Below are 576716 nucleotides of genomic sequence, written 5' to 3' on the forward strand. Positions count from 1 at the left end.
GGGGAATCAGAGGCGGGGAAACAGAGGCGGGGAATCAGATATGGGGAATCAGAGGCGGGGAATTAGAGTTGGGGAATCAGAGGCGGGGAATCAGAGGCGGGGAAACAGAGGCGGGGAATCAAACACGGGGAATCAGAGGTGGGGAATCAGAGGTTGGGAATCAGAGGCAGGGAATCAGAGGCGGGGAATCAGAGGCGGGGAATCAGAGGCAGGGAATCAGATGTGCGGAATCGGAGATGGGGAATCAGAGGCAGGGAATCAGAGGCGGGGAATCAGAGGCGGGGAATCAGAGGCCGGGAATCAGATATGGGGAAACAGAGGCAGGGAATCAGAGGCGGGGAAACAGAGGCTGGGAATCAGATATGGGGAATCAGAGGTGGGGAATCAGACGTTGGGAATCAGAGGCAGGGAATCAGAGGCTTGGAATCAGATGCAGGGAATCAGATGCGGGGAATCAGAGGCGGGGAATCAGAGCTGGGGAATCAGAGGTGGGGAATCAGAGTTGGGGAATCAGAGGCGGGGACTTAGATATTGGGAAACAGAGGCGGAGAATCAGAGGCGGTGAAACAGAGGCGGGGAATCAGATATGGGGAATCAGAGATGGGGAATCAGAGGCAGGGAATCAGATGTGCGGAATCAGAGATGGGGAATCAAAGGCAGGGAATCAGAATCAGAAGCAGGGAATCAGAGGCTGGGAATCATAGGCCGGAATCAGATGCCGGGAATAAGAGGCCGGGAATCAGAGGTGGGGAATCAGATGTGCGGAATCAGAGATGGGGATTCAGAGGCGGGGAATGAGATATGGGGAATCAGAGGCGGGGAATCAGAGGCGGGGAAACAGAGGCGGGGAATCATATATGGGGAATCAGAGGTGGCGAATCAAAGGCGGTGAATCAGAGATGGGGAATCAGAGGCCGGGAATCAGAGGCAGGGAATCAAACACAGGGAATCAGAGGCGGGGAATCCGAGCTGGGGAATCAGAGGCTGGGAATCAAAGTTGGGGTATCAGAGGCAGGGAATCAGATATGGGGAAACAGGGGCGGGGAATCAGAGGCGGGGAAACAGAGGCGGGGAATCAGATATGGGGAATCAGAGGCGGGGAATTAGAGTTGTGGAATCAGAGGCGGGGAATCAGAGGCGGGGAAACAGAGGCGGGGAATCAAACACGGGGAATCAGAGGTGGGGAATCAGAGGTTGGGAATCAGAGGCAGGGAATCAGAGGCGGGGAATCAGAGGCGGGGAATCAGAGGCAGGGAATCAGATGTGCAGAATCGGAGATGGGGAATCAGAGGCAGGGAATCAGAGGCGGGGAATCAGAGGCGGGGAATCAGAGGCCGGTAATCAGATATGTGGAAACAGAGGCGGGGAATCAGAGGCGGGGAAACAGAGGCTGGAAATCAGATATGGGGAATCAGAGGTGGGGAATCAGAGGTTGGGAATCAAAGGCAGGGAATCAGAGGCTTGGAATCAGATGCAGGGAATCAGATGCGGGGAATCAGAGGCGGGGAATCAGAGCTGGGGAATCAGAGGTGGGGAATCAGAGTTGGGGAATCAGAGGCGGGGACAGATATTGGGAAACAGAGGCGGGGAATCAGAGGCGGGGAAACAGAGGCGGGGAATCAGATATGGGGAATCAGAGATGGGGAATCAGAGGCAGGGAATCAGATGTGCGGAATCAGAGATGGGGATTCAAAGGCAGGGAATCAGAATCAGAAGCAGGGAATCAGAGGCCGGGTATCAGAGGCCGGAATCAGATGCCGGGAATAAGAGGCCGGGAATCAGAGGTGGGGAATCAGAGTCCGGGAATCAGTGATGGGGATTCAGAGGCGGGGAATGAGATATGGGGAATCAGAGGCGGGGAATCAGAGGCGGTGAAACAGAGGCGGGGAATCAGATATGGGGAATCAGAGGTGGCGAATCAAAGGCGGTGAATCAGAGATGGGGAATCAGAGGCAGGGAATCAGAGGCAGGGAATCAAACACGGGGAATCAGAGGCAGAGAATCAGAATTGGGGAATCAGAGATGGGGAATCAGAGATGGGGAATCAGAGGCGGGGAATCAGACGCGGGGAATCAGAGGCGGGGAATCATAGCTGGCGAATCAGAGGCGGGGAATCAGAAGTGGGGAATCAGAGGCGGGGAATCAGATATTGGGAATCAGAGGTGGGGAATCAGAGGCGGGGAAACAGAGGCTGGGAATCAGATATGGGGTATCAGAGGTGGGGAATCAGAGGTTGTGAATCAGAGATGGGGAATCAGAGGCGGGGAATCAGAGGCCGGTAATCAGACGCGGGGAATCAGAGGCGGGGAATCAGAGCTGGGAAATTAGAGGCAGGGAATCAGAGTTGGGGATTCAGAGGCGGGGAATCAGATATGGGGAAACAGAGGCGGGGAATCAGATGCGGGCAAATAGAGGGGCGGATCAGATATGGGGAAACAGAGGCGGGGAATCAGAGGCGGGGAATCAGAGGCGGGGAATCAGATATGGGGAATCAGAGGTAGGGAATCAGAGGTTGGGAATCAGAGGCTGGGAATCAGAGGCTGGGAATCAGATGCATGGAATCAGATGCGGGGAATCAGAGGCGGGGAATCAGAGCTGGGGAATCAGAGGTGGGGAATCAAAGTTGGGGAATCAGAGGCGGGGACTTAGATATGGGGAAACAGAGGCGGGGAATCAGAGGCGGGGAAACAGAGGCGGGGAATCAGATATGGGGAATCAGAGGTGGGGAATCAGAGGCAGGGAATTAGATTTGCGGAATCAGAGATGGGGAATCAGAAGCAGGGAATCAGAGGCCGGGAATCAGAGGCCGGAATCAGATGCCGGGAATAAGAGGCCGGGAATCAGAGGTGTGGAATCAGAGTCCGGGAATCAGAGATGGGGAATCAGAGGCGGGGAATGAGATATGGGGAATCAGAGGCTGGGAATCAGAGGCGGGGAAACAGAGGCGAGGAATCAGATATGGGGAATCAGAGGTGGCGAATCAAAGGCGGTGAATCAGAGATGGGGAATCAGAGGCGGGGAATCAGAGGCAGGGAATCAAACACGGGGAATCAGAGGCGGGGAATCAGAGCTGGGGAATCAGAGGCGGGGAATCAGAGTTGGGGAATCAGAGGCGGGGAATCAGAGCTGGGGAATCAGAGGTGGGGATAGGAGTCGGGGAATCAGAGGCAGGGAATCAGATGTGCGGAATCAGAGATGGGGAATCAGAGGTGGGGAATCAGAGGCTGTGAATCAGAGATGGGGAATCAGAGGCGGGGAATCAGAGGCAAGAAATCAGACACGGGGTTTCAGAGGCTGGGAATCAGACGGGGGAATCCAAGGCGGGGAATCAGAGCTGGGGAATCAGAGGCAGGGAATCAGAGTTGGGGATTCAGAGGCGGGGAATCAGATATGGGGAAACAGAGGCGGGGAATCAGAGTCGGGCAAACAGGCGGTGAATTAGATATGGGGAATCAGAGGTGGGGAATCAGAGTCCGGGAATCAGAGATGGGGATTCAGAGGCGGGGAATGAGATATGGGGAATCAGAGGCGGGGAATCAGAGGCGGTGAAACAGAGGCGGGGAATCAGATATGGGGAATCAGAGGTGGCGAATCAAAGGCGGTGAATCAGAGATGGGGAATCACAGGCGGGGAATCAGAGGCAGGGAATAGAACGCGGGGAATCAGAGGCAGGGAATCGGAGTTGGGGCATCAGAGGTTGGGAATTAGATATGGGGAAACAGAGGCGGGGAATCAGAGGCGGGGAAACAGAGGCGGGAAATCAGATATGGGGAATCAGAGGTGGGGAATCAGAGGCAGGGAATCAGATGTGCGGAATCAGAGATGGGGAATCAGAGGCAGGGAATCAGAATCAGAAGCGGGGAATCAGAGGCCGGGAAACAGAGGCGGGGAATCAGATATGGGGAATCAGAGGTGGGGAATCAGGGGCAGGGAATTAGATTTGCGGAATCAGAGATGGGGAATCAGAAGCAGGGAATCAGAGGCCGGGAATCAGAGGCCGGAATCAGATGCCGGGAATAAGAGGCCGGGAATCAGAGGTGGGGAATCAGAGTCCGGGAATCAGAGATGGGGAATCAGAGGCGGGGAATGAGATATGGGGAATCAGAGGCGGGGAATCAGAGGCGGGGAAACAGAGGCGAGGAATCAGATATGGGGAATCAGAGGTGGCGAATCAAAGGCGATGAATCAGAGATGGGGAATCAGAGGCGGGGAATCAGAGGCAGGGAATCAAACACGGGGAATCAGAGGCGGGGAATCAGAGCTGGGGAATCAGAGGCGGGGAATCAGAGTTGGGGAATCAGAGGCGGGGAATCAGAGCTGGGGAATAAGAGGTGGGCATCAGAGTCGGGGAATCAGAGGCAGGGAATCAGAAGTGCGGAATCAGAGATGGGGAATCAGAGGTGGGGAATCAGAGGCTGTGAATCAGAGATGGGGAATCAGAGGCGGGGAATCAGAGGCAAGAAATCAGACACGGGGTTTCAGAGGCTGGGAATCAGACTGGGGAATCAAAGGCGGGGAATAAGAGCTGGGGAATCAGAGGCAGGGATTCAGAGTTGGGGATTCAGAGGCGGGGAATCAGATATGGGGAAACAGAGGCGGGGAATCAGAGGCGGGCAAACAGAGGCGGGGAATTAGATATGGGGAATCAGAGGTGGGGAATCAGAGGTGGTGAATCAGAGATGGGGAATCACACGCGGGGAATCAGAGGCAGGGAATAGAACGCGGGGAATCAGAGGCAGGGAATTAGAGTTGGGGCATCAGAGGTTGGGAATTAGATATGGGGAAACAGAGGCGGGGAATCAGAGGCGGGGAAACAGAGGCGGGAAATCAGATATGGGGAATCAGAGGTGGGGAATCAGAGGCAGGGAATCAGATGTGCGGAATCAGAGATGGGGAATCAGAGGCAGGGAATCAGAATCAGAAGCGGGGAATCAGAGGCCGGGGATCAGATGCTGGGAATAAGAGGCCGGGAATCAGAGGTGGGGAATCAGAGGCGGGGAATGAGATATGGAGCATCAGAGGCGGGGAATCAGAGGCGGGGAAACAGAGGTGGGGAATCAGATATGTGGAATCAGAGGTAGCGAATCAAATGCGGTGAATCAGAGATGGGGAATCAGAGGCGGGGAATCAGAGGCAGGGAATCAAACACGGGAAATCAGAGGCGGGGAATCAGAGCTGGGGAATCAGAGGCGGGGAATCAGAGTTGGGGAATCAGAGGCAGGGAATCAGATATGGGGAAACAGGGGCAGGGAATCAGAGGCGGGGAAACAGAGGCGGGGAATCAGATATGGGGAATCAGAGGTGTGGAATCAGAGGTTGGGAATCAGAGGCAGGGAATCAGAGGCGGGGAATCAAAGGCGGTGAATCAGAGATGGGGAATCAGAGCTGGGGAATCAGAGGCAGGGGATCAAACACGGGGAATCAGAGGCGGGGAATCAGAGCTGGGGAATCAGAGGCGGGGAATCAGAGTTGGGGAATCAGAGGCGGGGAATCAGAGCTGGGGAATCAGAGGTGGGGAATCAGAGTCGGGGTATCAGAGGCAGGGAATCGGATGTGCGGAATCAGAGATGGGGAATCAGAGTTGGGGATTCAGAGGTGGGGAATCAGATATGGGGAAACAGAGGCGGGGAATCAGAGGCGGGCAAACAGAGGCGGGGAATTAGATATGGGGAATCAGTGGTGGGGAATCAGAGGTGGTGAATCAGAGATGGGGAATCACAGGCGGGGAATCAGAGGCAGGGAATAGAACGCGGGGAATCAGAGGCAGGGAATCAGAGCTGGGGAATCAGAGGCGGGGAATCATAGTTGGGAATCAGAGGCGGGGAATCAGATATGGGGAAACAGAGGCGGGGAATCAGGGGCGGGGAAACAGAGGCGGGGAATCAGATATGGGGAATCGGATGCGGGGAATCAGAGGCGGGGAATCAAAGCTGGGGAATCAGAGGCGGGGAATCAGAGTTGGGGCATCAGAGGTGGGGAATTAGATATGGGGAAACAGAGGCGGGGAATCAGAGGCGTGGAAACAGAGGCGGGGAATCAGATATGGGGAATCAGAGGTGGGGAATCAGAGGCAGGTAATCAGATGTGCGGAATCAGAGATGGGGAATCAGAGGCAGGGAATCAGAATCAGAAGCGGGGAGTCAGAGGCCGGGAATCAGAGGCCTGGAATCAGATGCTGGGAATAAGAGGCCGGGAATCAGACGTGGGGAATCAGAGTCCGGGAATCAGTGATGGGGATTCAGAGGCGGGGAATGAGATATGAAGAATCAGAGGCGGGGAATCAGAGGCGGGGAAACAGAGGTGGGGAATCAGATATGGGGAATCAGAGGTGGCGAATCAAAGGCGGTGAATGAGAGATGGGGAATCAGAGGCGGGGAATCAGAGGCAGGGAATCAAACACGGGGAATCAGAGGCGTGGTATCAGAGCTGGGGAATCAGAGGCTGGGAATCAAAGTTGGGGAATCAGAGGCAGGGAATCAGATATGGAGAAACAGGGGCGGGGAATCAGAGGCGGGGAAACAGAGGCGGGGAATCAGATATGGGGAATCAGAGGCGGGGAATTAGAGTTGGGGAATCAGAGGCGGGGAATCAGAGGCGGGGAAACAGAGGCGGGGAATCAAACACGGGGAATCAGAGGTGGGGAATCAGAGGTTGGGAATCAGAGGCAGGGAATCAGAGGCGGGGAATCAGAGGCGGGGAATCAGAGGCAGGGAATCAGATGTGCGGAATCGGAGATGGGGAATCAGAGGCAGGGAATCAGAGGCGGGGAATCAGAGGCGGGGAATCAGAGGCCGGGAATCAGATATGGGGAAACAGAGGCAGGGAATCAGAGGCGGGGAAACAGAGGCTGGGAATCAGATATGGGGAATCAGAGGTGGGGAATCAGACGTTGGGAATCAGAGGCAGGGAATCAGAGGCTTGGAATCAGATGCAGGGAATCAGATGCGGGGAATCAGAGGCGGGGAATCAGAGCTGGGGAATCAGAGGTGGGGAATCAGAGTTGGGGAATCAGAGGCGGGGACTTAGATATTGGGAAACAGAGGCGGAGAATCAGAGGCGGTGAAACAGAGGCGGGGAATCAGATATGGGGAATCAGAGATGGGGAATCAGAGGCAGGGAATCAGATGTGCGGAATCAGAGATGGGGAATCAAAGGCAGGGAATCAGAATCAGAAGCAGGGAATCAGAGGCCGGGAATCATAGGCCGGAATCAGATGCCGGGAATAAGAGGCCGGGAATCAGAGGTGGGGAATCAGATGTGCGGAATCAGAGATGGGGATTCAGAGGCGGGGAATGAGATATGGGGAATCAGAGGCTGGGAATCAGAGGCGGGGAAACAGAGGCGGGGAATCATATATGGGGAATCAGAGGTGGCGAATCAAAGGCGGTGAATCAGAGATGGGGAATCAGAGGCCGGGAATCAGAGGCAGGGAATCAAACACAGGGAATCAGAGGCGGGGAATCCGAGCTGGGGAATCAGAGGCTGGGAATCAAAGTTGGGGTATCAGAGGCAGGGAATCAGATATGGGGAAACAGGGGCGGGGAATCAGAGGCGGGGAAACAGAGGCGGGGAATCAGATATGGGGAATCAGAGGCGGGGAATTAGAGTTGTGGAATCAGAGGCGGGGAATCAGAGGCGGGGAAACAGAGGCGGGGAATCAAACACGGGGAATCAGAGGTGGGGAATCAGAGGTTGGGAATCAGAGGCAGGGAATCAGAGGCGGGGAATCAGAGGCGGGGAATCAGAGGCAGGGAATCAGATGTGCAGAATCGGAGATGGGGAATCAGAGGCAGGGAATCAGAGGCGGGGAATCAGAGGCGGGGAATCAGAGGCCGGTAATCAGATATGTGGAAACAGAGGCGGGGAATCAGAGGCGGGGAAACAGAGGCTGGGAATCAGATATGGGGAATCAGAGGTGGGGAATCAGAGGTTGGGAATCAGAGGCAGGGAATCAGAGGCTTGGAATCAGATGCAGGGAATCAGATGCGGGGAATCAGAGGCGGGGAATCAGAGCTGGGGAATCAGAGGTGGGGAATCAGAGTTGGGGAATCAGAGGCGGGGACAGATATTGGGAAACAGAGGCGGGGAATCAGAGGCGGGGAAACAGAGGCGGGGAATCAGATATGGGGAATCAGAGATGGGGAATCAGAGGCAGGGAATCAGATGTGCGGAATCAGAGATGGGGATTCAAAGGCAGGGAATCAGAATCAGAAGCAGGGAATCAGAGGCCGGGAATCAGAGGCCGGAATCAGATGCCGGGAATAAGAGGCCGGGAATCAGAGGTGGGGAATCAGAGTCCGGGAATCAGAGATGGGGATTCAGAGGCGGGGAATGAGATATGGGGAATCAGAGGCGGGGAATCAGAGGCGGTGAAACAGAGGCGGGGAATCAGATATGGGGAATCAGAGGTGGCGAATCAAAGGCGGTGAATCAGAGATGGGGAATCAGAGGCCGGGAATCAGAGGCAGGGAATCAAACACGGGGAATCAGAGGCAGGGAATCAGAATTGGGGAATCAGAGATGGGGAATCAGAGATGGGGAATCAGAGGCGGGGAATGAGATATGAAGAATCAGAGGCGGGGAATCAGAGGCGGGGAAACAGAGGTGGGGAATCAGATATGGGGAATCAGAGGTGGCGAATCAAAGGCGGTGAATGAGAGATGGGGAATCAGAGGCGGGGAATCAGAGGCAGGGAATCAAACACGGGGAATCAGAGGCGTGGTATCAGAGCTGGGGAATCAGAGGCTGGGAATCAAAGTTGGGGAATCAGAGGCAGGGAATCAGATATGGAGAAACAGGGGCGGGGAATCAGAGGCGGGGAAACAGAGGCGGGGAATCAGATATGGGGAATCAGAGGCGGGGAATTAGAGTTGGGGAATCAGAGGCGGGGAATCAGAGGCGGGGAAACAGAGGCGGGGAATCAAACACGGGGAATCAGAGGTGGGGAATCAGAGGTTGGGAATCAGAGGCAGGGAATCAGAGGCGGGGAATCAGAGGCGGGGAATCAGAGGCAGGGAATCAGATGTGCGGAATCGGAGATGGGGAATCAGAGGCAGGGAATCAGAGGCGGGGAATCAGAGGCGGGGAATCAGAGGCCGGGAATCAGATATGGGGAAACAGAGGCAGGGAATCAGAGGCGGGGAAACAGAGGCTGGGAATCAGATATGGGGAATCAGAGGTGGGGAATCAGACGTTGGGAATCAGAGGCAGGGAATCAGAGGCTTGGAATCAGATGCAGGGAATCAGATGCGGGGAATCAGAGGCGGGGAATCAGAGCTGGGGAATCAGAGGTGGGGAATCAGAGTTGGGGAATCAGAGGCGGGGACTTAGATATTGGGAAACAGAGGCGGAGAATCAGAGGCGGTGAAACAGAGGCGGGGAATCAGATATGGGGAATCAGAGATGGGGAATCAGAGGCAGGGAATCAGATGTGCGGAATCAGAGATGGGGAATCAAAGGCAGGGAATCAGAATCAGAAGCAGGGAATCAGAGGCTGGGAATCATAGGCCGGAATCAGATGCCGGGAATAAGAGGCCGGGAATCAGAGGTGGGGAATCAGATGTGCGGAATCAGAGATGGGGATTCAGAGGCGGGGAATGAGATATGGGGAATCAGAGGCGGGGAATCAGAGGCGGGGAAACAGAGGCGGGGAATCATATATGGGGAATCAGAGGTGGCGAATCAAAGGCGGTGAATCAGAGATGGGGAATCAGAGGCCGGGAATCAGAGGCAGGGAATCAAACACAGGGAATCAGAGGCGGGGAATCCGAGCTGGGGAATCAGAGGCTGGGAATCAAAGTTGGGGTATCAGAGGCAGGGAATCAGATATGGGGAAACAGGGGCGGGGAATCAGAGGCGGGGAAACAGAGGCGGGGAATCAGATATGGGGAATCAGAGGCGGGGAATTAGAGTTGTGGAATCAGAGGCGGGGAATCAGAGGCGGGGAAACAGAGGCGGGGAATCAAACACGGGGAATCAGAGGTGGGGTATCAGAGGTTGGGAATCAGAGGCAGGGAATCAGAGGCGGGGAATCAGAGGCGGGGAATCAGAGGCAGGGAATCAGATGTGCAGAATCGGAGATGGGGAATCAGAGGCAGGGAATCAGAGGCGGGGAATCAGAGGCGGGGAATCAGAGGCCGGTAATCAGATATGTGGAAACAGAGGCGGGGAATCAGAGGCGGGGAAACAGAGGCTGGGAATCAGATATGGGGAATCAGAGGTGGGGAATCAGAGGTTGGGAATCAAAGGCAGGGAATCAGAGGCTTGGAATCAGATGCAGGGAATCAGATGCGGGGAATCAGAGGCGGGGAATCAGAGCTGGGGAATCAGAGGTGGGGAATCAGAGTTGGGGAATCAGAGGCGGGGACAGATATTGGGAAACAGAGGCGGGGAATCAGAGGCAGGGAAACAGAGGCGGGGAATCAGATATGGGGAATCAGAGATGGGGAATCAGAGGCAGGGAATCAGATGTGCGGAATCAGAGATGGGGATTCAAAGGCAGGGAATCAGAATCAGAAGCAGGGAATCAGAGGCCGGGTATCAGAGGCCGGAATCAGATGCCGGGAATAAGAGGCCGGGAATCAGAGGTGGGGAATCAGAGTCCGGGAATCAGAGATGGGGATTCAGAGGCGGGGAATGAGATATGGGGAATCAGAGGCGGGGAATCAGAGGCGGTGAAACAGAGGCGGGGAATCAGATATGGGGAATCAGAGGTGGCGAATCAAAGGCGGTGAATCAGAGATGGGGAATCAGAGGCCGGGAATCAGAGGCAGGGAATCAAACACGGGGAATCAGAGGCAGGGAATCAGAATTGGGGAATCAGAGATGGGGAATCAGAGATGGGGAATCAGAGGCGGGGAATCAGACGCGGGGAATCAGAGGCGGGGAATCATAGCTGGCGAATCAGAGGCGGGGAATCAGAGGTGGGGAATCAGAGGCGGGGAATCAGATATTGGGAATCAGAGGTGGGGAATCAGAGGCGGGGAAACAGAGGCTGGGAATCAGATATGGGGTATCAGAGGTGGGGAATCAGAGGTTGTGAATCAGAGATGGGGAATCAGAGGCGGGGAATCAGAGGCCGGTAATCAGACGCGGGGAATCAGAGGCGGGGAATCAGAGCTGGGAAATTAGAGGCAGGGAATCAGAGTTGGGGATTCAGAGGCGGGGAATCAGATATGGGGAAACAGAGGCGGGGAATCAGATGCGGGCAAATAGAGGCGCGGATCAGATATGGGGAAACAGAGGCGGGGAATCAGAGGCGGGGAATCAGAGGCGGGGAATCAGATATGGGGAATCAGAGGTAGGGAATCAGAGGTTGGGAATCAGAGGCTGGGAATCAGAGGCTGGGAATCAGATGCATGGAATCAGATGCGGGGAATCAGAGGCGGGGAATCAGAGCTGGGGAATCAGAGGTGGGGAATCAAAGTTGGGGAATCAGAGGCGGGGACTTAGATATGGCGAAACAGAGGCGGGGAATCAGAGGCGGGGAAACAGAGGCGGGGAATCAGATATGGGGAATCAGAGGTGGGGAATCAGAGGCAGGGAATTAGATTTGCGGAATCAGAGATGGGGAATCAGAAGCAGGGAATCAGAGGCCGGGAATCAGAGGCCGGAATCAGATGCCGGGAATAAGAGGCCGGGAATCAGAGATGTGGAATCAGAGTCCGGGAATCAGAGATGGGGAATCAGAGGCGGGGAATGAGATATGGGGAATCAGAGGCTGGGAATCAGAGGCGGGGAAACAGAGGCGAGGAATCAGATATGGGGAATCAGAGGTGGCGAATCAAAGGCGGTGAATCAGAGATGGGGAATCAGAGGCGGGGAATCAGAGGCAGGGAATCAAACACGGGGAATCAGAGGCGGGGAATCAGAGCTGGGGAATCAGAGGCGGGGAATCAGAGTTGGGGAATCAGAGGCGGGGAATCAGAGCTGGGGAATCAGAGGTGGGGATAGGAGTCGGGGAATCAGAGGCAGGGAATCAGATGTGCGGAATCAGAGATGGGGAATCAGAGGTGGGGAATCAGAGGCTGTGAATCAGAGATGGGGAATCAGAGGCGGGGAATCAGAGGCAAGAAATCAGACACGGGGTTTCAGAGGCTGGGAATCAGACGGGGGAATCCAAGGCGGGGAATCAGAGCTGGGGAATCAGAGGCAGGGAATCAGAGTTGGGGATTCAGAGGCGGGGAATCAGATATGGGGAAACAGAGGCGGGGAATCAGAGTCGGGCAAACAGGCGGTGAATTAGATATGGGGAATCAGAGGTGGGGAATCAGAGTCCGGGAATCAGAGATGGGGATTCAGAGGCGGGGAATGAGATATGGGGAATCAGAGGCGGGGAATCAGAGGCGGTGAAACAGAGGCGGGGAATCAGATATGGGGAATCAGAGGTGGTGAATCAAAGGCGGTGAATCAGAGATGGGGAATCACAGGCGGGGAATCAGAGGCAGGGAATAGAACGCGGGGAATCAGAGGCAGGGAATCGGAGTTGGGGCATCAGAGGTTGGGAATTAGATATGGGGAAACAGAGGCGGGGAATCAGAGGCGGGGAAACAGAGGCGGGAAATCAGATATGGGGAATCAGAGGTGGGGAATCAGAGGCAGGGAATCAGATGTGCGGAATCAGAGATGGGGAATCAGAGGCAGGGAATCAGAATCAGAAGCGGGGAATCAGAGGCCGGGAAACAGAGGCGGGGAATCAGATATGGGGAATCAGAGGTGGGGAATCAGGGGCAGGGAATTAGATTTGCGGAATCAGAGATGGGGAATCAGAAGCAGGGAATCAGAGGCCGGGAATCAGAGGCCGGAATCAGATGCCGGGAATAAGAGGCCGGGAATCAGAGGTGGGGAATCAGAGTCCGGGAATCAGAGATGGGGAATCAGAGGCGGGGAATGAGATATGGGGAATCAGAGGCGGGGAATCAGAGGCGGGGAAACAGAGGCGAGGAATCAGATATGGGGAATCAGAGGTGGCGAATCAAAGGCGATGAATCAGAGATGGGAATCAGAGGCGGGGAATCAGAGGCAGGGAATCAAACACGGGGAATCAGAGGCGGGGAATCAGAGCTGGGGAATCAGAGGCGGGGAATCAGAGTTGGGGAATCAGAGACGGGGAATCAGAGCTGGGGAATCAGAGGTGGGCATCAGAGTCGGGGAATCAGAGGCAGGGAATCAGATGTGCGGAATCAGAGATGGGGAATCAGAGGTGGGGAATCAGAGGCTGTGAATCAGAGATGGGGAATCAGAGGCGGGGAATCAGAGGCAAGAAATCAGACACGGGGTTTCAGAGGCTGGGAATCAGACTGGGGAATCAAAGGCGGGGAATCAGAGCTGGGGAATCAGAGGCAGGGATTCAGAGTTGGGGATTCAGAGGCGGGGAATCAGATATGGGGAAACAGAGGCGGGGAATCAGAGGCGGGCAAACAGAGGCGGGGAATTAGATATGGGGAATCAGAGGTGGGGAATCAGAGGTGGTGAATCAGAGATGGGGAATCACACGCGGGGAATCAGAGGCAGGGAATAGAACGCGGGGAATCAGAGGCAGGGAATTAGAGTTGGGGCATCAGAGGTTGGGAATTAGATATGGGGAAACAGAGGCGGGGAATCAGAGGCGGGGAAACAGAGGCGGGAAATCAGATATGGGGAATCAGAGGTGGGGAATCAGAGGCAGGGAATCAGATGTGCGGAATCAGAGATGGGGAATCAGAGGCAGGGAATCAGAATCAGAAGCGGGGAATCAGAGGCCGGGGATCAGATGCTGGGAATAAGAGGCCGGGAATCAGAGGTGGGGAATCAGAGGCGGGGAATGAGATATGGAGCATCAGAGGCGGGGAATCAGAGGCGGGGAAACAGAGGTGGGGAATCAGATATGTGGAATCAGAGGTGGCGAATCAAATGCGGTGAATCAGAGATGGGGAATCAGAGGCGGGGAATCAGAGGCAGGGAATCAAACACGGGAAATCAGAGGCGGGGAATCAGAGCTGGGGAATCAGAGGCGGGGAATCAGAGTTGGGGAATCAGAGGCAGGGAATCAGATATGGGGAAACAGGGGCAGGGAATCAGAGGCGGGGAAACAGAGGCGGGGAATCAGATATGGGGAATCAGAGGTGTGGAATCAGAGGTTGGGAATCAGAGGCAGGGAATCAGAGGCGGGGAATCAAAGGCGGTGAATCAGAGATGGGGAATCAGAGCTGGGGAATCAGAGGCAGGGGATCAAACACGGGGAATCAGAGGCGGGGAATCAGAGCTGGGGAATCAGAGGCGGGGAATCAGAGTTGGGGAATCAGAGGCGGGGAATCAGAGCTGGGGAATCAGAGGTGGGGAATCAGAGTCGGGGAATCAGAGGCAGGGAATCGGATGTGCGGAATCAGAGATGGGGAATCAGAGTTGGGGATTCAGAGGTGGGGAATCAGATATGGGGAAACAGAGGCGGGGAATCAGAGGCGGGCAAACAGAGGCGGGGAATTAGATATGGGGAATCAGTGGTGGGGAATCAGAGGTGGTGAATCAGAGATGGGGAATCACAGGCGGGGAATCAGAGGCAGGGAATAGAACGCGGGGAATCAGAGGCAGGGAATCAGAGCTGGGGAATCAGAGGCGGGGAATCATAGTTGGGAATCAGAGGCGGGGAATCAGATATGGGGAAACAGAGGCGGGGAATCAGGGGCGGGGAAACAGAGGCGGGGAATCAGATATGGGGAAACGGATGCGGGGAATCAGAGGCGGGGAATCAAAGCTGGGGAATCAGAGGCGGGGAATCAGAGTTGGGGCATCAGAGGTGGGGAATTAGATATGGGGAAACAGAGGCGGGGAATCAGAGGCGTGGAAACAGAGGCGGGGAATCAGATATGGGGAATCAGAGGTGGGGAATCAGAGGCAGGTAATCAGATGTGCGGAATCAGAGATGGGGAATCAGAGGCAGGGAATCAGAATCAGAAGCGGGGAGTCAGAGGCCGGGAATCAGAGGCCTGGAATCAGATGCTGGGAATAAGAGGCCGGGAATCAGACGTGGGGAATCAGAGTCCGGGAATCAGTGATGGGGATTCAGAGGCGGGGAATGAGATATGAAGAATCAGAGGCGGGGAATCAGAGGCGGGGAAACAGAGGTGGGGAATCAGATATGGGGAATCAGAGGTGGCGAATCAAAGGCGGTGAATGAGAGATGGGGAATCAGAGGCGGGGAATCAGAGGCAGGGAATCAAACACGGGGAATCAGAGGCGTGGTATCAGAGCTGGGGAATCAGAGGCTGGGAATCAAAGTTGGGGAATCAGAGGCAGGGAATCAGATATGGAGAAACAGGGGCGGGGAATCAGAGGCGGGGAAACAGAGGCGGGGAATCAGATATGGGGAATCAGAGGCGGGGAATTAGAGTTGGGGAATCAGAGGCGGGGAATCAGAGGCGGGGAAACAGAGGCGGGGAATCAAACACGGGGAATCAGAGGTGGGGAATCAGAGGTTGGGAATCAGAGGCAGGGAATCAGAGGCGGGGAATCAGAGGCGGGGAATCAGAGGCAGGGAATCAGATGTGCGGAATCGGAGATGGGGAATCAGAGGCAGGGAATCAGAGGCGGGGAATCAGAGGCGGGGAATCAGAGGCCGGGAATCAGATATGGGGAAACAGAGGCAGGGAATCAGAGGCGGGGAAACAGAGGCTGGGAATCAGATATGGGGAATCAGAGGTGGGGAATCAGACGTTGGGAATCAGAGGCAGGGAATCAGAGGCTTGGAATCAGATGCAGGGAATCAGATGCGGGGAATCAGAGGCGGGGAATCAGAGCTGGGGAATCAGAGGTGGGGAATCAGAGTTGGGGAATCAGAGGCGGGGACTTAGATATTGGGAAACAGAGGCGGAGAATCAGAGGCGGTGAAACAGAGGCGGGGAATCAGATATGGGGAATCAGAGATGGGGAATCAGAGGCAGGGAATCAGATGTGCGGAATCAGAGATGGGGAATCAAAGGCAGGGAATCAGAATCAGAAGCAGGGAATCAGAGGCCGGGAATCATAGGCCGGAATCAGATGCCGGGAATAAGAGGCCGGGAATCAGAGGTGGGGAATCAGATGTGCGGAATCAGAGATGGGGATTCAGAGGCGGGGAATGAGATATGGGGAATCAGAGGCGGGGAATCAGAGGCGGGGAAACAGAGGTGGGGAATCATATATGGGGAATCAGAGGTGGCGAATCAAAGGCGGTGAATCAGAGATGGGGAATCAGAGGCCGGGAATCAGAGGCAGGGAATCAAACACAGGGAATCAGAGGCGGGGAATCCGAGCTGGGGAATCAGAGGCTGGGAATCAAAGTTGGGGTATCAGAGGCAGGGAATCAGATATGGGGAAACAGGGGCGTGGAATCAGAGGCGGGGAAACAGAGGCGGGGAATCAGATATGGGGAATCAGAGGCGGGGAATTAGAGTTGTGGAATCAGAGGCGGGGAATCAGAGGCGGGGAAACAGAGGCGGGGAATCAAACACGGGGAATCAGAGGTGGGGAATCAGAGGTTGGGAATCAGAGGCAGGGAATCAGAGGCGGGGAATCAGAGGCGGGGAATCAGAGGCAGGGAATCAGATGTGCAGAATCGGAGATGGGGAATCAGAGGCAGGGAATCAGAGGCGGGGAATCAGAGGCGGGGAATCAGAGGCCGGTAATCAGATATGTGGAAACAGAGGCGGGGAATCAGAGGCGGGGAAACAGAGGCTGGGAATCAGATATGGGGAATCAGAGGTGGGGAATCAGAGGTTGGGAATCAGAGGCAGGGAATCAGAGGCTTGGAATCAGATGCAGGGAATCAGATGCGGGGAATCAGAGGCGGGGAATCAGAGCTGGGGAATCAGAGGTGGGGAATCAGAGTTGGGGAATCAGAGGCGGGGACAGATATTGGGAAACAGAGGCGGGGAATCAGAGGCGGGGAAACAGAGGCGGGGAATCAGATATGGGGAATCAGAGATGGGGAATCAGAGGCAGGGAATCAGATGTGCGGAATCAGAGATGGGGATTCAAAGGCAGGGAATCAGAATCAGAAGCAGGGAATCAGAGGCCGGGAATCAGAGGCCGGAATCAGATGCCGGGAATAAGAGGCCGGGAATCAGAGGTGGGGAATCAGAGTCCGGGAATCAGAGATGGGGATTCAGAGGCGGGGAATGAGATATGGGGAATCAGAGGCGGGGAATCAGAGGCGGTGAAACAGAGGCGGGGAATCAGATATGGGGAATCAGAGGTGGCGAATCAAAGGCGGTGAATCAGAGATGGGGAATCAGAGGCCGGGAATCAGAGGCAGGGAATCAAACACGGGGAATCAGAGGCAGGGAATCAGAATTGGGGAATCAGAGATGGGGAATCAGAGATGGGGAATCAGAGGCGGGGAATCAGACGCGGGGAATCAGAGGCGGGGAATCATAGCTGGCGAATCAGAGGCGGGGAATCAGAGGTGGGGAATCAGAGGCGGGGAATCAGATATTGGGAATCAGAGGTGGGGAATCAGAGGCGGGGAAACAGAGGCTGGGAATCAGATATGGGGTATCAGAGGTGGGGAATCAGAGGTTGTGAATCAGAGATGGGGAATCAGAGGCGGGGAATCAGAGGCCGGTAATCAGACGCGGGGAATCAGAGGCGGGGAATCAGAGCTGGGAAATTAGAGGCAGGGAATCAGAGTTGGGGATTCAGAGGCGGGGAATCAGATATGGGGAAACAGAGGCGGGGAATCAGATGCGGGCAAATAGAGGCGGGGATCAGATATGGGGAAACAGAGGCGGGGAATCAGAGGCGGGGAATCAGAGGCGGGGAATCAGATATGGGGAATCAGAGGTAGGGAATCAGAGGTTGGGAATCAGAGGACGGGAATCAGAGGCTGGGAATCAGATGCATGGAATCAGATGCGGGGAATCAGAGGCGGGGAATCAGAGCTGGGGAATCAGAGGTGGGGAATCAAAGTTGGGGAATCAGAGGCGGGGACTTAGATATGGGGAAACAGAGGCGGGGAATCAGAGGCGGGGAAACAGAGGCGGGGAATCAGATATGGGGAATCAGAGGTGGGGAATCAGAGGCAGGGAATTAGATTTGCGGAATCAGAGATGGGGAATCAGAAGCAGGGAATCAGAGGCCGGGAATCAGAGGCCGGAATCAGATGCCGGGAATAAGAGGCCGGGAATCAGAGGTGTGGAATCAGAGTCCGGGAATCAGAGATGGGGAATCAGAGGCGGGGAATGAGATATGGGGAATCAGAGGCTGGGAATCAGAGGCGGGGAAACAGAGGCGAGGAATCAGATATGGGGAATCAGAGGTGGCGAATCAAAGGCGGTGAATCAGAGATGGGGAATCAGAGGCGGGGAATCAGAGGCAGGGAATCAAACACGGGGAATCAGAGGCGGGGAATCAGAGCTGGGGAATCAGAGGCGGGGAATCAGAGTTGGGGAATCAGAGGCGGGGAATCAGAGCTGGGGAATCAGAGGTGGGGATAGGAGTCGGGGAATCAGAGGCAGGGAATCAGATGTGCGGAATCAGAGATGGGGAATCAGAGGTGGGGAATCAGAGGCTGTGAATCAGAGATGGGGAATCAGAGGCGGGGAATCAGAGGCAAGAAATCAGACACGGGGTTTCAGATGCTGGGAATCAGACGGGGGAATCCAAGGCGGGGAATCAGAGCTGGGGAATCAGAGGCAGGGAATCAGAGTTGGGGATTCAGAGGCGGGGAATCAGATATGGGGAAACAGAGGCGGGGAATCAGAGTCGGGCAAACAGGCGGTGAATTAGATATGGGGAATCAGAGGTGGGGAATCAGAGGTGGTGAATCAGAGATGGGGAATCACAGGCGGGAATCAGAGGCAGAGAATAGAACGCGGGGAATCAGAGGCAGGGAATCGGAGTTGGGGCATCAGAGGTTGGGAATTAGATATGGGGAAACAGAGGCGGGGAATCAGAGGCGGGGAAACAGAGGCGGGAAATCAGATATGGGGAATCAGAGGTGGGGTATCAGAGGCAGGGAATCAGATGTGCGGAATCAGAGATGGGGAATCAGAGGCAGGGAATCAGAATCAGAAGCGGAGAATCAGAGGCCGGGAAACAGAGGCGGGGAATCAGATATGGGGAATCAGAGGTGGGGAATCAGAGGCAGGGAATTAGATTTGCGGAATCAGAGATGGGGAATCAGAAGCAGGGAATCAGAGGCCGGGAATCAGAGGCCGGAATCAGATGCCGGGAATAAGAGGCCGGGAATCAGAGGTGGGGAATCAGAGTCCGGGAATCAGAGATGGGGAATCAGAGGCGGGGAATGAGATATGGGGAATCAGAGGCGGGGAATCAGAGGCGGGGAAACAGAGGCGAGGAATCAGATATGGGGAATCAGAGGTGGCGAATCAAAGGCGATGAATCAGAGATGGGGAATCAGAGGCGGGGAATCAGAGGCAGGGAATCAAACACGGGGAATCAGAGGCGGGGAATCAGAGCTGTGGAATCAGAGGCGGGGAATCAGAGTTGGGGAATCAGAGGCGGGGAATCAGAGCTGGGGAATCAGAGGTGGGCATCAGAGTCGGGGAATCAGAGGCAGGGAATCAGATGTGCGGAATCAGAGATGGGGAATCAGAGGTGGGGAATCAGAGGCTGTGAATCAGAGATGGGGAATCAGAGGCGGGGAATCAGAGGCAAGAAATCAGACACGGGGTTTCAGAGGCTGGGAATCAGACTGGGGAATCAAAGGCGGGGAATCAGAGCTGGGGAATCAGAGGCAGGGATTCAGAGTTGGGGATTCAGAGGCGGGGAATCAGATATGGGGAAACAGAGGCGGGGAATCAGAGGCGGGCAAACAGAGGCGGGGAATTAGATATGGGGAATCAGAGGTGGGGAATCAGAGGTGGTGAATCAGAGATGGGGAATCACACGCGGGGAATCAGAGGCAGGGAATAGAACGCGTGGAATCAGAGGCAGGGAATTAGAGTTGGGGCATCAGAGGTTGGGAATTAGATATGGGGAAACAGAGGCGGGGAATCAGAGGCGGGGAAACAGAGGCGGGAAATCAGATATGGGGAATCAGAGGTGGGGAATCAGAGGCAGGGAATCAGATGTGCGGAATCAGAGATGGGGAATCAGAGGCAGGGAATCAGAATCAGAAGCGGGGAATCAGAGGCCGGGGATCAGATGCTGGGAATAAGAGGCCGGGAATCAGAGGTGGGGAATCAGAGGCGGGGAATGAGATATGGAGTATCAGAGGCGGGGAATCAGAGGCGGGGAAACAGAGGTGGGGAATCAGATATGTGGAATCAGAGGTGGCGAATCAAATGCGGTGAATCAGAGATGGGGAATCAGAGGCGGGGAATCAGAGGCAGGGAATCGAACACGGGAAATCAGAGGCGGGGAATCAGAGGTGGGGAATCAGAGGCGGGGAATCAGATATTGGGAATCAGAGGTGGGGAATCAGAGGCGGGGAAACAGAGGCTGGGAATCAGATATGGGGTATCAGAGGTGGGGAATCAGAGGTTGTGAATCAGAGATGGGGAATCAGAGGCGGGGAATCAGAGGCCGGTAATCAGACGCGGGGAATCAGAGGCGGGGAATCAGAGCTGGGAAATTAGAGGCAGGGAATCAGAGTTGGGGATTCAGAGGCGGGGAATCAGATATGGGGAAACAGAGGCGGGGAATCAGATGCGGGCAAATAGAGGCGGGGATCAGATATGGGGAAACAGAGGCGGGGAATCAGAGGCGGGGAATCAGAGGCGGGGAATCAGATATGGGGAATCAGAGGTAGGGAATCAGAGGTTGGGAATCAGAGGACGGGAATCAGAGGCTGGGAATCAGATGCATGGAATCAGATGCGGGGAATCAGAGGCGGGGAATCAGAGCTGGGGAATCAGAGGTGGGGAATCAAAGTTGGGGAATCAGAGGCGGGGACTTAGATATGGGGAAACAGAGGCGGGGAATCAGAGGCGGGGAAACAGAGGCGGGGAATCAGATATGGGGAATCAGAGGTGGGGAATCAGAGGCAGGGAATTAGATTTGCGGAATCAGAGATGGGGAATCAGAAGCAGGGAATCAGAGGCCGGGAATCAGAGGCCGGAATCAGATGCCGGGAATAAGAGGCCGGGAATCAGAGGTGTGGAATCAGAGTCCGGGAATCAGAGATGGGGAATCAGAGGCGGGGAATGAGATATGGGGAATCAGAGGCTGGGAATCAGAGGCGGGGAAACAGAGGCGAGGAATCAGATATGGGGAATCAGAGGTGGCGAATCAAAGGCGGTGAATCAGAGATGGGGAATCAGAGGCGGGGAATCAGAGGCAGGGAATCAAACACGGGGAATCAGAGGCGGGGAATCAGAGCTGGGGAATCAGAGGCGGGGAATCAGAGTTGGGGAATCAGAGGCGGGGAATCAGAGCTGGGGAATCAGAGGTGGGGATAGGAGTCGGGGAATCAGAGGCAGGGAATCAGATGTGCGGAATCAGAGATGGGGAATCAGAGGTGGGGAATCAGAGGCTGTGAATCAGAGATGGGGAATCAGAGGCGGGGAATCAGAGGCAAGAAATCAGACACGGGGTTTCAGATGCTGGGAATCAGACGGGGGAATCCAAGGCGGGGAATCAGAGCTGGGGAATCAGAGGCAGGGAATCAGAGTTGGGGATTCAGAGGCGGGGAATCAGATATGGGGAAACAGAGGCGGGGAATCAGAGTCGGGCAAACAGGCGGTGAATTAGATATGGGGAATCAGAGGTGGGGAATCAGAGGTGGTGAATCAGAGATGGGGAATCACAGGCGGGAATCAGAGGCAGAGAATAGAACGCGGGGAATCAGAGGCAGGGAATCGGAGTTGGGGCATCAGAGGTTGGGAATTAGATATGGGGAAACAGAGGCGGGGAATCAGAGGCGGGGAAACAGAGGCGGGAAATCAGATATGGGGAATCAGAGGTGGGGTATCAGAGGCAGGGAATCAGATGTGCGGAATCAGAGATGGGGAATCAGAGGCAGGGAATCAGAATCAGAAGCGGAGAATCAGAGGCCGGGAAACAGAGGCGGGGAATCAGATATGGGGAATCAGAGGTGGGGAATCAGAGGCAGGGAATTAGATTTGCGGAATCAGAGATGGGGAATCAGAAGCAGGGAATCAGAGGCCGGGAATCAGAGGCCGGAATCAGATGCCGGGAATAAGAGGCCGGGAATCAGAGGTGGGGAATCAGAGTCCGGGAATCAGAGATGGGGAATCAGAGGCGGGGAATGAGATATGGGGAATCAGAGGCGGGGAATCAGAGGCGGGGAAACAGAGGCGAGGAATCAGATATGGGGAATCAGAGGTGGCGAATCAAAGGCGATGAATCAGAGATGGGGAATCAGAGGCGGGGAATCAGAGGCAGGGAATCAAACACGGGGAATCAGAGGCGGGGAATCAGAGCTGTGGAATCAGAGGCGGGGAATCAGAGTTGGGGAATCAGAGGCGGGGAATCAGAGCTGGGGAATCAGAGGTGGGCATCAGAGTCGGGGAATCAGAGGCAGGGAATCAGATGTGCGGAATCAGAGATGGGGAATCAGAGGTGGGGAATCAGAGGCTGTGAATCAGAGATGGGGAATCAGAGGCGGGGAATCAGAGGCAAGAAATCAGACACGGGGTTTCAGAGGCTGGGAATCAGACTGGGGAATCAAAGGCGGGGAATCAGAGCTGGGGAATCAGAGGCAGGGATTCAGAGTTGGGGATTCAGAGGCGGGGAATCAGATATGGGGAAACAGAGGCGGGGAATCAGAGGCGGGCAAACAGAGGCGGGGAATTAGATATGGGGAATCAGAGGTGGGGAATCAGAGGTGGTGAATCAGAGATGGGGAATCACACGCGGGGAATCAGAGGCAGGGAATAGAACGCGTGGAATCAGAGGCAGGGAATTAGAGTTGGGGCATCAGAGGTTGGGAATTAGATATGGGGAAACAGAGGCGGGGAATCAGAGGCGGGGAAACAGAGGCGGGAAATCAGATATGGGGAATCAGAGGTGGGGAATCAGAGGCAGGGAATCAGATGTGCGGAATCAGAGATGGGGAATCAGAGGCAGGGAATCAGAATCAGAAGCGGGGAATCAGAGGCCGGGGATCAGATGCTGGGAATAAGAGGCCGGGAATCAGAGGTGGGGAATCAGAGGCGGGGAATGAGATATGGAGTATCAGAGGCGGGGAATCAGAGGCGGGGAAACAGAGGTGGGGAATCAGATATGTGGAATCAGAGGTGGCGAATCAAATGCGGTGAATCAGAGATGGGGAATCAGAGGCGGGGAATCAGAGGCAGGGAATCGAACACGGGAAATCAGAGGCGGGGAATCAGAGCTGGGGAATCAGAGGCGGGGAATTAGTGTTGGGGAATCAGAGGCAGGGAATCAGATATGGGGAAACAGGGGCAGGGAATCAGAGGCGGGGAAACAGAGGCGGGGAATCAGATATGGGGAATCAGAGGTGTGGAATCAGAGGGTGGGAATCAGAGGCAGGGAATCAGAGGCGGGGAATCAAAGGCGGTGAATCAGAGATGGGGAATCAGAGCTGGGGAATCAGAGGCAGGGGATCAAACACGGGGAATCAGAGGCGGGGAATCAGAGCTGGGGAATCAGAGGCGGGGAATCAGAGTTGGGGAATCAGAGGCGGGGAATCAGAGCTGGGGAATCAGAGGTGGGGAATCAGAGTCGGGGAATCAGAGGCAGGGAATCGGATGTGCGGAATCAGAGATGGGTAATCAGAGTTGGGGATTCAGAGGTGGGGAATCAGATATGGGGAAACAGAGGCGGGGAATCAGAGGCGGGCAAACAGAGGCGGGGAATTAGATATGGGGAATCAGTGGTGGGGAATCAGAGGTGGTGAATCAGAGATGGGGAATCACAGGCGGGGAATCAGAGGCGGGGAATAGAACGCGGGGAATCAGAGGCAGGGAATCAGAGCTGGGGAATAAGAGGCGGGGAATCATAGTTGGGAATCAGAGGCGGGGAATCAGATATGGGGAAACAGAGGCGGGGAATCAGGGGCGGGGAAACAGAGGCGGGGAATCAGATATGGGGAATCGGATGTGGGGAATCAGAGGCGGGGAATCAGAGCTGTGGAATCAGAGGCGGGGAATCAGAGTTGGGGCATCAGAGGTGGGGAATTAGATATGGGGAAACAGAGGCGGTGAATCAGAGGCGTGGAAACAGAGGCGGGGAATCAGATATGGGGAATCAGAGGTGGGGAATCAGAGGCAGGTAATCAGATGTGCGGAATCAGAGATGGGGAATCAGAGGCAGGGAATCAGAATCAGAAGCGGGGAGTCAGAGGCCGGGAATCAGAGGCCTGGAATCAGATGCTGGGAATAAGAGGCCGGGAATCAGAGGTGGGGAATCAGATATGGGGAATCAGAGGTGGCGAATCAAAGGCGGTGAATCAGAGATGGGGAATCAGAGGCGGGGAATCAGAGGCAGGGAATCAAACACGGGGAATCAGAGGCGGGGAATCAGAGCTGGGGAATCAGAAGCTGGGAATTAAAGTTGGGGAATCAGAGGCAGGGAATCAGATATGGGGAAACAGGGGCGGGGAATCAGAGGCGGGGAAACAGAGGCTGGGAATCAGATATGGGGAATCAGAGGTGGGGAATCAGAGGCGGGGAATCAGAGCTGGGGAATCAGAGGTGGGGAATCAAAGTTGGGGAATCAGAGGCGGGGACTTAGATATGGGGAAACAGAGGCGGGGAATCAGAGACGGGGAAACAGAGGTGGGGATTCAGATATGGGGAATCAGAGGTGGGGAATCAGAGGCAGGGAATTAGATGTGCGGAATCAGAAATGGGGAATCAGAGGCCGGGAATCAGAGGCCGGAATCAGATGCCGGGAATAAGAGGTCGGGAATCAGAGGTGGGGAATCAGAGTCCGGGAATCAGAGATGGGGAATCAGAGGCGGGGAATGAGATATGGGGAATCAGAGGCGGGGAATCAGAGGCGGGGAAACAGTGGCGAGGAATCAGATATGGGGAATCAGAGGTGGCGAATCAAAGGCGGTGAATCAGAGATGGGGAATTAGAGCTGGGGAATCAGAGGCAGCGGATCAAACATGTGGAATCAGAGGCGGGGAATCAGAGCTGGGGAATCAGAGGCGGGGAATCAGAGTTGGGGAATCAGAGGCGGGGAATCAGAGCTGGGGAATCAGAGGTGGGGAATCAGAGTCGGGGAATCAGAGGCAGGGAATCGGATGTGCGGAATCAGAGATGGGGAATCAGAGGTGGGGAATCAGAGGCGGTGAATCTGAGATGGGGAATCAGAGGCGGGGAATCAGATGCAGGTTATCAGACACGGGGATTCAGAGGCTGGGAATCAGACGGGGGGAATCAAAGGCGGGGAATGAAGCTGGGGAATCAGAGGCAGGGAATCAGAGTTGGGGATTCAGAGGCGGGGAATCAGATATGGGGAAACAGAGGCGGGGAATCAGAGGCGGGCAAACAGAGGCGGGGAATTAGATATGGGGAATCAGTGGTGGGGAATCAGAGGTGGTGAATCAGAGATGGGGAATCACAGGCGGGGAATCAGAGGCAGGGAATAGAACGCGGGGAATCAGAGGCAGGGAATCAGAGCTGGGGAATAAGAGGCGGGGAATCATAGTTGGGAATCAGAGGCGGGGAATCAGATATGGGGAAACAGAGGCGGGGAATCAGGGGCCGGGAAACAGAGGCGGGGAATCAGATATGGGGAATCGGATGTGGGGAATCAGAGGCGGGGAATCAGAGCTGTGGAATCAGAGGCGGGGAATCAGAGTTGGGGCATCAGAGGTGGGGAATTAGATATGGGGAAACAGAGGTGGGGAATCAGAGGCAGGGAATCAGAATCAGAAGCGGGGAGTCAGAGGACGGGAATCAGAGGCCTGGAATCAGATGCTGGGAATAAGAGGCCGGGAATCAGAGGTGGGGAATCAGAGTCCGGGAATCAGAGATGGGGAGTCAGAGGCGGGGAATGAGATATGGAGAATCAGAGGCGGGGAATCAGAGGCGGGGTAACAGAGGTGGGGAATCAGATATGGGGAATCAGATGTGGCGAATCAAAGGCGGTGAATCAGAGATGGGGAATCAGAGGCGGGGAATCAGAGGCAGGGAATCAAACACGGGGAATCAGAGGCGGGGAATCAGAGCTGGGGAATCAGAGGCTGGGAATCAAAGTTGGGGAATCAGAGGCAGGGAATCAGATATGGGGAAACAGGGGCGGGGAATCAGAGGCGGGGAAACAGAGGCAGGGAATCAGATATGGGGAATCAGAGGCGGGGAATTAGAGTTGGGGAATCAGAGGCGGGGAATCAGAGGCGGGGAAACAGAGGCGGGGAATCAAACACGGGGAATCAGAGGTGGGGAATCAGAGGTTGGGAATCAGATGCAGGGAATCAGAGGCGGGGAATCAGAGGCGGGGAATCAGAGGCAGGGAATCAGATGTGCGGAATCGAGATGGGGAATCAGAGGCAGGGAATCAGAGGCGGGGAATCAGAGGCGGGGAATCAGAGGCCGGGAATCAGATATGGGGAAACAGAGGCGGGGAAACAGAGGCTGGGGATCAGATATGGGGAATCAGAGGCAGGGAATCAGATATGGGGAAACAGGTGTGGGGAATCAGAGGCGGGGAAACAGAGGCGGGGAATCAGATATGGGGAATCAGAGGCGGGGAATTAGAGTTGGGGAATCAGAGGCGGGGAATCAGAGGCGGGGAAACAGAGGCGGGGAATCAAACACGGGGAATCAGAGGTGGGGAATCAGAGGTTGGGAATCAGAGGCAGGGAATCAGAGGCGGGGAATGAGAGGCGGGGAATCAGAGGCAGGGAATCAGATGTGCGGAATCGGAGATGGGGAATCAGAGGCAGGGAATCAGATGCGGGGAATCAGAGGCGGGGAACCAGAGGCCGCGAATCAGATATGGGGAAACAGAGGCGGGGAATCAGAGGCGGGGAAACAGAGGCTGGGAATCAGACATGGGGAATCAGAGGTGGGGAATCAGAGGTTGGGAATCAGAGGCAGGGAATAAGAGGCTTGGAATCAGATGCAGGGAATCAGATGCGGGGAATCAGAGGCGGGGAATCAGAGCTGGGGAATCAGAGGTGGGGAATTAGAGTTGGGGAATCAGAGGCGGGGACTTAGATATTGGGAAACAAAGGCGGGGAATCAGAGGCGGGGAAACAGAGGCGGGGAATCAGATATGGGGAATCAGAGATGGGGAATCAGAGGCAGGGAATCAGATGTGCGGAATCAGAGATGGGGAATCAAAGGCAGGGAATCAGAATCAGAAGCAGGGAATCAGAGGTGGGGAATCAGAGTCCGGGAATCAGAGATGGGGATTCAGAGGCGGGGAATGAGATATGGGGAATCAGAGGCGGGGAATCAGAGGCGGGGAAACAGAGGCGGGGAATCAGATATGGGGAATCAGAGGTGGCGAATCAAAGGCGGTGAATCAGAGATGGGGAATCAGAGGCCGGGAATCAGAGGCAGGGAATCAAACACGGGGAATAAGAGGCGGGGAATCATAGCTGGCGAATCAGAGGCGGGGAATCAGAGGTGGGGAATCAGAGGCGGGGATTCAGATATTGGGAATCAGAGGTGGGGAATCAGAGGCGGGGAAACAGAGGCGGGGAATCAGATATGGGGTATCAGAGGTGGGGAATCAGAGGTTGTGAATCAGAGATGGGGAATCAGAGGCGGGGAATCAGAGGCCGGTAATCAGACGCGGGGAATCAGAGGCGGGGAATCAGAGCTGGGAAATTAGAGGCAGGGAATCAGAGATGGGGATTCAGAGGCGGGGAATCAGATATGGGGAAACAGAGGCGGGGAATCAGATGCGGGCAAATAGAGGCGGGGATCAGATATGGGGAAACACAGGCGGGGAATCAGAGGCGGGGAAACAGAGGCGGGGAATCAGATATGGGGAATCAGAGGTGGGGAATCAGAGGTTGGGAATCAGAGGCTGGGAATCAGAGGCTGGGAATCAGATGCATGGAATCAGATGCGGGGAATCAGAGGCGGGGAATCAGAGCTGGGGAATCAGAGGTGGGGAATCAAAGTTGGGGAATCAGAGGCGGGAACTTAGATATGGGGAAACAGAGGCGGGGAAACAGAGGCGGGGAATCAGAGTCCGGGAATCAGAGATGGGGAATCAGAGGCGGGGAATCAGAGGCGGGGAAACAGAGGCGAGGAATCCAATATGGGGAATCAGAGGTGGCGAATCAAAGGCGATGAATCAGAGATGGGGAATCAGAGGCGGGGAATCAGAGGCAGGGAATCAAACACGGGGAATCAGAGGCGGGGAATCAGAGCTGGGGAATCAGAGGTGGGGATCAGAGTCGGGGAATCAGAGGCAGGGAATCAGATGTGCGGAATCAGAGATGGGGAATCAGAGGTGGGGAATCAGAGGCTGTGAATCAGATATGGGGAATCAGAGGCGGGGAATCAGAGGCAAGAAATCAGACACGGGGTTTCAGAGGCTGGGAATCAGACGGGGGAATCAAAGGCGGGGAATCAGAGCTGGGGAATCAGAGGCAGGGATTCAGAGTTGGGGAATCAGAGGTGGGGAATCATAGGCAGGGAATTAGATGTGCGGAATCAGAAATGGGGAATCAGAGGCAGGGAATCAGAATCAGAAGCAGGGAATCAGAGGCCGGGAATCAGAGGCCGGAATCAGATGCCGGGAATAAGAGGCTGGGAATCAAACACTGGGAATCAGAGGTGGGGAATCAGAGTTGGGGAATCAGAGGCGGGGAATCAGAGGCGGGGAAACAGAGGCGGGGAATCAAACACTGGGAATCAGAGGTGGGGAATCAGAGGTTGGGAATCAGAGGCAGGGAATCAGAGGCGGGGAATCAGAGGCGGGGAATGAGAGGCAGGGAATCAGATGTGCGGAATCGGAATTGGGGAATCAGAGGCAGGGAATCAGAGGCGGGGAATCAGAGGCGGGGAATCAGAGGCCGGGAATCAGATATGGGGAAACAGAGGCGGGGAATCAGAGGCGGGGAAACAGAGGCTGGGAATCAGATATGGGGAATCAGAGGTGGGGAATCAGAGGCGGGGAATCAGAGCTGGGGAATCAGAGGTGGGGAATCAAAGTTGGGGACTCAGAGGCGGGGACTTAGATATGGGGAAACAGAGGCGTGGAATCAGAGACGGGGAAACAGAGGCGGGGATTCAGATATGGGGAATCAGAGGTGGGGAATCAGAGGCAGGGAATTAGATGTGCGGAATCAGAAATGGGGAATCAGAGGCAGGGAATCAGAATCAGAAGCAGGGAATCAGAGGCCGGGAATCAGAGGCCGGAATCAGATGCCGGGAATAAGAGGTCGGGAATCAGAGGTGGGGAATCAGAGTCCGGGAATCAGAGATGGGGATTCAGAGGCGGGGAATGAGATATGGGGAATCAGAGGCGGGGAATCAGAGGCGGGGAAACAGAGGCGGGGAATCAGATATGGGGAATCAGAGGTGGCGAATCAAAGGCGGTGAATCAGAGATGGGGAATCAGAGGCCGGGAATCAGAGGCAGGGAATCAAACACGGGGAATAAGAGGCGGGGAATCATAGCTGGCGAATCAGAGGCGGGGAATCAGAGGTGGGGAATCAGAGGCGGGGATTCAGATATTGGGAATCAGAGGTGGGGAATCAGAGGCGGGGAAACAGAGGCGGGGAATCAGATATGGGGTATCAGAGGTGGGGAATCAGAGGTTGTGAATCAGAGATGGGGAATCAGAGGCGGGGAATCAGAGGCCGGTAATCAGACGCGGGGAATCAGAGGCGGGGAATCAGAGCTGGGAAATTAGAGGCAGGGAATCAGAGATGGGGATTCAGAGGCGGGGAATCAGATATGGGGAAACAGAGGCGGGGAATCAGATGCGGGCAAATAGAGGCGGGGATCAGATATGGGGAAACACAGGCGGGGAATCAGAGGCGGGGAAACAGAGGCGGGGAATCAGATATGGGGAATCAGAGGTGGGGAATCAGAGGTTGGGAATCAGAGGCTGGGAATCAGAGGCTGGGAATCAGATGCATGGAATCAGATGCGGGGAATCAGAGGCGGGGAATCAGAGCTGGGGAATCAGAGGTGGGGAATCAAAGTTGGGGAATCAGAGGCGGGAACTTAGATATGGGGAAACAGAGGCGGGGAAACAGAGGCGGGGAATCAGAGTCCGGGAATCAGAGATGGGGAATCAGAGGCGGGGAATCAGAGGCGGGGAAACAGAGGCGAGGAATCCAATATGGGGAATCAGAGGTGGCGAATCAAAGGCGATGAATCAGAGATGGGGAATCAGAGGCGGGGAATCAGAGGCAGGGAATCAAACACGGGGAATCAGAGGCGGGGAATCAGAGGCAGGGAATCAGATGTGCGGAATCAGAGATGGGGAATCAGAGGTGGGGAATCAGAGGCTGTGAATCAGATATGGGGAATCAGAGGCGGGGAATCAGAGGCAAGAATCAGACACGGGGTTTCAGAGGCTGGGAATCAGACGGGGGAATCAAAGGCGGGGAATCAGAGCTGGGGAATCAGAGGCAGGGATTCAGAGTTGGGGAATCAGAGGTGGGGAATCATAGGCAGGGAATTAGATGTGCGGAATCAGAAATGGGGAATCAGAGGCAGGGAATCAGAATCAGAAGCAGGGAATCAGAGGCCGGGAATCAGAGGCCGGAATCAGATGCCGGGAATAAGAGGCTGGGAATCAAACACTGGGAATCAGAGGTGGGGAATCAGAGTTGGGGAATCAGAGGCGGGGAATCAGAGGCGGGGAAACAGAGGCGGGGAATCAAACACTGGGAATCAGAGGTGGGGAATCAGAGGTTGGGAATCAGAGGCAGGGAATCAGAGGCGGGGAATCAGAGGCGGGGAATGAGAGGCAGGGAATCAGATGTGCGGAATCGGAGATGGGGAATCAGAGGCAGGGAATCTGAGGCGGGGAATCAGAGGCGGGGAATCAGAGGCCGGGAATCAGATATGGGGAAACAGAGGCGGGGAATCAGAGGCGGGGAAACAGAGGCTGGGAATCAGATATGGGGAATCAGAGGTGGGGAATCAGAGGCGGGGAATCAGAGCTGGGGAATCAGAGGTGGGGAATCAAAGTTGGGGACTCAGAGGCGGGGACTTAGATATGGGGAAACAGAGGCGTGGAATCAGAGACGGGGAAACAGAGGCGGGGATTCAGATATGGGGAATCAGAGGTGGGGAATCAGAGGCAGGGAATTAGATGTGCGGAATCAGAAATGGGGAATCAGAGGCAGGGAATCAGAATCAGAAGCAGGGAATCAGAGGCCGGGAATCAGAGGCCGGAATCAGATGCCGGGAATAAGAGGTCGGGAATCAGAGGTGGGGAATCAGAGTCCGGGAATCAGAGATGGGGAATCAGAGGCGGGGAATGAGATATGGGGAATCAGAGGCGGGGAATCAGAGGCGGGGAAACAGTGGCGAGGAATCAGATATGGGGAATCAGAGGTGGCAAATCAAAGGCGGTGAATCAGAGATGGGGAATCAGAGCTGGGGAATCAGAGGCAGGGGATCAAACACGGGGAATCAGAGGCGGGGAATCAGAGCTGGGGAATCAGAGGCGGGGAATCAGAGTTGGGGAATCAGAGGCCGGGAATCAGAGCTGGGGAATCAGAGGTGGGGAATCAGAGTCGGGGAATCAGAGGCAGGGAATCGGATGTGCGGAATCAGAGATGGGGAATCAGAGTTGGGGATTCAGAGGCGGGGAATCAGATATGGGGAAACAGAGGCGGGGAATCAGAGGCGGGCAAACAGAGGCGGGGAATTAGATATGGGTAATCAGTGGTGGGGAATCAGAGGTGGTGAATCAGAGATGGGGAATCACAGGCGGGGAATCAGAGGCAGGGAATAGAACGCGGGGAATCAGAGGCAGGGAATCAGAGCTGGGGAATAAGAGGCGGGGAATCATAGTTGGGAATCAGAGGCGGGGAATCAGATATGGGGAAACAGAGGCGGGGAATCAGATATGGGGAAACAGAGGCGGGGAATCAGAGGCGGGCAAACAGAGGCGGGGAATTAGATATGGGGAATCAGTGGTGGGGAATCAGAGGTGGTGAATCAGAGATGGGGAATCACAGGCGGGGAATCAGAGGCAGGGAATAGAACGCGGGGAATCAGAGGCAGGGAATCAGAGCTGGGGAATAAGAGGCGGGGAATCATAGTTGGGAATCAGAGGCGGGGAATCAGATATGGGGAAACAGAGGCGGGGAATCAGGGGCGGGGAAACAGAGGCGGGGAATCAGATATGGGGAATCGGATGTGGGGAATAAGAGGCGGGGAATCAGAGCTGTGGAATCAGAGGCGGGGAATCAGAGTTGGGGCATCAGAGGTGGGGAATTAGATATGGGGAAACAGAGGCGGTGAATCAGAGGCGTGGAAACAGAGGCGGGGAATCAGATATGGGGAATCAGAGGTGGGGAATCAGAGGCAGGTAATCAGATGTGCGGAATCAGAGATGGGGAATCAGAGGCAGGGAATCAGAATCAGAAGCGGGGAGTCAGAGGCCGGGAATCAGAGGCCTGGAATCAGATGCTGGGAATAAGAGGCCGGGAATCAGAGGTGGGGAATCAGAGTCCGGGAATCAGAGATGGGGAGTCAGAGGCGGGGAATGAGATATGGAGAATCAGAGGTGGGGAATCAGAGGCGGGGAAACAGAGGTGGGGAATCAGATATGGGGAATCAGAGGTGGCGAATCAAAGGCGGTGAATCAGAGATGGGGAATCAGAGGCGGGGAATCAGAGGCAGGGAATCAAACACGGGGAATCAGAGGCAGGGAATCAGAGCTGGGGAATCAGAGGCTGGGAATCAAAGTTGGGGAATCAGAGGCAGGGAATCAGATATGGGGAAACAGGGGCGGGGAATCAGAGGCGGGGAAACAGAGGCAGGGAATCAGATATGGGGAATCAGAGTCGGGGAATTAGAGTTGGGGAATAAGAGGCGGGGAATCAGAGGCGGGGAAACAGAGGCGGGGAATCAAACACGGGGAATCAGAGGTGGGGAATCAGAGGTTGGGAATCAGATGCAGGGAATCAGAGACGGGGAATCAGAGGCGGGGAATCAGAGGCAGGGAATCAGATGTGCGGAATCGAGATGGGGAATCAGAGGCAGGGAATCAGAGGCGGGGAATCAGAGGCGGGGAATCAGAGGCCGGGAATCAGATATGGGGAAACAGAGGCGGGGAAACAGAGGCTGGGGATCAGATATGGGGAATCAGAGGCAGGGAATCAGATATGGGGAAACAGGGGTGGGGAATCAGAGGCGGGGAAACAGAGGCGGGGAATCAGATATGGGGAATCAGAGGCGGGGAATTAGAGTTGGGGAATCAGAGGCGGGGAATCAGAGGCGGGGAAACAGAGGCGGGGAATCAAACACGGGGAATCAGAGGTGGGGAATCAGAGGTTGGGAATCAGAGGCAGGGAATCAGAGGCGGGGAATCAGAGGCGGGGAATCAGAGGCAGGGAATCAGATGTGCGGAATCGGAGATGGGGAATCAGAGGCAGGGAATCAGATGCGGGGAATCAGAGGCGGGGAACCAGAGGCCGCGAATCAGATATGAGGAAACAGAGGCGGGGAATCAGAGGCGGGGAAACAGAGGCTGGGAATCAGATATGGGGAATCAGAGGTGGGGAATCAGAGGTTGGGAATCAGAGGCAGGGAATAAGAGGCTTGGAATCAGATGCAGGGAATCTGATGCGGGGAATCAGAGGCGGGGAATCAGAGCTGGGGTATCAGAGGTGGGGAATTAGAGTTGGGGAACCAGAGGCGGGGACTTAGATATTGGGAAACAGAGGCGGGGAATCAGAGGCGGGGAAACAGAGGCGGGGAATCAGATATGGGGAATCAGAGATGGGGAATCAGAGGCAGGGAATCAGATGTGCGGAATCAGAGATGGGGAATCAAAGGCAGGGAATCAGAATCAGAAGCAGGGAATCAGAGGTGGGGATTCAGAGGCGGGGAATGAGATATGGGGAATCAGAGGCGGGGAATCAGAGGCGGGGAAACAGAGGCGGGGAATCAGATATGGGGAATCAGAGGTGGCGAATCAAAGGCGGTGAATCAGAGATGGGGAATCAGAGGCCGGGAATCAGAGGCAGGGAATCAAACACGGGGAATCAGAGGCGGGGAATCATAGCTGGCGAATCAAAGGCGGGGAATCAGAGGTGGGGAATCGGAGGCGGGGAATCAGATATTGGGAATCAGAGGTGGGGAATCAGAGGCGGGGAAACAGAGGCGGGGAATCAGATATGGGGTATCAGAGGTGGGGAATCAGAGGTTGTGAATCAGAGATGGGGAATCAGAGGCGGGGAATCAGAGGCCGGTAATCAGACGCGGGGAATCAGAGGCGGGGAATCAGAGCTGGGAAATTAGAGGCAGGGAATCAGAGTTGGGGATTCAGAGGCGGGGAATCAGATTTGGGGAAAGAGAGGCGGGGAATCAGATGCGGGCAAATAGAGGCGGGGATCAGATATGGGGAAACAGAGGCGGGGAAGCAGAGGCGGGGAAGCAGAGGCGGGGAATCAGATATGGGGAATCAGAGGTGGGGAATCAGAGGTTGGGAATCAGAGGCTGGGAATCAGAGGCTGGGAAGCAGATGCATGGAATCAGATGCGGGGAATCAGAGGCGGGGAATCAGAGCTGGGGAATCAGAGGTGGGGAATCAAAGTTGGGGAATCAGAGGCGGGAACTTAGATATGGGGAAACAGAGGCGGGGAAACAGAGGCGGGGAATCAGATATGGGGAATCAGAGGTGTGGAATCAGAGGCAGGGAATTAGATTTGCGGAATCAGAGATGGGGAATCAGAAGCAGGGAATCAGAGGCCGGGAATCAGAGGCCGGAATCAGATGCCGGGAATAAGAGGCCGGGAATCAGAGGTGGGGAATCAGAGGCGGGGAAACAGAGGCGAGGAATCAGATATGGGGAATCAGAGGTGGCGAATCAAAGGCGGTGAATCAGAGATGGGGAATCAGAGGCGGGGAATCAGAGGCAGGGAATCAAACACGGGGAATCAGAGGCGGGGAATCAGAGCTGGGGAATCAGAGGCGGGGAATCAGAGGCGGGGAATCAGTGTTGGGGAATCAGAGGCGGGGAATCAGAGCTGGGGATTCAGAGGTGGGGATCAGAGTCGGGGAATCAGAGGCAGGGAATCAGATGTGCGGAATCAGAGATGGGGAATCAGAGGTGGGGAATCAGAGGCTGTGAATCAGAGATGGGGAATCAGAGGCGGGGAATCAGAGGCAAGAAATCAGACACGGGGTTTCAGAGGCTGGGAATCAGACGGGGGAATCAAAGGCGGGGAATCAGAGCTGGGGAATCAGAGGCAGGGAATAGAACGCGGGGAATCAGAGGCTGGGAATCAGACGGGGGAATCAAAGGCGGGGAATCAGAGTTGGGGCATCAGAGGTTGGGAATTAGATATGGGGAAACAGAGGCGGGGAATCAGAGGCGGGGAAACAGAGGCGGGAAATCAGATATTGGGAATCAGAGGTGGGGAATCAGAGGCAGGGAATCAGATGTGCGGAATTCGAGATGGGGAATCAGAGGCAGGGAATCAGAATCAGAAGCGGGGAATCAGAGGCCGGGAAACAGAGGCGGGGAATCAGATATTGGGAATCAGAGGTGGGGAATCAGAGGCAGGGAATTAGATTTGCGGAATCAGAGATTGGGAATCAGAAGCAGGGAATCAGAGGCCGGGAATCAGAGGCCGGAATCAGAGGTGGGGAATCAGAGTCCGGGAATCAGAGATGGGGAATCAGAGGCGGGGAATGAGATATGGGGAATCAGAGGCGGGGAATCAGAGGCGGGGAAACAGAGGCGAGGAATCAGATATGGGGAATCAGAGGTGGCGAATCAAAGGCGATGAATCAGAGATGGGGAATCAGAGGCGTGGAATCAGAGGCAGGGAATCAAACACGGCGAATCAGAGGCGGGGAATCAGAGCTGGGGAATCAGAGGCGGGGAATCAGAGTTGGGGAATCAGAGGCGGGGAATCAGAGCTGGGGAATCAGAGGTGGGGATCAGAGTCGGGGAATCAGAGGCAGGGAATCAGATGTGCGGTTCAGAGATGTGGAATCAGAGGTGGGGAATCAGAGGCTGTGAATCAGAGATGGGGAATCAGAGGCGGGGAATCAGAGGCAAGAAATCAGACACGGGGTTTCAGAGGCTGGGAATCAGACGGGGGAATCAAAGGCGGGGAATCAGAGCTGGGGAATCAGAGGCAGGGAATCAGAGTTGGGGATTCAGAGGCGGGGAATCAGATATGGGGAAACAGAGGCGGGGAATCAGAGGCGGGCAAACAGAGGCGGGGAATTAGATATGGGGAATCAGAGGTGGGGAATCAGAGGTGGTGAATCAGAGATGGGGAATCACAGGCGGGGAATCAGAGGCACGGAATGGAACGCGGGGAATCAGAGGCAGGGAATCAGAGTTGGGGCATCAGAGGTTGGGAATTAGATATGGGGAAACAGAGGCGGGGAATCAGAGGCGGGGAAACAGAGGCGGGAAATCAGATATGGGGAATCAGAGGTGGGGAATCAGAGGCAGGGAATCAGATGTGCGGAATCAGAGATGGGGAATCAGAGGCAGGGAATCAGAATCAGAAGCGGGGAATCAGAGGCCGGGAATCAGATGCTGGGAATAAGAGGCCGGGAATCAGAGGTGGGGAATCAGAGGCGGGGAATCAGATATGGAGAATCAGAGGCGGGGAATCAGAGGCGGGGAAACAGAGGTGGGGAATCAGATATGTGGAATCAGAGGTGGCGAATCAAAGGCGGTGAATCAGAGATGGGGAATCAGAGGCGGGGAATCAGAGGCAGGGAATCAAACACGGGGAATCAGAGGCGGGGAATCAGAGCTGGGGAATCAGAGGCGGGGAATCAGAGGCGGGGAATCAGTGTTGGGGAATCAGAGGCGGGGAATCAGAGCTGGGGATTCAGAGGTGGGGATCAGAGTCGGGGAATCAGAGGCAGGGAATCAGATGTGCGGAATCAGAGATGGGGAATCAGAGGTGGGGAATCAGAGGCTGTGAATCAGAGATGGGGAATCAGAGGCGGGGAATCAGAGGCAAGAAATCAGACACGGGGTTTCAGAGGCTGGGAATCAGACGGGGGAATCAAAGGCGGGGAATCAGAGCTGGGGAATCAGAGGCAGGGAATAGAACGCGGGGAATCAGAGGCTGGGAATCAGACGGGGGAATCAAAGGCGGGGAATCAGAGTTGGGGCATCAGAGGTTGGGAATTAGATATGGGGAAACAGAGGCGGGGAATCAGAGGCGGGGAAACAGAGGCGGGAAATCAGATATTGGGAATCAGAGGTGGGGAATCAGAGGCAGGGAATCAGATGTGCGGAATTCGAGATGGGGAATCAGAGGCAGGGAATCAGAATCCGAAGCGGGGAATCAGAGGCCGGGAAACAGAGGCGGGGAATCAGATATTGGGAATCAGAGGTGGGGAATCAGAGGCAGGCAATTAGATTTGCGGAATCAGAGATTGGGAATCAGAAGCAGGGAATCAGAGGCCGGGAATCAGAGGCCGGAATCAGATTCCGGGAATAAGAGGCCGGGAATCAGAGGTGGGGAATCAGAGTCCGGGAATCAGAGATGGGGAATCAGAGGCGGGGAATGAGATATGGGGAATCAGAGGCGGGGAATCAGAGGCGGGGAAACAGAGGCGAGGAATCAGATATGGGGAATCAGAGGTGGCGAATCAAAGGCGATGAATCAGAGATGGGGAATCAGAGGCGTGGAATCAGAGGCAGGGAATCAAACACGGCGAATCAGAGGCGGGGAATCAGAGCTGGGGAATCAGAGGCGGGGAATCAGAGTTGGGGAATCAGAGGCGGGGAATCAGAGCTGGGGAATCAGAGGTGGGGATCAGAGTCGGGGAATCAGAGGCAGGGAATCAGATGTGCGGTTCAGAGATGTGGAATCAGAGGTGGGGAATCAGAGGCTGTGAATCAGAGATGGGGAATCAGAGGCGGGGAATCAGAGGCAAGAAATCAGACACGGGGTTTCAGAGGCTGGGAATCAGACGGGGGAATCAAAGGCGGGGAATCAGAGCTGGGGAATCAGAGGCAGGGAATCAGAGTTGGGGATTCAGAGGCGGGGAATCAGATATGGGGAAACAGAGGCGGGGAATCAGAGGCGGGCAAACAGAGGCGGGGAATTAGATATGGGGAATCAGAGGTGGGGAATCAGAGGTGGTGAATCAGAGATGGGGAATCACAGGCGGGGAATCAGAGGCACGGAATGGAACGCGGGGAATCAGAGGCAGGGAATCAGAGTTGGGGCATCAGAGGTTGGGAATTAGATATGGGGAAACAGAGGCGGGGAATCAGAGGCGGGGAAACAGAGGCGGGAAATCAGATATGGGGAATCAGAGGTGGGGAATCAGAGGCAGGGAATCAGATGTGCGGAATCAGAGATGGGGAATCAGAGGCAGGGAATCAGAATCAGAAGCGGGGAATCAGAGGCCGGGAATCAGATGCTGGGAATAAGAGGCCGGGAATCAGAGGTGGGGAATCAGAGGCGGGGAATCAGATATGGAGAATCAGAGGCGGGGAATCAGAGGCGGGGAAACAGAGGTGGGGAATCAGATATGTGGAATCAGAGGTGGCGAATCAAAGGCGGTGAATCAGAGATGGGGAATCAGAGGCGGGGAATCAGAGGCAGGGAATCAAACACGGGAAATCAGAGGCGGGGAATCAGAGCTGGGGAATCAGAGGCGGGGAATCAGAGTTGGGGAATCAGAGGCAGGGAATCAGATATGGGGAAACAGGGGCAGGGAATCAGAGGCGGGGAAACAGAGGCGGGGAATCAGATATGGGGAATCAGAGGTGTGGAATCAGAGGTTGGGAATCAGAGGCAGGGAATCAGAGGCGGGGAATCAAACACGGGGAATCAGAGCTGGGGAATCAGAGGCGGGGAATTAGAGTTGGGGAATCAGAGGAGGGGAATCAGAGGCGGGGAAACAGAGGCGGGGAATCAGATATGGGGAATCAGAGGCAGGGAATCAGAGGTTGGGAATCAGAGGCAGGGAATCACAGGTGGGGAATCAGAGGCGGGGAATCAGAGGCAGGGAATCAGATGTGCAGAATCGGGGATGGGGAATCAGAGGCAGGGAATCAGAGGCGGGGAATCAGAGGCGGGGAATCAGATGCCGGGAATCAGATATGGGGAAACAGAGGTGGGGAATAAGAGGCGGGGAAACAGAGGCGGGGATTCAGATATGGGGAATCAGAGGTGGGGAATCAGAGGTTGGGAATCAGAGGCAGGGAATCAGAGGCTTGGAATCAGATGCAGGGAATCAGATGCGGGGAATCAGAGACGGGGAATCAGAGCTGGGGAATCAGAGGTGGGGAATCAGAGTTGGGGAATCAGAGGCGGGGACTTAGATATTGGGAAACAGAGGCGGGGAATCAGAGGCGGGGAATCAGAGGCAGGGAATCAGATGTGCGGAATCAGAGATGGGGAATCAGAGGCAGGGAATCAGAATCAGAAGCAGGGAATCAGAGGCCGGGAATCAGAGGCCGGAATCAGATGCCGGGAATAAGAGGCCGGGAATCAGAGGTGGGGAATCAGAGTCCGGGAATCAGAGATGGGGATTCAGAGGCGGGGAATGAGATATGGGGAATCAGAGGCGGGGAATCAGAGGCGGGGAAACAGAGGCGGGGAATCAGATATGGGGAATCAGAGGTGGCGAATCAAAGGCGGTGAATCAGAGATGGGGAATCAGAGTCCGGGAATCAGAGGCAGGGAATCAAACACGGAAAATCAGAGGCGGGGAATCAGAGCTGGGGAATCAGAGGCGGGGAATCAGAGTTGGGGAATCAGAGGCGGGGAATCAGACGCAGGGAATCAATATGGGAAATCAGAGGTGGGGAATCAGAGGTTGGGAATCAGAGGAAGGGAATCAGAGGCGAGGAATCAGAGCTGGGGAATCAGAGGCGGGGAATCAGAATTGGGGAATCAGAGATGGGGAATCAGAGGCGGGGAATCAGACGCGGGGAATCAGAGGCGGGGAATCATAGCTGGCGAATCAGAGGCGGGGAATGAGATATGGGGAATCAGAGGCGGGGAATCAGAGGTGGGGAAACAGTGGCGAGGAATCAGATATGGGGAATCAGAGGTGGCGAATCAAAGACGGTGAATCAGAGATGGGGAATCAGAGGCGGGGAATCAGAGGCAGGGGATCAAACACGGGGAATCAGAGGTGGGGAATCAGAGCTGGGGAATCAGAGGCGGGGAATCAGAGTTGGGGAATCAGAGGCGAGGAATCAGAGCTGGGGAATCAGAGGTGGGGAATCAGAGTCGGGGAATCAGAGGCAGGGAATCGGATGTGCGGAATCAGAGATGGGGAATCAGAGGTGGGGAATCAGAGGCGGTGAATCTGAGATGGAGAATCAGAGGCGGGGAATCAGAGGCAGGTTATCAGACACGGGGATTCAGAGGCTGGGAATCAGACGGGGGGAATCAAAGGCGGGGAATGAAGCTGGGGAATCAGAGGCAGCGAATCAGAGTTGGGGATTCAGAGGCGGGGAATCAGATATGGGGAAACAGAGGCGGGGAATCAGAGGCGGGCAAACAGAGGCGGGGAATTAGATATGCGGAATCAGTGGTGGGGAATCAGAGGCAGGTAATCAGATGTGCGGAATCAGAGATGGGGAATCAGAGGCAGGGAATCGGAATCAGAAGCGGGGAGTCAGAGGCCGGAAATCAGAGGCCTGGAATCAGATGCTGGGAATAAGAGGCCGGGAATCAGACGTGGGGAATCAGAGTCCGGGAATCAGTGATGGGGATTCAGAGGCGGGGAATGAGATATGAAGAATCAGAGGCGGGGAATCAGAGGCGGGGAAACAGAGGTGGGGAATCAGATATGGGGAATCAGAGGTGGCGAATCAAAGGCGGTGAATGAGAGATGGGGAATCAGAGGCGGGGAATCAGAGGCAGGGAATCAAACACGGGGAATCAGAGGCGTGGTATCAGAGCTGGGGAATCAGAGGCTGGGAATCAAAGTTGGGGAATCAGAGGCAGGGAATCAGATATGGAGAAACAGGGGCGGGGAATCAGAGGCGGGGAAACAGAGGCGGGGAATCAGATATGGGGAATCAGAGGCGGGGAATTAGAGTTGGGGAATCAGAGGCGGGGAATCAGAGGCGGGGAAACAGAGGCGGGGAATCAAACACGGGGAATCAGAGGTGGGGAATCAGAGGTTGGGAATCAGAGGCAGGGAATCAGAGGCGGGGAATCAGAGGCGGGGAATCAGAGGCAGGGAATCAGATGTGCGGAATCGGAGATGGGGAATCAGAGGCAGGGAATCAGAGGCGGGGAATCAGAGGCGGGGAATCAGAGGCCGGGAATCAGATATGGGGAAACAGAGGCAGGGAATCAGAGGCGGGGAAACAGAGGCTGGGAATCAGATATGGGGAATCAGAGGTGGGGAATCAGACGTTGGGAATCAGAGGCAGGGAATCAGAGGCTTGGAATCAGATGCAGGGAATCAGATGCGGGGAATCAGAGGCGGGGAATCAGAGCTGGGGAATCAGAGGTGGGGAATCAGAGTTGGGGAATCAGAGGCGGGGACTTAGATATTGGGAAACAGAGGTGGAGAATCAGAGGCGGGGAAACAGAGGCGTGGAATCAGATATGGGGAATCAGAGATGGGGAATCAGAGGCGGGGAATCAGATGTGCGGAATCAGAGATGGGGAATCAAAGGCAGGGAATCAGAATCAGAAGCAGGGAATCAGAGGCCGGGAATCATAGGCCGGAATCAGATGCCGGGAATAAGAGGCCGGGAATCAGAGGTGGGGAATCAGATGTGCGGAATCAGAGATGGGGATTCAGAGGCAGGGAATGAGATATGGGGAATCAGAGGCGGGGAATCAGAGGCGGGGAAACAGAGGCGGGGAATCAGATATGGGGAATCAGAGGTGGCGAATCAAAGGCGGTGAATCAGAGATGGGGAATCAGAGGCCGGGAATCAGAGGCAGGGAATCAAACACAGGGAATCAGAGGCGGGGAATCCGAGCTGGGGAATCAGAGGCTGGGAATCAAAGTTGGGGTATCAGAGGCAGGGAATCAGATATTGGGAAACAGGGGCGGGGAATCAGAGGCGGGGAAACAGAGGCGGGGTATCAGATATGGGGAATCAGAGGCGGGGAATTAGAGTTGTGGAATCAGAGGCGGGGAATCAGAGGCGGGGAAACAGAGGCGGGGAATCAAACACGGGGAATCAGAGGTGGGGAATCAGAGGTTGGGAATCAGAGGCAGGGAATCAGAGGCGGGGAATCAGAGGCGGGGAATCAGAGGCAGGGAATCAGATGTGCGGAATCGGAGATGGGGAATCAGAGGCAGGGATTCAGAGGCGGGGAATCAGAGGCGGGGAATCAGAGGCCGGGAATCAGATACGTGGAAACAGAGGCGGGGAATCAGAGGCGGGGAAACAGAGGCTGGGAAGCAGATATGGGAATCAGAGGTGGGGAATCAGAGGTTGGGAATCAGAGGCAGGGAATCAGAGGCTTGGAATCAGATGCAGGGAATCAGATGCGGGGAATCAGAGGCGGGGAATCAGAGCTGGGGAATCAGAGGTGGGGAATCAGAGTTGGGGAATCAGAGGCGGGGACAGATATTGGGAAACAGAGGCGGGGAATCAGAGGCGGGGAAACAGAGGCGGGGAATCAGATATGGGGAATCAGAGATGGGGAATCAGAGGCAGGGAATCAGATGTGCGGAATCAGAGATGGGGATTCAAAGGCAGGGAATCAGAATCAGAAGCAGGGAATCAGAGGCCGGGAATAAGAGGCCGGGAATCAGAGGTGGGGAATCAGAGTCCGGGAATCAGAGATGGGGATTCAGAGGCGGGGAATGAGATATGGGGAATCAGAGGCGGGGAATCAGAGGCGGTGAAACAGAGGCGGGGAATCAGATATGGGGAATCAGAGGTGGCGAATCAAAGGCGGTGAATCAGAGATGGGGAATCAGAGGCCGGGAATCAGAGGCAGGGAATCAAACACGGGGAATCAGAGTCAGGGAATCAGAAGTGGGGAATCAGAGATGGGGAATCAGAGATGGGGAATCAGAGGCGGGGAATCAGACGCGGGGAATCAGAGGCGGGGAATCATAGCTGGCGAATCAGAGGCGGGGAATCAGAGGTGGGGAATCAGAGGCGGGGAATCAGATATTGGGAATCAGAGGTGGGGAATCAGAGGCGGGGAAACAGAGGCGGGGAATCAGATATGGGGTATCAGAGGTGGGGAATCAGAGGTTGTGAATCAGAGATGGGGAATCAGAGGCGGGGAATCAGAGGCCGGTAATCAGACGCGGGGAATCAGAGGCGGGGAATCAGAGCTGGGAAATTAGAGGCAGGGAATCAGAGTTGGGGATTCAGAGGCGGGGAATCAGATATGGGGAAACAGAGGCGGGGAATCAGATGCGGGCAAATAGAGGCGGGGATCAGATATGGGGAAACAGAGGCGGGGAATCAGAGGCGGGGAATCAGAGGCGGGGAATCAGATATGGGGAATCAGAGGTAGGGAATCAGAGGTTGGGAATCAGAGGCTGGGAATCAGAGGCTGGGAATCAGATGCATGGAATCAGATGCGGGGAATCAGAGGCGGGGAATCAGAGCTGGGGAATCAGAGGTGGGGATTCAGAGGCGGGGAATCAGATATGGGGAAACAGAGGCGGGGAATCAGAGTCGGGCAAACAGGCGGTGAATTAGATATGGGGAATCAGAGGCGGGGACTTAGATATGGGGAAACAGAGGCGGGGAATCAGAGGCGGGGAAACAGAGGCGGGGAATCAGATATGGGGAATCAGAGGTGGGGAATCAGAGGCAGGGAATTAGATTTGAGGAATCAGAGATGGGGAATCAGAAGCAGGGAATCAGAGGCCGGGAATCAGAGGCCGGAATCAGATGCCGGGAATAAGAGGCCGGGAATCAGAGGAGGGGAATCAGAGTCCGGGAATCAGAGATGGGGAATCAGAGGCGGGGAATGTGATATGGGGAATCAGAGGCTGGGAATCAGAGGCGGGGAAACAGAGGCGAGGAATCAGATATGGGGAATCAGAGGTGGCGAATCAAAGGCGGTGAATCAGAGATGGGGAATCAGAGGCAGGGAATCAGAGGCAGGGAATCAAACACGGGGAATCAGAGGCGGGGAATCAGAGCTGGGGAATCAGAGGCGGGGAATCAGAGTTGGGGAATCAGAGGCGGGGAATCAGAGCTGGGGAATCAGAGGTGGGGATAGGAGTCGGGGAATCAGAGGCAGGGAATCAGATGTGCGGAATCAGAGATGGGGAATCAGAGGTGGGGAATCAGAGGCTGTGAATCAGAGATGGGGAATCAGAGGCGGGGAATCAGAGGCAAGAAATCAGACACGGGGTTTCAGAGGCTGGGAATCAGACGGGGGAATCCAAGGCGGGGAATCAGAGCTGGGGAATCAGAGGCAGGGAATCAGAGTTGGGGATTCAGAGGCGGGGAATCAGATATGGGGAAACAGAGGCGGGGAATCAGAGTCGGGCAAACAGGCGGTGAATTAGATATGGGGAATCAGAGGTGGGGAATCAGAGGTGGTGAATCAGAGATGGGGAATCACAGGCGGGGAATCAGAGGCAGGGAATAGAACGCGGGGAATCAGAGGCAGGGAATCGGAGTTGGGGCATCAGAGGTTGGGAATTAGATATGGGGAAACAGAGGCGGGGAATCAGAGGCGGGGAAACAGAGGCGGGAAATCAGATATGGGGAATCAGAGGTGGGGAATCAGAGGCAGGGAATCAGATGTGCGGAATCAGAGATGGGGAATCAGAGGCAGGGAATCAGAATCAGAAGCGGGGAATCAGAGGCCGGGAAACAGAGGCGGGGAATCAGATATGGGGAATCAGAGGTGGGGAATCAGAGGCAGGGAATTAGATTTGCGGAATCAGAGATGGGGAATCAGAAGCAGGGAATCAGAGGCCGGGAATCAGAGGCCGGAATCTGATGCCGGGAATAAGAGGCCGGGAATCAGAGGTGGGGAATCAGAGTCCGGGAATCAGAGATGGGGTATCAGAGGCGGGGAATGAGATATGGGGAATCAGAGGCGGGGAATCAGAGGCGGGGAAACAGAGGCGAGGAATCAGATATGGGGAATCAGAGGTGGCGAATCAAAGGCGATGAATCAGAGATGGGGAATCAGAGGCGGGGAATCAGAGGCAGGGAATCAAACACGGGGAATCAGAGGCGGGGAATCAGAGCTGGGGAATCAGAGGCGGGGAATCAGAGTTGGGGAATCAGAGGCGGGGAATCAGAGCTGGGGAATCAGAGGTGGGCATCAGAGTCGGGGAATCAGAGGCAGGGAATCAGATGTGCGGAATCAGAGATGGGGAATCAGAGGTGGGGAATCAGAGGCTGTGAATCAGAGATGGGGAATCAGAGGCGGGGAATCAGAGGCAAGAAATCAGACACGGGGTTTCAGAGGCTGGGAATCAGACAGGGGAATCAAAGGCGGGGAATCAGAGCTGGGGAATCAGAGGCAGGGATTCAGAGTTGGGGATTCAGAGGCGGGGAATCAGATATGGGGAAACAGAGGCGGGGAATCAGAGGCGGGCAAACAGAGGCGGGGAATTAGATATGGGGAATCAGAGGTGGGGAATCAGAGGTGGTGAATCAGAGATGGGGAATCACACGCGGGGAATCAGAGGCAGGGAATAGAACGCGGGGAATCAGAGGCAGGGAATTAGAGTTGGGGCATCAGAGGTTGGGAATTAGATATGGGGAAACAGAGGCGGGGAATCAGAGGCGGGGAAACAGAGGCGGGAAATCAGATATGGGGAATCAGAGGTGGGGAATCAGAGGCAGGGAATCAGATGTGCGGAATCAGAGATGGGGAATCAGAGGCAGGGAATCAGAATCAGAAGCGGGGAATCAGAGGCCGGGGATCAGATGCTGGGAATAAGAGGCCGGGAATCAGAGGTGGGGAATCAGAGGCGGGGAATGAGATATGGAGTATCAGAGGCGGGGAATCAGAGGCGGGGAAACAGAGGTGGGGAATCAGATATGTGGAATCAGAGGTGGCGAATCAAATGCGGTGAATCAGAGATGGGGAATCAGAGGCGGGGAATCAGAGGCAGGGAATCAAACACGGGAAATCAGTGGCGGGGAATCAGAGCTGGGGAATCAGAGGCGGGGAATCAGAGTTGGGGAATCAGAGGCAGGGAATCAGATATGGGGAAACAGGGGCAGGGAATCAGAGGCGGGGAAACAGAGGCGGGGAATCAGATATGGGGAATCAGAGGTGTGGAATCAGAGGTTGGGAATCAGAGGCAGGGAATCAGAGGCGGGGAATCAAACACGGGGAATCAGAGCTGGGGAATCAGAGGCGGGGAATTAGAGTTGGGGAATCAGAGGAGGGGAATCAGAGGCGGGGAAACAGAGGCGGGGAATCAGATATGGGGAATCAGAGGTGGGGAATCAGAGGTTGGGAATCAGAGGCAGGGAATCAGAGGCGGGGAATTAGAGGCGGGGAATCAGAGGCAGGGAATCAGATGTGCGGAATCGGGGATGGGGAATCAGAGGCAGGGAATCAGAGGCGGGGAATCAGAGGCGGGGAATCAGAGGCCGGGAATCAGATATGGGGAAACAGAGGTGGGGAATCAGAGGCGGGGAAACAGAGGCGGGGATTCAGATATGGGGAATCAGAGGTGGGGAATCAGAGGTTGGGAATCAGAGGCAGGGAATCAGAGGCTTGGAATCAGATGCAGGGAATCAGATGCGGGGAATCAGAGGCGGGGAATCAGAGCTGGGGAATCAGAGGTGGGGAATCAGAGTTGGGGAATCAGAGGCGGGGACTTAGATATTGGGAAACAGAGGCGGGGAATCAGAGGCGGGGAATCAGAGGCAGGGAATCAGATGTGCGGAATCAGAGATGGGGAATCAGAGGCAGGGAATCAGAATCAGAAGGAGGGAATCAGAGGCCGGGAATCAGAGGCCGGAATCAGATGCCGGGAATAAGAGGCCGGGAATCAGAGGTGGGGAATCAGAGTCCGGGAATCAGAGATGGGTATTCAGAGGCGGGGAATGAGATATGGGGAATCAGAGGCGGGGAATCAGAGGCGGGGAAACAGAGGCGGGGATTCAGATATGGGGAATCAGAGGTGGCGAATCAAAGGCGGTGAATCAGAGATGGGGAATCAGAGGCCGGGAATCAGAGGCAGGGAATCAAACACGGGGAATCAGAGGCGGGGAATCAGAGCTGGGGATTCAGAGGCGGGGAATCAGAGTTGGGGAATCAGAGGCGGGGAATCAGACGCAGGGAATCAATATGGGAAATCAGAGGTGGGGAATCAGAGGTTGGGAATCAGAGGAAGGGAATCAGAGGCGAGGAATCAGAGCTGGGGAATCAGAGGCGGGGAATCAGAATTGGGGAATCAGAGATGGGTAATCAGAGATGGGGAATCAGAGGCGGGGAATCAGACGCGGGGAATCAGAGGTGGTGAATCAGAGATGTGGAATCAGAGGCGGGGAATCAGAGGCAGGGAATCAGACGCGGGGAATCAGAGGCGGGGAATCATAGCTGGCGAATCAGAGGCGGGGAATGAGATATGGGGAATCAGATGCGGGGAATCAGAGGCGGGGAAACAGTGGCGAGGAATCAGATATGGGGAATCAGAGGTGGCGAATCAAAGACGGTGAATCAGAGATGGGGAATCAGAGGCGGGGAATCAGAGGCAGGGGATCAAACACGGGGAATCAGAGGTGGGGTATCAGAGCTGGGGAATCAGAGGCGGGGAATCAGAGTTGGGGAATCAGAGGCGAGGAATCAGAGCTGGGGAATCAGAGGTGGGGAATCAGAGTCGGGGAATCAGAGGCAGGGAATCGGATGTGCGGAATCAGAGATGGGGAATCAGAGGTGGGGAATCAGAGGCGGTGAATCTGAGATGGGGAATCAGAGGCGGGGAATCAGAGGCAGGTTATCAGACACGGGGATTCAGAGGCTGGGAATCAGACGGGGGGAATCAAAGGCGGGGAATGAAGCTGGGGAATCAGAGGCAGCGAATCAGAGTTGGGGATTCAGAGGCGGGGAATCAGATATGGGGAAACAGAGGCGGGGAATCAGAGGCGGGCAAACAGAGGCGGGGAATTAGATATGGGGAATCAGTGGTGGGGAATCAGAGGTGGTGAATCAGAGATGGGGAATCACAGGCGGGGAATCAGAGGCAGGGAATAGAACGCGGGGAATCAGAGGCAGGGAATCAGAATTGGGGAATCAGAGATGGGGAATCAGAGATGGGGAATCAGAGGCGGGGAATCAGACGCGGGGAATCAGAGGCGGGGAATCATAGCTGGCAAATCAGAGGCGGGGAATCAGAGGTGGGGAATCAGAGGCGGGGAATCAGATATTGGGAATCAGAGGTGGGGAATCAGAGGCGGGGAAACAGAGGCGGGGAATCAGATATGGGGTATCAGAGGTGGGGAATCAGAGGTTGTGAATCGGAGATGGGGAATCAGAGGCGGGGAATCAGAGGCCGGTAATCAGACGCGGGGAATCAGAGGCGGGGAATCAGAGCTGGGAAATTAGAGGCAGGGAATCAGAGTTGGGGATTCAGAGGTGGGGAATCAGATATGGGGAAACAGAGGCGGGGAATCAGATGCGGGCAAATAGAGGCGGGGATCAGATATGGGGAAACAGAGGCGGGGAATCAGAGGCGGGGAATCAGAGGCGGGGAATCAGATATGGGGAATCAGAGGTAGGGAATCAGAGGTTGGGAATCAGAGGCTGGGAATCAGAGGCTGGGAATCAGATGCATGGAATCAGATGCGGGGAATCAGAGGCGGGGAATCAGAGCTGGGGAATCAGAGGTGGGGAATCAAAGTTGGGGAATCAGAGGCGGGGACTTAGATATGGGGAAACAGAGGCGGGGAATCAGAGGCGGGGAAACAGAGGCGGGGAATCAGATATGGGGAATCAGAGGTGGGGAATCAGAGGCAGGGAATTAGATTTGCGGAATCAGAGATGGGGAATCAGAAGCAGGGAATCAGAGGCCGGGAATCAGAGGCCGGAATCAGATGCCGGGAATAAGAGGCCGGGAATCAGAGGTGGGGAATCAGAGTCCGGGAATCAGAGATGGGGAATCAGAGGCGGGGAATGAGATATGGGGAATCAGAGGCTGGGAATCAGAGGCGGGGAAACAGAGGCAAGGAATCAGATATGGGGAATCAGAGGTGGCGAATCAAAGGCGGTGAATCAGAGATGGGGAATCAGAGGCGGGGAATCAGAGGCAGGGAATCAAACACGGGGAATCAGAGGCGGGGAATCAGAGCTGGGGAATCAGAGGCGGGGAATCAGAGTTGGGGAATCAGAGGCGGGGAATCAGAGCTGGGGAATCAGAGGTGGGGATAGGAGTCGGGGAATCAGAGGCAGGGAATCAGATGTGCGGAATCAGAGATGGGGAATCAGAGGTGGGGAATCAGAGGCTGTGAATCAGAGATGGGGAATCAGAGGCGGGTAATCAGAGGCAAGAAATCAGACACGGGGTTTCAGAGGCTGGGAATCAGACGGGGGAATCCAAGGCGGGGAATCAGAGCTGGGGAATCAGAGGCAGGGAATCAGAGTTGGGGATTCAGAGGCGGGGAATCAGATATGGGGAAACAGAGGCGGGGAATCAGAGTCGGGCAAACAGGCGGTGAATTAGATATGGGGAATCAGAGGTGGGGAATCAGAGGTGGTGAATCAGAGATGGGGAATCGCAGGCGGGGAATCAGAGGCAGGGAATAGAACGCGGGGAATCAGAGGCAGGGAATCGGAGTTTGGGCATCAGAGGTTGGGAATTAGATATGGGGAAACAGAGGCGGGGAATCAGAGGCGGGGAAACAGAGGCGGGAAATCAGATATGGGGAATCAGAGGTGGGGAATCAGAGGCAGGGAATCAGATGTGCGGAATCAGAGATGGGGAATCAGAGGCAGGGAATCAGAATCAGAAGCGGGGAATCAGAGGCCGGGAAACAGAGGCGGGGAATCAGATATGGGGAATCAGAGGTGGGGAATCAGAGGCAGGGAATTAGATTTGCGGAATCAGAGATGGGGAATCAGAAGCAGGGAATCAGAGGCCGGGAATCAGAGGCCGGAATCAGATGCCGGGAATAAGAGGCCGGGAATCAGAGGTGGGGAATCAGAGTCCGGGAATCAGAGATGGGGAATCAGAGGCGGGGAATGAGATATGGGGAATCAGAGGCGGGAAATCAGAGGCGGGGAAACAGAGGCGAGGAATCAGATATGGGGAATCAGAGGTGGCGAATCAAAGACGATGAATCAGAGATGGGGAATCAGAGGCGGGGAATCAGAGGCAGGGAATCAAACACGGGGAATCAGAGGCGGGGAATCAGAGCTGGGGAATCAGAGGCGGGGAATCAGAGTTGGGGAATCAGAGGCGGGGAATCAGAGCTGGGGAATCAGAGGTGGGCATCAGAGTCGGGGAATCAGAGGCAGGGAATCAGATGTGCGGAATCAGAGGTGGGGAATCAGAGGTGGGGAATCAGAGGCTGTGAATCAGAGATGGGGAATCAGAGGCGGGGAATCAGAGGCAAGAAATCAGACACGGGGTTTCAGAGGCTGGGAATCAGACGGGGGAATCAAAGGCGGGGAATCAGAGCTGGGGAATCAGAGGCAGGGATTCAGAGTTGGGGATTCAGAGGCGGGGAATCAGATATGGGGAAACAGAGGCGGGGAATCAGAGGCGGGCAAACAGAGGCGGGGAATTAGATATGGGGAATCAGAGGTGGGGAATCAGAGGTGGTGAATCAGAGATGGGGAATCACACGCGGGGAATCAGAGGCACGGAATAGAACGCGGGGAATCAGAGGCAGGGAATTAGAGTTGGGGCATCAGAGGTTGGGAATTAGATATGGGGAAACAGAGGCGGGGAATCAGAGGCGGGGAAACAGAGGCGGGAAATCAGATATGGGGAATCAGAGGTGGGGAATCAGAGGCAGGGAATCAGATGTGCGGAATCAGAGATGGGGAATCAGAGGCAGGGAATCAGAATCAGAAGCGGGGAATCAGAGGCCGGGGATCAGATGCTGGGAATAAGAGGCCGGGAATCAGAGGTGGGGAATCAGAGGCGGGGAATGAGATATGGAGTATCAGAGGCGGGGAATCAGAGGCGGGGAAACAGAGGTGGGGAATCAGATATGTGGAATCAGAGGTGGTGAATCAAATGCGGTGAATCAGAGGCAGGGAATCAAACACGGGAAATCAGAGGCGGGGAATCAGAGCTGGGGAATCAGAGGCGGGGAATCAGAGTTGGGGAATCAGAGGCAGGGAATCAGATATGGGGAAACAGGGGCAGGGAATCAGAGGCGGGGAAACAGAGGCGGGGAATCAGATATGGGGAATCAGAGGTGTGGAATCAGAGGTTGGGAATCAGAGGCAGGGAATCAGAGGCGGGGAATCAAACACGGGGAATCAGAGCTGGGGAATCAGAGGCGGGGAATTAGAGTTGGGGAATCAGAGGAGGGGAATCAGAGGCGGGGAAACAGAGGCGGGGAATCAGATATGGGGAATCAGAGGTGGGGAATCAGAGGTTGGGAATCAGAGGCAGGGAATCAGAGGCGGGGAATCAGAGGCGGGGAATCAGAGGCAGGGAATCAGATGTGCGGAATCGGGGATGGGGAATCAGAGGCAGGGAATCAGAGGCGGGGAATCAGAGGCGGGGAATCAGAGGCCGGGAATCAGATATGGGGAAACAGAGGTGGGGAATCAGAGGCGGGGAAACAGAGGCGGGGATTCAGATATGGGGAATCAGAGGTGGGGAATCAGAGGTTGGGAATCAGAGGCAGGGAATCAGAGGCTTGGAATCAGATGCAGGGAATCAGATGCGGGGAATCAGAGGCGGGGAATCAGAGCTGGGGAATCAGAGGTGGGGAATCAGAGTTGGGGAATCAGAGGCGGGGACTTAGATATTGGGAAACAGAGGCGGGGAATCAGAGGCGGGGAATCAGAGGCAGGGAATCAGATGTGCGGAATCAGAGATGGGGAATCAGAGGCAGGGAATCAGAATCAGAAGGAGGGAATCAGAGGCCGGGAATCAGAGGCCGGAATCAGATGCCGGGAATAAGAGGCCGGGAATCAGAGGTGGGGAATCAGAGTCCGGGAATCAGAGATGGGTATTCAGAGGCGGGGAATGAGATATGGGGAATCAGAGGCGGGGAATCAGAGGCGGGGAAACAGAGGCGGGGATTCAGATATGGGGAATCAGAGGTGGCGAATCAAAGGCGGTGAATCAGAGATGGGGAATCAGAGGCCGGGAATCAGAGGCAGGGAATCAAACACGGGGAATCAGAGGCGGGGAATCAGAGCTGGGGAATCAGAGGCGGGGAATCAGAGTTGGGGAATCAGAGGCGGGGAATCAGAGGAAGGGAATCAGAGGCGAGGAATCAGAGCTGGGGAATCAGAGGCGGGGAATCAGAATTGGGGAATCAGAGATGGGGAATCAGAGATGGGGAATCAGAGGCGGGGAATCAGACGCGGGGAATCAGAGGTGGTGAATCAGAGATGTGGAATCAGAGGCGGGGAATCAGAGGCAGGGAATCAGACGCGGGGAATCAGAGGCGGGGAATCATAGCTGGTGAATCAGAGGCGGGGAATGAGATATGGGGAATCAGAGGCGGGGAATCAGAGGCGGGGAAACAGTGGCGAGGAATCAGATATGTGGAATCAGAGGTGGCAAATCAAAGACGGTGAATCAGAGATGGGGAATCAGAGGCGGGGAATCAGAGGCAGGGGATCAAACACGGGGAATCAGAGGTGGGGAATCAGAGCTGGGGAATCAGAGGCGGGGAATCAGAGTTGGGGAATCAGAGGCGAGGAATCAGAGCTGGGGAATCAGAGGTGGGGAATCAGAGTCGGGGAATCAGAGGCAGGGAATCGGATGTGCGGAATCAGAGATGGGGAATCAGAGGTGGGGAATCAGAGGCGGTGAATCTGAGATGGGGAATCAGAGGCGGGGAATCAGAGGCAGGTTATCAGACACGGGGATTCAGAGGCTGGGAATCAGACGGGGGGAATCAAAGGCGGGGAATGAAGCTGGGGAATCAGAGGCAGCGAATCAGAGTTGGGGATTCAGAGGCGGGGAATCAGATATGGGGAAACAGAGGCGGGGAATCAGAGGCGGGCAAAGAGAGGCGGGGAATTAGATATGGGGAATCAGTGGTGGGGAATCAGAGGTGGTGAATCAGAGATGGGGAATCACAGGCGGGGAATCAGAGGCAGGGAATAGAACGCGGGGAATCAGAGGCAGGGAATAAGAGCTGGGGAATCAGAGGCGGGGAATCATAGTTGGGAATCAGAGGCGGGGAATCAGATATGGGGAAACAGAGGCGTGGAATCAGGGGCGGGGAAACAGAGGCGGGGAATCAGATATGGGGAATCGGATGCGGGGAATCAGAGGCGGGGAATCAGAGCTGGGGAATCAGAGGCGGGGAATCAGAGTTGGGGCATCAGAGGTGGGGAATTAGATATGGGGAAACAGAGGCGGGGAATCAGAGGCGTGGAAACAGAGGCGGGGAATCAGATATGGGGAATCAGAGATGGGGAATCAGAGGCAGGTAATCAGATGTGCGGAATCAGAGATGGGGAATCGGAGGCAGGGAATCAGAATCAGAAGCGGGGAGTCAGAGGCCGGGAATCAGAGGCCTGGAATCAGATGCTGGGAATAAGAGGCCGGGAATCAGAGGTGGGGAATCAGAGGCGGGCAAACAGAGGCGGGGAATTAGATATGGGGAATCAGTGGTGGGGAATCAGAGGTGGTGAATCAGAGATGGGGAATCACAGGCGGGGAATCAGAGGCAGGGAATAGAACGCGGGGAATCAGAGGCAGGGAATCAGAATTGGGGAATCAGAGATGGGGAATCAGAGATGGGGAATCAGAGGCGGGGAATCAGACGCGGGGAATCAGAGGCGGGGAATCATAGCTGGCGAATCAGAGGCGGGGAATCAGAGGTGGGGAATCAGAGGCGGGGAATCAGATATTGGGAATCAGAGGTGGGGAATCAGAGGCGGGGAAACAGAGGCGGGGAATCAGATATGGGGTATCAGAGGTGGGGAATCAGAGGTTGTGAATCGGAGATGGGGAATCAGAGGCGGGGAATCAGAGGCCGGTAATCAGACGCGGGGAATCAGAGGCGGGGAATCAGAGCTGGGAAATTAGAGGCAGGGAATCAGAGTTGGGGATTCAGAGGTGGGGAATCAGATATGGGGAAACAGAGGCGGGGAATCAGATGCGGGCAAATAGAGGCGGGGATCAGATATGGGGAAACAGAGGCGGGGAATCAGAGGCGGGGAATCAGAGGCGGGGAATCAGATATGGGGAATCAGAGGTAGGGAATCAGAGGTTGGGAATCAGAGGCTGGGAATCAGAGGCTGGGAATCAGATGCATGGAATCAGATGCGGGGAATCAGAGGCGGGGAATCAGAGCTGGGGAATCAGAGGTGGGGAATCAAAGTTGGGGAATCAGAGGCGGGGACTTAGATATGGGGAAACAGAGGCGGGGAATCAGAGGCGGGGAAACAGAGGCGGGGAATCAGATATGGGGAATCAGAGGTGGGGAATCAGAGGCAGGGAATTAGATTTGCGGAATCAGAGATGGGGAATCAGAAGCAGGGAATCAGAGGCCGGGAATCAGAGGCCGGAATCAGATGCCGGGAATAAGAGGCCGGGAATCAGAGGTGGGGAATCAGAGTCCGGGAATCAGAGATGGGGAATCAGAGGCGGGGAATGAGATATGGGGAATCAGAGGCTGGGAATCAGAGGCGGGGAAACAGAGGCAAGGAATCAGATATGGGGAATCAGAGGTGGCGAATCAAAGGCGGTGAATCAGAGATGGGGAATCAGAGGCGGGGAATCAGAGGCAGGGAATCAAACACGGGGAATCAGAGGCGGGGAATCAGAGCTGGGGAATCAGAGGCGGGGAATCAGAGTTGGGGAATCAGAGGCGGGGAATCAGAGCTGGGGAATCAGAGGTGGGGATAGGAGTCGGGGAATCAGAGGCAGGGAATCAGATGTGCGGAATCAGAGATGGGGAATCAGAGGTGGGGATTCAGAGGCTGTGAATCAGAGATGGGGAATCAGAGGCGGGTAATCAGAGGCAAGAAATCAGACACGGGGTTTCAGAGGCTGGGAATCAGACGGGGGAATCCAAGGCGGGGAATCAGAGCTGGGGAATCAGAGGCAGGGAATCAGAGTTGGGGATTCAGAGGCGGGGAATCAGATATGGGGAAACAGAGGCGGGGAATCAGAGTCGGGCAAACAGGCGGTGAATTAGATATGGGGAATCAGAGGTGGGGAATCAGAGGTGGTGAATCAGAGATGGGGAATCACAGGCGGGGAATCAGAGGCAGGGAATAGAACGCGGGGAATCAGAGGCAGGGAATCGGAGTTGGGGCATCAGAGGTTGGGAATTAGATATGGGGAAACAGAGGCGGGGAATCAGAGGCGGGGAAACAGAGGCGGGAAATCAGATATTGGGAATCAGAGGTGGGGAATCAGAGGCAGGGAATCAGATGTGCGGAATCAGAGATGGGGAATCAGAGGCAGGGAATCAGAATCAGAAGCGGGGAATCAGAGGCCGGGAAACAGAGGCGGGGAATCAGATATGGGGAATCAGAGGTGGGGAATCAGAGGCAGGGAATTAGATTTGCGGAATCAGAGATGGGGAATCAGAAGCAGGGAATCAGAGGCCGGGAATCAGAGGCCGGAATCAGATGCCGGGAATAAGAGGCCGGGAATCAGAGGTGGGGAATCAGAGTCCGGGAATCAGAGATGGGGAATCAGAGGCGGGGAATGAGATATGGGGAATCAGAGGCGGGAAATCAGAGGCGGGGAAACAGAGGCGAGGAATCAGATATGGGGAATCAGAGGTGGCGAATCAAAGGCGATGAATCAGAGATGGGGAATCAGAGGCGGGGAATCAGAGGCAGGGAATCAAACACGGGGAATCAGAGGCGGGGAATCAGAGCTGGGGAATCAGAGGCGGGGAATCAGAGTTGGGGAATCAGAGGCGGGGAATCAGATCTGGGGAATCAGAGGTGGGCATCAGAGTCGGGGAATCAGAGGCAGGGAATCAGATGTGCGGAATCAGAGATGGGGAATCAGAGGTGGGGAATCAGAGGCTGTGAATCAGAGATGGGGAATCAGAGGCGGGGAATCAGAGGCAAGAAATCAGACACGGGGTTTCAGAGGCTGGGAATCAGACGGGGGAATCAAAGGCGGGGAATCAGAGCTGGGGAATCAGAGGCAGGGATTCAGAGTTGGGGATTCAGAGGCGGGGAATCAGATATGGGGAAACAGAGGCGGGGAATCAGAGGCGGGCAAACAGAGGCGGGGAATTAGATATGGGGAATCAGAGGTGGGGAATCAGAGGTGGTGAATCAGAGATGGGGAATCACACGCGGGGAATCAGAGGCACGGAATAGAACGCGGGGAATCAGAGGCAGGGAATTAGAGTTGGGGCATCAGAGGTTGGGAATTAGATATGGGGAAACAGAGGCGGGGAATCAGAGGCGGGGAAACAGAGGCGGGAAATCAGATATGGGGAATCAGAGGTGGGGAATCAGAGGCAGGGAATCAGATGTGCGGAATCAGAGATGGGGAATCAGAGGCAGGGAATCAGAATCAGAAGCGGGGAATCAGAGGCCGGGGATCAGATGCTGGGAATAAGAGGCCGGGAATCAGAGGTGGGGAATCAGAGGCGGGGAATGAGATATGGAGTATCAGAGGCGGGGAATCAGAGGCGGGGAAACAGAGGTGGGGAATCAGATATGTGGAATCAGAGGTGGCGAATCAAATGCGGTGAATCAGAGGCAGGGAATCAAACACGGGAAATCAGAGGCGGGGAATCAGAGCTGGGGAATCAGAGGCGGGTAATCAGAGTTGGGGAATCAGAGGCAGGGAATCAGATATGGGGAAACAGGGGCAGGGAATCAGAGGCGGGGAAACAGAGGCGGGGAATCAGATATGGGGAATCAGAGGTGTGGAATCAGAGGTTGGGAATCAGAGGCAGGGAATCAGAGGCGGGGAATCAAACACGGGGAATCAGAGCTGGGGAATCAGAGGCGGGGAATTAGAGTTGGGGAATCAGAGGAGGGGAATCAGAGGCGGGGAAACAGAGGCGGGGAATCAGATATGGGGAATCAGAGGTGGGGAATCAGAGGTTGGGAATCAGAGGCAGGGAATCAGAGGCGGGGAATCAGAGGCGGGGAATCAGAGGCAGGGAATCAGATGTGCGGAATCGGGGATTGGGAATCAGAGGCAGGGAATCAGAGGCGGGGAATCAGAGGCGGGGAATCAGAGGCCGGGAATCAGATATGGGGAAACAGAGGTGGGGAATCAGAGGCGGGGAAACAGAGGCGGGGATTCAGATATGGGGAATCAGAGGTGGGGAATCAGAGGTTGGGATTCAGAGGCAGGGAATCAGAGGCTTGGAATCAGATGCAGGGAATCAGATGCGGGGAATCAGAGGCGGGGAATCAGAGCTGGGGAATCAGAGGTGGGGAATCAGAGTTGGGGAATCAGAGGCGGGGACTTAGATATTGGGAAACAGAGGCGGGGAATCAGAGGCGGGGAATCAGAGGCAGGGAGTCAGATGTGCGGAATCAGATATGGGGAATCAGAGGTGGGGAATCAGAGGTTGGGAATCAGAGGCAGGGAATCAGAGGCTTGGAATCAGATGCAGGGAATCAGATGCGGGGAATCAGAGGCGGGGAATCAGAGCTGGGGAATCAGAGGTGGGGAATCAGAGTTGGGGAATCAGAGGCGGGGACTCAGATATTGGGAAACAGAGGCGGGGAATCAGAGGCGGGGAAACAGAGGCGGGGAATCAGATATGGGGAATCAGAGATGGGTATTCAGAGGCGGGGAATGAGATATGGGGAATCAGAGGCAGGGAATCAGAATCAGAAGGAGGGAATCAGAGGCCGGGAATCAGAGGCCGGAATCAGATGCCGGGAATAAGAGGCCGGGAATCAGAGGTGGGGAATCAGAGTCCGGGAATCAGAGATGGGTATTCAGAGGCGGGGAATGAGATATGGGGAATCAGAGGCGGGGAATCAGAGGCGGGGAAACAGAGGCGGGGATTCAGATATGGGGAATCAGAGGTGGCGAATCAAAGGCGGTGAATCAGAGATGGGGAATCAGAGGCCGGGAATCAGAGGCAGGGAATCAAACACGGGGAATCAGAGGCGGGGAATCAGAGCTGGGGAATCAGAGGCGGGGAATCAGAGTTGGGGAATCAGAGGCGGGGAATCAGAGGAAGGGAATCAGAGGCGAGGAATCAGAGCTGGGGAATCAGAGGCGGGGAATCAGAATTGGGGAATCAGAGATGGGGAATCAGAGATGGGGAATCAGAGGCGGGGAATCAGACGCGGGGAATCAGAGGTGGTGAATCAGAGATGTGGAATCAGAGGCGGGGAATCAGAGGCAGGGAATCAGACGCGGGGAATCAGAGGCGGGGAATCATAGCTGGCGAATCAGAGGCGGGGAATGAGATATGGGGAATCAGAGGCGGGGAATCAGAGGCGGGGAAACAGTGGCGAGGAATCAGATATGTGGAATCAGAGGTGGCAAATCAAAGACAGTGAATCAGAGATGGGGAATCAGAGGCGGGGAATCAGAGGCAGGGGATCAAACACGGGGAATCAGAGGTGGGGAATCAGAGCTGGGGAATCAGAGGCGGGGAATCAGAGTTGGGGAATCAGAGGCGAGGAATCAGAGCTGGGGAATCAGAGGTGGGGAATCAGAGTCGGGGAATCAGAGGCAGGGAATCGGATGTGCGGAATCAGAGATGGGGAATCAGAGGTGGGGAATCAGAGGCGGTGAATCTGAGATGGGGAATCAGAGGCGGGGAATCAGAGGCAGGTTATCAGACACGGGGATTCAGAGGCTGGGAATCAGACGGGGGGAATCAAAGGCGGGGAATGAAGCTGGGGAATCAGAGGCAGCGAATCAGAGTTGGGGATTCAGAGGCGGGGAATCAGATATGGGGAAACAGAGGCGGGGAATCAGAGGCGGGCAAAGAGAGGCGGGGAATTAGATATGGGGAATCAGTGGTGGGGAATCAGAGGTGGTGAATCAGAGATGGGGAATCACAGGCGGGGAATCAGAGGCAGGGAATAGAACGCGGGGAATCAGAGGCAGGGAATAAGAGCTGGGGAATCAGAGGCGGGGAATCATAGTTGGGAATCAGAGGCGGGGAATCAGATATGGGGAAACAGAGGCGTGGAATCAGGGGCGGGGAAACAGAGGCGGGGAATGAGATATGGGGAATCGGATGCGGGGAATCAGAGGCGGGGAATCAGAGCTGGGGAATCAGAGGCGGGGAATCAGAGTTGGGGCATCAGAGGTGGGGAATTAGATATGGGGAAACAGAGGCGGGGAATCAGAGGCGTGGAAACAGAGGCGGGGAATCAGATATGGGGAATCAGAGATGGGGAATCAGAGGCAGGTAATCAGATGTGCGGAATCAGAGATGGGGAATCGGAGGCAGGGAATCAGAATCAGAAGCGGGGAGTCAGAGGCCGGGAATCAGAGGCCTGGAATCAGATGCTGGGAATAAGAGGCCGGGAATCAGAGGTGGGGAATCAGAGTCTGGGAATCAGTGATGGGGATTCAGAGGCGGGGAATGAGATATGGAGAATCAGAGGCGGGGAATCAGAGGCGGGGAAACAGAGGTGGGGAATCAGATATGGGGAATCAGAGGTGGCGAATCAAAGGCGGTGAATCAGAGATGGGGAATCAGAGGCGGGTAATCAGAGGCAGGGAATCAAACACGGGGAATCAGAGGCGTGGTATCAGAGCTGGGGAATCAGAGGCTGGGAATCAAAGTTGGGGAATCAGAGGCAGGGAATCAGATATGGGGAAACAGGGGCGGGGAATCAGAGGCGGGGAAACAGAGGCGGGGAATCAGATATGGGGAATCAGAGGCGGGGAATTAGAGTTGGGGAATCAGAGGCGGGGAATCAGAGGCGGGGAAACAGAGGCGGGGAATCAAACACGGGGAATCAGAGGTGGGGAATCAGAGGTTGGGATCAGTGGCAGGGAATCAGAGGCGGGGAATCAGAGGCGGGGAATCAGAGGCAGGGAATCAGATGTGCGGAATCAGAGATGGGGAATCAGAGGCAGGGAATCAGAGGCGGGGAATCAGAGGCGGGGAATCAGAGGCCGGGAATCAGATATGGGGAAACAGAGGCAGGGAATCAGAGGCGGGGAAACAGAGGCTGGGAATCAGATATGGGGAATCAGAGGTGGGGAATCAGAGGTTGGGAATCAGAGGCAGGGAATCAGAGGCTTGGAATCAGATGCAGGGAATCAGATGCGGGGAATCAGAGGCGGGGAATCAGAGCTGGGGAATCAGAGGTGGGGAATCAGAGTTGGGGAATCAGAGGCGGGGACTTAGATATTGGGAAACAGAGGCGGGGAATCAGAGGCGGGGAAACAGAGGCGGGGAATCAGATATGGGGAATCAGAGATGGGGAATCAGAGGCAGGGAATCAGATGTGCGGAATCAGAGATGGGGAATCAAAGGCAGGGAATCAGACTCAGAAGCAGGGAATCAGAGGCCGGGAATCAGAGGCCGGAATCAGATGCCGGGAATAAGAGGCCGGGAATCAGAGGTGGGGAATCAGAGTCCGGGAATCAGAGATGGGGATTCAGAGGCGGGGAATGAGATATGGGGAATCAGAGGCGGGGAATCAGAGGCGGGAAAACAGAGGCGGGGTATCAGATATGGGGAATCAGAGGTGGCGAATCAAAGGCGGTGAATCAGAGATGGGGAATCGGAGGCCGGGAATCAGAGGCAGGGAATCAAACACGGGGAATCAGAGGCGGGGAATCAGAGCTGGGGAATCAGAGGCTGGGAATCAAAGTTGGGGAATCAGAGGCAGGGAATCAGATATGGGGAAACAGGGGCGGGGAATCAGAGGCGGGGAAACAGAGGCGGGGAATCAGATATGGGGAATCAGAGGCGGGGAATTAGAGTTGTGGAATCAGAGGCGGGGAATCAGAGACGGGGAAACAGAGGCGGGGAATCAAACACGGGGAATCAGAGGTGGGGAATCAGAGGTTGGGAATCAGAGGCAGGGAATCAGAGGCGGGGAATCAGAGGCGGGGAATCAGAGGCAGGGAATCAGATGTGCGGAATCGGAGATGGGGAATCAGAGGCAGGGAATCAGAGGCGGGGAATCAGAGGCGGGGATTCAGAGGCTGGGAATCAGATATGGGGAAACAGAGGCGGGGAATCAGAGGCGGGGAATCAGAGGCTGAGAATCAGATATGGGGAATCAGAGGTGGGGAATCAGAGGTTGAAAATCAGAGGCAGGGAATCAGATGCGGGGAATCAGAGGCGGGGAATCAGAGCTGGGGAATCAGAGGTGGGGAATCAGAGTTGGGGAATCAGAGGCGGGGACTTAGATATTAGGAAACAGAGGCGGGGAATCAGAGGCGGGGAAACAGAGTCGGGGAATCAGATATGGGGAATCAGAGATGGGGAATCAGAGGCAGGGAATCAGATGTGCGGAATCAGAGATGGGGAATCAAAGGCAGGGAATCAGAATCAGAAGCAGGGAATCAGAGGCCGGGAATCAGAGGCCGGAATCAGATGCCGGGAATAAGAGGCCGGGAATCAGAGGTGGGGAATCAGAGTCCGGGAATCAGAGATGGGGATTCAGAGGCGGGGAATGAGATATGGGGAATCAGAGGCGGGGAATCAGAGGCGGTGAAACAGAGGCGGGGAATCAGATATGGGGAATCAGAGGTGGCGAATCAAAGGCGGTGAATCAGAGATGGGGAATCAGAGGCAGGGAATCAGAGGCAGGGAATCAAACACGCGGAATCAGAGGCGGGGAATCAGAATTGGGGAATCAGAGATGGGGAATCTGAGATGGGGAATCAGAGGTGGGGAATCAGACGCGGGGAATCTGAGGTGGTGAATCAGAGATGTTGACTGAGAGGCGGGGAATCAGAGGCAGGGTATCAGAGTTGGGGCATCAGAGGTTGGGAATTAGATATGGGGAAACAGAGGTGGGGAATCAGAGGCGGGGAAACAGAGGCGGGAAATCAGATATGGGGAATCAGAGGTGGGGAATCAGAGGCAGGGAATCAGATGTGCGGAATCAGAGATGGGGAATCAGAGGCAGGGAATCAGAATCAGAAGCGGGGAATCAGAGGCCGGGAAACAGAGGCGGGGAATCAGATATGGGGAATCAGAGGTGGGGAATCAGAGGCAGGGAATTAGATTTGCGGAATCAGAGATGGGGAATCAGAAGCAGGGAATCAGAGGCCAGGAATCAGAGGCCGGAATCAGATGCCGGGAATAAGAGGCCGGGAATCAGAGGTGGGGAATCAGTCCGGGAATCAGAGATGGGGAATCAGAGGCGGGGAATGAGATATGGGGAATCAGAGGCGGGGAATCAGAGGCGGGGAAACAGAGGCGAGGAATCAGATATGGGGAATCAGAGGTGGCGAATCAAAGGCGATGAATCAGAGATGGGGAATCAGAGGCGGGGAATCAGAGCTGGGGAATCAGAGGCGTGGAATCAGAGTTGGGGAATCAGAGGCGGGGAATCAGAGCTGGGGAATCAGAGGTGGGGATCAGAGTCGTGGAATCGGAGGCAGGGAATCAGATGTGCGGAATCAGAGATGGTGAATCAGAGGTGGGGAATCAGAGGCTGTGAATCAGAGATGGGGAATCAGAGGCGGGGAATCAGAGGCAAGAAATCAGACACGGGGTTTCAGAGGCTGGGAATCAGATGGGGGAATCAAAGGCGGGGAATCAGAGCTGGGGAATCAGAGGCAGGGAATCAGAGTTGGGGATTCAGAGGCGGGGAATCAGATATGGGGATACAGAGGCGGGGAATCAGAGGCGGGCAAACAGAGACGGGGAATTAGATATGGGGAATCAGAGGTGGCGAATCAGAGGTGGTGAATCAGAGATGGGGAATCACAGGCGGGGAATCAGAGGCAGGGAATAGAACGCGGGGAATCAGAGGCAGGGAATCAGAGTTGGGGCATCAGAGGTTGGGAATTAGATATGGGGAAACAGAAGCGGGGAATCAGAGGCGGGGAAACAGAGGCGGGAAATCAGATATGGGGAATCAGAGTTTGGGAATCAGAGGCTGGGAATCAGATGTGCGGAATCAGAGATGGGGAATCAGAGGCAGGGAATCAGAATCAGAAGCGGGGAATCAGAGGCCGGGAATCAGATGCTGGGAATAAGAGGCCGGGAATCAGAGGTGGGGAATCAGAGTCCGGGAATCAGAGATGGGGATTCAGAGGCGGGGAATGAGATATGGAGAATCAGAGGCGGGGAATCAGAGGCGGGGAAACAGAGGTGGGGAATCAGATATGTGGAATCAGAGGTGGCGAATCAAAGGCGGTGAATCAGAGATGGGGAATCAGAGGCGGGGAATCAGAGGCAGGGAATCAAACACGGGAAATCAGAGGCGGGGAATCAGAGCTGGGGAATCAGAGGCGGGGAATCAGAGTTGGGGAATCAGAGGCAGGGAATCAGATATGGGGAAACAGGGGCAGGGAATCAGAGGCGGGGAAACAGAGGCGGGGAATCAGATATGGGGAATCAGAGGTGTGGAATCAGAGGTTGGGAATCAGAGGCAGGGAATCAGAGGCGGGGAATCAAACACGGGGAATCAGAGCTGGGGAATCAGAGGCGGGGAATTAGAGTTGGGGAATCAGAGGAGGGGAATCAGAGGCGGGGAAACAGAGGCGGGGAATCAGATATGGGGAATCAGAGGTGGGGAATCAGAGGTTGGGAATCAGAGGCAGGGAATCAGAGGCGGGGAATCAGAGGCGGGGAATCAGAGGCAGGGAATCAGATGTGCGGAATCGGGGATGGGGAATCAGAGGCAGGGAATCAGAGGCGGGGAATCAGAGGCGGGGAATCAGAGGCCGGGAATCAGATATGGGGAAACACAGGTGGGGAATCAGAGGCGGGGAAACAGAGGTGGGGATTCAGATATGGGGAATCAGAGGTAGGGAATCAGAGGTTGGGAATCAGAGGCAGGGAATCAGAGGCTTGGAATCAGATGCAGGGAATCAGATGCGGGGAATCAGAGGCGGGGAATCAGAGCTGGGGAATCAGAGGTGGGGAATCAGAGTTGGGGAATCAGAGGCGGGGACTTAGATATTGGGAAACAGAGGCGGGGAATCAGAGGCGGGGAATCAGAGGCAGGGAATCAGATGTGCGGAATCAAAGGCGGGGAATCAGAGCTGGGGAATCAGAGGCAGGGATTCAGAGTTGGGGATTCAGAGGCGGGGAATCAGATATGGGGAAACAGAGGCGGGGAATCAGAGGCGGGCAAACAGAGGCGGGGAATTAGATATGGGGAATCAGAGGTGGGGAATCAGAGGTGGTGAATCAGAGATGGGGAATCACACGCGGGGAATCAGAGGCACGGAATAGAACGCGTGGAATCAGAGGCAGGGAATTAGAGTTGGGGCATCAGAGGTTGGGAATTAGATATGGGGAAACAGAGGGGGGAATCAGAGGCGGGGAAACAGAGGCGGGAAATCAGATATGGGGAATCAGAGGTGGGGAATCAGAGGCAGGGAATCAGATGTGCGGAATCAGAGATGGGGAATCAGAGGCAGGGAATCAGAATCAGAAGCGGGGAATCAGAGGCCGGGGATCAGATGCTGGGAATAAGAGGCCGGGAATCAGAGGTGGGGAATCAGAGGCGGGGAATGAGATATGGAGTATCAGAGGCGGGGAATCAGAGGCGGGGAAACAGAGGTGGGGAATCAGATATGTGGAATCAGAGGTGGCGAATCAAATGCGGTGAATCAGAGGCAGGGAATCAAACACGGGAAATCAGAGGCGGGGAATCAGAGCTGGGGAATCAGAGGCGGGGAATCAGAGTTGGGGAATCAGAGGCAGGGAATCAGATATGGGGAAACAGGGGCAGGGAATCAGAGGCGGGGAAACAGAGGCGGGGAATCAGATATGGGGAATCAGAGGTGTGGAATCAGAGGTTGGGAATCAGAGGCAGGGAATCAGAGGCGGGGAATCAAACACGGGGAATCAGAGCTGGGGAATCAGAGGCGGGGAATTAGAGTTGGGGAATCAGAGGAGGGGAATCAGAGGCGGGGAAACAGAGGCGGGGAATCAGATATGTGGAATCAGAGGTGGGGAATCAGAGGTTGGGAATCAGAGGCAGGGAATCAGAGGCGGGGAATCAGAGGCGGGGAATCAGAGGCAGGGAATCAGATGTGCGGAATCGGGGATGGGGAATCAGAGGCAGGGAATCAGAGGCGGGGAATCAGAGGCGGGGAATCAGAGGCCGGGAATCAGATATGGGGAAACAGAGGTGGGGAATCAGAGGCGGGGAAACAGAGGCGGGGATTCAGATATGGGGAATCAGAGGTGGGGAATCAGAGGTTGGGAATCAGAGGCAGGGAATCAGAGGCTTGGAATCAGATGCAGGGAATCAGATGCGGGGAATCAGAGGCGGGGAATCAGAGCTGGGGAATCAGAGCTGGGGAATCAGAGTTGGGGAATCAGAGGCGGGGACTTAGATATTGGGAAACAGAGGCGGGGAATCAGAGGCGGGGAATCAGAGGCAGGGAATCAGATGTGCGGAATCAGAGATGGGGAATCAGAGGCAGGGAATCAGAATCAGAAGGAGGGAATCAGAGGCCGGGAATCAGAGGCCGGAATCAGATGCCGGGAATAAGAGGCCGGGAATCAGAGGTGGGGAATCAGAGTCCGGGAATCAGAGATGGGTATTCAGAGGCGGGGAATGAGATATGGGGAATCAGAGGCGGGGAATCAGAGGCGGGGAAACAGAGGCGGGGATTCAGATATGGGGAATCAGAGGTGGCGAATCAAAGGCGGTGAATCAGAGATGGGGAATCAGAGGCCGGGAATCAGAGGCAGGGAATCAAACACGGGGAATCAGAGGCGGGGAATCAGAGCTGGGGAATCAGAGGCGGGGAATCAGAGTTGGGAAATCAGAGGCGGGGAATCAGAGGAAGGGAATCAGAGGCGAGGAATCAGAGCTGGGGAATCAGAGGCGGGGAATCAGAATTGGGGAATCAGAGATGGGGAATCAGAGATGGGGAATCAGAGGCGGGGAATCAGACGCGGGGAATCAGAGGTGGTGAATCAGAGATGTGGAATCAGAGGCGGGGAATCAGAGGCAGGGAATCAGACGCGGGGAATCAGAGGCGGGGAATCATAGCTGGCGAATCAGAGGCGGGGAATGAGATATGGGGAATCAGAGGCGGGGAATCAGAGGCGGGGAAACAGTGGCGAGGAATCAGATATGTGGAATCAGAGGTGGCAAATCAAAGACGGTGAATCAGAGATGGGGAATCAGAGGCGGGGAATCAGAGGCAGGGGATCAAACACGGGGAATCAGAGGTGGGGAATCAGAGCTGGGGAATCAGAGGCGGGGAATCAGAGTTGGGGAATCAGAGGCGAGGAATCAGAGCTGGGGAATCAGAGGTGGGGAATCAGAGTCGGGGAATCAGAGGCAGGGAATCGGATGTGCGGAATCAGAGATGGGGAATCAGAGGTGGGGAATCAGAGGCGGTGAATCTGAGATGGGGAATCAGAGGCGGGGAATCAGAGGCAGGTTATCAGACACGGGGATTCAGAGGCTGGGAATCAGACGGGGGGAATCAAAGGCGGGGAATGAAGCTGGGGAATCAGAGGCAGCGAATCAGAGTTGGGGATTCAGAGGCGGGGAATCAGATATGGGGAAACAGAGGCGGGGAATCAGAGGCGGGCAAAGAGAGGCGGGGAATTAGATATGGGGAATCAGTGGTGGGGAATCAGAGGTGGTGAATCAGAGATGGGGAATCACAGGCGGGGAATCAGAGGCAGGGAATAGAACGCGGGGAATCAGAGGCAGGGAATAAGAGCTGGGGAATCAGAGGCGGGGAATCATAGTTGGGAATCAGAGGCGGGGAATCAGATATGGGGAAACAGAGGCGTGGAATCAGGGGCGGGGAAACAGAGGCGGGGAATCAGATATGGGGAATCGGATGCGGGGAATCAGAGGCGGGGAATCAGAGCTGGGGAATCAGAGGCGGGGAATCAGAGTTGGGGCATCAGAGGTGGGGAATTAGATATGGGGAAACAGAGGCGGGGAATCAGAGGCGTGGAAACAGAGGCGGGGAATCAGATATGGGGAATCAGAGATGGGGAATCAGAGGCAGGTAATCAGATGTGCGGAATCAGAGATGGGGAATCGGAGGCAGGGAATCAGAATCAGAAGCGGGGAGTCAGAGGCCGGGAATCAGAGGCCTGGAATCAGATGCTGGGAATAAGAGGCCGGGAATCAGAGGTGGGGAATCAGAGTCTGGGAATCAGTGATGGGGATTCAGAGGCGGGGAATGAGATATGGAGAATCAGAGGCGGGGAATCAGAGGCGGGGAAACAGAGGTGGGGAATCAGATATGGGGAATCAGAGGTGGCGAATCAAAGGCGGTGAATCAGAGATGGGGAATCAGAGGCGGGTAATCAGAGGCAGGGAATCAAACACGGGGAATCAGAGGCGTGGTATCAGAGCTGGGGAATCAGAGGCTGGGAATCAAAGTTGGGGAATCAGAGGCAGGGAATCAGATATGGGGAAACAGGGGCGGGGAATCAGAGGCGGGGAAACAGAGGCGGGGAATCAGATATGGGGAATCAGAGGCGGGGAATTAGAGTTGGGGAATCAGAGGCGGGGAATCAGAGGCGGGGAAACAGAGGCGGGGAATCAAACACGGGGAATCAGAGGTGGGGAATCAGAGGTTGGGATCAGTGGCAGGGAATCAGAGGCGGGGAATCAGAGGCGGGGAATCAGAGGCAGGGAATCAGATGTGCGGAATCAGAGATGGGGAATCAGAGGCAGGGAATCAGAGGCGGGGAATCAGAGGCGGGGAATCAGAGGCCGGGAATCAGATATGGGGAATCAGAGGTGGGGAATCAGAGGTTGGGAATCAGAGGCAGGGAATCAGAGGCTTGGAATCAGATGCAGGGAATCAGATGCGGGGAATCAGAGGCGGGGAATCAGAGCTGGGGAATCAGAGTTGGGGAATCAGAGGCGGGGACTTAGATATTGGGAAACAGAGGCGGGGAATCAGAGGCGGGGAAACAGAGGCGGGGAATCAGATATGGGGAATCAGAGATGGGGAATCAGAGGCAGGGAATCAGATGTGCGGAATCAGAGATGGGGAATCAAAGGCAGGGAATCAGACTCAGAAGCAGGGAATCAGAGGCCGGGAATCAGAGGCCGGAATCAGATGCCGGGAATAAGAGGCCGGGAATCAGAGGTGGGGAATCAGAGTCCGGGAATCAGAGATGGGGATTCAGAGGCGGGGAATGAGATATGGGGAATCAGAGGCGGGGAATCAGAGGCGGGGAAACAGAGGCGGGGTATCAGATATGGGGAATCAGAGGTGGCGAATCAAAGGCGGTGAATCAGAGATGGGGAATCGGAGGCCGGGAATCAGAGGCAGGGAATCAAACACGGGGAATCAGAGGCGGGGAATCAGAGCTGGGGAATCAGAGGCTGGGAATCAAAGTTGGGGAATCAGAGGCAGGGAATCAGATATGGGGAAACAGGGGCGGGGAATCAGAGGCGGGGAAACAGAGGCGGGGAATCAGATATGGGGAATCAGAGGCGGGGAATTAGAGTTGTGGAATCAGAGGCGGGGAATCAGAGACGGGGAAACAGAGGCGGGGAATCAAACACGGGGAATCAGAGGTGGGGAATCAGAGGTTGGGAATCAGAGGCAGGGAATTAGAGGCGGGGAATCAGAGGCGGGGAATCAGAGGCAGGGAATCAGATGTGCGGAATCGGAGATGGGGAATCAGAGGCAGGGAATCAGAGGCGGGGAATCAGAGGCGGGGATTCAGAGGCTGGGAATCAGATATGGGGAAACAGAGGCGGGGAATCAGAGGCGGGGAATCAGAGTTTGAGTATCAGATATGGGGAATCAGAGGTGGGGAATCAGAGGTTGAAAATCAGAGGCAGGGAATCAGATGCGGGGAATCAGAGGCGGGGAATCAGAGCTGGGGAATCAGAGGTGGGGAATCAGAGTTGGGGAATCAGAGGCGGGGACTTAGATATTGGGAAACAGAGGCGGGGAATCAGAGGCGGGGAAACAGAGTCGGGGAATCAGATATGGGGAATCAGAGATGGGGAATCAGAGGCAGGGAATCAGATGTGCGGAATCAGAGATGGGGAATCAAAGGCAGGGAATCAGAATCAGAAGCAGGGAATCAGAGGCCGGGAATCAGAGGCCGGAATCAGATGCCAGGAATAAGAGGCCGGGAATCAGAGGTGGGGAATCAGAGTCCGGGAATCAGAGATGGGGATTCAGAGGCGGGGAATGAGATATGGGGAATCAGAGGCGGGGAATCAGAGGCGGTGAAACAGAGGCGGGGAATCAGATATGGGGAATCAGAGGTGGCGAATCAAAGGCGGTGAATCAGAGATGGGGAATCAGAGGCAGGGAATCAGAGGCAGGGAATCAAACACGCGGAATCAGAGGCGGGGAATCAGAATTGGGGAATCAGAGATGGGGAATCTGAGATGGGGAATCAGAGGTGGGGAATCAGACGCGGGGAATCTGAGGTGGTGAATCAGAGATGTTGACTGAGAGGCGGGGAATCAGAGGCAGGGTATCAGAGTTGGGGCATCAGAGGTTGGGAATTAGATATGGGGAAACAGAGGTGGGGAATCAGAGGCGGGGAAACAGAGGCGGGAAATCAGATATGGGGAATCAGAGGTGGGGAATCAGAGGCAGGGAATCAGATGTGCGGAATCAGAGATGGGGAATCAGAGGCAGGGAATCAGAATCAGAAGCGGGGAATCAGAGGCCGGGAAACAGAGGCGGGGAATCAGATATGGGGAATCAGAGGTGGGGAATCAGAGGCAGGGAATTAGATTTGCGGAATCAGAGATGGGGAATCAGAAGCAGGGAATCAGAGGCCAGGAATCAGAGGCCGGAATCAGATGCCGGGAATAAGAGGCCGGGAATCAGAGGTGGGGAATCAGTCCGGGAATCAGAGATGGGGAATCAGAGGCGGGGAATGAGATATGGGGAATCAGAGGCGGGGAATCAGAGGCGGGGAAACAGAGGCGAGGAATCAGATATGGGGAATCAGAGGTGGCGAATCAAAGGCGATGAATCAGAGATGGGGAATCAGAGGCGGGGAATCAGAGCTGGGGAATCAGAGGCGTGGAATCAGAGTTGGGGAATCAGAGGCGGGGAATCAGAGCTGGGGAATCAGAGGTGGGGATCAGAGTCGTGGAATCGGAGGCAGGGAATCAGATGTGCGGAATCAGAGATGGTGAATCAGAGGTGGGGAATCAGAGGCTGTGAATCAGAGATGGGGAATCAGAGGCGGGGAATCAGAGGCAAGAAATCAGACACGGGGTTTCAGAGGCTGGGAATCAGATGGGGGAATCAAAGGCGGGGAATCAGAGCTGGGGAATCAGAGGCAGGGAATCAGAGTTGGGGATTCAGAGGCGGGGAATCAGATATGGGGATACAGAGGCGGGGAATCAGAGGCGGGCAAACAGAGACGGGGAATTAGATATGGGGAATCAGAGGTGGCGAATCAGAGGTGGTGAATCAGAGATGGGGAATCACAGGCGGGGAATCAGAGGCAGGGAATAGAACGCGGGGAATCAGAGGCAGGGAATCAGAGTTGGGGCATCAGAGGTTGGGAATTAGATATGGGGAAACAGAGGCGGGGAATCAGAGGCGGGGAAACAGAGGCGGGAAATCAGATATGGGGAATCAGAGTTTGGGAATCAGAGGCAGGGAATCAGATGTGCGGAATCAGAGATGGGGAATCAGAGGCAGGGAATCAGAATCAGAAGCGGGGAATCAGAGGCCGGGAATCAGATGCTGGGAATAAGAGGCCGGGAATCAGAGGTGGGGAATCAGAGTCCGGGAATCAGAGATGGGGATTCAGAGGCGGGGAATGAGATATGGAGAATCAGAGGCGGGGAATCAGAGGCGGGGAAACAGAGGTGGGGAATCAGATATGTGGAATCAGAGGTGGCGAATCAAAGGCGGTGAATCAGAGATGGGGAATCAGAGGCGGGGAATCAGAGGCAGGGAATCAAACACGGGAAATCAGAAGCGGGGAATCAGAGCTGGGGAATCAGAGGCGGGGAATCAGAGTTGGGGAATCAGAGGCAGGGAATCAGATATGGGGAAACAGGGGCAGGGAATCAGAGGCGGGGAAACAGAGGCGGGGAATCAGATATGGGGAATCAGAGGTGTGGAATCAGAGGTTGGGAATCAGAGGCAGGGAATCAGAGGCGGGGAATCAAACACGGGGAATCAGAGCTGGGGAATCAGAGGCGGGGAATTAGAGTTGGGGAATCAGAGGAGGGGAATCAGAGGCGGGGAAACAGAGGCGGGGAATCAGATATGGGGAATCAGAGGTGGGGAATCAGAGGTTGGGAATCAGAGGCAGGGAATCAGAGGCGGGGAATCAGAGGCGGGGAATCAGAGGCAGGGAATCAGATGTGCGGAATCGGGGATGGGGAATCAGAGGCAGGGAATCAGAGGCGGGGAATCAGAGGCGGGGAATCAGAGGCCGGGAATCAGATATGGGGAAACACAGGTGGGGAATCAGAGGCGGGGAAACAGAGGTGGGGATTCAGATATGGGGAATCAGAGGTAGGGAATCAGAGGTTGGGAATCAGAGGCAGGGAATCAGAGGCTTGGAACCTGATGCAGGGAATCAGATGCGGGGAATCAGAGGCGGGGAATCAGAGCTGGGGAATCAGAGGTGGGGAATCAGAGTTGGGGAATCAGAGGCGGGGACTTAGATATTGGGAAACAGAGGCGGGGAATCAGAGGCGGGGAATCAGAGGCAGGGAATCAGATGTGCGGAATCAGAGATGGGGAATCAGAGGCAGGGAATCAGAATCAGAAGCAGGGAATCAGAGGCCGGGAATCAGAGGCCGGAATCAGATGCCGGGAATAAGAGGCCGGGAATCAGAGGTTGGGAATCAGAGTCCGGGAATCAGAGATGGGGATTCAGAGGCGGGGAATGAGATATGGGGAATCAGAGGCGGGGAATCAGAGGCGGGGAAACAGAGGCGGGGAATCAGATATGGGGAATCAGAGGTGGCGAATCAAAGGCGGTGAATCAGAGATGGGGAATCAGAGGCCGGGAATCAGAGGCAGGGAATCAAACACGGAAAATCAGAGGCGGGGAATCAGAGCTGGGGAATCAGAGTTGGGGAATCAGAGGCGGGGACTTAGATATTGGGAAACAGAGGCGGGGAATCAGAGGCGGGGAATCAGAGGCAGGGAATCAGATGTGCGGAATCAGAGATGGGGAATCAGAGGCAGGGAATCAGAATCAGAAGCAGGGAATCAGAGGCCGGGAATCAGAGGCCGGAATCAGATGCCGGGAATAAGAGGCCGGGAATCAGAGGTTGGGAATCAGAGTCCGGGAATCAGAGATGGGGATTCAGAGGCGGGGAATGAGATATGGGGAATCAGAGGCGGGGAATCAGAGGCGGGGAAACAGAGGCGGGGAATCAGATATGGGGAATCAGAGGTGGCGAATCAAAGGCGGTGAATCAGAGATGGGGAATCAGAGGCCGGGAATCAGAGGCAGGGAATCAAACACGGAAAATCAGAGGCGGGGAATCAGAGCTGGGGAATCAGAGGCGGGGAATCAGAGTTGGGGAATCAGAGGCGGGGAATCAGACGCAGGGAATCAATATGGGAAATCAGAGGTGGGGAATCAGAGGTTGGGAATCAGAGGAAGGGAATCAGAGGCGAGGAATCAGAGCTGGGGAATCAGAGGCGGGGAATCAGAATTGGGGAATCAGAGATGGGGAATCAGAGATGGGGAATCAGAGGCGGGGAATCAGACGCGGGGAATCAGAGGTGGTGAATCAGAGATGTGGAATCAGAGGCGGGGAATCAGAGGCAGGGAATCAGACGCGGGGAATCAGAGGCGGGGAATCATAGCTGGCGAATCAGAGGCGGGGAATGAGATATGGGGAATCAGAGGTGGCGAATCAAAGACGGTGAATCAAAGATGGGGAATCAGAGGTGGGGAATCAGAGGCAGGGGATCAAACACGGGGAATCAGAGGTAGGGAATCAGAGCTGGGGAATCAGAGGCGGGGAATCAGAGTTGGGGAATCAGAGGCGAGGAATCAGAGCTGGGGAATCAGAGGTGGGGAATCAGAGTCGGGGAATCAGAGGCAGGGAATCGGATGTGCGGAATCAGAGATGGGGAATCAGAGGTGGGGAATCAGAGGCGGTGAATCTGAGATGGGGAATCAGAGGCGGGGAATCAGAGGCAGGTTATCAGACTCGGGGATTCAGAGGCTGGGAATCAGACGGGGGGAATCAAAGGCGGGGAATGAAGCTGGGGAATCAGAGGCAGCGAATCAGAGTTGGGGATTCAGAGGCGGGGAATCAGATATGGGGAAACAGAGGCGGGGAATCAGAGGCGGGCAAACAGAGGTGGGGAATTAGATATGGGGAATCAGTGGTGGGGAATCAGAGGTGGTGAATCAGAGATGGGGAATCACAGGCGGGGAATCAGAGGCTGGGAATAGAACGCGGGGAATCAGAGGCAGGGAATCAGAGCTGGGGAATCAGAGGCGGGGAATCATAGTTGGGAATCAGAGGCGGGGAATCAGATATGGGGAAACAGAGGCGGGGAATCAGGGGTGTGGAAACAGAGGCGGGGAATCAGATATGGGGAATCGGATGCGGGGAATCAGAGGCGGGGAATCAGAGCTGGGGAATCAGAGGCGGGGAATCAGAGTTGGGGCATCAGAGGTGGGGAATTAGATATGGGGAAACAGAGGCGGTGAATCAGAGGCGTGGAATCAGAGGCGGGGAATCAGATATGGGGAATCAGAGGTGGGCAATCAGAGGCAGGTAATCAGATGTGCGGAATCAGAGATGGGGAATCAGAGGCAGGGAATCAGAATCAGAAGCGGGGAGTCAGAGGCCGGGAATCAGAGGCCTGGAATCAGATGCTGGGAATAAGAGGCCGGGAATCAGAGGTGGGGCATCAGAGTCCGGGAATCAGTGATGGGGATTCAGAGGCGGGGAATCAGAATCAGAAGCGGGGAGTCAGAGTCCGGGAATCAGAGGCCTGGAATCAGATGCTGGGAATAAGAGGCCGGGAATCAGAGGTGGGGAATCAGAGTCTGGGAATCAGTGATGGGGATTCAGAGGCGGGGAATGAGATATGGAGAATCAGAGGCGGGGAATCAGAGGCGGGGAAACAGAGGTGGGGAATCAGATATGGGGAATCAGAGGTGGCGAATCAAAGGCGGTGAATCAGAGATGGGGAATCAGAGGCGGGTAATCAGAGGCAGGGAATCAAACACGGGGAATCAGAGGCGTGGTATCAGAGCTGGGGAATCAGAGGCTGGGAATCAAAGATGGGGAATCAGAGGCAGGGAATCAGATATGGGGAAACAGGGGCGGGGAATCAGAGGCGGGGAAACAGAGGCGGGGAATCAGATATGGGGAATCAGAGGCGGGGAATTAGAGTTGGGGAATCAGAGGCGGGGAATCAGAGGCGGGGAAACAGAGGCGGGGAATCAAACACGGGGAATCAGAGGTGGGGAATCAGAGGTTGGGATCAGTGGCAGGGAATCAGAGGCGGGGAATCAGAGGCGGGGAATCAGAGGCAGGGAATCAGATGTGCGGAATCAGAGATGGGGAATCAGAGGCAGGGAATCAGAGGCGGGGAATCAGAGGCGGGGAATCAGAGGCCGGGAATCAGATATGGGGAAACAGAGGCAGGGAATCAGAGGCGGGGAAACAGAGGCTGGGAATCAGATATGGGGAATCAGAGGTGGGGAATCAGAGGTTGGGAATCAGAGGCAGGGAATCAGAGGCTTGGAATCAGATGCAGGGAATCAGATGCGGGGAATCAGAGGCGGGGAATCAGAGCTGGGGAATCAGAGGTGGGGAATCAGAGTTGGGGAATCAGAGGCGGGGACTTAGATATTGGGAAACAGAGGCGGGGAATCAGAGGCGGGGAAACAGAGGCGGGGAATCAGATATGGGGAATCAGAGATGGGGAATCAGAAGCAGGGAATCAGATGTGCGGAATCAGAGATGGGGAATCAAAGGCAGGGAATCAGACTCAGAAGCAGGGAATCAGAGGCCGGGAATCAGAGGCCGGAATCAGATGCCGGGAATAAGAGGCCGGGAATCAGAGGTGGGGAATCAGAGTCCGGGAATCAGAGATGGGGATTCAGAGGCGGGGAATGAGATATGGGGAATCAGAGGCGGGGAATCAGAGGCGGGGAAACAGAGGCGGGGTATCAGATATGGGGAATCAGAGGTGGCGAATCAAAGGCGGTGAATCAGAGATGGGGAATCGGAGGCCGGGAATCAGAGGCAGGGAATCAAACACGGGGAATCAGAGGCGGGGAATCAGAGCTGGGGAATCAGAGGCTGGGAATCAAAGTTGGGGAATCAGAGGCAGGGAATCAGATATGGGGAAACAGGGGCGGGGAATCAGAGGCGGGGAAACAGAGGCGGGGAATCAGATATGGGGAATCAGAGGCGGGGAATTAGAGTTGTGGAATCAGAGGCGGGGAATCAGAGACGGGGAAACTGATGCGGGGAATCAAACACGGGGAATCAGAGGTGGGGAATCAGAGGTTGGGAATCAGAGGCAGGGAATCAGAGGCGGGGAATCAGAGGCGGGGAATCAGAGGCAGGGAATCAGATGTGCGGAATCGGAGGTGGGGAATCAGAGGCAGGGAATCAGAGGCGGGGAATCAGAGGCGGGGAATCAGAGGCTGGGAATCAGATATGGGGAAACAGAGGCGGGGAATCAGAGGCGGGGAAACAGAGGCTGAGAATCAGATATGGGGAATCAGAGGTGGGGAATCAGAGGTTGAAAATCAGAGGCAGGGAATCAGATGCGGGGAATCAGAGGCGGGGAATCAGAGCTGGGGAATCAGAGGTGGGGAATCAGAGTTGGGGAATCAGAGGCGGGGACTTAGATATTGGGAAACAGAGGCGGGGAATCAGAGGCGGGGAAACAGAGTCGGGGAATCAGATATGGGGAATCAGAGATGGGGAATCAGAGGCAGGGAATCAGATGTGCGGAATCAGAGATGGGGAATCAAAGGCAGGGAATCAGAATCAGAAGCAGGGAATCAGAGGCCGGGAATCAGAGGCCGGAATCAGATGCCGGGAATAAGAGGCCGGGAATCAGAGGTGGGGAATCAGAGTCCGGGAATCAGAGATGGGGATTCAGAGGCGGGGAATGAGATATGGGGAATCAGAGGCGGGGAATCAGAGGCGGTGAAACAGAGGCGGGGAATCAGATATGGGGAATCAGAGGTGGCGAATCAAAGGCGGTGAATCAAAGATGGGGAATCAGAGGCAGGGAATCAGAGGCAGGGAATCAAACACGCGGAATCAGAGGCGGGGAATCAGAATTGGGGAATCAGAGATGGGGAATCTGAGATGGGGAATCAGAGGTGGGGAATCAGACGCGGGGAATCTGAGGTGGTGAATCAGAGATGTTGACTGAGAGGCGGGGAATCAGAGGCAGGGTATCAGAGTTGGGGCATCAGAGGTTGGGAATTAGATATGGGGAAACAGAGGTGGGGAATCAGAGGCGGGGAAACAGAGGCGGGAAATCAGATATGGGGAATCAGAGGTGGGGAATCAGAGGCAGGTAATCAGATGTGCGGAATCAGAGATGGGGAATCAGAGGCAGGGAATCAGAATCAGAAGCGGGGAATCAGAGGCCGGGAAACAGAGGCGGGGAATCAGATATGGGGAATCAGAGGTGGGGAATCAGAGGCAGGGAATTAGATTTGCGGAATCAGAGATGGGGAATCAGAAGCAGGGAATCAGAGGCCAGGAATCAGAGGCCGGAATCAGATGCCGGGAATAAGAGGCCGGGAATCAGAGGTGGGGAATCAGTCCGGGAATCAGAGATGGGGAATCAGAGGCGGGGAATGAGATATGGGGAATCAGAGGCGGGGAATCAGAGGCGGGGAAACAGAGGCGAGGAATCAGATATGGGGAATCAGAGGTGGCGAATCAAAGGCGATGAATCAGAGATGGGGAATCAGAGGCGGGGAATCAGAGCTGGGGAATCAGAGGCGGGGAATCAGAGTTGGGGAATCAGAGGCGGGGAATCAGAGCTGGGGAATCAGAGGTGGGGATCAGAGTCGTGGAATCGGAGGCAGGGAATCAGATGTGCGGAATCAGAGATGGTGAATCAGAGGTGGGGAATCAGAGGCTGTGAATCAGAGATGGGGAATCAGAGGCGGGGAATCAGAGGCAAGAAATCAGACACGGGGTTTCAGAGGCTGGGAATCAGATGGGGGAATCAAAGGCGGGGAATCAGAGCTGGGGAATCAGAGGCAGGGAATCAGAGTTGGGGATTCAGAGGCGGGGAATCAGATATGGGGATACAGAGGCGGGGAATCAGAGGCTGGCAAACAGAGGCGGGGAATTAGATATGGGGAATCAGAGGTGGCGAATCAGAGGTGGTGAATCAGAGATGGGGAATCACAGGCGGGGAATCAGAGGCAGGGAATAGAACGCGGGGAATCAGAGGCATGGAATCAGAGTTGGGGCATCAGAGGTTGGGAATTAGATATGGGGAAACAGAGGCGGGGAATCAGAGGCGGGGAAACAGAGGCGGGAAATCAGATATGGGGAATCAGAGTTTGGGAATCAGAGGCAGGGAATCAGATGTGCGGAATCAGAGATGGGGAATCAGAGGCAGGGAATCAGAATCAGAAGCGGGGAATCAGAGGCCGGGAATCAGACGCTGGGAATAAGAGGCCGGGATTCAGAGGTGGGGAATCAGAGTCCGGGAATCAGAGATGGGGATTCAGAGGCGGGGAATGAGATATGGAGAATCAGAGGCGGGGAATCAGAGGCGGGGAAACAGAGGTGGGGAATCAGATATGTGGAATCAGAGGTGGCGAATCAAAGGCGGTGAATCAGAGATGGGGAATCAGAGGCGGGGAATCAGAGGCAGAGAATCAAACACGGGAAATCAGAGGCGGGGAATCAGAGCTGGGGAATCAGAGGCGGGGAATCAGAGTTGGGGAATCAGAGGCAGGGAATCAGATATGGGGAAACAGGGGCAGGGAATCAGAGGCGGGGAAACAGAGGCGGGGAATCAGATATGGGGAATCAGAGGTGTGGAATCAGAGGTTGGGAATCAGAGGCAGGGAATCAGAGGCGGGGAATCAAACACGGGGAATCAGAGCTGGGGAATCAGAGGCGGGGAATTAGAGTTGGGGAATCAGAGGAGGGGAATCAGAGGCGGGGAAACAGAGGCGGGGAATCAGATATGGGGAATCAGAGGTGGGGAATCAGAGGTTGGGAATCAGAGGCAGGGAATCAGAGGCGGGGAATCAGAGGCGGGGAATCAGAGGCAGGGAATCAGATGTGCGGAATCGGGGATGGGGAATCAGAGGCAGGGAATCAGAGGCGGGGAATCAGAGGCGGGGAATCAGAGGCCGGGAATCAGATATGGGGAAACACAGGTGGGGAATCAGAGGCGGGGAAACAGAGGTGGGGATTCAGATATGGGGAATCAGAGGTAGGGAATCAGAGGTTGGGAATCAGAGGCAGGGAATCAGAGGCTTGGAATCAGATGCAGGGAATCAGATGCGGGGAATCAGAGGCGGGGAATCAGAGCTGGGGAATCAGAGGTGGGGAATCAGAGTTGGGGAATCAGAGGCAGGGACTTAGATATTGGGAAATAGAGGCGGGGAATCAGAGGCGGGGAATCAGAGGCAGGGAATCAGATGTGCGGAATCAGAGATGGGGAATCAGAGGCAGGGAATCAGAATCAGAAGCAGGGAATCAGAGGCCGGGAATCAGAGGCCGGAATCAGATGCCGGGAATAAGAGGCCGGGAATCAGAGGTTGGGAATCAGAGTCCGGGAATCAGAGATGGGGATTCAGAGGCGGGGAATGAGATATGGGGAATCAGAGGCGGGGAATCAGAGGCGGGGAAACAGAGGCGGGGAATCAGATATGGGGAATCAGAGGTGGCGAATCAAAGGCGGTGAATCAGAGATGGGGAATCAGAGGCCGGGAATCAGAGGCAGGGAATCAAACACGGAAAATCAGAGGCGGGGAATCAGAGCTGGGGAATCAGAGGCGGGGAATCAGAGTTGGGGAATCAGAGGCGGGGAATCAGACGCAGGGAATCAATATGGGAAATCAGAGGTGGGGAATCAGAGGTTGGGAATCAGAGGAAGGGAATCAGAGGCGAGGAATCAGAGCTGGGGAATCAGAGGCGGGGAATCAGAATTGGGGAATCAGAGATGGGGAATCAGAGATGGGGAATCAGAGGCGGGGAATCAGACGCGGGGAATCAGAGGTGGTGAATCAGAGATGTGGAATCAGAGGCGGGGAATCAGAGGCAGGGAATCAGACGCGGGGAATCAGAGGCGGGGAATCATAGCTGGCGAATCAGAGGCGGGGAATGAGATATGGGGAATCAGAGGCGGGGAATCAGAGGCGGGGAAACAGTGGCGAGGAATCAGATATGGGGAATCAGAGGTGGCGAATCAAAGACGGTGAATCAGAGATGGGGAATCAGAGGTGGGGTATCAGAGGCAGGGGATCAAACACGGGGAATCAGAGGTGGGGAATCAGAGCTGGGGAATCAGAGGCGGGGAATCAGAGTTGGGGAATCAGAGGCGAGGAATCAGAGCTGGGGAATCAGAGGTGGGGAATCAGAGTCGGGGAATCAGAGGCAGGGAATCGGATGTGCGGAATCAGAGATGGGGAATCAGAGGTGGGGAATCAGAGGCGGTGAATCTGAGATGGGGAATCAGAGGCGGGGAATCAGAGGCAGGTTATCAGACTCGGGGATTCAGAGGCTGGGAATCAGACGGGGGGAATCAAAGGCGGGGAATGAAGCTGGGGAATCAGAGGCAGCGAATCAGAGTTGGGGATTCAGAGGCGGGGAATCAGATATGGGGAAACAGAGGCGGGGAATCAGAGGCGGGCAAACAGAGGTGGGGAATTAGATATGGGGAATCAGTGGTGGGGAATCAGAGGTGGTGAATCAGAGATGGGGAATCACAGGCGGGGAATCAGAGGCTGGGAATAGAACGCGGGGAATCAGAGGCAGGGAATCAGAGCTGGGGAATCAGAGGCGGGGAATCATAGTTGGGAATCAGAGGCGGGGAATCAGATATGGGGAAACAGAGGCGGGGAATCAGGGGCGTGGAAACAGAGGCGGGGAATCAGATATGGGGAATCAGATGCGGGGAATCAGAGGCGGGGAATCAGAGCTGGGGAATCAGAGGCGGGGAATCAGAGTTGGGGCATCAGAGGTGGGGAATTAGATATGGGGAAACAGAGGCGGTGAATCAGAGGCGTGGAATCAGAGGCGGGGAATCAGATATGGGGAATCAGAGGTGGGGAATCAGAGGCAGGTAATCAGATGTGCGGAATCAGAGATGGGGAATCAGAGGCAGGGAATCAGAATCAGAAGCGGGGAGTCAGAGGCCGGGAATCAGAGGCCTGGAATCAGATGCTGGGAATAAGAGGCCGGGAATCAGAGGTGGGGCATCAGAGTCCGGGAATCAGTGATGGGGATTCAGAGGCGGGGAATGAGATATGGAGAATCAGAGGCGAGGAATCAGAGGCGGGGGAACAGAGGTGGGGAATCAGATATGGGGAATCAGAGGTGGCGAATCAAAGGCGGTGAATCAGAGATGGGGAATCAGAGGCGGGGAATCAGAGGCAGGGAATCAAACACGGGGAATCAGAGGCGTGGTATCAGAGCTGGAATTCAGAGGCTGGGAATCAAAGTTGGGGAATCAGAGGCAGGGAATCAGATATGGGGAAACAGGGGCGGGGAATCAGAGGCGGGGAAACAGAGGCGGGGAATCAGATATGGGGAATCAGAGGCGGGGAATTAGAGTTGGGAAATCAGAGGCGGGGAATCAGAGGCGGGGAAACAGAGGCGGGGAATCAAACACGGAGAATCAGAGGTGGGGAATCAGAGGTTGGGAATCAGAGGCAGGGAATCAGAGGCGGGGAATCAGAGGCGGGGAATCAGAGGCAGGGAATCAGATGTGCGGAATCGGAGATGGGGAATCAGAGGCAGGGAATCAGAGGCGGGGAATCAGAGGCGGGGAATCAGAGGCCGGGAATCAGATATGGGGAAACAGAGGCAGGGAATCAGAGGCCGGGAAACAGAGGCTGGGAATCAGATATGGGGAATCAGAGGTGGGGAATCAGAGGTTGGAAATCAGAGGCAGGGAATCAGAGGCTTGGAATCAGATGCAGGGAATCAGATGCGGGGAATCAGAGGCGGGGAATCAGAGCTGGGGAATCAGAGGTGGGGAATGAGAGTTGGGGAATCAGAAGCGGGGACTTAGATATTGGGAAACAGAGGCGGGGAATCAGAGGCGGGGAAACAGACGCGGGGAACCAGAGATGGGGAATCAAAGGCAGGGAATCAGAATCAGAAGCAGGGAATCAGAGGCCGGGAATGAGAGGCCGGAATCAGATGCCGGGAATAAGAGGCCGGGAATCAGAGGTGGGGAATCAGAGTCTGGGAATCAGAGATGGGGATTCAGAGGCGGGGAATGAGATATGGGGAATCAGAGGCGGGGAATCAGAGGCGGTGAAACAGAGGCGGGGAATCAGATATGGGGAATCAGAGGTGGCGAATCAAAGGCGGTGAATCAGAGATGGGGAATCAGAGGCCGGGAATCAGAGGCAGGGAATCAAACACGGGGAATCAGAGGCGGAGAATCAGAATTGGGGAATCAGAGATGGGGAATCAGAGATGGGGAATCATAGCTGGCGAATCAGAGGCGGGGAATGAGATATGGGGAATCAGAGGCGGGGAATCAGAGGCGGGGAAACAGTGGCGAGGAATCAGATATGGGGAATCAGAGGTGGCGAATCAAAGACGGTGAATCAGAGATGGGGAATCAGAGGCGGGGAATCAGAGGCAGGGGATCAAACACGGGGAATCAGAGGTGGGGAATCAGAGCTGGGGAATCAGAGGCGGGGAATCAGAGTTGGGGAATCAGAGGCGAGGAATCAGAGCTGGGGAATCAGAGGTGGGGAATCAGAGTCGGGGAATCAGAGGCAGGGAATCGGATGTGCGGAATCAGAGATGGGGAATCAGAGGTGGGGAATCAGAGGCGGTGAATCTGAGATGGGGAATCAGAGGCGGGGAATCAGAGGCAGGTTATCAGACTCGGGGATTCAGAGGCTGGGAATCAGACGGGGGGAATCAAAGGCGGGGAATGAAGCTGGGGAATCAGAGGCAGCGAATCAGAGTTGGGGATTCAGAGGCGGGGAATCAGATATGGGGAAACAGAGGCGGGGAATCAGAGGCGGGCAAACAGAGGTGGGGAATTAGATATGGGGAATCAGTGGTGGGGAATCAGAGGTGGTGAATCAGAGATGGGGAATCACAGGCGGGGAATCAGAGGCTGGGAATAGAACGCGGGGTATCAGAGGCAGGGAATCAGAGCTGGGGAATCAGAGGCGGGGAATCATAGTTGGGAATCAGAGGCGGGGAATCAGATATGGGGAAACAGAGGCGGGGAATCAGGGGCGTGGAAACAGAGGCGGGGAATCAGATATGGGGAATCGGATGCGGGGAATCAGAAGCGGGGAATCAGAGCTGGGGAATCAGAGGCGGGGAATCAGAGTTGGGGCATCAGAGGTGGGGAATTAGATATGGGGAAACAGAGGCGGGGAATCAGAGGCGTGGAAACAGAGGCGGGGAATCAGATATGGGGAATCAGAGGTGGGGAATCAGAGGCAGGTAATCAGATGTGCGGAATCAGAGATGGGGAATCAGAGGCAGGGAATCAGAATCAGAAGCGGGGAGTCAGAGGCCGGGAATCAGAGGCCTGGAATCAGATGCTGGGAATAAGAGGCCGGGAATCAGAGGTGGGGCATCAGAGTCCGGGAATCAGTGATGGGGATTCAGAGGCGGGGAATGAGATATGGAGAATCAGAGGCGAGGAATCAGAGGCGGGGAAACAGAGGTGGGGAATCAGATATGGGGAATCAGAGGTGGCGAATCAAAGGCGGTGAATCAGAGATGGGGAATCAGAGGCGGGGAATCAGAGGCAGGGAATGAAACACGGGGAATCAGAGGCGTGGTATCAGAGCTGGGGAATCAGAGTCTGGGAATCAAAGTTGGGGAATCAGAGGCAGGGAATCAGATATGGGGAAACAGGGGCGGGGAATCAGAGGCGGGGAAACAGAGGCGGGGAATCAGATATGGGGAATCAGAGGCGGGGAATTAGAGTTGGGGAATCAGAGGCGGGGAATCAGAGGCGGGGAAACAGAGGCGGGGAATCAAACACGGGGAATCAGAGGTGGGGAATCAGAGGTTGGGAATCAGAGGCAGGGAATCAGAGGCGGGGAATCAGAGGCGGGGAATCAGAGGCAGGGAATCAGATGTGCGGAATCGGAGATGGGGAATCAGAGGCAGGGAATCAGAGGCGGGGAATCAGAGGCGGGGAATCAGAGGCCGGGAATCAGATATGGGGAAACAGAGGCAGGGAATCAGAGGCGGGGAAACAGAGGCTGGGAATCAGATATGGGGAATCAGAGGTGGGGAATCAGAGGTTGGAAATCAGAGGCAGGGAATCAGAGGCTTGGAATCAGATGCAGCGAATCAGATGATGGGAATCAGAGGCGGGGAATCAGAGCTGGGGAATCAGAGGTGGGGAATCAGAGTTGGGGAATCAGAGGCGGGGACTTAGATATTGGGAAACAGAGGCGGGGAATCAGAGGCGGGGAAACAGAGGCGGGGAATCAGAGATGGGGAATCAAAGGCAGGGAATCATAATCAGAAGCAGGGAATCAGAGGCCGGGAATGAGAGGCCAGAATCAGATGCCGGGAATAAGAGGCCGGGAATCAGAGGTGGGGAATCAGAGTCTGTGAATCAGAGATGGGGATTCAGAGGCGGGGAATGAGATATGGGGAATCAGAGGCGGGGAATCAGAGGCGGTGAAACAGAGGCGGGGAATCAGATATGGGGAATCAGAGGTGGCGAATCAAAGGCGGTGAATCAGAGATGGGGAATCAGAGGCCGGGAATCAGAGGCAGGGAATCAAACACGGGGAATCAGAGGCGGAGAATCAGAATTGGGGAATCAGAGATGGGGAATCAGAGATGGGGAATCAGAGGCGGGGAATCAGACGCGGGGAATCAGAGGTGGTGAATCAGAGATGTTGAATCAGAGGCGGGGAATCAGAGGCAGGGAATCAGAGTTGGGGCATCAGAGGTTGGGAATTAGATATGGGGAAACAGAGGCGGGGAATCAGAGGCGGGGAAACAGAGGCGGGAAATCAGATATGGGGAATCAGAGGTGGGGAATCAGAGGCAGGGAATCAGATGTGCGGAATCAGAGATGGGGAATCAGAGGCAGGGAATCAGAATCAGAAGCGGGGAATCAGAGGCCGGGAAACAGAGGCGGGGAATCAGATATGGGGAATCAGAGGTGGGGAATCAGAGGCAGGGAATTAGATTTGCGGAATCAGAGATGGGGAATCAGAAGCAGGGAATCAGAGGCCGGGAATCAGAGGCCGGAATCAGATGCCGGGAATAAGAGGCCGGGAATCAGAGGTGGGGAATCAGAGTCCGGGAATCAGTGATGGGGAATCAGAGGCGGGGAATGAGATATGGGGAATCAGAGGCGGGGAATCAGAGGCGGGGAAACAGAGGCGAGGAATCAGATATGGGGAATCAGAGGTGGCGAATCAAAGGCGATGAATCAGAGATGGGGAATCAGAGGCGGGGAATCAGAGGCAGGGAATCAAACACGGGGAATCAGAGGCGGGGAATCAGAGCTGGGGAATCAGAGGCGGGGAATCAGAGGCAGGGAATCAAACACGGGGAATCAGAGGCGTGGTATCAGAGCTGGGGAATCAGAGGCTGGGAATCAAAGTTGGGGAATCAGAGGCAGGGAATCAGATATGGGGAAACAGGGGCGGGGAATCAGAGGCGGGGAAACAGAGGCGGGGAATCAGATATGGGGAATCAGAGGCGGGGAATTAGAGTTGGGGAATCAGAGGCGGGGAATCAGAGGCGGGGAAACAGAGGCGGGGAATCAAACACGGGGAATCAGAGGTGGGGAATCAGAGGTTGGGAATCAGAGGCAGGGAATCAGCGGCGGGGAATCAGAGGCGGGGAATCAGAGGCAGGGAATCAGATGTGCGGAATCGGAGATGGGGAATCAGAGGCAGGGAATCAGAGGTGGGGAATCAGAGGCGGGGAATCATGTGCCGGGAATCAGATATGGGGAAACAGAGGCAGGGAATCAGAGGCGGGGAAACAGAGGCTGGGAATCAGATATGGGGAATCAGAGGTGGGGAATCAGAGGTTGGGAATCAGAGGCAGGGAATCAGAGGCTTGGAATCAGATGCAGGGAATCAGATGCGGGGAATCAGAGGCGGGGAATCAGAGCTGGGGAATCAGAGGTGGGGAATCAGAGTTGGGGAATCAGAGGCGGGGACTTAGATATTGGGAAACAGAGGCGGGGAATCAGACGAGGGGAAACAGATGCGGGTAATCAGATATGGGGAATCAGAGATGGGGAATCAGAGGCAGGGAATCAGATGTGCGGAATCAGAGATGGGGAATCAAAGGCAGGGAATCAGAATCAGAAGCAGGGAATCAGAGGCCGGGAATCAGAGGCCGGAATCAGATGCCGGGAATAAGAGGCCGGGAATCAGAGGTGGGGAATCTGAGTCCGGGAATCAGAGATGGGGATTCAGAGGCAGGGAATGAGATATGGGAAATCAGAGGCGGGGAATCAGAGGCGGTGAAACAGAGGCGGGGAATCAGATATGGGGAATCAGAGGTGGCGAATCAAAGGTGGTGAATCAGAGATGGGGAATCAGAGGCCGGGAATCAGAGGCAGGGAATCAAACACGGGGAATCAGAGGCGGGGAATCAGAATTGGGGAATCAGAGATGGGGAATCAGAGATGGGGAATCAGAGGCGGGAAATCAGACACGGGGAATCAGAGGTGGTGAATCAGAGATGTTGAATCAGAGGCGGGGATTCAGAGGCAGGGAATCAGAGTTGGGGCATCAGAGGTTGGGAATTAGATATGGGGAAACAGAAGCGGGGAATCAGAGGCGGGGAAACAGAGGCGGGAAATCAGATATGGGGAATCAGAGGTGGGGAATCAGAGGCAGGGAATCAGATGTGCGGAATCAGAGATGGGGAATCAGAGGCAGGGAATCAGTATCAGAAGCGGGGAATCAGAGGCCGGGAAACAGAGGCGGGGAATCAGATATGGGGAATCAGAGGTGGGGAATCAGAGGCAGGGAATTAGATTTGCTGAATCAGAGATGGGGAATCAGAAGCAGGGAATCAGAGGCCGGGAATCAGAGGCCGGAATCAGATGCCGGGAATAAGAGGCCGGGAATCAGAGGTGGGGAATCAGAGTCCGGGAATCAGAGATGGGGAATCAGAGGCGGGGAATGAGATATGGGGAATCAGAGGCGGGGAATCAGAGGCGGGGAAACAGAGGCGAGGAATCAGATATGGGGAATCAGAGGTGGCGAATCAAAGGCGATGAATCAGAGATGGGGAATCAGAGGCGGGGAATCAGAGGCAGGGAATCAAACACGGGGAATCAGAGGCGGGGAATCAGAGCTGGGGAATCAGAGGCGGGGAATCAGAGTTGGGGAATCAGAGGCGGGGAATCAGAGCTGGGGAATCAGAGGTGGGGATCAGAGTCGGGGAATCAGAGGCAGGGAATCAGATGTGCGGAATCAGAGATGGGGAATCAGAGGTGGGGAATCAGAGGCTGTGAATCAGACACGGGGTTTCAGAGGCTGGGAATCAGACGGGGGAATCAAAGGCGGGGAATCAGAGCTGGGGAATCAGAGGCAGGGAATCAGAGTTGGGGATTCAGAGGCGGGGAATCAGATATGGGGAAACAGAGGCGGGGAATCAGAGGCGGGCAAACAGAGGCGGGGAATTAGATATGGGGAATCAGAGGTGGGGAATCAGAGGTGGTGAATCAGAGATGGGGAATCACAGGCGGGGAATCAGAGGCAGGGGATAGAACGCGGGGAATCAGAGGCAGGGAATCAGAGTTGGGGCATCAGAGGTTGGGAATTAGATATGGGGAAACAGAGGCGGGGAATCAGAGGCGGGAAAACAGAGGCGGGAAATCAGATATGGGGAATCAGAGGTGGGGAATCAGAGGCAGGGAATCAGATGTGCGGAATCAGAGATGGGGAATCAGAGGCATGGAATCAGAATCAGAAGCGGGGAATCAGAGGCCGGGAATCAGATGCTGGGAATAAGAGGCCGGGAATCAGAGGTGGGGAATCAGAGTCCGGGAATCAGAGATGGGGATTCAGAGGCTGAGAATGAGATATGGAGAATCAGAGGCGGGGAATCAGAGGCGGGGAAACAGAGGTGGGGAATCATATATGTGGAATCAGAGGTGGCGAATCAAAGGCGGTGAATCAGAGATGGGGAATCAGAGGCGGGGAATCAGAGGCAGGGAATCAAACACGGGAAATCAGAGGCGGGGTATCAGAGCTGGGAATCAGAGGCGGGGAATCAGAGTTGGGGAATCAGAGGCAGGGAATCAGATATGGGGAAACAGGGGCAGGTAATCAGAGGCGGGGAAACAGAGGTGGCGAATCAGATATGGGGAATCAGAGGTGTGGAATCAGAGGTTGGGAATCAGAGGCAGGGAATCAGAGGCGGAGAATCAAACACGGGGAATCAGAGCTGGGGAATCAGAGGCGGGGAATTAGAGTTGGGGAATCAGAGGAGGGGAATCAGAGGCGGGGAAACAGAGGCGGGGAATCAGATATGGGGAATCAGAGGTGGGGAATCAGAGGTTGGGAATCAGAGGCAGGGAATCAGAGGCGGGGAATCAGAGGCGGGGAATCAGAGGCAGGGAATCAGATGTGCGGAATCGGGGATGGGGAATCAGAGGCAGGGAATCAGAGGCGGGGAATCAGAGGCGGGGAATCAGAGGCCGGGAATCAGATATGGGGAAACAGAGGTGGGGAATCAGAGGCGGGGAAACAGAGGCGGGGATTCAGATATGGGGAATCAGAGGGGGGGAATCAGAGGTTGGGAATCAGAGGCAGGGAATCAGAGGCTTGGAATCAGATGCAGGGAATCAGATGCGGGGAATCAGAGGCGGGGAATCAGAGCTGGGGAATCAGAGGTGGGGAATCAGAGTTGGGGAATCAGAGGCGGGGACTTAGATATTGGGAAACAGAGGCGGGGAATCAGAGGCAGGGAATCAGATGTGCGGAATCAGAGATGGGGAATCAGAGGCAGGGAATCAGAATCAGAAGCAGGGAATCAGAGGCCGGGAATCAGAGGCCGGAATCAGATGCCGGGAATAAGAGGCCGGGAATCAGAGATGGGGTATCAGAGTCCGGGAATCAGAGATGGGGATTCAGAGGCGGGGAATGAGATATGGGGAATCAGAGGCGGGGAATCAGAGGCTGGGAAACAGAGGCGGGGAATCAGATATGAGGAATCAGAGGTGGCGAATCAAAGGCGGTGAATCAGAGATGGGGAACCAGAGGCTGGGAATCAGAGGCAGGGAATCAAACAAGGAAAATCAGAGGCGGGGAATCAGAGCTGGGGAATCAGAGGCGGGGAATCAGAGTTGGGGAATCAGAGGCGGGGAATCAGACGCAGGGAATCAATATGGGAAATCAGAGGTGGGGAATCAGAGGTTGGGAATCAGAGGAAGGGAATCAGAGGCGAGGAATCAGATATGGGGAAACAGAGGTGGGAAATCAGAGGCGGGGAAACAGAGGTGGGGATTCAGATATGGGGAATCAGAGGTAGGGAATCAGAGGTTGGGAATCAGAGGCAGGGAATCAGAGGCTTGGAATCAGATGCAGGGAATCAGATGCGGGGAATCAGAGGCGGGGAATCAGAGCTGGGGAATCAGAGGTGGGGAATCAGAGTTGGGGAATCAGAGGCGGGGACTTAGATATTGGGAAACAGAGGCGGGGAATCAGAGGCGGGGAATCAGAGGCAGGGAATCAGATGTGCGGAATCAGAGATGGGGAATCAGAGGCAGGGAATCAGAATCAGAAGCAGGGAATCAGAGGCCGGGAATCAGAGGCCGGAATCAGATGCCGGGAATAAGAGGCCGGGAATCAGAGGTTGGGAATCAGAGTCCGGGAATCAGAGATGGGGATTCAGAGGCGGGGAATGAGATATGGGGAATCAGAGGCGGGGAATCAGAGGCGGGGAAACAGAGGCGGGGAATCAGATATGGGGAATCAGAGGTGGCGAATCAAAGGCGGTGAATCAGAGATGGGGAATCAGAGGCCGGGAATCAGAGGCAGGGAATCAAACACGGAAAATCAGAGGCGGGGAATCAGAGCTGGGGAATCAGAGGCGGGGAATCAGAGTTGGGGAATCAGAGACGGGGAAGCAGACGCAGGGAATCAATATGGGAAATCAGAGGTGGGGAATCAGAGGTTGGGAATCAGAGGAAGGGAATCAGAGGCGAGGAATCAGAGCTGGGGAATCAGAGGCGGGGAATCAGAATTGGGGAATCAGAGATGGGGAATCAGAGATGGGGAATCAGAGGCGGGGAATCAGACGCGGGGAATCAGAGGTGGTGAATCAGAGATGTGGAATCAGAGGCGGTGAATCAGAGGCAGGGAATCAGACGCGGGGAATCAGAGGCAGGGAATCATATCTGGCAAATCAGAGGCGGGGAATGAGATATGGGGAATCAGAGGCGGGGAATCAGAGGCGGGGAAACAGTGGCGAGGAATCAGATATGGGGAATCAGAGGTGGCGAATCAAAGACGGTGAATCAGAGATGGGGAATCAGAGGCGGGGAATCAGAGGCAGGGGATCAAACACGGGGAATCAGAGGTGGGGATTCAGAGCTGGGGAATCAGAGGCGGGGAATCAGAGTTGGGGAATCAGAGGCGAGGAATCAGAGCTGGTGAATCAGAGGTGGGGAATCAGAGTCGGGGAATCAGAGGCAGGGAATCGGATGTGCGGAATCAGAGATGGGGAATCAGAGGCAGGGAATCAGAATCAGAAGCGGGGAGTCAGAGGCCGGGAATCAGAGGCCTGGAATCAGATGCTGGGAATAAGAGGCCGGGAATCAGAGGTGGGGCATCAGAGTCCGGGAATCAGTGATGGGGATTCAGAGGCGGGGAATGAGATATGGAGAATCAGAGGCGAGGAATCAGACGCGGGGAAACAGAGGTGGGGAATCAGATATGGGGAATCAGAGGTGGCGAATCAAAGGCGGTGAATCAGAGATGGGGAATCAGAGGCGGGGAATCAGAGGCAGGGAATCAAACACGGGGAATCAGAGGCGTGGTATCAGAGCTGGGGAATCAGAGGCTGGGAATCAAAGTTGGGGAATCAGAGGCAGGGAATCAGATATGGGGAAACAGGGGCGGGGAATCAGAGGCGGGGAAACAGAGGCGGGGAATCAGATATGGGGAATCAGAGGCGGGGAATTAGAGTTGGGAAATCAGAGGCGGGGAATCAGAGGCGGGGAAACAGAGGCGGGGAATCAAACACGGGGAATCAGAGGTGGGGAATCAGAGGTTGGGAATCAGAGGCAGGGAATCAGAGGCGGGGAATCAGAGGCGGGGAATCAGAGGCAGGGAATCAGATGTGCGGAATCGGAGATGGGGAATCAGAGGCAGGGAATCAGAGGCGGGGAATCAGAGGCGGGGAATCAGAGGCCGGGAATCAGATATGGGGAAACAGAGGCAGGGAATCAGAGGCGGGGAAACAGAGGCTGGGAATCAGATATGGGGAATCAGAGGTGGGGAATCAGAGGTTGGAAATCAGAGGCAGGGAATCAGAGGCTTGGAATCAGATGCAGGGAATCAGATGCGGGGAATCAGAGGCGGGGAATCAGAGCTGGGGAATCAGAGATGGGGAATCAGAGATGGGGAATCAGAGGCGGGGAATCAGACGCGGGGAATCAGAGGTGGTGAATCAGAGATGTGGAATCAGAGGCGGTGAATCAGAGGCAGGGAATCAGACGCGGGGAATCAGAGGCAGGGAATCATATCTGGCAAATCAGAGGCGGGGAATGAGATATGGGGAATCAGAGGCGGGGAATCAGAGGCGGGGAAACAGTGGCGAGGAATCAGATATGGGGAATCAGAGGTGGCGAATCAAAGACGGTGAATCAGAGATGGGGAATCAGAGGCGGGGAATCAGAGGCAGGGGATCAAACACGGGGAATCAGAGGTGGGGAATCAGAGCTGGGGAATCAGAGGCGGGGAATCAGAGTTGGGGAATCAGAGGCGAGGAATCAGAGCTGGTGAATCAGAGGTGGGGAATCAGAGTCGGGGAATCAGAGGCAGGGAATCGGATGTGCGGAATCAGAGATGGGGAATCAGAGGCAGGGAATCAGAATCAGAAGCGGGGAGTCAGAGGCCGGGAATCAGAGGCCTGGAATCAGATGCTGGGAATAAGAGGCCGGGAATCAGAGGTGGGGCATCAGAGTCCGGGAATCAGTGATGGGGATTCAGAGGCGGGGAATGAGATATGGAGAATCAGAGGCGAGGAATCAGACGCGGGGAAACAGAGGTGGGGAATCAGATATGGGGAATCAGAGGTGGCGAATCAAAGGCGGTGAATCAGAGATGGGGAATCAGAGGCGGGGAATCAGAGGCAGGGAATCAAACACGGGGAATCAGAGGCGTGGTATCAGAGCTGGGGAATCAGAGGCTGGGAATCAAAGTTGGGGAATCAGAGGCAGGGAATCAGATATGGGGAAACAGGGGCGGGGAATCAGAGGCGGGGAAACAGAGGCGGGGAATCAGATATGGGGAATCAGAGGCGGGGAATTAGAGTTGGGAAATCAGAGGCGGGGAATCAGAGGCGGGGAAACAGAGGCGGGGAATCAAACACGGGGAATCAGAGGTGGGGAATCAGAGGTTGGGAATCAGAGGCAGGGAATCAGAGGCGGGGAATCAGAGGCGGGGAATCAGAGGCAGGGAATCAGATGTGCGGAATCGGAGATGGGGAATCAGAGGCAGGGAATCAGAGGCGGGGAATCAGAGGCGGGGAATCAGAGGCCGGGAATCAGATATGGGGAAACAGAGGCAGGGAATCAGAGGCGGGGAAACAGAGGCTGGGAATCAGATATGGGGAATCAGAGGTGGGGAATCAGAGGTTGGAAATCAGAGGCAGGGAATCAGAGGCTTGGAATCAGATGCAGGGAATCAGATGCGGGGAATCAGAGGCGGGGAATCAGAGCTGGGGAATCATAGCTGGCGAATCAGAGGCGGGGAATGAGATATGGGGAATCAGAGGCGGGGAATCAGAGGCGGGGAAACAGTGGCGAGGAATCAGATATGGGGAATCAGAGGCGGGGAATCAGAGGCGGTGAAACAGAGGCGGGGAATGAGATATGGGGAATCAGAGGCGGGGAATCAGAGGCGGTGAAACAGAGGCGGGGAATCAGATATGGGGAATCAGAGGTGGCGAATCAAAGGCGGTGAATCAGAGATGGGGAATCAGAGGCCGGGAATCAGAGGCAGGGAATCAAACACGGGGAATCAGAGGCGGAGAATCAGAATTGGGGAATCAGAGATGGGGAATCAGAGATGGGGAATCATAGCTGGCGAATCAGAGGCGGGGAATGAGATATGGGGAATCAGAGGCGGGGAATCAGAGGCGGGGAAACAGTGGCGAGGAATCAGATATGGGGAATCAGAGGTGGCGAATCAAAGACGGTGAATCAGAGATGGGGAATCAGAGGCGGGGAATCAGAGGCAGGGGATCAAACATGGGGAATCAGAGGTGGGGAATCAGAGCTGGGGAATCAGAGGCGGGGAATCAGAGTTGGGGAATCAGAGGCGAGGAATCAGAGCTGGGGAATCAGAGGTGGGGAATCAGAGTCGGGGAATCAGAGGCAGGGAATCGGATGTGCGGAATCAGAGATGGGGAATCAGAGGTGGGGAATCAGAGGCGGTGAATCTGAGATGGGGAATCAGAGGCGGGGAATCAGAGGCAGGTTATCAGACTCGGGGATTCAGAGGCTGGGAATCAGACGGGGGGAATCAAAGGCGGGGAATGAAGCTGGGGAATCAGAGGCAGCGAATCAGAGTTGGGGATTCAGAGGCGGGGAATCAGATATGGGGAAACAGAGGCGGGGAATCAGAGGCGGGCAAACAGAGGTGGGGAATTAGATATGGGGAATCAGTGGTGGGGAATCAGAGGTGGTGAATCAGAGATGGGGAATCACAGGCGGGGAATCAGAGGCTGGGAATAGAACGCGGGGTATCAGAGGCAGGGAATCAGAGCTGGGGAATCAGAGGCGGGGAATCATAGTTGGGAATCAGAGGCGGGGAATCAGATATGGGGAAACAGAGGCGGGGAATCAGGGGCGTGGAAACAGAGGCGGGGAATCAGATATGGGGAATCAGAGGCGGGGAATTAGAGTTGTGGAATCAGAGGCGGGGAATCAGAGACGGGGAAACAGAGGCGGGGAATCAAACACGGGGAATCAGAGGTGGGGAATCAGAGGTTGGGAATCAGAGGCAGGGAATCAGAGGCGGGGAATCAGAGGCGGGGAATCAGAGGCAGGGAATCAGATGTGCGGAATCGGAGGTGGGGAATCAGAGGCAGGGAATCAGAGGCGGGGAATCAGAGGCGGGGAATCAGAGGCTGGGAATCAGATATGGGGAAACAGAGGCGGGGAATCAGAGGCGGGGAAACAGAGGCTGAGAATCAGATATGGGGAATCAGAGGTGGGGAATCAGAGGTTGAAAATCAGAGGCAGGGAATCAGATGCGGGGAATCAGAGGCGGGGAATCAGAGCTGGGGAATCAGAGGTGGGGAATCAGAGTTGGGGAATCAGAGGCGGGGACTTAGATATTGGGAAACAGAGGCGGGGAATCAGAGGCGGGGAAACAGAGTCGGGGAATCAGATATGGGGAATCAGAGATGGGGAATCAGAGGCAGGGAATCAGATGTGCGGAATCAGAGATGGGGAATCAAAGGCAGGGAATCAGAATCAGAAGCAGGGAATCAGAGGCCGGGAATCAGAGGCCGGAATCAGATGCCGGGAATAAGAGGCCGGGAATCAGAGGTGGGGAATCAGAGTCCGGGAATCAGAGATGGGGATTCAGAGGCGGGGAATGAGATATGGGGAATCAGAGGCGGGGAATCAGAGGCGGTGAAACAGAGGCGGGGAATCAGATATGGGGAATCAGAGGTGGCGAATCAAAGGCGGTGAATCTGAGATGGGGAATCAGAGGCAGGGAATCAGAGGCAGGGAATCAAACACGCGGAATCAGAGGCGGGGAATCAGAATTGGGGAATCAGAGATGGGGAATCTGAGATGGGGAATCAGAGGTGGGGAATCAGACGCGGGGAATCTGAGGTGGTGAATCAGAGATGTTGACTGAGAGGCGGGGAATCAGAGGCAGGGTATCAGAGTTGGGGCATCAGAGGTTGGGAATTAGATATGGGGAAACAGAGGTGGGGAATCAGAGGCGGGGAAACAGAGGCGGGAAATCAGATATGGGGAATCAGAGGTGGGGAATCAGAGGCAGGTAATCAGATGTGCGGAATCAGAGATGGGGAATCAGAGGCAGGGAATCAGAATCAGAAGCGGGGAATCAGAGGCCGGGAAACAGAGGCGGGGAATCAGATATGGGGAATCAGAGGTGGGGAATCAGAGGCAGGGAATTAGATTTGCGGAATCAGAGATGGGGAATCAGAAGCAGGGAATCAGAGGCCAGGAATCAGAGGCCGGAATCAGATGCCGGGAATAAGAGGCCGGGAATCAGAGGTGGGGAATCAGTCCGGGAATCAGAGATGGGGAATCAGAGGCGGGGAATGAGATATGGGGAATCAGAGGCGGGGAATCAGAGGCGGGGAAACAGAGGCGAGGAATCAGATATGGGGAATCAGAGGTGGCGAATCAAAGGCGATGAATCAGAGATGGGGAATCAGAGGCGGGGAATCAGAGCTGGGGAATCAGAGGCGGGGAATCAGAGTTGGGGAATCAGAGGCGGGGAATCAGAGCTGGGGAATCAGAGGTGGGGATCAGAGTCGTGGAATCGGAGGCAGGGAATCAGATGTGCGGAATCAGAGATGGTGAATCAGAGGTGGGGAATCAGAGGCTGTGAATCAGAGATGGGGAATCAGAGGCGGGGAATCAGAGGCAAGAAATCAGACACGGGGTTTCAGAGGCTGGGAATCAGATGGGGGAATCAAAGGCGGGGAATCAGAGCTGGGGAATCAGAGGCAGGGAATCAGAGTTGGGGATTCAGAGGCGGGGAATCAGATATGGGGATACAGAGGCGGGGAATCAGAGGCTGGCAAACAGAGGCGGGGAATTAGATATGGGGAATCAGAGGTGGCGAATCAGAGGTGGTGAATCAGAGATGGGGAATCACAGGCGGGGAATCAGAGGCAGGGAATAGAACGCGGGGAATCAGAGGCATGGAATCAGAGTTGGGGCATCAGAGGTTGGGAATTAGATATGGGGAAACAGAGGCGGGGAATCAGAGGCGGGGAAACAGAGGCGGGAAATCAGATATGGGGAATCAGAGTTTGGGAATCAGAGGCAGGGAATCAGATGTGCGGAATCAGAGATGGGGAATCAGAGGCAGGGAATCAGAATCAGAAGCGGGGAATCAGAGGCCGGGAATCAGACGCTGGGAATAAGAGGCCGGGATTCAGAGGTGGGGAATCAGAGTCCGGGAATCAGAGATGGGGATTCAGAGGCGGGGAATGAGATATGGAGAATCAGAGGCGGGGAATCAGAGGCGGGGAAACAGAGGTGGGGAATCAGATATGTGGAATCAGAGGTGGCGAATCAAAGGCGGTGAATCAGAGATGGGGAATCAGAGGCGGGGAATCAGAGGTAGGGAATCAAACACGGGAAATCAGAGGCGGGGAATCAGAGCTGGGGAATCAGAGGCGGGGAATCAGAGTTGGGGAATCAGAGGCAGGGAATCAGATATGGGGAAACAGGGGCAGGGAATCAGAGGCGGGGAAACAGAGGCGGGGAATCAGATATGGGGAATCAGAGGTGTGGAATCAGAGGTTGGGAATCAGAGGCAGGGAATCAGATATGGGGAAACAGAGGTGGGGAATCAGAGGCGGGGAAACAGAGGTGGGGATTCAGATATGGGGAATCAGAGGTAGTGAATCAGAGGTTGGGAATCAGAGGCAGGGAATCAGAGGCTTGGAATCAGATGCAGGGAATCAGATGCGGGGAATCAGAGGCGGGGAATCAGAGCTGGGGAATCAGAGGTGGGGAATCAGAGTTGGGGAATCAGAGGCGGGGACTTAGATATTGGGAAACAGAGGCGGGGAATCAGAGGCGGGGAATCAGAGGCAGGGAATCAGATGTGCGGAATCAGAGATGGGGAATCAGAGGCAGGGAATCAGAATCAGAAGCAGGGAATCAGAGGCCGGGAATCAGAGGCCGGAATCAGATGCCGGGAATAAGAGGCCGGGAATCAGAGGTTGGGAATCAGAGTCCGGGAATCAGAGATGGGGATTCAGAGGCGGGGAATGAGATATGGGGAATCAGAGGCGGGGAATCAGAGGCGGGGAAACAGAGGCGGGGAATCAGATATGGGGAATCAGAGGTGGCGAATCAAAGGCGGTGAATCAGAGATGGGGAATCAGAGGCCGGGAATCAGAGGCAGGGAATCAAACACGGAAAATCAGAGGCGGGGAATCAGAGCTGGGGAATCAGAGGCGGGGAATCAGAGTTGGGGAATCAGAGGCGGGGAATCAGACGCAGGGAATCAATATGGGAAATCAGAGGTGGGGAATCAGAGGTTGGGAATCAGAGGAAGGGAATCAGAGGCGAGGAATCAGAGCTGGGGAATCAGAGGCGGGGAATCAGAATTGGGGAATCAGAGATGGGGAATCAGAGATGGGGAATCAGAGGCGGGGAATCAGACGCGGGGAATCAGAGGTGGTGAATCAGAGATGTGGAATCAGAGGCGGGGAATCAGAGGCAGGGAATCAGACGCGGGGAATCAGAGGCGGGGAATCATAGCTGGCGAATCAGAGGCGGGGAATGAGATATGGGGAATCAGAGGCGGGGAATCAGAGGCGGGGAAACAGTGGCGAGGAATCAGATATGGGGAATCAGAGGTGGCGAATCAAAGACGGTGAATCAGAGATGGGGAATCAGAGGTGGGGTATCAGAGGCAGGGGATCAAACACGGGGAATCAGAGGTGGGGAATCAGAGCTGGGGAATCAGAGGCGGGGAATCAGAGTTGGGGAATCAGAGGCGAGGAATCAGAGCTGGGGAATCAGAGGTGGGGAATCAGAGTCGGGGAATCAGAGGCAGGGAATCGGATGTGCGGAATCAGAGATGGGGAATCAGAGGTGGGGAATCAGAGGCGGTGAATCTGAGATGGGGAATCAGAGGCGGGGAATCAGAGGCAGGTTATCAGACTCGGGGATTCAGAGGCTGGGAATCAGACGGGGGGAATCAAAGGCGGGGAATGAAGCTGGGGAATCAGAGGCAGCGAATCAGAGTTGGGGATTCAGAGGCGGGGAATCAGATGCGGGCGAACAGAGGTGGGGAATTAGATATGGGGAATCAGTGGTGGGGAATCAGAGGTGGTGAATCAGAGATGGGGAATCACAGGCGGGGAATCAGAGGCTGGGAATAGAACGCGGGGAATCAGAGGCAGGGAATCAGAGCTGGGGAATCAGAGGCGGGGAATCATAGTTGGGAATCAGAGGCGGGGAATCAGATATGGGGAAACAGAGGCGGGGAATCAGGGGCGTGGAAACAGAGGCGGGGAATCAGATATGGGGAATCGGATGCGGGGAATCAGAGGCGGGGAATCAGAGCTGGGGAATCAGAGGCGGGGAATCAGAGTTGGGGCATCAGAGGTGGGGAATTAGATATGGGGAAACAGAGGCGGTGAATCAGAGGCGTGGAATCAGAGGCGGGGAATCAGATATGGGGAATCAGAGGTGGGGAATCAGAGGCAGGTAATCAGATGTGCGGAATCAGAGATGGGGAATCAGAGGCAGGGAATCAGAATCAGAAGCGGGGAGTCAGAGGCCGGGAATCAGAGGCCTGGAATCAGATGCTGGGAATAAGAGGCCGGGAATCAGAGGTGGGGCATCAGAGTCCGGGAATCAGTGATGGGGATTCAGAGGCGGGGAATGAGATATGGAGAATCAGAGGCGAGGAATCAGAGGCGGGGAAACAGAGGTGGGGAATCAGATATGGGGAATCAGAGGTGGCGAATCAAAGGCGGTGAATCAGAGATGGGGAATCAGAGGCGGGGAATCAGAGGCAGGGAATCAAACACGGGGAATCAGAGGCGTGGTATCAGAGCTGGGGAATCAGAGGCTGGGAATCAAAGTTGGGGAATCAGAGGCAGGGAATCAGATATGGGGAAACAGGGGCGGGGAATCAGAGGCGGGGAAACAGAGGCGGGGAATCAGATATGGGGAATCAGAGGCGGGGAATTAGAGTTGGGAAATCAGAGGCGGGGAATCAGAGGCGGGGAAACAGAGGCGGGGAATCAAACACGGGGAATCAGAGGTGGGGAATCAGAGGTTGGGAATCAGAGGCAGGGAATCAGAGGCGGGGAATCAGAGGCAGGGAATCAAACACGGGGAATCAGAGGCGTGGTATCAGAGCTGGGGAATCAGAGGCTGGGAATCAAAGTTGGGGAATCAGAGGCAGGGAATCAGATATGGGGAAACAGGGGCGGGGAATCAGAGGCGGGGAAACAGAGGCGGGGAATCAGATATGGGGAATCAGAGGCGGGGAATTAGAGTTGGGAAATCAGAGGCGGGGAATCAGAGGCGGGGAAACAGAGGCGGGGAATCAGAGGTGGGGATCAGAGTCGGGGAATCAGAGGCAGGGAATCAGATGTGCGGAATCAGAGATGGGGAATCAGAGGTGGGGAATCAGAGGCTGTGAATCAGACACGGGGTTTCAGAGGCTGGGAATCAGACGGGGGAATCAAAGGCGGGGAATCAGAGCTGGGGAATCAGAGGCAGGGAATCAGAGTTGGGGATTCAGAGGCGGGGAATCAGATATGGGGAAACAGAGGCGGGGAATCAGAGGCGGGCAAACAGAGGCGGGGAATTAGATATGGGGAATCAGAGGTGGGGAATCAGAGGTGGTGAATCAGAGATGGGGAATCACAGGCGGGGAATCAGAGGCAGGGGATAGAACGCGGGGAATCAGAGGCAGGGAATCAGAGTTGGGGCATCAGAGGTGGGGAATTAGATATGGGGAAACAGAGGCGGTGAATCAGAGGCGTGGAATCAGAGGCGGGGAATCAGATATGGGGAATCAGAGGTGGGGAATCAGAGGCAGGTAATCAGATGTGCGGAATCAGAGATGGGGAATCAGAGGCAGGGAATCAGAATCAGAAGCGGGGAGTCAGAGGCCGGGAATCAGAGGCCTGGAATCAGATGCTGGGAATAAGAGGCCGGGAATCAGAGGTGGGGCATCAGAGTCCGGGAATCAGTGATGGGGATTCAGAGGCGGGGAATGAGATATGGAGAATCAGAGGCGAGGAATCAGAGGCGGGGAAACAGAGGTGGGGAATCAGATATGGGGAATCAGAGGTGGCGAATCAAAGGCGGTGAATCAGAGATGGGGAATCAGAGGCGGGGAATCAGAGGCAGGGAATCAAACACGGGGAATCAGAGGCGTGGTATCAGAGCTGGGGAATCAGAGGCTGGGAATCAAAGTTGGGGAATCAGAGGCAGGGAATCAGATATGGGGAAACAGGGGCGGGGAATCAGAGGCGGGGAAACAGAGGCGGGGAATCAGATATGGGGAATCAGAGGCGGGGAATTAGAGTTGGGAAATCAGAGGCGGGGAATCAGAGGCGGGGAAACAGAGGCGGGGAATCAAACACGGGGAATCAGAGGTGGGGAATCAGAGGTTGGGAATCAGAGGCAGGGAATCAGAGGCGGGGAATCAGAGGCGGGGAATCAGAGGCAGGGAATCAGATGTGCGGAATCGGAGATGGGGAATCAGAGGCAGGGAATCAGAGGCGGGGAATCAGAGGCGGGGAATCAGAGGCCGGGAATCAGATATGGGGAAACAGAGGCAGGGAATCAGAGGCCGGGAAACAGAGGCTGGGAATCAGATATGGGGAATCAGAGGTGGGGAATCAGAGGTTGGAAATCAGAGGCAGGGAATCAGAGGCTTGGAATCAGATGCAGGGAATCAGATGCGGGGAATCAGAGGCGGGGAATCAGAGCTGGGGAATCAGAGGTGGGAAATCAGAGTTGGGGAATCAGAGGCGGGGACTTAGATATTGGGAAACAGAGGCGGGGAATCAGAGGCGGGGAAACAGAGGCGGGGAACCAGAGATGGGGAATCAAAGGCAGGGAATCAGAATCAGAAGCAGGGAATCAGAGGCCGGGAATGAGAGGCCGGAATCAGATGCCGGGAATAAGAGGCCGGGAATCAGAGGTGGGGAATCAGAGTCTGGGAATCAGAGATGGGGATTCAGAGGCGGGGAATGAGATATGGGGAATCAGAGGCGGGGAATCAGAGGCGGTGAAACAGAGGCGGGGAATCAGATATGGGGAATCAGAGGTGGCGAATCAAAGGCGGTGAATCAGAGATGGGGAATCAGAGGCCGGGAATCAGAGGCAGGGAATCAAACACGGGGAATCAGAGGCGGAGAATCAGAATTGGGGAATCAGAGATGGGGAATCAGAGATGGGGAATCATAGCTGGCGAATCAGAGGCGGGGAATGAGATATGGGGAATCAGAGGCGGGGAAACAGTGGCGAGGAATCAGATATGGGGAATCAGAGGTGGCGAATCAAAGACGGTGAATCAGAGATGGGGAATCAGAGGCGGGGAATCAGAGGCAGGGGATCAAACACGGGGAATCAGAGGTGGGGAATCAGAGCTGGGGAATCAGAGGTGGGGAATCAGAGTCGGGGAATCAGAGGCAGGGAATCGGATGTGCGGAATCAGAGATGGGGAATCAGAGGTGGGGAATCAGAGGCGGTGAATCTGAGATGGGGAATCAGAGGCGGGGAATCAGAGGCAGGTTATCAGACTCGGGGATTCAGAGGCTGGGAATCAGACGGGGGGAATCAAAGGCGGGGAATGAAGCTGGGGAATCAGAGGCAGCGAATCAGAGTTGGGGATTCAGAGGCGGGGAATCAGATATGGGGAATCAGAGGTGGGGAATCAGAGGTTGGGAATCAGAGGCAGGGAATCAGAGGCGGGGAATCAGAGGCGGGGAATCAGAGGCAGGGAATCAGATGTGCGGAATCGGGGATGGGGAATCAGAGGCAGGGAATCAGAGGCGGGGAATCAGAGGCGGGGAATCAGAGGCCGGGAATCAGATATGGGGAAACAGAGGTGGGGAATCAGAGGCGGGGAAACAGAGGTGGGGATTCAGATATGGGGAATCAGAGGTAGTGAATCAGAGGTTGGGAATCAGAGGCAGGGAATCAGAGGCTTGGAATCAGATGCAGGGAATCAGATGCGGGGAATCAGAGGCGGGGAATCAGAGCTGGGGAATCAGAGGTGGGGAATCAGAGTTTGGGAATCAGAGGCGGGGACTTAGATATTGGGAAACAGAGGCGGGGAATCAGAGGCGGGGAATCAGAGGCAGGGAATCAGATGTGCGGAATCAGAGATGGGGAATCAGAGGCAGGGAATCAGAATCAGAAGCAGGGAATCAGAGGCCGGGAATCAGAGGCCGGAATCAGATGCCGGGAATAAGAGGCCGGGAATCAGAGGTTGGGAATCAGAGTCCGGGAATCAGAGATGGGGATTGAGAGGCGGGGAATGAGATATGGGGAATCAGAGGCGGGGAATCAGAGGCGGGGAAACAGAGGCGGGGAATCAGATATGGGGAATCAGAGGTGGCGAATCAAAGGCGGTGAATCAGAGATGGGGAATCAGAGGCCGGGAATCAGAGGCAGGGAATCAAACACGGAAAATCAGAGGCGGGGAATCAGAGCTGGGGAATCAGAGGCGGGGAATCAGAGTTGGGGAATCAGAGGCGGGGAATCAGACGCAGGGAATCAATATGGGAAATCAGAGGTGGGGAATCAGAGGTTGGGAATCAGAGGAAGGGAATCAGAGGCGAGGAATCAGAGCTGGGGAATCAGAGGCGGGGAATCAGAATTGGGGAATCAGAGATGGGGAATCAGAGATGGGGAATCAGAGGCGGGGAATCAGACGCGGGGAATCAGAGGTGGTGAATCAGAGATGTGGAATCAGAGGCGGGGAATCAGAGGCAGGGAATCAGACGCGGGGAATCAGAGGCGGGGAATCATAGCTGGCGAATCAGAGGCGGGGAATGAGATATGGGGAATCAGAGGCGGGGAATCAGAGGCGGGGAAACAGTGGCGAGGAATCAGATATGGGGAATCAGAGGTGGCGAATCAAAGACGGTGAATCAGAGATGGGGAATCAGAGGTGGGGTATCAGAGGCAGGGGATCAAACACGGGGAATCAGAGGTGGGGAATCAGAGCTGGGGAATCAGAGGCGGGGAATCAGAGTTGGGGAATCAGAGGCGAGGAATCAGAGCTGGGGAATCAGAGGTGGGGAATCAGAGTCGGGGAATCAGAGGCAGGGAATCGGATGTGCGGAATCAGAGATGGGGAATCAGAGGTGGGGAATCAGAGGCGGTGAATCTGAGATGGGGAATCAGAGGCGGGGAATCAGAGGCAGGTTATCAGACTCGGGGATTCAGAGGCTGGGAATCAGACGGGGGGAATCAAAGGCGGGGAATGAAGCTGGGGAATCAGAGGCAGCGAATCAGAGTTGGGGATTCAGAGGCGGGGAATCAGATGCGGGCAAACAGAGGTGGGGAATTAGATATGGGGAATCAGTGGTGGGGAATCAGAGGTGGTGAATCAGAGATGGGGAATCACAGGCGGGGAATCAGAGGCTGGGAATAGAACGCGGGGAATCAGAGGCAGGGAATCAGAGCTGGGGAATCAGAGGCGGGGAATCATAGTTGGGAATCAGAGGCGGGGAATCAGATATGGGGAAACAGAGGCGGGGAATCAGGGGCGTGGAAACAGAGGCGGGGAATCAGATATGGGGAATCGGATGCGGGGAATCAGAGGCGGGGAATCAGAGCTGGGGAATCAGAGGCGGGGAATCAGAGTTGGGGCATCAGAGGTGGGGAATTAGATATGGGGAAACAGAGGCGGTGAATCAGAGGCGTGGAATCAGAGGCGGGGAATCAGATATGGGGAATCAGAGGTGGGGAATCAGAGGCAGGTAATCAGATGTGCGGAATCAGAGATGGGGAATCAGAGGCAGGGAATCAGAATCAGAAGCGGGGAGTCAGAGGCCGGGAATCAGAGGCCTGGAATCAGATGCTGGGAATAAGAGGCCGGGAATCAGAGGTGGGGCATCAGAGTCCGGGAATCAGTGATGGGGATTCAGAGGCGGGGAATGAGATATGGAGAATCAGAGGCGAGGAATCAGAGGCGGGGAAACAGAGGTGGGGAATCAGATATGGGGAATCAGAGGTGGCGAATCAAAGGCGGTGAATCAGAGATGGGGAATCAGAGGCGGGGAATCAGAGGCAGGGAATCAAACACGGGGAATCAGAGGCGTGGTATCAGAGCTGGGGAATCAGAGGCTGGGAATCAAAGTTGGGGAATCAGAGGCAGGGAATCAGATATGGGGAAACAGGGGCGGGGAATCAGAGGCGGGGAAACAGAGGCGGGGAATCAGATATGGGGAATCAGAGGCGGGGAATTAGAGTTGGGAAATCAGAGGCGGGGAATCAGAGGCGGGGAAACAGAGGCGGGGAATCAAACACGGGGAATCAGAGGTGGGGAATCAGAGGTTGGGAATCAGAGGCAGGGAATCAGAGGCGGGGAATCAGAGGCGGGGAATCAGAGGCAGGGAATCAGATGTGCGGAATCGGAGATGGGGAATCAGAGGCAGGGAATCAGAGGCGGGGAATCAGAGGCGGGGAATCAGAGGCCGGGAATCAGATATGGGGAAACAGAGGCAGGGAATCAGAGGCCGGGAAACAGAGGCTGGGAATCAGATATGGGGAATCAGAGGTGGGGAATCAGAGGTTGGAAATCAGAGGCAGGGAATCAGAGGCTTGGAATCAGATGCAGGGAATCAGATGCGGGGAATCAGAGGCGGGGAATCAGAGCTGGGGAATCAGAGGTGGGAAATCAGAGTTGGGGAATCAAAGGCAGGGAATCAGAATCAGAAGCAGGGAATCAGAGGCCGGGAATGAGAGGCCGGAATCAGATGCCGGGAATAAGAGGCCGGGAATCAGAGGTGGGGAATCAGAGTCTGGGAATCAGAGATGGGGATTCAGAGGCGGGGAATGAGATATGGGGAATCAGAGGCGGGGAATCAGAGGCGGTGAAACAGAGGCGGGGAATCAGATATGGGGAATCAGAGGTGGCGAATCAAAGGCGGTGAATCAGAGATGGGGAATCAGAGGCCGGGAATCAGAGGCAGGGAATCAAACACGGGGAATCAGAGGCGGAGAATCAGAATTGGGGAATCAGAGATGGGGAATCAGAGATGGGGAATCATAGCTGGCGAATCAGAGGCGGGGAATGAGATATGGGGAATCAGAGGCGGGGAAACAGTGGCGAGGAATCAGATATGGGGAATCAGAGGTGGCGAATCAAAGACGGTGAATCAGAGATGGGGAATCAGAGGCGGGGAATCAGAGGCAGGGGATCAAACACGGGGAATCAGAGGTGGGGAATCAGAGCTGGGGAATCAGAGGTGGGGAATCAGAGTCGGGGAATCAGAGGCAGGGAATCGGATGTGCGGAATCAGAGATGGGGAATCAGAGGTGGGGAATCAGAGGCGGTGAATCTGAGATGGGGAATCAGAGGCGGGGAATCAGAGGCAGGTTATCAGACTCGGGGATTCAGAGGCTGGGAATCAGACGGGGGGAATCAAAGGCGGGGAATGAAGCTGGGGAATCAGAGGCAGCGAATCAGAGTTGGGGATTCAGAGGCGGGGAATCAGATATGGGGAAACAGAGGCGGGGAATCAGAGGCGGGCAAACAGAGGTGGGGAATTAGATATGGGGAATCAGTGGTGGGGAATCAGAGGTGGTGAATCAGAGATGGGGAATCACAGGCGGGGAATCAGAGGCTGGGAATAGAATGCGGGGTATCAGAGGCAGGGAATCAGAGCTGGGGAATCAGAGGCGGGGAATCATAGTTGGGAATCAGAGGCGGGGAATCAGATATGGGGAAACAGAGGCGGGGAATCAGGGGCGTGGAAACAGAGGCGGGGAATCAGATATGGGGAATCGGATGCGGGGAATCAGAAGCGGGGAATCAGAGCTGGGGAATCAGAGGCGGGGAATCAGAGTTGGGGCATCAGAGGTGGGGAATTAGATATGGGGAAACAGAGGCGGGGAATCAGAGGCGTGGAAACAGAGGCGGGGAATCAGATATGGGGAATCAGAGGTGGGGAATCAGAGGCAGGTAATCAGATGTGCGGAATCAGAGATGGGGAATCAGAGGCAGGGAATCAGAATCAGAAGCGGGGAGTCAGAGGCCGGGAATCAGAGGCCTGGAATCAGATGCTGGGAATAAGAGGCCGGGAATCAGAGGTGGGGCATCAGAGTCCGGGAATCAGTGATGGGGATTCAGAGGCGGGGAATGAGATATGGAGAATCAGAGGCGAGGAATCAGAGGCGGGGAAACAGAGGTGGGGAATCAGATATGGGGAATCAGAGGTGGCGAATCAAAGGCGGTGAATCAGAGATGGGGAATCAGAGGCGGGGAATCAGAGGCAGGGAATGAAACACGGGGAATCAGAGGCGTGGTATCAGAGCTGGGGAATCAGAGGCTGGGAATCAAAGTTGGGGAATCAGAGGCAGGGAATCAGATATGGGGAAACAGGGGCGGGGAATCAGAGGCGGGGAAACAGAGGCGGGGAATCAGATATGGGGAATCAGAGGCGGGGAATTAGAGTTGGGGAATCAGAGGCGGGGAATCAGAGGCGGGGAAACAGAGGCGGGGAATCAAACACGGGGAATCAGAGGTGGGGAATCAGAGGTTGGGAATCAGAGGCAGGGAATCAGAGGCGGGGAATCAGAGGCGGGGAATCAGAGGCAGGGAATCAGATGTGCGGAATCGGAGATGGGGAATCAGAGGCAGGGAATCAGAGGCGGGGAATCAGAGGCGGGGAATCAGAGGCCGGGAATCAGATATGGGGAAACAGAGGCAGGGAATCAGAGGCGGGGAAACAGAGGCTGGGAATCAGATATGGGGAATCAGAGGTGGGGAATCAGAGGTTGGAAATCAGAGGCAGGGAATCAGAGGCTTGGAATCAGATGCAGGGAATCAGATGATGGGAATCAGAGGCGGGGAATCAGAGCTGGGGAATCAGAGGTGGGGAATCAGAGTTGGGGAATCAGAGGCGGGGACTTAGATATTGGGAAACAGAGGCGGGGAATCAGAGGCGGGGAAACAGAGGCGGGGAATCAGAGATGGGGAATCAAAGGCAGGGAATCATAATCAGAAGCAGGGAATCAGAGGCCGGGAATGAGAGGCCGGAATCAGATGCCGGGAATAAGAGGCCGGGAATCAGAGGTGGGGAATCAGAGTCTGGGAATCAGAGATGGGGATTCAGAGGCGGGGAATGAGATATGGGGAATCAGAGGCGGGGAATCAGAGGCGGTGAAACAGAGGCGGGGAATCAGATATGGGGAATCAGAGGTGGCGAATCAAAGGCGGTGAATCAGAGATGGGGAATAAGAGGCCGGGAATCAGAGGCAGGGAATCAAACACGGGGAATCAGAGGCGGAGAATCAGAATTGGGGAATCAGAGATGGGGAATCAGAGATGGGGAATCAGAGGCGGGGAATCAGACGCGGGGAATCAGAGGTGGTGAATCAGAGATGTTGAATCAGAGGCGGGGAATCAGAGGCAGGGAATCAGAGTTGGGGCATCAGAGGTTGGGAATTAGATATGGGGAAACAGAGGCGGGGAATCAGAGGCGGGGAAACAGAGGCGGGAAATCAGATATGGGGAATCAGAGGTGGGGAATCAGAGGCAGGGAATCAGATGTGCGGAATCAGAGATGGGGAATCAGAGGCAGGGAATCAGAATCAGAAGCGGGGAATCAGAGGCCGGGAAACAGAGGCGGGGAATCAGATATGGGGAATCAGAGGTGGGGAATCAGAGGCAGGGAATTAGATTTGCGGAATCAGAGATGGGGAATCAGAAGCAGGGAATCAGAGGCCGGGAATCAGAGGCCGGAATCAGATGCCGGGAATAAGAGGCCGGGAATCAGAGGTGGGGAATCAGAGTCCGGGAATCAGAGATGGGGAATCAGAGGCGGGGAATGAGATATGGGGAATCAGAGGCGGGGAATCAGAGGCGGGGAAACAGAGGCGAGGAATCAGATATGGGGAATCAGAGGTGGCGAATCAAAGGCGATGAATCAGAGATGGGGAATCAGAGGCGGGGAATCAGAGGCAGGGAATCAAACACGGGGAATCAGAGGCGGGGAATCAGAGCTGGGGAATCAGAGGCGGGGAATCAGAGGCAGGGAATCAAACACGGGGAATCAGAGGCGTGGTATCAGAGCTGGGGAATCAGAGGCTGGGAATCAAAGTTGGGGAATCAGAGGCAGGGAATCAGATATGGGGAAACAGGGGCGGGGAATCAGAGGCGGGGAAACAGAGGCGGGGAATCAGATATGGGGAATCAGAGGCGGGGAATTAGAGTTGGGGAATCAGAGGCGGGGAATCAGAGGCGGGGAAACAGAGGCGGGGAATCAAACACGGGGAATCAGAGGTGGGGAATCAGAGGTTGGGAATCAGAGGCAGGGAATCAGAGGCGGGGAATCAGAGGCGGGGAATCAGAGGCAGGGAATCAGATGTGCGGAATCGGAGATGGGGAATCAGAGGCAGGGAATCAGAGGTGGGGAATCAGAGGCGGGGAATCATGTGCCGGGAATCAGATATGGGGAAACAGAGGCAGGGAATCAGAGGCGGGGAAACAGAGGCTGGGAATCAGATATGGGGAATCAGAGGTGGGGAATCAGAGGTTGGGAATCAGAGGCAGGGAATCAGAGGCTTGGAATCAGATGCAGGGAATCAGATGCGGGGAATCAGAGGCGGGGAATCAGAGCTGGGGAATCAGAGGTGGGGAATCAGAGTTGGGGAATCAGAGGCGGGGACTTAGATATTGGGAAACAGAGGCGGGGAATCAGACGAGGGGAAACAGATGCGGGTAATCAGATATGGGGAATCAGAGATGGGGAATCAGAGGCAGGGAATCAGATGTGCGGAATCAGAGATGGGGAATCAAAGGCAGGGAATCAGAATCAGAAGCAGGGAATCAGAGGCCGGGAATCAGAGGCCGGAATCAGATGCCGGGAATAAGAGGCCGGGAATCAGAGGTGGGGAAGCTGAGTCCGGGAATCAGAGATGGGGATTCAGAGGCGGGGAATGAGATATGGGAAATCAGAGGCGGGGAATCAGAGGCGGTGAAACAGAGGCGGGGAATCAGATATGGGGAATCAGAGGTGGCGAATCAAAGGCGGTGAATCAGAGATGGGGAATCAGAGGCCGGGAATCAGAGGCAGGGAATCAAACACGGGGAATCAGAGGCGGGGAATCAGAATTGGGGAATCAGAGATGGGGAATCAGAGATGGGGAATCAGAGGCGGGAAATCAGACGCGGGGAATCAGAGGTGGTGAATCAGAGATGTTGAATCAGAGGCGGGGATTCAGAGGCAGGGAATCAGAGTTGGGGCATCAGAGGTTGGGAATTAGATATGGGGAAACAGAATCGGGGAATCAGAGGCGGGGAAACAGAGGCGGGAAATCAGATATGGGGAATCAGAGGTGGGGAATCAGAGGCAGGGAATCAGATGTGCGGAATCAGAGATGGGGAACCAGAGGCAGGGAATCAGAATCAGAAGCGGGGAATCAGAGGCCGGGAAACAGAGGCGGGGAATCAGATATGGGGAATCAGAGGTGGGGAATCAGAGGCAGGGAATTAGATTTGCTGAATCAGAGATGGGGAATCAGAAGCAGGGAATCAGAGGCCGGGAATCAGAGGCCGGAATCAGATGCCGGGAATAAGAGGCCGGGAATCAGAGGTGGGGAATCAGAGTCCGGGAATCAGAGATGGGGAATCAGAGGCGGGGAATGAGATATGGGGAATCAGAGGCGGGGAATCAGAGGCGGGGAAACAGAGGCGAGGAATCAGATATGGGGAATCAGAGGTGGCGAATCAAAGGCGATGAATCAGAGATGGGGAATCAGAGGCGGGGAATCAGAGGCAGGGAATCAAACACGGGGAATCAGAGGCGGGGAATCAGAGCTGGGGAATCAGAGGCGGGGAATCAGAGTTGGGGAATCAGAGGCGGGGAATCAGAGCTGGGGAATCAGAGGTGGGGATCAGAGTCGGGGAATCAGAGGCAGGGAATCAGATGTGCGGAATCAGAGATGGGGAATCAGAGGTGGGGAATCAGAGGCTGTGAATCAGACACGGGGTTTCAGAGGCTGGGAATCAGATGGGGGAATCAAAGGCGGGGAATCAGAGCTGGGGAATCAGAGGTGGGGATCAGAGTCGTGGAATCGGAGGCAGGGAATCAGATGTGCGGAATCAGAGATGGTGAATCAGAGGTGGGGAATCAGAGGCTGTGAATCAGAGATGGGGAATCAGAGGCGGGGAATCAGAGGCAAGAAATCAGACACGGGGTTTCAGAGGCTGGGAATCAGATGGGGGAATCAAAGGCGGGGAATCAGAGCTGGGGAATCAGAGGCAGGGAATCAGAGTTGGGGATTCAGAGGCGGGGAATCAGATATGGGGATACAGAGGCGGGGAATCAGAGGCTGGCAAACAGAGGCGGGGAATTAGATATGGGGAATCAGAGGTGGCGAATCAGAGGTGGTGAATCAGAGATGGGGAATCACAGGCGGGGAATCAGAGGCAGGGAATAGAACGCGGGGAATCAGAGGCATGGAATCAGAGTTGGGGCATCAGAGGTTGGGAATTAGATATGGGGAAACAGAGGCGGGGAATCAGAGGCGGGGAAACAGAGGCGGGAAATCAGATATGGGGAATCAGAGTTTGGGAATCAGAGGCAGGGAATCAGATGTGCGGAATCAGAGATGGGGAATCAGAGGCAGGGAATCAGAATCAGAAGCGGGGAATCAGAGGCCGGGAATCAGACGCTGGGAATAAGAGGCCGGGATTCAGAGGTGGGGAATCAGAGTCCGGGAATCAGAGATGGGGATTCAGAGGCGGGGAATGAGATATGGAGAATCAGAGGCGGGGAATCAGAGGCGGGGAAACAGAGGTGGGGAATCAGATAAGTGGAATCAGAGGTGGCGAATCAAAGGCGGTGAATCAGAGATGGGGAATCAGAGGCGGGGAATCAGAGGCAGGGAATCAAACACGGGAAATCGGAGGCGGGGAATCAGAGCTGGGGAATCAGAGGCGGGGAATCAGAGTTGGGGAATCAGAGGCAGGGAATCAGATATGGGGAAACAGGGGCAGGGAATCAGAGGCGGGGAAACAGAGGCGGGGAATCAGATATGGGGAATCAGAGGTGTGGAATCAGAGGTTGGGAATCAGAGGCAGGGAATCAGAGGCGGGGAATCAAACACGGGGAATCAGAGCTGGGGAATCAGAGGCGGGGAATTAGAGTTGGGGAATCAGAGGAGGGGAATCAGAGGCGGGGAAACAGAGGCGGGGAATCAGATATGGGGAATCAGAGGTGGGGAATCAGAGGTTGGGAATCAGAGGCAGGGAATCAGAGGCGGGGAATCAGAGGCAGGGAATCAGAGGCAGGGAATCAGATGTGCGGAATCGGGGATGGGGAATCAGAGGCAGGGAATCAGAGGCGGGGAATCAGAGGCGGGGAATCAGAGGCCGGGAATCAGATATGGGGAAACAGAGGTGGGGAATCAGAGGCGGGGAAACAGAGGTGGGGATTCAGATATGGGGAATCAGAGGTAGGGAATCAGAGGTTGGGAATCAGAGGCAGGGAATCAGAGGCTTGGAATCAGATGCAGGGAATCAGATGCGGGGAATCAGAGGCGGGGAATCAGAGCTGGGGAATCAGAGGTGGGGAATCAGAGTTGGGGAATCAGAGGCGGGGACTTAGATATTGGGAAACAGAGGCGGGGAATCAGAGGCGGGGAATCAGAGGCAGGGAATCAGATGTGCGGAATCAGAGATGGGGAATCAGAGGCAGGGAATCAGAATCAGAAGCAGGGAATCAGAGGCCGGGAATCAGAGGCCGGAATCAGATGCCGGGAATAAGAGGCCGGGAATCAGAGGTTGGGAATCAGAGTCCGGGAATCAGAGATGGGGATTCAGAGGCGGGGAATGAGATATGGGGAATCAGAGGCGGGGAATCAGAGGCGGGGAAACAGAGGCGGGGAATCAGATATGGGGAATCAGAGGTGGCGAATCAAAGGCGGTGAATCAGAGATGGGGAATCAGAGGCCGGGAATCAGAGGCAGGGAATCAAACACGGAAAATCAGAGGCGGGGAATCAGAGCTGGGGAATCAGAGGCGGGGAATCAGAGTTGGGGAATCAGAGGCGGGGAATCAGACGCAGGGAATCAATATGGGAAATCAGAGGTGGGGAATCAGAGGTTGGGAATCAGAGGAAGGGAATCAGAGGCGAGGAATCAGAGCTGGGGAATCAGAGGCGGGGAATCAGAATTGGGGAATCAGAGATGGGGAATCAGAGATGGGGAATCAGAGGCGGGGAATCAGACGCGGGGAATCAGAGGTGGTGAATCAGAGATGTGGAATCAGAGGCGGGGAATCAGAGGCAGGGAATCAGACGCGGGGAATCAGAGGCGGGGAATCATAGCTGGCGAATCAGAGGCGGGGAATGAGATATGGGGAATCAGAGGCGGGGAATCAGAGGCGGGGAAACAGTGGCGAGGAATCAGATATGGGGAATCAGAGGTGGCGAATCAAAGACGGTGAATCAGAGATGGGGAATCAGAGGTGGGGTATCAGAGGCAGGGGATCAAACACGGGGAATCAGAGGTGGGGAATCAGAGCTGGGGAATCAGAGGCGGGGAATCAGAGTTGGGGAATCAGAGGCGAGGAATCAGAGCTGGGGAATCAGAGGTGGGGAATCAGAGTCGGGGAATCAGAGGCAGGGAATCGGATGTGCGGAATCAGAGATGGGGAATCAGAGGTGGGGAATCAGAGGCGGTGAATCTGAGATGGGGAATCAGAGGCGGGGAATCAGAGGCTGGGAATCAGACGGGGGGAATCAAAGGCGGGGAATGAAGCTGGGGAATCAGAGGCAGCGAATCAGAGTTGGGGATTCAGAGGCGGGGAATCAGATATGGGGAAACAGAGGCGGGGAATCAGAGGCGGGCAAACAGAGGTGGGGAATTAGATATGGGGAATCAGTGGTGGGGAATCAGAGGTGGTGAATCAGAGATGGGGAATCACAGGCGGGGAATCAGAGGCTGGGAATAGAACGCGGGGAATCAGAGGCAGGGAATCAGAGCTGGGGAATCAGAGGCGGGGAATCATAGTTGGGAATCAGAGGCGGGGAATCAGATATGGGGAAACAGAGGCGGGGAATCAGGGGCGTGGAAACAGAGGCGGGGAATCAGATATGGGGAATCGGATGCGGGGAATCAGAGGCGGGGAATCAGAGCTGGGGAATCAGAGGCGGGGAATCAGAGTTGGGGCATCAGAGGTGGGGAATTAGATATGGGGAAACAGAGGCGGTGAATCAGAGGCGTGGAATCAGAGGCGGGGAATCAGATATGGGGAATCAGAGGTGGGGAATCAGAGGCAGGTAATCAGATGTGCGGAATCAGAGATGGGGAATCAGAGGCAGGGAATCAGAATCAGAAGCGGGGAGTCAGAGGCCGGGAATCAGAGGCCTGGAATCAGATGCTGGGAATAAGAGGCCGGGAATCAGAGGTGGGGCATCAGAGTCCGGGAATCAGTGATGGGGATTCAGAGGCGGGGAATGAGATATGGAGAATCAGAGGCGAGGAATCAGAGGCGGGGAAACAGAGGTGGGGAATCAGATATGGGGAATCAGAGGTGGCGAATCAAAGGCGGTGAATCAGAGATGGGGAATCAGAGGCGGGGAATCAGAGGCAGGGAATCAAACACGGGGAATCAGAGGCGTGGTATCAGAGCTGGGGAATCAGAGGCTGGGAATCAAAGTTGGGGAATCAGAGGCAGGGAATCAGATATGGGGAAACAGGGGCGGGGAATCAGAGGCGGGGAAACAGAGGCGGGGAATCAGATATGGGGAATCAGAGGCGTGGAATTAGAGTTGGGAAATCAGAGGCGGGGAATCAGAGGCGGGGAAACAGAGGCGGGGAATCAAACACGGGGAATCAGAGGTGGGGAATCAGAGGTTGGGAATCAGAGGCAGGGAATCAGAGGCGGGGAATCAGAGGCGGGGAATCAGAGGCAGGGAATCAGATGTGCGGAATCGGAGATGGGGAATCAGAGGCAGGGAATCAGAGGCGGGGAATCAGAGGTGGGGAATCAGAGGCCGGGAATCAGATATGGGGAAACAGAGGCAGGGAATCAGAGGCCGGGAAACAGAGGCTGGGAATCAGATATGGGGAATCAGAGGTGGGGAATCAGAGGTTGGAAATCAGAGGCAGGGAATCAGAGGCTTGGAATCAGATGCAGGGAATCAGATGCGGGGAATCAGAGGCGGGGAATCAGAGCTGGGGAATCAGAGGTGGGGAATCAGAGTTGGGGAATCAGAGGCGGGGACTTAGATATTGGGAAACAGAGGCGGGGAATCAGAGGCGGGGAAACAGAGGCGGGGAACCAGAGATGGGGAATCAAAGGCAGGGAATCAGAATCAGAAGCAGGGAATCAGAGGCCGGGAATGAGAGGCCGGAATCAGATGCCGGGAATAAGAGGCCGGGAATCAGAGGTGGGGAATCAGAGTCTGGGAATCAGAGATGGGGATTCAGAGGCGGGGAATGAGATATGGGGAATCAGAGGCGGGGAATCAGAGGCGGTGAAACAGAGGCGGGGAATCAGATATGGGGAATCAGAGGTGGCGAATCAAAGGCGGTGAATCAGAGATGGGGAATCAGAGGCCGGGAATCAGAGGCAGGGAATCAAACACGGGGAATCAGAGGCGGAGAATCAGAATTGGGGAATCAGAGATGGGGAATCAGAGATGGGGAATCATAGCTGGCGAATCAGAGGCGGGGAATGAGATATGGGGAATCAGAGGCGGGGAATCAGAGGCGGGGAAACAGTGGCGAGGAATCAGATATGGGGAATCAGAGGTGGCGAATCAAAGACGGTGAATCAGAGATGGGGAATCAGAGGCGGGGAATCAGAGGCAGGGGATCAAACACGGGGAATCAGAGGTGGGGAATCAGAGCTGGGGAATCAGAGGCGGGGAATCAGAGTTGGGGAATCAGAGGCGAGGGATCAGAGCTGGGGAATCAGAGGTGGGGAATCAGAGTCGGGGAATCAGAGGCAGGGAATCGGATGTGCGGAATCAGAGATGGGGAATCAGAGGTGGGGAATCAGAGGCGGTGAATCTGAGATGGGGAATCAGAGGCGGGGAATCAGAGGCAGGTTATCAGACTCGGGGATTCAGAGGCTGGGAATCAGACGGGGGGAATCAAAGGCGGGGAATGAAGCTGGGGAATCAGAGGCAGCGAATCAGAGTTGGGGATTCAGAGGCGGGGAATCAGATATGGGGAAACAGAGGCGGGGAATCAGAGGCGGGCAAACAGAGGTGGGGAATTAGATATGGGGAATCAGTGGTGGGGAATCAGAGGTGGTGAATCAGAGATGGGGAATCACAGGCGGGGAATCAGAGGCTGGGAATAGAACGCGGGGTATCAGAGGAAGGGAATCAGAGCTGGGGAATCAGAGGCGGGGAATCATAGTTGGGAATCAGAGGCGGGGAATCAGATATGGGGAAACAGAGGCGGGGAATCAGGGGCGTGGAAACAGAGGCGGGGAATCAGATATGGGGAATCGGATGCGGGGAATCAGAAGCGGGGAATCAGAGCTGGGGAATCAGAGGCGGGGAATCAGAGTTGGGGCATCAGAGGTGGGGAATTAGATATGGGGAAACAGAGGCGGGGAATCAGAGGCGTGGAAACAGAGGCGGGGAATCAGATATGGGGAATCAGAGGTGGGGAATCAGAGGCAGGTAATCAGATGTGCGGAATCAGAGATGGGGAATCAGAGGCAGGGAATCAGAATCAGAAGCGGGGAGTCAGAGGCCGGGAATCAGAGGCCTGGAATCAGATGCTGGGAATAAGAGGCCGGGAATCAGAGGTGGGGCATCAGAGTCCGGGAATCAGTGATGGGGATTCAGAGGCGGGGAATGAGATATGGAGAATCAGAGGCGAGGAATCAGAGGCGGGGAAACAGAGGTGGGGAATCAGATATGGGGAATCAGAGGTGGCGAATCAAAGGCGGTGAATCAGAGATGGGGAATCAGAGGCGGGGAATCAGAGGCAGGGAATGAAACACGGGGAATCAGAGGCGTGGTATCAGAGCTGGGGAATCAGAGGCTGGGAATCAAAGTTGGGGAATCAGAGGCAGGGAATCAGATATGGGGAAACAGGGGCGGGGAATCAGAGGCGGGGAAACAGAGGCGGGGAATCAGATATGGGGAATCAGAGGCGGGGAATTAGAGTTGGGGAATCAGAGGCGGGGAATCAGAGGCGGGGAAACAGAGGCGGGGAATCAAACACGGGGAATCAGAGGTGGGGAATCAGAGGTTGGGAATCAGAGGCAGGGAATCAGAGGCGGGGAATCAGAGGCGGGGAATCAGAGGCAGGGAATCAGATGTGCGGAATCGGAGATGGGGAATCAGAGGCAGGGAATCAGAGGCGGGGAATCAGAGGCGGGGAATCAGAGGCCGGGAATCAGATATGGGGAAACAGAGGCAGGGAATCAGAGGCGGGGAAACAGAGGCTGGGAATCAGATATGGGGAATCAGAGGTGGGGAATCAGAGGTTGGAAATCAGAGGCAGGGAATCAGAGGCTTGGAATCAGATGCAGGGAATCAGATGATGGGAATCAGAGGCGGGGAATCAGAGCTGGGGAATCAGAGGTGGGGAATCAGAGTTGGGGAATCAGAGGCGGGGACTTAGATATTGGGAAACAGAGGCGGGGAATCAGAGGCGGGGAAACAGAGGCGGGGAATCAGAGATGGGGAATCAAAGGCAGGGAATCATAATCAGAAGCAGGGAATCAGAGGCCGGGAATGAGAGGCCGGAATCAGATGCCGGGAATAAGAGGCCGGGAATCAGAGGTGGGGAATCAGAGTCTGGGAATCAGAGATGGGGATTCAGAGGCGGGGAATGAGATATGGGGAATCAGAGGCGGGGAATCAGAGGCGGTGAAACAGAGGCGGGGAATCAGATATGGGGAATCAGAGGTGGCGAATCAAAGGCGGTGAATCAGAGATGGGGAATAAGAGGCCGGGAATCAGAGGCAGGGAATCAAACACGGGGAATCAGAGGCGGAGAATCAGAATTGGGGAATCAGAGATGGGGAATCAGAGATGGGGAATCAGAGGCGGGGAATCAGACGCGGGGAATCAGAGGTGGTGAATCAGAGATGTTGAATCAGAGGCGGGGAATCAGAGGCAGGGAATCAGAGTTGGGGCATCAGAGGTTGGGAATTAGATATGGGGAAACAGAGGCGGGGAATCAGAGGCGGGGAAACAGAGGCGGGAAATCAGATATGGGGAATCAGAGGTGGGGAATCAGAGGCAGGGAATCAGATGTGCGGAATCAGAGATGGGGAATCAGAGGCAGGGAATCAGAATCAGAAGCGGGGAATCAGAGGCCGGGAAACAGAGGCGGGGAATCAGATATGGGGAATCAGAGGTGGGGAATCAGAGGCAGGGAATTAGATTTGCGGAATCAGAGATGGGGAATCAGAAGCAGGGAATCAGAGGCCGGGAATCAGAGGCCGGAATCAGATGCCGGGAATAAGAGGCCGGGAATCAGAGGTGGGGAATCAGAGTCCGGGAATCAGAGATGGGGAATCAGAGGCGGGGAATGAGATATGGGGAATCAGAGGCGGGGAATCAGAGGCGGGGAAACAGAGGCGAGGAATCAGATATGGGGAATCAGAGGTGGCGAATCAAAGGCGATGAATCAGAGATGGGGAATCAGAGGCGGGGAATCAGAGGCAGGGAATCAAACACGGGGAATCAGAGGCGGGGAATCAGAGCTGGGGAATCAGAGGCGGGGAATCAGAGGCAGGGAATCAAACACGGGGAATCAGAGGCGTGGTATCAGAGCTGGGGAATCAGAGGCTGGGAATCAAAGTTGGGGAATCAGAGGCAGGGAATCAGATATGGGGAAACAGGGGCGGGGAATCAGAGGCGGGGAAACAGAGGCGGGGAATCAGATATGGGGAATCAGAGGCGGGGAATTAGAGTTGGGGAATCAGAGGCGGGGAATCAGAGGCGGGGAAACAGAGGCGGGGAATCAAACACGGGGAATCAGAGGTGGGGAATCAGAGGTTGGGAATCAGAGGCAGGGAATCAGAGGCGGGGAATCAGAGGCGGGGAATCAGAGGCAGGGAATCAGATGTGCGGAATCGGAGATGGGGAATCAGAGGCAGGGAATCAGAGGTGGGGAATCAGAGGCGGGGAATCATGTGCCGGGAATCAGATATGGGGAAACAGAGGCAGGGAATCAGAGGCGGGGAAACAGAGGCTGGGAATCAGATATGGGGAATCAGAGGTGGGGAATCAGAGGTTGGGAATCAGAGGCAGGGAATCAGAGGCTTGGAATCAGATGCAGGGAATCAGATGCGGGGAATCAGAGGCGGGGAATCAGAGCTGGGGAATCAGAGGTGGGGAATCAGAGTTGGGGAATCAGAGGCGGGGACTTAGATATTGGGAAACAGAGGCGGGGAATCAGACGAGGGGAAACAGATGCGGGTAATCAGATATGGGGAATCAGAGATGGGGAATCAGAGGCAGGGAATCAGATGTGCGGAATCAGAGATGGGGAATCAAAGGCAGGGAATCAGAATCAGAAGCAGGGAATCAGAGGCCGGGAATCAGAGGCCGGAATCAGATGCCGGGAATAAGAGGCCGGGAATCAGAGGTGGGGAATCTGAGTCCGGGAATCAGAGATGGGGATTCAGAGGCGGGGAATGAGATATGGGAAATCAGAGGCGGGGAATCAGAGGCGGTGAAACAGAGGCGGGGAATCAGATATGGGGAATCAGAGGTGGCGAATCAAAGGCGGTGAATCAGAGATGGGGAATCAGAGGCCGGGAATCAGAGGCAGGGAATCAAACACGGGGAATCAGAGGCGGGGAATCAGAATTGGGGAATCAGAGATGGGGAATCAGAGATGGGGAATCAGAGGCGGGAAATCAGACGCGGGGAATCAGAGGTGGTGAATCAGAGATGTTGAATCAGAGGCGGGGATTCAGAGGCAGGGAATCAGAGTTGGGGCATCAGAGGTTGGGAATTAGATATGGGGAAACAGAAGCGGGGAATCAGAGGCGGGGAAACAGAGGCGGGAAATCAGATATGGGGAATCAGAGGTGGGGAATCAGAGGCAGGGAATCAGATGTGCGGAATCAGAGATGGGGAACCAGAGGCAGGGAATCAGAATCAGAAGCGGGGAATCAGAGGCCGGGAAACAGAGGCGGGTGTATCAGATATGGGGAATCAGAGGTGGGGAATCAGAGGCAGGGAATTAGATTTGCTGAATCAGAGATGGGGAATCAGAAGCAGGGAATCAGAGGCCGGGAATCAGAGGCCGGAATCAGATGCCGGGAATAAGAGGCCGGGAATCAGAGGTGGGGAATCAGAGTCCGGGAATCAGAGATGGGGAATCAGAGGCGGGGAATGAGATATGGGGAATCAGAGGCGGGGAATCAGAGGCGGGGAAACAGAGGCGAGGAATCAGATATGGGGAATCAGAGGTGGCGAATCAAAGGCGATGAATCAGAGATGGGGAATCAGAGGCGGGGAATCAGAGGCAGGGAATCAAACACGGGGAATCAGAGGCGGGGAATCAGAGCTGGGGAATCAGAGGCGGGGAATCTGAGTTGGGGAATCAGAGGCGGGGAATCAGAGCTGGGGAATCAGAGGTGGGGATCAGAGTCGGGGAATCAGAGGCAGGGAATCAGATGTGCGGAATCAGAGATGGGGAATCAGAGGTGGGGAATCAGAGGCTGTGAATCAGACACGGGGTTTCAGAGGCTGGGAATCAGACGGGGGAATCAAAGGCGGGGAATCAGAGCTGGGGAATCAGAGGCAGGGAATCAGAGTTGGGGATTCAGAGGCGGGGAATCAGATATGGGGAAACAGAGGCGGGGAATCAGAGGCGGGCAAACAGAGGCGGGGAATTAGATATGGGGAATCAGAGGTGGGGAATCAGAGGTGGTGAATCAGAGATGGGGAATCACAGGCGGGGAATCAGAGGCAGGGGATAGAACGCGGGGAATCAGAGGCAGGGAATCAGAGTTGGGGCATCAGAGGTTGGGAATTAGATATGGGGAAACAGAGGCGGGGAATCAGAGGCGGGGAAACAGAGGCGGGAAATCAGATATGGGGAATCAGAGGTGGGGAATCAGAGGCAGGGAATCAGATGTGCGGAATCAGAGATGGGGAATCAGAGGCATGGAATCAGAATCAGAAGCGGGGAATCAGAGGCCGGGAATCAGATGCTGGGAATAAGAGGCCGGGAATCAGAGGTGGGGAATCAGAGTCCGGGAATCAGAGATGGGGATTCAGAGGCTGAGAATCAGATATGGAGAATCAGAGGCGGGGAATCAGAGGCGGGGAAACAGAGGTGGGGAATCATATATGTGGAATCAGAGGTGGCGAATCAAAGGCGGTGAATCAGAGATGGGGAATCAGAGGCGGGGAATCAGAGGCAGGGAATCAAACACGGGAAATCAGAGGCGGGGAATCAGAGCTGGGGAATCAGAGGCGGGGAATCAGAGTTGGGGAATCAGAGGCAGGGAATCAGATATGGGGAAACAGGGGCAGGGAATCAGAGGCGGGGAAACAGAGGTGGCGAATCAGATATGGGGAATCAGAGGTGTGGAATCAGAGGTTGGGAATCAGAGGCAGGGAATCAGAGGCGGAGAATCAAACACGGGGAATCAGAGCTGGGGAATCAGAGGCGGGGAATTAGAGTTGGGGAATCAGAGGAGGGGAATCAGAGGCGGGGAAACAGAGGCGGGGAATCAGATATGTGGAATCAGAGGTGGGGAATCAGAGGTTGGGAATCAGAGGCAGGGAATCAGAGGCGGGGAATCAGAGGCGGGGAATCAGAGGCAGGGAATCAGATGTGCGGAATCGGGGATGGGGAATCAGAGGCAGGGAATCAGAGGCGGGGAATCAGAGGCGGGGAATCAGAGGCCGGGAATCAGATATGGGGAAACAGAGGTGGGGAATCAGAGGCGGGGAAACAGAGGCGGGGATTCAGATATGGGGAATCAGAGGGGGGGAATCAGAGGTTGGGAATCAGAGGCAGGGAATCAGAGGCTTGGAATCAGATGCAGGGAATCAGATGCGGGGAATCAGATGCGGGGAATCAGAGCTGGGGAATCAGAGGTGGGGAATCAGAGTTGGGGAATCAGAGGCGGGGACTTAGATATTGGGAAACAGAGGCGGGGAATCAGAGGCAGGGAATCAGATGTGCGGAATCAGAGATGGGGAATCAGAGGCAGGGAATCAGAATCAGAAGCAGGGAATCAGAGGCCGGGAATCAGAGGCCGGAATCAGATGCCGGGAATAAGAGGCCGGGAATCAGAGATGGGGTATCAGAGTCCGGGAATCAGAGATGGGGATTCAGAGGCGGGGAATGAGATATGGGGAATCAGAGGCGGGGAATCAGAGGGGGGGAAACAGAGGCGGGGAATCAGATATGAGGAATCAGAGGTGGCGAATCAAAGGCGGTGAATCAGAGATGGGGAATCAGAGGCCGGGAATCAGAGGCAGGGAATCAAACAAGGAAAATCAGAGGCGGGGAATCAGAGCTGGGGAATCAGAGGCGGGGAATCAGAGTTGGGGAATCAGAGGCGGGGAATCAGACGCAGGGAATCAATATGGGAAATCAGAGGTGGGGAATCAGAGGTTGGGAATCAGAGGAAGGGAATCAGAGGCGAGGAATCAGATATGGGGAAACAGAGGTGGGAAATCAGAGGCGGGGAAACAGAGGTGGGGATTCAGATATGGGGAATCAGAGGTAGGGAATCAGAGGTTGGGAATCAGAGGCAGGGAATCAGAGGCTTGGAATCAGATGCAGGGAATCAGATGCGGGGAATCAGAGGCGGGGAATCAGAGCTGGGGAATCAGAGGTGGGGAATCAGAGTTGGGGAATCAGAGGCGGGGACTTAGATATTGGGAAACAGAGGCGGGGAATCAGAGGCGGGGAATCAGAGGCAGGGAATCAGATGTGCGGAATCAGAGATGGGGAATCAGAGGCAGGGAATCAGAATCAGAAGCAGGGAATCAGAGGCCGGGAATCAGAGGCCGGAATCAGATGCCGGGAATAAGAGGCCGGGAATCAGAGGTTGGGAATCAGAGTCCGGGAATCAGAGATGGGGATTCAGAGGCGGGGAATGAGATATGGGGTATCAGAGGCGGGGAATCAGAGGCGGGGAAACAGAGGCGGGGAATCAGATATGGGGAATCAGAGGTGGCGAATCAAAGGCGGTGAATCAGAGATGGGGAATCAGAGGCCGGGAATCAGAGGCAGGGAATCAAACACGGAAAATCAGAGGCGGGGAATCAGAGCTGGGGAATCAGAGGCGGGGAATCAGAGTTGGGGAATCAGAGGCGGGGAATCAGACGCAGGGAATCAATATGGGAAATCAGAGGTGGGGAATCAGAGGTTGGGAATCAGAGGAAGGGAATCAGAGGCGAGGAATCAGAGCTGGGGAATCAGAGACGGGGAATCAGAATTGGGGAATCAGAGATGGGGAATCAGAGATGGGGAATCAGAGGCGGGGAATCAGACGCGGGGAATCAGAGGTGGTGAATCAGAGATGTGGAATCAGAGGCGGTGAATCAGAGGCAGGGAATCAGACGCGGGGAATCAGAGGCAGGGAATCATATCTGGCGAATCAGAGGCGGGGAATGAGATATGGGGAATCAGAGGCGGGGAATCAGAGGCGGGGAAACTGTGGCGAGGAATCAGATATGGGGAATCAGAGGTGGCGAATCAAAGACGGTGAATCAGAGATGGGGAATCAGAGGCGGGGAATCAGAGGCAGGGGATCAAACACGGTGAATCAGAGGTGGGGAATCAGAGCTGGGGAATCAGAGGCGGGGAATCAGAGTTGGGGAATCAGAGGCGAGGAATCAGAGCTGGTGAATCAGAGGTGGGGAATCAGAGTCGGGGAATCAGAGGCAGGGAATCGGATGTGCGGAATCAGAGATGGGGAATCAGAGGCAGGGAATCAGAATCAGAAGCGGGGAGTCAGAGGCCGGGAATCAGAGGCCTGGAATCAGATGCTGGGAATAAGAGGCCGGGAATCAGAGGTGGGGCATCAGAGTCCGGGAATCAGTGATGGGGATTCAGAGGCGGGGAATGAGATATGGAGAATCAGAGGCGAGGAATCAGAGGCGGGGAAACAGAGGTGGGGAATCAGATATGGGGAATCAGAGGTGGCGAATCAAAGGCGGTGAATCAGAGATGGGGAATCAGAGGCGGGGAATCAGAGGCAGGGAATCAAACACGGGGAATCAGAGGCGTGGTATCAGAGCTGGGGAATCAGAGGCTGGGAATCAAAGTTGGGGAATCAGAGGCAGGGAATCAGATATGGGGAAACAGGGGCGGGGAATCAGAGGCGGGGAAACAGAGGCGGGGAATCAGATATGGGGAATCAGAGGCGGGGAATTAGAGTTGGGAAATCAGAGGCGGGGAATCAGAGGCGGGGAAACAGAGGCGGGGAATCAAACACGGGGAATCAGAGGTGGGGAATCAGAGGTTGGGAATCAGAGGCAGGGAATCAGAGGCGGGGAATCAGAGGCGGGGAATCAGAGGCAGGGAATCAGATGTGCGGAATCGGAGATGGGGAATCAGAGGCAGGGAATCAGAGGCGGGGAATCAGAGGCGGGGAATCAGAGGCCGGGAATCAGATATGGGGAAACAGAGGCAGGGAATCAGAGGCGTGGAAACAGAGGCTGGGAATCAGATATGGGGAATCAGAGGTGGGGAATCAGAGGTTGGAAATCAGAGGCAGGGAATCAGAGGCTTGGAATCAGATGCAGGGAATCAGATGCGGGGAATCAGAGGCGGGGAATCAGAGCTGGGGAATCATAGCTGGCGAATCAGAGGCGGGGAATGAGATATGGGGAATAAGAGGCGGGGAATCAGAGGCGGGGAAACAGTGGCGAGGAATCAGATATGGGGAATCAGAGGCGGGGAATCAGAGGCGGTGAAACAGAGGCGGGGAATGAGATATGGGGAATCAGAGGCGGGGAATCAGAGGCGGTGAAACAGAGGCGGGGAATCAGATATGGGGAATCAGAGGTGGCGAATCAAAGGCGGTGAATCAGAGATGGGGAATCAGAGGCCGGGAATCAGAGGCAGGGAATCAAACACGGGGAATCAGAGGCGGAGAATCAGAATTGGGGAATCAGAGATGGGGAATCAGAGATGGGGAATCATAGCTGGCGAATCAGAGGCGGGGAATGAGATATGGGGAATCAGAGGCGGGGAATCAGAGGCGGGGAAACAGTGGCGAGGAATCAGATATGGGGAATCAGAGGTGGCGAATCAAAGACGGTGAATCAGAGATGGGGAATCAGAGGCGGGGAATCAGAGGCAGGGGATCAAACACGGGGAATCAGAGGTGGGGAATCAGAGCTGGGGAATCAGAGGCGGGGAATCAGAGTTGGGGAATCAGAGGCGAGGAATCAGAGCTGGGGAATCAGAGGTGGGGAATCAGAGTCGGGGAATCAGAGGCAGGGAATCGGATGTGCGGAATCAGAGATGGGGAATCAGAGGTGGGGAATCAGAGGCGGTGAATCTGAGATGGGGAATCAGAGGCGGGGAATCAGAGGCAGGTTATCAGACTCGGGGATTCAGAGGCTGGGAATCAGACGGGGGGAATCAAAGGCGGGGAATGAAGCTGGGGAATCAGAGGCAGCGAATCTGAGTTGGGGATTCAGAGGCGGGGAATCAGATATGCGGAAACAGAGGCGGGGAATCAGAGGCGGGCAAACAGAGGTGGGGAATTAGATATGGGGAATCAGTGGTGGGGAATCAGAGGTGGTGAATCAGAGATGGGGAATCACAGGCGGGGAATCAGAGGCTGGGAATAGAACGCGGGGTATCAGAGGCAGGGAATCAGAGCTGGGGAATCAGAGGCGGGGAATCATAGTTGGGAATCAGAGGCGGGGAATCAGATATGGGGAAACAGAGGCGGGGAATCAGGGGCGTGGAAACAGAGGCGGGGAATCAGATATGGGGAATCGGATGCGGGGAATCAGAGGCGGGGAATCAGAGCTGGGGAATCAGAGGCGGGGAATCAGAGTTGGGGCATCAGAGGTGGGGAATTAGATATGGGGAAACAGAGGCGGGGAATCAGAGGCATGGAAACAGAGGCGGGGAATCAGATATGGGGAATCAGAGGTGGGGAATCAGAGGCAGGTAATCAGATGTGCGGAATCAGAGATGGGGAATCAGAGGCAGGGAATCAGAATCAGAAGCGGGGAGTCAGAGGCCGGGAATCAGAGGCCTGGAATCAGATGCTGGGAATAAGAGGCCGGGAATCAGAGGTGGGGCATCAGAGTCCGGGAATCAGTGATGGGGATTCAGAGGCGGGGAATGAGATATGGAGAATCAGAGGCGAGGAATCAGAGGCGGGGAAACAGAGGTGGGGAATCAGATATGGGGAATCAGAGGTGGCGAATCAAAGGCGGTGAATCAGAGATGGGGAATCAGAGGCGGGGAATCAGAGGCAGGGAATCAAACACGGGGAATCAGAGGCGTGGTATCAGAGCTGGGGAATCAGAGGCTGGGAATCAAAGTTGGGGAATCAGAGGAAGGGAATCAGATATGGGGAAACAGGGGCGGGGAATCAGAGGCGGGGAAACAGAGGCGGGGAATCAGATATGGGGAATCAGAGGCGGGGAATTAGAGTTGGGGAATCAGAGGCGGGGAATCAGAGGCGGGGAAACAGAGGCGGGGAATCAAACACGGGGAATCAGAGGTGGGGAATCAGAGGTTGGGAATCAGAGGCAAGGAATCAGAGGCGGGGAATCAGAGGCGGGGAATCAGAGGCAGGGAATCAGATGTGCGGAATCGGAGATGGGGAATCAGAGGCAGGGAATCAGAGGCGGGGAATCAGAGGCGGGGAATCAGAGGCCGGGAATCAGATATGGGGAAACAGAGGCAGGGAATCAGAGGCGGGGAAACAGAGGCTGGGAATCAGATATGGGGAATCAGAGGTGGGGAATCAGAGGTTGGAAATCAGAGGCAGGGAATCAGAGGCTTGGAATCAGATGCAGGGAATCAGATGATGGGAATCAGAGGCGGGGAATCAGAGCTGGGGAATCAGAGGTGGGGAATCAGAGTTGGGGAATCAGAGGCGGGGACTTAGATATTGGGAAACAGAGGCGGGGAATCAGAGGCGGGGAAACAGAGGCGGGGAATCAGAGATGGGGAATCAAAGGCAGGGTATCATAATCAGAAGCAGGGAATCAGAGGCCGGGAATGAGAGGCCGGAATCAGATGCCGGGAATAAGAGGCCGGGAATCAGAGGTGGGGAATCAGAGTCTGGGAATCAGAGATGGGGATTCAGAGGCGGGGAATGAGATATGGGGAATCAGAGGCGGGGAATCAGAGGCGGTGAAACAGAGGCGGGGAATCAGATATGGGGAATCAGAGGTGGCGAATCAAAGGCGGTGAATCAGAGATGGGGAATCAGAGGCCGGGAATCAGAGGCAGGGAATCAAACACGGGGAATCAGAGGCGGAGAATCAGAATTGGGGAATCAGAGATGGGGAATCAGAGATGGGGAATCAGAGGCGGGGAATCAGACGCGGGGAATCAGAGGTGGTGAATCAGAGATGTTGAATCAGAGGCGGGGAATCAGAGGCAGGGAATCAGAGTTGGGGCATCAGAGGTTGGGAATTAGATATGGGGAAACAGAGGCGGGGAATCAGAGGCGGGGAAACAGAGGCGGGAAATCAGATATGGGGAATCAGAGGTGGGGAATCAGAGGCAGGGATTCAGATGTGCGGAATCAGAGATGGGGAATCAGAGGCAGGGAATCAGAATCAGAAGCGGGGAATCAGAGGCCGGGAAACAGAGGCGGGGAATCAGATATGGGGAATCAGAGGTGGGGAATCAGAGGCAGGGAATTAGATTTGCGGAATCAGAGATGGGGAATCAGAAGCAGGGAATCAGAGGCCGGGAATCAGAGGCCGGAATCAGATGCCGGGAATAAGAGGCCGGGAATCAGAGGTGGGGAATCAGAGTCCGGGAATCAGAGATGGGGAATCAGAGGCGGGGAATGAGATATGGGGAATCAGAGGCGGGGAATCAGAGGCGGGGAAACAGAGGCGAGGAATCAGATATGGGGAATCAGAGGTGGCGAATCAAAGGCATGAATCAGAGATGGGGATTCAGAGGCGGGGAAGCAGAGGCAGGGAATCAAACACGGGGAATCAGAGGTGGGGAATCAGAGCTGGGGAATCAGAGGCGGGGAATCAGAGGCAGGGAATCAAACACGGGGAATCAGAGGCGTGGTATCAGAGCTGGGGAATCAGAGGCTGGGAATCAAAGTTGGGGAATCAGAGGCAGGGAATCAGATATGGGGAAACAGGGGCGGGGAATCAGAGGCGGGGAAACAGAGGCGGGGAATCAGATATGGGGAATCAGAGGCGGGGAATTAGAGTTGGGGAATCAGAGGCGGGGAATCAGAGGCGGGGAAACAGAGGCGGGGAATCAAACACGGGGAATCAGAGGTGGGGAATCAGAGGTTGGGAATCAGAGGCAGGGAATCAGAGGCGGGGAATCAGAGGCGGGGAATCAGAGGCAGGGAATCAGATGTGCGGAATCGGAGATGGGGAATCAGAGGCAGGGAATCAGAGGTGGGGAATCAGAGGCGGGGAATCAGAGGCCGGGAATCAGAGGTGGGGAATCAGAGGTTGGGAATCAGAGGCAGGGAATCAGAGGCTTGGAATCAGATGCAGGGAATCAGATGCGGGGAATCAGAGGCGGGGAATCAGAGCTGGGGAATCAGAGGTGGGGAATCAGAGTTGGGGAATCAGAGGCGGGGACTTAGATATTGGGAAACAGAGGCGGGGAATCAGACGAGGGGAAACAGATGCGGGTAATCAGATATGGGGAATCAGAGATGGGGAATCAGAGGCAGGGAATCAGAGGCCGGGAATCAGAGGTGGGGAATCAGAGGTTGGGAATCAGAGGCAGGGAATCAGAGGCTTGGAATCAGATGCAGGGAATCAGATGCGGGGAATCAGAGGCGGGGAATCAGACCTGGGGAATCAGAGGTGGGGAATCAGAGGTTGGGAATCAGAGGCAGGGAATCAGAGGCTTGGAATCAGATGCAGGGAATCAGATGCGGGGAATCAGAGGCGGGGAATCAGAGCTGGGGAATCAGAGGTGGGGAATCAGAGGTTGGGAATCAGAGGCAGGGAATCAGAGGCTTGGAATCAGATGCAGGGAATCAGATGCGGGGAATCAGAGGCGGGGAATCAGAGGTGGGGAATCAGAGGTTGGGAATCAGAGGCAGGGAATCAGAGGCTTGGAATCAGATGCAGGGAATCAGATGCGGGGAAACAGAGGCGGGGAATCAGAGCTGGGGAATCAGAGGTGGGGAATCAGAGGTGTGGAATCAGAGGCGGGGAATCAGAGGCCGGGAATCAGAGGTGGGGAATCAGAGGTTGGGAATCAGAGGCAGGGAATCAGAGGCTTGGAATCAGATGCAGGGAATCAGATGCGGGGAATCAGAGGCGGGGAATCAGAGCTGGGGAATCAGAGGTGGGGAATCAGAGGTGGGGAATCAGAGGTTGGGAATCAGAGGCAGGGAATCAGAGGCTTGGAATCAGATGCAGGGAATCAGATGCGGGGAATCAGAGGCGGGGAATCAGAGCTGGGGAATCAGAGTTGGGGAATCAGAGTTGGGGAATCAGAGGCGGGGACTTAGATATTGGGAAACAGAGGCGGGGAATCAGACGAGGGGAAACAGATGCGGGTAATCAGATATGGGGAATCAGAGATGGGGAATCAGAGGCAGGGAATCAGATGTGCGGAATCAGAGATGGGGAATCAAAGGCAGGGAATCAGAATCAGAAGCAGGGAATCAGAGGCCGGGAATCAGAGGCCGGAATCAGATGCCGGGAATAAGAGGCCGGGAATCAGAGGTGGGGAATCTGAGTCCGGGAATCAGAGATGGGGATTCAGAGGCGGGGAATGAGATATGGGAAATCAGAGGCGGGGAATCAGAGGCGGTGAAACAGAGGCGGGGAATCAGATATGGGGAATCAGAGGTGGCGAATCAAAGGCGGTGAATCAGAGATGGGGAATCAGAGGCCGGGAATCAGAGGCAGGGAATCAAACACGGGGAATCAGAGGCGGGGAATCAGAATTGGGGAATCAGAGATGGGGAATCAGAGATGGGGAATCAGAGGCGGGAAATCAGACGCGGGGAATCAGAGGTGGTGAATCAGAGATGTTGAATCAGAGGCGGGGATTCAGAGGCAGGGAATCAGAGTTGGGGCATCAGAGGTTGGGAATTAGATATGGGGAAACAGAAGCGGGGAATCAGAGGCGGGGAAACAGAGGCGGGAAATCAGATATGGGGAATCAGAGGTGGGGAATCAGAGGCAGGGAATCAGATGTGCGGAATCAGAGATGGGGAATCAGAGGCAGGGAATCAGAATCAGAAGCGGGGAATCAGAGGCCGGGAAACAGAGGCGGGGAATCAGATATGGGGAATCAGAGGTGGGGAATCAGAGGCAGGGAATTAGATTTGCTGAATCAGAGATGGGGAATCAGAAGCAGGGAATCAGAGGCCGGGAATCAGAGGCCGGAATCAGATGCCGGGAATAAGAGGCCGGGAATCAGAGGTGGGGAATCAGAGTCCGGGAATCAGAGATGGGGAATCAGAGGCGGGGAATGAGATATGGGGAATCAGAGGCGGGGAATCAGAGGCGGGGAAACAGAGGCGAGGAATCAGATATGGGGAATCAGAGGTGGCGAATCAAAGGCGATGAATCAGAGATGGGGAATCAGAGGCGGGGAATCAGAGGCAGGGAATCAAACACGGGGAATCAGAGGCGGGGAATCAGAGCTGGGGAATCAGAGGCGGGGATTCAGAGTTGGGGAATCAGAGGCGGGGAATCAGAGCTGGGGAATCAGAGGTGGGGATCAGAGTCGGGGAATCAGAGGCAGGGAATCAGATGTGCGGAATCAGAGATGGGGAATCAGAGGTGGGGAATCAGAGGCTGTGAATCAGACACGGGGTTTCAGAGGCTGGGAATCAGACGGGGGAATCAAAGGCGGGGAATCAGAGCTGGGGAATCAGAGGCAGGGAATCAGAGTTGGGGATTCAGAGGCGGGGAATCAGATATGGGGAAACAGAGGCGGGGAATCAGAGGCGGGCAAACAGAGGCGGGGAATTAGATATGGGGAATCAGAGGTGGGGAATCAGAGGTGGTGAATCAGAGATGGGGAATCACAGGCGGGGAATCAGAGGCAGGGGATAGAACGCGGGGAATCAGAGGCAGGGAATCAGAGTTGGGGCATCAGAGGTTGGGAATTAGATATGGGGAAACAGAGGCGGGGAATCAGAGGCGGGGAAACAGAGGCGGGAAATCAGATATGGGGAATCAGAGGTGGGGAATCAGAGGCAGGGAATCAGATGTGCGGAATCAGAGATGGGGAATCAGAGGCATGGAATCAGAATCAGAAGCGGGGAATCAGAGGCCGGGAATCAGATGCTGGGAATAAGAGGCCGGGAATCAGAGGTGGGGAATCAGAGTCCGGGAATCAGAGATGGGGATTCAGAGGCTGAGAATGAGATATGGAGAATCAGAGGCGGGGAATCAGAGGCGGGGAAACAGAGGTGGGGAATCATATATGTGGAATCAGAGGTGGCGAATCAAAGGCGGTGAATCAGAGATGGGGAATCAGAGGCGGGGAATCAGAGGCAGGGAATCAAACACGGGAAATCAGAGGCGGGGAATCAGAGCTGGGGAATCAGAGGCGGGGAATCAGAGTTGGGGAATCAGAGGCAGGGAATCAGATATGGGGAAACAGGGGCAGGGAATCAGAGGCGGGGAAACAGAGGCGGCGAATCAGATATGGGGAATCAGAGGTGTGGAATCAGAGGTTGGGAATCAGAGGCAGGGAATCAGAGGCGGAGAATCAAACACGGGGAATCAGAGCTGGGGAATCAGAGGCGGGGAATTAGAGTTGGGGAATCAGAGGAGGGGAATCAGAGGCGGGGAAACAGAGGCGGGGAATCAGATATGGGGAATCAGAGGTGGGGAATCAGAGGTTGGGAATCAGAGGCAGGGAATCAGAGGCGGGGAATCAGAGGCGGGGAATCAGAGGCAGGGAATCAGATGTGCGGAATCGGGGATGGGGAATCAGAGGCAGGGAATCAGAGGCGGGGAATCAGAGGCGGGGAATCAGAGGCCGGGAATCAGATATGGGGAAACAGAGGTGGGGAATCAGAGGCGGGGAAACAGAGGCGGGGATTCAGATATGGGGAATCAGAGGGGGGGAATCAGAGGTTGGGAATCAGAGGCAGGGAATCAGAGGCTTGGAATCAGATGCAGGGAATCAGATGCGGGGAATCAGAGGCGGGGAATCAGAGCTGGGGAATCAGAGGTGGGGAGTCAGAGTTGGGGAATCAGAGGCGGGGACTTAGATATTGGGAAACAGAGGCGGGGAATCAGAGGCAGGGAATCAGATGTGCGGAATCAGAGATGGGGAATCAGAGGCAGGGAATCAGAATCAGAAGCAGGGAATCAGAGGCCGGGAATCAGAGGCCGGAATCAGAGGCCGGGAATCAGAGGTGGGGAATCAGAGGTTGGGAATCAGAGGCAGGGAATCAGAGGCTTGGAATCAGATGCAGGGAATCAGATGCGGGGAATCAGAGGCGGGGAATCAGAGCTGGGGAATCAGAGGTGGGGAATCAGAGGTGGGGAATCAGAGGTTGGGAATCAGAGGCAGGGAATCAGAGGCTTGGAATCAGATGCAGGGAATCAGATGCGGGGAATCAGAGGCGGGGAATCAGAGCTGGGGAATCAGAGTTGGGGAATCAGAGTTGGGGAATCAGAGGCGGGGACTTAGATATTGGGAAACAGAGGCGGGGAATCAGACGAGGGGAAACAGATGCGGGTAATCAGATATGGGGAATCAGAGATGGGGAATCAGAGGCAGGGAATCAGATGTGCGGAATCAGAGATGGGGAATCAAAGGCAGGGAATCAGAATCAGAAGCAGGGAATCAGAGGCCGGGAATCAGAGGCCGGAATCAGATGCCGGGAATAAGAGGCCGGGAATCAGAGGTGGGGAATCTGAGTCCGGGAATCAGAGATGGGGATTCAGAGGCGGGGAATGAGATATGGGAAATCAGAGGCGGGGAATCAGAGGCGGTGAAACAGAGGCGGGGAATCAGATATGGGGAATCAGAGGTGGCGAATCAAAGGCGGTGAATCAGAGATGGGGAATCAGAGGCCGGGAATCAGAGGCAGGGAATCAAACACGGGGAATCAGAGGCGGGGAATCAGAATTGGGGAATCAGAGATGGGGAATCAGAGATGGGGAATCAGAGGCGGGAAATCAGACGCGGGGAATCAGAGGTGGTGAATCAGAGATGTTGAATCAGAGGCGGGGATTCAGAGGCAGGGAATCAGAGTTGGGGCATCAGAGGTTGGGAATTAGATATGGGGAAACAGAAGCGGGGAATCAGAGGCGGGGAAACAGAGGCGGGAAATCAGATATGGGGAATCTGAGGTGGGGAATCAGAGGCAGGGAATCAGATGTGCGGAATCAGAGATGGGGAATCAGAGGCAGGGAATCAGAATCAGAAGCGGGGAATCAGAGGCCGGGAAACAGAGGCGGGGAATCAGATATGGGGAATCAGAGGTGGGGAATCAGAGGCAGGGAATTAGATTTGCTGAATCAGAGATGGGGAATCAGAAGCAGGGAATCAGAGGCCGGGAATCAGAGGCCGGAATCAGATGCCGGGAATAAGAGGCCGGGAATCAGAGGTGGGGAATCAGAGTCCGGGAATCAGAGATGGGGAATCAGAGGCGGGGAATGAGATATGGGGAATCAGAGGCGGGGAATCAGAGGCGGGGAAACAGAGGCGAGGAATCAGATATGGGGAATCAGAGGTGGCGAATCAAAGGCGATGAATCAGAGATGGGGAATCAGAGGCGGGGAATCAGAGGCAGGGAATCAAACACGGGGAATCAGAGGCGGGGAATCAGAGCTGGGGAATCAGAGGCGGGGAATCAGAGTTGGGGAATCAGAGGCGGGGAATCAGAGCTGGGGAATCAGAGGTGGGGATCAGAGTCGGGGAATCAGAGGCAGGGAATCTAATGTGCGGAATCAGAGATGGGGAATCAGAGGTGGGGAATCAGAGGCTGTGAATCAGACACGGGGTTTCAGAGGCTGGGAATCAGACGGGGGAATCAAAGGCGGGGAATCAGAGCTGGGGAATCAGAGGCAGGGAATCAGAGTTGGGGATTCAGAGGCGGGGAATCAGATATGGGGAAACAGAGGCGGGGAATCAGAGGCGGGCAAACAGAGGCGGGGAATTAGATATGGGGAATCAGAGGTGGGGAATCAGAGGTGGTGAATCAGAGATGGGGAATCACAGGCGGGGAATGAGAGGCAGGGGATAGAACGCGGGGAATCAGAGGCAGGGAATCAGAGTTGGGGCATCAGAGGTTGGGAATTAGATATGGGGAAACAGAGGCGGGGAATCAGAGGCGGGGAAACAGAGGCGGGAAATCAGATATGGGGAATCAGAGGTGGGGAATCAGAGGCAGGGAATCAGATGTGCGGAATCAGAGATGGGTAATCAGAGGCATGGAATCAGAATCAGAAGCGGGGAATCAGAGGCCGGGAATCAGATGCTGGGAATAAGAGGCCGGGAATCAGAGGTGGGGAATCAGAGTCCGGGAATCAGAGATGGGGATTCAGAGGCTGAGAATGAGATATGGAGAATCAGAGGCGGGGAATCAGAGGCGGGGAAACAGAGGTGGGGAATCATATATGTGGAATCAGAGGTGGCGAATCAAAGGCGGTGAATCAGAGATGGGGAATCAGAGGCGGGGAATCAGAGGCAGGGAATCAAACACGGGAAATCAGAGGCGGGGAATCAGAGCTGGGGAATCAGAGGCGGGGAATCAGAGTTGGGGAATCAGAGGCAGGGAATCAGATATGGGGAAACAGGGGCAGGGAATCAGAGGCGGGGAAACAGAGGCGGCGAATCAGATATGGGGAATCAGAGGTGTGGAATCAGAGGTTGGGAATCAGAGGCAGGGAATCAGAGGCGGAGAATCAAACACGGGGAATCAGAGCTGGGGAATCAGAGGCGGGGAATTAGAGTTGGGGAATCAGAGGAGGGGAATCAGAGGCGGGGAAACAGAGGCGGGGAATCAGATATGGGGAATCAGAGGTGGGGAATCAGAGGTTGGGAATCAGAGGCAGGGAATCAGAGGCGGGGAATCAGAGGCGGGGAATCAGAGGCAGGGAATCAGATGTGCGGAATCGGGGATGGGGAATCAGAGGCAGGGAATCAGAGGCGGGGAATCAGAGGCGGGGAATCAGAGGCCGGGAATCAGATATGGGGAAACAGAGGTGGGGAATCAGAGGCGGGGAAACAGAGGCGGGGATTCAGATATGGGGAATCAGAGGGGGGGAATCAGAGGTTGGGAATCAGAGGCAGGGAATCAGAGGCTTGGAATCAGATGCAGGGAATCAGATGCGGGGAATCAGAGGCGGGGAATCAGAGCTGGGGAATCAGAGGTGGGGAATCAGAGTTGGGGAATCAGAGGCGGGGACTTAGATATTGGGAAACAGAGGCGGGGAATCAGAGGCAGGGAATCAGATGTGCGGAATCAGAGATGGGGAATCAGAGGCAGGGAATCAGAATCAGAAGCAGGGAATCAGAGGCCGGGAATCAGAGGCCGGAATCAGATGCCGGGAATAAGAGGCCGGGAATCAGAGATGGGGTATCAGAGTCCGGGAATCAGAGATGGGGATTCAGAGGCGGGGAATGAGATATGGGGAATCAGAGGCGGGGAATCAGAGGCGTGGAAACAGAGGCGGGGAATCAGATATGAGGAATCAGAGGTGGCGAATCAAAGGCGGTGAATCAGAGATGGGGAACCAGAGGCCGGGAATCAGAGGCAGGGAATCAAACAAGGAAAATCAGAGGCGGGGAATCAGAGCTGGGGAATCAGAGGCGGGGAATCAGAGTTGGGGAATCAGAGGCGGGGAATCAGACGCAGGGAATCAATATGGGAAATCAGAGGTGGGGAATCAGAGGTTGGGAATCAGAGGAAGGGAATCAGAGGCGAGGAATCAGATATGGGGAAACAGAGGTGGGAAATCAGAGGCGGGGAAACAGAGGTGGGGATTCAGATATGGGGAATCAGAGGTAGGGAATCAGAGGTTGGGAATCAGAGGCAGGGAATCAGAGGCTTGGAATCAGATGCAGGGAATCAGATGCAGGGAATCAGAGGCGGGGAATCAGAGCTGGGGAATCAGAGGTGGGGAATCAGAGTTGGGGAATCAGAGGCGGGGACTTAGATATTGGGAAACAGAGGCGGGGAATCAGAGTCGGGGAATCAGAGGCAGGGAATCAGATGTGCGGAATCAGAGATGGGGAATCAGAGGCAGGGAATCAGAATCAGAAGCAGGGAATCAGAGGCCGGGAATCAGAGGCCGGAATCAGATGCCGGGAATAAGAGGCCGGGAATCAGAGGTTGGGAATCAGAGTCCGGGAATCAGAGATGGGGATTCAGAGGCGGGGAATGAGATATGGGGAATCAGAGGCGGGGAATCAGAGGCGGGGAAACAGAGGCGGGGAATCAGATATGGGGAATCAGAGGTGGCGAATCAAAGGCGGTGAATCAGAGATGGGGAATCAGAGGCCGGGAATCAGAGGCAGGGAATCAAACACGGAAAATCAGAGGCGGGGAATCAGAGCTGGGGAATCAGAGGCGGGGAATCAGACGCAGGGAATCAATATGGGAAATCAGAGGTGGGGAATCAGAGGTTGGGAATCAGAGGAAGGGAATCAGAGGCGAGGAATCAGAGCTGGGGAATCAGAGGCGGGGAATCAGAATTGGGGAATCAGAGATGGGGAATCAGAGATGGGGAATCAGAGGCGGGGAATCAGACGCGGGGAATCAGAGGTGGTGAATCAGAGATGTGGAATCAGAGGCGGTGAATCAGAGGCAGGGAATCAGACGCGGGGAATCAGAGGCGGGGAATCATATCTGGCGAATCAGAGGCGGGGAATGAGATATGGGGAATCAGAGGCGGGGAATCAGAGGCGGGGAAACAGTGGCGAGGAATCAGATATGGGGAATCAGAGGTGGCGAATCAAAGACGGTGAATCAGAGATGGGGAATCAGAGGCGGGGAATCAGAGGCAGGGGATCAAACACGGGGAATCAGAGGTGGGGAATCAGAGCTGGGGAATCAGAGGCGGGGAATCAGAGTTGGGGAATCAGAGGCGAGGAATCAGAGCTGGTGAATCAGAGGTGGGGAATCAGAGTCGGGGAATCAGAGGCAGGGAATCGGATGTGCGGAATCAGAGATGGGGAATCAGAGGTGGGGAATCAGAGGCGGTGAATCTGAGATGGGGAATCAGAGGCGGGGAATCAGAGGCAGGTTATCAGACTCGGGGATTCAGAGGCTGGGAATCAGACGGGGGGAATCAAAGGCGGGGAATGAAGCTGGGGAATCAGAGGCAGCGAATCAGAGTTGGGGATTCAGAGGTGGGGAATCAGATATGGGGAAACAGAGGCGGGGAATCAGAGGCGGGCAAACAGAGGTGGGGAATTAGATATGGGGAATCAGTGGTGGGGAATCAGAGGTGGTGAATCAGAGATGGGGAATCACAGGCGGGGAATCAGAGGCTGGGAATAGAACGCGGGGAATCAGAGGCAGGGAATCAGAGCTGGGGAATCAGAGGCGGGGAATCATAGTTGGGAATCAGAGGCGGGGAATCAGATATGGGGAAACAGAGGCGGGGAATCAGGGGCGGGGAAACAGAGGCGGGGAATCAGATATGGGGAATCGGATGCGGGGAATCAGAGGCGGGGAATCAGAGCTGGGGAATCAGAGGCGGGGAATCAGAGTTGGGGCATCAGAGATGGGAAATTAGATATGGGGAATCAGAGGTGGGGAATCAGAGGCAGGTAATCAGATGTGCGGAATCAGAGATGGGGAATCAGAGGCAGGGAATCAGAATCAGAAGCGGGGAGTCAGAGGCCGGGAATCAGAGGCCTGGAATCAGATGCTGGGAATAAGAGGCCGGGAATCAGAGGTGGGGAATCAGAGTCCGGGAATCAGTGATGGGGATTCAGAGGCGGGGAATGAGATATGGAGAATCAGAGGCGGGGAATCAGAGGCGGGGAAACAGAGGTGGGGAATCAGATATGGGGAATCAGAGGTGGCGAATCAAAGGCGGTGAATCAGAGATGGGGAATCAGAGGCGGGGAATCAGAGGCAGGGAATCAAACACGGGGAATCAGAGGCGTGGTATCAGAGCTGGGGAATCAGAGGCTGGGAATCAAAGTTGGGGAATCAGAGGCAGGGAATCAGATATGGGGAAACAGTGGAGGGGAATCAGAGGCGGGGAAACAGAGGCGGGGAATCAGATATGGGGAATCAGAGGCGGGGAATTAGAGTTGGGGAATCAGAGGCGGGGAATCAGAGGCGGGGAAACAGAGGCGGGGAATCAAACACGGGGAATCAGAGGTGGGGAATCAGAGGTTGGGAATCAGAGGAAGGGAATCAGAGGCGGGGAATCAGAGGCGGGGAATCAGAGGCAGGGAATCAGATGTGCGGAATCGGAGATGGGGAATCAGAGGCAGGGAATCAGAGGCGGGGAATCAGAGGCGAGGAATCAGAGGCCGGGAATCAGATATGGGGAAACAGAGGCAGGGAATCAGAGGCGGGGAAACAGAGGCTGGAAATCAGATATGGGGAATCAGAGGTGGGGAATCAGAGGTTGGGAATCAGAGGCGGGGAATCAGAGGCTTGGAATCAGATGCAGGGAATCAGATGCGGGGAATCAGAGGCGGGGAATCAGAGCTGGGGAATCAGAGGTGGGGAATCAGAGTTGGGGAATCAGAGGCGGGGACTTAGATATTGGGAAACAGAGGCGGGGAATCAGAGGCGGGGAAACAGAGGCGGGGAATCAAAGATGGGGAATCAAAGGCAGGGAATCAGAATCAGAAGCAGGGAATCAGAGGCCGGGAATGAGAGGCCGGAATCAGATGCCGGGAATAAGAAGCCGGGAATCAGAGGTGGGGAATCAGAGTCCGGGAATCAGAGATGGGGATTCAGAGGCAGGGAATGAGATATGGGGAATCAGAGGCGGGGAATCAGAGGCGGTGAAACAGAGGCGGGGAATCAGATATGGGGAATCAGAGGTGGCGAATCAAAGGCGGTGAATCAGAGATGGGGAATCAGAGGCCGGGAATCAGAGGCAGGGAATCAAACACGGGGAATCAGAGGCGGAGAATCAGAATTGGGAAATCAGAGATGGGGAATCAGAGATGGGGAATCAGAGGCGGGGAATCAGACGCGGGGAATCAGAGGTGGTGAATCAGAGATGTTGAATCAGAGGCGGGGAATCAGAGGCGGGGAAACAGAGGCGGGAAATCAGATATGGGGAATCAGAGGTGGGGAATCAGAGGCAGGGAATCAGATGTGCGGAATCAGAGATGGGGAATCAGAGGCAGGGAATCAGAATCAGAAGCGGGGAATCAGAGGCCGGGAAACAGAGGCGGGGAATCAGATATGGGGAATCTGAGGTGGGGAATCAGAGGCAGGGAATTAGATTTGCGGAATCAGAGATGGGGAATCAGAAGCAGGGAATCAGAGGCCGGGAATCAGAGGCCGGAATCAGATGCCGGGAATAAGAGGCCGGGAATCAGAGGTGGGGAATCAGAGTCCGGGAATCAGAGATGGGGAATCAGAGGCGGGGAATGAGATATGGGGAATCAGAGGCGGGGAATCAGAGGCGGGGAAACAGAGGCGAGGAATCAGATATGGGGAATCAGAGGTTGTGAATCAAAGGCGATGAATCAGAGATGGGGAATCAGAGGCGGGGAATCAGAGGCAGGGAATCAAACACGGGGAATCAGAGGCGGGGAATCAGAGCTGGGGAATCAGAGGCGGGGAATCAGAGGCAGGGAATCAAACACGGGGAATCAGAGGCGTGGTATCAGAGCTGGGGAATCAGAGGCTGGGAATCAAAGTTGGGGAATCAGAGGCAGGGAATCAGATATGGGGAAACAGGGGCAGGGAATCAGAGGCGGGGAAACAGAGGCGGGGAATCAGATATGGGGAATCAGAGGCGGGGAATTAGAGTTGGGGAATCAGAGGCGGGGAATCAGAGGCGGGGAAACAGAGGCGGGGAATCAAACACGGGGAATCAGAGGTGGGGAATCAGAGGTTGGGAATCAGAGGCAGGGAATCAGAGGCGGGGAATCAGAGGCGGGGAATCAGAGGCAGGGAATCAGATGTGCGGAATCGGAGATGGGGAATCAGAGGCAGGGAATCAGAGGTGGGGAATCAGAGGCGGGGAATCAGAGGCCGGGAATCAGATATGGGGAAACAGAGGCAGGGAATCAGAGGCGGGGAAACAGAGGCTGGGAATCAGATATGGGGAATCAGAGGTGGGGAATCAGAGGTTGGGAATCAGAGGCAGGGAATCAGAGGCTTGGAATCAGATGCAGGGAATCAGATGCGGGGAATCAGAGGCGGGGAATCAGAGCTGGGGAATCAGAGGTGGGGAATCAGAGTTGGGGAATCAGAGGCGGGGACTTAGATATTGGGAAACAGAGGCGGGGAATCAGACGAGGGGAAACAGATGCGGGTAATCAGATATGGGGAATCAGAGATGGGGAATCAGAGGCAGGGAATCAGATGTGCGGAATCAGAGATGGGGAATCAAAGGCAGGGAATCAGAATCAGAAGCAGGGAATCAGAGGCCGGGAATCAGAGGCCGGGAATCAGATGCCGGGAATAAGAGGCCGGGAATCAGAGGTGGGGAATCAGAGTCCGGGAATCAGAGATGGGGATTCAGAGGCGGGGAATGAGATATGGGAAATCAGAGGCGGGGAATCAGAGGCGGTGAAACAGAGGCGGGGAATCAGATATGGGGAATCAGAGGTGGCGAATCAAAGGCGGTGAATCAGAGATGGGGAATCAGAGGCCGGGAATCAGAGGCAGGGAATCAAACACGGGGAATCAGAGGCGGGGAATCAGAATTGGGGAATCAGAGATGGGGAATCAGAGATGGGGAATCAGAGGCGGGAAATCAGACGCGGGGAATCAGAGGTGGTGAATCAGAGATGTTGAATCAGAGGCGGGGATTCAGAGGCAGGGAATCAGAGTTGGGGCATCAGAGGTTGGGAATTAGATATGGGGAAACAGAAGCGGGGAATCAGAGGCGGGGAAACAGAGGCGGGAAATCAGATATGGGGAATCAGAGGTGGGGAATCAGAGGCAGGGAATCAGATGTGCGGAATCAGAGATGGGGAATCAGAGGCATGGAATCAGAATCAGAAGCGGGGAATCAGAGGCCGGGAAACAGAGGCGGGGAATCAGATATGGGGAATCAGAGTTGGGGAATCAGAGGCAGGGAATTAGATTTGCTGAATCAGAGATGGGGAATCAGAAGCAGGGAATCAGAGGCCGGGAATCAGAGGCCGGAATCAGATGCCGGGAATAAGAGGCCGGGAATCAGAGGTGGGGAATCAGAGTCCGGGAATCAGAGATGGGGAATCAGAGGCGGGGAATGAGATATGGGGAATCAGAGGCGGGGAATCAGAGGCGGGGAAACAGAGGCGAGGAATCAGATATGGGGAATCAGAGGTGGTGAATCAAAGGCGATGAATCAGAGATGGGGAATCAGAGGCGGGGAATCAGAGGCAGGGAATCAAACACGGGGAATCAGAGGCGGGGAATCAGAGCTGGGGAATCAGAGGCGGGGAATCAGAGTTGGGGAATCAGAGGCGGGGAATCAGAGCTGGGGAATCATAGGTGGGGATCAGAGTCGGGGAATCAGAGGCAGGGAATCAGATGTGCGGAATCAGAGATGGGGAATCAGAGGTGGGGAATCAGAGGCTGTGAATCAGACACGGGGTTTCAGAGGCTGGGAATCAGACGGGGGAATCAAAGGCGGGGAATCAGAGCTGGGGAATCAGAGGCAGGGAATCAGAGTTGGGGATTCAGAGGCGGGGAATGAGATATGGGGAAACAGAGGCGGGGAATCAGAGGCGGGCAAACAGAGGCGGGGAATTAGATATGGGGAATCAGAGGTGGGGAATCAGAGGTGGTGAATCAGAGATGGGGAATCACAGGCGGGGAATCAGAGGCAGGGAATAGAACGCGGGGAATCAGAGGCAGGGAATCAGAGTTGGGGCATCAGAGGTTGGGAATTAGATATGGGGAAACAGAGGCGGGGAATCAGAGGCGGGGAAACAGAGGCGGGAAATCAGATATGGGGAATCAGAGGTGGGGAATCAGAGGCAGGGAATCAGATGTGCGGAATCAGAGATGGGGTATCAGAGGCATGGAATCAGAATCAGAAGCGGGGAATCAGAGGCCGGGAATCAGATGCTGGGAATAAGAGGCCGGGAATCAGAGGTGGGGAATCAGAGTCCGGGAATCAGAGATGGGGATTCAGAGGCTGAGAATGAGATATGGAGAATCAGAGGCGGGGAATCAGAGGCGGGGAAACAGAGGTGGGGAATCATATATGTGGAATCAGAGGTGGCGAATCAAAGGCGGTGAATCAGAGATGGGGAATCAGAGGCGGGGAATCAGAGGCAGGGAATCAAACACGGGAAATCAGAGGCGGGGAATCAGAGCTGGGGAATCAGAGGCGGGGAATCAGAGTTGGGGAATCAGAGGCAGGGAATCAGATATGGGGAAACAGGGGCAGGGAATCAGAGGCGGGGAAACAGAGGCGGCGAATCAGATATGGGGAATCAGAGGTGTGGAATCAGAGGTTGGGAATCAGAGGCAGGGAATCAGAGGCGGAGAATCAAACACGGGGAATCAGAGCTGGGGAATCAGAGGCGGGGAATTAGAGATGGGGAATCAGAGGAGGGGAATCAGAGGCGGGGAAACAGAGGCGGGGAATCAGATATGGGGAATCAGAGGTGGGGAATCAGAGGTTGGGAATCAGAGGCAGGGAATCAGAGGCGGGGAATCAGAGGCGGGGAATCAGAGGCAGGGAATCAGATGTGCGGAATCGGGGATGGGGAATCAGAGGCAGGGAATCAGAGGCGGGGAATCAGAGGCGGGGAATCAGAGGCCGGGAATCAGATATGAGGAAACAGAGGTGGGGAATCAGAGGCGGGGAAACAGAGGCGGGGATTCAGATATGGGGAATCAGAGGGGGGGAATCAGAGGTTGGGAATCAGAGGCAGGGAATCAGAGGCTTGGAATCAGATGCAGGGAATCAGATGCGGGGAATCAGAGGCGGGGAATCAGAGCTGGGGAATCAGAGGTGGGGAATCAGAGTTGGGGAATCAGAGGCGGGGACTTAGATATTGGGAAACAGAGGCGGGGAATCAGAGGCAGGGAATCAGATGTGCGGAATCAGAGATGGGGAATCAGAGGCAGGGAATCAGAATCAGAAGCAGGGAATCAGAGGCCGGGAATCAGAGGCCGGAATCAGATGCCGGGAATAAGATGCCGGGAATCAGAGATGGGGTATCAGAGTCCGGGAATCAGAGATGGGGATTCAGAGGCGGGGAATGAGATATGGGGAATCAGAGGCGGGGAATCAGATGCGGGGAAACAGAGGCGGGGAATCAGATATGGGGAATCAGAGGTGGCGAATCAAAGGCGGTGAATCAGAGATGGGGAACCAGAGGCCGGGAATCAGAGGCAGGGAATCAAACAAGGAAAATCAGAGGCGGGGAATCAGAGCTGGGGAATCAGAGGCGGGGAATCAGAGTTGGGGAATCAGAGGCGGGGAATCAGACGCAGGGAATCAATATGGGAAATCAGAGGTGGGGAATCAGAGGTTGGGAATCAGAGGAAGGGAATCAGAGGCGAGGAATCAGATATGGGGAAACAGAGGTGGGAAATCAGAGGCGGGGAAACAGAGGTGGGGATTCAGATATGGGGAATCAGAGGTAGGGAATCAGAGGTTGGGAATCAGAGGCAGGGAATCAGAGGCTTGGAATCAGATGCAGGGAATCAGATGCGGGGAATCAGAGGCGGGGAATCAGAGCTGGGGAATCAGAGGTGGGGAATCAGAGTTGGGGAATCAGAGGCGGGGACTTAGATATTGGGAAACAGAGGCGGGGAATCAGAGGCGGGGAATCAGAGGCAGGGAATCAGATGCGCGGAATCAGAGATGGGGAATCAGAGGCAGGGAATCAGAATCAGAAGCAGGGAATCAGAGGCCGGGAATCAGAGGCCGGAATCAGATGCCGGGAATAAGAGGCCGGGAATCAGAGGTTGGGAATCAGAGTCCGGGAATCAGAGATGGGGATTCAGAGGCGGGGAATGAGATATGGGGAATCAGAGGCGGGGAATCAGAGGCGGGGAAACAGAGGCGGGGAATCAGATATGGGGAATCAGAGGTGGCGAATCAAAGGCGGTGAATCAGAGATGGGGAATCAGAGGCCGGGAATCAGAGGCAGGGAATCAAACACGGAAAATCAGAGGCGGGGAATCAGAGCTGGGGAATCAGAGGCGGGGAATCAGAGTTGGGGTATCAGAGGCGGGGAATCAGACGCAGGGAATCAATATGGGAAATCAGAGGTGGGGAATCAGAGGTTGGGAATCAGAGGAAGGGAATCAGAGGCGAGGAATCAGAGCTGGGGAATCAGAGGCGGGGAATCAGAATTGGGGAATCAGAGATGGGGAATCAGAGATGGGGAATCAGAGGCGGGGAATCAGACGCGGGGAATCAGAGGTGGTGAATCAGAGATGTGGAATCAGAGGCGGTGAATCAGAGGCAGGGAATCAGACGCGGGGAATCAGAGGCGGGGAATCATATCTGGCGAATCAGAGGCGGGGAATGAGATATGGGGAATCAGAGGCGGGGAATCAGAGGCGGGGAAACAGTGGCGAGGAATCAGATATGGGGAATCAGAGGTGGCGAATCAAAGACGGTGAATCAGAGATGGGGAATCAGAGGCGGGGAATCAGAGGCAGGGGATCAAACACGGGGAATCTGAGGTGGGGAATCAGAGCTGGGGAATCAGAGGCGGGGAATCAGAGTTGGGGAATCAGAGGCGAGGAATCAGAGCTGGTGAATCAGAGGTGGGGAATCAGAGTCGGGGAATCAGAGGCAGGGAATCGGATGTGCGGAATCAGAGATGGGGAATCAGAGGTGGGGAATCAGAGGCGGTGAATCTGAGATGGGGAATCAGAGGCGGGGAATCAGAGGCAGGTTATCAGACTCGGGGATTCAGAGGCTGGGAATCAGACGGGGGGAATCAAAGGCGGGGAATGAAGCTGGGGAATCAGAGGCAGCGAATCAGAGTTGGGGATTCAGAGGCGGGGAATCAGATATGGGGAAACAGAGGCGGGGAATCAGAGGCGGGCAAACAGAGGTGGGGAATCAGAGTCCGGGAATCAGAGATGGGGAATCAGAGGCGGGGAATGAGATATGGGGAATCAGAGGCGGGGAATCAGAGGCGGGGAAACAGAGGCGAGGAATCAGATATGGGGAATCAGAGGCGGCGAATCAAAGGCGATGAATCAGAGATGGGGAATCAGAGGCGGGGAATCAGAGGCAGGGAATCAAACACGGGGAATCAGAGGCGGGGAATCAGAGCTGGGGAATCAGAGGCGGGGAATCAGAGTTGGGGAATCGGAGGTGGGGAATCAGAGCTGGGGAATCAGAGGTGGGGATCAGAGTCGGGGAATCAGAGGCAGGGAATCAGATGTGCGGAATCAGAGATGGGGAATCAGAGTGGGGAATCAGAGGCTGTGAATCAGACACGGGGTTTCAGAGGCTGGGAATCAGACGGGGGAATCAAAGGCGGGGAATCAGAGCTGGGGAATCAGAGGCTGGGAATCAGAGTTGGGGATTCAGAGGCGGGGAATCAGATATGGGGAAACAGATGCGGGGAATCAGAGGCGGGCAAACAGAGGCGGGGAATTAGATATGGGGAATCAGAGGTGGGGAATCAGAGGTGGTGAATCAGAGATGGGGAATCACAGGCGGGGAATCAGAGGCAGGGAATAGAACGCGGGGAATCAGAGGCAGGGAATCAGAGTTGGGGCATCAGAGGTTGGGAATTAGATATGGGGAAACAGAGGCGGGGAATCAGAGGCGGGGAAACAGAGGCGGGAAATCAGATATGGGGAATCAGAGGTGGGGAATCAGAGGCAGGGAATCAGATGTGCGGAATCAGAGATGGGGAATCAGAGGCATGGAATCAGAATCAGAAGCGGGGAATCAGAGGCCGGGAATCAGATGCTGGGAATAAGAGGCCGGGAATCAGAGGTGGGGAATCAGAGTCCGGGAATCAGAGATGGGGATTCAGAGGCTGAGAATGAGATATGGAGAATCAGAGGCGGGGAATCAGAGGCGGGGAAACAGAGGTGGGGAATCATATATGTGGAATCAGAGGTGGCGAATCAAAGGCGGTGAATCAGAGATGGGGAATCAGAGGCGGGGAATCAGAGGCAGGGAATCAAACACGGGAAATCAGAGGCGGGGAATCAGAGCTGGGGAATCAGAGGCGGGGAATCAGAGTTGGGGAATCAGAGGCAGGGAATCAGATATGGGGAAACAGGGGCATGGAATCAGAGGCGGGGAAACAGAGGCGGCGAATCAGATATGGGGAATCAGAGGTGTGGAATCAGAGGTTGGGAATCAGAGGCAGGGAATCAGAGGCGGAGAATCAAACACGGGGAATCAGAGCTGGGGAATCAGAGGCGGGGAATTAGAGTTGGGGAATCAGAGGAGGGGAATCAGAGGCGGGGAAACAGAGGCGGGGAATCAGATATGGGGAATCAGAGGTGGGGAATCAGAGGTTGGGAATCAGAGGCAGGGAATCAGAGGCGGGGAATCAGAGGCGGGGAATCAGAGGCAGGGAATCAGATGTGCGGAATCGGGGATGGGGAATCAGAGGCAGGGAATCAGAGGCGGGGAATCAGAGGCGGGGAATCAAAGGCCGGGAATCAGATATGGGGAAACAGAGGTGGGGAATCAGAGGCGGGGAAACAGAGGCGGGGATTCAGATATGGGGAATCAGAGGGGGGGAATCAGAGGTTGGGAATCAGAGGCAGGGAATCAGAGGCTTGGAATCAGATGCAGGGAATCAGATGCGGGGAATCAGAGGCGGGGAATCAGAGCTGGGGAATCAGAGGTGGGGAATCAGGGTTGGGGAATCAGAGGCGGGGACTTAGATATTGGGAAACAGAGGCGGGGAATCAGAGGCAGGGAATCAGATGTGCGGAATCAGAGATGGGGAATCAGAGGCAGGGAATCAGAATCAGAAGCAGGGAATCAGAGGCCGGGAATCAGAGGCCGGAATCAGATGCCGGGAATAAGAGGCCGGGAATCAGAGATGGGGTATCAGAGTCCGGGAATCAGAGATGGGGATTCAGAGGCGGGGAATGAGATATGGGGAATCAGAGGCGGGGAATCAGAGGCGGGGAAACAGAGGCGGGGAATCAGATATGGGGAATCAGAGGTGGCGAATATAAGGCGGTGAATCAGAGATGGGGAACCAGAGGCCGGGAATCAGAGGCAGGGAATCAAACAAGGAAAATCAGAGGCGGGGAATCAGAGCTGGGGATTCAGAGGCGGGGAATCAGAGTTGGGGAATCAGAGGCGGGGAATCAGACGCAGGGAATCAGAGGTGGGGAATCAGAGGTTGGGAATCAGAGGAAGGGAATCAGAGGCGAGGAATCAGATATGGGGAAACAGAGGTGGGAAATCAGAGGCGGGGAAACAGAGGTGGGGATTCAGATATGGGGAATCAGAGGTAGGGAATCAGAGGTTGGGAATCAGAGGCAGGGAATCAGAGGCTTGGAATCAGATGCAGGGAATCAGATGCGGGGAATCAGAGGCGGGGAATCAGAGCTGGGGAATCAGAGATGTTGAATCAGAGGCGGGGATTCAGAGGCAGGGAATCAGAGTTGGGGCATCAGAGGTTGGGAATTAGATATGGGGAAACAGAAGCGGGGAATCAGAGGCGGGGAAACAGAGGCGGGAAATCAGATATGGGGAATCAGAGGTGGGGAATCAGAGGCAGGGAATCAGATGTGCGGAATCAGAGATGGGGAATCAGAGGCATGGAATCAGAATCAGAAGCGGGGAATCAGAGGCCGGGAAACAGAGGCGGGGAATCAGATATGGGGAATCAGAGGTGGGGAATCAGAGGCAGGGAATTAGATTTGCTGAATCAGAGATGGGGAATCAGAAGCAGGGAATCAGAGGCCGGGAATCAGAGGCCGGAATCAGATGCCGGGAATAAGAGGCCGGGAATCAGAGGTGGGGAATCAGAGTCCGGGAATCAGAGATGGGGAATCAGAGGCGGGGAATGAGATATGGGGAATCAGAGGCGGGGAATCAGAGGCGGGGAAACAGAGGCGAGGAATCAGATATGGGGAATCAGAGGTGGCGAATCAAAGGCGATGAATCAGAGATGGGGAATCAGAGGCGGGGAATCAGAGGCAGGGAATCAAACACGGGGAATCAGAGGCGGGGAATCAGAGCTGGGGAATCAGAGGCGGGGAATCAGAGTTGGGGAATCAGAGGCGGGGAATCAGAGCTGGGGAATCATAGGTGGGGATCAGAGTCGGGGAATCAGAGGCAGGGAATCAGATGTGCGGAATCAGAGATGGGGAATCAGAGGTGGGGAATCAGAGGCTGTGAATCAGACACGGGGTTTCAGAGGCTGGGAATCAGACGGGGGAATCAAAGGCGGGGAATCAGAGCTGGGGAATCAGAGGCAGGGAATCAGAGTTGGGGATTCAGAGGCGGGGAATGAGATATGGGGAAACAGAGGCGGGGAATCAGAGGCGGGCAAACAGAGGCGGGGAATTAGATATGGGGAATCAGAGGTGGGGAATCAGAGGTGGTGAATCAGAGATGGGGAATCACAGGCGGGGAATCAGAGGCAGGGAATAGAACGCGGGGAATCAGAGGCAGGGAATCAGAGTTGGGGCATCAGAGGTTGGGAATTAGATATGGGGAAACAGAGGCGGGGAATCAGAGGCGGGGAAACAGAGGCGGGAAATCAGATATGGGGAATCAGAGGTGGGGAATCAGAGGCAGGGAATCAGATGTGCGGAATCAGAGATGGGGTATCAGAGGCATGGAATCAGAATCAGAAGCGGGGAATCAGAGGCCGGGAATCAGATGCTGGGAATAAGAGGCCGGGAATCAGAGGTGGGGAATCAGAGTCCGGGAATCAGAGATGGGGATTCAGAGGCTGAGAATGAGATATGGAGAATCAGAGGCGGGGAATCAGAGGCGGGGAAACAGAGGTGGGGAATCATATATGTGGAATCAGAGGTGGCGAATCAAAGGCGGTGAATCAGAGATGGGGAATCAGAGGCGGGGAATCAGAGGCAGGGAATCAAACACGGGAAATCAGAGGCGGGGAATCAGAGCTGGGGAATCAGAGGCGGGGAATCAGAGTTGGGGAATCAGAGGCAGGGAATCAGATATGGGGAAACAGGGGCAGGGAATCAGAGGCGGGGAAACAGAGGCGGCGAATCAGATATGGGGAATCAGAGGTGTGGAATCAGAGGTTGGGAATCAGAGGCAGGGAATCAGAGGCGGAGAATCAAACACGGGGAATCAGAGCTGGGGAATCAGAGGCGGGGAATTAGAGTTGGGGAATCAGAGGAGGGGAATCAGAGGCGGGGAAACAGAGGCGGGGAATCAGATATGGGGAATCAGAGGTGGGGAATCAGAGGTTGGGAATCAGAGGCAGGGAATCAGAGGCGGGGAATCAGAGGCGGGGAATCAGAGGCAGGGAATCAGATGTGCGGAATCGGGGATGGGGAATCAGAGGCAGGGAATCAGAGGCGGGGAATCAGAGGCGGGGAATCAGAGGCCGGGAATCAGATATGAGGAAACAGAGGTGGGGAATCAGAGGCGGGGAAACAGAGGCGGGGATTCAGATATGGGGAATCAGAGGGGGGGAATCAGAGGTTGGGAATCAGAGGCAGGGAATCAGAGGCTTGGAATCAGATGCAGGGAATCAGATGCGGGGAATCAGAGGCGGGGAATCAGAGCTGGGGAATCAGAGGTGGGGAATCAGAGATGTTGAATCAGAGGCGGGGATTCAGAGGCAGGGAATCAGAGTTGGGGCATCAGAGGTTGGGAATTAGATATGGGGAAACAGAAGCGGGGAATCAGAGGCGGGGAAACAGAGGCGGGAAATCAGATATGGGGAATCAGAGGTGGGGAATCAGAGGCAGGGAATCAGATGTGCGGAATCAGAGATGGGGAATCAGAGGCATGGAATCAGAATCAGAAGCAGGGAATCAGAGGCCGGGAAACAGAGGCGGGGAATCAGATATGGGGAATCAGAGGTGGGGAATCAGAGGCAGGGAATTAGATTTGCTGAATCAGAGATGGGGAATCAGAAGCAGGGAATCAGAGGCCGGGAATCAGAGGCCGGAATCAGATGCCGGGAATAAGAGGCCGGGAATCAGAGGTGGGGAATCAGAGTCCGGGAATCAGAGATGGGGAATCAGAGGCGGGGAATGAGATATGGGGAATCAGAGGCGGGGAATCAGAGGCGGGGAAACAGAGGCGAGGAATCAGATATGGGGAATCAGAGGTGGCGAATCAAAGGCGATGAATCAGAGATGGGGAATCAGAGGCGGGGAATCAGAGGCAGGGAATCAAACACGGGGAATCAGAGGCGGGGAATCAGAGCTGGGGAATCAGAGGCGGGGAATCAGAGTTGGGGAATCAGAGGCGGGGAATCAGAGCTGGGGAATCATAGGTGGGGATCAGAGTCGGGGAATCAGAGGCAGGGAATCAGATGTGCGGAATCAGAGATGGGGAATCAGAGGTGGGGAATCAGAGGCTGTGAATCAGACACGGGGTTTCAGAGGCTGGGAATCAGACGGGGGAATCAAAGGCGGGGAATCAGAGCTGGGGAATCAGAGGCAGGGAATCAGAGTTGGGGATTCAGAGGCGGGGAATGAGATATGGGGAAACAGAGGCGGGGAATCAGAGGCGGGCAAACAGAGGCGGGGAATTAGATATGGGGAATCAGAGGTGGGGAATCAGAGGTGGTGAATCAGAGATGGGGAATCACAGGCGGGGAATCAGAGGCAGGGAATAGAACGCGGGGAATCAGAGGCAGGGAATCAGAGTTGGGGCATCAGAGGTTGGGAATTAGATATGGGGAAACAGAGGCGGGGAATCAGAGGCGGGGAAACAGAGGCGGGAAATCAGATATGGGGAATCAGAGGTGGGGAATCAGAGGCAGGGAATCAGATGTGCGGAATCAGAGATGGGGTATCAGAGGCATGGAATCAGAATCAGAAGCGGGGAATCAGAGGCCGGGAATCAGATGCTGGGAATAAGAGGCCGGGAATCAGAGGTGGGGAATCAGAGTCCGGGAATCAGAGATGGGGATTCAGAGGCTGAGAATGAGATATGGAGAATCAGAGGCGGGGAATCAGAGGCGGGGAAACAGAGGTGGGGAATCATATATGTGGAATCAGAGGTGGCGAATCAAAGGCGGTGAATCAGAGATGGGGAATCAGAGGCGGGGAATCAGAGGCAGGGAATCAAACACGGGAAATCAGAGGCGGGGAATCAGAGCTGGGGAATCAGAGGCGGGGAATCAGAGTTGGGGAATCAGAGGCAGGGAATCAGATATGGGGAAACAGGGGCAGGGAATCAGAGGCGGGGAAACAGAGGCGGCGAATCAGATATGGGGAATCAGAGGTGTGGAATCAGAGGTTGGGAATCAGAGGCAGGGAATCAGAGGCGGAGAATCAAACACGGGGAATCAGAGCTGGGGAATCAGAGGCGGGGAATTAGAGTTGGGGAATCAGAGGAGGGGAATCAGAGGCGGGGAAACAGAGGCGGGGAATCAGATATGGGGAATCAGAGGTGGGGAATCAGAGGTTGGGAATCAGAGGCAGGGAATCAGAGGCGGGGAATCAGAGGCGGGGAATCAGAGGCAGGGAATCAGATGTGCGGAATCGGGGATGGGGAATCAGAGGCAGGGAATCAGAGGCGGGGAATCAGAGGCGGGGAATCAGAGGCCGGGAATCAGATATGAGGAAACAGAGGTGGGGAATCAGAGGCGGGGAAACAGAGGCGGGGATTCAGATATGGGGAATCAGAGGGGGGGAATCAGAGGTTGGGAATCAGAGGCAGGGAATCAGAGGCTTGGAATCAGATGCAGGGAATCAGATGCGGGGAATCAGAGGCGGGGAATCAGAGCTGGGGAATCAGAGGTGGGGAATCAGAGTTGGGGAATCAGAGGCGGGGACTTAGATATTGGGAAACAGAGGCGGGGAATCAGAGGCAGGGAATCAGATGTGCGGAATCAGAGATGGGGAATCAGAGGCAGGGAATCAGAATCAGAAGCAGGGAATCAGAGGCCGGGAATCAGAGGCCGGAATCAGATGCCGGGAATAAGATGCCGGGAATCAGAGATGGGGTATCAGAGTCCGGGAATCAGAGATGGGGATTCAGAGGCGGGGAATGAGATATGGGGAATCAGAGGCGGGGAATCAGATGCGGGGAAACAGAGGCGGGGAATCAGATATGGGGAATCAGAGGTGGCGAATCAAAGGCGGTGAATCAGAGATGGGGAACCAGAGGCCGGGAATCAGAGGCAGGGAATCAAACAAGGAAAATCAGAGGCGGGGAATCAGAGCTGGGGAATCAGAGGCGGGGAATCAGAGTTGGGGAATCAGAGGCGGGGAATCAGACGCAGGGAATCAATATGGGAAATCAGAGGTGGGGAATCAGAGGTTGGGAATCAGAGGAAGGGAATCAGAGGCGAGGAATCAGATATGGGGAAACAGAGGTGGGAAATCAGAGGCGGGGAAACAGAGGTGGGGATTCAGATATGGGGAATCAGAGGTAGGGAATCAGAGGTTGGGAATCAGAGGCAGGGAATCAGAGGCTTGGAATCAGATGCAGGGAATCAGATGCGGGGAATCAGAGGCGGGGAATCAGAGCTGGGGAATCAGAGGTGGGGAATCAGAGTTGGGGAATCAGAGGCGGGGACTTAGATATTGGGAAACAGAGGCGGGGAATCAGAGGCGGGGAATCAGAGGCAGGGAATCAGATGCGCGGAATCAGAGATGGGGAATCAGAGGCAGGGAATCAGAATCAGAAGCAGGGAATCAGAGGCCGGGAATCAGAGGCCGGAATCAGATGCCGGGAATAAGAGGCCGGGAATCAGAGGTTGGGAATCAGAGTCCGGGAATCAGAGATGGGGATTCAGAGGCGGGGAATGAGATATGGGGAATCAGAGGCGGGGAATCAGAGGCGGGGAAACAGAGGCGGGGAATCAGATATGGGGAATCAGAGGTGGCGAATCAAAGGCGGTGAATCAGAGATGGGGAATCAGAGGCCGGGAATCAGAGGCAGGGAATCAAACACGGAAAATCAGAGGCGGGGAATCAGAGCTGGGGAATCAGAGGCGGGGAATCAGAGTTGGGGTATCAGAGGCGGGGAATCAGACGCAGGGAATCAATATGGGAAATCAGAGGTGGGGAATCAGAGGTTGGGAATCAGAGGAAGGGAATCAGAGGCGAGGAATCAGAGCTGGGGAATCAGAGGCGGGGAATCAGAATTGGGGAATCAGAGATGGGGAATCAGAGATGGGGAATCAGAGGCGGGGAATCAGACGCGGGGAATCAGAGGTGGTGAATCAGAGATGTGGAATCAGAGGCGGTGAATCAGAGGCAGGGAATCAGACGCGGGGAATCAGAGGCGGGGAATCATATCTGGCGAATCAGAGGCGGGGAATGAGATATGGGGAATCAGAGGCGGGGAATCAGAGGCGGGGAAACAGTGGCGAGGAATCAGATATGGGGAATCAGAGGTGGCGAATCAAAGACGGTGAATCAGAGATGGGGAATCAGAGGCGGGGAATCAGAGGCAGGGGATCAAACACGGGGAATCTGAGGTGGGGAATCAGAGCTGGGGAATCAGAGGCGGGGAATCAGAGTTGGGGAATCAGAGGCGAGGAATCAGAGCTGGTGAATCAGAGGTGGGGAATCAGAGTCGGGGAATCAGAGGCAGGGAATCGGATGTGCGGAATCAGAGATGGGGAATCAGAGGTGGGGAATCAGAGGCGGTGAATCTGAGATGGGGAATCAGAGGCGGGGAATCAGAGGCAGGTTATCAGACTCGGGGATTCAGAGGCTGGGAATCAGACGGGGGGAATCAAAGGCGGGGAATGAAGCTGGGGAATCAGAGGCAGCGAATCAGAGTTGGGGATTCAGAGGCGGGGAATCAGATATGGGGAAACAGAGGCGGGGAATCAGAGGCGGGCAAACAGAGGTGGGGAATCAGAGTCCGGGAATCAGAGATGGGGAATCAGAGGCGGGGAATGAGATATGGGGAATCAGAGGCGGGGAATCAGAGGCGGGGAAACAGAGGCGAGGAATCAGATATGGGGAATCAGAGGCGGCGAATCAAAGGCGATGAATCAGAGATGGGGAATCAGAGGCGGGGAATCAGAGGCAGGGAATCAAACACGGGGAATCAGAGGCGGGGAATCAGAGCTGGGGAATCAGAGGCGGGGAATCAGAGTTGGGGAATCGGAGGTGGGGAATCAGAGCTGGGGAATCAGAGGTGGGGATCAGAGTCGGGGAATCAGAGGCAGGGAATCAGATGTGCGGAATCAGAGATGGGGAAACAGAGGTGGGGAATCAGAGGCTGTGAATCAGACACGGGGTTTCAGAGGCTGGGAATCAGACGGGGGAATCAAAGGCGGGGAATCAGAGCTGGGGAATCACAGGCTGGGAATCAGAGTTGGGGATTCAGAGGCGGGGAATCAGATATGGGGAAACAGAGGCGGGGAATCAGAGGCGGGCAAACAGAGGCGGGGAATTAGATATGGGGAATCAGAGGTGGGGAATCAGAGGTGGTGAATCAGAGATGGGGAATCACAGGCGGGGAATCAGAGGCAGGGAATAGAACGCGGGGAATCAGAGGCAGGGAATCAGAGTTGGGGCATCAGAGGTTGGGAATTAGATATGGGGAAACAGAGGCGGGGAATCAGAGGCGGGGAAACAGAGGCGGGAAATCAGATATGGGGAATCAGAGGTGGGGAATCAGAGGCAGGGAATCAGATGTGCTGAATCAGAGATGGGGAATCAGAGGCATGGAATCAGAATCAGAAGCGGGGAATCAGAGGTCGGGAATCAGATGCTGGGAATAAGAGGCCGGGAATCAGAGGTGGGGAATCAGAGTCCGGGAATCAGAGATGGGGATTCAGAGGCTGAGAATGAGATATGGAGAATCAGAGGCGGGGAATCAGAGGCGGGGAAACAGAGGTGGGGAATCATATATGTGGAATCAGAGGTGGCGAATCAAAGGCGGTGAATCAGAGATGGGGAATCAGAGGCGGGGAATCAGAGGCAGGGAATCAAACACGGGAAATCAGAGGCGGGGAATCAGAGCTGGGGAATCAGAGGCGGGGAATCAGAGTTGGGGAATCAGAGGCAGGGAATCAGATATGGGGAAACAGGGGCATGGAATCAGAGGCGGGGAAACAGAGGCGGCGAATCAGATATGGGGAATCAGAGGTGTGGAATCAGAGGTTGGGAATCAGAGGCAGGGAATCAGAGGCGGAGAATCAAACACGGGGAATCAGAGCTGGGGAATCAGAGGCGGGGAATTAGAGTTGGGGAATCAGAGGAGGGGAATCAGAGGCGGGGAAACAGAGGCGGGGAATCAGATATGGGGAATCAGAGGTGGGGAATCAGAGGTTGGGAATCAGAGGCAGGGAATCAGAGGCGGGGAATCAGAGGCGGGGAATCAGAGGCAGGGAATCAGATGTGCGGAATCGGGGATGGGGAATCAGAGGCAGGGAATCAGAGGCGGGGAATCAGAGGCGGGGAATCAAAGGCCGGGAATCAGATATGGGGAAACAGAGGTGGGGAATCAGAGGCGGGGAAACAGAGGCGGGGATTCAGATATGGGGAATCAGAGGGGGGGAATCAGAGGTTGGGAATCAGAGGCAGGGAATCAGAGGCTTGGAATCAGATGCAGGGAATCAGATGCGGGGAATCAGAGGCGGGGAATCAGAGCTGGGGAATCAGAGGTGGGGAATCAGAGTTGGGGAATCAGAGGCGGGGACTTAGATATTGGGAAACAGAGGCGGGGAATCAGAGGCAGGGAATCAGATGTGCGGAATCAGAGATGGGGAATCAGAGGCAGGGAATCAGAATCAGAAGCAGGGAATCAGAGGCCGGGAATCAGAGGCCGGAATCAGATGCCGGGAATAAGAGGCCGGGAATCAGAGATGGGGTATCAGAGTCCGGGAATCAGAGATGGGGATTCAGAGGCGGGGAATGAGATATGGGGAATCAGAGGCGGGGAATCAGAGGCGGGGAAACAGAGGCGGGGAATCAGATATGGGGAATCAGAGGTGGCGAATATAAGGCGGTGAATCAGAGATGGGGAACCAGAGGCCGGGAATCAGAGGCAGGGAATCAAACAAGGAAAATCAGAGGCGGGGAATCAGAGCTGGGGATTCAGAGGCGGGGAATCAGAGTTGGGGAATCAGAGGCGGGGAATCAGACGCAGGGAATCAATATGGGAAATCAGAGGTGGGGAATCAGAGGTTGGGAATCAGAGGAAGGGAATCAGAGGCGAGGAATCAGATATGGGGAAACAGAGGTGGGAAATCAGAGGCGGGGAAACAGAGGTGGGGATTCAGATATGGGGAATCAGAGGTAGGGAATCAGAGGTTGGGAATCAGAGGCAGGGAATCAGAGGCTTGGAATCAGATGCAGGGAATCAGATGCGGGGAATCAGAGGCGGGGAATCAGAGCTGGGGAATCAGAGGTGGGGAATCAGAGTTGGGGAATCAGAGGCGGGGACTTAGATATTGGGAAACAGAGGTGGGGAATCAGAGGCGGGGAATCAGAGGCAGGGAATCAGATGTGCGGAATCAGAGATGGGGAATCAGAGGCAGGGAATCAGAATCAGAAGCAGGGAATCAGAGGCCGGGAATCAGAGGCCGGAATCAGATGCCGGGAATAAGAGGCCGGAAATCAGAGGTTGGGAATCAGAGTCCGGGAATCAGAGATGGGGATTCAGAGGCGGGGAATGAGATACGGGGAATCAGAGGCGGGGAATCAGAGGCGGGGAAACAGAGGCGGGGAATCAGATATGGGGAATCAGAGGTGGCGAATCAAAGGCGGTGAATCAGAGATGGGGAATCAGAGGCCGGGAATCAGAGGCAGGGAATCAAATACGGAAAGTCAGAGGCGGGGAATCAGAGCTGGGGAATCAATATGGGAAATCAGAGGTGGGGAATCAGACGCAGGGAATCAATATGGGAAATCAGAGGTGGGGAATCAGAGGTTGGGAATCAGAGGAAGGGAATCAGAGGCGAGGAATCAGAGCTGGGGAATCAGAGGCGGGGAATCAGAATTGGGGAATCAGAGATGGGGAATCAGAGATGGGGAATCAGAGGCGAGGAATCAGAGCTGGGGAATCAGAGGCGGGGAATCAGAATTGGGGAATCAGAGATGGGGAATCAGAGATGGGGAATCAGAGGTGGGGAATCAGACGCAGGGAATCAATATGGGAAATCAGAGGTGGGGAATCAGAGGTTGGGAATCAGAGGAAGGGAATCAGAGGCGAGGAATCAGAGCTGGGGAATCAGAGGCGGGGAATCAGAATTGGGGAATCAGAGATGGGGAATCAGAGATGGGGAATCAGAGGCGGGGAATCAGACGCGGGGAATCAGAGGTGGTGAATCAGAGATGTGGAATCAGAGGCGGTGAATCAGAGGCAGGGAATCAGACGCGGGGAATCAGAGGCGGGGAATCATATCTGGCGAATCAGAGGCGGGGAATGAGATATGGGGAATCAGAGGCGTGGAATCAGAGGCGGGGAAACAGTGGCGAGGAATCAGATATCGGGAATCAGAGGTGGCGAATCAAAGACGGTGAATCAGAGATGGGGAATCAGAGGCGGGGAATCAGAGGCAGGGGATCAAACACGGGGAATCAGAGGTGGGGAATCAGAGCTGGGGAATCAGAGGCGGGGAATCAGAGTTGGGGAATCAGAGGCGAGGAATCAGAGCTGGTGAATCAGAGGTGGGGAATCAGAGTCGGGGAATCAGAGGCAGGGAATCGGATGTGCGGAATCAGAGATGGGGAATCAGAGGTGGGGAATCAGAGGCGGGGAATCAGAGCTGGGGAATCAGAGGCAGGGAATCAGAGTTGGGGATTCAGAGGCGGGGAATCAGATATGGGGAAACAGAGGCGGGGAATCAGAGGCGGGCAAACAGAGGCGGGGAATTAGATATGGGGAATCAGAGGTGGGGAATCAGAGGTGGTGAATCAGAGATGGGGAATCACAGGCGGGGAATCAGAGGCAGGGAATAGAACGCGGGGAATCAGAGGCAGGGAATCAGAGTTGGGGCATCAGAGGTTGGGAATTAGATATGGGGAAACAGAGGCGGGGAATCAGAGGTGGGGAAACAGAGGCGGGAAATCAGATATGGGGAATCAGAGGTGGGGAATCAGAGGCAGGGAATCAGATGTGCGGAATCAGAGATGGGGAATCAGAGGCATGGAATCAGAATCAGAAGCCGGGAATCAGAGGCCGGGAATCAGATGCTGGGAATAAGAGGCCGGGAATCAGAGGTGGGGAATCAGAGTCCGGGAATCAGAGATGGGGATTCAGAGGCTGAGAATGAGATATGGAGAATCAGAGGCGGGGAATCAGAGGCGGGGAAACAGAGGTGGGGAATCATATATGTGGAATCAGAGGTGGCGAATCAAAGGCGGTGAATCAGAGATGGGGAATCAGAGGCGGGGAATCAGAGGCAGGGAATCAAACACGGGAAATCAGAGGCGGGGAATCAGAGCTGGGGAATCAGAGGCGGGGAATCAGAGTTGGGGAATCAGAGGCAGGGAATCAGATATGGGGAAACAGGGGCAGGGAATCAGAGGCGGGGAAACAGAGGCGGCGAATCAGATATGGGGAATCAGAGTTGTGGAATCAGAGGTTGGGAATCAGAGGCAGGGAATCAGAGGCGGAGAATCAAACACGGGGAATCAGAGCTGGGGAATCAGAGGCGGGGAATTAGAGTTGGGGAATCAGAGGAGGGGAATCAGAGGCGGGGAAACAGAGGCGGGGAATCAGATATGGGGAATCAGAGGTGGGGAATCAGAGGTTGGGAATCAGAGGCAGGGAATCAGAGGCGGGGAATCAGAGGCGGGGAATCAGAGGCAGGGAATCAGATGTGCGGAATCGGGGATGGGGAATCAGAGGCAGGGAATCAGAGGCGGGGAATCAGAGGCGGGGAATCAAAGGCCGGGAATCAGATATGGGGAAACAGAGGTGGGGAATCAGAGGCGGGGAAACAGAGGCGGGGATTCAGATATGGGGAATCAGAGGGGGGGAATCAGAGGTTGGGAATCAGAGGCAGGGAATCAGAGGCTTGGAATCAGATGCAGGGAATCAGATGCGGGGAATCAGAGGCGGGGAATCAGAGCTGGGGAATCAGAGGTGGGGAATCAGAGTTGGGGAATCAGAGGCGGGGACTTATATATTGGGAAACAGAGGCGGGGAATCAGAGGCAGGGAATCAGATGTGCGGAATCAGAGATGGGGAATCAGAGGCAGGGAATCAGAATCAGAAGCAGGGAATCAGAGGCCGGGAATCAGAGGCCGGAATCAGATGCCGGGAATAAGAGGCCGGGAATCAGAGATGGGGTATCAGAGTCCGGGAATCAGAGATGGGGATTCAGAGGCGGGGAATGAGATATGGGGAATCAGAGGCGGGGAATCAGAGGCGGGGAAAGAGAGGCGGGGAATCAGATATGGGGAATCAGAGGTGGCGAATCAAAGGCGGTGAATCAGAGATGGGGAACCAGAGGCCGGGAATCAGAGGCAGGGAATCAAACAAGGAAAATCAGAGGCGGGGAATCAGAGCTGGGGAATCAGAGGCGGGGAATCAGAGTTGGGGAATCAGAGGCGGGGAATCAGACGCAGGGAATCAATATGGGAAATCAGAGGTGGGGAATCAGAGGTTGGGAATCAGAGGAAGGGAATCAGAGGCGAGGAATCAGATATGGGGAAACAGAGGTGGGAAATCAGAGGCGGGGAAACAGAGGTGGGGATTCAGATATGGGGAATCAGAGGTAGGGAATCAGAGGTTGGGAATCAGAGGCAGGGAATCAGAGGCTTGGAATCAGATGCAGGGAATCAGATGCGGGGAATCAGAGGCGGGGAATCAGAGCTGGGGAATCAGAGGTGGGGAATCAGAGTTGGGGAATCAGAGGCGGGGACTTAGATATTGGGAAACAGAGGCGGGGAATCAGAGGCGGGGAATCAGAGGCAGGGAATCAGATGTGCGGAATCAGAGATGGGGAATCAGAGGCAGGGAATCAGAATCAGAAGCAGGGAATCAGAGGCCGGGAATCAGAGGCCGGAATCAGATGCCGGGAATAAGAGGCCGGGAATCAGAGGTTGGGAATCAGAGTCCGGGAATCAGAGATGGGGATTCAGAGGCGGGGAATGAGATATGGGGAATCAGAGGCGGGGAATCAGAGGCGGGGAAACAGAGGCGGGGAATCAGATATGGGGAATCAGAGGTGTGGAATCAGAGGTTGGGAATCAGAGGCAGGGAATCAGAGGCGGAGAATCAAACACGGGGAATCAGAGCTGGGGAATCAGAGGCGGGGAATTAGAGTTGGGGAATCAGAGGAGGGGAATCAGAGGCGGGGAAACAGAGGCGGGGAATCAGATATGGGGAATCAGAGGTGGGGAATCAGAGGTTGGGAATCAGAGGCAGGGAATCAGAGGCGGGGAATCAGAGGCGGGGAATCAGAGGCAGGGAATCAGATGTGCGGAATCGGGGATGGGGAATCAGAGGCAGGGAATCAGAGGCGGGGAATCAGAGGCGGGGAATCAAAGGCCGGGAATCAGATATGGGGAAACAGAGGTGGGGAATCAGAGGCGGGGAAACAGAGGCGGGGATTCAGATATGGGGAATCAGAGGGGGGGAATCAGAGGTTGGGAATCAGAGGCAGGGAATCAGAGGCTTGGAATCAGATGCAGGGAATCAGATGCGGGGAATCAGAGGCGGGGAATCAGAGCTGGGGAATGAGAGGTGGGGAATCGGAGTTGGGGAATCAGAGGCGGGGACTTATATATTGGGAAACAGAGGCGGGGAATCAGAGGCAGGGAATCAGATGTGCGGAATCAGAGATGGGGAATCAGAGGCAGGGAATCAGAATCAGAAGCAGGGAATCAGAGGCCGGGAATCAGAGGCCGGAATCAGATGCCGGGAATAAGAGGCCGGGAATCAGAGATGGGGTATCAGAGTCCGGGAATCAGTGTTGGGGAATCAGAGGTGGGGAATCAGAGCTGGGGAATCAGAGGCGGGGAATCAGTGTTGGGGAATCAGAGGCGAGGAATCAGAGCTGGTGAATCAGAGGTGGGGAATCAGAGTCGGGGAATCAGAGGCAGGGAATCGGATGTGCGGAATCAGAGATGGGGAATCAGAGGTGGGGAATCAGAGGCGGTGAATCTGAGATGGGGAATCAGAGGCGGGGAATCAGAGGCAGGTTATCAGACTCGGGGATTCAGAGGCTGGGAATCAGACGGGGGGAATCAAAGGCGGGGAATGAAGCTGGGGAATCAGAGGCAGCGAATCAGAGTTGGGGATTCAGAGGCGGGGAATCAGATATGGGGAAACAGAGGCGGGGAATCAGAGGCGGGCAAACAGAGGTGGGGAATTAGATATGGGGAATCAGTGGTGGGGAATCAGAGGTGGTGAATCAGAGATGGGGAATCACAGGCGGGGAATCAGAGGCTGGGAATAGAACGCGGGGAATCAGAGGCAGGGAATCAGAGCTGGGGAATCAGAGGCGGGGAATCATAGTTGGGAATCAGAGGCGGGGAATCAGATATGGGGAAACAGAGGCGGGGAATCAGGGGCGGGGAAACAGAGGCGGGTAATCGGATATGGGGAATCGGATGCGGGGAATCAGAGGCGGGGAATCAGAGCTGGGGAATCAGAGGCGGGGAATCAGAGTTGGGGATTCAGAGGTGGGGAATTAGATATGGGGAAACAGAGGCGGGGAATCAGAGGCGTGGAAACAGAGGCGGGGAATCAGATATGGGGAATCAGAGGTGGGGAATCAGAGGCAGGTAATCAGATGTGCGGAATCAGAGATGGGGAATCAGAGGCAGGGAATCAGAATCAGAAGCGGGGAGTCAGAGGCCGGGAATCAGAGGCCTGGAATCAGATGCTGGGAATAAGAGGCCGGGAATCAGAGGTGGGGAATCAGAGTCCGGGAATCAGTGATGGGGATTCAGAGGCGGGGAATGAGATATGGAGAATCAGAGGCGGGGAATCAGAGGCGGGGAAACAGAGGTGGGGAATCAGATATGGGGAATCAGAGGTGGCGAATCAAAGGCGGTGAATCAGAGATGGGGAATCAGAGGCGGGGAATCAGAGGCAGGGAATCAAACACGGGGAATCAGAGGCGTGGTATCAGAGCTGGGGAATCAGAGGCTGGGAATCAAAGTTGGGGAATCAGAGGCAGGGAATCAGATATGGGGAAACAGGGGAGGGGAATCAGAGGCGGGGAAACAGAGGCGGGGAATCAGATATGGGGAATCAGAGGCGGGGAATTAGAGTTGGGGAATCAGAGGCGGGGAATCAGAGGCGGGGAAACAGAGGCGGGGAATCAAACACGGGGAATCAGAGGTGGGGAATCAGAGGTTGGGAATCAGAGGCAGGGAATCAGAGGCGGGGAATCAGAGGCGGGGAATCAGAGGCAGGGAATCAGATGTGCGGAATCGGAGATGGGGAATCAGAGGCAGGGAATCAGAGGCGGGGAATCAGAGGCGGGGAATCAGAGGCCGGGAATCAGATATGGGGAAACAGAGGCAGGGAATCAGAGGCGGGGAAACAGAGGCTGGAAATCAGATATGGGGAATCAGAGGTGGGGAATCAGAGGTTGGGAATCAGAGGCGGGGAATCAGAGGCTTGGAATCAGATGCAGGGAATCAGATGCGGGGAATCAGAGGCGGGGAATCAGAGCTGGGGAATCAGAGGTGGGGAATCAGAGTTGGGGAATCAGAGGCGGGGACTTAGATATTGGGAAACAGAGGCGGGGAATCAGAGGCGGGGAAACAGAGGCGGGGAATCAGAGATGGGGAATCAAAGGCAGGGAATCAGAATCAGAAGCAGGGAATCAGAGGCCGGGAATGAGAGGCCGGAATCAGATGCCGGGAATAAGAGGCCGGGAATCAGAGGTGGGGAATCAGAGTCCGGGAATCAGCCATGGGGATTCAGAGGCAGGGAATGAGATATGGGGAATCAGAGGCGGGGAATCAGAGGCGGTGAAACAGAGGCGGGGAATCAGATATGGGGAATCAGAGGTGGCGAATCAAAGGCGGTGAATCAGAGATGGGGAATCAGAGGCCGGGAATCAGAGGCAGGGAATCAAACACGGGGAATCAGAGGCGGAGAATCAGAATTGGGAAATCAGAGATGGGGAATCAGAGATGGGGAATCAGAGGCGGGGAATCAGACGCGGGGAATCAGAGGTGGTGAATCAGAGATGTTGAATCAGAGGCGGGGAATCAGAGGCGGGGAAACAGAGGCGGGAAATCAGATATGGGGAATCAGAGGTGGGGAATCAGAGGCAGGGAATCAGATGTGCGGAATCAGAGATGGGGAATCAGAGGCAGGGAATCAGAATCAGAAGCGGGGAATCAGAGGCCGGGAAACAGAGGCGGGGAATCAGATATGGGGAATCAGAGGTGGGGAATCAGAGGCAGGGAATTAGATTTGCGGAATCAGAGATGGGGAATCAGAAGCAGGGAATCAGAGGCCGGGAATCAGAGGCCGGAATCAGATGCCGGGAATAAGAGGCCGGGAATCAGAGGTGGGGAATCAGAGTCCGGGAATCAGAGATGGGGAATCAGAGGCGGGGAATGAGATATGGGGAATCAGAGGCGGGGAATCAGAGGCGGGGAAACAGAGGCGAGGAATCAGATATGGGGAATCAGAGGTTGTGAATCAAAGGCGATGAATCAGAGATGGGGAATCAGAGGCGGGGAATCAGAGGCAGGGAATCAAACACGGGGAATCAGAGTCGGGGAATCAGAGCTGGGGAATCAGAGGCGGGGAATCAGAGGCAGGGAATCAAACACGGGGAATCAGAGGCGTGGTATCAGAGCTGGGGAATCAGAGGCTGGGAATCAAAGTTGGGGAATCAGAGGCAGGGAATCAGATATGGGGAAACAGGGGCGGGGAATCAGAGGCGGGGAAACAGAGGCGGGGAATCAGATATGGGGAATCAGAGGCGGGGAATTAGAGTTGGGGAATCAGAGGCGGGGAATCAGAGGCGGGGAAACAGAGGCGGGGAATCAAACACGGGGAATCAGAGGTGGGGAATCCAATGTTGGGAATCAGAGGCAGGGAATCAGAGGCGGGGAATCAGAGGCGGGGAATCAGAGGCAGGGAATCAGATGTGCGGAATCGGAGATGGGGAATCAGAGGCAGGGAATCAGAGGTGGGGAATCAGAGGCGGGGAATCAGAGGCCGGGAATCAGATATGGGGAAACAGAGGCAGGGAATCAGAGGCGGGGAAACAGAGGCTGGGAATCAGATATGGGGAATCAGAGGTGGGGAATCAGAGGTTGGGAATCAGAGGCAGGGAATCAGAGGCTTGGAATCAGATGCAGGGAATCAGATGCGGGGAATCAGAGGCGGGGAATCAGAGCTGGGGAATCAGAGGTGGGGAATCAGAGTTGGGGAATCAGAGGCGGGGACTTAGATATTGGGAAACAGAGGCAGGGAATCAGACGAGGGGAAACAGATGCGGGTAATCAGATATGGGGAATCAGAGATGGGGAATCAGAGGCAGGGAATCAGATGTGCGGAATCAGAGATGGGGAATCAAAGGCAGGGAATCAGAATCAGAAGCAGGGAATCAGAGGCCGGGAATCAGAGGCCGGAATCAGATGCCGGGAATAAGAGGCCGGGAATCAGAGGTGGGGAATCAGAGTCCGGGAATCAGAGATGGGGATTCAGAGGCGGGGAATGAGATATGGGAAATCAGAGGCGGGGAATCAGAGGCGGTGAAACAGAGGCGGGGAATCAGATATGGGGAATCAGAGGTGGCGAATCAAAGGCGGTGAATCAGAGATGGGGAATCAGAGGCCGGGAATCAGAGGCAGGGAATCAAACACGGGGAATCAGAGGCGGGGAATCAGAATTGGGGAATCAGAGATGGGGAATCAGAGATGGGGAATCAGAGGCGGGAAATCAGACGCGGGGAATCAGAGGTGGTGAATCAGAGATGTTGAATCAGAGGCGGGGATTCAGAGGCAGGGAATCAGAGTTGGGGCATCAGAGGTTGGGAATTAGATATGGGGAAACAGAAGCGGGGAATCAGAGGCGGTGAAACAGAGGCGGGGAATCAGATATGGGGAATCAGAGGTGGCGAATCAAAGGCGGTGAATCAGAGATGGGGAATCAGAGGCCGGGAATCAGAGGCAGGGAATCAAACACGGGGAATCAGAGGCGGAGAATCAGAATTGGGAAATCAGAGATGGGGAATCAGAGATGGGGAATCAGAGGCGGGGAATCAGACGCGGGGAATCAGAGGTGGTGAATCAGAGGCGGGAAATCAGATATGGGGAATCAGAGGTGGGGAATCAGAGGCAGGGAATCAGATGTGCGGAATCAGAGATGGGGAATCAGAGGCAGGGAATCAGAATCAGAAGCGGGGAATCAGAGGCCGGGAAACAGAGGCGGGGAATCAGATATGGGGAATCAGAGGTGGGGAATCAGAGGCAGGGAATTAGATTTGCGGAATCAGAGATGGGGAATCAGAAGCAGGGAATCAGAGGCCGGGAATCAGAGGCCGGAATCAGATGCCGGGAATAAGAGGCCGGGAATCAGAGGTGGGGAATCAGAGTCCGGGAATCAGAGATGGGGAATCAGAGGCGGGGAATGAGATATGGGGAATCAGAGGCGGGGAATCAGAGGCGGGGAAACAGAGGCGAGGAATCAGATATGGGGAATCAGAGGTTGTGAATCAAAGGCGATGAATCAGAGATGGGGAATCAGAGGCGGGGAATCAGAGGCAGGGAATCAAACACGGGGAATCAGAGGCGGGGAATCAGAGCTGGGGAATCAGAGGCGGGGAATCAGAGGCTGGGAATCAAAGTTGGGGAATCAGAGGCAGGGAATCAGATATGGGGAAACAGGGGCGGGGAATCAGAGGCGGGGAAACAGAGGCGGGGAATCAGATATGGGGAATCAGAGGCGGGGAATTAGAGTTGGGGAATCAGAGGCGTGGAATCAGAGGCGGGGAAACAGAGGCGGGGAATCAAACACGGGGAATCAGAGGTGGGGAATCAGAGGTTGGGAATCAGAGGCAGGGAATCAGAGGCGGGGAATCAGAGGCGGGGAATCAGAGGCAGGGAATCAGATGTGCGGAATCGGAGATGGGGAATCAGAGGCAGGGAATCAGAGGTGGGGAATCAGAGGCGGGGAATCAGAGGCCGGGAATCAGATATGGGGAAACAGAGGCAGGGAATCAGAGGCGGGGAAACAGAGGCTGGGAATCAGATATGGGGAATCAGAGGTGGGGAATCAGAGGTTGGGAATCAGAGGCAGGGAATCAGAGGCTTGGAATCAGATGCAGGGAATCAGATGCGGGGAATCAGAGGCGGGGAATCAGAGCTGGGGAATCAGAGGTGGGGAATCAGAGTTGGGGAATCAGAGGCGGGGACTTAGATATTGGGAAACAGAGGCGGGGAATCAGACGAGGGGAAACAGATGCGGGTAATCAGATTTGGGGAATCAGAGATGGGGAATCAGAGGCAGGGAATCAGATGTGCGGAATCAGAGATGGGGAATCAAAGGCAGGGAATCAGAATCAGAAGCAGGGAATCAGAGGCCAGGAATCAGAGGCCGGAATCAGATGCCGGGAATAAGAGGCCGGGAATCAGAGGTGGGGAATCAGAGTCCGGGAATCAGAGATGGGGAATCAGAGATGGGGAATCAGATATGGGGAATCAGAGGCGGGAAATCAGACGCGGGGAATCAGAGGTGGTGAATCAGAGATGTTGAATCAGAGGCGGGGATTCAGAGGCAGGGAATCAGAGTTGGGGCATCAGAGGTTGGGAATTAGATATGGGGAAACAGAAGCGGGGAATCAGAGGCGGGGAAACAGAGGCGGGAAATCAGATATGGGGAATCAGAGGTGGGGAATCAGAGGCAGGGAATCAGATGTGCGGAATCAGAGATGGGGAATCAGAGGCAGGGAATCAGAATCAGAAGCGGGGAATCAGAGGCCTGGAAACAGAGGCGGGGAATCAGATATGGGGAATCAGAGGTGGGGAATCAGAGGCAGGGAATTAGATTTGCTGAATCAGAGATGGGGAATCAGAAGCAGGGAATCAGAGGCCGGGAATCAGAGGCCGGAATCAGATGCCGGGAATAAGAGGCCGGGAATCAGAGGTGGGGAATCAGAGTCCGGGAATCAGAGATGGGGAATCAGAGGCGGGGAATGAGATATGGGGAATCAGAGGCGGGGAATCAGAGGCGGGGAAACAGAGGCGAGGAATCAGATATGGGGAATCAGAGGTGGCGAATCAAAGGCGATGAATCAGAGATGGGGAATCAGAGGCGGGGAATCAGAGGCAGGGAATCAAACACGGGGAATCAGAGGCGGGGAATCAGAGCTGGGGAATCAGAGGCGGGGAATCAGAGTTGGGGAATCAGAGGCGGGGAATCAGAGCTGGGGAATCAGAGGTGGGGATCAGAGTCGGGGAATCAGAGGCAGGGAATCAGATGTGCGGAATCAGAGATGGGGAATCAGAGGTGGGGAATCTGAGGCTGTGAATCAGACACGGGGTTTCAGAGGCTGGGAATCAGACGGGGGAATCAAAGGCGGGGAATCAGAGCTGGGGAATCAGAGGCAGGGAATCAGAGTTGGGGATTCAGAGGCGGGGAATCAGATATGGGGAAACAGAGGCGGGGAATCAGAGGCGGGCAAACAGAGGCGGGGAATTAGATATGGGGAATCAGAGGTGGGGAATCAGAGGTGGTGAATCAGAGATGGGGAATCACAGGCCGGGAATCAGAGGCAGGGAATCAAACACGGGGAATCAGAGGCGGAGAAACAGAATTGGGAAATCAGAGATGGGGAATCAGAGATGGGGAATCAGAGGCGGGGAATCAGACGCGGGGAATCAGAGGTGGTGAATCAGAGACGTTGAATCAGAGGCGGGGAATCAGAGGCGGGGAAACAGAGGCGGGAAATCAGATATGTGGAATCAGAGGTGGGGAATCAGAGGCAGGGAATCAGATGTGCGGAATCAGAGATGGGGAATCAGAGGCAGGGAATCAGAATCAGAAGCGGGGAATCAGAGGCCGGGAAACAGAGGCGGGGAATCAGATATGGGGAATCAGAGGTGGGGAATCAGAGGCAGGGAATTAGATTTGCGGAATCAGAGATGGGGAATCAGAAGCAGGGAATCAGAGGCCGGGAATCAGAGGCCGGAATCAGATGCCGGGAATAAGAGGCCGGGAATCAGAGGTGGGGAATCAGAGTCCGGGAATCAGAGATGGGGAATCAGAGGCGGGGAATGAGATATGGGGAATCAGAGGCGGGGAATCAGAGGCGGGGAAACAGAGGCGAGGAATCAGATATGGGGAATCATAGGTTGTGAATCAAAGGCGATGAATCAGAGATGGGGAATCAGAGGCGGGGAATCAGAGGCAGGGAATCAAACACGGGGAATCAGAGGCGGGGAATCAGAGCTGGGGAATCAGAGGCGGGGAATCAAACACGGGGAATCAGAGGCGGAGAATCAGACGCGGGGAATCAGAGGTGGTGAATCAGAGATGTTGAATCAGAGGCGGGGAATCAGAGGCGGGGAAACAGAGGCGGGAAATCAGATATGGGGAATCAGAGGTGGGGAATCAGAGGCAGGGAATCAGATGTGCGGAATCAGAGATGGGGAATCAGAGGCAGGGAATCAGAATCAGAAGCGGGGAATCAGAGGCCGGGAAACAGAGGCGGGGAATCAGATATGGGGAATCAGAGGTGGGGAATCAGAGGCAGGGAATTAGATTTGCGGAATCAGAGATGGGGAATCAGAAGCAGGGAATCAGAGGCCGGGAATCAGAGGCCGGAATCAGATGCCGGGAATAAGAGGCCGGGAATCAGAGGTGGGGAATCAGAGTCCGGGAATCAGAGATGGGGAATCAGAGGCGGGGAGTGAGATATGGGGAATCAGAGGCGGGGAATCAGAGGCGGGGAAACAGAGGCGAGGAATCAGATATGGGGAATCAGAGGTTGTGAATCAAAGGCGATGAATCAGAGATGGGGAATCAGAGGCGGGGAATCAGAGGCATGGAATCAAACACGGGGAATCAGAGGCGGGGAATCAGAGCTGGGGAATCAGAGGCGGGGAATCAGAGGCAGGGAATCAAACACGGGGAATCAGAGGCGTGGTATCAGAGCTGGGGAATCAGAGGCTGGGAATCAAAGTTGGGGAATCAGAGGCATGGAATCAGATATGGGGAAACAGGGGCGGGGAATCAGAGGCGGGGAAACAGAGGCGGGGAATCAGATATGGGGAATCAGAGGCGGGGAATTAGAGTTGGGGAATCAGAGGCGGGGAATCAGAGGCGGGGAAACAGAGGCGGGGAATCAAACACGGGGAATCAGAGGTGGGGAATCAGAGGTTGGGAATCAGAGGCAGGGAATCAGAGGCGGGGAATCAGAGGCGGGGAATCAGAGGCAGGGAATCAGATGTGCGGAATCGGAGATGGGGAATCAGAGGCAGGGAATCAGAGGTGGGGAATCAGAGGCGGGGAATCAGAGGCCGGGAATCAGATATGGGGAAACAGAGGCAGGGAATCAGAGGCGGGGAAACAGAGGCTGGGAATCAGATATGGGGAATCAGAGGTGGGGAATCAGAGGTTGGGAATCAGAGGCAGGGAATCAGAGGCTTGGAATCAGATGCAGGGAATCAGATGCGGGGAATCAGAGGCGGGGAATCAGAGCTGGGGAATCAGAGGTGGGGAATCAGAGTTGGGGAATCAGAGGCGGGGACTTAGATATTGGGAAACAGAGGCGGGGAATCAGACGAGGGGAAACAGATGCGGGTAATCAGATATGGGGAATCAGAGATGGGGAATCAGAGGCAGGGAATCAGATGTGCGGAATCAGAGATGGGGAATCAAAGGCAGGGAATCAGAATCAGAAGCAGGGAATCAGAGGCCGGGAATCAGAGGCCGGAATCAGATGCCGGGAATAAGAGGCCGGGAATCAGAGGTGGGGAATCAGAGTCCGGGAATCAGAGATGGGGATTCAGAGGCGGTGAATGAGATATGGGAAATCAGAGGCGGGGAATCAGAGGCGGTGAAACAGAGGCGGGGAATCAGATATGGGGAATCAGAGGTGGCGAATCAAAGGCGGTGAATCAGAGATGGGGAATCAGAGGCCGGGAATCAGAGGCAGGGAATCAAACACGGGGAATCAGAGGCGGGGAATCAGAATTGGGGAATCAGAGATGGGGAATCAGAGATGGGGAATCAGAGGCGGGAAATCAGACGCGGGGAATCAGAGGTGGTGAATCAGAGATGTTGAATCAGAGGCGGGGATTCAGAGGCAGGGAATCAGAGTTGGGGCATCAGAGGTTGGGAATTAGATATGGGGAAACAGAAGCGGGGAATCAGAGGCGGGGAAACATAGGCGGGAAATCAGATATGGGGAATCAGAGGTGGGGAATCAGAGGCAGGGAATCAGATGTGCGGAATCAGAAATGGGGAATCAGAGGCAGGGTATCAGAATCAGAAGCGGGGAATCAGAGGCCGGGAAACAGAGGCGGGGAATCAGATATGGGGAATCAGAGGTGGGGAATCAGAGGCAGGGAATTAGATTTGCTGAATCAGAGATGGGGAATCAGAAGCAGGGAATCAGAGGCCGGGAATCAGAGGCCGGAATCAGATGCCGGGAATAAGAGGCCGGGAATCAGATGTGGGGAATCAGAGTCCGGGAATCAGAGATGGGGAATCAGAGGCGGGGAATGAGATATGGGGAATCAGAGGCGGGGAATCAGAGGCGGGGAAACAGAGGCGAGGAATCAGATATGGGGAATCAGAGGTGGCGAATCAAAGGCGATGAATCAGAGATGGGGAATCAGAGGCGGGGAATCAGAGGCAGGGAATCAAACACGGGGAATCAGAGGCGGGGAATCAGAGCTGGGGAATCAGAGGCGGGGAATCAGAGTTGGGGAATCAGAGGCGGGGAATCAGAGTTGGGGAATCAGAGGTGGGGATCAGAGTCGGGGAATCAGAGGCAGGGAATCAGATGTGCGGAATCAGAGATGGGGAATCAGAGGTGGGGAATCAGAGGCTGTGAATCAGACACGGGGTTTCAGAGGCTGGGAATCAGACGGGGGAATCAAAGGCGGGGAATCAGAGCTGGGGAATCAGAGGCAGGGAATCAGAGTTGGGGATTCAGAGGCGGGGAATCAGATATGGGGAAACAGAGGCGGGGAATCAGAGGCGGGCAAACAGAGGCGGGGAATTAGATATGGGGAATCAGAGGTGGGGAATCAGAGGTGGTGAATCAGAGATGGGGAATCACAGGCGGGGAATCAGAGGCAGGGAATAGAACGCGGGGAATCAGAGGCAGGGAATCAGAGTTGGGGCATCAGAGGTTGGGAATTAGATATGGGGAAACAGAGGCGGGGAATCAGAGGCGGGGAAACAGAGGCGGGAAATCAGATATGGGGAATCAGAGGTGGGGAATCAGAGGCAGGGAATCAGATGTGCGGAATCAGAGATGGGGAATCAGAGGCATGGAATCAGAATCAGAAGCGGGGAATCAGAGGCCGGGAATCAGATGCTGGGAATAAGAGGCCGGGAATCAGAGGTGGGGAATCAGAGTCCGGGAATCAGAGATGGGGATTCAGAGGCTGAGAATGAGATATGGAGAATCAGAGGCGGGGAATCAGAGGCGGGGAAACAGAGGTGGGGAATCATATATGTGGAATCAGAGGTGGCGAATCAAAGGCGGTGAATCAGAGATGGGGAATCAGAGGTGGGGAATCAGAGGCAGGGAATCAAACACGGGAAATCAGAGGCGGGGAATCAGAGCTGGGGAATCAGAGGCGGGGAATCAGAGTTGGGGAATCAGAGGCAGGGAATCAGATATGGGGAAACAGGGGCAGGGAATCAGAGGCGGGGAAACAGAGGCGGCGAATCAGATATGGGGAATCAGAGGTGTGGAATCAGAGGTTGGGAATCAGAGGCAGGGAATCAGAGGCGGAGAATCAAACACGGGGAATCAGAGCTGGGGAATCAGAGGCGGGGAATTAGAGTTGGGGAATCAGAGGAGGGGAATCAGAGGCGGGGAAACAGAGGCGGGGAATCAGATATGGGGAATCAGAGGTGGGGAATCAGAGGTTGGGAATCAGAGGCAGGGAATCAGAGGCGGGGAATCAGAGGCGGGGAATCAGAGGCAGGGAATCAGATGTGCGGAATCGGGGATGGGGAATCAGAGGCAGGGAATCAGAGGCGGGGAATCAGAGGCGGGGAATCAGAGGCCGGGAATCAGATATGGGGAAACAGAGGTGGGGAATCAGAGGCGGGGAAACAGAGGCGGGGATTCAGATATGGGGAATCAGAGGGGGGGAATCAGAGGTTGGGAATCAGAGGCAGGGAATCAGAGGCTTGGAATCAGATGCAGGGAATCAGATGCGGGGAATCAGAGGCGGGGAATCAGAGCTGGGGAATCAGAGGTGGGGAATCAGAGTTGGGGAATCAGAGGCGGGGACTTAGATATTGGGAAACAGAGGCGGGGAATCAGAGGCAGGGAATCAGATGTGCGGAATCAGAGATGGGGAATCAGAGGCAGGGAATCAGAATCAGAAGCAGGGAATCAGAGGCCGGGAATCAGAGGCCGGAATCAGATGCCGGGAATAAGAGGCCGGGAATCAGAGATGGGGTATCAGAGTCCGGGAATCAGAGATGGGGATTCAGAGGCGGGGAATGAGATATGGGGAATCAGAGGCGGGGAATCAGATGCGGGGAAACAGAGGCGGGGAATCAGATATGGGGAATCAGAGGTGGCGAATCAAAGGCGGTGAATCAGAGATGGGGAACCAGAGGCCGGGAATCAGAGGCAGGGAATCAAACAAGGAAAATCAGAGGCGGGGAATCAGAGCTGGGGAATCAGAGGCGGGGAATCAGAGTTGGGGAATCAGAGGCGGGGAATCAGACGCAGGGAATCAATATGGGAAATCAGAGGTGGGGAATCAGAGGTTGGGAATCAGAGGAAGGGAATCAGAGGCGAGGAATCAGATATGGGGAAACAGAGGTGGGAAATCAGAGGCGGGGAAACAGAGGTGGGGATTCAGATATGGGGAATCAGAGGTAGGGAATCAGAGGTTGGGAATCAGAGGCAGGGAATCAGAGGCTTGGAATCAGATGCAGGGAATCAGATGCGGGGAATCAGAGGCGGGGAATCAGAGCTGGGGAATCAGAGGTGGGGAATCAGAGTTGGGGAATCAGAGGCGGGGACTTAGATATTGGGAAACAGAGGCGGGGTATCAGAGGCGGGGAATCAGAGGCAGGGAATCAGATGTGCGGAATCAGAGATGGGGAATCAGAGGCAGGGAATCAGAATCAGAAGCAGGGAATCAGAGGCCGGGAATCAGAGGCCGGAATCAGATGCCGGGAATAAGAGGCCGGGAATCAGAGGTTGGGAATCAGAGTCCGGGAATCAGAGATGGGGATTCAGAGGCGGGGAATGAGATATGGGGAATCAGAGGCGGGGAATCAGAGGCGGGGAAACAGAGGCGGGGAATCAGATATGGGGAATCAGAGGTGGCGAATCAAAGGCGGTGAATCAGAGATGGGGAATCAGAGGCCGGGAATCAGAGGCAGGGAATCAAACACGGAAAATCAGAGGCGGGGAATCAGAGCTGGGGAATCAGAGGCGGGGAATCAGAGTTGGGGTATCAGAGGCGGGGAATCAGACGCAGGGAATCAATATGGGAAATCAGAGGTGGGGAATCAGAGGTTGGGAATCAGAGGAAGGGAATCAGAGGCGAGGAATCAGAGCTGGGGAATCAGAGGCGGGGAATCAGAATTGGGGAATCAGAGATGGGGAATCAGAGATGGGGAATCAGAGGCGGGGAATCAGACGCGGGGAATCAGAGGTGGTGAATCAGAGATGTGGAATCAGAGGCGGTGTATCAGAGGCAGGGAATCAGACGCGGGGAATCAGAGGCGGGGAATCATATCTGGCGAATCAGAGGCGGGGAATGAGATATGGGGAATCAGAGGCGGGGAATCAGAGGCGGGGAAACAGTGGCGAGGAATCAGATATGGGGAATCAGAGGTGGCGAATCAAAGACGGTGAATCAGAGATGGGGAATCAGAGGCGGGGAATCAGAGGCAGGGGATCAAACACGGGGAATCAGAGGTGGGGAATCAGAGCTGGGGAATCAGAGGTGGGGAATCAGAGTTGGGGAATCAGAGGCGAGGAATCAGAGCTGGTGATTCAGAGGTGGGGAATCAGAGTCGGGGAATCAGAGGCAGGGAATCGGATGTGCGGAATCAGAGATGGGGAATCAGAGGTGGGGAATCAGAGGCGGTGAATCTGAGATGGGGAATCAGAGGCGGGGAATCAGAGGCAGGTTATCAGACTCGGGGATTCAGAGGCTGGGAATCAGACGGGGGGAATCAAAGGCGGGGAATGAAGCTGGGGAATCAGAGGCAGCGAATCAGAGTTGGGGATTCAGAGGCGGGGAATCAGATATGGGGAAACAGAGGCGGGGAATCAGAGGCGGGCAAACAGAGGTGGGTAATCAGAGTCCGGTAATCAGAGATGGGGAATCAGAGGCGGGGAATGAGATATGGGGAATCAGAGGCGGGGAATCAGAGGCGGGGAAACAGAGGCGAGGAATCAGATATGGGGAATCAGAGGTGGCGAATCAAAGGCGATGAATCAGAGATGGGGAATCAGAGGCGGGGAATCAGAGGCAGGGAATCAAACACGGGGAATCAGAGGCGGGGAATCAGAGCTGGGGAATCAGAGGCGGGGAATCAGAGTTGGGGAATCAGAGGCGGGGAATCAGAGCTGGGGAATCAGAGGTGGGGATCAGAGTCGGGGAATCAGAGGCAGGGAATCAGATGTGCGGAATCAGAGATGGGGAATCAGAGGTGGGGAATCAGAGGCTGTGAATCAGACACGGGGTTTCAGAGGCTGGGAATCAGACGGGGGAATCAAAGGCGGGGAATCAGAGCTGGGGAATCAGAGGCAGGGAATCAGAGTTGGGGATTCAGAGGCGGGGAATCAGATATGGGGAAACAGAGGCGGGGAATCAGAGGCGGGCAAACAGAGGCGGGGAATTAGATATGGGGAATCAGAGGTGGGGAATCAGAGGTGGTGAATCAGAGATGGGGAATCACAGGCGGGGAATCAGAGGCAGGGAATAGAACGCGGGGAATCAGAGGCAGGGAATCAGAGTTGGGGCATCAGAGGTTGGGAATTAGATATGGGGAAACAGAGGCGGGGAATCAGAGGCGGGGAAACAGAGGCGGGAAATCAGATATGGGGAATCAGAGGTGGGGAATCAGAGGCAGGGAATCAGATGTGCGGAATCAGAGATGGGGAATCAGAGGCATGGAATCAGAATCAGAAGCGGGGAATCAGAGGTGGGGAATCAGAGTCCGGGAATCGGAGATGGGGATTCAGAGGCTGAGAATGAGATATGGAGAATCAGAGGCGGGGAATCAGAGGCGGGGAAACAGAGGTGGGGAATCATATATGTGGAATCCGAGGTGGCGAATCAAAGGCGGTGAATCAGAGATGGGGAATCAGAGGCGGGGAATCAGAGGCAGGGAATCAAACACGGGAAATCAGAGGCGGGGAATCAGAGCTGGGGAATCAGAGGCGGGGAATCAGAGTTGGGGAATCAGAGGCAGGGAATCAGATATGGGGAAACAGGGGCAGGGAATCAGAGGCGGGGAAACAGAGGCGGCGAATCAGATATGGGGAATCCGAGGTGTGGAATCAGAGGTTGGGAATCAGAGGCAGGGAATCAGAGGCGGAGAATCAAACACGGGGAATCAGAGCTGGGGAATCAGAGGCGGGGAATTAGAGTTGGGGAATCAGAGGAGGGGAATCAGAGGCGGGGAAACAGAGGCGGGGAATCAGATATGGGGAATCAGAGGTGGGGAATCAGAGGTTGGGAATCAGAGGCAGGGAATCAGAGGCGGGGAATCAGAGGCGGGGAATCAGAGGCAGGGAATCAGATGTGCGGAATCGGGGATGGGGAATCAGAGGCAGGGAATCAGAGGCGGGGAATCAGAGGCGGGGAATCAGAGGTTGGGAATCAGAGGAAGGGAATCAGAGGCGAGGAATCAGATATGGGGAAACAGAGGTGGGAAATCAGAGGCGGGGAAACAGAGGTGGGGATTCAGATATGGGGAATCAGAGGTAGGGAATCAGAGGTTGGGAATCAGAGGCAGGGAATCAGAGGCTTGGAATCAGATGCAGGGAATCAGATGTGGGGAATCAGAGGCGGGGAATCAGAGCTGGGGAATCAGAGGTGGGGAATCAGAGTTGGGGAATCAGAGGCGGGGACTTAGATATTGGGAAACAGAGGCGGGGAATCAGAGGCGGGGAATCAGAGGCAGGGAATCAGATGTGCGGAATCAGAGATGGGGAATCAGAGGCAGGGAATCAGAATCAGAAGCAGGGAATCAGAGGCCGGGAATCAGAGGCCAGAATCAAATGCCGGGAATAAGAGGCCGGGAATCAGAGGTTGGGAATCAGAGTCCGGGAATCAGAGATGGGGATTCAGAGGCGGGGAATGAGATATGGGGTATCAGAGGCGGGGAATCAGAGGCGGGGAAACAGAGGCGGGGAATCAGATATGGGGAATCAGAGGTGGCGAATCAAAGGCGGTGAATCAGAGATGGGGAATCAGAGGCCGGGAATCAGAGGCAGGGAATCAAACACGGAAAATCAGAGGCGGGGAATCAGAGCTGGGGAATCAGAGGCGGGGAATCAGAGTTGGGGTATCAGAGGCGGGGAATCAGACGCAGGGAATCAATATGGGAAATAAGAGGTGGGGAATCAGAGGTTGGGAATCAGAGGAAGGGAATCAGAGGCGAGGAATCAGAGCTGGGGAATCGGAGGCGGGGAATCAGAATTGGGGAATCAGAGATGGGGAATCAGAGATGGGGAATCAGAGGCGGGGAATCAGACGCGGGGAATCAGAGGTGGTGAATCAGAGATGTGGAATCAGAGGCGGTGAATCAGAGGCAGGGAATCAGACGCGGGGAATCAGAGGCGGGGAATCATATCTGGCGAATCAGAGGCGGGGAATGAGATATGGGGAATCAGAGGCGGGGAATCAGAGGCGGGGAAACAGTGGCGAGGAATCAGATATGGGGAATCAGAGGTGGCGAATCAAAGACGGTGAATCAGAGATGGGGAATCAGAGGCGGGGAATCAGAGGCAGGGGATCAAACACGGGGAATCAGAGGTGGGGAATCAGAGCTGGGGAATCAGAGGCGGGGAATCAGAGTTGGGGAATCAGAGGCGAGGAATCAGAGCTGGTGATTCAGAGGTGGGGAATCAGAGTCGGGGAATCAGAGGCAGGGAATCGGATGTGCGGAATCAGAGATGGGGAATCAGAGGTGGGGAATCAGAGGCGGTGAATCTGAGATGGGGAATCAGAGGCGGGGAATCAGAGGCAGGTTATCAGACTCGGGGATTCAGAGGCTGGGAATCAGACGGGGGGAATCAAAGGCGGGGAATGAAGCTGGGGAATCAGAGGCAGCGAATCAGAGTTGGGGATTCAGAGGCGGGGAATCAGATATGGGGAAACAGAGGCGGGGAATCAGAGGCGGGCAAACAGAGGTGGGGAATCAGAGTCCGGGAATCAGAGATGGGGAATCAGAGGCGGGGAATGAGATATGGGGAATCAGAGGCGGGGAATCAGAGGCGGGGAAACAGAGGCGAGGAATCAGATATGGGGAATCAGAGGTGGCGAATCAAAGGCGATGAATCAGAGATGGGGAATCAGAGGCGGGGAATCAGAGGCAGGGAATCAAACACGGGGAATCAGAGGCGGGGAATCAGAGCTGGGGAATCAGAGGCGGGGAATCAGAGTTGGGGAATCAGAGGCGGGGAATCAGAGCTGGGGAATCAGAGGTGGGGATCAGAGTCGGGGAATCAGAGGCAGGGAATCAGATGTGCGGAATCAGAGATGGGGAATCAGAGGTGGGGAATCAGAGGCTGTGAATCAGACACGGGGTTTCAGAGGCTGGGAATCAGACGGGGGAATCAAAGGCGGGGAATCAGAGCTGGGGAATCAGAGGCAGGGAATCAGAGTTGGGGATTCAGAGGCGGGGAATCAGATATGGGGAAACAGAGGCGGGGAATCAGAGGCGGGCAAACAGAGGCGGGGAATTAGATATGGGGAATCAGAGGTGGGGAATCAGAGGTGGTGAATCAGAGATGGGGAATCACAGGCGGGGAATCAGAGGCAGGGAATAGAACGCGGGGAATCAGAGGCAGGGAATCAGAGTTGGGGCATCAGAGGTTGGGAATTAGATATGGGGAAACAGAGGCGGGGAATCAGAGGCGGGGAAACAGAGGCGGGAAATCAGATATGGGGAATCAGAGGTGGGGAATCAGAGGCAGGGAATCAGATGTGCGGAATCAGAGATGGGGAATCAGAGGCATGGAATCAGAATCAGAAGCGGGGAATCAGAGGTGGGGAATCAGAGTCCGGGAATCAGAGATGGGGATTCAGAGGCTGAGAATGAGATATGGAGAATCAGAGGCGGGGAATCAGAGGCGGGGAAACAGAGGTGGGGAATCATATATGTGGAATCAGAGGTGGCGAATCAAAGGCGGTGAATCAGAGATGGGGAATCAGAGGCGGGGAATCAGAGGCAGGGAATCAAACACGGGAAATCAGAGGCGGGGAATCAGAGCTGGGGAATCAGAGGCGGGGAATCAGAGTTGGGGAATCAGAGGCAGGGAATCAGATATGGGGAAACAGGGGCAGGGAATCAGAGGCGGGGAAACAGAGGCAGCGAATCAGATATGGGGAATCAGAGGTGTGGAATCAGAGGTTGGGAATCAGAGGCAGGGAATCAGAGGCGGAGAATCAAACACGGGGAATCAGAGCTGGGGAATCAGAGGCGGGGAATTAGAGTTGGGGAATCAGAGGAGGGGAATCAGAGGCGGGGAAACAGAGGCGGGGAATCAGAGGCGGGGAATCAGAGGCAGGGAATCAGAGGCGGGGAATCAGAGGCAGGGAATCAGAGGCGGGGAATCAGAGGCGGGGAATCAGAGGCAGGGAATCAGATGTGCGGAATCGGGGATGGGGAATCAGAGGCAGGGAATCAGAGGCGGGGAATCAGAGGCGGGGAATCAAAGGCCGGGAATCAGATATGGGGAAACAGAGGTGGGGAATCAGAGGCGGGGAAACAGAGGCGGGGATTCAGATATGGGGAATCAGAGGGGGGGAATCAGAGGTTGGGAATCAGAGGCAGGGAATCAGAGGCTTGGAATCAGATGCAGGGAATCAGATGCGGGGAATCAGAGGCGGGGAATCAGAGCTGGGGAATCAGAGGTGGGGAATCAGAGTTGGGGAATCAGAGGCGGGGACTTAGATATTGGGAAACAGAGGCGGGGAATCAGAGGCAGGGAATCAGATGTGCGGAATCAGAGATGGGGAATCAGAGGCAGGGAATCAGAATCAGAAGCAGGGAATCAGAGGCCGTGAATCAGAGGCCGGAATCAGATGCCGGGAATAAGAGGCCGGGAATCAGAGATGGGGTATCAGAGTCCGGGAATCAGAGATGGGGATTCAGAGGCGGGGAATGAGATATGGGGAATCAGAGGCGGGGAATCAGAGGCGGGGTAACAGAGGCGGGGAATCAGATATGGGGAATCAGAGGTGGCGAATCAAAGGCGGTGAATCAGAGATGGGGAACCAGAGGCCGGGAATCAGAGGCAGGGAATCAAACAAGGAAAATCAGAGGCGGGGAATCAGAGCTGGGGAATCAGAGGCGGGGAATCAGAGTTGGGGAATCAGAGGCGGGGAATCAGACGCAGGGAATCAATATGGGAAATCAGAGGTGGGGAATCAGAGGTTGGGAATCAGAGGAAGGGAATCACAGGCGAGGAATCAGATATGGGGAAACAGAGGTGGGAAATCAGAGGCGGGGAAACAGAGGTGGGGATTCAGATATGGGGAATCAGAGGTAGGGAATCAGAGGTTGGGAATCAGAGGCAGGGAATCAGAGGCTTGGAATCAGATGCAGGGAATCAGATGCGGGGAATCAGAGGCGGGGAATCAGAGCTGGGGAATCAGAGGTGGGGAATCAGAGTTGGGGAATCAGAGGCGGGGACTTAGATATTGGGAAACAGAGGCGGGGAATCAGAGGCGGGGAATCAGAGGCAGGGAATCAGATGTGCGGAATCAGAGATGGGGAATCAGAGGCAGGGAATCAGAATCAGAAGCAGGGAATCAGAGGCCGGGAATCAGAGGCCGGAATCAGATGCCGGGAATAAGAGGCCGGGAATCAGAGGTTGGGAATCAAGTCCGGGAATCAGAGATGGGGATTCAGAGGCGGGGAATGAGATATGGGGAATCAGAGGCGGGGAATCAGAGGCGGGGAAACAGAGGCGGGGAATCAGATATGGGGAATCAGAGGTGGCGAATCAAAGGCGGTGAATCAGAGATGGGGAATCAGAGGCCGGGAATCAGAGGCAGGGAATCAAACACGGAAAATCAGAGGCGGGGAATCAGAGCTGGGGAATCAGAGGCGGGGAATCAGAGTTGGGGAATCAGAGGCGGGGAATCAGACGCAGGTAATCAATATGGGAAATCAGAGGTGGGGAATCAGAGGTTGGGAATCAGAGGAAGGGAATCAGAGGCGAGGAATCAGAGCTGGGGAATCAGAGGCGGGGAATCAGAATTGGGGAATCAGAGATGGGGAATCAGAGATGGGGAATCAGAGGCGGGGAATCAGACGCGGGGAATCAGAGGTGGTGAATCAGAGATGTGGAATCAGAGGCGGTGAATCAGAGGCAGGGAATCAGACGCGGGGAATCATATCTGGCGAATCAGAGGCGGGGAATGAGATATGGGGAATCAGAGGCGGGGAATCAGAGGCGGGGAAACAGTGGCGAGGAATCAGATATGGGGAATCAGAGGTGGCGAATCAAAGACGGTGAATCAGAGATGGGGAATCAGAGGCGGGGAATCAGAGGCAGGGGATCAAACACGGGGAATCAGAGGTGGGGAATCAGAGCTGGGGAATCAGAGGCGGGGTATCAGAGTTGGGGAATCAGAGGCGAGGAATCAGAGCTGGTGAATCAGAGTCGGGGAATCAGAGGCAGGGAATCGGATGTGCGGAATCAGAGATGGGGAATCAGAGGTGGGGAATCAGAGGCGGGGAATCAGATATGGGGAAACAGAGGCGGGGAATCAGAGGCGGGCAAACAGAGGTGGGGAATCAGAGTCCGGGAATCAGAGATGGGGAATCAGAGGCGGGGAATGAGATATGGGGAATCAGAGGCGGGGAATCAGAGGCGGGGAAACAGAGGCGAGGAATCAGATATGGGGAATCAGAGGTGGCGAATCAAAGGCGATGAATCAGAGATGGGGAATCAGAGGCGGGGAATCAGAGGCAGGGAATCAAACACGGGGAATCAGAGGCGGGGAATCAGAGCTGGGGAATCAGAGGCGGGGAATCAGAGTTGGGGAATCAGAGGCGGGGAATCAGAGCTGGGGAATCAGAGGTGGGGATCAGAGTCGGGGAATCAGAGGCAGGGAATCAGATGTGCGGAATCAGAGATGGGGAATCAGAGGTGGGGAATCAGAGGCTGTGAATCAGACACGGGGTTTCAGAGGCTGGGAATCAGACGGGGGAATCAAAGGCGGGGAATCAGAGCTGGGGAATCAGAGGCAGGGAATCAGAGTTGGGGATTCAGAGGCGGGGAATCAGATATGGGGAAACAGAGGCGGGGAATCAGAGGCGGGCAAACAGAGGCGGGGAATTAGATATGGGGAATCAGAGGTGGGGAATCAGAGGTGGTGAATCAGAGATGGGGAATCACAGGCGGGGAATCAGAGGCAGGGAATAGAACGCGGGGAATCAGAGGCAGGGAATCAGAGTTGGGGCATCAGAGGTTGGGAATTAGATATGGGGAAACAGAGGCAGGGAATCAGAGGCGGGGAAACAGAGGCGGGAAATCAGATATGGGGAATCAGAGGTGGGGAATCAGAGGCAGGGAATCAGATGTGCGGAATCAGAGATGGGGAATCAGAGGCATGGAATCAGAATCAGAAGCGGGGAATCAGAGGCAGGGAATCAGATGCTGGGAATAAGATGCCGGGAATCAGAGGTGGGGAATCAGAGTCCGGGAATCAGAGATGGGGATTCAGAGGCTGAGAATGAGATATGGAGAATCAGAGGCGGGGAATCAGAGGCGGGGAAACAGAGGTGGGGAATCATATATGTGGAATCAGAGGTGGCGAATCAAAGGCGGTGAATCAGAGATGGGGAATCAGAGGCGGGGAATCAGAGGCAGGGAATCAAACACGGGAAATCAGAGGCGGGGAATCAGAGCTGGGGAATCAGAGGCGGGGAATCAGAGTTGGGGAATCAGAGGCAGGGAATCAGATATGGGGAAACAGGGGCAGGGAATCAGAGGCGGGGAAACAGAGGCGGCGAATCAGATATGGGGAATCAGAGGTGTGGAATCAGAGGTTGGGAATCAGAGGCAGGGAATCAGAGGCGGAGAATCAAACACGGGGAATCAGAGCTGGGGAATCAGAGGCGGGGAATTAGAGTTGGGGAATCAGAGGAGGGGAATCAGAGGCGGGGAAACAGAGGCGGGGAATCAGATATGGGGAATCAGAGGTGGGGAATCAGAGGTTGGGAATCAGAGGCAGGGAATCAGAGGCGGGGAATCAGAGGCGGGGAATCAGAGGCAGGGAATCAGATGTGCGGAATCGGGGATGGGGAATCAGAGGCAGGGAATCAGAGGCGGGGAATCAGAGGCGGGGAATCAAAGGCCGGGAATCAGATATGGGGAAACAGAGGTGGGGAATCAGAGGCGGGGAAACAGAGGCGGGGATTCAGATATGGGGAATCAGAGGGGCGGAATCAGAGGTTGGGAATCAGAGGCAGGGAATCAGAGGCTTGGAATCAGATGCAGGGAATCAGATGCGGGGAATCAGAGGCGGGGAATCAGAGCTGGGGAATCAGAGCTGGGGAATCAGAGTTGGGGAATCAGAGGCGGGGACTTAGATATTGGGAAACAGAGGCGGGGAATCAGAGGCAGGGAATCAGATGTGCGGAATCAGAGATGGGGAATCAGAGGCAGGGAATCAGAATCAGAAGCAGGGAATCAGAGGCCGGGAATCAGAGGCCGGAATCAGATGCCGGGAATAAGAGGCCGGGAATCAGAGATGGGGTATCAGAGTCCGGGAATCAGAGATGGGGATTCAGAGGCGGGGAATGAGATATGGGGAATCAGAGGCGGGGAATCAGAGGCGGGGAAACAGAGGCGGGGAATCAGATATGGGGAATCAGAGGTGGCGAATCAAAGGCGGTGAATCAGAGATGGGGAACCAGAGGCCGGGAATCAGAGGCAGGGAATCAAACAAGGAAAATCAGAGGCGGGGAATCAGAGCTGGGGAATCAGAGGCGGGGAATCAGAGTTGGGGAATCAGAGGCGGGGAATCAGACGCAGGGAATCAATATGGGAAATCAGAGGTGGGGAATCAGAGGTTGGGAATCAGAGGAAGGGAATCAGAGGCGAGGAATCAGATATGGGGAAACAGAGGTGGGAAATCAGAGGCGGGGAAACAGAGGTGGGGATTCAGATATGGGGAATCAGAGGTAGGGAATCAGAGGTTGGGAATCAGAGGCAGGGAATCAGAGGCTTGGAATCAGATGCAGGGAATCAGATGCGGGGAATCAGAGGCGGGGAATCAGAGCTGGGGAATCAGAGGTGGGGAATCAGAGTTGGGGAATCAGAGGCGGGGACTTAGATATTGGGAAACAGAGGCGGGGAATCAGAGGCGGGGAATCAGAGGCAGGGAATCAGATGTGCGGAATCAGAGATGGGGAATCAGAGGCAGGGAATCAGAATCAGAAGCAGGGAATCAGAGGCCGGGAATCAGAGGCCGGAATCAGATGCCGGGAATAAGAGGCCGGGAATCAGAGGTTGGGAATCAGAGTCCGGGAATCAGAGATGGGGATTCAGAGGCGGGGAATGAGATATGGGGAATCAGAGGCGGGGAATCAGAGGCGGGGAAACAGAGGCGGGGAATCAGATATGGGGAATCAGAGGTGGCGAATCAAAGGCGGTGAATCAGAGATGGGGAATCAGAGGCCGGGAATCAGAGGCAGGGAATCAAACACGGAAAATCAGAGGCGGGGAATCAGAGCTGGGGAATCAGAGGCGGGGAATCAGAGTTGGGGAATCAGAGGCGGGGAATCAGACGCAGGGAATCAATATGGGAAATCAGAGGTGGGGAATCAGAGGTTGGGAATCAGAGGAAGGGAATCAGAGGCGAGGAATCAGAGCTGGGGAATCAGAGGCGGGGAATCAGAATTGGGGAATCAGAGATGGGGAATCAGAGATGGGGAATCAGAGGCGGGGAATCAGACGCGGGGAATCAGAGGTGGTGAATCAGAGATGTGGAATCAGAGGCGGTGAATCAGAGGCAGGGAATCAGACGCGGGGAATCAGAGGCGGGGAATCATATCTGGCGAATCAGAGGCGGGGAATGAGATATGGGGAATCAGAGGCGGGGAATCAGAGGCGGGGAAACAGTGGCGAGGAATCAGATATGGGGAATCAGAGGTGGCGAATCAAAGACGGTGAATCAGAGATGGGGAATCAGAGGCGGGGAATCAGAGGCAGGGGATCAAACACGGGGAATCAGAGGTGGGGAATCAGAGCTGGGGAATCAGAGGCGGGGAATCAGAGTTGGGGAATCAGAGGCGAGGAATCAGAGCTGGTGAATCAGAGGTGGGGAATCAGAGTCGGGGAATCAGAGGCAGGGAATCGGATGTGCGGAATCAGAGATGGGGAATCAGAGGTGGGGAATCAGAGGCGGGGAAACAGAGGCGGCGAATCAGATATGGGGAATCAGAGGTGTGGAATCAGAGGTTGGGAATCAGAGGCAGGGAATCAGAGGCGGAGAATCAAACACGGGGAATCAGAGCTGGGGAATCAGAGGCGGGGAATTAGAGTTGGGGAATCAGAGGAGGGGAATCAGAGGCGGGGAAACAGAGGCGGGGAATCAGATATGGGGAATCAGAGGTGGGGAATCAGAGGTTGGGAATCAGAGGCAGGGAATCAGAGGCGGGGAATCAGAGGCGGGGAATCAGAGGCAGGGAATCAGATGTGCGGAATCAGGGATGGGGAATCAGAGGCAGGGAATCAGAGGCGGGGAATCAGAGGCGGGGAATCAGAGGCCGGGAATCAGATATGGGGAAACAGAGGTGGGGAATCAGAGGCGGGGAAACAGAGGCGGGGATTCAGATATGGGGAATCAGAGGGGGGGAATCAGAGGTTGGGAATCAGAGGCAGGGAATCAGAGGCTTGGAATCAGATGCAGGGAATCAGATGCGGGGAATCAGAGGCGGGGAATCAGAGCTGGGGAATCAGAGGTGGGGAATCAGAGTTGGGGAATCAGAGGCGGGGACTTAGATATTGGGAAACAGAGGCGGGGAATCAGAGGCAGGGAATCAGATGTGCGGAATCAGAGATGGGGAATCAGAGGCAGGGAATCAGAATCAGAAGCAGGGAATCAGAGGCCGTGAATCAGAGGCCGGAATCAGATGCCGGGAATAAGAGGCCGGGAATCAGAGATGGGGTATCAGAGTCCGGGAATCAGAGATGGGGATTCAGAGGCGGGGAATGAGATATGGGGAATCAGAGGCAGGGAATCAGATGCGGGGAAACAGAGGCGGGGAATCAGATATGGGGAATCAGAGGTGGCGAATCAAAGGCGGTGAATCAGAGATGGGGAACCAGAGGCCGGGAATCAGAGGCAGGGAATCAAACAAGGAAAATCAGAGGCGGGGAATCAGAGCTGGGGAATCAGAGGCGGGGAATCAGAGTTGGGGAATCAGAGGCGGGGAATCAGACGCAGGGAATCAATATGGGAAATCAGAGGTGGGGAATCAGAGGTTGGGAATCAGAGGAAGGGAATCAGAGGCGAGGAATCAGATATGGGGAAACAGAGGTGGGAAATCAGAGGCGGGGAAACAGAGGTGGGGATTCAGATATGGGGAATCAGAGGTAGGGAATCAGAGGTTGGGAATCAGAGGCAGGGAATCAGAGGCTTGGAATCAGATGCAGGGAATCAGATGCGGGGAATCAGAGGCGGGGAATCAGAGCTGGGGAATCAGAGGTGGGGAATCAGAGTTGGGGAATCAGAGGCGGGGACTTAGATATTGGGAAACAGAGGCGGGGTATCAGAGGCGGGGAATCAGAGGCAGGGAATCAGATGTGCGGAATCAGAGATGGGGAATCAGAGGCAGGGAATCAGAATCAGAAGCAGGGAATCAGAGGCCGGGAATCAGAGGCCGGAATCAGATGCCGGGAATAAGAGGCCGGGAATCAGAGGTTGGGAATCAGAGTCCGGGAATCAGAGATGGGGATTCAGAGGCGGGGAATGAGATATGGGGAATCAGAGGCGGGGAATCAGAGGCGGGGAAACAGAGGCGGGGAATCAGATATGGGGAATCAGAGGTGGCGAATCAAAGGCGGTGAATCAGAGATGGGGAATCAGAGGCCGGGAATCAGAGGCAGGGAATCAAACACGGAAAATCAGAGGCGGGGAATCAGAGCTGGGGAATCAGAGGCGGGGAATCAGAGTTGGGGTATCAGAGGCGGGGAATCAGACGCAGGGAATCAATATGGGAAATCAGAGGTGGGGAATCAGAGGTTGGGAATCAGAGGAAGGGAATCAGAGGCGAGGAATCAGAGCTGGGGAATCAGAGGCGGGGAATCAGAATTGGGGAATCAGAGATGGGGAATCAGAGATGGGGAATCAGAGGCGGGGAATCAGACGCGGGGAATCAGAGGTGGTGAATCAGAGATGTGGAATCAGAGGCGGTGAATCAGAGGCAGGGAATCAGACGCGGGGAATCAGAGGCGGGGAATCATATCTGGCGAATCAGAGGCGGGGAATGAGATATGGGGAATCAGAGGCGGGGAATCAGAGGCGGGGAAACAGTGGCGAGGAATCAGATATGGGGAATCAGAGGTGGCGAATCAAAGACGGTGAATCAGAGATGGGGAATCAGAGGCGGGGAATCAGAGGCAGGGGATCAAACACGGGGAATCAGAGGTGGGGAATCAGAGCTGGGGAATCAGAGGTGGGGAATCAGAGTTGGGGAATCAGAGGCGAGGAATCAGAGCTGGTGATTCAGAGGTGGGGAATCAGAGTCGGGGAATCAGAGGCAGGGAATCGGATGTGCGGAATCAGAGATGGGGAATCAGAGGTGGGGAATCAGAGGCGGTGAATCTGAGATGGGGAATCAGAGGCGGGGAATCAGAGGCAGGTTATCAGACTCGGGGATTCAGAGGCTGGGAATCAGACGGGGGGAATCAAAGGCGGGGAATGAAGCTGGGGAATCAGAGGCAGCGAATCAGAGTTGGGGATTCAGAGGCGGGGAATCAGATATGGGGAAACAGAGGCGGGGAATCAGAGGCGGGCAAACAGAGGTGGGGAATCAGAGTCCGGGAATCAGAGATGGGGAATCAGAGGCGGGGAATGAGATATGGGGAATCAGAGGCGGGGAATCAGAGGCGGGGAAACAGAGGCGAGGAATCAGATATGGGGAATCAGAGGTGGCGAATCAAAGGCGATGAATCAGAGATGGGGAATCAGAGGCGGGGAATCAGAGGCAGGGAATCAAACACGGGGAATCAGAGGCGGGGAATCAGAGCTGGGGAATCAGAGGCGGGGAATCAGAGTTGGGGAATCAGAGGCGGGGAATCAGAGCTGGGGAATCAGAGGTGGGGATCAGAGTCGGGGAATCAGAGGCAGGGAATCAGATGTGCGGAATCAGAGATGGGGAATCAGAGGTGGGGAATCAGAGGCTGTGAATCAGACACGGGGTTTCAGAGGCTGGGAATCAGACGGGGGAATCAAAGGCGGGGAATCAGAGCTGGGGAATCAGAGGCAGGGAATCAGAGTTGGGGATTCAGAGGCGGGGAATCAGATATGGGGAAACAGAGGCGGGGAATCAGAGGCGGGCAAACAGAGGCGGGGAATTAGATATGGGGAATCAGAGGTGGGGAATCAGAGGTGGTGAATCAGAGATGGGGAATCACAGGCGGGGAATCAGAGGCAGGGAATAGAACGCGGGGAATCAGAGGCAGGGAATCAGAGTTGGGGCATCAGAGGTTGGGAATTAGATATGGGGAAACAGAGGCGGGGAATCAGAGGCGGGGAAACAGAGGCGGGAAATCAGATATGGGGAATCAGAGGTGGGGAATCAGAGGCAGGGAATCAGATGTGCGGAATCAGAGATGGGGAATCAGAGGCATGGAATCAGAATCAGAAGCGGGGAATCAGAGGTGGGGAATCAGAGTCCGGGAATCGGAGATGGGGATTCAGAGGCTGAGAATGAGATATGGAGAATCAGAGGCGGGGAATCAGAGGCGGGGAAACAGAGGTGGGGAATCATATATGTGGAATCAGAGGTGGCGAATCAAAGGCGGTGAATCAGAGATGGGGAATCAGAGGCGGGGAATCAGAGGCAGGGAATCAAACACGGGAAATCAGAGGCGGGGAATCAGAGCTGGGGAATCAGAGGCGGGGAATCAGAGTTGGGGAATCAGAGGCAGGGAATCAGATATGGGGAAACAGGGGCAGGGAATCAGAGGCGGGGAAACAGAGGCGGCGAATCAGATATGGGGAATCAGAGGTGTGGAATCAGAGGTTGGGAATCAGAGGCAGGGAATCAGAGGCGGAGAATCAAACACGGGGAATCAGAGCTGGGGAATCAGAGGCGGGGAATTAGAGTTGGGGAATCAGAGGAGGGGAATCAGAGGCGGGGAAACAGAGGCGGGGAATCAGATATGGGGAATCAGAGGTGGGGAATCAGAGGTTGGGAATCAGAGGCAGGGAATCAGAGGCGGGGAATCAGAGGCGGGGAATCAGAGGCAGGGAATCAGATGTGCGGAATCGGGGATGGGGAATCAGAGGCAGGGAATCAGAGGCGGGGAATCAGAGGCGGGGAATCAGAGGTTGGGAATCAGAGGAAGGGAATCAGAGGCGAGGAATCAGATATGGGGAAACAGAGGTGGGAAATCAGAGGCGGGGAAACAGAGGTGGGGATTCAGATATGGGGAATCAGAGGTAGGGAATCAGAGGTTGGGAATCAGAGGCAGGGAATCAGAGGCTTGGAATCAGATGCAGGGAATCAGATGCGGGGAATCAGAGGCGGGGAATCAGAGCTGGGGAATCAGAGGTGGGGAATCAGAGTTGGGGAATCAGAGGCGGGGACTTAGATATTGGGAAACAGAGGCGGGGAATCAGAGGCGGGGAATCAGAGGCAGGGAATCAGATGTGCGGAATCAGAGATGGGGAATCAGAGGCAGGGAATCAGAATCAGAAGCAGGGAATCAGAGGCCGGGAATCAGAGGCCAGAATCAAATGCCGGGAATAAGAGGCCGGGAATCAGAGGTTGGGAATCAGAGTCCGGGAATCAGAGATGGGGATTCAGAGGCGGGGAATGAGATATGGGGTATCAGAGGCGGGGAATCAGAGGCGGGGAAACAGAGGCGGGGAATCAGATATGGGGAATCAGAGGTGGCGAATCAAAGGCGGTGAATCAGAGATGGGGAATCAGAGGCCGGGAATCAGAGGCAGGGAATCAAACACGGAAAATCAGAGGCGGGGAATCAGAGCTGGGGAATCAGAGGCGGGGAATCAGAGTTGGGGTATCAGAGGCGGGGAATCAGACGCAGGGAATCAATATGGGAAATAAGAGGTGGGGAATCAGAGGTTGGGAATCAGAGGAAGGGAATCAGAGGCGAGGAATCAGAGCTGGGGAATCAGAGGCGGGGAATCAGAATTGGGGAATCAGAGATGGGGAATCAGAGATGGGGAATCAGAGGCGGGGAATCAGACGCGGGGAATCAGAGGTGGTGAATCAGAGATGTGGAATCAGAGGCGGTGAATCAGAGGCAGGGAATCAGACGCGGGGAATCAGAGGCGGGGAATCATATCTGGCGAATCAGAGGCGGGGAATGAGATATGGGGAATCAGAGGCGGGGAATCAGAGGCGGGGAAACAGTGGCGAGGAATCAGATATGGGGAATCAGAGGTGGCGAATCAAAGACGGTGAATCAGAGATGGGGAATCAGAGGCGGGGAATCAGAGGCAGGGGATCAAACACGGGGAATCAGAGGTGGGGAATCAGAGCTGGGGAATCAGAGGCGGGGAATCAGAGTTGGGGAATCAGAGGCGAGGAATCAGAGCTGGTGATTCAGAGGTGGGGAATCAGAGTCGGGGAATCAGAGGCAGGGAATCGGATGTGCGGAATCAGAGATGGGGAATCAGAGGTGGGGAATCAGAGGCGGTGAATCTGAGATGGGGAATCAGAGGCGGGGAATCAGAGGCAGGTTATCAGACTCGGGGATTCAGAGGCTGGGAATCAGACGGGGGGAATCAAAGGCGGGGAATGAAGCTGGGGAATCAGAGGCAGCGAATCAGAGTTGGGGATTCAGAGGCGGGGAATCAGATATGGGGAAACAGAGGCGGGGAATCAGAGGCGGGCAAACAGAGGTGGGGAATCAGAGTCCGGGAATCAGAGATGGGGAATCAGAGGCGGGGAATGAGATATGGGGAATCAGAGGCGGGGAATCAGAGGCGGGGAAACAGAGGCGAGGAATCAGATATGGGGAATCAGAGGTGGCGAATCAAAGGCGATGAATCAGAGATGGGGAATCAGAGGCGGGGAATCAGAGGCAGGGAATCAAACACGGGGAATCAGAGGCGGGGAATCAGAGCTGGGGAATCAGAGGCGGGGAATCAGAGTTGGGGAATCAGAGGCGGGGAATCAGAGCTGGGGAATCAGAGGTGGGGATCAGAGTCGGGGAATCAGAGGCAGGGAATCAGATGTGCGGAATCAGAGATGGGGAATCAGAGGTGGGGAATCAGAGGCTGTGAATCAGACACGGGGTTTCAGAGGCTGGGAATCAGACGGGGGAATCAAAGGCGGGGAATCAGAGCTGGGGAATCAGAGGCAGGGAATCAGAGTTGGGGATTCAGAGGCGGGGAATCAGATATGGGGAAACAGAGGCGGGGAATCAGAGGCGGGCAAACAGAGGCGGGGAATTAGATATGGGGAATCAGAGGTGGGGAATCAGAGGTGGTGAATCAGAGATGGGGAATCACAGGCGGGGAATCAGAGGCAGGGAATAGAACGCGGGGAATCAAAGGAAGGGAATCAGAGTTGGGGCATCAGAGGTTGGGAATTAGATATGGGGAAACAGAGGCGGGGAATCAGAGGCGGGGAAACAGAGGCGGGAAATCAGATATGGGGAATCAGAGGTGGGGAATCAGAGGCAGGGAATCAGATGTGCGGAATCAGAGATGGGGAATCAGAGGCATGGAATCAGAATCAGAAGCGGGGAATCAGAGGTGGCGAATCAAAGGCGGTGAATCAGAGATGGGGAATCAGAGGCGGGGAATCAGAGGCAGGGAATCAAACACGGGAAATCAGAGGCGGGGAATCAGAGCTGGGGAATCAGAGGCGGGGAATCAGAGTTGGGGAATCAGAGGCAGGGAATCAGATATGGGGAAACAGGGGCAGGGAATCAGAGGCGGGGAAACAGAGGCAGCGAATCAGATATGGGGAATCAGAGGTGTGGAATCAGAGGTTGGGAATCAGAGGCAGGGAATCAGAGGCGGAGAATCAAACACGGGGAATCAGAGCTGGGGAATCAGAGGCGGGGAATTAGAGTTGGGGAATCAGAGGAGGGGAATCAGAGGCGGGGAAACAGAGGCGGGGAATCAGATATGGGGAATCAGAGGTGGGGAATCAGAGGTTGGGAATCAGAGGCAGGGAATCAGAGGCGGGGAATCAGAGGCGGGGAATCAGAGGCAGGGAATCAGATGTGCGGAATCGGGGATGGGGAATCAGAGGCAGGGAATCAGAGGCGGGGAATCAGAGGCGGGGAATCAAAGGCCGGGAATCAGATATGGGGAAACAGAGGTGGGGAATCAGAGGCGGGGAAACAGAGGCGGGGATTCAGATATGGGGAATCAGAGGGGGGGAATCAGAGGTTGGGAATCAGAGGCAGGGAATCAGAGGCTTGGAATCAGATGCAGGGAATCAGATGCGGGGAATCAGAGGCGGGGAATCAGAGCTGGGGAATCAGAGGTGGGGAATCAGAGTTGGGGAATCAGAGGCGGGGACTTAGATATTGGGAAACAGAGGCGGGGAATCAGAGGCAGGGAATCAGATGTGCGGAATCAGAGATGGGGAATCAGAGGCAGGGAATCAGAATCAGAAGCAGGGAATCAGAGGCCGTGAATCAGAGGCCGGAATCAGATGCCGGGAATAAGAGGCCGGGAATCAGAGATGGGGTATCAGAGTCCGGGAATCAGAGATGGGGATTCAGAGGCGGGGAATGAGATATGGGGAATCAGAGGCGGGGAATCAGAGGCGGGGTAACAGAGGCGGGGAATCAGATATGGGGAATCAGAGGTGGCGAATCAAAGGCGGTGAATCAGAGATGGGGAACCAGAGGCCGGGAATCAGAGGCAGGGAATCAAACAAGGAAAATCAGAGGCGGGGAATCAGAGCTGGGGAATCAGAGGCGGGGAATCAGAGTTGGGGAATCAGAGGCGGGGAATCAGACGCAGGGAATCAATATGGGAAATCAGAGGTGGGGAATCAGAGGTTGGGAATCAGAGGAAGGGAATCAGAGGCGAGGAATCAGATATGGGGAAACAGAGGTGGGAAATCAGAGGCGGGGAAACAGAGGTGGGGATTCAGATATGGGGAATCAGAGGTAGGGAATCAGAGGTTGGGAATCAGAGGCAGGGAATCAGAGGCTTGGAATCAGATGCAGGGAATCAGATGCGGGGAATCAGAGGCGGGGAATCAGAGCTGGGGAATCAGAGGTGGGGAATCAGAGTTGGGGAATCAGAGGCGGGGACTTAGATATTGGGAAACAGAGGCGGGGAATCAGAGGCGGGGAATCAGAGGCAGGGAATCAGATGTGCGGAATCAGAGATGGGGAATCAGAGGCAGGGAATCAGAATCAGAAGCAGGGAATCAGAGGCCGGGAATCAGAGGCCGGAATCAGATGCCGGGAATAAGAGGCCGGGAATCAGAGGTTGGGAATCAAGTCCGGGAATCAGAGATGGGGATTCAGAGGCGGGGAATGAGATATGGGGAATCAGAGGCGGGGAATCAGAGGCGGGGAAACAGAGGCGGGGAATCAGATATGGGGAATCAGAGGTGGCGAATCAAAGGCGGTGAATCAGAGATGGGGAATCAGAGGCCGGGAATCAGAGGCAGGGAATCAAACACGGAAAATCAGAGGCGGGGAATCAGAGCTGGGGAATCAGAGGCGGGGAATCAGAGTTGGGGAATCAGAGGCGGGGAATCAGACGCAGGTAATCAATATGGGAAATCAGAGGTGGGGAATCAGAGGTTGGGAATCAGAGGAAGGGAATCAGAGGCGAGGAATCAGAGCTGGGGAATCAGAGGCGGGGAATCAGAATTGGGGAATCAGAGATGGGGAATCAGAGATGGGGAATCAGAGGCGGGGAATCAGACGCGGGGAATCAGAGGTGGTGAATCAGAGATGTGGAATCAGAGGCGGTGAATCAGAGGCAGGGAATCAGACGCGGGGAATCATATCTGGCGAATCAGAGGCGGGGAATGAGATATGGGGAATCAGAGGCGGGGAATCAGAGGCGGGGAAACAGTGGCGAGGAATCAGATATGGGGAATCAGAGGTGGCGAATCAAAGACGGTGAATCAGAGATGGGGAATCAGAGGCGGGGAATCAGAGGCAGGGGATCAAACACGGGGAATCAGAGGTGGGGAATCAGAGCTGGGGAATCAGAGGCGGGGTATCAGAGTTGGGGAATCAGAGGCGAGGAATCAGAGCTGGTGAATCAGAGTCGGGGAATCAGAGGCAGGGAATCGGATGTGCGGAATCAGAGATGGGGAATCAGAGGTGGGGAATCAGAGGCGGGGAATCAGATATGGGGAAACAGAGGCGGGGAATCAGAGGCGGGGAATCAGAGGCGGGCAAACAGAGGTGGGGAATCAGAGTCCGGGAATCAGAGATGGGGAATCAGAGGCGGGGAATGAGATATGGGGAATCAGAGGCGGGGAATCAGAGGCGGGGAAACAGAGGCGAGGAATCAGATATGGGGAATCAGAGGTGGCGAATCAAAGGCGATGAATCAGAGATGGGGAATCAGAGGCGGGGAATCAGAGGCAGGGAATCAAACACGGGGAATCAGAGGCGGGGAATCAGAGCTGGGGAATCAGAGGCGGGGAATCAGAGTTGGGGAATCAGAGGCGGGGAATCAGAGCTGGGGAATCAGAGGTGGGGATCAGAGTCGGGGAATCAGAGGCAGGGAATCAGATGTGCGGAATCAGAGATGGGGAATCAGAGGTGGGGAATCAGAGGCTGTGAATCAGACACGGGGTTTCAGAGGCTGGGAATCAGACGGGGGAATCAAAGGCGGGGAATCAGAGATGGGGAATCAGAGGCAGGGAATCAGAGTTGGGGATTCAGAGGCGGGGAATCAGATATGGGGAAACAGAGGCGGGGAATCAGAGGCGGGCAAACAGAGGCGGGGAATTAGATATGGGGAATCAGAGGTGGGGAATCAGAGGTGGTGAATCAGAGATGGGGAATCACAGGCGGGGAATCAGAGGCAGGGAATAGAACGCGGGGAATCAGAGGCAGGGAATCAGAGTTGGGGCATCAGAGGTTGGGAATTAGATATGGGGAAACAGAGGCGGGGAATCAGAGGCGGGGAAACAGAGGCGGGAAATCAGATATGGGGAATCAGAGGTGGGGAATCAGAGGCAGGGAATCAGATGTGCGGAATCAGAGATGGGGAATCAGAGGCATGGAATCAGAATCAGAAGCGGGGAATCAGAGGCAGGGAATCAGATGCTGGGAATAAGAGGCCGGGAATCAGAGGTGGGGAATCAGAGTCCGGGAATCAGAGATGGGGATTCAGAGGCTGAGAATGAGATATGGAGAATCAGAGGCGGGGAATCAGAGGCGGGGAAACAGAGGTGGGGAATCATATATGTGGAATCAGAGGTGGCGAATCAAAGGCGGTGAATCAGAGATGGGGAATCAGAGGCGGGGAATCAGAGGCAGGGAATCAAACACGGGTAATCAGAGGCGGGGAATCAGAGCTGGGGAATCAGAGGCGGGGAATCAGAGTTGGGGAATCAGAGGCAGGGAATCAGATATGGGGAAACAGGGGCAGGGAATCAGAGGCGGGGAAACAGAGGCGGCGAATCAGATATGGGGAATCAGAGGTGTGGAATCAGAGGTTGGGAATCAGAGGCAGGGAATCAGAGGCGGAGAATCAAACACGGGGAATCAGAGCTGGGGAATCAGAGGCGGGGAATTAGAGTTGGGGAATCAGAGGAGGGGAATCAGAGGCGGGGAAACAGAGGCGGGGAATCAGATATGGGGAATCAGAGGTGGGGAATCAGAGGTTGGGAATCAGAGGCAGGGAATCAGAGGCGGGGAATCAGAGGCGGGGAATCAGAGGCAGGGAATCAGATGTGCGGAATCGGGGATGGGGAATCAGAGGCAGGGAATCAGAGGCGGGGAATCAGAGGCGGGGAATCAAAGGCCGGGAATCAGATATGGGGAAACAGAGGTGGGGAATCAGAGGCGGGGAAACAGAGGCGGGGATTCAGATATGGGGAATCAGAGGGGCGGAATCAGAGGTTGGGAATCAGAGGCAGGGAATCAGAGGCTTGGAATCAGATGCAGGGAATCAGATGCGGGGAATCAGAGGCGGGGAATCAGAGCTGGGGAATCAGAGGTGGGGAATCAGAGTTGGGGAATCAGAGGCGGGGACTTAGATATTGGGAAACAGAGGCGGGGAATCAGAGGCAGGGAATCAGATGTGCGGAATCAGAGATGGGGAATCAGAGGCAGGGAATCAGAATCAGAAGCAGGGAATCAGAGGCCGGGAATCAGAGGCCGGAATCAGATGCCGGGAATAAGAGGCCGGGAATCAGAGATGGGGTATCAGAGTCCGGGAATCAGAGATGGGGATTCAGAGGCGGGGAATGAGATATGGGGAATCAGAGGCGGGGAATCAGAGGCGGGGAAACAGAGGCGGGGAATCAGATATGGGGAATCAGAGGTGGCGAATCAAAGGCGGTGAATCAGAGATGGGGAACCAGAGGCCGGGAATCAGAGGCAGGGAATCAAACAAGGAAAATCAGAGGCGGGGAATCAGAGCTGGGGAATCAGAGGCGGGGAATCAGAGTTGGGGAATCAGAGGCGGGGAATCAGACGCAGGGAATCAATATGGGAAATCAGAGGTGGGGAATCAGAGGTTGGGAATCAGAGGAAGGGAATCAGAGGCGAGGAATCAGATATGGGGAAACAGAGGTGGGAAATCAGAGGCGGGGAAACAGAGGTGGGGATTCAGATATGGGGAATCAGAGGTAGGGAATCAGAGGTTGGGAATCAGAGGCAGGGAATCAGAGGCTTGGAATCAGATGCAGGGAATCAGATGCGGGGAATCAGAGGCGGGGAATCAGAGCTGGGGAATCAGAGGTGGGGAATCAGAGTTGGGGAATCAGAGGCGGGGACTTAGATATTGGGAAACAGAGGCGGGGAATCAGAGGCGGGGAATCAGAGGCAGGGAATCAGATGTGCGGAATCAGAGATGGGGAATCAGAGGCAGGGGATCAGAATCAGAAGCAGGGAATCAGAGGCCGGGAATCAGAGGCCGGAATCAGATGCCGGGAATAAGAGGCCGGGAATCAGAGGTTGGGAATCAGAGTCCGGGAATCAGAGATGGGGATTCAGAGGCGGGGAATGAGATATGGGGAATCAGAGGCGGGGAATCAGAGGCGGGGAAACAGAGGCGGGGAATCAGATATGGGGAATCAGAGGTGGCGAATCAAAGGCGGTGAATCAGAGATGGGGAATCAGAGGCCGGGAATCAGAGGCAGGGAATCAAACACGGAAAATCAGAGGCGGGGAATCAGAGCTGGGGAATCAGAGGCGGGGAATCAGAGTTGGGGAATCAGAGGCGGGGAATCAGACGCAGGGAATCAATATGGGAAATCAGAGGTGGGGAATCAGAGGTTGGGAATCAGAGGAAGGGAATCAGAGGCGAGGAATCAGAGCTGGGGAATCAGAGGCGGGGAATCAGAATTGGGGAATCAGAGATGGGGAATCAGAGATGGGGAATCAGAGGAGGGGAATCAGACGCGGGGAATCAGAGGTGGTGAATCAGAGATGTGGAATCAGAGGCGGTGAATCAGAGGCAGGGAATCAGACGCGGGGAATCAGAGGCGGGGAATCATATCTGGCGAATCAGAGGCGGGGAATGAGATATGGGGAATCAGAGGCGGGGAATCAGAGGCGGGGAAACAGTGGCGAGGAATCAGATATGGGGAATCAGAGGTGGCGAATCAAAGACGGTGAATCAGAGATGGGGAATCAGAGGCGGGGAATCAGAGGCAGGGGATCAAACACGGGGAATCAGAGGTGGGGAATCAGAGCTGGGGAATCAGAGGCGGGGAATCAGAGTTGGGGAATCAGAGGCGAGGAATCAGAGCTGGTGAATCAGAGGTGGGGAATCAGAGTCGGGGAATCAGAGGCAGGGAATCGGATGTGCGGAATCAGAGATGGGGAATCAGAGGTGGGGAATCAGAGGCGGTGAATCTGAGATGGGGAATCAGAGGCGGGGAATCAGAGGCAGGTTATCAGACTCGGGGATTCAGAGGCTGGGAATCAGACGGGGGGAATCAAAGGCGGGGAATGAAGCTGGGGAATCAGAGGCAGCGAATCAGAGTTGGGGATTCAGAGGCGGGGAATCAGATATGGGGAAACAGAGGCGGGGAATCAGAGGCGGGCAAACAGAGGTGGGGAATTAGATATGGGGAATCAGTGGTGGGGAATCAGATGTGGTGAATCAGAGATGGGGAATCACAGGCGGGGAATCAGAGGCTGGGAATAGAACGCGGGGAATCAGAGGCAGGGAATCAGAGCTGGGGAATCAGAGGCGGGGAATCATAGTTGGGAATCAGAGGCGGGGAATCAGATATGGGGAAACAGAGGCGGGGAATCAGGGGCGGGGAAACAGAGGCGGGGAATCAGATATGGGGAATCGGATGCGGGGAATCAGAGGCGGGGAATCAGAGCTGGGGAATCAGAGGCGGGGAATCAGAGTTGGGGCATCAGAGGTGGGGAATTAGATATGGGGAAACAGAGGCGGGGAATCAGAGGCGTGGAAACAGAGGCGGGGAATCAGATATGGGGAATCAGAGGTGGGGAATCAGAGGCAGGTAATCAGATGTGCGGAATCAGAGATGGGGAATCAGAGGCAGGGAATCAGAATCAGAAGCGGGAAGTCAGAGGCCGGGAATCAGAGGCCTGGAATCAGATGCTGGGAATATGAGGCCGGGAATCAGAGGTGGGGAATCAGAGTCCGGGAATCAGTGATGGGGATTCAGAGGCGGGGAATGAGATATGGAGAATCAGAGGCGGGGAATCAGAGGCGGGGAAACAGAGGTGGGGAATCAGATATGGGGAATCAGAGGTGGCGAATCAAAGGCGGTGAATCAGAGATGGGGAATCAGAGGCGGGGAATCAGAGGCAGGGAATCAAACACGGGGAATCAGAGGCGTGGTATCAGAGCTGGGGAATCAGAGGCTGGGAATCAAAGTTGGGGAATCAGAGGCAGGGAATCAGATATGGGGAAACAGGGGAGGGGAATCAGAGGCGGGGAAACAGAGGCGGGGAATCAGATATGGGGAATCAGAGGCGGGGAATTAGAGTTGGGGAATCAGAGGCGGGGAATCAGAGGCGGGGAAACAGAGGCGGGGAATCAAACACGGGGAATCAGAGGTGGGGAATCAGAGGTTGGGAATCAGAGGCAGGGAATCAGAGGCGGGGAATCAGAGGCGGGGAATCAGAGGCAGGGAATCAGATGTGCAGAATCGGAGATGGGGAATCAGAGGCAGGGAATCAGAGGCGGGGAATCAGAGGCGGGGAATCAGAGGCCGGGAATCAGATATGGGGAAACAGAGGCAGGGAATCAGAGGCGGGGAAACAGAGGCTGGAAATCAGATATGGGGAATCAGAGGTGGGGAATCAGAGGTTGGGAATCAGAGGCGGGGAATCAGAGGCTTGGAATCAGATGCAGGGAATCAGATGCGGGGAATCAGAGGCGGGGAATCAGAGCTGGGGAATCAGAGGTGGGGAATCAGAGTTGGGGAATCAGAGGCGGGGACTTAGATATTGGGAAACAGAGGCGGGGAATCAGAGGCGGGGAAACAGAGGCGGGGAATCAGAGATGGGGAATCAAAGGCAGGGAATCAGAATCAGAAGCAGGGAATCAGAGGCCGGGAATGAGCGGCCGGAATCAGATGCCGGGTATAAGAGGCCGGGAATCAGAGGTGGGGAATCAGAGTCCGGGAATCAGAGATGGGGATTCAGAGGCAGGGAATGAGATATGGGGAATCAGAGGCGGGGAATCAGAGGCGGTGAAACAGAGGCGGGGAATCAGATATGGGGAATCAGAGGTGGCGAATCAAAGGCGGTGAATCAGAGATGGGGAATCAGAGGCCGGGAATCAGAGGCAGGGAATCAAACACGGGGAATCAGAGGCGGAGAATCAGAATTGGGAAATCAGAGATGGGGAACCAGAGATGGGGAATCAGAGGCGGGGAATCAGACGCAGGGAATCAGAGGTGGTGAATCAGAGATGTTGAATCAGAGGCGGGGAATCAGAGGCGGGGAAACAGAGGCGGGAAATCAGATATGGGGAATCAGAGGTGGGGAATCAGAGGCAGGGAATCAGATGTGCGGAATCAGAGATGGGGAATCAGAGGCAGGGAATCAGAATCAGAAGCGGGGAATCAGAGGCCGGGAAACAGAGGCGGGGAATCAGATATGGGGAATCAGAGGTGGGGAATCAGAGGCAGGGAATTAGATTTGCGGAATCAGAGATGGGGAATCAGAAGCAGGGAATCAGAGGCCGGGAATCAGAGGCCGGAATCAGATGCCGGGAATAAGAGGCCGGGAATCAGAGGTGGGGAATCAGAGTCCGGGAATCAGAGATGGGGAATCAGAGGCGGGGAATGAGATATGGGGAATCAGAGGCGGGGAATCAGAGGCGGGGAAACAGAGGCGAGGAATCAGATATGGGGAATCAGAGGTTGTGAATCAAAGGCGATGAATCAGAGATGGGGAATCAGAGGCGGGGAATCAGAGGCTGGGAATCAAACACGGGGAATCAGAGGCGGGGAATCAGAGCTGGGGAATCAGAGGCGGGGAATCAGAGGCAGGGAATCAAACACGGGGAATCAGAGACGTGGTATCAGAGCTGGGGAATCAGAGGCTGGGAATCAAAGTTGGGGAATCAGAGGCAGGGAATCAGATATGGGGAAACTGGGGCGGGGAATCAGAGGCGGGGAAACAGAGGCGGGGAATCAGATATGGGGAATCAGAGGCGGGGAATTAGAGTTGGGGAATCAGAGGCGGGGAATCAGAGGCGGGGAAACAGAGGCGGGGAATCAAACACGGGGAATCAGAGGTGGGGAATCAGAGGTTGGGAATCAGAGGCAGGGAATCAGAGGCGGGGAATCAGAGGCGGGGAATCAGAGGCAGGGAATCAGATGTGCGGAATCGGAGATGGGGAATCAGAGGCAGGGAATCAGAGGCGGGGAATCAGAGGCGGGGAATCAGAGGCCGGGAATCAGATATGGGGAAACAGAGGCAGGGAATCAGAGGCGGGGAAACAGAGGCTGGGAATCAGATATGGGGAATCAGAGGTGGGGAATCAGAGTTTGGGAATCAGAGGCAGGGAATCAGAGGCTTGGAATCAGATGCAGGGAATCAGATGCGGGGAATCAGAGGCGGGGAATCAGAGCTGGGGAATCAGAGGTGGGGAATCAGAGCTGGGGAATCAGAGATGGGGAATCAGAGGCAGGGAATCAGATGTGCGGAATCAGAGATGGGGAATCAAAGGCAGGGAATCAGAATCAGAAGCAGGGAATCACAGGCGGGGAATCAGAGGCTGGGAATAGAACGCGGGGTATCAGAGGCAGGGAATCAGAGCTGGGGAATCAGAGGCGGGGAATCATGGTTGGGAATCAGAGGCGGGGAATCAGATATGGGGAAACAGAGGCGGGGAATCAGGGGCGTGGAAACAGAGGCGGGGAATCAGATATGGGGAATCGGATGCGGGGAATCAGAGGCGGGGAATCAGAGCTGGGGAATCAGAGGCGGGGAATCAGAGTTGGGGCATCAGAGGTGGGGAATTAGATATGGGGAAACAGAGGCGGGGAATCAGAGGCGTGGAAACAGAGGCGGGGAATCAGATATGGGGAATCAGAGGTGGGGAATCAGAGGCAGGTAATCAGATGTGCGGAATCAGAGATGGGGAATCAGAGGCAGGGAATCAGAATCAGAAGCGGGGAGTCAGAGGCCGGGAATCAGAGGCCTGGAATCAGATGCTGGGAATAAGAGGCCGGGAATCAGAGGTGGGGCATCAGAGTCCGGGAATCAGTGATGGGGATTCAGAGGCGGGGAATGAGATATGGAGAATCAGAGGCGAGGAATCAGAGGCGGGGAAACAGAGGTGGGGAATCAGATATGGGGAATCAGAGGTGGCGAATCAAAGGCGGTGAATCAGAGATGGGGAATCAGAGGCGGGGAATCAGAGGCAGGGAATCAAACACGGGGAATCAGAGGCGTGGTATCAGAGCTGGGGAATCAGAGGCTGGGAATCAAAGTTGGGGAATCAGAGGCAGGGAATCAGATATGGGGAAACAGGGGCGGGGAATCAGAGGCGGGGAAACAGAGGCGGGGAATCAGATATGGGGAATCAAAGGCGGGGAATTAGAGTTGGGGAATCAGAGGCGGGGAATCAGAGGCGGGGAAACAGAGGCGGGGAATCAAACACGGGAAATCAGAGGCAGGGAATCAGATGTGCGGAATCGGAGATGGGGAATCAGAGGCAGGGAATCAGAGGCGGGGAATCAGAGGCGGGGAATCAGAGGCCGGGAATCAGATATGGGGAAACAGAGGTAGGGAATCAGAGGCGGGGAAACAGAGGCTGGGAATCAGATATGGGGAATCAGAGGTGGGGAATCAGAGGTTGGAAATCAGAGGCAGGGAATCAGAGGCTTGGAATCAGATGCAGGGAATCAGATGCGGGGAATCAGAGGCGGGGAATCAGAGCTGGGGAATCAGAGGTGGGGAATCAGAGTTGGGGAATCAGAGGCGGGGACTTAGATATTGGGAAACAGAGGCGGGGAATCAGAGGCGGGGAAACAGAGGCGGGGAATCAGAGATGGGGAATCAAAGGCAGGGAATCAGAATCAGAAGCAGGGAATCAGAGGCCGGGAATGAGAGGCCGGAATCAGATGCCGGGAATAAGAGGCCGGGAATCAGAGGTGGGGAATCAGAGTCTGGGAATCAGAGATGGGGATTCAGAGGCGGGGAATGAGATATGGGGAATCAGAGGCGGGGAATCAGAGGCGGTGAAACAGAGGCGGGGAATCAGATATGGGGAATCAGAGGTGGCGAATCAAAGGCGGTGAATCAGAGATGGGGAATCAGAGGCCGGGAATCAGAGGCAGGGAATCAAACACGGGGAATCAGAGGCGGAGAATCAGAATTGGGGAATCAGAGATGGGGAATCAGAGATGGGGAATCAGAGGCGGGGAATCAGACGCGGGGAATCAGAGGTGGTGAATCAGAGATGTTGAATCAGAGGCGGGGAATCAGAGGCAGGGAATCAGAGTTGGGGCATCAGAGGTTGGGAATTAGATATGGGGAAACAGAGGCGGGGAATCAGAGGCGGGGAAACAGAGGCGGGAAATCAGATATGGGGAATCAGAGGTGGGGAATCAGAGGCAGGGAATCAGATGTGCGGAATCAGAGATGGGGAATCAGAGGCAGGGAATCAGAATCAGAAGCGGGGAATCAGAGGCCGGGAAACAGAGGCGGGGAATCAGATATGGGGAATCAGAGGTGGGGAATCAGAGGCAGGGAATTAGATTTGCGGAATCAGAGATGGGGAATCAGAAGCAGGGAATCAGAGGCCGGGAATCAGAGGCCGGAATCAGATGCCGGGAATAAGAGGCCGGGAATCAGAGGTGGGGAATCAGAGTCCGGGAATCAGAGATGGGGAATCAGAGGCGGGGAATGAGATATGGGGAATCAGAGGCGGGGAATCAGAGGCGGGGAAACAGAGGCGAGGAATCAGATATGGGGAATCAGAGGTGGCGAATCAAAGGCGATGAATCAGAGATGGGGAATCAGAGGCGGGGAATCAGAGGCAGGGAATCAAACACGGGGAATCAGAGGCGGGGAATCAGAGCTGGGGAATCAGAGGTGGGGAATCAGAGGCAGGGAATCAAACACGGGGAATCAGAGGCGTGGTATCAGAGCTGGGGAATCAGAGGCTGGGAATCAAAGTTGGGGAATCAGAGGCAGGGAATCAGATATGGGGAAACAGGGGCGGGGAATCAGAGGCGGGGAAACAGAGGCGGGGAATCAGATATGGGGAATCAGAGGCGGGGAATTAGAGTTGGGGAATCAGAGGCGGGGAATCAGAGGCGGGGAAACAGAGGCGGGGAATCAAACACGGGGAATCAGAGGTGGGGAATCAGAGGTTGGGAATCAGAGGCAGGGAATCAGAGGCAGGGAATCAGAGGCGGGGAATCAGAGGCAGGGAATCAGATGTGCGGAATCGGAGATGGGGAATCAGAGGCAGGGAATCAGAGGTGGGGAATCAGAGCCGGGAATCAGAGGCCGGGAATCAGATATGGGGAAACAGAGGCAGGGAATCAGAGGCGGGGAAACAGAGGCAGGGAATCAGATATGGGGAATCAGAGGTGGGGAATCAGAGGTTGGGAATCAGAGGCAGGGAATCAGAGGCTTGGAATCAGATGCAGGGAATCAGATGCGGGGAATCAGAGGCGGGGAATCAGAGCTGGGGAATCAGAGGTGGGGAATCAGAGTTGGGGAATCAGAGGCGGGGACTTAGATATTGGGAAACAGAGGCGGGGAATCAGACGAGGGGAAACAGATGCGGGTAATCAGATATGGGGAATCAGAGATGGGGAATCAGAGGCAGGGAATCAGATGTGCGGAATCAGAGATGGGGAATCAAAGGCAGGGAATCAGAATCAGAAGCAGGGAATCAGAGGCCGGGAATCAGAGGCCGGAATCAGATGCCGGGAATAAGAGGCCGGGAATCAGAGGTGGGGAATCAGAGTCCGGGAATCAGAGATGGGGATTCAGAGGCGGGGAATGAGATATGGGAAATCAGAGGCGGGGAATCAGAGGCGGTGAAACAGAGGCGGGGAATCAGATATGGGGAATCAGAGGTGGCGAATCAAAGGCGGTGAATCAGAGATGGGGAATCAGAGGCCGGGAATCAGAGGTAGGGAATCAAACACGGGGAATCAGAGGCGGGGAATCAGAATTGGGGAATCAGAGATGGGGAATCAGAGATGGGGAATCAGAGGCGGGAAATCAGACGCGGGGAATCAGTGGTGGTGAATCAGAGATGTTGAATCAGAGGCGGGGATTCAGAGGCAGGGAATCAGAGTTGGGGCATCAGAGGTTGGGAATTAGATATGGGGAAACAGAAGCGGGGAATCAGAGGCGGGGAAACAGAGGCGGGAAATCAGATATGGGGAATCAGAGGTGGGGAATCAGAGGCAGGGAATCAGATGTGCGGAATCAGAGATGGGGAATCAGAGGCAGGGAATCAGAATCAGAAGCGGGGAATCAGAGGCCGGGAAACAGAGGCGGGGAATCAGATATGGGGAATCAGAGGTGGGGAATCAGAGGCAGGGAATTAGATTTGCTGAATCAGAGATGGGGAATCAGAAGCAGGGAATCAGAGGCCGGGAATCAGAGGCCGGAATCAGATGCCGGGAATAAGAGGCCGGGAATCAGAGGTGGGGAATCAGAGTCCGGGAATCAGAGATGGGGAATCAGAGGCGGGGAATGAGATATGGGGAATCAGAGGCGGGGAATCAGAGGCGGGGAAACAGAGGCGAGGAATCAGATATGGGGAATCAGAGGTGGCGAATCAAAGGCGATGAATCAGAGATGGGGAATCAGAGGCGGGGAATAAGAGGCAGGGAATCAAACACGGGGAATCAGAGGCGGGGAATCAGAGCTGGGGAATCAGAGGCGGGGAATCAGAGTTGGGGAATCAGAGGCGGGGAATCAGAGCTGGGGAATCAGAGGTGGGGATCAGAGTCGGGGAATCAGAGGCAGGGAATCAGATGTGCGGAATCAGAGATGGGGAATCAGAGGTGGGGAATCAGAGGCTGTGAATCAGACACGGGGTTTCAGAGGCTGGGAATCAGACGGGGGAATCAAAGGCGGGGAATCAGAGCTGGGGAATCAGAGGCAGGGAATCAGAGTTGGGGATTCAGAGGCGGGGAATCAGATATGGGGAATCAGAGGCGGGGAATCAGAGGCGGGCAAACAGAGGCGGGGAATTAGATATGGGGAATCAGAGGTGGGGAATCAGAGGTGGTGAATCAGAGATGGGGAATCACAGGCGGGGAATCAGAGGCAGGGAATAGAACGCGGGGAATCAGAGGCAGGGAATCAGAGTTGGGGCATCAGAGGTTGGGAATTAGATATGGGGAAACAGAGGCGGGGAATCAGAGGCGGGGAAACAGAGGCGGGAAATCAGATATGGGGAATCAGAGGTGGGGAATCAGAGGCAGGGAATCAGATGTGCGGAATCAGAGATGGGGAATCAGAGGCATGGAATCAGAATCAGAAGCGGGGAATCAGAGGCCGGGAATCAGATGCTGGGAATAAGAGGCCGGGAATCAGAGGTGGGGAATCAGAGTCCGGGAATCAGAGATGGGGATTCAGAGGCTGAGAATGAGATATGGAGAATCAGAGGCGGGGAATCAGAGGCGGGGAAACAGAGGTGGGGAATCATATATGTGGAATCAGAGGTGGCGAATCAAAGGCGGTGAATCAGAGATGGGGAATCAGAGGCGGGGAATCAGAGTCAGGGAATCATACACGGGAAATCAAAGGCGGGGAATCAGAGCTGGGGAATCAGAGGCGGGGAATCAGAGTTGGGGAATCAGAGGCAGGGAATCAGATATGGGGAAACAGGGGCAGGGAATCAGAGGCGGGGAAACAGAGGCGGCGAATCAGATATGGGGAATCAGAGGTGTGGAATCAGAGGTTGGGAATCAGAGGCAGGGAATCAGAGGCGGAGAATCAAACACGGGGAATCAGAGCTGGGGAATCAGAGGCGGGGAATTAGAGTTGGGGAATCAGAGGAGGGGAATCAGAGGCGGGGAAACAGAGGCGGGGAATCAGATATGGGGAATCAGAGGTGGGGAATCAGAGGTTGGGAATCAGAGGCAGGGAATCAGAGGCGGGGAATCAGAGGCGGGGAATCAGAGGCAGGGAATCAGATGTGCGGAATCGGGGATGGGGAATCAGAGGCAGGGAATCAGAGGCGGGGAATCAGAGGCGGGGAATCAGAGGCCGGGAATCAGATATGGGGAAACAGAGGTGGGGAATCAGAGGCGGGGAAACAGAGGCGGGGATTCAGATATGGGGAATCAGAGGGGGGGAATCAGAGGTTGGGAATCAGAGGCAGGGAATCAGAGGCTTGGAATCAGATGCAGGGAATCAGATGCGGGGAATCAGAGGCGGGGAATCAGAGCTGGGGAATCAGAGGTGGGGAATCAGAGTTGGGGAATCAGAGGCGGGGACTTAGATATTGGGAAACAGAGGCGGGGAATCAGAGGCAGGGAATCAGATGTGCGGAATCAGAGATGGGGAATCAGAGGCAGGGAATCAGAATCAGAAGCAGGGAATCAGAGGCCGGGAATCAGAGGCCGGAATCAGATGCCGGGAATAAGAGGCCGGGAATCAGAGATGGGGTATCAGAGTCCGGGAATCAGAGATGGGGATTCAGAGGCGGGGAATGAGATATGGGGAATCAGAGGCGGGGAATCAGAGGCGGGGAAACAGAGGCGGGGAATCAGATATGGGGAATCAGAGGTGGTGAATCAAAGGCGGTGAATCAGAGATGGGGAACCAGAGGCCGGGAATCAGAGGCAGGGAATCAAACAAGGAAAATCAGAGGCGGGGAATCAGAGCTGGGGAATCAGAGGCGGGGAATCAGAGTTGGGGAATCAGAGGCGGGGAATCAGACGCAGGGAATCAATATGGGAAATCAGAGGTGGGGAATCAGAGGTTGGGAATCAGAGGAAGGGAATCAGAGGCGAGGAATCAGATATGGGGAAACAGAGGTGGGAAATCAGAGGCGGGGAAACAGAGGTGGGGATTCAGATATGGGGAATCAGAGGTAGGGAATCAGAGGTTGGGAATCAGAGGCAGGGAATCAGAGGCTTGGAATCAGATGCAGGGAATCAGATGCGGGGAATCAGAGGCGGGGAATCAGAGCTGGGGAATCAGAGGTGGGGAATCAGAGTTGGGGAATCAGAGGCGGGGACTTAGATATTGGGAAACAGAGGCAGGGAATCAGAGGCGGGGAATCAGAGGCAGGGAATCAGATGTGCGGAATCAGAGATGGGGAATCAGAGGCAGGGAATCAGAATCAGAAGCAGGGAATCAGAGGCCGGGAATCAGAGGTTGGGAATCAGAGTCCGGGAATCAGAGATGGGGATTCAGAGGCGGGGAATGAGATATGGGGAATCAGAGGCGGGGAATCAGAGGCGGGGAAACAGAGGCGGGGAATCAGATATGGGGAATCAGAGGTGGCGAATCAAAGGCGGTGAATCAGAGATGGGGAATCAGAGGCCGGGAATCAGAGGCAGGGAATCAAACACGGAAAATCAGAGGCGGGGAATCAGAGCTGGGGAATCAGAGGCGGGGAATCAGAGTTGGGGAATCAGAGGCGGGGAATCAGACGCAGGGAATCAATATGGGAAATCAGAGGTGGGGAATCAGAGGTTGGGAATCAGAGGAAGGGAATCAGAGGCGAGGAATCAGAGCTGGGGAATCAGAGGCGGGGAATCAGAATTGGGGAATCAGAGATGGGGAATCAGAGATGGGGAATCAGAGGCGGGGAATCAGACGCGGGGAATCAGAGGTGGTGAATCAGAGATGTGGAATCAGAGGCGGTGAATCAGAGGCAGGGAATCAGAGCTGGGGAATCAGAGGCGGGGAATCAGAGTTGGGGAATCAGAGGCGGGGAATCAGACGCAGGGAATCAATATGGGAAATCAGAGGTGGGGAATCAGAGGTTGGGAATCAGAGGAAGGGAATCAGAGGCGAGGAATCAGATATGGGGAAACAGAGGTGGGAAATCAGAGGCGGGGAAACAGAGGTGGGGATTCAGATATGGGGAATCAGAGGTTGGGAATCAGAGGTTGGGAATCAGAGGCAGGGAATCAGAGGCTTGGAATCAGATGCAGGGAATCAGATGCGGGGAATCAGAGGCGGGGAATCAGAGCTGGGGAATCAGAGGTGGGGAATCAGAGTTGGGGAATCAGAGGCGGGGACTTAGATATTGGGAAACAGAGGCCGGGAATCAGAGGCGGGGAATCAGAGGCAGGGAATCAGATGTGCAGAATCAGAGATGGGGAATCAGAGGCAGGGAATCAGAATCAGAAGCAGGGAATCAGAGGCCGGGAATCAGAGGCCGGAATCAGATGCCGGGAATAAGAGGCCGGGAATCAGAGGTTGGGAATCAGAGTCCGGGAATCAGAGATGGGGATTCAGAGGCGGGGAATGAGATATGGGGAATCAGAGGTGGGGGAATCAGAGGCGGGGAAACAGAGGCGGGGAATCAGATATGGGGAATCAGAGGTGGCGAATCAAAGGCGGTGAATCAGAGATGGGGAATCAGAGGCCGGGAATCAGAGGCAGGGAATCAAACACGGAAAATCAGAGGCGGGGAATCAGAGCTGGGGAATCAGAGGCGGGGAATCAGAGTTGGGGAATCAGAGGCGGGGAATCAGACGCAGGGAATCAATATGGGAAATCAGAGGTGGGGAATCAGAGGTTGGGAATCAGAGGAAGGGAATCAGAGGCGAGGAATCAGAGCTGGGGAATCAGAGGCGGGGAATCAGAATTGGGGGATCAGAGATGGGGAATCAGAGATGGGGAATCAGAGGCGGGGAATCAGACGAGGGGAATCAGAGGTGGTGAATCAGAGATGTGGAATCAGAGGCGGTGAATCAGAGGCAGGGAATCAGACGCGGGGAATCAGAGGCGGGGAATCATATCTGGCGAATCAGAGGCGGGGAATGAGATATGGGGAATCAGAGGCGGGGAATCAGAGGCGGGGAAACAGTGGCGAGGAATCAGATATGGGGAATCAGAGGTGGCGAATCAAAGACGGTGAATCAGAGATGGGGAATCAGAGGCGGGGAATCAGAGGCAGGGGATCAAACACGGGGAATCAGAGGTGGGGAATCAGAGCTGGGGAATCAGAGGCGGGGAATCAGAGTTGGGGAATCAGAGGCGAGGAATCAGAGCTGGTGAATCAGAGGTGGGGAATCAGAGTCGGGGAATCAGAGGCAGGGAATCGGATGTGCGGAATCAGAGATGGGGAATCAGAGGTGGGGAATCAGAGGCGGTGAATCTGAGATGGGGAATCAGAGGCGGGGAATCAGAGGCAGGTTATCAGACTCGGGGATTCAGAGGCTGGGAATCAGACGGAGGGAATCAAAGGCGGGGAATGAAGCTGGGGAATCAGAGGCAGCGAATCAGAGTTGGGGATTCAGAGGCGGGGAATCAGATATGGGGAAACAGAGGCGGGGAATCAGAGGCGGGCAAACAGAGGTGGGGAATTAGATATGGGGAATCAGTGGTGGGGAATCAGAGGTGGTGAATCAGAGATGGGGAATCACAGGCGGGGAATCAGAGACTGGGAATAGAACGCGGGGAATCAGAGGCAGGGAATCAGAGCTGGGGAATCAGAGGCGGGGAATCATAGTTGGGAATCAGAGGCGGGGAATCAGATATGGGGAAACAGAGGCGGGGAATCAGGGGCGGGGAAACAGAGGCGGGGAATCAGATATGGGGAATCGGATGCGGGGAATCAGAGGCGGGGAATCAGAGCTGGGGAATCAGAGGCGGGGAATCAGAGTTGGGGCATCAGAGGTGGGGAATTAGATATGGGGAAACAGAGGCGGGGAATCAGAGGCGTGGAAACAGAGGCGGGGAATCAGATATGGGGAATCAGAGGTGGGGAATCAGAGGCAGGTAATCAGATGTGCGGAATCAGAGATGGGGAATCAGAGGCAGGGAATCAGAATCAGAAGCGGGGAGTCAGAGGCCGGGAATCAGAGGCCTGGAGTCAGATGCTGGGAATAAGAGGCCGGGAATCAGAGGTGGGGAATCAGAGTCCGGGAATCAGTGATGGGGATTCAGAGGCAGGGAATGAGATATGGAGAATCAGAGGCGGGGAATCAGAGGCGGGGAAACAGAGGTGGGGAATCAGATATGGGGAATCAGAGGTGGCGAATCAAAGGCGGTGAATCAGAGATGGGGAATCAGAGGCGGGGAATCAGAGGCAGGGAATCAAACACGGGGAATCAGAGGCGTGCTATCAGAGCTGGGGAATCAGAGGCTGGGAATCAAAGTTGGGGAATCAGAGGCAGGGAATCAGATATGGGGAAACAGGGGAGGGGAATCAGAGGCGGGGAAACAGAGGCGGGGAATCAGATATGGGGAATCAGAGGCGGGGAATTAGAGTTGGGGAATCAGAGGCGGGGAATCAGAGGCGGGGAATCAGAGGCGGGGAATCAAACACGGGGAATCAGAGGTGGGGAATCAGAGTTTGGGAATCAGAGGCAGGGAATCAGAGGCGGGGAATCAGAGGCGGGGAATCAGAGGCAAAGAATCAGATGTGCGGAATCGGAGATGGGGAATCAGAGGCAGGGAATCAGAGGCGGGGAATCAGAGGCGGGGAATCAGAGGCCGGGAATCAGATATGGGGAAACAGAGGCAGGGAATCAGAGGCGGGGAAACAGAGGCTGGAAATCAGATATGGGGAATCAGAGGTGGGGAATCAGAGGTTGGGAATCAGAGGCGGGGAATCAGAGGCTTGGAATCAGATGCAGGGAATCAGATGCGGGGAATCAGAGGCGGGGAATCAGAGCTGGGGAATCAGAGGTGGGGAATCAGAGTTGGGGAATCAGAGGCGGGGACTTAGATATTGGGAAACAGAGGCGGGGAATCAGAGGCGGGGAAACAGAGGCGGGGAATCAGAGATGGGGAATCAAAGGCAGGGAATCAGAATCAGAAGCAGGGAATCAGAGGCCGGGAATGAGAGGCCGGAATCAGATGCCGGGAATAAGAGGCCGGGAATCAGAGGTGGGGAATCAGAGTCCGGGAATCAGAGATGGGGATTCAGAGGCAGGGAATGAGATATGGGGAATCAGAGGCGGGGAATCAGAGGCGGTGAAACAGAGGCGGGGAATCAGATATGGGGAATCAGAGGTGGCGAATCAAAGGCGGTGAATCAGAGATGGGGAATCAGAGGCCGGGAATCAGAGGCAGGGAATCAAACACGGGGAATCAGAGGCGGAGAATCAGAATTGGGAAATCAGAGATGGGGAATCAGAGATGGGGAATCAGAGGCGGGGAATCAGACGCGGGGAATCAGAGGTGGTGAATCAGAGATGTTGAATCAGAGGCGGGGAATCAGAGGCGGGGAAACAGAGGCGGGAAATCAGATATGGGGAATCAGAGGTGGGGAATCAGAGGCAGGGAATCAGATGTGCGGAATCAGAGATGGGGAATCAGAGGCAGGGAATCAGAATCAGAAGCGGGGAATCAGAGGCCGGGAAACAGAGGCGGGGAATCAGATATGGGGAATCAGAGGTGGGGAATCAGAGGCAGGGAATTAGATTTGCGGAATCAGAGATGGGGAATCAGAAGCAGGGAATCAGAGGCCGGGAATCAGAGGCCGGAATCAGATGCCGGGAATAAGAGGCCGGGAATCAGAGGTGGGGAATCAGAGTCCGGGAATCAGAGATGGGGAATCAGAGGCGGGGAATGAGATATGGGGAATCAGAGGCGGGGAATCAGAGGCGGGGAAACAGAGGCGAGGAATCAGATATGGGGAATCAGAGGTTGTGAATCAAAGGCGATGAATCAGAGATGGGGAATCAGAGGCGGGGAATCAGAGGCAGGGAATCAAACACGGGGAATCAGAGGCGGGGAATCAGAGCTGGGGAATCAGAGGCGGGGAATCAGAGGCAGGGAATCAAACACGGGGAATCAGAGGCGTGGTATCAGAGCTGGGGAATCAGAGGCTGGGAATCAAAGTTGGGGAATCAGAGGCAGGGAATCAGATATGGGGAAACAGGGGCGGGGAATCAGAGGCGGGGAAACAGAGGCGGGGAATCAGATATGGGGAATCAGAGGCGGGGAATTAGAGTTGGGGAATCAGAGGCGGGGAATCAGAGGCGGGGAAACAGAGGCGGGGAATCAAACACGGGGAATCAGAGGTGGGGAATCAGAGGTTGGGAATCAGAGGCAGGGAATCAGAGGCGGGGAATCAGAGGCGGGGAATCAGAGGCAGGGAATCAGATGTGCGGAATCGGAGATGGGGAATCAGAGGCAGGGAATCAGAGGCGGGGAATCAGAGGCGGGGAATCAGAGGCCGGGAATCAGATATGGGAAACAGAGGCAGGGAATCAGAGGTGGGGAAACAGAGGCTGGGAATCAGATATGGGGAATCAGAGGTGGGGAATCAGAGGTTGGGAATCAGAGGCAGGGAATCAGAGGCTTGGAATCAGATGCAGGGAATCAGATGCGGGGAATCAGAGGCGGGGAATCAGAGCTGGGGAATCAGAGGTGGGGAATCAGAGTTGGGGAATCAGAGGCGGGGACTTAGATATTGGGAAACAGAGGCGGGGAATCAGAGGCGGGGAAAAAGAGGCGGGTAATCAGATATGGGGAATCAGAGATGGGGAATCAGAGGCAGGGAATCAGATGTGCGGAATCAGAGATGGGGAATCAAAGGCAGGGAATCAGAATCAGAAGCAGGGAATCAGAGGCCGGGAATCAGAGTCCGGAATCAGATGCCGGGAATAAGAGGCCGGGAATCAGAGGTGGGGAATCAGAGTCCGGGAATCAGAGATGGGGATTCAGAGGCGGGGAATGAGATATGGGAAATCAGAGGCGGGGAATCAGAGGCGGTGAAACAGAGGCGGGGAATCAGATATGGGGAATCAGAGGTGGCGAATCAAAGGCGGTGAATCAGAGATGGGGAATCAGAGGCCGGGAATCAGAGGCAGGGAATCAAACACGGGGAATCAGAGGCGGGGAATCAGAATTGGGGAATCAGAGATGGGGAATCAGAGATGGGGAATCAGAGGCGGGAAATCAGACGCGGGGAATCAGAGGTGGTGAATCAGAGATGTTGAATCAGAGGCGGGGAATCAGAGGCAGGGAATCAGAGTTGGGGCATCAGAGGTTGGGAATTAGATATGGGGAAACAGAGGCGGGGAATCAGAGGCGGTGAAACAGAGGCGGGAAATCAGATATGGGGAATCAGAGGTGGGGAATCAGAGGCAGGGAATCAGATGTGCGGAATCAGAGATGGGGAATCAGAGGCAGGGAATCAGAATCAGAAGCGGGGAATCAGAGGCCGGGAAACAGAGGCGGGGAATCAGATATGGGGAATCAGAGGTGGGGAATCAGAGGCAGGGAATTAGATTTGCGGAATCAGAGATGGGGAATCAGAAGCAGGGAATCAGAGGCCGGGAATCAGAGGCCGGAATCAGATGCCGGGAATAAGAGGCCGGGAATCAGAGGTGGGGAATCAGAGTCCGGGAATCAGAGATGGGGAATCAGAGGCGGGGAATGAGATATGGGGAATCAGAGGCCGGGAATCAGAGGCGGGGAAACAGAGGCGAGGAATCAGATATGGGGAATCAGAGGTGGCGAATCAAAGGCGATGAATCAGAGATGGGGAATCAGTGGCGGAGAATCAGAGGCAGGGAATCAAACACGGGGAATCAGAGGCGGGGAATCAGAGCTGGGGAATCAGAGGCGGGGAATCAGAGTTGGGGAATCAGAGGCGTGGAATCAGAGCTGGGGAATCAGAGGTGGGGATCAGAGTCGGGGAATCAGAGGCAGGGAATCAGATGTGCGGAATCAGAGATGGGGAATCAGAGGTGGGGAATCAGAGGCTGTGAATCAGACACGGGGTTTCAGAGGCTGGGAATCAGACGGGGGAATCAAAGGCGGGGAATCAGAGCTGGGGAATCAGAGGCAGGGAATCAGAGTTGGGGATTCAGAGGCGGGGAATCAGATATGGGGAAACAGAGGCGGGGAATCAGAGGCGGGCAAACAGAGGCGGGGATTTAGATATGGGGAATCAGAGGTGGGGAATCAGAGGTGGTGAATCACAGGCGGGGAATCAGAGGCAGGGAATAGAACGCGGGGAATCAGAGGCGGGGAATCAGAGTTGGGGCATCAGAGGTTGGGAATTAGATATGGGGAAACAGAGGCGGGGAATCAGAGGCGGGGAAACAGAGGCGGGAAATCAGATATGGGGAATCAGAGGTGGGGAATCAGAGGCAGGGAATCAGATGTGCGGAATCAGAGATGGGGAATTAGAGGCAGGGAATCAGAATCAGAAGCGGGGAATCAGAGGCCGGGAATCAGATGCTGGGAATAAGAGGCCGGGAATCAGAGGTGGGGAATCAGAGTCCGGGAATCAGAGATGGGGATTCAGAGGCGGGGAATGAGATATGGAGAATCAGAGGCGGGGAATCAGAGGCGGGGAATCAGAGGCAGGGAATCAGATGTGCGGAATCGGGGATGGGGAATCAGAGGCAGGGAATCAGAGGCGGAGAATCAGAGGCGGGGAATCAGAGGCCGGGAATCAGATATGGGGAAACAGAGGTGGGGAATCAGAGGCGGGGAAACAGAGGCGGGGATTCAGATATGGGGAATCAGAGGGGGGGAATCAGAGGTTGGGAATCAGAGGCAGGGATTCAGAGGCTTGGAATCAGATGCAGGGAATCAGATGCGGGGAATCAGAGGCGGGGAATCAGAGCTGGGGAATCAGAGGTGGGGAATCAGAGTTGGGGAATCAGAGGCGGGGACTTAGATATTGGGAAACAGAGGCGGGGAATCAGAGGCAGGGAATCAGATGTGCGGAATCAGAGATGGGGAATCAGAGGCAGGGAATCAGAATGAGAAGCAGGGAATCAGAGGCCGGGAATCAGAGGCCGGAATCAGATGCCGGGAATAAGAGGCCGGGAATCAGAGGTGGGGAATCAGAGTCCGGGAATCAGAGATGGGGATTCAGAGGCGGGGAATGAGATATGGGGAATCAGAGGCGGGGAATCAGAGGCGGGGAAACAGAGGCGGGGAATCAGATATGGGGAATCAGAGGTGGCGAATCAAAGGCGGTGAATCAGAGATGGGGAACCAGAGGCCGGGAATCAGAGGCAGGGAATCAAACAAGGAAAATCAGAGGCGGGGAATCAGAGCTGGGGAATCAGAGGCGGGGAATCAGAGTTGGGGAATCAGAGGCGAGGAATCAGACGCAGGGAATCAATATGGGAAATCATAGGTGGGGAATCAGAGGTTGGGAATCAGAGGAAGTGAATCAGAGGCGAGGAATCAGAGCTGGGGAATCAGAGGTGGGGTATCAGAATTGGGGAATCAGAGATGGGGAATCAGAGATGGGGAATCAGAGGCGGGGAATCAGACGCGGGGAATCAGAGGTGGTGAATCAGAGATGTGGAATCAGAGGCGGGGAATCAGAGGCAGGGAATCAGACGCGGGGAATCAGAGGCGGGGAATCATAGCTGGCGAATCAGAGGTGGGGAATGAGATATGGGGAATCAGAGGCGGGGAATCAGAGGCGGGGAAACAGTGGCGAGGAATCAGATATGGGGAATCAGAGGTGGCGAATCAAAGACGGTGAATCAGAGATGGGGAATCAGAGGCGGGGAATCAGAGGCAGGGGATCAAACACGGGGAATCAGAGGTGGGGAATCAGAGCTGGGGAATCAGAGGCGGGGAATCAGAGTTGGGGAATCAGAGGCGAGGAATCAAAGCTGGGGAATCAGAGGTGGGGAATCAGAGTCGGGGAATCAGAGGCAGGGAATCGGATGTGCGGAATCAGAGATGGGGAATCAGAGGTGGGGAATCAGAGGCGGTGAATCTGAGATGGGGAATCAGAGGCGGGGAATCAGAGGCAGGTTATCAGACACGGGGATTCAGAGGCTGGGAATCAGATGGGGGGAATCAAAGGCGGGGAATGAAGCTGGGGAATCAGAGGCAGCGAATCAGAGTTGGGGATTCAGAGGCGGGGAATCAGATATGGGGAAACAGAGGCGGGGAATCAGAGGCGGGCAAACAGAGGCGGGGAATTAGATATGGGGAATCAGTGGTGGGGAATCAGAGGTGGTGAATCAGAGATGGGGAATCACAGGCGGGGAATCAGAGGCAGGGAATAGAAAGCGGGGAATCAGAGGCAGGGAATCAGAGTTGGGGAATCAGAGGCGGGGAATCATAGTTGGGAATCAGAGGCGGGGAATCAGATATGGGGAAACAGAGGCGGGGAATCAGGGGCGGGGAAACAGAGGCGGGGAATCAGATATGGGGAATCGGATGCGGGGAATCAGAGGCGGGGAATCAGAGCTGGGGAATCAGAGGCGGGGAATCAGAATTGGGGCATCACAGGTGGGGAATTAGATATGGGGAAACAGAGGCGGGGAATCAGAGGCGTGGAAACAGAGGCGGGGAATCAGATATGGGGAATCAGAGGTGGGGAATCAGAGGCAGGTAATCAGATGTGCGGAATCAGAGATGGGGAATCAGAGGCAGGGAATCAGAATCAGAAGCGGGGAGTCAGAGGCCGGGAATCAGAGGCCTGGAATCAGATGCTGGGAATAAGAGGCGGGGAATCAGAGCTGGGGAATCAGAGGTAGGGAATCAGAGTTGGGGAATCAGAGGCGGGGACTTAGATATTGGGAAACAGAGGCGGGGAATCGGAGGCGGGGAAACAGAGGCGGGGAATCAGAGATGGGGAATCAAAGGCAGGGAATCAGAATCAGAAGCAGGGAATCAGAGGCCGGGAATCAGAGGCCGGAATCAGATGCCGGGAATAAGAGGCCGGGAATCAGAGGTGGGGAATCAGAGTCCGGGAATCAGAGATGGGGATTCAGAGGCGGGGAATGAGATATGGGGAATCAGAGGCGGGGAATCAGAGGCGGGGAAACAGAGGCGGGGAATCAGATATTGGGAAACAGAGGCGGGGAATCGGAGGCGGGGAAACAGAGGCGGGGAATCAGAGATGGGGATTCAGAGGCGGGGAATGAGATATGGAGAATCAGAGGCGGGGAATCAGAGGCGGGGAAACAGAGGTGGGGAATCAGATATGGGGAATCAGAGGTGGCGAATCAAAGGCGGTGAATCAGAGATGGGGAATCAGAGGCGGGGAATCAGAGGCAGGGAATCAAACACGGGGAATCAGAGGCGTGCTATCAGAGCTGGGGAATCAGAGGCTGGGAATCAAAGTTGGGGAATCAGAGGCAGGGAATCAGATATGGGGAAACAGGGGAGGGGAATCAGAGGCGGGGAAACAGAGGCGGGGAATCAGATATGGGGAATCAGAGGCGGGGAATTAGAGTTGGGGAATCAGAGGCGGGGAATCAGAGGCGGGGAATCAGAGGCGGGGAATCAAACACGGGGAATCAGAGGTGGGGAATCAGAGTTTGGGAATCAGAGGCAGGGAATCAGAGGCGGGGAATCAGAGGCGGGGAATCAGAGGCAAAGAATCAGATGTGCGGAATCGGAGATGGGGAATCAGAGGCAGGGAATCAGAGGCGGGGAATCAGAGGCGGGGAATCAGAGGCCGGGAATCAGATATGGGGAAACAGAGGCAGGGAATCAGAGGCGGGGAAACAGAGGCTGGAAATCAGATATGGGGAATCAGAGGTGGGGAATCAGAGGTTGGGAATCAGAGGCGGGGAATCAGAGGCTTGGAATCAGATGCAGGGAATCAGATGCGGGGAATCAGAGGCGGGGAATCAGAGCTGGGGAATCAGAGGTGGGGAATCAGAGTTGGGGAATCAGAGGCGGGGACTTAGATATTGGGAAACAGAGGCGGGGAATCAGAGGCGGGGAAACAGAGGCGGGGAATCAGAGATGGGGAATCAAAGGCAGGGAATCAGAATCAGAAGCAGGGAATCAGAGGCCGGGAATGAGAGGCCGGAATCAGATGCCGGGAATAAGAGGCCGGGAATCAGAGGTGGGGAATCAGAGTCCGGGAATCAGAGATGGGGATTCAGAGGCAGGGAATGAGATATGGGGAATCAGAGGCGGGGAATCAGAGGCGGTGAAACAGAGGCGGGGAATCAGATATGGGGAATCAGAGGTGGCGAATCAAAGGCGGTTAATCAGAGATGGGGAATCAGAGGCCGGGAATCAGAGGCAGGGAATCAAACACGGGGAATCAGAGGCGGAGAATCAGAATTGGGAAATCAGAGATGGGGAATCAGAGATGGGGAATCAGAGGCGGGGAATCAGACGCGGGGAATCAGAGGTGGTGAATCAGAGATGTTGAATCAGAGGCGGGGAATCAGAGGCGGGGAAACAGAGGCGGGAAATCAGATATGGGGAATCAGAGGTGGGGAATCAGAGGCAGGGAATCAGATGTGCGGAATCAGAGATGGGGAATCAGAGGCAGGGAATCAGAATCAGAAGCGGGGAATCAGAGGCCGGGAAACAGAGGCGGGGAATCAGATATGGGGAATCAGAGGTGGGGAATCAGAGGCAGGGAATTAGATTTGCGGAATCAGAGATGGGGAATCAGAAGCAGGGAATCAGAGGCCGGGAATCAGAGGCCGGAATCAGATGCCGGGAATAAGAGGCCGGGAATCAGAGGTGGGGAATCAGAGTCCGGGAATCAGAGATGGGGAATCAGAGGCGGGGAATGAGATATGGGGAATCAGAGGCGGGGAATCAGAGGCGGGGAAACAGAGGCGAGGAATCAGATATGGGGAATCAGAGGTTGTGAATCATAGGCGATGAATCAGAGATGGGGAATCAGAGGCGGGGAATCAGAGGCAGGGAATCAAACACGGGGAATCAGAGGCGGGGAATCAGAGCTGGGGAATCAGAGGCGGGGAATCAGAGGCAGGGAATCAAACACGGGGAATCAGAGGCGTGGTATCAGAGCTGGGGAATCAGAGGCTGGGAATCAAAGTTGGGGAATCAGAGGCAGGGAATCAGATATGGGGAAACAGGGGCGGGGAATCAGAGGCGGGGAAACAGAGGCGGGGAATCAGATATGGGGAATCAGAGGCGGGGAATTAGAGTTGGGGAATCAGAGGCGGGGAATCAGAGGCGGGGAAACAGAGGCGGGGAATCAAACACGGGGAATCAGAGGTGGGGAATCAGAGGTTGGGAATCAGAGGCAGGGAATCAGAGGCGGGGAATCAGAGGCGGGGAATCAGAGGCAGGGAATCAGATGTGCGGAATCGGAGATGGGGAATCAGAGGCAGGGAATCAGAGGCGGGGAATCAGAGGCGGGGAATCAGAGGCCGGGAATCAGATATGGGAAACAGAGGCAGGGAATCAGAGGTGGGGAAACAGAGGCTGGGAATCAGATATGGGGAATCAGAGGTGGGGAATCAGAGGTTGGGAATCAGAGGCAGGGAATCAGAGGCTTGGAATCAGATGCAGGGAATCAGATGCGGGGAATCAGAGGCGGGGAATCAGAGCTGGGGAATCAGAGGTGGGGAATCAGAGTTGGGGAATCAGAGGCGGGGACTTAGATATTGGGAAACAGAGGCGGGGAATCAGAGGCGGGGAAAAAGAGGCGGGTAATCAGATATGGGGAATCAGAGATGGGGAATCAGAGGCAGGGAATCAGATGTGCGGAATCAGAGATGGGGAATCAAAGGCAGGGAATCAGAATCAGAAGCAGGGAATCAGAGGCCGGGAATCAGAGTCCGGAATCAGATGCCGGGAATAAGAGGCCGGGAATCAGAGGTGGGGAATCAGAGTCCGGGAATCAGAGATGGGGATTCAGAGGCGGGGAATGAGATATGGGAAATCAGAGGCGGGGAATCAGAGGCGGTGAAACAGAGGCGGGGAATCAGATATGGGGAATCAGAGGTGGCGAATCAAAGGCGGTGAATCAGAGATGGGGAATCAGAGGCCGGGAATCAGAGGCAGGGAATCAAACACGGGGAATCAGAGGCGGGGAATCAGAATTGGGGAATCAGAGATGGGGAATCAGAGATGGGGAATCAGAGGCGGGAAATCAGACGCGGGGAATCAGAGGTGGTGAATCAGAGATGTTGAATCAGAGGCGGGGAATCAGAGGCAGGGAATCAGAGTTGGGGCATCAGAGGTTGGGAATTAGATATGGGGAAACAGAGGCGGGGAATCAGAGGCGGTGAAACAGAGGCGGGAAATCAGATATGGGGAATCAGAGGTGGGGAATCAGAGGCAGGGAATCAGATGTGCGGAATCAGAGATGGGGAATCAGAGGCAGGGAATCAGAATCAGAAGCGGGGAATCAGAGGCCGGGAAACAGAGGCGGGGAATCAGATATGGGGAATCAGAGGTGGGGAATCAGAGGCAGGGAATTAGATTTGCGGAATCAGAGATGGGGAATCAGAAGCAGGGAATCAGAGGCCGGGAATCAGAGGCCGGAATCAGATGCCGGGAATAAGAGGCCGGGAATCAGAGGTGGGGAATCAGAGTCCGGGAATCAGAGATGGGGAATCAGAGGCGGGGAATGAGATATGGGGAATCAGAGGCCGGGAATCAGAGGCGGGGAAACAGAGGCGAGGAATCAGATATGGGGAATCAGAGGTGGCGAATCAAAGGCGATGAATCAGAGATGGGGAATCAGTGGCGGAGAATCAGAGGCAGGGAATCAAACACGGGGAATCAGAGGCGGGGAATCAGAGCTGGGGAATCAGAGGCGGGGAATCAGAGTTGAAGAATCAGAGGCGGGGAATCAGAGCTGGGGAATCAGAGGTGGGGATCAGAGTCGGGGAATCAGAGGCAGGGAATCAGATGTGCGGAATCAGAGATGGGGAATCAGAGGTGGGGAATCAGAGGCTGTGAATCAGACACGGGGTTTCAGAGGCTGGGAATCAGACGGGGGAATCAAAGGCGGGGAATCAGAGCTGGGGAATCAGAGGCAGGGAATCAGAGTTGGGGATTCAGAGGCGGGGAATCAGATATGGGGAAACAGAGGCGGGGAATCAGAGGCGGGCAAACAGAGGCGGGGATTTAGATATGGGGAATCAGAGGTGGGGAATCAGAGGTGGTGAATCACAGGCGGGGAATCAGAGGCAGGGAATAGAACGCGGGGAATCAGAGGCGGGGAATCAGAGTTGGGGCATCAGAGGTTGGGAATTAGATATGGGGAAACAGAGGCGGGGAATCAGAGGCGGGGAAACAGAGGCGGGAAATCAGATATGGGGAATCAGAGGTGGGGAATCAGAGGCAGGGAATCAGATGTGCGGAATCAGAGATGGGGAATTAGAGGCAGGGAATCAGAATCAGAAGCGGGGAATCAGAGGCCGGGAATCAGATGCTGGGAATAAGAGGCCGGGAATCAGAGGTGGGGAATCAGAGTCCGGGAATCAGAGATGGGGATTCAGAGGCGGGGAATGAGATATGGAGAATCAGAGGCGGGGAATCAGAGGCGGGGAATCAGAGGCAGGGAATCAGATGTGCGGAATCGGGGATGGGGAATCAGAGGCAGGGAATCAGAGGCGGAGAATCAGAGGCGGGGAATCAGAGGCCGGGAATCAGATATGGGGAAACAGAGGTGGGGAATCAGAGGCGGGGAAACAGAGGCGGGGATTCAGATATGGGGAATCAGAGGGGGGGAATCAGAGGTTGGGAATCAGAGGCAGGGATTCAGAGGCTTGGAATCAGATGCAGGGAATCAGATGCGGGGAATCAGAGGCGGGGAATCAGAGCTGGGGAATCAGAGGTGGGGAATCAGAGTTGGGGAATCAGAGGCGGGGACTTAGATATTGGGAAACAGAGGCGGGGAATCAGAGGCAGGGAATCAGATGTGCGGAATCAGAGATGGGGAATCAGAGGCAGGGAATCAGAATGAGAAGCAGGGAATCAGAGGCCGGGAATCAGAGGCCGGAATCAGATGCCGGGAATAAGAGGCCGGGAATCAGAGGTGGGGAATCAGAGTCCGGGAATCAGAGATGGGGATTCAGAGGCGGGGAATGAGATATGGGGAATCAGAGGCGGGGAATCAGAGGCGGGGAAACAGAGGCGGGGAATCAGATATGGGGAATCAGAGGTGGCGAATCAAAGGCGGTGAATCAGAGATGGGGAACCAGAGGCCGGGAATCAGAGGCAGGGAATCAAACAAGGAAAATCAGAGGCGGGGAATCAGAGCTGGGGAATCAGAGGCGGGGAATCAGAGTTGGGGAATCAGAGGCGAGGAATCAGACGCAGGGAATCAATATGGGAAATCATAGGTGGGGAATCAGAGGTTGGGAATCAGAGGAAGTGAATCAGAGGCGAGGAATCAGAGCTGGGGAATCAGAGGTGGGGTATCAGAATTGGGGAATCAGAGATGGGGAATCAGAGATGGGGAATCAGAGGCGGGGAATCAGACGCGGGGAATCAGAGGTGGTGAATCAGAGATGTGGAATCAGAGGCGGGGAATCAGAGGCAGGGAATCAGACGCGGGGAATCAGAGGCGGGGAATCATAGCTGGCGAATCAGAGGTGGGGAATGAGATATGGGGAATCAGAGGCGGGGAATCAGAGGCGGGGAAACAGTGGCGAGGAATCAGATATGGGGAATCAGAGGTGGCGAATCAAAGACGGTGAATCAGAGATGGGGAATCAGAGGCGGGGAATCAGAGGCAGGGGATCAAACACGGGGAATCAGAGGTGGGGAATCAGAGCTGGGGAATCAGAGGCGGGGAATCAGAGTTGGGGAATCAGAGGCGAGGAATCAGAGCTGGGGAATCAGAGGTGGGGAATCAGAGTCGGGGAATCAGAGGCAGGGAATCGGATGTGCGGAATCAGAGATGGGGAATCAGAGGTGGGGAATCAGAGGCGGTGAATCTGAGATGGGGAATCAGAGGCGGGGAATCAGAGGCAGGTTATCAGACACGGGGATTCAGAGGCTGGGAATCAGATGGGGGGAATCAAAGGCGGGGAATGAAGCTGGGGAATCAGAGGCAGCGAATCAGAGTTGGGGATTCAGAGGCGGGGAATCAGATATGGGGAAACAGAGGCGGGGAATCAGAGGCGGGCAAACAGAGGCGGGGAATTAGATATGGGGAATCAGTGGTGGGGAATCAGAGGTGGTGAATCAGAGATGGGGAATCACAGGCGGGGAATCAGAGGCAGGGAATAGAAAGCGGGGAATCAGAGGCAGGGAATCAGAGTTGGGGAATCAGAGGCGGGGAATCATAGTTGGGAATCAGAGGCGGGGAATCAGATATGGGGAAACAGAGGCGGGGAATCAGGGGCGGGGAAACAGAGGCGGGGAATCAGATATGGGGAATCGGATGCGGGGAATCAGAGGCGGGGAATCAGAGCTGGGGAATCAGAGGCGGGGAATCAGAATTGGGGCATCACAGGTGGGGAATTAGATATGGGGAAACAGAGGCGGGGAATCAGAGGCGTGGAAACAGAGGCGGGGAATCAGATATGGGGAATCAGAGGTGGGGAATCAGAGGCAGGTAATCAGATGTGCGGAATCAGAGATGGGGAATCAGAGGCAGGGAATCAGAATCAGAAGCGGGGAGTCAGAGGCCGGGAATCAGAGGCCTGGAATCAGATGCTGGGAATAAGAGGCGGGGAATCAGAGCTGGGGAATCAGAGGTAGGGAATCAGAGTTGGGGAATCAGAGGCGGGGACTTAGATATTGGGAAACAGAGGCGGGGAATCGGAGGCGGGGAAACAGAGGCGGGGAATCAGAGATGGGGAATCAAAGGCAGGGAATCAGAATCAGAAGCAGGGAATCAGAGGCCGGGAATCAGAGGCCGGAATCAGATGCCGGGAATAAGAGGCCGGGAATCAGAGGTGGGGAATCTGAGTCCGGGAATCAGAGATGGGGATTCAGAGGCGGGGAATGAGATATGGGGAATCAGAGGCGGGGAATCAGAGGCGGTGAAACAGAGGCGGGGAATCAGATATGGGGAATCAGAGGTGGCGAATCAAAGGCGGTGAATCAGAGATGGGGAATCAGAGGCCGGGAATCAGAGGCAGGGAATCAAACACGGGGAATCAGAGGCGGAGAATTAGAATTGGGGAATCAGAGATGGGGAATCAGAGATGGGGAATCAGAGGCGGGGAATCAGACGCGGGGAATCAGAGGTGGTGAATCAGAGATGTTGAATCAGAGGCGGGGAATCAGAGGCAGGGAATCAGAGTTGGGGCATCAGAGGTTGGGAATTAGATATGGGGAAACAGAGGCGGGGAATCACAGGCGGGGAAACAGAGGCGGGAAATCAGATATGGGGAATCAGAGGTGGGGAATCAGAGGCAGGGAATCAGATGTGCGGAATCAGAGATGGGGAATCAGAGGCAGGGAATCAGAATCAGAAGCGGGGAATCAGAGGCGGGGAATCAGAGTTGGGGAATCAGAGGCGAGGAATCAGACGCAGGGAATCAATATGGGAAATCATAGGTGGGGAATCAGAGGTTCGGAATCAGAAGAAGTGAATCAGAGGCGAGGAATCAGAGCTGGGGAATCAGAGGTGGGGAATCAGAATTGGGGAATCAGAGATGGGGAATCAGAGATGGGGAATCAGAGGCGGGGAATCAGACGCGGGGAATCAGAGGTGGTGAATCAGAGATGTGGAATCAGAGGCGGGGAATCAGAGGCAGGGAATCAGACGCGGGGAATCAGAGGCGGGGAATCATAGCTGGCGAATCAGAGGCGGGGAATGAGATATGGGGAATCAGAGGCGGGGAATCAGAGGCGGGGAAACAGTGGCGAGGAATCAGATATGGGGAATCAGAGGTGGCGAATCAAAGACGGTGAATCAGAGATGGGGAATCAGAGGCGGGGAATCAGAGGCAGGGGATCAAACACGGGGAATCAGAGGTGGGGAATCAGAGCTGGGGAATCAGAGGCGGGGAATCAGAGTTGGGGAATCAGAGGCGAGGAATCAGAGCTGGGGAATCAGAGGTGGGGAATCAGAGTCGGGGAATCAGAGGCAGGGAATCGGATGTGCGGAATCAGAGATGGGGAATCAGAGGTGGGGAATCAGAGGCGGTGAATCTGAGATGGGGAATCAGAGGCGGGGAATCAGAGGCAGGTTATCAGACACGGGGATTCAGAGGCTGGGAATCAGATGGGGGGAATCAAAGGCGGGGAATGAAGCTGGGGAATCAGAGGCAGCGAATCAGAGTTGGGGATTCAGAGGCGGGGAATCAGATATGGGGAAACAGAGGCGGGGAATCAGAGGCGGGCAAACAGAGGCGGGGAATTAGATATGGGGAATCAGTGGTGGGGAATCAGAGGTGGTGAATCAGAGATGGGGAATCACAGGCGGGGAATCAGAGGCAGGGAATAGAAAGCGGGGAATCAGAGGCAGGGAATCAGAGTTGGGGAATCAGAGGCGGGGAATCATAGTTGGGAATCAGAGGCGGGGAATCAGATATGGGGAAACAGAGGCGGGGAATCAGGGGCGGGGAAACAGAGGCGGGGAATCAGATATGGGGAATCGGATGCGGGGAATCAGAGGCGGGGAATCAGAGCTGGGGAATCAGAGGCGGGGAATCAGAATTGGGGCATCACAGGTGGGGAATTAGATATGGGGAAACAGTGGCGGGGAATCAGAGGCGTGGAAACAGAGGCGGGGAATCAGATATGGGGAATCAGAGGTGGGGAATCAGAGGCAGGTAATCAGATGTGCGGAATCAGAGATGGGGAATCAGAGGCAGGGAATCAGAATCAGAAGCGGGGAGTCAGAGGCCGGGAATCAGAGGCCTGGAATCAGATGCTGGGAATAAGAGGCGGGGAATCAGAGCTGGGGAATCAGAGGTAGGGAATCAGAGTTGGGGAATCAGAGGCGGGGACTTAGATATTGGGAAACAGAGGCGGGGAATCGGAGGCGGGGAAACAGAGGCGGGGAATCAGAGATGGGGAATCAAAGGCAGGGAATCAGAATCAGAAGCAGGGAATCAGAGGCCGGGAATCAGAGGCCGGAATCAGATGCCGGGAATAAGAGGCCGGGAATCAGAGGTGGGGAATCTGAGTCCGGGAATCAGAGATGGGGATTCAGAGGCGGGGAATGAGATATGGGGAATCAGAGGCGGGGAATCAGAGGCGGTGAAACAGAGGCGGGGAATCAGATATGGGGAATCAGAGGTGGCGAATCAAAGGCGGTGAATCAGAGATGGGGAATCAGAGGCCGGGAATCAGAGGCAGGGAATCAAACACGGGGAATCAGAGGCGGAGAATTAGAATTGGGGAATCAGAGATGGGGAATCAGAGATGGGGAATCAGAGGCGGGGAATCAGACGCGGGGAATCAGAGGTGGTGAATCAGAGATGTTGAATCAGAGGCGGGGAATCAGAGGCAGGGAATCAGAGTTGGGGCATCAGAGGTTGGGAATTAGATATGGGGAAACAGAGGCGGGGAATCACAGGCGGGGAAACAGAGGCGGGAAATCAGATATGGGGAATCAGAGGTGGGGAATCAGAGGCAGGGAATCAGATGTGCGGAATCAGAGATGGGGAATCAGAGGCAGGGAATCAGAATCAGAAGCGGGGAATCAGAGGCCGGGAAACAGAGGCGGGGAATCAGATATGGGGAATCAGAGGTGGGGAATCAGAGGCAGGGAATTAGATTTGCGGAATCAGAGATGGGGAATCAGAAGCAGGGAATCAGAGGCCGGGAATCAGAGGCCGGAATCAGATGCCGGGAATAAGAGGCCGGGAATCAGAGGTGGGGAATCAGAGTCCGGGAATCAGAGATGGGGAATCAGAGGCGGGGAATGAGATATGGGGAATCAGAGGCGGGGAATCAGAGGCGGGGAAACAGAGGCGAGGAATCAGATATGGGGAATCAGAGGTGGCGAATCAAAGGCGATGAATCAGAGATGGTGACTCAGAGGCGGGGAATCAGAGGCAGGGAATCAAACACGGGGAATCAGAGGCGGGGAATCAAAGTTGGGGAATCAGAGGCAGGGAATCAGATATGGGGAAACAGGGGCGGGGAATCAGAGGCGGGGAAACAGAGGCGGGGAATCAGATATGGGGAATCAGAGGCGGGGAATTAGAGTTGGGGAATCAGAGGCGGGGAATCAGAGGCGGGGAATCAGAGGCTGGGAATCAAAGTTGGGGAATCAGAGGCAGGGAATCAGATATGGGGAAACAGGGGCGGGGAATCAGAGGCGGGGAAACAGAGGCGGGGAATCAGATATGGGGAATCAGAGGCGGGGAATTAGAGTTGGGGAATCAGAGGCGGGGAATCAGAGGCGGGGAAACAGAGGCGGGGAATCAAACACGGGGAATCAGAGGTGGGGAATCAGAGGTTGGGAATCAGAGGCAGGGAATCAGAGGCGGGGAATCAGAGGCGGGGAATCAGAGGCAGGGAATCAGATGTGCGGAATCGGAGATGGGGAATCAGAGGCAGGGAATCAGAGGCGGGGAATCAGAGGCTGGGAATCAGAGGCCGGGAATCAAATATGGGGAAACAGAGGCAGGGAATCAGAGGCGGGGAAACAGAGGCTGGGAATCAGATATGGGGAATCAGAGGTGGGGAATCAGAGGTTGGGAATCAGAGGCAGGGAATCAGAGGCTTGGAATCAGATGCAGGGAATCAGATGCGGGGAATCAGAGGCGGGGAATCAGAGCTGGGGAATCAGAGGTGGGGAATCAGAGTTGGGGAATCAGAGGCGGGGACTTAGATATTGTGAAACAGAGGCGGGGAATCAGAGGCGGGGAAACAGAGGCGGGGAATCAGATATGGGGAATCAGAGATGGGGAATCAGAGGCAGGGAATCAGATGTGCGGAATCAGAGATGGGGAATCAAAGGCAGGGAATCAGAATCAGAAGCAGGGAATAAGAGGCCGGGAATCAGAGGTGGGGAATCAGAGTCCGGGAATCAGAGATGGGGATTCAGAGGCGGGGAATGAGATATGGGAAATCAGAGGCGGGGAATCAGAGGCGGTGAAACAGAGGCGGGGAATCAGATATGGGGAATCAGAGGTGGCGAATCAAAGGCGGTGAATCAGAGATGGGGAATCAGAGGCCGGGAATCAGAGGCAGGGAATCAAACACGGGGAATCAGAGGCGGGGAATCAGAATTGGGGAATCAGAGATGGGGAATCAGAGATGGGGAATCAGAGGCGGGAAATCAGACGCGGGGAATCAGAGGTGGTGAATCAGAGATGTTGAATCAGAGGCGGGGAATCAGAGGCAGGGAATCAGAGTTGGGGCATCAGAGGTTGGGAATTAGATATGGGGAAACAGAGGCGGGGAATCAGAGGCGGGGAAACAGAGGCGGGAAATCAGATATGGGGAATCAGAGGTGGGGAATCAGAGGCAGGGAATCAGATGTGCGGAATCAGAGATGGGGAATCAGAGGCAGGGAATCAGAATCAGAAGCGGGGAATCAGAGGCCGGGAAACAGAGGCGGGGAATCAGATATGGGGAATCAGAGGTGGGGAATCAGAGGCAGGGAATTAGATTTGCGGAATCAGAGATGGGGAATCAGAAGCAGGGAATCAGAGGCCGGGAATCAGAGGCCGGAATCAGATGCCGGGAATAAGAGGCCGGGAATCAGAGGTGGGGAATCAGAGTCCGGGAATTAGAGATGGGGAATCAGAGGCGGGGAATGAGATATGGGGAATCAGAGGCGGGGAATCAGAGGCGGGGAAACAGAGGCGAGGAATCAGATATGGGGAATCAGAGGTGGCGAATCAAAGGCGATGAATCAGAGATGGGGAATCAGAGGCGGGGAATCAGAGGCAGGGAATCAAACACGGGGAATCAGAGGCGGGGAATCAGAGCTGGGGAATCAGAGGCGGGGAATCAGAGTTGGGGAATCAGAGGCGGGGAATCAGAGCTGGGGAATCAGAGGTGGGGATCAGAGTCGGGGAATCAGAGGCAGGGAATCAGATGTGCGGAATCAGAGATGGGGAATCAGAGGTGGGGAATCAGAGGCTGTGAATCAGACACGGGGTTTCAGAGGCTGGGAATCAGACGGGGGAATGAAAGGCGGGGAATCAGAGCTGGGGAATCAGAGGCAGGGAATCAAAGTTGGGGATTCAGAGGCGGGGAATCAGATATGGGGAAACAGAGGCGGGGAATCAGAGGCGGGCAAACAGAGGCGGGGAATTAGATATGGGGAATCAGAGGTGGGGAATCAGTGGTGGTGAATCAGAGATGGGGAATCACAGGCGGGGAATCAGAGGCAGGGAATAGAACGCGGGGAATCAGAGGCAGGGAATCAGAGTTGGGGCATCAGAGGTTGGGAATTAGATATGGGGAAACAGAGGCGGGGAATCAGAGGAGGGGAAACAGAGGCGGGAAATCAGATATGGGGAATCAGAGGTGGGGAATCAGAGGCAGGGAATCAGATGTGCGGAATCAGAGATGGGGAATCAGAGGCAGGGAATCAGAATCAGAAGCGGGGAATCAGAGGCCGGGAATCAGATGCTGGGAATAAGAGGCCGGGAATCAGAGGTGGGGAATCAGAGTCCGGGAATCAGAGATGGGGATTCAGAGGTGGGGAATGAGATATGGAGAATCAGAGGCGGGGAATCAGAGGCGGGGAAACAGAGGTGGGGAATCAGATATGTGGAATCAGAGGTGGCGAATCAAAGGCGGTGAATCAGAGATGGGGAATCAGAGGCAGGGAATCAAACACGGGGAATCAGAGGCGTTGTATCAGAGCTGGGGAATCAGAGGCTGGGAATCAAAGTTGGGGAATCAGAGACAGGGAATCAGATATGGGGAAACAGGGGCGGGGAATCAGAGGCGGGGAAACAGAGGCGGGGAATCAGATATGGGGAATCAGAGGCGGGGAATTAGAGTTGGGGAATCAGAGGCGGGGAATCAGAGGCGGGGAAACAGAGGCGGGGAATCAAACACGGGGAATCAGAGGTGGGGAATCAGAGGTTGGGAATCAGAGGCAGGGAATCAGAGGCGGGGAATCAGAGGCGGGGAATCAGAGGCAGGGAATCAGATGTGCGGAATCGGAGATGGGGAATCAGAGGCAGGGAATCAGAGGCGGGGAATCAGAGGCGGGGAATCAGAGGCCGGGAATCAGATATGGGGAAACAGAGGCAGGGAATCAGAGGCGGGGAAACAGAGGCTGGGAATCAGATATGGGGAATCAGAGGTGGGGAATCAGAGGTTGGGAATCAGAGGCAGGGAATCAGAGGCTTGGAATCAGATGCAGGGAATCAGATGCGGGGAATCAGAGGCGGGGAATCAGAGCTGGGGAATCAGAGGTGGGGAATCAGAGTTGGGGAATCAGAGGCGGGGACTTAGAGATTGGGAAACAGAGGCGGGGAATCAGAGGCGGGGAAACAGAGGCGGGTAATCAGATATGGGGAATCAGAGATGGGGAATCAGAGGCAGGGAATCAGATGTGCGGAATCAGAGATGGGGAATCAAAGGCAGGGAATCAGAATCAGAAGCAGGGAATCAGAGGCCGGGAATCAGAGGCCGGAATCAGATGCCGGGAAAAAGAGGCCGGGAATCAGAGGTGGGGAATCAGAGTCCGGGAATCAGAGATGGGGATTCAGAGGCGGGGAATGAGATATGGGAAATCAGAGGCGGGGAATCAGAGGCGGTGAAACAGAGGCGGGGAATCAGATATGGGGAATCAGAAGTGGCGAATCAAAGGCGGTGAATCAGAGATGGGGAATCAGAGGCCGGGAATCAGAGGCAGGGAATCAAACACGGGGAATCAGAGGTGGGGAATCAGAATTGGGGAATCAGAGATGGGGAATCAGAGATGGGGAATCAGAGGCGGGAAATCAGACGCGGGGAATCAGAGGTGGTGAATCAGAGATGTTGAATCAGAGGCGGGGAATCAGAGGCAGGGAATCAGAGTTGGGGCATCAGAGGTTGGGAATTAGATATGGGGAAACAGAGGCGGGGAATCAGAGGCGGGGAAACAGAGGCGGGAAATCAGATATGGGGAATCAGAGGTGGGGAATCAGAGGCAGGGAATCAGATGTGCGGAATCAGAGATGGGGAATCAGAGGCAGGGAATCAGAATCAGAAGCGAGGAATCAGAGGCCGGGAAACAGAGGCGGGGAATCAGATATGGGGAATCAGAGGTGGGGAATCAGAGGCAGGGAATTAGATTTGCGGAATCAGAGATGGGGAATCAGAAGCAGGGAATCAGAGGCCGGGAATCAGAGGCCGGAATCAGATGCCGGGAATAAGAGGCCGGGAATCAGAGGTGGGGAATCAGAGTCCGGGAATCAGAGATGGGGAATCAGAGGCGGGGAATGAGATATGGGGAATCAGAGGCGGGGAATCAGAGGCGGGGAAACAGAGGCGAGGAATCAGATATGGGGAATCAGAGGTGGCGAATCAAAGGCGATGAATCAGAGATGGGGAATCAGAGGCGGGGAATCAGAGGCAGGGAATCAAACACGGGGAATCAGAGGCGGGGAATCAGAGCTGGGGAATCAGAGGCGGGGAATCAGAGTTGGGGAATCAGAGGCGGGGAATCAGAGCTGGGGAATCAGAGGTGGGGATAAGAGTCGGGGAATCAGAGGCAGGGAATCAGATGTGCGGAATCAGAAATGGGGAATCAGAGGTGGGGAATCAGAGGCTGTGAATCAGACACGGGGTTTCAGAGGCTGGGAATCAGACGGGGGAATGAAAGGCGGGGAATAAGAGCTGGGGAATCAGAGGCAGGGAATCAGAGTTGGGGATTCAGAGGCGGGGAATCAGATATGGGGAAACAGAGGCGGGGAATCAGAGGCGGGCAAACAGAGGCGGGGAATTAGATATGGGGAATCAGAGGTGGGGAATCAGAGGTGGTGAATCAGAGATGGGGAATCACAGGCGGGGAATCAGAGGCAGGGAATAGAACGCGGGGAATCAGAGGCAGGGAATCAGAGTTGGGGCATCAGAGGTTGGGAATTAGATATGGGGAAACAGAGGCGGGGAATCAGAGGCGGGGAAACAGAGGCGGGAAATCAGATATGGGGAATCAGAGGTGGGGAATCAGAGGCAGGGAATCAGATGTGCGGAATCAGAGATGGGGAATCAGAGGCAGGGAATCAGAATCAGAAGCGGGGAATCAGAGGCCGGGAATCAGATGCTGGGAATAAGAGGCCGGGAATCAGAGGTGGGGAATCAGAGTCCGGGAATCAGAGATGGGGATTCAGAGGCGGGGAATGAGATATGGAGAATCAGAGGCGGGGAATCAGAGGCGGGGAAACAGAGGTGGGGAATCATATATGTGGAATCAGAGGTGGCGAATCAAAGGTGGTGAATCAGAGATGGGGAATCAGAGGCGGGGAATCAGAGGCAGGGAATCAAACACGGGAAATCAGAGGCGGGGAATCAGAGCTGGGGAATCAGAGGCGGGGAATCAGAGTTGGGGAATCAGAGGCAGGGAATCAGATATGGGGAAACAGGGGCAGGGAATCAGAGGCGGGGAAACAGAGGCGGGGAATCAGATATGGGGAATCAGAGGTGTGGAATCAGAGGTTGGGAATCAGAGGCAGGGAATCAGAGGCGGAGAATCAAACACGGGGAATCAGAGCTGGGGAATCAGAGGCGGGGAATTAGAGTTGGGGATTCAGAGGAGGGGAATCAGAGGCGGGGAAACAGAGGCGGGGAATCAGATATGGGGAATCAGAGGTGGGGAATCAGAGGTTGGGAATCAGAGGCAGGGAATCAGAGGCGGGGAATCAGAGGCGGGGAATCAGAGGCAGGGAATCAGATGTGCGGAATCGGGGATGGGGAATCAGAGGCAGGGAATCAGAGGCGGGGAATCAGAGGCGGGGAATCAGAGGCCGGGAATCAGATATGGGGAAACAGAGGTGGGGAATCAGAGGCGGGGAAACAGAGGCGGGGATTCAGATATGGGGAATCAGAGGGGGGGAATCAGAGGTTGGGAATCAGAGGCAGGGAATCAGAGGCTTGGAATCAGATGCAGGGAATCAGATGCGGGGAATCAGAGGCGGGGAATCAGAGCTGGGGAATCAGAGGTGGGGAATCAGAGTTGGGGAATCAGAGGCGGGGACTTAGATATTGGGAAACCGAGGCGGGGAATCAGAGGCAGGGAATCAGATGTGCGGAATCAGAGATGGGGAATCAGAGGCAGGGAATCAGAATCAGAAGCAGGGAATCAGAGGCCGGGAATCAGAGGCCGGAATCAGATGCCGGGAATAAGAGGCCGGGAATCAGAGGTGGGGAATCAGAGTCCGGGAATCAGAGATGGGGATTCAGAGGCGGGGAATGAGATATGGGGAATCAGAGGCGGGGAATCAGAGCTGGGGAATCAGAGGCGGGGAATCAGAGTTGGGGAATCAGAGGCGAGGAATCAGAGCTGGGGAATCAGAGGTGGGGAATCAGAGTCGGGGAATCAGAGGCAGGGAATCGGATGTGCGGAATCAGAGATGGGGAATCAGAGGTGGGGAATCAGAGGCGGTGAATCTGAGATGGGGAATCAGAGGCGGGGAATCAGAGGCAGGTTATCAGACACGGGGATTCAGAGGCTGGGAATCAGATGGGTGGAATCAAAGGCGGGGAATGAAGCTGGGGAATCAGAGGCAGCGAATCAGAGTTGGGGATTCAGAGGCGGGGAATCAGATATGGGGAAACAGAGGCGGGGAATCAGAGGCGGGCAAACAGAGGCGGGGAATTAGATATGGGGAATCAGTGGTGGGGAATCAGAGGTGGTGAATCAGAGATGGGGAATCACAGGCGGGGAATCAGAGGCAGGGAATAGAAAGCGGGGAATCAGAGGCAGGGAATCAGAGTTGGGGAATCAGAGGCGGGGAATCATAGTTGGGAATCAGAGGCGGGGAATCAGATATGGGGAAACAGAGGCGGGGAATCAGGGGCGGTGAAACAGAGGCGGGGAATCAGATATGGGGAATCGGATGCGGGGAATCAGAGGCGGGGAATCAGAGCTGGGGAATCAGAGGCGGGGAATCAGAATTGGGGCATCACAGGTGGGGAATTAGATATGGGGAAACAGAGGCGGGGAATCAGAGGTGTGGAAACAGAGGCGGGGAATCAGATATGGGGAATCAGAGGTGGGGAATCAGAGGCAGGTAATCAGATGTGCGGAATCAGAGATGGGGAATCAGAGGCAGGGAATCAGAATCAGAAGCGGGGAGTCAGAGGCCGGGAATCAGAGGCCTGGAATCAGATGCTGGGAATAAGAGGCGGGGAATCAGAGCTGGGGAATCAGAGGTAGGGAATCAGAGTTGGGGAATCAGAGGTGGGGACTTAGATATTGGGAAACAGAGGCGGGGAATCGGAGGCGGGGAAACAGAGGCGGGGAATCAGAGATGGGGAATCAAAGGCAGGGAATCAGAATCAGAAGCAGGGAATCAGAGGCCGGGAATCAGAGGCCGGAATCAGATGCCGGGAATAAGAGGCCGGGAATCAGAGGTGGGGAATCTGAGTCCGGGAATCAGAGATGGGGATTCAGAGGCGGGGAATGAGATATGGGGAATCAGAGGCGGGGAATCAGAGGCGGTGAAACAGAGGCGGGGAATCAGATATGGGGAATCAGAGGTGGCGAATCAAAGGCGGTGAATCAGAGATGGGGAATCAGAGGCCGGGAATCAGAGGCAGGGAATCAAACACGGGGAATCAGAGGCGGAGAATTAGAATTGGGGAATCAGAGATGGGGAATCAGAGATGGGGAATCAGAGGCGGGGAATCAGACGCGGGGAATCAGAGGTGGTGAATCAGAGATGTTGAATCAGAGGCGGGGAATCAGAGGCAGGGAATCAGAGTTGGGGCATCAGAGGTTGGGAATTAGATATGGGGAAACAGAGGCGGGGAATCACAGGCGGGGAAACAGAGGCGGGAAATCAGATATGGGGAATCAGAGGTGGGGAATCAGAGGCAGGGAATCAGATGTGCGGAATCAGAGATGGGGAATCAGAGGCAGGGAATCAGAATCAGAAGCGGGGAATCAGAGGCGGGGAATCAGAGTTGGGGAATCAGAGGCGAGGAATCAGACGCAGGGAATCAATATGGGAAATAATAGGTGGGGAATCAGAGGTTGGGAATCAGAAGAAGTGAATCAGAGGCGAGGAATCAGAGCTGGGGAATCAGAGGTGGGGAATCAGAATTGGGGAATCAGAGATGGGGAATCAGAGATGGGGAATCAGAGGCGGGGAATCAGACGCGGGGAATCAGAGGTGGTGAATCAGAGATGTGGAATCAGAGGCGGGGAATCAGAGGCAGGGAATCAGACGCGGGGAATCAGAGGCGGGGAATCATAGCTGGCGAATCAGAGGCGGGGAATGAGATATGGGGAATCAGAGGCGGGGAATCAGAGGCGGGGAAACAGTGGCGAGGAATCAGATATGGGGAATCAGAGGTGGCGAATCAAAGACGGTGAATCAGAGATGGGGAATCAGAGGCGGGGAATCAGAGGCAGGGGATCAAACACGGGGAATCAGAGGTGGGGAATCAGAGTTGGGGAATCAGAGGCGAGGAATCAGAGCTGGGGAATCAGAGGTGGGGAATCAGAGTCGGGGAATCAGAGGCAGGGAATCGGATGTGCGGAATCAGAGATGGGGAATCAGAGGTGGGGAATCAGAGGCGGTGAATCTGAGATGGGGAATCAGAGGCGGGGAATCAGAGGCAGGTTATCAGACACGGGGATTCAGAGGCTGGGAATCAGATGGGGGGAATCAAAGGCGGGGAATGAAGCTGGGGAATCAGAGGCAGCGAATCAGAGTTGGGGATTCAGAGGCGGGGAATCAGATATGGGGAAACAGAGGCGGGGAATCAGAGGCGGGCAAACAGAGGCGGGGAATTAGATATGGGGAATCAGTGGTGGGGAATCAGAGGTGGTGAATCAGAGATGGGGAATCACAGGCGGGGAATCAGAGGCAGGGAATAGAAAGCGGGGAATCAGAGGCAGGGAATCAGAGTTGGGGAATCAGAGGCGGGGAATCATAGTTGGGAATCAGAGGCGGGGAATCAGATATGGGGAAACAGAGGCGGGGAATCAGGGGCGGTGAAACAGAGGCGGGGAATCAGATATGGGGAATCGGATGCGGGGAATCAGAGTCGGGGAATCAGAGCTGGGGAATCAGAGGCGGGGAATCAGAATTGGGGCATCACAGGTGGGGAATTAAATATGGGGAAACAGAGGCGGGGAATCAGAGGCGTGGAACAGAGGCGGGGAATCAGATATGGGGAATCAGAGGTGGGGAATCAGAGGCAGGTAATCAGATGTGCGGAATCAGAGATGGGGAATCAGAGGCAGGGAATCAGAATCAGAAGCGGGGAGTCAGAGGCCGGGAATCAGAGGCCTGGAATCAGATGCTGGGAATAAGAGGCGGGGAATCAGAGCTGGGGAATCAGAGGTAGGGAATCAGAGTTGGGGAATCAGAGGCGGGGACTTAGATATTGGGAAACAGAGGCGGGGAATCGGAGGCGGGGAAACAGAGGCGGGGAATCAGAGATGGGGAATCAAAGGCAGGGAATCAGAATCAGAAGCAGGGAATCAGAGGCCGGGAATCAGAGGCCGGAATCAGATGCCGGGAATAAGAGGCCGGGAATCAGAGGTGGGGAATCTGAGTCCGGGAATCAGAGATGGGGATTCAGAGGCGGGGAATGAGATATGGGGAATCAGAGGCGGGGAATCAGAGGCGGTGAAACAGAGGCGGGGAATCAGATATGGGGAATCAGAGGTGGCGAATCAAAGGCGGTGAATCAGAGATGGGGAATCAGAGGCCGGGAATCAGAGGCAGGGAATCAAACACGGGGAATCAGAGGCGGAGAATTAGAATTGGGGAATCAGAGATGGGGAATCAGAGATGGGGAATCAGAGGCGGGGAATCAGACGCGGGGAATCAGAGGTGGTGAATCAGAGATGTTGAATCAGAGGCGGGGAATCAGAGGCAGGGAATCTGAGTTGGGGCATCAGAGGTTGGGAATTAGATATGGGGAAACAGAGGCGGGGAATCACAGGCGGGGAAACAGAGGCGGGAAATCAGATATGGGGAATCAGAGGTGGGGAATCAGAGGCAGGGAATCAGATGTGCGGAATCAGAGATGGGGAATCAGAGGCAGGGAATCAGAATCAGAAGCGGGGAATCAGAGGCCGGGAAACAGAGGCGGGGAATCAGATATGGGGAATCAGAGGTGGGGAATCAGAGGCAGGGAATTAGATTTGCGGAATCAGAGATGGGGAATCAGAAGCAGGGAATCAGAGGCCGGGAATCAGAGGCCGGAATCAGATGCCGGGAATAAGAGGCCGGGAATCAGAGGTGGGGAATCAGAGTCCGGGAATCAGAGATGGGGAATCAGAGGCGGGGAATGAGATATGGGGAATCAGAGGCGGGGAATCAGAGGCGGGGAAACAGAGGCGAGGAATCAGATATGGGGAATCAGAGGTGGCGAATCAAAGGCGATGAATCAGAGATGGTGACTCAGAGGCGGGGAATCAGAGGCAGGGAATCAAACACGGGGAATCAGAGGCGGGGAATCAAAGTTGGGGAATCAGAGGCAGGGAATCAGATATGGGGAAACAGGGGCGGGGAATCAGAGGCGGGGAAACAGAGGCGGGGAATCAGATATGGGGAATCAGAGGCGGGGAATTAGAGTTGGGGAATCAGAGGCGGGGAATCAGAGGCGGGGAATCAGAGGCTGGGAATCAAAGTTGGGGAATCAGAGGCAGGGAATCAGATATGGGGAAACAGGGGCGGGGAATCAGAGGCGGGGAAACAGAGGCGGGGAATCAGATATGGGGAATCAGAGGCGGGGAATTAGAGTTGGGGAATCAGAGGCGGGGAATCAGAGGCGGGGAAACAGAGGCGGGGAATCAAACACGGGGAATCAGAGGTGGGGAATCAGAGGTTGGGAATCAGAGGCAGGGAATCAGAGGCGGGGAATCAGAGGCGGGGAATCAGAGGCAGGGAATCAGATGTGCGGAATCGGAGATGGGGAATCAGAGGCAGGGAATCAGAGGCGGGGAATCAGAGGCTGGGAATCAGAGGCCGGGAATCAAATATGGGGAAACAGAGGCAGGGAATCAGAGGCGGGGAAACAGAGGCTGGGAATCAGATATGGGGAATCAGAGGTGGGGAATCAGAGGTTGGGAATCAGAGGCAGGGAATCAGAGGCTTGGAATCAGATGCAGGGAATCAGATGCGGGGAATCAGAGGCGGGGAATCAGAGCTGGGGAATCAGAGGTGGGGAATCAGAGTTGGGGAATCAGAGGCGGGGACTTAGATATTGTGAAACAGAGGCGGGGAATCAGAGGCGGGGAAACAGAGGCGGGGAATCAGATATGGGGAATCAGAGATGGGGAATCAGAGGCAGGGAATCAGATGTGCGGAATCAGAGATGGGGAATCAAAGGCAGGGAATCAGAATCAGAAGCAGGGAATAAGAGGCCGGGAATCAGAGGTGGGGAATCAGAGTCCGGGAATCAGAGATGGGGATTCAGAGGCGGGGAATGAGATATGGGAAATCAGAGGCGGGGAATCAGAGGCGGTGAAACAGAGGCGGGGAATCAGATATGGGGAATCAGAGGTGGCGAATCAAAGGCGGTGAATCAGAGATGGGGAATCAGAGGCCGGGAATCAGAGGCAGGGAATCAAACACGGGGAATCAGAGGCGGGGAATCAGAATTGGGGAATCAGAGATGGGGAATCAGAGATGGGGAATCAGAGGCGGGAAATCAGACGCGGGGAATCAGAGGTGGTGAATCAGAGATGTTGAATCAGAGGCGGGGAATCAGAGGCAGGGAATCAGAGTTGGGGCATCAGAGGTTGGGAATTAGATATGGGGAAACAGAGGCGGGGAATCAGAGGCGGGGAATCAGAGGCAGGGAATCAGATGTGCGGAATCAGAGATGGGGAATCAGAGGCAGGGAATCAGAATCAGAAGCGGGGAATCAGAGGCCGGGAAACAGAGGCGGGGAATCAGATATGGGGAATCAGAGGTGGGGAATCAGAGGCAGGGAATTAGATTTGCGGAATCAGAGATGGGGAATCAGAAGCAGGGAATCAGAGGCCGGGAATCAGAGGCCGGAATCAGATGCCGGGAATAAGAGGCCGGGAATCAGAGGTGGGGAATCAGAGTCCGGGAATTAGAGATGGGGAATCAGAGGCGGGGAATGAGATATGGGGAATCAGAGGCGGGGAATCAGAGGCGGGGAAACAGAGGCGAGGAATCAGATATGGGGAATCAGAGGTGGCGAATCAAAGGCGATGAATCAGAGATGGGGAATCAGAGGCGGGGAATCAGAGGCAGGGAATCAAACACGGGGAATCAGAGGCGGGGAATCAGAGCTGGGGAATCAGAGGCGGGGAATCAGAGTTGGGGAATCAGAGGCGGGGAATCAGAGCTGGGGAATCAGAGGTGGGGATCAGAGTCGGGGAATCAGAGGCAGGGAATCAGATGTGCGGAATCAGAGATGGGGAATCAGAGGTGGGGAATCAGAGGCTGTGAATCAGACACGGGGTTTCAGAGGCTGGGAATCAGACGGGGGAATGAAAGGCGGGGAATCAGAGCTGGGGAATCAGAGGCAGGGAATCAAATTTGGGGATTCAGAGGCGGGGAATCAGATATGGGGAAACAGAGGCGGGGAATCAGAGGCGGGCAAACAGAGGCGGGGAATTAGATATGGGGAATCAGAGGTGGGGAATCAGTGGTGGTGAATCAGAGATGGGGAATCACAGGCGGGGAATCAGAGGCAGGGAATAGAACGCGGGGAATCAGAGGCAGGGAATCAGAGTTGGGGCATCAGAGGTTGGGAATTAGATATGGGGAAACAGAGGCGGGGAATCAGAGGAGGGGAAACAGAGGCGGGAAATCAGATATGGGGAATCAGAGGTGGGGAATCAGAGGCAGGGAATCAGATGTGCGGAATCAGAGATGGGGAATCAGAGGCAGGGAATCAGAATCAGAAGCGGGGAATCAGAGGCCGGGAATCAGATGCTGGGAATAAGAGGCCGGGAATCAGAGGTGGGGAATCAGAGTCCGGGAATCAGAGATGGGGATTCAGAGGCGGGGAATGAGATATGGAGAATCAGAGGAGGGGAATCAGAGGCGGGGAAACAGAGGTGGGGAATCAGATATGTGGAATCAGAGGTGGCGAATCAAAGGCGGTGAATCAGAGATGGGGAATCAGAGGCAGGGAATCAAACACGGGGAATCAGAGGCGTGGTATCAGAGCTGGGGAATCAGAGGCTGGGAATCAAAGTTGGGGAATCAGAGACAGGGAATCAGATATGGGGAAACAGGGGCGGGGAATCAGAGGCGGGGAAACAGAGGCGGGGAATCAGATATGGGGAATCAGAGGCGGGGAATTAGAGTTGGGGAATCAGAGGCGGGGAATCAGAGGCGGGGAAACAGAGGCGGGGAATCAAACACGGGGAATCAGAGGTGGGGAATCAGAGGTTGGGAATCAGAGGCAGGGAATCAGAGGCGGGGAATCAGAGGCGGGGAATCAGAGGCAGGGAATCAGATGTGCGGAATCGGAGATGGGGAATCAGAGGCAGGGAATCAGAGGCGGGGAATCAGAGGCGGGGAATCAGAGGCCGGGAATCAGATATGGGGAAACAGAGGCAGGGAATCAGAGGCGGGGAAACAGAGGCTGGGAATCAGATATGGGGAATCAGAGGTGGGGAATCAGAGGTTGGGAATCAGAGGCAGGGAATCAGAGGCTTGGAATCAGATGCAGGGAATCAGATGCGGGGAATCAGAGGCGGGGAATCAGAGCTGGGGAATCAGAGGAGGGGAATCAGAGTTGGGGAATCAGAGGCGGGGACTTAGAGATTGGGAAACAGAGGCGGGGAATCAGAGGCGGGGAAACAGAGGCGGGTAATCAGATATGGGGAATCAGAGATGGGGAATCAGAGGCAGGGAATCAGATGTGCGGAATCAGAGATGGGGAATCAAAGGCAGGGAATCAGAATCAGAAGCAGGGTATCAGAGGCCGGGAATCAGAGGCCGGAATCAGATGCCGGGAAAAAGAGGCCGGGAATCAGAGGTGGGGAATCAGAGTCCGGGAATCAGAGATGGGGATTCAGAGGCGGGGAATGAGATATGGGAAATAAGAGGCGGGGAATCAGAGGCGGTGAAACAGAGGCGGGGAATCAGATATGGGGAATCAGAAGTGGCGAATCAAAGGCGGTGAATCAGAGATGGGGAATCAGAGGCCGGGAATCAGAGGCAGGGAATCAAACACGGGGAATCAGAGGCGGGGAATCAGAATTGGGGAATCAGAGATGGGGAATCAGAGATGGGGAATCAGAGGCGGGAAATCAGACGCGGGGAATCAGAGGTGGTGAATCAGAGATGTTGAATCAGAGGCGGGGAATCAGAGGCAGGGAATCAGAGTTGGGGCATCAGAGGTTGGGAATTAGATATGGGGAAACAGAGGCGGGGAATCAGAGGCGGGGAAACAGAGGCGGGAAATCAGATATGGGGAATCAGAGGTGGGGAATCAGAGGCAGGGAATCAGATGTGCGGAATCAGAGATGGGGAATCAGAGGCAGGGAATCAGAATCAGAAGCGGGGAATCAGAGGCCGGGAAACAGAGGCGGGGAATCAGATATGGGGAATCAGAGGTGGGGAATCAGAGGCAGGGAATTAGATTTGCGGAATCAGAGATGGGGAATCAGAAGCAGGGAATCAGAGGCCGGGAATCAGAGGCCGGAATCAGATGCCGGGAATAAGAGGCCGGGAATCAGAGGTGGGGAATCAGAGTCCGGGAATCAGAGATGGGGAATCAGAGGCGGGGAATGAGATATGGGGAATCAGAGGCGGGGAATCAGAGGCGGGGAAACAGAGGCGAGGAATCAGATATGGGGAATCAGAGGTGGCGAATCAAAGGCGATGAATCAGAGATGGGGAATCAGAGGCGGGGAATCAGAGGCAGGGAATCAAACACGGGGAATCAGAGGCGGGGAATCAGAGCTGGGGAATCAGAGGCGGGGAATCAGAGTTGGGGAATCAGAGGCGGGGAATCAGAGCTGGGGAATCAGAGGTGGGGATCAGAGTCGGGGAATCAGAGGCAGGGAATCAGATGTGCGGAATCAGAAATGGGGAATCAGAGGTGGGGAATCAGAGGCTGTGAATCAGACACGGGGTTTCAGAGGCTGGGAATCAGACGGGGGAATGAAAGGCGGGGAATAAGAGCTGGGGAATCAGAGGCAGGGAATCAGAGTTGGGGATTCAGAGGCGGGGAATCAGATATGGGGAAACAGAGGCGGGGAATCAGAGGCGGGCAAACAGAGGCGGGGAATTAGATATGGGGAATCAGAGGTGGGGAATCAGAGGTGGTGAATCAGAGATGGGGAATCACAGGCGGGGAATCAGAGGCAGGGAATAGAACGCGGGGAATCAGAGGCAGGGAATCAGAGTTGGGGCATCAGAGGTTGGGAATTAGATATGGGGAAACAGAGGCGGGGAATCAGAGGCGGGGAAACAGAGGCGGGAAATCAGATATGGGGAATCAGAGGTGGGGAATCAGAGGCAGGGAATCAGATGTGCGGAATCAGAGATGGGGAATCAGAGGCAGGGAATCAGAATCAGAAGCGGGGAATCAGAGGCCGGGAATCAGATGCTGGGAATAAGAGGCCGGGAATCAGAGGTGGGGAATCAGAGTCCGGGAATCAGAGATGGGGATTCAGAGGCGGGGAATGAGATATGGAGAATCAGAGGCGGGGAATCAGAGGCGGGGAAACAGAGGTGGGGAATCATATATGTGGAATCAGAGGTGGCGAATCAAAGGTGGTGAATCAGAGATGGGGAATCAGAGGCGGGGAATCAGAGGCAGGGAATCAAACACGGGAAATCAGAGGCGGGGAATCAGAGCTGGGGAATCAGAGGCGGGGAATCAGAGTTGGGGAATCAGAGGCAGGGAATCAGATATGGGGAAACAGGGGCAGGGAATCAGAGGCGGGGAAACAGAGGCGGGGAATCAGATATGGGGAATCAGAGGTGTGGAATCAGAGGTTGGGAATCAGAGGCAGGGAATCAGAGGCGGAGAATCAAACACGGGGAATCAGAGCTGGGGAATCAGAGGCGGGGAATTAGAGTTGGGGATTCAGAGGAGGGGAATCAGAGGCGGGGAAACAGAGGCGGGGAATCAGATATGGGGAATCAGAGGTGGGGAATCAGAGGTTGGGAATCAGAGGCAGGGAATCAGAGGCGGGGAATCAGAGGCGGGGAATCAGAGGCAGGGAATCAGATGTGCGGAATCGGGGATGGGGAATCAGAGGCAGGGAATCAGAGGCGGGGAATCAGAGGCGGGGAATCAGAGGCCGGGAATCAGATATGGGGAAACAGAGGTGGGGAATCAGAGGCGGGGAAACAGAGGCGGGGATTCAGATATGGGGAATCAGAGGGGGGGAATCAGAGGTTGGGAATCAGAGGCAGGGAATCAGAGGCTTGGAATCAGATGCAGGGAATCAGATGCGGGGAATCAGAGGCGGGGAATCAGAGCTGGGGAATCAGAGGTGGGGAATCAGAGTTGGGGAATCAGAGGCGGGGACTTAGATATTGGGAAACCGAGGCGGGGAATCAGAGGCAGGGAATCAGATGTGCGGAATCAGAGATGGGGAATCAGAGGCAGGGAATCAGAATCAGAAGCAGGGAATCAGAGGCCGGGAATCAGAGGCCGGAATCAGATGCCGGGAATAAGAGGCCGGGAATCAGAGGTGGGGAATCAGAGTCCGGGAATCAGAGATGGGGATTCAGAGGCGGGGAATGAGATATGGGGAATCAGAGGCGGGGAATCAGAGGCGGGGAAACAGAGGCGGGGAATCAGATATGGGGAATCAGAGGTGGCGAATCAAAGGCGGTGAATCAGAGATGGGGAACCAGAGGCCGGGAATCAGAGGCAGGGAATCAAACAAGGAAAATCAGAGGTGGGGAATCAGAGCTGGGGAATCAGAGGCGGGGAATCAGAGTTGGGGATTCAGAGGCGGGGAATCAGACGCAGGGAATCAATATGGGAAATCAGAGGTGGGGAATCAGAGGTTGGGAATCAGAGGAAGGGAATCAGACGCAGGGAATCAATATGGGAAATCAGAGGTGGGGAATCAGAGGTTGGGAATCAGAGGAAGGGAATCAGAGGCGAGGAATCAGATATGGGGATTCATATATGGGGAATCAGAGGTAGGGAATCAGATGTTGGGAATCAGATGCAGGGAATCAGAGGCTTGGAATCAGATGCCGGGAATCAGATGCGGGGTATCAGAGGCGGGGAATCAGAGCTGGGGAATCAGAGGTGGGGAATCAGAGTTGGGGAATCAGAGGCGGGGACTTAGATATTGGGAAACAGAGGCGGGGAATCAGAGGCGGGGAATCAGAGGCAGGGAATCAGATGTGCGGAATCAGAGATGGGGAATCAGAGGCAGGGAATCAGAATCAGAAGCAGGGAATCAGAGGCCGGGAATCAGAGGCCGGAATCAGATGCCGGGAATAAGAGGCCGGGAATCAGAGGTTGGGAATCAGAGTTCGGGAATCAGAGATGGGGATTCAGAGGCGGGGAATGAGATATGGGGAATCAGAGGCGGGGAATCAGAGGCGGGGAAACAGAGGCGGGGAATCAGATATGGGGAATCAGAGGTGGCGAATCAAAGGCGGTGAATCAGAGATGGGGAATCAGAGGCCGGGAATAAGAGGCAGGGAATCAAACACGGAAAATCAGAGGCGGGGAATCAGAGCTGGGGAATCAGAGGCGGGGAATCAGAGTTGGGGAATCAGAGGCGGGGAATCAGACGCAGGGCATCAATATGGGAAATCAGAGGTGGGGAATCAGAGGTTGGGAATCAGAGGAAGGGAATCAGAGGCGAGGAATCAGAGCTGGGGAATCAGAGACAGGGAATCAGATATGGGGAAACAGGGGTGGGGAATCAGAGGCGGGGAAACAGAGGCGGGGAATCAGATATGGGGAATCAGAGGCGGGGAATTAGAGTTGGGGAATCAGAGGCGGGGAATCAGAGGCTGGGAAACAGAGGCGGGGAATCAAACACGGGGAATCAGAGGTGGGGAATCAGAGGTTGGGAATCAGAGGCAGGGAATCAGAGGCGGGGAATCAGAGGCGGGGAATCAGAGGCAGGGAATCAGATGTGCGGAATCGGAGATGGGGAATCAGAGGCAGGGAATCAGAGGCGGGGAATCAGAGGCGGGGAATCAGAGGCCGGGAATCAGATATGGGGAAACAGAGGCAGGGAATCAGAGGCGGGGAAACAGAGGCTGGGAATCAGATATGGGGAATCAGAGGTGGGGAATCAGAGGTTGGGAATCAGAGGCAGGGAATCAGAGGCTTGGAATCAGATGCAGGGAATCAGATGCAGGGAATCAGAGGCGGGGAATCAGAGCTGGGGAATCAGAGGTGGGGAATCAGAGTTGGGGAATCAGAGGCGGGGACTTAGAGATTGGGAAACAGAGGCGGGGAATCAGAGGCGGGGAAACAGAGGCGGGTAATCAGATATGGGGAATCAGAGATGGGGAATCAGAGGCAGGGAATCAGATGTGCGTAATCAGAGATGGGGAATCAAAGGCAGGGAATCAGAATCAGAAGCAGGGAATCAGAGGCCGGGAATCAGAGGCCGGAATCAGATGCCGGGAATAAGAGGCCGGGAATCAGAGGTGGGGAATCAGAGTCCGGGAATCAGAGATGGGGATTCAGAGGCGGGGAATGAGATATGGGAAATCAGAGGCGGGGAATCAGAGGCGGTGAAACAGAGGCGGGGAATCAGATATGGGGAATCAGAGGTGGCAAATCAAAGGCGGTGAATCAGAGATGGGGAGTCAGAGGCCGGGAATCAGAGGCAGGGAATCAAACACGGGGAATCAGAGGCGGGGAATCAGAATTGGGGAATCAGAGATGGGGAATCAGAGATGGGGAATCTGAGGCGGGAAATCAGACGCGGGGAATCAGAGGTGGTGAATCAGAGATGTTGAATCAGAGGCGGGGAATCAGAGGCAGGGAATCAGAGTTGGGGCATCAGAGGTTGGGAATTAGATATGGGGAAACAGAGGCGGGGAATCAGAGGCGGGGAAACAGAGGCGGGAAATCAGATATGGGGAATCAGAGGTGGGGAATCAGAGGCAGGGAATCAGATGTGCGGAATCAGAGATGGGGAATCAGAGGCAGGGAATCAGAATCAGAAGCGGGGAATCAGAGGCCGGGAAACAGAGGCGGGGAATCAGATATGGGGAATCAGAGGTGGGGAATCAGAGGCAGGGAATTAGATTTGCGGAATCAGAGATGGGGAATCAGAAGCAGGGAATCAGAGGCCGGGAATCAGAGGACGGAATCAGATGCCGGGAATAAGAGGCCGGGAATCAGAGATGGGGAATCAGAGGCGGGGAATGAGATATGGGGAATCAGAGGCGGGGAATCAGAGGCGGGGAAACAGAGGCGAGGAATCAGATATGGGGAATCAGAGGTGGCCAATCAAAGGCGATGAATCAGAGATGGGAAATCAGAGGCGGGGAATCAGAGGCAGGGAATCAAACACGGGGAATCAGAGGCGGGGAATCAGAGCTGGGGAATCAGAGGCGGGGAATCAGAGTTGGGGAATCAGAGGCGGGGAATCAGAGCTGGGGAATCAGAGGTGGGGATCAGAGTCGGGGAATCAGAGGCAGGGAATCAGATGTGCGGAATCAGAGATGGGGAATCAGAGGTGGGGAATCAGAGGCTGTGAATCAGACACGGGGTTTCAGAGGCTGGGAATCAGACGGGGGAATCAAAGGCGGGGAATCAGAGCTGGGGAATCAGAGGCAGGGAATCAGAGTTGGGGATTCAGAGGCGGGGAATCAGATATGGGGAATCAGAGGCGGGGAATCAGAGGCGGGCAAACAGAGGCGGGGAATTAGATATGGGGAATCAGAGGTGGGGAATCAGAGGTGGTGAATCAGAGATGGGGAATCACAGGTGGGGAATCAGAGGTAGGGAATAGAACGCGAGGAATCAGAGGCAGGGAATCAGAGTTGGGGCATCAGAGGTTGGGAATTAGATATGGGGAAACAGAGGCGGGGAATCAGAGGCGGGGAAACAGAGGCGGGAAATCAGATATGGGGAATCAGAGGTGGGGAATCAGAGGCAGGGAATCAGATGTGCGGAATCAGAGATGGGGTATCAGAGGCAGGGAATCAGAATCAGAAGCGGGGAATCAGAGGCCGGGAATCAGATGCTGGGAATAAGAGGCCGGGAATCAGAGGTGGGGAATCAGAGTCCGGGAATCAGAGATGGGGATTCAGAGGCGGGGAATGAGATATGGAGTATCAGAGGCGGGGAATCAGAGGCGGGGAAACAGAGGTGGGGAATCATATATGTGGAATCAGATGTGGCGAATCAAAGGCGGTGAATCAGAGATGGGGAATCAGAGGCGGGGAATCAGAGGCAGGGAATCAAACACGGGAAATCAGAGGCGGGGAATCAGAGCTGGGGAATCAGAGGCGGGGAATCAGAGTTGGGGAATCAGAGGCAGGGAATCAGATATGGGGAAACAGGGGCAGGGAATCAGAGGCGGGGAAACAGAGGCGGGGAATCAGATATGGGGAATCAGAGGTGTGGAATCAGAGGTTGGGAATCAGAGGCAGGGAATCAGAGGCGGAGAATCAAACACGGGGAATCAGAGCTGGGGAATCAGAGGCGGGGAATTAGAGTTGGGGAATCAGAGGAGGGGAATCAGAGGCGGGGAAACAGAGGCGGGGAATCAGATATGGGGAATCAGAGGTGGGGAATCAGAGGTTGGGAATCAGAGGCAGGGAATCAGAGGCGGGGAATCAGAGGCGGGGAATCAGAGGCAGGGAATCAGATGTGCGGAATCGGGGATGGGGAATCAGAGGCAGGGAATCAGAGGCGGGGAATCAGAGGCGGGGAATCAGAGGCCGGGAATCGGATATGGGGAAACAGAGGTGGGGAATCAGAGGCGGGGAAACAGAGGCGGGGATTCAGATATGGGGAATCAGAGGGGGGGAATCAGAGGTTGGGAATCAGAGGCAGGGAATCAGAGGCTTGGAATCAGATGCAGGGAATCAGATGCGGGGAATCAGAGGCGGGGAATCAGAGCTGGGGAATCAGAGGTGGCGAATCAGAGTTGGGGAATCAGAGGCGGGGACTTAGATATTGGGAAACAGAGGCGGGGAATCAGAGGCAGGGAATCAGATGTGCGGAATCAGAGATGGGGAATAAGAGGCAGGGAATCAGAATCAGAAGCAGGGAATCAGAGGCCGGGAATCAGAGGCCGGAATCAGATGCCGGGAATAAGAGGCCGGGAATCAGAGGTGGGGAATCAGAGTCCGGGAATCAGAGATGGGGATTCAGAGGCGGGGAATGAGATATGGGGAATCAGAGGCGGGGAATCAGAGGCGGGGAAACAGAGGCGGGGAATCAGATATGGGGAATCAGAGGTGGCGAATCAAAGGCGGTGAATCAGAGATAGGGAACCAGAGGCCGGGAATCAGAGGCAGGGAATCAAACAAGGAAAATCAGAGGCGGGGAATCAGAGCTGGGGAATCAGAGGCGGGGAATCAGAGTTGGGGAATCAGAGGCGGGGAATCAGACGCAGGGAATCAATATGGGAAATCAGAGGTGGGGAATCAGAGGTTGGGAATCAGAGGAAGGGAATCAGAGGCGAGGAATCAGATATGGGGAAACAGAGGTGGGGAATCAGAGGCGGGGAAACAGAGGTGGGGATTCAGATATGGGGAATCAGAGGTAGGGAATCAGAGGTTGGGAATCAGAGGCAGGGAATCAGAGGCTTGGAATCAGATGCCGGGAATCAGATGCGGGGAATCAGAGGCGGGGAATCAGAGCTGGGGAATCAGAGGTGGGGAATCAGAGTTGGGGAATCAGAGGCGGGGACTTAGATATTGGGAAACAGAGGCGGGGAATCAGAGGCGGGGAATCAGAGGCAGGGAATCAGATGTGCGGAATCAGAGATGGGGAATCAGAGGCAGGGAATCAGAGGCCGGGAATCAGAGGCCGGAATCAGATGCCGGGAATAAGAGGCCGGGAATCAGAGGTTGGGAATCAGAGTCCGGGAATCAGAGATGGGGATTCAGAGGCGGGGAATGAGATATGGGGAATCAGAGGCGGGGAATCAGAGGCGGGGAAACAGAGGCGGGGAATCAGATATGGGGAATCAGAGGTGGCGAATCAAAGGCGGTGAATCAGAGATGGGGAATCAGAGGCCGGGAATCAGAGGCAGGGAATCAAACACGGAAAATCAGAGGCGGGGAATCAGAGCTGGGGGATCAGAGGCGGGGAATCAGAGTTGGGGAATCAGAGGCGGGGAATCAGACGCAGGGAATCAATATGGGAAATCAGAGGTGGGGAATCAGAGGTTGGGAATCAGAGGAAGGGAATCAGAGGCGAGGAATCAGAGCTGGGGAATCAGAGGCGGGGAATCAGAATTGGGGAATCAGAGATGGGGAATTCAGAGATGGGGAATCAGAGGCGGGGAATCAGACGCGGGGAATCAGAGGTGGTGAATCAGAGATGTGGAATCAGAGGCGGGGAATCAGAGGCAGGGAATCAGACGCGGGGAATCAGAGGCGGGGAATCATAGCTGGCGAATCAGAGGCAGCGAATCAGAGTTGGGGATTCAGAGGCGGGGAATCAGATATGGGGAAACAGAGGCGGGGAATCAGAGGCGGGCAAACAGAGGCGGGGAATTAGATATGGGGAATCAGTGGTGGGGAATCAGAGGTGGTGAATCAGAGATGGGGAATCACAGGCGGGTTATCAGAGGCAGGGAATAGAAAGCGGGGAATCAGAGGCAGGGAATCAGAGTTGGGGAATCAGAGGCGGGGAATCATAGTTGGGAATCAGAGGCGGGGAATCAGATATGGGGAAACAGAGGCGGGGAATCAGGGGCGGGGAAACAGAGGCGGGGAATCAGATATGGGGAATCGGATGCGGGGAATCGGAGGCGGGGAATCAGAGCTGGGGAATCAGAGGCGGGGAATCAGAGTTGGGGCATCACAGGTGGGGAATTAGATATGGGGAAACAGAGGCGGGGAATCAGAGGCGTGGAAACAGAGGCGGGGAATCAGATATGGGGAATCAGAGGTGGGGAATCAGAGGCAGGTAATCAGATGTGCGGAATCAGAGATGGGGAATCAGAGGCAGGGAATCAGAATCAGAAGCGGGGAGTCAGAGGCCAGGAATCAGAGGCCTGGAATCAGATGCTGGGAATAAGAGGCGGGGAATCAGAGCTGGGGAATCAGAGGTGGGGAATCAGAGTTGGGGAATCAGAGGCGGGGACTTAGATATTGGGAAACAGAGGCGGGGAATCAGAGGCGGGGAAACAGAGGCGGGGAATCAGAGATGGGGAATCAAAGGCAGGGAATCAGAATCAGAAGCAGGGAATCAGAGGCCGGGAATCAAAGGCCGGAATCAGATGCCGGGAATAAGAGGCCGGGAATCAGAGGTGGGGAATCTGAGTCCGGGAATCAGAGATGGGGATTCAGAGGCGGGGAATGAGATATGGGGAATCAGAGGCGGGGAATCAGAGGCGGTGAAACAGAGGCGGGGAATCAGATATGGGGAATCAGAGGTGGCGAATCAAAGGCGGTGAATCAGAGATGGGGAATCAGAGGCCGGGAATCAGAGGCAGGGAATCAAACACGGGGAATCAGAGGCGGAGAATTAGAATTGGGGAATCAGAGATGGGGAATCAGAGATGGGGAATCAGAGGCGGGGAATCAGACGCAGGGAATCAGAGGTGGTGAATCAGAGATGTTGAATCAGAGGCGGGGAATCAGAGGCAGGGAATCAGAGTTGGGGCATCAGAGGTTGGGAATTAGATATGGGGAAACAGAGGCGGGGAATCAGAGGCGGGGAAACAGAGGCGGGAAATCAGATATGGGGAATCAGAGGTGGGGAATCAGAGGCAGGGAATCAGATGTGCGGAATCAGAGATGGGGAATCAGAGGCAGGGAATCAGAATCAGAAGCGGGGAATCAGAGGCCGGGAAACAGAGGCGGTGAATCAGATATGGGGAATCAGAGGTGGGGAATCAGAGGCAGGGAATTAGATTTGCGGAATCAGAGATGGGGAATCAGAAGCAGGGAATCAGAGGCCGGGAATCAGAGGCCGGAATCAGATGCCGGGAATAAGAGGCCGGGAATCAGAGGTGGGGAATCAGAGTCCGGGAATTAGAGATGGGGAATCAGAGGCGGGGAATGAGATATGGAGAATCAGAGGCGGGGAATCAGAGGCGGGGAAACAGAGGCGAGGAATCAGATATGGGGAATCAGAGGTGGCGAATCAAAGGCGATGAATCAGAGATGGGGAATCAGAGGCGGGGAATCAGAGGCAGGGAATCAAATACGGGGAATCAGAGGCGGGGAATGAGAGCTGGGGAATCAGAGGCGTGGAATCAGAGTTGGGGAATCAGAGGCGGGGAATCAGAGCTGGGGAATCAGAGGTGGGGATCAGAGTCGGGGAATCAGAGGCAGGGAATCAGATGTGTGGAATCAGAGATGGGGAATCAGAGGTGGGGAATCAGAGGCTGTGAATCAGACACGGGGTTTCAGAGGCTGGGAATCAGACGGGGGAATCAAAGGCGGGGAATCAGAGCTGGGGAATCAGAGGCAGGGAATCAGAGTTGGGGATTCAGAGGCGGGGAATCAGATATGGGGAAACAGAGGCGGGGAATCAGAGGCGGGCAAACAGAGGCGGGGAATTAGATATGGGGAATCAGAGGTGGGGAATCAGAGGTGGTGAATCAGAGATGGGGAATCACAGGCGGGGAATCAGAGGCAGGGAATAGAACGCGGGGAATCAGAGGCAGGGAATCAGAGTTGGGGCATCAGAGGTTGGGAATTAGATATGGGGAAACAGAGGCGGGGAATCAGAGGCGGGGAAACAGAGGCGGGAAATCAGATATGGGGAATCAGAGGCGGGGAATCAGAGGCGGGGAAACAGAGGTGGGGAATCAGATGCTGGGAATAAGAGGCCGGGAATCAGAGGTGGGGAATCAGAGTCCGGGAATCAGAGATGGGGATTCAGAGGCGGGGAATGAGATATGGAGAATCAGAGGCGGGGAATCAGAGGCGGGGAAACAGAGGTGAAGAATCAGATATGTGGAATCAGAGGTGGCGAATCAAAGGCGGTGAATCAGAGATGGGGAATCAGAGGCAGGGAATCAAACACGGGGAATCAGAGGCGTGGTATCAGAGCTGGGGAATCAGAGGCTGGGAATCAAAGTTGGGGAATCAGAGACAGGGAATCAGATATGGGGAAACAGGGGCGGGGAATTAGAGGCGGGGAAACAGAGGCGGGGAATCAGATATGGGGAATCAGAGGCGGGGAATTAGAGTTGGGGAATCAGAGGCGGGGAATCAGAGGCGGGGAAACAGAGGCGGGGAATCAAACACGGGGAATCAGAGGTGGGGAATCAGAGGTTGGGAATCAGAGGCAGGGAATCAGAGGCGGGGAATCAGAGGCGGGGAATCAGAGGCAGGGAATCAGATGTGCGGAATCGGAGATGGGGAATCAGAGGCAGGGAATCAGAGGCGGGGAATCAGAGGCGGGGAATCAGAGGCCGGGAATCAGATATGGGGAAACAGAGGCAGGGAATCAGAGGCGGGGAAACAGAGGCTGGGAATCAGATATGGGGAATCAGAGGTGGGGAATCAGAGGTTGGGAATCAGAGGCAGGGAATCAGAGGCTTGGAATCAGATGCAGGGAATCAGATGCGGGGAATCAGAGGCGGGGAATCAGAGCTGGGTAATCAGAGGTGGGGAATCAGAGTTGGGGAATCAGAGGCGGGGACTTAGAGATTGGGAAACAGAGGCGGGGAATCAGAGGCGGGGAAACAGAGGCGGGTAATCAGATATGGGGAATCAGAGATGGGGAATCAGAGGCAGGGAATCAGATGTGTGGAATCAGAGATGGGGAATCAAAGGCAGGGAATCAGAATCAGAAGCAGGGAATCAGAGGCCGGGAATCAGAGGCCGGAATCAGATGCCGGGAATAAGAGGCCGGGAATCAGAGGTGGGGAATCAGAGTCCGGGAATCAGAGATGGGGATTCAGAGGCGGGGAATGAGATATGGGAAATCAGAGGCGGGGAATCAGAGGCGGTGAAACAGAGGCGGGGAATCAGATATGGGGAATCAGAGGTGGCGAATCAAAGGCGGTGAATCAGAGATGGGGAATCAGAGGCCGGGAATCAGAGGCAGGGAATCAAACACGGGGAATCAGAGGCGGGGAATCAGAATTGGGGAATCAGAGATGGGGAATCAGAGATGGGGAATCAGAGGCGGGAAATCAGACGCGGAGAATCAGAGGTGGTGAATCAGAGATGTTGAATCAGAGGCGGGGAATCAGAGGCAGGGAATCAGAGTTGGGGCATCAGAGGTTGGGAATTAGATATGGCGAAACAGAGGCGGGGAATCAGAGGCGGGGAAACAGAGGCGGGAAATCAGATATGGGGAATCAGAGGTGGGGAATCAGAGGCAGGGAATCAGATGTGCGGAATCAGAGATGGGGAATCAGAGGCAGGGAATCAGAATCAGAAGCGGGGAATCAGAGGCCGGGAAACAGAGGCGGGGAATCAGATATGGGGAATCAGAGGTGGGGAATCAGAGGCAGGGAATTAGATTTGCGGAATCAGAGATGGGGAATCAGAAGAAGGGAATCAGAGGCCGGGAATCAGAGGCCGGAATCAGATGCCGGGAATAAGAGGCCGGGAATCAGAGGTGGGGAATCAGAGTCCGGGAATCAGAGATGGGGAATCAGAGGCGGGGAATGAGATATGGGGAATCAGAGGCGGGGAATCAGAGGCGGGGAAACAGAGGCGAGGAATCAGATATGGGGAATCAGAGGTGGCCAATCAAAGGCGATGAATCAGAGATGGGGAATCAGAGGCGGGGAATCAGAGGCAGGGAATCAAACACGGGGAATCAGAGGCGGGGAATCAGAGCTGGGGAATCAGAGGCGGGGAATCAGAGTTGGGGAATCAGAGGCGGGGAATCAGAGCTGGGGAATCAGAGGTGGGGATCAGAGTCGGGGAATCAGAGGCAGGGAATCAGATGTGCGGAATCAGAGATGGGGAATCAGAGGTGGGGAATCAGAGGCTGTGAATCAGACACGGGGTTTCAGAGGCTGGGAATCAGACGGGGGAATCAAAGGCGGGGAATCAGAGCTGGGGAATCAGAGGCAGGGAATCAGAGTTGGGGATTCAGATGCGGGGAATCAGATATGGGGAAACAGAGGCGGGGAATCAGAGGCGGGCAAACAGAGGCGGGGAATTAGATATGGGGAATCAGAGGTGGGGAATCAGAGGTGGTGAATCAGAGATGGGGAATCACAGGCGGGGAATCAGAGGCAGGGAATAGAACGCGGGGAATCAGAGGCAGGGAATCAGAGTTGGGGCATCAGAGGTTGGGAATTAGATATGGGGAAACAGAGGCGGGGAATCAGAGGCGGGGAAACCGAGGCGGGAAATCAGATATGGGGAATCAGAGGTGGGGAATCAGAGGCAGGGAATCAGATGTGCGGAATCAGAGATGGGGAATCAGAGGCAGGGAATCAGAATCAGAAGCGGGGAATCAGAGGCCGGGAATCAGATGCTGGGAATAAGAGGCCGGGAATCAGAGGTGGGGAATCAGAGTCCGGGAATCAGAGATGGGGATTCAGAGGCGGGGAATGAGATATGGAGAATCAGAGGTGGGGAATCAGAGGCGGGGAAACAGAGGTGGGGAATCATATATGTGGAATCAGAGGTGGCGAATCAAAGGCGGTGAATCAGAGATGGGGAATCAGAGGCGGGGAATCAGAGGCAGGGAATCAAACACGCGAAATCAGAGGCGGGGAATCAGAGCTGGGGAATCAGAGGCGGGGAATCAGAGTTGGGGAATCAGAGGCAGGGAATCAGATATGGGGAAACAGGGGCAGGGAATCAGAGGCGGGGAAACAGAGGCGGGGAATCAGATATGGGGAATCAGAGGTGAGGAATCAGAGGTTGGGAATCAGAGGCAGGGAATCAGAGGCAGAGAATCAAACACGGGGAATAAGAGCTGGGGAATCAGAGGCGGGGAATTAGAGTTGGGGATTCAGAGGAGGGGAATCAGAGGCGGGGAAACAGAGGCGGGGAATCAGATATGGGGAATCAGAGGTGGGGAATCAGAGGTTGGGAATCAGAGGCAGGGAATCAGAGGCGGGGAATCAGAGGCGGGGAATCAGAGGCAGGGAATCAGATGTGCGGAATCGGGGATGGGGAATCAGAGGCAGGGAATCAGAGGCCGGGAATCAGATATGGGGAAACAGAGGTGGGGAATCAGAGGCGGGGAAACAGAGGCGGGGATTCAGAAATGGGGAATCAGAGGGGGGGAATCAGAGGTTGGGAATCAGAGGCAGGGAATCAGAGGCTTGGAATCAGATGCAGGGAATCAGATGCGGGGAATCAGAGGCGGGGAATCAGAGCTGGGGAATCAGAGGTGGGGAATCAGAGTTGGGGAATCAGAGGCGGGGACTTAGATATTGGGAAACAGAGGCGGGGAATCAGAGGCAGGGAATCAGATGTGCGGAATCAGAGATGGGGAATCAGAGGCAGGGAATCAGAATCAGAAGCAGGGAATCAGAGGCCGGGAATCAGAGGCCGGAATCAGATGCCGGGAATAAGAGGCCGGGAATCAGAGGTGGGGAATCAGAGTCCGGGAATCAGAGATGGGGATTCAGAGGCGGGGAATGAGATATGGGGAATCAGAGGCGGGGAATCAGAGGCGGGGAAACAGAGGCGGGGAATCAGATATGGGGAATCAGAGGTGGCGAATCAAAGGCGGTGAATCAGAGATGGGGAACCAGAGGCCGGGAATCAGAGGCAGGGAATCAAACAAGGAAAATCAGAGGCGGGGAATCAGAGCTGGGGAATCAGAGGCGGGGAATCAGAGTTGGGGAATCAGAGGCGGGGAATCAGACGCAGGGAATCAATATGGGAAATCAGAGGTGGGGAATCAGAGGTTGGGAATCAGAGGAAGGGAATCAGAGGCGAGGAATCAGATATGGGGAAACAGAGGTGGGGAATCAGAGGCGGGGAAACAGAGGTGGGGATTCAGATATGGGGAATCAGAGGTAGGGAATCAGAGGTTGGGAATCAGAGGCAGGGAATCAGAGGCTTGGAATCAGATGCCGGGAATCAGATGCGGGGTATCAGAGGCGGGGAATCAGAGCTGGGGAATCAGAGGTGGGGAATCAGAGTTGGGGAATCAGAGGCGGGGACTTAGATATTGGGAAACAGAGGCGGGGAATCAGAGGCGGGGAATCAGAGGCAGGGAATCAGATGTGCGGAATCAGAGATGGGGAATCAGAGGCAGGGAATCAGAATCAGAAGCAGGGAATCAGAGGCCGGGAATCAGAGGCCGGAATCAGATGCCGGGAATAAGAGGCCGGGAATCAGAGGTTGGGAATCAGAGTCCGGGAATCAGAGATGGGGATTCAGAGGCGGGGAATGAGATATGGGGAATCAGAGGCGGGGAATCAGAGGCGGGGAAACAGAGGCGGGGAATCAGATATGGGGAATCAGAGGTGGCGAATCAAAGGCGGTGAATCAGAGATGGGGAATCAGAGGCCGGGAATAAGAGGCAGGGAATCAAACACGGAAAATCAGAGGCGGGGAATCAGAGCTGGGGAATCAGAGGAGGGGAATCAGAGTTGGGGAATCAGAGGCGGGGAATCAGACGCAGGGAATCAATATGGGAAATCAGAGGTGGGGAATCAGAGGTTGGGAATCAGAGGAAGGGAATCAGAGGCGAGGAATCAGAGCTGGGGAATCAGAGACAGGGAATCAGATATGGGGAAACAGGGGCGGGGAATCAGAGGCGGGGAAACAGAGGCGGGGAATCAGATATGGGGAATCAGAGGCGGGGAATTAGAGTTGGGGAATCAGAGGCGGGGAATCAGAGGCGGGGAAACAGAGGCGGGGAATCAAACACGGGGAATCAGAGGTGGGGAATCAGAGGTTGGGAATCAGAGGCAGGGAATCAGAGGCGGGGAATCAGAGGCGGGGAATCAGAGGCATGGAATCAGATGTGCGGAATCGGAGATTGGGAATCAGAGGCAGGGAATCAGAGGCGGGGAATCAGAGGCGGGGAATCAGAGGCCGGGAATCATATATGGGGAAACAGAGGCAGGGAATCAGAGGCGGGGAAACAGAGGCTGGGAATCAGATATGGGGAATCAGAGGTGGGGAATCAGAAGTTGGGAATCAGAGGCAGGGAATCAGAGGCTTGGAATCAGATGCAGGGAATCAGATGCGGGGAATCAGAGGCGGGGAATCAGAGCTGGGGAATCAGAGGTGGGGAATCAGAGTTGGGGAATCAGAGGCGGGGACTTAGAGATTGGGAAACAGAGGCGGGGAATCAGAGGCGGGGAAACAGAGGCGGGTAATCAGATATGGGGAATCAGAGATGGGGAATCAGATGCAGGGAATCAGATGCCGGGAATAAGAGGCCGGGAATCAGAGGTGGAGAATCAGAGTCCGGGAATCAGAGATGGGGATTCAGAGGCGGGGAATGAGATATGGGAAATCAGAGGCGGGGAATCAGAGGCGGTGAAACAGAGGCGGGGAATCAGATATGGGGAATCAGAGGTGGCGAATCAAAGGCGGTGAATCAGAGATGGGGATTCAGAGGCCGGGAATCAGAGGCAGGGAATCAAACACGGGGAATCAGAGGCGGGGAATCAGAATTGGGGAATCAGAGATGGGGAATCAGAGATGGGGAATCAGAGGCGGGAAATCAGACGCGGGGAATCAGAGGTGGGGAATCAGAGATGTTGAATCAGAGGCGGGGAATCAGAGGCAGGGAATCAGAGTTGGGGCATCAGAGGTTGGGAATTAGATATGGGGAAACAGAGGCGGGGAATCAGAGGCGGGGAAACAGAGGCGGGAAATCAGATATGGGGAATCAGAGGTGGGGAATCAGAGGCAGGGAATCAGATGTGCGGAATCAGAGATGGGGAATCAGAGGCAGGGAATCAGAATCAGAAGCGGGGAATCAGAGGCCGGGAAACAGAGGCGGGGAATCAGATATGGGGAATCAGAGGTGGGGAATCAGAGGCAGGGAATTAGATTTGCGGAATCAGAGATGGGGAATCAGAAGCAGGGAATCAGAGGCCGGGAATCAGAGGCCGGAATCAGATGCCGGGAATAAGAGGCCGGGAATCAGAGGTGGGGAATCAGAGTCCGGGAATCAGAGATGGGGAATCAGAGGCGGGGAACGAGATATGGGGAATCAGAGGCGGGGAATCAGAGGCGGGGAAACAGAGGCGAGGAATCAGATATGGGGAATCAGAGGTGGCCAATCAAAGGCGATGAATCAGAGATGGGGAATCAGAGGCGGGGAATCAGAGGCAGGGAATCAAACACGGGGAATCAGAGGCGGGGAATCAGAGCTGGGGAATCAGAGGCGGGGAATCAGAGTTGGGGAATCAGAGGCGAGGAATCAGAGCTGGGGAATCAGTGGTGGGGATCAGAGTCGGGGAATCAGAGGCAGGGAATCAGATGTGCGAAATCAGAGATGGGGAATCAGAGGTGGGGAATCAGAGGCAGGGAATCAGAGTTGGGCATTCAGAGGCGGGGAATCAGATATGGGGAAACAGAGGCGGGGAATCAGAGGCGGGCAAACAGAGGCGGGGAATTAGATATGGGGAATCAGAGGTGGGGAATCAGAGGCTGTGAATCAGACACGGGGTTTCAGAGGCTGGGAATCAGACGGGGGAATCAAAGGCGGGGAATCAGAGCTGGGGAATCAGAGGCAGGGAATCAGAGTTGGGCATTCAGAGGCGGGGAATCAGATATGGGGAAACAGAGGCGGGGAATCAGAGGCGGGCAAACAGAGGCGGGGAATTAGATATGGGGAATCAGAGGTGGGGAATCAGAGGTGGTGAATCAGAGATGGGGAATCACAGGCGGGGAATCAGAGGCAGGGAATAGAACGCGGGGAATCAGAGGCAGGGAATCAGAGTTGGGGCATCAGAGGTTGGGAATTAGATATGGGGAAACAGAGGCGGGGAATCAGAGGCGGGGAAACAGAGGCGGGAAATCAGATATGGGGAATCAGAGGTGGGGAATCAGAGGCAGGGAATCAGATGTGCGGAATCAGAGATGGGGAATCAGAGGCAGGGAATCAGAATCAGAAGCGGGGAATCAGAGGCCGGGAATCAGATGCTGGGAATAAGAGGCCGGGAATCAGAGGTGGGGAATCAGAGTCCGGGAATCAGAGATGGGGATTCAGAGGCGGGGAATGAGATATGGAGTATCAGAGGCGGGGAATCAGAGGCGGGGAAACAGAGGTGGGGAATCATATATGTGGAATCAGAGGTGGCGAATCAAAGGCGGTGAATCAGAGATGGGGAATCAGAGGCGGGGAATCAGAGGCAGGGAATCAAACACGGGAAATCAGAGGCGGGGAATCAGAGCTGGGGAATCAGAGGCGGGGAATCAGAGTTGGGGAATCAGAGGCAGGGAATCAGATATGGGGAAACAGGGGCAGGGAATCAGAGGCGGGGAAACAGAGGCGGGGAATCAGATATGGGGAATCAGACGTGTGGAATCAGAGGTTGGGAATCAGAGGCAGGGAATCAGAGGCGGAGAATCAAACACGGGGAATCAGAGCTGGGGAATCAGAGGCGGGGAATTAGAGTTGGGGAATCAGAGGAGGGGAATCAGAGGCGGGGAAACAGAGGCGGGGAATCAGATATGGGGAATCAGAGGTGGGGAATCAGAGGTTGGGAATCAGAGGCAGGGAATCAGAGGCGGGGAATCAGAGGCGGGGAATCAGAGGCAGGGAATCAGATGTGCGGAATCGGGGATGGGGAATCAGAGGCAGGGAATCAGAGGCGGGGAATCAGAGGCGGGGAATCAGAGGCCGGGAATCAGATATGGGGAAACAGAGGTGGGGAATCAGAGGCGGGGAAACAGAGGCGGGGATTCAGATATGGGGAATCAGAGGGGGGGAATCAGAGGTTGGGAATCAGAGGCAGGGAATCAGAGGCTTGGAATCAGATGCAGGGAATCAGATGCGGGGAATCAGAGGCGGGGAATCAGAGCTGGGGAATCAGAGGTGGGGAATCAGAGTTGGGGAATCAGAGGCGGGGACTTAGATATTGGGAAACAGAGGCGGGGAATCAGAGGCAGGGAATCAGATGTGCGGAATCAGAGATGGGGAATAAGAGGCAGGGAATCAGAATCAGAAGCAGGGAATCAGAGGCCGGGAATCAGAGGCCGGAATCAGATGCCGGGAATAAGAGGCCGGGAATCAGAGGTGGGGAATCAGAGTCCGGGAATCAGAGATGGGGATTCAGAGGCGGGGAATGAGATATGGGGAATCAGAGGCGGGGAATCAGAGGCGGGGAAACGGAGGCGGGGAATCAGATATGGGAATCAGAGGTGGCGAATCAAAGGTGGTGAATCAGAGATGGGGAACCAGAGGCCGGGAATCAGAGGCAGGGAATCAAACAAGGAAAATCAGAGGCGGGGAATCAGAGCTGGGGAATCAGAGGCGGGGAATCAGAGTTGGGGAATCAGAGGCGGGGAATCAGACGCAGGGAATCAATATGGGAAATCAGAGGTGGGGAATCAGAGGTTGGGAATCAGAGGAAGGGAATCAGAGGCGAGGAATCAGATATGGGGAAACAGAGGTGGGGAATCAGAGGCGGGGAAACAGAGGTGGGGATTCAGATATGGGGAATCAGAGGTAGGGAATCAGAGGTTGGGAATCAGAGGCAGGGAATCAGAGGCTTGGAATCAGATGCCGGGAATCAGATGCGGGGAATCAGAGGCGGGGAATCAGAGCTGGGGAATCAGAGGTGGGGAATCAGAGTTGGGGAATCAGAGGCGGGGACTTAGATATTGGGAAACAGAGGCGGGGAATCAGAGGCGGGGAATCAGAGGCAGGGAATCAGATGTGCGGAATCAGAGATGGGGAATCAGAGGCAGGGAATCAGAATCAGAAGCAGGGAATCAGAGGCCGGGAATCAGAGGCCGGAATCAGATGCCGGGAATAAGAGGCCGGGAATCAGAGTTTGGGAATCAGAGTCCGGGAATCAGAGATGGGGATTCAGAGGCGGGGAATGAGATATGGGGAATCAGAGGTGGGGAATCAGAGGCGGGGAAACAGAGGCGGGGAATCAGATATGGGGAATCAGAGGTGGCGAATCAAAGGCGGTGAATCAGAGATGGGGAATCAGAGGCCGGGAATCAGAGGCAGGGAATCAAACACGGAAAATCAGAGGCGGGGAATCAGAGCTGGGGGATCAGAGGCGGGGAATCAGAGTTGAGGAATCAGAGGCGGGGAATCAGACGCAGGGAATCAATATGGGAAATCAGAGGTGGGGAATCAGAGGTTGGGAATCAGAGGAAGGGAATCAGAGGCGAGGAATCAGAGCTGGGGAATCAGAGGCGGGGAATCAGAATTGGGGAATCAGAGATGGGGAATCAGAGATGGGGAATCAGAGGCGGGGAATCAGACGCGGGGAATCAGAGGTGGTGAATCAGAGATGTGGAATCAGAAGCGGGGAATCAGAGGCAGGGAATCAGACGCGGGGAATCAGAGGCGGGGAATCATAGCTGGCGAATCAGAGGCGGGGAATGAGATATGTGGAATCAGAGGCGGGGAATCAGAGGCGGGGAAACAGTGGCGAGGAATCAGATATGGGGAATCAGAGGTTGCGAATCAAAGACGGTGAATCAGAGATGGGGAATAAGAGGCGGGGAATCAGAGGCAGGGGACCAAACACGGGGAATCAGAGGTGGGGAATCAGAGCTGGGGAATCAGAGGCGGGGAATCAGAGTTGGGGAATCAGAGGCGAGGAATCAGAGCTGGGGAATCAGAGGTGGGGAATCAGAGTCGGGGAATCAGAGGCAGGGAATCGGATGTGCGGAATCAGAGATGGGGAATCAGAGGTGGGGAATCAGAGGCGGTGAATCTGAGATGGGGAATCAGAGGCGGGGAATCAGAGGCAGGTTATCAGACTCGGGGATTCAGAGGCTGGGAATCAGACGGGGGGAATCAAAGGCGGGGAATGAAGCTGGGGAATCAGAGGCAGCGAATCAGAGTTGGGGATTCAGAAGCGGGGAATCAGATATGGGGAAACAGAGGCGGGGAATCAGAGGCGGGCAAACAGAGGTGGGGAATTAGATATGGGGAATCAGTGGTGGGGAATCAGAGGTGGTGAATCAGAGATGGGGAATCACAGGCGGGGAATCAGAGGCTGGGAATAGAACGCGGGGAATCAGAGGCAGGGAATCAGAGCTGGGGAATCAGAGGCGGGGAATCATAGTTGGGAATCAGAGGTGGGGAATCAGATATGGGGAAACAGAGGCGGGGAATCAGGGGCGGGGAAACAGAGGCGGGGAATCAGATATGGGGAATCGGATGCGGGGAATCAGAGGCGGGGAATCAGAGCTGGGGAATCAGAGGCGGGGAATCAGAGTTGGGGCATCAGAGGTGGGGAATTAGATATGGGGAAACAGTGGCGGGGAATCAGAGGCGTGGAAACAGAGGCGGGGAATCAGATATGGGGAATCAGAGGTGGGGAATCAGAGGCAGGTAATCAGATGTGCGGAATCAGAGATGGGGAATCAGAGGCAGGGAATCAGAATCAGAACCGGGGAGTCAGAGGCCGGGAATCAGAGGTCTGGAATCAGATGCTGGGAATAAGAGGCCGGGAATCAGAGGTGGGGAATCAGAGTCCGGGAATCAGTGATGGGGATTCAGAGGCGGGGAATGAGATATGGAGAATCAGAGGCGGGGAATTAGAGGCGGGGAAACAGAGGTGGGGAATCAGATATGGGGAATCAGAGGTGGCGAATCAAAGGCGGTGAATCAGAGATGGGGAATCAGAGGCGGGGAATCAGAGACAGGGAATCAAACACGGGGAATCAGAGGCGTGGTATCAGAGCTGGGGAATCAGAGGCTGGGAATCAAAGTTGGGGAATCAGAGGCAGGGAATCAGATATGGGGAAACAGGGGCGGGGAATCAGAGGCGGGGAAACAGAGGCGGGGAATCAGATATGGGGAATCAGAGGCGGGGAATTAGAGTTGGGGAATCAGAGGCGGGGAATCAGAGGCGGGGAAACAGAGGCGGGGAATCAAACACGGGGAATCAGAGGTGGGGAATCAGAGGTTGGAAATCAGGGGCAGGGAATCAGAGGCGGGGAATCAGAGGCGGGGAATCAGAGGCAGGGAATCAGATGTGCGGAATCGGAGATGGGGAATCAGAGGCAGGGAATCAGAGGCGGGGAATCAGAGGCGGGGAATCAGAGGCCGGGAATCAGATATGGGGAAACAGAGGCAGGGAATCAGAGGCGGGGAAACAGAGCTGGGGAATCAGAGGTGGGGAATCGGAGTTGGGGAATCAGAGGCGGGGACTTAGATATTGGGAAACAGAGGCGGGGAATCAGAGGCGGGGAAACAGAGGCGGGGAATCAGAGATGGGGAATCAAAGGCAGGGAATCAGAATCAGAAGCAGGGAATCAGAGGCCGGGAATGAGAGGCCGGAATCAGATGCCGGGAATAAGAGGCCGGGAATCAGAGGTGGGGAATCAGAGTCCGGGAATCAGAGATGGGGATTCAGAGGCGGGGAATGAGATATGGGGAATCAGAGGCGGGGAATCAGAGGCGGTGAAACAGAGGCGGGGAATCAGATATGGGGAATCAGAGGTGGCGAATCAAAGGCGGTGAATCAGAGATGGGGAATCAGAGGCCAGGAATCAGAGGCAGGGAATCAAACACGGGGAATCAGAGGCGGAGAATCAGAATTGGGGAATCAGAGATGGGGAATCAGAGATGGGGAATCTGAGGCGGGGAATCAGACGCGGGGAATCAGAGGTGGTGATTCAGAGATGTTGAATCAGAGGCGGGGAATCAGAGGCAGGGAATCAGAGTTGGGGCATCAGAGGTTGGGAATTAGATATGGGGAAACAGAGGCGGGGAATCAGAGGCGGGGAAACAGAGGCGGGAAATCAGATATGGGGAATCAGAGGTGGGGAATCAGAGGCAGGGAATCGGATGTGCGGAATCAGAGATGGGGAATCAGAGGCAGGGAATCAGAATCAGAAGCGGGGAATCAGAGGCCGGGAAACAGAGGCGGGGAATCAGATATGGGGAATCAGAGGTGGGGAATCAGAGGCAGGGAATTAGATTTGCGGAATCAGAGATGGGGAATCAGAAGCAGGGAATCAGAGGCCGGGAATCAGAGGCCAGAATCAGATGCCGGGAATAAGAGGCCGGGAATCAGAGGTGGGGAATCAGAGTCCGGGAATCAGAGATGGGGAATCAGAGGCGGGGAATGAGATATGGGGAATCAGAGGCGGGGAATCAGAGGCGGGGAAACAGAGGCGAGGAATCAGATATGGGGAATCAGAGGTGGCGAATCAAAGGCGATGAATCAGAGATGGGGAATCAGAGGCGGGGAATCAGAGGCAGGGAATCAAACACGGGGAATCAGAGGCGGGGAATCAGAGCTGGGGAATCAGAGGCGGCGAATCAGAGGCAGGAAATCAAACACGGGGAATCAGAGGCGTGGTATCAGAGCTGGGGAATCAGAGGCTGGGAATCAAAGTTGGGGAATCAGAGGCAGGGAATCAGATATGGGGAAACAGGGGCGGGGAATCAGAGGCGGGGAAACAGAGGCGGGGAATCAGATATGGGGAATCAGAGGCGGGGAATTAGAGTTGGGGAATCAGAGGCGGGGAATCAGAGGCGGGGAAACAGAGGCGGGGAATCAAACACGGGGAATCAGAGGTGGGGAATCAGAGGTTGGGAATCAGAGGCAGGGAATCAGAGGCGGGGAATCAGAGGCGGGGAATCAGAGGCAGGGAATCAGAGGCGGGGAAACAGAGGCGGGGAATCAGATATGGGGAATCAGAGGCGGGGAATTAGAGTTGGGGAATCAGAGGCGGGGAATCAGAGGCGGGGAAACAGAGGCGGGGAATCAAACACGGGGAATCAGAGGTGGGGAATCAGAGGTTGGGAATCAGAGGCAGGGAATCAGAGGCGGGGAATCAGAGGCGGGGAATCAGAGGCAGGGAATCAGATGTGCGGAATCGGAGATGGGGAATCAGTGCAGAGAATAAGAGGCGGGGAATCAGAGGCGGGGAATCAGAGGCCGGGAATCAGATATGGGGAAACAGAGGCAGGGAATCAGAGGCGGGGAAACAGAGGCTGGGAATCAGATATGGGGAATCAGAGTTGGGGAATCAGAGGTTGGGAATCAGAGGCCGGGAATCAGAGGCTTGGAATCAGATGCAGGGAATCAGATGCGGGGAATCAGAGGCGGGGAATCAGAGCTGGGGAATCAGAGGTGGGGAATCAGAGTTGGGGAATCAGAGGCGGGGACTTAGATATTGGGAAACAGAGGCGGGGAATCAGAGGCGGGGAAACAGAGGTGGGTAATCAGATATGGGGAATCAGAGATGGGGAATCAGAGGCAGGGAATCAGATGTGCGGAATCAGAGATGGGGAATCAAAGGCAGGGAATCAGAATCAGAAGCAGGGAATCAGAGGCCGGGAATCAGAGGCCGGAATCAGATGCCGGGAATAAGAGGCCGGGAATCAGAGGTGGGGAATCAGAGTCCGGGAATCAGAGATGGGGATTCAGAGGCGGGGAATGAGATATGGGAAATCAGAGGCGGGGAATCAGAGGTGGTGAAACAGAGGCAGGGAATCAGATATGGGGAATCAGAGGTGGCGAATCAAAGGAGGTGAATCAGAGATGGGGAATCAGAGGCCGGGAATCAGAGGCAGGGAATCAAACACGGGGAATCAGAGGCGGGGAATCAGAATTGGGGAATCAGAGATGGGGAATCAGAGATGGGGAATCAGAGGCGGGAAATCAGACGCGGGGAATCAGAGGTGGTGAATCAGAGATGTTGAATCAGAGGCGGGGAATCAGAAGCAGGGAATCAGAGTTGGGGCATCAGAGGTTGGGAATTAGATATGGGGAAACAGAGGTGGTGAATCAGAGGCGGGGAAACAGAGGCGGGAAATCAGATATGGGGAATCAGAGGTGGGGAATCAGAGGCAGGGAATCAGATGTGCGGAATCAGAGATGGGGAATCAGAGGCAGGGAATCAGAATCAGAAGCGGGGAATCAGAGGCCGGGAAACAGAGGCGGGGAATCAGATATGGGGAATCAGAGGTGGGGAATCAGAGGCAGGGAATTAGATTTGCGGAATCAGAGATGGGGAATCAGAAGCAGGGAATCAGAGGCCGGGAATCAGAGGCCGGAATCAGATGCCGGGAATAAGAGGCCGGGAATCAGAGGTGGGGAATCAGAGTCCGGGAATCAGAGATGGGGAATCAGAGGCGGGGAATGAGATATGGGGTATCAGAGGCGGGGAATCAGAGGCGTGGAAACAGAGGCGGGGAATCAGATATGGGGAATCAGAGGGGGGGAATCAGAGGCAGGTAATCAGATGTGCGGAATCAGAGATGGGGAATCAGAGGCAGGGAATCAGAATCAGAAGCGGGGAGTCAGAGGCCGGGAATCAGAGGCCTGGAATCAGATGCTGGGAATAAGAGGCCGGGAATCAGAGGTGGGGAATCAGAGTCCGGGAATCAGTGATGGGGATTCAGAGGCGGGGAATGAGATATGGAGAATCAGAGGCGGGGAATCAGAGGCGGGGAAACAGAGGTGGGGAATCAGATATGGGGAATCAGAGGTGGCGAATCAAAGGCGGTGAATCAGAGATGGGGAATCAGAGGCGGGGAATCAGAGGCAGGGAATCAAACACGGGGAATCAGAGGCGTGGTATCAGAGCTGGGGAATCAGAGGCTGGGAATCAAAGTTGGGGAATCAGAGGCAGGGAATCAGATATGGGGAAACAGGGGCGGGGAATCAGAGGCGGGGAAACAGAGGCGGGGAATCAGATATGGGGAATCAGAGGCGGGGAATTAGAGTTGGGGAATCAGAGGCGGGGAATCAGAGGCGGGGAAACAGAGGCGGGGAATCAAACACGGGGAATCAGAGGTGGGGAATCAGAGGTTGGAAATCAGAGGCAGGGAATCAGAGGCGGGGAATCAGAGGCGGGGAATCAGAGGCAGGGAATCAGATGTGCGGAATCGGAGATGGGGAATCAGAGGCAGGGAATCAGAGGCGGGGAATCAGAGGCGGGGAATCAGAGGCCGGGAATCAGATATGGGGAAACAGAGGCAGGGAATCAGAGGCGGGGAAACAGAGCTGGGGAATCAGAGGTGGGGAATCGGAGTTGGGGAATCAGAGGCGGGGACTTAGATATTGGGAAACAGAGGCGGGGAATCAGAGGCGGGGAAACAGAGGCGGGGAATCAGAGATGGGGAATCAAAGGCAGGGAATCAGAATCAGAAGCAGGGAATCAGAGGCCGGGAATGAGAGGCCGGAATCAGATGCCGGGAATAAGAGGCCGGGAATCAGAGGTGGGGAATCAGAGGCCGGGAATCAGATATGGGGAAACAGAGGTGGGGAATCAGAGGCGGGGAAACAGAGGCGGGGATTCAGATATGGGGAATCAGAGGGGGGGAATCAGAGGTTGGGAATCAGAGGCAGGGAATCAGAGGCTTGGAATCAGATGCAGGGAATCAGATGCGGGGAATCAGAGGCGGGGAATCAGAGCTGGGGAATCAGAGGTGGGGAATCAGAGTTGGGGAATCAGAGGCGGGGACTTAGATATTGGGAAACAGAGGCGGGGAATCAGAGGCAGGGAATCAGATGTGCGGAATCAGAGATGGGGAATAAGAGGCAGGGAATCAGAATCAGAAGCAGGGAATCAGAGGCCGGGAATCAGAGGCCGGAATCAGATGCCGGGAATAAGAGGCCGGGAATCAGAGGTGGGGAATCAGAGTCCGGGAATCAGAGATGGGGATTCAGAGGCGGGGAATGAGATATGGGGAATCAGAGGCGGGGAATCAGAGGCGGGGAAACAGAGGCGGGGAATCAGATATGGGAATCAGAGGTGGCGAATCAAAGGCGGTGAATCAGAGATGGGGAACCAGAGGCCGGGAATCAGAGGCAGGGAATCAAACAAGGAAAATCAGAGGCGGGGAATCAGAGCTGGGGAATCAGAGGCGGGGAATCAGAGTTGGGGAATCAGAGGCGGGGAATCAGACGCAGGGAATCAATATGGGAAATCAGAGGTGGGGAATCAGAGGTTGGGAATCAGAGGAAGGGAATCAGAGGCGAGGAATCAGATATGGGGAAACAGAGGTGGGGAATCAGAGGCGGGGAAACAGAGGTGGGGATTCAGATATGGGGAATCAGAGGTAGGGAATCAGAGGTTGGGAATCAGAGGCAGGGAATCAGAGGCTTGGAATCAGATGCCGGGAATCAGATGCGGGGAATCAGAGGCGGGGAATCAGAGCTGGGGAATCAGAGGTGGGGAATCAGAGTTGGGGAATCAGAGGCGGGGACTTAGATATTGGGAAACAGAGGCGGGGAATCAGAGGCGGGGAATCAGAGGCAGGGAATCAGATGTGCGGAATCAGAGATGGGGAATCAGAGGCAGGGAATCAGAATCAGAAGCAGGGAATCAGAGGCCGGGAATCAGAGGCCGGAATCAGATGCCGGGAATAAGAGGCCGGGAATCAGAGGTTGGGAATCAGAGTCCGGGAATCAGAGATGGGGATTCAGAGGCGGGGAATGAGATATGGGGAATCAGAGGTGGGGAATCAGAGGCGGGGAAACAGAGGCGGGGAATCAGATATGGGGAATCAGAGGTGGCGAATCAAAGGCGGTGAATCAGAGATGGGGAATCAGAGGCCGGGAATCAGAGGCAGGGAATCAAACACGGAAAATCAGAGGCGGGGAATCAGAGCTGGGGGATCAGAGGCGGGGAATCAGAGTTGGGGAATCAGAGGCGGGGAATCAGACGCAGGGAATCAATATGGGAAATCAGAGGTGGGGAATCAGAGGTTGGGAATCAGAGGAAGGGAATCAGAGGCGAGGAATCAGAGCTGGGGAATCAGAGGCGGGGAATCAGAATTGGGGAATCAGAGATGGGGAATCAGAGATGGGGAATCAGAGGCGGGGAATCAGACGCGGGGAATCAGAGGTGGTGAATCAGAGATGTGGAATCAGAAGCGGGGAATCAGAGGCAGGGAATCAGACGCGGGGAATCAGAGGCGGGGAATCATAGCTGGCGAATCAGAGGCGGGGAATGAGATATGTGGAATCAGAGGCGGGGAATCAGAGGCGGGGAAACAGTGGCGAGGAATCAGATATGGGGAATCAGAGGTTGCGAATCAAAGACGGTGAATCAGAGATGGGGAATAAGAGGCGGGGAATCAGAGGCAGGGGACCAAACACGGGGAATCAGAGGTGGGGAATCAGAGCTGGGGAATCAGAGGCGGGGAATCAGAGTTGGGGAATCAGAGGCGAGGAATCAGAGCTGGGGAATCAGAGGTGGGGAATCAGAGTCGGGGAATCAGAGGCAGGGAATCGGATGTGCGGAATCAGAGATGGGGAATCAGAGGTGGGGAATCAGAGGCGGTGAATCTGAGATGGGGAATCAGAGGCGGGGAATCAGAGGCAGGTTATCAGACTCGGGGATTCAGAGGCTGGGAATCAGACGGGGGGAATCAAAGGCGGGGAATGAAGCTGGGGAATCAGAGGCAGCGAATCAGAGTTGGGGATTCAGAAGCGGGGAATCAGATATGGGGAAACAGAGGCGGGGAATCAGAGGCGGGCAAACAGAGGTGGGGAATTAGATATGGGGAATCAGTGGTGGGGAATCAGAGGTGGTGAATCAGAGATGGGGAATCACAGGCGGGGAATCAGAGGCTGGGAATAGAACGCGGGGAATCAGAGGCAGGGAATCAGAGCTGGGGAATCAGAGGCGGGGAATCATAGTTGGGAATCAGAGGTGGGGAATCAGATATGGGGAAACAGAGGCGGGGAATCAGGGGCGGGGAAACAGAGGCGGGGAATCAGATATGGGGAATCGGATGCGGGGAATCAGAGGCGGGGAATCAGAGCTGGGGAATCAGAGGCGGGGAATCAGAGTTGGGGCATCAGAGGTGGGGAATTAGATATGGGGAAACAGTGGCGGGGAATCAGAGGCGTGGAAACAGAGGCGGGGAATCAGATATGGGGAATCAGAGGTGGGGAATCAGAGGCAGGTAATCAGATGTGCGGAATCAGAGATGGGGAATCAGAGGCAGGGAATCAGAATCAGAACCGGGGAGTCAGAGGCCGGGAATCAGAGGTCTGGAATCAGATGCTGGGAATAAGAGGCCGGGAATCAGAGGTGGGGAATCAGAGTCCGGGAATCAGTGATGGGGATTCAGAGGCGGGGAATGAGATATGGAGAATCAGAGGCGGGGAATTAGAGGCGGGGAAACAGAGGTGGGGAATCAGATATGGGGAATCAGAGGTGGCGAATCAAAGGCGGTGAATCAGAGATGGGGAATCAGAGGCGGGGAATCAGAGACAGGGAATCAAACACGGGGAATCAGAGGCGTGGTATCAGAGCTGGGGAATCAGAGGCTGGGAATCAAAGTTGGGGAATCAGAGGCAGGGAATCAGATATGGGGAAACAGGGGCGGGGAATCAGAGGCGGGGAAACAGAGGCGGGGAATCAGATATGGGGAATCAGAGGCGGGGAATTAGAGTTGGGGAATCAGAGGCGGGGAATCAGAGGCGGGGAAACAGAGGCGGGGAATCAAACACGGGGAATCAGAGGTGGGGAATCAGAGGTTGGAAATCAGGGGCAGGGAATCAGAGGCGGGGAATCAGAGGCGGGGAATCAGAGGCAGGGAATCAGATGTGCGGAATCGGAGATGGGGAATCAGAGGCAGGGAATCAGAGGCGGGGAATCAGAGGCGGGGAATCAGAGGCCGGGAATCAGATATGGGGAAACAGAGGCAGGGAATCAGAGGCGGGGAAACAGAGCTGGGGAATCAGAGGTGGGGAATCGGAGTTGGGGAATCAGAGGCGGGGACTTAGATATTGGGAAACAGAGGCGGGGAATCAGAGGCGGGGAAACAGAGGCGGGGAATCAGAGATGGGGAATCAAAGGCAGGGAATCAGAATCAGAAGCAGGGAATCAGAGGCCGGGAATGAGAGGCCGGAATCAGATGCCGGGAATAAGAGGCCGGGAATCAGAGGTGGGGAATCAGAGTCCGGGAATCAGAGATGGGGATTCAGAGGCGGGGAATGAGATATGGGGAATCAGAGGCGGGGAATCAGAGGCGGTGAAACAGAGGCGGGGAATCAGATATGGGGAATCAGAGGTGGCGAATCAAAGGCGGTGAATCAGAGATGGGGAATCAGAGGCCAGGAATCAGAGGCAGGGAATCAAACACGGGGAATCAGAGGCGGAGAATCAGAATTGGGGAATCAGAGATGGGGAATCAGAGATGGGGAATCTGAGGCGGGGAATCAGACGCGGGGAATCAGAGGTGGTGATTCAGAGATGTTGAATCAGAGGCGGGGAATCAGAGGCAGGGAATCAGAGTTGGGGCATCAGAGGTTGGGAATTAGATATGGGGAAACAGAGGCGGGGAATCAGAGGCGGGGAAACAGAGGCGGGAAATCAGATATGGGGAATCAGAGGTGGGGAATCAGAGGCAGGGAATCGGATGTGCGGAATCAGAGATGGGGAATCAGAGGCAGGGAATCAGAATCAGAAGCGGGGAATCAGAGGCCGGGAAACAGAGGCGGGGAATCAGATATGGGGAATCAGAGGTGGGGAATCAGAGGCAGGGAATTAGATTTGCGGAATCAGAGATGGGGAATCAGAAGCAGGGAATCAGAGGCCGGGAATCAGAGGCCAGAATCAGATGCCGGGAATAAGAGGCCGGGAATCAGAGGTGGGGAATCAGAGTCCGGGAATCAGAGATGGGGAATCAGAGGCGGGGAATGAGATATGGGGAATCAGAGGCGGGGAATCAGAGGCGGGGAAACAGAGGCGAGGAATCAGATATGGGGAATCAGAGGTGGCGAATCAAAGGCGATGAATCAGAGATGGGGAATCAGAGGCGGGGAATCAGAAGCAGGGAATCAAACACGGGGAATCAGAGGCGGGGAATCAGAGCTGGGGAATCAGAGGCGGCGAATCAGAGGCAGGAAATCAAACACGGGGAATCAGAGGCGTGGTATCAGAGCTGGGGAATCAGAGGCTGGGAATCAAAGTTGGGGAATCAGAGGCAGGGAATCAGATATGGGGAAACAGGGGCGGGGAATCAGAGGCGGGGAAACAGAGGCGGGGAATCAGATATGGGGAATCAGAGGCGGGGAATTAGAGTTGGGGAATCAGAGGCGGGGAATCAGAGGCGGGGAAACAGAGGCGGGGAATCAAACACGGGGAATCAGAGGTGGGGAATCAGAGGTTGGGAATCAGAGGCAGGGAATCAGAGGCGGGGAATCAGAGGCGGGGAATCAGAGGCAGGGAATCAGAGGCGGGGAAACAGAGGCGGGGAATCAGATATGGGGAATCAGAGGCGGGGAATTAGAGTTGGGGAATCAGAGGCGGGGAATCAGAGGCGGGGAAACAGAGGCGGGGAATCAAACACGGGGAATCAGAGGTGGGGAATCAGAGGTTGGGAATCAGAGGCAGGGAATCAGAGGCGGGGAATCAGAGGCGGGGAATCAGAGGCAGGGAATCAGATGTGCGGAATCGGAGATGGGGAATCAGTGCAGAGAATAAGAGGCGGGGAATCAGAGGCGGGGAATCAGAGGCCGGGAATCAGATATGGGGAAACAGAGGCAGGGAATCAGAGGCGGGGAAACAGAGGCTGGGAATCAGATATGGGGAATCAGAGTTGGGGAATCAGAGGTTGGGAATCAGAGGCCGGGAATCAGAGGCTTGGAATCAGATGCAGGGAATCAGATGCGGGGAATCAGAGGCGGGGAATCAGAGCTGGGGAATCAGAGGTGGGGAATCAGAGTTGGGGAATCAGAGGCGGGGACTTAGATATTGGGAAACAGAGGCGGGGAATCAGAGGCGGGGAAACAGAGGTGGGTAATCAGATATGGGGAATCAGAGATGGGGAATCAGAGGCAGGGAATCAGATGTGCGGAATCAGAGATGGGGAATCAAAGGCAGGGAATCAGAATCAGAAGCAGGGAATCAGAGGCCGGGAATCAGAGGCCGGAATCAGATGCCGGGAATAAGAGGCCGGGAATCAGAGGTGGGGAATCAGAGTCCGGGAATCAGAGATGGGGATTCAGAGGCGGGGAATGAGATATGGGAAATCAGAGGCGGGGAATCAGAGGTGGTGAAACAGAGGCAGGGAATCAGATATGGGGAATCAGAGGTGGCGAATCAAAGGAGGTGAATCAGAGATGGGGAATCAGAGGCCGGGAATCAGAGGCAGGGAATCAAACACGGGGAATCAGAGGCGGGGAATCAGAATTGGGGAATCAGAGATGGGGAATCAGAGATGGGGAATCAGAGGCGGGAAATCAGACGCGGGGAATCAGAGGTGGTGAATCAGAGATGTTGAATCAGAGGCGGGGAATCAGAAGCAGGGAATCAGAGTTGGGGCATCAGAGGTTGGGAATTAGATATGGGGAAACAGAGGTGGTGAATCAGAGGCGGGGAAACAGAGGCGGGAAATCAGATATGGGGAATCAGAGGTGGGGAATCAGAGGCAGGGAATCAGATGTGCGGAATCAGAGATGGGGAATCAGAGGCAGGGAATCAGAATCAGAAGCGGGGAATCAGAGGCCGGGAAACAGAGGCGGGGAATCAGATATGGGGAATCAGAGGTGGGGAATCAGAGGCAGGGAATTAGATTTGCGGAATCAGAGATGGGGAATCAGAAGCAGGGAATCAGAGGCCGGGAATCAGAGGCCGGAATCAGATGCCGGGAATAAGAGGCCGGGAATCAGAGGTGGGGAATCAGAGTCCGGGAATCAGAGATGGGGAATCAGAGGCGGGGAATGAGATATGGGGTATCAGAGGCGGGGAATCAGAGGCGTGGAAACAGAGGCGGGGAATCAGATATGGGGAATCAGAGGGGGGGAATCAGAGGCAGGTAATCAGATGTGCGGAATCAGAGATGGGGAATCAGAGGCAGGGAATCAGAATCAGAAGCGGGGAGTCAGAGGCCGGGAATCAGAGGCCTGAAATCAGATGCTGGGAATAAGAGGCCGGGAATCAGAGGTGGGGAATCAGAGTCCGGGAATCAGTGATGGGGATTCAGAGGCGGGGAATGAGATATGGAGAATCAGAGGCGGGGAATCAGAGGCGGGGAAACAGAGGTGGGGAATCAGATATGGGGAATCAGAGGTGGCGAATCAAAGGCGGTGAATCAGAGATGGGGAATCAGAGGCGGGGAATCAGAGGCAGGGAATCAAACACGGGGAATCAGAGGCGTGGTATCAGAGCTGGGGAATCAGAGGCTGGGAATCAAAGTTGGGGAATCAGAGGCAGGGAATCAGATATGGGGAAACAGGGGCGGGGAATCAGAGGCGGGGAAACAGAGGCGGGGAATCAGATATGGGGAATCAGAGGCGGGGAATTAGAGTTGGGGAATCAGAGGCGGGGAATCAGAGGCGGGGAAACAGAGGCGGGGAATCAAACACGGGGAATCAGAGGTGGGGAATCAGAGGTTGGAAATCAGAGGCAGGGAATCAGAGGCGGGGAATCAGAGGCGGGGAATCAGAGGCAGGGAATCAGATGTGCGGAATCGGAGATGGGGAATCAGAGGCAGGGAATCAGAGGCGGGGAATCAGAGGCGGGGAATCAGAGGCCGGGAATCAGATATGGGGAAACAGAGGCAGGGAATCAGAGGCGGGGAAACAGAGCTGGGGAATCAGAGGTGGGGAATCGGAGTTGGGGAATCAGAGGCGGGGACTTAGATATTGGGAAACAGAGGTGGGGAATCAGAGGCGGGGAAACAGAGGCGGGGAATCAGAGATGGGGAATCAAAGGCAGGGAATCAGAATCAGAAGCAGGGAATCAGAGGCCGGGAATGAGAGGCCGGAATCAGATGCCGGGAATAAGAGGCCGGGAATCAGAGGTGGGGAATCAGAGGCCGGGAATCAGATATGGGGAAACAGAGGTGGGGAATCAGAGGCGGGGAAACAGAGGCGGGGATTCAGATATGGGGAATCAGAGGGGGGGAATCAGAGGTTGGGAATCAGAGGCAGGGAATCAGAGGCTTGGAATCAGATGCAGGGAATCAGATGCGGGGAATCAGAGGCGGGGAATCAGAGCTGGGGAATCAGAGGTGGGGAATCAGAGTTGGGGAATCAGAGGCGGGGACTTAGATATTGGGAAACAGAGGCGGGGAATCAGAGGCAGGGAATCAGATGTGCGGAATCAGAGATGGGGAATAAGAGGCAGGGAATCAGAATCAGAAGCAGGGAATCAGAGGCCGGGAATCAGAGGCCGGAATCAGATGCCGGGAATAAGAGGCCGGGAATCAGAGGTGGGGAATCAGAGTCCGGGAATCAGAGATGGGGATTCAGAGGCGGGGAATGAGATATGGGGAATCAGAGGCGGGGAATCAGAGGCGGGGAAACAGAGGCGGGGAATCAGATATGGGAATCAGAGGTGGCGAATCAAAGGCGGTGAATCAGAGATGGGGAACCAGAGGCCGGGAATCAGAGGCAGGGAATCAAACAAGGAAAATCAGAGGCGGGGAATCAGAGCTGGGGAATCAGAGGCGGGGAATCAGAGTTGGGGAATCAGAGGCGGGGAATCAGACGCAGGGAATCAATATGGGAAATCAGAGGTGGGGAATCAGAGGTTGGGAATCAGAGGAAGGGAATCAGAGGCGAGGAATCAGATATGGGGAAACAGAGGTGGGGAATCAGAGGCGGGGAAACAGAGGTGGGGATTCAGATATGGGGAATCAGAGGTAGGGAATCAGAGGTTGGGAATCAGAGGCAGGGAATCAGAGGCTTGGAATCAGATGCCGGGAATCAGATGCGGGGAATCAGAGGCGGGGAATCAGAGCTGGGGAATCAGAGGTGGGGAATCAGAGTTGGGGAATCAGAGGCGGGGACTTAGATATTGGGAAACAGAGGCGGGGAATCAGAGGCGGGGAATCAGAGGCAGGGAATCAGATGTGCGGAATCAGAGATGGGGAATCAGAGGCAGGGAATCAGAATCAGAAGCAGGGAATCAGAGGCCGGGAATCAGAGGCCGGAATCAGATGCCGGGAATAAGAGGCCGGGAATCAGAGGTTGGGAATCAGAGTCCGGGAATCAGAGATGGGGATTCAGAGGCGGGGAATGAGATATGGGGAATCAGAGGTGGGGAATCAGAGGCGGGGAAACAGAGGCGGGGAATCAGATATGGGGAATCAGAGGTGGCGAATCAAAGGCGGTGAATCAGAGATGGGGAATCAGAGGCCGGGAATCAGAGGCAGGGAATCAAACACGGAAAATCAGAGGCGGGGAATCAGAGCTGGGGGATCAGAGGCGGGGAATCAGAGTTGGGGAATCAGAGTCGGGGAATCAGACGCAGGGAATCAATATGGGAAATCAGAGGTGGGGAATCAGAGGTTGGGAATCAGAGGAAGGGAATCAGAGGCGAGGAATCAGAGCTGGGGAATCAGAGGCGGGGAATCAGAATTGGGGAATCAGAGATGGGGAATCAGAGATGGGGAATCAGAGGCGGGGAATCAGACGCGGGGAATCAGAGGTGGTGAATCAGAGATGTGGAATCAGAAGCGGGGAATCAGAGGCAGGGAATCAGACGCGGGGAATCAGAGGCGGGGAATCATAGCTGGCGAATCAGAGGCGGGGAATGAGATATGTGGAATCAGAGGCGGGGAATCAGAGGCGGGGAAACAGTGGCGAGGAATCAGATATGGGGAATCAGAGGTTGCGAATCAAAGACGGTGAATCAGAGATGGGGAATAAGAGGCGGGGAATCAGAGGCAGGGGACCAAACACGGGGAATCAGAGGTGGGGAATCAGAGCTGGGGAATCAGAGGCGGGGAATCAGAGTTGGGGAATCAGAGGCGAGGAATCAGAGCTGGGGAATCAGAGGTGGGGAATCAGAGTCGGGGAATCAGAGGCAGGGAATCGGATGTGCGGAATCAGAGATGGGGAATCAGAGGTGGGGAATCAGAGGCGGTGAATCTGAGATGGGGAATCAGAGGCGGGGAATCAGAGGCAGGTTATCAGACTCGGGGATTCAGAGGCTGGGAATCAGACGGGGGGAATCAAAGGCGGGGAATGAAGCTGGGGAATCAGAGGCAGCGAATCAGAGTTGGGGATTCAGAAGCGGGGAATCAGATATGGGGAAACAGAGGCGGGGAATCAGAGGCGGGCAAACAGAGGTGGGGAATTAGATATGGGGAATCAGTGGTGGGGAATCAGAGGTGGTGAATCAGAGATGGGGAATCACAGGCGGGGAATCAGAGGCTGGGAATAGAACGCGGGGAATCAGAGGCAGGGAATCAGAGCTGGGGAATCAGAGGCGGGGAATCATAGTTGGGAATCAGAGGTGGGGAATCAGATATGGGGAAACAGAGGCGGGGAATCAGGGGCGGGGAAACAGAGGCGGGGAATCAGATATGGGGAATCGGATGCGGGGAATCAGAGGCGGGGAATCAGAGCTGGGGAATCAGAGGCGGGGAATCAGAGTTGGGGCATCAGAGGTGGGGAATTAGATATGGGGAAACAGTGGCGGGGAATCAGAGGCGTGGAAACAGAGGCGGGGAATCAGATATGGGGAATCAGAGGTGGGGAATCAGAGGCAGGTAATCAGATGTGCGGAATCAGAGATGGGGAATCAGAGGCAGGGAATCAGAATCAGAACCGGGGAGTCAGAGGCCGGGAATCAGAGGTCTGGAATCAGATGCTGGGAATAAGAGGCCGGGAATCAGAGGTGGGGAATCAGAGTCCGGGAATCAGTGATGGGGATTCAGAGGCGGGGAATGAGATATGGAGAATCAGAGGCGGGGAATTAGAGGCGGGGAAACAGAGGTGGGGAATCAGATATGGGGAATCAGAGGTGGCGAATCAAAGGCGGTGAATCAGAGATGGGGAATCAGAGGCGGGGAATCAGAGACAGGGAATCAAACACGGGGAATCAGAGGCGTGGTATCAGAGCTGGGGAATCAGAGGCTGGGAATCAAAGTTGGGGAATCAGAGGCAGGGAATCAGATATGGGGAAACAGGGGCGGGGAATCAGAGGCGGGGAAACAGAGGCGGGGAATCAGATATGGGGAATCAGAGGCGGGGAATTAGAGTTGGGGAATCAGAGGCGGGGAATCAGAGGCGGGGAAACAGAGGCGGGGAATCAAACACGGGGAATCAGAGGTGGGGAATCAGAGGTTGGAAATCAGGGGCAGGGAATCAGAGGCGGGGAATCAGAGGCGGGGAATCAGAGGCAGGGAATCAGATGTGCGGAATCGGAGATGGGGAATCAGAGGCAGGGAATCAGAGGCGGGGAATCAGAGGCGGGGAATCAGAGGCCGGGAATCAGATATGGGGAAACAGAGGCAGGGAATCAGAGGCGGGGAAACAGAGCTGGGGAATCAGAGGTGGGGAATCGGAGTTGGGGAATCAGAGGCGGGGACTTAGATATTGGGAAACAGAGGCGGGGAATCAGAGGCGGGGAAACAGAGGCGGGGAATCAGAGATGGGGAATCAAAGGCAGGGAATCAGAATCAGAAGCAGGGAATCAGAGGCCGGGAATGAGAGGCCGGAATCAGATGCCGGGAATAAGAGGCCGGGAATCAGAGGTGGGGAATCAGAGTCCGGGAATCAGAGATGGGGATTCAGAGGCGGGGAATGAGATATGGGGAATCAGAGGCGGGGAATCAGAGGCGGTGAAACAGAGGCGGGGAATCAGATATGGGGAATCAGAGGTGGCGAATCAAAGGCGGTGAATCAGAGATGGGGAATCAGAGGCCAGGAATCAGAGGCAGGGAATCAAACACGGGGAATCAGAGGCGGAGAATCAGAATTGGGGAATCAGAGATGGGGAATCAGAGATGGGGAATCTGAGGCGGGGAATCAGACGCGGGGAATCAGAGGTGGTGATTCAGAGATGTTGAATCAGAGGCGGGGAATCAGAGGCAGGGAATCAGAGTTGGGGCATCAGAGGTTGGGAATTAGATATGGGGAAACAGAGGCGGGGAATCAGAGGCGGGGAAACAGAGGCGGGAAATCAGATATGGGGAATCAGAGGTGGGGAATCAGAGGCAGGGAATCGGATGTGCGGAATCAGAGATGGGGAATCAGAGGCAGGGAATCAGAATCAGAAGCGGGGAATCAGAGGCCGGGAAACAGAGGCGGGGAATCAGATATGGGGAATCAGAGGTGGGGAATCAGAGGCAGGGAATTAGATTTGCGGAATCAGAGATGGGGAATCAGAAGCAGGGAATCAGAGGCCGGGAATCAGAGGCCAGAATCAGATGCCGGGAATAAGAGGCCGGGAATCAGAGGTGGGGAATCAGAGTCCGGGAATCAGAGATGGGGAATCAGAGGCGGGGAATGAGATATGGGGAATCAGAGGCGGGGAATCAGAGGCGGGGAAACAGAGGCGAGGAATCAGATATGGGGAATCAGAGGTGGCGAATCAAAGGCGATGAATCAGAGATGGAGAATCAGAGGCGGGGAATCAGAAGCAGGGAATCAAACACGGGGAATCAGAGGCGGGGAATCAGAGCTGGGGAATCAGAGGCGGCGAATCAGAGGCAGGAAATCAAACACGGGGAATCAGAGGCGTGGTATCAGAGCTGGGGAATCAGAGGCTGGGAATCAAAGTTGGGGAATCAGAGGCAGGGAATCAGATATGGGGAAACAGGGGCGGGGAATCAGAGGCGGGGAAACAGAGGCGGGGAATCAGATATGGGGAATCAGAGGCGGGGAATTAGAGTTGGGGAATCAGAGGCGGGGAATCAGAGGCGGGGAAACAGAGGCGGGGAATCAAACACGGGGAATCAGAGGTGGGGAATCAGAGGTTGGGAATCAGAGGCAGGGAATCAGAGGCGGGGAATCAGAGGCGGGGAATCAGAGGCAGGGAATCAGAGGCGGGGAAACAGAGGCGGGGAATCAGATATGGGGAATCAGAGGCGGGGAATTAGAGTTGGGGAATCAGAGGCGGGGAATCAGAGGCGGGGAAACAGAGGCGGGGAATCAAACACGGGGAATCAGAGGTGGGGAATCAGAGGTTGGGAATCAGAGGCAGGGAATCAGAGGCGGGGAATCAGAGGCGGGGAATCAGAGGCAGGGAATCAGATGTGCGGAATCGGAGATGGGGAATCAGTGCAGAGAATAAGAGGCGGGGAATCAGAGGCGGGGAATCAGAGGCCGGGAATCAGATATGGGGAAACAGAGGCAGGGAATCAGAGGCGGGGAAACAGAGGCTGGGAATCAGATATGGGGAATCAGAGTTGGGGAATCAGAGGTTGGGAATCAGAGGCCGGGAATCAGAGGCTTGGAATCAGATGCAGGGAATCAGATGCGGGGAATCAGAGGCGGGGAATCAGAGCTGGGGAATCAGAGGTGGGGAATCAGAGTTGGGGAATCAGAGGCGGGGACTTAGATATTGGGAAACAGAGGCGGGGAATCAGAGGCGGGGAAACAGAGGTGGGTAATCAGATATGGGGAATCAGAGATGGGGAATCAGAGGCAGGGAATCAGATGTGCGGAATCAGAGATGGGGAATCAAAGGCAGGGAATCAGAATCAGAAGCAGGGAATCAGAGGCCGGGAATCAGAGGCCGGAATCAGATGCCGGGAATAAGAGGCCGGGAATCAGAGGTGGGGAATCAGAGTCCGGGAATCAGAGATGGGGATTCAGAGGCGGGGAATGAGATATGGGAAATCAGAGGCGGGGAATCAGAGGTGGTGAAACAGAGGCAGGGAATCAGATATGGGGAATCAGAGGTGGCGAATCAAAGGAGGTGAATCAGAGATGGGGAATCAGAGGCCGGGAATCAGAGGCAGGGAATCAAACACGGGGAATCAGAGGCGGGGAATCAGAATTGGGGAATCAGAGATGGGGAATCAGAGATGGGGAATCAGAGGCGGGAAATCAGAGGCAGGGGATCAAACACGGGGAATCAGAGGCGGGGAATCAGAGCTGTGGAATCAGAGGCAGGGAATCAGAGTTGGGGATTCAGAAGCGGGGAATCAGATATGGGGAAACAGAGGCGGGGAATCAGAGGCGGGCAAACAGAGGTGGGGAATTAGATATGGGGAATCAGTGGTGGGGAATCAGAGGTGGTGAATCAGAGATGGGGAATCACAGGCGGGGAATCAGAGGCTGGGAATAGAACGCGGGGAATCAGAGGCAGGGAATCAGAGCTGGGGAATCAGAGGCGGGGAATCATAGTTGGGAATCAGAGGTGGGGAATCAGATATGGGGAAACAGAGGCGGGGAATCAGGGGCGGGGAAACAGAGGCGGGGAATCAGATATGGGGAATCGGATGCGGGGAATCAGAGGCGGGGAATCAGAGCTGGGGAATCAGAGGCGGGGAATCAGAGTTGGGGCATCAGAGGTGGGGAATTAGATATGGGGAAACAGTGGCGGGGAATCAGAGGCGTGGAAACAGAGGCGGGGAATCAGATATGGGGAATCAGAGGTGGGGAATCAGAGGCAGGTAATCAGATGTGCGGAATCAGAGATGGGGAATCAGAGGCAGGGAATCAGAATCAGAACCGGGGAGTCAGAGGCCGGGAATCAGAGGTCTGGAATCAGATGCTGGGAATAAGAGGCCGGGAATCAGAGGTGGGGAATCAGAGTCCGGGAATCAGTGATGGGGATTCAGAGGCGGGGAATGAGATATGGAGAATCAGAGGCGGGGAATTAGAGGCGGGGAAACAGAGGTGGGGAATCAGATATGGGGAATCAGAGGTGGCGAATCAAAGGCGGTGAATCAGAGATGGGGAATCAGAGGCGGGGAATCAGAGACAGGGAATCAAACACGGGGAATCAGAGGCGTGGTATCAGAGCTGGGGAATCAGAGGCTGGGAATCAAAGTTGGGGAATCAGAGGCAGGGAATCAGATATGGGGAAACAGGGGCGGGGAATCAGAGGCGGGGAAACAGAGGCGGGGAATCAGATATGGGGAATCAGAGGCGGGGAATTAGAGTTGGGGAATCAGAGGCGGGGAATCAGAGGCGGGGAAACAGAGGCGGGGAATCAAACACGGGGAATCAGAGGTGGGGAATCAGAGGTTGGAAATCAGGGGCAGGGAATCAGAGGCGGGGAATCAGAGGCGGGGAATCAGAGGCAGGGAATCAGATGTGCGGAATCGGAGATGGGGAATCAGAGGCAGGGAATCAGAGGCGGGGAATCAGAGGCGGGGAATCAGAGGCCGGGAATCAGATATGGGGAAACAGAGGCAGGGAATCAGAGGCGGGGAAACAGAGCTGGGGAATCAGAGGTGGGGAATCGGAGTTGGGGAATCAGAGGCGGGGACTTAGATATTGGGAAACAGAGGCGGGGAATCAGAGGCGGGGAAACAGAGGCGGGGAATCAGAGATGGGGAATCAAAGGCAGGGAATCAGAATCAGAAGCAGGGAATCAGAGGCCGGGAATGAGAGGCCGGAATCAGATGCCGGGAATAAGAGGCCGGGAATCAGAGGTGGGGAATCAGAGTCCGGGAATCAGAGATGGGGATTCAGAGGCGGGGAATGAGATATGGGGAATCAGAGGCGGGGAATCAGAGGCGGTGAAACAGAGGCGGGGAATCAGATATGGGGAATCAGAGGTGGCGAATCAAAGGCGGTGAATCAGAGATGGGGAATCAGAGGCCAGGAATCAGAGGCAGGGAATCAAACACGGGGAATCAGAGGCGGAGAATCAGAATTGGGGAATCAGAGATGGGGAATCAGAGATGGGGAATCTGAGGCGGGGAATCAGACGCGGGGAATCAGAGGTGGTGATTCAGAGATGTTGAATCAGAGGCGGGGAATCAGAGGCAGGGAATCAGAGTTGGGGCATCAGAGGTTGGGAATTAGATATGGGGAAACAGAGGCGGGGAATCAGAGGCGGGGAAACAGAGGCGGGAAATCAGATATGGGGAATCAGAGGTGGGGAATCAGAGGCAGGGAATCGGATGTGCGGAATCAGAGATGGGGAATCAGAGGCAGGGAATCAGAATCAGAAGCGGGGAATCAGAGGCCGGGAAACAGAGGCGGGGAATCAGATATGGGGAATCAGAGGTGGGGAATCAGAGGCAGGGAATTAGATTTGCGGAATCAGAGATGGGGAATCAGAAGCAGGGAATCAGAGGCCGGGAATCAGAGGCCAGAATCAGATGCCGGGAATAAGAGGCCGGGAATCAGAGGTGGGGAATCAGAGTCCGGGAATCAGAGATGGGGAATCAGAGGCGGGGAATGAGATATGGGGAATCAGAGGCGGGGAATCAGAGGCGGGGAAACAGAGGCGAGGAATCAGATATGGGGAATCAGAGGTGGCGAATCAAAGGCGATGAATCAGAGATGGAGAATCAGAGGCGGGGAATCAGAAGCAGGGAATCAAACACGGGGAATCAGAGGCGGGGAATCAGAGCTGGGGAATCAGAGGCGGCGAATCAGAGGCAGGAAATCAAACACGGGGAATCAGAGGCGTGGTATCAGAGCTGGGGAATCAGAGGCTGGGAATCAAAGTTGGGGAATCAGAGGCAGGGAATCAGATATGGGGAAACAGGGGCGGGGAATCAGAGGCGGGGAAACAGAGGCGGGGAATCAGATATGGGGAATCAGAGGCGGGGAATTAGAGTTGGGGAATCAGAGGCGGGGAATCAGAGGCGGGGAAACAGAGGCGGGGAATCAAACACGGGGAATCAGAGGTGGGGAATCAGAGGTTGGGAATCAGAGGCAGGGAATCAGAGGCGGGGAATCAGAGGCGGGGAATCAGAGGCAGGGAATCAGAGGCGGGGAAACAGAGGCGGGGAATCAGATATGGGGAATCAGAGGCGGGGAATTAGAGTTGGGGAATCAGAGGCGGGGAATCAGAGGCGGGGAAACAGAGGCGGGGAATCAAACACGGGGAATCAGAGGTGGGGAATCAGAGGTTGGGAATCAGAGGCAGGGAATCAGAGGCGGGGAATCAGAGGCGGGGAATCAGAGGCAGGGAATCAGATGTGCGGAATCGGAGATGGGGAATCAGTGCAGAGAATAAGAGGCGGGGAATCAGAGGCGGGGAATCAGAGGCCGGGAATCAGATATGGGGAAACAGAGGCAGGGAATCAGAGGCGGGGAAACAGAGGCTGGGAATCAGATATGGGGAATCAGAGTTGGGGAATCAGAGGTTGGGAATCAGAGGCCGGGAATCAGAGGCTTGGAATCAGATGCAGGGAATCAGATGCGGGGAATCAGAGGCGGGGAATCAGAGCTGGGGAATCAGAGGTGGGGAATCAGAGTTGGGGAATCAGAGGCGGGGACTTAGATATTGGGAAACAGAGGCGGGGAATCAGAGGCGGGGAAACAGAGGTGGGTAATCAGATATGGGGAATCAGAGATGGGGAATCAGAGGCAGGGAATCAGATGTGCGGAATCAGAGATGGGGAATCAAAGGCAGGGAATCAGAATCAGAAGCAGGGAATCAGAGGCCGGGAATCAGAGGCCGGAATCAGATGCCGGGAATAAGAGGCCGGGAATCAGAGGTGGGGAATCAGAGTCCGGGAATCAGAGATGGGGATTCAGAGGCGGGGAATGAGATATGGGAAATCAGAGGCGGGGAATCAGAGGTGGTGAAACAGAGGCAGGGAATCAGATATGGGGAATCAGAGGTGGCGAATCAAAGGAGGTGAATCAGAGATGGGGAATCAGAGGCCGGGAATCAGAGGCAGGGAATCAAACACGGGGAATCAGAGGCGGGGAATCAGAATTGGGGAATCAGAGATGGGGAATCAGAGATGGGGAATCAGAGGCGGGAAATCAGACGCGGGGAATCAGAGGTGGTGAATCAGAGATGTTGAATCAGAGGCGGGGAATCAGAAGCAGGGAATCAGAGTTGGGGCATCAGAGGTTGGGAATTAGATATGGGGAAACAGAGGTGGTGAATCAGAGGCGGGGAAACAGAGGCGGGAAATCAGATATGGGGAATCAGAGGTGGGGAATCAGAGGCAGGGAATCAGATGTGCGGAATCAGAGATGGGGAATCAGAGGCAGGGAATCAGAATCAGAAGCGGGGAATCAGAGGCCGGGAAACAGAGGCGGGGAATCAGATATGGGGAATCAGAGGTGGGGAATCAGAGGCAGGGAATTAGATTTGCGGAATCAGAGATGGGGAATCAGAAGCAGGGAATCAGAGGCCGGGAATCAGAGGCCGGAATCAGATGCCGGGAATAAGAGGCCGGGAATCAGAGGTGGGGAATCAGAGTCCGGGAATCAGAGATGGGGAATCAGAGGCGGGGAATGAGATATGGGGTATCAGAGGCGGGGAATCAGAGGCGTGGAAACAGAGGCGGGGAATCAGATATGGGGAATCAGAGGGGGGGAATCAGAGGCAGGTAATCAGATGTGCGGAATCAGAGATGGGGAATCAGAGGCAGGGAATCAGAATCAGAAGCGGGGAGTCAGAGGCCGGGAATCAGAGGCCTGGAATCAGATGCTGGGAATAAGAGGCCGGGAATCAGAGGTGGGGAATCAGAGTCCGGGAATCAGTGATGGGGATTCAGAGGCGGGGAATGAGATATGGAGAATCAGAGGCGGGGAATCAGAGGCGGGGAAACAGAGGTGGGGAATCAGATATGGGGAATCAGAGGTGGCGAATCAAAGGCGGTGAATCAGAGATGGGGAATCAGAGGCGGGGAATCAGAGGCAGGGAATCAAACACGGGGAATCAGAGGCGTGGTATCAGAGCTGGGGAATCAGAGGCTGGGAATCAAAGTTGGGGAATCAGAGGCAGGGAATCAGATATGGGGAAACAGGGGCGGGAAATCAGAGGCGGGGAAACAGAGGCGGGGAATCAGATATGGGGAATCAGAGGCGGGGAATTAGAGTTGGGGAATCAGAGGCGTGGAATCAGAGGCGGGGAAACAGAGGCGGGGAATCAAACACGGGGAATCAGATGTGCGGAATCGGAGATGGGGAATCAGAGGCAGGGAATCAGAGGCGGGGAATCAGAGGCGGGGAATCAGAGGCCGGGAATCAGATATGGGGAAACAGAGGCAGGGAATCAGAGGCGGGGAAACAGAGCTGGGGAATCAGAGGTGGGGAATCGGAGTTGGGGAATCAGAGGCGGGGACTTAGATATTGGGAAACAGAGGCGGGGAATCAGAGGCGGGGAAACAGAGGCGGGGAATCAGAGATGGGGAATCAAAGGCAGGGAATCAGAATCAGAAGCAGGGAATCAGAGGCCGGGAATGAGAGGCCGGAATCAGATGCCGGGAATAAGAGGCCGGGAATCAGAGGTGGGGAATCAGAGTCCGGGAATCAGAGATGGGGATTCAGAGGCGGGGAATGAGATATGGGGAATCAGAGGCGGGGAATCAGAGGCGGTGAAACAGAGGCGGGGAATCAGATATGGGGAATCAGAGGTGGCGAATCAAAGGCGGTGAATCAGAGATGGGGAATCAGAGGTGGTGAATCAGAGATGTTGAATCAGAGGCGGGGAATCAGAGGCAGGGAATCAGAGTTGGGGCATCAGAGGTTGGGAATCAAACACGGGGAATCAGAGGCGGAGAATCTGAATTGGGGAATCAGAGATGGGGAATCAGAGATGGGGAATCAGAGGCGGGGAATCAGACGCGGGGAATCAGAGGTGGTGAATCAGAGATGTTGAATCAGAGGCGGGGAATCAGAGGCAGGGAATCAGAGTTGGGGCATCAGAGGTTGGGAATTAGATATGGGGAAACAGAGGCGGGGAATCAGAGGCGGGGAAACAGAGGCGGGAAATCAGATATGGGGAATCAGAGGTGGGGAATCAGAGGCAGGGAATCAGATGTGCGGAATCAGAGATGGGGAATCAGAGGCAGGGAATCAGAATCAGAAGCGGGGAATCAGAGGCCGGGAAACAGAGGCGGGGAATCAGATATGGGGAATCAGAGGTGGGGAATCAGAGGCAGGGAATTAGATTTGCGGAATCAGAGATGGGGAATCAGAAGCAGGGAATCAGAGGCCGGGAATCAGAGGCCAGAATCAGATGCCGGGAATCAGAGGTGGGGAATCAGAGTCCGGGAATCAGAGATGGGGAATCAGAGGCGGGGAATGAGATATGGGGAATCAGAGGCGGGGAATCAGAGGCGGGGAAACAGAGGCGAGGAATCAGATATGGGGAATCAGAGGTGGCGAATCAAAGGCGATGAATCAGAGATGGGGAATCAGAGGCGGGGAATCAGAGGCAGGGAATCAAACACGGGGAATCAGAGGCTGGGAATCAGAGCTGGGGAATCAGAGGCGGGGAATCAGAGGCAGGAAATCAAACACGGGGAATCAGAGGCGTGGTATCAGAGCTGGGGAATCAGAGGCAGGGAATCAAAGTTGGGGAATCAGAGGCAGGGAAACAGATATGGGGAAACAGGGGCGGGGAATCAGAGGCGGGGAAACAGAGGCGGGGAATCAGATATGGGGAATCAGAGGCGGGGAATTAGAGTTGGGGAATCAGAGGCGGGGAATCAGAGGCGGTGAAACAGAGGCGGGGAATCAAACACGGGGAATCAGAGGTGGGGAATCAGAGGTTGGGAATCAGAGGCAGGGAATCAGAGGCGGGGAATCAGAGGCGGGGAATCAGAGGCAGGGAATCAGATGTGCGGAATCGGAGATGGGGAATCAGTGCAGGGAATAAGAGGCGGGGAATCAGAGGCGGGGAATCAGAGGCCGGGAATCAGATATGGGGAAACAGAGGCAGGGAATCAGAGGCGGGGAAACAGAGGCTGGGAATCAGATATGGGGAATCAGAGGTGGGGAATCAGAGGTTGGGAATCAGAGGCAGGGAATCAGAGGCTTGGAATCAGATGCAGGGAATCAGATGCGGGGAATCAGAGGCGGGGAATCAGAGCTGGGGAATCAGAGGTGGGGAATCAGAGTTGGGGAATCAGAGGCGGGGACTTAGATATTAGGAAACAGAGGCGGGGAATCAGAGGCGGGGAAACAGAGGCGGGTAATCAGATATGGGGAATCAGAGATGGGGAATCAGAGGCAGGGAATCAGATGTGCGGAATCAGAGATGGGGAATCAAAGGCAGGGAATCAGAATCAGAAGCAGGGAATCAGAGGCCGGGAATCAGAGGCCGGAATCAGATGCCGGGAATAAGAGGCCGGGAATCAGAGGTGGGGAATCAGAGTCCGGGAATCAGAGATGGGGATTCAGAGGCGGGGAATGAGATATGGGAAATCAGAGGCGGAGAATCAGAGGCGGTGAAACAGAGGCAGGGAATCAGATATGGGGAATCAGAGGTGGCGAATCAAAGGAGGTGAATCAGAGATGGGGAATCAGAGGCCGGGAATCAGAGGCGGGAAATCAGACGCGGGGAATCAGAGGTGGTGAATCAGAGATGTTGAATCAGAGGCGGGGAATCAGAAGCAGGGAATCAGAGTTGGGGCATCAGAGGTTGGGAATTAGATATGGGGAAACAGAGGTGGTGAATCAGAGGCGGGGAAACAGAGGCGGGAAATCAGATATGGGGAATCAGAGGTGGGGAATCAGAGGCAGGGAATCAGATGTGCGGAATCAGAGATGGGGAATCAGAGGCAGGGAATCAGAATCAGAAGCGGGGAATCAGAGGCCGGGAAACAGAGGCGGGGAATCAGATATGGGGAATCAGAGGTGGGGAATCAGAGGCAGGGAATTAGATTTGCGGAATCAGAGATGGGGAATCAGAAGCAGGGAATCAGAGGCCGGGAATCAGAGGCCGGAATCAGATGCCGGGAATAAGAGGCCGGGAATCAGAGGTGGGGAATCAGAGTCCGGGAATCAGAGATGGGGAATCAAAGGCGGGAAATGAGATATGGGGTATCAGAGGCGGGGAATCAGAGGCGGGGAAACAGAGGCGAGGAATCAGATATGGGGAATCAGAGGTGGCGAATCAAAGGCGATGAATCAGAGATGGTGAATCAGAGGCGGGGAATCAGAGGCAAGGAATCAAACACGGGGAATCAGAGGCGGGGAATCAGAGCTGGGGAATCAGAGGCGGGGAATCAGAGTTGGGGAATCAGAGGCGGGGAATCAGAGCTGGGGAATCAGAGGTGGGGATTAGAGTCGGGGTATCAGAGGCAGGGAATCAGATGTGCGGAATCAGAGATGGGGAATCAGAGGTGGGGAATCAGAGGCTGTGAATCAGACACGGGGTTTCAGAGGCTGGGAATCAGACGGGGGAATCAAAGGCGGGGAATCAGAGCTGGGGAATCAGAGGCAGGGAATCAGAGTTGGGGATTCAGAGGCGGGGAATCAGATATGGGGAAACAGAGGCGGGGAATCAGAGGCGGGCAAACAGAGGCGGGGAATTAGATATGGGGAATCAGAGGTGGGGAATTAGAGGTGGTGAATCAGAGATGGGGAATCACAGGCGGGGAATCAGAGGCAGGGAATAGAACGCGGGGAATCAGAGGCAGGGAATCAGAGTTGGGGCATCAGAGGTTGGGAATTAGATATGGGGAAACAGAGGCGGGGAATCAGCGGCGGGGAAACAGAGGCGGGAAATCAGATATGGGGAATCAGAGGTGGGGAATCAGAGGCAGGGAATCAGATGTGCGGAATCAGAGATGGGGAATCAGAGGCAGGGAATCAGAATCAGAAGCGGGGAATCAGAGGCCGGGAATCAGATGCTGGGAATAAGACGCAGGGAATCAGAGTTGGGGATTCAGAGTCCGGGAATCAGAGATGGGGATTCAGAGGCGGGGAATGAGATATGGAGAATCAGAGGCGGGGAATCAGAGGCGGGGAATCAGAGTTGGGGAATCAGAGGCAGGGAATCAGATATGGGGAAACAGGGGCAGGGAATCAGAGGCGGGGAAACAGAGGCGGGTAATCAGATATGGGGAATCAGAGGTGTGGAATCAGAGGTTGGGAATCAGAGGCAGGGAATCAGAGGCGGAGAATCAAACACGGGGAATCAGAGCTGGGGAATCAGAGGCGGGGAATTAGAGTTGGGGAATCAGAGGAGGGGAATCAGAGGCGGGGAAACAGAGGCGGGGAATCAGATATGGGGAATCAGAGGTGGGGAATCAGAGGTTTGGAATCAGAGGCAGGGAATCAGAGGCGGGGAATCAGAGGCGGGGAATCAGAGGCAGGGAATCAGATGTGCGGAATCGGGGATGGGGAATCAGAGGCGGGGAATCAGAGGCGGGGAATCAGAGGCGGGGAATCAGAGGCCGGGAATCAGATATGGGGAAACAGAGGTGGGGAATCAGAGGCGGGGAAACAGAGGCGGGGATTCAGATATGGGGAATCAGAGGGGGGGAATCAGAGGTTGGGAATCAGAGGCAGGGAATCAGAGGCTTGGAATCAGATGCAGGGAATCAGATGCGGGGAATCAGAGGCGGGGAATCAGAGCTGGGGAATCAGAGGTGGGGAATCAGAGTTGGGGAATCAGAGGCGGGGACTTAGATATTGGGAAACAGAGGCGGGGAATCAGAGGCAGGGAATCAGATGTGCGGAATCAGAGATGGGGAATCAGAGGCAGGGAATCAGAATCAGAAGCAGGGAATCAGAGGCCGGGAATCAGAGGCCGGAATCAGATGCCGGGAATAAGAGGCCGGGAATCAGAGGTGGGGAATCAGAGTCCGGGAATCAGAGATGGGGATTTGAGGCGGGGAATGAGATATGGGGAATCAGAGGCGGGGAATCAGAGGCGGAAAAACAGAGGCGGGGAATCAGATATGGGGAATCAGAGGTGGCGAATCAAAGGCGGTGAATCAGAGATGGGGAACCAGAGGCCGGGAATCAGAGGCAGGGAATCAAACAAGGAAAATCAGAGGCGGGGAATCAGAGCTGGGGAATCAGAGGCGGGGAATCAGAGTTGGGGAATCAGAGGCGGGGAATCAGACGCAGGGAATCAATATGGGAAATCATAGGTGGGGAATCAGAGGTTGGGAATCAGAGGAAGGGAATCAGAGGCGAGGAATCAGAGCTGGGGAATCAGAGGTGGGGAATCAGAATTGGGGAATCAGAGATGGGGAATCAGAGATGGGGAATCAGAGGCGGGGAATCAGACGCGGGGAATCAGAGGTGGTGAATCAGAGATGTGGAATCAGAGGCGGGGAATCAGAGGCAGGGAATCAGACGCGGGGAATCAGAGGCGGGGAATCATAGCTGGCGAATCAGAGGCGGGGAATGAGATATGGGGAATCAGAGGCGGGGAATCAGAGGCGGGGAAACAGTGGCGAGGAATCAGATATGGGGAATCAGAGGTGGCGAATCAAAGACGGTGAATCAGAGATGGGGAATCAGAGGCTGGGAATCAGAGGCAGGGGATCAAACACGGGGAATCAGAGGTGGGGAATCAGAGCTGGGGAATCAGAGGCGGGGAATCAGAGTTGGGGAATCAGAGGCGAGGAATCAGAGTTGGGGAATCAGAGGTGGGGAATCAGAGTCGGGGAATCAGAGGCAGGGAATCGGATGTGCGGAATCAGAGATGGGGAATCAGAGGTGGGGAATCAGAGGCGGTGAATCTGAGATGGGGAATCAGAGGCGGGGAATCAGAGGCAAGTTATCAGACACGGGGATTCAGAGGCTGGGAATCAGACGGGGGGAATCAAAGGCGGGGAATGAAGCTGGGGAATCAGAGGCAGCGAATCAGAGTTGGGGATTCAGAGGCGGGGAATCAGATATGGGGAAACAGAGGCGGGGAATCAGAGGCGGGCAAACAGAGGCGGGGAATTAGATATGGGGAATCAGTGGTGGGGAATCAGAGGTGGTGAATCAGAGATGGGGAATCACAGGCGGGGAATCAGAGGCAGGGAATAGAAAGCGGGGAATCAGAGGCAGGGAATCAGAGCTGGGGAATCAGAGGCGGGGAATCATAGTTGGGAATCAGAGGCGGGGAATCAGATATGGGGAAACAGAGGCGGGGAATCAGGGGCGGGGAAACAGAGGCGGGGAATCAGATATGGGGAATCGGATGCGGGGAATCAGAGGCGGCGAATCAGAGCTGGGGAATCAGAGGCGGGGAATCTGAGTTGGGGCATCAGAGGTGTGGAATTAGATATGGGGAAACAGAGGCGGGGAATCAGAGGCGTGGAAACAGAGGCGGGGAATCAGATATGGGGAATCAGAGGTGGGGAATCAGAGTGAGGTAATCAGATGTGCGGAATCAGAGATGGGGAATCAGAGGCAGGGAATCAGAATCAGAAGCGGGGAGTCAGAGGCCGGGAATCAGAGGCCTGGAATCAGATGCTGGGAATAAGAGGCGGGGAATCAGAGCTGGGGAATCAGAGGCGGGGACTTAGATATTGGGAAACAGAGGCGGGGAATCAGAGGCGGGGAAACAGAGGCGGGGAATCAGAGATGGGGAATCAAAGGCAGGGAATCAGAATCGGAAGCAGGGAATCAGAGGCCGGGAATCAGAGGCCGGAATCAGATGCCGGGAATAAGAGGCCGGGAATCAGAGGTGGGGAATCAGAGTCCGGGAATCAGAGATGGGGATTCAGAGGCGGGGAATGAGATATGGGGAATCAGAGGCGGGGAATCAGAGGCGGTGAAACAGAGGCGGGGAATCAGATATGGGGAATCAGAGGTGGCGAATCAAAGGCGGTGAATCAGAGATGGGGAATCAGAGGCCGGGAATCAGAGGCAGGGAATCAAACACGGGGAATCAGAGGCGGAGAATCAGAATTGGGGAATCAGAGATGGGGAATCAGAGATGGGGAATCAGAGGCGGGGAATCAGACGCGGGGAATCAGAGGTGGTGAATCAGAGATGTTGAATCAGAGGCGGGGAATCAGAGGCAGGGAATCAGAGTTGGGGCATCAGAGGTTGGGAATTAGATATGGGGAAACAGAGGCGGGGAATCAGAGGCGGGGAAACAGAGGCGGGAAATCAGATATGGGGAATCAGAGGTGGGGAATCAGAGGCAGGGAATCAGATGTGCGGAATCAGAGATGGGGAATCAGAGGCAGGGAATCAGAATCAGAAGCGGGGAATCAGAGGCCGGGAAACAGAGGCGGGGAATCAGATATGGGGAATCAGAGGTGGGGAATCAGAGGCGGGGAATTAGAGTTGGGGAATCAGAGGAGGGGAATCAGAGGCGGGGAAACAGAGGCGGGGAATCAGATATGGGGAATCAGAGGTGGGGATCAGATGTTGGGAATCAGAGGCAGGGAATCAGAGGCGGGGAATCAGAGGCGGGGAATCAGAGGCAGGGTATCAGATGTGCGGAATCGGAGATGGGGAATCAGAGGCAGGGAATCAGAGGCGGGGAATTAGAGGCGGGGAATCAGAGGCCGGGAATCAGATATGGGGAAACAGAGGCGGGGAATCAGAGGCGGGGAAACAGAGGCGGGGAATCAGAGGTTGGGAATCAGAGGCAGGGAATCAGAGGCTTGGAATCAGATGCAGGGAATCAGATGCGGGGAATCAGAGGCGGGGAATCAGAGCTGGGGAATCAGAGGTGGGGAATCAGAGTTGGGGAATCAGAGGCGGGGACTTAGATATTGGGAAACAGAGGCGGGGAATCAGAGGCAGGGAATCAGATGTGCGGAATCAGAGATGGGGAATCAGAGGCAGGGAATCAGAATCAGAAGCAGGGAATCAGAGGCCGGGAATCAGAGGCCGGAATCAGATGCCGGGAATAAGAGGCCGGGAATCAGAGGTGGGGAATCAGAGATGGGGATTTGAGGCGGGGAATGAGATATGGGGAATCAGAGGCGGGGAATCAGAGGCGGAAAAACAGAGGCGGGGAATCAGATATGGGGAATCAGAGGTGGCGAATCAAAGGCGGTGAATCAGAGATGGGGAACCAGAGGCCGGGAATCAGAGGCAGGGAATCAAACAAGGAAAATCAGAGGCGGGGAATCAGAGCTGGGGAATCAGAGGCGGGGAATCAGAGTTGGGGAATCAGAGGCGGGGAATCAGACGCAGGGAATCAATATGGGAAATCATAGGTGGGGAATCAGAGGTTGGGAATCAGAGGAAGGGAATCAGAGGCGAGGAATCAGAGCTGGGGAATCAGAGGTGGGGAATCAGAATTGGGGAATCAGAGATGGGGAATCAGAGATGGGGAATCAGAGGCGGGGAATCAGACGCGGGGAATCAGAGGTGGTGAATCAGAGATGTGGAATCAGAGGCGGGGAATCAGAGGCAGGGAATCAGACGCGGGGAATCAGAGGCGGGGAATCATAGCTGGCGAATCAGAGGCGGGGAATGAGATATGGGGAATCAGAGGCGGGGAATCAGAGGCGGGGAAACAGTGGCGAGGAATCAGATATGGGGAATCAGAGGTGGCGAATCAAAGACGGTGAATCAGAGATGGGGAATCAGAGGCGGGGAATCAGAGGCAGGGGATCAAACACGGGGAATCAGAGGTGGGGAATTAGAGCTGGGGAATCAGAGGCGGGGAATCAGAGTTGGGGAATCAGAGGCGAGGAATCAGAGTTGGGGAATCAGAGGTGGGGAATCAGAGTCGGGGAATCAGAGGCAGGGAATCGGATGTGCGGAATCAGAGATGGGGAATCAGAGGTGGGGAATCAGAGGCGGTGAATCTGAGATGGGGAATCAGAGGCGGGGAATCAGAGGCAGGTTATCAGACACGGGGATTCAGAGGCTGGGAATCAGACGGGGGGAATCAAAGGCGGGGAATGAAGCTGGGGAATCAGAGGCAGCGAATCAGAGTTGGGGATTCAGAGGCGGGGAATCAGATATGGGGAAACAGAGGCGGGGAATCAGAGGCGGGCAAACAGAGGCGGGGAATTAGATATGGGGAATCAGTGGTGGGGAATCAGAGGTGGTGAATCAGAGATGGGGAATCACAGGCGGGGAATCAGAGGCAGGGAATAGAAAGCAGGGAATCAGAGGCAGGGAATCAGAGCTGGGGAATGAGAGGCGGGCAATCATAGTTGGGAATCAGAGGCGGGGAATCAGATATGGGGAAACAGAGGCGGGGAATCAGGGGCGGGGAAACAGAGGCGGGGAATCAGATATGGGGAATCGGATGCGGGGAATCAGAGGCGGCGAATCAGAGCTGGGGAATCAGAGGCGGGGAATCAGAGTTGGGGCATCAGAGGTGTGGAATTAGATATGGGGAAACAGAGGCGGGGAATCAGAGGCGTGGAAACAGAGGCGGGGAATCAGATATGGGGAATCAGAGGTGGGGAATCAGAGTGAGGTAATCAGATGTGCGGAATCAGAGATGGGTAATCAGAGGCAGGGAATCAGAATCAGAAGCGGGGAGTCAGAGGCCGGGAATCAGAGGCCTGGAATCAGATGCTGGGAATAAGAGGCGGGGAATCAGAGCTGGGGAATCAGAGGCGGGGACTTAGATATTGGGAAACAGAGGCGGGGAATCAGAGGCGGGGAAACAGAGGCGGGGAATCAGAGATGGGGAATCAAAGGCAGGGAATCAGAATCGGAAGCAGGGAATCAGAGGCCGGGAATCAGAGGCCGGAATCAGATGCCGGGAATAAGAGGCCGGGAATCAGAGGTGGGGAATCAGAGTCCGGGAATCAGAGATGGGGATTCAGAGGCGGGGAATGAGATATGGGGAATCATAGGCGGGGAATCAGAGGCGGTGAAACAGAGGCGGGGAATCAGATATGGGGAATCAGAGGTGGCGAATCAAAGGCGGTGAATCAGAGATGGGGAATCAGAGGCCGGGAATCAGAGGCAGGGAATCAAACACGGGGAATCAGAGGCGGAGAATCAGAATTGGGGAATCAGAGATGGGGAATCAGAGATGGGGAATCAGAGGCGGGGAATCAGACGCGGGGAATCAGAGGTGGTGAATCAGAGATGTTGAATCAGAGGCGGGGAATCAGAGGCAGGGAATCAGAGTTGGGGCATCAGAGGTTGGGAATTAGATATGGGGAAACAGAGGCGGGGAATCAGAGGCGGGGAAACAGAGGCAGGGAATCAGAGGCGGGGAATCAGAGGCGGGGAATCAAAGGCAGGGTATCAGATGTGCAGAATCGGAGATGGGGAATCAGAGGCAGGGAATCAGAGGCGGGGAATCAGAGGCAGGGAATCAGAGGCGGGGAATCAGAGGCGGGGAATCAGAGGCAGGGTATCAGATGTGCAGAATCGGAGATGGGGAATCAGAGGCAGGGAATCAGAGGCGGGGAATCAGAGGCGGGGAATCAGAGGCCGGGAATCAGATATGGGGAAACAGAGGCGGGGAATCAGAGGCGGGGAAACAGAGGCGGGGAATCAGATATGGGGAATCAGAGGTGGGGAATCAGAGGTTGGGAATCAGATGCAGGGAATCAGAGGCTTGGAATCAGATGCAGGGAATCAGATGCGGGGAATCAGAGGCGGGGAATCAGAGCTGGAGAATCAGAGGTGGGGAAGCAGAGTTGGGGAATCAGAGGCGGGGACTTAGATATTGGGAAACAGAGGCGGGGAATCAGAGGCGGGGAAACAGAGGCGGGAAATCAGATATGGGGAATCAGAGGTGGGGAATCAGAGGCAGGGAATCAGATGTGTGCAATCAGAGATGGGGAATCAGAGGCAGGGAATCAGAATCAGAAGCAGGGAATCAGAGGCCAGGAATCAGAGGCCGGAATCAGATGCCGGGAATAAGAGTCCGGGAATCAGAGGTGGGGAATCAGAGTCCGGGAATCAGAGATGGGGATTCAGAGGCGGGGAATGAGATATGGGGAATCAGAGGCGGGGAATCAGAGGCGGGGAAACAGAGGCGGGGAATCAGATATGGGGAACCAGAGGTGGCGAATGAAAGGCGGTGAATCAGAGATGGGGAATCAGAGGCCGGGAATCAGAGGCAGGGAATCAAACACGGGGAATCAGAGGCGGGGAATCAGAGCTGGGGAATCAGAGGCGGGGAATCAGAGTTGGGGAATCAGAGGCGGGGAATCAGAGACAGGGAATCAATATGGGAATTCAGAGGTGGGGAATCAGATGTTGGGAATCAGAGGCAGGGAATCAGAGGCGAGGATTCAGAGCTGGGGAATCAGAGGCGGGGAATCAGAATTGGGGAATCAGAGATGGGGAATCAGAAATGGGGAATCAGAGATGGGGAATCAGAGGCGGGGAATCAGACGCTGGGAATCAGAGGTGGTGAATCAGAGATGTGGAATCAGAGGCGGGGAATCAGAGGCAGGGAATCAGACGCGGGGAATCAGAGGTGGGGAATCATAGCTGGCGAATCAGAGGCGGGGAATCAGAGGTGGGGAATCAGAGGCGGGGAATCAGATATTGTTAATCAGAGGTGGGGAATCAGAGGCGGGGAAACAGAGGTGGGGAATCAGATATGGGGAATCAGAGGCGGGGAATCAGATATGGGGAATCAGAGGCGGGGAATCAGAGGCGGGGAAACAGAGGCGGGGAATCAGATATGGGGAATCAGAGGTGGGGAATCAGGGGCGGGGTATCAGTGGCAGGGAATCAGAGGCAGGAAATCAGAGGCCGGGAATCAGAGGCGGTGAATCAGAGGCGGGGAATCAGAGGCAGGGAATCGGATGTGCGGAATCAAAGATGGGGAATCAGAGGTGGGGAATCAGAGGCGGTGAATCGGACATGGGTAATCAGAGGCGGGGAATCAGAGGCAGGAAATCAGACACGGTTAATCAGAGGCGGGGAATCAGAGCTGGGGAATTAGATGCAGGGAATCAGAGTTGGGGATTCAGAGGCGGGGAATCAGATATGGGGAAACAGTGGTGGGGAATCAGAGGCGGGGAATCAGAGGCAGGGATTCAGATATGGGGAATCAGAGGTGGGTAATCAGAGCTGGGGTATCAGAGGTGGGGAATCAGAGTTGCGGAATCAGAGGCGGGGACTTAGATATGGGGAAACAGAGGCGGGGAATCAGAGGCGGGGAAACAGAGGCGGGGAATCAGATATGGGGAATCAGAGGTGGGGAATCAGAGGCAGGGAATCAGATGTGCGGAATCAGAGATGGGGAATCAGAGGCAGGGAATCAGAATCAGAAGCAGGGAATAAGACGCGGGGAATCTGAGGCGGGGAATCAGAGCTGGGGAATCAGAAGCTGTGAATCAGAGGCGGGGAATCAGAAGCAGGGAATCGGATGTGCGGAATCAGAGATGGGGAATCAGAGGTGGGGAATTAGATGCAGGGAATCAGAGTTGGGGATTCAGAGGCGGGGAATCAGATATGGGGAAACAGAGGTGGGGAATCAGAGGTGGGCAAATAGAGGCGGGGAATCAGATATGGGGAAACAGAGGCGGGGAAACAGAGGCGGGGAATCAGATATGGGGAATCAGAGGTGGGGAATCAGAGTTTGGGAATCACAGGCAGGGAATCAGAGGCTGGGTATCAGATGCAGGGAATCAGATGCGGGGAATCAGAGGCGGGGAATCAGAGCTGGGGAATCAGAGGTGGGGAATCAGAGTCGGGGAATCAGAGGCAGGGAATTAGATGTGCGGAATCAGAGATGGGGAATCAGAGGTGGGGAATCAGAATCAGAAGCAGGGAATCAGAGGCAGGGAATCAGAGTTGGGGATTCAGAGGCGGGGAATCAGATATGGGGAATCAGAGGTGGGGAATCAGAGGCAGGGAATCAGATGTGCGGAATCAGAGATGGGGAATCAGAGGCAGGGAATCAGAATCAGAAGCAGGGAATAAGACGCGGGGAATCTGAGGCGGGGAATCAGAGCTGGGGAATCAGAAGCTGTGAATCAGAGGCGGGGAATCAGAAGCAGGGAATCGGATGTGCGGAATCAGAGATGGGGAATCAGAGGTGGTGAATTAGATGCAGGGAATCAGAGTTGGGGATTCAGAGGCGGGGAATCAGATATGGGGAAACAGAGGTGGGGAATCAGAGGTGGGCAAATAGAGGCGGGGAATCAGATATGGGGAAACAGAGGCGGGGAATCAGAGGCGGGGAAACAGAGGCGGGGAAACAGAGGCGGGGAATCAGATATGGGGAATCAGAGGTGGGGAATCAGAGTTTGGGAATCACAGGCAGGGAATCAGAGGCTGGGTATCAGATGCAGGGAATCAGATGCGGGGAATCAGAGGCGGGGAATCAGAGCTGGGGAATCAGAGGTGGGGAATCAGAGTTGGCGAATCAGAGGCGGGGACTTAGATATGGGGAAACAGAGGCGGGGAATCAGAGAAGGGGAAACAGAGGCGGGGAATCAGATATGGGGAATCAGAGGTGGGGAATCAGAGGCAGGGAATCAGATGTGCGGAATCAGAGATGGGGAATCAGAGGCAGGGAATCAGAATCAGAAGCAGGGAATAAGACGCGGGGAATCAGAGGCGGGGAATCAGAGCTGGGGAATCAGAGGCAGTGAATCAGAGGCGGGGAATCAGAGGCAGGGAATCGGATGTGCCGAATCAGAGATGGGGAATCAGAGGTGGGGAATCAGAGGTGGTGAATCAGACATGGGTAATCAGAGGCGGGGAATCAGTGGCAGGAAATCAGACACGGGGAATCAGAGGCGGGGAATCTGAGCTGGGAAATTAGAGGCAGGGAATCAGAGTTGGGGATTCAGAGGCGGGGAATCAGATATGGGGAAAAAGAGGCGGGGAAACAGAGGCGGGCAAATAGGGGCAGGGATCAGATATGGGGAAACAGAGGAGGGGAATCAGAGGCGGGGAAACAGAGGCGGGGAATCAGATATGGGGAATCAGAGGTGGGGAATCAGAGGTTGGGAATCAGAGGCAGGGAATCAGAGGCTGGGAATCATATGCATGGAATCAGATGCGGGGAATCAGAGGCGGGGAATCAGAGCTGGGGAATCAGAGGTGGGGAATCAAAGTTGGGGAATCAGAGTCGGGGACTTAGATATGGGGAAACAGAGGCGGGGAATCAGAGGCGGGGAACAGAAGGCGGGGAATCAGATATGGGGAATCAGAGAATCAGAGGCAGGGAATTAGATGTGCGGAATCAGAGATGGGGAATCAGAGGTGGGGAATCAGAATCAGAAGCAGGGAATCAGAGGCAGGGAATCAGAGTTGGGGATTCAGAGGCGGGGAATCAGATATGGGGAAACAGAGGCGGGGAATCAGAGGCGGGAAAACAGAGGCGGGGAATTAGATATGGGGAATCAGAGGTGGGGAATCAGAGGTGGTGAATCAGCGATGGGGAATCACAGGCGGGGAATCAGAGGCAGGGAATAGAACGCGGGGAATCAGAGGCAGGGAATCAGAGTTGGGGCATCAGAGGTTGGGAATAAGATATGGGGAAACAGGCGGGGAATCAGAGGCGGGGAAACAGAGGCGGGGAATCAGATATGGGGAATCAGAGGTGGGGAATCAGAGGTTGGGAATCAGAGGCAGGGAATCAGAGGCTTGGAATCAGATGCAGGGAATCAGATGCGGGGAATCAGATATGGGGAATCAGAGGTGAGGAATCAGAGGTTGGGAATCAGAGGCAGGGAATCAGAGGCTTGGAATCAGATGCAGGGAATCAGATGCGGGGAATCAGAGGCGGGGAATCAGAGCTGGGGAATCAGTGGTGGGGAATCAGAGTTGGGGAATCAGAGGCGGGGACTTAGATATTGGGAAACAGAGGCGGGGAATCAGTGGCTGGGAAACAGAGGCGGGAAATCAGATATGGGGAATCAGAGGTGGGGAATCAGAGGCAGGGAATCAGATGTGCGCAATCAGAGATGGGGAATCAGAGGCAGGGAATCAGAATCAGAAGCAGGGAATCAGAGGCCGGGAATCAGAGGCCGGAATCAGATGCCGGGAATAAGAGGCCGGGAATCAGAGGTGGGGAATCAGAGTCCGGGAATCAGAGATGGGGATTCAGAGTCGGGGAATGAGATATGGGGAATCAGAGGCGGGGAATCAGAGGCGGGGAAACAGAGGCGGGGAATCAGATATGGGGAATCAGAGGTGGCGAATCAAAGGCGGTGAATCAGAGCTGGGGAATCAGAGGCGGGGAATCTGAGTTGGGGAATCAGAGGCGGGGAATCAGAGTCGGGGAATCAGAGGCAGGGAATCAGATGTGCGGAATCAGAGATGGGGAATCAGAGGTGGGGAATCAGAGGCGGTGAGTCAGAGATAGGGAATCAGAGGCGGTGAATCAGAGGCAGGAAATCAGACACGTGGATTCAGAGGCTGGGAATCAGACGGGGGGAATCAAAGGTGGGGAATCAGAGTTGGGGAATCAGAGGCGGGGACTTAGATATTGGGAAACAGAGGCGGGGAATCAGAGGCTGGGAAACAGAGGCGGGAAATCAGATATGGGGAATCAGAGGTGGGGAATCAGAGGCAGGGAATCAGATGTGCGCAATCAGAGATGGGGAATCAGAGGCAGGGAATCAGAATCAGAAGCAGGGAATCAGAGGCCGGGAATCAGAGGCCGGAATCAGATGCCGGGAATAAGAGGCCGGGAATCAGAGGTGGGGAATCAGAGTCCGGGAATCAGAGATGGGGATTCAGAGTCGGGGAATGAGATATGGGGAATCAGAGGCGGGGAATCAGAGGCGGGGAAACAGAGGCGGGGAATCAGATATGGGGAATCAGAGGTGGCGAATCAAAGGCGGTGAATCAGAGCTGGGGAATCAGAGGCGGGGAATCTGAGTTGGGGAATCAGAGGCGGGGAATCAGAGTCGGGGAATCAGAGGCAGGGAATCAGATGTGCGGAATCAGAGATGGGGAATCAGAGGTGGGGAATCAGAGGCGGTGAGTCAGAGATAGGGAATCAGAGGCGGTGAATCAGAGGCAGGAAATCAGACACGTGGATTCAGAGGCTGGGAATCAGACGGGGGGAATCAAAGGTGGGGAATCAGAGCTGGGGAATCAGAGGCAGGGAATCAGAGTTGGGGATTCAGAGGAGGGGAATCAGAGGCGGGAAAACAGAGGCGGGGAATTAGATATGGGGAATCAGAGGTGGGGAATCAGAGGTGGTGAATCAGAGATGGGGAATCACAGGCGGGGAATCAGAGGCAGGGAATAGAACGCGGGGAATCAGAGGCAGGGAATCAGAGTTGGGGCATCAGAGGTTGGGAATTAGATATGGGGAAACAGAGGCGGGGAATCAGAGGTGGGGAAACAGAGGCGGGGAATCAGATATGGGGAATCAGAGGTGGGGAATCAGAGGCAGGGAATCAGATGTGCGGAATCAGAGATGGGGAATCAGAGGCAGGGAATCAGAATCAGAAGCGGGGAATCAGATATGGGGAATCAGAGGCCAGGAATCAGATGCTGGGAATAAGAGGCCGGGAATCAGAGGTGGGGAATCAGAGTCCGGGAATCAGAGATGGGGATTCAAAGGCGGGGAATGAGATATGGAGAATCAGAGGCGGGGAATTTGAGGCGTGGAAACAGTGGTGGAGAATCAGATATGGGGAATCAGAGGTGGCGAATCAAAGGCAGTGAATCAGAGATGTGGAATCAGAGGCGGGGAATCAGAGGCAGGGAATCAAACACAGGGAATCAGAGGCGGGGAATCAGAGCTGGGGAATCAGAGGCGGGGAATCAGAGTTGGGGAATCAGAGGCGGGGAATCAGATGTGCGGAATCAGAGGTGGGGAATCAGAGGCAGGGAATCAGATGTGCGGAATCAGAGATGGGGAATCAGAGGCAGGGAATCAGAATCAGAAGCAGGGAATAAGACGCGGGGAATCTGAGGCGGGGAATCAGAGCTGGGGAATCAGAAGCTGTGAATCAGAGGCGGGGAATCAGAAGCAGGGAATCGGATGTGCGGAATCAGAGATGGGGAATCAGAGGTGGTGAATTAGATGCAGGGAATCAGAGTTGGGGATTCAGAGGCGGGGAATCAGATATGGGGAAACAGAGGTGGGGAATCAGAGGTGGGCAAATAGAGGCGGGGAATCAGATATGGGGAAACAGAGGCGGGGAATCAGAGGCGGGGAAACAGAGGCGGGGAAACAGAGGCGGGGAATCAGATATGGGGAATCAGAGGTGGGGAATCAGAGTTTGGGAATCACAGGCAGGGAATCAGAGGCTGGGTATCAGATGCAGGGAATCAGATGCGGGGAATCAGAGGCGGGGAATCAGAGCTGGGGAATCAGAGGTGGGGAATCAGAGTTGGCGAATCAGAGGCGGGGACTTAGATATGGGGAAACAGAGGCGGGGAATCAGAGAAGGGGAAACAGAGGCGGGGAATCAGATATGGGGAATCAGAGGTGGGGAATCAGAGGCAGGGAATCAGATGTGCGGAATCAGAGATGGGGAATCAGAGGCAGGGAATCAGAATCAGAAGCAGGGAATAAGACGCGGGGAATCAGAGGCGGGGAATCAGAGCTGGGGAATCAGAGGCAGTGAATCAGAGGCGGGGAATCAGAGGCAGGGAATCGGATGTGCCGAATCAGAGATGGGGAATCAGAGGTGGGGAATCAGAGGTGGTGAATCAGACATGGGTAATCAGAGGCGGGGAATCAGTGGCAGGAAATCAGACACGGGGAATCAGAGGCGGGGAATCTGAGCTGGGAAATTAGAGGCAGGGAATCAGAGTTGGGGATTCAGAGGCGGGGAATCAGATATGGGGAAAAAGAGGCGGGGAAACAGAGGCGGGCAAATAGGGGCAGGGATCAGATATGGGGAAACAGAGGAGGGGAATCAGAGGCGGGGAAACAGAGGCGGGGAATCAGATATGGGGATTCAGAGGTGGGGAATCAGAGGTTGGGAATCAGAGGCAGGGAATCAGAGGCTGGGAATCATATGCATGGAATCAGATGCGGGGAATCAGAGGCGGGGAATCAGAGCTGGGGAATCAGAGGTGGGGAATCAAAGTTGGGGAATCAGAGTCGGGGACTTAGATATGGGGAAACAGAGGCGGGGAATCAGAGGCGGGGAACAGAAGGCGGGGAATCAGATATGGGGAATCAGAGAATCAGAGGCAGGGAATTAGATGTGCGGAATCAGAGATGGGGAATCAGAGGTGGGGAATCAGAATCAGAAGCAGGGAATCAGAGGCAGGGAATCAGAGTTGGGGATTCAGAGGCGGGGAATCAGATATGGGGAAACAGAGGCGGGGAATCAGAGGCGGGAAAACAGAGGCGGGGAATTAGATATGGGGAATCAGAGGTGGGGAATCAGAGGTGGTGAATCAGCGATGGGGAATCACAGGCGGGGAATCAGAGGCAGGGAATAGAACGCGGGGAATCAGAGGCAGGGAATCAGAGTTGGGGCATCAGAGGTTGGGAATAAGATATGGGGAAACAGGCGGGGAATCAGAGGCGGGGAAACAGAGGCGGGGAATCAGATATGGGGAATCAGAGGTGGGGAATCAGAGGTTGGGAATCAGAGGCAGGGAATCAGAGGCTTGGAATCAGATGCAGGGAATCAGATGCGGGGAATCAGATATGGGGAATCAGAGGTGAGGAATCAGAGGTTGGGAATCAGAGGCAGGGAATCAGAGGCTTGGAATCAGATGCAGGGAATCAGATGCGGGGAATCAGAGGCGGGGAATCAGAGCTGGGGAATCAGTGGTGGGGAATCAGAGTTGGGGAATCAGAGGCGGGGACTTAGATATTGGGAAACAGAGGCGGGGAATCAGAGGCTGGGAAACAGAGGCGGGAAATCAGATATGGGGAATCAGAGGTGGGGAATCAGAGGCAGGGAATCAGATGTGCGCAATCAGAGATGGGGAATCAGAGGCAGGGAATCAGAATCAGAAGCAGGGAATCAGAGGCCGGGAATCAGAGGCCGGAATCAGATGCCGGGAATAAGAGGCCGGGAATCAGAGGTGGGGAATCAGAGTCCGGGAATCAGAGATGGGGATTCAGAGTCGGGGAATGAGATATGGGGAATCAGAGGCGGGGAATCAGAGGCGGGGAAACAGAGGCGGGGAATCAGATATGGGGAATCAGAGGTGGCGAATCAAAGGCGGTGAATCAGAGCTGGGGAATCAGAGGCGGGGAATCTGAGTTGGGGAATCAGAGGCGGGGAATCAGAGTCGGGGAATCAGAGGCAGGGAATCAGATGTGCGGAATCAGAGATGGGGAATCAGAGGTGGGGAATCAGAGGCGGTGAGTCAGAGATAGGGAATCAGAGGCGGTGAATCAGAGGCAGGAAATCAGACACGTGGATTCAGAGGCTGGGAATCAGACGGGGGGAATCAAAGGTGGGGAATCAGAGTTGGGGAATCAGAGGCGGGGACTTAGATATTGGGAAACAGAGGCGGGGAATCAGAGGCTGGGAAACAGAGGCGGGAAATCAGATATGGGGAATCAGAGGTGGGGAATCAGAGGCAGGGAATCAGATGTGCGCAATCAGAGATGGGGAATCAGAGGCAGGGAATCAGAATCAGAAGCAGGGAATCAGAGGCCGGGAATCAGAGGCCGGAATCAGATGCCGGGAATAAGAGGCCGGGAATCAGAGGTGGGGAATCAGAGTCCGGGAATCAGAGATGGGGATTCAGAGTCGGGGAATGAGATATGGGGAATCAGAGGCGGGGAATCAGAGGCGGGGAAACAGAGGCGGGGAATCAGATATGGGGAATCAGAGGTGGCGAATCAAAGGCGGTGAATCAGAGCTGGGGAATCAGAGGCGGGGAATCTGAGTTGGGGAATCAGAGGCGGGGAATCAGAGTCGGGGAATCAGAGGCAGGGAATCAGATGTGCGGAATCAGAGATGGGGAATCAGAGGTGGGGAATCAGAGGCGGTGAGTCAGAGATAGGGAATCAGAGGCGGTGAATCAGAGGCAGGAAATCAGACACGTGGATTCAGAGGCTGGGAATCAGACGGGGGGAATCAAAGGTGGGGAATCAGAGCTGGGGAATCAGAGGCAGGGAATCAGAGTTGGGGATTCAGAGGAGGGGAATCAGAGGCGGGAAAACAGAGGCGGGGAATTAGATATGGGGAATCAGAGGTGGGGAATCAGAGGTGGTGAATCAGAGATGGGGAATCACAGGCGGGGAATCAGAGGCAGGGAATAGAACGCGGGGAATCAGAGGCAGGGAATCAGAGTTGGGGCATCAGAGGTTGGGAATTAGATATGGGGAAACAGAGGCGGGGAATCAGAGGTGGGGAAACAGAGGCGGGGAATCAGATATGGGGAATCAGAGGTGGGGAATCAGAGGCAGGGAATCAGATGTGCGGAATCAGAGATGGGGAATCAGAGGCAGGGAATCAGAATCAGAAGCGGGGAATCAGATATGGGGAATCAGAGGCCAGGAATCAGATGCTGGGAATAAGAGGCCGGGAATCAGAGGTGGGGAATCAGAGTCCGGGAATCAGAGATGGGGATTCAAAGGCGGGGAATGAGATATGGAGAATCAGAGGCGGGGAATTTGAGGCGTGGAAACAGTGGTGGAGAATCAGATATGGGGAATCAGAGGTGGCGAATCAAAGGCAGTGAATCAGAGATGTGGAATCAGAGGCGGGGAATCAGAGGCAGGGAATCAAACACAGGGAATCAGAGGCGGGGAATCAGAGCTGGGGAATCAGAGGCGGGGAATCAGAGTTGGGGAATCAGAGGCGGGGAATCAGATATGGGGAAACAGGGGCCGGGAATCAGAGGCGGGGAAACAGAGGCGGGGAATCGGATGTGCGGAATCAGAGATGGGGAATCAGAGGTGGGGAATTAGATGCAGGGAATCAGAGTTGGGGATTCAGAGGCGGGGAATCAGATATGGGGAAACAGAGGTGGGGAATCAGAGGTGGGCAAATAGAGGCGGGGAATCAGATATGGGGAAACAGAGGCGGGGAAACAGAGGCGGGGAATCAGATATGGGGAATCAGAGGTGGGGAATCAGAGTTTGGGAATCACAGGCAGGGAATCAGAGGCTGGGTATCAGATGCAGGGAATCAGATGCGGGGAATCAGAGGCGGGGAATCAGAGCTGGGGAATCAGAGGTGGGGAATCAGAGTCGGGGAATCAGAGGCAGGGAATTAGATGTGCGGAATCAGAGATGGGGAATCAGAGGTGGGGAATCAGAATCAGAAGCAGGGAATCAGAGGCAGGGAATCAGAGTTGGGGATTCAGAGGCGGGGAATCAGATATGGGGAATCAGAGGTGGGGAATCAGAGGCAGGGAATCAGATGTGCGGAATCAGAGATGGGGAATCAGAGGCAGGGAATCAGAATCAGAAGCAGGGAATAAGACGCGGGGAATCTGAGGCGGGGAATCAGAGCTGGGGAATCAGAAGCTGTGAATCAGAGGCGGGGAATCAGAAGCAGGGAATCGGATGTGCGGAATCAGAGATGGGGAATCAGAGGTGGTGAATTAGATGCAGGGAATCAGAGTTGGGGATTCAGAGGCGGGGAATCAGATATGGGGAAACAGAGGTGGGGAATCAGAGGTGGGCAAATAGAGGCGGGGAATCAGATATGGGGAAACAGAGGCGGGGAATCAGAGGCGGGGAAACAGAGGCGGGGAAACAGAGGCGGGGAATCAGATATGGGGAATCAGAGGTGGGGAATCAGAGTTTGGGAATCACAGGCAGGGAATCAGAGGCTGGGTATCAGATGCAGGGAATCAGATGCGGGGAATCAGAGGCGGGGAATCAGAGCAGGGGAATCAGAGGTGGGGAATCAGAGTTGGCGAATCAGAGGCGGGGACTTAGATATGGGGAAACAGAGGCGGGGAATCAGAGAAGGGGAAACAGAGGCGGGGAATCAGATATGGGGAATCAGAGGTGGGGAATCAGAGGCAGGGAATCAGATGTGCGGAATCAGAGATGGGGAATCAGAGGCAGGGAATCAGAATCAGAAGCAGGGAATAAGACGCGGGGAATCAGAGGCGGGGAATCAGAGCTGGGGAATCAGAGGCAGTGAATCAGAGGCGGGGAATCAGAGGCAGGGAATCGGATGTGCCGAATCAGAGATGGGGAATCAGAGGTGGGGAATCAGAGGTGGTGAATCAGACATGGGTAATCAGAGGCGGGGAATCAGTGGCAGGAAATCAGACACGGGGAATCAGAGGCGGGGAATCTGAGCTGGGAAATTAGAGGCAGGGAATCAGAGTTGGGGATTCAGAGGCGGGGAATCAGATATGGGGAAAAAGAGGCGGGGAAACAGAGGCGGGCAAATAGGGGCAGGGATCAGATATGGGGAAACAGAGGAGGGGAATCAGAGGCGGGGAAACAGAGGCGGGGAATCAGATATGGGGAATCAGAGGTGGGGAATCAGAGGTTGGGAATCAGAGGCAGGGAATCAGAGGCTGGGAATCATATGCATGGAATCAGATGCGGGGAATCAGAGGCGGGGAATCAGAGCTGGGGAATCAGAGGTGGGGAATCAAAGTTGGGGAATCAGAGTCGGGGACTTAGATATGGGGAAACAGAGGCGGGGAATCAGAGGCGGGGAACAGAAGGCGGGGAATCAGATATGGGGAATCAGAGAATCAGAGGCAGGGAATTAGATGTGCGGAATCAGAGATGGGGAATCAGAGGTGGGGAATCAGAATCAGAAGCAGGGAATCAGAGGCAGGGAATCAGAGTTGGGGATTCAGAGGCGGGGAATCAGATATGGGGAAACAGAGGCGGGGAATCAGAGGCGGGAAAACAGAGGCGGGGAATTAGATATGGGGAATCAGAGGTGGGGAATCAGAGGTGGTGAATCAGCGATGGGGAATCACAGGCGGGGAATCAGAGGCAGGGAATAGAACGCGGGGAATCAGAGGCAGGGAATCAGAGTTGGGGCATCAGAGGTTGGGAATAAGATATGGGGAAACAGGCGGGGAATCAGAGGCGGGGAAACAGAGGCGGGGAATCAGATATGGGGAATCAGAGGTGGGGAATCAGAGGTTGGGAATCAGAGGCAGGGAATCAGAGGCTTGGAATCAGATGCAGGGAATCAGATGCGGGGAATCAGATATGGGGAATCAGAGGTGAGGAATCAGAGGTTGGGAATCAGAGGCAGGGAATCAGAGGCTTGGAATCAGATGCAGGGAATCAGATGCGGGGAATCAGAGGCGGGGAATCAGAGCTGGGGAATCAGTGGTGGGGAATCAGAGTTGGGGAATCAGAGGCGGGGACTTAGATATTGGGAAACAGAGGCGGGGAATCAGAGGCTGGGAAACAGAGGCGGGAAATCAGATATGGGGAATCAGAGGTGGGGAATCAGAGGCAGGGAATCAGATGTGCGCAATCAGAGATGGGGAATCAGAGGCAGGGAATCAGAATCAGAAGCAGGGAATCAGAGGCCGGGAATCAGAGGCCGGAATCAGATGCCGGGAATAAGAGGCCGGGAATCAGAGGTGGGGAATCAGAGTCCGGGAATCAGAGATGGGGATTCAGAGTCGGGGAATGAGATATGGGGAATCAGAGGCGGGGAATCAGAGGCGGGGAAACAGAGGCGGGGAATCAGATATGGGGAATCAGAGGTGGCGAATCAAAGGCGGTGAATCAGAGCTGGGGAATCAGAGGCGGGGAATCTGAGTTGGGGAATCAGAGGCGGGGAATCAGAGTCGGGGAATCAGAGGCAGGGAATCAGATGTGCGGAATCAGAGATGGGGAATCAGAGGTGGGGAATCAGAGGCGGTGAGTCAGAGATAGGGAATCAGAGGCGGTGAATCAGAGGCAGGAAATCAGACACGTGGATTCAGAGGCTGGGAATCAGACGGGGGGAATCAAAGGTGGGGAATCAGAGTTGGGGAATCAGAGGCGGGGACTTAGATATTGGGAAACAGAGGCGGGGAATCAGAGGCTGGGAAACAGAGGCGGGAAATCAGATATGGGGAATCAGAGGTGGGGAATCAGAGGCAGGGAATCAGATGTGCGCAATCAGAGATGGGGAATCAGAGGCAGGGAATCAGAATCAGAAGCAGGGAATCAGAGGCCGGGAATCAGAGGCCGGAATCAGATGCCGGGAATAAGAGGCCGGGAATCAGAGGTGGGGAATCAGAGTCCGGGAATCAGAGATGGGGATTCAGAGTCGGGGAATGAGATATGGGGAATCAGAGGCGGGGAATCAGAGGCGGGGAAACAGAGGCGGGGAATCAGATATGGGGAATCAGAGGTGGCGAATCAAAGGCGGTGAATCAGAGCTGGGGAATCAGAGGCGGGGAATCTGAGTTGGGGAATCAGAGGCGGGGAATCAGAGTCGGGGAATCAGAGGCAGGGAATCAGATGTGCGGAATCAGAGATGGGGAATCAGAGGTGGGGAATCAGAGGCGGTGAGTCAGAGATAGGGAATCAGAGGCGGTGAATCAGAGGCAGGAAATCAGACACGTGGATTCAGAGGCTGGGAATCAGACGGGGGGAATCAAAGGTGGGGAATCAGAGCTGGGGAATCAGAGGCAGGGAATCAGAGTTGGGGATTCAGAGGAGGGGAATCAGAGGCGGGAAAACAGAGGCGGGGAATTAGATATGGGGAATCAGAGGTGGGGAATCAGAGGTGGTGAATCAGAGATGGGGAATCACAGGCGGGGAATCAGAGGCAGGGAATAGAACGCGGGGAATCAGAGGCAGGGAATCAGAGTTGGGGCATCAGAGGTTGGGAATTAGATATGGGGAAACAGAGGCGGGGAATCAGAGGTGGGGAAACAGAGGCGGGGAATCAGATATGGGGAATCAGAGGTGGGGAATCAGAGGCAGGGAATCAGATGTGCGGAATCAGAGATGGGGAATCAGAGGCAGGGAATCAGAATCAGAAGCGGGGAATCAGATATGGGGAATCAGAGGCCAGGAATCAGATGCTGGGAATAAGAGGCCGGGAATCAGAGGTGGGGAATCAGAGTCCGGGAATCGGAGATGGGGATTCAAAGGCGGGGAATGAGATATGGAGAATCAGAGGCGGGGAATTTGAGGCGTGGAAACAGTGGTGGAGAATCAGATATGGGGAATCAGAGGTGGCGAATCAAAGGCAGTGAATCAGAGATGTGGAATCAGAGGCGGGGAATCAGAGGCAGGGAATCAAACACAGGGAATCAGAGGCGGGGAATCAGAGCTGGGGAATCAGAGGCGGGGAATCAGAGTTGGGGAATCAGAGGCGGGGAATCAGATATGGGGAAACAGGGGCCGGGAATCAGAGGCGGGGAAACAGAGGCGGGGAATCAGATATGGGGAATCAGAGGTGTGGAATCAGAGGTTGGGAAACAGAGGCGGGGAATCAGATATGGGGAATCAGAGGTGGGGAATCAGAGGTGGTGAATCAGAGATGGGGAATCACAGGCGGGGAATCAGAGGCAGGGAATAGAACGCGGGGAATCAGAGGCAGGGAATTAGAGTTGGGGCATCAGAGGTTGGGAATTAGATATGGGGAAACAGAGGCGGGGAATCAGAGGCGGGGAAACAGATGCGGGGAATCAGATATGGGGAATCAGAGGTGGGGAATCAGAGGCAGGGAGTCAGATGTGCTGAATCAGAGATGGGGAATCAGAGGCAGGGAATCAGAATGAGAAGCGGGGAATCAGAGGCCTGGAATCAGAGGCCGGGAATCAGATGCTGGGAATAAGAGGCCGGGAATCAGAGGTGGGGAATCAGACGCGGGGAAACAGAGGTGGGGAATCAGATATGGGGAATCAGAGGTGGTGAATCAAAGGCGGTGAATCAGAGATGGGGAATCAGAGGCGGGCAATCAGAGGCAGGGAATCAAACACGGGGAATCAGAGGCGGGGAATCAGAGCTGGGGAATCAGAGGCGGGGAATCAGAGTTGAATCAGAGGCGGGGAATCAGATATGGGGAAACAGGGGCGGGGAATCAGAGGCGGGGAAACAGAGGCGAGGAATCAGATATGGGGAATCAGAGGTGTGGAATCAGAGGTTGGGAATCAGAGGCAGGGAATCAGAGGCGGGGAAACAGAGGAGGGGAATCAGATATGGGGAATCAGAGGTGGCGAATCAAAGGCGGTGAAACAGAGATGCGGAATCAGGGCAGGGAATCAGAGGCAGGGAATCAAACACGGGGAATCAGAGCTGGGGAATCAGAGGCGGGGAATTAGAGTTGGGGAATCAGAGGAGGGGAGTCAGAGGCGGGGAAACAGGCGGGGAATCAGATATGGGGAATCAGAGGTGGGGAATCAGATGTTGGGAATCAGAGGCAGGGAATCAGAGGCGGGGAATGAGAGGCGGGGAATCAGAGGCAGGGAATCAGATGTGCGGAATCGGAGATGGGGAATCAGAGGCAGTGAATCAGAGGCGGGGATTCAGAGGCGGGGAATCAGAGGCCGGGAATCAGATATGGGGAAACAGAGGCGGGGAATCAGAGGCGGGGAAACAGAGGCGGGGAATCAGATATGGGAAATCAGAGGTGGGGAATCAGAGGTTGGGAATCAGAGGCAGGGAATCAGAGGCTTGGAATCAGATGCAGGGAATCAGATGCGGGGAATCAGAGGCGGGGAATCAGAGCTGGAGAATCAGAGGTGGGGAATCAGAGTTGGGGAATCAGCGGCGGGGACTTAGATATTGGGAAACAGAGGCGGGGAATCAGAGGCGGGGAAACAGAGGCGGGGAATCAGATATGGGGAATCAGAGGTGGGGAATCAGAGGCAGGGAATCAGATGTGCGCAATCAGAGATGGGGAATCAGAGGCAGGGAATCAGAATCAGAAGCAGGGAATCAGAGGCCGGGGATCAGAGGCCGGAATCAGATGCCGGGAATAAGAGGCCGGGAATCAGAGGTGGGGAATCAGAGTCCGGGAATCAGAGATGGGGATTCAGAGGCGGGGAATGAGATATGGGGAATCAGAGGCGGGGAATCAGAGGCGGGGAAACAGAGGCGGGGAATCAGATATGGGGAATCAGAGGTGGCGAATGAAAGGCGGTGAATCAGAGATGGGGAATCAGAGTCCGGGAATCAGAGGCAGGGAATCAAACACGGGGAATCAGAGGCGGGGAATCAGAGCTGGGGAATCAGAGGCGGGGAATCATAGCTGGCGAATCAGAGGCGGGGAATCAGAGGTGGGGAATCAGAGGCGGGGAATCAGATATTGTTAATCAGAGCTGGGGAATCAGAGGCGGGGAAACAGAGGCGGGGAATCAGATATGGGGAATCAGAGGTGGGGAATCAGAGGTTGTGAATCTGAGATGGAGAATCAGATGCGGGGAATCAGAGGCCGGTAATCAGACGCGGGGAATCAGAGGCGGGGATTCAGAGCTGGGGAATCAGAGGCGGGGAATCAGAGTTGGGGAATCAGATGCAGGGAATCAGATGCGGGGAATCAGAGGCGGGGTATCAGAGGTGGGGAATCAGAGGCGGTGAGTCAGAGATAGGGAATCAGAGGCGGTGAATCAGAGGCAGGAAATCAGACACGGGGATTCAGAGGCTGGGAATCAGACGGGGGGAATCAAAGGTGGGGAATCAGAGCTGGGGAATCAGAGGCAGGGATTCAGAGTTGGGGATTCAGAGGCGGGGAATCAGATATGGGGAAACAGAGGTGGGGAATCAGAGGCGGGAAAACAGAGGCGGGGAATTAGATATGGGGAATCAGAGGTGGGGAATCAGAGGTGGTGAATCAGCGATGGGGAATCACAGGCGGGGAATCAGAGGCAGGGAATAGAACGCGGGGAATCAGAGGCAGGGAATCAGAGTTGGGGCATCAGAGGTTGGGAATAAGATATGGGGAAACAGGCGGGGAATCAGAGGTGGGGAAACAGAGGCGGGGAATCAGATATGGGGAATCAGAGGTGGGGAATCAGAGGTTGGGAATCAGAGGCAGGGAATCAGAGGCTTGGAATCAGATGCAGGGAATCAGATGCGGGGAATCAGATATGGGGAATCAGAGGTGGGGAATCAGAGGTTGGGAATCAGAGGCAGGGAATCAGAGGCTTGGAATCAGATGCAGGGAATCAGATGCGGGGAATCAGAGGCGGGGAATCAGAGCTGGGGAATCAGTGGTGGGGAATCAGAGTTGGGGAATCAGAGGCGGGGACTTAGATATTGGGAAACAGAGGCGGGGAATCAGAGGCTGGGAAACAGAGGCGGGAAATCAGATATGGGGAATCAGAGGTGGGGAATCAGAGGCAGGGAATCAGATGTGCGCAATCAGAGATGGGGAATCAGAGCCAGGGAATCAGAATCAGAAGCAGGGAATCAGAGGCCGGGAATCAGAGGCCGGAATCAGATGCCGGGAATAAGAGGCCGGGAATCAGAGGTGGGGAATCAGAGTCCGGGAATCAGAGATGGGGATTCAGAGTCGGGGAATGAGATATGGGGAATCAGAGGCGGGGAATCAGAGGCGGGGAAACAGAGGCAGGGAATCAGATATGGGGAATCAGAGGTGGCGAATCAAAGGCGGTGAATCAGAGCTGGGGAATCAGAGGCGGGGAATCAGAGTTGGGGAATCAGAGGCGGGGAATCAGAGTCGGGGAATCAGAGGCAGGGAATCAGATGTGCGGAATCAGAGATGGGGAATCAGAGGTGGGGAATCAGAGGCGGTGAGTCAGAGATAGGGAATCAGAGGCGGTGAATCAGAGGCAGGAAATCAGACACGGGGATTCAGAGGCTGGGAATCAGACAGGGGGAATCAAAGGTGGGGAATCAGAGCTGGGGAATCAGAGGCAGGGAATCAGAGTTGGGGATTCAGAGGAGGGGAATCAGATATGGGGAAACAGAGGCGGGGAATCAGAGGCGGGAAAACAGAGGCGGGGAATTAGATATGGGGAATCAGAGGTGGGGAATCAGAGGTGGTGAATCAGAGATGGGGAATCACAGGCGGGGAATCAGAGGCAGGGAATAGAACGCGGGGAATCAGAGGCAGGGAATCAGAGTTGGGGCATCAGAGGTTGGGAATTAGATATGGGGAAACAGAGGTGGGGAATCAGAGGTGGGGAAACAGAGGCGGGGAATCAGATATGGGGAATCAGAGGTGGGGAATCAGAGGCAGGGAATCAGATGTGCGGAATCAGAGATGGGGAATCAGAGGCAGGGAATCAGAATCAGAAGCGGGGAATCAGATATGGGGAATCAGAGGCCAGGAATCAGATGCTGGGAATAAGAGGCCGGGAATCAGAGGTGGGGAATCAGAGTCCGGAAATCAGAGATGGGGATTCAAAGGCGGGGAATGAGATATGGAGAATCAGAGGCGGGGAATTTGAGGCGTGGAAACAGTGGTGGAGAATCAGATATGGGGAATCAGAGGTGGCGAATCAAAGGCAGTGAATCAGAGATGTGGAATCAGAGGCGGGGAATCAGAGGCAGGGAATCAAACACAGGGAATCAGAGGCGGGGAATCAGAGCTGGGGAATCAGAGGCGGGGAATCAGAGTTGGGGAATCAGAGGCGGGGAATCAAATATGGGGAAACAGGGGCCGGGAATCAGAGGCGGGGAAACAGAGGCGGGGAATCAGATATGGGGAATCAGAGGTGTGGAATCAGAGGTTGGGAAACAGAGGCGGGGAATCAGATATGGGGAATCAGAGGTGGGGAATCAGAGGTGGTGAATCAGAGATGGGGAATCACAGGCGGGGAATCAGAGGCAGGGAATAGAACGCGGGGAATCAGAGGCAGGGAATTAGAGTTGGGGCATCAGAGGTTGGGAATTAGATATGGGGAAACAGAGGCGGGGAATCAGAGGCGGGGAAACAGAGGCGGGGAATCAGAGTTGGGGAATCAGATGCAGGGAATCAGATGCGGGGAATCAGAGGCGGGGTATCAGAGGTGGGGAATCAGAGGCGGTGAGTCAGAGATAGGGAATCAGAGGCGGTGAATCAGAGGCAGGAAATCAGACACGGGGATTCAGAGGCTGGGAATCAGACGGGGGGAATCAAAGGTGGGGAATCAGAGCTGGGGAATCAGAGGCAGGGATTCAGAGTTGGGGATTCAGAGGCGGGGAATCAGATATGGGGAAACAGAGGTGGGGAATCAGAGGCGGGAAAACAGAGGCGGGGAATTAGATATGGGGAATCAGAGGTGGGGAATCAGAGGTGGTGAATCAGCGATGGGGAATCACAGGCGGGGAATCAGAGGCAGGGAATAGAACGCGGGGAATCAGAGGCAGGGAATCAGAGTTGGGGCATCAGAGGTTGGGAATAAGATATGGGGAAACAGGCGGGGAATCAGAGGTGGGGAAACAGAGGCGGGGAATCAGATATGGGGAATCAGAGGTGGGGAATCAGAGGTTGGGAATCAGAGGCAGGGAATCAGAGGCTTGGAATCAGATGCAGGGAATCAGATGCGGGGAATCAGATATGGGGAATCAGAGGTGGGGAATCAGAGGTTGGGAATCAGAGGCAGGGAATCAGAGGCTTGGAATCAGATGCAGGGAATCAGATGCGGGGAATCAGAGGCGGGGAATCAGAGCTGGGGAATCAGTGGTGGGGAATCAGAGTTGGGGAATCAGAGGCGGGGACTTAGATATTGGGAAACAGAGGCGGGGAATCAGAGGCTGGGAAACAGAGGCGGGAAATCAGATATGGGGAATCAGAGGTGGGGAATCAGAGGCAGGGAATCAGATGTGCGCAATCAGAGATGGGGAATCAGAGCCAGGGAATCAGAATCAGAAGCAGGGAATCAGAGGCCGGGAATCAGAGGCCGGAATCAGATGCCGGGAATAAGAGGCCGGGAATCAGAGGTGGGGAATCAGAGTCCGGGAATCAGAGATGGGGATTCAGAGTCGGGGAATGAGATATGGGGAATCAGAGGCGGGGAATCAGAGGCGGGGAAACAGAGGCAGGGAATCAGATATGGGGAATCAGAGGTGGCGAATCAAAGGCGGTGAATCAGAGCTGGGGAATCAGAGGCGGGGAATCAGAGTTGGGGAATCAGAGGCGGGGAATCAGAGTCGGGGAATCAGAGGCAGGGAATCAGATGTGCGGAATCAGAGATGGGGAATCAGAGGTGGGGAATCAGAGGCGGTGAGTCAGAGATAGGGAATCAGAGGCGGTGAATCAGAGGCAGGAAATCAGACACGGGGATTCAGAGGCTGGGAATCAGACAGGGGGAATCAAAGGTGGGGAATCAGAGCTGGGGAATCAGAGGCAGGGAATCAGAGTTGGGGATTCAGAGGAGGGGAATCAGATATGGGGAAACAGAGGCGGGGAATCAGAGGCGGGAAAACAGAGGCGGGGAATTAGATATGGGGAATCAGAGGTGGGGAATCAGAGGTGGTGAATCAGAGATGGGGAATCACAGGCGGGGAATCAGAGGCAGGGAATAGAACGCGGGGAATCAGAGGCAGGGAATCAGAGTTGGGGCATCAGAGGTTGGGAATTAGATATGGGGAAACAGAGGTGGGGAATCAGAGGTGGGGAAACAGAGGCGGGGAATCAGATATGGGGAATCAGAGGTGGGGAATCAGAGGCAGGGAATCAGATGTGCGGAATCAGAGATGGGGAATCAGAGGCAGGGAATCAGAATCAGAAGCGGGGAATCAGATATGGGGAATCAGAGGCCAGGAATCAGATGCTGGGAATAAGAGGCCGGGAATCAGAGGTGGGGAATCAGAGTCCGGAAATCAGAGATGGGGATTCAAAGGCGGGGAATGAGATATGGAGAATCAGAGGCGGGGAATTTGAGGCGTGGAAACAGTGGTGGAGAATCAGATATGGGGAATCAGAGGTGGCGAATCAAAGGCAGTGAATCAGAGATGTGGAATCAGAGGCGGGGAATCAGAGGCAGGGAATCAAACACAGGGAATCAGAGGCGGGGAATCAGAGCTGGGGAATCAGAGGCGGGGAATCAGAGTTGGGGAATCAGAGGCGGGGAATCAAATATGGGGAAACAGGGGCCGGGAATCAGAGGCGGGGAAACAGAGGCGGGGAATCAGATATGGGGAATCAGAGGTGTGGAATCAGAGGTTGGGAAACAGAGGCGGGGAATCAGATATGGGGAATCAGAGGTGGGGAATCAGAGGTGGTGAATCAGAGATGGGGAATCACAGGCGGGGAATCAGAGGCAGGGAATAGAACGCGGGGAATCAGAGGCAGGGAATTAGAGTTGGGGCATCAGAGGTTGGGAATTAGATATGGGGAAACAGAGGCGGGGAATCAGAGGCGGGGAAACAGAGGCGGGGAATCAGATATGGGGAATCAGAGGTGGGGAATCAGAGGCAGGGAGTCAGATGTGCTGAATCAGAGATGGGGAATCAGAGGCAGGGAATCAGAATCAGAAGCGGGGAATCAGAGGCCGGGAATCAGAGGCCGGGAATCAGATGCTGGGAATAAGAGGCCGGGAATCAGAGGTGGGGAATCAGAGTCCGGGAATCAGAGATGGGGATTCAGAGGCGGAGAATGAGATATGGAGAATCAGAGGCGGAGAATCAGACGCGGGGAAACAGAGGTGGGGAATCAGATATGGGGAATCAGAGGTGGTGAATCAAAGGCGGTGAATCAGAGATGGGGAATCAGAGGCGGGCAATCAGAGGCAGGGAATCAAACACGGGGAATCAGAGGCGGGGAATCAGAGCTGGGGAATCAGAGGCGGGGAATCAGAGTTGAATCAGAGGCGGGGAATCAGATATGGGGAATCAGAGGCGGGGAATCAGAGTTGGGGAATCAGAGGCGGGGAATCAGATATGGGGAATCAGATGCAGGGAATCAGATGCGGGGAATCAGAGGCGGGGTATCAGAGGTGGGGAATCAGAGGCGGTGAGTCAGAGATAGGGAATCAGAGGCGGGGAATCAGAGGCAGGAAATCAGACACGGGGAATCAGAGGCGGGGAATCAGAGCTGGGGAATTAGATGCAGGGAATCAGAGTTGGGGATTCAGAGGCGGGGAATCAGATATGGGGAATCAGAGGTGGGGAATCAGAGCTGGGGAATCAGAGGTGGGGAATCAGAGTTGTGGAATCAGAGGCGGGGATATAGATATGGGGAAACAGAGGCTGGGAATCAGAGGCAGGGAAACAGAGGTGGGGAATCATATATGGGGAATCAGAGGTGGGGAATCAGAGGTTGGGTATCAGATGCAGGGAATCAGATGCGGGGAATCAGAGGCGGGGTATCAGAGCTGGGGAATCAGAGGTGGGGAATCAGAGGTGGGGAATCAGAGGTTGGGTATCAGATGCAGGGAATCAGATGCGGGGAATCAGAGGCGGGGTATCAGAGCTGGGGAATCAGAGGTGGGGAATCAGAGTTGGGGAATCAGAGGCGGGGACTTTGATATGGGGAAACAGAGGCGGGGAATCAGAGAAGGGGAAACAGAGGCGGGGAATCAGATATGGGGAATCAGAGGTGGGGAATCAGAGGCAGGGAATCAGATGTGCGGAATCAGAGATGGGGAATCAGAGGCAGGGAATCAGAATCAGAAGCAGGGAATAAGACGCGGGGAATCAGAGGCGGGGAATCAGAGCTGGGGAATCAGAGGCAGTGAATCAGAGGCGGGGAATCAGAGGCAGGGAATCGGATGTGCTGAATCAGAGATGGGGAATCAGAGGTGGGGAATCAGAGGCGGTGAATCAGACATGGGTAATCAGAGGCGGGGAATCAGAGGCAGGAAATCAGACACGGGGAATCAGAGGCGGGGAATCAGAGCTGGGAAATTAGAGGCAGGGAATCAGAGTTGGGGATTCAGAGGCGGGGAATCAGATATGGGGAAAAAGAGGCGGGGAAACAGAGGCGGGCAAATAGAGGCAGGGATCAGATATGGGGAAACAGAGGAGGGGAATCAGAGGCGGGGAAACAGAGGCGGGGAATCAGATATGGGGAATCAGAGGTGGGGAATCAGAGGTTGGGAATCAGAGGCAGGGAATCAGAGGCTGGGAATCATATGCATGGAATCAGATGCGGGGAATCAGAGGCGGGGAATCAGAGCTGGGGAATCAGAGGTGGGGAATCAAAGTTGGGGAATCAGAGTCGGGGACTTAGATATGGGGAAACAGAGGTGGGGAATCAGAGGCGGGGAACAGAAGGCGGGGAATCAGATATGGGGAATCAGAGATGGGGAATCAGAGGCAGGGAATTAGATGTGCGGAATCAGAGATGGGGAATCAGAGGTGGGGAATCAGAATCAGAAGCAGGGAATCAGAGGCAGGGAATCAGAGTTGGGGATTCAGAGGCGGGGAATCAGATATGGGGAAACAGAGGCGGGGAATCAGAGGCGGGAAAACAGAGGCGGGGAATTAGATATGGGGAATCAGAGGTGGGGAATCAGATGTGGTGAATCAGAGATGGGGAATCACAGGCGGGGAATCAGAGGCAGGGAATAGAACGCGGGGAATCAGAGGCAGGGAATCAGAGTTGGGGCATCAGAGGTTGGGAATAAGATATGGGGAAACAGAGGCGGGGAATCAGAGGCGGGGAAACAGAGGCGGGGAATCAGATATGGGGAATTAGAGGTGGGGAATCAGAGGTTGGGAATCAGAGGCAGGGAATCAGAGGCTTGGAATCAGATGCAGGGAATCAGATGCGGGGAATCAGATATGGGGAATCAGAGGTGGGGAATCAGAGGTTGGGAATCAGAGGCAGGGAATCAGAGGCTTGGAATCAGATGCAGGGAATCAGATGCGGGGAATCAGAGGCGGGGAATCAGAGCTGGGGAATCAGAGGTGGGGAATCAGAGTTGGGGAATCAGAGGCGGGGACTTAGATATTGGGAAACAGAGGCGGGGAATCAGAGGCGGGGAAACAGAGGCGGGAATTCAGATATGGGGAATCAGAGGTGGGGAATCAGAGGCAGGGAATCAGATGTGCGCAATCAGAGATGGGGAATCAGAGGCAGGGAATCAGAATCAGAAGCAGGGAATCAGAGGCCGGGAATCAGAGGCCGGAATCAGATGCCGGGAATAAGAGGCCGGGAATCAGAGGTGGGGAATCAGAGTCCGGGAATCAGAGATGCGGATTCAGAGTCGGGGAATGAGATATGGGGAATCAGAGGCGGGGAATCAGAGGCGGGGAAACAGAGGCGGGGAATCAGATATGGGGAATCAGAGGTGGCGAATCAAAGGCGGTGAATCAGAGCTGGGGAATCAGAGGCGGGGAATCAGAGTTGGGGAATCAGAGGCTGGGAATCAGAGTCGGGGAATCAGAGGCAGGGAATCAGATGTGCAAAATCAGAGATGGGGAATCAGAGGTGGGGAATCAGAGGCGGTGAGTCAGAGATAGGGAATCAGAGGCGGAGAATCAGAGGCAGGAAATCAGACACGGGGATTCAGAGGCTGGGAATCAGACGGGGGGAATCAAAGGTGGGGAATCAGAGCTGGGGAATCAGAGGCAAGGAATCAGAGTTGGGGATTCAGAGGCGGGGAATCAGATATGGGGAAACAGAGGCGGGGAATCAGAGGCGGGAAAACAGAGGCGGGGAATTAGATATGGGGAATCAGAGGTGGGGAATCAGAGGTGGTGAATCAGAGATGGGGAATCACAGGCGGGGAATCAGAGGCAGGGAATAGAACGCGGGGAATCAGAGGCAGGGAATCAGAGTTGGGGCATCAGAGTTTGGGAATTAGATATGGGGAAACAGAGGCGGGGAATCAGAGGTGGGGAAACAGTTGCGGGGAATCAGATATGGGGAATCAGAGGTGGGGAATCAGAGGCAGGGAATCAGATGTGCGGAATCAGAGATGGGGAATCAGAGGCAGGGAATCAGAATCAGAAGCGGGGAATCAGATATGGGGAATCAGAGGCCAGGAATCAGATGCTGGGAATAAGAGGCCGGGAATCAGAGGTGGGGAATCAGAGTCCGGGAATCAGAGATGGGGATTCAAAGGCGGGGAATGAGATATGGAGAATCAGAGGCGGGGAATTTGAGGCGTGGAAACAGTGGTGGGGAATCAGATATGGGGAATCAGAGGTGGCGAATCAAAGGCAGTGAATCAGAGATGGGGATTCAGAGGCGGGGAATCAGAGGCAGGGAATCAAACACAGGGAATCAGAGGCGGGGAATCAGAGATGGGGAATCAGAGGCGGGGAATCAGAGTTGGGGAATCAGAGGCGGGGAATCAGATATGGGGAAACAGGGGCCGGGAATCAGAGGGGGGGAAACAGAGGCGGGGAATCAGATATGGGGAATCAGAGGTGTGGAATCAGAGGTTGGGAAACAGAGGCGGGGAATCAGATATGGGGAATCAGAGGTGGGGAATCAGAGGTGGTGAATCAGAGATGGGGAATCACAGGCGGGGAATCAGAGGCAGGGAATAGAACGCGGGGAATCAGAGGCAGGGAATTAGAGTTGGGGCATCAGAGGTTGGGAATTAGATATGGGGAAACAGAGGCGGGGAATCAGAGGCGGGGAAACAGAGGAGGGGAATCAGATATGGGGAATCAGAGGTGGCGAATAAAAGGTGGTGAAACAGAGATGGGGAATCAGGGCAGGGAATCAGAGGCAGGGAATCAAACACGGGGAATCAGAGCTGGGGAATCAGAGGCGGGGAATTAGAGTTGGGGAATCAGAGGAGGGGAGTCAGAGGCGGGGAAACAGGCGGGGAATCAGATATGGGGAATCAGAGGTGGGTAATCAGATGTTGGGAATCAGAGGCAGGGAATCAGAGGCGGGGAATGAGAGGCGGGGAATCAGAGGCAGGGAATCAGATGTGCGGAATCGGAGATGGGGAATCAGAGGCAGGGAATCAGAGGCGGGGAATCAGAGGCGGGGAATCAGAGGCCGGGAATCAGATATGGGGAAACAGAGTCGGGGAATCAGAGGCGGGGAAACAGAGGCGGGGAATCAGATATGGGAAATCAGAGGTGGGGAATCAGAGTTTGGGAATCAGAGGCAGGGAATCAGAGGCTTGGAATCAGATGCGGGGAATCAGATGCGGGGAATCAGAGGCGGGGAATCAGAGCTGGAGAATCAGAGGTGGGGAATCAGAGTTGGGTAATCAGAGGCGGGGACTTAGATATTGGGAAACAGAGGCGGGGAATCAGAGGCGGGGAAACAGAGGCGGGGAATCAGATATGGGGAATCAGAGGTGGGGAATCAGAGGCAGGGAATCAGATGTGCGCAATCAGAGATGGGGAATCAGAGGCAGGGAATCAGAATCAGAAGCAGGGAATCAGAGGCCGGGGATCAGAGGCCGGAATCAGATGCCGGGAATAAGAGGCCGGGAATCAGAGGTGGGGAATCAGAGTCCGGGAATCAGAGATGGAGATTCAGAGGCGGGGAATGAGATATGTGGAATCAGAGGCGGGGAATCAGAGGCGGGGAAACAGAGGCGGGGAATCAGATATGGGGAATCAGAGGTGGCGAATCAAAGGCGGTGAATCAGAGATGGGGAATCAGAGGCCGGGAATCAGAGGCAGGGAATCAAACACGGGGAATCAGAGGCGGGGAATCAGAGCTGGGGAATCAGAGGCGGGGAATCATAGCTGGCGAATCAGAGGCGGGGAATCAGAGGTGGGGAATCAGAGGCGGGGAATCAGATATTGTTAATCAGAGCTGGGGAATCAGAGGCGGGGAAACAGAGGCGGGGAATCAGAGGCGGGGAATCAGAGTTGGGGAATCAGAGGCGGGGAATCAGAGTCGGAGAATCAGAGGCAGGGAATCAGATGTGCGGAATCAGAGATGGGGAATCAGAGGTGGGGAATCAGAGGCGGTGAGTCAGAGATAGGGAATCAGAGGCGGTGAATCAGAGGCAGGAAATCAGACACGGGGATTCAGAGGCTGGGAATCAGACGGGGGGAATCAAAGGTGGGGAATCAGAGCTGGGGAATCAGAGGCAGGGAATCAGAGTTGGGGATTCAGAGGCGGGGAATCAGATATGGGGAAACAGAGGCGGGGAATCAGATATTGTTAATCAGAGCTGGGGAATCAGAGGCGGGGAAACAGAGGCGGGGAATCAGATATGGGGAATCAGAGGTGGGGAATCAGAGGTTGTGAATCAGAGATGGAGAATCAGATGCGGGGAATCAGAGGCCGGTAATCAGACGCGGGGAATCAGAGGCGGGGATTCAGAGCTGGGGAATCAGAGGCGGGGAATCAGAGTTGGGGAATCAGAGGCGGGGAATCAGATATGGGGAATCAGATGCAGGGAATCAGATGCGGGGAATCAGAGGCGGGGTATCAGAGGTGGGGAATCAGAGGCGGTGAGTCAGAGATAGGGAATCAGAGGCGGTGAATCAGAGGCAGGAAATCAGACACGGGGATTCAGAGGCTGGGAATCAGACGGGGGGAATCAAAGGTGGGGAATCAGAGCTGGGGAATCAGAGGCAGGGATTCAGAGTTGGGGATTCAGAGGCGGGGAATCAGATATGGGGAAACAGAGGCGGGGAATCAGAGGCAGGAAAACAGAGGCGGGGAATTAGATATGGGGAATCAGAGGTGGGGAATCAGAGGTGGTGAATCAGCGATGGGGAATCACAGGCGGAGAATCAGAGGCAGGGAATAGAACGCGGGGAATCAGAGGCAGGGAATCAGAGTTGGGGCATCAGAGGTTGGGAATAAGATATGGGGAAACAGGCGGGGAATCAGAGGCGGGGAAACAGAGGCGGGGAATCAGATATGGGGAATCAGAGGTGGGGAATCAAAGGTTGGGAATCAGAGGCAGGGAATCAGAGGCTTGGAATCAGATGCAGGGAATCAGATGCGGGGAATCAGATATGGGGAATCAGAGGTGGGGAATCAGAGGTTGGGAATCAGAGGCAGGGAATCAGAGGCTTGGAATCAGATGCAGGGAATCAGATGCGGGGAATCAGAGGCGGGGAATCAGAGCTGGGGAATCAGTGGTGGGGAATCAGAGTTGGGGAATCAGAGGCGGGGACTTTGATATTGGGAAACAGAGGCGGGGAATCAGAGGCTGGGAAACAGAGGCGGGAAATCAGATATGGGGAATCAGAGGTGGGGAATCAGAGGCAGGGAATCAGATGTGCGCAATCAGAGATGGGGAATCAGAGGCAGGGAATCAGAATCAGAAGCAGGGAATCAGAGGCCGGGAATCAGAGGCCGGAATCAGATGCCGGGAATAAGAGGCCAGGAATCAGAGGTGGGGAATCAGAGTCCGGGAATCAGAGATGGGGATTCAGAGTCGGGGAATGAGATATGGGGAATCAGAGGCGGGGAATCAGAGGCGGGGAAACAGAGGCGGGGAATCAGATATGGGGAATCAGAGGTGGCGAATCAAAGGCGGTGAATCAGAGCTGGGGAATCAGAGGCGGGGAATCAGAGTTGAGGAATCAGAGGCGGGGAATCAGAGTCGGGGAATCAGAGGCAGGGAATCAGATGTGCGGAATCAGAGATGGGGAATCAGAGGTGGGGAATCAGAGGCGGTGAGTCAGAGATAGGGAATCAGAGGCGGTGAATCAGAGGCAGGAAATCAGACACGGGGATTCATAGGCTGGGAATCAGACGGGGGGAATCAAAGGTGGGGAATCAGAGCTGGGGAATCAGAGGCAGGGAATCAGAGTTGGGGATTCAGAGGAGGGGAATCAGATATGGGGAAACAGAGGCGGGGAATCAGAGGCGGGAAAACAGAGGCGGGGAATTAGATATGGGGAATCAGAGGTGGGGAATCAGAGGTGGTGAATCAGAGATGGGGAATCACAGGCGGGGAATCAGAGGCAGGGAATAGAACGCGGGGAATCAGAGGCAGGGAATCAGAGTTGGGGCATCAGAGGTTGGGAATTAGATATGGGGAAACAGAGGCGGGGAATCAGAGGTGGGGAAACAGAGGCGGGGAATCAGATATGGGGAATCAGAGGTGGGGAATCAGAGGCAGGGAATCAGATGTGCGGAATCAGAGATGGGGAATCAGAGGCAGGGAATCAGAATCAGAAGCGGGGAATCAGATATGGGGAATCAGAGGCCAGGAATCAGATGCTGGGAATAAGAGGCCGGGAATCAGAGGTGGGGAATCAGAGTCCGGAAATCAGAGATGGGGATTCAAAGGCGGGGAATGAGATATGGAGAATCAGAGGCGGGGAATTTGAGGCGTGGAAACATTGTGGAGAATCAGATATGGGGAATCAGAGGTGGCGAATCAAAGGCAGTGAATCAGAGATGTGGAATCAGAGGCGGGGAATCAGAGGCAGGGAATCAAACACAGGGAATCAGAGGCGGGGAATCAGAGCTGGGGAATCAGAGGCGGGGAATCAGAGTTGGGGAATCAGAGGCGGGGAATCAGATATGGGGAAACAGGGGCCGGGAATCAGAGGCGGGGAAACAGAGGCGGGGAATCAGATATGGGGAATCAGAGGTGTGGAATCAGAGGTTGGGAAACAGAGGCGGGGAATCAGATATGGGGAATCAGAGGTGGGGAATCAGAGGTGGTGAATCAGAGATGGGGAATCACAGGCGGGGAATCAGAGGCAGGGAATAGAACGCGGGGAATCAGATGCAGGGAATTAGAGTTGGGGCATCAGAGGTTGGGAATTAGATATGGGGAAACAGAGGCGGGGAATCAGAGGCGGGGAAACAGAGGCGGGGAATCAGATATGGGGAATCAGAGGTGGGGAATCAGAGGCAGGGAGTCAGATGTGCTGAATCAGAGATGGGGTTTCAGAGGCAGGGAATCAGAATCAGAAGCGGGGAATCAGAGGCCGGGAATCAGAGGACGGGAATCAGATGCTGGGAATAAGAGGCCGGGAATCAGAGGTGGGGAATCAGAGTCCGGGAATCAGAGATGGGGATTCAGAGGCGGAGAATGAGATATGGAGAATCAGAGGCGGAGAATCAGACGCGGGGAAAGAGAGGTGGGGAATCAGATATGGGGAATCAGAGGTGGTGAATCAAAGGCTGTGAATCAGAGATGTGGAATCAGAGGCGGGCAATCAGAGGCAGGGAATCAAACACGGGGAATCAGAGGCGGGGAATCAGAGCTGGGGAATCAGAGGCGGGGAATCAGAGTTGAATCAGAGGCGGGGAATCAGAGGCGGGGAATCAGAGTTGGGGAATCAGAGGCGGGGAATCAGATATGGGGAATCAGATGCAGGGAATCAGATGCGGAGAATCAGAGGCGGGGTATCAGATGTGGGGAATCAGAGGCGGTGAGTCAGAGATAGGGAATCAGAGGCGGGGAATCAGAGGCAGGAAATCAGACACGGGGAATCAGAGGCGGGGAATCAGAGCTGGGGAATTAGATGCAGGGAATCAGAGTTGGGGATTCAGAGGCGGGGAATCAGATATGGGGAATCAGAGGTGGGGAATCAGAGCTGGGGAATCAGAGGCGGGGAATCAGATATGGGGAAACAGAGGCGGGGAATCAGAGGCGGGAAAACAGAGGCGGGGAATTAGATATGGGGTATCAGAGGTGGGGAATCAGAGGTGGTGAATCAGCGATGGGGAATCACAGGCGGGGAATCAGAGGCAGGGAATAGAACGCGGGGAATCAGAGGCAGGGAATCAGAGTTGGGGCATCAGAGGTTGGGATTAAGATATGGGGAAACAGGCGGGGAATCAGAGGCGGGGAAACAGAGGCGGGGAATCAGATATGGGGAATCAGAGGTGGGGAATCAGAGGTTGGGAATCAGAGGCAGGGAATCAGAGGCTTGGAATCAGATGCAGGGAATCAGATGCGGGGAATCAGATATGGGGAATCAGAGGTGGGGAATCAGAGGTTGGGAATCAGAGGCAGGGAATCAGAGGCTTGGAATCAGATGCAGGGAATCAGATGCGGGGAATCAGAGGCGGGGAATCAGAGCTGGGGAATCAGTGGTGGGGAATCAGAGTTGGGGAATCAGAGGCGGGGACTTAGATATTGGGAAACAGAGGCGGGGAATCAGAGGCTGGGAAACAGAGGCGGGAAATCAGGTATGGGGAATCAGAGGTGGGGAATCAGAGGCAGGGAATCAGATGTGCGCAATCAGAGATGGGGAATCAGAGGCAGGGAATCAGAATCAGAAGCAGGGAATCAGAGGCCGGGAATCAGAGGCCGGAATCAGATGCCGGGAATAAGAGGCCGGGAATCAGAGGTGGGGAATCAGAGTCCGGGAATCAGAGATGGGGATTCAGAGTCGGGGAATGAGATATGGGGAATCAGAGGCGGGGAATCAGAGGCGGGGAAACAGAGGCGGGGAATCAGATATGGGGAATCAGAGGTGGCGAATCAAAGGCGGTGAATCAGAGCTGGGGAATCAGAGGCGGGGAATCAGAGTTGGGGAATCAGAGGCGGGGAATCAGAGTCGGGGAATCAGAGGCAGGGAATCAGATGTGCGGAATCAGAGATGGGGAATCAGAGGTGGGGAATCAGAGGCGGTGAGTCAGAGATAGGGAATCAGAGGCGGTGAATCAGAGGCAGGAAATCAGACACGGGGATTCATAGGCTGGGAATCAGACGGGGGGAATCAAAGGTGGGGAATCAGAGCTGGGGAATCAGAGGCAGGGAATCAGAGTTGGGGATTCAGAGGAGGGGAATCAGATATGGGGAAACAGAGGCGGGGAATCAGAGGCGGGAAAACAGAGGCGGGGAATTAGATATGGGGAATCAGAGGTGGGGAATCAGAGGTGGTGAATCAGAGATGGGGAATCACAGGCGGGGAATCAGAGGCAGGGAATAGAACGCGGGGAATCAGAGGCAGGGAATCAGAGTTGGGGCATCAGAGGTTGGGAATTAGATATGGGGAAACAGAGGCGGGGAATCAGAGGTGGGGAAACAGAGGCGGGGAATCAGATATGGGGAATCAGAGGTGGGGAATCAGAGGCAGGGAATCAGATGTGCGGAATCAGAGATGGGGAATCAGAGGCAGGGAATCAGAATCAGAAGCGGGGAATCAGATATGGGGAATCAGAGGCCAGGAATCAGATGCTGGGAATAAGAGGCCGGGAATCAGAGGTGGGGAATCAGAGTCCGGAAATCAGAGATGGGGATTCAAAGGCGGGGAATGAGATATGGAGAATCAGAGGCGGGGAATTTGAGGCGTGGAAACAGTGGTGGAGAATCAGATATGGGGAATCAGAGGTGGCGAATCAAAGGCAGTGAATCAGAGATGTGGAATCAGAGGCGGGGAATCAGAGGCAGGGAATCAAACACAGGGAATCAGAGGCGGGGAATCAGAGCTGGGGAATCAGAGGCGGGGAATCAGAGTTGGGGAATCAGAGGCAGGGAATCAGATATGGGGAAACAGGGGCCGGGAATCAGAGGCGGGGAAACAGAGGCGGGGAATCAGATATGGGGAATCAAAGGTGTGGAATCAGAGGTTGGGAAACAGAGGCGGGGAATCAGATATGGGGAATCAGAGGTGGGGAATCAGAGGTGGTGAATCAGAGATGGGGAATCACAGGCGGGGAATCAGAGGCAGGGAATAGAACGCGGGGAATCAGAGGCAGGGAATTAGAGTTGGGGCATCAGAGGTTGGGAATTAGATATGGGGAAACAGAGGCGGGGAATCAGAGGCGGGGAAACAGAGGCGGGGAATCAGATATGGGGAATCAGAGGTGGGGAATCAGAGGCAGGGAGTCAGATGTGCTGAATCAGAGATGGGGATTCAGAGGCAGGGAATCAGAATCAGAAGCAGGGAATCAGAGGCCGGGAATCAGAGGACGGGAATCAGATGCTGGGAATAAGAGGCCGGGAATCAGAGGTGGGGAATCAGAGTCCGGGAATCAGAGATGGGGATTCAGAGGCGGAGAATGAGATATGGAGAATCAGAGGCGGAGAATCAGACGCGGGGAAACAGAGGTGGGGAATCAGATATGGGGAATCAGAGGTGGTGAATCAAAGGCGGTGAATCAGAGATGGGGAATCAGAGGCGGGGAATCAGAGTTGAATCAGAGGCGGGGAATCAGAGGCGGGGAATCAGAGTTGGGGAATCAGAGGCGGGGAATCTGATATGGGGAATCAGATGCAGGGAATCAGATGCGGGGAATCAGAGGCGGGGTATCAGAGGTGGGGAATCAGAGGCGGTGAGTCAGAGATAGGGAATCAGAGGCGGGGAATCAGAGGCAGGAAATCAGACACGGGGAATCAGAGGCGGGGAATCAGAGCTGGGGAATTAGATGCAGGGAATCAGAGTTGGGGATTCAGAGGCGGGGAATCAGATATGGGGAATCAGAGGTGGGGAATCAGAGCTGGGGAATCAGAGGTGGGGAATCAGAGTTGGGGAATCAGAGGCGGGGATATAGATATGGGGAAACAGAGGCTGGGAATCAGAGGCAGGGAAACAGAGGTGGGGAATCATATATGGGGAATCAGAGGAGGGGAATCAGAGGTTGGGTATCAGATGCAGGGAATCAGATGCGGGGATTCAGAGGCGGGGTATCAGAGCTGGGGAATCAGAGGTGGGGAATCAGAGTTGGGGAATCAGAGGCGGGGAATCAGATATGGGGAATCAGATGCAGGGAATCAGATGCGGGGAATCAGAGGCGGGGTATCAGAGGTGGGGAATCAGAGGCGGTGAGTCAGAGATAGGGAATCAGAGGCGGGGAATCAGAGGCAGGAAATCAGACACGGGGAATCAGAGGCGGGGAATCAGAGCTGGGGAATTAGATGCAGGGAATCAGAGTTGGGGATTCAGAGGCGGGGAATCAGATATGGGGAATCAGAGGTGGGGAATCAGAGCTGGGGAATCAGAGGTGGGGAATCAGAGTTGGGGAATCAGAGGCGGGGATATAGATATGGGGAAACAGAGGCTGGGGAATCAGAGGCGGGGAAACAGAGGCGGGGAATCAGAGGCGGGGAATCAGAGTTGGGGAATCAGAGGCGGGGAATCAGAGTCGGAGAATCAGAGGCAGGGAATCAGATGTGCGGAATCAGAGATGGGGAATCAGAGGTGGGGAATCAGAGGCGGTGAGTCAGAGATAGGGAATCAGAGGCGGTGAATCAGAGGCAGGAAATCAGACACGGGGATTCAGAGGCTGGGAATCAGACGGGGGGAATCAAAGGTGGGGAATCAGAGCTGGGGAATCAGAGGCAGGGAATCAGAGTTGGGGATTCAGAGGCGGGGAATCAGATATGGGGAAACAGAGGCGGGGAATCAGATATTGTTAATCAGAGCTGGGGAATCAGAGGCGGGGAAACAGAGGCGGGGAATCAGATATGGGGAATCAGAGGTGGGGAATCAGAGGTTGTGAATCAGAGATGGAGAATCAGATGCGGGGAATCAGAGGCCGGTAATCAGACGCGGGGAATCAGAGGCGGGGATTCAGAGCTGGGGAATCAGAGGCGGGGAATCAGAGTTGGGGAATCAGAGGCGGGGAATCAGATATGGGGAATCAGATGCAGGGAATCAGATGCGGGGAATCAGAGGCGGGGTATCAGAGGTGGGGAATCAGAGGCGGTGAGTCAGAGATAGGGAATCAGAGGCGGTGAATCAGAGGCAGGAAATCAGACACGGGGATTCAGAGGCTGGGAATCAGACGGGGGGAATCAAAGGTGGGGAATCAGAGCTGGGGAATCAGAGGCAGGGATTCAGAGTTGGGGATTCAGAGGCGGGGAATCAGATATGGGGAAACAGAGGCGGGGAATCAGAGGCAGGAAAACAGAGGCGGGGAATTAGATATGGGGAATCAGAGGTGGGGAATCAGAGGTGGTGAATCAGCGATGGGGAATCACAGGCGGAGAATCAGAGGCAGGGAATAGAACGCGGGGAATCAGAGGCAGGGAATCAGAGTTGGGGCATCAGAGGTTGGGAATAAGATATGGGGAAACAGGCGGGGAATCAGAGGCGGGGAAACAGAGGCGGGGAATCAGATATGGGGAATCAGAGGTGGGGAATCAGAGGTTGGGAATCAGAGGCAGGGAATCAGAGGCTTGGAATCAGATGCAGGGAATCAGATGCGGGGAATCAGATATGGGGAATCAGAGGTGGGGAATCAGAGGTTGGGAATCAGAGGCAGGGAATCAGAGGCTTGGAATCAGATGCAGGGAATCAGATGCGGGGAATCAGAGGCGGGGAATCAGAGCTGGGGAATCAGTGGTGTGGAATCAGAGTTGGGGAATCAGAGGCGGGGACTTAGATATTGGGAAACAGAGGCGGGGAATCAGAGGCTGGGAAACAGAGGCGGGAAATCAGATATGGGGAATCAGAGGTGGGGAATCAGAGGCAGGGAATCAGATGTGCGCAATCAGAGATGGGGAATCAGAGGCAGGGAATCAGAATCAGAAGCAGGGAATCAGAGGCCGGGAATCAGAGGCCGGAATCAGATGCCGGGAATAAGAGGCCAGGAATCAGAGGTGGGGAATCAGAGTCCGGGAATCAGAGATGGGGATTCAGAGTCGGGGAATGAGATATGGGGAATCAGAGGCGGGGAATCAGAGGCGGGGAAACAGAGGCGGGGAATCAGATATGGGGAATCAGAGGTGGCGAATCAAAGGCGGTGAATCAGAGCTGGGGAATCAGAGGCGGGGAATCAGAGTTGAGGAATCAGAGGCGGGGAATCAGAGTCGGGGAATCAGAGGCAGGGAATCAGATGTGCGGAATCAGAGATGGGGAATCAGAGGTGGGGAATCAGAGGCGGTGAGTCAGAGATAGGGAATCAGAGGCGGTGAATCAGAGGCAGGAAATCAGACACGGGGATTCATAGGCTGGGAATCAGACGGGGGGAATCAAAGGTGGGGAATCAGAGCTGGGGAATCAGAGGCAGGGAATCAGAGTTGGGGATTCAGAGGAGGGGAATCAGATATGGGGAAACAGAGGCGGGGAATCAGAGGCGGGAAAACAGAGGCGGGGAATTAGATATGGGGAATCAGAGGTGGGGAATCAGAGGTGGTGAATCAGAGATGGGGAATCACAGGCGGGGAATCAGAGGCAGGGAATAGAACGCGGGGAATCAGAGGCAGGGAATCAGAGTTGGGGCATCAGAGGTTGGGAATTAGATATGGGGAAACAGAGGCGGGGAATCAGAGGTGGGGAAACAGAGGCGGGGAATCAGATATGGGGAATCAGAGGTGGGGAATCAGAGGCAGGGAATCAGATGTGCGGAATCAGAGATGGGGAATCAGAGGCAGGGAATCAGAATCAGAAGCGGGGAATCAGATATGGGGAATCAGAGGCCAGGAATCAGATGCTGGGAATAAGAGGCCGGGAATCAGAGGTGGGGAATCAGAGTCCGGAAATCAGAGATGGGGATTCAAAGGCGGGGAATGAGATATGGAGAATCAGAGGCGGGGAATTTGAGGCGTGGAAACAGTGGTGGAGAATCAGATATGGGGAATCAGAGGTGGCGAATCAAAGGCAGTGAATCAGAGATGTGGAATCAGAGGCGGGGAATCAGAGGCAGGGAATCAAACACAGGGAATCAGAGGCGGGGAATCAGAGCTGGGGAATCAGAGGCGGGGAATCAGAGTTGGGGAATCAGAGGCGGGGAATCAGATATGGGGAAACAGGGGCCGGGAATCAGAGGCGGGGAAACAGAGGCGGGGAATCAGATATGGGGAATCAGAGGTGTGGAATCAGAGGTTGGGAAACAGAGGCGGGGAATCAGATATGGGGAATCAGAGGTGGGGAATCAGAGGTGGTGAATCAGAGATGGGGAATCACAGGCGGGGAATCAGAGGCAGGGAATAGAACGCGGGGAATCAGATGCAGGGAATTAGAGTTGGGGCATCAGAGGTTGGGAATTAGATATGGGGAAACAGAGGCGGGGAATCAGAGGCGGGGAAACAGAGTCGGGGAATCAGATATGGGGAATCAGAGGTGGGGAATCAGAGGCAGGGAGTCAGATGTGCTGAATCAGAGATGGGGATTCAGAGGCAGGGAATCAGAATCAGAAGCGGGGAATCAGAGGCCGGGAATCAGAGGACGGGAATCAGATGCTGGGAATAAGAGGCCGGGAATCAGAGGTGGGGAATCAGAGTCCGGGAATCAGAGATGGGGATTCAGAGGCGGAGAATGAGATATGGAGAATCAGAGGCGGAGAATCAGACGCGGGGAAAGAGAGGTGGGGAATCAGATATGGGGAATCAGAGGTGGTGAATCAAAGGCTGTGAATCAGAGATGTGGAATCAGAGGCGGGCAATCAGAGGCAGGGAATCAAACACGGGGAATCAGAGGCGGGGAATCAGAGCTGGGGAATCAGAGGCGGGGAATCAGAGTTGAATCAGAGGCGGGGAATCAGAGGCGGGGAATCAGAGTTGGGGAATCAGAGGCGGGGAATCAGATATGGGGAATCAGATGCAGGGAATCAGATGCGGAGAATCAGAGGCGGGGTATCAGATGTGGGGAATCAGAGGCGGTGAGTCAGAGATAGGGAATCAGAGGCGGGGAATCAGAGGCAGGAAATCAGACACGGGGAATCAGAGGCGGGGAATCAGAGCTGGGGAATTAGATGCAGGGAATCAGAGTTGGGGATTCAGAGGCGGGGAATCAGATATGGGGAATCAGAGGTGGGGAATCAGAGCTGGGGAATCAGAGGCGGGGAATCAGATATGGGGAAACAGAGGCGGGGAATCAGAGGCGGGAAAACAGAGGCGGGGAATTAGATATGGGGTATCAGAGGTGGGGAATCAGAGGTGGTGAATCAGCGATGGGGAATCACAGGCGGGGAATCAGAGGCAGGGAATAGAACGCGGGGAATCAGAGGCAGGGAATCAGAGTTGGGGCATCAGAGGTTGGGATTAAGATATGGGGAAACAGGCGGGGAATCAGAGGCGGGGAAACAGAGGCGGGGAATCAGATATGGGGAATCAGAGGTGGGGAATCAGAGGTTGGGAATCAGAGGCAGGGAATCAGAGGCTTGGAATCAGATGCAGGGAATCAGATGCGGGGAATCAGATATGGGGAATCAGAGGTGGGGAATCAGAGGTTGGGAATCAGAGGCAGGGAATCAGAGGCTTGGAATCAGATGCAGGGAATCAGATGCGGGGAATCAGAGGCGGGGAATCAGAGCTGGGGAATCAGTGGTGGGGAATCAGAGTTGGGGAATCAGAGGCGGGGACTTAGATATTGGGAAACAGAGGCGGGGAATCAGAGGCTGGGAAACAGAGGCGGGAAATCAGGTATGGGGAATCAGAGGTGGGGAATCAGAGGCAGGGAATCAGATGTGCGCAATCAGAGATGGGGAATCAGAGGCAGGGAATCAGAATCAGAAGCAGGGAATCAGAGGCCGGGAATCAGAGGCCGGAATCAGATGCCGGGAATAAGAGGCCGGGAATCAGAGGTGGGGAATCAGAGTCCGGGAATCAGAGATGGGGATTCAGAGTCGGGGAATGAGATATGGGGAATCAGAGGCGGGGAATCAGAGGCGGGGAAACAGAGGCGGGGAATCAGATATGGGGAATCAGAGGTGGCGAATCAAAGGCGGTGAATCAGAGCTGGGGAATCAGAGGCGGGGAATCAGAGTTGGGGAATCAGAGGCGGGGAATCAGAGTCGGGGAATCAGAGGCAGGGAATCAGATGTGCGGAATCAGAGATGGGGAATCAGAGGTGGGGAATCAGAGGCGGTGAGTCAGAGATAGGGAATCAGAGGCGGTGAATCAGAGGCAGGAAATCAGACACGGGGATTCATAGGCTGGGAATCAGACGGGGGGAATCAAAGGTGGGGAATCAGAGCTGGGGAATCAGAGGCAGGGAATCAGAGTTGGGGATTCAGAGGAGGGGAATCAGATATGGGGAAACAGAGGCGGGGAATCAGAGGCGGGAAAACAGAGGCGGGGAATTAGATATGGGGAATCAGAGGTGGGGAATCAGAGGTGGTGAATCAGAGATGGGGAATCACAGGCGGGGAATCAGAGGCAGGGAATAGAACGCGGGGAATCAGAGGCAGGGAATCAGAGTTGGGGCATCAGAGGTTGGGAATTAGATATGGGGAAACAGAGGCGGGGAATCAGAGGTGGGGAAACAGAGGCGGGGAATCAGATATGGGGAATCAGAGGTGGGGAATCAGAGGCAGGGAATCAGATGTGCGGAATCAGAGATGGGGAATCAGAGGCAGGGAATCAGAATCAGAAGCGGGGAATCAGATATGGGGAATCAGAGGCCAGGAATCAGATGCTGGGAATAAGAGGCCGGGAATCAGAGGTGGGGAATCAGAGTCCGGAAATCAGAGATGGGGATTCAAAGGCGGGGAATGAGATATGGAGAATCAGAGGCGGGGAATTTGAGGCGTGGAAACAGTGGTGGAGAATCAGATATGGGGAATCAGAGGTGGCGAATCAAAGGCAGTGAATCAGAGATGTGGAATCAGAGGCGGGGAATCAGAGGCAGGGAATCAAACACAGGGAATCAGAGGCGGGGAATCAGAGCTGGGGAATCAGAGGCGGGGAATCAGAGTTGGGGAATCAGAGGCAGGGAATCAGATATGGGGAAACAGGGGCCGGGAATCAGAGGCGGGGAAACAGAGGCGGGGAATCAGATATGGGGAATCAAAGGTGTGGAATCAGAGGTTGGGAAACAGAGGCGGGGAATCAGATATGGGGAATCAGAGGTGGGGAATCAGAGGTGGTGAATCAGAGATGGGGAATCACAGGCGGGGAATCAGAGGCAGGGAATAGAACGCGGGGAATCAGAGGCAGGGAATTAGAGTTGGGGCATCAGAGGTTGGGAATTAGATATGGGGAAACAGAGGCGGGGAATCAGAGGCGGGGAAACAGAGGCGGGGAATCAGATATGGGGAATCAGAGGTGGGGAATCAGAGGCAGGGAGTCAGATGTGCTGAATCAGAGATGGGGATTCAGAGGCAGGGAATCAGAATCAGAAGCAGGGAATCAGAGGCCGGGAATCAGAGGACGGGAATCAGATGCTGGGAATAAGAGGCCGGGAATCAGAGGTGGGGAATCAGAGTCCGGGAATCAGAGATGGGGATTCAGAGGCGGAGAATGAGATATGGAGAATCAGAGGCGGAGAATCAGACGCGGGGAAACAGAGGTGGGGAATCAGATATGGGGAATCAGAGGTGGTGAATCAAAGGCGGTGAATCAGAGATGGGGAATCAGAGGCGGGGAATCAGAGTTGAATCAGAGGCGGGGAATCAGAGGCGGGGAATCAGAGTTGGGGAATCAGAGGCGGGGAATCTGATATGGGGAATCAGATGCAGGGAATCAGATGCGGGGAATCAGAGGCGGGGTATCAGAGGTGGGGAATCAGAGGCGGTGAGTCAGAGATAGGGAATCAGAGGCGGGGAATCAGAGGCAGGAAATCAGACACGGGGAATCAGAGGCGGGGAATCAGAGCTGGGGAATTAGATGCAGGGAATCAGAGTTGGGGATTCAGAGGCGGGGAATCAGATATGGGGAATCAGAGGTGGGGAATCAGAGCTGGGGAATCAGAGGTGGGGAATCAGAGTTGGGGAATCAGAGGCGGGGATATAGATATGGGGAAACAGAGGCTGGGAATCAGAGGCAGGGAAACAGAGGTGGGGAATCATATATGGGGAATCAGAGGTGGGGAATCAGAGGTTGGGTATCAGATGCAGGGAATCAGATGCGGGGATTCAGAGGCGGGGTATCAGAGCTGGGGAATCAGAGGTGGGGAATCAGAGTTGGGGAATCAGAGGCGGGGACTTTGATATGGGGAAACAGAGGCGGGGAATCAGAGAAGTGGAAACAGAGGCGGGGAATCAGATATGGGGAATCAGAGGTGGGGAATCAGAGGCAGGGAATCAGATGTGCGGAATCAGAGATGGGGAATCAGAGGCAGGGAATCAGAATCAGAAGCAGGGAATAAGACGCGGGGAATCAGAGGCGGGGAATCAGAGCTGGGGAATCAGAGGCAGTGAATCAGAGGCGGGGAATCAGAGGCAGGGAATCGGATGTGCCGAATCAGAGATGGGGAATCAGAGGTGGGGAATCAGAGGCGGTGAATCAGACATGGGTAATCAGAGGCGGGGAATCAGAGGCAGGAAATCAGACACGGGGAATCAGAGGCGGGGAATCAGAGCTGGGAAATTAGAGGCAGGGAATCAGAGTTGGGGATTCAGAGGCGGGGAATCAGATATGGGGAAAAAGAGGCGGGGAAACAGAGGCGGGCAAATAGAGGCAGGGATCAGATATGGGGAAACAGAGGAGGGGAATCAGAGGCGGGGAAACAGAGGCGGGGAATCAGATATGGGGAATCAGAGGTGGGGAATCAGAGGTTGGGAATCAGAGGCAGGGAATCAGAGGCTGGGAATCATATGCATGGAATCAGATGCGGGGAATCAGAGGCGGGGAATCAGAGCTGGGGAATCAGAGGTGGGGAATTAAAGTTGGGGAATCAGAGTCGGGGACTTAGATATGGGGAAACAGAGGCGGGGAATCAGAGGCGGGAACAGAAGGCGGGGAATCAGATATGGGGAATCAGAGATGGGGAATCAGAGGCAGGGAATTAGATGTGCGGAATCAGAGATGGGGAATCAGAGGTGGGGAATCAGAATCAGAAGCAGGGAATCAGAGGCAGGGAATCAGAGTTGGGGATTCAGAGGCGGGGAATCAGATATGGGGAAACAGAGGCGGGGAATCAGAGGCGGGAAAACAGAGGCGGGGAATTAGATATGGGGAATCAGAGGTGGGGAATCAGAGGTGGTGAATCAGAGATGGGGAATCACAGGCGGGGAATCAGAGGCAGGGAATAGAACGCGGGGAATCAGAGGCAGGGAATCAGAGTTGGGGCATCAGAGGTTGGGAATAAGATATGGGGAAACAGAGGCGGGGAATCAGAGGCGGGGAAACAGAGGCGGGGAATCAGATATGGGGAATCAGAGGTGGGGAATCAGAGGTTGGGAATCAGAGGCAGGGAATCAGAGGCTTGGAATCAGATGCAGGGAATCAGATGCGGGGAATCAGATATGGGGAATCAGAGGTGGGGAATCAGAGGTTGGGAATCAGAGGCAGGGAATCAGAGGCTTGGAATCAGATGCAGGGAATCAGATGCGGGGAATCAGAGGCGGGGAATCAGAGCTGGGGAATCAGAGGTGGGGAATCAGAGTTGGGGAATCAGAGGCGGGGACTTAGATATTGGGAAACAGAGGCGGGGAATCAGAGGCGGGGAAACAGAGGCGGGAAATCAGATATGGGGAATCAGAGGTGGGGAATCAGAGGCAGGGAATCAGATGTGCGCAATCAGAGATGGGGAATCAGAGGCAGGGAATCAGAATCAGAAGCAGGGAATCAGAGGCCGGGAATCAGAGGCCGGAATCAGATGCCGGGAATAAGAGGCCGGGAATCAGAGGTGGGGAATCAGAGTCCGGGAATCAGAGATGGGGATTCAGAGTCGGGGAATGAGATATGGGGAATCAGAGGCGGGGAATCAGAGGCGGGGAAACAGAGGCGGGGAATCAGATATGGGGAATCAGAGGTGGCGAATCAAAGGCGGTGAATCAGAGCTGGGGAATCAGAGGCGGGGAATCAGAGTTGGGGAATCAGAGGCTGGGAATCAGAGTCGGGGAATCAGAGGCAGGGAATCAGATGTGCAAAGTCAGAGATGGGGAATCAGAGGTGGGGAATCAGAGGCGGTGAGTCAGAGATAGGGAATCAGAGGCGGAGAATCAGAGGCAGGAAATCAGACACGGGGATTCAGAGGCTGGGAATCAGACGGGGGGAATCAAAGGTGGGGAATCAGAGCTGGGGAATCAGAGGCAGGGAATCAGAGTTGGGGATTCAGAGGCGGGGAATCAGATATGGGGAAACAGAGGCGGGGAATCAGAGGCGGGAAAACAGAGGCGGGGAATTAGATATGGGGAATCAGAGGTGGGGAATCAGAGGTGGTGAATCAGAGATGGGGAATCACAGGCGGGGAATCAGAGGCAGGGAATAGAACGCGGGGAATCAGAGGCAGGGAATCAGAGTTGGGGCATCAGAGTTTGGGAATTAGATATGGGGAAACAGAGGTGGGGAATCAGAGGTGGGGAAACAGATGCGGGGAATCAGATATGGGGAATCAGAGGTGGGGAATCAGAGGCAGGGAATCAGATGTGCGGAATCAGAGATGGGGAATCAGAGGCAGGGAATCAGAATCAGAAGCGGGGAATCAGATATGTGGAATCAGAGGCCAGGAATCAGATGCTGGGAATAAGAGGCCGGGAATCAGAGGTGGGGAATCAGAGTCCGGGAATCAGAGATGGGGATTCAAAGGCGGGGAATGAGATATGGAGAATCAGAGGCGGGGAATTTGAGGCGTGGAAACAGTGGTGGGGAATCAGATATGGGGAATCAGAGGTGGCGAATCAAAGGCAGTGAATCAGAGATGGGGATTCAGAGGCGGGGAATCAGAGGCAGGGAATCAAACACAGGGAATCAGAGGCGGGGAATCAGAGCTGGGGAATCAGAGGCGGGGAATCAGAGTTGGGGAATCAGAGGCGGGGAATCAGATATGGGGAAACAGGGGCCGGGAATCAGAGGGGGGGAAACAGAGGCGGGGAATCAGATATGGGGAATCAGAGGTGTGGAATCAGAGGTTGGGAAACAGAGGCGGGGAATCAGATATGGGGAATCAGAGGTGGGGAATCAGAGGTGGTGAATCAGAGATGGGGAATCACAGGCGGGGAATCAGAGGCAGGGAATAGAACGCGGGGAATCAGAGGCAGGGAATTAGAGTTGGGGCATCAGAGGTTGGGAATTAGATATGGGGAAACAGAGGCGGGGAATCAGAGGCGGGGAAACAGAGGAGGGGAATCAGATATGGGGAATCAGAGGTGGCGAATAAAAGGCGGTGAAACAGAGATGGGGAATCAGGGCAGGGAATCAGAGGCAGGGAATCAAACACGGGGAATCAGAGCTGGGGAATCAGAGGCGGGGAATTAGAGTTGGGGAATCAGAGGAGGGGAGTCAGAGGCGGGGAAACAGGCGGGGAATCAGATATGGGGAATCAGAGGTGGGGAATCAGATGTTGGGAATCAGAGGCAGGGAATCAGAGGCGGGGAATGAGAGGCGGGGAATCAGAGGCAGGGAATCAGATGTGCGGAATCGGAGATGGGGAATCAGAGGCAGGGAATCAGAGGCGGGGAATCAGAGGCGGGGAATCAGAGGCCGGGAATCAGATATGGGGAAACAGAGGCGGGGAATCAGAGGCGGGGAAACAGAGGCGGGGATTCAGATATGGGAAATCAGAGGTGGGGAATCAGAGTTTGGGAATCAGAGGCAGGGAATCAGAGGCTTGGAATCAGATGCGGGGAATCAGATGCGGGGAATCAGAGGCGGGGAATCAGAGCTGGAGAATCAGAGGTGGGGAATCAGAGTTGGGTAATCAGAGGCGGGGACTTAGATATTGGGAAACAGAGGCGGGGAATCAGAGGCGGGGAAACAGAGGCGGGGAATCAGATATGGGGAATCAGAGGTGGGGAATCAGAGGCAGGGAATCAGATGTGCGCAATCAGAGATGGGGAATCAGAGGCAGGGAATCAGAATCAGAAGCAGGGAATCAGAGGCCGGGGATCAGAGGCCGGAATCAGATGCCGGGAATAAGAGGCCGGGAATCAGAGGTGGGGAATCAGAGTCCGGGAATCAGAGATGGAGATTCAGAGGCGGGGAATGAGATATGTGGAATCAAAGGCGGTGAATCAGAGATGGGGAATCAGAGGCCGGGAATCAGAGGCAGGGAATTAAACACGGGGAATCAGAGGCGGGGAATCAGAGGTGGGGAATCAGAGGCGGGGAATCATAGCTGGCGAATCAGAGGCGGGGAATCAGAGGTGGGGAATCAGAGGCGGGGAATCAGATATTGTTAATCAGAGCTGGGGAATCAGAGGCGGGGAAACAGAGGCGGGGAATCAGAGGCGGGGAATCAGAGTTGGGGAATCAGAGGCGGGGAATCAGAGTCGGGGAATCAGAGGCAGGGAATCAGATGTGCGGAATCAGAGATGGGGAATCAGAGGTGGGGAATCAGAGGCGGTGAGTCAGAGATAGGGAATCAGAGGCGGTGAATCAGAGGCAGGAAATCAGACACGGGGATTCAGAGGCTGGGAATCAGACGGGGAGAATCAAAGGTGGGGAATCAGAGCTGGGGAATCAGAGGCAGGGAATCAGAGTTGGGGATTCAGAGGCGGGGAATCAGATATGGGGAAACAGAGGCGGGGAATCAGAGGCGGGAAAACAGAGGCGGGGAATTAGATATGGGGAATCAGAGGTGGGGAATCAGAGGTGGTGAATCAGAGATGGGGAATCACAGGCGGGGAATCAGAGGCAGGGAATAGAACGCGGGGAATCAGAGGCAGGGAATCAGAGTTGGGGCATCAGAGGTTGGGAATTAGATATGGGGAAACAGAGGCGGGGAATCAGAGGTGGGGAAACAGAGGCGGGGAATCAGATATGGGGAATCAGAGGTGGGGAATCAGAGGCAGGGAATCAGATGTGCGGAATCAGAGATGGGGAATCAGAGGCAGGGAATCAGAATCAGAAGCGGGGAATCAGATATGGGGAATCAGAGGCCAGGAATCAGATGCTGGGAGTAAGAGGCCGGGAATCAGAGGTGGGGAATCAGAGTCCGGGAATCAGAGATGGGGATTCAAAGGCGGGGAATGAGATATGGAGAATCAGATGCGGAGAATTTGAGGCGTGGAAACAGTGGTGGGGAATCAGATATGGGGAATCAGAGGTGGCGAATCAAAGGCAGTGAATCAGAGATGGGGAATCAGAGGCGGGGAATCAGAGGCAGGGAATCAAACACAGGGAATCAGAGGCGGGGAATCAGAGCTGGGGAATCAGAGGCGGGGAATCAGAGTTGGGGAATCAGAGGCGGGGAATCAGATATGGGGAAACAGGGGCCGGGAATCAGAGGCGGGGAAACAGAGGCGGGGAATCAGATATGGGGAATCAGAGGTGTGGAATCAGAGGTTGGGAAACAGAGGCGGGGAATCAGATATGGGGAATCAGAGGTGGGGAATCAGAGGTGGTGAATCAGAGATGGGGAATCACAGGCGGGGAATCAGAGGCAGGGAATAGAACGCGGGGAATCAGAGGCAGGGATTTAGAGTTGGGGCATCAGAGGTTGGGAATTAGATATGGGGAAACAGAGGCGGGGAATCAGAGGCGGGGAAACAGAGGCGGGGAATCAGATATGGGGAATCAGTGGTGGGGAATCAGAGGCAGGGAATCAGATGTGCGGAATCAGAGATGGGGAATCAGAGGCAGGGAATCAGAATCAGAAGGGGGGAATCAGAGGCCGGGAATCAGAGGCCGGGAATCAGATGCTGGGAATAAGAGGCCGGGAATCAGAGGTGGGGAATCAGAGTCCGGGAATCAGAGATGGGGATTCAGAGGCGGAGAATGAGATATGGAGAATCAGAGGCGGGGAATCAGAGGCGGGGAAACAGAGGTGGGGAATCAGATATGGGGAATCAGAGGTGGCGAATCAAAGGCGGGGAATCAGAGTTGGGGAATCAGAGGCGGGGAATCAGAGCTGGGGAATCAGAGGCGGGGAATCAGAGTTGAATCAGAGGCGGGGAATCAGATATGGGGAAACAGGGGCGGGGAATCAGAGGCGGGGAAACAGAGGCGAGGAATCAGATATGGGGAATCAGAGGTGGGGAATTAAAGTTGGGGAATCAGAGTCGGGGACTTAGATATGGGGAAACAGAGGCGGGGAATCAGAGGCGGGAACAGAAGGCGGGGAATCAGATATGGGGAATCAGAGATGGGGAATCAGAGGCAGGGAATTAGATGTGCGGAATCAGAGATGGGGAATCAGAGGTGGGGAATCAGAATCAGAAGCAGGGAATCAGAGGCAGGGAATCAGAGTTGGGGATTCAGAGGCGGGGAATCAGATATGGGGAAACAGAGGCGGGGAATCAGAGGCGGGAAAACAGAGGCGGGGAATTAGATATGGGGAATCAGAGGTGGGGAATCAGAGCTGGGGAATCAGAGGTGGGGAATCAGAGTTGTGGAATCAGAGGCGGGGATATAGATATGGGGAAACAGAGGCTGGGAATCAGAGGCAGGGAAACAGAGGTGGGGAATCATATATGGGGAATCAGAGGTGGGGAATCAGAGGTTGGGTATCAGATGCAGGGAATCAGATGCGGGGAATCAGAGGCGGGGTATCAGAGCTGGGGAATCAGAGGTGGGGAATCAGAGGTGGGGAATCAGAGGTTGGGTATCAGATGCAGGGAATCAGATGCGGGGAATCAGAGGCGGGGTATCAGAGCTGGGGAATCAGAGGTGGGGAATCAGAGTTGGGGAATCAGAGGCGGGGACTTTGATATGGGGAAACAGAGGCGGGGAATCAGAGAAGGGGAAACAGAGGCGGGGAATCAGATATGGGGAATCAGAGGTGGGGAATCAGAGGCAGGGAATCAGATGTGCGGAATCAGAGATGGGGAATCAGAGGCAGGGAATCAGAATCAGAAGCAGCGAATAAGACGCGGGGAATCAGAGGCGGGGAATCAGAGCTGGGGAATCAGAGGCAGTGAATCAGAGGCGGGGAATCAGAGGCAGGGAATCGGATGTGCTGAATCAGAGATGGGGAATCAGAGGTGGGGAATCAGAGGCGGTGAATCAGACATGGGTAATCAGAGGCGGGGAATCAGAGGCAGGAAATCAGACACGGGGAATCAGAGGCGGGGAATCAGAGCTGGGAAATTAGAGGCAGGGAATCAGAGTTGGGGATTCAGAGGCGGGGAATCAGATATGGGGAAAAAGAGGCGGGGAAACAGAGGCGGGCAAATAGAGGCAGGGATCAGATATGGGGAAACAGAGGAGGGGAATCAGAGGCGGGGAAACAGAGGCGGGGAATCAGATATGGGGAATCAGAGGTGGGGAATCAGAGGTTGGGAATCAGAGGCAGGGAATCAGAGGCTGGGAATCATATGCATGGAATCAGATGCGGGGAATCAGAGGCGGGGAATCAGAGCTGGGGAATCAGAGGTGGGGAATCAAAGTTGGGGAATCAGAGTCGGGGACTTAGATATGGGGAAACAGAGGTGGGGAATCAGAGGCGGGGAACAGAAGGCGGGGAATCAGATATGGGGAATCAGAGATGGGGAATCAGAGGCAGGGAATTAGATGTGCGGAATCAGAGATGGGGAATCAGAGGTGGGGAATCAGAATCAGAAGCAGGGAATCAGAGGCAGGGAATCAGAGTTGGGGATTCAGAGGCGGGGAATCAGATATGGGGAAACAGAGGCGGGGAATCAGAGGCGGGAAAACAGAGGCGGGGAATTAGATATGGGGAATCAGAGGTGGGGAATCAGATGTGGTGAATCAGAGATGGGGAATCACAGGCGGGGAATCAGAGGCAGGGAATAGAACGCGGGGAATCAGAGGCAGGGAATCAGAGTTGGGGCATCAGAGGTTGGGAATAAGATATGGGGAAACAGAGGCGGGGAATCAGAGGCGGGGAAACAGAGGCGGGGAATCAGATATGGGGAATCAGAGGTGGGGAATCAGAGGTTGGGAATCAGAGGCAGGGAATCAGAGGCTTGGAATCAGATGCAGGGAATCAGATGCGGGGAATCAGATATGGGGAATCAGAGGTGGGGAATCAGAGGTTGGGAATCAGAGGCAGGGAATCAGAGGCTTGGAATCAGATGCAGGGAATCAGATGCGGGGAATCAGAGGCGGGGAATCAGAGCTGGGGAATCAGAGGTGGGGAATCAGAGTTGGGGAATCAGAGGCGGGGACTTAGATATTGGGAAACAGAGGCGGGGAATCAGAGGCGGGGAAACAGAGGCGGGAATTCAGATATGGGGAATCAGAGGTGGGGAATCAGAGGCAGGGAATCAGATGTGCGCAATCAGAGATGGGGAATCAGAGGCAGGGAATCAGAATCAGAAGCAGGGAATCAGAGGCCGGGAATCAGAGGCCGGAATCAGATGCCGGGAATAAGAGGCCGGGAATCAGAGGTGGGGAATCAGAGTCCGGGAATCAGAGATGGGGATTCAGAGTCGGGGAATGAGATATGGGGAATCAGAGGCGGGGAATCAGAGGCGGGGAAACAGAGGCGGGGAATCAGATATGGGGAATCAGAGGTGGCGAATCAAAGGCGGTGAATCAGAGCTGGGGAATCAGAGGCGGGGAATCAGAGTTGGGGAATCAGAGGCTGGGAATCAGAGTCGGGGAATCAGAGGCAGGGAATCAGATGTGCAAAATCAGAGATGGGGAATCAGAGGTGGGGAATCAGAGGCGGTGAGTCAGAGATAGGGAATCAGAGGCGGAGAATCAGAGGCAGGAAATCAGACACGGGGATTCAGAGGCTGGGAATCAGACGGGGGGAATCAAAGGTGGGGAATCAGAGCTGGGGAATCAGAGGCAAGGAATCAGAGTTGGGGATTCAGAGGCGGGGAATCAGATATGGGGAAACAGAGGCGGGGAATCAGAGGCGGGAAAACAGAGGCGGGGAATTAGATATGGGGAATCAGAGGTGGGGAATCAGAGGTGGTGAATCAGAGATGGGGAATCACAGGCGGGGAATCAGAGGCAGGGAATAGAACGCGGGGAATCAGAGGCAGGGAATCAGAGTTGGGGTATCAGAGTTTGGGAATTAGATATGGGGAAACAGAGGCGGGGAATCAGAGGTGGGGAAACAGATGCGGGGAATCAGATATGGGGAATCAGAGGTGGGGAATCAGAGGCAGGGAATCAGATGTGCGGAATCAGAGATGGGGAATCAGAGGCAGGGAATCAGAATCAGAAGCGGGGAATCAGATATGGGGAATCAGAGGCCAGGAATCAGATGCTGGGAATAAGAGGCCGGGAATCAGAGGTGGGGAATCAGAGTCCGGGAATCAGAGATGGGGATTCAAAGGCGGGGAATGAGATATGGAGAATCAGATGCGGGGAATTTGAGGCGTGGAAACAGTGGTGGGGAATCAGATATGGGGAATCAGAGGTGGCGAATCAAAGGCAGTGAATCAGAGATGGGGATTCAGAGGCGGGGAATCAGAGGCAGGGAATCAAACACAGGGAATCAGAGGCGGGGAATCAGAGATGGGGAATCAGAGGCGGGGAATCAGAGTTGGGGAATCAGAGGCGGGGAATCAGATATGGGGAAACAGGGGCCGGGAATCAGAGGGGGGGAAACAGAGGCGGGGAATCAGATATGGGGAATCAGAGGTGTGGAATCAGAGGTTGGGAAACAGAGGCGGGGAATCAGATATGGGGAATCAGAGGTGGGGAATCAGAGGTGGTGAATCAGAGATGGGGAATCACAGGCGGGGAATCAGAGGCAGGGAATAGAACGCGGGGAATCAGAGGCAGGGAATTAGAGTTGGGGCATCAGAGGTTGGGAATTAGATATGGGGAAACAGAGGCGGGGAATCAGAGGCGGGGAAACAGAGGAGGGGAATCAGATATGGGGAATCAGAGGTGGCGAATAAAAGGCGGTGAAACAGAGATGGGGAATCAGGGCAGGGAATCTGAGGCAGGGAATCAAACACGGGGAATCAGAGCTGGGGAATCAGAGGCGGGGAATTAGAGTTGGGGAATCAGAGGAGGGGAGTCAGAGGCGGGGAAACAGGCGGGGAATCAGATATGGGGAATCAGAGGTGGGTAATCAGATGTTGGGAATCAGAGGCAGGGAATCAGAGGCGGGGAATGAGAGGCGGGGAATCAGAGGCAGGGAATCAGATGTGCGGAATCGGAGATGGGGAATCAGAGGCAGGGAATCAGAGGCGGGGAATCAGAGGCGGGGAATCAGAGGCCGGGAATCAGATATGGGGAAACAGAGTCGGGGAATCAGAGGCGGGGAAACAGAGGCGGGGAATCAGATATGGGAAATCAGAGGTGGGGAATCAGAGTTTGGGAATCAGAGGCAGGGAATCAGAGGCTTGGAATCAGATGCGGGGAATCAGATGCGGGGAATCAGAGGCGGGGAATCAGAGCTGGAGAATCAGAGGTGGGGAATCAGAGTTGGGTAATCAGAGGCGGGGACTTAGATATTGGGAAACAGAGGCGGGGAATCAGAGGCGGGGAAACAGAGGCGGGGAATCAGATATGGGGAATCAGAGGTGGGGAATCAGAGGCAGGGAATCAGATGTGCGCAATCAGAGATGGGGAATCAGAGGCAGGGAATCAGAATCAGAAGCAGGGAATCAGAGGCCGGGGATCAGAGGCCGGAATCAGATGCCGGGAATAAGAGGCCGGGAATCAGAGGTGGGGAATCAGAGTCCGGGAATCAGAGATGGAGATTCAGAGGCGGGGAATGAGATATGTGGAATCAGAGGCGGGGAATCAGAGGCGGGGAAACAGAGGCGGGGAATCAGATATGGGGAATCAGAGGTGGCGAATCAAAGGCGGTGAATCAGAGATGGGGAATCAGAGGCCGGGAATCAGAGGCAGGGAATCAAACACGGGGAATCAGAGGCGGGGAATCAGAGCTGGGGAATCAGAGGCGGGGAATCATAGCTGGCGAATCAGAGGCGGGGAATCAGAGGTGGGGAATCAGAGGCGGGGAATCAGATATTGTTAATCAGAGCTGGGGAATCAGAGGCGGGGAAACAGAGGCGGGGAATCAGAGGCGGGGAATCAGAGTTGGGGAATCAGAGGCGGGGAATCAGAGTCGGGGAATCAGAGGCAGGGAATCAGATGTGCGGAATCAGAGATGGGGAATCAGAGGTGGGGAATCAGAGGCGGTGAGTCAGAGATAGGGAATCAGAGGCGGTGAATCAGAGGCAGGAAATCAGACACGGGGATTCAGAGGCTGGGAATCAGACGGGGGGAATCAAAGGTGGGGAATCAGAGCTGGGGAATCAGAGGCAGGGAATCAGAGTTGGGGATTCAGAGGCGGGGAATCAGATATGGGGAAACAGAGGCGGGGAATCAGATATTGTTAATCAGAGCTGGGGAATCAGAGGCGGGGAAACAGAGGCGGGGAATCAGATATGGGGAATCAGAGGTGGGGAATCAGAGGTTGTGAATCAGAGATGGAGAATCAGATGCGGGGAATCAGAGGCCGGTAATCAGACGCGGGGAATCAGAGGCGGGGATTCAGAGCTGGGGAATCAGAGGCGGGGAATCAGAGTTGGGGAATCAGAGGCGGGGAATCAGATATGGGGAATCAGATGCAGGGAATCAGATGCGGGGAATCAGAGGCGGGGTATCAGAGGTGGGGAATCAGAGGCGGTGAGTCAGAGATAGGGAATCAGAGGCGGTGAATCAGAGGCAGGAAATCAGACACGGGGATTCAGAGGCTGGGAATCAGACGGGGGGAATCAAAGGTGGGGAATCAGAGCTGGGGAATCAGAGGCAGGGATTCAGAGTTGGGGATTCAGAGGCGGGGAATCAGATATGGGGAAACAGAGGCGGGGAATCAGAGGCAGGAAAACAGAGGCGGGGAATTAGATATGGGGAATCAGAGGTGGGGAATCAGAGGTGGTGAATCAGCGATGGGGAATCACAGGCGGGGAATCAGAGGCAGGGAATAGAACGCGGGGAATCAGAGGCAGGGAATCAGAGTTGGGGCATCAGAGGTTGGGAATAAGATATGGGGAAACAGGCGGGGAATCAGAGGCGGGGAAACAGAGGCGGGGAATCAGATATGGGGAATCAGAGGTGGGGAATCAGAGGTTGGGAATCAGAGGCAGGGAATCAGAGGCTTGGAATCAGATGCAGGGAATCAGATGCGGGGAATCAGATATGGGGAATCAGAGGTGGGGAATCAGAGGTTGGGAATCAGAGGCAGGGAATCAGAGGCTTGGAATCAGATGCAGGGAATCAGATGCGGGGAATCAGAGGCGGGGAATCAGAGCTGGGGAATCAGTGGTGGGGAATCAGAGTTGGGGAATCAGAGGCGGGGACTTAGATATTGGGAAACAGAGGCGGGGAATCAGAGGCTGGGAAACAGAGGCGGGAAATCAGATATGGGGAATCAGAGGTGGGGAATCAGAGGCAGGGAATCAGATGTGCGCAATCAGAGATGGGGAATCAGAGGCAGGGAATCAGAATCAGAAGCAGGGAATCAGAGGCCGGGAATCAGAGGCCGGAATCAGATGCCGGGAATAAGAGGCCGGGAATCAGAGGTGGGGAATCAGAGTCCGGGAATCAGAGATGGGGATTCAGAGTCGGGGAATGAGATATGGGGAATCAGAGGCGGGGAATCAGAGGCGGGGAAACAGAGGCGGGGAATCAGATATGGGGAATCAGAGGTGGCGAATCAAAGGCGGTGAATCAGAGCTGGGGAATCAGAGGCGGGGAATCAGAGTTGGGGAATCAGAGGCGGGGAATCAGAGTCGGGGAATCAGAGGCAGGGAATCAGATGTGCGGAATCAGAGATGGGGAATCAGAGGTGGGGAATCAGAGGCGGTGAGTCAGAGATAGGGAATCAGAGGCGGTGAATCAGAGGCAGGAAATCAGACACGGGGATTCATAGGCTGGGAATCAGACGGGGGGAATCAAAGGTGGGGAATCAGAGCTGGGGAATCAGAGGCAGGGAATCAGAGTTGGGGATTCAGAGGAGGGGAATCAGATATGGGGAAACAGAGGCGGGGAATCAGAGGCGGGAAAACAGAGGCGGGGAATTAGATATGGGGAATCAGAGGTGGGGAATCAGAGGTGGTGAATCAGAGATGGGGAATCACAGGCGGGGAATCAGAGGCAGGGAATAGAACGCGGGGAATCAGAGGCAGGGAATCAGAGTTGGGGCATCAGAGGTTGGGAATTAGATATGGGGAAACAGAGGCGGGGAATCAGAGGTGGGGAAACAGAGGCGGGGAATCAGATATGGGGAATCAGAGGTGGGGAATCAGAGGCAGGGAATCAGATGTGCGGAATCAGAGATGGGGAATCAGAGGCAGGGAATCAGAATCAGAAGCGGGGAATCAGATATGGGGAATCAGAGGCCAGGAATCAGATGCTGGGAATAAGAGGCCGGGAATCAGAGGTGGGGAATCAGAGTCCGGAAATCAGAGATGGGGATTCAAAGGCGGGGAATGAGATATGGAGAATCAGAGGCGGGGAATTTGAGGCGTGGAAACAGTGGTGGAGAATCAGATATGGGGAATCAGAGGTGGCGAATCAAAGGCAGTGAATCAGAGATGTGGAATCAGAGGCGGGGAATCAGAGGCAGGGAATCAAACACAGGGAATCAGAGGCGGGGAATCAGAGCTGGGGAATCAGTGGCGGGGAATCAGAGTTGGGGAATCAGAGGCGGGGAATCAGATATGGGGAAACAGGGGCCGGGAATCAGAGGCGGGGAAACAGAGGCGGGGAATCAGATATGGGGAATCAGAGGTGTGGAATCAGAGGTTGGGAAACAGAGGCGGGGAATCAGATATGGGGAATCAGAGGTGGGGAATCAGAGGTGGTGAATCAGAGATGGGGAATCACAGGCGGGGAATCCGAGGCAGGGAATAGAACGCGGGGAATCAGATGCAGGGAATTAGAGTTGGGGCATCAGAGGTTGGGAATTAGATATGGGGAAACAGAGGCGGGGAATCAGAGGCGGGGAAACAGAGGCGGGGAATCAGATATGGGGAATCAGAGGTGGGGAATCAGAGGCAGGGAGTCAGATGTGCTGAATCAGAGATGGGGATTCAGAGGCAGGGAATCAGAATCAGAAGCGGGGAATCAGAGGCCGGGAATCAGAGGACGGGAATCAGATGCTGGGAATAAGAGGCCGGGAATCAGAGGTGGGGAATCAGAGTCCGGGAATCAGAGATGGGGATTCAGAGGCGGAGAATGAGATATGGAGAATCAGAGGCGGAGAATCAGACGCGGGGAAAGAGAGGTGGGGAATCAGATATGGGGAATCAGAGGTGGTGAATCAAAGGCTGTGAATCAGAGATGTGGAATCAGAGGCGGGCAATCAGAGGCAGGGAATCAAACACGGGGAATCAGAGGCGGGGAATCAGAGCTGGGGAATCAGAGGCGGGGAATCAGAGTTGAATCAGAGGCGGGGAATCAGAGGCGGGGAATCAGAGTTGGGGAATCAGAGGCGGGGAATCAGATATGGGGAATCAGATGCAGGGAATCAGATGCGGAGAATCAGAGGCGGGGTATCAGATGTGGGGAATCAGAGGCGGTGAGTCAGAGATAGGGAATCAGAGGCGGGGAATCAGAGGCAGGAAATCAGACACGGGGAATCAGAGGCGGGGAATCAGAGCTGGGGAATTAGATGCAGGGAATCAGAGTTGGGGATTCAGAGGCGGGGAATCAGATATGGGGAATCAGAGGTGGGGAATCAGAGCTGGGGAATCAGACGCGGGGAATCAGATATGGGGAAACAGAGGCGGGGAATCAGAGGCGGGAAAACAGAGGCGGGGAATTAGATATGGGGTATCAGAGGTGGGGAATCAGAGGTGGTGAATCAGCGATGGGGAATCACAGGCGGGGAATCAGAGGCAGGGAATAGAACGCGGGGAATCAGAGGCAGGGAATCAGAGTTGGGGCATCAGAGGTTGGGAATAAGATATGGGGAAACAGGCGGGGAATCAGAGGCGGGGAAACAGAGGCGGGGAATCAGATATGGGGAATCAGAGGTGGGGAATCAGAGGTTGGGAATCAGAGGCAGGGAATCAGAGGCTTGGAATCAGATGCAGGGAATCAGATGCGGGGAATCAGATATGGGGAATCAGAGGTGGGGAATCAGAGGTTGGGAATCAGAGGCAGGGAATCAGAGGCTTGGAATCAGATGCAGGGAATCAGATGCGGGGAATCAGAGGCGGGGAATCAGAGCTGGGGAATCAGTGGTGGGGAATCAGAGTTGGGGAATCAGAGGCGGGGACTTAGATATTGGGAAACAGAGGCGGGGAATCAGAGGCTGGGAAACAGAGGCGGGAAATCAGGTATGGGGAATCAGAGGTGGGGAATCAGAGGCAGGGAATCAGATGTGCGCAATCAGAGATGGGGAATCAGAGGCAGGGAATCAGAATCAGAAGCAGGGAATCAGAGGCCGGGAATCAGAGGCCGGAATCAGATGCCGGGAATAAGAGGCCGGGAATCAGAGGTGGGGAATCAGAGTCCGGGAATCAGAGATGGGGATTCAGAGTCGGGGAATGAGATATGGGGAATCAGAGGCGGGGAATCAGAGGCGGGGAAACAGAGGCGGGGAATCAGATATGGGGAATCAGAGGTGGCGAATCAAAGGCGGTGAATCAGAGCTGGGGAATCAGAGGCGGGGAATCAGAGTTGGGGAATCAGAGGCGGGGAATCAGAGTCGGGGAATCAGAGGCAGGGAATCAGATGTGCGGAATCAGAGATGGGGAATCAGAGGTGGGGAATCAGAGGCGGTGAGTCAGAGATAGGGAATCAGAGGCGGTGAATCAGAGGCAGGAAATCAGACACGGGGATTCATAGGCTGGGAATCAGACGGGGGGAATCAAAGGTGGGGAATCAGAGCTGGGGAATCAGAGGCAGGGAATCAGAGTTGGGGATTCAGAGGAGGGGAATCAGATATGGGGAAACAGAGGCGGGGAATCAGAGGCGGGAAAACAGAGGCGGGGAATTAGATATGGGGAATCAGAGGTGGGGAATCAGAGGTGGTGAATCAGAGATGGGGAATCACAGGCGGGGAATCAGAGGCAGGGAATAGAACGCGGGGAATCAGAGGCAGGGAATCAGAGTTGGGGCATCAGAGGTTGGGAATTAGATATGGGGAAACAGAGGCGGGGAATCAGAGGTGGGGAAACAGAGGCGGGGAATCAGATATGGGGAATCAGAGGTGGGGAATCAGAGGCAGGGAATCAGATGTGCGGAATCAGAGATGGGGAATCAGAGGCAGGGAATCAGAATCAGAAGCGGGGAATCAGATATGGGGAATCAGAGGCCAGGAATTAGATGCTGGGAATAAGAGGCCGGGAATCAGAGGTGGGGAATCAGAGTCCGGAAATCAGAGATGGGGATTCAAAGGCGGGGAATGAGATATGGAGAATCAGAGGCGGGGAATTTGAGGCGTGGAAACAGTGGTGGAGAATCAGATATGGGGAATCAGAGGTGGCGAATCAAAGGCAGTGAATCAGAGATGTGGAATCAGAGGCGGGGAATCAGAGGCAGGGAATCAAACACAGGGAATCAGAGGCGGGGAATCAGAGCTGGGGAATCAGAGGCGGGGAATCAGAGTTGGGGAATCAGAGGCAGGGAATCAGATATGGGGATACAGGGGCCGGGAATCAGAGGCGGGGAAACAGAGGCGGGGAATCAGATATGGGGAATCAAAGGTGTGGAATCAGAGGTTGGGAAACAGAGGCGGGGAATCAGATATGGGGAATCAGAGGTGGGGAATCAGAGGTGGTGAATCAGAGATGGGGAATCACAGGCGGGGAATCAGAGGCAGGGAATAGAACGCGGGGAATCAGAGGCAGGGAATTAGAGTTGGGGCATCAGAGGTTGGGAATTAGATATGGGGAAACAGAGGCGGGGAATCAGAGGCGGGGAAACAGAGGCGGGGAATCAGATATGGGGAATCAGAGGTGGGGAATCAGAGGCAGGGAGTCAGATGTGCTGAATCAGAGATGGGGATTCAGAGGCAGGGAATCAGAATCAGAAGCAGGGAATCAGAGGCCGGGAATCAGAGGACGGGAATCAGATGCTGGGAATAAGAGGCCGGGAATCAGAGGTGGGGAATCAGAGTCCGGGAATCAGAGATGGGGATTCAGAGGCGGAGAATGAGATATGGAGAATCAGAGGCGGAGAATCAGACGCGGGGAAACAGAGGTGGGGAATCAGATATGGGGAATCAGAGGTGGTGAATCAAAGGCGGTGAATCAGAGATGGGGAATCAGAGGCGGGCAATCAGAGGCAGGGAATCAAACACGGGGAATCAGAGGCGGGGAATCAGAGCTGGGGAATCAGAGGCGGGGAATCAGAGTTGAATCAGAGGCGGGGAATCAGAGGCGGGGAATCAGAGTTGGGGAATCAGAGGCTGGGAATCTGATATGGGGAATCAGATGCAGGGAATCAGATGCGGGGAATCAGAGGCGGGGTATCAGAGGTGGGGAATCAGAGGCGGTGAGTCAGAGATAGGGAATCAGAGGCGGGGAATCAGAGGCAGGAAATCAGACACGGGGAATCAGAGGCGGGGAATCAGAGCTGGGGAATTAGATGCAGGGAATCAGAGTTGGGGATTCAGAGGCGGGGAATCAGATATGGGGAATCAGAGGTGGGGAATCAGAGCTGGGGAATCAGAGGTGGGGAATCAGAGTTGGGGAATCAGAGGCGGAGATATAGATATGGGGAAACAGAGGCTGGGAATCAGAGGCAGGGAAACAGAGGTGGGGAATCATATATGGGGAATCAGAGGTGGGGAATCAGAGGTTGGGTATCAGATGCAGGGAATCAGATGCGGGGATTCAGAGGCGGGGTATCAGAGCTGGGGAATCAGAGGTGGGGAATCAGAGTTGGGGAATCAGAGGCGGGGACTTTGATATGGGGAAACAGAGGCGGGGAATCAGAGAAGTGGAAACAGAGGCGGGGAATCAGATATGGGGAATCAGAGGTGGGGAATCAGAGGCAGGGAATCAGATGTGCGGAATCAGAGATGGGGAATCAGAGGCAGGGAATCAGAATCAGAAGCAGGGAATAAGACGCGGGGAATCAGAGGCGGGGAATCAGAGCTGGGGAATCAGAGGCAGTGAATCAGAGGCGGGGAATCAGAGGCAGGGAATCGGATGTGCCGAATCAGAGATGGGGAATCAGAGGTGGGGAATCAGAGGCGGTGAATCAGACATGGGTAATCAGAGGCGGGGAATCAGAGGCAGGAAATCAGACACGGGGAATCAGAGGCGGGGAATCAGAGCTGGGAAATTAGAGGCAGGGAATCAGAGTTGGGGATTCAGAGGCGGGGAATCAGATATGGGGAAAAAGAGGCGGGGAAACAGAGGCGGGCAAATAGAGGCAGGGATCAGATATGGGGAAACAGAGGAGGGGAATCAGAGGCGGGGAAACAGAGGCGGGGAATCAGATATGGGGAATCAGAGGTGGGGAATCAGAGGTTGGGAATCAGAGGCAGGGAATCAGAGGCTGGGAATCATATGCATGGAATCAGATGCGGGGAATCAGAGGCGGGGAATCAGAGCTGGGGAATCAGAGGTGGGGAATTAAAGTTGGGGAATCAGAGTCGGGGACTTAGATATGGGGAAACAGAGGCGGGGAATCAGAGGCGGGAACAGAAGGCGGGGAATCAGATATGGGGAATCAGAGATGGGGAATCAGAGGCAGGGAATTAGATGTGCGGAATCAGAGATGGGGAATCAGAGGTGGGGAATCAGAATCAGAAGCAGGGAATCAGAGGCAGGGAATCAGAGTTGGGGATTCAGAGGCGGGGAATCAGATATGGGGAAACAGAGGCGGGGAATCAGAGGCGGGAAAACAGAGGCGGGGAATTAGATATGGGGAATCAGAGGTGGGGAATCAGAGGTGGTGAATCAGAGATGGGGAATCACAGGCGGGGAATCAGAGGCAGGGAATAGAACGCGGGGAATCAGAGGCAGGGAATCAGAGTTGGGGCATCAGAGGTTGGGAATAAGATATGGGGAAACAGAGGCGGGGAATCAGAGGCGGGGAAACAGAGGCGGGGAATCAGATATGGGGAATCAGAGGTGGGGAATCAGAGGTTGGGAATCAGAGGCAGGGAATCAGAGGCTTGGAATCAGATGCAGGGAATCAGATGCGGGGAATCAGATATGGGGAATCAGAGGTGGGGAATCAGAGGTTGGGAATCAGAGGCAGGGAATCAGAGGCTTGGAATCAGATGCAGGGAATCAGATGCGGGGAATCAGAGGCGGGGAATCAGAGCTGGGGAATCAGAGGTGGGGAATCAGAGTTGGGGAATCAGAGGCGGGGACTTAGATATTGGGAAACAGAGGCGGGGAATCAGAGGCGGGGAAACAGAGGCGGGAAATCAGATATGGGGAATCAGAGGTGGGGAATCAGAGGCAGGGAATCAGATGTGCGCAATCAGAGATGGGGAATCAGAGGCAGGGAATCAGAATCAGAAGCAGGGAATCAGAGGCCGGGAATCAGAGGCCGGAATCAGATGCCGGGAATAAGAGGCCGGGAATCAGAGGTGGGGAATCAGAGTCCGGGAATCAGAGATGGGGATTCAGAGTCGGGGAATGAGATATGGGGAATCAGAGGCGGGGAATCAGAGGCGGGGAAACAGAGGCGGGGAATCAGATATGGGGAATCAGAGGTGGCGAATCAAAGGCGGTGAATCAGAGCTGGGGAATCAGAGGCGGGGAATCAGAGTTGGGGAATCAGAGGCTGGGAATCAGAGTCGGGGAATCAGAGGCAGGGAATCAGATGTGCAAAATCAGAGATGGGGAATCAGAGGTGGGGAATCAGAGGCGGTGAGTCAGAGATAGGGAATCAGAGGCGGAGAATCAGAGGCAGGAAATCAGACACGGGGATTCAGAGGCTGGGAATCAGACGGGGGGAATCAAAGGTGGGGAATCAGAGCTGGGGAATCAGAGGCAGGGAATCAGAGTTGGGGATTCAGAGGCGGGGAATCAGATATGGGGAAACAGAGGCGGGGAATCAGAGGCGGGAAAACAGAGGCGGGGAATTAGATATGGGGAATCAGAGGTGGGGAATCAGAGGTGGTGAATCAGAGATGGGGAATCACAGGCGGGGAATCAGAGGCAGGGAATAGAACGCGGGGAATCAGAGGCAGGGAATCAGAGTTGGGGCATCAGAGTTTGGGAATTAGATATGGGGAAACAGAGGTGGGGAATCAGAGGTGGGGAAACAGATGCGGGGAATCAGATATGGGGAATCAGAGGTGGGGAATCAGAGGCAGGGAATCAGATGTGCGGAATCAGAGATGGGGAATCAGAGGCAGGGAATCAGAATCAGAAGCGGGGAATCAGATATGTGGAATCAGAGGCCAGGAATCAGATGCTGGGAATAAGAGGCCGGGAATCAGAGGTGGGGAATCAGAGTCCGGGAATCAGAGATGGGGATTCAAAGGCGGGGAATGAGATATGGAGAATCAGAGGCGGGGAATTTGAGGCGTGGAAACAGTGGTGGGGAATCAGATATGGGGAATCAGAGGTGGCGAATCAAAGGCAGTGAATCAGAGATGGGGATTCAGAGGCGGGGAATCAGAGGCAGGGAATCAAACACAGGGAATCAGAGGCGGGGAATCAGAGCTGGGGAATCAGAGGCGGGGAATCAGAGTTGGGGAATCAGAGGCGGGGAATCAGATATGGGGAAACAGGGGCCGGGAATCAGAGGGGGGGAAACAGAGGCGGGGAATCAGATATGGGGAATCAGAGGTGTGGAATCAGAGGTTGGGAAACAGAGGCGGGGAATCAGATATGGGGAATCAGAGGTGGGGAATCAGAGGTGGTGAATCAGAGATGGGGAATCACAGGCGGGGAATCAGAGGCAGGGAATAGAACGCGGGGAATCAGAGGCAGGGAATTAGAGTTGGGGCATCAGAGGTTGGGAATTAGATATGGGGAAACAGAGGCGTGGAATCAGAGGCGGGGAAACAGAGGAGGGGAATCAGATATGGGGAATCAGAGGTGGCGAATAAAAGGCGGTGAAACAGAGATGGGGAATCAGGGCAGGGAATCAGAGGCAGGGAATCAAACACGGGGAATCAGAGCTGGGGAATCAGAGGCGGGGAATTAGAGTTGGGGAATCAGAGGAGGGGAGTCAGAGGCGGGGAAACAGGCGGGGAATCAGATATGGGGAATCAGAGGTGGGGAATCAGATGTTGGGAATCAGAGGCAGGGAATCAGAGGCGGGGAATGAGAGGCGGGGAATCAGAGGCAGGGAATCAGATGTGCGGAATCGGAGATGGGGAATCAGAGGCAGGGAATCAGAGGCGGGGAATCAGAGGCGGGGAATCAGAGGCCGGGAATCAGATATGGGGAAACAGAGGCGGGGAATCAGAGGCGGGGAAACAGAGGCGGGGATTCAGATATGGGAAATCAGAGGTGGGGAATCAGAGTTTGGGAATCAGAGGCAGGGAATCAGAGGCTTGGAATCAGATGCGGGGAATCAGATGCGGGGAATCAGAGGCGGGGAATCAGAGCTGGAGAATCAGAGGTGGGGAATCAGAGTTGGGTAATCAGAGGCGGGGACTTAGATATTGGGAAACAGAGGCGGGGAATCAGAGGCGGGGAAACAGAGGCGGGGAATCAGATATGGGGAATCAGAGGTGGGGAATCAGAGGCAGGGAATCAGATGTGCGCAATCAGAGATGGGGAATCAGAGGCAGGGAATCAGAATCAGAAGCAGGGAATCAGAGGCCGGGGATCAGAGGCCGGAATCAGATGCCGGGAATAAGAGGCCGGGAATCAGAGGTGGGGAATCAGAGTCCGGGAATCAGAGATGGAGATTCAGAGGCGGGGAATGAGATATGTGGAATCAAAGGCGGTGAATCAGAGATGGGGAATCAGAGGCCGGGAATCAGAGGCAGGGAATTAAACACGGGGAATCAGAGGCGGGGAATCAGAGGTGGGGAATCAGAGGCGGGGAATCATAGCTGGCGAATCAGAGGCGGGGAATCAGAGGTGGGGAATCAGAGGCGGGGAATCAGATATTGTTAATCAGAGCTGGGGAATCAGAGGCGGGGAAACAGAGGCGGGGAATCAGAGGCGGGGAATCAGAGTTGGGGAATCAGAGGCGGGGAATCAGAGTCGGGGAATCAGAGGCAGGGAATCAGATGTGCGGAATCAGAGATGGGGAATCAGAGGTGGGGAATCAGAGGCGGTGAGTCAGAGATAGGGAATCAGAGGCGGTGAATCAGAGGCAGGAAATCAGACACGGGGATTCAGAGGCTGGGAATCAGACGGGGAGAATCAAAGGTGGGGAATCAGAGCTGGGGAATCAGAGGCAGGGAATCAGAGTTGGGGATTCAGAGGCGGGGAATCAGATATGGGGAAACAGAGGCGGGGAATCAGAGGCGGGAAAACAGAGGCGGGGAATTAGATATGGGGAATCAGAGGTGGGGAATCAGAGGTGGTGAATCAGAGATGGGGAATCACAGGCGGGGAATCAGAGGCAGGGAATAGAACGCGGGGAATCAGAGGCAGGGAATCAGAGTTGGGGCATCAGAGGTTGGGAATTAGATATGGGGAAACAGAGGCGGGGAATCAGAGGTGGGGAAACAGAGGCGGGGAATCAGATATGGGGAATCAGAGGTGGGGAATCAGAGGCAGGGAATCAGATGTGCGGAATCAGAGATGGGGAATCAGAGGCAGGGAATCAGAATCAGAAGCGGGGAATCAGATATGGGGAATCAGAGGCCAGGAATCAGATGCTGGGAGTAAGAGGCCGGGAATCAGAGGTGGGGAATCAGAGTCCGGGAATCAGAGATGGGGATTCAAAGGCGGGGAATGAGATATGGAGAATCAGATGCGGAGAATTTGAGGCGTGGAAACAGTGGTGGGGAATCAGATATGGGGAATCAGAGGTGGCGAATCAAAGGCAGTGAATCAGAGATGGGGAATCAGAGGCGGGGAATCAGAGGCAGGGAATCAAACACAGGGAATCAGAGGCGGGGAATCAGAGCTGGGGAATCAGAGGCGGGGAATCAGAGTTGGGGAATCAGAGGCGGGGAATCAGATATGGGGAAACAGGGGCCGGGAATCAGAGGCGGGGAAACAGAGGCGGGGAATCAGATATGGGGAATCAGAGGTGTGGAATCAGAGGTTGGGAAACAGAGGCGGGGAATCAGATATGGGGAATCAGAGGTGGGGAATCAGAGGTGGTGAATCAGAGATGGGGAATCACAGGCGGGGAATCAGAGGCAGGGAATAGAACGCGGGGAATCAGAGGCAGGGATTTAGAGTTGGGGCATCAGAGGTTGGGAATTAGATATGGGGAAACAGAGGCGGGGAATCAGAGGCGGGGAAACAGAGGCGGGGAATCAGATATGGGGAATCAGTGGTGGGGAATCAGAGGCAGGGAATCAGATGTGCGGAATCAGAGATGGGGAATCAGAGGCAGGGAATCAGAATCAGAAGGGGGGAATCAGAGGCCGGGAATCAGAGGCCGGGAATCAGATGCTGGGAATAAGAGGCCGGGAATCAGAGGTGGGGAATCAGAGTCCGGGAATCAGAGATGGGGATTCAGAGGCGGAGAATGAGATATGGAGAATCAGAGGCGGGGAATCAGAGGCGGGGAAACAGAGGTGGGGAATCAGATATGGGGAATCAGAGGTGGCGAATCAAAGGCGGGGAATCAGAGTTGGGGAATCAGAGGCGGGGAATCAGAGCTGGGGAATCAGAGGCGGGGAATCAGAGTTGAATCAGAGGCGGGGAATCAGATATGGGGAAACAGGGGCGGGGAATCAGAGGCGGGGAAACAGAGGCGAGGAATCAGATATGGGGAATCAGAGGTGGGGAATTAAAGTTGGGGAATCAGAGTCGGGGACTTAGATATGGGGAAACAGAGGCGGGGAATCAGAGGCGGGAACAGAAGGCGGGGAATCAGATATGGGGAATCAGAGATGGGGAATCAGAGGCAGGGAATTAGATGTGCGGAATCAGAGATGGGGAATCAGAGGTGGGGAATCAGAATCAGAAGCAGGGAATCAGAGGCAGGGAATCAGAGTTGGGGATTCAGAGGCGGGGAATCAGATATGGGGAAACAGAGGCGGGGAATCAGAGGCGGGAAAACAGAGGCGGGGAATTAGATATGGGGAATCAGAGGTGGGGAATCAGAGGTGGTGAATCAGAGATGGGGAATCACAGGCGGGGAATCAGAGGCAGGGAATAGAACGCGGGGAAACAGAGGCAGGGAATCAGAGTTGGGGCATCAGAGGTTGGGAATAAGATATGGGGAAACAGAGGCGGGGAATCAGAGGCGGGGAAACAGAGGCGGGGAATCAGATATGGGGAATCAGAGGTGGGGAATCAGAGGTTGGGAATCAGAGGCAGGGAATCAGAGGCTTGGAATCAGATGCAGGGAATCAGATGCGGGGAATCAGATATGGGGAATCAGAGGTGGGGAATCAGAGGTTGGGAATCAGAGGCAGGGAATCAGAGGCTTGGAATCAGATGCAGGGAATCAGATGCGGGGAATCAGAGGCGGGGAATCAGAGCTGGGGAATCAGAGGTGGGGAATCAGAGTTGGGGAATCAGAGGCGGGGACTTAGATATTGGGAAACAGAGGCGGGGAATCAGAGGCGGGGAAACAGAGGCGGTAAATCAGATATGGGGAATCAGAGGTGGGGAATCAGAGGCAGGGAATCAGATGTGCGCAATCAGAGATGGGGAATCAGAGGCAGGGAATCAGAATCAGAAGCAGGGAATCAGAGGCCGGGAATCAGAGGCCGGAATCAGATGCCGGGAATAAGAGGCCGGGAATCAGAGGTGGGGAATCAGAGTCCGGGAATCAGAGATGGGGATTCAGAGTCGGGGAATGAGATATGGGGAATCAGAGGCGGGGAATCAGAGGCGGGGAAACAGAGGCGGGGAATCAGATATGGGGAATCAGAGGTGGCGAATCAAAGGCGGTGAATCAGAGCTGGGGAATCAGAGGCGGGGAATCAGAGTTGGGGAATCAGAGGCTGGGAATCAGAGTCGGGGAATCAGAGGCAGGGAATCAGATGTGCAAAATCAGAGATGGGGAATCAGAGGTGGGGAATCAGAGGCGGTGAGTCAGAGATAGGGAATCAGAGGCGGAGAATCAGAGGCAGGAAATCAGACACGGGGATTCAGAGGCTGGGAATCAGACGGGGGGAATCAAAGGTGGGGAATCAGAGCTGGGGAATCAGAGGCAGGGAATCAGAGTTGGGGATTCAGAGGCGGGGAATCAGATATGGGGAAACAGAGGCGGGGAATCAGAGGCGGGAAAACAGAGGCGGGGAATTAGATATGGGGAATCAGAGGTGGGGAATCAGAGGTGGTGAATCAGAGATGGGGAATCACAGGCGGGGAATCAGAGGCAGGGAATAGAACGCGGGGAATCAGAGGCAGGGAATCAGAGTTGGGGCATCAGAGTTTGGGAATTAGATATGGGGAAACAGAGGCGGGGAATCAGAGGTGGGGAAACAGATGCGGGGAATCAGATATGGGGAATCAGAGGTGGGGAATCAGAGGCAGGGAATCAGATGTGCGGAATCAGAGATGGGGAATCAGAGGCAGGGAATCAGAATCAGAAGCGGGGAATCAGATATGGGGAATCAGAGGCCAGGAATCAGATGCTGGGAATAAGAGGCCGGGAATCAGAGGTGGGGAATCAGAGTCCGGGAATCAGAGATGGGGATTCAAAGGCGGGGAATGAGATATGGAGAATCAGAGGCGGGGAATTTGAGGCGTGGAAACAGTGGTGGGGAATCAGATATGGGGAATCAGAGGTGGCGAATCAAAGGCAGTGAATCAGAGATGGGGATTCAGAGGCGGGGAATCAGAGGCAGGGAATCAAACACAGGGAATCAGAGGCGGGGAATCAGAGCTGGGGAATCAGAGGCGGGGAATCAGAGTTGGGGAATCAGAGGCGGGGAATCAGATATGGGGAAACAGGGGCCGGGAATCAGAGGGGGGGAAACAGAGGCGGGGAATCAGATATGGGGAATCAGAGGTGTGGAATCAGAGGTTGGGAAACAGAGGCGGGGAATCAGATATGGGGAATCAGAGGTGGGGAATCAGAGGTGGTGAATCAGAGATGGGGAATCACAGGCGGGGAATCAGAGGCAGGGAATAGAACGCGGGGAATCAGAGGCAGGGAATTAGAGTTGGGGCATCAGAGGTTGGGAATTAGATATGGGGAAACAGAGACGGGGAATCAGAGGCGGGGAAACAGAGGAGGGGAATCAGATATGGGGAATCAGAGGTGGCGAATAAAAGGCGGTGAAACAGAGATGGGGAATCAGGGCAGGGAATCAGAGGCAGGGAATCAAACACGGGGAATCAGAGCTGGGGAATCAGAGGCGGGGAATTAGAGTTGGGGAATCAGAGGAGGGGAGTCAGAGGCGGGGAAACAGGCGGGGAATCAGATATGGGGAATCAGAGGTGGGGAATCAGATGTTGGGAATCAGAGGCAGGGAATCAGAGGCGGGGAATGAGAGGCGGGGAATCAGAGGCAGGGAATCAGATGTGCGGAATCGGAGATGGGGAATCAGAGGCAGGGAATCAGAGGCGGGGAATCAGAGGCGGGGAATCAGAGGCCGGGAATCAGATATGGGGAAACAGAGGCGGGGAATCAGAGGCGGGGAAACAGAGGCGGGGAATCAGATATGGGAAATCAGAGGTGGGGAATCAGAGTTTGGGAATCAGAGGCAGGGAATCAGAGGCTTGGAATCAGATGCGGGGAATCAGATGCGGGGAATCAGAGGCGGGGAATCAGAGCTGGAGAATCAGAGGTGGGGAATCAGAGTTGGGTAATCAGAGGCGGGGACTTAGATATTGGGAAACAGAGGCGGGGAATCAGAGGCGGGGAAACAGAGGCGGGGAATCAGATATGGGGAATCAGAGGTGGGGAATCAGAGGCAGGGAATCAGATGTGCGCAATCAGAGATGGGGAATCAGAGGCAGGGAATCAGAATCAGAAGCAGGGAATCAGAGGCCGGGGATCAGAGGCCGGAATCAGATGCCGGGAATAAGAGGCCGGGAATCAGAGGTGGGGAATCAGAGTCCGGGAATCAGAGATGGAGATTCAGAGGCGGGGAATGAGATATGTGGAATCAAAGGCGGTGAATCAGAGATGGGGAATCAGAGGCCGGGAATCAGAGGCAGGGAATCAAACACGGGGAATCAGAGGCGGGGAATCAGAGCTGGGGAATCAGAGGCGGGGAATCATAGCTGGCGAATCAGAGGCGGGGAATCAGAGGTGGGGAATCAGAGGCGGGGAATCAGATATTGTTAATCAGAGCTGGGGAATCAGAGGCGGGGAAACAGAGGCGGGGAATCAGAGGCGGGGAATCAGAGTTGGGGAATCAGAGGCGGGGAATCAGAGTCGGGGAATCAGAGGCAGGGAATCAGATGTGCGGAATCAGAGATGGGGAATCAGAGGTGGGGAATCAGAGGCGGTGAGTCAGAGATAGGGAATCAGAGGCGGTGAATCAGAGGCAGGAAATCAGACACGGGGATTCAGAGGCTGGGAATCAGACGGGGGGAATCAAAGGTGGGGAATCAGAGCTGGGGAATCAGAGGCAGGGAATCAGAGTTGGGGATTCAGAGGCGGGGAATCAGATATGGGGAAACAGAGGCGGGGAATCAGAGGCGGGAAAACAGAGGCGGGGAATTAGATATGGGGAATCAGAGGTGGGGAATCAGAGGTGGTGAATCAGAGATGGGGAATCACAGGCGGGGAATCAGAGGCAGGGAATAGAACGCGGGGAATCAGAGGCAGGGAATCAGAGTTGGGGCATCAGAGGTTGGGAATTAGATATGGGGAAACAGAGGCGGGGAATCAGAGGTGGGGAAACAGAGGCGGGGAATCAGATATGGGGAATCAGAGGTGGGGAATCAGAGGCAGGGAATCAGATGTGCAGAATCAGAGATGGGGAATCAGAGGCAGGGAATCAGAATCAGAAGCGGGGAATCAGATATGGGGAATCAGAGACCAGGAATCAGATGCTGGGAGTAAGAGGCCGGGAATCAGAGGTGGGGAATCAGAGTCCGGGAATCAGAGATGGGGATTCAAAGGCGGGGAATGAGATATGGAGAATCAGATGCGGAGAATTTGAGGCGTGGAAACAGTGGTGGGGAATCAGATATGGGGAATCAGAGGTGGCGAATCAAAGGCAGTGAATCAGAGATGGGGAATCAGAGGCGGGGAATCAGAGGCAGGGAATCAAACACAGGGAATCAGAGGCGGGGAATCAGAGCTGGGGAATCAGAGGCGGTGAATCAGAGTTGGGGAATCAGAGGCGGGGAATCAGATATGGGGAAACAGGGGCCGGGAATCAGAGGCGGGGAAACAGAGGCGGGGAATCAGATATGGGGAATCAGAGGTGTGGAATCAGAGGTTGGGAAACAGAGGCGGGGAATCAGATATGGGGAATCAGAGGTGGGGAATCAGAGGTGGTGAATCAGAGATGGGGAATCACAGGCGGGGAATCAGAGGCAGGGAATAGAACGCGGGGAATCAGAGGCAGGGAATTAGAGTTGGGGCATCAGAGGTTGGGAATTAGATATGGGGAAACAGAGGCGGGGAATCAGAGGCGGGGAAACAGAGGCGGGGAATCAGATATGGGGAATCAGAGGTGGGGAATCAGAGGCAGGGAATCAGATGTGCGGAATCAGAGATGGGGAATCAGAGGCAGGGAATCAGAATCAGAAGGGGGGAATCAGAGGCCGGGAATCAGAGGCCGGGAATTAGATGCTGGGAATAAGAGGCCGGGAATCAGAGGTGGGGAATCAGAGTCCGGGAATCAGAGATGGGGATTCAGAGGCGGAGAATGAGATATGGAGAATCAGAGGCGGGGAATCAGAGGCGGGGAAACAGAGGTGGGGAATCAGATATGGGGAATCAGAGGTGGCGAATCAAAGGCGGTGAATCAGAGATGGGGAATCAGAGGCGGGCAATCAGAGGCAGGGAATCACACACGGGGAATCAGAGGCGGGGAATCAGAGCTGGGGAATCAGAGGCGGGGAATCAGAGTTGAATCAGAGGCGGGAATCAGATATGGGGAAACAGGGGCGGGGAATCAGAGGCGGGGAAACAGAGGCGAGGAATCAGATATGGGGAATCAGAGGTGTGGAATCAGAGGTTGGGAATCAGAGGCAGGGAATCAGAGGCGGGGAAACAGAGGAGGGGAATCAGATATGGGGAATCAGAGGTGGCGAATCAAAGGCGGTGAAACAGAGATGGGTAATCAGGGCAGGGAATCAGAGGCAGGGAATCAAACACGGGGAATCAGAGCTGGGGAATCAGAGGCGGGGAATTAGAGTTGGGGAATCAGAGGAGGGGAGTCAGAGGCGGGGAAACAGGCGGGGTATCAGATATGGGGAATCAGAGGTGGGGAATCAGATGTTGGGAATCAGAGGCAGGGAATCAGAGGCGGGGAATGAGAGGCGGGGAATCAGAGGCAGGGAATCAGATGTGCGGAATCGGAGATGGGGAATCAGAGGCAGGGAATCAGAGGCGGGGAATCAGAGGCGGGGAATCAGAGGCCGGGAATCAGATATGGGGAAACAGAGGCGGGGAATCAGAGGCGGGGAAACAGAGGTGGGAAATCAGAGGTGGGGAATCAGAGGTTGAGAATCAGAGGCAGGGAATCAGAGGCTTGGAATCAGATGCAGGGAATGAGATGCGGGGAATCAGAGGCGGGGAATCAGAGCTGGAGAATCAGAGGTGGGGAATCAGAGTTGGGGAATCAGAGGCGGGGACTTAGATATTGGGAAACAGAGGCGGGGAATCAGAGGCGGGGAAACAGAGGCGGGGAATCAGATATGGGGAATCAGAGGTGGGGAATCAGAGGCAGGGAATCAGATGTGCGCAATCAGAGATGGGGTATCAGAGGCAGGGAATCAGAATCAGAAGCAGGGAATCAGAGGCCGGGGATCAGAGGCCGGAATCAGATGCGGGGAATAAGAGGCCGGGAATCAGAGGTGGGGAATCAGAGTCCGGGAATCAGAGATGGGGATTCAGAGGCGGGGAATGAGATATGTGGAATCAGAGGCGGGGAATCAGAGGCGGGGAAACAGAGGCGGGGAATCAGATATGGGGAATCAGAGGTGGCGAATCAAAGGCGGTGAATCAGACATGGGGAATCAGAGGCCGGGAATCAGAGGCAGGGAATCAAACATGGGGAATCAGAGGCGGGGAATCAGAGCTGGGGAATCAGAGGCGGGGAATCATAGCTGGCGAATCAGAGGCGGGGAATCAGAGGTGGGGAATCAGAGGCGGGGAATCAGATATTGTTAATCAGAGCTGGGGAATCAGACGCGGGGAAACAGAGGCGGGGAATCAGATATGGGGAATCAGAGGTGGGGAATCAGAGGTTGTGAATCAGAGATGGAGAATCAGAGGCGGGTAATCAGAGGCCGGTAATCAGATGCGGGGAATCAGAGGCGGGGATTCAGAGCTGGGGAATCAGAGGCGGGGAATCAGAGTTGGGGAATCAGAGGCGGGGAATCAGATATGGGGAATCAGAGGCGGGGAATCAGAGGCGGGGAAACAGAGGCGGGGAATCAGATATGGGGAATCAGAGGTGGGGAATCAGGGGCGGGGTATCAGTGGCAGGGAATCAGAGGCGGGAAATCAGAGGCCGGGAATCAGAGGCGGTGAATCAGAGGCGGGGAATCAGAGGCAGGGAATCGGATGTGCGGAATCAGAGATGGGGAATCAGAGGTGGGGAATCAGAGGCGGTGAATCAGACATGGGTAATCAGAGGCGGGGAATCAGAGGCAGGAAATCAGACATGGGGAATCAGAGGCGGGGAATCAGAGCTGGGGAATTAGATGCAGGGAATCAGAGTTGGGGATTCAGAGGCGGGGAATCAGATATGGGGAATCAGAGGTGGGGAATCAGAGGTGGGGAATCAGAGGTGGGGAATCAGAGTTGGGGAATCAGAGGCGGGGACTTAGATATGGGGAAACAGAGGCTGGGAATCAGAGGCGGGGAAACAGAGGCGGGGAATCAGATATGGGGAATCAGAGGTGGGGAATCAGAGGCAGGGAATCAGATGTGCGGTATCAGAGATGGGGAATCAGAGGCAGGGAATCAGAATCAGAAGCAGGGAATAAGACGCGGGGAATCTGAGGCGGGGAATCAGAGCTGGGGAATCAGAGGCTGTGAATCAGAGGCGGGGAATCAGAAGCAGGGAATCGGATGTGCGGAATCAGAGATGGGGAATCAGAGGTGGGGAATCAGAGGCGGTGAATCAGACATGGGTAATCAGAGGCGGGGAATCAGAGGCAGGAAATCAGACACGGGGAATCTGAGGCGGGGAATCAGAGGCGGGGAATCAGAGGCAGGGAATGGGATGTGCGGAATCAGAGATGGGGAATCAGAGGTGGGGAATCAGAGGCGGTGAATCAGACATGGGTAATCAGAGGCGGGGAATCAGAGGCAGGAAATCAGACACGGGGAATCAGAGGCGGGGAATCAGAGCTGGGGAATTAGATGCAGGGAATCAGAGTTGGGGATTCAGAGGCGGGGAATCAGATATGGGGAAACTGAGGTGGGGAATCAGAGGTTGGCAAATAGAGGCGGGGAATCAGATATGGGGAAACAGAGGCGGGGAATCAGAGGCGGGAAAACAGAGGCGGGGAATTAGATATGGGGAATCAGAGGTGGGGAATCAGAGGTGGTGAATCAGAGATGGGGAATCACAGGCGGGGAATCAGAGGCAGGGAATAGAACGCGGGGAATCAGAGGCAGGGAATCAGAGTTGGGGCATCAGAGGTTGGGAATTAGATATGGGGAAACAGAGGCGGGGAATCAGAGGTGGGGAAACAGAGGCGGGGAATCAGATATGGGGAATCAGAGGTGGGGAATCAGAGGCAGGGAATCAGATGTGCGGAATCAGAGATGGGGAATCAGAGGCAGGGAATCAGAATCAGAAGCGGGGAATCAGATATGGGGAATCAGAGGCCAGGAATCAGATGCTGGGAGTAAGAGGCCGGGAATCAGAGGCGGGGAATCAGAGGCAGGGAATCGGATGTGCGGAATCAGAGATGGGGAATCAGAGGTGGGGAATCAGAGGCGGTGAATCAGACATGGGTAATCAGAGGCGGGGAATCAGAGGCAGGAAATCAGACATGGGGAATCAGAGGCGGGGAATCAGAGCTGGGGAATTAGATGCAGGGAATCAGAGTTGGGGATTCAGAGGCGGGGAATCAGATATGGGGAATCAGAGGTGGGGAATCAGAGGTGGGGAATCAGAGGTGGGGAATCAGAGGTGGGGAATCAGAGTTGGGGAATCAGAGGCGGGGACTTAGATATGGGGAAACAGAGGCTGGGAATCAGAGGCGGGGAAACAGAGGCGGGGAATCAGATATAGGGAATCAGAGGTGGGGAATCAGAGGCAGGGAATCAGATGTGCGGTATCAGAGATGGGGAATCAGAGGCAGGGAATCAGAATCAGAAGCAGGGAATAAGACGCGGGGAATCTGAGGCGGGGAATCAGAGCTGGGGAATCAGAGGCTGTGAATCAGAGGCGGGGAATCAGAAGCAGGGAATCGGATGTGCGGAATCAGAGATGGGGAATCAGAGGTGGGGAATCAGAGGCGGTGAATCAGACATGGGTAATCAGAGGCGGGGAATCAGAGGCAGGAAATCAGACACGGGGAATCTGAGGCGGGGAATCAGAGGCGGGGAATCAGAGGCAGGGAATGGGATGTGCGGAATCAGAGATGGGGAATCAGAGGTGGGGAATCAGAGGCGGTGAATCAGACATGGGTAATCAGAGGCGGGGAATCAGAGGCAGGAAATCAGACACGGGGAATCAGAGGCGGGGAATCAGAGCTGGGGAATTAGATGCAGGGAATCAGAGTTGGGGATTCAGAGGCGGGGAATCAGATATGGGGAAACTGAGGTGGGGAATCAGAGGTTGGCAAATAGAGGCGGGGAATCAGATATGGGGAAACAGAGGCGGGGAATCAGAGGCGGGAAAACAGAGGCGGGGAATTAGATATGGGGAATCAGAGGTGGGGAATCAGAGGTGGTGAATCAGAGATGGGGAATCACAGGCGGGGAATCAGAGGCAGGGAATAGAACGCGGGGAATCAGAGGCAGGGAATCAGAGTTGGGGCATCAGAGGTTGGGAATTAGATATGGGGAAACAGAGGCGGGGAATCAGAGGTGGGGAAACAGAGGCGGGGAATCAGATATGGGGAATCAGAGGTGGGGAATCAGAGGCAGGGAATCAGATGTGCGGAATCAGAGATGGGGAATCAGAGGCAGGGAATCAGAATCAGAAGCGGGGAATCAGATATGGGGAATCAGAGGCCAGGAATCAGATGCTGGGAGTAAGAGGCCGGGAATCAGAGGTGGGGAATCAGAGTCCGGGAATCAGAGATGGGGATTCAAAGGCGGGGAATGAGATATGGAGAATCAGATGCGGGGAATTTGAGGCGTGGAAACAGTGGTGGGGAATCAGATATGGGGAATCAGAGGTGGCGAATCAAAGGCAGTGAATCAGAGATGGGGAATCAGAGGCGGGGAATCAGAGGCAGGGAATCAAACACAGGGAATCAGAGGCGGGGAATCAGAGCTGGGGAATCAGAGGCGGGGAATCAGAGTTGGGGAATCAGAGGCGGGGAATCAGATATGGGGAAACAGGGGCCGGGAATCAGAGGCGGGGAAACAGAGGCGGGGAATCAGATATGGGGAATCAGAGGTGTGGAATCAGAGGTTGGGAAACAGAGGCGGGGAATCAGATATGGGGAATCAGAGGTGGGGAATCAGAGGTGGTGAATCAGAGATGGGGAATCACAGGCGGGGAATCAGAGGCAGGGAATAGAACGCGGGGAATCAGAGGCAGGGAATTAGAGTTGGGGCATCAGAGGTTGGGAATTAGATATGGGGAAACAGAGGCGGGGAATCAGAGGCGGGGAAACAGAGGCGGGGAATCAGATATGGGGAATCAGAGGTGGGGAATCAGAGGCAGGGAATCAGATGTGCGCAATCAGAGATGGGGAATCAGAGGCAGGGAATCAGAATCAGAAGCGGGGAATCAGAGGCCGGGAATCAGAGGCCGGGAATCAGATGCTGGGAATAAGAGGCCGGGAATCAGAGGTGGGGAATCAGAGTCCGGGAATCAGAGATGGGGATTCAGAGGCGGAGAATGAGATATGGAGAATCAGAGGCGGGGAATCAGAGGCGGGGAAACAGAGGTGGGGAATCAGATATGGGGAATCAGAGGTGGCGAATCAAAGGCGGTGAATCAGAGATGGGGAATCAGAGGCGGGCAATCAGAGGCAGGGAATCAAACACGGGGAATCAGAGGCGGGGAATCAGAGCTGGGGAATCAGAGGCGGGGAATCAGAGTTGAATCAGAGGCGGGGAATCAGATATGGGGAAACAGGGGCGGGGAATCAGAGGCGGGGAAACAGAGGCGAGGAATCAGATATGGGGAATCAGAGGTGTGGAATCAGAGGTTGGGAATCAGAGGCAGGGAATCAGAGGCGGGGAAACAGAGGAGGGGAATCAGATATGGGGAATCAGAGGTGGCGAATCAAAGGCGGTGAAACAGAGATGGGGAATCAGGGCAGGGAATCAGAGGCAGGGAATCAAACACGGGGAATCAGAGCTGGGGAATCAGAGGCGGGGAATTAGAGTTGGGGAATCAGAGGAGGGGAGTCAGAGGCGGGGAAACAGGCGGGGAATCAGATATGGGGAATCAGAGGTGGGGAATCAGATGTTGGGAATCAGAGGCAGGGAATCAGAGGCGGGGAATGAGAGGCGGGGAATCAGAGGCAGGGAATCAGATGTGCGGAATCGGAGATGGGGAATCAGAGGCAGGGAATCAGAGGCGGGGAATCAGAGGCGGGGAATCAGAGGCCGGGAATCAGATATGGGGAAACAGAGGCGGGGAATCAGAGGCGGGGAAACAGAGGCGGGGAATCAGATATGGGAAATCAGAGGTGGGGAATCAGAGGTTGGGATTCAGAGGCAGGGAATCAGAGGCTTGGAATCAGATGCAGGGAATCAGATGCGGGGAATCAGAGGCGGGGAATCAGAGCTGGAGAATCAGAGGTGGGGAATCAGAGTTGGGGAATCAGAGGCGGGGACTTAGATATTGGGAAACAGAGGCGGGGAATCAGAGGCGGGGAAACAGAGGCGGGGAATCAGATATGGGGAATCAGAGGTGGGGAATCAGAGGCAGGGAATCAGATGTGCGCAATCAGAGATGGGGTATCAGAGGCAGGGAATCAGAATCAGAAGCACGGAATCAGAGGCCGGGGATCAGAGGCCGGAATCAGATGCCGGGAATAAGAGGCCGGGAATCAGAGGTGGGGAATCAGAGTCCGGGAATCAGAGATGGGGATTCAGAGGCGGGGAATGAGATATGTGGAATCAGAGGCGGGGAATCAGAGGCGGGGAAACAGAGGCGGGGAATCAGATATGGGGAATCAGAGGTGGCGAAACAAAGGCGGTGAATCAGACATGGGGAATCAGAGGCCGGGAATCAGAGGCAGGGAATCAAACATGGGGAATCAGAGGCGGGGAATCAGAGCTGGGGAATCAGAGGCGGGGAATCATAGCTGGCGAATCAGAGGCGGGGAATCAGAGGTGGGGAATCAGAGGCGGGGAATCAGATATTGTTAATCAGAGCTGGGGAATCAGACGCGGGGAAACAGAGGCGGGGAATCAGATATGGGGAATCAGAGGTGGGGAATCAGAGGTTGTGAATCAGAGATGGAGAATCAGAGGCGGGTAATCAGAGGCCGGTAATCAGACGCGGGGAATCAGAGGCGGGGATTCAGAGCTGGGGAATCAGAGGCGGGGAATCAGAGTTGGGGAATCAGAGGCGGGGAATCAGATATGGGGAATCAGAGGCGGGGAATCAGAGGCGGGGAAACAGAGGCGGGGAATCAGATATGGGGAATCAGAGGTGGGGAATCAGGGGCGGGGTATCAGTGGCAGGGAATCAGAGGCGGGAAATCAGAGGCCGGGAATCAGAGGCGGTGAATCAGAGGCGGGGAATCAGAGGCAGGGAATCGGATGTGCGGAATCAGAGATGGGGAATCAGAGGTGGGGAATTAGATGCAGGGAATCAGAGTTGGGGATTCAGAGGCGGGGAATCAGATATGGGGAATCAGAGGTGGGGAATCAGAGGTGGGGAATCAGAGGTGGGGAATCAGAGTTGGGGAATCAGAGGCGGGGACTTAGATATGGGGAAACAGAGGCTGGGAATCAGAGGCGGGGAAACAGAGGCGGGGAATCAGATATGGGGAATCAGAGGTGGGGAATCAGAGGCAGGGAATCAGATGTGCGGTATCAGAGATGGGGAATCAGAGGCAGGGAATCAGAATCAGAAGCAGGGAATAAGACGCGGGGAATCTGAGGCGGGGAATCAGAGCTGGGGAATCAGAGGCTGTGAATCAGAGGCGGGGAATCAGAAGCAGGGAATCGGATGTGCGGAATCAGAGATGGGGAATCAGAGGTGGGGAATCAGAGGCGGTGAATCAGACATGGGTAATCAGAGGCGGGGAATCAGAGGCAGGAAATCAGACACGGGGAATCTGAGGCGGGGAATCAGAGGCGGGGAATCAGAGGCAGGGAATGGGATGTGCGGAATCAGAGATGGGGAATCAGAGGTGGGGAATCAGAGGCGGTGAATCAGACATGGGTAATCAGAGGCGGGGAATCAGAGGCAGGAAATCAGACGCGGGGAATCAGAGGCGGGGAATCAGAGCTGGGGAATTAGATGCAGGGAATCAGAGTTGGGGATTCAGAGGCGGGGAATCAGATATGGGGAAACTGAGGTGGGGAATCAGAGGTTGGCAAATAGAGGCGGGGAATCAGATATGGGGAAACAGAGGCGGGGAATCAGAGGTGGGGAAACAGAGGCGGGTAATCAGATATGGGGAATCAGAGGTGGGGAATCAGAGGTTGGGAATCACAGGCAGGGAATCAGAGGCTGGGAATCAGATGCAGGGAATCAGATGCGGGGAATCAGAGGCGGGGAATCAGATCTGGGGAATCAGAGGTGGGGAATCAGAGTTGGGGAATCAGAGGCGGGGACTTAGATATGGGGAAACAGAGGCGGGGAATCAGAGGCGGGGAAACAGAGGCGGGGAATCAGATATGGGGAATCAGAGGTGGGGAATCAGAGGCAGGGAATCAGATGTGCGGAATCAGAGATGGGGAATCAGAGGCAGGGAATCAGAATCAGAAGCAGGGAATAAGACGCGGGGAATCAGAGGCGGGGAATCAGAGCTGGGGAATCAGAGGCAGTGAATCAGAGGGGGGGAATCAGAGGCAGGGAATCGGATGTGCGGAATCAGAGATGGGGAATCAGAGGTGGGGAATCAGAGGCGGTGAATCAGACATGGGTAATCAGAGGCGGGGAATCAGAGGCAGGAAATCAGACACGGGGAATCAGAGGCGGGGAATCAGAGCTGGGAACTTAGAGGCAGGGAATCAGAGGCGGGCAAATAGAGGCGGGGATCAGATATGGGGAAAGAGAGGAGGGGAATCAGAGGCGGGGAAACAGAGGCGGGGAATCAGATATGGGGAATCAGAGGTGGGGAATCAGAGGTTGGGAATCGGAGGCAGGGAATCAGAGGCTGGGAATCAGATGCATGGAATCAGATGCGGGGAATCAGAGGCGGGGAATCAGAGCTGGGGAATCAGAGGTGGGGAATCAAAGTTGGGGAATCAGAGTCGGGGACTTAGATATGGGGAAACAGAGGCGGGGAATCAGAGGTGGGGAACAGAAGGCGGGGAATCAGATATGGGGAATCAGAGATGGGGAATCAGAGGCAGGGAATTAGATGTGCAGAATCAGAGATGGGGAATCAGAGGTGGGGAATCAGAATCAGAAGCAGGGAATCAGAGGCAGGGAATCAGAGTTGGGGATTCAGAGGCGGGGAATCAGATATGGGGAAACAGAGGCGGGGAATCAGAGGCGGGAAAACAGAGGCGGGGAATTAGATATGGGGAATCAGAGGTGGGGAATCAGAGGTGGTGAATCAGAGATGGGGAATCACAGGCGGGGAATCAGAGGCAGGGAATAGAACGCGGGGCATCAGAGGCAGGGAATCAGAGTTGGGGCATCAGAGGTTGGGAATTAGATATGGGGAAACAGAGGCGGCGAATCAGAGGCGGGGAAACAGAGGCGGGGAATCAGATATGGGGAATCAGAGGTGGGGAATCAGAGGTTGGGAATCAGAGGCAGGGAATCAGAGGCTTGGAATCAGATGCAGGGAATCAGATGCGGGGAATCAGATATGGGGAATCAGAGGCGGGGAATCAGAGGCGGGGAAACAGAGGCGGGGAATCAGATATGGGGAATCAGAGGTGGGGAATCAGGGGCGGGGTATCAGTGGCAGGGAATCAGAGGCGGGAAATCAGAGGCCGGGAATTAGAGGCGGTGAATCAGGGGCGGGGAATCAGAGGCAGGGAATCGGATGTGCGGAATCAGAGATGGGGAATCAGAGGTGGGGAATCAGAATCAGAAGCAGGGAATCAGAGGCCGGGAATTAGAGGACGGAATCAGATGCCGGGAATAAGAGGCCGGGAATCAGAGGTTGGGAATCAGAGTCCGGGAATCAGAGATGGGGAATCAGAGGCGGGGAATGAGATATGGGGAATCAGAGGCGGGGAATCAGAGGCGGGGAAACAGAGGCGAGGAATCAAATATGGGGATTCAGAGGTGGCGAATCAAAGGCGGTGAATCAGAGGCGGGGAATCAGAGCTGGGGAATCAGAGGCGGGGAATCAGAGTTGGGGAATCAGAGGCGGGGAATCAGAGCTGGGGAATCAGAGTCGGGGAATCAGAGGCAGGGAATCAGATGTGCGGAATCAGAGATGGGGAATCAGAGGTGGGGAATCAGAGCTGGAGAATCAGAGGTGGGGAATCAGAGTTGGGGAATCAGAGGCGGGGACTTAGATATTGGGAAACAGAGGCGGGGAATCAGAGCTGGGGAATCAGAGGTGGGGAATCAGAGTTGGGGAATCAGAGGCGGGGAATCAGATATGGGGAAACAGGGGCGGGGAATCAGAGGCGGGGAAACAGAGGCGAGGAATCAGATATGGGGAATCAGAGGTGTGGAATCAGAGGTTGGGAATCAGAGGCAGGGAATCAGAGGCGGGGAAACAGAGGCGGGGAATCAGATATGGGGAATCAGAGGTGGCGAATCAAAGGCGGTGAAACAGAGATGGGGAATCAGGGCAGGGAATCAGAGGCAGGGAATCAAACACGGGGAATCAGAGCTGGGGAATCAGAGGCGGGGAATTAGAGTTGGGGAATCCGAGGAGGGGAATCAGAGGCGGGGAAACAGGCAGGGAATCAGATATGGGGAATCAGAGGTGGGGAATCAGATGTTGGGAATCAGAGGCAGGGAATCAGAGGCGGGTAATCAGAGGCGGGGAATCAGAGGCAGGGAATCAGATGTGCGGAATCGGAGATGGGGAATCAGAGGCAGGGAATCAGAGACGGGGAATCAGAGGCGGGGAATCAGAGGCCGGGAATCAGATATGGGGAAACAGAGGCGGGGAATCAGAGGAGGGGAAACAGAGGCGGGGAATCAGATATGGGAAATCAGAGGTGGGGAATCAGAGGTTGAGAATCAGAGGCAGGGAATCAGAGGCTTGGAATCAAATGCAGGGAATCAGATGCGGGGAATCAGAGGCGGGGAATCAGAGCTGGAGAATCAGAGGTGGGGAATCAGAGATGGGGAATCAGAGGCGGGGACTTAGATATTGGGAAACAGAGGCGGGGAATCAGAGGCGGGGAAACAGAGGCGGGGAATCAGATATGGTGAATCAGAGGTGTGGAATCAGAGGCATGGAATCAGGTGTGCGCAATCAGAGATGGGGAATCAGAGGCAGGGAATCAGAATCAGAAGCAGGGAATCAGAGGCCGGGGATCAGAGGCCGGAATCAGATGCCGGGAATAAGAGGCCGGGAATCAGAGGTGGGGAATCAGAGTCCGGGAATCAGAGATGGGGATTCAGAGGCGGGGAATGAGATATGGGGAATCAGAGGCGGGGAATCAGAAGCGGGGAAACAGAGGCGGGGAATCAGATATGGGGAATCAGAGGTGGCGAATCAAAGGCGTTGAATCAGAGATGGGGAATCAGAGGCCGGGAATCAGAGGCAGGGAATCAAACACGGGGAATCAGAGGCGGGGAATCAGAGCTGGGGAATCAGAGGCGGGGAATCATAGCTGGCGAATCAGAGGCGGGGAATCAGAGGTGGGGAATCAGAGGCGGGGAATCAGATATTGTTAATCAGAGGTGTGTAATCAGAGGCGGGGAAACAGAGGCGGGGAATCAGATATGGGGAATCAGAGGTGGGGAATCAGAGGTTGTGAATCAGAGTTGAGGAATCAGAGGCGGGGAATCAGATATGGGGAATCAGAGGCGGGGAATCAGAGGCGGGGAAACAGAGGCGGGGAATCAGATATGGGGAATCAGAGGTGGGGAATCAGGGGCGGGGTATCAGTGGCAGGGAATCAGAGCCGGGAAATCAGAGGCCGGGAATCAGAGGCGGTGAATCAGAGGCGGGGAATCAGAGGCAGGGAATCGGATGTGCGGAATCAGAGATGGGGAATCAGAGGTGGGGAATCAGAGGCGGTGAATCAGACATGGGTAATCAGAGGCGGGGAATCAGAGGCAGGAAATCAGACACGGGGAATCAGAGGCGGGGAATCAGAGCTGGGGAATTAGATGCAGGGAATCAGAGTTGGGGATTCAGAGGCGGGGAATCAGATATGGGGAAACAGTGGCGGGGAATCAGAGGCGGGGAAACAGAGGCGGGGAATCAGATATGGGGAATCAGAGGTGGGGAATCAGAGCTGGGGAATCAGAGGTGGGGAATCAGAGTTGGGGAATCAGAGGCGGGGACTTAGATATGGGGAAACAGAGTCGGGGAATCAGAGGCGGGGAAACAGAGGCGGGGAATCAGATATGGGGAATCAGAGGTGGGGAATCAGAGGCAGGGAATCAGATGTGCGGAATCAGAGATGGGGAATCAGAGGCAGGGAATCAGAATCAGAAGCAGGGAATAAGACGCGGGGAATCTGAGGCGGGGAAGCAGAGCTGGGGAATCAGAGGCTGTGAATCAGAGGCGGGGAATCAGAAGCAGGGAATCGGATGTGCGGAATCAGAGATGTGGAATCAGAGGTTGGGAATCAGAGGCGGTGAATCAGACATGGGTAATCAGAGGCGGGGAATCAGAGGCAGGAAATCAGACACGGGGAATCTGAGGCGGGGAATCACAGGCGGGGAATCAGAGGCAGGGAATAGAACGCGGGGCATCAGAGGCAGGGAATCAGAGTTGGGGCATCAGAGGTTGGGAATTAGATATGGGGAAACAGAGGCGGCGAATCAGAGGCGGGGAAACAGAGGCGGGGAATCAGATATGGGGAATCAGAGGTGGGGAATCAGAGGTTGGGAATCAGAGGCAGGGAATCAGAGGCTTGGAATCAGATGCAGGGAATCAGATGGGGGGAATCAGATATGGGGAATCAGAGGCGGGGAATCAGAGGCGGGGAAACAGAGGCGGGGAATCAGATATGGGGAATCAGAGGTGGGGAATCAGGGGCGGGGTATCAGTGGCAGGGAATCAGAGGCGGGAAATCAGAGGCCGGGAATTAGAGGCGGTGAATCAGGGGCGGGGAATCAGAGGCAGGGAATCGGATGTGCGGAATCAGAGATGGGGAATCAGAGGTGGGGAATCAGAATCAGAAGCAGGGAATCAGAGGCCGGGAATTAGAGGACGGAATCAGATGCCGGGAATAAGAGGCCGGGAATCAGAGGTTGGGAATCAGAGTCCGGGAATCAGAGATGGGGAATCAGAGGCGGGGAATGAGATATGGGGAATCAGAGGCGGGGAATCAGAGGCGGGGAAACAGAGGCGAGGAATCAAATATGGGGATTCAGAGGTGGCGAATCAAAGGCGGTGAATCAGAGGCGGGGAATCAGAGCTGGGGAATCAGAGGCGGGGAATCAGAGTTGGGGAATCAGAGGCGGGGAATCAGAGCTGGGGAATCAGAGTCGGGGAATCAGAGGCAGGGAATCAGATGTGCGGAATCAGAGATGGGGAATCAGAGGTGGGGAATCAGAGCTGGAGAATCAGAGGTGGGGAATCAGAGTTGGGGAATCAGAGGCGGGGACTTAGATATTGGGAAACAGAGGCGGCGAATCAGAGCTGGGGAATCAGAGGTGGGGAATCAGAGTTGGGGAATCAGAGGCGGGGAATCAGATATGGGGAAACAGGGGCGGGGAATCAGAGGCGGGGAAACAGAGACGAGGAATCAGATATGGGGAATCAGAGGTGTGGAATCAGAGGTTGGGAATCAGAGGCAGGGAATCAGAGGCGGGGAAACAGAGGCGGGGAATCAGATATGGGGAATCAGAGGTGGTGAATCAAAGGCGGTGAAACAGAGATGGGGAATCAGGGCAGGGAATCAGAGGCAGGGAATCAAACACGGGGAATCAGAGCTGGGGAATCAGAGGCGGGGAATTAGAGTTGGGGAATCCGAGGAGGGGAATCAGAGGCGGGGAAACAGGCAGGGAATCAGATATGGGGAATCAGAGGTGGGGAATCAGATGTTGGGAATCAGAGGCAGGGAATCAGAGGCGGGTAATCAGAGGCGGGGAATCAGAGGCAGGGAATCAGATGTGCGGAATCGGAGATGGGGAATCAGAGGCAGGGAATCAGAGACGGGGAATCAGAGGCGGGGAATCAGAGGCCGGGAATCAGATATGGGGAAACAGAGGCGGGGAATCAGAGGAGGGGAAACAGAGGCGGGGAATCAGATATGGGAAATCAGAGGTGGGGAATCAGAGGTTGGGAATCAGAGGCAGGGAATCAGAGGCTTGGAATCAAATGCAGGGAATCAGATGCGGGGAATCAGAGGCGGGGAATCAGAGCTGGAGAATCAGAGGTGGGGAATCAGAGATGGGGAATCAGAGGCGGGGACTTAGATATTGGGAAACAGAGGCGGGGAATCAGAGGCGGGGAAACAGAGGCGGGGAATCAGATATGGTGAATCAGAGGTGTGGAATCAGAGGCATGGAATCAGGTGTGCGCAATCAGAGATGGGGAATCAGAGGCAGGGAATCAGAATCAGAAGCAGGGAATCAGAGGCCGGGGATCAGAGGCCGGAATCAGATGCCGGGAATAAGAGGCCGGGAATCAGAGGTGGGGAATCAGAGTCCGGGAATCAGAGATGGGGATTCAGAGGCGGGGAATGAGATATGGGGAATCAGAGGCGGGGAATCAGAAGCGGGGAAACAGAGGCGGGGAATCAGATATGGGGAATCAGAGGTGGCGAATCAAAGGCGTTGAATCAGAGATGGGGAATCAGAGGCCGGGAATCAGAGGCAGGGAATCAAACACGGGGAATCAGAGGCGGGGAATCAGAGCTGGGGAATCAGAGGCGGGGAATCATAGCTGGCGAATCAGAGGCGGGGAATCAGAGGTGGGGAATCAGAGGCGGGGAATCAGATATTGTTAATCAGAGGTGTGGAATCAGAGGCGGGGAAACAGAGGCGGGGAATCAGATATGGGGAATCAGAGGTGGGGAATCAGAGGTTGTGAATCAGAGTTGAGGAATCAGAGGCGGGGAATCAGATATGGGGAATCAGAGGCGGGGAATCAGAGGCGGGGAAACAGAGGCGGGGAATCAGATATGGGGAATCAGAGGTGGGGAATCAGGGGCGGGGTATCAGTGGCAGGGAATCAGAGCCGGGAAATCAGAGGCCGGGAATCAGAGGCGGTGAATCAGAGGCGGGGAATCAGAGGCAGGGAATCGGATGTGCGGAATCAGAGATGGGGAATCAGAGGTGGGGAATCAGAGGCGGTGAATCAGACATGGGTAATCAGAGGCGGGGAATCAGAGGCAGGAAATCAGACACGTGGAATCAGAGGCGGGGAATCAGAGCTGGGGAATTAGATGCAGGGAATCAGAGTTGGGGATTCAGAGGCGGGGAATCAGATATGGGGAAACAGTGGCGGGGAATCAGAGGCGGGGAAACAGAGGCGGGGAATCAGATATGGGGAATCAGAGGTGGGGAATCAGAGCTGGGGAATCAGAGGTGGGGAATCAGAGTTGGGGAATCAGAGGCGGGGACTTAGATATGGGGAAACAGAGTCGGGGAATCAGAGGCGGGGAAACAGAGGCGGGGAATCAGATATGGGGAATCAGAGGTGGGGAATCAGAGGCAGGGAATCAGATGTGCGGAATCAGAGATGGGGAATCAGAGGCAGGGAATCAGAATCAGAAGCAGGGAATAAGACGCGGGGAATCTGAGGCGGGGAATCAGAGCTGGGGAATCAGAGGCTGTGAATCAGAGGCGGGGAATCAGAAGCAGGGAATCGGATGTGCGGAATCAGAGATGTGGAATCAGAGGTTGGGAATCAGAGGCGGTGAATCAGACATGGGTAATCAGAGGCGGGGAATCAGAGGCAGGAAATCAGACACGGGGAATCTGAGGCGGGGAATCAGAGGCGGGGAATCAGAGGCAGGGAATGGGATGTGCGGAATCAGAGATGGGGAATCAGAGGTGGGGAATCAGAGGCGGTGAATCAGACATGGGTAATCAGAGGTGGGGAATCAGAGGCAGGAAATCAGACACGGGGAATCAGAGGCGGGGAATCAGAGCTGGGGAATTAGATGCAGGGAATCAGAGTTGGGGATTCTGAGGCGGGGAATCAGATATGGGGAAACTGAGGTGGGGAATCAGAGGTGGGCAAATAGAGGCGGGGAATCAGATATGGGGAAACAGAGGCGGGGAATCTGAGGCGGGGAAACAGAGGCGGGGAATCAGATATGGTAAATCAGAGGTGGGGAATCAGAGGTTGGGAATCACAGGCAGGGAATCAGAGGCTGGGAATCAGATGCAGGGAATCAGATGCGGGGAATCAGAGGCGGGGAATCAGAGCTGGGGAATCAGAGGTGGGGAATCAGAGTTGGGGAATCAGAGGCGGGGACTTAGATATGGGGAAACAAAGGCGGGGAATCAGAGGCGGGGAAACAGAGGCGGGGAATCAGATATGGGGAATCAGAGGTGGGGAATCAGAGGCAGGGAATCAGATGTGCGGAATCAGAGATGGGGAATCAGAGGCAGGGAATCAGAATGAGAAGCAGGGAATAAGACGCGGGGAATCAGAGGCGGGGAATCAGAGCTGGGGAATCAGAGGCAGTGAATCAGAGGCGGGGAATCAGAGGCAGGGAATCGGATGTGCAGAATCAGAGATGGGGAATCAGAGGTGGGGAATCAGAGGCGGTGAATCAGACATGGGTAATCAGAGGCGGGGAATCAGAGGCAGGAAATCAGACACGGGGAATCAGAGGCTGGGAATCAGAGCTGGGAAATTAGAGGCAGGGAATCAGAGTTGGGGATTCAGAGGCGGGGAATCAGATATGGGGAAACAGAGGCGGGGAATCAGAGGCGGGCAAATAGAGGCGGGGATCAGATATGGGGAAACAGAAGAGGGGAATCAGAGGCGGGGAAACAGAGGTGGGAATCAGATATGGGGAATCAGAGGTGGGGAATCAGAGGTTGGGAATCAGAGGCAGGGAATCAGAGGCTGGGAATCAGATGCATGGAATCAGATGCGGGGAATCAGAGGCGGGGAATCAGAGCTGGGGAATCAGAGGTGGGGAATCAAATTTGGGGAATCAGAGTCGGGGACTTAGATATGGGGAAACAGAGGCGGGGAATCAGAGGTGGGGAACAGAAGGCGGGGAATCAGATATAGGGAATCAGAGATGGGGAATCAGAGGCAGGGAATTAGATGTGCGGAATCAGAGATGGGGAATCAGAGGTGGGGAATCAGAATCAGAAGCAGGGAATCAGAGGCAGGGAATCAGAGTTGGGGATTCAGAGGCGGGGAATCAGATATGGGGAAACAGAGGCGGGGAATCAGAGGCGGGAAAACTGAGGCAGGGAATTAGATATGGGGAATCAGTGGTGGGGAATCAGAGGTGGTGAATCAGAGATGGGGAATAACAGGCGGGGAATCAGAGGCAGGGAATAGAACGCGGGGAATCAGAGGCAGGGAATCAGAGTTGGGGCATCAGAGGTTGGGAATTAGATATGGGGAAACAGAGGCGGGGAATCAGAGGCGGGGAAACAGACGCGGGGAATCAGATATGGGGAATCAGAGTTGGGGAATCAGAGGTTGGGAATCAGAGGCAGGGAATCAGAGGCTTGGAATCAGATGCAGGGAATCAGATGCGGGGAATCAGAGGCGGGGAATCAGAGCTGGGGAATCAGAGGCGGGGAATCAGAGTTGGGGAATCAGAGGCGGGGAATCAGATATGGGGAATCAGAGGCGGGGAATCAGAGGCGGGGAAACAGAGGCGGGGAATCAGATATGGGGAATCAGAGGTGGGGAATCAGGGGCGGGGTATCAGTGGCAGGGAATCAGAGGCGGGAAATCAGAGGCCGGGAATCAGAGGCGGTGAATCAGGGGCGGGGAATCAGAGGCAGGGAATCGGATGTGCGGAATCAGAGATGCGGAATCAGAGGTGGGGAATCAGAATCAGAAGCAGGGTATCAGAGGGCGGGAATTAGAGGCCGGAATCAGATGCCAGGAATAAGAGGCCGGGAATCAGAGGTTGGGAATCAGAGTCCGGGAATCAGAGATGGGGAATCAGAAGCGGGGAATGAGATATGGGGAATCAGAGGCGGGGAATCAGAGGCGGGGAAACAGAGGCGAGGAATCAGATATGGGGATTCAGAGGTGGCGAATCAAAGGCGGTGAATCAGAGGCAGGGAATCGGAGCTGGGGAATCAGAGGCGGGGAATCAGAGTTGGGGAATCAGAGGCGGGGAATCAGAGTTGGGGAATCAGAGGCGGGGAATCAGATATGGGGAAACAGAGGCGGGGAATCAGAGGCGGGCAAATAGAGGCGGGGATCAGATATGGGGAAACAGAAGAGGGGAATCAGAGGCGGGGAAACAGAGGCGGGAATCAGATATGGGGAATCAGAGGTGGGGAATCAGAGGTTGGGAATCAGAGGCAGGGAATCAGAGGCTGGGAATCAGATGCATGGAATCAGATGCGGGGAATCAGAGGCGGGGAATCAGAGCTGGGGAATCAGAGGTGGGGAATCAAATTTGGGGAATCAGAGTCGGGGACTTAGATATGGGGAAACAGAGGCGGGGAATCAGAGGTGGGGAACAGAAGGCGGGGAATCAGATATAGGGAATCAGAGATGGGGAATCAGAGGCAGGGAATTAGATGTGCGGAATCAGAGATGGGGAATCAGAGGTGGGGAATCAGAATCAGAAGCAGGGAATCAGAGGCAGGGAATCAGAGTTGGGGATTCAGAGGCGGGGAATCAGATATGGGGAAACAGAGGCGGGGAATCAGAGGCGGGAAAACTGAGGCGGGGAATTAGATATGGGGAATCAGTGGTGGGGAATCAGAGGTGGTGAATCAGAGATGGGGAATAACAGGCGGGGAATCAGAGGCAGGGAATAGAACGCGGGGAATCAGAGGCAGGGAATCAGAGTTGGGGCATCAGAGGTTGGGAATTAGATATGGGGAAACAGAGGCGGGGAATCAGAGGCGGGGAAACAGACGCGGGGAATCAGATATGGGGAATCAGAGTTGGGGAATCAGAGGTTGGGAATCAGAGGCAGGGAATCAGAGGCTTGGAATCAGATGCAGGGAATCAGATGCGGGGAATCAGAGGCGGGGAATCAGAGCTGGGGAATCAGAGGCGGGGAATCAGAGTTGGGGAATCAGAGGCGGGGAATCAGATATGGGGAATCAGAGGCGGGGAATCAGAGGCGGGGAAACAGAGGCGGGGAATCAGATATGGGGAATCAGAGGTGGGGAATCAGGGGCGGGGTATCAGTGGCAGGGAATCAGAGGCGGGAAATCAGAGGCCGGGAATCAGAGGCGGTGAATCAGGGGCAGGGAATCAGAGGCAGGGAATCGGATGTGCGGAATCAGAGATGCGGAATCAGAGGTGGGGAATCAGAATCAGAAGCAGGGAATCAGAGGGCGGGAATTAGAGGCCGGAATCAGATGCCAGGAATAAGAGGCCGGGAATCAGAGGTTGGGAATCAGAGTCCGGGAATCAGAGATGGGGAATCAGAAGCGGGGAATGAGATATGGGGAATCAGAGGCGGGGAATCAGAGGCGGGGAAACAGAGGCGAGGAATCAGATATGGGGATTCAGAGGTGGCGAATCAAAGGCGGTGAATCAGAGGCAGGGAATCGGAGCTGGGGAATCAGAGGCGGGGAATCAGAGTTGGGGAATCAGAGGCGGGGAATCAGAGCTGGGGAATCAGAGTCGGGGAATCAGAGGCAGGGAATCAGATGTGCGGAATCAGAGATGGGGAATCAGAGGCGGGGAATCAGAGCTGGAGAATCAGAGGTGGGGAATCAGAGTTGGGGAATCAGTGGCTGGGACTTAGATATTGGGAAACAGAGGCGGGGAATCAGAGGCGGGGAAATAGTGGCGGGGAATCAGATATGGGGAAATCAGAGGTGGGGAATCAGAGGCAGGGAATCAGATGTGCGCAATCAGAGATGGGGAATCAGAGGCAGGGAATCAGAATCAGAAGCAGGGAATCAGAGGCCGGGGATCAGAGGCCGGAATCAGATGCCGGGAATAAGAGGCCGGGAATCAGAGGTGGGGAATCAGAGTCCGGGAATCAGAGATGGGGATTCAGAGGCGGGGAATGAGATATGGTAAATCAGAGGCGGGGAATCAGAGGCGGGTAAACAGAGGCGGGGAATCAGATATGGGGAATCAGAGGTGGCGAATCAAAGGCGGTGAATCAGAGATGGGGAATCAGAGGCCGGGAATCAGAGGCAGGGAATCAAACACGGGGAATCAGAGGCGGGGAATCAGAGCTGGGGAATCAGAGGCGGGGAATCATAGCTGGCGAATCAGAGGCGGGGAATCAGAGGTGGGGAATCAGAGGCGGGGAATCAGATATTGTTAATCAGAGGTGGGGAATCAGAGGTGGGGAAACAGAGGCGGGGAATCAGATATGGGGAATCAGAGGTGGGGAATCAGAGGTTGTGAATCAGAGATGGAGAATCAGAGGCGGGGAATCAGAGGCCGGTAATCAGACGCGGGGAATCAGAGGCGGGGATTCAGAGCTGGGGAATCAGAGGCGGGGAATCAGAGTTGGGGAATCAGAGGCGGGGAATCAGATATGGGGAATCAGAGGCGGGGAATCAGAGGCGGGGAAACAGAGGCGGGGAATCAGATATGGGGAATCAGAGGTGGGGAATCAGGGGCGGGGTATCAGTGGCAGGGAATCAGAGGCGGGAAATCAGAGGCCGGGAATCAGAGGCGGTGAATCAGAGGCGGGGAATCAGAGGCAGGGAATCGGATGTGCGGAATCAGAGATGGGGAATCAGAGGTGGGGAATAAGAGGCGGTGAATCAGACATGGGTAATCAGAGGCGGGGAATCAGGGGCAGGGAATCAGACACGGGGAATCAGAGGTGGGGAATCAGAGCTGGGGAATTAGATGCAGGGAATCAGAGTTGGGGAATCAGAGGCAGGGAATCAGAGTTGGGGCATCAGAGTTTGGGAATTAGATATGGGGAAACAGAGGCGGGGAATCAGAGGTGGGGAAACAGATGCGGGGAATCAGATATGGGGAATCAGAGGTGGGGAATCAGAGGCAGGGAATCAGATGTGCGGAATCAGAGATGGGGAATCAGAGGCAGGGAATCAGAATCAGAAGCGGGGAATCAGATATGGGGAATCAGAGGCCAGGAATCAGATGCTGGGAATAAGAGGCCGGGAATCAGAGGTGGGGAATCAGAGTCCGGGAATCAGAGATGGGGATTCAAAGGCGGGGAATGAGATATGGAGAATCAGAGGCGGGGAATTTGAGGCGTGGAAACAGTGGTGGGGAATCAGATATGGGGAATCAGAGGTGGCGAATCAAAGGCAGTGAATCAGAGATGGGGATTCAGAGGCGGGGAATCAGAGGCAGGGAATCAAACACAGGGAATCAGAGGCGGGGAATCAGAGCTGGGGAATCAGAGGCGGGGAATCAGAGTTGGGGAATCAGAGGCGGGGAATCAGATATGGGGAAACAGGGGCCGGGAATCAGAGGGGGGGAAACAGAGGCGGGGAATCAGATATGGGGAATCAGAGGTGTGGAATCAGAGGTTGGGAAACAGAGGCGGGGAATCAGATATGGGGAATCAGAGGTGGGGAATCAGAGGTGGTGAATCAGAGATGGGGAATCACAGGCGGGGAATCAGAGGCAGGGAATAGAACGCGGGGAATCAGAGGCAGGGAATTAGAGTTGGGGCATCAGAGGTTGGGAATTAGATATGGGGAAACAGAGGCGGGGAATCAGAGGTGGGGAAACAGAGGCGGGTAATCAGATATGGGGAATCAGAGGTGGGGAATCAGAGGTTGGGAATCACAGGCAGGGAATCAGAGGCTGGGAATCAGATGCAGGGAATCAGATGCGGGGAATCAGAGGCGGGGAATCAGATCTGGGGAATCAGAGGTGGGGAATCAGAGTTGGGGAATCAGAGGCGGGGACTTAGATATGGGGAAACAGAGGCGGGGAATCAGAGGCGGGGAAACAGAGGCGGGGAATCAGATATGGGGAATCAGAGGTGGGGAATCAGAGGCAGGGAATCAGATGTGCGGAATCAGAGATGGGGAATCAGAGGCAGGGAATCAGAATCAGAAGCAGGGAATAAGACGCGGGGAATCAGAGGCGGGGAATCACAGCTGGGGAATCAGAGGCAGTGAATCAGAGGGGGGGAATCAGAGGCAGGGAATCGGATGTGCGGAATCAGAGATGGGGAATCAGAGGTGGGGAATCAGAGGCGGTGAATCAGACATGGGTAATCAGAGGCGGGGAATCAGAGGCAGGAAATCAGACACGGGGAATCAGAGGCGGGGAATCAGAGCTGGGAACTTAGAGGCAGGGAATCAGAGGCGGGAAAATAGAGGCGGGGATCAGATATGGGGAAAGAGAGGAGGGGAATCAGAGGCGGGGAAACAGAGGCGGGGAATCAGATATGGGGAATCAGAGGTGGGGAATCAGAGGTTGGGAATCGGAGGCAGGGAATCAGAGGCTGGGAATCAGATGCATGGAATCAGATGCGGGGAATCAGAGGCGGGGAATCAGAGCTGGGGAATCAGAGGTGGGGAATCAAAGTTGGGGAATCAGAGTCGGGGACTTAGATATGGGGAAACAGAGGCGGGGAATCAGAGGTGGGGAACAGAAGGCGGGGAATCAGATATGGGGAATCAGAGATGGGGAATCAGAGGCAGGGAATTAGATGTGCAGAATCAGAGATGGGGAATCAGAGGTGGGGAATCAGAATCAGAAGCAGGGAATCAGAGGCAGGGAATCAGAGTTGGGGATTCAGAGGCGGGGAATCAGATATGGGGAAACAGAGGCGGGGAATCAGAGGCGGGAAAACAGAGGCGGGGAATTAGATATGGGGAATCAGAGGTGGGGAATCAGAGGTGGTGAATCAGAGATGGGGAATCACAGGCGGGGAATCAGAGGCAGGGAATAGAACGCGGGGCATCAGAGGCAGGGAATCAGAGTTGGGGCATCAGAGGTTGGGAATTAGATATGGGGAAACAGAGGCGGCGAATCAGAGGCGGGGAAACAGAGGCGGGGAATCAGATATGGGGAATCAGAGGTGGGGAATCAGAGGTTGGGAATCAGAGGCAGGGAATCAGAGGCTTGGAATCAGATGCAGGGAATCAGATGCGGGGAATCAGATATGGGGAATCAGAGGCGGGGAATCAGAGGCGGGGAAACAGAGGCGGGGAATCAGATATGGGGAATCAAAGGTGGGGAATCAGGGGCGGGGTATCAGTGGCAGGGAATCAGAGGCGGGAAATCAGAGGCCGGGAATTAGAGGCGGTGAATCAGGGGCGGGGAATCAGAGGCAGGGAATCGGATGTGCGGAATCAGAGATGGGGAATCAGAGGTGGGGAATCAGAATCAGAAGCAGGGAATCAGAGGCCGGGAATTAGAGGACGGAATCAGATGCCGGGAATAAGAGGCCGGGAATCAGAGGTTGGGAATCAGAGTCCGGGAATCAGAGATGGGGAATCAGAGGCGGGGAATGAGATATGGGGAATCAGAGGCGGGGAATCAGAGGCGGGGAAACAGAGGCGAGGAATCAAATATGGGGATTCAGAGGTGGCGAATCAAAGGCGGTGAATCAGAGGCGGGGAATCAGAGCTGGGGAATCAGAGGCGGGGAATCAGAGTTGGGGAATCAGAGGCGGGGAATCAGAGCTGGGGAATCAGAGTCGGGGAATCAGAGGCAGGGAATCAGATGTGCGGAATCAGAGATGGGGAATCAGAGGTGGGGAATCAGAGCTGGAGAATCAGAGGTGGGGAATCAGAGTTGGGGAATCAGAGGCGGGGACTTAGATATTGGGAAACAGAGGCGGGGAATCAGAGCTGGGGAATCAGAGGTGGGGAATCAGAGTTGGGGAATCAGAGGCGGGGAATCAGATATGGGGAAACAGGGGCGGGGAATCAGAGGCGGGGAAACAGAGGCGAGGAATCAGATATGGGGAATCAGAGGTGTGGAATCAGAGGTTGGGAATCAGAGGCAGGGAATCAGAGGCGGGGAAACAGAGGCGGGGAATCAGATATGGGGAATCAGAGGTGGCGAATCAAAGGCGGTGAAACAGAGATGGGGAATCAGGGCAGGGAATCAGAGGCAGGGAATCAAACACGGGGAATCAGAGCTGGGGAATCAGAGGCGGGGAATTAGAGTTGGGGAATCCGAGGAGGGGAATCAGAGGCGGGGAAACAGGCAGGGAATCAGATATGGGGAATCAGAGGTGGGGAATCAGATGTTGGGAATCAGAGGCAGGGAATCAGAGGCGGGTAATCAGAGGCGGGGAATCAGAGGCAGGGAATCAGATGTGCGGAATCGGAGATGGGGAATCAGAGGCAGGGAATCAGAGACGGGGAATCAGAGGCGGGGAATCAGAGGCCGGGAATCAGATATGGGGAAACAGAGGCGGGGAATCAGAGGAGGGGAAACAGAGGCGGGGAATCAGATATGGGAAATCAGAGGTGGGGAATCAGAGGTTGGGAATCAGAGGCAGGGAATCAGAGGCTTGGAATCAAATGCAGGGAATCAGATGCGGGGAATCAGAGGCGGGGAATCAGAGCTGGAGAATCAGAGGTGGGGAATCAGAGATGGGGAATCAGAGGCGGGGACTTAGATATTGGGAAACAGAGGCGGGGAATCAGAGGCGGGGAAACAGAGGCGGGGAATCAGATATGGTGAATCAGAGGTGTGGAATCAGAGGCATGGAATCAGGTGTGCGCAATCAGAGATGGGGAATCAGAGGCAGGGAATCAGAATCAGAAGCAGGGAATCAGAGGCCGGGGATCAGAGGCCGGAATCAGATGCCGGGAATAAGAGGCCGGGAATCAGAGGTGGGGAATCAGAGTCCGGGAATCAGAGATGGGGATTCAGAGGCGGGGAATCAGAAGCGGGGAAACAGAGGCGGGGAATCAGATATGGGGAATCAGAGGTGGCGAATCAAAGGCGTTGAATCAGAGATGGGGAATCAGAGGCCGGGAATCAGAGGCAGGGAATCAAACACGGGGAATCAGAGGCGGGGAATCAGAGCTGGGGAATCAGAGGCGAGGAATCATAGCTGGCGAATCAGAGGCGGGGAATCAGAGGTGGGGAATCAGAGGCGGGGAATCAGATATTGTTAATCAGAGGTGTGGAATCAGAGGCGGGGAAACAGAGGCGGGGAATCAGATATGGGGAATCAGAGGTGGGGAATCAGAGGTTGTGAATCAGAGTTGAGGAATCAGAGGCGGGGAATCAGATATGGGGAATCAGAGGCGGGGAATCAGAGGCGGGGAAACAGAGGCGGGGAATCAGATATGGGGAATCAGAGGTGGGGAATCAGGGGCGGGGTATCAGTGGCAGGGAATCAGAGCCGGGAAATCAGAGGCCGGGAATCAGAGGCGGTGAATCAGAGGCGGGGAATCAGAGGCAGGGAATCGGATGTGCGGAATCAGAGATGGGGAATCAGAGGTGGGGAATCAGAGGCGGTGAATCAGACATGGGTAATCAGAGGCGGGGAATCAGAGGCAGGAAATCAGACACGGGGAATCAGAGGCGGGGAATCAGAGCTGGGGAATTAGATGCAGGGAATCAGAGTTGGGGATTCAGAGGCGGGGAATCAGATATGGGGAAACAGTGGCGGGGAATCAGAGGCGGGGAAACAGAGGCGGGGAATCAGATATGGGGAATCAGAGGTGGGGAATCAGAGCTGGGGAATCAGAGGTGGGGAATCAGAGTTGGGGAATCAGAGGCGCGGACTTAGATATGGGGAAACAGAGTCGGGGAATCAGAGGCGGGGAAACAGAGGCGGGGAATCAGATATGGGGAATCAGAGGTGGGGAATCAGAGGCAGGGAATCAGATGTGCGGAATCAGAGATGGGGAATCAGAGGCAGGGAATCAGAATCAGAAGCAGGGAATAAGACGCGGGGAATCTGAGGCGGGGAATCAGAGCTGGGGAATCAGAGGCTGTGAATCAGAGGCGGGGAATCAGAAGCAGGGAATCGGATGTGCGGAATCAGAGATGTGGAATCAGAGGTTGGGAATCAGAGGCGGTGAATCAGACATGGGTAATCAGAGGCGGGGAATCAGAGGCAGGAAATCAGACACGGGGAATCTGAGGCGGGGAATCAGAGGCGGGGAATCAGAGGCAGGGAATGGGATGTGCGGAATCAGAGATGGGGAATCAGAGGTGGGGAATCAGAGGCGGTGAATCAGACATGGGTAATCAGAGGTGGGGAATCAGAGGCAGGAAATCAGACACGGGGAATCAGAGGCGGGGAATCAGAGCTGGGGAATTAGATGCAGGGAATCAGAGTTGGGGATTCTGAGGCGGGGAATCAGATATGGGGAAACTGAGGTGGGGAATCAGAGGTGGGCAAATAGAGGCGGGGAATCAGATATGGGGAAACAGAGGCGGGGAATCTGAGGCGGGGAAACAGAGGCGGGGAATCAGATATGGGGAATCAGAGGTGGGGAATCAGAGGTTGGGAATCACAGGCAGGGAATCAGAGGCTGGGAATCAGATGCAGGGAATCAGATGCGGGGAATCAGAGGCGGGGAATCAGAGCTGGGGAATCAGAGGTGGGGAATCAGAGTTGGGGAATCAGAGGCGGGGACTTAGATATGGGGAAACAGAGGCGGGGAATCAGAGGCGGGGAAACAGAGGCGGGGAATCAGATATGGGGAATCAGAGGTGGGGAATCAGAGGCAGGGAATCAGATGTGCGGAATCAGAGATGGGGAATCAGAGGCAGGGAATCAGAATGAGAAGCAGGGAATAAGACGCGGGGAATCAGAGGCGGGGAATCAGAGCTGGGGAATCAGAGGCAGTGAATCAGAGGCGGGGAATCAGAGGCAGGGAATCGGATGTGCAGAATCAGAGATGGGGAATCAGAGGTGGGGAATCAGAGGCGGTGAATCAGACATGGGTAATCAGAGGCGGGGAATCAGAGGCAGGAAATCAGACACGGGGAATCAGAGGCTGGGAATCAGAGCTGGGAAATTAGAGGCAGGGAATCAGAGTTGGGGATTCAGAGGCGGGGAATCAGATATGGGGAAACAGAGGCGGGGAATCAGAGGCGGGCAAATAGAGGCGGGGATCAGATATGGGGAAACAGAAGAGGGGAATCAGAGGCGGGGAAACAGAGGTGGGAATCAGATATGGGGAATCAGAGGTGGGGAATCAGAGGTTGGGAATCAGAGGCAGGGAATCAGAGGCTGGGAATCAGATGCATGGAATCAGATGCGGGGAATCAGAGGCGGGGAATCAGAGCTGGGGAATCAGAGGTGGGGAATCAAATTTGGGGAATCAGAGTCGGGCACTTAGATATGGGGAAACAGAGGCGGGGAATCAGAGGTGGGGAACAGTAGGCGGGGAATCAGATATAGGGAATCAGAGATGGGGAATCAGAGGCAGGGAATTAGATGTGCGGAATCAGAGATGGGGAATCAGAGGTGGGGAATCAGAATCAGAAGCAGGGAATCAGAGGCAGGGAATCAGAGTTGGGGATTCAGAGGCGGGGAATCAGATATGGGGAAACAGAGGCGGGGAATCAGAGGCGGGAAAACTGAGGCAGGGAATTAGATATGGGGAATCAGTGGTGGGGAATCAGAGGTGGTGAATCAGAGATGGGGAATAACAGGCGGGGAATCAGAGGCAGGGAATAGAACGCGGGGAATCAGAGGCAGGGAATCAGAGTTGGGGCATCAGAGGTTGGGAATTAGATATGGGGAAACAGAGGCGGGGAATCAGAGGCGGGGAAACAGACGCGGGGAATCAGATATGGGGAATCAGAGTTGGGGAATCAGAGGTTGGGAATCAGAGGCAGGGAATCAGAGGCTTGGAATCAGATGCAGGGAATCAGATGCGGGGAATCAGAGGCGGGGAATCAGAGCTGGGGAATCAGAGGCGGGGAATCAGAGTTGGGGAATCAGAGGCGGGGAATCAGATATGGGGAATCAGAGGCGGGGAATCAGAGGCGGGGAAACAGAGGCGGGGAATCAGATATGGGGAATCAGAGGTGGGGAATCAGGGGCGGGGTATCAGTGGCAGGGAATCAGAGGCGGGAAATCAGAGGCCGGGAATCAGAGGCGGTGAATCAGGGGCGGGGAATCAGAGGCAGGGAATCGGATGTGCGGAATCAGAGATGCGGAATCAGAGGTGGGGAATCAGAATCAGAAGCAGGGTATCAGAGGGCGGGAATTAGAGGCCGGAATCAGATGCCAGGAATAAGAGGCCGGGAATCAGAGGTTGGGAATCAGAGTCCGGGAATCAGAGATGGGGAATCAGAAGCGGGGAATGAGATATGGGGAATCAGAGGCGGGGAATCAGAGGCGGGGAAACAGAGGCGAGGAATCAGATATGGGGATTCAGAGGTGGCGAATCAAAGGCGGTGAATCAGAGGCAGGGAATCGGAGCTGGGGAATCAGAGGCGGGGAATCAGAGTTGGGGAATCAGAGGCGGGGAATCAGAGTTGGGGAATCAGAGGCGGGGAATCAGATATGGGGAAACAGAGGCGGGGAATCAGAGGCGGGCAAATAGAGGCGGGGATCAGATATGGGGAAACAGAAGAGGGGAATCAGAGGCGGGGAAACAGAGGCGGGAATCAGATATGGGGAATCAGAGGTGGGGAATCAGAGGTTGGGAATCAGAGGCAGGGAATCAGAGGCTGGGAATCAGATGCATGGAATCAGATGCGGGGAATCAGAGGCGGGGAATCAGAGCTGGGGAATCAGAGGTGGGGAATCAAATTTGGGGAATCAGAGTCGGGGACTTAGATATGGGGAAACAGAGGCGGGGAATCAGAGGTGGGGAACAGAAGGCGGGGAATCAGATATAGGGAATCAGAGATGGGGAATCAGAGGCAGGGAATTAGATGTGCGGAATCAGAGATGGGGAATCAGAGGTGGGGAATCAGAATCAGAAGCAGGGAATCAGAGGCAGGGAATCAGAGTTGGGGATTCAGAGGCGGGGAATCAGATATGGGGAAACAGAGGCGGGGAATCAGAGGCCGGAAAACTGAGGCGGGGAATTAGATATGGGGAATCAGTTGTGGGGAATCAGAGGTGGTGAATCAGAGATGGGGAATAACAGGCGGGGAATCAGAGGCAGGGAATAGAACGCGGGGAATCAGAGGCAGGGAATCAGAGTTGGGGCATCAGAGGTTGGGAATTAGATATGGGGAAACAGAGGCGGGGAATCAGAGGCGGGGAAACAGACGCGGGGAATCAGATATGGGGAATCAGAGTTGGGGAATCAGAGGTTGGGAATCAGAGGCAGGGAATCAGAGGCTTGGAATCAGATGCAGGGAATCAGATGCGGGGAATCAGAGGCGGGGAATCAGAGCTGGGGAATCAGAGGCGGGGAATCAGAGTTGGGGAATCAGAGGCGGGGAATCAGATATGGGGAATCAGAGGCGGGGAATCAGAGGCGGGGAAACAGAGGCGGGGAATCAGATATGGGGAATCAGAGGTGGGGAATCAGGGGCGGGGTATCAGTGGCAGGGAATCAGAGGCGGGAAATCAGAGGCCGGGAATCAGAGGCGGTGAATCAGGGGCGGGGAATCAGAGGCAGGGAATCGGATGTGCGGAATCAGAGATGCGGAATCAGAGGTGGGGAATCAGAATCAGAAGCAGGGAATCAGAGGGCGGGAATTAGAGGCCGGAATCAGATGCCAGGAATAAGAGGCCGGGAATCAGAGGTTGGGAATCAGAGTCCGGGAATCAGAGATGGGGAATCAGAAGCGGGGAATGAGATATGGGGAATCAGAGGCGGGGAATCAGAGGCGGGGAAACAGAGGCGAGGAATCAGATATGGGGATTCAGAGGTGGCGAATCAAAGGCGGTGAATCAGAGGCAGGGAATCGGAGCTGGGGAATCAGAGGCGGGGAATCAGAGTTGGGGAATCAGAGGCGGGGAATCAGAGCTGGGGAATCAGAGTCGGGGAATCAGAGGCAGGGAATCAGATGTGCGGAATCAGAGATGGGGAATCAGAGGCGGGGAATCAGAGCTGGAGAATCAGAGGTGGGGAATCAGAGTTGGGGAATCAGTGGCTGGGACTTAGATATTGGGAAACAGAGGCGGGGAATCAGAGGCGGGGAAATAGAGGCGGGGAATCAGATATGGGGAATCAGAGGTGGGGAATCAGAGGCAGGGAATCAGATGTGCGCAATCAGAGATGGGGAATCAAAGGCAGGGAATCAGAATCAGAAGCAGGGAATCAGAGGCCGGGGATCAGAGGCCGGAATCAGATGCCGGGAATAAGAGGCCGGGAATCAGAGGTGGGGAATCAGAGTCCGGGAATCAGAGATGGGGATTCAGAGGCGGGGAATGAGATATGGTGAATCAGAGGCGGGGAATCAGAGGCGGGTAAACAGAGGCGGGGAATCAGATATGGGGAATCAGAGGTGGCGAATCAAAGGCGGTGAATCAGAGATGGGGAATCAGAGGCCGGGAATCAGAGGCAGGGAATCAAACACGGGGAATCAGAGGCGGGGAATCAGAGCTGGGGAATCAGAGGCGGGGAATCATAGCTGGCGAATCAGAGGCGGGGAATCAGAGGTGGGGAATCAGAGGCGGGGAATCAGATATTGTTAATCAGAGGTGGGGAATCAGAGGTGGGGAAACAGAGGCGGGGAATCAGATATGGGGAATCAGAGGTGGGGAATCAGAGGTTGTGAATCAGAGATGGAGAATCAGAGGCGGGGAATCAGAGGCCGGTAATCAGACGCGGGGAATCAGAGGCGGGGATTCAGAGCTGGGGAATCAGAGGCGGGGAATCAGAGTTGGGGAATCAGAGGCGGGGAATCAGATATGGGGAATCAGAGGCGGGGAATCAGAGGCGGGGAACCAGAGGCGGGGAATCAGATATGGGGAATCAGAGGTGGGGAATCAGGGGCGGGGTATCAGTGGCAGGGAATCAGAGGCGGGAAATCAGAGGCCGGGAATCAGAGGCGGTGAATCAGAGGCGGGGAATCAGAGGCAGGGAATCGGATGTGCGGAATCAGAGATGGGGAATCAGAGGTGGGGAATAAGAGGCGGTGAATCAGACATGGGTAATCAGAGGCGGGGAATCAGGGGCAGGGAATCAGACACGGGGAATCAGAGGTGGGGAATCAGAGCTGGGGAATTAGATGCAGGGAATCAGAGTTGGGGAATCAGAGGCAGGGAATCAGAGCTGGGGAATCAGAGGTGGGGAATCAAATTTGGGGAATCAGAGTCGGGCACTTAGATATGGGGAAACAGAGGCGGGGAATCAGAGGTGGGGAACAGAAGGCGGGGAATCAGATATAGGGAATCAGAGATGGGGAATCAGAGGCAGGGAATTAGATGTGCGGAATCAGAGATGGGGAATCAGAGGTGGGGAATCAGAATCAGAAGCAGGGAATCAGAGGCAGGGAATCAGAGTTGGGGATTCAGAGGCGGGGAATCAGATATGGGGAAACAGAGGCGGGGAATCAGAGGCGGGAAAACTGAGGCAGGGAATTAGATATGGGGAATCAGTGGTGGGGAATCAGAGGTGGTGAATCAGAGATGGGGAATAACAGGCGGGGAATCAGAGGCAGGGAATAGAACGCGGGGAATCAGAGGCAGGGAATCAGAGTTGGGGCATCAGAGGTTGGGAATTAGATATGGGGAAACAGAGGCGGGGAATCAGAGGCGGGGAAACAGACGCGGGGAATCAGATATGGGGAATCAGAGTTGGGGAATCAGAGGTTGGGAATCAGAGGCAGGGAATCAGAGGCTTGGAATCAGATGCAGGGAATCAGATGCGGGGAATCAGAGGCGGGGAATCAGAGCTGGGGAATCAGAGGCGGGGAATCAGAGTTGGGGAATCAGAGGCGGGGAATCAGATATGGGGAATCAGAGGCGGGGAATCAGAGGCGGGGAAACAGAGGCGGGGAATCAGATATGGGGAATCAGAGGTGGGGAATCAGGGGCGGGGTATCAGTGGCAGGGAATCAGAGGCGGGAAATCAGAGGCCGGGAATCAGAGGCGGTGAATCAGGGGCGGGGAATCAGAGGCAGGGAATCGGATGTGCGGAATCAGAGATGCGGAATCAGAGGTGGGGAATCAGAATCAGAAGCAGGGTATCAGAGGGCGGGAATTAGAGGCCGGAATCAGATGCCAGGAATAAGAGGCCGGGAATCAGAGGTTGGGAATCAGAGTCCGGGAATCAGAGATGGGGAATCAGAAGCGGGGAATGAGATATGGGGAATCAGAGGCGGGGAATCAGAGGCGGGGAAACAGAGGCGAGGAATCAGATATGGGGATTCAGAGGTGGCGAATCAAAGGCGGTGAATCAGAGGCAGGGAATCGGAGCTGGGGAATCAGAGGCGGGGAATCAGAGTTGGGGAATCAGAGGCGGGGAATCAGAGTTGGGGAATCAGAGGCGGGGAATCAGATATGGGGAAACAGAGGCGGGGAATCAGAGGCGGGCAAATAGAGGCGGGGATCAGATATGGGGAAACAGAAGAGGGGAATCAGAGGCGGGGAAACAGAGGCGGGAATCAGATATGGGGAATCAGAGGTGGGGAATCAGAGGTTGGGAATCAGAGGCAGGGAATCAGAGGCTGGGAATCAGATGCATGGAATCAGATGCGGGGAATCAGAGGCGGGGAATCAGAGCTGGGGAATCAGAGGTGGGGAATCAAATTTGGGGAATCAGAGTCGGGGACTTAGATATGGGGAAACAGAGGCGGGGAATCAGAGGTGGGGAACAGAAGGCGGGGAATCAGATATAGGGAATCAGAGATGGGGAATCAGAGGCAGGGAATTAGATGTGCGGAATCAGAGATGGGGAATCAGAGGTGGGGAATCAGAATCAGAAGCAGGGAATCAGAGGCAGGGAATCAGAGTTGGGGATTCAGAGGCGGGGAATCAGATATGGGGAAACAGAGGCGGGGAATCAGAGGCCGGAAAACTGAGGCGGGGAATTAGATATGGGGAATCAGTTGTGGGGAATCAGAGGTGGTGAATCAGAGATGGGGAATAACAGGCGGGGAATCAGAGGCAGGGAATAGAACGCGGGGAATCAGAGGCAGGGAATCAGAGTTGGGGCATCAGAGGTTGGGAATTAGATATGGGGAAACAGAGGCGGGGAATCAGAGGCGGGGAAACAGACGCGGGGAATCAGATATGGGGAATCAGAGTTGGGGAATCAGAGGTTGGGAATCAGAGGCAGGGAATCAGAGGCTTGGAATCAGATGCAGGGAATCAGATGCGGGGAATCAGAGGCGGGGAATCAGAGCTGGGGAATCAGAGGCGGGGAATCAGAGTTGGGGAATCAGAGGCGGGGAATCAGATATGGGGAATCAGAGGCGGGGAATCAGAGGCGGGGAAACAGAGGCGGGGAATCAGATATGGGGAATCAGAGGTGGGGAATCAGGGGCGGGGTATCAGTGGCAGGGAATCAGAGGCGGGAAATCAGAGGCCGGGAATCAGAGGCGGTGAATCAGGGGCGGGGAATCAGAGGCAGGGAATCGGATGTGCGGAATCAGAGATGCGGAATCAGAGGTGGGGAATCAGAATCAGAAGCAGGGAATCAGAGGGCGGGAATTAGAGGCCGGAATCAGATGCCAGGAATAAGAGGCCGGGAATCAGAGGTTGGGAATCAGAGTCCGGGAATCAGAGATGGGGAATCAGAAGCGGGGAATGAGATATGGGGAATCAGAGGCGGGGAATCAGAGGCAGGGAAACAGAGGCGAGGAATCAGATATGGGGATTCAGAGGTGGCGAATCAAAGGCGGTGAATCAGAGGCAGGGAATCGGAGCTGGGGAATCAGAGGCGGGGAATCAGAGTTGGGGAATCAGAGGCGGGGAATCAGAGCTGGGGAATCAGAGTCGGGGAATCAGAGGCAGGGAATCAGATGTGCGGAATCAGAGATGGGGAATCAGAGGCGGGGAATCAGAGCTGGAGAATCAGAGGTGGGGAATCAGAGTTGGGGAATCAGTGGCTGGGACTTAGATATTGGGAAACAGAGGCGGGGAATCAGAGGCGGGGAAATAGAGGCGGGGAATCAGATATGGGGAATCAGAGGTGGGGAATCAGAGGCAGGGAATCAGATGTGCGCAATCAGAGATGGGGAATCAAAGGCAGGGAATCAGAATCAGAAGCAGGGAATCAGAGGCCGGGGATCAGAGGCCGGAATCAGATGCCGGGAATAAGAGGCCGGGAATCAGAGGTGGGGAATCAGAGTCCGGGAATCAGAGATGGGGATTCAGAGGCGGGGAATGAGATATGGTGAATCAGAGGCGGGGAATCAGAGGCGGGTAAACAGAGGCGGGGAATCAGATATGGGGAATCAGAGGTGGCGAATCAAAGGCGGTGAATCAGAGATGGGGAATCAGAGGCCGGGAATCAGAGGCAGGGAATCAAACACGGGGAATCAGAGGCGGGGTATCAGAGCTGGGGAATCAGAGGCGGGGAATCATAGCTGGCGAATCAGAGGCGGGGAATCAGAGGTGGGGAATCAGAGGCGGGGAATCAGATATTGTTAATCAGAGGTGGGGAATCAGAGGTGGGGAAACAGAGGCGGGGAATCAGATATGGGGAATCAGAGGTGGGGAATCAGAGGTTGTGAATCAGAGATGGAGAATCAGAGGCGGGGAATCAGAGGCCGGTAATCAGACGCGGGGAATCAGAGGCGGGGATTCAGAGCTGGGGAATCAGAGGCGGGGAATCAGAGTTGGGGAATCAGAGGCGGGGAATCAGATATGGGGAATCAGAGGCGGGGAATCAGAGGCGGGGAACCAGAGGCGGGGAATCAGATATGGGGAATCAGAGGTGGGGAATCAGGGGCGGGGTATCAGTGGCAGGGAATCAGAGGCGGGAAATCAGAGGCCGGGAATCAGAGGCGGTGAATCAGAGGCGGGGAATCAGAGGCAGGGAATCGGATGTGCGGAATCAGAGATGGGGAATCAGAGGTGGGGAATAAGAGGCGGTGAATCAGACATGGGTAATCAGAGGCGGGGAATCAGGGGCAGGGAATCAGACACGGGGAATCAGAGGTGGGGAATCAGAGCTGGGGAATTAGATGCAGGGAATCAGAGTTGGGGAATCAGAGGCAGGGAATCAGAGTTGGGGCATCAGAGTTTGGGAATTAGATATGGGGAAACAGAGGCGGGGAATCAGAGGTGGGGAAACAGATGCGGGGAATCAGATATGGGGAATCAGAGGTGGGGAATCAGAGGCAGGGAATCAGATGTGCGGAATCAGAGATGGGGAATCAGAGGCAGGGAATCAGAATCAGAAGCGGGGAATCAGATATGGGGAATCAGAGGCCAGGAATCAGATGCTGGGAATAAGAGGCCGGGAATCAGAGGTGGGGAATCAGAGTCCGGGAATCAGAGATGGGGATTCAAAGGCGGGGAAGGAGATATGGAGAATCAGAGGCGGGGAATTTGAGGCGTGGAAACAGTGGTGGGGAATCAGATATGGGGAATCAGAGGTGGCGAATCAAAGGCAGTGAATCAGAGATGGGGATTCAGAGGCGGGGAATCAGAGGCAGGGAATCAAACACAGGGAATCAGAGGCGGGGAATCAGAGCTGGGGAATCAGAGGCGGGGAATCAGAGTTGGGGAATCAGAGGCGGGGAATCAGATATGGGGAAACAGGGGCCGGGAATCAGAGGGGGGGAAACAGAGGCGGGGAATCAGATATGGGGAATCAGAGGTGTGGAATCAGAGGTTGGGAAACAGAGGCGGGGAATCAGATATGGGGAATCAGAGGTGGGGAATCAGAGGTGGTGAATCAGAGATGGGGAATCACAGGCGGGGAATCAGAGGCAGGGAATAGAACGCGGGGAATCAGAGGCAGGGAATTAGAGTTGGGGCATCAGAGGTTGGGAATTAGATATGGGGAAACAGAGGCGGGGAATCAGAGGCGGGGAAACAGAGGAGGGGAATCAGATATGGGGAATCAGAGGTGGCGAATAAAAGGCGGTGAAACAGAGATGGGGAATCAGGGCAGGGAATCAGAGGCAGGGAATCAAACACGGGGAATCAGAGCTGGGGAATCAGAGGCGGGGAATTAGAGTTGGGGAATCAGAGGAGGGGAGTCAGAGGCGGGGAAACAGGCGGGGAATCAGATATGGGGAATCAGAGGTGGGGAATCAGATGTTGGGAATCAGAGGCAGGGAATCAGAGGCGGGGAATGAGAGGCGGGGAATCAGAGGCAGGGAATCAGATGTGCGGAATCGGAGATGGGGAATCAGAGGCAGGGAATCAGAGGCGGGGAATCAGAGGCGGGGAATCAGAGGCCGGGAATCAGATATGGGGAAACAGAGGCGGGGAATCAGAGGCGGGGAAACAGAGGCGGGGAATCAGATATGGGAAATCAGAGGTGGGGAATCAGAGTTTGGGAATCAGAGGCAGGGAATCAGAGGCTTGGAATCAGATGCGGGGAATCAGATGCGGGGAATCAGAGGCGGGGAATCAGAGCTGGAGAATCAGAGGTGGGGAATCAGAGTTGGGTAATCAGAGGCGGGGACTTAGATATTGGGAAACAGAGGCGGGGAATCAGAGGCGGGGAAACAGAGGCGGGGAATCAGATATGGGGAATCAGAGGTGGGGAATCAGAGGCAGGGAATCAGATGTGCGCAATCAGAGATGGGGAATCAGAGGCAGGGAATCAGAATCAGAAGCAGGGAATCAGAGGCCGGGGATCAGAGGCCGGAATCAGATGCCGGGAATAAGAGGCCGGGAATCAGAGGTGGGGAATCAGAGTCCGGGAATCAGAGATGGAGATTCAGAGGCGGGGAATGAGATATGTGGAATCAGAGGCGGGGAATCAGAGGCGGGGAAACAGAGGCGGGGAATCAGATATGGGGAATCAGAGGTGGCGAATCAAAGGCGGTGAATCAGAGATGGGGAATCAGAGGCCGGGAATCAGAGACAGGGAATCAAACACGGGGAATCAGAGGCGGGGAATCAGAGCTGGGGAATCAGAGGCGGGGAATCATAGCTGGCGAATCAGAGGCGGGGAATCAGAGGTGGGGAATCAGAGGCGGGGAATCAGATATTGTTAATCAGAGCTGGGGAATCAGAGGCGGGGAAACAGAGGCGGGGAATCAGAGGCGGGGAATCAGAGTTGGGGAATCAGAGGCAGGGAATCAGAGTCGGGGAATCAGAGGCAGGGAATCAGATGTGCGGAATCAGAGATGGGGAATCAGAGGTGGGGAATCAGAGGCGGTGAGTAGGAGATAGGGAATCAGAGGCGGTGAATCAGAGGCAGGAAATCAGACACGGGGATTCAGAGGCTGGGAATCAGACGGGGGGAATCAAAGGTGGGGAATCAGAGCTGGGGAATCAGAGGCAGGGAATCAGAGTTGGGGATTCAGAGGCGGGGAATCAGATATGGGGAAACAGAGGCGGGGAATCAGAGGCGGGAAAACAGAGGCGGGGAATTAGATATGGGGAATCAGAGGTGGGGAATCAGAGGTGGTGAATCAGAGATGGGGAATCACAGGCGGGGAATCAGAGGCAGGGAATAGAACGCGGGGAATCAGAGGCAGGGAATCAGAGTTGGGGCATCAGAGGTTGGGAATTAGATATGGGGAAACAGAGGCGGGGAATCAGAGGTGGGGAAACAGAGGCGGGGAATCAGATATGGGGAATCAGAGGTGGGGAATCAGAGGCAGGGAATCAGATATGCGGAATCAGAGATGGGGAATCAGAGGCAGGGAATCAGAATCAGAAGCGGGGAATCAGATATGGGGAATCAGAGGCCAGGAATCAGATGCTGGGAGTAAGAGGCCGGGAATCAGAGGTGGGGAATCAGAGTCCGGGAATCAGAGATGGGGATTCAAAGGCGGGGAATGAGATATGGAGAATCAGATGCGGGGAATTTGAGGCGTGGAAACAGTGGTGGGGAATCAGATATGGGGAATCAGAGGTGGCGAATCAAAGGCAGTGAATCAGAGATGGGGAATCAGAGGCGGGGAATCAGAGGCAGGGAATCAAACACAGGGAATCAGAGGCGGGGAATCAGAGCTGGGGAATCAGAGGCGGGGATTCAGAGCTGGGGAATCAGAGGCGGGGAATCAGAGTTGGGGAATCAGAGGCGGGGAATCAGATATGGGGAATCAGAGGCGGGGAATCAGAGGCGGGGAAACAGAGGCGGGGAATCAGATATGGGGAATCAGAGGTGGGGAATCAGGGGCGGGGTATCAGTGGCAGGGAATCAGAGGCGGGAAATCAGAGGCCGGGAATCAGAGGCGGTGAATCAGAGGCGGGGAATCAGAGGCAGGGAATCGGATGTGCGGAATCAGAGATGGGGAATCAGAGGTGGGGAATCAGAGGCGGTGAATCAGACATGGGTAATCAGAGGCGGGGAATCAGGGGCAGGGAATCAGACACGGGGAATCAGAGGTGGGGAATCAGAGCTGGGGAATTAGATGCAGGGAATCAGAGTTGGGGAATCAGAGGCAGGGAATCAGAGTTGGGGCATCAGAGTTTGGGAATTAGATATGGGGAAACAGAGGCGGGGAATCAGAGGTGGGGAAACAGATGCGGGGAATCAGATATGGGGAATCAGAGGTGGGGAATCAGAGGCAGGGAATCAGATGTGCGGAATCAGAGATGGGGAATCAGAGGCAGGGAATCAGAATCAGAAGCGGGGAATCAGATATGGGGAATCAGAGGCCAGGAATCAGATGCTGGGAATAAGAGGCCGGGAATCAGAGGTGGGGAATCAGAGTCCGGGAATCAGAGATGGGGATTCAAAGGCGGGGAATGAGATATGGAGAATCAGAGGCGGGGAATTTGAGGCGTGGAAACAGTGGTGGGGAATCAGATATGGGGAATCAGAGGTGGCGAATCAAAGGCAGTGAATCAGAGATGGGGATTCAGAGGCGGGGAATCAGAGGCAGGGAATCAAACACAGGGAATCAGAGGCGGGGAATCAGAGCTGGGGAATCAGAGGCGGGGAATCAGAGTTGGGGAATCAGAGGCGGGGAATCAGATATGGGGAAACAGGGGCCGGGAATCAGAGGGGGGGAAACAGAGGCGGGGAATCAGATATGGGGAATCAGAGGTGTGGAATCAGAGGTTGGGAAACAGAGGCGGGGAATCAGATATGGGGAATCAGAGGTGGGGAATCAGAGGTGGTGAATCAGAGATGGGGAATCACAGGCGGGGAATCAGAGGCAGGGAATAGAACGCGGGGAATCAGAGGCAGGGAATTAGAGTTGGGGCATCAGAGGTTGGGAATTAGATATGGGGAAACAGAGGCGGGGAATCAGAGGCGGGGAAACAGAGGAGGGGAATCAGATATGGGGAATCAGAGGTGGCGAATAAAAGGCGGTGAAACAGAGATGGGGAATCAGGGCAGGGAATCAGAGGCAGGGAATCAAACACGGGGAATCAGAGCTGGGGAATCAGAGGCGGGGAATTAGAGTTGGGGAATCAGAGGAGGGGAGTCAGAGGCGGGGAAACAGGCGGGGAATCAGATATGGGGAATCAGAGGTGGGGAATCAGATGTTGGGAATCAGAGGCAGGGAATCAGAGGCGGGGAATGAGAGGCGGGGAATCAGAGGCAGGGAATCAGATGTGCGGAATCGGAGATGGGGAATCAGAGGCAGGGAATCAGAGGCGGGGAATCAGAGGCGGGGAATCAGAGGCCGGGAATCAGATATGGGGAAACAGAGGCGGGGAATCAGAGGCGGGGAAACAGAGGCGGGGAATCAGATATGGGAAATCAGAGGTGGGGAATCAGAGTTTGGGAATCAGAGGCAGGGAATCAGAGGCTTGGAATCAGATGCGGGGAATCAGATGCGGGGAATCAGAGGCGGGGAATCAGAGCTGGAGAATCAGAGGTGGGGAATCAGAGTTGGGTAATGAGAGGCGGGGACTTAGATATTGGGAAACAGAGGCGGGGAATCAGAGGCGGGGAAACAGAGGCGTGGAATCAGATATGGGGAATCAGAGGTGGGGAATCAGAGGCAGGGAATCAGATGTGCGCAATCAGAGATGGGGAATCAGAGGCAGGGAATCAGAATCAGAAGCAGGGAATCAGAGGCCGGGGATCAGAGGCCGGAATCAGATGCCGGGAATAAGAGGCCGGGAATCAGAGGTGGGGAATCAGAGTCCGGGAATCAGAGATGGAGATTCAGAGGCGGGGAATGAGATATGTGGAATCAGAGGCGGGGAATCAGAGGCGGGGAAACAGAGGCGGGGAATCAGATATGGGGAATCAGAGGTGGCGAATCAAAGGCGGTGAATCAGAGATGGGGAATCAGAGGCCGGGAATCAGAGGCAGGGAATCAAACACGGGGAATCAGAGGCGGGGAATCAGAGCTGGGGAATCAGAGGCGGGGAATCATAGCTGGCGAATCAGAGGCGGGGAATCAGAGGTGGGGAATCAGAGGCGGGGAATCAGATATTGTTAATCAGAGCTGGGGAATCAGAGGCGGGGAAACAGAGGCGGGGAATCAGAGGCGGGGAATCAGAGTTGGGGAATCAGAGGCGGGGAATCAGAGTCGAGGAATCAGAGGCAGGGAATCAGATGTGCGGAATCAGAGATGGGGAATCAGAGGTGGGGAATCAGAGGCGGTGAGTCAGAGATAGGGAATCAGAGGCGGTGAATCAGAGGCAGGAAATCAGACACGGGGATTCAGAGGCTGGGAATCAGACGGGGGGAATCAAAGGTGGGGAATCAGAGCTGGGGAATCAGAGGCAGGGAATCAGAGTTGGGGATTCAGAGGCGGGGAATCAGATATGGGGAAACAGAGGCGGGGAATCAGAGGCGGGGAAACAGAGGCGGGGAATTAGATATGGGGAATCAGAGGTGGGGAATCAGAGGTGGTGAATCAGAGATGGGGAATCACAGGCGGGGAATCAGAGGCAGGGAATAGAACGCGGGGAATCAGAGGCAGGGAATCAGAGTTGGGGCATCAGAGGTTGGGAATTAGATATGGGGAAACAGAGGCGGGGAATCAGAGGTGGGGAAACAGAGGCGGGGAATCAGATATGGGGAATCAGAGGTGGGGAATCAGAGGCAGGGAATCAGATGTGCGGAATCAGAGATGGGGAATCAGAGGCAGGGAATCAGAATCAGAAGCGGGGAATCAGATATGGGGAATCAGAGGCCAGGAATCAGATGCTGGGAGTAAGAGGCCGGGAATCAGAGGTGGGGAATCAGAGTCCGGGAATCAGAGATGGGGATTCAAAGGCGGGGAATGAGATATGGAGAATCAGATGCGGGGAATTTGAGGCGTGGAAACAGTGGTGGGGAATCAGATATGGGGAATCAGAGGTGGCGAATCAAAGGCAGTGAATCAGAGATGGGGAATCAGAGGCGGGGAATCAGAGGCAGGGAATCAAACACAGGGAATCAGAGGCGGGGAATCAGAGCTGGGGAATCAGAGGCGGGGAATCAGAGTTGGGGAATCAGAGGCGGGGAATCAGATATGGGGAAACAGGGGCCGGGAATCAGAGGCGGGGAAACAGAGGCGGGGAATCAGATATGGGGAATCAGAGGTGTGGAATCAGAGGTTGGGAAACAGAGGCGGGGAATCAGATATGGGGAATCAGAGGTGGGGAATCAGAGGTGGTGAATCAGAGATGGGGAATCACAGGCGGGGAATCAGAGGCAGGGAATAGAACGCGGGGAATCAGAGGCAGGGAATTAGAGTTGGGGCATCAGAGGTTGGGAATTAGATATGGGGAAACAGAGGCGGGGAATCAGAGGCGGGGAAACAGAGGCGGGGAATCAGATATGGGGAATCAGAGGTGGGGAATCAGAGGCAGGGAATCAGATGTGCGGAATCAGAGATGGGGAATCAGAGGCAGGGAATCAGAATCAGAAGGGGGGAATCAGAGGCCGGGAATCAGAGGCCGGGAATCAGATGCTGGGAATAAGAGGCCGGGAATCTGAGGTGGGGAATCAGAGTCCGGGAATCAGAGATGGGGATTCAGAGGCGGAGAATGAGATATGGAGAATCAGAGGCGGGGAATCAGAGGCGGGGAAACAGAGGTGGGGAATCAGATATGGGGAATCAGAGGTGGCGAATCAAAGGCGGTGAATCAGAGATGGGGAATCAGAGGCGGGCAATCAGAGGCAGGGAATCACACACGGGGAATCAGAGGCGGGGAATCAGAGCTGGGGAATCAGAGGCGGGAAATCAGAGTTGAATCAGAGGCGGGGAATCAGATATGGGGAAACAGGGGCGGGGAATCAGAGGCGGGGAAACAGAGGCGAGGAATCAGATATGGGGAATCAGAGGTGTGGAATCAGAGGTTGGGAATCAGAGGCAGGGAATCAGAGGCGGGGAAACTGAGGAGGGGAATCAGATATGGGGAATCAGAGGTGGCGAATCAAAGGCGGTGAAACAGAGATGGGTAATCAGGGCAGGGAATCAGAGGCAGGGAATCAAACACGGGGAATCAGAGCTGGGGAATCAGAGGCGGGAAATTAGAGTTGGGGAATCAGAGGAGGGGAGTCAGAGGCGGGGAAACAGGCGGGGAATCAGATATGGGGAATCAGAGGTGGGGAATCAGATGTTGGGAATCAGAGGCAGGGAATCAGAGGCGGGGAATGAGAGGCGGGGAATCAGAGGCAGGGAATCAGATGTGCGGAATCGGAGATGGGGAATCTGAGGCAGGGAATCAGAGGCGGGGAATCAGAGGCGGGGAATCAGAGGCCGGGAATCAGATATGGGGAAACAGAGGCGGGGAATCAGAGGCGGGGAAACAGAGGTGGGAAATCAGAGGTGGGGAATCAGAGGTTGGGAATCAGAGGCAGGGAATCAGAGGCTTGGAATCAGATGCAGGGAATCAGATGCGGGGAATCAGAGGCGGGGAATCAGAGCTGGAGAATCAGAGGTGGGGAATCAGAGTTGGGGAATCAGAGGCGGGGACTTAGATATTGGGAAACAGAGGCGGGGAATCAGAGGCGGGGAAACAGAGGCGGGGAATCAGATATGGGGAATCAGAGGTGGGGAATCAGAGGCAGGGAATCAGATGTGCGCAATCAGAGATGGGGTATCAGAGGCAGGGAATCAGAATCAGAAGCAGGGAATCAGAGGCCGGGGATCAGAGGCCGGAATCAGATGCCGGGAATAAGAGGCCGGGAATCAGAGGTGGGGAATCAGAGTCCGGGAATCAGAGATGGGGATTCAGAGGCGGGGAATGAGATATGTGGAATCAGAGGCGGGGAATCAGAGGCGGGGAAACAGAGGCGGGGAATCAGATATGGGGAATCAGAGGTGGCGAATCAAAGGCGGTGAATCAGACATGGGGAATCAGAGGCCGGGAATCAGAGGCAGGGAATCAAACATGGGGAATCAGAGGCGGGGAATCAGAGCTGGGGAATCAGAGGCGGGGAATCATAGCTGGCGAATCAGAGGCGGGGAATCAGAGGTGGGGAATCAGAGGCGGGGAATCAGATATTGTTAATCAGAGCTGGGGAATCAGACGCGGGGAAACAGAGGCGGGGAATCAGATATGGGGAATCAGAGGTGGGGAATCAGAGGTTGTGAATCAGAGATGGAGAATCAGAGGCGGGTAATCAAAGGCCGGTAATCAGACGCGGGGAATCAGAGGCGGGGATTCAGAGCTGGGGAATCAGAGGCGGGGAATCAGAGTTGGGGAATCAGAGGCGGGGAATCAGATATGGGGAATCAGAGGCGGGGAATCAGAGGCTGTGAATCAGAGGCGGGGAATCAGAAGCAGGGAATCGGATGTGCGGAATCAGAGATGGGGAATCAGAGGTGGGGAATCAGAGGCGGTGAATCAGACATGGGTAATCAGAGGCGGGGAATCAGAGGCAGGAAATCAGACACGGGGAATCTGAGGCGGGGAATCAGAGGCGGGGAATCAGAGGCAGGGAATGGGATGTGCGGAATCAGAAATGGGGAATCAGAGGTGGGGAATCAGAGGCGGTGAATCAGACATGGGTAATCAGAGGCGGGGAATCAGAGGCAGGAAATCAGACACGGGGAATCAGAGGCGGGGAATCAGAGCTGGGGAATTAGATGCAGGGAATCAGAGTTGGGGATTCAGAGGCGGGGAATCAGATATGGGGAAACTGAGGTGGGGAATCAGAGGTTGGCAAATAGAGGCGGGGAATCAGATATGGGGAAACAGAGGCGGGGAATCAGAGGCGGGAAAACAGAGGCGGGGAATTAGATATGGGGAATCAGAGGTGGGGAATCAGAGGTGGTGAATCAGAGATGGGGAATCACAGGCGGGGAATCAGAGGCAGGGAATAGAACGCGGGGAATCAGAGGCAGGGAATCAGAGTTGGGGCATCAGAGGTTGGGAATTAGATATGGGGAAACAGAGGCGGGGAATCAGAGGTGGGGAAACAGAGGCGGGGAATCAGATATGGGGAATCAGAGGTGGGGAATCAGAGGCAGGGAATCAGATGTGCGGAATCAGAGATGGGGAATCAGAGGCAGGGAATCAGAATCAGAAGCGGGGAATCAGATATGGGGAATCAGAGGCCAGGAATCAGATGCTGGGAGTAAGAGGCCGGGAATCAGAGGCGGGGAATCAGAGGCAGGGAATCGGATGTGCGGAATCAGAGATGGGGAATCAGAGGTGGGGAATCAGAGGCGGTGAATCAGACATGGGTAATCAGAGGCGGGGAATCAGAGGCAGGAAATCAGACATGGGGAATCAGAGGCGGGGAATCAGAGCTGGGGAATTAGATGCAGGGAATCAGAGTTGGGGATTCAGAGGCGGGGAATCAGATATGGGGAATCAGAGGTGGGGAATCAGAGGTGGGGAATCAGAGGTGGGGAATCAGAGTTGGGGAATCAGAGGCGGGGACTTAGATATGGGGAAACAGAGGCTGGGAATCAGAGGCGGGGAAACAGAGGCGGGGAATCAGATATGGGGAATCAGAGGTGGGGAATCAGAGGCAGGGAATCAGATGTGCGGTATCAGAGATGGGGAATCAGAGGCAGGGAATCAGAATCAGAAGCAGGGAATAAGACGCGGGGAATCTGAGGCGGGGAATCAGAGCTGGGGAATCAGAGGCTGTGAATCAGAGGCGGGGAATCAGAAGCAGGGAATCGGATGTGCGGAATCAGAGATGGGGAATCAGAGGTGGGGAATCAGAGGCGGTGAATCAGACATGGGTAATCAGAGGCGGGGAATCAGAGGCAGGAAATCAGACACGGGGAATCTGAGGCGGGGAATCAGAGGCGGGGAATCAGAGGCAGGGAATGGGATGTGCGGAATCAGAAATGGGGAATCAGAGGTGGGGAATCAGAGGCGGTGAATCAGACATGGGTAATCAGAGGCGGGGAATCAGAGGCAGGAAATCAGACACGGGGAATCAGAGGCGGGGAATCAGAGCTGGGGAATTAGATGCAGGGAATCAGAGTTGGGGATTCAGAGGCGGGGAATCAGATATGGGGAAACTGAGGTGGGGAATCAGAGGTTGGCAAATAGAGGCGGGGAATCAGATATGGGGAAACAGAGGCGGGGAATCAGAGGCGGGAAAACAGAGGCGGGGAATTAGATATGGGGAATCAGAGGTGGGGAATCAGAGGTGGTGAATCAGAGATGGGGAATCACAGGCGGGGAATCAGAGGCAGGGAATAGAACGCGGGGAATCAGAGGCAGGGAATCAGAGTTGGGGCATCAGAGGTTGGGAATTAGATATGGGGAAACAGAGGCGGGGAATCAGAGGTGGGGAAACAGAGGCGGGGAATCAGATATGGGGAATCAGAGGTGGGGAATCAGAGGCAGGGAATCAGATGTGCGGAATCAGAGATGGGGAATCAGAGGCAGGGAATCAGAATCAGAAGCGGGGAATCAGATATGGGGAATCAGAGGCCAGGAATCAGATGCTGGGAGTAAGAGGCCGGGAATCAGAGGTGGGGAATCAGAGTCCGGGAATCAGAGATGGGGATTCAAAGGCGGGGAATGAGATATGGAGAATCAGATGCGGGGAATTTGAGGCGTGGAAACAGTGGTGGGGAATCAGATATGGGGAATCAGAGGTGGCGAATCAAAGGCAGTGAATCAGAGATGGGGAATCAGAGGCGGGGAATCAGAGGCAGGGAATCAAACACAGGGAATCAGAGGCGGAGAATCAGAGCTGGGGAATCAGAGGCGGGGAATCAGAGTTGGGGAATCAGAGGCGGGGAATCAGATATGGGGAAACAGGGGCCGGGAATCAGAGGCGGGGAATCAGAGGCGGGGAAACAGATATGGGGAATCAGAGGTGGGGAATCAGAGGTGGTGAATCAGAGATGGGGAATCACAGGCGGGGAATCAGAGGCAGGGAATAGAACGCGGGGAATCAGAGGCAGGGAATTAGAGTTGGGGCATCAGAGGTTGGGAATTAGATATGGGGAAACAGAGGCGGGGAATCAGAGGCGGGGAAACAGAGGCGGGGAATCAGATATGGGGAATCAGAGATGGGGAATCAGAGGCAGGGAATCAGAATCAGAAGCGGGGAATCAGAGGCCGGGAATCAGAGGCCGTGAATCAGATGCTGGGAATAAGAGGCCGGGAATCAGAGGTGGGGAATCAGAGTCCGGGAATCAGAGATGGGGATTCAGAGGCGGAGAATGAGATATGGAGAATCAGAGGCGGGGAATCAGAGGCGGGGAAACAGAGGTGGGGAATCAGATATGGGGAATCAGAGGTGGCGAATCAAAGGCGGTGAATCAGAGATGGGGAATCAGAGGCGGGCAATCAGAGGCAGGGAATCAAACACTGGGAATCAGAGGCGGGGAATCAGAGCTGGGGAATCAGAGGCGGGGAATCAGAGTTGAATCAGAGGCGGGGAATCAGATATGGGGAAACAGGGGCGGGGAATCAGAGGCGGGGAAACAGAGGCGAGGAATCAGATATGGGGAATCAGAGGTGTGGAATCAGAGGTTGGGAATCAGAGGCAGGGAATCAGAGGCGGGGAAACAGAGGAGGGGAATCAGATATGGGGAATCAGAGGTGGCGAATCAAAGGCGGTGAAACAGAGATGGGGAATCAGGGCAGGGAATCAGAGGCAGGGAATCAAACACGGGGAATCAGAGCTGGGGAATCAGAGGCGGGGAATTAGAGTTGGGGAATCAGAGGAGGGGAGTCAGAGGCGGGGAAACAGGCGGGGAATCAGATATGGGGAATCAGAGGTGGGGAATCAGATGTTGGGAATCAGAGGCAGGGAATCAGAGGCGGGGAATGAGAGGCGGGGAATCAGAGGCAGGGAATCAGATGTGCGGAATCGGAGATGGGGAATCAGAGGCAGGGAATCAGAGGCGGGGAATCAGAGGCGGGGAATCAGAGGCCGGGAATCAGATATGGGGAAACAGAGGCGGGGAATCAGAGGCGGGGAAACAGAGGCGGGGAATCAGATATGGGAAATCAGAGGTGGGGAATCAGAGGTTGGGAATCAGAGGCAGGGAATCAGAGGCTTGGAATCAGATGCAGGGAATCAGATGCGGGGAATCAGAGGCGGGGAATCAGAGCTGGAGAATCAGAGGTGGGGAATCAGAGTTGGGGAATCAGAGGCGGGGACTTAGATATTGGGAAACAGAGGCGGGGAATCAGAGGCGGGGAAACAGAGGCGGGGAATCAGATATGGGGAATCAGAGGTGGGGAATCAGAGGCAGGGAATCAGATGTGCGCAATCAGAGATGGGGTATCAGAGGCAGGGAATCAGAATCAGAAGCACGGAATCAGAGGCCGGGGATCAGAGGCCGGAATCAGATGCCGGGAGTAAGAGGCCGGGAATCAGAGGTGGGGAATCAGAGTCCGGGAATCAGAGATGGGGATTCAGAGGCGGGGAATGAGATATGTGGAATCAGAGGCGGGGAATCAGAGGCGGGGAAACAGAGGCGGGGAATCAGATATGGGGAATCAGAGGTGGCGAATCAAAGGCGGTGAATCAGACATGGGGAATCAGAGGCCGGGAATCAGAGGCAGGGAATCAAACATGGGGAATCAGAGGCGGGGAATCAGAGCTGGGGAATCAGAGGCGGGGAATCATAGCTGGCGAATCAGAGGCGGGGAATCAGAGGTGGGGAATCAGAGGCGGGGAATCAGTTATTGTTAATCAGAGCTGGGGAATCAGACGCGGGGAAACAGAGGCGGGGAATCAGATATGGGGAATCAGAGGTGGGGAATCAGAGGTTGTGAATCAGAGATGGAGAATCAGAAGCGGGTAATCAGAGGCCGGTAATCAGACGCGGGGAATCAGAGGCGGGGATTCAGAGCTGGGGAATCAGAGGCGGGGAATCAGAGTTGGGGAATCAGAGGCGGGGAATCAGATATGGGGAATCAGAGGCGGGGAATCAGAGGCGGGGAAACAGAGGCGGGGAATCAGATATGGGGAATCAGAGGTGGGGAATCAGGGGCTGGGTATCAGTGGCAGGGAATCAGAGGCGGGAAATCAGAGGCCGGGAATCAGAGGCGGGGAATCAGAGGCAGGGAATCGGATGTGCGGAATCAGAGATGGGGAATCAGAGGTGGGGAATCAGAGGCGGTGAATCAGACATGGGTAATCAGAGGCGGGGAATCAGAGGCAGGAAATCAGACATGGGGAATCAGAGGCGGGGAATCAGAGCTGGGGAATTAGATGCAGGGAATCAGAGTTGGGGATTCAGAGGCGGGGAATCAGATATGGGGAATCAGAGATGGGGAATCAGAGGTGGGGAATCAGAGGCTGTGAATCAGATATGGGGAATCAGAGGTGTGGAATCAGAGGCTGGGAATCAGATGCATGGAATCAGATGCGGGGAATCAGAGGCGGGGAATCAGAGCTGGGGAATCAGAGGTGGGGAATCAAAGTTGGGGAATCAGAGTCGGGGACTTAGATATGGGGAAACAGAGGCGGGGAATCAGAGGTGGGGAACAGAAGGCGGGGAATCAGATATGGGGAATCACAGATGGGGAATCAGAGGCAGGGAATTAGATGTGCGGAATCAGAGATGGGGAATCAGAGGTGGGGAATCAGAATCAGAAGCAGGGAATCAGAGGCAGGGAATCAGAGTTGGGGATTCAGAGCCGGGGAATCAGATATGGGGAAACAGAGGCGGGGAATCAGAGGCGGGAAAACAGAGGCGGGGAATTAGATATGGGGAATCAGAGGTGGGGAATCAGAGGTGGTGAATCAGAGATGGGGAATCACAGGCGGGGAATCAGAGGCAGGGAATAGAACGCGGGGCATCAGAGGCAGGGAATCAGAGTTGGGGCATCAGAGGTTGGGAATTAGATATGGGGAAACAGAGGTGGCGAATCAAAGGCGGTGAATCAGACATGGGGAATCAGAGGCCGGGAATCAGAGGCAGGGAATCAAACATGGGGAATCAGAGGCGGGGAATCAGAGCTGGGGAATCAGAGGCGGGGAATCATAGCTGGCGAATCAGAGGCGGGGAATCAGAGGTGGGGAATCAGAGGCGGGGAATCAGTTATTGTTAATCAGAGCTGGGGAATCAGACGCGGGGAAACAGAGGCGGGGAATCAGATATGGGGAATCAGAGGTGGGGAATCAGAGGTTGTGAATCAGAGATGGAGAATCAGAAGCGGGTAATCAGAGGCCGGTAATCAGACGCGGGGAATCAGAGGCGGGGATTCAGAGCTGGGGAATCAGAGGCGGGGAATCAGAGTTGGGGAATCAGAGGCGGGGAATCAGATATGGGGAATCAGAGGCGGGGAATCAGAGGCGGGGAAACAGAGGCGGGGAATCAGATATGGGGAATCAGAGGTGGGGAATCAGGGGCTGGGTATCAGTGGCAGGGAATCAGAGGCGGGAAATCAGAGGCCGGGAATCAGAGGCGGGGAATCAGAGGCAGGGAATCGGATGTGCGGAATCAGAGATGGGGAATCAGAGGTGGGGAATCAGAGGCGGTGAATCAGACATGGGTAATCAGAGGCGGGGAATCAGAGGCAGGAAATCAGACATGGGGAATCAGAGGCGGGGAATCAGAGCTGGGGAATTAGATGCAGGGAATCAGAGTTGGGGATTCAGAGGCGGGGAATCAGATATGGGGAATCAGAGATGGGGAATCAGAGGTGGGGAATCAGAGGCTGTGAATCAGATATGGGGAATCAGAGGTGTGGAATCAGAGGCTGGGAATCAGATGCATGGAATCAGATGCGGGGAATCAGAGGCGGGGAATCAGAGCTGGGGAATCAGAGGTGGGGAATCAAAGTTGGGGAATCAGAGTCGGGGACTTAGATATGGGGAAACAGAGGCGGGGAATCAGAGGTGGGGAACAGAAGGCGGGGAATCAGATATGGGGAATCACAGATGGGGAATCAGAGGCAGGGAATTAGATGTGCGGAATCAGAGATGGGGAATCAGAGGTGGGGAATCAGAATCAGAAGCAGGGAATCAGAGGCAGGGAATCAGAGTTGGGGATTCAGAGCCGGGGAATCAGATATGGGGAAACAGAGGCGGGGAATCAGAGGCGGGAAAACAGAGGCGGGGAATTAGATATGGGGAATCAGAGGTGGGGAATCAGAGGTGGTGAATCAGAGATGGGGAATCACAGGCGGGGAATCAGAGGCAGGGAATAGAACGCGGGGCATCAGAGGCAGGGAATCAGAGTTGGGGCATCAGAGGTTGGGAATTAGATATGGGGAAACAGAGGCGGCGAATCAGAGGCGGGGAAACAGAGGCGGGGAATCAGATATGGGGAATCAGAGGTGGGGAATCAGAGGTTGGGAATCAGAGGCAGGGAATCAGAGGCTTGGAATCAGATGCAGGGAATCAGATGCGGGGAATCAGATATGGGGAATCAGAGGCGGGGAATCAGAGGCGGGGAAACAGAGGCGGGGAATCAGATATGGGGAATCAGAGGTGGGGAATCAGGGGCGGGGTATCAGTGGCAGGGAATCAGAGGCGGGAAATCAGAGGCCGGGAATTAGAGGCGGTGAATGAGGGGCGGGGAATCAGAGGCAGGGAATCGGATGTGCGGAATCAGAGATGGGGAATCAGAGGTGGGGAATCAGAATCAGAAGCAGGGAATCAGAGGCCGGGAATTAGAGGACGGAATCAGATGCCGGGAATAAGAGGCCGGGAATCAGAGGTTGGGAATCAGAGTCCGGGAATCAGAGATGGGGAATCAGAGGCGGGGAATGAGATATGGGGAATCAGAGGCGGGGAATCAGAGGCGGGGAAACAGAGGCGAGGAATCAAATATGGGGATTCAGAGGTGGCGAATCAAAGGCGGTGAATCAGAGGCGGGGAATCAGAGCTGGGGAATCAGAGGCGGGGAATCAGAGTTGGGGAATCAGAGGCGGGGAATCAGAGCTGGGGAATCAGAGTCGGGGAATCAGAGGCAGGGAATCAGATGTGCGGAATCAGAGATGGGGAATCAGAGGTGGGGAATCAGAGCTGGAGAATCAGAGGTGGGGAATCAGAGTTGGGGAATCAGAGGCGGGGACTTAGATATTGGGAAACAGAGGCGGGGAATCAGAGCTGGGGAATCAGAGGCGGGGAATCAGAGTTGGGGAATCAGAGGCGGGGAATCAGATATGGGGAAACAGGGGCGGGGAATCAGAGGCGGGGAAACAGAGGCGAGGAATCAGATATGGGGAATCAGAGGTGTGGAATCAGAGGTTGGGAATCAGAGGCAGGGAATCAGAGGCGGGGAAACAGAGGCGGGGAATCAGATATGGGGAATCAGAGGTGGCGAATCAAAGGCGGTGAAACAGAGATGGGGAATCAGGGCAGGGAATCAGAGGCAGGGAATCAAACACGGTGAATCAGAGCTGGGGAATCAGAGGCGGGGAATTAGAGTTGGGGAATCCGAGGAGGGGAATCAGAGGCGGAGAAACAGGCGGGGAATCAGATATGGGGAATCAGAGGTGGGGAATCAGATGTTGGGAATCAGAGGCAGGGAATCAGAGGCGGGTAATCAGAGGCGGGGAATCAGAGGCAGGGAATCAGATGTGCGGAATCGGAGATGGGGAATCAGAGGCAGGGAATCAGAGACGGGGAATCAGAGGCGGGGAATCAGAGGCCGGGAATCAGATATGGGGAAACAGAGGCGGGGAATCAGAGGAGGGGAAACAGAGGCGGGGAATCAGATATGGGAAATCAGAGGTGGGGAATCAGAGGTTGGGAATCAGAGGCAGGGAATCAGAGGCTTGGAATCAAATGCAGGGAATCAGATGCGGGGAATCAGAGGCGGGGAATCAGAGCTGGAGAATCAGAGGTGGGGAATCAGAGATGGGGAATCAGAGGCGGGGACTTAGATATTGGGAAACAGAGGCGGGGAATCAGAGGCGGGGAAACAGAGGCGGGGAATCAGATATGGTGAATCAGAGGTGGGGAATCAGAGGCATGGAATCAGGTGTGCGCAATCAGAGATGGGGAATCAGAGGCAGGGAATCAGAATCAGAAGCAGGGAATCAGAGGCCGGGGATCAGAGGCCGGAATCAGATGCCGGGAATAAGAGGCCGGGAATCAGAGGTGGGGAATCAGAGTCCGGGAATCAGAGATGGGGATTCAGAGGCGGGGAATGAGATATGGGGAATCAGAGGCGGGGAATCAGAAGCGGGGAAACAGAGGCGGGGAATCAGATATGGGGAATCAGAGGTGGCGAATCAAAGGCGTTGAATCAGAGATGGGGAATCAGAGGCCGGGAATCAGAGGCAGGGAATCAAACACGGGGAATCAGAGGCGGGGAATCAGAGCTGGGGAATCAGAGGCGGGGAATCATAGCTGGCGAATCAGAGGCGGGGAATCAGAGGTGGGGAATCAGAGGCGGGGAATCAGATATTGTTAATCAGAGGTGTGGAATCAGAGGCGGGGAAACAGAGGCGGGGAATCAGATATGGGGAATCAGAGGTGGGGAATCAGAGGTTGTGAATCAGAGTTGAGGAATCAGAGGCGGGGAATCAGATATGGGGAATCAGAGGCGGGGAATCAGAGGCGGGGAAACAGAGGCGGGGAATCAGATATGGGGAATCAGAGGTGGGGAATCAGGGGCGGGGTATCAGTGGCAGGGAATCAGAGCCGGGAAATCAGAGGCCGGGAATCAGAGGCGGTGAATCAGAGGCGGGGAATCAGAGGCAGGGAATCGGATGTGCGGAATCAGAGATGGGGAATCAGAGGTGGGGAATCAGAGGCGGTGAATCAGACATGGGTAATCAGAGGCGGGGAATCAGAGGCAGGAAATCAGACACGGGGAATCAGAGGCGGGGAATCAGAGCTGGGGAATTAGATGCAGGGAATCAGAGTTGGGGATTCAGAGGCGGGGAATCAGATATGGGGAAACAGTGGCGGGGAATCAGAGGCGGGGAAACAGAGGCGGGGAATCAGATATGGGGAATCAGAGGTGGGGAATCAGAGCTGGGGAATCAGAGGTGGGGAATCAGAGTTGGGGAATCAGAGGCGGGGACTTAGATATGGGGAAACAGAGTCGGGGAATCAGAGGCGGGGAAACAGAGGCGGGGAATCAGATATGGGGAATCAGAGGTGGGGAATCAGAGGCAGGGAATCAGATGTGCGGAATCAGAGATGGGGAATCAGAGGCAGGGAATCAGAATCAGAAGCAGGGAATAAGACGCGGGGAATCTGAGGCGGGGAATCAGAGCTGGGGAATCAGAGGCTGTGAATCAGAGGCGGGGAATCAGAAGCAGGGAATCGGATGTGCGGAATCAGAGATGTGGAATCAGAGGTTGGGAATCAGAGGCGGTGAATCAGACATGGGTAATCAGAGGCGGGGAATCAGAGGCAGGAAATCAGACACGGGGAATCTGAGGCGGGGAATCAGAGGCGGGGAATCAGAGGCAGGGAATGGGATGTGCGGAATCAGAGATGGGGAATCAGAGGTGGGGAATCAGAGGCGGTGAATCAGACATGGGTAATCAGAGGTGGGGAATCAGAGGCAGGAAATCAGACACGGGGAATCAGAGGCGGGGAATCAGAGCTGGGGAATTAGATGCAGGGAATCAGAGTTTGGGATTCTGAGGCGGGGAATCAGATATGGGGAAACTGAGGTGGGGAATCAGAGGTGGGCAAATAGAGGCGGGGAATCAGATATGGGGAAACAGAGGCGGGGAATCTGAGGCGGGGAAACAGAGGTGGGGAATCAGATATGGGGAATCAGAGGTGGGGAATCAGAGGTTGGGAATCACAGGCAGGGAATCAGAGGCTGGGAATCAGATGCAGGGAATCAGATGCGGGGAATCAGAGGCGGGGAATCAGAGCTGGGGAATCAGAGGTGGGGAATCAGAGTTGGGGAATCAGAGGCGGGGACTTAGATATGGGGAAACAGAGGCGGGGAATCAGAGGCGGGGAAACAGAGGCGGGGAATCAGATATGGGGAATCAGAGGTGGGGAATCAGAGGCAGGGAATCAGATGTGCGGAATCAGAGATGGGGAATCAGAGGCAGGGAATCAGAATCAGAAGCAGGGAATAAGACGCGGGGAATCAGAGGCGGGGAATCAGAGCTGGGGAATCAGAGGCAGTGAATCAGAGGCGGGGAATCAGAGGCAGGGAATCGGATGTGCAGAATCAGAGATGGGGAATCAGAGGTGGGGAATCAGAGGCGGTGAATCAGACATGGGTAATCAGAGGCGGGGAATCAGAGGCAGGAAATCAGACACGGGGAATCAGAGGCTGGGAATCAGAGCTGGGAAATTAGAGGCAGGGAATCAGAGTTGGGGATTCAGAGGCGGGGAATCAGATATGGGGAAACAGAGGCGGGGAATCAGAGGCGGGCAAATAGAGGCGGGGATCAGATATGGGGAAACAGAAGAGGGGAATCAGAGGCGGGGAATCAGAGGCTGGGAATCAGATGCATGGAATCAGATGCGGGGAATCAGAGGCGGGGAATCAGAGCTGGGGAATCAGAGGTGGGGAATCAAATTTGGGGAATCAGAGTCGGGGACTTAGATATGGGGAAACAGAGGCGGGGAATCAGAGGTGGGGAACAGAAGGCGGGGAATCAGATATGGGGAATCAGAGATGGGGAATCAGAGGCAGGGAATTAGATGTGCGGAATCAGAGATGGGGAATCAGAGGTGGGGAATCAGAATCAGAAGCAGGGAATCAGAGGCAGGGAATCAGAGTTGGGGATTCAGAGGCGGGGAATCAGATATGGGGAAACAGAGGCGGGGAATCAGAGGCGGGAAAACTGAGGCGGGGAATTAGATATGGGGAATCAGTGGTGGGGAATCAGAGGTGGTGAATCAGAGATGGGGAATCACAGGCGGGGAATCAGAGGCAGGGAATAGAACGCGGGGAATCAGAGGCAGGGAATCAGAGTTGGGGCATCAGAGGTTGGGAATTAGATATGGGGAAACAGAGGCGGGGAATCAGAGGCGGGGAAACAGACGCGGGGAATCAGATATGGGGAATCAGAGTTGGGGAATCAGAGGTTGGGAATCAGAGGCAGGGAATCAGAGGCTTGGAATCAGATGCAGGGAATCAGATGTGGGGAATCAGAGGCGGGGAATCAGAGCTGGGGAATCAGAGGCGGGGAATCAGAGTTGGGGAATCAGAGGGGGGGAATCAGATATGGGGAATCAGAGGCGGGGAATCAGAGGCGGGGAAACAGAGGCGGGGAATCAGATATGGGGAATCAGAGGTGGGGAATCAGGGGCGGGGTATCAGTGGCAGGGAATCAGAGGCGGGAAATCAGAGGCCGGGAATCAGAGGCGGTGAATCAGGGGCGGGGAATCAGAGGCAGGGAATCGGATGTGCGGAATCAGAGATGCGGAATCAGAGGTGGGGAATCAGAATCAGAAGCAGGGAATCTGAGGGCGGGAATTAGAGGCCGGAATCAGATGCCGGGAATAAGAGGCCGGGAATCAGAGGTTGGGAATCAGAGTCCGGGAATCAGAGATGGGGAATCAGAAGCGGGGAATGAGATATGGGGAATCAGAGGCGGGGAATCAGGGGCGGGGAAACAGAGGCGAGGAATCAGATATGGGGATTCAGAGGTGGCGAATCAAAGGCCTTGAATCAGAGGCAGGGAATCGGAGCTGGGGAATCAGAGGCGGGGAATCAGAGTTGGGGAATCAGAGGCGGGGAATCAGAGCTGGGGAATCAGAGTCGGGGAATCAGAGGCAGGGAATCAGATGTGCGGAATCAGAGATGGGGAATCAGAGGCGGGGAATCAGAGCTGGAGAATCAGCGGTGGGGAATCAGAGTTGGGGAATCAGTGGCTGGGACTTAGATATTGGGAAACAGAGGCGGGGAATCAGAGGCGGGGAAATAGAGGCGGGGAATCAGATATGGGGAATCAGAGGTGGGGAATCAGAGGCAGGGAATCAGATGTGCGCAATCAGAGATGGGGAATCAGAGGCAGGGAATCAGAATCAGAAGCAGGGAATCAGAGGCCGGGGATCAGAGGCCGGAATCAGATGCCGGGAATAAGAGGCCGGGAATCAGAGGTGGGGAATCAGAGTCCGGGAATCAGAGATGGGGATTCAGAGGCGGGGAATGAGATATGGTGAATCAGAGGCGGGGAATCAGAGGCGGGTAAACAGAGGCGGGGAATCAGATATGGGGAATCAGAGGTGGCGAATCAAAGGCGGTGAATCAGAGATGGGGAATCAGAGGCCGGGAATCAGAGGCAGGGAATCAAACACGGGGAATCAGAGGCGGGGAATCAGAGCTGGGGAATCAGAGGCGGGGAATCATAGCTGGCGAATCAGAGGCGGGGAATCAGAGGTGGGGAATCAGAGGCGGGGAATCAGATATTGTTAATCAGAGGTGGGGAATCAGAGGCGGGGAAACAGAGGCGGGGAATCTGATATGGGGAATCAGAGGTGGGGAATCAGAGGTTGTGAATCAGAGATGGAGAATCAGAGGCGGGGAATCAGAGGCCGGTAATCAGACGCGGGGAATCAGAGGCGGGGATTCATAGCTGGGGAATCAGAGGCGGGGTATCAGAGTTGGGGAATCAGAGGCGGGGAATCAGATATGGGGAATCAGAGGCGGGGAATCAGAGGCGGGGAAACAGAGGCGGGGAATCAGATATGGGGAATCAGAGGTGGGGAATCAGGGGCGGGGTATCAGTGGCAGGGAATCAGAGGCGGGAAATCAGAGGCGGGGAATCAGAGGCGGTGAATCAGATGCGGGGAATCAGAGGCAGGGAATCGGATGTGCGGAATCAGAGATGGGGAATCAGAGGTGGGGAATCAGAGGCGGTGAACCAGACATGGGTAATCAGAGGCGGGGAATCAGGGGCAGGGAATCAGACACGGGGAATCAGAGGTGGGGAATCAGAGCTGGGGAATTAGATGCAGGGAATCAGAGTTGGGGATTCAGAGGCGGGGAATCAGATATGGGGAAACAGTGGCGGGGAATCAGAGGCGGGGAAACAGAGGCGGGGAATCAGATATGGGGAATCAGAGGTGGGGAATCAGAGCTGGGGAATCAGAGGTGGGGAATCAGAGTTGGGGAATCAGAGGCGGGGATTTAGATATGGGGAAACAGAGGCGGGGATTCAGAGGCGGGGAAACAGAGGCGGGGAATCAGATATGGGGAATCAGAGGTGGGGAATCAGAGGCAGGGAATCAGATGTGCCGAATCAGAGATGGGGAATCAGAGGCAGGGAATCAGAATCAGAAGCAGGGAATAAGACGCGGGGAATCTGAGGCGGGGAATCAGAGCTGGGGAATCAGAGTCTGTGAATCAGAGGCGGGGAATCAGAAGCAGGGAATCGGATGTGCGGAATCAGAGATGGGGAATCAGAGGTGGGGAATCAGTGGCGGTGAATCAGACACGGGGAATCTGAGGCGGGGAATCAGAGGCGGGGAATCAGAGGCAGGGAATGGGATGTGCGGAATCAGAGATGGGGAATCAGAGGTGGGGAATCAGAGGCGGTGAATCAGATATGGGTAATCAGAGGCGTGGAATCAGAGGCAGGAAATCAGACACGGGGAATCAGAGGCGGGGAATCAGAGCTGGGGAATTAGATGCAGGGAATCAGAGTTGGGGATTCAGAGGCGGGGAATCAGATATGGGGAAACTGAGGTGGGGAATCAGAGGTGGGCAAATAGAGGCGGGGAATCAGATATGGGGAAACAGAGGCGGGGAATAAGAGGCGGGGAAACAGAGGCGGGGAATCAGATATGGGGAATCAGAGGTGGGGAATCAGAGGTTGGGAATCACAGGCAGGGAATCAGAGGCTGGGAATCAGATGCAGGGAATCAGATGCGGGGAATCAGAGGCGGGGAATCAGAGCTGGGGAATCAGAGGTGGGGAATCAGAGCTGGAGAATCAGAGGTGGGGAATCAGAGTTGGGGAATCAGAGGCGGGGACTTAGATATTGGGAAACAGAGGCGGGGAATCAGAGGCGGGGAAACAGAGGCGGGGAATCAGATATGGGGAATCAGAGGTGGGGAATCAGAGGCAGGGAATCAGATGTGCGCAATCAGAGATGGGGAATCAGAGGCAGGGAATCAGAATCAGAAGCAGGGAATCAGAGGCCGGGAATCAGAGGCCGGAATCAGATGCCGGGAATAAGAGGCCGGGAACCAGAGGTGGGGAATCAGAGTCCAGGAATCAGAGATGGGGATTCAGAGGCGGGGAATGAGATATGGGGAATCAGAGGCGGGGAATCAGAGGCGGGGAAACAGAGGCAGGGAATCAGATATGGGGAATCAGAGGTGGCGAATCAAAGGCGGTGAATCAGAGAAGGGGAATCAGAGGCGGGCAATCAGAGGCAGGGAATCAAACACGGGGAATCAGAGGCGGGGAATCAGAGCTGGGGAATCAGAGGCGGGGAATCAGGGTTGGGGAATCAGAGGCGGGGAAACAGGGGCGGGGAATCAGAGGTGGGGAAACACAGGCGGGGAATCAGATATGGGGAATCAGAGGTGTGGAATCAGAGGTTGGGAATCAGAGGCAGGGAATCAGAGGCGGGGAAACAGAGGCGGGGAATCAGATAAGGGGAATCAGAGGTGGCGAATCAAAGGCGGTGAAACAGAGATGGGGAATCAGGGCAGGGAATCAGAGGCAGGGAATCAAACACGGGGAATCAGAGCTGGGGAATCAGAGGCGGGGAATTAGAGTTGGGGAATCAGAGGAGGGGAATCAGAGGCGGGGAAACAGAGGCGGGGAATCAGATATGGGGAATCAGAGGTGGGGAATCAGATGTTGGGAATCCGAGGCAGGGAATCAGAGGCGGGGAATCAGAGGCGGGGAATCAGAGGCAGGGAATCAGATGTGCGGAATCGGAGATGGGGAATCAGAGGCAGGGAATCAGAGGCGGGGAATCAGAGGCGGGGAATCAGAGGCCGGGAATCAGATATGGGGAAACAGAGGCGGGGAATCAGAGGCGGGGAAACAGAGGCGGGGAATCAGATATGGGGAATCAGAGGTGGGGAATCAGAGGTTGGGAATCAGATGCAGGGAATCAGAGGCTTGGAATCAGATGCAGGGAATCAGATGCGGGGAATCAGAGGCGGGGAATCAGAGCTGGAGAATCAGAGGTGGGGAATCAGAGTTGGGGAATCAGAGGCGGGGACTTAGATATTGGGAAACAGAGGCGGGGAATCAGAGGCGGGGAAACAGAGGCGGGAAATCTGATATGGGGAATCAGAGGTGGGGAATCAGAGGCAGGGAATCAGATGTGCGCAATCAGAGATGGGGAATCAGAGGCAGGGAATCAGAATCAGAAGCAGGGAATCAGAGGCCAGGAATCAGAGGCCGGAATCAGATGCCGGGAATAAGAGTCCGGGAATCAGAGGTGGGGAATCAGAGTCCGGGAATCAGAGATGGGGATTCAGAGGCGGGGAATGAGATATGGGGAATCAGAGGCGGGGAATCAGAGGCGGGGAAACAGAGGCGGGGAATCAGATATGGGGAATCAGAGGTGGCGAATGAAAGGCGGTGAATCAGAGATGGGGAATCAGAGGCCGGGAATCAGAGGCAGGGAATCAAACACGGGGAATAAGAGGCGGGGAATCAGAGCTGGGGAATCAGAGGCGGGGAATCAGAGTTGGGGAATCAGAGGCGGGGAATCAGAGGCAGGGAATCAATATGGGAATTCAGAGGTGGGGAATCAGATGTTGGGAATCAGAGGCAGGGAATCAGAGGCGAGGATTCAGAGCTGGGGAATCAGAGGCGGGGAATCAGATTTGGGGAATCAGAGATGGGGAATCAGAGATGGGGAATCAGAGATGGGGAATCAGAGGCGGGGAATCAGACGCTGGGAATCAGAGGTGGTGAATCAGAGGCGGGGAATCAGAGGCGGGGAATCAGAGGCAGGGAATCAGACGCGGGGAATCAGAGGTGGGGAATCATAGCTGGCGAATCAGAGGCGGGGAATCAGAGGTGGGGAATCAGAGGCGGGGAATCAGAGTTGGGGAATCAGAGGCGGGGAATCAGATATGGGGAATCAGAGGCGGGGAATCAGAGGCGGGGAAACAGAGGCGGGGAATCAGATATGGGGAATCAGAGGTGGGGAATCAGGGGCGGGGTATCAGTGGCAGGGAATCAGAGGCGGGAAATCAGAGGCCGGGAATCAGAGGCGGTGAATCAGGTGCGGGGAATCAGAGGCAGGGAATCGGATGTGCGGAATCAGAGATGGGGAATCAGAGGTGGGGAATCAGAATCAGAAGCAGGGAATCAGAGGCCGGGAATTAGAGGCCGGAATCAGATGCCGGGAATAAGAGGCCGGGAATCAGAGGTTGGGAATCAGAGTCCGGGAATCAGAGATGGGGAATCAGAAGCGGGGAATGAGATATGGGGAATCAGAGGCGGGGAATCAGAGCTGGGGAATCAGAGTCGGGGAATCAGAGGCAGGGAATCAGATGTGCGGAATCAGAGATGGGGAATCAGAGGCGGGGAATCAGAGCTGGAGAATCAGAGGTGGGGAATCAGAGTTGGGGAATCAGTGGCTGGGACTTAGATATTGGGAAACAGAGGCGGGGAATCAGAGGCGGGGAAATAGAGGCGGGGAATCAGATATGGGGAATCAGAGGTGGGGAATCAGAGGCAGGGAATCAGATGTGCGCAATCAGAGATGGGGAATCAGAGGCAGGGAATCAGAATCAGAAGCTGGGAATCAGAGGCCGGGGATCAGAGGCCGGAATCAGATGCCGGGAATAAGAGGCCGGGAATCAGAGGTGGGGAATCAGAGTCCGGGAATCAGAGATGGGGATTCAGAGGCGGGGAATGAGATATGGTGAATCAGAGGCGGGGAATCAGAGGCGGGTAAACAGAGGCGGGGAATCAGATATGGGGAATCAGAGGTGGCGATTCAAAGGCGGTGAATCAGAGCTGGGGAATCAGAGGCGGGGAATCATAGCTGGCGAATCAGAGGCGGGGAATCAGAGGTGGGGAATCAGAGGCGGGGAATCAGATATTGTTAATCAGAGGTGGGGAATCAGAGGCGGGGAAACAGAGGCGGGGAATCAGATATGGGGAATCAGAGGTGGGGAATCAGAGGTTGTGAATCAGAGATGGAGAATCAGAGGCGGGGAATCAGAGGCCGGTAATCAGACGCGGGGAATCAGAGGCGGGGATTCAGAGCTGGGGAATCAGAGGCGGGGAATCAGAGTTGGGGAATCAGAGGCGGGGAATCAGATATGGGGAATCAGAGGCGGGGAATCAGAGGCGGGGAAACAGAGGCGGGGAATCAGATATGGGGAATCAGAGGTGGGGAATCAGGGGCGGGGTATCAGTGGCAGGGAATCAGAGGCGGGAAATCAGAGGCCGGGAATCAGAGGCGGTGAATCAGAGGCGGGGAATCAGAGGCAGGGAATCGGATGTGCGGAATCAGAGATGGGGAATCAGAGGTGGGGAATCAGAGGCGGTGAATCAGACATGGGTAATCAGAGGCGGGGAATCAGGGGCAGGGAATCAGACACGGGGAATCAGAGGTGGGGAATCAGAGCTGGGGAATTAGATGCAGGGAATCAGAGTTGGGGATTCAGAGGCGGGGAATCAGATATGGGGAAACAGTGGCGGGGAATCAGAGGCGGGGAAACAGAGGCGGGAAATCAGATATGGGGAATCAGAGGTGGGGAATCAGAGCTGGGGAATCAGAGGTGGGGAATCAGAGTTGGGGAATCAGAGGCGGGGATTTAGATATGGGGAAACAGAGGCGGGGAATCAGAGGCGGGGAAACAGAGGCGGGGAATCAGATATGGGGAATCAGAGGTGGGGAATCAGAGGCAGGGAATCAGATGTGCGGAATCAGAGATGGGGAATCAGAGGCAGGGAATCAGAATCAGAAGCAGGGAATAAGACGCGGGGAATCTGAGGCGGGGAATCAGAGCTGGGGAATCAGAGGCTGTGAATCAGAGGCGGGGAATCAGAAGCAGGGAATCGGATGTGCGGAATCAGAGATGGGGAATCAGAGGTGGGGAATCAGTGGCGGTGAATCAGACACGGGGAATCTGAGGCGGGGAATCAGAGGCGGGGAATCAGAGGCAGGGAATGGGATGTGCGGAATCAGAGATGGGGAATCAGAGGTGGGGAATCAGAGGCGGTGAATCAGATATGGGTAATCAGAGGCGTGGAATCAGAGGCAGGAAATCAGACACGGGGAATCAGAGGCGGGGAATCAGAGCTGGGTAATTAGATGCAGGGAATCAGAGTTGGGGATTCAGAGGCGGGGAATCAGATATGGGGAAACTGAAGTGGGGAATCAGAGGTGGGCAAATAGAGGCGGGGAATCAGATATGGGAAAACAGAGGCGGGGAATAAGAGGCGGGGAAACAGAGGCGGGGAATCAGATATGGGGAATCAGAGGTGGGGAATCAGAGGTTGGGAATCACAGGCAGGGAATCAGAGGCTGGGAATCAGATGCAGGGAATCAGATGCGGGGAATCAGAGGCGGGGAATCAGAGCTGGGGAATCAGAGGTGGGGAATCAGAGCTGGAGAATCAGAGGTGGGGAATCAGAGTTGGGGAATCAGAGGCGGGGACTTAGATATTGGGAAACAGAGGCGGGGAATCAGAGGCGGGGAAACAGAGGCGGGGAATCAGATATGGGGAATCAGAGGTGGGGAATCAGAGGCAGGGAATCAGATGTGCGCAATCAGAGATAGGGAATCAGAGGCAGGGAATCAGAATCAGAAGCAGGGAATCAGAGGCCGGGAATCAGAGGCCGGAATCAGATGCCGGGAATAAGAGGCCGGGAACCAGAGGTGGGGAATCAGAGTCCAGGAATCAGAGATGGGGATTCAGAGGCGGGGAATGAGATATGGGGAATCAGAGGCGGGGAATCAGAGGCGGGGAAACAGAGACAGGGAATCAGATATGGGGAATCAGAGGTGGCGAATCAAAGGCGGTGAATCAGAGAAGGGGAATCAGAGGCGGGCAATCAGAGGCAGGGAATCAAACACGGGGAATCAGAGGCGGGGAATCAGAGCTGGGGAATCAGAGGCGGGGAATCAGGGTTGGGGAATCAGAGGCGGGGAATCAGATATGGGGAAACAGGGGCGGGGAATCAGAGGTGGGGAAACACAGGCGGGGAATCAGATATGGGGAATCAGAGGTGTGGAATCAGAGGTTGGGAATCAGAGGCAGGGAATCAGAGGCGGGGAAACAGAGGCGGGGAATCAGATAAGGGGAATCAGAGGTGGCGAATCAAAGGCGGTGAAACAGAGATGGGGAATCAGGGCAGGGAATCAGAGGCAGGGAATCAAACACGGGGAATCAGAGCTGGGGAATCAGAGGCGGGGAATTAGAGTTGGGGAATCAGAGGAGGGGAATCAGAGGCGGGGAAACAGAGGCGGGGAATCAGATATGGGGAATCAGAGGTGGGGAATCAGATGTTGGGAATCCGAGGCAGGGAATCAGAGGCGGGGAATCAGAGGCGGGGAATCAGAGGCAGGGAATCAGATGTGCGGAATCGGAGATGGGGAATCAGAGGCAGGGAATCAGAGGCGGGGAATCAGAGGCGGGGAATCAGAGGCCGGGAATCAGATATGGGGAAACAGAGGCGGGGAATCAGAGGCGGGGAAACAGAGGCGGGGAATCAGATATGGGGAATCAGAGGTGGGGAATCAGAGGTTGGGAATCAGATGCAGGGAATCAGAGGCTTGGAATCAGATGCAGGGAATCAGATGCGGGGAATCAGAGGCGGGGAATCAGAGCTGGAGAATCAGAGGTGGGGAATCAGAGTTGGGGAATCAGAGGCGGGGACTTAGATATTGGGAAACAGAGGCGGGGAATCAGAGGCGGGGAAACAGAGGCGGGAAATCTGATATGGGGAATCAGAGGTGGGGAATCAGAGGCAGGGAATCAGATGTGCGCAATCAGAGATGGGGAATCAGAGGCAGGGAATCAGAATCAGAAGCAGGGAATCAGAGGCCAGGAATCAGAGGCCGGAATCAGATGCCGGGAATAAGAGTCCGGGAATCAGAGGTGGGGAATCAGAGTCCGGGAATCAGAGATGGGGATTCAGAGGCGGGGAATGAGATATGGGGAATCAGAGGCGGGGAATCAGAGGCGGGGAAACAGAGGCGGGGAATCAGATATGGGGAATCAGAGGTGGCGAATGAAAGGCGGTGAATCAGAGATGGGGAATCAGAGGCCGGGAATCAGAGGCAGGGAATCAAACACGGGGAATAAGAGGCGGGGAATCAGAGCTGGGGAATCAGAGGCGGGGAATCAGAGTTGGGGAATCAGAGGCGGGGAATCAGAGGCAGGGAATCAATATGGGAATTCAGAGGTGGGGAATCAGATGTTGGGAATCAGAGGCAGGGAATCAGAGGCGAGGATTCAGAGCTGGGGAATCAGAGGCGGGGAATCAGATTTGGGGAATCAGAGATGGGGAATCAGAGATGGGGAATCAGAGCTGGGGAATCAGAGGCGGGGAATCAGACGCTGGGAATCAGAGGTGGTGAATCAGAGGCGGGGAATCAGAGGCGGGGAATCAGAGGCAGGGAATCAGACGCGGGGAATTAGAGGTGGGGAATCATAGCTGGCGAATCAGAGGCGGGGAATCAGAGGTGGGGAATCAGAGGCGGGGAATCAGAGTTGGGGAATCAGAGGCGGGGAATCAGATATGGGGAATCAGAGGCGGGGAATCAGAGGCGGGGAAACAGAGGCGGGGAATCAGATATGGGGAATCAGAGGTGGGGAATCAGGGGCGGGGTATCAGTGGCAGGGAATCAGAGGCGGGAAATCAGAGGCCGGGAATCAGAGGCGGTGAATCAGGGGCGGGGAATCAGAGGCAGGGAATCGGATGTGCGGAATCAGAGATGGGGAATCAGAGGTGGGGAATCAGAATCAGAAGCAGGGAATCAGAGGCCGGGAATTAGAGGCCGGAATCAGATGCCGGGAATAAGAAGCCGGGAATCAGAGGTTGGGAATCAGAGTCCGGGAATCAGAGATGGGGAATCAGAAGCGGGGAATGAGATATGGGGAATCAGAGGCGGGGAATCAGAGGCGGGGAAACAGAGGCGAGGAATCAGATATGGGGATTCAGAGGTGGCGAATCAAAGGCGGTGAATCAGAGGCAGGGAATCGGAGCTGGGGAATCAGAGGCGGGGAATCACAGTTGGGGAATCAGAGGCGGGGAATCAGAGCTGGGGAATCAGAGTCGGGGAATCAGAGGCAGGGAATCAGATGTGCGGAATCAGAGATGGGGAATCAGAGGCGGGGAATCAGAGCTGGAGAATCAGAGGTGGGGAATCAGAGTTGGGGAATCAGTGGCTGGGACTTAGATATTGGGAAACAGAGGCGGGGAATCAGAGGCGGGGAAATAGAGGCGGGGAATCAGATATGGGGAATCAGAGGTGGGGAATCAGAGGCAGGGAATCAGATGTGCGCAATCAGAGATGGGGAATCAGAGGCAGGGAATCAGAATCAGAAGCAGGGAATCAGAGGCCGGGGATCAGAGGCCGGAATCAGATGCCGGGAATAAGAGGCCGGGAATCAGAGGTGGGGAATCAGAGTCCGGGATTCAGACATGGGTAATCAGAGGTGGGGAATCAGAGGCAGGAAATCAGACACGGGGAATCAGAGGCGGGGAATCAGAGCTGGGGAATTAGATGCAGGGAATCAGAGTTGGGGATTCTGAGGCGGGGAATCAGATATGGGGAAACTGATGTGGGGAATCAGAGGTGGGCAAATAGAGGCGGGGAATCAGATATGGGGAAACAGAGGCGGGGAATCTGAGGCGGGGAAACAGAGGCGGGGAATCAGATATGGGGAATCAGAGGTGGCTAATCAGAGGTTGGGAATCACAGGCAGGGAATCAGAGGCTGGGAATCAGATGCAGGGAATCAGATGCGGGGAATCAAAGGCAGGGAATCAGAGCTGGGGAATCAGAGGTGGGGAATCAGAGCTGGGGAATTAGATGCAGGGAATCAGAGTTGGGGATTCAGAGGCGGGGAATCAGATATGGGGAAACAGTGGCGGGGAATCAGAGGCGGGGAAACAGAGGCGGGGAATCAGATATGGGGAATCAGAGGTGGGGAATCAGAGCTGGGGAATCAGAGGTGGGGAATCAGAGTTGGGGAATCAGAGGCGGGGATTTAGATATGGGGAAACAGAGGCGGGGATTCAGAGGCGGGGAAACAGAGGCGGGGAATCAGATATGGGGAATCAGAGGTGGGGAATCAGAGGCAGGGAATCAGATGTGCCGAATCAGAGATGGGGAATCAGAGGCAGGGAATCAGAATCAGAAGCAGGGAATAAGACGCGGGGAATCTGAGGCGGGGAATCAGAGCTGGGGAATCAGAGTCTGTGAATCAGAGGCGGGGAATCAGAAGCAGGGAATCGGATGTGCGGAATCAGAGATGGGGAATCAGAGGTGGGGAATCAGTGGCGGTGAATCAGACACGGGGAATCTGAGGCGGGGAATCAGAGGCGGGGAATCAGAGGCAGGGAATGGGATGTGCGGAATCAGAGATGGGGAATCAGAGGTGGGGAATCAGAGGCGGTGAATCAGATATGGGTAATCAGAGGCGTGGAATCAGAGGCAGGAAATCAGACACGGGGAATCAGAGGCGGGGAATCAGAGCTGGGGAATTAGATGCAGGGAATCAGAGTTGGGGATTCAGAGGCGGGGAATCAGATATGGGGAAACTGAGGTGGGGAATCAGAGGTGGGCAAATAGAGGCGGGGAATCAGATATGGGGAAACAGAGGCGGGGAATAAGAGGCGGGGAAACAGAGGCGGGGAATCAGATATGGGGAATCAGAGGTGGGGAATCAGAGGTTGGGAATCACAGGCAGGGAATCAGAGGCTGGGAATCAGATGCAGGGAATCAGATGCGGGGAATCAGAGGCGGGGAATCAGAGCTGGGGAATCAGAGGTGGGGAATCAGAGCTGGAGAATCAGAGGTGGGGAATCAGAGTTGGGGAATCAGAGGCGGGGACTTAGATATTGGGAAACAGAGGCGGGGAATCAGAGGCGGGGAAACAGAGGCGGGGAATCAGATATGGGGAATCAGAGGTGGGGAATCAGAGGCAGGGAATCAGATGTGCGCAATCAGAGATGGGGAATCAGAGGCAGGGAATCAGAATCAGAAGCAGGGAATCAGAGGCCGGGAATCAGAGGCCGGAATCAGATGCCGGGAATAAGAGGCCGGGAACCAGAGGTGGGGAATCAGAGTCCAGGAATCAGAGATGGGGATTCAGAGGCGGGGAATGAGATATGGGGAATCAGAGGCGGGGAATCAGAGGCGGGGAAACAGAGGCAGGGAATCAGATATGGGGAATCAGAGGTGGCGAATCAAAGGCGGTGAATCAGAGAAGGGGAATCAGAGGCGGGCAATCAGAGGCAGGGAATCAAACACGGGGAATCAGAGGCGGGGAATCAGAGCTGGGGAATCAGAGGCGGGGAATCAGGGTTGGGGAATCAGAGGCGGGGAAACAGGGGCGGGGAATCAGAGGTGGGGAAACACAGGCGGGGAATCAGATATGGGGAATCAGAGGTGTGGAATCAGAGGTTGGGAATCAGAGGCAGGGAATCAGAGGCGGGGAAACAGAGGCGGGGAATCAGATAAGGGGAATCAGAGGTGGCGAATCAAAGGCGGTGAAACAGAGATGGGGAATCAGGGCAGGGAATCAGAGGCAGGGAATCAAACACGGGGAATCAGAGCTGGGGAATCAGAGGCGGGGAATTAGAGTTGGGGAATCAGAGGAGGGGAATCAGAGGCGGGGAAACAGAGGCGGGGAATCAGATATGGGGAATCAGAGGTGGGGAATCAGATGTTGGGAATCCGAGGCAGGGAATCAGAGGCGGGGAATCAGAGGCGGGGAATCAGAGGCAGGGAATCAGATGTGCGGAATCGGAGATGGGGAATCAGAGGCAGGGAATCAGAGGCGGGGAATCAGAGGCGGGGAATCAGAGGCCGGGAATCAGATATGGGGAAACAGAGGCGGGGAATCAGAGGCGGGGAAACAGAGGCGGGGAATCAGATATGGGGAATCAGAGGTGGGGAATCAGAGGTTGGGAATCAGATGCAGGGAATCAGAGGCTTGGAATCAGATGCAGGGAATCAGATGCGGGGAATCAGAGGCGGGGAATCAGAGCTGGAGAATCAGAGGTGGGGAATCAGAGTTGGGGAATCAGAGGCGGGGACTTAGATATTGGGAAACAGAGGCGGGGAATCAGAGGCGGGGAAACAGAGGCGGGAAATCTGATATGGGGAATCAGAGGTGGGGAATCAGAGGCAGGGAATCAGATGTGCGCAATCAGAGATGGGGAATCAGAGGCAGGGAATCAGAATCAGAAGCAGGGAATCAGAGGCCAGGAATCAGAGGCCGGAATCAGATGCCGGGAATAAGAGTCCGGGAATCAGAGGTGGGGAATCAGAGTCCGGGAATCAGAGATGGGGATTCAGAGGCGGGGAATGAGATATGGGGAATCAGAGGCGGGGAATCAGAGGCGGGGAAACAGAGGCGGGGAATCAGATATGGGGAATCAGAGGTGGCGAATGAAAGGCGGTGAATCAGAGATGGGGAATCAGAGGCCGGGAATCAGAGGCAGGGAATCAAACACGGGGAATAAGAGGCGGGGAATCAGAGCTGGGGAATCAGAGGCGGGGAATCAGAGTTGGGGAATCAGAGGCGGGGAATCAGAGGCAGGGAATCAATATGGGAATTCAGAGGTGGGGAATCAGATGTTGGGAATCAGAGGCAGGGAATCAGAGGCGAGGATTCAGAGCTGGGGAATCAGAGGCGGGGAATCAGATTTGGGGAATCAGAGATGGGGAATCAGAGATGGGGAATCAGAGATGGGGAATCAGAGGCGGGGAATCAGACGCTGGGAATCAGAGGTGGTGAATCAGAGGCGGGGAATCAGAGGCGGGGAATCAGAGGCAGGGAATCAGACGCGGGGAATCAGAGGTGGGGAATCATAGCTGGCGAATCAGAGGCGGGGAATCAGAGGTGGGGAATCAGAGGCGGGGAATCAGAGTTGGGGAATCAGAGGCGGGGAATCAGATATGGGGAATCAGAGGCGGGGAATCAGAGGCGGGGAAACAGAGGCGGGGAATCAGATATGGGGAATCAGAGGTGGGGAATCAGGGGCGGGGTATCAGTGGCAGGGAATCAGAGGCGGGAAATCAGAGGCCGGGAATCAGAGGCGGTGAATCAGGTGCGGGGAATCAGAGGCAGGGAATCGGATGTGCGGAATCAGAGATGGGGAATCAGAGGTGGGGAATCAGAATCAGAAGCAGGGAATCAGAGGCCGGGAATTAGAGGCCGGAATCAGATGCCGGGAATAAGAGGCCGGGAATCAGAGGTTGGGAATCAGAGTCCGGGAATCAGAGATGGGGAATCAGAAGCGGGGAATGAGATATGGGGAATCAGAGGCGGGGAATCAGAGCTGGGGAATCAGAGTCGGGGAATCAGAGGCAGGGAATCAGATGTGCGGAATCAGAGATGGGGAATCAGAGGCGGGGAATCAGAGCTGGAGAATCAGAGGTGGGGAATCAGAGTTGGGGAATCAGTGGCTGGGACTTAGATATTGGGAAACAGAGGCGGGGAATCAGAGGCGGGGAAATAGAGGCGGGGAATCAGATATGGGGAATCAGAGGTGGGGAATCAGAGGCAGGGAATCAGATGTGCGCAATCAGAGATGGGGAATCAGAGGCAGGGAATCAGAATCAGAAGCTGGGAATCAGAGGCCGGGGATCAGAGGCCGGAATCAGATGCCGGGAATAAGAGGCCGGGAATCAGAGGTGGGGAATCAGAGTCCGGGAATCAGAGATGGGGATTCAGAGGCGGGGAATGAGATATGGTGAATCAGAGGCGGGGAATCAGAGGCGGGTAAACAGAGGCGGGGAATCAGATATGGGGAATCAGAGGTGGCGATTCAAAGGCGGTGAATCAGAGCTGGGGAATCAGAGGCGGGGAATCATAGCTGGCGAATCAGAGGCGGGGAATCAGAGGTGGGGAATCAGAGGCGGGGAATCAGATATTGTTAATCAGAGGTGGGGAATCAGAGGCGGGGAAACAGAGGCGGGGAATCAGATATGGGGAATCAGAGGTGGGGAATCAGAGGTTGTGAATCAGAGATGGAGAATCAGAGGCGGGGAATCAGAGGCCGGTAATCAGACGCGGGGAATCAGAGGCGGGGATTCAGAGCTGGGGAATCAGAGGCGGGGAATCAGAGTTGGGGAATCAGAGGCGGGGAATCAGATATGGGGAATCAGAGGCGGGGAATCAGAGGCGGGGAAACAGAGGCGGGGAATCAGATATGGGGAATCAGAGGTGGGGAATCAGGGGCGGGGTATCAGTGGCAGGGAATCAGAGGCGGGAAATCAGAGGCCGGGAATCAGAGGCGGTGAATCAGAGGCGGGGAATCAGAGGCAGGGAATCGGATGTGCGGAATCAGAGATGGGGAATCAGAGGTGGGGAATCAGAGGCGGTGAATCAGACATGGGTAATCAGAGGCGGGGAATCAGGGGCAGGGAATCAGACACGGGGAATCAGAGGTGGGGAATCAGAGCTGGGGAATTAGATGCAGGGAATCAGAGTTGGGGATTCAGAGGCGGGGAATCAGATATGGGGAAACAGTGGCGGGGAATCAGAGGCGGGGAAACAGAGGCGGGAAATCAGATATGGGGAATCAGAGGTGGGGAATCAGAGCTGGGGAATCAGAGGTGGGGAATCAGAGTTGGGGAATCAGAGGCGGGGATTTAGATATGGGGAAACAGAGGCGGGGAATCAGAGGCGGGGAAACAGAGGCGGGGAATCAGATATGGGGAATCAGAGGTGGGGAATCAGAGGCAGGGAATCAGATGTGCGGAATCAGAGATGGGGAATCAGAGGCAGGGAATCAGAATCAGAAGCAGGGAATAAGACGCGGGGAATCTGAGGCGGGGAATCAGAGCTGGGGAATCAGAGGCTGTGAATCAGAGGCGGGGAATCAGAAGCAGGGAATCGGATGTGCGGAATCAGAGATGGGGAATCAGAGGTGGGGAATCAGTGGCGGTGAATCAGACACGGGGAATCTGAGGCGGGGAATCAGAGGCGGGGAATCAGAGGCAGGGAATGGGATGTGCGGAATCAGAGATGGGGAATCAGAGGTGGGGAATCAGAGGCGGTGAATCAGATATGGGTAATCAGAGGCGTGGAATCAGAGGCAGGAAATCAGACACGGGGAATCAGAGGCGGGGAATCAGAGCTGGGTAATTAGATGCAGGGAATCAGAGTTGGGGATTCAGAGGCGGGGAATCAGATATGGGGAAACTGAAGTGGGGAATCAGAGGTGGGCAAATAGAGGCGGGGAATCAGATATGGGAAAACAGAGGCGGGGAATAAGAGGCGGGGAAACAGAGGCGGGGAATCAGATATGGGGAATCAGAGGTGGGGAATCAGAGGTTGGGAATCACAGGCAGGGAATCAGAGGCTGGGAATCAGATGCAGGGAATCAGATGCGGGGAATCAGAGGCGGGGAATCAGAGCTGGGGAATCAGAGGTGGGGAATCAGAGCTGGAGAATCAGAGGTGGGGAATCAGAGTTGGGGAATCAGAGGCGGGGACTTAGATATTGGGAAACAGAGGCGGGGAATCAGAGGCGGGGAAACAGAGGCGGGGAATCAGATATGGGGAATCAGAGGTGGGGAATCAGAGGCAGGGAATCAGATGTGCGCAATCAGAGATAGGGAATCAGAGGCAGGGAATCAGAATCAGAAGCAGGGAATCAGAGGCCGGGAATCAGAGGCCGGAATCAGATGCCGGGAATAAGAGGCCGGGAACCAGAGGTGGGGAATCAGAGTCCAGGAATCAGAGATGGGGATTCAGAGGCGGGGAATGAGATATGGGGAATCAGAGGCGGGGAATCAGAGGCGGGGAAACAGAGACAGGGAATCAGATATGGGGAATCAGAGGTGGCGAATCAAAGGCGGTGAATCAGAGAAGGGGAATCAGAGGCGGGCAATCAGAGGCAGGGAATCAAACACGGGGAATCAGAGGCGGGGAATCAGAGCTGGGGAATCAGAGGCGGGGAATCAGGGTTGGGGAATCAGAGGCGGGGAATCAGATATGGGGAAACAGGGGCGGGGAATCAGAGGTGGGGAAACACAGGCGGGGAATCAGATATGGGGAATCAGAGGTGTGGAATCAGAGGTTGGGAATCAGAGGCAGGGAATCAGAGGCGGGGAAACAGAGGCGGGGAATCAGATAAGGGGAATCAGAGGTGGCGAATCAAAGGCGGTGAAACAGAGATGGGGAATCAGGGCAGGGAATCAGAGGCAGGGAATCAAACACGGGGAATCAGAGCTGGGGAATCAGAGGCGGGGAATTAGAGTTGGGGAATCAGAGGAGGGGAATCAGAGGCGGGGAAACAGAGGCGGGGAATCAGATATGGGGAATCAGAGGTGGGGAATCAGATGTTGGGAATCCGAGGCAGGGAATCAGAGGCGGGGAATCAGAGGCGGGGAATCAGAGGCAGGGAATCAGATGTGCGGAATCGGAGATGGGGAATCAGAGGCAGGGAATCAGAGGCGGGGAATCAGAGGCGGGGAATCAGAGGCCGGGAATCAGATATGGGGAAACAGAGGCGGGGAATCAGAGGCGGGGAAACAGAGGCGGGGAATCAGATATGGGGAATCAGAGGTGGGGAATCAGAGGTTGGGAATCAGATGCAGGGAATCAGAGGCTTGGAATCAGATGCAGGGAATCAGATGCGGGGAATCAGAGGCGGGGAATCAGAGCTGGAGAATCAGAGGTGGGGAATCAGAGTTGGGGAATCAGAGGCGGGGACTTAGATATTGGGAAACAGAGGCGGGGAATCAGAGGCGGGGAAACAGAGGCGGGAAATCTGATATGGGGAATCAGAGGTGGGGAATCAGAGGCAGGGAATCAGATGTGCGCAATCAGAGATGGGGAATCAGAGGCAGGGAATCAGAATCAGAAGCAGGGAATCAGAGGCCAGGAATCAGAGGCCGGAATCAGATGCCGGGAATAAGAGTCCGGGAATCAGAGGTGGGGAATCAGAGTCCGGGAATCAGAGATGGGGATTCAGAGGCGGGGAATGAGATATGGGGAATCAGAGGCGGGGAATCAGAGGCGGGGAAACAGAGGCGGGGAATCAGATATGGGGAATCAGAGGTGGCGAATGAAAGGCGGTGAATCAGAGATGGGGAATCAGAGGCCGGGAATCAGAGGCAGGGAATCAAACACGGGGAATAAGAGGCGGGGAATCAGAGCTGGGGAATCAGAGGCGGGGAATCAGAGTTGGGGAATCAGAGGCGGGGAATCAGAGGCAGGGAATCAATATGGGAATTCAGAGGTGGGGAATCAGATGTTGGGAATCAGAGGCAGGGAATCAGAGGCGAGGATTCAGAGCTGGGGAATCAGAGGCGGGGAATCAGATTTGGGGAATCAGAGATGGGGAATCAGAGATGGGGAATCAGAGCTGGGGAATCAGAGGCGGGGAATCAGACGCTGGGAATCAGAGGTGGTGAATCAGAGGCGGGGAATCAGAGGCGGGGAATCAGAGGCAGGGAATCAGACGCGGGGAATTAGAGGTGGGGAATCATAGCTGGCGAATCAGAGGCGGGGAATCAGAGGTGGGGAATCAGAGGCGGGGAATCAGAGTTGGGGAATCAGAGGCGGGGAATCAGATATGGGGAATCAGAGGCGGGGAATCAGAGGCGGGGAAACAGAGGCGGGGAATCAGATATGGGGAATCAGAGGTGGGGAATCAGGGGCGGGGTATCAGTGGCAGGGAATCAGAGGCGGGAAATCAGAGGCCGGGAATCAGAGGCGGTGAATCAGGGGCGGGGAATCAGAGGCAGGGAATCGGATGTGCGGAATCAGAGATGGGGAATCAGAGGTGGGGAATCAGAATCAGAAGCAGGGAATCAGAGGCCGGGAATTAGAGGCCGGAATCAGATGCCGGGAATAAGAAGCCGGGAATCAGAGGTTGGGAATCAGAGTCCGGGAATCAGAGATGGGGAATCAGAAGCGGGGAATGAGATATGGGGAATCAGAGGCGGGGAATCAGAGGCGGGGAAACAGAGGCGAGGAATCAGATATGGGGATTCAGAGGTGGCGAATCAAAGGCGGTGAATCAGAGGCAGGGAATCGGAGCTGGGGAATCAGAGGCGGGGAATCACAGTTGGGGAATCAGAGGCGGGGAATCAGAGCTGGGGAATCAGAGTCGGGGAATCAGAGGCAGGGAATCAGATGTGCGGAATCAGAGATGGGGAATCAGAGGCGGGGAATCAGAGCTGGAGAATCAGAGGTGGGGAATCAGAGTTGGGGAATCAGTGGCTGGGACTTAGATATTGGGAAACAGAGGCGGGGAATCAGAGGCGGGGAAATAGAGGCGGGGAATCAGATATGGGGAATCAGAGGTGGGGAATCAGAGGCAGGGAATCAGATGTGCGCAATCAGAGATGGGGAATCAGAGGCAGGGAATCAGAATCAGAAGCAGGGAATCAGAGGCCGGGGATCAGAGGCCGGAATCAGATGCCGGGAATAAGAGGCCGGGAATCAGAGGTGGGGAATCAGAGTCCGGGATTCAGACATGGGTAATCAGAGGTGGGGAATCAGAGGCAGGAAATCAGACACGGGGAATCAGAGGCGGGGAATCAGAGCTGGGGAATTAGATGCAGGGAATCAGAGTTGGGGATTCTGAGGCGGGGAATCAGATATGGGGAAACTGATGTGGGGAATCAGAGGTGGGCAAATAGAGGCGGGGAATCAGATATGGGGAAACAGAGGCGGGGAATCTGAGGCGGGGAAACAGAGGCGGGGAATCAGATATGGGGAATCAGAGGTGGCTAATCAGAGGTTGGGAATCACAGGCAGGGAATCAGAGGCTGGGAATCAGATGCAGGGAATCAGATGCGGGGAATCAAAGGCAGGGAATCAGAGCTGGGGAATCAGAGGTGGGGAATCAGAGTTGGGGAATCAGAGGCGGGGACTTAGATATGGGGAAACAGAGGCGGGGAATCAGAGGCGGGGAAACAGAGGCGGGGAATCAGATATGGGGAATCAGAGGTGGGGAATCAGAGGCAGGGAATCAGATGTGCGGAATCAGAGATGGGGAATCAGAGGCAGGGAATCAGAATAGGAAGCAGGGAATAAGACGCGGGGAATCAGAGGCGGGGAATCAGAGCTGGGGAATCAGAGGCAGTGAATCAGAGGCGGGGTATCAGAGGCAGGGAATCGGATGTGCAGAATCAGAGATGGGGAATCAGAGGTGGGGAATCAGAGGCGGTGAATCAGACATGGGTAATCAGAGGCGGGGAATCAGAGGCAGGAAATCAGACACGGGGAATCAGAGGCTGGGAATCAGAGCTGGGAAATTAGAGGCAGGGAATCAGAGTTGGGGATTCAGAGGCGGGGAATCAGATATGGGGAAACAGAGGCGGGGAATCAGAGGCGGGCAAATAGAGGCGGGGATCAGATATGGGGAAACAGAAGAGGGGAATCAGAGGCGGGGAAACAGAGGCGGGAATCAGATATGGGGAATCAGAGGTGGGGAATCAGAGGTTGGGAATCAGAGGCAGGGAATCAGAGGCTGGGAATCAGATGCATGGAATCAGATGCGGGGAATCAGAGGCGGGGAATCAGAGCTGGGGAATCAGAGGTGGGGAATCAAATTTGGGGAATCAGAGTCGGGGACTTAGATATGGGGAAACAGAGGCGGGGAATCAGAGGTGGGGAACAGAAGGCGGGGAATCAGATATGGGGAATCAGAGATGGGGAATCAGAGGCAGGGAATTAGATGTGCGGAATCAGAGATGGGGAATCAGAGGTGGGGAATCAGAATCAGAAGCAGGGAATCAGAGGCAGGGAATCAGAGTTGGGGATTCAGAGGCGGGGAATCAGATATGGGGAAACAGAGGCGGGGAATCAGAGGCGGGAAAACTGAGGCGGGGAATTAGATATGGGGAATCAGTGGTGGGGAATCAGAGGTGGTGAATCAGAGATGGGGAATCACAGGCGGGGAATCAGAGGCAGGGAATAGAACGCGGGGAATCAGAGGCAGGGAATCAGAGTTGGGGCATCAGAGGTTGGGAATTAGATATGGGGAAACAGAGGCGGGGAATCAGAGGCGGGGAAACAGACGCGGGGAATCAGATATGGGGAATCAGAGTTGGGGAATCAGAGGTTGGGAATCAGAGGCAGGGAATCAGAGGCTTGGAATCAGATGCAGGGAATCAGATGCGGGGAATCAGAGGCGGGGAATCAGAGCTGGGGAATCAGAGGCGGGGAATCAGAGTTGGGGAATCAGAGGCGGGGAATCAGATATGGGGAATCAGAGGCGGGGAATCAGAGGCGGGGAAACAGAGGCGGGGAATCAGATATGGGGAATCAGAGGTGGGGAATCAGGGGCGGGGTATCAGTGGCAGGGAATCAGAGGCGGGAAATCAGAGGCCGGGAATCAGAGGCGGTGAATCAGGGGCGGGGAATCAGAGGCAGGGAATCGGATGTGCGGAATCAGAGATGCGGAATCAGAGGTGGGGAATCAGAATCAGAAGCAGGGAATCAGAGGCCGGGAATTAGAGGCCGGAATCAGATGCCGGGAATAAGAGGCCGGGAATCAGAGGTTGGGAATCAGAGTCCGGGAATCAGAGATGGGGAATCAGAAGCGGGGAATGAGATATGGGGAATCAGAGGCGGGGAATCAGAGGCGGGGAAACAGAGGCGAGGAATCAGATATGGGGATTCAGAGGTGGCGAATCAAAGGTGGTGAATCAGAGGCAGGGAATCGGAGCTGGGGAATCAGAGGCGGGGAATCACAGTTGGGGAATCAGAGGCGGGGAATCAGAGCTGGGGAATCAGAGTCGGGGAATCAGAGGCAGGGAATCAGATGTGCGGAATCAGAGATGGGGAATCAGAGGCGGGGAATCAGAGCTGGAGAATCAGAGGTGGGGAATCAGAGTTGGGGAATCAGTGGCTGGGACTTAGATATTGGGAAACAGAGGCGGGGAATCAGAAGCGGGGAAATAGAGGCGGGGAATCAGATATGGGGAATCAGAGGTGGGGAATCAGAGGCAGGGAATCAGATGTGCACAATCAGAGATGGGGAATCAGAGGCAGGGAATCAGAATCAGAAGCAGGGAATCAGAGGCCGGGGATCAGAGGCCGGAATCAGATGCCGGGAATAAGAGGCCGGGAATCAGAGGTGGGGAATCAGAGTCCGGGAATCAGACATGGGTAATCAGAGGTGGGGAATCAGAGGCAGGAAATCAGACACGGGGAATCAGAGGCGGGGAATCAGAGCTGGGGAATTAGATGCAGGGAATCAGAGTTGGGGATTCTGAGGCGGGGAATCAGATATGGGGAAACTGATGTGGGGAATCAGAGGTGGGCAAATAGAGGCGGGGAATCAGATATGGGGAAACAGAGGCGGGGAATCTGAGGCGGGGAAACAGAGGCGGGGAATCAGATATGGGGAATCAGAGGTGGGGAATCAGAGGTTGGGAATCACAGGCAGGGAATCAGAGGCTGGGAATCAGATGCAGGGAATCAGATGCGGGGAATCAAAGGCGGGGAATCAGAGCTGGGGAATCAGAGGTGGGGAATCAGAGTTGGGGAATCAGAGGCGGGGACTTAGATATGGGGAAACAGAGGCGGGGAATCAGAGGCGGGGAAACAGAGGCGGGGAATCAGATATGGGGAATCAGAGGTGGGGAATCAGAGGCAGGGAATCAGATGTGCGGAATCAGAGATGGGGAATCAGAGGCAGGGAATCAGAATAGGAAGCAGGGAATAAGACGCGGGGAATCAGAGGCGGGGAATCAGAGCTGGGGAATCAGAGGCAGTGAATCAGAGGCGGGGAATCAGAGGCAGGGAATCGGATGTGCAGAATCAGAGATGGGGAATCAGAGGTGGGGAATCAGAGGCGGTGAATCAGACATGGGTAATCAGAGGCGGGGAATCAGAGGCAGGAAATCAGACACGGGGAATCAGAGGCTGGGAATCAGAGCTGGGAAATTAGAGGCAGGGAATCAGAGTTGGGGATTCAGAGGCGGGGAATCAGATATGGGGAAACAGAGGCGGGGAATCAGAGGCGGGCAAATAGAGGCGGGGATCAGATATGGGGAAACAGAAGAGGGGAATCAGAGGCGGGGAAACAGAGGCGGGAATCAGATATGGGGAATCAGAGGTGGGGAATCAGAGGTTGGGAATCAGAGGCAGGGAATCAGAGGCTGGGAATCAGATGCATGGAATCAGATGCGGGGAATCAGAGGCGGGGAATCAGAGCTGGGGAATCAGAGGTGGGGAATCAAATTTGGGGAATCAGAGTCGGGGACTTAGATATGGGGAAACAGAGGCGGGGAATCAGAGGTGGGGAACAGAAGGCGGGGAATCAGATATGGGGAATCAGAGATGGGGAATCAGAGGCAGGGAATTAGATGTGCGGAATCAGAGATGGGGAATCAGAGGTGGGGAATCAGAATCAGAAGCAGGGAATCAGAGGCAGGGAATCAGAGTTGGGGATTCAGAGGCGGGGAATCAGATATGGGGAAACAGAGGCGGGGAATCAGAGGCGGGAAAACTGAGGCGGGGAATTAGATATGGGGAATCAGTGGTGGGGAATCAGAGGTGGTGAATCAGAGATGGGGAATCACAGGCGGGGAATCAGAGGCAGGGAATAGAACGCGGGGAATCAGAGGCAGGGAATCAGAGTTGGGGCATCAGAGGTTGGGAATTAGATATGGGGAAACAGAGGCGGGGAATCAGAGGCGGGGAAACAGACGCGGGGAATCAGATATGGGGAATCAGAGTTGGGGAATCAGAGGTTGGGAATCAGAGGCAGGGAATCAGAGGCTTGGAATCAGATGCAGGGAATCAGATGCGGGGTATCAGAGGCGGGGAATCAGAGCTGGGGAATCAGAGGCGGGGAATCAGAGTTGGGGAATCAGAGGCGGGGAATCAGATATGGGGAATCAGAGGCGGGGAATCAGAGGCGGGGAAACAGAGGCGGGGAATCAGATATGGGGAATCAGAGGTGGGGAATCAGGGGCGGGGTATCAGTGGCAGGGAATCAGAGGCGGGAAATCAGAGGCCGGGAATCAGAGGCGGTGAATCAGGGGCGGGGAATCAGAGGCAGGGAATCGGATGTGCGGAATCAGAGATGCGGAATCAGAGGTGGGGAATCAGAATCAGAAGCAGGGAATCAGAGGGTGGGAATTAGAGGCCGGAATCAGATGCCGGGAATAAGAGGCCGGGAATCAGAGGTTGGGAATCAGAGTCCGGGAATCAGAGATGGGGAATCAGAAGCGGGGAATGAGATATGGGGAATCAGAGGCGGGGAATCAGAGGCGGGGAAACAGAGGCGAGGAATCAGATATGGGGATTCAGAGGTGGCGAATCAAAGGCGGTGAATCAGAGGCAGGGAATCGGAGCTGGGGAATCAGAGGCGGGGAATCAGAGTTGGGGAATCAGAGGCGGGGAATCAGAGCTGGGGAATCAGAGTCGGGGAATCAGAGGCAGGGAATCAGATGTGCGGAATCAGAGATGGGGAATCAGAGGCGGGGAATCAGAGCTGGAGAATCAGAGGTGGGGAATCAGAGTTGGGGAATCAGTGGCTGGGACTTAGATATTGGGAAACAGAGGCGGGGAATCAGAGGCGGGGAAATAGAGGCGGGGAATCAGATATGGGGAATCAGAGGTGGGGAATCAGAGGCAGGGAATCAGATGTGCGCAATCAGAGATGGGGAATCAGAGGCAGGGAATCAGAATCAGAAGCAGGGAATCAGAGGCCGGGGATCAGAGGCCGGAATCAGATGCCGGGAATAAGAGGCCGGGAATCAGAGGTGGGGAATCAGAGTCCGGGAATCAGAGATGGGGATTCAGAGGCGGGGAATGAGATATGGTGAATCAGACGCGGGGAATCAGAGGCGGGTAAACAGAGGCGGGGAATCAGATATGGGGAATCAGAGGTGGCGAATCAAAGGCGGTGAATCAGAGATGGGGAATCAGAGGCCGGGAATCAGAGGCAGGGAATCAAACACGGGGAATCAGAGGCGGGGAATCAGAGCTGGGGAATCAGAGGCGGGGAATCATAGCTGGCGAATCAGAGGCGGGGAATCAGAGGTGGGGAATCAGAGGCGGGGAATCAGATATTGTTAATCAGAGGTGGGGAATCAGAGGCGGGGAAACAGAGGCGGGGAATCAGATATGGGGAATCAGAGGTGGGGAATCAGAGGTTGTGAATCAGAGATGGAGAATCAGAGGCGGGGAATCAGAGGCCGGTAATCAGACGCGGGGAATCAGAGGCGGGGATTCAGAGCTGGGGAATCAGAGGCGGGGAATCAGAGTTGGGGAATCAGAGGCGGGTAATCAGATATGGGGAATCAGAGGCGGGGAATCAGAGGCGGGGAAACAGAGGCGGGGAATCAGATATGGGGAATCAGAGGTGGGGAATCAGGGGCGGGGTATCAGTGGCAGGGAATCAGAGGCGGGAAATCAGAGGCCGGGAATCAGAGGCGGTGAATCAGAGGCGGGGAATCAGAGGCAGGGAATCGGATGTGCGGAATCAGAGATGGGGAATCAGAGGTGGGGAATCAGAGGCGGTGAATCAGACATGGGTAATCAGAGGCGGGGAATCAGGGGCAGGAAATCAGACACGGGGAATCAGAGGCGGGGAATCAGAGCTGGGGAATTAGATGCAGGGAATCAGAGTTGGGGATTCAGAGGCGGGGAATCAGATATGGGGAAACAGTGGCGGGGAATCAGAGGCGGGGAAACAGAGGCGGGGAATCAGATATGGGGAATCAGAGGTGGGGAATCAGAGCTGGGGAATCAGAGGTGGGGAATCAGAGTTGGGGAATCAGAGGCGGGGATTTAGATATGGGGAAACAGAGGCGGGGAATCAGAGGCGGGGAAACAGAGGCGGGGAATCAGATATGGGGATCAGAGGTGGGGAATCAGAGGCAGGGAATCAGATGTGCGGAATCAGAGATGGGGAATCAGAGGCAGGGAATCAGAATCAGAAGCAGGGAATAAGACGCGGGGAATCTGAGGTGGGGAATCAGAGCTGGGGAATCAGAGGCTGTGAATCAGAGGCGGGGAATCAGAAGCAGGGAATCGGATGTGCGGAATCAGAGATGGGGAATCAGAGGTGGGGAATCAGAGGCGGTGAATCAGACACGGGGAATCTGAGGCGGGGAATCAGAGGCGGGGAATCAGAGGCAGGGAATGGGATGTGCGGAATCAGAGATGGGGAATCAGAGGTGGGGAATCAGAGGCGGTGAATCAGATATGGGTAATCAGAGGCGTGGAATCAGAGGCAGGAAATCAGACACGGGGAATCAGAGGCGGGGAATCAGAGCTGGGGGATTAGATGCAGGGAATCAGAGTTGGGGATTCATAGGCGGGGAATCAGATATGGGGAAACTGAGGTGGGGAATCAGAGGTGGGCAAATAGAGGCGGGGAATCAGATATGGGGAAACAGAGGCGGGGAATCAGAGGCGGGGAAACAGAGGCGGGGAATCAGATATGGGGAATCAGAGGTGGGGAATCAGAGGTTGGGAATCACAGGCAGGGAATCAGAGGCTGGGAATCAGATGCAGGGAATCAGATGCGGGGAATCAGAGGCGGGGAATCAGAGCTGGGGAATCAGAGGTGGGGAATCTGAGCTGGAGAATCAGAGGTGGGGAATCAGAGTTGGGGAATCAGAGGCGGGGACTTAGATATTGGGAAACAGAGGCGGGGAATCAGAGGCGGGGAAACAGAGGCGGGGAATCAGATATGGGGAATCAGAGGTGGGGAATCAGAGGCAGGGAATCAGATGTGCGCAATCAGAGATGGGGAATCAGATGCAGGGAATCAGAATCAGAAGCAGGGAATCAGAGGCCGGGAATCAGAGGCCGGAATCAGATGCCGGGAATAAGAGGCCGGGAACCAGAGGTGGGGAATCAGAGTCCAGGAATCAGAGATGGGGATTCAGAGGCGGGGAATGAGATATGGGGAATCAGAGGCGGGGAATCAGAGGCGGGGAAACAGAGACAGGGAATCAGATATGGGGAATCAGAGGTGGCGAATCAAAGGCGGTGAATCAGAGAAGGGGAATCAGAGGCGGGCAATCAGAGGCAGGGAATCAAACACGGGGAATCAGAGGCGGGGAATCAGAGCTGGGGAATCAGAGGCGGGGAATCAGGGTTGGGGAATCAGAGGCGGGGAATCAGATATGGGGAAACAGGGGCGGGGAATCAGAGGTGGGGAAACACAGGCGGGGAATCAGATATGGGGAATCAGAGGTGTGGAATCAGAGGTTGGGAATCAGAGGCAGGGAATCAGAGGCGGGGAAACAGAGGCGGGGAATCAGATAAGGGGAATCAGAGGTGGCGAATCAAAGGCGGTGAAACAGAGATGGGGAATCAGGGCAGGGAATCAGAGGCAGGGAATCAAACACGGGGAATCAGAGCTGGGGAATCAGAGGCGGGGAATTAGAGTTGGGGAATCAGAGGAGGGGAATCAGAGGCGGGGAAACAGAGGCGGGGAATCAGATATGGGGAATCAGAGGTGGGGATTCAGATGTTGGGAATCCGAGGCAGGGAATCAGAGGCGGGGAATCAGAGGCGGGGAATCAGAGGCAGGGAATCAGATGTGCGGAATCGGAGATGGGGAATCAGAGGCAGGGAATCAGAGGCGGGGAATCAGAGGCGGGGAATCAGAGGCCGGGAATCAGATATGGGGAAACAGAGGCGGGGAATCAGAGGCGGGGAAACAGAGGCGGGGAATCAGATATGGGGAATCAGAGGTGGGGAATCAGAGGTTGGGAATCAGATGCAGGGAATCAGAGGCTTGGAATCAGATGCAGGGAATCAGATGCGGGGAATCAGAGGCGGGGAATCAGAGCTGGAGAATCAGAGGTGGGGAATCAGAGTTGGGGAATCAGAGGCGGGGACTTAGATATTGGGAAACAGAGGCGGGGAATCAGAGGCGGGGAAACAGAGGCGGGAAATCAGATATGGGGAATCAGAGGTGGGGAATCAGAGGCAGGGAATCAGATGTGCGCAATCAGAGATGGGGAATCAGAGGCAGGGAATCAGAATCAGAAGCAGGGAATCAGAGGACAGGAATCAGAGGCCGGAATCAGATGCCGGGAATAAGAGTCCGGGAATCAGAGGTGGGGAATCAGAGTCCGGGAATCAGAGATGGGGATTCAGAGGCGGGGAATGAGATATGGGGAATCAGAGGCGGGGAATCAGAGGCGGGGAAACAGAGGCGGGGAATCAGATATGGGGAATCAGAGGTGGCGAATGAAAGGCGGTGAATCAGAGATGGGGAATCAGAGGCCGGGAATCAGAGGCAGGGAATCAAACATGGGGAATAAGAGGCGGGGAATCAGAGTTGGGGCATCAGAGGTTGGGAATTAGATATGGGGAAACAGAGGCGGGGAATCAGAGGCGGGGAAACAGACGCGGGGAATCAGATATGGGGAATCAGAGTTGGGGAATCAGAGGTTGGGAATCAGAGGCAGGGAATCAGAGGCTTGGAATCAGATGCAGGGAATCAGATGCGGGGAATCAGAGGCGGGGAATCAGAGCTGGGGAATCAGAGGCGGGGAATCAGAGTTGGGGAATCAGAGGCGGGGAATCAGATATGGGGAATCAGAGGCGGGGAATCAGAGGCGGGGAAACAGAGGCGGGGAATCAGATATGGGGAATCAGAGGTGGGGAATCAGGGGCGGGGTATCAGTGGCAGGGAATCAGAGGCGGGAAATCAGAGGCCGGGAATCAGAGGCGGTGAATCAGGGGCGGGGAATCAGAGGCAGGGAATCGGATGTGCGGAATCAGAGATGCGGAATCAGAGGTGGGGAATCAGAATGAGAAGCAGGGAATCAGAGGGTGGGAATTAGAGGCCGGAATCAGATGCCGGGAATAAGAGGCCGGGAATCAGAGGTTGGGAATCAGAGTCCGGGAATCAGAGATGGGGAATCAGAAGCGGGGAATGAGATATGGGGAATCAGAGGCGGGGAATCAGAGGCGGGGAAACAGAGGCGAGGAATCAGATATGGGGATTCAGAGGTGGCGAATCAAAGGCGGTGAATCAGAGGCAGGGAATCGGAGCTGGGGAATCAGAGGCGGGGAATCAGAGTTGGGGAATCAGAGGCGGGGAATCAGAGCTGGGGAATCAGAGTCGGGGAATCAGAGGCAGGGAATCAGATGTGCGGAATCAGAGATGGGGAATCAGAGGCGGGGAATCAGAGCTGGAGAATCAGAGGTGGGGAATCAGAGTTGGGGAATCAGTGGCTGGGACTTAGATATTGGGAAACAGATGCGGGGAATCAGAGGCGGGGAAATAGAGGCGGGGAATCAGATATGGGGAATCAGAGGTGGGGAATCAGAGGCAGGGAATCAGATGTGCGCAATCAGAGATGGGGAATCAGAGGCAGGGAATCAGAATCAGAAGCAGGGAATCAGAGGCCGGGGATCAGAGGCCGGAATCAGATGCCGGGAATAAGAGGCCGGGAATCAGAGGTGGGGAATCAGAGTCCGGGAATCAGAGATGGGGATTCAGAGGCGGGGAATGAGATATGGTGAATCAGACGCGGGGAATCAGAGGCGGGTAAACAGAGGCGGGGAATCAGATATGGGGAATCAGAGGTGGCGAATCAAAGGCGGTGAATCAGAGATGGGGAATCAGAGGCCGGGAATCAGAGGCAGGGAATCAAACACGGGGAATCAGAGGCGGGGAATCAGAGCTGGGGAATCAGAGGCGGGGAATCATAGCTGGCGAATCAGAGGCGGGGAATCAGAGGTGGGGAATCAGAGGCGGGGAATCAGATATTGTTAATCAGAGGTGGGGAATCAGAGGCGGGGAAACAGAGGCGGGGAATCAGATATGGGGAATCAGAGGTGGGGAATCAGAGGTTGTGAATCAGAGATGGAGAATCAGAGGCGGGGAATCAGAGGCCGGTAATCAGACGCGGGGAATCAGAGGCGGGGATTCAGAGCTGGGGAATCAGAGGCGGGGAATCAGAGTTGGGGAATCAGAGGCGGGTAATCAGATATGGGGAATCAGAGGCAGGGAATCAGAGGCGGGGAAACAGAGGCGGGGAATCAGATATGGGGAATCAGAGGTGGGGAATCAGGGGCGGGGTATCAGTGGCAGGGAAACAGAGGCGGGAAATCAGAGGCCGGGAATCAGAGGCGGTGAATCAGAGGCGGGGAATCAGAGGCAGGGAATCGGATGTGCGGAATCAGAGATGGGGAATCAGAGGTGGGGAATCAGAGGCGGTGAATCAGACATGGGTAATCAGAGGCGGGGAATCAGGGGCAGGAAATCAGACACGGGGAATCAGAGGCGGGGAATCAGAGCTGGGGAATTAGATGCAGGGAATCAGAGTTGGGGATTCAGAGGCGGGGAATCAGATATGGGGAAACAGTGGCGGGGAATCAGAGGCGGGGAAACAGAGGCGGGGAATCAGATATGGGGAATCAGAGGTGGGGAATCAGAGCTGGGGAATCAGAGGTGGGGAATCAGAGTTGGGGAATCAGAGGCGGGGATTTAGATATGGGGAAACAGAGGCGGGGAATCAGAGGCGGGGAAACAGAGGCGGGGAATCAGATATGGGGAATCAGAGGTGGGGAATCAGAGGCAGGGAATCAGATGTGCGGAATCAGAGATGGGGAATCAGAGGCAGGGAATCAGAATCAGAAGCAGGGAATAAGACGCGGGGAATCTGAGGCGGGGAATCAGAGCTGGGGAATCAGAGGCTGTGAATCAGAGGCGGGGAATCAGAAGCAGGGAATCGGATGTGCGGAATCAGAGATGGGGAATCAGAGGTGGGGAATCAGAGGCGGTGAATCAGACACGGGGAATCTGAGGCGGGGAATCAGAGGCGGGGAATCAGAGGCAGGGAATGGGATGTGCGGAATCAGAGATGGGGAATCAGAGGTGGGGAATCAGAGGCGGTGAATCAGATATGGGTAATCAGAGGCGTGGAATCAGAGGCAGGAAATCAGACACGGGGAATCAGAGGCGGGGAATCAGAGCTGGGGGATTAGATGCAGGGAATCAGAGTTGGGGATTCATAGGCGGGGAATCAGATATGGGGAAACTGAGGTGGGGAATCAGAGGTGGGCAAATAGAGGCGGGGAATCAGATATGGGGAAACAGAGGCGGGGAATCAGAGGCGGGGAAACAGAGGCGGGGAATCAGATATGGGGAATCAGAGGTGGGGAATCAGAGGTTGGGAATCACAGGCAGGGAATCAGAGGCTGGGAATCAGATGCAGGGAATCAGATGCGGGGAATCAGAGGCGGGGAATCAGAGCTGGGGAATCAGAGGTGGGGAATCTGAGCTGGAGAATCAGAGGTGGGGAATCAGAGTTGGGGAATCAGAGGCGGGGACTTAGATATTGGGAAACAGAGGCGGGGAATCAGAGGCGGGGAAACAGAGGCGGGGAATCAGATATGGGGAATCAGAGGTGGGGAATCAGAGGCAGGGAATCAGATGTGCGCAATCAGAGATGGGGAATCAGATGCAGGGAATCAGAATCAGAAGCAGGGAATCAGAGGCCGGGAATCAGAGGCCGGAATCAGATGCCGGGAATAAGAGGCCGGGAACCAGAGGTGGGGAATCAGAGTCCAGGAATCAGAGATGGGGATTCAGAGGCGGGGAATGAGATATGGGGAATCAGAGGCGGGGAATCAGAGGCGGGGAAACAGAGACAGGGAATCAGATATGGGGAATCAGAGGTGGCGAATCAAAGGCGGTGAATCAGAGAAGGGGAATCAGAGGCGGGCAATCAGAGGCAGGGAATCAAACACGGGGAATCAGAGGCGGGGAATCAGAGCTGGGGAATCAGAGGCGGGGAATCAGGGTTGGGGAATCAGAGGCGGGGAATCAGATATGGGGAAACAGGGGCGGGGAATCAGAGGTGGGGAAACACAGGCGGGGAATCAGATATGGGGAATCAGAGGTGTGGAATCAGAGGTTGGGAATCAGAGGCAGGGAATCAGAGGCGGGGAAACAGAGGCGGGGAATCAGATAAGGGGAATCAGAGGTGGCGAATCAAAGGCGGTGAAACAGAGATGGGGAATCAGGGCAGGGAATCAGAGGCAGGGAATCAAACACGGGGAATCAGAGCTGGGGAATCAGAGGCGGGGAATTAGAGTTGGGGAATCAGAGGAGGGGAATCAGAGGCGGGGAAACAGAGGCGGGGAATCAGATATGGGGAATCAGAGGTGGGGATTCAGATGTTGGGAATCCGAGGCAGGGAATCAGAGGCGGGGAATCAGAGGCGGGGAATCAGAGGCAGGGAATCAGATGTGCGGAATCGGAGATGGGGAATCAGAGGCAGGGAATCAGAGGCGGGGAATCAGAGGCGGGGAATCAGAGGCCGGGAATCAGATATGGGGAAACAGAGGCGGGGAATCAGAGGCGGGGAAACAGAGGCGGGGAATCAGATATGGGGAATCAGAGGTGGGGAATCAGAGGTTGGGAATCAGATGCAGGGAATCAGAGGCTTGGAATCAGATGCAGGGAATCAGATGCGGGGAATCAGAGGCGGGGAATCAGAGCTGGAGAATCAGAGGTGGGGAATCAGAGTTGGGGAATCAGAGGCGGGGACTTAGATATTGGGAAACAGAGGCGGGGAATCAGAGGCGGGGAAACAGAGGCGGGAAATCAGATATGGGGAATCAGAGGTGGGGAATCAGAGGCAGGGAATCAGATGTGCGCAATCAGAGATGGGGAATCAGAGGCAGGGAATCAGAATCAGAAGCAGGGAATCAGAGGCCAGGAATCAGAGGCCGGAATCAGATGCCGGGAATAAGAGTCCGGGAATCAGAGGTGGGGAATCAGAGTCCGGGAATCAGAGATGGGGATTCAGAGGCGGGGAATGAGATATGGGGAATCAGAGGCGGGGAATCAGAGGCGGGGAAACAGAGGCGGGGAATCAGATATGGGGAATCAGAGGTGGCGAATGAAAGGCGGTGAATCAGAGATGGGGAATCAGAGGCCGGGAATCAGAGGCAGGGAATCAAACACGGGGAATAAGAGGCGGGGAATCAGAGCTGGGGAATCAGAGGCGGGGAATCAGAGTTGGGGAATCAGAGGCGGGGAATCAGAGGCAGGGAATCAATATGGGAATTCAGAGGTGGGGAATCAGATGTTGGGAATCAGAGGCAGGGAATCAGAGGCGAGGATTCAGAGCTGGGGAATCAGAGGCGGGGAATCAGATTTGGGGAATCAGAGATGGGGAATCAGAGATGGGGAATCAGAGATGGGGAATCAGAGGCGGGGAATCAGACGCTGGGAATCAGAGGTGGTGAATCAGAGGCGGGGAATCAGAGGCGGGGAATCAGAGGCAGGGAATCAGACGCGGGGAATCAGAGGTGGGGAATCATAGCTGGCGAATCAGAGGCGGGGAATCAGAGGTGGGGAATCAGAGGCGGGGAATCAGAGTTGGGGAATCAGAGGCGGGGAATCAGATATGGGGAATCAGAGGCGGGGAATCAGAGGCGGGGAAACAGAGGCGGGGAATCAGATATGGGGAATCAGAGGTGGGGAATCAGGGGCGGGGTATCAGTGGCAGGGAATCAGAGGCGGGAAATCAGAGGCCGGGAATCAGAGGCGGTGAATCAGGGGCGGGGAATCAGAGGCAGGGAATCGGATGTGCGGAATCAGAGATGGGGAATCAGAGGTGGGGAATCAGAATCAGAAGCAGGGAATCAGAGGCCGGGAATTAGAGGCCGGAATCAGATGCCGGGAATAAGAGGCCGGGAATCAGATGTTGGGAATCAGAGTCGGGGAATCAGAGATGGGGAATCAGAAGCGGGGAATGAGATATGGGGAATCAGAGGCGGGGAATCAGAGGCGGGGAAACAGAGGCGAGGAATCAGATATGGGGATTCAGAGGTGGCGAATCAAAGGCGGTGAATCAGAGGCAGGGAATCGGAGCTGGGGAATCAGAGGCGGGGAATCAGAGTTGGGGAATCAGAGGCGGGGAATCAGAGCTGGGGAATCAGAGTCGGGGAATCAGAGGCATGGAATCAGATGTGCGGAATCAGAGATGGGGAATCAGAGGCGGGGAATCAGAGCTGGAGAATCAGAGGTGGGGAATCAGAGTTGGGGAATCAGTGGCTGGGACTTAGATATTGGGAAACAGAGGCGGGGAATCAGAGACGGGGAAATAGAGGCGGGGAATCAGATATGGGGAATCAGAGGTGGGGAATCAGAGGCAGGGAATCAGATGTGCGCAATCAGAGATGGGGAATCAGAGGCAGGGAATCAGAATCAGAAGCAGGGAATCAGAGTCCGGGGATCAGAGGCCGGAATCAGATGCCGGGAATAAGAGGCCGGGAATCAGAGGTGGGGAATCAGAGTCCGGGAATCAGAGATGGGGATTCAGAGGCGGGGAATGAGATATGGGGAATCAGAGGCGGGGAATCAGAGGCGGGTAAACAGAGGCGGGGAATCAGATATGGGGAATCAGAGGTGGCGAATCAAAGGCGGTGAATCAGAGATGGGGAATCAGAGGCCGGGAATCAGAGGCAGGGAATCAAACACGGGGAATCAGAGGCGGGGAATCAGAGCTGGGGAATCAGAGGCGGGGAATCATAGCTGGCGAATCAGAGGCGGGGAATCAGAGGTGGGGAATCAGAGGCGGGGAATCAGATATTGTTAATCAGAGGTGGGGAATCAGAGGCGGGGAAACAGAGGCGGGGAATCAGATATGGGGAATCAGAGGTGGGGAATCAGAGGTTGTGAATCAGAGATGGAGAATCAGAGGCGGGGAATCAGAGGCCGGTAATCAGACGCGGGGAATCAGAGGCGGGGATTCAGAGCTGGGGAATCAGAGGCGGGGAATCAGAGTTGGGGAATCAGAGGCGGGGAATCAGATATGGGGAATCAGAGGCGGGGAATCAGAGGCGGGGAAACAGAGGCGGGGAATCAGATATGGGGAATCAGAGGTGGGGAATCAGGGGCTGGGTATCAGTGGCAGGGAATCAGAGGCGGGAAATCAGAGGCCGGTAATCAGAGGCGGTGAATCAGAGGCGGGGAATCAGAGGCAGGGAATCGGATGTGCGGAATCAGAGATGGGGAATCAGAGGTGGGGAATCAGAGGCGGTGAATCAGACATGGGTAATCAGAGGCGGGGAATCAGGGGCAGGAAATCAGACACGGGGAATCAGAGGCGGGGAATCAGAGTTGGGGAATCAGAGGAGGGGACTTAGATATTGGGAAACAGAGGCGGGGAATCAGATATGGGGAATCAGAGGTGGGGAATCAGATGTTAGGAATCCGAGGCAGGGAATCAGAGGCGGGGAATCAGAGGCGGGGAATCAGAGGCAGGGAATCAGATGTGCGGAATCGGAGATGGGGAATCAGAGGCAGGGAATCAGAGGCGGGGAATCAGAGGAGGGGAATCAGAGGCCGGGAATCAGATATGGGGAAACAGAGGCGGGGAATCAGAGGCGTGGAAACAGAGGCGGGGAATCAGATATGGGGTATCGGAGGTGGGGAATCAGAGGTTGGGAATCAGATGCAGGGAATCAGAGGCTTGGAATCAGATGCAGGGAATCAGATGCGGGGAATCAGAGGCGGGGAATCAGAGCTGGAGAATCAGAGGTGGGGAATCAGAGTTGGGGAATCAGAGGCGGGGACTTAGATATTGGGAAACAGAGGCGGGGAATCAGAGGCGGGGAAACAGAGGCGGGAAATCAGATATGGGGAATCAGAGGTGGGGAATCAGAGGCAGGGAATCAGATGTGCGCAATCAGAGATGGGGAATCAGAGGCAGGGAATCAGAATCAGAAGCAGGGAATCAGAGGCCAGGAATCAGAGGCCGGAATCAGATGCCGGGAATAAGAGTCCGGGAATCAGAGGTGGGGAATCAGAGTCCGGGAATCAGAGATGGGGATTCAGAGGCGGGGAATGAGATATGGGGAATCAGAGGCGGGGAATCAGAGGCGGGGAAACAGAGGCGGGGAATCAGATATGGGGAATCAGAGGTGGCGAATGAAAGGCGGTGAATCAGAGATGGGGAATCAGAGGCCGGGAATCAGAGGCAGGGAATCAAACACGGGGAATAAGAGGCGGGGAATCAGAGCTGGGGAATCAGAGGCGGGGAATCAGAGTTGGGGAATCAGAGGCGGGGAATCAGAGGCAGGGAATCAATATGGGAATTCAGAGGTGGGGAATCAGATGTTGGGAATCAGAGGCAGGGAATCAGAGGCGAGGATTCAGAGCTGGGGAATCAGAGGCGGGGAATCAGATTTGGGGAATCAGAGATGGGGAATCAGAGATGGGGAATCAGAGATGGGGAATCAGAGGCGGGGAATCAGACGCTGGGAATCAGAGGTGGTGAATCAGAGGCGGGGAATCAGAGGCGGGGAATCAGAGGCAAGGAATCAGACGCGGGGAATCAGAGGTGGGGAATCATAGCTGGCGAATCAGAGGCGGGGAATCAGAGGTGGGGAATCAGAGGCGGGGAATCAGATATTGTTAATCAGAGGTGGGGAATCAGAGGCGGGGAAACAGAGGCGGGGAATCAGATATGGGGAATCAGAGGTGGGGAATCAGAGGCCGGTAATCAGACGCGGGGAATCAGAGGCGGGGATTCAGAGCTGGGGAATCAGAGGCGGGGAATCAGAGTTGGGGAATCAGAGGCGGGGAATCAGATATGGGGAATCAGAGGCGGGGAATCAGAGGCGGGGAAACAGAGGGGGGGAATCAGATATGGGGAATCAGAGGTGGGGAATCAGGGGCGGGGTATCAGTGGCAGGGAATCAGAGGCGAGAAATCAGAGGCCGGGAATCAGAGGCGGTGAATCATAGGCGGGGAATCAGAGGCAGGGAATCGGATGTGCGGAATCAGAGATGGGGAATCAGAGGTGGGGAATCAGAGGCGGTGAATCAGACATGGGTAATCAGAGGCGGGGAATCAGAGGCAGGAAATCAGACACGGGGAATCAGAGGCAGGGAATCAGAGCTGGGGAATTAGATGCAGGGAATCAAAGTTGGGGATTCAGAGGCGGGGAATCAGATATGGGGAAACAGTGGTGGGGAATCAGAGGCGGGGAAACAGAGGCGGGGAATCAGATATGGGGAATCAGAGGTGGGTAATCAGAGCTGGGGAATCAGAGGTGGGGAATCAGAGTTGCGGAATCAGAGGCGGGGACTTAGATATGGGGAAACAGAGGTGGGGAATCAGAGGCGGGGAAACAGAGGCAGGTAATCAGATATGGGGAATCAGAGGTGGGGAATCAGAGGCAGGGAATCAGATGTGCGGAATCAGAGATGGGGAATCAGAGGCAGGGAATCAGAATCAGAAGCAGGGAATAAGACGTGGGGAATCTGAGGCGGGGAATCAGAGCTGGGGAATCAGAGGCTGTGAATCAGAGGCGGGGAATCAGAAGCAGGGAATCGGATGTGCGGAATCAGAGATGGGGAATCAGAGGTGGGGAATCAGAGGCGGTGAATCAGACATGGGTAATCAGAGGCAGGGAATCAGAGGCAGGAAATCAGACACGGGGAATCTGAGGCGGGGAATCAGAGGCGGGGAATCAGAGGCAGGGAATGGGATGTGCGGAATCAGAGATGGGGAATCAGAGGTGGGGAATCAGAGGTGGTGAATCAGACATGGGTAAACAGAGGCGGGGAATCAGAGGCAGGAAATCAGACACGGGGAATCAGAGGCGGGGAATCAGAGCTGGGGAATTAGATGCAGGGAATCAGAGTTGGGGATTCAGAGGCGAGGAATCATATATGGGGAATCTGAGGTGGGGAATCAGAGGTGGGCAAATAGAGGCGGGGAATCAGATATGGGGAAACAGAGGCGGGGAATCAGAGGCGGGGAAACAGAGGCGGGGAATTAGATATGGGGAATCAGAGGTGGGGAATCAGAGTTTGGGAATCACAGGCAGGGAATCAGAGGCTGGGTATCAGATGCAGGGAATCAGATGCGGGGAATCAGAGGCGGGGAATCAGAGCTGGGGAATCAGAGGTGGGGAATCAGAGTTGGGGAATCAGAGGCGGGGACTTAGATATTGGGAAACAGAGGCGGGGAATCAGAGAAGGGGAAACAGAGGCGGGGAATCAGATATGGGGAATCAGAGGTGGGGAATCAGAGGCAGGGAATCAGATGTGCGGAATCAGAGATGGGGAATCAGAGGCAGGGAATCAGAATCAGAAGCAGGGAATAAGACGCGGGAAATCAGAGGCGGGGAATCAGAGCTGGGGAATCAGAGGCAGTGAATCAGAGGCGGGGAATCAGAGGCAGGGAATCGGATGTGCCGAATCAGAGATGGGGAATCAGAGGTGGGGAATCAGAGGCGGTGAATCAGACATGGGTAATCAGAGGCGGGGAATCAGAGGCAGGAAATCAGACACGGGGAATCAGAGGCGGGGAATCAGAGCTGGGAAATTAGAGGCAGGGAATCAGAGTTGGGGATTCAGAGGCGGGGAATCAGATATGGGGAAAAAGAGGCGGGGAAACAGAGGCGGGCAAATAGAGGCGGGGATCAGATATGGGGAATCAGAGGTTGGGAATCAGACGCGGGGAATCAGAGGCGGGGATTCAGAGCTGGGGAATCAGAGGCGGGGAATCAGAGTTGGGGAATCAGAGGCGGGGAATCAGATATGGGGAATCAGAGGCGGGGAATCAGAGGCGGGGAAACAGAGGCGGGGAATCAGATATGGGGAATCAGAGGTGGGGAATCAGGGGCGGGGTATCAGTGGCAGGGAATCAGAGGCGGGGAATCAGAGCTGGGGAATTAGATGCAGGGAATCAGAGTTGGGGATTCAGAGGCGGGGAATCAGATATGGGGAAACAGTGGCGGGGAATCAGAGGCGGGGAAACAGAGGCGGGGAATCAGATATGGGGAATCAGAGGTGGGGAATCAGAGGTGGGGAATCAGAGGTGGGGAATCAGAGTTGGGGAATCAGAGGCGGGGATTTAGATATGGGGAAACAGAGGCGGGGAATCAGAGGCGGGGAAACAGAGGCGGGGAATCAGATATGGGGAATCAGAGGTGGGGAATCAGAGGCAGGGAATCAGATGTGCGGAATCAGAGATGGGGAATCAGAGGCAGGGAATCAGAATCTGAAGCAGGGAATGAGACGCGGGGAATCTGAGGCGGGGAATCAGAGCTGGGGAATCAGAGGCTGTGAATCAGAGGCGGGGAATCAGAAGCAGGGAATCGGATGTGCGGAATCAGAGATGGGGAATCAGAGGTGGGGAATCAGAGGCGGTGAATCAGACACGGGGAATCTGAGGCGGGGAATCAGAGGCGGGGAATCAGAGGCAGGGAATGGGATGTGCGGAATCAGAGATGGGGAATCAGAGGTGGGGAATCAGAGGCGGTGAATCAGATATGGGTAATCACAGGCGTGGAATCAGAGGCAGGAAATCAGACACGGGGAATCAGAGGCGGGGAATCAGAGCTGGGGAATTAGATGCAGGGAATCAGAGTTGGGGATTCAGAGGCGGGGAATCAGATATGGGGAAACTGAGGTGGGGAATCAGAGGTGGGCAAATAGAGGCGGGGAATCAGATATGGGGAAACAGAGGCGGGGAATCAGAGGCGGGGAAACAGAGGCGGGGAATCAGATATGGGGAATCAGAGGTGGGGAATCAGAGGTTGGGAATCACAGGCAGGGAATCAGAGGCTGGGAATCAGATGCAGGGAATCAGATGCGGGGAATCAGAGGCGGGGAATCAGAGCTGGGGAATCAGAGGTGGGGAATCAGAGCTGGAGAATCAGAGGTGGGGAATCAGAGTTGGGGAATCAGAGGCGGGGACTTAGATATTGGGAAACAGAGGCGGGGAATCAGAGGCGGGGAAACAGAGGCGGGGAATCAGATATGGGGAAAAAGAGGCGGGGAAACAGAGGCGGGCAAATAGAGGCGGGGATCAGATATGGGGAAACAGAGGAGGGGAATCAGAGGCGGGGAAACAGAGGCGGGGAATCAGATATGGGGAATCAGAGGTGGGGAATCAGAGGTTGGGAATCAGACGCGGGGAATCAGAGGCGGGGATTCAGAGCTGGGGAATCAGAGGCGGGGAATCAGAGTTGGGGAATCAGAGGCGGGGAATCAGATATGGGGAATCAGAGGCGGGGAATCAGAGGCGGGGAAACAGAGGCGGGGAATCAGATATGGGGAATCAGAGGTGGGGAATCAGGGGCGGGGTATCAGTGGCAGGGAATCAGAGGCGGGGAATCAGAGCTGGGGAATTAGATGCAGGGAATCAGAGTTGGGGATTCAGAGGCGGGGAATCAGATATGGGGAAACAGTGGCGGGGAATCAGAGGCGGGGAAACAGAGGCGGGGAATCAGATATGGGGAATCAGAGGTGGGGAATCAGAGGTGGGGAATCAGAGGTGGGGAATCAGAGTTGGGGAATCAGAGGCGGGGATTTAGATATGGGGAAACAGAGGCGGGGAATCAGAGGCGGGGAAACAGAGGCGGGGAATCAGATATGGGGAATCAGAGGTGGGGAATCAGAGGCAGGGAATCAGATGTGCGGAATCAGAGATGGGGAATCAGAGGCAGGGAATCAGAATCTGAAGCAGGGAATGAGACGCGGGGAATCTGAGGCGGGGAATCAGAGCTGGGGAATCAGAGGCTGTGAATCAGAGGCGGGGAATCAGAAGCAGGGAATCGGATGTGCGGAATCAGAGATGGGGAATCAGAGGTGGGGAATCAGAGGCGGTGAATCAGACACGGGGAATCTGAGGCGGGGAATCAGAGGCGGGGAATCAGAGGCAGGGAATGGGATGTGCGGAATCAGAGATGGGGAATCAGAGGTGGGGAATCAGAGGCGGTGAATCAGATATGGGTAATCACAGGCGTGGAATCAGAGGCAGGAAATCAGACACGGGGAATCAGAGGCGGGGAATCAGAGCTGGGGAATTAGATGCAGGGAATCAGAGTTGGGGATTCAGAGGCGGGGAATCAGATATGGGGAAACTGAGGTGGGGAATCAGAGGTGGGCAAATAGAGGCGGGGAATCAGATATGGGGAAACAGAGGCGGGGAATCAGAGGCGGGGAAACAGAGGCGGGGAATCAGATATGGGGAATCAGAGGTGGGGAATCAGAGGTTGGGAATCACAGGCAGGGAATCAGAGGCTGGGAATCAGATGCAGGGAATCAGATGCGGGGAATCAGAGGCGGGGAATCAGAGCTGGGGAATCAGATGTGGGGAATCAGAGCTGGAGAATCAGAGGTGGGGAATCAGAGTTGGGGAATCAGAGGCGGGGACTTAGATATTGGGAAACAGAGGCGGGGAATCAGAGGCGGGGAAACAGAGGCGGGGAATCAGATATGGGGAATCAGAGGTTGGGAATCAGACGCGGGGAATCAGAGGCGGGGATTCAGAGCTGGGGAATCAGAGGCGGGGAATCAGAGTTGGGGAATCAGAGGCGGGGAATCAGATATGGGGAATCAGAGGCGGGGAATCAGAGGCGGGGAAACAGAGGCGGGGAATCAGATATGGGGAATCAGAGGTGGGGAATCAGGGGCGGGGTATCAGTGGCAGGGAATCAGAGGCGGGGAATCAGAGCTGGGGAATTAGATGCAGGGAATCAGAGTTGGGGATTCAGAGGCGGGGAATCAGATATGGGGAAACAGTGGCGGGGAATCAGAGGCGGGGAAACAGAGGCGGGGAATCAGATATGGGGAATCAGAGGTGGGGAATCAGAGGTGGGGAATCAGAGGTGGGGAATCAGAGTTGGGGAATCAGAGGCGGGGATTTAGATATGGGGAAACAGAGGCGGGGAATCAGAGGCGGGGAAACAGAGGCGGGGAATCAGATATGGGGAATCAGAGGTGGGGAATCAGAGGCAGGGAATCAGATGTGCGGAATCAGAGATGGGGAATCAGAGGCAGGGAATCAGAATCTGAAGCAGGGAATGAGACGCGGGGAATCTGAGGCGGGGAATCAGAGCTGGGGAATCAGAGGCTGTGAATCAGAGGCGGGGAATCAGAAGCAGGGAATCGGATGTGCGGAATCAGAGATGGGGAATCAGAGGTGGGGAATCAGAGGCGGTGAATCAGACACGGGGAATCTGAGGCGGGGAATCAGAGGCGGGGAATCAGAGGCAGGGAATGGGATGTGCGGAATCAGAGATGGGGAATCAGAGGTGGGGAATCAGAGGCGGTGAATCAGATATGGGTAATCACAGGCGTGGAATCAGAGGCAGGAAATCAGACACGGGGAATCAGAGGCGGGGAATCAGAGCTGGGGAATTAGATGCAGGGAATCAGAGTTGGGGATTCAGAGGCGGGGAATCAGATATGGGGAAACTGAGGTGGGGAATCAGAGGTGGGCAAATAGAGGCGGGGAATCAGATATGGGGAAACAGAGGCGGGGAATCAGAGGCGGGGAAACAGAGGCGGGGAATCAGATATGGGGAATCAGAGGTGGGGAATCAGAGGTTGGGAATCACAGGCAGGGAATCAGAGGCTGGGAATCAGATGCAGGGAATCAGATGCGGGGAATCAGAGGCGGGGAATCAGAGCTGGGGAATCAGAGGTGGGGAATCAGAGCTGGAGAATCAGAGGTGGGGAATCAGAGTTGGGGAATCAGAGGCGGGGACTTAGATATTGGGAAACAGAGGCGGGGAATCAGAGGCGGGGAAACAGAGGCGGGGAATCAGATATGGGGAATCAGAGGTGGGGGATCAGAGGCAGGGAATCAGATGTGCGCAATCAGAGATGGGGAATCAGAGGCAGGGAATAAGAATCAGAAGCAGGGAATCAGAGGCCGGGAATCAGAGGCCGGAATCAGATGCCGGGAATAAGAGGCCGGGAACCAGAGGTGGGGAATCAGAGTCCAGGAATCAGAGATGGGGATTCAGAGGCGGGGAATGAGATATGGGGAATCAGAGGCGGGGAATCAGAGGCGGGGAAACAGAGACAGGGAATCAGATATGGGGAATCAGAGGTGGCGAATCAAAGGCGGTGAATCAGAGAAGGGGAATCAGAGGCGGGCAATCAGAGGCAGGGAATCAAACACGGGGAATCAGAGGCGGGGAATCAGAGCTGGGGAATCAGAGGCGGGGAATCAGGGTTGGGGAATCAGAGGCGGGGAATCAGATATGGGGAAACAGGGGCGGGGAATCAGAGGTGGGGAAACACAGGCGGGGAATCAGATATGGGGAATCAGAGGTGTGGAATCAGAGGTTGGGAATCAGAGGCAGGGAATCAGAGGCGGGGAAACAGAGGCGGGGAATCAGATAAGGGGAATCAGAGGTGGCGAATCAAAGGCGGTGAAACAGAGATGGGGAATCAGGGCAGGGAATCAGAGGCAGGGAATCAAACACGGGGAATCAGAGCTGGGGAATCAGAGGCGGGGAATTAGAGTTGGGGAATCAGAGGAGGGGAATCAGAGGCGGGGAAACAGAGGCGGGGAATCAGATATGGGGAATCAGAGGTGGGGAATCAGATGTTGGGAATCCGAGGCAGGGAATCAGAGGCGGGGAATCAGAGGCGGGGATCAGAGGCAGGGAATCAGATGTGCGGAATCGGAGATGGGGAATCAGAGGCAGGGAATCAGAGGCGGGGAATCAGAGGCGGGGAATCAGAGGCCGGGAATCAGATATGGGGAAACAGAGGCGGGGAATCAGAGGCGGGGAAACAGAGGCGGGGAATCAGATATGGGGAATCAGAGGTGGGGAATCAGAGGTTGGGAATCAGATGCAGGGAATCAGAGGCTTGGAATCAGATGCAGGGAATCAGATGCGGGGAATCAGAGGCGGGGAATCAGAGCTGGAGAATCAGAGGTGGGGAATCAGAGTTGGGGAATCAGAGGCGGGGACTTAGATATTGGGAAACAGAGGCGGGGAATCAGAGGCGGGGAAACAGAGGCGGGAAATCAGATATGGGGAATCAGAGGTGGGGAATCAGAGGCAGGGAATCAGATGTGCGCAATCAGAGATGGGGAATCAGAGGCAGGGAATCAGAATCAGAAGCAGGGAATCAGAGGCCAGGAATCAGAGGCCGGAATCAGATGCCGGGAATAAGAGTCCGGGAATCAGAGGTGGGGAATCAGAGTCCGGGAATCAGAGATGGGGATTCAGAGGCGGGGAATGAGATATGGGGAATCAGAGGCGGGGAATCGGAGGCGGGGAAACAGAGGCGGGGAATCAGATATGGGGAATCAGAGGTGGCGAATGAAAGGCGGTGAATCAGAGATGGGGAATCAGAGGCCGGGAATCAGAGGCAGGGAATCAATCACGGGGAATAAGAGGCGGGGAATCAGAGCTGGGGAATCAGAGGCGGGGAATCAGAGTTGGGGAATCAGAGGCGGGGAATCAGAGGCAGGGAATCAATATGGGAATTCAGAGGTGGGGAATCAGATGTTGGGAATCAGAGGCAGGGAATCAGAGGCGAGGATTCAGAGCTGGGGAATCAGAGGCGGGGAATCAGATTTGGGGAATCAGAGATGGGGAATCAGAGATGGGGAATCAGAGATGGGGAATCAGAGGCGGGGAATCAGACGCTGGGAATCAGAGATGGTGAATCAGAGGCGGGGAATCAGAGGCGGGGAATCAGAGGCAGGGAATCAGACGCGGGGAATCAGAGGTGGGGAATCATAGCTGGCGAATCAGAGGCGGGGAATCAGAGGTGGGGAATCAGAGGCGGGGAATCAGATATTGTTAATCAGAGGTGGGGAATCAGAGGCGGGGAAACAGAGGCGGGGAATCAGATATGGGGAATCAGAGGTGGGGAATCAGAGGCCGGTAATCAGACGCGGGGAATCAGAGGCGGGGATTCAGAGCTGGGGAATCAGAGGCGGAGAATCAGAGTTGGGGAATCAGAGGCGGGGAATCAGATATGGGGAATCAGAGGTGGCGAATCAAAGGCGGTGAATCAGAGATGGGGAATCAGAGGCCGGGAATCAGAGGCAGGGAATCAAACACGGGGAATCAGAGGCGGGGAATCAGAGCTGGGGAATCAGAGGCGGGGAATCATAGCTGGCGAATCAGAGGCGGGGAATCAGAGGTGGGGAATCAGAGGCGGGGAATCAGATATTGTTAATCAGAGGTGGGGAATCAGAGGCGGGGAAACAGAGGCGGGGAATCAGATATGGGGAATCAGAGGTGGGGAATCAGAGGTTGTGAATCAGAGATGGAGAATCAGAGGCGGGGAATCAGAGGCCGGTAATCAGACGCGGGGAATCAGAGGCGGGGATTCAGAGCTGGGGAATCAGAGGCGGGGAATCAGAGTTGGGGAATCAGAGGCGGGGAATCAGATATGGGGAATCAGAGGCGGGGAATCAGAGGCGGGGAAACAGAGGCGGGGAATCAGATATGGGGAATCAGAGGTGGGGAATCAGGGGCGGGGTATCAGTGGCAGGGAATCAGAGGCGGGAAATCAGAGGCCGGTAATCAGAGGCGGTGAATCAGAGGCGGGGAATCAGAGGCAGGGAATCGGATGTGCGGAATCAGAGATGGGGAATCAGAGGTGGGGAATCAGAGGCGGTGAATCAGACATGGGTAATCAGAGGCGGGGAATCAGGGGCAGGAAATCAGACACGGGGAATCAGAGGCGGGGAATCAGAGTTGGGGAATCAGAGGAGGGGACTTAGATATTGGGAAACAGAGGCGGGGAATCAGATATGGGGAATCAGAGGTGGGGAATCAGATGTTAGGAATCCGAGGCAGGGAATCAGAGGCGGGGAATCAGAGGCGGGGAATCAGAGGCAGGGAATCAGATGTGCGGAATCGGAGATGGGGAATCAGAGGCAGGGAATCAGAGGCGGGGAATCAGAGGAGGGGAATCAGAGGCCGGGAATCAGATATGGGGAAACAGAGGCGGGGAATCAGAGGCGGGGAAACAGAGGCGGGGAATCAGATATGGGGAATCGGAGGTGGGGAATCAGAGGTTGGGAATCAGATGCAGGGAATCAGAGGCTTGGAATCAGATGCAGGGAATCAGATGCGGGGAATCAGAGGCGGGGAATCAGAGCTGGAGAATCAGAGGTGGGGAATCAGAGTTGGGGAATCAGAGGCGGGGACTTAGATATTGGGAAACAGAGGCGGGGAATCAGAGGCGGGGAAACAGAGGCGGGAAATCAGATATGGGGAATCAGAGGTGGGGAATCAGAGGCAGGGAATCAGATGTGCGCAATCAGAGATGGGGAATCAGAGGCAGGGAATCAGAATCAGAAGCAGGGAATCAGAGGCCAGGAATCAGAGGCCGGAATCAGATGCCGGGAATAAGAGTCCGGGAATCAGAGGTGGGGAATCAGAGTCCGGGAATCAGAGATGGGGATTCAGAGGCGGGGAATGAGATATGGGGAATCAGAGGCGGGGAATCAGAGGCGGGGAAACAGAGGCGGGGAATCAGATATGGGGAATCAGAGGTGGCGAATGAAAGGCGGTGAATCAGAGATGGGGAATCAGAGGCCGGGAATCAGAGGCAGGGAATCAAACACGGGGAATAAGAGGCGGGGAATCAGAGCTGGGGAATCAGAGGCGGGGAATCAGAGTTGGGGAATCAGAGGCGGGGAATCAGAGGCAGGGAATCAATATGGGAATTCAGAGGTGGGGAATCAGATGTTGGGAATCAGAGGCAGGGAATCAGAGGCGAGGATTCAGAGCTGGGGAATCAGAGGCGGGGAATCAGATTTGGGGAATCAGAGATGGGGAATCAGAGATGGGGAATCAGAGATGGGGAATCAGAGGCGGGGAATCAGACGCTGGGAATCAGAGGTGGTGAATCAGAGGCGGGGAATCAGAGGCGGGGAATCAGAGGCAAGGAATCAGACGCGGGGAATCAGAGGTGGGGAATCATAGCTGGCGAATCAGAGGCGGGGAATCAGAGGTGGGGAATCAGAGGCGGGGAATCAGATATTGTTAATCAGAGGTGGGGAATCAGAGGCGGGGAAACAGAGGCGGGGAATCAGATATGGGGAATCAGAGGTGGGGAATCAGAGGCCGGTAATCAGACGCGGGGAATCAGAGGCGGGGATTCAGAGCTGGGGAATCAGAGGCGGGGAATCAGAGTTGGGGAATCAGAGGCGGGGAATCAGATATGGGGAATCAGAGGCGGGGAATCAGAGGCGGGGAAACAGAGGGGGGGAATCAGATATGGGGAATCAGAGGTGGGGAATCAGGGGCGGGGTATCAGTGGCAGGGAATCAGAGGCGAGAAATCAGAGGCCGGGAATCAGAGGCGGTGAATCATAGGCGGGGAATCAGAGGCAGGGAATCGGATGTGCGGAATCAGAGATGGGGAATCAGAGGTGGGGAATCAGAGGCGGTGAATCAGACATGGGTAATCAGAGGCGGGGAATCAGAGGCAGGAAATCAGACACGGGGAATCAGAGGCAGGGAATCAGAGCTGGGGAATTAGATGCAGGGAATCAAAGTTGGGGATTCAGAGGCGGGGAATCAGATATGGGGAAACAGTGGTGGGGAATCAGAGGCGGGGAAACAGAGGCGGGGAATCAGATATGGGGAATCAGAGGTGGGTAATCAGAGCTGGGGAATCAGAGGTGGGGAATCAGAGTTGCGGAATCAGAGGCGGGGACTTAGATATGGGGAAACAGAGGTGGGGAATCAGAGGCGGGGAAACAGAGGCAGGTAATCAGATATGGGGAATCAGAGGTGGGGAATCAGAGGCAGGGAATCAGATGTGCGGAATCAGAGATGGGGAATCAGAGGCAGGGAATCAGAATCAGAAGCAGGGAATAAGACGTGGGGAATCTGAGGCGGGGAATCAGAGCTGGGGAATCAGAGGCTGTGAATCAGAGGCGGGGAATCAGAAGCAGGGAATCGGATGTGCGGAATCAGAGATGGGGAATCAGAGGTGGGGAATCAGAGGCGGTGAATCAGACATGGGTAATCAGAGGCAGGGAATCAGAGGCAGGAAATCAGACACGGGGAATCTGAGGCGGGGAATCAGAGGCGGGGAATCAGAGGCAGGGAATGGGATGTGCGGAATCAGAGATGGGGAATCAGAGGTGGGGAATCAGAGGTGGTGAATCAGACATGGGTAAACAGAGGCGGGGAATCAGAGGCAGGAAATCAGACACGGGGAATCAGAGGCGGGGAATCAGAGCTGGGGAATTAGATGCAGGGAATCAGAGTTGGGGATTCAGAGGCGAGGAATCATATATGGGGAAACTGAGGTGGGGAATCAGAGGTGGGCAAATAGAGGCGGGGAATCAGATATGGGGAAACAGAGGCGGGGAATCAGAGGCGGGGAAACAGAGGCGGGGAATTAGATATGGGGAATCAGAGGTGGGGAATCAGAGTTTGGGAATCACAGGCAGGGAATCAGAGGCTGGGTATCAGATGCAGGGAATCAGATGCGGGGAATCAGAGGCGGGGAATCAGAGCTGGGGAATCAGAGGTGGGGAATCAGAGTTGGGGAATCAGAGGCGGGGACTTAGATATTGGGAAACAGAGGCGGGGAATCAGAGAAGGGGAAACAGAGGCGGGGAATCAGATATGGGGAATCAGAGGTGGGGAATCAGAGGCAGGGAATCAGATGTGCGGAATCAGAGATGGGGAATCAGAGGCAGGGAATCAGAATCAGAAGCAGGGAATAAGACGCGGGGAATCAGAGGCGGGGAATCAGAGCTGGGGAATCAGAGGCAGTGAATCAGAGGCGGGGAATCAGAGGCAGGGAATCGGATGTGCCGAATCAGAGATGGGGAATCAGAGGTGGGGAATCAGAGGCGGTGAATCAGACATGGGTAATCAGAGGCGGGGAATCAGAGGCAGGAAATCAGACACGGGGAATCAGAGGCGGGGAATCAGAGCTGGGAAATTAGAGGCAGGGAATCAGAGTTGGGGATTCAGAGGCGGGGAATCAGATATGGGGAAAAAGAGGCGGGGAAACAGAGGCGGGCAAATAGAGGCGGGGATCAGATATGGGGAATCAGAGGTTGGGAATCAGACGCGGGGAATCAGAGGCGGGGATTCAGAGCTGGGGAATCAGAGGCGGGGAATCAGAGTTGGGGAATCAGAGGCGGGGAATCAGATATGGGGAATCAGAGGCGGGGAATCAGAGGCGGGGAAACAGAGGCGGGGAATCAGATATGGGGAATCAGAGGTGGGGAATCAGGGGCGGGGTATCAGTGGCAGGGAATCAGAGGCGGGGAATCAGAGCTGGGGAATTAGATGCAGGGAATCAGAGTTGGGGATTCAGAGGCGGGGAATCAGATATGGGGAAACAGTGGCGGGGAATCAGAGGCGGGGAAACAGAGGCGGGGAATCAGATATGGGGAATCAGAGGTGGGGAATCAGAGGTGGGGAATCAGAGGTGGGGAATCAGAGTTGGGGAATCAGAGGCGGGGATTTAGATATGGGGAAACAGAGGCGGGGAATCAGAGGCGGGGAAACAGAGGCGGGGAATCAGATATGGGGAATCAGAGGTGGGGAATCAGAGGCAGGGAATCAGATGTGCGGAATCAGAGATGGGGAATCAGAGGCAGGGAATCAGAATCTGAAGCAGGGAATGAGATGCGGGGAATCTGAGGCGGGGAATCAGAGCTGGGGAATCAGAGGCTGTGAATCAGAGGCGGGGAATCAGAAGCAGGGAATCGGATGTGCGGAATCAGAGATGGGGAATCAGAGGTGGGGAATCAGAGGCGGTGAATCAGACACGGGGAATCTGAGGCGGGGAATCAGAGGCGGGGAATCAGAGGCAGGGAATGGGATGTGCGGAATCAGAGATGGGGAATCAGAGGTGGGGAATCAGAGGCGGTGAATCAGATATGGGTAATCACAGGCGTGGAATCAGAGGCAGGAAATCAGACACGGGGAATCAGAGGCGGGGAATCAGAGCTGGGGAATTAGATGCAGGGAATCAGAGTTGGGGATTCAGAGGCGGGGAATCAGATATGGGGAAACTGAGGTGGGGAATCAGAGGTGGGCAAATAGAGGCGGGGAATCAGATATGGGGAAACAGAGGCGGGGAATCAGAGGCGGGGAAACAGAGGCGGGGAATCAGATATGGGGAATCAGAGGTGGGGAATCAGAGGTTGGGAATCACAGGCAGGGAATCAGAGGCTGGGAATCAGATGCAGGGAATCAGATGCGGGGAATCAGAGGCGGGGAATCAGAGCTGGGGAATCAGAGGTGGGGAATCAGAGCTGGAGAATCAGAGGTGGGGAATCAGAGTTGGGGAATCAGAGGCGGGGACTTAGATATTGGGAAACAGAGGCGGGGAATCAGAGGCGGGGAAACAGAGGCGGGGAATCAGATATGGGGAAAAAGAGGCGGGGAAACAGAGGCGGGCAAATAGAGGCGGGGATCAGATATGGGGAAACAGAGGAGGGGAATCAGAGGCGGGGAAACAGAGGCGGGGAATCAGATATGGGGAATCAGAGGTGGGGAATCAGAGGTTGGGAATCAGACGCGGGGAATCAGAGGCGGGGATTCAGAGCTGGGGAATCAGAGGCGGGGAATCAGAGTTGGGGAATCAGAGGCGGGGAATCAGATATGGGGAATCAGAGGCGGGGAATCAGAGGCGGGGAAACAGAGGCGGGGAATCAGATATGGGGAATCAGAGGTGGGGAATCAGGGGCGGGGTATCAGTGGCAGGGAATCAGAGGCGGGGAATCAGAGCTGGGGAATTAGATGCAGGGAATCAGAGTTGGGGATTCAGAGGCGGGGAATCAGATATGGGGAAACAGTGGCGGGGAATCAGAGGCGGGGAAACAGAGGCGGGGAATCAGATATGGGGAATCAGAGGTGGGGAATCAGAGGTGGGGAATCAGAGGTGGGGAATCAGAGTTGGGGAATCAGAGGCGGGGATTTAGATATGGGGAAACAGAGGCGGGGAATCAGAGGCGGGGAAACAGAGGCGGGGAATCAGATATGGGGAATCAGAGGTGGGGAATCAGAGGCAGGGAATCAGATGTGCGGAATCAGAGATGGGGAATCAGAGGCAGGGAATCAGAATCTGAAGCAGGGAATGAGACGCGGGGAATCTGAGGCGGGGAATCAGAGCTGGGGAATCAGAGGCTGTGAATCAGAGGCGGGGAATCAGAAGCAGGGAATCGGATGTGCGGAATCAGAGATGGGGAATCAGAGGTGGGGAATCAGAGGCGGTGAATCAGACACGGGGAATCTGAGGCGGGGAATCAGAGGCGGGGAATCAGAGGCAGGGAATGGGATGTGCGGAATCAGAGATGGGGAATCAGAGGTGGGGAATCAGAGGCGGTGAATCAGATATGGGTAATCACAGGCGTGGAATCAGAGGCAGGAAATCAGACACGGGGAATCAGAGGCGGGGAATCAGAGCTGGGGAATTAGATGCAGGGAATCAGAGTTGGGGATTCAGAGGCGGGGAATCAGATATGGGGAAACTGAGGTGGGGAATCAGAGGTGGGCAAATAGAGGCGGGGAATCAGATATGGGGAAACAGAGGCGGGGAATCAGAGGCGGGGAAACAGAGGCGGGGAATCAGATATGGGGAATCAGAGGTGGGGAATCAGAGGTTGGGAATCACAGGCAGGGAATCAGAGGCTGGGAATCAGATGCAGGGAATCAGATGCGGGGAATCAGAGGCGGGGAATCAGAGCTGGGGAATCAGAGGTGGGGAATCAGAGCTGGAGAATCAGAGGTGGGGAATCAGAGTTGGGGAATCAGAGGCGGGGACTTAGATATTGGGAAACAGAGGCGGGGAATCAGAGGCGGGGAAACAGAGGCGGGGAATCAGATATGGGGAATCAGAGGTTGGGAATCAGACGCGGGGAATCAGAGGCGGGGATTCAGAGCTGGGGAATCAGAGGCGGGGAATCAGAGTTGGGGAATCAGAGGCGGGGAATCAGATATGGGGAATCAGAGGCGGGGAATCAGAGGCGGGGAAACAGAGGCGGGGAATCAGATATGGGGAATCAGAGGTGGGGAATCAGGGGCGGGGTATCAGTGGCAGGGAATCAGAGGCGGGGAATCAGAGCTGGGGAATTAGATGCAGGGAATCAGAGTTGGGGATTCAGAGGCGGGGAATCAGATATGGGGAAACAGTGGCGGGGAATCAGAGGCGGGGAAACAGAGGCGGGGAATCAGATATGGGGAATCAGAGGTGGGGAATCAGAGGTGGGGAATCAGAGGTGGGGAATCAGAGTTGGGGAATCAGAGGCGGGGATTTAGATATGGGGAAACAGAGGCGGGGAATCAGAGGCGGGGAAACAGAGGCGGGGAATCAGATATGGGGAATCAGAGGTGGGGAATCAGAGGCAGGGAATCAGATGTGCGGAATCAGAGATGGGGAATCAGAGGCAGGGAATCAGAATCTGAAGCAGGGAATGAGACGCGGGGAATCTGAGGCGGGGAATCAGAGCTGGGGAATCAGAGGCTGTGAATCAGAGGCGGGGAATCAGAAGCAGGGAATCGGATGTGCGGAATCAGAGATGGGGAATCAGAGGTGGGGAATCAGAGGCGGTGAATCAGACACGGGGAATCTGAGGCGGGGAATCAGAGGCGGGGAATCAGAGGCAGGGAATGGGATGTGCGGAATCAGAGATGGGGAATCAGAGGTGGGGAATCAGAGGCGGTGAATCAGATATGGGTAATCACAGGCGTGGAATCAGAGGCAGGAAATCAGACACGGGGAATCAGAGGCGGGGAATCAGAGCTGGGGAATTAGATGCAGGGAATCAGAGTTGGGGATTCAGAGGCGGGGAATCAGATATGGGGAAACTGAGGTGGGGAATCAGAGGTGGGCAAATAGAGGCGGGGAATCAGATATGGGGAAACAGAGGCGGGGAATCAGAGGCGGGGAAACAGAGGCGGGGAATCAGATATGGGGAATCAGAGGTGGGGAATCAGAGGTTGGGAATCACAGGCAGGGAATCAGAGGCTGGGAATCAGATGCAGGGAATCAGATGCGGGGAATCAGAGGCGGGGAATCAGAGCTGGGGAATCAGAGGTGGGGAATCAGAGCTGGAGAATCAGAGGTGGGGAATCAGAGTTGGGGAATCAGAGGCGGGGACTTAGATATTGGGAAACAGAGGCGGGGAATCAGAGGCGGGGAAACAGAGGCGGGGAATCAGATATGGGGAATCAGAGGTGGGGGATCAGAGGCAGGGAATCAGATGTGCGCAATCAGAGATGGGGAATCAGAGGCAGGGAATAAGAATCAGAAGCAGGGAATCAGAGGCCGGGAATCAGAGGCCGGAATCAGATGCCGGGAATAAGAGGCCGGGAACCAGAGGTGGGGAATCAGAGTCCAGGAATCAGAGATGGGGATTCAGAGGCGGGGAATGAGATATGGGGAATCAGAGGCGGGGAATCAGAGGCGGGGAAACAGAGACAGGGAATCAGATATGGGGAATCAGAGGTGGCGAATCAAAGGCGGTGAATCAGAGAAGGGGAATCAGAGGCGGGCAATCAGAGGCAGGGAATCAAACACGGGGAATCAGAGGCGGGGAATCAGAGCTGGGGAATCAGAGGCGGGGAATCAGGGTTGGGGAATCAGAGGCGGGGAATCAGATATGGGGAAACAGGGGCGGGGAATCAGAGGTGGGGAAACACAGGCGGGGAATCAGATATGGGGAATCAGAGGTGTGGAATCAGAGGTTGGGAATCAGAGGCAGGGAATCAGAGGCGGGGAAACAGAGGCGGGGAATCAGATAAGGGGAATCAGAGGTGGCGAATCAAAGGCGGTGAAACAGAGATGGGGAATCAGGGCAGGGAATCAGAGGCAGGGAATCAAACACGGGGAATCAGAGCTGGGGAATCAGAGGCGGGGAATTAGAGTTGGGGAATCAGAGGAGGGGAATCAGAGGCGGGGAAACAGAGGCGGGGAATCAGATATGGGGAATCAGAGGTGGGGAATCAGATGTTGGGAATCCGAGGCAGGGAATCAGAGGCGGGGAATCAGAGGCGGGGATCAGAGGCAGGGAATCAGATGTGCGGAATCGGAGATGGGGAATCAGAGGCAGGGAATCAGAGGCGGGGAATCAGAGGCGGGGAATCAGAGGCCGGGAATCAGATATGGGGAAACAGAGGCGGGGAATCAGAGGCGGGGAAACAGAGGCGGGGAATCAGATATGGGGAATCAGAGGTGGGGAATCAGAGGTTGGGAATCAGATGCAGGGAATCAGAGGCTTGGAATCAGATGCAGGGAATCAGATGCGGGGAATCAGAGGCGGGGAATCAGAGCTGGAGAATCAGAGGTGGGGAATCAGAGTTGGGGAATCAGAGGCGGGGACTTAGATATTGGGAAACAGAGGCGGGGAATCAGAGGCGGGGAAACAGAGGCGGGAAATCAGATATGGGGAATCAGAGGTGGGGAATCAGAGGCAGGGAATCAGATGTGCGCAATCAGAGATGGGGAATCAGAGGCAGGGAATCAGAATCAGAAGCAGGGAATCAGAGGCCAGGAATCAGAGGCCGGAATCAGATGCCGGGAATAAGAGTCCGGGAATCAGAGGTGGGGAATCAGAGTCCGGGAATCCGAGATGGGGATTCAGAGGCGGGGAATGAGATATGGGGAATCAGAGGCGGGGAATCGGAGGCGGGGAAACAGAGGCGGGGAATCAGATATGGGGAATCAGAGGTGGCGAATGAAAGGCGGTGAATCAGAGATGGGGAATCAGAGGCCGGGAATCAGAGGCAGGGAATCAATCACGGGGAATAAGAGGCGGGGAATCAGAGCTGGGGAATCAGAGGCGGGGAATCAGAGTTGGGGAATCAGAGGCGGGGAATCAGAGGCAGGGAATCAATATGGGAATTCAGAGGTGGGGAATCAGATGTTGGGAATCAGAGGCAGGGAATCAGAGGCGAGGATTCAGAGCTGGGGAATCAGAGGCGGGGAATCAGATTTGGGGAATCAGAGATGGGGAATCAGAGATGGGGAATCAGAGATGGGGAATCAGAGGCGGGGAATCAGACGCTGGGAATCAGAGATGGTGAATCAGAGGCGGGGAATCAGAGGCGGGGAATCAGAGGCAGGGAATCAGACGCGGGGAATCAGAGGTGGGGAATCATAGCTGGCGAATCAGAGGCGGGGAATCAGAGGTGGGGAATCAGAGGCGGGGAATCAGATATTGTTAATCAGAGGTGGGGAATCAGAGGCGGGGAAACAGAGGCGGGGAATCAGATATGGGGAATCAGAGGTGGGGAATCAGAGGCCGGTAATCAGACGCGGGGAATCAGAGGCGGGGATTCAGAGCTGGGGAATCAGAGGCGGAGAATCAGAGTTGGGGAATCAGAGGCGGGGAATCAGATATGGGGAATCAGAGGTGGCGAATCAAAGGCGGTGAATCAGAGATGGGGAATCAGAGGCCGGGAATTAGATGCAGGGAATCAGAGTTGGGGATTCAGAGGCGGGGAATCAGATATGGGGAAACTGAGGTGGGGAATCAGAGGTGGGCAAATAGAGGCGGGGAATCAGATATGGGGAAACAGAGGCGGGGAATCAGAGGCGGGGAAACAGAGGCGGGGAATCAGATATGGGGAATCAGAGGTGGGGAATCAGAGGTTGGGAATCACAGGCAGGGAATCAGAGGCTGGGAATCAGATGCAGGGAATCAGATGCGGGGAATCAGAGGCGGGGAATCAGAGCTGGGGAATCAGAGGTGGGGAATCAGAGCTGGAGAATCAGAGGTGGGGAATCAGAGTTGGGGAATCAGAGGCGGGGACTTAGATATTGGGAAACAGAGGCGGGGAATCAGAGGCGGGGAAACAGAGGCGGGGAATCAGATATGGGGAAAAAGAGGCGGGGAAACAGAGGCGGGCAAATAGAGGCGGGGATCAGATATGGGGAAACAGAGGAGGGGAATCAGAGGCGGGGAAACAGAGGCGGGGAATCAGATATGGGGAATCAGAGGTGGGGAATCAGAGGTTGGGAATCAGACGCGGGGAATCAGAGGCGGGGATTCAGAGCTGGGGAATCAGAGGCGGGGAATCAGAGTTGGGGAATCAGAGGCGGGGAATCAGATATGGGGAATCAGAGGCGGGGAATCAGAGGCGGGGAAACAGAGGCGGGGAATCAGATATGGGGAATCAGAGGTGGGGAATCAGGGGCGGGGTATCAGTGGCAGGGAATCAGAGGCGGGGAATCAGAGCTGGGGAATTAGATGCAGGGAATCAGAGTTGGGGATTCAGAGGCGGGGAATCAGATATGGGGAAACAGTGGCGGGGAATCAGAGGCGGGGAAACAGAGGCGGGGAATCAGATATGGGGAATCAGAGGTGGGGAATCAGAGGTGGGGAATCAGAGGTGGGGAATCAGAGTTGGGGAATCAGAGGCGGGGATTTAGATATGGGGAAACAGAGGCGGGGAATCAGAGGCGGGGAAACAGAGGCGGGGAATCAGATATGGGGAATCAGAGGTGGGGAATCAGAGGCAGGGAATCAGATGTGCGGAATCAGAGATGGGGAATCAGAGGCAGGGAATCAGAATCTGAAGCAGGGAATGAGACGCGGGGAATCTGAGGCGGGGAATCAGAGCTGGGGAATCAGAGGCTGTGAATCAGAGGCGGGGAATCAGAAGCAGGGAATCGGATGTGCGGAATCAGAGATGGGGAATCAGAGGTGGGGAATCAGAGGCGGTGAATCAGACACGGGGAATCTGAGGCGGGGAATCAGAGGCGGGGAATCAGAGGCAGGGAATGGGATGTGCGGAATCAGAGATGGGGAATCAGAGGTGGGGAATCAGAGGCGGTGAATCAGATATGGGTAATCACAGGCGTGGAATCAGAGGCAGGAAATCAGACACGGGGAATCAGAGGCGGGGAATCAGAGCTGGGGAATTAGATGCAGGGAATCAGAGTTGGGGATTCAGAGGCGGGGAATCAGATATGGGGAAACTGAGGTGGGGAATCAGAGGTGGGCAAATAGAGGCGGGGAATCAGATATGGGGAAACAGAGGCGGGGAATCAGAGGCGGGGAAACAGAGGCGGGGAATCAGATATGGGGAATCAGAGGTGGGGAATCAGAGGTTGGGAATCACAGGCAGGGAATCAGAGGCTGGGAATCAGATGCAGGGAATCAGATGCGGGGAATCAGAGGCGGGGAATCAGAGCTGGGGAATCAGAGGTGGGGAATCAGAGCTGGAGAATCAGAGGTGGGGAATCAGAGTTGGGGAATCAGAGGCGGGGACTTAGATATTGGGAAACAGAGGCGGGGAATCAGAGGCGGGGAAACAGAGGCGGGGAATCAGATATGGGGAATCAGAGGTTGGGAATCAGACGCGGGGAATCAGAGGCGGGGATTCAGAGCTGGGGAATCAGAGGCGGGGAATCAGAGTTGGGGAATCAGAGGCGGGGAATCAGATATGGGGAATCAGAGGCGGGGAATCAGAGGCGGGGAAACAGAGGCGGGGAATCAGATATGGGGAATCAGAGGTGGGGAATCAGGGGCGGGGTATCAGTGGCAGGGAATCAGAGGCGGGGAATCAGAGCTGGGGAATTAGATGCAGGGAATCAGAGTTGGGGATTCAGAGGCGGGGAATCAGATATGGGGAAACAGTGGCGGGGAATCAGAGGCGGGGAAACAGAGGCGGGGAATCAGATATGGGGAATCAGAGGTGGGGAATCAGAGGTGGGGAATCAGAGGTGGGGAATCAGAGTTGGGGAATCAGAGGCGGGGATTTAGATATGGGGAAACAGAGGCGGGGAATCAGAGGCGGGGAAACAGAGGCGGGGAATCAGATATGGGGAATCAGAGGTGGGGAATCAGAGGCAGGGAATCAGATGTGCGGAATCAGAGATGGGGAATCAGAGGCAGGGAATCAGAATCTGAAGCAGGGAATGAGACGCGGGGAATCTGAGGCGGGGAATCAGAGCTGGGGAATCAGAGGCTGTGAATCAGAGGCGGGGAATCAGAAGCAGGGAATCGGATGTGCGGAATCAGAGATGGGGAATCAGAGGTGGGGAATCAGAGGCGGTGAATCAGACACGGGGAATCTGAGGCGGGGAATCAGAGGCGGGGAATCAGAGGCAGGGAATGGGATGTGCGGAATCAGAGATGGGGAATCAGAGGTGGGGAATCAGAGGCGGTGAATCAGATATGGGTAATCACAGGCGTGGAATCAGAGGCAGGAAATCAGACACGGGGAATCAGAGGCGGGGAATCAGAGCTGGGGAATTAGATGCAGGGAATCAGAGTTGGGGATTCAGAGGCGGGGAATCAGATATGGGGAAACTGAGGTGGGGAATCAGAGGTGGGCAAATAGAGGCGGGGAATCAGATATGGGGAAACAGAGGCGGGGAATCAGAGGCGGGGAAACAGAGGCGGGGAATCAGATATGGGGAATCAGAGGTGGGGAATCAGAGGTTGGGAATCACAGGCAGGGAATCAGAGGCTGGGAATCAGATGCAGGGAATCAGATGCGGGGAATCAGAGGCGGGGAATCAGAGCTGGGGAATCAGAGGTGGGGAATCAGAGCTGGAGAATCAGAGGTGGGGAATCAGAGTTGGGGAATCAGAGGCGGGGACTTAGATATTGGGAAACAGAGGCGGGGAATCAGAGGCGGGGAAACAGAGGCGGGGAATCAGATATGGGGAATCAGAGGTGGGGGATCAGAGGCAGGGAATCAGATGTGCGCAATCAGAGATGGGGAATCAGAGGCAGGGAATAAGAATCAGAAGCAGGGAATCAGAGGCCGGGAATCAGAGGCCGGAATCAGATGCCGGGAATAAGAGGCCGGGAACCAGAGGTGGGGAATCAGAGTCCAGGAATCAGAGATGGGGATTCAGAGGCGGGGAATGAGATATGGGGAATCAGAGGCGGGGAATCAGAGGCGGGGAAACAGAGACAGGGAATCAGATATGGGGAATCAGAGGTGGCGAATCAAAGGCGGTGAATCAGAGAAGGGGAATCAGAGGCGGGCAATCAGAGGCAGGGAATCAAACACGGGGAATCAGAGGCGGGGAATCAGAGCTGGGGAATCAGAGGCGGGGAATCAGGGTTGGGGAATCAGAGGCGGGGAATCAGATATGGGGAAACAGGGGCGGGGAATCAGAGGTGGGGAAACACAGGCGGGGAATCAGATATGGGGAATCAGAGGTGTGGAATCAGAGGTTGGGAATCAGAGGCAGGGAATCAGAGGCGGGGAAACAGAGGCGGGGAATCAGATAAGGGGAATCAGAGGTGGCGAATCAAAGGCGGTGAAACAGAGATGGGGAATCAGGGCAGGGAATCAGAGGCAGGGAATCAAACACGGGGAATCAGAGCTGGGGAATCAGAGGCGGGGAATTAGAGTTGGGGAATCAGAGGAGGGGAATCAGAGGCGGGGAAACAGAGGCGGGGAATCAGATATGGGGAATCAGAGGTGGGGAATCAGATGTTGGGAATCCGAGGCAGGGAATCAGAGGCGGGGAATCAGAGGCGGGGATCAGAGGCAGGGAATCAGATGTGCGGAATCGGAGATGGGGAATCAGAGGCAGGGAATCAGAGGCGGGGAATCAGAGGCGGGGAATCAGAGGCCGGGAATCAGATATGGGGAAACAGAGGCGGGGAATCAGAGGCGGGGAAACAGAGGCGGGGAATCAGATATGGGGAATCAGAGGTGGGGAATCAGAGGTTGGGAATCAGATGCAGGGAATCAGAGGCTTGGAATCAGATGCAGGGAATCAGATGCGGGGAATCAGAGGCGGGGAATCAGAGCTGGAGAATCAGAGGTGGGGAATCAGAGTTGGGGAATCAGAGGCGGGGACTTAGATATTGGGAAACAGAGGCGGGGAATCAGAGGCGGGGAAACAGAGGCGGGAAATCAGATATGGGGAATCAGAGGTGGGGAATCAGAGGCAGGGAATCAGATGTGCGCAATCAGAGATGGGGAATCAGAGGCAGGGAATCAGAATCAGAAGCAGGGAATCAGAGGCCAGGAATCAGAGGCCGGAATCAGATGCCGGGAATAAGAGTCCGGGAATCAGAGGTGGGGAATCAGAGTCCGGGAATCCGAGATGGGGATTCAGAGGCGGGGAATGAGATATGGGGAATCAGAGGCGGGGAATCGGAGGCGGGGAAACAGAGGCGGGGAATCAGATATGGGGAATCAGAGGTGGCGAATGAAAGGCGGTGAATCAGAGATGGGGAATCAGAGGCCGGGAATCAGAGGCAGGGAATCAATCACGGGGAATAAGAGGCGGGGAATCAGAGCTGGGGAATCAGAGGCGGGGAATCAGAGTTGGGGAATCAGAGGCGGGGAATCAGAGGCAGGGAATCAATATGGGAATTCAGAGGTGGGGAATCAGATGTTGGGAATCAGAGGCAGGGAATCAGAGGCGAGGATTCAGAGCTGGGGAATCAGAGGCGGGGAATCAGATTTGGGGAATCAGAGATGGGGAATCAGAGATGGGGAATCAGAGATGGGGAATCAGAGGCGGGGAATCAGACGCTGGGAATCAGAGATGGTGAATCAGAGGCGGGGAATCAGAGGCGGGGAATCAGAGGCAGGGAATCAGACGCGGGGAATCAGAGGTGGGGAATCATAGCTGGCGAATCAGAGGCGGGGAATCAGAGGTGGGGAATCAGAGGCGGGGAATCAGATATTGTTAATCAGAGGTGGGGAATCAGAGGCGGGGAAACAGAGGCGGGGAATCAGATATGGGGAATCAGAGGTGGGGAATCAGAGGCCGGTAATCAGACGCGGGGAATCAGAGGCGGGGATTCAGAGCTGGGGAATCAGAGGCGGAGAATCAGAGTTGGGGAATCAGAGGCGGGGAATCAGATATGGGGAATCAGAGGTGGCGAATCAAAGGCGGTGAATCAGAGATGGGGAATCAGAGGCCGGGAATTAGATGCAGGGAATCAGAGTTGGGGATTCAGAGGCGGGGAATCAGAGCTGGGGAATCAGAGGCGGGGAATCATAGCTGGCGAATCAGAGGCGGGGAATCAGAGGTGGGGAATCAGAGGCGGGGAATCAGATATTGTTAATCAGAGGTGGGGAATCAGAGGCGGGGAAACAGAGGCGGGGAATCAGATATGGGGAATCAGAGGTGGGGAATCAGAGGTTGTGAATCAGAGATGGAGAATCAGAGGCGGGGAATCAGAGGCCGGTAATCAGACGCGGGGAATCAGAGGCGGGGATTCAGAGCTGGGGAATCAGAGGCGGGGAATCAGAGTTGGGGAATCAGAGGCGGGGAATCAGATATGGGGAATCAGAGGCGGGGAATCAGAGGCGGGGAAACAGAGGCGGGGAATCAGATATGGGGAATCAGAGGTGGGGAATCAGGGGCGGGGTATCAGTGGCAGGGAATCAGAGGCGGGAAATCAGAGGCCGGTAATCAGAGGCGGTGAATCAGAGGCGGGGAATCAGAGGCAGGGAATCGGATGTGCGGAATCAGAGATGGGGAATCAGAGGTGGGGAATCAGAGGCGGTGAATCAGACATGGGTAATCAGAGGCGGGGAATCAGGGGCAGGAAATCAGACACGGGGAATCAGAGGCGGGGAATCAGAGTTGGGGAATCAGAGGAGGGGACTTAGATATTGGGAAACAGAGGCGGGGAATCAGATATGGGGAATCAGAGGTGGGGAATCAGATGTTAGGAATCCGAGGCAGGGAATCAGAGGCGGGAATCAGAGGCGGGGAATCAGAGGCAGGGAATCAGATGTGCGGAATCGGAGATGGGGAATCAGAGGCAGGGAATCAGAGGCGGGGAATCAGAGGAGGGGAATCAGAGGCCGGGAATCAGATATGGGGAAACAGAGGCGGGGAATCAGAGGCGGGGAAACAGAGGCGGGGAATCAGATATGGGGAATCGGAGGTGGGGAATCAGAGGTTGGGAATCAGATGCAGGGAATCAGAGGCTTGGAATCAGATGCAGGGAATCAGATGCGGGGAATCAGAGGCGGGGAATCAGAGCTGGAGAATCAGAGGTGGGGAATCAGAGTTGGGGAATCAGAGGCGGGGACTTAGATATTGGGAAACAGAGGCGGGGAATCAGAGGCGGGGAAACAGAGGCGGGAAATCAGATATGGGGAATCAGAGGTGGGGAATCAGAGGCAGGGAATCAGATGTGCGCAATCAGAGATGGGGAATCAGAGGCAGGGAATCAGAATCAGAAGCAGGGAATCAGAGGCCAGGAATCAGAGGCCGGAATCAGATGCCGGGAATAAGAGTCCGGGAATCAGAGGTGGGGAATCAGAGTCCGGGAATCAGAGATGGGGATTCAGAGGCGGGGAATGAGATATGGGGAATCAGAGGCGGGGAATCAGAGGCGGGGAAACAGAGGCGGGGAATCAGATATGGGGAATCAGAGGTGGCGAATGAAAGGCGGTGAATCAGAGATGGGGAATCAGAGGCCGGGAATCAGAGGCAGGGAATCAAACACGGGGAATAAGAGGCGGGGAATCAGAGCTGGGGAATCAGAGGCGGGGAATCAGAGTTGGGGAATCAGAGGCGGGGAATCAGAGGCAGGGAATCAATATGGGAATTCAGAGGTGGGGAATCAGATGTTGGGAATCAGAGGCAGGGAATCAGAGGCGAGGATTCAGAGCTGGGGAATCAGAGGCGGGGAATCAGATTTGGGGAATCAGAGATGGGGAATCAGAGATGGGGAATCAGAGATGGGGAATCAGAGGCGGGGAATCAGACGCTGGGAATCAGAGGTGGTGAATCAGAGGCGGGGAATCAGAGGCGGGGAATCAGAGGCAAGGAATCAGACGCGGGGAATCAGAGGTGGGGAATCATAGCTGGCGAATCAGAGGCGGGGAATCAGAGGTGGGGAATCAGAGGCGGGGAATCAGATATTGTTAATCAGAGGTGGGGAATCAGAGGCGGGGAAACAGAGGCGGGGAATCAGATATGGGGAATCAGAGGTGGGGAATCAGAGGCCGGTAATCAGACGCGGGGAATCAGAGGCGGGGATTCAGAGCTGGGGAATCAGAGGCGGGGAATCAGAGTTGGGGAATCAGAGGCGGGGAATCAGATATGGGGAATCAGAGGCGGGGAATCAGAGGCGGGGAAACAGAGGGGGGGAATCAGATATGGGGAATCAGAGGTGGGGAATCAGGGGCGGGGTATCAGTGGCAGGGAATCAGAGGCGAGAAATCAGAGGCCGGGAATCAGAGGCGGTGAATCATAGGCGGGGAATCAGAGGCAGGGAATCGGATGTGCGGAATCAGAGATGGGGAATCAGAGGTGGGGAATCAGAGGCGGTGAATCAGACATGGGTAATCAGAGGCGGGGAATCAGAGGCAGGAAATCAGACACGGGGAATCAGAGGCAGGGAATCAGAGCTGGGGAATTAGATGCAGGGAATCAAAGTTGGGGATTCAGAGGCGGGGAATCAGATATGGGGAAACAGTGGTGGGGAATCAGAGGCGGGGAAACAGAGGCGGGGAATCAGATATGGGGAATCAGAGGTGGGTAATCAGAGCTGGGGAATCAGAGGTGGGGAATCAGAGTTGCGGAATCAGAGGCGGGGACTTAGATATGGGGAAACAGAGGTGGGGAATCAGAGGCGGGGAAACAGAGGCAGGTAATCAGATATGGGGAATCAGAGGTGGGGAATCAGAGGCAGGGAATCAGATGTGCGGAATCAGAGATGGGGAATCAGAGGCAGGGAATCAGAATCAGAAGCAGGGAATAAGACGTGGGGAATCTGAGGCGGGGAATCAGAGCTGGGGAATCAGAGGCTGTGAATCAGAGGCGGGGAATCAGAAGCAGGGAATCGGATGTGCGGAATCAGAGATGGGGAATCAGAGGTGGGGAATCAGAGGCGGTGAATCAGACATGGGTAATCAGAGGCAGGGAATCAGAGGCAGGAAATCAGACACGGGGAATCTGAGACGGGGAATCAGAGGCGGGGAATCAGAGGCAGGGAATGGGATGTGCGGAATCAGAGATGGGGAATCAGAGGTGGGGAATCAGAGGTGGTGAATCAGACATGGGTAAACAGAGGCGGGGAATCAGAGGCAGGAAATCAGACACGGGGAATCAGAGGCGGGGAATCAGAGCTGGGGAATTAGATGCAGGGAATCAGAGTTGGGGATTCAGAGGCGGGGAATCATATATGGGGAAACTGAGGTGGGGAATCAGAGGTGGGCAAATAGAGGCGGGGAATCAGATATGGGGAAACAGAGGCGGGGAATCAGAGGCGGGGAAACAGAGGCGGGGAATTAGATATGGGGAATCAGAGGTGGGGAATCAGAGTTTGGGAATCACAGGCAGGGAATCAGAGGCTGGGTATCAGATGCAGGGAATCAGATGCGGGGAATCAGAGGCGGGGAATCAGAGCTGGGGAATCAGAGGTGGGGAATCAGAGTTGGGGAATCAGAGGCGGGGACTTAGATATTGGGAAACAGAGGCGGGGAATCAGAGAAGGGGAAACAGAGGCGGGGAATCAGATATGGGGAATCAGAGGTGGGGAATCAGAGGCAGGGAATCAGATGTGCGGAATCAGAGATGGGGAATCAGAGGCAGGGAATCAGAATCAGAAGCAGGGAATAAGACGCGGGGAATCAGAGGCGGGGAATCAGAGCTGGGGAATCAGAGGCAGTGAATCAGAGGCGGGGAATCAGAGGCAGGGAATCGGATGTGCCGAATCAGAGATGGGGAATCAGAGGTGGGGAATCAGAGGCGGTGAATCAGACATGGGTAATCAGAGGCGGGGAATCAGAGGCAGGAAATCAGACACGGGGAATCAGAGGCGGGGAATCAGAGCTGGGAAATTAGAGGCAGGGAATCAGAGTTGGGGATTCAGAGGCGGGGAATCAGATATGGGGAAAAAGAGGCGGGGAAACAGAGGCGGGCAAATAGAGGCGGGGATCAGATATGGGGAAACAGAGGAGGGGAATCAGAGGCGGGGAAACAGAGGCGGGGAATCAGATATGGGGAATCAGAGGTGGGGAATCAGAGGTTGGGAATCAGACGCGGGGAATCAGAGGCGGGGATTCAGAGCTGGGGAATCAGAGGCGGGGAATCAGAGTTGGGGAATCAGAGGCGGGGAATCAGATATGGGGAATCAGAGGCGGGGAATCAGAGGCGGGGAAACAGAGGCGGGGAATCAGATATGGGGAATCAGAGGTGGGGAATCAGGGGCGGGGTATCAGTGGCAGGGAATCAGAGGCGGGGAATCAGAGCTGGGGAATTAGATGCAGGGAATCAGAGTTGGGGATTCAGAGGCGGGGAATCAGATATGGGGAAACAGTGGCGGGGAATCAGAGGCGGGGAAACAGAGGCGGGGAATCAGATATGGGGAATCAGAGGTGGGGAATCAGAGGTGGGGAATCAGAGGTGGGGAATCAGAGTTGGGGAATCAGAGGCGGGGATTTAGATATGGGGAAACAGAGGCGGGGAATCAGAGGCGGGGAAACAGAGGCGGGGAATCAGATATGGGGAATCAGAGGTGGGGAATCAGAGGCAGGGAATCAGATGTGCGGAATCAGAGATGGGGAATCAGAGGCAGGGAATCAGAATCTGAAGCAGGGAATGAGACGCGGGGAATCTGAGGCGGGGAATCAGAGCTGGGGAATCAGAGGCTGTGAATCAGAGGCGGGGAATCAGAAGCAGGGAATCGGATGTGCGGAATCAGAGATGGGGAATCAGAGGTGGGGAATCAGAGGCGGTGAATCAGACACGGGGAATCTGAGGCGGGGAATCAGAGGCGGGGAATCAGAGGCAGGGAATGGGATGTGCGGAATCAGAGATGGGGAATCAGAGGTGGGGAATCAGAGGCGGTGAATCAGATATGGGTAATCACAGGCGTGGAATCAGAGGCAGGAAATCAGACACGGGGAATCAGAGGCGGGGAATCAGAGCTGGGGAATTAGATGCAGGGAATCAGAGTTGGGGATTCAGAGGCGGGGAATCAGATATGGGGAAACTGAGGTGGGGAATCAGAGGTGGGCAAATAGAGGCGGGGAATCAGATATGGGGAAACAGAGGCGGGGAATCAGAGGCGGGGAAACAGAGGCGGGGAATCAGATATGGGGAATCAGAGGTGGGGAATCAGAGGTTGGGAATCACAGGCAGGGAATCAGAGGCTGGGAATCAGATGCAGGGAATCAGATGCGGGGAATCAGAGGCGGGGAATCAGAGCTGGGGAATCAGAGGTGGGGAATCAGAGCTGGAGAATCAGAGGTGGGGAATCAGAGTTGGGGAATCAGAGGCGGGGACTTAGATATTGGGAAACAGAGGCGGGGAATCAGAGGCGGGGAAACAGAGGCGGGGAATCAGATATGGGGAATCAGAGGTGGGGGATCAGAGGCAGGGAATCAGATGTGCGCAATCAGAGATGGGGAATCAGAGGCAGGGAATAAGAATCAGAAGCAGGGAATCAGAGGCCGGGAATCAGAGGCCGGAATCAGATGCCGGGAATAAGAGGCCGGGAACCAGAGGTGGGGAATCAGAGTCCAGGAATCAGAGGCGGGGAAACAGAGACAGGGAATTAGATATGGGGAATCAGAGGTGGCGAATCAAAGGCGGTGAATCAGAGAAGGGGAATCAGAGGCGGGCAATCAGAGGCAGGGAATCAAACACGGGGAATCAGAGGCGGGGAATCAGAGCTGGGGAATCAGAGGCGGGGAATCAGGGTTGGGGAATCAGAGGCGGGGAATCAGATATGGGGAAACAGGGGCGGGGAATCAGAGGTGGGGAAACACAGGCGGGGAATCAGATATGGGGAATCAGAGGTGTGGAATCAGAGGTTGGGAATCAGAGGCAGGGAATCAGAGGCGGGGAAACAGAGGCGGGGAATCAGATAAGGGGAATCAGAGGAGGGGAATCAGAGGCGGGGAAACAGAGGCGGGGAATCAGATATGGGGAATCAGAGGTGGGGAATCAGATGTTGGGAATCCGAGGCAGGGAATCAGAGGCGGGGAATCAGAGGCGGGGATCAGAGGCAGGGATTCAGATGAGCGGAATCGGAGATGGGGAATCAGAGGCAGGGAATCAGAGGCGGGGAATCAGAGGCGGGGAATCAGAGGCCGGGAATCAGATATGGGGAAACAGAGGCGGGGAATCAGAGGCGGGGAAACAGAGGCGGGGAATCAGATATGGGGAATCAGAGGTGGGGAATCAGAGGTTGGGAATCAGATGCAGGGAATCAGAGGCTTGGAATCAGATGCAGGGAATCAGATGCGGGGAATCAGAGGCGGGGAATCAGAGCTGGAGAATCAGAGGTGGGGAATCAGAGTTGGGGAATCAGAGGCGGGGACTTAGATATTGGGAAACAGAGGCGGGGAATCAGAGGCGGGGAAACAGAGGCGGGAAATCAGATATGGGGAATCAGAGGTGGGGAATCAGAGGCAGGGAATCAGATGTGCGCAATCAGAGATGGGGAATCAGAGGCAGGGAATCAGAATCAGAAGCAGGGAATCAGAGGCCAGGAATCAGAGGCCGGAATCAGATGCCGGGAATAAGAGTCCGGGAATCAGAGGTGGGGAATCAGAGTCCGGGAATCAGAGATGGGGATTCAGAGGCGGGGAATGAGATATGGGGAATCAGAGGCGGGGAATCGGAGGCGGGGAAACAGAGGCGGGGAATCAGATATGGGGAATCAGAGGTGGCGAATGAAAGGCGGTGAATCAGAGATGGGGAATCAGAGGCCGGGAATCAGAGGCAGGGAATCAATCACGGGGAATAAGAGGCGGGGAATCAGAGCTGGGGAATCAGAGGCGGGGAATCAGAGTTGGGGAATCAGAGGCGGGGAATCAGAGGCAGGGAATCAATATGGGAATTCAGAGGTGGGGAATCAGATGTTGGGAATCAGAGGCAGGGAATCAGAGGCGAGGATTCAGAGCTGGGGAATCAGAGGCGGGGAATCAGATTTGGGGAATCAGAGATGGGGAATCAGAGATGGGGAATCAGAGATGGGGAATCAGAGGCGGGGAATCAGACGCTGGGAATCAGAGATGGTGAATCAGAGGCGGGGAATCAGAGGCGGGGAATCAGAGGCAGGGAATCAGACGCGGGGAATCAGAGGTGGGGAATCATAGCTGGCGAATCAGAGGCGGGGAATCAGAGGTGGGGAATCAGAGGCGGGGAATCAGATATTGTTAATCAGAGGTGGGGAATCAGAGGCGGGGAAACAGAGGCGGGGAATCAGATATGGGGAATCAGAGGTGGGGAATCAGAGGCCGGTAATCAGACGCGGGGAATCAGAGGCGGGGATTCAGAGCTGGGGAATCAGAGGCGGAGAATCAGAGTTGGGGAATCAGAGGCGGGGAATCAGATATGGGGAATCAGAGGCGGGGAATCAGAGGCGGGGAAACAGAGGCGGGGAATCAGATATGGGAAATCAGAGGTGGGGAATCAGGGGCGGGGTATCAGTGGCAGGGAATCAGAGGCGGGAAATCAGAGGCCGGGAATCAGAGGCGGTGAATCAGAGGCGGGGAATCAGAGGCAGGGAATCGGATGTGCGGAATCAGAGATGGGGAATCAGAGGTGGGGAATCAGAGGCGGTGAATCAGACATGGGTAATCAGAGGCGGGGAATCAGAGGCAGGAAATCAGACACGGGGAATCAGAGGCAGGGAATTAGAGCTGGGGAATTAGATGCAGGGAATCAAAGTTGGGGATTCAGAGGTGGGGAATCAGATATGGGGAAACAGTGGCGGGGAATCAGAGGCGGGGAAACAGAGGCGGGGAATCAGATATGGGGAATCAGAGGTGGGTAATCAGAGCTGGGGAATCAGAGGTGGGGAATCAGAGTTGCGGAATCAGAGGCGGGGACTTAGATATGAGGAAACAGAGGCGGGGAATCAGAGGTGGCGAAACAGAGGCAGGGAATCAGATATGGGGAATCAGAGGTGGGGAATCAGAGGCAGGGAATCAGATGTGCGGAATCAGAGATGGGGAATCAGAGGCAGGGAATCAGAATCAGAAGCAGGGAATAAGACGCGGGGAATCTGAGGCGGGGAATCAGAGCTGGGGAATCAGAGGCTGTGAATCAGAGGCGGGGAATCAGAAGCAGGGAATCGGATGTGCGGAATCAGAGATGGGGAATCAGAGGTGGGGAATCAGAGGCGGTGAATCAGACATGGGTAATCAGAGGCAGGGAATCAGAGGCAGGAAATCAGACACGGGGAATCTGAGGCGGGGAATCAGAGTTGGGGATTCAGAGGCGGGGAATCATATATGGGGAAACTGAGGTGGGGAATCAGAGGTGGGCAAATAGAGGCGGGGAATCAGATATGGGGAAACAGAGGTGGGGAATCAGAGTTTGGGAATCACAGGCAGGGAATCAGAGGCTGGGTATCAGATGCAGGGAATCAGATGCGGGGAATCAGAGGCGGGGAATCAGAGCTGGGGAATCAGAGGTGGGGAATCAGAGTTGGGGAATCAGAGGCGGGGACTTAGATATGGGGAAACAGAGGCGGGGAATCAGAGAAGGGGAAACAGAGGCGGGGAATCAGATATGGGGAATCAGAGGTGGGGAATCAGAGGCAGGGAATCAGATGTGCGGAATCAGAGATGGGGAATCAGAGGCAGGGAATCAGAATCAGAAGCAGGGAATAAGACGCGTGGAATCAGAGGCGGGGAATCAGAGCTGGGGAATCAGAGGCAGTGAATCAGAGGCGGGGAATCAGAGGCAGGGAATCGGATGTGCCGAATCAGAGATGGGGAATCAGAGGTGGGGAATCAGAGGCGGTGAATCAGACATGGGTAATCAGAGGCGGGGAATCAGATGCAGGAAATCAGACACGGGGAATCAGAGGCGGGGAATTAGAGCTGGGAAATTAGAGGCAGGGAATCAGAGTTGGGGATTCAGAGGCGGGGAATCAGATATGGGGAAAAAGAGACGGGGAAACAGAGGCGGGCAAATAGAGGCGGGGATCAGATATGGGGAAACAGAGGAGGGGAATCAGAGGCGGGGAAACAGAGGCGGGGAATCAGATATGGGGAATCAGAGGTGGGGAATCAGAGGTTGGGAATCAGACGCAGGGAATCAGAGGCGGGGATTCAGAGCTGGGGAATCAGAGGCGGGGAATCAGAGTTGGGGAATCAGAGGCGGGGAATCAGATATGGGGAATCAGAGGCGGGGAATCAGAGGCGGGGAAACAGAGGCGGGGAATCAGATATGGGGAATCAGAGGTGGGGAATCAGGGGCGGGGAATCAGTGGCAGGGAATCAGAGGCGGGAAATCAGAGGCCGGGAATCAGAGGCGGTGAATCAGAGGCGGGGAATCAGAGGCAGGGAATCGGATGTGCGGAATCAGAGATGGGGAATCAGAGGTGGGGAATCAGAGGCGGTGAATCAGACATGGGTAATCAGAGGCGGGGAATCAGGGGCAGGAAATCAGACACGGGGAATCAGAGGCGGGGAATCAGAGCTGGGGAATTAGATGCAGGGAATCAGAGTTGGGGATTCAGAGGCGGGGAATCAGATATGGGGAAACAGTGGCGGGGAATCAGAGATGGGGAATCAGAGGTGGGGAATCAGAGCTGGGGAATCAGAGGTGGGGAATCAGAGTTGGGGAATCAGAGGCGGGAATTTAGATATGGGGAAACAGAGGCGGGGAATCAGAGGCGGGGAAACAGAGGCGGGGAATCAGATATGGGGAATCAGAGTAGGGGAATCAGAGGCAGGGAATCAGATGTGCGGAATCAGAGATGGGGAATCAGAGGCAGGGAATCAGAATCAGAAGCAGGGAATAAGACGCGGGGAATCTGAGGCGGGGAATCAGAGCTGGGGAATCAGAGGCTGTGAATCAGAGGCGGGGAATCAGAAGCAGGGAATCGGATGTGCGGAATCAGAGATGGGGAATCAGAGGTGGGGAATCAGAGGCGGTGAATCAGACACGGGGAATCTGAGGCGGGGAATCAGAGGCGGGGAATCAGAGGCAGGGAATGGGATGTGCGGAATCAGAGATGGGGAATCAGAGGTGGGGAATCAGAGGCGGTGAATCAGATATGGGTAATCAGAGGCGTGGATTCAGAGGCAGGAAATCAGACACGGGGAATCAGAGGCGGGGAATCAGAGCTGGGGAATTAGATGCAGGGAATCAGAGTTGGGGATTCAGAGGCGGGGAATCAGATATGGGGAAACTGAGGTGGGGAATCAGAGGTGGGCAAATAGAGGCGGGGAATCAGATATGGGGAATCAGAGGTGGGGAATCAGAGGTTGGGAATCAGACGCGGGGAATCAGAGGCGGGGATTCAGAGCTGGGGAATCAGAGGCGGGGAATCAGAGTTGGGGAATCAGAGGCGGGGAATCAGATATGGGGAATCAGAGGCGGGGAATCAGAGGCGGGGAAACAGAGGCGGGGAATCAGATATGGGGAATCAGAGGTGGGGAATCAGGGGCGGGGTACCAGTGGCAGGGAATCAGAGGCGGGAAATCAGAGGCCGGGAATCAGAGGCGGTGAATCAGAGGCGGGGAATCAGAGGCAGGGAATCGGATGTGCGGAATCAGAGATGGGGAATCAGAGGTGGGGAATCAGAGGCGGTGAATCAGACATGGGTAATCAGAGGCGGGGAATCAGGGGCAGGAAATCAGACACGGGGAATCAGAGGCGGGGAATCAGAGCTGGGGAATTAGATGCAGGGAATCAGAGTTGGGGATTCAGAGGCGGGGAATCAGATATGGGGAAACAGTGGCGGGGAATCAGAGGCGGGGAAACAGAGGCGTGGAATCAGATATGGGGAATCAGAGGTGGGGAATCAGAGCTGGGGAATCAGAGGTGGGGAATCAGAGTTGGGGAATCAGAGGCGGGGATTTAGATATGGGGAAACAGAGGCGGGGAATCAGAGGCGGGGAAACAGAGGCGGGGAATCAGATATGGGGAATCAGAGGTGGGGAATCAGAGGCAGGGAATCAGATGTGCTGAATCAGAGATGGGGAATCAGAGGCAGGGAATCAGAATCAGAAGCAGGGAATAAGACGCGGGGAATCTGAGGCGGGGAATCAGAGCTGGGGAATCAGAGGCTGTGAATCAGAGGCGGGGAATCAGAAGCAGGGAATCGGATGTGCGGAATCAGAGATGGGGAATCAGAGGTGGGGAATCAGAGGCGGTGAATCAGACACGGGGAATCTGAGGCGGGGAATCAGAGGCGGGGAATCAGAGGCAGGGAATGGGATGTGCAGAATCAGAGATGGGGAATCAGAGGTGGGGAATCAGAGGCGGTGAATCAGATATGGGTAATCAGAGGCGTGGATTCAGAGGCAGGAAATCAGACACGGGGAATCAGAGGCGGGGAATCAGAGCTGGGGAATTAGATGCAGGGAATCAGAGTTGGGGATTCAGAGGCGGGGAATCAGATATGGGGAATCAGAGGTGGGGAATCAGAGCTGGGGAATCAGAGGTGGGGAATCAGAGGCGGGGAATCAGAGGCAGGGAATCCATATGGGAATTCAGAGGTGGGGTATCAGATGTTGGGAATCAGAGGCAGGGAATCAGAGGCGAGGATTCAGAGCTGGGGAATCAGAGGCGGGGAATCAGATTTGGGGAATCAGAGATGGGGAATCAGAGATGGGGAATCAGAGATGGGGAATCAGAGGCGGGGAATCAGACGCTGGGAATCAGAGGTGGTGAATCAGAGGCGGGGAATCAGAGGCGGGGAATCAGAGGCAGGGAATCAGACGCGGGGAATCAGAGGTGGGGAATCATAGCTGGCGAATCAGAGGCGGGGAATCAGAGGTTGGGAATCAGAGGCGGGGAATCAGATATTGTTAATCAGAGGTGGGGAATCAGAGGCGGGGAAACAGATATGGGGACACAGGGGCGGGGAATCAGAGGTGGGGAAACACAGGCGGGGAATCAGATATGGGGAATCAGAGGTGTGGAATCAGAGGTTGGGAATCAGAGACAGGGAATCAGAGGCGGGGAAACAGAGGCGGGGAATCAGATAAGGGGAATCAGAGGTGGCGAAGCAAAGGCGGTGAAACAGAGATGGGGAATCAGGGCAGGGAATCAGAGGCAGGGAATCAAACACGGGGAATCAGAGCTGGGGAATCAGAGGCGGGGAATTAGAGTTGGGGAATCAGAGGATGGGAATCAGAGGCGGGGAAACAGAGGCGGGGAATCAGATATGAGGAATCAGAGGTGGGGAATCAGATGTTGGGAATCCGAGGCAGGGAATCAGAGGCGGGGAATCAGAGGCGGGGAATCAGAGGCAGGGAATCAGATGTGCGGAATCGGAGATGGGGAATCAGAGGCAGGGAAACAGAGGCGGGGAATCAGATATGGGGAATCAGAGGTGGGGAATCAGAGGTTGGGAATCAGATGCAGGGAATCAGAGGCTTGGAATCAGATGCAGGGAATCAGATGCGGGGAATCAGAGGCGGGGAATCAGAGCTGGAGAATCAGAGGTGGGGAATCAGAGTTGGGGAATCAGAGGAGGGGACTTAGATATTGGGAAACAGAGGCGGGGAATCAGAGGCGGGGAAACAGAGGCGGGAAATCAGATATGGGGAATCAGAGGTTGGGAATCAGATGCAGGGAATCAGAGGCTTGGAATCAGATGCAGGGAATCAGATGCGGGGAATCAGAGGCGGGGAATCAGAGCTGGAGAATCAGAGGTGGGGAATCAGAGTTGGGGAATCAGAGGCGGGGACTTAGATATTGGGAAACAGAGGCGGGGAATCAGAGGCGGGGAAACAGAGGCGGGAAATCAGATATGGGGAATCAGAGGTGGGGAATCAGAGGCAGGGAATCAGATGTGCGCAATCAGAGATGGGGAATCAGAGGCAGGGAATCAGAATCAGAAGCAGGGAATCAGAGGCCAGGAATCAGAGGCCGGAATCAGATGCCGGGAATAAGAGTCCGGGAATCAGAGGTGGGGAATCAGAGTCCGGGAATCAGAGATGGGGATTCAGAGGCGGGGAATGAGATATGGGGAATCAGAGGCGGGGAATCAGAGGCGGGGAAACAGAGGCGGGGAATCAGATATGGGGAATCAGAGGTGGCGAATGAAAGGCGGTGAATCAGAGATGGGGAATCAGAGGCCGGGAATCAGAGGCAGGGAATCAAACACGGGGAATAAGAGGCGGGGAATCAGAGCTGGGGAATCAGAGGCGGGGAATCAGAGTTGGGGAATCAGAGGCGGGGAATCAGAGGCAGGGAATCAATATGGGAATTCAGAGGTGGGGAATCAGATGTTGGGAATCAGAGGCAGGGAATCAGAGGCGAGGATTCAGAGCTGGGGAATCAGAGGCGGGGAATCAGATTTGGGGAATCAGAGATGGGGAATCAGAGATGGGGAATCAGAGATGGGGAATCAGAGGCGGGGAATCAGACGCTGGGAATCAGAGGTGGTGAATCAGAGGCGGGGAATCAGAGGCGGGGAATCAGAGGCAGGGAATCAGACGCGGGGAATCAGAGGTGGGGAATCATAGCTGGCGAATCAGAGGCGGGGAATCAGAGATTGGGAATCAGAGGCGGGGAATCAGATATTGTTAATCAGAGGTGGGGAATCAGAGGCGGGGAAACAGAGGCGGGGAATCAGATATGGGGAATCAGAGGTGGGGAATCAGAGGCCGGTAATCAGACACGGGGAATCAGAGGCGGGGATTCAGAGCTGGGGAATCAGAGGCGGGGAATCAGAGTTGGGGAATCAGAGGCGGGGAATCAGATATGGGGAATCAGAGGCGGGGAATCAGAGGCGGGGAAACAGAGGCGGGGAATCAGATATGGGGAATCAGAGGTGGGGAATCAGGGGCGGGGTATCAGTGGCAGGGAATCAGAGGCGGGAAATCAGAGGCCGGGAATCAGAGGCGGTGAATCAGAGGCGGGGAATCAGAGGCAGGGAATCGGATGTGCGGAATCAGAGATGGGGAATCAGAGGTGGGGAATCAGAGGCGGTGAATCAGACATGGGTAATCAGAGGCGGGGAATCAGAGGCAGGAAATCAGACACGGGGAATCAGAGGCGGGGAATCAGAGCTGGGGAATTAGATGCAGGGAATCAGAGTTGGGGATTCAGAGGCGGGGAATCAGATATGGGGAAACAGTGGCGGGGAATCAGAGGCGGGGAAACAGAGGCGGGGAATCAGATATGGGGAATCAGAGGTGGGTAATCAGAGCTGGGGAATCAGAGGTGGGGAATCAGAGTTGCGGAATCAGAGGCGGGGACTTAGATATGGGGAAACAGAGGCGAGGAATCAGAGGCGGGGAAACAGAGGCAGGGAATCAGATATGGGGAATCAGAGGTGGGGAATCAGAGGCAGGGAATCAGATGTGCGGAATCAGAGATGGGGAATCAGAGGCAGGGAATCAGAATCAGAAGCAGGGAATAAGACGCGGGGAATCTGAGGCGGGGAATCAGAGCTGGGGAATCAGAGGCTGTGAATCAGAGGCGGGGAATCAGAAGCAGGGAATCGGATGTGCGGAATCAGAGATGGGGAATCAGAGGTGGGGAATCAGAGGCGGTGAATCAGACATAGGTAATCAGAGGCAGGGAATCAGAGGCAGGAAATCAGACACGGGGAATCTGAGGCGGGGAATCAGAGGCGGGGAATCAGAGGCAGGGAATGGGATGTGCAGAATCAGAGATGGGGAATCAGAGGTGGGGAATCAGAGGTGGTGAATCAGACATGGGTAAACAGAGGCGGGGAATCAGAGGCAGGAAATCAGACACGGGGAATCAGAGGCGGGGAATCAGAGCTGGGGAATTAGATGCAGGGAATCAGAGTTGGGGATTCAGAGGCGGGGAATCATATATGGAGAAACTGAGGTGGGGAATCAGAGGTGGGCAAATAGAGGCGGGGAATCAGATATGGGGAAACAGAGGCGGGGAATCAGAGGCGGGGAAACAGAGGCGGGGAATCAGATATGGGGAATCAGAGGTGGGGAATCAGAGTTTGGGAATCACAGGCAGGGAATCAGAGGCTGGGTATCAGATGCAGGGAATCAGATGCGGGGAATCAGAGGCGGGGAATCAGAGCTGGGGAATCAGAGGTGGGGAATCAGAGTTGGGGAATCAGAGGTGGGGACTTAGATATGGGGAAACAGAGGCGGGGAATCAGAGAAGGGGAAACAGAGGCGGGGAATCAGATATGGGGAATCAGAGGTGGGGAATCAGAGGCAGGGAATCAGATGTGCGGAATCAGAGATGGGGAATCAGAGGCAGGGAATCAGAATCAGAAGCAGGGAATAAGACGCGGGGAATCAGAAGCGGGGAATCAGAGCTGGGGAATCAGAGGCAGTGAATCAGAGGCGGGGATTCAGAGGCAGGGAATCGGATGTGCCGAATCAGAGATGGGGAATCAGAGGTGGGGAATCAGAGGCGGTGAATCAGACATGGGTAATCAGAGGCGGGGAATCAGAGGCAGGAAATCAGACACGGGGAATCAGAGGCGGGGAATCAGAGCTGGGAAATTAGAGGCAGGGAATCAGAGTTGGGGATTCAGAGGCAGGGAATCAGATATGGGGAAAAAGAGGCGGGGAAACAGAGGCGGGCAAATAGAGGCGGGGATCAGATATGGGGAAACAGAGGAGGGGAATCAGAGGCGGGGAAACAGAGGCGGGGAATCAGATATGGGGAATCAGAGGTGGGGAATCAGAGGTTGGGAATCAGAGGCAGGGAATCAGAGGCTGGGAATCATATGCATGGAATCAGATGCGGGGAATCAGAGGCGGGGAATCAGAGCTGGGGAATCAGAGGTGGGGAATCAAAGTTGGGGAATCGGAGATGGGGAATCTGAGGCAGGGAATCAGAGGCGGGGAATCAGAGGCGGGGAATCAGAGGCCGGGAATCAGATATGGGGAAACAGAGGCGGGGAATCAGAGGCGGGGAAACAGAGGCGGGGAATCAGATATGGGGAATCAGAGGCGGGGACTTAGATATTGGGAAACAGAGGCGGGGAATCAGAGGCGGGGAAACAGAGGCGGGAAATCAGATATGGGGAATCAGAGGTGGGGAATCAGAGGCAGGGAATCAGATGTGCGCAATCAGAGATGGGGAATCAGAGGTGGTGAATCAGAGATGGGGAATCACAGGCGTGGAATCAGAGGCAGGGAATAGAACGCGGGGAATCAGAGGCAGGGAATCAGAGTTGGGGCATCAGAGGTTGGGAATTAGATATGGGGAAACAGAGGCGGGGAATCAGAGGCGGGGAAACAGAGGCGGGGAATCAGATATGGGGAATCAGAGGTGGGGAATCAGAGGTTGGGAATCAGAGGCAGGGAATCAGAGGCTTGGAATAAGATGCAGGGAATCAGATGTGGGGAATCAGATATGGGGAATCAGAGGTGGGGAATCTGAGGTTGGGAATCAGAGGCAGGGAATCAGAGGCTTGTAATCAGATGCAGGGAATCAGATGCGGGGAATCAGAGGCGGGGAATCATAGCTGGAGAATCAGAGGTGGGGAATCAGAGTTGGGGAATCAGAGGCAGGGACTTAGATATTGGGAAACAGAGGCGGGGAATCAGAGGCGGGGAAACAGAGGCGGGAAATCAGATATGGGGAATCAGAGGTGGGGAATCAGAGGCAGGGAATCAGATGTGCGCAATCAGAGATGGGGAATCAGAGGCAGGGAATCAGAATCAGAAGCAGGGAATCAGAGGCCGGGAATCAGAGGCCGGAATCAGATGACGGGAATAAGAGGCCGGGAATCAGAGGTGGGGAATCAGAGTCCGGGAATCAGAGATGGGGATTCAGAGTCGGGGAATGAGATATGGGGAATCAGAGGCGGGGAATCAGAGGCGGGGAAACAGAGGCTGGGAATCAGATATGGGGAATCAGAGGTGGCGAATCAAAGGCGGTGAATCAGAGCTGGGGAATCAGAGGCGGGGAATCAGAGTTGGGGAATCAGAGGCGGGGAATCAGAGCTGGGGAATCAGAGTCGGGGAATCAGAGGCAGGGAATCAGATGTGCGGAATCAGAGATGGGGAATCAGAGGTGGGGAATCAGAGGCGGTGAGTCAGAGATGGGGAATCAGAGGCGGTGAATCAGAGGCAGGAAATCAGACACGGGGATTCAGAGGCTGGGAATCAGACGGTGGGAATCAAAGGTGGGGAATCAGAGCTGGGGAATCAGAGGCAGGGAATCAGAGTTGGGGATTCAGAGGCGGGGAATCAGATATGGGGAAACAGAGGCGGGGAATCAGAGGCGGGAAAACAGAGGCGAGGAATTAGATATGGGGAATCAGAAGTGGGGAATCAGAGGTGGTGAATCAGAGATGGGGAATCACAGGCGGGGAATCAGAGGCAGGGAATAGAACGCGGGGAATCAGAGGCAGGGAATCGGAGTTGGGGCATCAGAGGTTGGGAATTAGATATGGGGAAACAGAGGCGGGGAATCAGAGGTGGGGAAACAGAGGCGGGGAATCAGATATGGGGATTCAGAGGTGGGGGATCAGAGGCAGGGAATCAGATGTGCGGAATCAGAGATGGGGAATCAGAGACAGGGAATCAGTATCAGAAGCGGGGAATCAGATATGGGGAATCAGAGGCCAGGAATCAGATGCTGGGAATAAGAGGCCGGGAATCAGAGGTGGGGAATCAGAGTCCGGGAATCAGAGATGGGGATTCAAAGGCGGGGAATGAGATATGGAGAATCAGAGGCGGGGAATTTGAGGCGTGGAAACAGTGGTGGGGAATCAGAGGTGGGGAATCAAAGTTGGGGAATCGGAGATGGGGAATCTGAGGCAGGGAATCAGAGGCGGGGAATCAGACACGGGGAATCTGAGGCGGGGAATCAGAGGCGGGGAATCAGAGGCAGGGAATGGGATGTGCGGAATCAGAGATGGGGAATCAGAGGTGGGGAATCAGAGGCGGTGAATCAGATATGGGTAATCAGAGGCGTGGATTCAGAGGCAGGAAATCAGACACGGGGAATCAGAGGCGGGGAATCAGAGCTGGGGAATTAGATGCAGGGAATCAGAGTTGGGGATTCAGAGGCGGGGAATCAGATATGGGGAAACTGAGGTGGGGAATCAGAGGTGGGCAAATAGAGGCGGGGAATCAGATATGGGGAATCAGAGGTGGGGAATCAGAGGTTGGGAATCAGACGCGGGGAATCAGAGGCGGGGATTCAGACCTGGGGAATCAGAGGCGGGGAATCAGAGTTGGGGAATCAGAGGCGGGGAATCAGATATGGGGAATCAGAGGCGGGGAATCAGAGGCGGGGAAACAGAGGCGGGGAATCAGATATGGGGAATCAGAGGTGGGGAATCAGGGGCGGGGTATCAGTGGCAGGGAATCAGAGGCGGGAAATCAGAGGCCGGGAATCAGAGGCGGTGAATCAGAGGCGGGGAATCAGAGGCAGGGAATCGGATGTGCGGAATCAGAGATGGGGAATCAGAGGTGGGGAATCAGAGGCGGTGAATCAGACATGGGTAATCAGAGGCGGGGAATCAGGGGCAGGAAATCAGACACGGGGAATCAGAGGCGGGGAATCAGAGCTGGGGAATTAGATGCAGGGAATCAGAGTTGGGGATTCAGAGGCGGGGAATCAGATATGGGGAAACAGTGGCGGGGAATCAGAGGCGGGGAAACAGAGGCGTGGAATCAGATATGGGGAATCAGAGGTGGGGAATCAGAGCTGGGGAATCAGAGGTGGGGAATCAGAGTTGGGGAATCAGAGGCGGGGATTTAGATATGGGGAAACAGAGGCGGGGAATCAGAGGCGGGGAAACAGAGGCGGGGAATCAGATATGGGGAATCAGAGGTGGGGAATCAGAGGCAGGGAATCAGATGTGCGGAATCAGAGATGGGGAATCAGAGGCAGGGAATCAGAATCAGAAGCAGGGAATAAGACGCGGGGAATCTGAGGCGGGGAATCAGAGCTGGGGAATCAGAGGCTGTGAATCAGAGGCGGGGAATCAGAAGCAGGGAATCGGATGTGCGGAATCAGAGATGGGGAATCAGAGGTGGGGAATCAGAGGCGGTGAATCAGACACGGGGAATCAAAGGCGGGGAATCAGAGGCGGGGAATCAGAGGCAGGGAATGGGATGTGCAGAATCAGAGATGGGGAATCAGAGGTGGGGAATCAGAGGCGGTGAATCAGATATGGGTAATCAGAGGCGTGGATTCAGAGGCAGGAAATCAGACACGGGGAATCAGAGGCGGGGAATCAGAGCTGGGGAATTAGATGCAGGGAATCAGAGTTGGGGATTCAGAGGCGGGGAATCAGATATGGGGAATCAGAGGTGGGGAATCAGAGCTGGGGAATCAGAGGTGGGGAATCAGAGGCGGGGAATCAGAGGCAGGGAATCCATATGGGAATTCAGAGGTGGGGTATCAGATGTTGGGAATCAGAGGCAGGGAATCAGAGGCGAGGATTCAGAGCTGGGGAATCAGAGGCGGGGAATCAGATTTGGGGAATCAGAGATGGGGAATCAGAGATGGGGAATCAGAGATGGGGAATCAGAGGCGGGGAATCAGACGCTGGGAATCAGAGGTGGTGAATCAGAGGCGGGGAATCAGAGGCGGGGAATCAGAGGCAGGGAATCAGACGCGGGGAATCAGAGGTGGGGAATCATAGCTGGCGAATCAGAGGCGGGGAATCAGAGGTTGGGAATCAGAGGCGGGGAATCAGATATTGTTAATCAGAGGTGGGGAATCAGAGGCGGGGAAACAGATATGGGGACACAGGGGCGGGGAATCAGAGGTGGGGAAACACAGGCGGGGAATCAGATATGGGGAATCAGAGGTGTGGAATCAGAGGTTGGGAATCAGAGACAGGGAATCAGAGGCGGGGAAACAGAGGCGGGGAATCAGATAAGGGGAATCAGAGGTGGCGAAGCAAAGGCGGTGAAACAGAGATGGGGAATCAGGGCAGGGAATCAGAGGCAGGGAATCAAACACGGGGAATCAGAGCTGGGGAATCAGAGGCGGGGAATTAGAGTTGGGGAATCAGAGGATGGGAATCAGTGGCGGGGAAACAGAGGCGGGGAATCAGATATGAGGAATCAGAGGTGGGGAATCAGATGTTGGGAATCCGAGGCAGGGAATCAGAGGCGGGGAATCAGAGGCGGGGAATCAGAGGCAGGGAATCAGATGTGCGGAATCGGAGATGGGGAATCAGAGGCAGGGAAACAGAGGCGGGGAATCAGATATGGGGAATCAGAGGTGGGGAATCAGAGGTTGGGAATCAGATGCAGGGAATCAGAGGCTTGGAATCAGATGCAGGGAATCAGATGCGGGGAATCAGAGGCGGGGAATCAGAGCTGGAGAATCAGAGGTGGGGAATCAGAGTTGGGGAATCAGAGGAGGGGACTTAGATATTGGGAAACAGAGGCGGGGAATCAGAGGCGGGGAAACAGAGGCGGGAAATCAGATATGGGGAATCAGAGGTTGGGAATCAGATGCAGGGAATCAGAGGCTTGGAATCAGATGCAGGGAATCAGATGCGGGGAATCAGAGGCGGGGAATCAGAGCTGGAGAATCAGAGGTGGGGAATCAGAGTTGGGGAATCAGAGGCGGGGACTTAGATATTGGGAAACAGAGGCGGGGAATCAGAGGCGGGGAAACAGAGGCGGGAAATCAGATATGGGGAATCAGAGGTGGGGAATCAGAGGCAGGGAATCAGATGTGCGCAATCAGAGATGGGGAATCAGAGGCAGGGAATCAGAATCAGAAGCAGGGAATCAGAGGCCAGGAATCAGAGGCCGGAATCAGATGCCGGGAATAAGAGTCCGGGAATCAGAGGTGGGGAATCAGAGTCCGGGAATCAGAGATGGGGATTCAGAGGCGGGGAATGAGATATGGGGAATCAGAGGCGGGGAATCAGAGGCGGGGAAACAGAGGCGGGGAATCAGATATGGGGAATCAGAGGTGGCGAATGAAAGGCGGTGAATCAGAGATGGGGAATCAGAGGCCGGGAATCAGAGGCAGGGAATCAAACACGGGGAATAAGAGGCGGGGAATCAGAGCTGGGGAATCAGAGGCGGGGAATCAGAGTTGGGGAATCAGAGGCGGGGAATCAGAGGCAGGGAATCAATATGGGAATTCAGAGGTGGGGAATCAGATGTTGGGAATCAGAGGCAGGGAATCAGAGGCGAGGATTCAGAGCTGGGGAATCAGAGGCGGGGAATCAGATTTGGGGAATCAGAGATGGGGAATCAGAGATGGGGAATCAGAGATGGGGAATCAGAGGCGGGGAATCAGACGCTGGGAATCAGAGGTGGTGAATCAGAGGCGGGGAATCAGAGGCGGGGAATCAGAGGCAGGGAATCAGACGCGGGGAATCAGAGGTGGGGAATCATAGCTGGCGAATCAGAGGCGGGGAATCAGAGATTGGGAATCAGAGGCGGGGAATCAGATATTGTTAATCAGAGGTGGGGAATCAGAGGCGGGGAAACAGAGGCGGGGAATCAGATATGGGGAATCAGAGGTGGGGAATCAGAGGCCGGTAATCAGACACGGGGAATCAGAGGCGGGGATTCAGAGCTGGGGAATCAGAGGCGGGGAATCAGAGTTGGGGAATCAGAGGCGGGGAATCAGATATGGGGAATCAGAGGCGGGGAATCAGAGGCGGGGAAACAGAGGCGGGGAATCAGATATGGGGAATCAGAGGTGGGGAATCAGGGGCGGGGTATCAGTGGCAGGGAATCAGAGGCGGGAAATCAGAGGCCGGGAATCAGAGGCGGTGAATCAGAGGCGGGGAATCAGAGGCAGGGAATCGGATGTGCGGAATCAGAGATGGGGAATCAGAGGTGGGGAATCAGAGGCGGTGAATCAGACATGGGTAATCAGAGGCGGGGAATCAGAGGCAGGAAATCAGACACGGGGAATCAGAGGCGGGGAATCAGAGCTGGGGAATTAGATGCAGGGAATCAGAGTTGGGGATTCAGAGGCGGGGAATCAGATATGGGGAAACAGTGGCGGGGAATCAGAGGCGGGGAAACAGAGGCGGGGAATCAGATATGGGGAATCAGAGGTGGGTAATCAGAGCTGGGGAATCAGAGGTGGGGAATCAGAGTTGCGGAATCAGAGGCGGGGACTTAGATATGGGGAAACAGAGGCGAGGAATCAGAGGCGGGGAAACAGAGGCAGGGAATCAGATATGGGGAATCAGAGGTGGGGAATCAGAGGCAGGGAATCAGATGTGCGGAATCAGAGATGGGGAATCAGAGGCAGGGAATCAGAATCAGAAGCAGGGAATAAGACGCGGGGAATCTGAGGCGGGGAATCAGAGCTGGGGAATCAGAGGCTGTGAATCAGAGGCGGGGAATCAGAAGCAGGGAATCGGATGTGCGGAATCAGAGATGGGGAATCAGAGGTGGGGAATCAGAGGCGGTGAATCAGACATAGGTAATCAGAGGCAGGGAATCAGAGGCAGGAAATCAGACACGGGGAATCTGAGGCGGGGAATCAGAGGCGGGGAATCAGAGGCAGGGAATGGGATGTGCAGAATCAGAGATGGGGAATCAGAGGTGGGGAATCAGAGGTGGTGAATCAGACATGGGTAAACAGAGGCGGGGAATCAGAGGCAGGAAATCAGACACGGGGAATCAGAGGCGGGGAATCAGAGCTGGGGAATTAGATGCAGGGAATCAGAGTTGGGGATTCAGAGGCGGGGAATCATATATGGAGAAACTGAGGTGGGGAATCAGAGGTGGGCAAATAGAGGCGGGGAATCAGATATGGGGAAACAGAGGCGGGGAATCAGAGGCGGGGAAACAGAGGCGGGGAATCAGATATGGGGAATCAGAGGTGGGGAATCAGAGTTTGGGAATCACAGGCAGGGAATCAGAGGCTGGGTATCAGATGCAGGGAATCAGATGCGGGGAATCAGAGGCGGGGAATCAGAGCTGGGGAATCAGAGGTGGGGAATCAGAGTTGGGGAATCAGAGGTGGGGACTTAGATATGGGGAAACAGAGGCGGGGAATCAGAGAAGGGGAAACAGAGGCGGGGAATCAGATATGGGGAATCAGAGGTGGGGAATCAGAGGCAGGGAATCAGATGTGCGGAATCAGAGATGGGGAATCAGAGGCAGGGAATCAGAATCAGAAGCAGGGAATAAGACGCGGGGAATCAGAAGCGGGGAATCAGAGCTGGGGAATCAGAGGCAGTGAATCAGAGGCGGGGATTCAGAGGCAGGGAATCGGATGTGCCGAATCAGAGATGGGGAATCAGAGGTGGGGAATCAGAGGCGGTGAATCAGACATGGGTAATCAGAGGCGGGGAATCAGAGGCAGGAAATCAGACACGGGGAATCAGAGGCGGGGAATCAGAGCTGGGAAATTAGAGGCAGGGAATCAGAGTTGGGGATTCAGAGGCAGGGAATCAGATATGGGGAAAAAGAGGCGGGGAAACAGAGGCGGGCAAATAGAGGCGGGGATCAGATATGGGGAAACAGAGGAGGGGAATCAGAGGCGGGGAAACAGAGGCGGGGAATCAGATATGGGGAATCAGAGGTGGGGAATCAGAGGTTGGGAATCAGAGGCAGGGAATCAGAGGCTGGGAATCATATGCATGGAATCAGATGCGGGGAATCAGAGGCGGGGAATCAGAGCTGGGGAATCAGAGGTGGGGAATCAAAGTTGGGGAATCGGAGATGGGGAATCTGAGGCAGGGAATCAGAGGCGGGGAATCAGAGGCGGGGAATCAGAGGCCGGGAATCAGATATGGGGAAACAGAGGCGGGGAATCAGAGGCGGGGAAACAGAGGCGGGGAATCAGATATGGGGAATCAGAGGCGGGGACTTAGATATTGGGAAACAGAGGCGGGGAATCAGAGGCGGGGAAACAGAGGCGGGAAATCAGATATGGGGAATCAGAGGTGGGGAATCAGAGGCAGGGAATCAGATGTGCGCAATCAGAGATGGGGAATCAGAGGTGGTGAATCAGAGATGGGGAATCACAGGCGTGGAATCAGAGGCAGGGAATAGAACGCGGGGAATCAGAGGCAGGGAATCAGAGTTGGGGCATCAGAGGTTGGGAATTAGATATGGGGAAACAGAGGCGGGGAATCAGAGGCGGGGAAACAGAGGCGGGGAATCAGATATGGGGAATCAGAGGTGGGGAATCAGAGGTTGGGAATCAGAGGCAGGGAATCAGAGGCTTTGAATAAGATGCAGGGAATCAGATGTGGGGAATCAGATATGGGGAATCAGAGGTGGGGAATCTGAGGTTGGGAATCAGAGGCAGGGAATCAGAGGCTTGTAATCAGATGCAGGGAATCAGATGCGGGGAATCAGAGGCGGGGAATCATAGCTGGAGAATCAGAGGTGGGGAATCAGAGTTGGGGAATCAGAGGCAGGGACTTAGATATTGGGAAACAGAGGCGGGGAATCAGAGGCGGGGAAACAGAGGCGGGAAATCAGATATGGGGAATCAGAGGTGGGGAATCAGAGGCAGGGAATCAGATGTGCGCAATCAGAGATGGGGAATCAGAGGCAGGAAATCAGAATCAGAAGCAGGGAATCAGAGGCCGGGAATCAGAGGCCGGAATCAGATGACGGGAATAAGAGGCCGGGAATCAGAGGTGGGGAATCAGAGTCCGGGAATCAGAGATGGGGATTCAGAGTCGGGGAATGAGATATGGGGAATCAGAGGCGGGGAATCAGAGGCGGGGAAACAGAGGCTGGGAATCAGATATGGGGAATCAGAGGTGGCGAATCAAAGGCGGTGAATCAGAGCTGGGGAATCAGAGGCGGGGAATCAGAGTTGGGGAATCAGAGGCGGGGAATCAGAGCTGGGGAATCAGAGTCGGGGAATCAGAGGCAGGGAATCAGATGTGCGGAATCAGAGATGGGGAATCAGAGGTGGGGAATCAGAGGCGGTGAGTCAGAGATGGGGAATCAGAGGCGGTGAATCAGAGGCAGGAAATCAGACACGGGGATTCAGAGGCTGGGAATCAGACGGTGGGAATCAAAGGTGGGGAATCAGAGCTGGGGAATCAGAGGCAGGGAATCAGAGTTGGGGATTCAGAGGCGGGGAATCAGATATGGGGAAACAGAGGCGGGGAATCAGAGGCGGGAAAACAGAGGCGAGGAATTAGATATGGGGAATCAGAGGTGGGGAATCAGAGGTGGTGAATCAGAGATGGGGAATCACAGGCGGGGAATCAGAGGCAGGGAATAGAACGCGGGGAATCAGAGGCAGGGAATCGGAGTTGGGGCATCAGAGGTTGGGAATTAGATATGGGGAAACAGAGGCGGGGAATCAGAGGTGGGGAAACAGAGGCGGGGAATCAGATATGGGGAATCAGAGGTGGGGGATCAGAGGCAGGGAATCAGATGTGCGGAATCAGAGATGGGGAATCAGAGACAGGGAATCAGTATCAGAAGCGGGGAATCAGATATGGGGAATCAGAGGCCAGGAATCAGATGCTGGGAATAAGAGGCCGGGAATCAGAGGTGGGGAATCAGAGTCCGGGAATCAGAGATGGGGATTCAAAGGCGGGGAATGAGATATGGAGAATCAGAGGCGGGGAATTTGAGGCGTGGAAACAGTGGTGGGGAATCAGAGGTGGGGAATCAAAGTTGGGGAATCGGAGATGGGGAATCTGAGGCAGGGAATCAGAGGCGGGGAATCAGAGGCGGGGAATCAGAGGCCGGGAATCAGATATGGGGAAACAGAGGCGGGGAATCAGAGGCGGGGAAACAGAGGCGGGGAATCAGATATGGGGAATCAGAGGCGGGGACTTAGATATTGGGAAACAGAGGCGGGGAATCAGAGGCGGGGAAACAGAGGCGGGAAATCAGATATGGGGAATCAGAGGTGGGGAATCAGAGGCAGGGAATCAGATGTGCGCAATCAGAGATGGGGAATCAGAGGTGGTGAATCAGAGATGGGGAATCACAGGCGTGGAATCAGAGGCAGGGAATAGAACGCGGGGAATCAGAGGCAGGGAATCAGAGTTGGGGCATCAGAGGTTGGGAATTAGATATGGGGAAACAGAGGCGGGGAATCAGAGGCGGGGAAACAGAGGCGGGGAATCAGATATGGGGAATCAGAGGTGGGGAATCAGAGGTTGGGAATCAGAGGCAGGGAATCAGAGGCTTGGAATAAGATGCAGGGAATCAGATGTGGGGAATCAGATATGGGGAATCAGAGGTGGGGAATCTGAGGTTGGGAATCAGAGGCAGGGAATCAGAGGCTTGTAATCAGATGCAGGTAATCAGATGCGGGGAATCAGAGGCGGGGAATCATAGCTGGAGAATCAGAGGTGGGGAATCAGAGTTGGGGAATCAGAGGCAGGGACTTAGATATTGGGAAACAGAGGCGGGGAATCAGAGGCGGGGAAACAGAGGCGGGAAATCAGATATGGGGAATCAGAGGTGGGGAATCAGAGGCAGGGAATCAGATGTGCGCAATCAGAGATGGGGAATCAGAGGCAGGGAATCAGAATCAGAAGCAGGGAATCAGAGGCCGGGAATCAGAGGCCGGAATCAGATGACGGGAATAAGAGGCCGGGAATCAGAGGTGGGGAATCAGAGTCCGGGAATCAGAGATGGGGATTCAGAGTCGGGGAATGAGATATGGGGAATCAGAGGCGGGGAATCAGAGGCGGGGAAACAGAGGCTGGGAATCAGATATGGGGAATCAGAGGTGGCGAATCAAAGGCGGTGAATCAGAGCTGGGGAATCAGAGGCGGGGAATCAGAGTTGGGGAATCAGAGGCGGGGAATCAGAGCTGGGGAATCAGAGTCGGGGAATCAGAGGCAGGGAATCAGATGTGCGGAATCAGAGATGGGGAATCAGAGGTGGGGAATCAGAGGCGGTGAGTCAGAGATGGGGAATCAGAGGCGGTGAATCAGAGGCAGGAAATCAGACACGGGGATTCAGAGGCTGGGAATCAGACGGTGGGAATCAAAGGTGGGGAATCAGAGCTGGGGAATCAGAGGCAGGGAATCAGAGTTGGGGATTCAGAGGCGGGGAATCAGATATGGGGAAACAGAGGCGGGGAATCAGAGGCGGGAAAACAGAGGCGAGGAATTAGATATGGGGAATCAGAGGTGGGGAATCAGAGGTGGTGAATCAGAGATGGGGAATCACAGGCGGGGAATCAGAGTTGGGGAATCAGAGGTGTGGAATCAGAGGTTGGGAATCAGAGGCAGGGAATCAGAGGCGGGGAAACAGAGGAGGGGAATCAGATATGGGGAATCAGAGGTGGCGAATCAAAGGCGGTGAAACAGAGATGGGGAATCAGGGCAGGGAATCAGAGGCAGGGAATCAAACACGGGGAATCAGAGCTGGGGAATCAGAGGCGGGGAATTAGAGTTGGGGAATCAGAGGAGGGGAGTCAGAGGCGGGGAAACAGGCGGGGAATCAGATATGGGGAATCAGAGGTGGGGAATCAGATGTTGGGAATCAGAGGCAGGGAATCAGAGGCGGGGAATCAGAGGCGGGGAATCAGAGGCAGGGAATCAGATGTGCGCAATCGGAGATGGGGAATCAGAGGCAGGGAATCAGAGGCGGGGAATCAGAGGCGGGGAATCAGAGGCCGGGAATCAGATATGGGGAAACAGAGGCGGGGAATCAGAGGCGGGGAAACAGAGGCGGGGAATCAGATATGGGAAATCAGAGGTGGGGAATCAGAGGTTGGGAATCAGAGGCAGGGAATCAGAGGCTTGGAATCAGATGCAGGGAATCAGATGTGGGGAATCAGAGGCGGGGAATCAGAGCTGGAGAATCAGAGGTGGGGAACCAGAGTTGGGGAATCAGAGGCGGGGACTTAGATATTGGGAAACAGAGGCGGGGAATCAGAGGCGGGGAAACAGAGGTGGGGAATCAGATATGGGGAATCAGAGGTGGGGAATCAGAGGCAGGGAATCAGATGTGCGCAATCAGAGATAGGGAATCAGAGGCAGGGAATCAGAATCAGAAGCAGGGAATCAGAGGCCGGGATCAGAGGCCGGAATCAGATGCCGGGAATAAGAGGCCGGGAATCAGAGGTGGGGAATCAGAGTCCGGGAATCAGAGATGGGGATTCAGAGGCGGGGAATGAGATATGGGGAATCAGAAGCGGGGAATCAGAGGCGGGGAAACAGAGGCGGGGAATCAGATATGGGGAATCAGAGGTGGCGAATCAAAGGCGGTGAATCAGAGATGGGGAATCAGAGGCCGGGAATCAGAGGCAGGGAATCAAACACGGGGAATCAGAGGCGGGGAATCAGAGCTGGGGAATCAGAGGCGGGGAATCATAGCTGGCGAATCAGAGGCGGGGAATCAGAGGTGGGGAATCAGAGGCGGGGAATCTGATATTGTTAATCAGAGCTGGGGAATCAGAGGCGGGGAAACAGAGGCGGGGAATCAGATATGGGCAATCAGAGGTGGGGAATCAGAGGTTGTGAATCAGAGATGGAGAATCAGAGGCGGGGAATCAGAGGCCGGTAATCAGACGCGGGGAATCAGAGGCGGGGATTCAGAGCTGGGGAATCAGAGGCGGGGAATCAGAGTTGGGGAATCAGAGGCGGGGAATCAGATATGGGGAATCAGAGGCGGGGAAACAGAGGCGGGGAATCAGATATGGGGAATCAGAGGTGGGGAATCAGAAGCGGGGTATCAGTGGCAGGGAATCAGAGGCGGGAAATCAGAGGCCGGGAATCAGAGGCGGTGAATCAGAGGCGGGGAATCAGAGGCAGGGAATCGGATGTGCGGAATCAGAGATGGGGAATCAGAGGTGGGGAATCAGAGGCGGTGAATCAGACATGGGTAATCAGAGGCGGGGAATCAGAGGCAGGAAATCAGACACGGGGAATCAGAGGCGGGGAATCAGAGCTGGGGAATTTGATGCAGGGAATCAGAGTTGGGGATTCAGAGGCGGGGAATCAGATATGGGGAATCAGAGGTGGGGAATCAGAGCTGTGGAATCAGAGGTGGGGAATCAGAGTTGGGGAATCAGAGGCGGGGACTTAGATATGGGGAAACAGAGGCGGGGAATCAGAGGCGGGGAAACAAAGGCGGGGAATCAGATATTGGGAATCAGAGGTGGGGAATCAGAGGCAGGGAATCAGATGTGCGGTATCAGAGATGGGGAATCAGAGGCAGGGAATCAGAATCAGAAGCAGGGAATAAGACGCGGGGAATCTGAGGCGGGGAATCAGAGCTGGGGAATCAGAGGCTGTGAATCAGAGGCGGGGAATCAGAAGCAGGGAATCGGATGTGCGGAATCAGAGATGGGGAATCAGAGGTGGGGAATCAGAGGCGGTGAATCAGACATGGGTAATCAGAGGCGGGGAATCAGAGGCAGGAAATCAGACACGGGGAATCTGAGGCGGGGAATCAGAGGCGGGGAATCAGAGGCAGGGAATGGGATGTGCGGAATCAGAGATGGGGAATCAGAGGTGGGGAATCAGAGGCGGTGAATCAGACATGGGTAATCAGAGGCGGGGAATCAGAGGCAGGAAATCAGACACGGGGAATCAGAGGCGGGGAATCAGAGCTGGGGAATTAGATGCAGGGAATCAGAGTTGGGGATTCAGAGGCGGGGAATCAGATATGGGGAAACTGAGGTGGGGAATCAGAGGTGGGCAAATAGAGGCGGGGAATCAGATATGGGGAAACAGAGGCGGGGAATCAGAGGTGGGGAAACAGAGGCGGGGAATCAGATATGGGGAATCAGAGGTGGGGAATCAGAGGTTGGGAATCACAGGCAGGGAATCAGAGGCTGGGAATCAGATGCAGGGAATCAGATGCGGGGAATCAGAGGCGGGGAATCAGAGCTGGGGAATCAGAGGTGGGGAATCAGAGCTGGGGAATCAGAGGCGGGGACTTAGATATGGGGAAACAGAGGCGGGGAATCAGAGGCGGGGAAACAGAGGCGGGGAATCAGATATGGGGAATCAGAGGTGGGGAATCAGAGGCAGGGAATCAGATGTGCGGAATCAGAGATGGGGAATCAGAGGCAGGAAATCAGAATCAGAAGCAGGGAATAAGACGCGGGGAATCTGAGGCGGGGAATCAGAGCTGGGGAATCAGAGGCTGTGAATCAGAGGCGGGGAATCAGAAGCAGGGAATCGGATGTGCGGAATCAGAGATGGGGAATCAGAGGCAGGGAATCAGATGTGCGGAATCAGAGATGGGGAATCAGAGGTGGGGAATCAGAGGCGGTGAGTCAGAGATGGGGAATCAGAGGCGGTGAATCAGAGGCAGGAAATCAGACACGGGGATTCAGAGGCTGGGAATCAGACGGGGGGAATCAAAGGTGGGGAATCAGAGCTGGGGAATCAGAGGCAGCGAATCAGAGTTGGGGATTCAGAGGCGGGGAATCAGATATGGGGAAACAGAGGCGGGGAATCAGAGGCGGGAAAACAGAGGCGAGGAATTAGATATGGGGAATCAGAGGTGGGGAATCAGAGGTGGTGAATCAGAGATGGGGAATCACAGGCGGGGAATCAGAGGCAGGGAATAGAACGCGGGGAATCAGAGGCAGGGAATCGGAGTTGGGGCATCAGAGGTTGGGAATTAGATATGGGGAAACAGAGGCGGGGAATCAGAGGTGGGGAAACAGAGGCGGGGAATCAGATATGGGGAATCAGAGGTGGGGGATCAGAGGCAGGGAATCAGATGTGCGGAATCAGAGATGGGGAATCAGAGGCAGGGAATCAGAATCAGAAGCGGGGAATCAGATATGGGGAATCAGAGGCCAGGAATCAGATGCTGGGAATAAGAGGCCGGGAATCAGAGGTGGGGAATCAGAGTCCGGGAATCAGAGATGGGGATTCAAAGGCGGGGAATGAGATATGGAGAATCAGAGGCGGGGAATTTGAGGCGTGGAAACAGTGGTGGGGAATCAGATATTGGGAATCAGAGGTGGCGAATCAAAGGCAGTGAATCAGAGATGGGGAATCAGAGGCGGGGAATCAGAGGCAGGGAATCAAACACAGGGAATCAGAGGCGGGGAATCAGAGCTGGGGAATCAGAGGCGGGGAATCTGAGTTGGGGAATCAGAGGCGGGGAATCAGATATGGGGAAACAGGGGCCGGGAATCAGAGGCGGGGAAACAGAGGCGGGGAATCAGATATGGGGAATCAGAGGTGTGGAATCAGAGGTTGGGAAACAGAGGCGGGGAATCAGATATGGGGAATCAGAGGTGGGGAATCAGAGGTGGGGAATCAGAGATGGGGAATCACAGGCGTGGAATCAGAGGCAGGGAATAGAACGCGGGGAATCAGAGGCAGGGAATTAGAGTTGGGGCATCAGAGGTTGGGAATTAGATATGGGGAAACAGAGGCAGGGAATCAGAGGCGGGGAAACAGAGGCGGGGAATCAGATATGGGGAATCAGAGGTGGGGAATCAGAGGCAGGGAATCAGATGTGCGGAATCAGAGATGGGGAATCAGAGGCAGGGAATCAGAATCAGAAGCGGGGAATCAGAGGCCGGGAATCAGAGGCCGGGAATCAGATGCTGGGAATAAGAGGCCGGGAATCAGAGGTGGGGAATCAGAGTCCGGGAATAAGAGATGGGGATTCAGAGGCGGAGAATGAGATATGGAGAATCAGAGGCGGGGAATCAGAGGCGGGGAAACAGAGGTGGGGAATCAGATATAGGGAATCAGAGGTGGCGAATCAAAGGCGGTGAATCAGAGATGGGGAATCAGAGGCGGGCAATCAGAGGCAGGGAATCAAACACGGGGAATCAGAGGCGGGGAATCAGAGCTGGGGAATCAGAGGCGGGGAATCAGAGTTGGGGAATCAGAGGTGTGGAATCAGAGGTTGGGAATCAGAGGCAGGGAATCAGAGGCGGGGAAACAGAGGAGGGGAATCAGATATGGGGAATCAGAGGTGGCGAATCAAAGGCGGTGAAACAGAGATGGGGAATCAGGGCAGGGAATCAGAGGCAGGGAATCAAACACGGGGAATCAGAGCTGGGGAATCAGAGGCGGGGAATTAGAGTTGGGGAATCAGAGGAGGGGAGTCAGAGGCGGGGAAACAGGCGGGGAATCAGATATGGGGAATCAGAGGTGGGGAATCAGATGTTGGGAATCAGAGGCAGGGAATCAGAGGCGGGGAATCAGAGGCGGGGAATCAGAGGCAGGGAATCAGATGTGCGGAATCGGAGATGGGGAATCAGAGGCAGGGAATCAGAGGCGGGGAATCAGAGGCGGGGAATCAGAGGCCGGGAATCAGATATGGGGAAACAGAGGCGGGGAATCAGAGGTGGGGAAACAGAGGCGGGGAATCAGATATGGGAAATCAGAGGTGGGGAATCAGAGGTTGGGAATCACAGGCAGGGAATCAGAGGCTGGGAATCAAATGCAGGGAATCAGATGCGGGGAATCAGGGGCGGGGAATCAGAGCTGGGGAATCAGAGGTGGGGAATCAGAGTTGGGGAATCAGAGGCGGGGACTTAGATATGGGGAAACAGAGGCGGGGAATCAGAGCTGGAGAATCAGAGGTGGGGAATCAGGGTTGGGGAATCAGAGGCGGGGACTTAGATATTGGGAAACAGAGGCGGGGAATCAAAGGCGGGGAAACAGAGGCGGGGAATCAGAAGCAGGGAATCGGATGTGCGGAATCAGAGATGGGGAATCAGAGGTGGGGAATCAGAGGCGGTGAATCAGACATGGGTAATCAGAGGCGTGGAATCAGAGGCAGGAAATCAGACACGGGGAATCAGAGGAGGGGAATCAGAGCTGGGGAATTAGATGCAGGGAATCAGAGTTGGGGATTCAGAGGCGGGGAATCAGATATGGGGAAACTGAGGTGGGGAATCAGAGGTGGGCAAATAGAGGCGGGGAATCAGATATGTGGAAACAGAGGCGGGGAATCAGAGGCGGGGAAACAGAGGCGGGGAATCAGATATGGGGAATCAGAGGTGGGGAATCAGAGGTTGGGAATCACAGGCAGGGAATCAGAGGCTGGGAATCAAATGCAGGGAATCAGATGCGGGGAATCAGAGGCGGGGAATCAGAGCTGGGGAATCAGAGGTGGGGAATCAGAGTTGGGGAATCAGAGGCGGGGACTTAGATATGGGGAAACAGAGGCGGGGAATCAGAGCTGGAGAATCAGAGGTGGGGAATCAGGGTTGGGGAATCAGAGGCGGGGACTTAGATATTGGGAAACAGAGGCGGGGAATCAGAGGCGGGGAAACAGAGGCGGGGAATCAGAAGCAGGGAATCGGATGTGCGGAATCAGAGATGGGGAATCAGAGGTGGGGAATCAGAGGCGGTGAATCAGACATGGGTAATCAGAGGCAGGGAATCAGAGGCAGGAAATCAGACACGGGGAATCTGAGGCGGGGAATCAGAGGCGGGGAATCAGAGGCAGGGAATGGGATGTGCGGAATCAGAGATGGGGAATCAGAGGTGGGGAATCAGAGGTGGTGAATCAGACATGGGTAAACAGAGGCGGGGAATCAGAGGCAGGAAATCAGACACGGGGAATCAGAGGCGGGGAATCAGAGCTGGGGAATTAGATGCAGGGAATCAGAGTTGGGGATTCAGAGGCGGGGAATCATATATGGGGAAACTGAGGTGGGGAATCAGAGGTGGGCAAATAGAGGCGGGGTATCAGATATGGGGAAACAGAGGCGGGGAATCAGAGGCGGGGAAACAGAGGCGGGGAATCAGATATGGGGAATCAGAGGTGGGGAATCAGAGTTTGGGAATCACAGGCAGGGAATCAGAGGCTGGGTATCAGATGCAGGGAATCAGATGCGGGGAATCAGAGGCGGGGAATCAGAGCTGGGGAATCAGAGGCGGGGAATCTGAGTTGGGGAATCAGAGGCGGGGAATCAGATATGGGGAAACAGGGGCCGGGAATCAGAGGCGGGGAAACAGAGGCGGGGAATCAGATATGGGGAATCAGAGGTGTGGAATCAGAGGTTGGGAAACAGAGGCGGGGAATCAGATATGGGGAATCAGAGGTGGGGAATTAGAGGTGGTGAATCAGAGATGGGGAATCACAGGCGTGGAATCAGAGGCAGGGAATAGAACGCGGGGAATCAGAGGCAGGGAATTAGAGTTGGGGCATCAGAGGTTGGGAATTAGATATGGGGAAACAGAGGCAGGGAATCAGAGGCGGGGAAACAGAGGCGGGGAATCAGATATGGGGAATCAGAGGTGGGGAATCAGAGGCAGGGAATCAGATGTGCGGAATCAGAGATGGGGAATCAGAGGCAGGGAATCAGAATCAGAAGCGGGGAATCAGAGGCCGGGAATCAGAGGCCGGGAATCAGATGCTGGGAATAAGAGGCCGGGAATCAGAGGTGGGGAATCAGAGTCCGGGAATAAGAGATGGGGATTCAGAGGCGGAGAATGAGATATGGAGAATCAGAGGCGGGGAATCAGAGGCGGGGAAACAGAGGTGGGGAATCAGATATGGGGAATCAGAGGTGGCGAATCAAAGGCGGTGAATCAGAGGCGGGGAATCAGAGCTGGGGAATCAGAGGCGGGGAATCAGAGTTGGGGAATCAGAGGCGGGGAATCAGAGGAGGGGAGTCAGAGGCGGGGAAACAGGCGGGGAATCAGATATGGGGAATCAGAGGTGGGGAATCAGATGTTGGGAATCAGAGGCAGGGAATCAGAGGCGGGGAATCAGAGGCGGGGAATCAGAGGCAGGGAATCAGATGTGCGGAATCGGAGATGGGGAATCAGAGGCAGGGAATCAGAGGCGGGGAATCAGAGGCGGGGAATCAGAGGCCGGGAATCAGATATGGGGAAACAGAGGCGGGGAATCAGAGGCGGGGAAACAGAGGCGGGGAATCAGATATGGGAAATCAGAGGTGGGGAATCAGAGGTTGGGAATCAGAGGCAGGGAATCAGAGGCTTGGAATCAGATGCAGGGAATCAGATGCGGGGAATCAGAGGCGGGGAATCAGAGCTGGAGAATCAGAGGTGGGGAATCAGAGTTGGGGAATCAGAGGCGGGGACTTAGATATTGGGAAACAGAGGCGGGGAATAAGAGGCGGGGAAACAGAGGCGGGGAATCAGATATGGGGAATCAGAGGTGGGGAATCAGAGGCAGGGAATCAGATGTGCGCAATCAGAGATGGGGAATCAGAGGCAGGGAATCAGAATCAGAAGCAGGGAATCAGAGGCCGGGGATCAGAGGCCGGAATCAGATGCCGGGAATAAGAGGCCGGGAATCAGAGGTGGGGAATCAGAGTCCGGGAATCAGAGATGGGGATTCAGAGGCGGGGAATGAGATATGGGGAATCAGAAGCGGGGAATCAGAGGCGGGGATAGAGAGGCGGGGAATCAGATATGGGGAATCAGAGGTGGCGAATCAAAGGCGGTGAATCAGAGATGGGGAATCAGAGGCCGGGAATCAGAGGCAGGGAATCAAACACGGGGAATCAGAGGCGGGGAATCAGAGCTGGGGAATCAGAGGCGGGGAATCAGAGCTGGCGAATCAGAGGCGGGGAATCAGAGGTGGGGAATCAGAGGCGGGGAATCAGATATTGTTAATCAGAGCTGGGGAATCAGATGTGGGGAAACAGAGGCGGGGAATCAGATATGGGCAATCAGAGGTGGGGAATCAGAGGTTGTGAATCAGAGATGGAGAATCAGAGGCGGGGAATCAGAGGCCGGTAATCAGACGCGGGGATTCAGAGGCGGGGATTCAGAGCTGGGGAATCAGAGGCGGGGAATCAGAGTTGGGGAATCAGAGGCGGGGAATCAGATATTGGGAATCAGAGGCGGGGAATCAGAGGCGGGGAAACAGAGGCGGGGAATCAGATATGGGGAATCAGAGGTGGGGAATCAGGTGCGGGGTATCAGTGGCAGGGAATCAGAGGCGGGAAATCAGAGGCGGGGAATCAGAGGCGGTGAATCAGAGGCGGGGAATCAGAGGCAGGGAATCGGATGTGCGGAATCAGAGATGGGGAATCAGAGGTGGGGAATCAGAGGCGGTGAATCAGACATGGGTAATCAGAGGCGGGGAATCAGAGGCAGGAAATCAGACACGGGGAATCAGAGGCGGGGAATCAGAGCTGGGGAATTAGATGCAGGGAATCAGAGTTGGGGATTCAGAGGCGGGGAATCAGATATGGGGAATCAGAGGTGGGGAATCAGAGGTGGGGAATCAGAGGTGGGGAATCAAAGTTGGGGAATCAGAGGCGGGGACTTAGATATGGGGAAACAGAGGCGGGGAATCAGAGGCGGGGTAACAGAGGCGGGCAATCAGATATTGGGAATCAGAAGTGGGGAATCCGAGGCAGGGAATCAGATGTGCGGTATCAGAGATGGGGAATCAGAGGCAGGGAATAAGAATCAGAAGCAGGGAATAAGACGCGGGGAATCTGAGGCGGGGAATCAGAGCTGGGGAATCAGAGGCTGTGAATCAGAGGCGGGGAATCAGAAGCAGGGAATCGGATGTGAGGAATCAGAGATGGGGAATCAGAGGTGGGGAATCAGAGGCGGTGAATCAGACATGGGTAATCAGAGGCGGGGAATCAGAGGCAGGAAATCAGACACGGGGAATCTGAGGCGGGGAATCAGAGGCAGGGAATCAGAGGCAGGGAATGGGATGTGCGGAATCAGAGATGGGGAATCAGAGATGGGGAATCAGAGGCGGGGAATCAGAGGCAGGGAATCAGACGCGGGGAATCAGAGGTGGGGAATCATAGCTGGCGAATCAGAGGCGGGGAATCAGAGATTGGGAATCAGAGGCGGGGAATCAGATATTGTTAATCAGAGGTGGGGAATCAGAGGCGGGGAAACAGAGGCGGGGAATCAGATATGGGGAATCAGAGGTGGGGAATCAGAGGCCGGTAATCAGACACGGGGAATCAGAGGCGGGGATTCAGAGCTGGGGAATCAGAGGCGGGGAATCAGAGTTGGGGAATCAGAGGCGGGGAATCAGATATGGGGAATCAGAGGCGGGGAATCAGAGGCGGGGAAACAGAGGCGGGGAATCAGATATGGGGAATCAGAGGTGGGGAATCAGGGGCGGGGTATCAGTGGCAGGGAATCAGAGGCGGGAAATCAGAGGCCGGGAATCAGAGGCGGTGAATCAGAGGCGGGGAATCAGAGGCAGGGAATCGGATGTGCGGAATCAGAGATGGGGAATCAGAGGTGGGGAATCAGAGGCGGTGAATCAGACATGGGTAATCAGAGGCGGGGAATCAGAGGCAGGAAATCAGACACGGGGAATCAGAGGCGGGGAATCAGAGCTGGGGAATTAGATGCAGGGAATCAGAGTTGGGGATTCAGAGGCGGGGAATCAGATATGGGGAAACAGTGGCGGGGAATCAGAGGCGGGGAAACAGAGGCGGGGAATCAGATATGGGGAATCAGAGGTGGGTAATCAGAGCTGGGGAATCAGAGGTGGGGAATCAGAGTTGCGGAATCAGAGGCGGGGACTTAGATATGGGGAAACAGAGGCGAGGAATCAGAGGCGGGGAAACAGAGGCAGGGAATCAGATATGGGGAATCAGAGGTGGGGAATCAGAGGCAGGGAATCAGATGTGCGGAATCAGAGATGGGGAATCAGAGGCAGGGAATCAGAATCAGAAGCAGGGAATAAGACGCGGGGAATCTGAGGCGGGGAATCAGAGCTGGGGAATCAGAGGCTGTGAATCAGAGGCGGGGAATCAGAAGCAGGGAATCGGATGTGCGGAATCAGAGATGGGGAATCAGAGGTGGGGAATCAGAGGCGGTGAATCAGACATAGGTAATCAGAGGCAGGGAATCAGAGGCAGGAAATCAGACACGGGGAATCTGAGGCGGGGAATCAGAGGCGGGGAATCAGAGGCAGGGAATGGGATGTGCAGAATCAGAGATGGGGAATCAGAGGTGGGGAATCAGAGGTGGTGAATCAGACATGGGTAAACAGAGGCGGGGAATCAGAGGCAGGAAATCAGACACGGGGAATCAGAGGCGGGGAATCAGAGCTGGGGAATTAGATGCAGGGAATCAGAGTTGGGGATTCAGAGGCGGGGAATCATATATGGAGAAACTGAGGTGGGGAATCAGAGGTGGGCAAATAGAGGCGGGGAATCAGATATGGGGAAACAGAGGCGGGGAATCAGAGGCGGGGAAACAGAGGCGGGGAATCAGATATGGGGAATCAGAGGTGGGGAATCAGAGTTTGGGAATCACAGGCAGGGAATCAGAGGCTGGGTATCAGATGCAGGGAATCAGATGCGGGGAATCAGAGGCGGGGAATCAGAGCTGGGGAATCAGAGGTGGGGAATCAGAGTTGGGGAATCAGAGGTGGGGACTTAGATATGGGGAAACAGAGGCGGGGAATCAGAGAAGGGGAAACAGAGGCGGGGAATCAGATATGGGGAATCAGAGGTGGGGAATCAGAGGCAGGGAATCAGATGTGCGGAATCAGAGATGGGGAATCAGAGGCAGGGAATCAGAATCAGAAGCAGGGAATAAGACGCGGGGAATCAGAAGCGGGGAATCAGAGCTGGGGAATCAGAGGCAGTGAATCAGAGGCGGGGATTCAGAGGCAGGGAATCGGATGTGCCGAATCAGAGATGGGGAATCAGAGGTGGGGAATCAGAGGCGGTGAATCAGACATGGGTAATCAGAGGCGGGGAATCAGAGGCAGGAAATCAGACACGGGGAATCAGAGGCGGGGAATCAGAGCTGGGAAATTAGAGGCAGGGAATCAGAGTTGGGGATTCAGAGGCAGGGAATCAGATATGGGGAAAAAGAGGCGGGGAAACAGAGGCGGGCAAATAGAGGCGGGGATCAGATATGGGGAAACAGAGGAGGGGAATCAGAGGCGGGGAAACAGAGGCGGGGAATCAGATATGGGGAATCAGAGGTGGGGAATCAGAGGTTGGGAATCAGAGGCAGGGAATCAGAGGCTGGGAATCATATGCATGGAATCAGATGCGGGGAATCAGAGGCGGGGAATCAGAGCTGGGGAATCAGAGGTGGGGAATCAAAGTTGGGGAATCGGAGATGGGGAATCTGAGGCAGGGAATCAGAGGCGGGGAATCAGAGGCGGGGAATCAGAGGCCGGGAATCAGATATGGGGAAACAGAGGCGGGGAATCAGAGGCGGGGAAACAGAGGCGGGGAATCAGATATGGGGAATCAGAGGCGGGGACTTAGATATTGGGAAACAGAGGCGGGGAATCAGAGGCGGGGAAACAGAGGCGGGAAATCAGATATGGGGAATCAGAGGTGGGGAATCAGAGGCAGGGAATCAGATGTGCGCAATCAGAGATGGGGAATCAGAGGTGGTGAATCAGAGATGGGGAATCACAGGCGTGGAATCAGAGGCAGGGAATAGAACGCGGGGAATCAGAGGCAGGGAATCAGAGTTGGGGCATCAGAGGTTGGGAATTAGATATGGGGAAACAGAGGCGGGGAATCAGAGGCGGGGAAACAGAGGCGGGGAATCAGATATGGGGAATCAGAGGTGGGGAATCAGAGGTTGGGAATCAGAGGCAGGGAATCAGAGGCTTGGAATAAGATGCAGGGAATCAGATGTGGGGAATCAGATATGGGGAATCAGAGGTGGGGAATCTGAGGTTGGGAATCAGAGGCAGGGAATCAGAGGCTTGTAATCAGATGCAGGGAATCAGATGCGGGGAATCAGAGGCGGGGAATCATAGCTGGAGAATCAGAGGTGGGGAATCAGAGTTGGGGAATCAGAGGCAGGGACTTAGATATTGGGAAACAGAGGCGGGGAATCAGAGGCGGGGAAACAGAGGCGGGAAATCAGATATGGGGAATCAGAGGTGGGGAATCAGAGGCAGGGAATCAGATGTGCGCAATCAGAGATGGGGAATCAGAGGCAGGGAATCAGAATCAGAAGCAGGGAATCAGAGGCCGGGAATCAGAGGCCGGAATCAGATGACGGGAATAAGAGGCCGGGAATCAGAGGTGGGGAATCAGAGTCCGGGAATCAGAGATGGGGATTCAGAGTCGGGGAATGAGATATGGGGAATCAGAGGCGGGGAATCAGAGGCGGGGAAACAGAGGCTGGGAATCAGATATGGGGAATCAGAGGTGGCGAATCAAAGGCGGTGAATCAGAGCTGGGGAATCAGAGGCGGGGAATCAGAGTTGGGGAATCAGAGGCGGGGAATCAGAGCTGGGGAATCAGAGTCGGGGAATCAGAGGCAGGGAATCAGATGTGCGGAATCAGAGATGGGGAATCAGAGGTGGGGAATCAGAGGCGGTGAGTCAGAGATGGGGAATCAGAGGCGGTGAATCAGAGGCAGGAAATCAGACACGGGGATTCAGAGGCTGGGAATCAGACGGTGGGAATCAAAGGTGGGGAATCAGAGCTGGGGAATCAGAGGCAGGGAATCAGAGTTGGGGATTCAGAGGCGGGGAATCAGATATGGGGAAACAGAGGCGGGGAATCAGAGGCGGGAAAACAGAGGCGAGGAATTAGATATGGGGAATCAGAAGTGGGGAATCAGAGGTGGTGAATCAGAGATGGGGAATCACAGGCGGGGAATCAGAGGCAGGGAATAGAACGCGGGGAATCAGAGGCAGGGAATCGGAGTTGGGGCATCAGAGGTTGGGAATTAGATATGGGGAAACAGAGGCGGGGAATCAGAGGTGGGGAAACAGAGGCGGGGAATCAGATATGGGGATTCAGAGGTGGGGGATCAGAGGCAGGGAATCAGATGTGCGGAATCAGAGATGGGGAATCAGAGACAGGGAATCAGTATCAGAAGCGGGGAATCAGATATGGGGAATCAGAGGCCAGGAATCAGATGCTGGGAATAAGAGGCCGGGAATCAGAGGTGGGGAATCAGAGTCCGGGAATCAGAGATGGGGATTCAAAGGCGGGGAATGAGATATGGAGAATCAGAGGCGGGGAATTTGAGGCGTGGAAACAGTGGTGGGGAATCAGAGGTGGGGAATCAAAGTTGGGGAATCGGAGATGGGGAATCTGAGGCAGGGAATCAGAGGCGGGGAATCAGACACGGGGAATCTGAGGCGGGGAATCAGAGGCGGGGAATCAGAGGCAGGGAATGGGATGTGCGGAATCAGAGATGGGGAATCAGAGGTGGGGAATCAGAGGCGGTGAATCAGATATGGGTAATCAGAGGCGTGGATTCAGAGGCAGGAAATCAGACACGGGGAATCAGAGGCGGGGAATCAGAGCTGGGGAATTAGATGCAGGGAATCAGAGTTGGGGATTCAGAGGCGGGGAATCAGATATGGGGAAACTGAGGTGGGGAATCAGAGGTGGGCAAATAGAGGCGGGGAATCAGATATGGGGAATCAGAGGTGGGGAATCAGAGGTTGGGAATCAGACGCGGGGAATCAGAGGCGGGGATTCAGACCTGGGGAATCAGAGGCGGGGAATCAGAGTTGGGGAATCAGAGGCGGGGAATCAGATATGGGGAATCAGAGGCGGGGAATCAGAGGCGGGGAAACAGAGGCGGGGAATCAGATATGGGGAATCAGAGGTGGGGAATCAGGGGCGGGGTATCAGTGGCAGGGAATCAGAGGCGGGAAATCAGAGGCCGGGAATCAGAGGCGGTGAATCAGAGGCGGGGAATCAGAGGCAGGGAATCGGATGTGCGGAATCAGAGATGGGGAATCAGAGGTGGGGAATCAGAGGCGGTGAATCAGACATGGGTAATCAGAGGCGGGGAATCAGGGGCAGGAAATCAGACACGGGGAATCAGAGGCGGGGAATCAGAGCTGGGGAATTAGATGCAGGGAATCAGAGTTGGGGATTCAGAGGCGGGGAATCAGATATGGGGAAACAGTGGCGGGGAATCAGAGGCGGGGAAACAGAGGCGTGGAATCAGATATGGGGAATCAGAGGTGGGGAATCAGAGCTGGGGAATCAGAGGTGGGGAATCAGAGTTGGGGAATCAGAGGCGGGGATTTAGATATGGGGAAACAGAGGCGGGGAATCAGAGGCGGGGAAACAGAGGCGGGGAATCAGATATGGGGAATCAGAGGTGGGGAATCAGAGGCAGGGAATCAGATGTGCGGAATCAGAGATGGGGAATCAGAGGCAGGGAATCAGAATCAGAAGCAGGGAATAAGACGCGGGGAATCTGAGGCGGGGAATCAGAGCTGGGGAATCAGAGGCTGTGAATCAGAGGCGGGGAATCAGAAGCAGGGAATCGGATGTGCGGAATCAGAGATGGGGAATCAGAGGTGGGGAATCAGAGGCGGTGAATCAGACACGGGGAATCAAAGGCGGGGAATCAGAGGCGGGGAATCAGAGGCAGGGAATGGGATGTGCAGAATCAGAGATGGGGAATCAGAGGTGGGGAATCAGAGGCGGTGAATCAGATATGGGTAATCAGAGGCGTGGATTCAGAGGCAGGAAATCAGACACGGGGAATCAGAGGCGGGGAATCAGAGCTGGGGAATTAGATGCAGGGAATCAGAGTTGGGGATTCAGAGGCGGGGAATCAGATATGGGGAATCAGAGGTGGGGAATCAGAGCTGGGGAATCAGAGGTGGGGAATCAGAGGCGGGGAATCAGAGGCAGGGAATCCATATGGGAATTCAGAGGTGGGGTATCAGATGTTGGGAATCAGAGGCAGGGAATCAGAGGCGAGGATTCAGAGCTGGGGAATCAGAGGCGGGGAATCAGATTTGGGGAATCAGAGATGGGGAATCAGAGATGGGGAATCAGAGATGGGGAATCAGAGGCGGGGAATCAGACGCTGGGAATCAGAGGTGGTGAATCAGAGGCGGGGAATCAGAGGCGGGGAATCAGAGGCAGGGAATCAGACGCGGGGAATCAGAGGTGGGGAATCATAGCTGGCGAATCAGAGGCGGGGAATCAGAGGTTGGGAATCAGAGGCGGGGAATCAGATATTGTTAATCAGAGGTGGGGAATCAGAGGCGGGGAAACAGATATGGGGACACAGGGGCGGGGAATCAGAGGTGGGGAAACACAGGCGGGGAATCAGATATGGGGAATCAGAGGTGTGGAATCAGAGGTTGGGAATCAGAGACAGGGAATCAGAGGCGGGGAAACAGAGGCGGGGAATCAGATAAGGGGAATCAGAGGTGGCGAAGCAAAGGCGGTGAAACAGAGATGGGGAATCAGGGCAGGGAATCAGAGGCAGGGAATCAAACACGGGGAATCAGAGCTGGGGAATCAGAGGCGGGGAATTAGAGTTGGGGAATCAGAGGATGGGAATCAGTGGCGGGGAAACAGAGGCGGGGAATCAGATATGAGGAATCAGAGGTGGGGAATCAGATGTTGGGAATCCGAGGCAGGGAATCAGAGGCGGGGAATCAGAGGCGGGGAATCAGAGGCAGGGAATCAGATGTGCGGAATCGGAGATGGGGAATCAGAGGCAGGGAAACAGAGGCGGGGAATCAGATATGGGGAATCAGAGGTGGGGAATCAGAGGTTGGGAATCAGATGCAGGGAATCAGAGGCTTGGAATCAGATGCAGGGAATCAGATGCGGGGAATCAGAGGCGGGGAATCAGAGCTGGAGAATCAGAGGTGGGGAATCAGAGTTGGGGAATCAGAGGAGGGGACTTAGATATTGGGAAACAGAGGCGGGGAATCAGAGGCGGGGAAACAGAGGCGGGAAATCAGATATGGGGAATCAGAGGTTGGGAATCAGATGCAGGGAATCAGAGGCTTGGAATCAGATGCAGGGAATCAGATGCGGGGAATCAGAGGCGGGGAATCAGAGCTGGAGAATCAGAGGTGGGGAATCAGAGTTGGGGAATCAGAGGCGGGGACTTAGATATTGGGAAACAGAGGCGGGGAATCAGAGGCGGGGAAACAGAGGCGGGAAATCAGATATGGGGAATCAGAGGTGGGGAATCAGAGGCAGGGAATCAGATGTGCGCAATCAGAGATGGGGAATCAGAGGCAGGGAATCAGAATCAGAAGCAGGGAATCAGAGGCCAGGAATCAGAGGCCGGAATCAGATGCCGGGAATAAGAGTCCGGGAATCAGAGGTGGGGAATCAGAGTCCGGGAATCAGAGATGGGGATTCAGAGGCGGGGAATGAGATATGGGGAATCAGAGGCGGGGAATCAGAGGCGGGGAAACAGAGGCGGGGAATCAGATATGGGGAATCAGAGGTGGCGAATGAAAGGCGGTGAATCAGAGATGGGGAATCAGAGGCCGGGAATCAGAGGCAGGGAATCAAACACGGGGAATAAGAGGCGGGGAATCAGAGCTGGGGAATCAGAGGCGGGGAATCAGAGTTGGGGAATCAGAGGCGGGGAATCAGAGGCAGGGAATCAATATGGGAATTCAGAGGTGGGGAATCAGATGTTGGGAATCAGAGGCAGGGAATCAGAGGCGAGGATTCAGAGCTGGGGAATCAGAGGCGGGGAATCAGATTTGGGGAATCAGAGATGGGGAATCAGAGATGGGGAATCAGAGATGGGGAATCAGAGGCGGGGAATCAGACGCTGGGAATCAGAGGTGGTGAATCAGAGGCGGGGAATCAGAGGCGGGGAATCAGAGGCAGGGAATCAGACGCGGGGAATCAGAGGTGGGGAATCATAGCTGGCGAATCAGAGGCGGGGAATCAGAGATTGGGAATCAGAGGCGGGGAATCAGATATTGTTAATCAGAGGTGGGGAATCAGAGGCGGGGAAACAGAGGCGGGGAATCAGATATGGGGAATCAGAGGTGGGGAATCAGAGGCCGGTAATCAGACACGGGGAATCAGAGGCGGGGATTCAGAGCTGGGGAATCAGAGGCGGGGAATCAGAGTTGGGGAATCAGAGGCGGGGAATCAGATATGGGGAATCAGAGGCGGGGAATCAGAGGCGGGGAAACAGAGGCGGGGAATCAGATATGGGGAATCAGAGGTGGGGAATCAGGGGCGGGGTATCAGTGGCAGGGAATCAGAGGCGGGAAATCAGAGGCCGGGAATCAGAGGCGGTGAATCAGAGGCGGGGAATCAGAGGCAGGGAATCGGATGTGCGGAATCAGAGATGGGGAATCAGAGGTGGGGAATCAGAGGCGGTGAATCAGACATGGGTAATCAGAGGCGGGGAATCAGAGGCAGGAAATCAGACACGGGGAATCAGAGGCGGGGAATCAGAGCTGGGGAATTAGATGCAGGGAATCAGAGTTGGGGATTCAGAGGCGGGGAATCAGATATGGGGAAACAGTGGCGGGGAATCAGAGGCGGGGAAACAGAGGCGGGGAATCAGATATGGGGAATCAGAGGTGGGTAATCAGAGCTGGGGAATCAGAGGTGGGGAATCAGAGTTGCGGAATCAGAGGCGGGGACTTAGATATGGGGAAACAGAGGCGAGGAATCAGAGGCGGGGAAACAGAGGCAGGGAATCAGATATGGGGAATCAGAGGTGGGGAATCAGAGGCAGGGAATCAGATGTGCGGAATCAGAGATGGGGAATCAGAGGCAGGGAATCAGAATCAGAAGCAGGGAATAAGACGCGGGGAATCTGAGGCGGGGAATCAGAGCTGGGGAATCAGAGGCTGTGAATCAGAGGCGGGGAATCAGAAGCAGGGAATCGGATGTGCGGAATCAGAGATGGGGAATCAGAGGTGGGGAATCAGAGGCGGTGAATCAGACATAGGTAATCAGAGGCAGGGAATCAGAGGCAGGAAATCAGACACGGGGAATCTGAGGCGGGGAATCAGAGGCGGGGAATCAGAGGCAGGGAATGGGATGTGCAGAATCAGAGATGGGGAATCAGAGGTGGGGAATCAGAGGTGGTGAATCAGACATGGGTAAACAGAGGCGGGGAATCAGAGGCAGGAAATCAGACACGGGGAATCAGAGGCGGGGAATCAGAGCTGGGGAATTAGATGCAGGGAATCAGAGTTGGGGATTCAGAGGCGGGGAATCATATATGGAGAAACTGAGGTGGGGAATCAGAGGTGGGCAAATAGAGGCGGGGAATCAGATATGGGGAAACAGAGGCGGGGAATCAGAGGCGGGGAAACAGAGGCGGGGAATCAGATATGGGGAATCAGAGGTGGGGAATCAGAGTTTGGGAATCACAGGCAGGGAATCAGAGGCTGGGTATCAGATGCAGGGAATCAGATGCGGGGAATCAGAGGCGGGGAATCAGAGCTGGGGAATCAGAGGTGGGGAATCAGAGTTGGGGAATCAGAGGTGGGGACTTAGATATGGGGAAACAGAGGCGGGGAATCAGAGAAGGGGAAACAGAGGCGGGGAATCAGATATGGGGAATCAGAGGTGGGGAATCAGAGGCAGGGAATCAGATGTGCGGAATCAGAGATGGGGAATCAGAGGCAGGGAATCAGAATCAGAAGCAGGGAATAAGACGCGGGGAATCAGAAGCGGGGAATCAGAGCTGGGGAATCAGAGGCAGTGAATCAGAGGCGGGGATTCAGAGGCAGGGAATCGGATGTGCCGAATCAGAGATGGGGAATCAGAGGTGGGGAATCAGAGGCGGTGAATCAGACATGGGTAATCAGAGGCGGGGAATCAGAGGCAGGAAATCAGACACGGGGAATCAGAGGCGGGGAATCAGAGCTGGGAAATTAGAGGCAGGGAATCAGAGTTGGGGATTCAGAGGCAGGGAATCAGATATGGGGAAAAAGAGGCGGGGAAACAGAGGCGGGCAAATAGAGGCGGGGATCAGATATGGGGAAACAGAGGAGGGGAATCAGAGGCGGGGAAACAGAGGCGGGGAATCAGATATGGGGAATCAGAGGTGGGGAATCAGAGGTTGGGAATCAGAGGCAGGGAATCAGAGGCTGGGAATCATATGCATGGAATCAGATGCGGGGAATCAGAGGCGGGGAATCAGAGCTGGGGAATCAGAGGTGGGGAATCAAAGTTGGGGAATCGGAGATGGGGAATCTGAGGCAGGGAATCAGAGGCGGGGAATCAGAGGCGGGGAATCAGAGGCCGGGAATCAGATATGGGGAAACAGAGGCGGGGAATCAGAGGCGGGGAAACAGAGGCGGGGAATCAGATATGGGGAATCAGAGGCGGGGACTTAGATATTGGGAAACAGAGGCGGGGAATCAGAGGCGGGGAAACAGAGGCGGGAAATCAGATATGGGGAATCAGAGGTGGGGAATCAGAGGCAGGGAATCAGATGTGCGCAATCAGAGATGGGGAATCAGAGGTGGTGAATCAGAGATGGGGAATCACAGGCGTGGAATCAGAGGCAGGGAATAGAACGCGGGGAATCAGAGGCAGGGAATCAGAGTTGGGGCATCAGAGGTTGGGAATTAGATATGGGGAAACAGAGGCGGGGAATCAGAGGCGGGGAAACAGAGGCGGGGAATCAGATATGGGGAATCAGAGGTGGGGAATCAGAGGTTGGGAATCAGAGGCAGGGAATCAGAGGCTTTGAATAAGATGCAGGGAATCAGATGTGGGGAATCAGATATGGGGAATCAGAGGTGGGGAATCTGAGGTTGGGAATCAGAGGCAGGGAATCAGAGGCTTGTAATCAGATGCAGGGAATCAGATGCGGGGAATCAGAGGCGGGGAATCATAGCTGGAGAATCAGAGGTGGGGAATCAGAGTTGGGGAATCAGAGGCAGGGACTTAGATATTGGGAAACAGAGGCGGGGAATCAGAGGCGGGGAAACAGAGGCGGGAAATCAGATATGGGGAATCAGAGGTGGGGAATCAGAGGCAGGGAATCAGATGTGCGCAATCAGAGATGGGGAATCAGAGGCAGGAAATCAGAATCAGAAGCAGGGAATCAGAGGCCGGGAATCAGAGGCCGGAATCAGATGACGGGAATAAGAGGCCGGGAATCAGAGGTGGGGAATCAGAGTCCGGGAATCAGAGATGGGGATTCAGAGTCGGGGAATGAGATATGGGGAATCAGAGGCGGGGAATCAGAGGCGGGGAAACAGAGGCTGGGAATCAGATATGGGGAATCAGAGGTGGCGAATCAAAGGCGGTGAATCAGAGCTGGGGAATCAGAGGCGGGGAATCAGAGTTGGGGAATCAGAGGCGGGGAATCAGAGCTGGGGAATCAGAGTCGGGGAATCAGAGGCAGGGAATCAGATGTGCGGAATCAGAGATGGGGAATCAGAGGTGGGGAATCAGAGGCGGTGAGTCAGAGATGGGGAATCAGAGGCGGTGAATCAGAGGCAGGAAATCAGACACGGGGATTCAGAGGCTGGGAATCAGACGGTGGGAATCAAAGGTGGGGAATCAGAGCTGGGGAATCAGAGGCAGGGAATCAGAGTTGGGGATTCAGAGGCGGGGAATCAGATATGGGGAAACAGAGGCGGGGAATCAGAGGCGGGAAAACAGAGGCGAGGAATTAGATATGGGGAATCAGAGGTGGGGAATCAGAGGTGGTGAATCAGAGATGGGGAATCACAGGCGGGGAATCAGAGGCAGGGAATAGAACGCGGGGAATCAGAGGCAGGGAATCGGAGTTGGGGCATCAGAGGTTGGGAATTAGATATGGGGAAACAGAGGCGGGGAATCAGAGGTGGGGAAACAGAGGCGGGGAATCAGATATGGGGAATCAGAGGTGGGGGATCAGAGGCAGGGAATCAGATGTGCGGAATCAGAGATGGGGAATCAGAGACAGGGAATCAGTATCAGAAGCGGGGAATCAGATATGGGGAATCAGAGGCCAGGAATCAGATGCTGGGAATAAGAGGCCGGGAATCAGAGGTGGGGAATCAGAGTCCGGGAATCAGAGATGGGGATTCAAAGGCGGGGAATGAGATATGGAGAATCAGAGGCGGGGAATTTGAGGCGTGGAAACAGTGGTGGGGAATCAGAGGTGGGGAATCAAAGTTGGGGAATCGGAGATGGGGAATCTGAGGCAGGGAATCAGAGGCGGGGAATCAGAGGCGGGGAATCAGAGGCCGGGAATCAGATATGGGGAAACAGAGGCGGGGAATCAGAGGCGGGGAAACAGAGGCGGGGAATCAGATATGGGGAATCAGAGGCGGGGACTTAGATATTGGGAAACAGAGGCGGGGAATCAGAGGCGGGGAAACAGAGGCGGGAAATCAGATATGGGGAATCAGAGGTGGGGAATCAGAGGCAGGGAATCAGATGTGCGCAATCAGAGATGGGGAATCAGAGGTGGTGAATCAGAGATGGGGAATCACAGGCGTGGAATCAGAGGCAGGGAATAGAACGCGGGGAATCAGAGGCAGGGAATCAGAGTTGGGGCATCAGAGGTTGGGAATTAGATATGGGGAAACAGAGGCGGGGAATCAGAGGCGGGGAAACAGAGGCGGGGAATCAGATATGGGGAATCAGAGGTGGGGAATCAGAGGTTGGGAATCAGAGGCAGGGAATCAGAGGCTTGGAATAAGATGCAGGGAATCAGATGTGGGGAATCAGATATGGGGAATCAGAGGTGGGGAATCTGAGGTTGGGAATCAGAGGCAGGGAATCAGAGGCTTGTAATCAGATGCAGGTAATCAGATGCGGGGAATCAGAGGCGGGGAATCATAGCTGGAGAATCAGAGGTGGGGAATCAGAGTTGGGGAATCAGAGGCAGGGACTTAGATATTGGGAAACAGAGGCGGGGAATCAGAGGCGGGGAAACAGAGGCGGGAAATCAGATATGGGGAATCAGAGGTGGGGAATCAGAGGCAGGGAATCAGATGTGCGCAATCAGAGATGGGGAATCAGAGGCAGGGAATCAGAATCAGAAGCAGGGAATCAGAGGCCGGGAATCAGAGGCCGGAATCAGATGACGGGAATAAGAGGCCGGGAATCAGAGGTGGGGAATCAGAGTCCGGGAATCAGAGATGGGGATTCAGAGTCGGGGAATGAGATATGGGGAATCAGAGGCGGGGAATCAGAGGCGGGGAAACAGAGGCTGGGAATCAGATATGGGGAATCAGAGGTGGCGAATCAAAGGCGGTGAATCAGAGCTGGGGAATCAGAGGCGGGGAATCAGAGTTGGGGAATCAGAGGCGGGGAATCAGAGCTGGGGAATCAGAGTCGGGGAATCAGAGGCAGGGAATCAGATGTGCGGAATCAGAGATGGGGAATCAGAGGTGGGGAATCAGAGGCGGTGAGTCAGAGATGGGGAATCAGAGGCGGTGAATCAGAGGCAGGAAATCAGACACGGGGATTCAGAGGCTGGGAATCAGACGGTGGGAATCAAAGGTGGGGAATCAGAGCTGGGGAATCAGAGGCAGGGAATCAGAGTTGGGGATTCAGAGGCGGGGAATCAGATATGGGGAAACAGAGGCGGGGAATCAGAGGCGGGAAAACAGAGGCGAGGAATTAGATATGGGGAATCAGAGGTGGGGAATCAGAGGTGGTGAATCAGAGATGGGGAATCACAGGCGGGGAATCAGAGTTGGGGAATCAGAGGTGTGGAATCAGAGGTTGGGAATCAGAGGCAGGGAATCAGAGGCGGGGAAACAGAGGAGGGGAATCAGATATGGGGAATCAGAGGTGGCGAATCAAAGGCGGTGAAACAGAGATGGGGAATCAGGGCAGGGAATCAGAGGCAGGGAATCAAACACGGGGAATCAGAGCTGGGGAATCAGAGGCGGGGAATTAGAGTTGGGGAATCAGAGGAGGGGAGTCAGAGGCGGGGAAACAGGCGGGGAATCAGATATGGGGAATCAGAGGTGGGGAATCAGATGTTGGGAATCAGAGGCAGGGAATCAGAGGCGGGGAATCAGAGGCGGGGAATCAGAGGCAGGGAATCAGATGTGCGCAATCGGAGATGGGGAATCAGAGGCAGGGAATCAGAGGCGGGGAATCAGAGGCGGGGAATCAGAGGCCGGGAATCAGATATGGGGAAACAGAGGCGGGGAATCAGAGGCGGGGAAACAGAGGCGGGGAATCAGATATGGGAAATCAGAGGTGGGGAATCAGAGGTTGGGAATCAGAGGCAGGGAATCAGAGGCTTGGAATCAGATGCAGGGAATCAGATGTGGGGAATCAGAGGCGGGGAATCAGAGCTGGAGAATCAGAGGTGGGGAACCAGAGTTGGGGAATCAGAGGCGGGGACTTAGATATTGGGAAACAGAGGCGGGGAATCAGAGGCGGGGAAACAGAGGTGGGGAATCAGATATGGGGAATCAGAGGTGGGGAATCAGAGGCAGGGAATCAGATGTGCGCAATCAGAGATAGGGAATCAGAGGCAGGGAATCAGAATCAGAAGCAGGGAATCAGAGGCCGGGATCAGAGGCCGGAATCAGATGCCGGGAATAAGAGGCCGGGAATCAGAGGTGGGGAATCAGAGTCCGGGAATCAGAGATGGGGATTCAGAGGCGGGGAATGAGATATGGGGAATCAGAAGCGGGGAATCAGAGGCGGGGAAACAGAGGCGGGGAATCAGATATGGGGAATCAGAGGTGGCGAATCAAAGGCGGTGAATCAGAGATGGGGAATCAGAGGCCGGGAATCAGAGGCAGGGAATCAAACACGGGGAATCAGAGGCGGGGAATCAGAGCTGGGGAATCAGAGGCGGGGAATCATAGCTGGCGAATCAGAGGCGGGGAATCAGAGGTGGGGAATCAGAGGCGGGGAATCTGATATTGTTAATCAGAGCTGGGGAATCAGAGGCGGGGAAACAGAGGCGGGGAATCAGATATGGGCAATCAGAGGTGGGGAATCAGAGGTTGTGAATCAGAGATGGAGAATCAGAGGCGGGGAATCAGAGGCCGGTAATCAGACGCGGGGAATCAGAGGCGGGGATTCAGAGCTGGGGAATCAGAGGCGGGGAATCAGAGTTGGGGAATCAGAGGCGGGGAATCAGATATGGGGAATCAGAGGCGGGGAAACAGAGGCGGGGAATCAGATATGGGGAATCAGAGGTGGGGAATCAGAAGCGGGGTATCAGTGGCAGGGAATCAGAGGCGGGAAATCAGAGGCCGGGAATCAGAGGCGGTGAATCAGAGGCGGGGAATCAGAGGCAGGGAATCGGATGTGCGGAATCAGAGATGGGGAATCAGAGGTGGGGAATCAGAGGCGGTGAATCAGACATGGGTAATCAGAGGCGGGGAATCAGAGGCAGGAAATCAGACACGGGGAATCAGAGGCGGGGAATCAGAGCTGGGGAATTTGATGCAGGGAATCAGAGTTGGGGATTCAGAGGCGGGGAATCAGATATGGGGAATCAGAGGTGGGGAATCAGAGCTGTGGAATCAGAGGTGGGGAATCAGAGTTGGGGAATCAGAGGCGGGGACTTAGATATGGGGAAACAGAGGCGGGGAATCAGAGGCGGGGAAACAAAGGCGGGGAATCAGATATTGGGAATCAGAGGTGGGGAATCAGAGGCAGGGAATCAGATGTGCGGTATCAGAGATGGGGAATCAGAGGCAGGGAATCAGAATCAGAAGCAGGGAATAAGACGCGGGGAATCTGAGGCGGGGAATCAGAGCTGGGGAATCAGAGGCTGTGAATCAGAGGCGGGGAATCAGAAGCAGGGAATCGGATGTGCGGAATCAGAGATGGGGAATCAGAGGTGGGGAATCAGAGGCGGTGAATCAGACATGGGTAATCAGAGGCGGGGAATCAGAGGCAGGAAATCAGACACGGGGAATCTGAGGCGGGGAATCAGAGGCGGGGAATCAGAGGCAGGGAATGGGATGTGCGGAATCAGAGATGGGGAATCAGAGGTGGGGAATCAGAGGCGGTGAATCAGACATGGGTAATCAGAGGCGGGGAATCAGAGGCAGGAAATCAGACACGGGGAATCAGAGGCGGGGAATCAGAGCTGGGGAATTAGATGCAGGGAATCAGAGTTGGGGATTCAGAGGCGGGGAATCAGATATGGGGAAACTGAGGTGGGGAATCAGAGGTGGGCAAATAGAGGCGGGGAATCAGATATGGGGAAACAGAGGCGGGGAATCAGAGGTGGGGAAACAGAGGCGGGGAATCAGATATGGGGAATCAGAGGTGGGGAATCAGAGGTTGGGAATCACAGGCAGGGAATCAGAGGCTGGGAATCAGATGCAGGGAATCAGATGCGGGGAATCAGAGGCGGGGAATCAGAGCTGGGGAATCAGAGGTGGGGAATCAGAGCTGGGGAATCAGAGGCGGGGACTTAGATATGGGGAAACAGAGGCGGGGAATCAGAGGCGGGGAAACAGAGGCGGGGAATCAGATATGGGGAATCAGAGGTGGGGAATCAGAGGCAGGGAATCAGATGTGCGGAATCAGAGATGGGGAATCAGAGGCAGGAAATCAGAATCAGAAGCAGGGAATAAGACGCGGGGAATCTGAGGCGGGGAATCAGAGCTGGGGAATCAGAGGCTGTGAATCAGAGGCGGGGAATCAGAAGCAGGGAATCGGATGTGCGGAATCAGAGATGGGGAATCAGAGGCAGGGAATCAGATGTGCGGAATCAGAGATGGGGAATCAGAGGTGGGGAATCAGAGGCGGTGAGTCAGAGATGGGGAATCAGAGGCGGTGAATCAGAGGCAGGAAATCAGACACGGGGATTCAGAGGCTGGGAATCAGACGGGGGGAATCAAAGGTGGGGAATCAGAGCTGGGGAATCAGAGGCAGCGAATCAGAGTTGGGGATTCAGAGGCGGGGAATCAGATATGGGGAAACAGAGGCGGGGAATCAGAGGCGGGAAAACAGAGGCGAGGAATTAGATATGGGGAATCAGAGGTGGGGAATCAGAGGTGGTGAATCAGAGATGGGGAATCACAGGCGGGGAATCAGAGGCAGGGAATAGAACGCGGGGAATCAGAGGCAGGGAATCGGAGTTGGGGCATCAGAGGTTGGGAATTAGATATGGGGAAACAGAGGCGGGGAATCAGAGGTGGGGAAACAGAGGCGGGGAATCAGATATGGGGAATCAGAGGTGGGGGATCAGAGGCAGGGAATCAGATGTGCGGAATCAGAGATGGGGAATCAGAGGCAGGGAATCAGAATCAGAAGCGGGGAATCAGATATGGGGAATCAGAGGCCAGGAATCAGATGCTGGGAATAAGAGGCCGGGAATCAGAGGTGGGGAATCAGAGTCCGGGAATCAGAGATGGGGATTCAAAGGCGGGGAATGAGATATGGAGAATCAGAGGCGGGGAATTTGAGGCGTGGAAACAGTGGTGGGGAATCAGATATTGGGAATCAGAGGTGGCGAATCAAAGGCAGTGAATCAGAGATGGGGAATCAGAGGCGGGGAATCAGAGGCAGGGAATCAAACACAGGGAATCAGAGGCGGGGAATCAGAGCTGGGGAATCAGAGGCGGGGAATCTGAGTTGGGGAATCAGAGGCGGGGAATCAGATATGGGGAAACAGGGGCCGGGAATCAGAGGCGGGGAAACAGAGGCGGGGAATCAGATATGGGGAATCAGAGGTGTGGAATCAGAGGTTGGGAAACAGAGGCGGGGAATCAGATATGGGGAATCAGAGGTGGGGAATCAGAGGTGGGGAATCAGAGATGGGGAATCACAGGCGTGGAATCAGAGGCAGGGAATAGAACGCGGGGAATCAGAGGCAGGGAATTAGAGTTGGGGCATCAGAGGTTGGGAATTAGATATGGGGAAACAGAGGCAGGGAATCAGAGGCGGGGAAACAGAGGCGGGGAATCAGATATGGGGAATCAGAGGTGGGGAATCAGAGGCAGGGAATCAGATGTGCGGAATCAGAGATGGGGAATCAGAGGCAGGGAATCAGAATCAGAAGCGGGGAATCAGAGGCCGGGAATCAGAGGCCGGGAATCAGATGCTGGGAATAAGAGGCCGGGAATCAGAGGTGGGGAATCAGAGTCCGGGAATAAGAGATGGGGATTCAGAGGCGGAGAATGAGATATGGAGAATCAGAGGCGGGGAATCAGAGGCGGGGAAACAGAGGTGGGGAATCAGATATAGGGAATCAGAGGTGGCGAATCAAAGGCGGTGAATCAGAGATGGGGAATCAGAGGCGGGCAATCAGAGGCAGGGAATCAAACACGGGGAATCAGAGGCGGGGAATCAGAGCTGGGGAATCAGAGGCGGGGAATCAGAGTTGGGGAATCAGAGGTGTGGAATCAGAGGTTGGGAATCAGAGGCAGGGAATCAGAGGCGGGGAAACAGAGGAGGGGAATCAGATATGGGGAATCAGAGGTGGCGAATCAAAGGCGGTGAAACAGAGATGGGGAATCAGGGCAGGGAATCAGAGGCAGGGAATCAAACACGGGGAATCAGAGCTGGGGAATCAGAGGCGGGGAATTAGAGTTGGGGAATCAGAGGAGGGGAGTCAGAGGCGGGGAAACAGGCGGGGAATCAGATATGGGGAATCAGAGGTGGGGAATCAGATGTTGGGAATCAGAGGCAGGGAATCAGAGGCGGGGAATCAGAGGCGGGGAATCAGAGGCAGGGAATCAGATGTGCGGAATCGGAGATGGGGAATCAGAGGCAGGGAATCAGAGGCGGGGAATCAGAGGCGGGGAATCAGAGGCCGGGAATCAGATATGGGGAAACAGAGGCGGGGAATCAGAGGTGGGGAAACAGAGGCGGGGAATCAGATATGGGAAATCAGAGGTGGGGAATCAGAGGTTGGGAATCACAGGCAGGGAATCAGAGGCTGGGAATCAAATGCAGGGAATCAGATGCGGGGAATCAGGGGCGGGGAATCAGAGCTGGGGAATCAGAGGTGGGGAATCAGAGTTGGGGAATCAGAGGCGGGGACTTAGATATGGGGAAACAGAGGCGGGGAATCAGAGCTGGAGAATCAGAGGTGGGGAATCAGGGTTGGGGAATCAGAGGCGGGGACTTAGATATTGGGAAACAGAGGCGGGGAATCAAAGGCGGGGAAACAGAGGCGGGGAATCAGAAGCAGGGAATCGGATGTGCGGAATCAGAGATGGGGAATCAGAGGTGGGGAATCAGAGGCGGTGAATCAGACATGGGTAATCAGAGGCGTGGAATCAGAGGCAGGAAATCAGACACGGGGAATCAGAGGAGGGGAATCAGAGCTGGGGAATTAGATGCAGGGAATCAGAGTTGGGGATTCAGAGGCGGGGAATCAGATATGGGGAAACTGAGGTGGGGAATCAGAGGTGGGCAAATAGAGGCGGGGAATCAGATATGTGGAAACAGAGGCGGGGAATCAGAGGCGGGGAAACAGAGGCGGGGAATCAGATATGGGGAATCAGAGGTGGGGAATCAGAGGTTGGGAATCACAGGCAGGGAATCAGAGGCTGGGAATCAAATGCAGGGAATCAGATGCGGGGAATCAGAGGCGGGGAATCAGAGCTGGGGAATCAGAGGTGGGGAATCAGAGTTGGGGAATCAGAGGCGGGGACTTAGATATGGGGAAACAGAGGCGGGGAATCAGAGCTGGAGAATCAGAGGTGGGGAATCAGGGTTGGGGAATCAGAGGCGGGGACTTAGATATTGGGAAACAGAGGCGGGGAATCAGAGGCGGGGAAACAGAGGCGGGGAATCAGAAGCAGGGAATCGGATGTGCGGAATCAGAGATGGGGAATCAGAGGTGGGGAATCAGAGGCGGTGAATCAGACATGGGTAATCAGAGGCAGGGAATCAGAGGCAGGAAATCAGACACGGGGAATCTGAGGCGGGGAATCAGAGGCGGGGAATCAGAGGCAGGGAATGGGATGTGCGGAATCAGAGATGGGGAATCAGAGGTGGGGAATCAGAGGTGGTGAATCAGACATGGGTAAACAGAGGCGGGGAATCAGAGGCAGGAAATCAGACACGGGGAATCAGAGGCGGGGAATCAGAGCTGGGGAATTAGATGCAGGGAATCAGAGTTGGGGATTCAGAGGCGGGGAATCATATATGGGGAAACTGAGGTGGGGAATCAGAGGTGGGCAAATAGAGGCGGGGTATCAGATATGGGGAAACAGAGGCGGGGAATCAGAGGCGGGGAAACAGAGGCGGGGAATCAGATATGGGGAATCAGAGGTGGGGAATCAGAGTTTGGGAATCACAGGCAGGGAATCAGAGGCTGGGTATCAGATGCAGGGAATCAGATGCGGGGAATCAGAGGCGGGGAATCAGAGCTGGGGAATCAGAGGCGGGGAATCTGAGTTGGGGAATCAGAGGCGGGGAATCAGATATGGGGAAACAGGGGCCGGGAATCAGAGGCGGGGAAACAGAGGCGGGGAATCAGATATGGGGAATCAGAGGTGTGGAATCAGAGGTTGGGAAACAGAGGCGGGGAATCAGATATGGGGAATCAGAGGTGGGGAATTAGAGGTGGTGAATCAGAGATGGGGAATCACAGGCGTGGAATCAGAGGCAGGGAATAGAACGCGGGGAATCAGAGGCAGGGAATTAGAGTTGGGGCATCAGAGGTTGGGAATTAGATATGGGGAAACAGAGGCAGGGAATCAGAGGCGGGGAAACAGAGGCGGGGAATCAGATATGGGGAATCAGAGGTGGGGAATCAGAGGCAGGGAATCAGATGTGCGGAATCAGAGATGGGGAATCAGAGGCAGGGAATCAGAATCAGAAGCGGGGAATCAGAGGCCGGGAATCAGAGGCCGGGAATCAGATGCTGGGAATAAGAGGCCGGGAATCAGAGGTGGGGAATCAGAGTCCGGGAATAAGAGATGGGGATTCAGAGGCGGAGAATGAGATATGGAGAATCAGAGGCGGGGAATCAGAGGCGGGGAAACAGAGGTGGGGAATCAGATATGGGGAATCAGAGGTGGCGAATCAAAGGCGGTGAATCAGAGGCGGGGAATCAGAGCTGGGGAATCAGAGGCGGGGAATCAGAGTTGGGGAATCAGAGGCGGGGAATCAGAGGAGGGGAGTCAGAGGCGGGGAAACAGGCGGGGAATCAGATATGGGGAATCAGAGGTGGGGAATCAGATGTTGGGAATCAGAGGCAGGGAATCAGAGGCGGGGAATCAGAGGCGGGGAATCAGAGGCAGGGAATCAGATGTGCGGAATCGGAGATGGGGAATCAGAGGCAGGGAATCAGAGGCGGGGAATCAGAGGCGGGGAATCAGAGGCCGGGAATCAGATATGGGGAAACAGAGGCGGGGAATCAGAGGCGGGGAAACAGAGGCGGGGAATCAGATATGGGAAATCAGAGGTGGGGAATCAGAGGTTGGGAATCAGAGGCAGGGAATCAGAGGCTTGGAATCAGATGCAGGGAATCAGATGCGGGGAATCAGAGGCGGGGAATCAGAGCTGGAGAATCAGAGGTGGGGAATCAGAGTTGGGGAATCAGAGGCGGGGACTTAGATATTGGGAAACAGAGGCGGGGAATAAGAGGCGGGGAAACAGAGGCGGGGAATCAGATATGGGGAATCAGAGGTGGGGAATCAGAGGCAGGGAATCAGATGTGCGCAATCAGAGATGGGGAATCAGAGGCAGGGAATCAGAATCAGAAGCAGGGAATCAGAGGCCGGGGATCAGAGGCCGGAATCAGATGCCGGGAATAAGAGGCCGGGAATCAGAGGTGGGGAATCAGAGTCCGGGAATCAGAGATGGGGATTCAGAGGCGGGGAATGAGATATGGGGAATCAGAAGCGGGGAATCAGAGGCGGGGATAGAGAGGCGGGGAATCAGATATGGGGAATCAGAGGTGGCGAATCAAAGGCGGTGAATCAGAGATGGGGAATCAGAGGCCGGGAATCAGAGGCAGGGAATCAAACACGGGGAATCAGAGGCGGGGAATCAGAGCTGGGGAATCAGAGGCGGGGAATCAGAGCTGGCGAATCAGAGGCGGGGAATCAGAGGTGGGGAATCAGAGGCGGGGAATCAGATATTGTTAATCAGAGCTGGGGAATCAGATGTGGGGAAACAGAGGCGGGGAATCAGATATGGGCAATCAGAGGTGGGGAATCAGAGGTTGTGAATCAGAGATGGAGAATCAGAGGCGGGGAATCAGAGGCCGGTAATCAGACGCGGGGATTCAGAGGCGGGGATTCAGAGCTGGGGAATCAGAGGCGGGGAATCAGAGTTGGGGAATCAGAGGCGGGGAATCAGATATTGGGAATCAGAGGCGGGGAATCAGAGGCGGGGAAACAGAGGCGGGGAATCAGATATGGGGAATCAGAGGTGGGGAATCAGGTGCGGGGTATCAGTGGCAGGGAATCAGAGGCGGGAAATCAGAGGCGGGGAATCAGAGGCGGTGAATCAGAGGCGGGGAATCAGAGGCAGGGAATCGGATGTGCGGAATCAGAGATGGGGAATCAGAGGTGGGGAATCAGAGGCGGTGAATCAGACATGGGTAATCAGAGGCGGGGAATCAGAGGCAGGAAATCAGACACGGGGAATCAGAGGCGGGGAATCAGAGCTGGGGAATTAGATGCAGGGAATCAGAGTTGGGGATTCAGAGGCGGGGAATCAGATATGGGGAATCAGAGGTGGGGAATCAGAGGTGGGGAATCAGAGGTGGGGAATCAAAGTTGGGGAATCAGAGGCGGGGACTTAGATATGGGGAAACAGAGGCGGGGAATCAGAGGCGGGGTAACAGAGGCGGGCAATCAGATATTGGGAATCAGAAGTGGGGAATCCGAGGCAGGGAATCAGATGTGCGGTATCAGAGATGGGGAATCAGAGGCAGGGAATAAGAATCAGAAGCAGGGAATAAGACGCGGGGAATCTGAGGCGGGGAATCAGAGCTGGGGAATCAGAGGCTGTGAATCAGAGGCGGGGAATCAGAAGCAGGGAATCGGATGTGAGGAATCAGAGATGGGGAATCAGAGGTGGGGAATCAGAGGCGGTGAATCAGACATGGGTAATCAGAGGCGGGGAATCAGAGGCAGGAAATCAGACACGGGGAATCTGAGGCGGGGAATCAGAGGCAGGGAATCAGAGGCAGGGAATGGGATGTGCGGAATCAGAGATGGGGAATCAGAGGTGGTGAATCAGAGGCGGTGAATCAGACATGGGTAATCAGAGGCGGGGAATCAGAGGCAGGAAATCAGACACGGGGAATCAGAGGCGGGGAATCAGAGCTGGGGAATTAGATGCAGGGAATCAGAGTTGGGAATTCAGAGGCGGGGAATCAGATATGGGGAAACTGAGGTGGGGAATCAGAGGTGGGCAAATAGAGGCGGGGAATCAGATATGGGGAAACAGAGGCGGGGAATCAGAGGTGGGGAAACAGAGGCGGGGAATCAGATATGGGGAATCAGAGGTGGGGAATCAGAGGTTGGGAATCACAGGCAGGGAATCAGAGGCTGGGAATCAGATGCAGGGAATCAGATGCGGGGAATCAGAGGCGGGGAATCAGAGCTGGGGAATCAGAGGTGGGGAATCAGAGTTGGGGAATCAGAGGCGGGGACTTAGATATGGGGAAACAGAGGCGGGGAATCAGAGGCGGGGAAACAGAGGCGGGGAATCAGATATGGGGAATCTGAGGTGGGGAATCAGAGGCAGGGAATCAGATGTGCGGAATCAGAGATGGGGAATCAGAGGCAGGGAATCAGAATCAGAAGCAGGGAATAAGACGCGGGGAATCTGAGGCGGGGAATCAGAGCTGGGGAATCAGAGGCTGTGAATCAGAGGCGGGGAATCAGAAGCAGGGAATCGGATGTGCGGAATCAGAGATGGGGAATCAGAGGTGGGGAATCAGAGGCGGTGAATCAGACACGGGGAATCTGAGGCGGGGAATCAGAGGCGGGGAATCAGAGGCAGGGAATGGGATGTGCGGAATCAGAGATGGGGAATCAGAGGTGGGGAATCAGAGGCGGTGAATCAGACATGGGTAATCAGAGGCGTGGAATCAGAGGCAGGAAATCAGACACGGGGAATCAGAGGCGGGGAATCAGAGCTGGGGAATTAGATGCAGGGAATCAGAGTTGGGGATTCAGAGGCGGGGAATCAGATATGGGGAAACTGAGGTGGGGAATCAGAGGTGGGCAAATAGAGGCGGGGAATCAGATATGTGGAAACAGAGGCGGGGAATCAGAGGCGGGGAAACAGAGGCGGGGAATCAGATATGGGGAATCAGAGGTGGGGAATCAGAGTTGGGGAATCAGAGGCGGGGACTTAGATATGGGGAAACAGAGGCGGGGAATCAGAGCTGGAGAATCAGAGGTGGGGAATCAGAGTTGGGGAATCAGAGGTGGGGACTTAGATATTGGGAAACAGAGGCGGGGAATCAGAGGCGGGGAAACAGAGGCGGGGAATCAGAAGCAGGGAATCGGATGTGCGGAATCAGAGATGGGGAATCAGAGGTGGGGAATCAGAGGCGGTGAATCAGACATGGGTAATCAGAGGCAGGGAATCAGAGGCAGGAAATCAGACACGGGGAATCTGAGGCGGGGAATCAGAGGCGGGGAATCAGAGGCAGGGAATGGGATGTGCGGAATCAGAGATGGGGAATCAGAGGTGGGGAATCAGAGGTGGTGAATCAGACATGGGTAAACAGAGGCGGGGAATCAGAGGCAGGAAATCAGACACGGGGAATCAGAGGCGGGGAATCAGAGCTGGGGAATTAGATGCAGGGAATCAGAGTTGGGGATTCAGAGGCGGGGAATCATATATGGGGAAACTGAGGTGGGGAATCAAAGGTGGGCAAATAGAGGCGGGGAATCAGATATGGGGAAACAGAGGCGGGAAATCAGAGGCGGGGAAACAGAGGCGGGGAATCAGATATGGGGAATCAGAGGTGGGGAATCAGAGTTTGGGAATCACAGGCAGGGAATCAGAGGCTGGGTATCAGATGCAGGGAATCAGATGCGGGGAATCAGAGGCGGGGAATCAGAGCTGGGGAATCAGAGGTGGGGAATCAGAGTTGGGGAATCAGAGGCGGGGACTTAGATATGGGGAAACAGAGGCGGGGAATCAGAGAAGGGGAAACAGAGGCGGGGAATCAGATATGGGGAATCAGAGGTGGGGAATCAGAGGCAGGGAATCAGATGTGCGGAATCAGAGATGGGGAATCAGAGGCAGGGAATCAGAATCAGAAGCAGGGAATAAGACGCGGGGAATCAGAGGCGGGGAATCTGAGCTGGGGAATCAGAGGCAGTGAATCAGAGGCGGGGAATCAGAGGCAGGGAATCGGATGTGCCGAATCAGAGATGGGGAATCAGAGGTGGGGAATCAGAGGCGGTGAATCAGACATGGGTAATCATAGGCGGGGAATCAGAGGCAGGAAATCAGACACGGGGAATCAGAGGCGGGGAATCAGAGCTGGGAAATTAGAGGCAGGGAATCAGAGTTGGGGATTCAGAGGCGGGGAATCAGATATGGGGAAAAAGAGGCGGGGAAACAGAGGCGGGCAAATAGAGGCGGGGATCAGATATGGGGAAACAGAGGAGGGGAATCAGAGGCGGGGAAACAGAGGCGGGGAATCAGATATGGGGAATCAGAGGTGGGGAATCAGAGGTTGGGAATCAGAGGCAGGGAATCAGAGGCTGGGAATCATATGCATGGAATCAGATGCGGGGAATCAGAGGCGGGGAATCAAAGCTGGGGAATCAGAGGTGGGGAATCAGAGGCAGGGACTTAGATATGGGGAAACAGAGGCGGGGAATCAGAGGCGGGGAACAAAAGGCGGGGAATCAGATATGGGGAATCAGAGATGGGGAATCAGAGGCAGGGAAATAGATGTGCGGAATCAGAGATGGGGAATCAGAGGTGGGGAATCAGAATCAGAAGCAGGGAATCAGAGGCAGGGAATCAGAGTTGGGGATTCAGAGGCGGGGAATCAGATATTGTTAATCAGAGCTGGGGAATCAGAGGCGGGGAAACAGAGGCGGGGAATCAGATATGGGCAATCAGAGGTGGGGAATCAGAGGTTGTGAATCAGAGATGGAGAATCAGAGGCGGGGAATCAGAGGCCGGTAATCAGACGCGGGGAATCAGAGGCGGGGATTCAGAGCTGGGGAATCAGAGGCGGGGAATCAGAGTTGGGGAATCAGAGGCGGGGAATCAGATATGGGGAATCAGAGGCGGGGAATCAGAGGCGGGGAAACAGAGGCGGGGAATCAGATATGGGGAATCAGAGGTGGGGAATCAGGTGCGGGGTATCAGTGGCAGGGAATCAGAGGCGGGAAATCAGAGGCCGGGAATCAGAGGCGGTGAATCAGAGGCGGGGAATCAGAGGCAGGGAATCGGATGTGCGGAATCAGAGATGGGGAATCAGAGGTGGGGAATCAGAGGCGGTGAATCAGACATGGGTAATCAGAGGCGGGGAATCAGAGGCAGGAAATCAGACACGGGGAATCAGAGGCGGGGAATCAGAGCTGGGGAATTAGATGCAGGGAATCAGAGTTGGGGATTCAGAGGCGGGGAATCAGATATGGGGAATCAGAGGTGGGGAATCAGAGCTGGGGAATCAGAGGTGGGGAATCAGAGTTGGGGAATCAGAGGCGGGGACTTAGATATGGGGAAACAGAGGCGGGGAATCAGAGGCGGGGAAACAGAGGCGGGGAATCAGATATTGGGAATCAGAGGTGGGGAATCAGAGGCAGGGAATCAGATGTGCGGTATCAGAGATGGGGAATCAGAGGCAGGGAATAAGATTCAGAAGCAGGGAATAAGACGCGGGGAATCTGAGGCGGGGAATCAGAGCTGGGGAATCAGAGGCTGTGAATCAGAGGCGGGGAATCAGATGCAGGGAATCAGAGGCGGGGAATCAGATATGGGGAATCAGAGGCGGGGAATCAGAGGCGGGGAAACAGAGGCGGGGAATCAGATATGGGGAATCAGAGGTGGGGAATCAGGTGCGGGGTATCAGTGGCAGGGAATCAGAGGCGGGAAATCAGAGGCCGGGAATCAGAGGCGGTGAATCAGAGGCGGGGAATCAGAGGCAGGGAATCGGATGTGCGGAATCAGAGATGGGGAATCAGAGGTGGGGAATCAGAGGCGGTGAATCAGACATGGGTAATCAGAGGCGGGGAATCAGAGGCAGGAAATCAGACACGGGGAATCAGAGGCGGGGAATCAGAGCTGGGGAATTAGATGCAGGGAATCAGAGTTGGGGATTCAGAGGCGGGGAATCAGATATGGGGAATCAGAGGTGGGGAATCAGAGCTGGGGAATCAGAGGTGGGGAATCAGAGTTGGGGAATCAGAGGCGGGGACTTAGATATGGGGAAACAGAGGCGGGGAATCAGAGGCGGGGAAACAGAGGCGGGGAATCAGATATTGGGAATCAGAGGTGGGGAATCAGAGGCAGGGAATCAGATGTGCGGTATCAGAGATGGGGAATCAGAGGCAGGGAATAAGATTCAGAAGCAGGGAATAAGACGCGGGGAATCTGAGGCGGGGAATCAGAGCTGGGGAATCAGAGGCTGTGAATCAGAGGCGGGGAATCAGATGCAGGGAATCGGATGTGCGGAATCAGAGATGGGGAATCAGAGGTGGGGAATCAGAGGCGGTGAATCAGACATGGGTAATCAGAGGCGGGGAATCAGAGGCAGGAAATCAGACACGGGGAATCTGAGGCGGGGAATCAGAGGCGGGGAATCAGAGGCAGGGAATGGGATGTGCGGAATCAGAGATGGGGAATCAGAGGTGGGGAATCAGAGGCGGTGAATCAGACATGGGTAATCAGAGGCGGGGAATCAGAGGCAGGAAATCAGACACGGGGAATCAGAGGCGGGGAATCAGAGCTGGGGAATTAGATGCAGGGAATCAGAGTTGGGGATTCAGAGGCGGGGAATCAGATATGGGGAAACTGAGGTGGGGAATCAGAGGTGGGCAAATAGAGGCGGGGAATCAGATATGGGGAAACAGAGGCGGGGAATCAGAGGTGGGGAAACAGAGGCGGGGAATCAGATATGGGGAATCAGAGGTGGGGAATCAGAGGTTGGGAATCACAGGCTGGGAATCAGATGCAGGGAATCAGATGCGGGGAATCAGAGGCGGGGAATCAGAGCTGGGGAATCAGAGGTGGGGAATCAGAGTTGGGGAATAAGAGGCGGGGACTTAGATATGGGGAAACAGAGGCGGGGAATCAGAGGCGGGGAAACAGAGGCGGGGAATCAGATATGGGGAATCAGAGGTGGGGAATCAGAGGCAGGGAATCAGATGTGCGGAATCAGAGATGGGGAATCAGAATCAGAAGCAGGGAATAAGACGCGGGGAATCTGAGGCGGGGAATCAGAGCTGGGGAATCAGAGGCTGTGAATCAGAGGCGGGGAATCAGAAGCAGGGAATCGGATGTGCGGAATCAGAGATGGGGAATCAGAGGTGGGGAATCAGAGGCGGGGAATCAGACACGGGGAATCTGAGGCGGGGAATCAGAGGCGGGGAATCAGAGGCAGGGAATGGGATGTGCAGAATCAGAGATGGGGAATCAGAGGTGGGGAATCAGAGGCGGTGAATCAGACATGGGTAATCAGCGGCGGGGAATCAGAGTTGGGGAATTAGATGCAGGGAATCAGAGTTGGGGATTCAGAGGCGGGGAATCAGATATGGGGAAACTGAGGTGGGGAATCAGAGGTGGGCAAATAGAGGCGGGGAATCAGATATGTGGAAACAGTGGCGGGGAATCAGAGGCGGGGAAACAGAGGCGGGGAATCAGATATGGGGAATCAGAGGTGGGGAATCAGAGGTTGGGAATCACAGGCAGGGAATCAGAGGCTGGGAATCAAATGCAGGGAATCAGATGCGGGGAATCAGAGGCGGGGAATCAGAGCTGGGGAATCAGAGGTGGGGAATCAGAGTTGGGGAATCAGAGGCGGGGACTTAGATATGGGGAAACAGAGGCGGGGAATCAGAGCTGGAGAATCAGAGGTGGGGAATCAGAGTTGGGGAATCAGAGGTGGGGACTTAGATATTGGGAAACAGAGGCGGGGAATCAGAGGCGGGGAAACAGAGGCGGGGAATCAGAAGCAGGGAATCGGATGTGCGGAATCAGAGATGGGGAATCAGAGGTGGGGAATCAGAGGCGGTGAATCAGACATGGGTAATCAGAGGCAGGGAATCAGAGGCAGGAAATCAGACACGGGGAATCTGAGGCGGGGAATCAGAGGCGGGGAATCAGAGGCAGGGAATGGGATGTGCGGAATCAGAGATGGGGAATCAGAGGTGGGGAATCAGAGGTGGTGAATCAGACATGGGTAAACAGAGGCGGGGAATCAGAGGCAGGAAATCAGACACGGGGAATCAGAGGCGGGGAATCAGAGCTGGGGAATTAGATGCAGGGAATCAGAGTTGGGGATTCAGAGGCGGGGAATCATATATGGGGAAACTGAGGTGGGGAATCAGAGGTGGGCAAATAGAGGCGGGGAATCAGATATGGGGAAACAGAGGCGGGGAATCAGAGGCGGGGAAACAGAGGCGGGGAATCAGATATGGGGAATCAGAGGTGGGGAATCAGAGTTTGGGAATCACCGGCAGGGAATCAGAGGCTGGGTATCAGATGCAGGGAATCAGATGTGGGGAATCAGAGGCGGGGAATCAGAGCTGGGGAATCAGAGGTGGGGAATCAGAGTTGGGGAATCAGAGGCGGGGACTTAGATATGGGGAAACAGAGGCGGGGAATCAGAGAAGGGGAAACAGAGGCGGGGAATCAGATATGGGGAATCAGAGGTGGGGAATCAGAGGCAGGGAATCAGATGTGCGGAATCAGAGATGGGGAATCAGAGGCAGGGAATCAGAATCAGAAGCAGGGAATAAGACGCGGGGAATCAGAGGCGGGGAATCAGAGCTGGGGAATCAGAGGCAGTGAATCAGAGGCGGGGAATCAGAGGCAGGGAATCGGATGTGCCGAATCAGACATGGGTAATCATAGGCGGGGAATCAGAGGCAGGAAATCAGACACGGGGAATCAGAGGCGGGGAATCAGAGCTGGGAAATTAGAGGCAGGGAATCAGAGTTGGGGATTCAGAGGCGGGGAATCAGATATGGGGAAAAAGAGTCGGGGAAACAGAGGCGGGCAAATAGAGGCGGGGATCAGATATGGGGAAACAGAGGAGGGGAATCAGAGGCGGGGAAACAGAGGCGGGGAATCAGATATGGGGAATCAGAGGTGGGGAATCAGAGGTTGGGAATCAGAGGCAGGGAATCAGAGGCTGGGAATCATATGCATGGAATCAGATGCGGGGAATCAGAGGCGGGGAATCAAAGCTGGGGAATCAGAGGTGGGGAATCAGAGGCAGGGACTTAGATATGGGGAAACAGAGGCGGGGAATCAGAGGCGGGGAACAAAAGGCGGGGAAGCAGATATGGGGAATCAGAGATGGGGAATCAGAGGCAGGGAAATAGATGTGCGGAATCAGAGATGGGGAATCAGAGGTGGGGAATCAGAATCAGAAGCAGGGAATCAGAGGCAGGGAATCAGAGTTGGGGATTCAGAGGCGGGGAATCAGATATGGGGAAACAGAGGCGGGGAATCAGAGGCGGGAAAACAGAGGCGGGGAATTAGATATGGGGAATCAGAGGTGGGGAATCAGAGGTGGTGAATCAGAGATGGGGAATCACAGGCGTGGAATCAGAGGCAGGGAATAGAACGCTGGGAATCAGAGGCAGGGAATCAGAGTTGGGGCATCAGAGGTTGGGAATTAGATATGGGGAAACAGAGGCGGGGAATCAGAGGCGGGGAAACAGAGGCGGGGAATCAGATATGGGGAATCAGAGGTGGGGAATCAGAGGTTGGGAATCAGAGGCAGGGAATCAGAGGCTTGGAATAAGATGCAGGGAATCAGATGTGGGGAATCAGATATGGGGAATCAGAGGTGGGGAATCTGAGGTTGGGAATCAGAGGCAGGGAATCAGAGGCTTGGAATCAGATGCAGGGAATCAGATGCGGGGAATCAGAGGCGGGGAATCATAGCTGGAGAATCAGAGGTGGGGAATCAGAGTTGGGGAATCAGAGGCAGGGACTTAGATATTGGGAAACAGAGGCGGGGAATCAGAGGCGGGGAAACAGAGGCGGGAAATCAGACATGGGGAATCAGAGGTGGGGAATCAGAGGCAGGGAATCAGGTGTGCGCAATCAGAGATGGGGAATCAGAGGCAGGGAATCAGAATCAGAAGCAGGGAATCAGAGGCCGGGAATCAGAGGCCGGAATCAGATGACGGGAATAAGAGGCCGGGAATCAGAGGTGGGGAATCAGAGTCCGGGAATCAGAGATGGGGATTCAGAGTCGGGGAATGAGATATGGGGAATCAGAGGCGGGGAATCAGAGGCGGGGAAACAGAGGCGGGGAATCAGATATGGGGAATCAGAGGTGGCGAATCAAAGGCGGTGAATCAGAGCTGGGGAATCAGAGGCGGGGAATCAGAGTTGGGGAATCAGAGGCGGGGAATCAGAGCTGGGGAATCAGAGTCGGGGAATCAGAGGCAGGGAATCAGATGTGCGGAATCAGAGATGGGGAATCAGAGGTGGGGAATCAGAGGCGGTGAGTCAGAGATGGGGAAACAGAGGCGGTGAATCAGAGGCAGGAAATCAGACACGGGGATTCAGAGGCTGGGAATCAGACGGGGGGAATCAAAGGTGGGGAATCAGAGCTGGGGAATCAGAGGCAGGGAATCAGAGTTGGGGATTCAGAGGCGGGGAATCAGATATGGGGAAACAGAGGCGGGGAATCAGAGGTGGGAAAACAGAGGCGAGGAATTAGATATGGGGAATCAGAGGTGGGGAATCAGAGGTGGTGAATCAGAGATGGGGAATCACAGGCGGGGAATCAGAGGCAGGGAATAGAACGCGGGGAATCAGAGGCAGGGAATCGGAGTTGGGGCATCAGAGGTTGGGAATTAGATATGGGGAAACTGAGGTGGGGAATCAGAGGTGGGCAAATAGAGGCGGGGAATCAGATATGGGGAAACAGAGGCGGGGAATCAGAGGTGGGGAAACAGAGGCGGGGAATCAGATATGGGGAATCAGAGGTGGGGAATCAGAGGTTGGGAATCACAGGCAGGGAATCAGAGGCTGGGAATCAGATGCAGGGAATCAGATGCGGGGAATCAGAGGCGGGGAATCAGAGCTGGGGAATCAGAGATGGGGAATCAGAGTTGGGGAATCAGAGGCGGGGACTTAGATATGGGGAAACAGAGGCGGGGAATCAGAGGCGGGGAAACAGAGGCGGGGAATCAGATATGGGGAATCAGAGGTGGGGAATCAGAGGCAGGGAATCAGATGTGCGGAATCAGAGATGGGGAATCAGAGGCAGGGAATCAGAATCAGAAGCAGGGAATAAGACGCGGGGAATCTGAGGCGGGGAATCAGAGCTGGGGAATCAGAGGCTGTGAATCAGAGGCGGGGAATCAGAAGCAAGGAATCGGATGTGCGGAATCAGAGATGGGGAATCAGAGGTGGGGAATCAGAGGCGGTGAATCAGACACGGGGAATCTGAGGCGGGGAATCAGAGGCGGGGAATCAGAGGCAGGGAATGGGATGTGCGGAATCAGAGATGGGGAATCAGAGGTGGGGAATCAGAGGCGGTGAATCAGACATGGGTAATCAGAGGCGTGGAATCAGAGGCCGGAAATCAGACACGGGGAATCAGAGGCGGGGAATCAGAGCTGGGGAATTAGATGCAGGGAATCAGAGTTGGGGATTCAGAGGCGGGGAATCAGATATGGGGAAACTGAGGTGGGGAATCAGAGGTGGGCAAATAGAGGCGGGGAATCAGATATGTGGAAACAGAGGCGGGGAATCAGAGGCGGGGAAACAGAGGCGGGGAATCAGATATGGGGAATCAGAGGTGGGGAATCAGAGGTTGGGAATCACAGGCAGGGAATCAGAGGCTGGGAATCAAATGCAGGGAATCAGATGCGGGGAATCAGAGGCGGGGAATCAGAGCTGGGGAATCAGAGGTGGGGAATCAGAGTTGGGGAATCAGAGGCGGGGACTTAGATATGGGGAAACAGAGGCGGGGAATCAGAGCTGGAGAATCAGAGGTGGGGAATCAGAGTTGGGGAATCAGAGGTGGGGACTTAGATATTGGGAAACAGAGGCGGGGAATCAGAGGCGGGGAAACAGAGGCGGGGAATCAGAAGCAGGGAATCGGATGTGCGGAATCAGATATGGGGAATCAGAGGTGGGGAATCAGAGGCGGTGAATCAGACATGGGTAATCAGAGGCAGGGAATCAGAGGCAGGAAATCAGACACGGGGAATCTGAGGCGGGGAATCAGAGGCGGGGAATCAGAGGCAGGGAATGGGATGTGCGGAATCAGAGATGGGGAATCAGAGGTGGGGAATCAGAGGTGGTGAATCAGACATGGGTAAACAGAGGCGGGGAATCAGAGGCAGGAAATCAGACACGGGGAATCAGAGGCGGGGAATCAGAGCTGGGGAATTAGATGCAGGGAATCAGAGTTGGGGATTCAGAGGCGGGGAATCATATATGGGGAAACTGAGGTGGGGAATCAAAGGTGGGCAAATAGAGGCGGGGAATCAGATATGGGGAAACAGAGGCGGGAAATCAGAGGCGGGGAAACAGAGGCGGGGAATCAGATATGGGGAATCAGAGGTGGGGAATCAGAGTTTGGGAATCACAGGCAGGGAATCAGAGGCTGGGTATCAGATGCAGGGAATCAGATGCGGGGAATCAGAGGCGGGGAATCAGAGCTGGGGAATCAGAGGTGGGGAATCAGAGTTGGGGAATCAGAGGCGGGGACTTAGATATGGGGAAACAGAGGCGGGGAATCAGAGAAGGGGAAACAGAGGCGGGGAATCAGATATGGGGAATCAGAGGTGGGGAATCAGAGGCAGGGAATCAGATGTGCGGAATCAGAGATGGGGAATCAGAGGCAGGGAATCAGAATCAGAAGCAGGGAATAAGACGCGGGGAATCAGAGGCGGGGAATCTGAGCTGGGGAATCAGAGGCAGTGAATCAGAGGCGGGGAATCAGAGGCAGGGAATCGGATGTGCCGAATCAGAGATGGGGAATCAGAGGTGGGGAATCAGAGGCGGTGAATCAGACATGGGTAATCATAGGCGGGGAATCAGAGGCAGGAAATCTGACACGGGGAATCAGAGGCGGGGAATCAGAGCTGGGAAATTAGAGGCAGGGAATCAGAGTTGGGGATTCAGAGGCGGGGAATCAGATATGGGGAAAAAGAGGCGGGGAAACAGAGGCGGGCAAATAGAGGCGGGGATCAGATATGGGGAAACAGAGGAGGGGAATCAGAGGCGGGGAAACAGAGGCGGGGAATCAGATATGGGGAATCAGAGGTGGGGAATCAGAGGTTGGGAATCAGAGGCAGGGAATCAGAGGCTGGGAATCATATGCATGGAATCAGATGCGGGGAATCAGAGGCGGGGAATCAAAGCTGGGGAATCAGAGGTGGGGAATCAGAGGCAGGGACTTAGATATGGGGAAACAGAGGCGGGGAATCAGAGGCGGGGAACAAAAGGCGGGGAATCAGATATGGGGAATCAGAGATGGGGAATCAGAGGCAGGGAAATAGATGTGCGGAATCAGAGATGGGGAATCAGAGGTGGGGAATCAGAATCAGAAGCAGGGAATCAGAGGCAGGGAATCAGAGTTGGGGATTCAGAGGCGGGGAATCAGATATTGTTAATCAGAGCTGGGGAATCAGAGGCGGGGAAACAGAGGCGGGGAATCAGATATGGGCAATCAGAGGTGGGGAATCAGAGGTTGTGAATCAGAGATGGAGAATCAGAGGCGGGGAATCAGAGGCCGGTAATCAGACGCGGGGAATCAGAGGCGGGGATTCAGAGCTGGGGAATCAGAGGCGGGGAATCAGAGTTGGGGAATCAGAGGCGGGGAATCAGATATGGGGAATCAGAGGCGGGGAATCAGAGTCGGGGAAACAGAGGCGGGGAATCAGATATGGGGAATCAGAGGTGGGGAATCAGAGTCCGGGAATCAGAGATGGGGATTCAGAGTCGGGGAATGAGATATGGGGAATCAGAGGCGGTGAATCAGAGGCGGGGAATCAGAGGCAGGGAATCGGATGTGCGGAATCAGAGATGGGGAATCAGAGGTGGGGAATCAGAGGCGGTGAATCAGACATGGGTAATCAGAGGCGGGGAATCAGAGGCAGGAAATCAGACACGGGGAATCAGAGGCGGGGAATCAGAGCTGGGGAATTAGATGCAGGGAATCAGAGTTGGGGATTCAGAGGCGGGGAATCAGATATGGGGAATCAGAGGTGGGGAATCAGAGCTGGGGAATCAGAGGTGGGGAATCAGAGTTGGGGAATCAGAGGCGGGGACTTAGATATGGGGAAACAGAGGCGGGGAATCAGAGGCGGGGAAACAGAGGCGGGGAATCAGATATTGGGAATCAGAGGTGGGGAATCAGAGGCAGGGAATCAGATGTGCGGTATCAGAGATGGGGAATCAGAGGCAGGGAATAAGATTCAGAAGCAGGGAATAAGACACGGGGAATCTGAGGTGGGGAATCAGAGCTGGGGAATCAGAGGCTGTGAATCAGAGGCGGGGAATCAGATGCAGGGAATCGGATGTGCGGAATCAGAGATGGGGAATCAGAGGTGGGGAATCAGAGGCGGTGAATCAGACATGGGTAATCAGAGGCGGGGAATCAGAGGCAGGAAATCAGACACGGGGAATCTGAGGCGGGGAATCAGAGGCGGGGAATCAGAGGCAGGGAATGGGATGTGCGGAATCAGAGATGGGGAATCAGAGGTGGGGAATCAGAGGCGGTGAATCAGACATGGGTAATCAGAGGCGGGGAATCAGAGGCAGGAAATCAGACACGGGGAATCAGAGGCGGGGAATCAGAGCTGGGGAATTAGATGCAGGGAATCAGAGTTGGGGATTTAGAGGCGGGGAATCAGATATGGGGAAACTGAGGTGGGGAATCAGAGGTGGGCAAATAGAGGCGGGGAATCAGATATGGGGAAACAGAGGCGGGGAATCAGAGGTGGGGAAACAGAGGCGGGGAATCAGATATGGGGAATCAGAGGTGGGGAATCAGAGGTTGGGAATCACAGGCTGGGAATCAGATGCAGGGAATCAGATGCGGGGAATCAGAGGCGGGGAATCAGAGCTGGGGAATCAGAGGTGGGGAATCAGAGTTGGGGAATCAGAGGCGGGGACTTAGATATGGGGAAACAGAGGCGGGGAATCAGAGGCGGGGAAACAGAGGTGGGGAATCAGATATGGGGAATCAGAGGTGGGGAATCAGAGGCAGGGAATCAGATGTGCGGAATCAGAGATGGGGAATCAGAGGCAGGGAATCAGAATCAGAAGCAGGGAATAAGACGCGGGGAATCTGAGGCGGGGAATCAGAGCTGGGGAATCAGAGGCTGTGAATCAGAGGCGGGGAATCAGAAGCAGGGAATCGGATGTGCGGAATCAGAGATGGGGAATCAGAGGTGGGGAATCAGAGGCGGGGAATCAGACACGGGGAATCTGAGGCGGGGAATCAGAGGCGGGGAATCAGAGGCAGGGAATGGGATGTGCAGAATCAGAGATGGGGAATCAGAGGTGGGGAATCAGAGGCGGTGAATCAGACATGGGTAATCAGAGGCGGGGAATCAGAGTTGGGGAATTAGATGCAGGGAATCAGAGTTGGGGATTCAGAGGCGGGGAATCAGATATGGGGAAACTGAGGTGGGGAATCAGAGGTGGGCAAATAGAGGCGGGGAATCAGATATGTGGAAACAGAGGCGGGGAATCAGAGGCGGGGAAACAGAGGCGGGGAATCAGATATGGGGAATCAGAGGTGGGGAATCAGAGGTTGGGAATCACAGGCAGGGAATCAGAGGCTGGGAATCAAATGCAGGGAATCAGATGCGGGGAATCAGAGGCGGGGAATCAGAGCTGGGGAATCAGAGGTGGGGAATCAGAGTTGGGGAATCAGAGGCGGGGACTTAGATATGGGGAAACAGAGGCGGGGAATCAGAGCTGGAGAATCAGAGGTGGGGAATCAGAGTTGGGGAATCAGAGGTGGGGACTTAGATATTGGGAAACAGAGGCGGGGAATCAGAGGCGGGGAAACAGAGGCGGGGAATCAGAAGCAGGGAATCGGATGTGCGGAATCAGAGATGGGGAATCAGAGGTGGGGAATCAGAGGCGGTGAATCAGACATGGGTAATCAGAGGCAGGGAATCAGAGGCAGGAAATCAGACACGGGGAATCTGAGGCGGGGAATCAGAGGCGGGGAATCAGAGGCAGGGAATGGGATGTGCGGAATCAGAGATGGGGAATCAGAGGTGGGGAATCAGAGGTGGTGAATCAGACATGGGTAAACAGAGGCGGGGAATCAGAGGCAGGAAATCAGACACGGGGAATCACAGGCGGGGAATCAGAGCTGGGGAATTAGATGCAGGGAATCAGAGTTGGGGATTCAGAGGCGGGGAATCATATATGGGGAAACTGAGGTGGGGAATCAGAGGTGGGCAAATAGAGGCGGGGAATCAGATATGGGGAAACAGAGGCGGGGAATCAGAGGCGGGGAAACAGAGGCGGGGAATCAGATATGGGGAATCAGAGGTGGGGAATCAGAGTTTGGGAATCACCGGCAGGGAATCAGAGGCTGGGTATCAGATGCAGGGAATCAGATGCGGGGAATCAGAGGCGGGGAATCAGAGCTGGGGAATCAGAGGTGGGGAATCAGAGTTGGGGAATCAGAGGCGGGGACTTAGATATGGGGAAACAGAGGCGGGGAATCAGAGAAGGGGAAACAGAGGCGGGGAATCAGATATGGGGAATCAGAGGTGGGGAATCAGAGGCAGGGAATCAGATGTGCGGAATCAGAGATGGGGAATCAGAGGCAGGGAATCAGAATCAGAAGCAGGGAATAAGACGCGGGGAATCAGAGGCGGGGAATCAGAGCTGGGGAATCAGAGGCAGTGAATCAGAGGCGGGGAATCAGAGGCAGGGAATCGGATGTGCCGAATCAGACATGGGTAATCATAGGCGGGGAATCAGAGGCAGGAAATCAGACACGGGGAATCAGAGGCGGGGAATCAGAGCTGGGAAATTAGAGGCAGGGAATCAGAGTTGGGTATTCAGAGGCGGGGAATCAGATATGGGGAAAAAGAGTCGGGGAAACAGAGGCGGGCAAATAGAGGCGGGGATCAGATATGGGGAAACAGAGGAGGGGAATCAGAGGCGGGGAAACAGAGGCGGGGAATCAGATATGGGGAATCAGAGGTGGGGAATCAGAGGTTGGGAATCAGAGGCAGGGAATCAGAGGCTGGGAATCATATGCATGGAATCAGATGCGGGGAATCAGAGGCGGGGAATCAAAGCTGGGGAATCAGAGGTGGGGAATCAGAGGCAGGGACTTAGATATGGGGAAACAGAGGCGGGGAATCAGAGGCGGGGATCAAAAGGCGGGGAATCAGATATGGGGAATCAGAGATGGGGAATCAGAGGCAGGGAAATAGATGTGCGGAATCAGAGATGGGGAATCAGAGGTGGGGAATCAGAATCAGAAGCAGGGAATCAGAGGCAGGGAATCAGAGTTGGGGATTCAGAGGCGGGGAATCAGATATGGGGAAACAGAGGCGGGGAATCAGAGGCGGGAAAACAGAGGCGGGGAATTAGATATGGGGAATCAGAGGTGGGGAATCAGAGGTGGTGAATCAGAGATGGGGAATCACAGGCGTGGAATCAGAGGCAGGGAATAGAACGCTGGGAATCAGAGGCAGGGAATCAGAGTTGGGGCATCAGAGGTTGGGAATTAGATATGGGGAAACAGAGGCGGGGAATCAGAGGCGGGGAAACAGAGGCGGGGAATCAGATATGGGGAATCAGAGGTGGGGAATCAGAGGTTGGGAATCAGAGGCAGGGAATCAGAGGCTTGGAATAAGATGCAGGGAATCAGATGTGGGGAATCAGATATGGGGAATCAGAGGTGGGGAATCTGAGGTTGGGAATCAGAGGCAGGGAATCAGAGGCTTGGAATCAGATGCAGGGAATCAGATGCGGGGAATCAGAGGCGGGGAATCATAGCTGGAGAATCAGAGGTGGGGAATCAGAGTTGGGGAATCAGAGGCAGGGACTTAGATATTGGGAAACAGAGGCGGGGAATCAGAGGCGGGGAAACAGAGGCGGGAAATCAGACATGGGGAATCAGAGGTGGGGAATCAGAGGCAGGGAATCAGGTGTGCGCAATCAGAGATGGGGAATCAGAGGCAGGGAATCAGAATCAGAAGCAGGGAATCAGAGGCCGGGAATCAGAGGCCGGAATCAGATGACGGGAATAAGAGGCCGGGAATCAGAGGTGGGGAATCAGAGTCCGGGAATCAGAGATGGGGATTCAGAGTCGGGGAATGAGATATGGGGAATCAGAGGCGGGGAATCAGAGGCGGGGAAACAGAGGCGGGGAATCAGATATGGGGAATCAGAGGTGGCGAATCAAAGGCGGTGAATCAGAGCTGGGGAATCAGAGGCGGGGAATCAGAGTTGGGGAATCAGAGGCGGGGAATCAGAGCTGGGGAATCAGAGTCGGGGAATCAGAGGCAGGGAATCAGATGTGCGGAATCAGAGATGGGGAATCAGAGGTGGGGAATCAGAGGCGGTGAGTCAGAGATGGGGAATCAGAGGCGGTGAATCAGAGGCAGGAAATCAGACACGGGGATTCAGAGGCTGGGAATCAGACGGGGGGAATCAAAGGTGGGGAATCAGAGCTGGGGAATCAGAGGCAGGGAATCAGAGTTGGGGATTCAGAGGCGGGGAATCAGATATGGGGAAACAGAGGCGGGGAATCAGAGGTGGGAAAACAGAGGCGAGGAATTAGATATGGGGAATCAGAGGTGGGGAATCAGAGGTGGTGAATCAGAGATGGGGAATCACAGGCGGGGAATCAGAGGCAGGGAATAGAACGCGGGGAATCAGAGGCAGGGAATCGGAGTTGGGGCATCAGAGGTTGGGAATTAGATATGGGGAAACAGAGGCGGGGAATCAGAGGTGGGGAAACAGAGGCGGGGAATCAGATATGGGGAATCAGAGGTGGGGGATCAGAGGCAGGGAATCAGATGTGCGGAATCAGAGATGGGGAATCAGAGGCAGGGAATCAGAATCAGAAGCGGGGAATCAGATATGGGGAATCAGAGGCCAGGAATCAGATGCTGGGAATAAGAGGCCGGGAATCAGAGGTGGGGAATCAGAGTCCGGGAATCAGAGATGGGGATTCAAAGGCGGGGAATGAGATATGGAGAATCAGAGGCGGGGAATTTGAGGCGTGGAAACAGTGGTGGGGAATCAGATATGGGGAATCAGAGGTGGCGAATCAAAGGCAGTGAATCAGAGATGGGGAATCAGAGACGGGGAATCAGAGGCAGGGAATCAAACACAGGGAATCAGAGGCGGGGAATCAGAGCTGGGGAATCAGAGGCGGGGAATCTGAGTTGGGGAATCAGAGGCGGGGAATCAGATATGGGGAAACAGGGGCCGGGAATCAGAGGCGGGGAAACAGAGGCGGGGAATCAGATATGGGGAATTTGAGGTGTGGAATCAGAGGTTGGGAAACAGAGGCGGGGAATCAGAGGCGGGGAAACAGAGGCGGGGAATCAGATATGGGGAATCAGAGGTGGGGAATCAGAGGTTGGGAATCAGAGGCAGGGAATCAGAGGCTTGGAATAAGATGCAGGGAATCAGATGTGGGGAATCAGATGTGGGGAATCAGAGGTGGGGAATCTGAGGTTGGGAATCAGAGGCAGGGAATCAGAGGCTTGGAATCAGATGCAGGGAATCAGATGCGGGGTATCAGAGGCGGGGAATCATAGCTGGAGAATCAGAGGTGGGGAATCAGAGTTGGGGAATCAGAGGCAGGGACTTAGATATTGGGAAACAGAAGCGGGGAATCAGAGGCGGGGAAACAGAGGCGGGAAATCAGATATGGGGAATCAGAGGTGGGGAATCTGAGGCAGGGAATCAGGTGTGCGCAATCAGAGATGGGGAATCAGAGGCAGGGAATCAGAATCAGAAGCAGGGAATCAGAGGCCGGGAATCAGAGGCCGGAATCAGATGACGGGAATAAGAGGCCGGGAATCAGAGGTGGGGAATCAGAGTCCGGGAATCAGAGATGGGGATTCAGAGTCGGGGAATGAGATATGGGGAATCAGAGGCGGGGAATCAGAGGCGGGGAAACAGAGGCGGGGAATCAGATATGGGGAATCAGAGGTGGCGAATCAAAGGCGGTGAATCAGAGCTGGGGAATCAGAGGCGGGGAATCAGAGTTGGGGAATCAGAGGCGGGGAATCAGAGCTGGGGAATCAGAGTCGGGGAATCAGAGGCAGGGAATCAGATGTGCGGAATCAGAGATGGGGAATCAGAGGTGGGGAATCAGAGGCGGTGAGTCAGAGATGGGGAATCAGAGGCGGTGAATCAGAGGCAGGAAATCAGACACGGGGATTCAGAGGCTGGGAATCAGACGGGGGGAATCAAACGTGGGGAATCAGAGCTGGGGAATCAGAGGCAGGGAATCAGAGTTGGGGATTCAGAGGCGGGGAATCAGATATGGGGAAACAGAGGCGGGGAATCAGAGGTGGGAAAACAGAGGCGAGGAATTAGATATGGGGAATCAGAGGTGGGGAATCAGAGGTGGTGAATCAGAGATGGGGAATCACAGGCGGGGAATCAGAGGCAGGGAATAGAACGCGGGGAATCAGAGGCAGGGAATCGGAGTTGGGGCATCAGAGGTTGGGAATTAGATATCGGGAAACAGAGGCGGGGAATCAGAGGTGGGGAAACAGAGGCGGGGAATCAGATATGGGGAATCAGAGGTGGGGGATCAGAGGCAGGGAATCAGATGTGCGGAATCAGAGATGGGGAATCAGAGGCAGGGAATCAGAATCAGAAGCGGGGAATCAGATATGGGGAATCAGAGGCCAGGAATCAGATGCTGGGAATAAGAGGCCGGGAATCAGAGGTGGGGAATCAGAGTCCGGGAATCAGAGATGGGGATTCAAAGGCGGGGAATGAGATATGGAGAATCAGAGGCGGGGAATTTGAGGCGTGGAAACAGTGGTGGGGAATCAGATATGGGGAATCAGAGGTGGCGAATCAAAGGCAGTGAATCAGAGATGGGGAATCAGAGACGGGGAATCAGAGGCAGGGAATCAAACACAGGGAATCAGAGGCGGGGAATCAGAGCTGGGGAATCAGAGGCGGGGAATCTGAGTTGGGGAATCAGAGGCGGGGAATCAGATATGGGGAAACAGGGGCCGGGAATCAGAGGCGGGGAAACAGAGGCGGGGAATCAGATATGGGGAATTTGAGGTGTGGAATCAGAGGTTGGGAAACAGAGGCGGGGAATCAGAGGCGGGGAAACAGAGGCGGGGAATCAGATATGGGGAATCAGAGGTGGGGAATCAGAGGTTGGGAATCAGAGGCAGGGAATCAGAGGCTTGGAATAAGATGCAGGGAATCAGATGTGGGGAATCAGATATGGGGAATCAGAGGTGGGGAATCTGAGGTTGGGAATCAGAGGCAGGGAATCAGAGGCTTGGAATCAGATGCAGGGAATCAGATGCGGGGTATCAGAGGCGGGGAATCATAGCTGGAGAATCAGAGGTGGGGATTCAGAGTTGGGGAATCAGAGGCAGGGACTTAGATATTGGGAAACAGAAGCGGGGAATCAGAGGCGGGGAAACAGAGGCGGGAAATCAGATATGGGGAATCAGAGGTGGGGAATCAGAGGCAGGGAATCAGATGTGCGCAATCAGAGATGGGGAATCAGAGGCAGGGAATCAGAATCAGAAGCAGGGAATCAGAGGCCGGGAATCAGAGGCCAGAATCAGATGACGGGAATAAGAGGCCGGGAATCAGAGGTGGGGAATCAGAGTCCGGGAATCAGAGATGGGGATTCAGAGTCGGGGAATGAGATATGGGGAATCAGAGGCGGGGAATCAGAGGCGGGGAAACAGAGGCGGGGAATCAGATAAGGGGAATCAGAGGTGGCGAATCAAAGGCGGTGAATCAGAGCTGGGGAATCAGAGGCGGGGAATCAGAGTTGGGGAATCAGAGGCAGGGAATCAGAGCTGGGGAATCAGAGTCGGGGAATCAGAGGCAGGGAATCAGATGTGCGGAATCAGAGATGGGGAATCAGAGGCAGGGAATCAGAGTTGGGGATTCAGAGGCGGGGAATCAGATATGGGGAAACAGAGGCGGGGAATCAGAGGTGGGAAAACAGAGTCGAGGAATTAGATATGGGGAATCAGAGGTGGGGAATCAGAGGTGGTGAATCAGAGATGGGGAATCACAGGCGGGGAATCAGAGGCAGGGAATAGAACGCGGGGAATCAGAGGGAGGGAATCGGAGTTGGGGCATCAGAGGTTGGGAATTAGATATTGGGAAACAGAGGCGGGGAATCAGAGGTGGGGAAACAGAGGCGGGGAATCAGATATGGGGAATCAGAGGTGGGGGATCAGAGGCAGGGAATCAGATGTGCGGAATCAGAGATGGGGAATCAGAGGCAGGGAATCAGAATCAGAAGCGGGGAATCAGATATGGGGAATCAGAGGCCAGGAATCAGATGCTGGGAATAAGAGGCCGGGAATCAGAGGTGGGGAATCAGAGTCCGGGAATCAGAGATGGGGATTCAAAGGCGGGGAATGAGATATGGAGAATCAGAGGCGGGGAATTTGAGGCGTGGAAACAGTGGTGGGGAATCAGATATGGGGAATCAGAGGTGGCGAATCAAAGGCAGTGAATCAGAGATGGGGAATCAGAGGCGGGGAATCAGAGGCAGGGAATCAAACACAGGGAATCAGAGGCGGGGAATCAGAGCTGGGGAATCAGAGGCGGGGAATCTGAGTTGGGGAATCAGAGGTGGGGAATCAGATATGGGGAAACAGGGGCCGGGAATCAGAGGCGGGGAAACAGAGGCGGGGAATCAGATATGGGGAATCAGAGGTGTGGAATCAGAGGTTGGGAAACAGAGGCGGGGAATCAGATATGGGGAATCAGAGGTGGTGAATCAGAGGTGGTGAATCAGAGATGGGGAATCACAGGCGTGGAATCAGAGGCAGGGAATAGAACGCGGGGAATCAGAGGCAGGGAATTAGAGTTGGGGCATCAGAGGTTGGGAATTAGATATGGGGAAACAGAGGCAGGGAATCAGAGGCGGGGAAACAGAGGTGGGGAATCAGATATGGGGAATCAGAGGTGGGGAATCAGAGGCAGGGAATCAGATGTGCGGAATCAGAGATGGGGAATCAGAGGCAGGGAATCAGAATCAGAAGCGGGGAATCAGAGGCCGGGAATCAGAGGCCGGGAATCAGATGCTGGGAATAAGAGGCCGGGAATCAGAGGTGGGGAATCAGAGTCCGGGAATCAGAGATGGGGATTCAGAGGCGGAGAATGAGATATGGAGAATCAGAGGCGGGGAATCAGAGGCGGGGAAACAGAGGTGGGGAATCAGATATGGGGAACCAGAGGTGGCGAATCAAAGGCGGTGAATCAGAGATGGGGAATCAGAGGCGGGCAATCAGAGGCAGGGAATCAAACACGGGGAATCAGAGGCGGGGAATCAGAGCTGGGGAATCAGAGGCGGTGAATCAGAGTTGGGGAATCAGAGGCGGGGAATCAGATATGGGGAAACAGGGGCGGGGAATCAGAGGCGGGGAAACAAGAGGCGAGGAATCAGATATGGGGAATCAGAGGTGTGGAATCAGAGGTTGGGAATCAGAGGCAGGGAATCAGAGGCGGGGAAACAGAGGAGGGGAATCAGATATGGGTAATCAGAGGTGGCGAATCAAAGGCGGTGAAACAGAGATGGGGAATCAGGGCAGGGAATCAGAGGCAGGGAATCAAACACGGGGAATCAGAGCTGGGGAATCAGAGGCGGGGAATTAGAGTTGGGGAATCAGAGGAGGGGAGTCAGAGGCGGGGAAACAGGCGGGGAATCAGATATGGGGAATCAGAGGTGGGGAATCAGATGTTGGGAATCAGAGGCAGGGAATAAGAGGCGGGGAATCAGAGGCGGGGAATCAGAGGCAGGGAATCAGATGTGCGGAATCGGAGATGGGGAATCAGAGGCAGGGAATCAGAGGCGGGGAATCAGAGGTGGGGAATCAGAGGCCGGGAATAAGATATGGGGAAACAGAGGCGGGGAATCAGAGGCGGGGAAACAGAGGCGGGGAATCAGATATGGGAAATCAGAGGTGGGGAATCAGAGGTTGGGAATCAGAGGCAGGGAATCAGAGGCTTGGAATCAGATGCAGGGAATCAGATGCGGGGAATCAGAGGCGGGGAATCAGAGCTGGAGAATCAGAGGTGGGGAACCAGAGTTGGGGAATCAGAGGCGGGGACTTAGATATTGGGAAACAGAGGCGGGGAATCAGAGGCGGGGAAACAGAGGCGGGGAATCAGATATGGGGAATCAGAGGTGGGGAATCAGAGGCAGGGAATCAGATGTGCGCAATCAGAGATGGGGAATCAGAGGCAGGGAATCAGAATCAGAAGCAGGGAATCAGAGGCCGGGGATCAGAGGCCGGAATCAGATGCCGGGAATAAGAGGCCGGGAATCAGAGGTGGGGAATCAGAGTCCGGGAATCAGAGATGGGGATTCAGAGGCGGGGAATGAGATATGGGGAATCAGAAGCAGGGAATCAGAGGCGGGGAAACAGAGGCGGGGAATCAGATATGGGGAATCAGAGGTGGCGAATCAAAGGCGGTGAATCAGAGATGGGGAATCAGAGGCCGGGAATCAGAGGCAGGGAATCAAACACGGGGAATCAGAGGCGGGGAATCAGAGCTGGGGAATCAGAGGCGGGGAATCATAGCTGGCGAATCAGAGGCGGGGAATCAGAGGTGGGGAATCAGAGGCGGGGAATCAGATATTGTTAATCAGAGCTGGGGAATCAGAGGCGGGGAAACAGAGGCGGGGAATCAGATATGGGCAATCAGATGTGGGGAATCAGAGGTTGTGAATCAGAGATGGAGAATCAGAGGCGGGGAATCAGAGGCCGGTAATCAGACGCGGGGAATCAGAGGCGGGGATTCAGAGCTGGGGAATCAGAGGTGGGGAATCAGAGTTGGGGAATCAGAGGCGGGGAATCAGATATGGGGAATCAGAGGCGGGGAATCAGAGGCGGGGAAACAGAGGCGGGGAATCAGATATGGGGAATCAGAGGTGGGGAATCAGGTGCGGGGTATCAGTGGCAGGGAATCAGAGGCGGGAAATCAGAGGCCGGGAATCAGAGGCGGTGAATCAGAGGCGGGGAATCAGAGGCAGGGAATCGGATGTGCGGAATCAGAGATGGGGAATCAGAGGTGGGGAATCAGAGGCGGTGAATCAGACATGGGTAATCAGAGGCGGGGAATCAGAGGCAGGAAATCAGACACGGGGAATCAGAGGCGGGGAATCAGAGCTGGGGAATTAGATGCAGGGAATCAGAGTTGGGGATTCAGAGGCGGGGAATCAGATATGGGGAATCAGAGGTGGGGAATCAGAGCTGGGGAATCAGAGGTGGGGAATCAGAGTTGGGCAATCAGAGGCGGGGACTTAGATATGGGGAAACAGAGGCGGGGAATCAGAGGCAGGGAAACAGAGGCGGGGAATCAGATATTGGGAATTAGAGGTGGGGAATCAGAGGCAGGGAATCAGATGTGCGGTATCAGAGATGGGGAATCAGAGGCAGGGAATCAGAATCAGAAGCAGGGAATAAGACGCGGGGAATCTGAGGCGGGGAATCAGAGCTGGGGAATCAGAGGCTGTGAATCAGAGGCGGGGAATCAGAAGCAGGGAATCGGATGTGCGGAATCAGAGATGGGGAATCAGAGGTGGGGAATCAGAGGCGGTGAATCAGACATGTGTAATCAGAGGCGGGGAATCAGAGGCAGGAAATCAGACACGGGGAATCTGAAGCGGGGAATCAGAGGCGGGGAATCAGAGGCAGGGAATGGGATGTGCGGAATCAGAGATGGGGAATCAGAGGTGGGGAATCAGAGGCGGTGAATCAGACATGGGTAATCAGAGGCGGGGAATCAGAGGCAGGAAATCAGACACGGGGAATCAGAGGCGGGGAATCAGAGCTGGGGAATTAGATGCAGGGAATCAGAGTTGGGGATTCAGAGGCGGGGAATCAGATATGGGGAAACTGAGGTGGGGAATCAGAGGTGGGCAAATAGAGGCGGAAAATCAGATATGGGGAAACAGAGGCGGGGAATCAGAGGTGGGGAAACAGAGGCGGGGAATCAGATATGGGGAATCAGAGGTGGGGAATCAGAGGTTGGGAATCACAGGCAGGGAATCAGAGGCTGGGAATCAGATGCAGGGAATCAGATGCGGGGAATCAGAGGCGGGGAATCAGAGCTGGGGAATCAGAGGTGGGGAATCAGAGTTGGGGAATCAGAGGCGGGGACTTAGATATGGGGAAACAGAGGCGGGGAATCAGAGGCGGGGAAACAGAGGCGGGGAATCAGATATGGGGAATCAGAGGTGGGGAATCAGAGGCAGGGAATCAGATGTGCGGAATCAGAGATGGGGAATCAGAGGCAGGGAATCAGAATCAGAAGCAGGGAATAAGACGCGGGGAATCTGAGGCGGGGAATCAGAGCTGGGGAATCAGAGGCTGTGAATCAGAGGCGGGGAATCAGAAGCAGGGAATCGGATGTGCGGAATCAGAGATGGGGAATCAGAGGTGGGGAATCAGAGGCGGTGAATCAGACACAGGGAATCTGAGGCGGCGAATCAGAGGCGGGGAATCAGAGGCAGGGAATGGGATGTGCGGAATCAGAGATGGGGAATCAGAGGTGGGGAATCAGAGGCGGTGAATCAGACATGGGTAATCAGAGGCGTGGAATCAGAGGCAGGAAATCAGACACGGGGAATCAGAGGCGGGGAATCAGAGCTGGGGAATTAGATGCAGGGAATCAGAGTTGGGGATTCAGAGGCGGGGAATCAGATATGGGGAAACTGAGGTGGGGAATCAGAGGTGGGCAAATAGAGGCGGGGAATCAGATATGGGGAAACAGAGGCGGGGAATCAGAGGCGGGGAAACAGAGGCGGGGAATCAGATATGGGGAATCAGAGGTGGGGAATCAGAGGTTGGGAATCACAGGCAGGGAATCAGAGGCTGGGAATCAGATGCAGGGAATCAGATGCGGGGAATCAGAGGCGGGGAATCAGAGCTGGGGAATCAGAGGTGGGGAATCAGAGTTGGGGAATCAGAGGCGGGGACTTAGATATGGGGAAACAGAGGTGGGGAATCAGAGCTGGAGAATCAGAGGTGGGGAATCAGAGTTGGGGAATCAGAGGCGGGGACTTAGATATTGGGAAACAGAAGCGGGGAATCAGAGGCGGGGAAACAGAGGCGGGGAATCAGATATGGGGAATCAGAGGGGGGGAATCAGAGGCAGGGAATCAGATGTGCGCAATCAGAGATGGGAATCAGAGGCAGGGAATCAGAATCAGAAGCAGGGAATCAGAGGCCGGGAATCAGAGGCCGGAATCAGATGCCGGGAATAAGAGGCCGGGAATCAGAGGTGGGGAATCAGAGTCCGGGAATCAAAGATGGGGATTCAGAGGCGGAGAATGAGATATGGGGAATCAGAGGCGGGGAATCAGAGGCGGGGAAACAGAGACAGGGAATCAGATATGGGGAATCAGAGGTGGCGAATCAAAGGCGGTGAATCAGAGATGGGGAATCAGAGGCGGGCAATCAGAGGCAGGGAATCAAACACGGGGAATCAGAGGCGGGGAATCAGAGCTGGGGAATCAGAGGCGGGGAATCAGGGTTGGGGAATCAGAGGCGGGGAATCAGATATGGGGAAACAGGGACGGGGAATCAGAGGTGGGGAAACACAGGCGGGGAATCAGATATGGGGAATCAGAGGTGTGGAATCAGAGGTTGGGAATCAGAGGCAGGGAATCAGAGGCGGGGAAACAGAGGCGGGGAATCAGATAAGGGGAATCAGAGGTGGCGAATCAAAGGCGGTGAAACAGAGATGGGGAATCAGGGCAGGGAATCAGAGGCAGGGAATCAAACACGGGGAATCAGAGCTGGGGAATCAGAGGCGGGGAATTAGAGTTGGGGAATCAGAGGAGGGGAATCAGAGTTGGGGAATCAGAGGCGGGGAATCAGATATGGGGAAACAGGGGCGGGGAATCAGAGGCGGGGAAACAAGAGGCGAGGAATCAGATATGGGGAATCAGAGGTGGCGAATCAAAGGCGGTGAATCAGAGATGGGGTATCAGAGGCGGGCAATCAGAGGCAGGGAATCAAACACGGGGAATCAGAGGCGGGGAATCAGAGCTGGGGAATCAGAGGCGGGGAATCAGAGTTGGGCAATCAGAGGCGGGGATTCAGATATGGGGAAACAGGGGCGGGGAATCAGAGGCGGGGAAACAAGAGGCGAGGAATCAGATATGGGGAATCAGAGGTGTGGAATCAGAGGTTGGGAATCAGAGGCAGGGAATCAGAGGCGGGGAAACAGAGGAGGGGAATCAGATATGGGGAATCAGAGGTGGCGAATCAAAGGCGGTGAAACAGAGATGGGGAATCAGGGCAGGGAATCAGAGGCAGGGAATCAAACACTGGGAATCAGAGCTGGGGAATCAGAGGCGGGGAATTAGAGTTGGGGAATCAGAGGAGGGGAGTCAGAGGCGGGGAAACAGGCGGGGAATCAGATATGGGGAATCAGAGGTGGGGAATCAGATGTTGGGAATCAGAGGCAGGGAATCAGAGGCGGGTAATCAGAGGCGGGGAATCAGAGGCAGGGAATCAGATGTGCGGAATCGGAGATGGGGAATCAGAGGCGGGGAATCAGAGGCGGGGAATCAGAGGCGGGGAATCAGAGGCCGGGAATCAGATATGGGGAAACAGAGGCGGGGAATCAGAGGCGGGGAAACAGAGGCGGGGAATCAGATATGGGAAATCAGAGGTGGGGAATCAGAGGCGGGGAATCAGAGCTGGAGAATCAGAGGTGGGGAATCAGAGTTGGGGATTCAGAGGCGGGGAATCAGATATGGGGAAACTGAGGTGGGGAATCAGAGGTGGGCAAATAGAGGCGGGGAATCAGATATGGGGAAACAGAGGCGGGGAATCAGAGGCGGGGAAACAGAGGCGGGGAATCAGATATGGGGAATCAGAGGTGGGGAATCAGAGGTTGGGAATCACAGGCAGGGAATCAGAGGCTGGGAATCAGATGCAGGGAATCAGATGCGGGGAATCAGAGGCGGGGAATCAGAGCTGGGGAATCAGAGGTGGGGAATCAGAGTTGGGGAATCAGAGGCGGGGACTTAGATATGGGGAAACAGAGGCGGGGAATCAGAGCTGGAGAATCAGAGGTGGGGAATCAGAGTTGGGGAATCAGAGGCGGGGACTTAGATATTGGGAAACAGAAGCGGGGAATCAGAGGCGGGGAAACAGAGGCGGGGAATCAGATATGGGGAATCAGAGGTGGGGAATCAGAGGCAGGGAATCAGATGTGCGCAATCAGAGATGGGGAATCAGAGGCAGGGAATCAGAATCAGAAGCAGGGAATCAGAGGCCGGGAATCAGAGGCCGGAATCAGATGCCGGGAATAAGAGGCCGGGAATCAGAGGTGGGGAATCAGAGTCCGGGAATCAGAGATGGGGATTCAGAGGCGGAGAATGAGATATGGGGAATCAGAGGCGGGGAATCAGAGGCGGGGAAACAGAGACAGGGAATCAGATATGGGGAATCAGAGGTGGCGAATCAAAGGCGGTGAATCAGAGATGGGGAGTCAGAGGCGGGCAATCAGAGGCAGGGACTCAAACACGGGGAATCAGAGGCGGGGAATCAGAGCTGGGGAATCAGAGGCGGGGAATCAGGGTTGGGGAATCAGAGGCGGGGAATCAGATATGGGGAAACAGGGACGGGGAATCAGAGGTGGGGAAACACAGGCGGGGAATCAGATATGGGGAATCAGAGGTGTGGAATCAGAGGTTGGGAATAAGAGGCAGGGAATCAGAGGCGGGGAAACAGAGGCGGGGAATCAGATAAGGGGAATCAGAGGTGGCGAATCAAAGGCGGTGAAACAGAGATGGGGAATCAGGGCAGGGAATCAGAGGCAGGGAATCAAACACGGGGAATCAGAGCTGGGGAATCAGAGGCGGGGAATTAGAGTTGGGGAATCAGAGGAGGGGAATCAGAGTTGGGGAATCAGAGGCGGGGAATCAGATATGGGGAAACAGGGGCGGGGAATCAGAGGCGGGGAAACAAGAGGCGAGGAATCAGATATGGGGAATCAGAGGTGGCGAATCAAAGGCGGTGAATCAGAGATGGGGAATCAGAGGCGGGCAATCAGAGGCAGGGAATCAAACACGGGGAATCAGAGGCGGGGAATCAGAGCTGGGGAATCAGAGGCGGGGAATCAGAGTTGGGGAATCAGAGGCGGGGAATCAGATATGGGGAAACAGGGGCGGGGAATCAGAGGCGGGGAAACAAGAGTCGAGGAATCAGATATGGGGAATCAGAGGTGTGGAATCAGAGGTTGGGAATCAGAGGCAGGGAATCAGAGGCGGGGAAACAGAGGAGGGGAATCAGATATGGGGAATCAGAGGTGGCGAATCAAAGGCGGTGAAACAGAGATGGGGAATCAGGGCAGGGAATCAGAGGCAGGGAATCAAACACGGGGAATCAGAGCTGGGGAATCAGAGGCGGGGAATTAGAGTTGGGGAATCAGAGGAGGGGAGTCAGAGGCGGGGAAACAGGCGGGGAATCAGATATGGGGAATCAGAGGTGGGGAATCAGATGTTGGGAATCAGAGGCAGGGAATCAGAGGCGGGGAATCAGAGGCGGGGAATCAGAGGCAGGGAATCAGATGTGCGGAATCGGAGATGGGGTATCAGAGGCAGGGAATCAGAGGCGGGGAATCAGAGGCGGGGAATCAGAGGCCGGGAATCAGATATGGGGAAACAGAGGCGGGGAATCAGAGGCGGGGAAACAGAGGCGGGGAATCAGATATGGGAAATCAGAGGTGGGGAATCAGAGGCGGGGAATCAGAGCTGGAGAATCAGAGGTGGGGAATCAGAGTTGGGGAATCAGAGGCGGGGACTTAGATATTGGGAAACAGAGGCGGGGAATCAGAGGCGGGGAAACAGAGGCGGGGAATCAGATATGGGGAATCAGAGGTGGGGAATCAGAGGCAGGGAATCAGATGTGCGCAATCAGAGATGGGGAATCAGAGGCAGGGAATCAGAATCAGAAGCAGGGAATCAGAGGCCGGGGATCAGAGGCCGGAATCAGATGCCGGGAATAAGAGGCCGGGAATCAGAGGTGGGGAATCAGAGTCCGGGAATCAGAGATGGGGATTCAGAGGCGGGGAATGAGATATGGGGAATCAGAAGCGGGGAATCAGAGGCGGGGAAACAGAGGCGGGGAATCAGATATGGGGAATCAGAGGTGGCGAATCAAAGGCGGTGAATCAGATATGGGGAATCAGAGGCCGGGAATCAGAGGCAGGGAATCAAACACGGGGAATCAGAGGCGGGGAATCAGAGCTGGGGAATCAGAGGCGGGGAATCATAGCTGGCGAATCAGAGGCGGGGAATCAGAGGTGGGGAATCAGAGGCGGGGAATCAGATATTGTTAATCAGAGCTGGGGAATCAGAGGCGGGGAAACAGAGGCGGGGAGTCAGATATGGGCAATCAGAGGTGGGGAATCAGAGGTTGTGAATCAGAGATGGAGAATCAGAGGCGGGGAATCAGAGGCCGGTAATCAGACGCGGGGAATCAGAGGCGGGGATTCAGAGCTGGGGAATCAGAGGCGGGGAATCAGAGTTGGGGAATCAGAGGCGGGGAATCAGATATGGGGAATCAGAGGCGGGGAATCAGAGGCGGGGAAACAGAGGCGGGGAATCAGATATGGGGAATCAGAGGTGGGGAATCAGGTGCGGGGTATCAGTGGCAGGGAATCAGAGGCGGGAAATCAGAGGCCGGGAATCAGAGGCGGTGAATCAGAGGCGGGGAATCAGAGGCAGGGAATCGGATGTGCGGAATCAGAGATGGGGAATCAGAGGTGGGGAATCAGAGGCGGTGAATCAGACCTGGGTAATCTGAGGCGGGGAATCAGAGGCAGGAAATCAGACACGGGGAATCAGAGGCGGGGAATCAGAGCTGGGGAATCAGAGGTGGGGAATCAGAGTTGGGGAATCAGAGGCGGGGACTTAGATATGGGGAAACAGAAGCGGGGAATCAGAGGCGGGGAAACAGAGGCGGGGAATCAGATATTGGGAATCAGAGGTGGGGAATCAGAGGCAGGGAATCAGATGTGCGGTATCAGAGATGGGGAATCAGAGGCAGGGAATCAGAATCAGAAGCAGGGAATAAGACGCGGGGAATCTGAGGTGGGGAATCAGAGCTGGGGAATCAGAGGCTGTGAATCAGAGGCGGGGAATCAGAAGCAGGGAATCGGATGTGCGGAATCAGAGATGGGGAATCAGAGGTGGGGAATCAGAGGCGGTGAATCAGACATGGGTAATCAGAGGCGGGGTATCAGAGGCAGGAAATCAGACACGGGGAATCTGAGGCGGGGAATCAGAGGCGGGGAATCAGAGGCAGGGAATGGGATGTGCGGAATCAGAGATGGGGAATCAGAGGTGGGGAATCAGAGGCGGTGAATCAGACATGGGTAATCAGAGGCGGGGAATCAGAGGCAGGAAATCAGACACGGAGAATCAGAGGCAGGGAACCAGAGCTGGGGAATTAGATGCAGGGAATCAGAGTTGGGGATTCAGAGGCGGGGAATCAGATATGGGGAAACTGAGGTGGGGAATCAGAGGTGGGCAAATAGAGGCGGGGAATCAGATATGGGGAAACAGAGGCGGGGAATCAGAGGTGGGGAAACAGAGGCGGGGAATCAGATATGGGGAATCAGAGGTGGGGAATCAGAGGTTGGGAATCACAGGCAGGGAATCAGAGGCTGGGAATCAGATGCAGGGAATCAGATGCGGGGAATCAGAGGCGGGGAATCAGAGCTGGGGAATCAGAGGTGGGGAATCAGAGTTGGGGAATCAGAGGCGGGGACTTAGATATGGGGAAACAGAGGCGGGGAATCAGAGGCGGGGAAACAGAGGCGGGGAATCAGATATGGGGAATCAGAGGTGGGGAATCAGAGGCAGGGAATCAGATGTGCGGAATCAGAGATGGGGAATCAGAGGCAGGGAATCAGAATCAGAAGCAGGGAATAAGACGCGGGGAATCTGAGGCGGGGAATCAGAGCTGGGGAATCAGAGGCTGTGAATCAGAGGCGGGGAATCAGAAGCAGGGAATCGGATGTGCGGAATCAGAGATGGGGAATCAGAGGTGGGGAATCAGAGGCGGTGAATCAGACACGGGGAATCTGAGGCGGGGAATCAGAGGCGGGGAATCAGAGGCAGGGAATGGGATGTGCGGAATCAGAGATGGGGAATCAGAGGTGGGGAATCAGAGGCGGTGAATCAGACATGGGTAATCAGAGGCGTGGAATCAGAGGCAGGAAATCAGACACGGGGAATCAGAGGCGGGGAATCAGAGCTGGGGAATTAGATGCAGGGAATCAGAGTTGGGGATTCAGAGGCGGGGAATCAGATATGGGGAAACTGAGGTGGGGAATCAGAGGTGGGCAAATAGAGGCGGGGAATCAGATATAGGGAAACAGAGGCGGGGAATCAGAGGCGGGGAAACAGAGGCGGGGAATCAGATATGGGGAATCAGAGGTGGGGAATCAGAGGTTGGGAATCACAGGCAGGGAATCAGAGGCTGGGAATCAGATGCAGGGAATCAGATGCGGGGAATCAGAGGCGGGGAACCAGATCTGGGGAATCAGAGGTGGGGAATCAGAGTTGGGGAATCAGAGGCGGGGACTTAGATATTGGGAAACAGAGGCGGGGAATCAGAGGCGGGGAAACAGAGGCGGGGAATCAGATATGGGGAATCAGAGGTGGGGAATCAGAGGCAGGGAATCAGATGTGCGCAATCAGAGATGGGGAATCAGAGGCAGGGAATCAGAATCAGAAGCAGGGAATCAGAGGCCGGGAATCAGAGGCCGGAATCAGATGCCGGGAATAAGAGGCCGGGAATCAGAGGTGGGGAATCAGAGTCCGGGAATCAGAGATGGGGATTCAGAGGCGGGGAATGAGATATGGGGAATCAGATATGGGGAATCAGAGGTGGCGAATCAAAGGCGGTGAATCAGAGATGGGGAATCAGAGGCGGGCAATCAGAGGCAGGGAATCAAACACGGGGAATCAGAGGCGGGGAATCAGAGCTGGGGAATCAGAGGCGGGGAATCAGGGTTGGGGAATCAGAGGCGGGGAATCAGATATGGGGAAACAGGGGCGGGGAATCAGAGGTGGGGAAACACAGGCGGGGAATCAGATATGGGGAATCAGAGGTGTGGAATCAGAGGTTGGGAATCAGAGGCAGGGAATCAGAGGCGGGGAAACAGAGGCGGGGAATCAGATAAGGGGAATCAGAGGTGGCGAATCAAAGGCGGTGAAACAGAGATGGGGAATCAGGGCAGGGAATCAGAGGCAGGGAATCAAACACGGGGAATCAGAGCTGGGGAATCAGAGGCGGGGAATTAGAGTTGGGGAATCAGAGGAGGGGAATCAGAGGCGGGGAAACAGAGGCGGGGAATCAGAGGCAGGGAATCAGATGTTCGGAATCAGAGATGGGGAATCAGAGGCAGGGAATCAGAATCAGAAGCAGGGAATAAGACGCGGGGAATCTGAGGCGGGGAATCAGAGCTGTGGAATCAGAGGCTGTGAATCAGAGGCGGGGAATCAGAAGCAGGGAATCGGATGTGCGGAATCAGAGATGGGGAATCAGAGGTGGGGAATCAGAGGCGGTGAATCAGACACGGGGAATCTGAGGCGGGGAATCAGAGGCGGGGAATCAGAGGCAGGGAATGGGATGTGCGGAATCAGAGATGGGGAATCAGAGGTGGGGAATCAGAGGCGGTGAATCAGACATGGGTAATCAGAGGCGTGGAATCAGAGGCAGGAAATGAGACACGGGGAATCAGAGGCGGGGAATCAGAGCTGGGGAATTAGATGCAGGGAATCAGAGTTGGGGATTCAGAGGCGGGGAATCAGATATGGGGAAACTGAGGTGGGGAATCAGAGGTGGGCAAATAGAGGCGGGGAATCAGATATGGGGAAACAGAGGCGGGGAATCAGAGGCGGGGAAACAGAGGCGGGGAATCAGATATGGGGAATCAGAGGTGGGGAATCAGAGGTTGGGAATCACAGGCAGGGAATCAGAGGCTGGGAATCAGATGCAGGGAATCAGATGCGGGGAATCAGAGGCGGGGAATCAGAGCTGGGGAATCAGAGGTGGGGAATCAGAGTTGGGGAATCAGAGGCGGGGACTTAGATATGGGGAAACAGAGGCGGGGAATCAGAGCTGGAGAATCAGAGGTGGGGAATCAGAGTTGGGGAATCAGAGGCGGGGACTTAGATATTGGGAAACAGAGGCGGGGAATCAGAGGCGGGGAAACAGAGGTGGGGAATCAGATATGGGGAATCAGAGGTGGGGAATCAGAGGCAGGGAATCAGATGTGCGCAATCAGAGATGGGGAATCAGAGGCAGGGAATCAGAATCAGAAGCAGGGAATCAGAGGCCGGGAATCAGAGGCCGGAATCAGATGCCGGGAATAAGAGGCCGGGAATCAGAGGTGGGGAATCAGAGTCCGGGAATCAGAGATGGGGATTCAGAGGCGGGGAATGAGATATGGGGAATCAGATATGGGGAATCAGAGGTGGCGAATCAAAGGCGGTGAATCAGAGATGGGGAATCAGAGGCGGGCAATCAGAGGCAGGGAATCAAACACGGGGAATCAGAGGCGGGGAATCAGAGCTGGGGAATCAGAGGCGGGGAATCAGGGTTGGGGTATCAGAGGCGGGGAATCAGATATGGGGAAACAGGGGCGGGGAATCAGAGGTGGGGAAACACAGGCGGGGAATCAGATATGGGGAATCAGAGATGTGGAATCAGAGGTTGGGAATCAGAGGCAGGGAATCAGAGGCGGGGAAACCGAGGCGGGGAATCAGATAAGGGGAATCAGAGGTGGCGAATCAAAGGCGGTGAAACAGAGATGGGGAATCAGGGCAGGGAATCAGAGGCAGGGAATCAAACACGGGGAATCAGAGCTGGGGAATCAGAGGCGGGGAATTAGAGTTGGGGAATCAGAGGAGGGGAATCAGAGGCGGGGAAACAGAGGCGGGGAATCAGATATGGGGAATCAGAGGTGGGGAATCAGATGTTGGGAATCAGAGGCAGGGAATCAGAGGCGGGGAATCAGAGGCGGGGAATCAGAGGCAGGGAATCAGATGTGCGGAATCGGAGATGGGGAATCAGAGGCAGGGAATCAGAGGCGGGGAATCAGAGGCGGGCAATCAGAGGCAGGGAATCAAACACGGGGAATCAGAGGCGGGGAATCAGAGCTGGGGAATCAGAGGCGGGGAATCAGAGTTGGGGAATCAGAGGCGGGGAATCAGATATGGGGAAACAGGGGCGGGGAATCAGAGGCGGGGAAACAAGAGGCGAGGTATCAGATATGGGGAATCAGAGGTGTGGAATCAGAGGTTGGGAATCAGAGGCAGGGAATCAGAGGCGGGGAAACAGAGGAGGGGAATCAGATATGGGGAATCAGAGGTGGCGAAACAAAGACGGTGAAACAGAGATGGGGAATCAGGGCAGGGAATCAGAGGCAGGGAATCAAACACGGGGAATCAGAGCTGGGGAATCAGAGGCGGGGAATTAGAGTTGGGGAATCAGAGGAGGGGAATCAGAGGCGGTGAATCAGACATGGGTAATCAGAGGCGTGGAATCAGAGGCAGGAAATCAGACACGGGGAATCAGAGGCGGGGAATCAGAGCTGGGGAATTAGATGCAGGGAATCAGAGTTGGGGATTCAGAGGCGGGGAATCAGATATGGGGAAACTGAGGTGGGGAATCAGAGGTGGGCAAATAGAGGCGGGGAATCAGATATAGGGAAACAGAGGCGGGGAATCAGAGGCGGGGAAACAGAGGCGGGGAATCAGATATGGGGAATCAGAGGTGGGGAATCAGAGGTTGGGAATCACAGGCAGGGAATCAGAGGCTGGGAATCAGATGCAGGGAATCAGATGCGGGGAATCAGAGGCGGGGAATCAGAGCTGGGGAATCAGAGGTGGGGAATCAGAGTTGGGGAATCAGAGGCGGGGACTTAGATATGGGGAAACAGAGGCGGGGAATCAGAGCTGGAGAATCAGAGGTGGGGAATCAGAGTTGGGGAATCAGAGGCGGGGACTTAGATATTGGGAAACAGAGGCGGGGAATCAGAGGCGGGGAAACAGAGGCGGGGAATCAGATATGGGGAATCAGAGGTGGGGAATCAGAGGCAGGGAATCAGATGTGCGCAATCAGAGATGGGGAATCAGAGGCAGGGAATCAGAATCAGAAGCAGGGAATCAGAGGCCGGGAATCAGAGGCCGGAATCAGATGCCGGGAATAAGAGGCCGGGAATCAGAGGTGGGGAATCAGAGTCCGGGAATCAGAGATGGGGATTCAGAGGCGGGGAATGAGATATGGGGAATCAGATATGGGGAATCAGAGGTGGCGAATCAAAGGCGGTGAATCAGAGATGGGGAATCAGAGGCGGGCAATCAGAGGCAGGGAATCAAACACGGGGAATCAGAGGCGGGGAATCAGAGCTGGGGAATCAGAGGCGGGGAATCAGGGTTGGGGAATCAGAGGCGGGGAATCAGATATGGGGAAACAGGGGCGGGGAATCAGAGGTGGGGAAACACAGGAGGGGAATCAGATATGGGGAATCAGAGGTGTGGAATCAGAGGTTGGGAATCAGAGGCAGGGAATCAGAGGCGGGGAAACAGAGGCGGGGAATCAGATAAGGGGAATCAGAGGTGGCGAATCAAAGGCGGTGAAACAGAGATGGGGAATCAGGGCAGGGAATCAGAGGCAGGGAATCAAACACGGGGAATCAGAGCTGGGGAATCAGAGGCGGGGAATTAGAGTTGGGGAATCAGAGGAGGGGAATCAGAGGCGGGGAAACAGAGGCGGGGAATCAGAGGCAGGGAATCAGATGTGCGGAATCAGAGATGGGGAATCAGAGGCAGGGAATCAGAATCAGAAGCAGGGAATAAGACGCGGGGAATCTGAGGCGGGGAATCAGAGCTGTGGAATCAGAGGCTGTGAATCAGAGGCGGGGAATCAGAAGCAGGGAATCGGATGTGCGGAATCAGAGATGGGGAATCAGAGGTGGGGAATCAGAGGCGGTGAATCAGACACGGGGAATCTGAGGCGGGGAATCAGAGGCGGGGAATCAGAGGCAGGGAATGGGATGTGCGGAATCAGAGATGGGGAATCAGAGGTGGGGAATCAGAGGCGGTGAATCAGACATGGGTAATCAGAGGCGTGGAATCAGAGGCAGGAAATCAGACACGGGGAATCAGAGGCGGGGAATCAGAGCTGGGGAATTAGATGCAGGGAATCAGAGTTGGGGATTCAGAGGAGGGGAATCAGATATGGGGAAACTGAGGTGGGGAATCAGAGGTGGGCAAATAGAGGCGGGGAATCAGATATGGGGAAACAGAGGCGGGGAATCAGAGGCGGGGAAACAGAGGCGGGGAATCAGATATGGGGAATCAGAGGTGGGGAATCAGAGGTTGGGAATCACAGGCAGGGAATCAGAGGCTGGGAATCAGATGCAGGGAATCAGATGCGGGGAATCAGAGGCGGGGAATCAGAGCTGGGGAATCAGAGGTGGGGAATCAGAGTTGGGGAATCAGAGGCGGGGACTTAGATATGGGGAAACAGAGGCGGGGAATCAGAGCTGGAGAATCAGAGGTGGGGAATCAGAGTTGGGGAATCAGAGGCGGGGACTTAAATATTGGGAAACAGAGGCGGGGAATCAGAGGCGGGGAAACAGAGGTGGGGAATCAGATATGGGGAATCAGAGGTGGGGAATCAGAGGCAGGGAATCAGATGTGCGCAATCAGAGATGGGGAATCAGAGGCAGGGAATCAGAATCAGAAGCAGGGAATCAGAGGCCGGGAATCAGAGGCCGGAATCAGATGCCGGGAATAAGAGGCCGGGAATCAGAGGTGGGGAATCAGAGTCCGGGAATCAGAGATGGGGATTCAGAGGCGGGGAATGAGATATGGGGAATCAGATATGGGGAATCAGTGGTGGCGAATCAAAGGCGGTGAATCAGAGATGGGGAATCAGAGGCGGGCAATCAGAGGCAGGGAATCAAACACGGGGAATCAGAGGCGGGGAATCAGATCTGGGGAATCAGAGGCGGGGAATCAGGGTTGGGGTATCAGAGGCGG

This window comes from Narcine bancroftii, unplaced genomic scaffold (assembly GCF_036971445.1).
Source record: "Narcine bancroftii isolate sNarBan1 unplaced genomic scaffold, sNarBan1.hap1 Scaffold_158, whole genome shotgun sequence".
NCBI lineage: Eukaryota > Metazoa > Chordata > Chondrichthyes > Torpediniformes > Narcinidae > Narcine > Narcine bancroftii.